This window comes from Myotis myotis, unplaced genomic scaffold (genome assembly GCF_014108235.1).
Source record: "Myotis myotis isolate mMyoMyo1 unplaced genomic scaffold, mMyoMyo1.p scaffold_m19_p_2, whole genome shotgun sequence".
NCBI lineage: Eukaryota > Metazoa > Chordata > Mammalia > Chiroptera > Vespertilionidae > Myotis > Myotis myotis.
The window spans coordinates 184,325,703-184,881,945 of NW_023416324.1; the positions used below are offsets into that span (position 1 = coordinate 184,325,703).

Below are 556,243 nucleotides of genomic sequence, written 5' to 3' on the forward strand. Positions count from 1 at the left end.
TCAAACAGTTTCTCAGTTCCAAATATTTAACTTAATGAATACACCTGCCATAATGTGAAGAAAGACGTATTAATTTCCTTCCGTTGGCCATTTTCTTTGGTTTGCTGTTATATAATCCAGAAATCAAAAGGAATCAGAACATTGCTAAATAGTTAAACAACTAAATTGCCTATAATTTGAAAAGGGCACAGTTAGTAGGAAAGAATGCTAGTAAAAGGCTCCCAATGCAATGTCTGTTCTTGGAACTTTTCCTGCTCTAGGGGACCCAGGAGCAGGGTAGCAAATCCATCCACACGTAACTGCCTCTCTTCTACCCTCCAAACTGTATATTCTCTCTCTCTCTCTCTCTCTCTCTCTCTCTCTCTCTCTCTCTCTCTCTACTTCTTTTTCCTGAGTTATTCTTTTTTTGTGGAAAAAATTTAACATTAATGTTTTAACTTAATTTTTTTTTTTTTTCAATTTAAAAGCAAAGCCTGGATGCTCACAAATTTTAAAATAACTTTTAGGAGAAAAACTTTTTGTTCTTCTTTTGATGTGTAAATGAAGATAATACTGTACTTATTTTTTCTTCAGTGATGCAGGAGTGCTATTAATTGAATTCTAGATTTACTCATAGTGTCTTGGTTTTCATCACTGTAGAACAGTTTTGAATTGTAGGCCAGTCTGTGGCCAAATTGTAAAATGGGTAATGTTTTGCTTCATTTTTCTCCCTCTCAAAAATATGTTTTCCATTTGACCCTATTGATTCTATCTTTTTGGGTTGCGTGTGTTTTTATCTATGTTGAAAGTCCTGACAAGATCACTCCACATCCAGGAAACTAAGAGATCTCTAGATAAGAGAAATAAGATGAAGATAAGAGATCCACAGTTGGACACATTATAATTAAACTACAGGCCTGGTGCACGGAATTGTGCACCGGTGGGGTCCCTCAGTGTGGCCTGCGGGAATTAGGCTGAAACCGCAGTCCAACATCTCTCAAGGGATGTAGTAATGCACAAAGCGGCAGGCGGTGGGGGAGGACCCTGAGCCCCAGCTGGGTGCCACACTGCTCCCGCTCAGCCCCGCTTCTTGGCGCCTTGGTAGGTTCACTGCTGCTCTGCTGTGGTCTCTGTGTGCCCGTCCTAGGGTGATACCAGCACACCCATGATCGAGAAGTGGCCATGGGCTCGTGCCCAGTCAGTCCCAATGCTGGTCCTGATCCCAGCCCTGGTCCAGATGGGGGAGGGGCGCGAAGGGGGAGTGTTCATGGGAGAGGCTCGCACTGGCGCAGCTGCACTTGCCAGCCATGAGCCCTGCATCTGGTGCCCTTTGATCAGCTGAGCATTGCTCTGGCTGTGGGAGCACACTGACCACCAGGGGGAAGCTCCTGCATTGAGCATCTGCCCCTGGTGGTCAGTGTGCATCAGTTGAACAGTTGCTTAGGCTTTTATATAGAGAGATTTTAAAAAAAATATATTTTATTGATTTTTCACAAAGAGGAAGGGAAAGGGATAGAGAGTTAGAAACATCGATCAGCTGCCTTCTGCATGCCCCCTACTGGGGATGTGCCTGCAATCAAGGTACATGCTCTTGACCAGAATCGAACCTGGGACCCTTTAGTCTGCAGGCTGATGCTCTATCCACTGAGCCAAACTGGATAGGGCTATAGAGAGATTTTCAAAAGTTAAAGACAAGGAGATAATCTTAGAAGCATCAAGAAAAAATAAATCAACTTGTTATGTACAAGGGAACTCCTATAAGACTTCCAGCAGACTTCTCAGCAGAAACTTTGCAGGCCAGAGGGAGTGAGTGACACAGTATATTCAGAGTGCTGAGGAGAAATAAAACCACCTGAGAAATAAGAGTGCAATACTCAGCAAAACTGTTATACAAAAATGAAGAAATGAAAAACGAAAGCTGAGGGAGTTCATTACCCCTAGTCCTGCCTTACTGGAAATGCTAAAGGGAGTTCTTCAAGTTGAAATAAAAGGATATTAAAGGGTAACATGATAGCATAGGAAAGTATAAAACTTGTTGATAAAGATAAGTGTATAGACACATGCAGAATATTGCATTATAGTAATGATGATAAGTCACTTTTAATTCTAGTATAAAAGTCAAAAGATAAAAGTATTAAAAATAACTATAAATAATAAATTTTAATGGGTACACAGTACAAATAGATGTAAATTGTGGCATCAATACAAAAAATAGGGGTGGGGGGAGTAAACGTGTAAAGTTTTTGTATGCAATTGAAGTCTTGTCAGCTTAAAATAGACTGTTTTTAACTATAAGACATTTTATGTAAGCCCTGTGCTAACTAAAAAAATAATACATAGGACATTACACAAGAGAAACAGAGACATAAATCAAAGCATATCATAAAAACACACACACAAAATTAGATAGCAAAGAAAGAAAAGAAAAACAACAGAACTATAAGACAAAACAAAAAATTGGCAATAGTAAATCCTTTCCTATCAATAATTATATTAAATGTAAATGGGTTAAACTCCCTAGTTAAAAATAGAGCGACTGAATAGATTAAATACACAATGTCTGGCTATATACTATTTACAATAAATTCACTTGTGTTGGCAGAACATACAGGAGAAATAGCAATTCAATAATAGTAGAGGAGTTCAATACTTCATTATGAATAATGGATACAACAACCAGACAGATAATTTGACAAAGATGGTAGACTTTGAATAACACTATTGGCCAAACAGACACAATGGATCCAATCAACCGAATCAGCAAAAATGTTACCAGCTTGAACTGAAAGGAAGAGAGAAGAGTTGAAATGAAGTAAAATTGTTGAACTTCTGAAATGCTACAGAACAAGACAATAGAGCTATTGGCTGTGAACATACATTATCCTTCAAAAAGTGGGGAGAATAATCCAGAAAGCAAGGCTGCTTCCTCTTCAGTTCTAGAAAGCAGGGCCAACTCCTCAGCCAAGCTGCTGCTCCCCAGGGACTCAGGAATGTGGCTTCCATCCAGGACCTTGGGGGCAATGTTGCTGCTTCAAGGGCAGGGCCATTACCAGGTGGGCCTGGAGGACAGAGAATGCCGGAGTCCATTCATTGTCTTCACTAGCTGAGTTTAGACAGAGACCCCCAAAAGTTAGTAACCTTTGAAGTCCTAGCAAAGGTCAGGACTGTGCACCACCCAGTTAATTTAGGAACCACCCAGTTAATTTAGGTAATGGTACTTGAAGCATCATCCCCACCTTAGTTCACTTAATTCCTTAGATACTTGTGTAGATCCTTGTTGATTATTGTTGATCAGATACTCTGCCTATTCCTGGAAATTGTCTACTGATGAGCTAATCAGAACTCTGTATATTCCTGGAAATTGTTTGCTGATCTGTGTGTCATTGAAACCTCCTTACCCTAAGGGCTACTCCAGATCAATACAAGATTGGAGCGGCCTGAGCATCGGTGGAAGTCCTTCCTGACTTGCCCTCCTGGTCCCCCAATATTGCAAAATTATCTCGTGTCATTTCTCTCTCATTTATTTGTGTGCGGCCTCTCTTTCAGATACCGAACCCTACTCCACGCGGGGCGTGGAAGGAAACTCACTCAGCAAGAGCATCCAGCCAAAGATAATTATTTTCTAATCTTAAAATAGAATAAAGTTTTTCCTGGTAGGTTTTGGACTTGCTTGGGACCTGTGACCTTTTTCTTCTTTCTCATTTCTCACTCTCAGATTGGAATGTCTATTCTCTGCTTGTACCACCACTGTATTTTGGAAGAAGATAACTTTGATTTCACATGTTCACAGCTGAGTAGGAATTTTGCCTCAAAATGTATTATATCTTGAGTTTTAGCCACATTTGATTTAAATATTTAGGTAAGATTTGGGACTTATTGGTGCTTAGCATTAAGACTTTAAGGCTGTTGAGATGGAGGTTAATGTATTTTTCATGTGAGAAGGACATGATAAATGTGTGCTCCCCAAATTTATATGTTGAAACCCTAACCCCCATACCTTAGAATATAACTGTATGTAGAGATAGGGCCTTTAAAGAAGTGGTTAAGTTAAAACAAGGCTATTAGGCTATGCCCTGATTCAGTCTGACTGGTGTTATAAGAAGAGGAAACGTGAACAAGAAAAGAAATGCCAGGATGCTTGCACACAAAAGAAAGACCATGTGGCTTGTGTAGCCTGCCCCCATCCAAGGAACAGCAGGCTCCTAATCACCACACCCTCTGTCTGAGGAACAGCAGCTGTGTGTGAAGCCTCCGCCCACTAGCCAGAGGAGCCACCACAGTGGTGAACAGCACCCACCACAGGAGCTGCTGCCAACTGAGGACCAGCTGCTACCACAACCGCCCAAGGAGCAACTGCAGCCCGAGGAGCCACTGCCACCCAGGGAGCAACCACTGAACGACTCAACATCTAGATATGCCAGTGAGATCAAACATGGGTAGAAAAAGAAACCCCCAAAGGAAAGAAAAGGAGGACTCGCCAGAAAAGCAGCTAAGTGAAACCGAGGCATGCAGCATGACAGAAAAAAATTCAGATTAAGGGTCCTAGAATGCATAAACCGGATGGAGGAAAAAATCAACAACTTATGCAAGAAGCAAGAAGAAACAGATGAAAAAAATCAATAAATTATGTAAGAACCAAGAAGAAATGAAGAGTGATATAGCTGCAATAAAAAACACCATTGAAAGTTTCAACAGTAGACTAGGAGAAGCAGAGGACCTTCTAATTAGCAAATTAGAAGACAGGGAAGCAGAACACACCCAAACTGAACTGAAAGTGGAGAAAAAAATTAAAAGACAGGAAGAGAGCCTAAGGTAGCTATGGGACAACATGAAACGAAACAACATAAGAATAATTATCTCTGAAAGCCAGCAGCAAAGTGGGGTGGGGTTATAACTAGGCACAGGAATCTACAATCTCTCAATATCTGTATTTATAACAGAAAACCACACACTGGGCAGCTCAAATAACGAACAGTTGTTGTCTCAGAGTTCTGGAGGCTGGCAGTCTGAGAGGAAGGTGTCCACAGGACTGGTTCCCTCTGAGGGCTGGGGGAAGAATCCGTTCTTCCCTCCCCCCTAACGCTGGCAAACTTTGGCATTCCTTGGTGTATAGAAACATCACCAGGACTCCTGCCTTAGTCTTTTTTAAAAATCCTATCTAATAAAGACAGAATATGCAAATTGACTGTCACACTGTCATAAAGATGACGGCACCCATAGCCACAAGATGGTGGCACCCAGTCCCCTCAGCCCTGCTATAGTCCCCCAGTTCTTTCAGCCCTGATGGGGGTGGCAGGCCCACTGTGCAGCCGGACCTGCCCTCAGCCCCCCAGCCACCCAGGGCTGACCAGAGGCACAGGAAAGCCTCGGATGTCAGCTGCCCAACTGACACCTGAGGTACAGGCAAGCCATGGATGGTGGCTGCCCAGCCGCCCAGGGCCACCCGAGGCTCAGGTAAGCAGGGCCAGCTGAGGCTTATGCTGCTGGCAGTGGCAGCAGCAGAAGTGTGATGGGGGCATTGCCTTCCCCAATGGCTGGGTTGTCTCTCACCCCTGAGGGCTCCTGGACTGTGAGCAGGCCAGGCTGAGGGACCACTCCCCCCTCCAATGCACGAATTTTCATGCACAGGGACTCTAGTTTAATATATATATATATATATATATATATATATATATATATATATATATATATATATATATATATAAATTTCAGAGAGGAAGGGAGAGGGAGAGAGAGAGAGAATCATCAATGATGAAAGGGAATCATTGATCAGCTGCCTCCTGCATGCCCCCTACTGGGGATTGAGCCAGCAACCCAGGCATATGCCCTTGACCAGAATTGAACCCAGGACCCTTCAGTCCCCAGACCGATGCTCTATCCACTGAGCAAAACTGGCTAGCACCTGCCTTAATCTTCATGTGGTGTTCTTCTGTGTGCATGTCTGTGACCCAGTTTCCTCAACTTTAGTCATACTGGATTGAGGCAAACTCTAATGACCTCATTTATAGTAATTATCCCTATCTCCAAATAAGGTCATATTCCCAGGTATTGGGAGTTGGGACACCACCATAAGATACCTGGTGGATACAATTCAACTCATCAATAACAGTATCCCTAACTTCTCACCTCTCCCCAAAGAAAATATCACTGAGAATCCTGTAGTTCAGCTTCCTGCCATAGCTTGTCTCACAGCCGCATGTTCATCCCAGGTTCTCCCACCTGCTGCTGCTGCTGCTGCTGCTGTGTGTGTGTGTGTGTGTGTGTTGTGTGTGTGTGGTGTTCCCCCCCCAAAATGAAGAACAATACTAGCATATGTATTTCTTCTAGTTAAAATTCTGGAGTTTACCCTCAGGCATTAAAAAAGAGCTGTTGGTGTTTAAAGCAGAGAATATCTTCCTAGACTGAGACTTCACTTCACAGAGGGGTGAGTAAGGAGCAGCAAAAAGGCTCCATTATATAGACCTTAAAAATAGACCAGAAAGGAACCAAGAATAAGGGGCAGGCTGCAGCAGGCAGCCAGGGGAGGGAGGGACTTTGTATGAAGTTCAAAGGCCTGAGTGAAAGCTAATGAGGACCATTGTGTTTGGGCAAAAGTGAGTGCAGATTTCTGTGTTACAAGTACATGTTCATGTTGACCAATGTCATCCCAGTCAATTTAATTAAAATACAAACAAAAACACACACAAAGCGTGACAGCCGCTTATGGGAAAGGAGTGTTAGATTACCACTTCTGGTTTCTGCGGATTTTGAAAAGTCAGCCTTTGGAGGCTCTGTTTCCTGAGGATGTTTTCTAGGGGGCCCCTTCTGGGGTGTGAGGTCTGTACCCACAGCAAAGGAGCCCACAGGATGGGGGTGGGGCAGGCTGGATGGTTTGAGGCAGTCATCCTGTGATTGCTGGAGTCCAGAAAGTCAGCACTGCAGAGGGGCCTTCATGGTTTGCAGGGGTCAGGGAGGTTGCAGGATTTGGGAATGAGCTAATAGTGCCTTCGTGCCTTCACAGTTTGGGAGGGTGGGGGGGGGGGGCGGGGGGGTGGTCAGAGAGGTTTCAGGGTATATGGAACAGCTAATGGTTCCTTTTCAGATGGATCAGGAGACTATCTCCTGCCAGTTTTTTTATCCTAAAATACTGGACTGAACTTTAGCTGCTGTCATTTACCACGGGTCATGGAGAGGTGGTAGCAGATGATCAGTTTCAGACCTGCCCTGGCCTCTGAAAATGCCTATCGCCGCTAAGGAGCCCGCCCCACAGAGGGAACACTCCACTAGAGGTGTTGTAGAAGACTGAAGAAACCCAAGTGATGCTTAGAGAAATGGAGTTACACAGCTTTATTACACTGGTGGTCTCAGCGGAGTCACCTCCAAAATCTGAGCAAACCAGTATGGTGGAAGCCCCTCTTATATCCCCTTTTGGTGTCTTTTTCCCCAAATATGGATTATACTTCCGGACCTTTTGCAGGCTTTGCAAAAAGCCCCATGGGCTGGGATGGGGGTCTTGAGATCATATCTAAGGATCTGGCCTGGCACCAGCACTGATAACCCCCCTCTGGGGGTTGTGTCATGGTTTATGGCCTCTGTGAAATGTTGCAGAAGACCAAAGGAAACCAAGCCGATGCTTTAGAGATAAGGAGTGACACTGTTTATTTACGCCAGCAACTCAGGGACTAACTTTCCAAATCTGAGTAAATTAACATGCAGGGGGTTTCTCCTTTATATCTCCCTGTGGTCTTTGTATTGCAAATATGGATTATGCTTCTGGTCCTTTTCATGGGCCTTTCAAGAAGGCCCCTAGGTGTTGGGGATCTCCAGGCCATATCTGATGGTTTAGCCTGGCGCCAGCGTTAATAATCCTCCCTCCAGGGCAGCTCACTGTTCACAGTTTTATGGCCTCTGTAACAGGTTCTGCAAGACCAGTTTCTGGGAAAGAAGTAATGACTTAATTATAGGTTATCAAGAATGTATACTGGGCTGGCTGGCATGGATTCTGATTGCTAGCCCCCCAAATATCAGGGTTACATTGGAATTAGCTTTTTAGCCTCCTCATTGTGAGCCTTTAGGTAACAGGTCTTGCAAGACCAATTTGTAGAGAAAGGGGCAATGACTTAATTATAGGTTATCAAGAATGTACATTACGTTACTGGCACAAATTCAGATTGCTAGTCCCACCCCCCACCCCCCAAAGAAAAAGTCTTATTTTTCCCATCGGAGGGTCTGAGGGGAAGGCTTTCTGTGCTCTAGGGGCTCCTGTGTCCGGCTGCCAGGAATGTTGCTCTGCCCTTCCAGGGGACTGGCTAATGTCTGCACCTCTGCCAGATGCCACTCAGGGGAAACCTTGCTCTATACCGCTCCAGAGTCGCTCCTGTTAGAAAATTGCCTTTAATCTTGTTCTTTCAATTCCCATGCACAGAACGAGAAAGACAAGAGCAAGAATGAACAAACTCTATATTGGAAAAACCCCACACAACCCAACCCTGCCCATGGGGGGACATTACCCGCAACTATGTTATAAAAGATTATAACATCAGTGATGTTGAGTGAATGATAACGAAAGAAAAATGGTAGATGATCGTGTGGCAGAGTTTCTGGGAAAATACGTCTGGTGCTATTTCCACTGGCTAATTAAGATGCTCTTTCCTCCCCCAAGTTTCATTCTTATCAATTCTTCTAAAAGTCTCCAGTTGCATAAATGTAAACAGTATCAAGGAGGTTGCCTACGCAGGGACCACAGAGATAGAGCAAACATTTGAGGAATGTGAGGGAGAAAATGCAGGGAGGGAAAAAGAAATATTTGGGCAGTTCTGTCTGTTTCATGCTTTAAAAATCAGAGAGTCTGGGCAGAAAGGTGCTGCGGGTAGGAGAACAGTTTGAGCAGACTTTCAGGCACCCAGAGACCCTGGACCAGGCTGAGGTGGACGAGTGTGGAGGTCAGGAGGTTGCAGTGAGGGTGGAAGGCAGGGGATGGTCCTGATTTCTGAGCACAGAAATCTCAGCCACCCAGTGTTACTGTAGGTAGCTAGTTTACATAAATAGGAAGGGGAGTCAGACATTATTGAACCCGATGGCCTGGGGAACATGAGCCTGTTTGTTACACCAGGAAGCTACAGCTTCACACATTCCAGGGGATCCCAGCATTGCCCCACCAAGGATTGACAACCCTCCCTTCCACCTCCAGTACCAGCTTGGCACCAGATTGTAAGCACATGTGCAATTTAGGACTTCTGGCCTCCAGAACTGTGAGATAATAAATTTTGTTTAAGCAACCAATAAAAAGCAATCAAATAAATAAAATTCTGAAATTGTTGCCTAGCAGGGCTCTATGCTTGTGATGCCCTTTATTTTCCCTCCCAGTTTCTATTGAGTTGATTAGGGTGACATTGGTTAATAGGGAATAAATGGTGACAGAAAGAAAGTGGACTTTGGGTGGTGAACATACAATTCCTTCCTGCTGCTTTGTGTCTGTGATCTGGTTTTCTCTCTCTGGCAGCTCCAGAATCGACAACACTTTGGAGGATCTGTTTGGTAGTCAACTTCACCTTCCATTGGAGGGTACAACAATGTGGGTACAGCCTCCCCTGGATCCATACTCTCCAGTCCATGGACATGCTCATTTTCAAACCCATCTGGGCCAACAATCCCCACCTGAGTCAAAACCCTCAACCTTCTACCACTACTTATCTGGAGAGAATGTGAACATGAAAACTCACGGGGTCTGAGGAAGTAGAAAGTGAAAAAGAGGAATAGGCTAAAGAGTACCACCCTAGAAACATGTATTTTGTTATACCTCATATCCTTCCTAGTTAGCTGTTGTCATGCTCTTGACAGACTGGATGTTGGAGAGTTCTGCAGCTCAAAAGCAGTTTCCTCATTTTCAGAAATGCAGAAGAAAAAGGCAAGAAGACCAAGTCATATTCTCTCAACCTTTGGAAGCTCTGGTTTAAGAATTAATGCACTGTACTTGGAAAGCACAGTTTTCACTTGTCATTTAAGGATGCTGGTACATTAAAGGTTAGGAATAAAATAACATAAAAACTTTAATTACTTAAAAAAATTGATCCTTTTGTTCTCATTAACACTCAGTATAACAAAGCACAATTAGAAATGGCATTTTCTGAAGCCAGCACTGAAGTTGCCATAGTTAAGAACAATTTTTTATTGTCACCTAGAGAAAGAATAAAGTACCAGAAACATGTGCAGTTTATTAGGTTCTAAACACTAACATAAAGATTTTTTTCCTTTTCTAAATATGAGAATTTAATGGAAATTGAACCTTCTCTCCTAGACCATGACTCCCCACAAGGGTCCCCATTTCAAATAGAACTGTAAACATATTTGAAGAGGTGGTGGTGGGGTGGGATCTCGGTTCTTTTTGTTGATGCAGAAATGATTTTAAGGTCAACAAAAACAAAAGTAAAGCAAAATGGAGTAAAGCAAATGAGGAGTGGGCCAGTCAAGAGAGAGAGAGACCAAATGGCAAGTGCTCCCAACTCCTGGTTTTAAAAGAGGGGTTTTCTGGGTGGAGCTTTTAATTCCCATTCAGGGATGATTGACAGAAACTTTCTTTCTTCTGGGCATGCCCTTACCTATAATGTACATAGAAAAACACATGGGGCGGGGGGGTCAAAACCGAATGCAAATTTTATTATAATTAGTCTAGGACCTTTGTAAGGTTGCTTTGAGGTCATGTCGTTTTCCTCTGAGCTTGTACCAAGAACCAGCTTGCTCTGAACCTGCCTGCTGGTGGTCTGCTGGGCTGCCCATAGAAAGGCAGTCTGAAGGTAATGTTGGTTGGACCCCTGTTCAGGACCCCAGGGCAGGTCTCACCACAGCCACTCATGTCTAACTTCTTACCTAACAATTTGAAGTCAGGAAGGTTCCATAGAAAAAGCAGGCTTGGGTTGGAACTCTATATATGGGCAGAATAAGTAAGGTAAGAAGATAAGATAGAGCAAGAATGAAGAATCGTGATGGTTAATATTGCATGTGTGCAAATATCTCCATAGATAAAGTATTTGAAGAAATGAAGAGAACAAGTTAGAAACCAAAATTTGGTAAATTTTGGTAAACGTCTCAAAGAGAGTTAATAAAAGGTGGAGGGAATACTTACTATTGGTTCAAAATTAAAACTCTTACACTATACAGAAAATCTTAGTTGTACAAACTATGTACAACTATGTGAAATGAGATGTGTTACAAGCAAAGAATTTCATGTGACTAACAAATTTGTCATAGATTTAGAGCACGGACGTCAACATGACAACAAGTGTTGAAGAAGTTGTGGAGAAGATGAAACCCTCATTCACTGCTGGTGGGAATGTAATCTGGTACAGCCAGTATGGAAAAAAGTATGGAGGTTCCTCAAAAAATTAAGAATAGAGTTATTATATGACCTAGCAATCCCTCTTCTGGTATCTACATGAAAAATTTGAAAACATTTATTCACAAAGATATATGCACGCCTATGTTCATTACACCATTATTCATGGTGGCCAAGACATGGAAATAACTGAAGTGTCCTTTGATAGATAATTGGATAAAGAAGATGTGGTACATATATACACTGGAATACTACTCAGCCATAAGAAAGGATGAAATACTGCCATTTGTGACAACATGGATCTCGAGAACATCATGCTAAGCAAAATAAGTTAGACAGGAAAAGTCAAGAACCATATGATTTCTCTCTCTCTCTCTCTCTCTCTCTCTCTCTCTCTCTCTCACACACACACACACACACACACACACACACACACACACACACACACATATATACTAGGGGCCTGGTGCACGAAATTCGTGCACTGTGTGTGTGTGTGGGGGGGGAGGGGGGGGAGTGTTCCTCAGCCCAGCCTGCCCCCTCTCACATACTGGGAGCCCTGAGGCGTTGACCCCCATCACCCTCCAATCGCAGGATCGGCCCCTTGCCCAGGCCTGACGCCTCTGCCAGAGGCGTCAGGCCTGGGCAGGGGACCCTCATTTCCCCCCATCACTGGTTCTGCCCCCATCCCAGGCCTGATGCCTCTGGCCCAGGCGTCAGGCCTGGGCAGGGGACCCCCAGACCCCTCCAATTGCTGGCTCTGCCCCTTGCCCAGGCCTGATGCCTCGGCCAGAGGCGTAGACCCCCATCACCCTCCGATCGCCTGATCGGCCCCTTGCCCAGGCCTGACGCCTCCACCAGAGGTGTCAGGCTTGGACAGGGGACCCTCATCTCCCCCCGATCACTGGCTCTGACCCCCGCCCAGGCCTGAGGCCTCTGGCCCAGGAATCATGCCTGGGCAGGGGACCCCCATCTCCCTCTGATCGTTTGCTCCACCCCCCGCCCAAGCCTGATGCCTCTGACCCAGGCTTCAGGCCTGGGCAAGGGGACCATCATATCCCCCCAATCCCCAGCTCCGCCCCCCACCCAGGCCTGATGTCTCTGGCCAGAGGAGTTGACCCTCATCACCCTCCAATCGCAGGCTCCGCCCCTGCCCAGGCCTAACGCCCCAGGGCCGCCTTGCCCTGCCCCCCACCTCTTAGCTCCCCCCTAGGTTTCCGATCACTGTCAGTGGCAGGGGGCTTCTTCCTGCTTTCCCTTTCGCCTCCCTGCATTGTGCCTACATATGCAAATTAGCCGCCATCTTTGTTGGCAGTTAACTGCCATCTTAGTTGGCAGTTAATTTGCATATAGCCCAGATTAGCCAATGAAAAGGGTAGCGCCGTACGCCAATTACCATTTTTCTCTTTTATTAGTGTATATATATATATATATATATATATAGAGAGAGAGAGAGAGAGAGAGAGAGAGAGATAATATGCAAATTTGTCTGGGACTCCATAATGGTCATGACTGAACACATTTGCATATTACCTCTTTATAGACTGTGAGCGCAGATGGGGGCGGGGGCGGGAGGGATGGGGACTGCTGTGCAGTGAGGCAAGCCATAGATGGCTCAGGCAACCAGCAGGTGGTCAGAGAGCAGGGAGCAGGGCCTGCCAGTCGCTGCAGCGATGATCAGGTCTACAGAGAGTAGGGTGGAGCAGGCCTGCAGAGAACAGGAAGCAGGGCTGGCCAGTCACCACAGCCATGATCAGGTCCGCAGAGAGCAGGGCCGAGCAGGTCTGCGGGGGAGGGGGGGAAGCAGGAATGCTCAGGCCGCCTCTACTGGGAGACAGCCCCCAGCAGGCCCGCCTCTGCATGTGAGCTGCAGAGGAAACACCTTTTCTTACAGCTCATTGGCTAAGCTCCCTGTACACCACTCTCAGTGTTCTTGATAACTTTGGTAATAAGAATCCAAGAAGGTGATCTAGGGTTTTTCCATCTCACTCCTGGGGGCAAAAAACGAAGGTCTGATACTGGAGGGTCTAAGAAATATCATATCCTGCCCTAGCTGGTTTGGCTCAGTGGATAGAGCCTCAGCCTGTGGATCGCAGGGTCTGGGTTCAATTCTGATCAAGGGCATGTACCTAGGTTGCAGGCCCCTCCTTGGCTGGGGCCCAGGTCAGGGCTCATGCAGGAGGCAACCAATCAAAGTGTTTCTCTCATATTGCTGTTTCTGTCTGTCTTTCCTTCTCTCTTCCATGCTCTCTAAAAATCAATGAAAAAATATTCTCAGGTGAGGATGAAAGAAAGAAAGAAAGGAAGGAAGGAAGAAAGAAAGAAAGAAAGAAAGAAAGAAAGAAAGAAAGAAAGAAATGTCATATCCTATGAAAGAGACATCTTGAAAATGCCTAAAGAAACTTGTCATTTTTTTGTGGTGAAGGGACTGGAGTTCGTGTTGATGAAAACACCTTGATGGCCGGCAGTGGGGTGATGGGGGTGGCACCTTCTCCTGTTCAGCCTGCAGAGGGAGGCCAGACTGCAGTTTAGGCCCGCTCCCCACTCCAGGGGGAGTGGGCCTAAGCCGTCACTAGGACATCCCCTGAGGGCTACCAGACTGTGAGAGGGGGAAGGCTGGGCTAAGGGGACCCTCCCCCCCCCCCCCCCGCCAAAGGGCATGAATTTTGTGCACTGGGCATCTAGTGTAAGATATAAAACTGAAAGCAACAAATGAACAAATAAGAAAAACAAAAACTCATAGACACAGACAATAGTATGGTGGTTATCAGAGGGAAGGGAGTTAGTAAATAATAAAGGGTGTCAAATACATGGTGATGGGAGAAAATCTGACTTTGAGTGGTGGGCACACAATGCAATATACAGATGATATACCATAGAATTGTACACTTGAAACATATATAATCTTATTAACTAACTAGAGGTCCGGTGCACTAGTCGGGTCCCTCAGACAGGCCTATGCCCTCTTGCAATCCGGGACCCCTCGGGGGATGTCGGACTGCCAGTTTCAGCCCAATCCCTGCAGGCCAGGCTGAGGAACCCCCTGGTGCACAAATCCGTGCACCGGGCCTCTAGTATGCATATAAGATCTTTGCCTTCTTAATCTCTTCCCACCTTCCCCTCTCCTCCCTTCCCTCTGAAATTCATCAGTCTGTTCCATGTTTCCATGCCTGTGCACTGAGTGTCTTCCCCCTTGTGGTCAGTGCGTGCCATAGCTACCAGTCAAATGGTCACTTAGGCTTTTATATATATATAGACTAGAGGCCTGGTGCATGAAAATTTGTGCACTTGGGGGGGGTCTCTTAGCCCAGCCTGTGCCCTCTTGCAGTCTGGGACCCCTCTGGGGATGTTCACCTGCCAGCTTAGGCCCACTCCCCAGGGGATTGGGCCTAAGCTGGCAGTCAGACATCCCTCTGGCAGCCCAGGAGCCATAGTCAGACACCCTTAGCACTGCCGAGGAGGTGGGAGAGGCTCCCACCACCACCGCTGCGCTTGCAGCTGTCAGCCCAGCTTGTGGCTGAGTGGAGCTCTCCCTGTGGGAGCATATTGACCACCAGGGGGCAGCTCCTGCATTAGGCATCTGCCCCCTGGTGGTCAGTGCACGTCATAGAAACTGGTCGTTCCCAGTCGTTCCCCTGTTAGGGTCAATTTGCATATCACCCTTGTATTATATAGGATGTCACTCTAATAAATTTAATTTAATAAATAAATACTGAACACTCCTTTCCTGTCTTCATGTCTTTACCTGCTAATTTATGCTCCATTTTCTCTTTCCTTCTCCTTCTAGATGAAGCTGAGGTTTCTCTTAGCTGCCTATATCTCTGGGGATCAGGGTTCTTTAATGATAAGGCCTCAGGAACATCTTTCTTGGTTCAGACCTCTTTCCCAGTATATTTATCTCAACCCATGACTATTGGACTCTTCCTACAGAAATTCTCAGCCATGCCTCATCCTTAGCTCTGCACCCTTAGCCTCCAACTTGTCCTGTGTGGAGCTTCCTTCTTTCCCCAATCTCTAAATATTTTCATTTATTGTTCTTGGTGTTTCCCAGTGGGCTATTTACACACACTATTCCTCATTTTCATTTAATCAACTCATTTAACTCCTCTTACCTTTTGAGTTTCCAGAATTCATGAAATGACTAAGTTCTTTTATAGCTCACTACCCCATTCTTGATCCCCTGCACTGATTGCTTAGCTCAGACCCCTTTGTGATCCATCTTTCTGCACCAACAGGAAACACCTGGAAGACCCAAAAGTCACATCTGTAAGACTCAGAGTTAAGCCTCATTTGACTGCTACATGATGCCTTTGCATATTCCAAATTCCAACATTATTCTTGTCCTTACAGTGCTAGGAGACACTCCACGACTTTATATTCAAGACTTCTTTCTCCACCCTGATCAAATTAGACGTTAAGTTTCTTACTGAAGCAAGATAGAAATTCTGAGGTAAAAGATGTGATATGAGGAAGCTCTGGCTTTTGTAGCTTTTCCCTTTATTGACAAAGTCAATAGTGTTCAGGTCCACCTGTTCAGCCAGAGTTTCCTTCCTTCCTCCCTCCTGTTCTTGGTGCTCCAGGTGCATCCTTCCAGATCTTTGAGTTCCATTGGTGAGGAATGCCTTCTGGTGTAAATGAAGAAGTTGCTGCTGGTACGGGATGGCATAGAGTGGAAACAAGTCAGAGACTGACTGGTGCCCAGGGGGCCCATAGAAGCACCCTTCCATGTCTTCCTAGGGAAAACCTAGGCGTTCTCAGAATGAAAGAATCCTAAACCAGACAGAGCCAAAAGTGGAGAAAGAGTATAAGGGACCATAGAACAAAAGCCCTAAGACTCTATAGATGCCAGGTTGAAGAAATTCTGGCTCTAGCAGGTTTGGCTCAGTGGATAGAGTGTTGGCTGCAGACTAAAGGGTCCCAGGTTTGATTCCGGTCAAGGGCACATGCCTGGGTTGCGGACTCGATCCCCAGTGGGGGATGTGAAGGAGGTAGCCAATCAGTGATTCTCTCTCATCATTGATGTTTCTAGCTCTCTCTCCCTCTCCCTTTCTCTCTGGAAAAAAAAAAAAAAAAAAAAAGATATATATACTAGAGGCTCAGTGCACAAATTTGTGCATGGGTGAGATCCCTTGGCCTGACCAGTGATCGTGGCTGATTGGGGTCGTCTAGCCTAGTCCTGATAGGCCAGACCCCAACAGGCTAACCTACCGGAGTGTCTGCCCCTGTTGGTCAGTGCGTGTCATAGCAACTGGTCCAGTGGTCGACCAAACGATCGACTGATTGGTCGGACACTTAGCATATTATGCTTTTATTATATAGGATATATAAATAAATTCTGAACACTGCTCTCCTTCATATGCCTTTCTTCTAAGTCTCACCCCATCACTCCTATTGAAATTATGTCTCATTTATACATTGCCATTGTACTAAAACACTTCTTTTACTCCAATTTTAATTATAGGTATTTATGTTTCTATCTCAATGCTTATATACTAGTATGTCTCTATGGCTAACAGTGCCTAGTCCCGTGCTGTATACATAGCATGCATGAAATCAATGACTGACGAATTGCAGCTATGACTCCCACATGCATCCAGAGTTGCTGCTGCACTCTACTCAGTGCCTCCGCCATACCCCAACTCACATTTCCCAAGATAATGCTGTTTCCAAGATGAAAGGAATCCTAATAAGATTGATCAGTGGTTTCTTTCTGGACATTTTCTATGACACATAACCCAGGGAATAGCCTACAAATGTAGAAATATGTTCATTCTGGCCCTTGGGAAACTTTAAAACCTCATTTGTTAGGTAATGAGGTGAAAAAGAGAAAGTTGAATAACTATACTAAATGGAATTCATACAGCTACCTACACTATGCAAATGTTATTTCTAAGTGCATTTACTTTATATTCTCCAATAGATAATGCCAATGCATTTTGGTATAGTCTTTAGTGCTTAATTATGATTTTTTAAAATCTTAAGCATATTTATAATAGCTGTCTAAAAGCTCTTATGTATTAATTTCATTATCACTGTTATTTCTGGATCTTTTTAATGATAGATTTTTCTCTTCCTTGTGGCTTATATTTTCTTTCTTTGCATGTCTAGTAAATCTTTTATTGTATGTTAGATATTGTGAGTGCTATATAGTTGAGTTGGTGGATTTTACTTTATTCTTTAAAGAGTTTTGTTCTACTGGGCAGTTAATACTCTTAAAAATCAGCCTGATCTTTTTGAGATTATTTGTAATATTTTCTATAGAGGAACTTGAATTGCATTTACTTTAGAATTAGATTAGCCTTATTCCTAAGGCGTCGCCTTTCTAGGGTCTCCACTGAATATCCAGAAGTACAGACATACCTCCAATCTGATTGGTTGCAACGAAATCACCTTCCAGCCCTCTAGAAATTCCAATAGCTGTTCAGTTCACTGGTGTTTTTAATTTTCTCAGTAGTTCTTCTTTATCTTACCTCATGAAGTTGCATCTAAGGAATGAGCAGATTAGTGTGTAGACATTCAAGAGAGCACTGTGCAGATTTCTCTGTGCAGCTCCCTTCTTTCTGACCCTCAGCTCAGTGAGATGGCTGTGCTGTGCTTGGGTTTGTCCAATAGTCTGAAAAGTTCCTACAGGCAGAAAGCTGAGTGATCACCAGGCTCACCTTGTACGTTTCCTTTCTCCAGGAATCACGACAATTGCTTGTTGTTCAACATCGGAAAACAATCAATACATACAAACATCCAGTTGTTTATGGTGGGAAGGCTAGTCTAGGATTAGTTAACCCAACTAGTGGTTGAAAGGGAAGTTTTTTAAATCTACATCCAACCTTAGTTGAGAATACAGTCTTTGGATTTATAGTAACCTTTTTAAAAACCTACTACAAGTGCTTCTGCTATTTTTTAAAATTTTATTTTATTGATTTTAGAGAAGAAGGGAGAGTGAGAGAAAGATAGAAACATCAGTGATGAGAGGGACTCATTGATTGGCTGCCTCCTGCATACCCCTTATTGGAGCTCGAGCCCACAACTTCGGCATGTGCCCTGACTGGGAATCTAACTGTGACCTCCTGGTTTATAGGTCTATGCTCAACCACTGAACACATTGGCCAGGTTTTTTTTTGTTTTTAGGTCAACAAAATAGGCCTGGTTACTTAGCCTAACTAGCTTCTAGAAATGAATTTTTCTTTGGTGGAAAATATGGTGGTCAAGATGTTCAGATGTTCAGACTTTCTGGTGATTTTTGTACCAGCCAGAACCAGATCTAAGTACCTAGGTGAGCCCAAATAGCCCACCTTTGTAATGGCCCCCTAGGTTCAGAATCCCAGCATATTTCTTTGTTCAGCAGATTTCCCTGAGGATTGTCATTTACTGATTCTAAGAAGTTAGCTGAATTATGTTAGAATTTTTTATTTTTATTTAAAGTGAGCCTTTCATAAACGTATGAGTTGGGCATGTGATAAAACAGAATTTGAACTTCATCAAGCTAAGAAGGACAGGCGGTATAGCCATTGCTGATAAGTGTTTGTTTGTGAAGCAGAATGCTGTCTGACCCTTGACTTCATTGTTCAAAGTGATTTTGTGGAAGGAGGAGAGTTCTAGCCCTCAACTTCTTCTAAATACTGGAGGTTACCAAAAAGAATCTAATTTCTATAATCAAATGTGCTTAAGTCAGTTGACAACACTCGTTGGAGTGCTGAACAGTTGGGAGTTTTCACCCTTTGCTTAGATCCCTGGGCTCTGTGGATTACAGCTACATCAGCATGGTGATGGCACTATTTTCTTCTTTGTAATTTTGTTCTAGATAGGGATGAGAGGATATGTAGGAGTTGTAAAGACCTATGACTAGTTTCCAGGATGTGTATTGGACAAGTTCTCAATAGGTTCATTTTCTCTAGCCATTCTCCCTTGCCTAAAGTAATACAATCAGAGCAGTAAATACATAATCATCTGTATACTCAGAGGAAGTCCAGTTTTTATTTTAACATTTTTTAGAATTCTTGTCCCAAATATTACCCTTCACTTACATATCTTGTACTTTTCAATTCACAATGCTTAGTCTTAAAAACTAATACTTTGTTGCAAACACACTTTAGGCATGCCTGACCCTAGTAGATAATGTTTTTAGTAGATAATGTTTGTCCCTGAAAAGGTTTGAGATGGGTGATGGTTATCTACTCTGCACAACCTTTTGGAATAAATAATAAAGGCAAGTATCCAGGAATATTTGAGATCTTGCTTCCCTGCTATGTCATCAGTTTGGCTCAAATAAATTCATAAAAATTCTCTACAAATATGGATGTTTCTTACCTTGGCATTTATTGGCATCGCTGGCAGGATTTTTAGAAGCCTACCCAGGACCACCTTGTGGCTTGGACCTGGGTCTAGGTACCAGCATGGGCCCATTGTGTCCCACTGGCTCCCCACTTCAAATTGGATAAACTTGGAAAAGACAACAAATAAAGACACTCTCCAACCTCATTGTTAGGGGCCTTATCAGACATCTAACCATGAAAGAATAACTTGCCTTCACCTACAAGGAACATAAAAAATTCTTCTAGGATGAGAAGTTGTTGACATGAGAGATAGACAGATATCTCAAGATACTAACAAGGCCTGTATACCTACAGATTGAAGTTGAACTCAGAAACCAATTTGTTTAATTGTCTTTACCTATCTGCTAATGATATTAGTCATAATAATAGTTGTACTTGTTCTTTGGATTTTTCTATATAGTTTAACTACTTATGATTACTGAACATGTATAAGATAACTGTTAATACTCTTTTTATGGCTTATGCAAAACACAGAGAAATAAGACAGCAAAACTCAGATCATGACCATTCATAGGACAGAAATGATGTAGAGTGTTCTTCAAATGAAGGTCATTTGACCTGGCTGCCTTCATCTACCTGCCTTTTCCTTTCTGGGAAAATTTGGCTTCAACTCACATTCCATGGTTACAATATTACCCCATCCTCAAAGGTCAATAAGAGAATGTTGGTACTGAGACTTGCTAGGAATGAGACTTCCTGGTGCTGTGAGACCACACCATGCAACCAAAAGGATGGTCATCGATGCATTCTTCGGATTCATTTATGATGAAAAGGGCCTCTATGGAACGTAACTTCACAGGATGATCTGATCATTGACTCCTCACTGGGTAGGTCATGTTGAGTAGTCACACCTCAGGCCTATAACCTCCTCAGTAAAAGGTTATCTTTGCTGTAAGCAAGCCAAGCCCTGCCTATTGTTTCTGTGTATCTACCGTATTCTCCAGCCATCCAGTGTTGCATTGAAACCATTCTTGCCAAAGTCACCAACTGCCTCTAATTACCAATTCGAGTGGGTGATTTTTAGACTTTGAGTTAGTTTGGTATGTCCTATGTTTTCAAAAGTCATTCTTTCATCTGAATTTCCACATTTATTGGTGTAAAATATTTCACAGTGTCCTATTATCTTTTAAACTCTAAAGCAATTCCAAATTAACTGTTGATCTCTATCACTTTGAACACTTCTTTAGGAGCTTTTAAGCCCCTTAAAATTTACATTTTATATTCACCATGGTACTTTCCCGTTGATTCTTTGCAGCATTTTCAACACTATTATTTTACAACTTTAGTTAGCCATTAAAGGTTTCCAGTACTTTACAAAATACCAAATAAATTGCAGAAGAAAAGGTACATTGGAGAAAGCAAAGAGTTCAGGATAGCACGTCAGAGTACTCATTGCCTAACAGCCTGGTTCAAATAAACAACTGTCTCTGAACGCAAATACTCACGGAGATAGCAAAAGTTCTCTCTGACTTTCCACTCATGTCCCAATGTGCCAAGGTCATAGAGATCCACTGCTTTTTCTTCTTATCTTCTTGTTTTTCTATTACTCTGTTGTGAACTAGAGCAGGTCTGCAGTGGCACTAACCTCTTCTTTCTTCAGCTCCCACTGCCTGCCCCTGAACCCCTTTGTGGGCTGGCTCCATGCCCTCCCCCAAACTACTGAGAAGGTTACCCAGAAAAGAAGGCTACCCTTGTGAAAGCTTTTCCTCCATTAATGGTACTTCAGCCACCTGGGAAGAGGCACGTCTTCCCTCTCTGAATTAACTGTCTAAACCAGTGGTCGGCAAACTCATTAGTCAACAGAGCCAAATATCAACAGTACAAGGATTGAAATTTCTTTTGAGCCAGATTTTTTAAACTTAAACTATATAGGTAGGTACATTGTTATTAACTTAATTAGGGTACTCCTAAGGCTTAGGAAGAGCCACACTCAAGGGGCCAAAGAGCCTCATGTGGCTCGCGAGCCGCAGTTTGCCAACTATGGGTAAACCAACCTTGATTTAAGGGGTAGACAATAATAACCTATTTGACATCCATGATGATCTTCCCACTTGTGAACAAAAACGGACCCATGTCAAGAGTTGTGTAAAGCTGTGAGGGGAAGCAAAGGCCTTCTCTAAAGAGCTAAGAAGATATTCCCGTCTCTTTTTCACTAATGTGTGTGTGCGTGTGTATGTGTGCATGTGTGTATAGTATTTAGTGTATTTTTATGATTGCAAAAGTAGTACATAATGACCATACTCTTTGGGAAACAAACAAAGATACAAAGTTGAATAGAAAAAAAAAAATCCATAGTTCCACAGCCAGAGAAAATATAGGTTACTTATGAACAGATAAATAAATTGTGACATATAAATCACAATTATATATGGAATATTACTCAGCAATAAAAAAGAATAAAAGATTACCATTTGCTACAACATGGATGGACCTAGAGGGTATTATGCTAAGTAAAATAAGTCAGATCGAGAAAGACAAATTGTATGATATCACTTATATGTGAAATCTAAAACAAGATAAAACAAATAAACAAACAAAATAAAACAAAAACAGACTGTTTTTAAACAGAACAAACTGATGATTGCCGAGGGGAGGGCGGCAGGGAAATGGTTAAAAAAGGTGATGGGGCAAAGATTAAAAATGGAGGCAAAGTAGAAGGATGCTGCATGGACATGCTCCCAGGAACAAGCTGGAATTACAACTGAAATACAGAAAGGCTTCCTGAATAATCAATGGAAAACTCACAGGAGAGTACCCTGATACCCAAGGACTGAAGGTGGAGACCGCATAGAGACTGGTAGGAGGGGCGGAGGCACGAAAGGGCTGGCCGGGCACCCACAGATGGCAAGTGAAGTCCCGGAAAGATAGCTCAGCTGTGTGTGTGTGTGTGGGGGGGGGGGGGGTGCCACTGAGAACTCTGGGATCTAATCCTGAAGCTGGGCTCCCCAGCAGAGAGCAACAAACTGAGGAGGGTACCCACATAACATCTAGCTGTGAAAAGCAGTGGGGTGCTATCTGCCAGGGAGTGGCAGCTGAAAGTTCAGGCACCCTCTTAAAGGGCCAATGCACAAAATTCCCTGTGGAACCACCCACCTTGTGCTCCGGCAGAGGGAGGGTGAAGGGGACTGGAGCTGTGAGAGCAGAAGCCAAGACTGGGGACTTGGGGGATAGAACTCAGAAGGCAGACACCCCAAGTTTTCTGGGCTGAGTCATTCCCTCACATGGCAGAGGACATCTTTCTCACATAGACATCTGGCTTGCCTGGGGGGAAGGCAGTCAACACAGCCTATTGGAAAACATCTTGCCCTGAGGCCACTTAAGATAGTAAAAGTAACAATTTGCCTCCAGGCAGAAGCAGCTGCCCCACCCTGTTGAAAAAACTCTCGGAAAAACCAAGATGGCGGCATAGGTAAACACCGGAGATTGCTGCCTTGCATAACCACTTCAAAAATACAACTAAAAGACGGAACGGACATCACCCAGAACCACAGGAAGGCTGGCTGAGGGGAATTTTTACAACTAGAAGGAAAGAGAAAAGCATACTGAGACTCAGAGGAGGCGCAGTGCGGAAGTAAAATACAAAGGTACAGAGCGGGCTGGCGGCTGAGAGCATGGTTGTCTGTTTCAATCGGAGGGAGTCTCAGGCTCTGAGCTCCAGTTCTGGGTGAGTCTCTGGGGACCCAGACTCAAACGGGAGAAGCAGGACTGTCTGGCATCGGTTGGAACTCGAGGGCAGCTTTCTCTCCGAGGTTTGCAGCGGTTGCTGGGACACTGAGAGGCAGAGCCTCTGGGGACGGGACTGAGAGCAGCCATAACTGCTCGCTCTGCCTGCCCTGTTGATCCCCTGGGACCCGCCCGGCCCAAGCCCTGCACAGAGGCATTTGCGAGATAGCCTCAGGCAAAGGCTAGATTAGCACCTCCCTAGAGGACAGAAGTTCTCCCACTGCAGACACAGCTGATTCTCACAGCCAGTTGGCCTGGAGGTCAAATCCCCCCCAGTATTACCTACAACAATCAAGGCTTAACTACAACAAGACTGCGTACAAAGACCACAAGGGGGTGCACCAAGAAAGCATAAAAAATGCGGAGACAAAGAAACAGGACACAAATGACAGAAATGGAGGATATAGAGTTCAAAACCACACTTTTAAGGTCTCTCAAGAACTGTCTAGAACAGCCGTGGGCAAACTACGGCCCGTGGGCTGGATCCGGCCCGTTTGAAATGAATAAAACTAAAAAAAAAAAGACCCTACCCTTTTATGTAATGATGTTTACTTTGAATTTATATTAGTTCACACAAACACTCCATCCATGCTTTTGTTCCAGCCCTCTGGTCCAGTTTAAGAACCCATTGTGGCCCTGAGTCAAAAAGTTTGCCCAGCCCTGGTCTAGAAGCTGCCGATAAATTTAGTAAGGCCCTTGAAAAGACTGGTGAGACCGCCGATAAATGTAGTGAGATCCTCAAGAAATCTAATGAGACCCTCAATGTTGTGATAAAGAACCAACTAGAAATTAAGCATACACTGACTGAAATAAAGAATAATATACAGACTCCCAACAGCAGACCAGAGGAGCGCAAGAATCAAGTCAAAGATTTGAAATGCGAAGAAGCAAAAAACACCCAACCGGGAAAGCAAAATGAAAAAAGAATCCGGAAATATGAAGATAGTGTAAGGAGCCTCTGGGACAGCTTCAAGCGTACCAACATCCGAATTATAGGGGTGCCAGAAGATGAGAGAGAGCAAGATATTGAAAACCTATTTGAAGAAATCATGACAGAAAACTTCCCCTACCTGGTGAAAGAAATAGACTTACAAGTCCAGGAAGCGCAGAGAACCCCAAGCAAAAGGAATCCAAAGAGGACCACACCAAGACACATCATAATTAAAATGCCAAGAGCAAAAGACAAAGAGAGAATCTTAAAAGCAGCAAGAGAAAGAAAGTCAGTTACCTACAAGGGAGTACCCATACGAATGTCAGCTGGTTTCTCAACAGAAACTTTGCAGGCCAGAAGGGAGTGGCAAGAAATATTCAAAGTGATGAATACCAAGAACCTACAACCAAGATTACTTTATCCAGCAAAGCTATCATTCAGAATCAAAGGTCAGATAAAGAGCTTCACAGATAAGGAAAAGCTAAAGGAGTTCATCACCACCAAACCAGTATTATATGAGATGCTGAAAAGTATCCTTTAAGAAGAGGAAGAAGAAGAAAAAGGTAAAGATACAAATTATGAACAACAAATACGCATCTATCAACAAGTGAATCTAAGAATCAAGTGAATAAATAATCTGATGAACAGAAAGTACTGGTGATTATAATAAAATCAGGGACATAGAAAGGGAATGGACTGACTATTCTTGCGGGGGGGGGGAGGGGAAGGGGTGTGGGGGATGCGGGAAGAGACTGGACAAAAATCGTGCACCTATGGATGAGGACAATGGGTGGGGAGTAAGGGCGGAGGGTGGGTTGGGAACTGGGAGGAGGGGAGTTATGGGGGGAAAAAAGAGGAACAAATATAATAATCTGAACAATAAAGATTTAATTTAAAAAAAAAGAAGAAGAAGAAAACCCAATTTTTCAAAATGGGCAAAAATTTGAAGAAAAATGTTATCCAAAATATTCTTATATATGGACATTCAGAAAATTTAGAATCAACATATTTATTTTTTCTTTATTGTTGAAAGTATTACATATGTCCCTTTTGCCCCCATTGACCCCTTCTAGCCCGACCCCCACCCAGGCCTCACCACCCTATTGTCTGTGTCCATGGGTTATGCATATATGTCTACAAGTTCTTTTGTTGATCTCTTTCCATCCACACACCCTCCCCTGCCTTCTCAGATTCAGCAGCTGTTTCCATACATGTATGTGTCTGGATGATGTAAACAAAGGAGGCCAAAAGCAATATCTCTTTCAGATGTTGTCTGGGTCATTGGTACTTCAGTTGCCACTTGCTGAGCTTTCTGAAATTCTTTTCCATACAAATCATATAACATCAGCCCCAACCATCTTATTCAGATCTTATCTAGTAACTGCTAGTTTTATAGCTTTCAATTGCTTTAGGGGAAATTGCTTTTTGGAGACAAGAAAGGAGTGTTATGATGTTTAGACTCAGATTAAATTACCTAAGTTTGAATGAGAATCCTGCAATAGACAGTTTACAACCTGATAAAAAATATATATTCATATAATTTTCTTATACAGAAAATAGCCTGAATTTTCACTATTGTTGAGAGTACCCGCAAATAAGAAGGGTGTTTGGATTGTGGGAAGCCAAAATGTCAGTTATCCATTGTGAACAGTGATGATGAAACACAGATCATAGCTTTTGCTTTTGTACAATAAATATTGTCTGACTTAACATGGTATTAAAAAGACATACTGGATGTGCTGGCTGGATCATCAGTGTTTTATTTTTGTTTTACTAGAGGCTCCGTGCACAAAATTTGCAGTCTGGGAAAGTAAATGAGTGGGACTATATCAAACTAAAAATCTTCTGCACAGCAAAAGAGCCTGGCAACAAAGCAAAATGGTGACAACCAATGGGAGAAGATATTTGCCAACAACACATCCGACAAGGGGTTAACATTCAAAATATATAAAAACATATACAACTCAACAACAACAAAAACAATCTAATTAGACAAATGGGCAGAACACCTGAATGAACACATCTCCCAAGAAGACATATCAAAGACTAATCCTATCTAATACAAGAGAAACATGGTAATTAGCTGTACATCCGCTACCCTTCCCATTGGCTAATCAATGAGATATGCAAATTAACTGGCAGACAAGATGGCGGCCGGCAGCCAGGCAGCTGGAAGCGAACATGAGGCTTGCTTGCTCCAGTGATGGAGGACTCCAACGTTCCCCGCCTGCCACTGCCGGCCTCTGAGCTTGCAGTTTGAAACATTGTTACAAATATAGAAGCTAAACAAAACCCCAGAAACCTGCTTTCAGCCAGCCGGGATCTCAGAGCTGGAGTTGATACAGTGTTTTAATTATAGAACCCAAACAAACCAGATACCTGCTTTCAGCAGCAGAGGCCTCAGAGCTGGAGCCAGAGCTAAAGCTGGTCTAGAATAAAAAAGAAAAAGAAAAAAAGGAGCAGTTGGGAGCTTCAGTCACCCGCCAGCCTGAAAACAGCCCTCAGCCCCTCATCCAGACTGGCCAGGCACCCCAGTGGGGACCCCCACCCTGAAGGGTGTGTGACCAGCTGCAAACAGCCATAATCCCCTCACCCAGGCTGGCCAGGCACCCCAGTGGGACCCCCACCCTGGACCAGGACACCCTTCAGGGCAAACCAGCCAGCCCCCACCCATGCACCAGGCCTCTATCCTATATAGTAAAAGGGTAATATGCCTCCCAAAACCGGGATCAGCGGAGCCGAGAGGCCTCCCGGCACCGGGACCAGCTTGACAGGGGGCAGCGCCCAAACCCCCTGATCACCCTGTGGCTCTGTGTGTGACAGGGGGTGAGGCCCCAACCCCCTGATCGGCCCTGCTCTGTGTGTGACAGGGTGCGGCGCCCCAACCCCCGCCCCCCCCCCCCCCACACACACACAGGCCCTGCTCTGTGTGTGATGGGGTAGAGCCATAACCTCCCCATCGGCCCTCCCTGAGTGTGACAGTGGCGGCGCCCCAACCCCCTGATCAGCCCTGCTCTGTGGGTGAGAGAGGGCAGCGCCCCAACCCCCTGATCCACCCTGCTCTGTGTGTGACAGGGGGTGGTGCTCCAACTTCCCTATCGGCCCTACTCTGTGAGTCACAGGGGGAAGCTCCTCAACCCCCTGATCGGCCCTGCTCTGTGCATGACATGGGGGAGCTCCCCAACCCGCTGATTGACCCTGCTCTGTGCGTGACAGGGTACGGAGCCCCAACCCCCTGATTGGCCCTGGTCTGTGCGTGACAGGGGGTGGCGCCCCAACTCCCCAATTGGCCCTGCTCTGAGCCCGACCAGGAGCTGCACCTAGGGTTTGGGCCTGCCCTCTGCCACCCGGGAGCAGGCCTAAGCCAGCAGGTCGTTATCTCCTGAGGGGTCCCAGACTGAGAGAGGCACAGGCCAGGCTGAGAGACCCCCCTTCCCCCCCAAGTGCACAAATTTTTGTGCACCGGGCCTCTAGTAGATATATAAGAAGATGCTCAACTTCACTAGCTATTAGGGAAATAAAAATCAAAACCACAACGTGATGTCACCTCAGATGGCCTTTTAATTGTACATCTGTAAAAAGATCCTGTTCGCCAATTAAAACTGATATATTTGGGTCATTTTTTTTTTCCAGTTTTCAAATTTTTCCAGTGTGTGCTTTGTGGAGAAACAAGTTTATTAGGATACTCCACCACTCACAAAAGAAAAAAACATGGTAAAAGATTTTGTGTTAAGTGGCTTGAGGAACACTGCATGACATACACTGCTCTAGGAGACTCACTGTGCAAATAAAGCCATGAAAGACTGAGGAAGCTTCGTAGTTAAACGCCCCCCTGAGAGGTCTGTGTTCAAGTCCTAGCTTAGCCACTGCTCACTAGTTACATCATGACTTAACTTTTCTAATTCTAAATTTCTTATATGTATGTAAAATTGATTATCACATATCTCATAAGTATAATGCAAGAATTAAATGATCAAATGCACAAAAGCGCTTAGCACAGTGCCAGGCATGTGGCAATCTGCAATAAATCATAACAAGTAAATACATAAAAGTAAGTGCCTTAGGTTGCAGGGGAGGGGCAGAGGATTGTGTAATTTTCTTGCAACAGAACCCTTTGCCTTTTACCTAAGACTCAGAGAAAAACCGTGAGTTGCATTTTACAAAATGTTGAATTAGTGAAATCGAACCATGCTTACTCATTGACAAACGGGAATTATTAAGTAAGAATTTGAACTGGGTAAACATTAAGCAAGAAAACCTCTGATAGCCCTGGTGGGTAGCTCAATTGGTTAGGGCCATGGTTGGCAAACTGTGGCTCGTGAGCCACATGTGGCTCTTTGGCCCCTTGAGTGTGGCTCTCCTTAAGCCTTAAGAGTACCCTAATTAAGTTAATAACAATGTACCTACCTATATAGTTTAAGTTTAAAAAATTTGGCTCTCAAAAGAAATTTCAATCATTGTACTGTTGATATTTGGCTCTGTTGACTAATGGGTTTGGCCTAACCGTTAGGGCATTGCCCCCATACACCAAGGTTATGGATTTCATCCCTGGTCAGGGCATATACACACAAGAATCAACCAACAAATGCCTAAATAAGTGGAACAACAAAAAGATGTCTTTCTCCTCCTTTCTCTCTCTCTCTCTCTCTCTCTCTCTCTCTCTCTCTCTCTCTCTCTCTCTCTCTCCCAAATCAATAATAATAAAACACATAACCTCAGGCAAATATCCCTAATGACAATCCAGAAATCTCTGCCTTAAAAAAATGCAGTCATTATTTTAATTCTAAAAAATTAGCATCTTCTCTGCTCATATTTTCCAAATCAACATCAATTTTCCACCATGGCTACATGATATTCTGGCCAAAATATTCTTAACATTTTTTACATTTACTTAATAATGTGTTATGTGCTGACTTTAACAACTGCAATCCGGCTGCATCTCAGGTCTGGGTGGCCCTACTTTTACAGCATCCCTGCACTCTTGAGAGGGTCCCAGAGGGCACCTGGGGACTAGGGGAGAGACTCTGCTGTCAGGAGGCAGGGCTTGGCCCAGGATGCAGCCTCAGGGGGAGCAGTAGCCAGAGCCAAAAGCAGCCAGGCCAAGGCGCATGCGCTTTGTTTCATAGGGACAGCAGGCTTCAGCCAGAATATTTTTACAGAATGAAGACAATAATGCATCCAAAAGAACAACTGGAGTTTCTCAGAAAAGGAGACTCAGTAGGTATTGTATTCATTTGCAAGAGCAGCCATACAGAACCACATACTGGGGGGCTCACACAACAGAAATGGATTTCTCACAGTTTTGGAGGCTAGAAGTCCCACATTGAAGTGTTGGCAGGCTCGGTTTCCCCTGAGGCCTTCCTCTTGGCTTGCAGATGTGTCCTTACAAGGTGTTTTCTCTCTGTGTACCCAGCCCTGGCATCCTTTTCTTATAAGGACATCAGTCCTACTGCCGTAGAGCCTTGTCCTTACAACCTCATTTAACATCAGTGACCTCCTGAAAGGTCTGTCTCCAAACACAGACCCATTCTAAGGTACAGGAAATTGGGTTTCAACATATGATTTTGAAGGGAACACAATTCAGTCCATAACAGGAATTACTATACAGCAAACACTTTTGGACATACTTCCATAAATGCGATTGCCTAAATAATATCTATGACCACTGACAGAGTTGCATCTATGAATACTTACTTCTGTGGTGTACTGCATGATTTTCCTCTCTGTATTCCTAGGAAAATGCCCCAAAGTCTATATGAGTCATATTCAGATCTTTCTACATGGAGGAAGAGCCAACTTGAAACCTGGAAATCAGGTTACGGTTTTACCTGTCTAGCTCAGTGATGGCGAACCTATGACACGCGTGTCAGAGGTGACACGCGAACTCATTTTTTTGGTTGATTTTTCTTTGATAAATGGCATTTAAATATATAAAATAAATATCAAAAATATAAGTCTTTGTTTTACTATGGTTGCAAATATCAAAAAATTTCTATATGTGACACGGCACCAGAGTTAAGTTAGGGTTTTTCAAAATGCTGACACGCCAAGCTCAAAAGGTTCTACATCACTGGTCTAGCTGCATAATCTTAGGAAAGTTATCTCATCTCCTTAGGGAAAGGCAGATTTAAACTTGAGGACACAGTTTTTCTTTAAACCTTTCTTACTTAGAAGGCATGGAAGATCATTGGGGCCTCACTGTTCTCATGTAGTTCTTTGTCACCATATCTCACATTCCATGGCAGACAATGTAGCAAACACATTACTATGAGAAGAGTCTAGGTTTATGACATAAAAAAAAGATAAACAAGTTAATAGAAATATGGAACTTTTACAACAGAAACTCTCTGGTTTCAACAGAGGCAAAAAGAAATACAAAACATTTATTATTATTTTTTATTGGCACAGATGATGTGGGTTTTTTATCCCTACTATTCCTAGCAAAATGTTTCTTTTAAAAAGAGTGTTTCTCCCAAGTTATTTTTCTTGGATGGATCACCTTGCAGATTATCTGTGTTTTGATGCCCTTCACAGGAGCAGGTAGATTGAAAGCATAAATGTTTAGAACTAAATAAATAAAGTTTTATACCATATTCATGACTTGAAATAGGAAAGAATTTCCTAAACAAGACATAAAAAGCACAAATCATAAAGGAGTAGATTAATAAAATTGACTCTATTAAAATTAAGAATATCTGCTTATAAAAACACATTATTAAGAGAGTGCAAAGAAAACCACAAACATACAACATATATAAATAACAAAGAACACATTAGAATACTAGTATATGAAGATTTTCCTTGAGTCAATGAGAATAAAACAATCCAATAGAAAAAGAACATTAAGAAAATTTGAAAGTGCCATACAGAAGATGGAACCCTAAATGAACAACAGATCAAGAGAGAAGAAAATGCAAATTAAAACCATAGTAGTTTCCCATTGTACACTGTGTGAGTGGTAAAAACCCCTACAATACCACATGTTGGTGAGTAAGGATTTGGTAGAAATTGTTTCACTGCACGTGGGATTACCAGTGGGTGTTAGCATTTGGAAACTTCCCCTGTAAAGTGAAATGAATGTAGCCTACAACGTAAGTGGGTATGTACCTTAGGGGACACATATAAGAATGTTCATGGCAGCATAACTATGCAAAAAATGAGAAAACACCCAAAAGTCTTTAACAGTAGAGTGGATACATTGTGGAATAGTTGTACAATGGAATATTAAAAAGCAATGACCATTTTAGCAAACTATAGCTTCTTATATCAACATGAATGAACCCTAAAAATAATAAGGTTGAGTGAAAGGAGAAAGTCACAAAAGAATATTTACTGTATGGTTCCATGTACATAGAATTCGGGTGGTAAAACTATTTTTTAAAAAAGCAAAAATCTAAAGGTCATAAAAGACAAGATAGCTATGAAAGAGCACTGGGAGTGTCCAAGTTACTGGAAGAGGTGGTAGACCTTGTTCTAGATCAAGGTCTTGTGATAGTTAAGGCTATTTTTGATAACTTGGTTTATAGTTTTATGATTATTGCTTATATGCCCTGCTTAAAGCAACTGGCTTCCCCTGAGCCCTGTACTGGTAAGTACCAGGCACTGTGCTAACTCAGTTTACATGAATTGTTTTATTTCATCTCCACACAATTTATGACATAAATGTGCTATTCTCACTTTACAAATGAGAAAACTGCAGCCTAAAGAAGTCCCTGAGAAAAAACCACAGAGCCCAGAATCACATCCAGGCCCTCGTGATACGAAACCTTTGGCCTTCTTTTACAAACAGACCAGATTGCCTTCCAAAGGTTGGAAGCTCAAGAGGTCGCTAACCCAGAATGATCCGGGTACCCGGCTACACCAATAGTGAGATGTCAAACAGACTGTTTAGTTCTGAACTTTGAAACTCAATGCTGGCTTCTTCACTGGCTAACAAAACACAGATGGACTGTTGGGGATGTAGATATTGGATGTGATTCAAGGGCAATCGACCTGATTATTCACATAACCAAAGCCTTCTTTGAGAAATAAACAAAATCTAAAGTTGCTGGAATTTTTTTAAATCTTAAAAATGTTAGCATCTTATAAATAAATGCGACATACATGTGAGCGCTATTCCCACTTCACAGATGAAAAAACTGAGCCTAAAGAAGTTCCTAAGACTTTTAGTTAAATTCACTTTGGAGAATGAAGACATTTGCATTGTCCATGTGTAGACATCATATTCCAGGTGCTTCCCTTCCCATCTCCCCTCTCCCGCCTCTGCATCATTCCTTGCTGAGTGATTTTGGTGAGCAAAAGCAACTGACCCCTGTGCAGAGCAGTAGAGAAGGCTTGTCAGAGTGGGGTCCAGGTCCAGGAAAAGAAAATGCAAGAAACCTACTGGGAATTAATGAAACAACTTCCAGTTTCCAAAACCCAAAGGAAAAGAGGCAGTGGTCCAATTCAAGGGACAAGCAAAACAACTTTGTTGGAGCTTCTAATGAGTACAGCTTGTCAGACCAATTAACCTTAGTTCCAACTAGACATTGTAATCTCCATTAGTTAGATAATGGAGAGGCAAACAGATCGTGTTCCTTTATTTCCTGACCAAATTTTTCCTCTGTGTTCAAGAGAAATGATCTAAAAGCTTTTAAGATACCAGTCAACAAGGTGTCGTGATACAACGACTGTATAAAAATTCTGATGTTCTCACATTTTTTTGTGGGGAAAATATCCTTTAGCCTAGGACACTGGTGTGTGTTTTTTTAACTTTTTTTTTTTTTTTTTTACTGTTGACACTGTAACAGATGTCCCCATTTTCTGCCCCTTTGCCCACTTCCACCCAGTGCTCCCCCCCCCCTTTTCTCTGGTCATCACCAAACGTTATCTGTGGCTATGGGTTTTGCATATATGTTCTTTGGCTAATCCCTTTACCTTCTTTCATCCAGTCCTTTCTTCTTCATCCCCTCTGAAATTTGTCAATCTGTTCCATGTATCTATCCCTCCGGTTCTATTTTGTTAATTAGATTCCACATATAAGTGAGATCATATAGTATTTGTCTTTCTCTGACTGCCTTAATTTCTTAGCATAATAATCTCCAGGTTCATCCATGCTGTCACAAAGGGTAAGATTTCCTTCTTTTTTTATAGATGAGTGATATTCCACTGTATAAATGTACCACTCATCTACTGATGGACACTTGGGCTGTTTCCAGATCTTGGCTATCCTATCTAATAAAGACAGAATATGCAAATTGACCATCACTTCACGACAAAGGATGGCGGCGCCCACAGCCAATAAGGAGGGAATATGCAAATTAACCAGCAAAGATGGCAGCAGCCGGCCCGGAGCGAAGGCGGGAGGCAGCTCCCAGCCCTGGAGCAAAGGCAGGAGGTGGTGCCTTGCCTGAAGTGAAGGCACAAGGCAGCAGCCAGAGGGAAGGCCCAGGTCCTGGGTGCTGGAGGGAAACTGGTGCCAGCAGCCAGGGTAAGGAAGGCCTATTCTTGCTCGAATCTTCATGCATTGGGCATCTAGTCCTATATAATAAAACCCTAGGTGGTGTCACGCCCTCACACGACGTCATCACAAGATGGCTGCCACAGATGGCCACCCTCAAGTCATCACAAGATGGCTGCACTCACATCATCACAAGATGGCCACCACAAGATGGCCTGCAGGGGAGGGCAGTTGTGGGCGATCAGGCTGGCAGGGGGGGAGGGCAGTTGGGGGCCATCAGGCCTTCAGGGAAGGGCAATTGGGGTCTATCAGGCCGGCAGGGGAGGGCAGTTGTGAGTGATCAGGCTGGCAGGGGAGGGCAGTTGGGGGCCATCAGGCTGGCAGGGGAGGGCAGTTGTGAGTGATCAGGCTGGCAGGGGAGGGCAGTTGGGGGCCATCAGGCCTTCAGGGAAGGGCAATTGGGGGCTATCAGGCCGGCAGGGGAGGGCAGTTGTGGGCGATCAGGCTGGCAGGGGGGGAGGGCAGTTGGGGGCAATTGGGCCAGCAGAAGAGGGAAGTTGGGGGTGATCTGGCCAGCAGGGGAGCAGTTAGGCATCAATCATGCCGGCAGGGGAGTGGTTAGGGGGCTATCAGGCTGGCAGGCAGAAGTGGTTAGGGGCAATCAGTCAGGCAAGTGGTTAGGAGCCAGCAGTGTTGGATTGTGAGAGGTATGTCCCAGATTGGAGAGGGTGCAGGCTAGGCTGAGAGTCACCCCCACCCATGCACGGATTTTGTGCACCGGGCCTGTAGTCTATATATATATAAAAGCCTAAGTGACCGTTACTACCGGTTGACTGAATGACCTGTTGACTGGTCACTATGATGCACACTGACCACCAGGGGCAGACACTCAATGCAGGAGCTGCCCCCTGATGGTCAGTGCACTCCCACAGCCAACCTCCCATGGTTCCTCCCCTCGGCCGGCCAGCCCAGATCAGCCCTGATCAGGATTGGGCAAGATGGCCCTAATCAGCCCCAATCACCGGCCAGGCTGAGGAACCCCACCCATGCATGAATTCGTACGCCAGGCCTCTAGTTGTAAATACTGCTGCTATGAACATAGGGGTGCATATATTCTTTCTGATTGGTGCTTGGGGATTCTTAGAATAAGTTCCCAGAGGTGGAATTGCTGAGTGAAAAAGCAGTTCAGTTTTTAATTTTCTGAGGAAATTCTATACTGTTTTCCACAGTGGCTGCACCAGTCTGCATTCCTACCAACAACACATGAGAATTCCCTTCTCTCTACATCCCATTAGCACTTGTTTGCTGACTTATTGATGATAGCCATTCCGGCAGGTATGAGGTGGATGATGTTTCGGAGACAAGTGGAGATTGTGTAGCTGTAGTTTAGAGTAGAAAGGAAAAGCAAATCTAGTATTTGGGGTGGAATTTTCCCTTTTAGATAATAATCCCTTTAAAATCAAGGAGGAAGTCATTGTGGTTGGGACGCTCTACAATGGACTTTGTATTTTTGCTTCCGTGGCTTTGTGAGTGGAACAGAACTTACATTTTGTTTACTTTCTTAGTTAGTATTTATTTTTTAGTTAAAATTCTACCTGTGAGGGAGCATGGATAAGGTAGCTCTGCACAGAAAGACAAAGTGTTCTTTCCTAAAGAAAGAAGCAAGGTCGCAAAACCCACTGAAACATAGGAGGAGCATTGGTGAATTTGATAAATTTTATAAAGATTTCATAAGTGCCAGCTTAATACTGAGATAAACTCAGAAGGTATCTGCCCTCAAGCATCCCACAGCCTGTGTGGCAGGTGCTCAAGACTTAATCCTGATAGCACAGGAAAGGGGCAGGGGCTAACGTACTGAGAAGCCAGGCTAGGCCCAGACTTCCCACACTGATAGGGATATCACCAGCTTAACAATGAACTTTCTGACCTAGGGTGCTCCCCCAGATTTGTCTGGGACGCTGATCAGTAGTGGTATCCAGGACCTGGGTAGGCTGAACTGTTATGGGGTAAGTTATGGGAACTCCTCACCTTCTCCAGTACCATTCCCATTTCTGACTGAAACATTTCAGGCTTGCCTTTCAGTGCTGGTGTCTGCCAACGAGGCACTGCCTCTTCCAGGAAGCCCTCCAGGCATCCACTTTATGCTCGTTTCCTTCCCACACCAATGCCATTTTGTGGAACTCCTGCCAGTCTCTCTCTCCCTCCCCCATCCTTCTTTTCCAAACATGTACTGCTTACTGAGTTTCAGGAACTCATAGCACTAGGAATAAAAAACAATAGGACCAGTATCAGCCTAGTTATGGAGTAGTCCTGTGCGGAAGTCCAACCTATAATAAAAATGCAATAAAGTATCACAGTTTCCCTGAAAACAAAGGACAAAAGGTACAAAGGGTAAGAGGAAGGAGGTATTTATGGGGAAAATGATAGAACAGTTTTTTCCTATGAAGTTACACTTGAATTGCTTTCTTCCTCCTCCCATTAAGTAAATTTCTCTTCCTTGCTTATATCATTTTCTCAGGTTTAAACTTTCTGAACCCAACAGTGTTCTGGACTAAAGGTCTAATGGCAAAGGCCTGGAGGAAGGGAAGGAAAACTCACTCTCATCTCATTTGCTTCATCAATTCTACTCCAAATGCCACATAGTTAGAACCCCAACTTTACAGAAGACAAATCTGGATCAGAGATGTTGACTGGCCTGCCCAAGAGCTCACAACTCAGAAGATCTCTTTCTGAGATGCATGACCAAACTTGTTTATCATGCATGATAAACATGACCATGCTTAACACAGTCTTACAGGGCCACTTGATGTCTTCCTACTCTCATAGTCTGTGGCTCCTCTGCTGTACAAGAAACCATCTCTTGGATGGTGAGAGAAGGGGGCTGCAGACAGTGCAGCAGGGGCATGGCTAAGTTCAACTTTCCCACAGGAGTGCCAGAATGGGGTCCAGGCTGGGCCTGCACCTGCTGGGTGGAGAAGGCCCAGCTCAGAACTACTTCCTCAGAAAGTCTGATAGCTTCATTTTTCACTGTTTTTGCTTCTGTTTGTTTGTTGTTGTTTTTTTAAAATATATTTTATTGATTTTTTTACAGAGAAGAAGGGAGAGGGATAGAGAATTAGACATCGATGAGAGAGATTGATCAGCTGCCTCCTGCACGCCCCCTACTGGGGATGTGCCCGCAACCAAGGTACATGCCCTTGACCCGAATCGAACCTGGGACCCTTCAGTCCCCAGGCCAACACTCCATCCACTAAGCCAAACCGGTTTGGCATTTTGCTTCTGTTTTTATTTCTAAAAATGCATATTGCTGTTTAACACATTTCTTTAAAATTAGTGAGAAGGAGCCACTTCTGGATTCATAGTGTCTCTTGCTCCCGAATGCCGCCTCCTTTCTGAGCTCACCTCAACTTCTGCTCGATTCACAGCAGCCCCAAGAACTGGTATGGGGGTTGTGTCAGCCTCCACCCCATCTCCATCACACCCCACCCAAACATTACAAGGAAGCAAATCTTATTGAAAATACCGTGTCTAATATGCAAATGCACCCACCAGATGAGTGCTCTAGCTATCCCCTCTAATGCTATTTTCATCAAAGGTCACACAAACCAATTTCCTGCTGAAAGCCTATTCTCACCTCTACCTTCAATACCACAACTTTGTCACCTTGGAGGCTTTTCTTCATATATGAGATATCGGTTGGTGGTGTCTTCAGGTGTTTGTGGTTATTAATGGCACCCTCTATTACTACTAAAAGCAACTCCACTTGGGAGATGCACTATCGGGTCACCCTATGCATTGAGTACATGCTGTGGGCCAGCTCTGTGATAGATCCCAAGGCTACGATACATAATAAAAGATCCCTCATTTGTAGGAGCTCACAAACACAGGAACCTTATACATAGTTTGTACAGGGACATATGAGCAAGTATTATCTTAGATGGCTCACCCCAATCTTCCCTTTTCTTCTTGGTTCCCTCAGTTCTAGTTAAGGAGTGTCATGGGGGCATTTTCTCAGCCCCTTGGCTGCCAAGTCCTTCTCCCTCAGTGTCCCATGAGAAAGCATGTGCCCCCTTAGAACCCTTTGTGGATACATATTACCTTTCAGTGTCTGATGGGGACATTCCTATGTGGCCCTTCCATATCCTACATGGACTTCTATGCCCATCCAGTACCTACATAGATGTCCTTATGTGTTCCATGAATGTCCCTTGTGAACAATTTCATGTGCCTCTCCAGTGTCCAATGGACCAGTGTGTTCCTTTTGTCTCATGTGTTTGCTAATATATACCCACCCATGCCCCATGCAGATATTCCATTGGGCTCTTCTAGTGTTGCCTGTGGACCTATATACCCCTTCAGTAATGCAAACTCTATCCAATTTGAAGGCTGAAGGCCCTGCAGGGTTACAGAGTAGCAAAGGGCCTCTGGGTGCATATGTGAGCAGAGAAAATGTCATGAATGTTTAAAAAGAACTCCTCTTATTTAAAAAAGATTCTGCCTCAGAGCCACTTGATAAATCGTTTAAAAATTTTAAAAAAAATGAGATTCATAGGCTTTGTTCTAGACCTATTGAATCTGAAGTGAGCCCAGGAATTTTCATTTTAAACAAGTCATGGAACTGATGAGGAAAATTAGACATTTTTTGCAGGGGAGGGGAGGTTAGCAGCCTGACTAATGTGCAGTATCCCTAATGCACATTTCTGTTAGCCTATAATCAAGTCACTGCCCCTTCCTTAATTATCTGGTCTTGCAAGACCTGTTTACCTAAATACTCCCATTTTACAGAGGCCATAAACGATGAACAATACACAACCCCCGGAGGGGGTTATCAGCACTGGCACCAGGCCAGGCCTTTAGGTGTGGTTTCACGGCCCCCATTCTAACACACAGGGCTTTTTGCAAAGCCCGCGAAAGGTCCGGAAGTCTGATCCATATTTGGGGGACAAAGAAACCAAAGGGTATAAAGAGGTTAGGAGTTCCCCACTTTATGGACAGCTCACTTCTTACCAGAGAAGCTGAAAATATCAGGTACTCACCTTCTCATTCTCCATTAAAGTTAAGGGTGGGTTATGATCTAGGCTTTACCAAGCAGGTGCATCAACCACATAAATCAGAATCTAACCATGAATCATGAAGTGTTGTGAAGTGGAAACAGGCAGAGCGTTTCCATTCTGTGGGTTTTGACTAGTTAATCACTATGGTCAGTTTCCAGAAACATTGGTGTCACTGGTTGTAGTAATAGCATCTGACATCTCATATAGATGATGTCTGTGCTTTATGTAGCCTACTAGAGGCCCAGTGCATGAATTTGTGCATGGGTGAGGTCCCTCAGCCTGGTTGGCAATCGAGGCCTACCGATGGGAGGGACTGCGGGAGGTTGGCTGGCTGGGGGAAGGGGTCATGGGAGGTTGGCCAGCTGAGGGGGGGTGCTGTGGGATGTTAGCCAGTGGGGGGGAGGGGGGGAGGTTACGGGAAGTTGGCTGGCTGTCAAGGGCGGGGTCAGGGACCACGGGAGGTTGGGCGGCCAGCCCCCCCATCGGGATCAATCGGAGGAGCCAGCCGGGCTTGGGGGGAGCGAAGGGAGGGACTGTGGGAAGTTGGCTGGTGTGGGGGAGGGACCACAGGAGGTTGGCCAAGGGGGTGGGGCCACAGGAGGTTGGCTGGCTGGACCCCCATTGGGACTGATTGGGGGGCCAGCCAGTGGGGGGGGAGGGGCTGCGGGAGGTTGGCTGTGGGAGCGCACTGACCACCAGGGGGAAGTTCCTGCATTGAGCGTCTGTCCCCTGGTGGTCAGTGTGCATCACAGGCTGCCTGCCTTGGGGCGGAGGGGCCCCAGTAGCCTTGCCCTTGGGGATGAACACGAAGGAGTTGTGGGAGTTCACACGGAGACTGGGCAGAGCCCGGGCCTGCAGGTCCCCCCCGGGAATCGTGTTCATATCTGGCTTGGAGGCCGGCCATATCTTGAAGGAGTCGTTGGTGCTGGTGGCCGAGGAGACCCAGTGGTGCTGGCTGGGAGTGGCACTGGCAGGGCTGACACTGGACAAAGCCAGGGATGAGGCTGGAGTGGCACTGGGGTCCCAGGGCTGGTGGGTGGGAGGCTCCCCCAACTCCAACTTTGGCTTGTACTCGCCCTGCCCAAGGCTGGATCCCGCAATGCCATTGGCAGTGCCTGCCAGGAACTCTGGGGTCAGGGGCCTGTTGGGGAGCAGGCAAATGCCCGACCCTCGGTGCAGGCCGCAAGGGTGGATGGTGAATGAGTTGTTGCTGGTCTTCTGCAAAAGTCACTGCACCGACCCTGGGCCGAGGACAGGTGGCTGTGGCAGCGGCTGTGGCAGGGGGCTACTGAGCTCTGGGATCCTGCAACGGCCTGGCTGCTGGTTGAACTTCTGGAGCAGATGGCCGATGGGGCCAGTTGATGGGAGCGCATAGTACAGAAGCCCCTCTGTGGCATGGATTTGGGCAGCCAGGCTGTTGGCGAGGTCTGGTGCAGCAGACTGGCCTAAACCAGCAGTCAGACATCCCTCTCACAATCTGGGACCACTGGCTCATAACTGCTCACCTGCCTGCCTGCCTGCCTGATCTCCCCTAACTGCCTCTGCCTGCCTGCCTGATTGTCCCTAACTGCCCTCCCCTGCTGGCCTGAGCCTGATCTTGCCCCAAACTGCCCTCCCTTGCTGGCCTGGTTGCCCCCAACTGCCCTCCCCTGCCGGCCTGATCGCCCCTAACTGCCTCTGCCTCGGCTGCCACCACCATGGCTTTGTCCGGAAGGAAGTCAGACATCTGGAAGATGGCTAGTTGATCCAGTCTAATTAGCATATTACCCTTTTATTAGTATAGATAGATTATATAGGATAGAATTGCTTAAATGGGGGTGGGGGCAGTTGGGGGCAATCAGGCTGGCAGGGGAGTGGTTAGGGGGTGATCAAGCTGGCAGGCAGAAACGGTTATGGGCAATCAAGCAGGTGAGCGGTTGGGAGCCAATCCCGGATTGTGAGAGGGATGTCCCAGACTGGAGAAGGTGAAGGCTGGGCTGAGGGACCCCCCCCCCCCCCCCCCCGCCCAGCCCCAGTGCATGGATTTCGTGCACCGGGCCTCTAGTATAGGATAAAGAAGGAGGAAGAAAGCCCAGAGGGAATAGGAGGACAGTGAGGGAGGAGGGCCTTAGGAGTCATGAGTCACTATAGTAACAGTCTAAGGGAATACTGACTGATCAGAGGGGATATCAAGGCACCAGGATCTGTAGCCTTTATAAGCCAAAAGGAAAAAGAACTCAGTGGCACCCTTCCCCCTCCCCATGTGGGAGTCCATACTGTGGGACTCTTTTCCTCTCCCCACATGGGAGTCTGTACTTGTTCTTCAATAAATCTCCACCTTTTCTATACTATTCTCTGTCCATGGATTCATTCTTCGACTCTGGCAGACAAAGAATCCAGGTTCCAGTCAAAAAATTCCCTATCAACTTTAAAAGTATATTTTAAAGTATATCCCCTGTTGTTTCCTCTGGCTGCCTCAGCATGTTTTGTTTTATTTTATTTTATGAAATATATATTTCTTGATTTCAGAGAGGAAGGGAAAGGGAGAGAAAGAGAGAGAAACATCAATGATGAGAGAGAATTGTCAATTGTCTGCCTCCTGGACACCCCACACTGGGGATGGAGCCCACAACCTGGGCATGTGCCCTGATCTGGAATCAAATTGTGATCTCCTGGATCATGGTAAATGCTCAACCACTGAGCCAAGCCAGCCGGGCCGCCCTAGCATGCTTTAGTTTCGTTTTCACTGAAGAGCCCCACCCTCATCCTGGCTCCTCACCCTGTGTATATTTCTAGTGCAACCCTGAATAAGTTACTGCTGCCTTGTGGTTTGTTGCGGACAGACCATGACTGCAATAATGGTCCCAGAGAAGTCCAGTCCTGGGCCGAGGTGCTGGCTGATCCTGACCTTCACAGTGCTCCTGCAGTGTGTCTGTGTGGCCATGGCTTACTTGTACTTCACCAGTGAGTTGCAGCAGGTCAGTATAACGCATATGGACTCACGGCAGCTGTCAGCACCCTCGTGTTAACTGCCTCTCCTTTGCCTCTCTACTTGCTCCTCTTTGAAAACTTTATAGTGAATGTTTCTTTTCGCTGCCTGAGAGATGTTTTGGTTTTATTTCTGTTGCATTTGTGTGTTGATAATAGTGAGACTATAAAGGACTAGCATTCTGCCTAAGTCTGTAATGCAGTGGTTATAAGCTGAGCTCACATTTTACTGCTCATCCTAAAATAATTGAAAATAAAACTGCCATTCGATGCCTGTGGATGGTTCAGGTACAAATCCAGGTGCATTTGACAGAGAGAGAAAAACAAAGCAGGGCCATTTTAATTTGTGTATTTCTCAACTATATAAAACATTTGGAACTATAAATGCAAAATTGATAAAAAAAAATAAACCAACTCAGCTTCTTACCTTCTTATATATATTTTGACTAATTGTATATTATCAAAAACTGTGAGTTGGAAGGAACTTTGAACACTCACATTTTATAGATGAGACTAGAGACCAGGATGGGTTACAGAAAATGATTGTCAGAGACTAATGTCTGGGCAGCAGAGAGGGTCAGTACTGCCACCTCAAAATCTCTGAGCCAGCAAAGGAGTCTACCCTGCTGACTCAAGCCCTGCCAAGGAGACTGGCTAGTCCTTGCCTAGACAATGCCACCAGCAGCAGGCATGCAAACCCATTTCACAGAACCAAGGGCTTCTGGAACAGAAGAGCAGGCTCCCAGTGCACATATGATTAGCAAGAAGAAAGTCCAAGCCTGAGATGTAGATCTGAAAATCATGAGGTGGTAAGGAGGTGTCATTACTCATTTTTGAAAATACTACAGCACCCCACTTCCCCATGGGTCCAGGTGGCAGAACAAGGTCTGTAGAAACACGTGGGGATGGGGAAGGTGGTAGGGGTTTCCTTTCTGGGTTTCTGTTCTCAAAACTCTATATTTATGCATAAAAACATCTAAAAGGAGAAACACCAAAATGTTGGCCATTGTGATCTCTAGATGGTAAGATTGTGGTAGGGTGCTTTTTTCCTTTTTATTTTTTTACATTTTATAAATTTTCTACAGTGAATGTTATAAAAATATCTATGCTATCCATATATCCACTTTCACACAGACTTAAAGAACATGACATTTTTACAGAGTCTTACGAGAAAACAACCCTACTCAAAACTGCCCCTACACAGTCTGATCTCAACCCTGTAAACAAAAAAGAGATCATGAAAAGCTTTAACTAGGAGGTGGGGTTAGTTAGACGGTTAGGGTGGGGCGCTTTTTTGTTGTTGTAGCTTGTGGTTTTTTTTTTGCTTTTAGAAAAGTGTTCCTTACTTCTCTGTATTTTCTAGGGTGCCTGTGTGTCCTCAATGTCCCTAGGCCTCATTGAATTTGAGGTAACAATAGCGCCACATTAGCTTGTCAACCTCCCTGCCATAGATACCTAGGAACTTCCTCACTTTTCCAGGTTCTTCCTCCCAAACAGAAAGTTTTTCTGAAAAATTTCCAGAGGATGTTCAGAGGCACTGTCAGCAGCTGACCTCTGCTTCTGGCCCCTGCTCCGTATCCAGCCCTCTCAAACTCTACTTCCTTTTATTTATTTTATTTTTCCCCCCCATAACTTCTTTTGATTTTTTACAGAGAGGAAGGGAGAGGGATAGAGAGTTAGAAACATCGATGAGAGAGAAACATCGATCAGCTGCCTCCTACACACCTCCTACTGGAATTGTGCCCTTAAGCAGGGTACATGCCCTTGACTGGAATTGTACCTGGGACCTTTCAGTAGTCCACAGGCCAACGCTCTATCCACTGAGCCAAACCGGGTGGGCTCCACTTCCTTTTAGAGATAACACCGTTTCCTGCTCCCAAGCAGCTCTCAGCTCAGCCTTTCTGCCCTTGACCCAGCTTCCCATGCTCTGCAGCTTCCAACTGCTGGGAAGCAAGAGTTAAAATTGCTCTCTCCCTTCTGTGTCACATACATCTTTTATCCAACGAATTAATAGACATTTGTGAGCCTGTTTTTGTTGTTGTTGTTGTTGTTGTTGTTTGTTTGTTTGTTTTGTTTTTAGTTTCATCAGAGCAGTGCCTGGCCAAGTTCTCGTATTTCTAAACCACATGCGATTGAGTTTCTTCTTTGGAAAGGCTTTTCAGCTTCCACACAAATTGCAGATGCAAATGGAAGTCTACAATAGAAAAGTACAGGGTGGGCAGGGGCAAAGACGAGTCTAATTCCATTGTCAGCTCAGGGGGCCCCAGGGGTCACCTCCACGACATTGCCCAGGAGAATGTTTTACTCTTGTGATTAAATGAAGGAAGAAAGAAAATAAACATTTAAAAGCAAATGAATGCCCTATGCCAGAGTGTGTGGAGGAATGAATTAACTCAGGTTTATGTTTTTGCACTTGAAGGACCTTGGTCAAATGTTCACAGGGTACTTTGTCTGAGTACAGGACTGCATGACTCTGACTGGAACCTCTCATAGACAGTTCAGTCATTTTGATTTGGAATAAGCAGGTTATCCTTAAATGTGAGCCTTCCTTCATGCTCTAGAGTGTGCCTAAGTTCAAGTAGAAGGAAAAAACAAAAAGGCCATTGTACTGGAAAATAACCTTTTAACCTCAATAGTTAAAAATGAAACCAGGCAATAAGAAAACAAGAACCAAAACCAAAAAAAAACCCACCAAAAAACCCATGCAATCTTGCGTGAGTTTCCTGTTTTTGTAACATCAGTATCAGCCTCAAGTACTCTGCATGGTTAGGGATTCATGGACATGTGCATGCTTGTGTGCGTGCGAGCATGTAAGGGCGTCTGTGTATAACATCAAGCAAGGACTTGATAACAATGATCTGGCACTCTAAATGTTTATTCTCAGTCAGGAAGAGGTAATAAATCTTCAAGTCTCTGCAGGTTAATAAATCCCTAGCTAGTGTGGATATTTAATGAGGCAGCATTCAGATTTTTAGTGGCAATGGGATCACACTTGATCATCCAAGGAGAGTAGAATTCACAATAAGTAGAGTGTGCTCAGATGTCCAAAGCTCGGATCAAGAAACAGAACATGAGCTGGCCCCCGAATGATTTGGCTACCGTTTTATTTAGCATCCTTACATTTAAACACACTCTACTGCCCACTTTGTGTCTAGGTGGGTTGCCACCTTTAGAACGGGATCCACTGTGTCAGAACTGAACAGGACCTCAAGATCACTGTAGTGAACCAGCTCAAATCTCAGAGGAAGAACAGACACAGAAGAGAAGCAGACATTTGTTGAGGGACACACAACTAATTGATGGCAGGGCCAGTCAAGGGCATTGTGACTCAGGATGCCTAGCCCACACCTGTGATGTTTCCACCATATCCAACAGCTTACTTTTATTCAAAGGACAAAGGACAGCAGGCCTACTTTAATTCCAAGCCATGAGCTTATCCAAGGTGCCAATTCTCTGAATCTGTCATCAGTTTCTGTAGTTTTAACTTCTAAATGAACAAAAACAAAAAGCACTTGTGCATAATATTGTGTTATATTCCATCTCGTCCTAGATGCAGGACAAGTACTTCAAAACGAGCATTGCTTGCTTCTTAAAGGAAGATGACAACTCTTGGGACTTCAATGATGAGAATTTGAACGATCCTTGCTGGCAAGTAAAGTGGCAGCTGCGACAGTTTGTTAGAAAGGTAGGTGGGCTCTTGGGTGACTTCACCAGCTTTGCATAGAAGGTCGGAGGAGAGGGAATATTTAAGATCATCACATCCAGACTGTTCATTTTGCAAAAGGGGAAACTGAGGCCCTGAGTGCTTAAGTGATTTTCCCTAAATTCTGCAGAAAGGCAGAACAGCACCAAACAGTGGGCCTTAGTCAACTCCCAGTCAGAACAGCACCAAACAGTGGGCCTTAGTCAACTCCCGGTCAGAACAGCACCAAACAGTGGGCCTTAGTCAACTCCCGGTCAGAACAGCACCAAACAGTGGGCCTTAGTCAACTCCCGGTCTATAGTTCATGCCTCTACTCTAGACAGTCTCCCCATCCAGTCTAACCTTTGTATCTCACATCGTGGAAACGGAGGCACAGGCAGAGCAATGTGTTCAAGGTCAGACAACAATGAGGGGTGTGTGTGTTTTTTTACTCAGAATATGAAAGAGGCCAATTATGGTGTTTTATATTCTTCCCACATGTTGATCTCAAAGAGGAAAGGGAAAGGGAAGAGAGATACTTTGAGAAGTTGAAGTTGATATCTCAATTTGCAGTTAGCAAATGACAAATTATAATATTTTCTGTCTATGGAAGTTGCTAAAACAGGATCTTTAGCAGAACCATTATGTTAACTAACAGGTTATTTCATAATTGTTATGTAATTTTACTTTGAGCCATGTGACATGTAAAATTAGGCTTCTTCTCTTGGGCTTTTCCTTCTTGGCAAGAAAGTATTTAGTAATATTTACTTTCAACCTCAGAAAAGTCAGAGGAGGACACAGATATGAAAATACCTTGTAAGGAAGTAAACACCAGGGTTGTTTAAAAAATCCTGGGGACATTCCCAGCATAGAAGGAGGAAGTGTTTTACTGAGAACCAGTGTGGTGCTCAGCCTCACTTCTCATAGAACCAGTGTTTTGTTGGCAGTTAGGGATCTGATTTATAAACCTCAACAGTCCTCTCCATAGAGCTCAGCACAATGCTATTTTTTTTTTGTTTTTGGGGTGTTTTTTTTTTGTTTGTTTTGTTTTTTTTGTTAATCCTCACCTGAGGATATTTTTCCACTGATTTTTAGGGAGTGGAAGGGAGGGGGAGACAGAAAGAAACTTTCATGTGAGAGAGACACATCAATTGCTTGCTTCCTGCACATCCCCCAACCAGGGCTGGGGATTGAGTCTGCAACCCAGGTATTCGACCCAGGACACTTCAGTCTGAGGGCTGACACTCTATCCACTGAGCCAAACCGGCTAGGGCTTATGATGCTATTTCTATGAGAAATGAGATTATTAGATGTCTACCTGGGAGTTCTGCAAACACCTGTACTGGTGGCCGCCCTGGAGGTGTGGCCTGGGCAGGGCACCCACTGCACGCATGAGCAGCTGTGACTTCAGCACTCCAAGTGACAAGGACCAGGAAAGGCCCAGGGTTGGGGAAGGGTCCTGAGGAATCTAGGGATGGGACTCCACAGACCTGGGGTTAAGGGGGTGGTAAACTCACAGGTTTGGGGACTGAGAAGAGGGGCTGGATGCTGGGGCTGGAAGTGGGGAGATAAGAGAAGTGGGGATGGGTTTCCTGCTATTCTTGCTCTCCCATGCTCATGCCCTGCCCCCAGCTAGACTAGAGGAAGCTGGGAGGGTCACAGAGGGGTGGGTAAAAGTGCAGGGGGAAAGAATGTCCCATTTTTTCCAGGGACCATTAATTAAACAGACTATTTCCAGTGAACATCTTATACCCATTACAGATATCATTTCCTTTAATTCTCACAATAGCTCTATGAGGAAGAAATCATTATCTTCTTCCTCTTTTTTAAAACAGTTGAAGAAGTTAAAGTTTACATCAGTTAAGTGACTTGAGAAAAATTTTCCAGAGCTAGCAATTGACATATTTGAATCCAGGCCATACTGTAGTTATTATTGTACTTTGCCTTCCACACTGTAGGAATTACCCTCTCTCCTTCCTGCTGATCCTCCTTCTTCCTTCCCTTCTGTCCCAGAATGACAGGGAGAGAGAGAGAGAGAGAGAGAGAGAGAGAGAGAGAGAGAATTGCTGAGGCCACCTCTCGCTTTCCCCTCCTGTACCAGTGCCCATTGGACTTCAGGCAGTCCCCTGATCACCTGGAATCAGGGCTTGAGGCAGATGCAGAAGCAGAGAGCTTCTGATTTGGGATGGGAGTACAGGGGAAGGGAGTTTCTGGTAGTTGCCAAATTAACAACAGTGACGGGAAAGGAGGGCAGTGATGGGCAAAACTCCCTGGTGACAGAATCAAATGGAGGGGAATTTAGAAGCTGTGGATGAGCCAAGACAAGACCTGTTTAATTCATAGAAAGGCTCAGTGTTTGCTCTTTCTCACAGTTTTTTTCCACTGGTTAGTACAAAGAGGGTGATGCTAGATTTTTAGTAAAGATATGGGAACTTGGTAAAATATCTTTATGTTAAGAATGCCTCAGCCACATTCTCAGAAATGAGAGCAGGACATGGTGTGGCCAGGTCACACCCTGATGAGCTGTGGTTGTCTGTGGGCACCCAGAGAGAGAGGCTTGGGGCTGTCCAATCACTCAAAGCCCCTGGACTCCATTATTCCATTACACAGAGCCCTTTACACACACACACGCGTGCACACACACACACACACACACACTCACACACCATAGAGAAAATGAGGTGACATGTCCGCCACATCCGCCAGCGACGAAGAGGTCTGGGGAGGACTTGGCCGACCTAACTTGGCGGGTGGCTCCTTTCTCCTGTGCTGCTCCAGGTGTGGACTTTCAAAGACTTTATCCAGAAACAGAGGGTTCCCACACAGAGGACCATTTTTTGATCACCACGTGGGGATGGCTGCTTCAATATTTGCCCTGCTTCCTACATTGTCATCTTACGTAGAAATTTCCTGTTAGACATCAGTAAAAAGAGCCATAGACAATCTAGAGTCAGTTTCAAAATTTTAGGGAAATTAACAATCTTTATTCAATACCATTACAGATAAGTTTGGGAACCTATGAGGAAACCATTTCTACAGTTTCAGGTATATTTTTTGTTGTTATTTTAACTTTCTACTCTCCACTTCATGGCAGGGTGAAGGCCTCTCCATCCTCTTTCTTTCTGCTCCATTCACACCTCCTACCTCTGATCAGCTGCTCAAGCTATTGATTCTATTTCCCATTTTGCATTGAGAGCTAGAAAGCTCAGAACCAACCCTGTGGCCTACCTATGGCCAGAACTTTTTTCAGCTGAATCTTATTGGATTTTCCTTTCCCCTCAATTTATTTAATTACTTATTTTTTAACCTTCTCATGTATTGCAAATAAGCCATCTAAATCCTTTCTAGAACTGGCTGAAAGTAAGATAAATAAGAGCCCCATGTTACCCATTCCCTCTGCTTCTGACCACCACAGGCTCCATGCTTTTCCTTAAACAGAAACCCCTCGCTCCCTCATCCCTTTCCCAACAGTCCTCCTACCAACCCACAATTCTCATGCTATGGTCCCCATGCTACAGCCATCTCTCTTCCTGTTCATGATCAGCAGCCTTCTCTTGACCCACACTCCCTTCAGTGCTATTGCCGAGGCTGGCTTCTTTTGTCTCTGGCTGTTCATATAACTGGCTCCATCTCATTCTCCATCCTCATTACCTAATTGTCAGACCTTCCCTGGCCACCTTTGTAAGTAAGTTCCCCTGCACCCTGTTATCTCTATCACACTTACCTCGTTCATTTACATATATATTTATCTCTGTGCCTGATTCCTTACTAGATCAGAGATTCACAAAGACAGAACATGTGTCTGTTTCTCCCATCTCACTATACCTAGTACCTAACCCTGTGCCTCAAACCTAGTAGGTCCCTGCCCTTGTCTGTACCATCTTCAGTGTGTGTGTGTGTGTGTGTGTGTGTGTGTGTGTATTTTGATTGAAACAAAATTCACATAACAAACAATCATTTAAAGAGCACAATTCAGTGGTAGTGAGTGCATTTACAATGTTGTGCCAACACCATCTCTTTCTATATAGAACGTTCTTTTAAAAAATATACTATTATTGTTGAAAGTATTACAAATGTCCTCCATTTCTCCCCTTTGCCCACTCCACCCAGCTCACACCCAAAACCGGGCCTTCACCTCACTGTTGTCTGTGTCCATGGGCTTTGCATATGTGCATATAAGTTCTGTGTGTGTGTGTGTGTGTGTGTGTGTGTGTTATTTGATTGAGGTGAAATTCACATAGCAAGCAACCATTTACAGAGCACAGTTCAGCTCAGCTGGTGTTGCTCAGGGCTTGAGCATCAACCTATGAATCAGGGGGCCATGGTTCGATTTTTGGTCAGGGCACATGCCTGGGTTTCAGGCTTGATCCCCAGTGTGGGGCATGCAGGAGGTAGCAGATCTATGATTCTCTCTCATTGTTGATGTTTCCATCTCTCTCTTCCTCTCCCTTCCTCTTTGAAATCAATGAAAATATATTAAAAATAAATAAATAAAATAAAAAGCACAATTCATTGGTAGTTAGTGCATGTACAATGTTGTACCAAAGCCCTCTCTTTCTACATAGAAGATTCTCCATACATGTTTTTTTATTGAATAAATACATAAATAAAATTACTGGAGTAAATCGACTACTTTTTTGCACCTGGTTCACTATAGCCCCATTTTCACATCCTAATGGCCACGAAGGCCTGAGTACATATACTGGAGCACATCAACCTGGCAGAGAGGACAAGACCTTGTCCCAGGGTCTGAGCATCTGATCATTTCCCCAAAGGCAAAAGTGGTAGTGAGAGTGTTGAGCACCCCAACTGTTCTGATGAGGCACACCAGATCCATAGTCTGCAGTAGATGCGTGCACTATATTCAGTATTGGAAGAAAAATATTCTTTTTTACTCATCCCAATAAAGTATAGAAATCATGTACTTCTCAGTATACCAAGACATAGCCGTGACACCCAAATATTCATATTTGCAAGTTTCCTTCCTGGGAGGTGTTTGCTATAGCCAGTTGGAAATTTCCTCTCTTTAGGATTTGCTTTCAAAGCTTGGCTTTCCCATATCCTTGCAATGACTTCAAATGCAAGGTATTTATAATTGGATTTTGTCATTGAATATTTAAAAACAAAGTGGTAAGGTCTAGGGCAGGCAAAGCATTATGAATTATTTAACAAGGGAGGTTATAAGTAAATGGACACATCAACCTTGAAAGCTGAGCATCCTGAGAATAATATATAAATGACTATGCATCTCCATGCCATGATTGGTCTTCAGTGCCATAGAGATGCCCACCCATCCTGAATAAGTTACAATTAATACAAAATTAGAAGAAATGAGAAGAGATTCTCATGTCCCATTCATTTTCCCCTATGAAATTTTATCACCTCCTCTAACTTTCCTCTTCTATTGGCCTAGATTAAGGTTTACTCTTCTCAGTCCTGGTATAATAGTCTGATTAACTTGCCAGTCTCCAGCCCTCCCATCTTCTATCCATCCAACCTTACTCTGAGAGATAGATTAGCCTAAAACACAAAACATATCTCTTCACTTCCCTGACCAAAACCTTTCAGAGTCTTCCCACACCCTATAAAATCCAAATCTCTTAGCCTGGCACTCAGATCCTCTATACTCTGGCTCATCATTCAAACCTGAAATGGAATTCCTCTCATGCCTTTGTCCCAGGAATGCTGTGTGCACCCTGCGTTGAGCCTCTTCCCATTCTATTGGACCCCAAGCCAGCCCATCTTCACCCTGTCAGATCATTATCCTTGCACTTTCTTGGGCCTGTTTGTTTATAATTCTTTTTTCTTGTCCCTGGAAGAGTGCCTGTCATAGACGTGGTGGGCACTTTGGTTTGTTTAAGTGAATGGAAGGGGCCTTAGCACAAACCCTCCCCTGACCTCAGCTTCCCAATAAGTAGGAATCTTTCCCTCTGAATAGCCATCACGCTTTACTTCTTTTTCTAACATAAATTTGTACTTTCTAATTCACATCTTCCCCCAAAGACTGTTTAAGTCCCTTAAGGATCAGTCAGTGTAATCAGTGATTAATCTTTGTTGCCTCTGTAGGATATAGTGTAGTGCCTTGTGTTTTAAAAACCAATGTGCACACACTTGGGAAGTTTGAACTGATTTTTTAAAGGAGTTGTTTGTTCAATCTGTTTTTAAGTACTTGGATGGTGGTCAATAAGTTATTTGTTTGTTAAGATGTAGTGAATCAGTGATTTAAATGCTCATGTACTGATTATCGCGATCAGTATGTCAATCCATGTTCCTTTAGGGAGGTCAGGGAAGGGGAGGGGAATGACTGTTAGATACCAGCTTATAGCATCTATGGACAATGGTTACCACTGCTACTCCTTTAAGAATCACTAGTAGCTAGCAAATAGGAAAAAATAGAGGTTATGAAATTGGTATCATTCTATATATAACTCAAAATGGAAATTTGCCAATACCTGGTTATTTGTGCACTTTAAATGACTCAGCACAATTACTGCAGGTCCAGTTTTTTGCTTGTTTGGGAACTTTTGGAAAGGGCTATAATCTTCCCTTTGTCATATTCACCGTAATGACTTCTGAGACGCTGATAAATTATAACCCAAGTTACTGCTTATTCTTTCCATATTAGGTACGTTTCAAATTAAACATAACTTGAAGTACACTGATCCTCACACTAAAATGTAGGCTGTTTTTATGAAAAGCCATAGGATCAACTTTGGAAGCCCAGTGTGCGCACAGGGCCTGATTGACGACAGCTGTGAGCAGCAATGTGCGAGGTAGTTGGACAAGTGCTGATGATACGATGTTGTTTCCCTTTTAGAAAAGCAACAAGCTGGTCCTCCGCTAGTAATTGGAAAAGGACTTCAGAGAGTAGCCGCTCACGTAACAGGGAAAACTCGAAGCACGACCGCATTCCCAGTTCCAAGTAAGAGAAACAACAAATATATGGTTTTAAAGGAAGACAATGGAAAACTATGTTCCAAATAATTTATTCTTTTAACTTGTACCTAAAATGTGTATATAGCTACCTACAAAATGCTCAGCAGGAATCAGATCTCAGACTGACTCTCTTCAGAAACAAGATGATAAGACAAATAGCTCAATTACTGCCCTGGCATAACTGGCCGCAGGGAAATGATAACGTGGGAGAATGTTATCGTTGAGTTTCCCATGCCCCCATTTTTGCTTTTTTCTTCTTTAAAGTCATTTCTCTTTCTCACTTTGATCAAATTTTTTTTCTTCCAAGTTCTAAATTCATCATTTGCTTTCACTATGAGTCACTGAGTATTCTTGTGACATTATATTTGTTTGAACTGCAGGAAGTTGCCAATAATTGACTATTTTTTACTTACAAAGTGTTGGTTTCACATAGTTTAACCAAATATGTTAAACCTAATTTTAACTGTCAGAGCAGATGTCCACAGAGTGCTGTAGTTAAGTACAAGGGTATTATAGTCTAAATACCCACGTTGGAATCCCAGCCCTCCTTACCCAGACATATGTTTGAGCAAATTACTTAACCAAACTAAGCTTCAGTTGCTTACACAAAATAGAGATAAACTTTATACAAAGTAGAGACCATCTTTACCTCATAAAAGAGAAACACATGCAAAATGCCTGATGTATTGTAAGTACTCAAGAAGTCGCTTGCATTATTGTGAAAGGTTTTGTCCCAAGGTAAAGAAATTTCAGGCAGTAAATGGGTGAAAGCATTATTGGGGTGTTTTGAGGGGTTTGTTGATTGTTATGGTTTTTTTTTCTAGGTAGTTGCCTTCCTATCATATTCCTGGATTTATGTTTTATAAATAATTAACATGTTTTGCATATGAGTGAGATCATTATTCCCATATTACTGTTTACTGCTCATCAACCAATGTGACAGTTATTTTAAACTCTTGAAAAACTGAATTTTATATCAGTCATGAAGGTGACCCCAAAGTTTAAAGGAATATCATATTTTGCAGGACCTTTTTTCATTCAGTCCCTAGGACTTAGAGGATCTGGAGCTCTTTAAATCTGGGATCTCTTTGCCAAACCTGTGCTCTAGTTGTAGACTAGAGATGCCTTCAGTTGGGATGGTGCCTTTGACTGCTGAGAAAGACCAAGGAGGGAATCCAAAGCGATCCAAAGGAATAGCAAGAAGTTCAGAGCCCTAGGCTGAAGGACGTAGATACGTTTCTCTTAGTTTCCCTATATACCGTTCGTTTGAGCTCACCAGCACAGGAGAGAGGTAGGGGTTCGGGACAGAAGTTCTGCCCTAGAGTAAAGATTGCCGTCTCAGTGAATCATCTCAGAGCTAAGTGTGGCAGCTGTGGCATGGGTGGCAGGCAAGGTACAGAAAAATAAGGCACTCCTAGCACGCCTCAATAATACAGAAGCCTTCAGATTTCACACTGACTAGATTTTAGAATCCTTGTAAGATTAGAGGAGCGAGAAATTTTATATTTGATTGAAATCCTTTGCAGGTACCAACCAAAAATAGGCTAGCGACAGCTGTTGGAAACACCTTGCTTTGCTACAAACTCCCTTTTGTAAACTTTCTTTCTCTCTAACCTTCCTCCAGATGCCAAGGATGAAAACATTTTGGGCCATAAAATAACCTCCTGGGAGTCATCAAGAAGAGGACATTCATTCTTAAGTAATTTGCACCTGAGGAATGGAGAGTTAGTTATCCATCAAACAGGGTTTTATTATATCTATTCCCAAACGTACTTTCGATTTCTGGAACCTGAGAATGATTCAACAGTAGGCGTCAGAAAGAAAAACAAACAAATGGTACAATATATTTACAAAGTCACAGACTATCCTGAACCTATACTGCTGATGAAAAGTGCTAGGAATAGTTGTTGGTCTAAAGATTCACAATATGGACTCTATTCCATCTATCAAGGTGGAATATATGAGCTTCAAGAAAATGACAGAATTTTTGTATCTGTAACGAATGCGCAATTGGTTGACATGGACCAGCAAGCCAGTTATTTTGGGGCCTTTTTAATTGGCTAGATGATCTGCACTTTTGTTTTAATCTTCATGCAAATATGTTTATTTTTACATATATATACATATATACATATATACATATGTATATACTAGAGGCCCAGTGCACGAATTTGTTCACCAGTGGGGTCCCTCAGTCTGGCCTGCGGGATCGGGCTGAAACTGGTTCTCCAACATCCCCCAAGGGGTCCTGGTTTGCAACAGGATGCAGGCCAAGCCGAGGGACCCCACTGGTGCACAATCGAGGCCGAGGAGGGACCGCTGGAGGGCTCCAGGGTATGTCCGGCTCGTCTCACTCAGTCCTGACCAGACCCCAGGAGCAAGTTAACTTACTGGTCTGAGCGTCTGCTCCCTGGTGGTCAGTGCATGTTACAGCGAATGGTCGACTGGTCGACTGTCTGCCCTCTGGTGGTCAGTGCACATCATAGTGAGCAGTTGAGTGGCCTTAGCATATCATTAGGATATTATGCTTTGATTGGTTGAATGGATAACCATATGACTGGACACTTAGCATATTAGGCTTTTATTATATAAGATACATGTGTACATATGTATATATACATGTATATGCATATATGCATATGTAAAAATAAACCTATATATGTATATATGTAAAAATAAACATGTATACATATATACATGTTTATTTTTACATATATACATATGTTTATTTTTACATATATACATATATACACACATATACATATATGTGTATATATGCATGTACATATATATACATGTGTATATATGTATATATGTATATATGTATATATGTATATATGTATATATGTATATATGTAAAAATATATGTATACACAAATATATATATATATCAATTGCTTCCTCACACACCCAGACCAGGGATCAAACCCAAAACCTAGTATGTTCCCTGACCGGGAATTGAACCTGCAACCTTTCTGATAAGCCAGAAGATGCTCTAACCAACCAATCCATCCAGCCAGGGAAACACATTATCCTCACCTGAGGATGTTTTTCCATTGATTTTTTAAAGAGAGTGTGGGGGAGGGAGACAGGGAGAGAGAAACATCAATGTGAGAGAGACACATGGATTGGTTGCCTCTCACATGCTCCCCATCCAGGGTCAGGGATCGAACCCACAACCGAGACAGCTGCAAAGTAGCAACCCTGCATGAGTGTATTTCCATCCACGTTGGCCAAGCTAGTGTCCAGATCGGCAATGCCTGCTGGGAGCTCTACCACCTGGAACATGACATCCAGCCAGATGACCAGATGCCAAGCGACATGACACTGGGGAGTGGGAGGGAGATGACTTCTTCAACACCTTCTTCAGTGAGAGGCGCTGGCAATCATGTGCCCAGGTCAGTGTTTGTAGACCTAGAACCCACAGTCATTGATGAAGTTTGCACTGGTACCTATTGCCAGCTCTTCCAATCTGAGCAGCTCATCACAGGCAAGGAAGATGCTGCCAATACCTATGCCCATGGATGCTACACCATTGACAAGGAAACCATCAACCTCGTCTTGGACCGAATTCAGAAACTAACCAGTGCATAGGTCTTCAGGGCTTATTGGTTTTCCACACCTTGGGTGGCACTGGTTCTGGGTTCATCTCCCTGCTGATGGAACATTTTTCTGTCAATTATGGCAAGAAGTTCAAGCTAGAGTTCTCCATCCACCCAGCCCCACAGGTTTCCACAGCTATAGTTGAGCCCTACAACTCCATCCTCACCACCCACACCACCCGGGGCTCTGATTGTGCCTTTATGGTTGGAAGCAAGGCCATCTACGACATCTATCATAGAAACCTTGAGATTGAGCACCCTATCTATACTAACCTGAATAGGTTGATCAGTCAAATTGTGTTTTCCACCATTTCTTCCCTGAGATTTGATGGAGCCCTGAATGTTGACCCCACTCTGCTGAGATCTGGCTCCAGGTAGCATCTGGGACAGACTAAGTTGTGTGGCTCTAGGACAAGGGACATTTTTCTCTCTCATGCCCGAGCAGCGCAGAGCCCTTCACAGAGCCAAATCTCGGTCTGTTTGGGCCTAAAGAACTCTGCTGACCTCACCCTGATGACTCCCTGAAATCCTACCAGGCCACAAAGGTTTGTGAGCACTTAACATGTGGCAACTAGACCCTGGGACATTTGCTGAGTGGCCTCAGACCCAGCACCGGCACAGATTATCAGTCTGGTGAACACCACTCATTCCTACTCATTGAGAATCTACCTCATGCAACTGGAGTATCTCCAGATGCTCTTTCAATGCCTGAACCTAATCAATGGACACAGACAATAGGGGGTGGGGACATATCATATGTGTGTGTGTGTGTGTGTGTGTGTGTGTGTGTGTGTGTGCGGGGTGAGGGGGAAGGCTCTGGCAGGAATGTGTGGGGAGAGGTCAATGGAGGGAAAATATGTAAAACTTTCAACAATAAAGAATTTTTTTAAAAAAAGAAATGCTGATGCCTGGGCTTCGCCACAGACCTACTGAATCAGAATCTTTGGAGAGGGGCCCAGAATCCTTTTGTGGTGGTGTTGTAATTTCCCCAAGTGATTCTGTTACAGCTAACTGGGCACATATCCACTGGCAGGCAGTTGAAAATCACGAATAGAGTCTCTAAAGTTGAGGAAACTAAATTTCAAAAACTGATTTATAAATTAAGACCCTGAGGAAACAATGTATCAGGTCACCATTATGGTTAGAAACTCAAAAATACAATTCACATGCAACGTTTCAATTGTATAATTTGTTTAAAAATAGGGATGCCTACGTGCTCCATTCTCTGCTTTAGAGATTAAGTTCAAGATACAGGTGGCAACTATGAAATGGATACCTGAGAATGACAATTTTATGGCCAGCTGTTAATTCTTTCCTAAAGGGCATGAGTACTGAATATTGGATCTTTTTGAAAATTAAATAAGATGGAGCTCAGAGAAAATGGCGACCAGCAGGAAGGTAGGGAGGGAGAGAGTGTGAGAGTGCAAGGAAGTGATAGAGGAGTGTGTGGACGTGTGTGGTGTGTGTGTATGAGCTAGGGACAGTTAGATTCTGCAGGTCTTCTAAGGGGCTGCTAAACCGGGCAGTCTTAGGCAGCAGAGTCCCGCTCCCTGCGCGGACACTCCTGGGTGGCCAGCACAGGCACGGCGACCACGCCATCTTGGGAAACAGAGCTGCTTGAGACTAGGATCCTGGCCTCAGCACCACCCAGTCTGATCTCAGACGCATACCAGGACCCTGCAGCCACTGGGGACAGAGACCTGTGACCATAGCTACAGACCTGCGGACACCAAAAGTTCAGAAATCCCAGCGGCAGATCTGTGAGTAACAGAGCCCATCTCCCCTTCCCGCAGGCTCTCAGGCAGTGCCAGAGTAACTAACTGATAGACCCACCCTTGACGGGGCCTCAGCGCTCCAGGAACTTTAGCCTGGAAGTGCACGAGCACCTTGGAACTGATCCCGTGCACTGCCGGCTTCTGAGCCCTGGGCTGGGAGCAAACGCACGAACCCCAGGAACTGAGCCTATGCACACTGCCGGCTTCAGAGCCCTGGGCTGGGAGCAATCGCGCAAATACCGGGAATTTGTCCTGCATATCACGGGCCCAGGGACCCCGATTCTCTGGGCAGGAAGCAGCACCAAGCACCAGTGACTTGACTGTGTTTCTTATAACCTGCGCCTGAGATCCTGATTTCCTGTGCATTCATACTAAGAGCCAGTGATTCCAATTCCTGGTGCAAGGGCACACAGGGACCCTGATTCTCAAGGCAAGGTCGCGCGAAGCAACAGAGACTCTGATACTGGATTCTTGGGGAACTCTGACTCCTGGAGCACGCTAGGGGGCTCTGGTTTTCAACACACTTCAGGGGGGTCTCTGTTTCAGCACGGTACAGGCAGGGTCCCTGATTCTAAGGGCGCATACGAGGCCACATTGAGTGCCGACAACACTGACTCTGAGCAAGCCTGGTTCCCACCAACCCACAACAACCACACATCTTAGTGTCAGAGCTCTTCAGTGACACTAGGGTGGCAGGAGGCTCCCACTGCACACGGCCCAGGCCCATGCAACTTGAAGTTTGAACCATTGGGAGATAATCAGAATGAAGAGCCGAAACAACACCCAGAGGAAAGACAATGAGGAGTCGCCAAGAAAGGAAATTAATGAAGTTGAAACATGCAACATGACAGAAAAAGAATTCAGAATAATGGTTGTACAATTCATTCACCGGATGGATGAGAAAATCAACAACCTATGCAAGAATCAGGAAGAAATGAAAAGTGATATGGCTACAATCAAAAACACCATGGAAAGTTTCAACAGCAGACTAGAAGAAGCAGAGGACCAAATTAGTGAATTAGAAGATAAGGCAGAGAAACAAGCTCAATCTGAACAGCAACTGGAGAAAAAAATTAAAAAGCAGGAGGAGAGCCTAAGGGAGCTTCGGGACAACATGAAATGAAGTAACATACACATAATAGGGCTGCAAGAAGGACAAGAAGAGCAGCAAGGATTAGAAAATCTATTTGAAGAAATAATGTCAGAAAACTTCCCAGATATGGGGAAGAAAAAAGTTACACAAGTACAGAGAGTCCCAGGCAAGATGAACCCCAAAACACCCACACCAAGACATGTCATAATAACGATGGCAAATGTACAAGACAAAGAGAGAATCTTAAAGGCTGCAAGAGAGAAACAGAGAGTTACCTACAAAGGATCCCCCATCAGATTATCAAATGATTTCTCAACAGAAACACATCAGGCCAGAAAAGAATGGACAGAAATTTACAAAGTGATGCAAAGCAAAGGACTGAATCCAAGAATACTCTATCCAGCAAGGCTATCATTCAAAATTGAAGGGGAAATAAGAAGCTTCACAGACAAAAAAAAGGCTAAGGGAGTTTATCACCACCAAGCCAGCAATGCAAGAAATGCTAAAGGGACTGGTGTAAAAAGAAGAACTAAAAAGCCCAGAAAGAAAACAGCCACAAAAAAATAGAAATGGCTACAAACAAGTACCTTTCAATAATAACTTTAAACATAAATGGACTAAATGGTCCAATCAAAAGACATCGAGTGGCTGAATGGATAAAATAACATGACCCATATATTTGCTGTCTACAAGAGACCCACCTCATTAGAAGGGACTCACACAGACTGAAAGTGAAGGGATGGAAAAATATCTTTCAGGCAAATGGAAATGAAAAAGAAAGCTGGGGTAGCAATACTTATATCAGACAAAATAGACCTCAAAGTGAAGGCCATAACAAAAGATAAGGAAGGCCACTTCATAATACTAAAGGGATCAATACAACAAGAGGATATAACCCTGATAAACATATATGCACCCAATGCAGGAGCACCCACATACATAAGAAAACTCCTGGAAGATATCAGGGGAGAGATCGACAACAATACAATCATAGTAGGGGACTTTAATACACCACTGACATCACTGGATAAATCCGCTAAACAAAAACTCAACAAAGAAACAGCAATCCTAAATGACTCACTAGATCAGATGGACTTAATTGACATCTTCAGAACACTTCACCCCAAAGCCACAAAATATACGTTCTTCTCAAGTGCTCATGGGACATCTTCAAAAATAGACCACATATTGGGTCACAAACAAAGTCTCCCCAAATTTAAGAAGATTGAAATCATACCAAGCATCTTCTCAGACCACAAGGCCATAATATTAGAAATAAACTACAATAAAACAACTAAAAATACTCAAACACTTGGAAGCTGAATAGCACGTTATTAAATATTGATTGGGTTACCAATGAGATCAAAGAAGAAATTAAAAACATCCTGGAAACTAATGACAATGAAAACGCAAAATCCAAAACCTTTGGGACGCAATGAAAGCAGTCCTGAGAGGGAAGTTTATAGCTCTACAGGCCTATCTCAACAAACAAACAAAAAAAATGGTAGTAAATCATCTAAATCTACAGCTCAAAGAATTAGAAAGAGAGCAACAAGAAAAGCCCAGAGTGAGCAGAAGGAAGGCGATAATAAAGATTAGAGCAGAAATAAATGACATAGAGACAAAAAAAAAAATACAGAAAATCAATGAAACAAAGAGCTGGTTCTTTGAAAGGACAAACAAGATTGACAAACCTCTAGCCAGGCTCACCAAGAAGCAAAGAGAAAGGACCCAAATCAACAAAATCAGAAATGATAGAGGCGAAATAACAACAGATCCCACAGAAATACAAATGATTGTTAAAAAATACTATGGACAGCTCTAATCCAAGAAACTAGACAACCTGGAGGAAATGGACATATTCCTAGAAAAATACAACATTCCAAAACTTAATCAGGAAGAATCTAAAAATCTCAACAGGCCAATAACTATGGAAGAAATTGAAGCAGTCATCAAAAAGCTTCCATCAAACAAAAGCCCAGGACCAGACGGCTTCACAGGGGAGTTTTACCAAACATTCAAGGAAGAACTAAAACCTATCCTCCTCAGACTACTACAAAAAATCCAAGAGGAAGGAACACTTCTAAGCTCATTCTATGAAGCCAGCATCACCCTAATACCAAAAACAGGTAAAGACAACACAATGAAAGAGAATTACAGGCCAATATCCCTCATGAACATAGATGCCAAAATCCTCAACAAAATCTTAGCAAATCGGATCCAGCAGTACATCAGAAAGATCATGCACCACGACCAAGTAGGATTTATCCCAGGGATGCAAGGATGGTACAATATCTGCAAATCAATAAACGTGATACATCACATAAACAAATTGAAAGAAAAAAAACCACATAGTCATATCAAGTGATGCAGAAAAAGCTTTTGACAAAATTCAACACCCATTTTTGATAAAAACTCTCAGCAAGGTGGGAATTGAAGGATCATACCTCAACATAATTAAAGCCATATATGACAAACCCACAGCCAACATCATACTCAATGGACAAAAACTAACACTATTTCCCCTAAGAACAGGAACAAGACAGGGATGCCCACTCTCACCACTCCTGTTCAACATAGTACTGGAAGTATTAGCCATTGCAATTAGACAAGAAGAAGAAATAAAAGGCATCCAAATTGGAAAAGAAGAAGTAAAATTGTCCTTATTTGCAGATGACATGATATTATACTATAAAAAACCCTAAAGACTCCATCAAATACTATTAGACTTAATAAAAGAATTCGGCAATGTAGCAGGATACAAAATTAACGCCAAGAAATCTATGGCATTTCTATACACCAATAGTGAATTTGCAGAAAGAGAGACTAAAAAAGCAGTCCCATTTACCATCGCACCAAAAAAATTAAGCTACCTAGGAATAAACTTAACTAAAGAGGTAAAAGACCTCTACTCAGAAAACTACAGGATGTTGAAAAAAGAGATAGAGGAAGACATAAAGAGATGGAAGAACATACCGTGTTCTTAGATTGGTAGAATCAACATCATTAAAATGTCCATACTGCCCAAAGCAATCTATAAATTCAACGCACTTCCCATTAAAATACCAATGGCATATTTCACAGACCTAGAACGAACTCTCCAAAAATTCATCTGGAATAAAAAACGACCCCGAATAGCTGCAGCAATCCTGAGAAAGAACAAAGTAGGTGGGATCTCAATACCAGATATCAAGCTGTATTACAAAGCCACTGTTCTCAAAACTGCCTGGTACTGGCACAAGAACAGACATATAGATCAATGGAATAGAATAGAGAGCCCAGAAATCAGCCCCAACCAATACGCTCAATTAATATTTGACAAAGGAGGCAAGAACATACAATGGAGTCAAGATAGTCTCTTCAATAAATGGTGTTGGGAAAATTGGACAGATACATGCAAGAAAATGAAAGTAGACCACCAACTTACCCCATACACAAAAATAAACTCAAAATGGATAAAGGACTTAAATATATGACGGGAAACCATACAAATACTAGAAGAATCCAAAGGCAACAAAATCTCAGACATATGCCGAAGCAATTTCTTCACCGATTCAGATACTAGGGCATTGGAAACTAAAGAAAAAATAAACAAATGGCACTACGTCAAAATAAAAAGTTTCTGCACAGCAAAAGAAACCATCAACAAAACAACAAGAAAGCCCACTACATGGGAGAACATATTTGCCAATGCTATCACTGATAAGGGTTTAACCTCCAACATTTATAGGGAACTCATACAACTCAACAAAAGGAAGATAAACAATCCAATCAAAAAATGGGCAAAGGACCTAAATAGACACCTTTTAAAAGAGGACATTCAGAAAGCCAAGAGACATATGAAAACATGCTCAAAGTCGCTAATCATCCGAGAGATGCAAATCAAAACAACAATGAGGTACCATCTCACACCCGTCAGAATGGCTATCATCAACAAATCAACAAACGACAAGTGCTGGAGAGGATGTGGAGAAAAAGGAACACTTGTGCACTGCTGGTGGGAATGCAGACTGGTGCAACCACTATGGAAGACAGTATGGAGTTTCCTCAAAAAACTCAAAATGGAACTCCCATTTGACCCTGTGATCCCACTTCTAGGAATATATCCCAAGAAACCAGAAACGCCAATCAGAAAGGATATATGCACCCCTATGTTCATAGCAGCACAATTCACCATAGCTAAGATCTGGAAACAGCCTAAGTGCCCATCTGTAGATGAATGGATTAGAAAACTGTGGTACATCTACACGATGGAATACTATGCTGCTGTAAAAAAGAAGGAACTCTTACCATTTGCAACAGCATGGATGGAACTGGAGAGCATTATGCTAAGTGAAATAAGCCAGTCAATGAAGGAAAAATACCACATGATCTCACTCATTTATGGATAATAAAGACCATTATAAACTTATGAACAATAATAGATACAGAGGCAGAGCTGCCTCGAACAGACTGTCAAACTACAGCAGGAAGGCTGGGAAGAGGGGGGGCAGGAGAGGGGGAGTAAGAGATCAACCAAAGGACTTGTATGCATGCATATAAGCATAACCAATGGACATAAGACACTGGGGGGGTAGGGGAGGCCAGGGGATTTTCAAGGGCAGGGGAAAAAAAAGGAGACATATGTAATACTCTTTGCAATACTTTAAGCAATAAAAAATAAATAAATTAAAAATTAAAAAAAGAATTTGATTCAACCTATTAAATTCAGTTTTTTCCTGTTTGCTCTGTGAACTGAGATGAAGGGATCTTAGTATCTTCAGGATGAATTGTGACACTGATTTGGTTTCTGTGTCATTTGCTTTCCCTTTTTGTAGATTTCCCCTTTCCCTACAAGCTCCTTATACTATCTGCCAGCAATACGCTTTTTTTTTTTTTTTTTTTTTTTTTTTTTTTTTTTTTTTTACTCCAGGAAGGGTACAGATGATGGATGAAGTGAGACGTGATCTGGATTTGGTGCTGTGTGCACTTGGTCAGCTTCTGTTGGGAACACCTTTCACTGACGGGAGATAACAACACTGTGGAAGGGGAAGAGGAACCATCTATTGAACACTTCTTCCATTCTGGGTACTCCTAGTTGTATGTTCACTTAATCTCCACAAAAACCTTATGAGTATGGAGAGGGATAACCATCCATTTACTTTTGAAGAAACTGAGGTCACGGAGCTAGTAGCTGAGAGCCAGTTCTTATCCTAAGGCTTGTCTGATTCCACAGCTCAAGTGTTGAGCCAATACTGGGATGGAGTATGTCAGAACAGAAGCAAGGGGTCAGGTGAAGATGAACACTTCAATGTGATTTGGGGTGGAGGTGGGGGTAGTGTATTATCGTCAGCTCTACATGCTCAGCTACAAACAGAACCTACTTCTGTGACACTTGTTCTAGTCAAACACAAAGTACTTTAATATTATCTCATATAAAATAGGCAGATAATACAATACGCAAGCATATACATTGACATCAGATAGACCTGTGTTAGAAATTCGTTTCACCATTTATAATCAGAGTCATTTGGAGAGAACACTGCATCTTTAAGCCTTAAATTCCTCACTTATGAAATGAAGATGTTAATTATCCACTTAGAATCCTTATGAGTTAACATGTGTTACCCGATTTTATATCAGGGGCTCTGTGACCAGGTCTGAACCACTATGTCATATTCAAATGAATCTGATCCAACAGCCAAAAGTAAACAAAAATGATTCCTATCTTTATACTCACCTCTCACAGAATACTATGTGGGAACTCACTCCAAACCCATGACAACATCTCTTGTAATCCTTTTCCTTTGCTATTTCTCCCATCCCTCAGCTCTCTCAGAGCATTGCTCCCACTCCCAAAACAAAATTTCCCTGGAAACTTGAGCTTATTTTCTTGTATTCCCTTTTCCTCCTACTTCTAGGTCTTCTTCTTTCCTGAGGAAAATTTAACATTTTCACTACAGGCCCATTTCGAATTCTACCTTTCTCTGCCCTTTGCCCTGATTCTGCATCACAAAAGGCAGCAAAGGGGAAGGAGTGAGGTTTAATGGCCAACAACAGAATTTTCTTAAGTTAGTACCATTTTAAAATAAGTGTCATGCATATAAGAGCAAGCATGCAAAGAATTCTTTTATTTCCTCTTATATTACTGATTTGTAAATTTGGGGTTCTCTTTTCTCAGCAAGGTACCTCTATAAGTGTTTGTTTCCCTTAAGGTTGTTAGGAGTTTTTTTCTATAAATTTATATTCCTTCATGACAACAGTGATGCAGTGGAGGGAAAAAAAAAAGAGTGGACTAAAAACCAAACAGAGAAACTCCTGGGCAAGTCAGTAATTTGTCCTCAACCTACTGGTGTATTGGGCAAACAGTTTTTGGTCATGTACTAGTAGTGCTGTCCAACTTATTACAAGATGTTTAGTATCCTCAGCTTTCAGGCACTGTGTGCCTGTAGTAATTGCTTACTCCCACCAAGAGTAGGCTTTCATAGTCCTCTTGCCTTATAATTTAAGGATTTTTTTCTATACAAAAGCCCATTTTGGTTGCCATGACAAAACAACACAGACTGTGTAGCTTATAAACAACAAAAATTTAAATCGCACAGTTCTGCAAGTTGAAAACTCTAAGATCAAGGAGCCAACATGGTCAATTTCTTGTGAGGACCCTCTTTCTGGTTCATCTGGTGCCCTCCCTGTGTGTCCTCACATGGTGGAAGGGGCCAGGGATCTTCTGGAGGACTCTTGAAGGCACTTAGCCTGTTATAAAGGCTCTGCCCTCATGATTTAAGCACCTCCCCAAAGCCCCACCTCCTAATGCTGTCATCTTTGGAGATTAGGATTTCACCTATGAGTTTGGGGCTGGGGAGGCAGGGAAGCATAAATATTCAGACCATAGCAGCTAGATATAGAGGGCCTTGGTGAAAACCCCTAACACATGAAACTTATTTTCCTCACTAAGCACGTAACTGTGCCATAAGGTCTTTAGACTTAACATTTGAGATTCAGAGAATTTTGTTTTGTTTATTTGCATCTTTTCTCACTTTGCTTTGTTTCTTTTTTGTCACAAGTTATTCTATTCATCAGTCATTTTAAAGAACAAAATTTTGGTTCTATTAAGCATTCCAATTGCTTTTATTTTAATTCTCTATTTCATTGTTTCTTCCCTAATGAATATATTTTCTGTCCTTTGCACTTTTTTTATGACTTTTTCCATCTTCTTGAATTGAATAGTTAGCTCATTTGTTTTCAGTATTACTTTTTAGGGAGATGAGGTCAAGTCTGTAACTTTCCTCTAAGTATTATTTTAACTGTCTATCATACATTTTGACACATAATAATTTTTCTTATCAATGAGTCCTAAATTTTATATAACCTGCCCAAAGATTTACTCTTAAAACTATGGTTTATCTCAGAGATTTTTTAAATTTATGAGATACATGAAAATTTTAAATAATATTTTTCTATTGACTTGCAAATTGATTTCATTGAATGAAAATAAAATATTCCCTGTGACTTTGATTATTTCATATTTATTGATTCCTTTTTGTGGGATGGTATAGAATTAAATTTTGTGAATGCTCAAAAACTGAAAGAATACTTACATGAATTTTACCTCAGTTTTTAGAAGGCCTTTGCATTTATTATGCTTTCTTGATCTTTTATTCTGTTTACCAGTATATAACAACCCTGTTTGTCCTTTTTATTCTTTTTTGTTTGGTAAGTTCGATGGCTCAGATATCTTTTTTTTTTTCATATTTTCCTGTTTCATTATTTTATTCCATTATTTACAACTTTTCTTTATATACTTATTTCTAATGTTTCTTATAAATTATATACTGCTGAAATCTGAGAACCTCCGCTTTTATTTAGTTTAACCCATTTATATTTATTGTAACCACTGTAATATTGAGAAATTTATGTATATTTAATTCTTGATTTCTTTTTACCATCTTTTGTTGTGTTTCTTTTTTTATTCTTCTAACTTCCATTGGACATTAAAATTCTTTTCTAATTGTGTTAGAACTATAAATTCTATATTTTGACAGAGAAACAGCGATCAGATTATCAATTCCTAGAGGGAAAGTAGGGGAGAGAGTGGGTAAGGGGGAGAGATCAACCGAAGGACTTGTGTGCATGCATATAGGCCAAACCAGTGGACACGGACAACAGGGTTATGAGAGCATGGGCGGGGGGGGAGGGGGGAAGTTGGGGGTTAATGGGAAATGAGGATACATTTGTAATACCTTAACCAATAAAGAAATTTAAAAAATTCTATATTTTTATATCTGGTAATTAGATCTAACTTATAAGATCAATAGTTGTGTTTATTGCTCAATCTAAGTTTAAATGTTATTAATTTCTAAATCTTACCCACCCATCCCCTATAGGTTAAGAATTTTAGCAAGAGTTTCTTATTTTCCATTGCACCATCTCCATATTGATGTTGATACCATCTGGAGTTTTAGAACTAGATTATACTTTGATTTTGTTGTTGGGCCATTACTTACATAGACTTTAAAAATGTTTAAGTTTATTTTTAAATTATAGTTGACATACAATATTATATTAGTTTTAGGTGTACAACATAGTGATGAGAAATTTGTATCAGACTTGAGTAACTTTAATAAATTATTTATCCTGTCAGCCTGAGCAATGGGTTTCTCCAGCCAAATTCCTGCCCTGATCTTTATACTGCTGCCTTGGGTTAGCACTGCTGATTCCTTTTTTAAAAATTTATTTTTATTTTATTTTTAATATATTTTTATTTATTTCAGAGAGGAAGGAAGTGGGAGAGAGAGATAGAAACATAAATGATGAGAGAGAATCATTGATTGGCTGCCTCCTGCACACACCGACTGGGGTTCAAGCCAGCAACCCAGACATGTGCCCTGACCAGGAATCAAACCGTGACCTCCAGGTTCATAGGTCAATGCTCAACAACTGAGCCAGCCAGGCAGCACTGCTGATTTCTTGCCCTGCAATTGTGGAGGAAAGAAAATGGGCCTGTGAGAAGCTGTCTTCCAATCTGTCTCTCATCTGTGATCCCTGGCTCTCTCCTGCTTCAGGTCACATTCCCTGATGCTGTCCCCCCACCTTAGGCCCAACAACCTTCTATCACTGTAAGAGTTTTTTGTTTGTTTGTTTGTTTGTTTTTACTAATGATTAATCTCTCTTTTTTTAAAATTTAAATTCTTTATTGTTGAAAGTATTACATATGTCTCCTTTTAACCCCATTGACATCCCCTTGTCTGCTCCCATCCCCCAGCACATGCCCTCACCCCCCTACTGTCTGTGTCCATTGGTTATGCTTATATGCATGCATACAAATCCTTTGGTTGATCTCTTACCCCCTCCTTCCTTCCCTCTGAGGTTTGACAGTCAGTTTGATGTTTCTATGTCTCTGGATCTATTTTTGTTCATCAGTCACTGTAAGAGTTTTTACGTTGATTTCTGAACAAGGCTGATATCCATCCATCTGTCATCCCTGTACAACGCCAATATTGGCATAGTAATTGAGTCAGAATGGAGGGTCTAATGGCCTGTGTTAGTTGCCATCATATCTACTACTAGAAATTTTAAATTTGTTTTATGTTCTTGATAGGGTTATTAGTAGAGACAAAAGAGATAATATATATGAAAGCTATTCAAAACTGTGTTACATAAATGTTCACTATGTGTTATTATGGGGTATTTTTCCCTCTAGCGTTTTGAATGGACAAAGAAGTTGGAAAGAAGAAAAAAGGTAACTAGCTCATTATGGCAATTTTGCACTATTTTCAGCAGGCAGACTTTGAGGTGAGTTGCATATTCATTACTGGAATATTAGAAAAAGCCTTTCTACTTCCTTTTTTCCTTACCTATTTAAAATTCCGATTTGATTTTTTCAAACACAGTGGTCTGAAAAATATGAATCTTGAAGGGATGGGGAGAAGGAGAAGGATCAAAAGTCAGTGTGAGTTTGTTTTTCTCTCCCGTGTTGCATTGACAACAAACTTCAAAGGAAAAATCAGTATAGATATTGTTTGTACTTAAAGATGGATGTTGACTTGATTAGAAAGATGGTAGCTAAGTCCTCCCTCTCATCATTATGCTGATCTTTTCTAGAAGAAGGAAGTTTTCCTTAAAGCTAAAAATACAGGGCAAAAGAGGTGGCACATTTATATCTTCTTGGTAATAATGAATTATTCTATTCAACTTTAAAAGTATATGATTATATTTGTTCCATTCTGCAGAATGTTTCACTAAAGAATTAAACCAAATAAGCAAAAGAACATGCTTATAGTCTCCTTATTTTTCCAGGAAGTACCACTAAAAGAAATGTAGGCACTTTATCATTTCTTGGGGTATTATACAGCATAATGATTTTCTGTATTCTTTATACTAATGGGATAATTATTTTTATTACTCGTTGTGACAATGCAATATAAAATCGTAATCACCATATTTTGGAGACTCTAAAATGTATTCAAACAAAAAAGAACAAAAATGAGAATTTCCCACACAGAATTGGATAAGCAGTTTTTAAAAAACAAGATATTTTTTTCTGGTGGTAGAAAGCATTAAGAGCCAAACTTCTTTATCTAAAACTGACTACCATGTTTTGCTTTGATAATTAAAGAGTGCTGAATTAAATAACAACAAATTGGCTGAAAATTTGAGTGAAACAATGACAAAACTCAAGTTATCTCATAATAACTTTTCTAAATTTATTAAGAGACCTGATTATTTTAACATAATCTTCGGTGCAAATTTTAAAGAGATTGATTTAACAGCCTATGATCTAAAGTCTACACAAATTCGAATTTGTCCTAGATGTATGAAACATCCTGGCTGATTCATTAGTCTTGTCTAATATTTAAAAGAAGTCTGTAACCATACAGTCTTCACAGATGCCATAATATTTACCCATGCATAGTATATATACTATCTCTGAGAGAGATCAATGCAGTAGAGTCATCATGCTGTTTCTTCTTAACCTGTTTAGACAAGTGGAGGATCCCAGATGCGAGCTGCCCAAGGCAACTTATTTGTGAGCCTTCCGGTTGGTATGGTTTCAGCAGCATTTAGCAGAATACAAACTCCATTGGCAACAGTAACATAAAAAGCCTGAGGTAGGGCGATTCCAGACTTGGTTAAGTAAGTGGCTGATTGCCATCGCTGAGGACACAGGCTCTCTTCATTTGCTGCTGCTCTTTGCTCAGATGTTGTTTTTTTGACCTCAGGCTTGCAGGATGGCTATAACAGCTTCAAGTGAATGGCAACACTAAAGGCTCCCTCATCTCCTTTTTTAAGACTGAGAAAAACTCTTCCACACTACAGACATGCCCATTCCTTTACTGGCAAGGAAAGTGGAATTTCCACGATTAGGTTAGATTAATTAAGATTATCCTCCCTAGGGCTGGGGAAAGTACACAGTCTCCAGGTGGCTGAACAAAATCAAGTTGTTGATCACAGAAAGATGAGTGGATGAAATAGCAGACACTGAATAGTCAGCAGTGTCTGCTCTGCTGAGTCAGAGGAAGAGACGGAAAGGAATCAGCCCCCAAAGGTTGTGGTAGGGGAGTAAATGTTACAGAACAACTGGGCAATATTATTCTTTTTTTCTCTGATTTGGTATGGCAGTCTCAACCCCTTTTCAGGGAAAGGTAAAACACTATGATTATGTCTCTTTATTAAAGAGACAAGAAATCTCCTACCTGGAGGAGACAGTGGTTCAGTATTACATTTGTAAGTAAAAGAAATTTTGGGGGAAACATAATGGAATCCATTAGGATACTTTTAGCTCACTTTACAGAAGCCCTATCTTTAGCAGCTTCCACAACAGGAAAATTCCTCTTTCATTTCAGGAAGTCCAGAGGGAGGCAGGCACCAGCGTTGATTGATTTGGCTCTTTTCCATCCTTTGGACCTGCCTTTTCTATTGTTGGCCTCTCAGCATGTTTCCTCTCCTGTTTCTATGGCCAGAGCTCAGTTTGATGTCTGTTCCCAAGTCCATCACTGCCTGGAGGGTTGGCTTAATAAACATCCAGGGTGTGAGATCAAAACAAATCGCAAGTTTGCTTTCATTGTGCTTGGAATAATCACCATCCCCAACCTCTACAACTCTGCTTAATCTAGATCAGAGGTCAGCAAACTAATCTGGCCCACCACATGTTTTTGTAAATAAAGTTTTATTGGAACATAGCCCCTTTCATTTCTTTATGAATTGTTAATGGCTGCTGGCATGTTACAATGGCAGATTTGAGTAGTTGTGACAGAGACCTTATGGTGTGCACAGCCTAAGATATTTTGTATTTGATTCTTTACAGAAAACATTTGTCCACTCTGTTATGTAGGACTTTCTTTTATTTGCTTTAAACTACCTTCTGTAAATGGCAACTTTATTCTGGGAAGGAATGTGTGGTGGTTAATTTTATGTCTCAACTTGACTGGCCACAGAATGTCCAGATTAAACACTATGTCCGTGTGTGTCTGTGTGGGTTTTCCAGATGAGATTAGCATTTGCATTGGTAGATTCAGTAAAGTAAATTGCCCTCCCCAGTGTGAGTGGCATCATCCAATCCATTCAGTGTCTGAATAGAACAAAAGGTAGAGGAAAGAGTCCAGAGGTAGCAACTGGAACATCTCATCATCTTCTCCTTCCCACAGACTACAGTTTATCATTGGCTCCCCTGATTCTCGTGTGTGTGTGTGTGTGTGTGTGTGTGTGTGTGTGTGTGTGTGTTCCTATTGGTTCTTTGGAGAACCTATTATAAAGTAAAAACTATGCACATCTTATCACTAGTTGATGATTAGATATATTTTACCCATTTCCCTTGTGATATTTCCAAATAGAAGAAGCCTAATTTATGTAAGCTATCTACATAAAGTCAGATCTCTTACTTTCCCAGCAGATTTGAGCTGTTTATACAGTATTCCAGCCACTTCTGTGCTGCACTCAGTTTGAAGGGTTTGAAGCAGGGGAGTGTCATGTTAGATGTGCATTTTCCAAAGATCACTGGCTACAGACTACACGTGGATTGTGGAATGGGAAGAATAGACAACAGAAGACCAGTCCTTTGACTATTGCAGAAGTTCTGGTGGGGGATTATGGGAGCTTGAACCAAGGCATTAGCAGAAGAAATGATAAGGACTGGTTAGAACCACATCTGAACTGACTGATTTCCCATGAAACACACTTCCTTTAAGGAGCTTATAATGTAATTGAAGAGGCAACTCATATGTATAAAATCACAGAAACAGTGTATAATTAGGAAGTAAAATGAATAGTTCAAACTCTGAGGGACACAGCACTTGAGAGCAAGACATGGGTCAGAACTCTAATGGTTGGGATTTGGAGAGAGAGGCCAGAGGCAAGAGAGGTAGCAAAAGGCAGACAATAAAGGAGGGGCCCTATACAGCAGAAATGGCACATTTTGGGGGAGGGGGAAGAACAAATCTCATTAGATATGCAAGATAAGGTCAAATTATGAGAACTTAACAAGACAGAGTTTGATGTGAGGTTAAAGAATGAGTGATTAAAAATGTTTTACATCAGACGGTTACAAGATGAAAGCAAGGTTTAACAAAGTTTAGTTTTAACCAAACTCTTGTGGTTAATTAGACCAAGGAGCTTGCTGCCTGTGGGGTTGTTGAGTGGGGACAGGACTTGGTGGCAATTAGTAATGAGGACAAGGAATTAGTATTAGGAACATCCAACAGGTTGGAGATGATGCATTTTCTTTAGATAGACAATGAGCTTGAAATGATGATAAGTTTTCTAATAATAAATGTATAAAGGCAATATAGACTGGGTGGTTTTATTCATAGACTGGATGGTTTTATTAGTTGTGTTCCTCTGCATTGCTTACAATCCCATCTTGTCTTTGTTCATTAGTGTCCCCAAAGGCATGTTTATGATTTGTGCAAAGGAAAATTCTGCTTTCTGAAGCAGAACGATATACTCTGATACATTATTTTAACTTCATGTTAAGTAATATTTTGACATAATAAAATTGAATTGCCCAGTCAAATTTGTTTGTACTCTTTACCAGTTTTAATTCATAATAACCGATTTCTAAGAAATTTGAATTATAAATAGAATTATATTTTAGTGAGCTTGGTAAAATAAAAATAAATAATTTATAGTATTTAGCTTCAATTAAAATTCATATATATTGCATGCTACATCAAAATAGCGTCAGGATATATTGTTCATTTTTATAGAGAAATTCATACACTCACATCTCATTTACAGATCTTCTCTAGTTTATTAATGACCTACCCCCTACTGTGCTTTTTTAGAAACATCGCTGAGATAAAAGTACTCTTGGTTCCTCCATCATCCTACCCACCAACTCTCCTGAAATAAACTCACACCAAAATATCAATATAACATCTTGTAGAAAATTTCAAATTTCAATGATCCAAACACACGACAAGTGACATACACAGAAAAACAAAACAAAACATAAAAACGATGTCTTTGTCATAGAGACTAGCTTCAGAGAAGAAAGCAACTGTAGGAAGACATCTGCAAGTGGGGTTTTTAAGTTAATGGAATTTGTTGTAACTCTATCAGGAAAGCACAATTGCTGTACACGACCTGTTGAAGCTTTGAAACTGTCTTGCTTATGGAGAATGGGATGCAATGATCATATCCATTAAAACGGAGCTTTCTTTTTCCCATTTATTGTCTGATGCTTTCAGAATCATTAAAAGATGAATTGGCAAGAAAAAAAAGACAATCTTAGAAGTTGAAGGGATAACAAAAACAACAACAAACACAACCTGATTAAAAAATGGGAAAACACTTGAATAGACATTTATCCAAAGAAGATATACAAATAACCAATAAGCACATGAAAAGATGTTCAGCGCACTAATTTTTAGGGAAGTGCAATCAAAACCACAGTGATATTCCACTTCACACCAATTAGGATGGCTATTACAAAACAGAAAAACAAGCAATGAGAGAGAGAGAGAGAGAGAGAGAGAGAGAGAGAGAGAGAGAGAGAGAGAGAGAGAAAGTTGGCAAGGATGTAGAGAAATTGGAAACCTGTGCACTACTGGTGGGAATGTAAAATAGTGCAGCTGCTATGGAAAACCATACGGCAATTCCTCAACAAATTAAAAATGGAATTATGATATGATCCAGCAATTCCACTTCTGGGTATATACCTAAAAGAATTGAAAGCAGGAACACCTACAGATATTTATATGCTGCTGTTCATGGCAGCATTATTCACAATAGTCAAAAAGGTGGAAGTAATTCAAATGTCCATTGATAGATGAACAAATAAGCAAAATGCAGTATATACATACAACAGAATGTTGTTCAGCCTTAAAAAGGAAAGGAATTCCGGTACATGCTTAAACACAGATGAACCTTGAGGTTATTATGCTAAATGAAGTAACCTAGTAATAAAAGAACAAATCTGCATGTATTATTACACTGATATGCGTTACCTGGAGTAGTCAGATTCATAAGACAGAAAATAGATAGTGGTTGCCAGGAGCTGGAGAGGCGGGAATGGGTGTTATTATTTAATGGGTATAGAGTTTTAGTTTAGGAAGATGAAAAAAAACGTTCTGGAAATGGATGGTTGTGATGCTTGCACAGCAGTCAGAACGTACTTACTGCCATTGCACTGGACACTTAAAAATGGTTATATTTTACCACAATAAAAAAAGATTCAAAGGGACCCAGAGGAGAAATCAGATAACTGGAAGAACTAATTAATGGCCTAAACTTGATCCAAATTAGTTGAAATATGCATTGCTCTGCACATGCACCTCATCAGAGCTTTCCTTCCAATCAAGATTATTATAGGGTGGAACTTCCCAAATATGGAAGGCAGATCAGATAGTATATAAACAAACAAAAAATTAAATAACAATAGGGGAAATAATAAATCAATTATCTTTGAACTTACAAAAAATTATTAAGCGACCAGTAAAATGCTTTTGTTTAGTGCTTAATAACATAGACTGTAACACTTGATTTAAAATGATATTGAAATCTATAATAATAAAAGCATAACATGCTAATTAGACTGGACTTCCTTCTGGACATCCTTCCTTCCAGACAAAGCAGTGGCGGAGCTGCCCCCTGGTGGTCAGTGCACTACCACAGTGGGAGTGCCCCTGTGCTGACCTGGATGAGCATTTGCTCCAGCTGCAAACGCTGCGAACCCTGGGCAGATGGGCAGGAACCAGGCTGCGATCTTCGATCATCGCCTCCTCTCCCCAGGCTCTTCCTTTTCACTCTCTGCAGCCTCCTCCAGACGCCTGTGCAGCTGACCCCAGAGGCTGGGCAGCCAGTTCCTGGCCGCAGGACTGAAGCCTCTCCGCAGCCTCTCAGTGCTATTGTCCCTGGGCCTGTGAGTGCTCGGGCTCCATGGAAGATGCTGGACCAGTGAGCAGCCACTCAGAGGGCGGGCCCACAGCCATTGGCTGATAGGGATGAGCGGTGCTCTCACAGCAGGCGATCCCCTCTGGCCACACTCCCCACCAGTGTACAAATCCTGAGCACTGGGCCTCTAGTATATACAGATGTATGGAAAACAAAACATACATATGTGTGGCTGGACACGGACTCTTAAGTTCCTCTTCAGCCCTTTGTTCTTTCCTATCTCTAAACCAGGTCAGAAGGGTAGCTGAAATCACACTATGAGAGTGATTAAATATTAGAGACAGAAATATAAATAATTTCTACTAGATATCCACACCAGCGGATTAGAAAGACCCATGGCCAAGATCCCTGATCACCTTTCTAGAGTGGAACAAGAGAAAAAAGGTTTTCCTGTTTTAAATACAAAAAGGTTGCATGGAAAATCCATACTTGGGGCAATTCACTCAAATAATCAGAGAAGACTTGAGGAAGTGGCGACTAAGGTTAAGATCTGAGTGATACCGAGGAGTTCGCATGGCAGAAAAATGGGGGGATAGTAGGTGTTTCCAGAGAGAGGAAACACCTTAGACCCAGTGCAAGAAACAAGAGCAAACAGGGTACTTTCAAGGAACTAAATGGAGAGCATGCAGTGTGATGAAGCCAGAAATATAAGTAGGGCCAAGCCAGTGGCCTTTTAGGTTATCTTTTAAGGTCATCTCAAGATTTTGGAGTTGTTTTTTTCCCTCTCTAAAAACAGGGAGAACCACTGAATGGTTTTAGTTTGCTTGGGTGGGGGCACTGGGAGTGGCATGATGAAATTTGATTGATGCAGGAACCACTCTGCCTGTAATATGGAGAATAGATTTTGGGGGTTCGGAGTGGAAAGGGTGCCAGTTAGAAGACACAAGTGATACACTTGATATGGGTAGTAGGAAAGGAGAGGGAGGTAGAAAAGATAACACCTTGGTCTTTAGCTTGCACAGCATAGTGAATGTTGGGCTCATTACCGACATAGGGAACACATCACAAGATAGTTCAGAATTTGATGATTTTATGATTCACAAACTCAGTCTGAGGTAAGTTCATTTTTAGGGGCCTTTAGATGGTACATAGTTTTTATTTCATTTTAGAGCTCAGAGGAGATAACATGTCTAGGCTTATCTGGGGAGGGGTAGTAAAAGAATTGGGATATTATGCTAAGCAAAACAAGTCAGTCCAAAAAACTAAGAACCATATGATTTCACTCATATGTGGGATATAAAACTGAAACTAATAGACACCGACAATAGTATGGAAGTTACTAGAAGGAAGGGGAGTGAGGGTAGTAAAGGGTAAAGGAGGCCAAATATATGACGACGGAAGAGGATTTGACTTTGGGTAACAAGCATACAATGCAATATACAGATCATGTATCATAGAAATGTACACTTGAAACCAATGTGATCTCATTGACCAATGTCACCTCAATAAATGTAATTAAAATAATAAAAAGAAATTTTAAAAATATTCAAGGACATAAATGAAATCTGCTAATGAGAGGTTATAGGGTGAAGAAAAGAGAACTTGGCACTGGGTTTTAAGGAACTCTAACAACTATAGGCTGGATAGAGAAAAAAAGAAGAGCCTTTAAAAAAGAAGGATTAGTCAGAGAAGCAGGAAGTTAAAAAACAGAACAATGCTGTGTTGCAAAAGTCAAGAGAAAAAAGAGCATTTCAGAAAAGAAATCAGAGACCACAGTGCTCAATATTGCTGAGAAGTGAAGTGAGATGAACTCTGAAAAGAATTTAGCAACATGTGAGTCATGGGTGACTTGAACAAGGGTTGTGTGGGTCAAGGGTTGGAGATGTGAGATTAGAATGGGCTGAAATTTCAGTATGTTTGCAATAAGAGGAAAGAGACAAAGAGAGGGAATGGGTGTAGATTTAACAAAGGAACACAATTTTTTTAAATTTTATTTTCTTATTTATTTATTTTTTAATTAAATCTTTATTTTTCAGATTATTAGTTGTTCCTCTTTTTTCCCCCCATAGCTCCCCTCCACCCAGTTCCCACCCCACCCTCTGCCCATACCCCTCCCACTGTCCTCATCCATAGGTGTATGATTTTTGTCCAGTCTCTTCCTGCACCCCCACACCCCTTTCCCCCCAAGAATTGTCAGTCCACTCCCTTTCCATGCCCCTGGTTCTATTATATTCACCAGTTTACTCTGTTCATCAGATTTTTTATTCACTTGATTTTTAGATTCACTTGTTGATAGATATGTAATTGCTGTTCATAATTTTTATCTTTACCTTTTTCTTCTTCCATTTCTTAAAGAATACCTTTCAGCATTTCATATAATGCTGGTTTGGTGGTGATGAACTCCTTTAGCTTTTTCTTATCTGTGAAGCTCTTTATCTGACCTTCAATTCTGAATGATAGCTTTGCTGGATAAAGTAATCTTGGTTGTAGGTTCTTGGTATTCATCACTTTGAATATTTCTTGCCACTCCCTTCTGGCCTGCAAAGTTTCTGTTGAGAAACCAGCTGACAGTCATATGGGTACTCCCTTGTAGGTAACTGACTTTTTTTCTCTTGCTGCTTTTAAGGTTCTCTCTTTGTCTTTTGCTCTTGGCATTTTAATTATGATGGGTCTTGGTGTGGTCCTCTTTGGATTCTTTTGTTTGGGGTTCTCTGCGCTTCCTGGACTTGTAAGTCTATTTCTTTCACCAGGTAGGGGAAGTTTTCTGTCATTATTTCTTCAAATAGGTTTTCAATATCTTGTCCTCTCTCTTCTTCTGGCACCCCTATAATTCAGATGTTGGTACGCTTGAAGTTGTCCCAGAGGCTCCTTACACTATCTTCATATTTTTGGATTCTTTTTTCTTTTTGCTTTTCTAGTTGGGTATTTTTTGTTTCTTTGTATTTCAAATCTTTGACTTGATTCTTGGGATCCTCTTGTCTGCTGTTGGATCTCTGTATATTATTCTTTATTTCAGTCAGTGTATGCTTAATTTCTAGTTGGTCTTTTTTCCTATCCTCCAGAGTCTCACTAAATTTATTGGCGGTTTCCATAAAATTCTTGAAAAACCTTATAAACGTGGTTTTGAACTCTATATCCAGTCATTTGCTTTCCTCCATTTCTGTCATTTGTGACCTGTTTCTTTGTCTCCGCATTTTTTATGCTTCCCTGTGTTGGTAGAGTGGCTTTGTGTGCTAGGTGTCCTATAGGGCCCAGTGGCTCAGCCTCCCCAATTACCTGAGGTGGACACTCTTGGTGCACCCCCTTATGGGCTTTGTGCACAGTCTTGTTGTAGTCTTGTTGTAGTTAAGCCTTGATTGTTGTAGTTATTACTGGGAGGAATTGACCTCCAGGCCAATTGGCTGTGAGAATCAGCTGTGTCTGCAGTGGGAGAACTTCTGTGCTGAAGACACCCTTCTGGGGCAAGACTTGCTTCAGTGGGGCTTTGGTGCTCACTGAGTCTGCCCCCTGAGTGTGTCCCTTATGGATCTGAGGAGTTGTAATCTGGATGGTCCCACTCTGACCACTGGGTACACAGGCTTTTGGATCTAAGCAGGTGCTAATTTAGCCTCTGCCTGAGGCTACCCAGCAGGAGCTATGAAGAGATCTGCAGATTCGCCTTTCTTTTTTGGGGTTTGGAGGTGCCAAGATGAGGCCCAGCTGTGAAGCAATGCAAGCTGCTGTGGGGCCTTGGGCCTTCTCTTGGAACTTCTGGGTCTGTCTGGCCCAGCTGCAATTTGTTAGGTAATTTTCAGATTGCAAAGGCCTAGGGCATTCATATGCAAAAGCCTCTGCCGCAGCCTGGGTGGGGCGGGGTCTCAGGGAATCAAAGGGCGGAGCAAGCAGCTATGGTTGATCCTCAGCCCTGCCCTAAGGGGCCCCACGTCTCAGTGTCCTGGTAATCGCTGCAAGCACCTCTGAGGGAAAGCCACCCTCAAGTTCCGAGTTCTGCCTGCTGCCAGACAGTCCAGTTTCTCCCCGTATGAGTCCTGGGTCCCCAGAGACTCCCCGGGACTGGAGTTCAGAGCAGTCAGAAGCTTGTGACTCCCTCCCGATTCAAAAAGACAGCTGCGTCCTCAGGTGCCAGCCCCTTTCCACACGCGATCGAGCCTCCATACCTCTGCACTTTACTTCCGCAGCTCCTCTGAATCTCAGTGTGCTTTTCTCTTTCCTTCTAGTTGTAGAATTTCCACTCAGCCAGTCTTCCTGTGGTTCTGGATGATGTCCGCTTTATCTTTTCGTTGTATTTTTGAAGTTGTTGTGAGAGGTAGCAATTTCCCGGTGTTTACCTATGCCACCATCTTGGTTTCTCCTTTTGTTTATTTTATAATTGGAGAGGCTTGAGTATACTTAAAAGCAGATGGGAAGGATCCAGTTGAGAGACTTTAGGTGTGAAAGAGCAGGCATATTAGATAATGTGAGTGTTCTGAAAAGTAAGAGAGAATGGGTTGGTTCTAAGCAAAGGGAAAGGACTTGGCTTCAGAAAGGGAACAGGACACCTCTAGTGTAGTGAAAGGGAGAGAGGACAGCAGAGGAGGCCACAGAGGGTAACAAGTTTGAGTTTGGAAAGCTGAGAGAATGTGTGTTTTGTGGCTTCTATTTTCCAAGAGTAACAGGCTAAGTTTTGTGTTGATTATGAAGAGGAAGGTAGTAATTATGGTTAGAAGTTTCAAAAAATGAGGAATTCATTTAAAGTGGTGGCTGAGAATGACAGAGAGGACATTTACCAGGGAAATGTAATAAAATTTTTAATCATTTTTTATATATTTGTATTTATTACAGAGAGGGAGAGATGGAAACATCAATGATGATAGAGAATCATTGATCAGCTGCCTCCTGCAAGCCCCACATTGGGGATTGAGCTGGCATCTCAGGCATGTGCCCTGACTAGGAATTGAACTGTGACTTCCTGGTTCATAGGTTGATGCTCAACTATGGAGCCACACCAGCTGGGCTGTAGTACTAATAAGGTTTTAAACAATGTTGAAGGCTCACTTGAAATCAGTGATTATAAATTTAGGGAGGAACCAATATTTTCTCAATTGGGGTTCTCCAACGACTCTAGGCTGCTTGTATGTAAGCAAAGGAGAGGGGATTTCTGAGTTCATTCAGGGTTGGCATTTGGATGAAAAGAAAAGATAAAGGACCAGGGAGTTGAAGATATTGATGTGAATGTTATTAAAATAATAAAGTGTAGCCAACACCAGCATGTTAGGCCAGACAACACTGAAGGTGACTGATTTCCAATGCCAAAATAATAAAGCATAAAATTTAAGCTGCAAAAGCAGAAAAATAAAAAAGCATGGTGGATTAGGAGAAAGAGGTCAATGGAGGAGAAATACCAAATTAACCCTCAAAAGTTAAAGAACAGGTATGTCAAAATTTAATAAGGAAATTGAAATTGAAATCTAAAATTATGTATTAAAAGATACATATGTAAAAGTTGATGGAATAGGTGAAACAAAATTGGCAAAATATTGATAACAGTTGAAACTGGAGGATGGGTGCATAGGATTTCATTATATTGGATAAGAACTTAGAAAAAACAGAGACAGTAGAAGGATCAAAAAAAAATTTCCAAAGCAATTATAGTTAACTAGAGGCACAGACTTAGTTGCTTAGGCCTGGCAGGAGATCAGGGCCAATCTGTGTGGCAACCAGTGGGGTGATTGGGGGGACCCCCCCGCTGGCATCTGCCTTGGATGGCCTGGGGCCTGCGGGCTGGGGGCAGCTCCTGCATTGAGAGTCTGCCCCCTCGTGGCCAGTGTGCATCATAGCAACCAGTCATTCCACTGGTCATTCTGCTGCTTGGTCAATTTGCATATTAAGCTTTTATTCTATAGGATATTTCTAGATCTCTACGAGATGATATTCCACTCATGAAATAAGAATGGGAACCAGAAAGAAAAAAAGACAAAGGCTCTGTTTAGGAGTCCAATATATGAATTACAGGAGTTTCAAAGGGAAGAATAGAGAAAGTGAAGGAGGTAAACAAAACAGAAGTAATTCAATGAATTTTTCTGCATTTTAATTAAAAAGCCAGAAAAGATCATGAAGTGCAGGAATTAAGATCCCCACCAATGTACATCTTGGGAAATTTTGATATACTGGAAACAAGGAGAGATCCATTGATCTAACCATCTTTTTCTCAATCCCTTACCTTCATTGTGTCCTCTCTTCTCTCAGTTTAAACTCATGGGTCAATAATTATAATTAATTCCTTGGATAGAACCTCCACACCTTTTTCCCTCTTATGCATTCTCATCTGTTCTGAGCAAAATAATAACCTTGGTTAAATTAAATTTTCCTTCCACTCCATTTCTGCAGCAGTGCAGCTGAAAATAAAAATGGGAAAACAAACAGTCATGCTCACTGGTGTCATTTTATATTCATGATCATTAACCTCAAGTGGGTTCTTACTGCTGCCAAGCAATCAGATGATATTACCTTCATGCATTCACCTTCCCGCTTTCCTAGACAACTATTTCATTCTTGCATCTCTCTCATCCATCCTCCAACATCTCCTCCCTCACCCATTCTCAGCTGTTGCCCTTGCTTCCTATATGGCTGAGTAAAGTGAAAGAATTTCCCCAAGCCTGACCCTCTACACCCACCCACCCTCTTGCATCTATGCCCACATGTTCTGCATTGTCTCCTGTACCTGGGGATGAACTAGCCAAGCTCCCCCTAAGACCATGCCTTTTGCTTGAGCACTAGATCCAACCCCTCTCAGAATGTTCCAGCCTTTCTGCATTATCTACCACACTTTCAAGTTCCCCCATTAGGCTGTAATATTCCCAACAGCGCACAACCTGCTGTTATTTCTCACACATTCAAAAAGAAACTCACTAATAGTGCCCCTCTTCAGGAAAGTAGCAACTTGGAATAGAATCTGGCATGCCTCAGTTTTTCAGGGGAGGTGATACATCATTTCCCTGGCCTTCCTTTGGCTGCTTACATGTAAAAAAAAATAAAAAATAAAAAGAAACTCTTTGGACCCCACACCCTCTTCTAGCTACCACCACAGTGGTCTCCTTTTTGTTAAAATAAAACTATTTGAAAAATTTTCTGTACCCACTGTCTCCAAATTATGTTCTCCCATGCTCACTTGAACCAAATAGATTCACCCTCAACATGCCACCAGAATTATTAATTTACAATTGACTCCATGTTGCTAAAGACAATGGTCAAATCTCATCTTACATGTTCCATGAAAATACCTAATACAACTGCTCATTCTTCTTTGGTATATATTTTTATTACTTTTAGAATGTAACCCTCTTCTGGTGTAATTCTACTTACTGTCCACTTATGAGCATCTTTTTTCTCATGACTCTGATCTCTAATTGTTGGAGGGCTTCAAATCTTAAGGACCTTGGATCTCTTTTATTTTTAGGTATACTTATTTCCTGGGTTATTTCAACTGGCATCCTGACTATTGCTTACCACTCCCAAATAAGTATCTCCACCCCCAAATTCCATATCAGTCTATCCAAGTCCTTTCTTCAGTTATCTGCCTAAATTTCTAATTAGCTTCTCTAACTTAACACATCTAAAATTACGCTCTTAATCAAAAGTGTTTTGCTTCTGATATTTCCTATATCTGTTAATGGCAAATCCATACTTTTCAGTTGCACAGGACAAAATACATGTACACCTGGTACACACACATGGTCTAGAGGCTATATCTCCCAGAGATCCAGATTCAGTTATAGCTTACCACTTCCACGCCACCACTCTGGTCGGTCCAAGTCATCAATGTCTCTTGTGACCGTAATCTCTTGCCTAGATTATTAAAATAGCTTCCTAAATAGCCTCCCGCCTCTGCCCTTGCCTCCCTTCAGTCTATCTCTAAATAGCAGTCAAAATGATAATATTACAATAAAAATCAGATCATGTCACTCTTCTTCCCCAAACCCTCCAGTGACTTTCCATCTCATTCAGAGCAAAAGCAAAATCATAACTGTGACCTTTAAGACCCTTCACAATTGAGTCCCTTTCTCTCTTAACTCACCTCCTACTTTCTCCCACTCAATCACTCCGCTCCAGCCACACTGGCCTCCTTGCTGTCCTTCCAGCAAACCAGGCACTATTCTGCTGCATGGGCAAGAGTTTAATCAAAGATGCAAACTCGCTGAAACCGGTTTGGCTCAGTGGATGGAGTGTCGGCCTGTGGACTGAAAGGTCCCGGGTTTGATTCCGGTCAAGGGCATGTACCTGGGTTGCGGGCACATCCCCAGTGGGAGATGTGCAGGAGGCAGCTGATCGATGTTTCTCTCTGATGTTTCTCTCTCATCGATGTTTCTGACTCTCTATCTCTCTCCCTTCCTCTCTATAAAAAATCAATAAAATATATATTTTTTTAAAAAGATACAAACTCACTAGAATACAGAATTTGTTTTAGGAATTCAACCTTATGCAGTTGAGGTCCCTGGATACAGTTTACAATTGTTTGTTGCTTCTGTTGCTAGTTCTGAAGTCAGCAAGGGCAGAAAGTTAGGAAGAAAAGACACATAAAGTGAGGAAGACTAATTATAAAAGGGGACCCTTGAGGATGATCTAGAACTGATGATGAACTGGAACCCCTCATCTCACTCCAGAACTTGAGCTGTTTCCCACTACCTCCACACTCCAGCTTTAATACTAAAAGTGACCTGCTCAGAAGTTATACTCTTTCTTTTTTTAAAAAATATATCTTTATTGATTTCAGAGAGGAAGGGAGAGGGAGAGATAGAATCATCAATGATGAGAGAGAATCATTGATTGGCTGCCTCCTGCACACCTCCTACTGGGGATTGAGCTTGCAACTCAGGTGTGTGCCTTCCTGACCAGGAATAGAACCATGATCTCCTGATTCATAGGTTGACACTCAACCACTGAGCCATGCCAGCCAGGCAGTGCTCTTTCTCCTAGAGCCAAACAGGTACTTGGCCCAGGAGTTGGAGAAATTGAAGGAGGACATTCAGCAGGAGCTGGAAAAGCTGTGGCCCTGGTTGTTGCCCCATGTCAACAAAGTTGAGCCAACAGCACTTGATCTTAGACCAACTTCTCAGCATAAAACTAGCTGCTGCTTTATTTCCACCTTAGAAATCTTAGGCAGTTTTCTCTTGTGGCCAGCCCTAGCCAAGGAACACAATGGAAGATGTTTGAAATTAGCTTACCCACGCCTGAATTGCTACCATACTTCCCCAGACTCTTTTGCAACTTGCTCTTTCCTCTGCCCTGAATGCCACCTAGCTCTCTCCACCCATTTGTTCTATTTATCTCCACACACAGAGAGAATAATTTTTTTCAGAAAAATTATTTTTCTTAAACAGGTGCATAAATCATGGTTGAGTATGTATTTTTAAGAATAAGAATATTGTCTTTCACAGTTATCAACTTCAATAAACTTAACATTGATTCAACAGTACTATTTACTCTACCACCATATTCTAAGTTTGTCAATGGACCCAATAGAAGTCCTTTATAAAATTTTTCCCTTCCAGGTTCAGATCCAGTCTAAGATCAAGAATTAAAGTTAGCTGTTATGTCTCTGTTCTCGTTTACTACTCTGGAACAACGTTCTCAGGCTTTCTTCGTCTAATGTAACATTGACATTTTTGGAAAATTTTTCAATTAGAATATTTCTTATTATGAGTTTGTCTGATATTTTCTTGTGATTACATTGAAGTTGTACATTCCTAACTGGAATACCACACAAGTGACATTGTGTCCTTCCCAGAGGGTCACATTGGTGATAATTTTGACTACACTAAAGGTGTTTTTGATCCATCTATTGTATCAACATCATCTCATGATTTTAAAAAGAACATATATTCTAGCTTTGTCCACAGGATCTAGTCCACATGCTCCAGGGACAATTAGCACTCCTATTGCCCAAATTTAGTTCTCTGAATGCCATTCTTCACTGCAAGATACTAAGGATTCTTGGAGAAATGATTGCTGTCCAGAGTAGAGAATTTACAAGGCGAGCTAGCGCCACCTTATTGTGACACAAAGGAAGTAAATTCTCAAAGTCCAAGTGAGTCATGTCAAAAGTTTCTGGATCCAGCTAGAAGGAGATCCCATTGGCCAAAGATAAGACAAGTGGAACATCAAAAAGAAAAAAATAACCATAATTCATTGGTATGCATTGACTATATTAAAAATCCATGAATCCATAATAACACTCCTTACACCATTCAAAGGACAGGACATGCTGGGCTCTTTTACTCCAATGTGCTTTTTTGTGTACCTTGTCTGAACAATTAGCATGTTTGCTTCGCCTCACAGAAATCAAAGCTCAAATGACATTTCCTCTAAGAAGCCTTCCCTAAAACTTCTATGTAGTTCATTGTTTCTCCTTATTTCAACAGCACTTATTGTGCATGCCTCATACTGTACTGGAATTGCTTGTTTAACTGTATTTTTCTCTCTGGACTGTAAGTTTATAAATATAGGACCTGTCTGGGTTTTATTTATTTTGTTATTCCAACTACATAGCACGCTCTTATAGACAGTTTTATATACTGTATACTATTGAGTTGTGAATGAATAAATTTCAATAGTATCCCATTTCTTCTTCATCACACAATACAAATTTGTCTATATTTTATTTTTTAAATATATTTTTATTGATTTCAGAGAGGAAGGGAAAGATAGATAGAAACATCAATGATGAGAATCATTGAATGGCTGCCTTCTGCACACCACACTCAGGATTGAGCCCTCAACCCAGGCATGTGCCCTGACTGTGACCTCCTGGTTCATAGGTCACTGCTCAACTACTAAGCCATGATGGCTGGGCCAGATTTGTCTATATTTTAGAAAATTATTGAATGCACTTAAATAGCTGGCTATTTTAGCAACATCACATTTTTATCACAATATATTTTTAAAATAGTTTTCCCGTATCTATCAGCAATTGTTTCGGCTGTGAGTAGACTACAAGTTTACCCCAGCATATTTTTCTTACTCTTAAACAAAAGCTTTCTATAGTAATTTTCTTTATCTCAGTCCTTACAGATCTGTCTGCACATATACATCTATTGCTAAAGTGAGGTGGGAAATGTTGAAATCAAAGTATTGATTTTTTAAACTTGTTAGTAACTGGTGGCTTGACATAGTTGTAATCTTTTCTTAAATAGTAGTTTGAAATAAACTTTCCCTTAAAGTCAATTTGGTCCAGCATCTGTAATCCACCAGGGCTATGTATCATGTTCTCCAGTAGGACGCTTGTATCAAACCTCTCTCCTGCAACCCAGCCATCCTGGCTCAGTGGTTGAGTGTCCATCTAGGAACCAGGAGGTCACAGTTAGATTCTGGGTCAAGGCACATACCCGGGTTGTGGGCTCAATCTCCAGTAGGGAAGTGCAGGAGGCAGCCTATTAATGATTCTCTCATCATTGATGTTTCTCTCCCTCCCTTTTCCTCTCACAGAAATCAATAAACACACACACACACACACACACACACACACACACACACACACACACCACAAAAACAAAAGCAAAAACTCCCATTTGCAGTGTCGCAGTAGGTGTGGAATCTTCCATGTACGTGTGCATACTTCCAGCCTTAGGACTTTGTGGATTTTTAAGCATTAACAATTTAGGTGGTAGAGATTATGGAAACCATCTGTCAAAGGCATGTGTAATGCCACCGTTTATACACAGTGAGTGGACTCCCATTAGGCGGGGACAGGTGAGTGTGGATCAATGAGGTCGGCGAAGCCGCTTTACGCATAGGTCTGTGCTTGGGAGGAACCCAGGGACTTCTTCCTAGAGCAGAACTCAGGGGCTGAAGCGCAAAAGAAGAGAACTGCGAACCCCGGCTCCGTAGAGCTGTGCCGGGTGGTAGCCGGTCGCTGGCCGCGGTGCTGAACACTCTCCCGGGGTGCCCCCAGGTTGGCCGGCTGAAAGAGCTGCGGTGGGTTGGTGAGTTCGCCCGCAGCCTCCAGCCACAAGTCTTCAAAGGTTGACTCCTGGTTCTGGGCAGGGGGCCACAGCCTGCATTCAGGGGAGTCACCTCGCGAGTGTAGAGGGGCCTCCAACCCATTCCCACAGGGCGTAGCTCCTGCCCCTCAACAGCAACCCTAATAATAGCAACTCAGCTTATATTTATCCTCACAACATCCTAAAAACTTAAAAAGGCTGATAACTTTGCCCAGGTGAGCACAGCTACCCAATGACTGATCTCCCTCAATCATGCCTCAAAAAATGTTTACTGCTACCCTCGACGTGTCAGCGGTCCAGCCTCCGCTCCTCCCCATTCGCTGGCTTCACCTTCCTCCCACCGGCTCCTTTCCTTTTGCCCCTCCTCCTCTCCCGAGGTTTGCATCAGACAAAAGTAATCTACACAGCCTTTCCCCTACCACCGCCGAGTTGGAGGACTGTACCACGGACTGGGATTCAGAACAGTTAGGCACACATCTTGCCCCTTCGCGCTCAATCCAAGTCTAGTCTCAGAGTGCCCAACTCGCTGTGTGACCTTGAACCAGTGGCCACGCGTCTCTGAGCCTGTTTCGCCTCTGGGACTACGTGATGCTCTTCCCAGGTGCGCACCGGTCCCCTCTCCGGTCGGAACACTAACTCTAGGTCCCTCTTTTTTTACTCCCTACCCCCATCTTCCAAGTTCAGTTGGGCACCCTCGCTTCTCCCCACCTGGTCCATAGCCAATTCTACCCCTTGGTGACGGAGAACTCGGGTCTCGGCTACTGTAGGCATTGTGCCCGTCGCCCCCACCGTCCCCGCCCCTACCCCGGTGTGACCAGCCCTTCGCGCCACGTTAGCCAGGCAGCGCCCAATGCTGAGGAGGTTGCCCCTCGCGCTCCCGTTTCGCAGCGCGGGGTCTCCGAAGTCCCCACATCCGGACGCCTGGGGAAGTGCGAGATGCAGCTGGAGCGAGAACGCGAAGGCCAGGCTGGGCTGACGGAGCTGCCCCGGTGACAGGTACGTGTGTGGAGGTCGGCCAGATGCTGGGCTGGGAGAGAGACTGTGGGGCAGAGGATGGAGGAAAGGGGAGACTCCAGAAAGAGCGGTGGGTCGCTGTTCTCACCACGTGCGTGTGTGTGTGTGTGTGTGTGTGTGTGTGTGTGTGTGTGTGTGTCCCAGCCTCCCTTTCCCCACTCCTCCCCGCCCGAGCTCTCAATGTCACCTTCTCCCTCGGCTCCTGCTTCTCACTGTCCTCTCTGTCCTCCCCCAGCTGCCTCCCTGCGCGCCCGCTCCGCCCGCGCCCTCTCTCGCGCCTACGGCGACCTCCTCCTGGACCAGCGGGTCCATCTCAGCGCCGCCTCCCCCCGGAGCCAGGCGAGCGGAGCCGGCAGCATGTGGAACGCGACGCGGACGGAGGAGCCGGGCCCCAACCTCACGATGCCGGACCTGGGCTGGGACGCGCCCCCCGACAACGACTCGCTGGCGGACGAGCTGCTGCCGCTCTTCCCCGCGCCGCTGCTGGCGGGCGTCACGGCCACCTGCGTGGCGCTCTTCGTGGTGGGCATCGCGGGCAACCTGCTCACCATGCTGGTGGTGTCGCGCTTCCGCGAGCTGCGCACCACCACCAACCTCTACCTGTCCAGCATGGCCTTCTCCGACCTGCTCATCTTCCTCTGCATGCCCCTCGACCTCGTGCGCCTCTGGCAGTACCGGCCCTGGAACTTCGGCGACCTGCTCTGCAAACTCTTCCAGTTCGTCAGCGAGAGCTGCACCTACGCCACGGTGCTCACTATCACGGCGCTGAGCGTCGAGCGCTACTTCGCCATCTGCTTCCCGCTGCGGGCCAAGGTGGTGGTGACCAAAGGCCGCGTGAAGCTGGTCATCCTGGTCATCTGGGCCGTGGCCTTCTGCAGCGCCGGGCCCATCTTCGTGCTGGTGGGCGTGGAGCACGAGAACGGCACCGACCCGCGGGACACCAACGAGTGCCGCGCCACCGAGTTCGCCGTGAGCTCGGGGCTGCTCACCGTCATGGTGTGGGTGTCCAGCGTCTTCTTCTTCCTGCCCGTCTTCTGCCTCACCGTGCTCTACAGCCTCATCGGCAGGAAGCTGTGGCGCCGGCGGCGCGGCGAGGCCGTGGCCACCTCGCTCCGGGACCAGAACCACAAGCAAACAGTGAAGATGCTGGGTGGGTCTCAGCGCACCCTCCACTCTCCCCCGGCCCCTCCTCTCCCGAGCTTTCTCCCTTCTCCCCGAGTCTCTACCTCTCTCTCCTGTTTCTCTCTCTTCCTCTCTCTCCTGTTTCTCTACATCTCTCTCTTTTTCTCTCTCTCCCTCTCTCTCTTGTCTCTCTACCTCTCTCCTGATTCTCTCCGTCTCTGTCTCCCTGGGAGTCTCTCAGTTATTCTTTCTCTCCTGTTTCTGCTTTGAGCTCTCCCTTTGGGCTCCTACATTTTCTGCCCTGTGTGCATGTCCCTGTCTCTCTCTGGGATTTTTTAAAAAAACTTTTTGCTCTTGTTTTTATATATCCGTTTCTCCACCCCTACCTCCTTTCTCTCTCTCTCTCTCTCTCTCTCTCTCTCTCTCTCTCTCTCTCTCTCTCTCTCTCTCTCTCTCTCTCTCCTTCCTTCCTCTCTCCCCCCATCTCGCCCCAACTTTGCCACAGTCTTGACTCTTTTTAGGCCTCCATCTCTTTGTGTCTCTTTCTTCCCCGCTTTCCTTTCTCTCTTTCATGGAAACATGCAGTGCCCATGTATTTCCCTAAAACGAATTTTATATCAGCCCAGACACTTTGCTTCAAAACTGAGATGTTTTATAAAACTCTATTGTGGTCTGTGGATGTTAAAGGCGAGGTTAAGCTTCCTGCCTTAAGAAGAATTTGTGGATATCTAAGTTACACTAAGGAAAGCAGGCAGTAAATCTAGGAAGTATTCAGTGGTAAATTCAAAGAGCTGGTCAATTCGGATGATTCTGTCAGAGATGATTTATTTTTCTTTCAATGTTGTGATTTGCTTTATGCCCAGCATTTTTTTCCAATCAAATAATCGAATCAGTTCTGTTTACCCTGCTGCTGTTTGTACAGCGTTGTGAGGAAGTCAGTGACAAATCAATGCTGGTGTCTCCATTTCTTTCCATGATTACCTGTCTTTCCAGGTAGAACAGCCTACCATAATCAAGGATAACCTAGGATGGGCCGGCTTCCAGGATTAGAAAGAGAGACTTTTTGGAAGCCAACAGCTGCTTTCTGCAAATGGTCCCTAATTTTTAAGCCATTAACTATATAATTTTGTTTTTAATTTATTCACATCATTCCCCAAATGGTCCTTCAGGGAATGTTTGTAGTTAGTGTCCCAACTAGAGTCTGCCGAGTATGTACTGTATGAATTCAACTCTTTAAGTATATGTATTTGGTACAAGAAAAGTAATATAAAATGCCTTCACATCCAAGCAAAATATTAATTCTACTTGCTTTTCTAGAACTAGAGTCTGCACCCTTTATTATTTGGACATTACAGTCAATACGGAGTTTACATTTGTGTGTATGCAAGAGAGAGTTTATTCTTGCATGGAAAACTACAATAATTAGTAAATAACCATACAAGAATAAACTGTTTCACGTACTAACAACTATAACCTAATTTTCCCCACTCCTGTATTTGCATATTTAATATGCTTATAAGCCATTCCAAGATGATTTGTACTTGTAATTTTACAATTCTTGGAATCCTGTATATTAAAGTGATTATTTATTCAAAGAATGCCCCAAATTGTCATTGTCTAGACCAGTGATTCTCACAATATGACTAGTAGATTGTAAACCTACTAGTGCCCTCCAGGGGCCTCTCATATTCACGTGGCTACTGTGGCAATCAGTTGCTACTACGCAACGTAGTTTTGAGAATAACTTTAATCATTTTCTCCGATTTTATTTTTAAGCCATTAATTACCCTCATTAGTGAACCAACACCAATGTTAATTTTCTTTTGACTTGACAATTTGAAGAGCATCACTAAAGTATTACAAGGGCTAAAATATCTTGTTAATTTTCCTCTGATTTCAGAATTTTAAAAACAATCTAGAAATGCAGAGGTCTTGAAAAAATGGGCAAAATGAAGACCTGGTTGGCTGATAATTATTATTAGTTGGTTTTATGGGTTTTTGTACCACACTTATGTCTATTGTAGGTGACAAAGAATCATCCATCTCAGTGGTTCTCACTCTGGACTGCATATTCTGTCTTCTGTGAAACTTTAAAAAGAACAGAAAAAAACACGGGTGTCTTGGTCTCCTGACTAGAGATTTTAATTTAATGAGTCTATATCACACCAGAGAAATCCATTCCTCAGGGAACCCTGACAGACAGTTATTGTTGAGTTCAACACCTTTACTCACATGTGTTTAGTTGTGTCAGACACATGTAAAATGGTGGATTACTGTGAAAAAATGGTCTAGTCAGTTGAGTCAATATATACATCCAACCACAAAATCGCTCAAAAAGTTGTTATATAGAAAAGACTGGGAAGCTCAGTAAAAAGGGTTGAACTATTGATCCAGACAGACTCAATCCTGGTGAAAATGTAGCAATGAGAAAGGGAAGAACATAATGGTTCTCTGAAATCACTGGTCACACCATATATAATCAAAACAGAACTGTCTTCCAAGTGAAACGTGATGTTTTGTGACGTTTCTGGAACTGATGCTCACTCTCCCATTGTTCTTTCAGCTGTCGTGGTGTTTGCTTTCATCCTCTGCTGGCTGCCCTTCCACGTAGGACGATACTTGTTTTCCAAGTCTTTCGAGCCTGGCTCCCTGGAGATTGCTCAGATCAGCCAATACTGCAACCTTGTGTCCTTTGTCCTCTTCTACCTCAGCGCCGCCATCAATCCCATTCTGTACAACATCATGTCCAAGAAGTACCGGGTGGCAGTGTTCAAACTTTTGGGCTTTGAACCTTTCTCCCAGAGGAAGCTCTCCACCCTGAAGGATGAAAGCTCTCGGGCCTGGACTGAATCTAGTATTCATACAAGACCAAACACGTCGCTGAGCAGAGTCATCGCTTACTACTCTGCACTGGAGACCATAGCACAGCAGAACTTGGGAGGGAGTTGAAGGTTAACTTTGGAACTGGGGAGAGATAGGTCTGGAAACAGTTGGGAGGGAAGAAAAGATAGAGTTTGTAGTGTGTGAGAGGTTTAATTTGATTGCACACTCATCCGTGCTCTCATACAGGATTTCTGCATATTCACTACCTGTGATTTTGCATTTTGCCGTTGGTGCTAGCAAGGGCTTTGCAATTTGGAGAAAGGAGAAGGTACAGAGAGGGCAATTAGGGTAATTCTTGCTGGATAAATAGTAAATCTGATTTACTTTTTCATAATGATAAAAATTTGATTAAAAGAATGAAATTAAACATTTAAAACGTGAATTTTTAAAACTAGTAATTTTCATATCGCTCCAGATCAGTGCTGTCCAAGAGAAATATAATGCAAGATACTGAAGCAATCAATATAAAAATTATTAAGAATAATTTTTTAATGCAAAGTCTTTGAAATCCGGTGTTTTACATTTACAGTGCACTTTAATTTGGACATTAAGTTTTTATCAGTAATACTTGCTATATTTAGATTTCATAAAATTTGCAGATGAGAAAATAGATTTATAAACCTAAGTTGTTCAAATACATGTAAAATTTTTCCAATAACTGAAACTATTACAAGTTTTAAAACTGAAAATGAATTGAAATTAAAAATTCAAGTATTCAGTGACAAATGTGGCTATTAGTTACTATATTGGCTAGCTCCACTCTAGAGTGTATGTAAAATTGTTGTTAACCTTACAAAATGTTAAACAATTAATACTCATTTCCTGATAGTTTTTATTGCAAAATAAGCATTGCAGAGTTTTAGCATGATGAATCCCCTAAGTCACACCTGAATGCTCTATTCATGCTTGGAAGGAAATGGATATGAAATATAAGATGCAAAAAAAGTAATATAATATGCACTTTAAAGCTAGGTGAATTATATGTGATAATATTCAGGAAATGAAACTTTATAAAAATTATAGAAAATCACAAACTGCCTTATTTGGCTTAACAAAAATTCTAAGTCAACCATAAGGCTTTGATTTGTGAATAAAGGAATAATTTATAACAGATTCTGGGAAGCTTACAGGAACCTAATGAACATAGAAAATTTTCAAATGGTGAAAAATTCAGAATCCCTTAAATGCTATTGCTTAGTGATATCCAGGTTAGTTACTTCATTCCTTAACCTTACAGCTATTCATTTCAAAATGCCTGTGCCACGTTCTGTCTTCAAATTAGTCTTGCTGTTTACATCCCACTGCTTATCGGATAGATGTGTTTACTTGGACTTCCAGTCTCCTTCTCAATCATAATGATGAATGATTGCATACCTTCAACTGAATATTGTACATTTTAGTTATAAATGTATAGTCAACTCTTTGCATATTAAATATATTATTTCAAAAATGATTTCTTCATAGTCCTGTGCAGTACTAAGTCATGTCAGCAATTCCTACATGAAATTATTGGTTCAACTATGAAACTGATTGAACCATTTAGGGAAATTACTGCCATGATTGATTCCCTCTCCACCCCCCCCCCCCAAAAGTAAAGATTATTATGCTGAAGTAATTGATTGACTTTATTTATTTTTTAAATATATTTTTTATTGATTTTAGAATGAGGGGAAGGGAGAGGGATTGAGAGATAGAAATCTCTATCAGCTGCCTCCTGCACCCCCCCCCTACTGGAAATCAAGCCAGAAACCCGGGCATATGCCCTGACAGGGAATCAAACTGGTGATCTCTTTGTTCATGGGTGGACACTCAACCACTGAGGCACCCTGGCCGGGCTAATTGATTGACTTTATTTTAGAACATGAAAACATAATCATAATTAGAATGACTTCTCTAGAGAAATATTTCCAAAATCTATTCTGACACTAAAAATGCTCAATTTACTCTAAATGCAAAACTTTAGCAAATTAATTATTCAGTTCTTGGGAGTGCATCAATATTTTTTTAATATATTTTATTGATTTTTTTACAGAGAGGAAGGGAGAGGGATAGAGAGTTAGAAACATCGATGAGAGAGAAACATTGATCAGCTGCCTCCTGCACACCCCTTACTGGGGATGTGCCTGCAACCAAGGTACATGCCCTTGACCGGAATCGAACCTGGGACCCTTCAGTCTGCAGGCCGACGTTCTATCCACTGAGCCAAACTGGTTAGAGCTGCATCAATATTTTTAAAAAATACACTGTTTATTCAAACCCGTAGGACACTAATTAGGACATTCAGCATTATTCTCCTAAATAGGGCCCACTAAATTCCAAAGAGGTAAGTCAGCCTCCTGAAACCCTAAAGCTTTTGTCTACAAATACTTTCTACTTGAGAGAAAATAAGCAAAAAAGGCTTGACTTCCATCACACAGTTGATTGCCTTGGAGAAAAAAAAATACCTGCTTGCTAATTAGTTGCTTGCCTGTTCAATGGTCCCCCTTTTCTTGTGGGTTCACAGGGAATAGTTTACATAGCAAGGACCACTGTTGTCCTTCACTGATGCTCATCTGGGACTCAGAGGATATGTTTAGGGAAAGGGATTTTTAATTTGCGCTTTCATATCATTGCATTTTTATTGTTTGTAACGTCTTTGTATCGTCATACCCCATAAATTGCTTAAGACTCAGGGAAAAGAGGAATTTACACGGAGGAAAACTGTTTCTGAAAGTCCAACATTTCACAGACATTTAGTATGTGCATGGTATGTTTTAAGCTTTGAGATTAAAACACCAAGGATTTTATCCTTAATGAGCTATCCACTTGTGAGTTATGTTGCAGGAGATAACTGATAAATATATTGAGTTTGGAAGTAAACATCTCCAGTTGACACTGAATCAAATTGTTCTCCAGTATTTCAAGGGGCTGTTCCTATTCCTGGTTGTTCCTATTCGGCTCAAAATAAATTTAAAATGGGCTCTCCCTACACAAACCAGTCAAATATATAGATGCAGCTAATGTGTCTGCTAGTGGTAATTACACTCACAGCATTCTTCATTAACGTATGGAAAGTCAAGGCCTGGTTTCATTTTTAATCTGTGTTTCCATTTTCTTGATCACCACACCTTACACTGTGTCACAAAATCAAGGCTTGTATTGTTTATAGGAAAAGACGATTATATGAGTAAAAACTTTTTAGTAATTGCTTTAAGGAAGACATTCATTGCCATGAATTAGTTAAAACTGGCAGTTTTGTGGCATGGGATTTGGAACTGGAAACCATTTCTTTACAATCCTCTTTTTTTTTATTGCAATCAAAGTTCTCGTGATGAGATTTGACTTGAAATTCAAGCTTTTGTTAAGAACTGGAAATCATTACAAACAATTTAAAATTATTAGTTTGACAGTGACAATTTCTTCATTTAATTTTTTTAATCCTCACCTGAGCATATTTTTCCCATTGATTTTTAGAGACAGTGGAAGGAAGAGAGAAAGGGAGGGAGAGAGAGAGAGACATCAATTAGTTGCCTCTGTACCTGCTCCACCAGGAAGGGATCAACCCAGGTATCAACATGCCTTTGACCAGGAATCAGACCCCAGACCCTTCGGTATGCAGGCCAAAGCTCTACCCACTGAGTAACACAGTCGAGGGTAAACATTGACAATTTTAACTATATAATTTTGTTTTTAATTTATTCACATACTAAATTTAACATTACAAAAACACACCATTAGACTTTTTGCAATACTGGTGCCCTTTTACAAGACTAGTGAAAATACTTTCTCGCCTTTTAAAAAACAGCATGCACATCTTTGAAATGTGCCACACATATTTACATATATCAAAATTTCTTGTCACACTGTCTGTGTGAATAGAATAGAGCTTTCTTCCATTAAAAATACCGTATCTAGTATAAGTAATGTCATTAAAAGCTAAAGATAATGTCATTCATGGTTCATTATCTAATGATCCTCCTATGATTTCTTTGCAATTAAAATTGTAATACTAGCCAGGATACATACAACTCTAACTTAGCCAGGTGAATAGTGACTGGTGTTAATTCAGTGAATTGATAACACATTTTTTTTTTTTTAATCCAGAGAATGAACTGAAAGTCAAAATCAGCAGAAAGCAATGTGCTGGTGGCAAACATTAACTGCTTTAAGCGCACGTTTCTAAATTATTCACAGTATGTAAACTCAGTCATGTTAATTCTTGGCAATATTCTCAGTTTGAAGCAGGTGAGGGAGAGAGTTTGGATAAGGCTTGCTTTATGTTTTTCCTTTTGAACGCAAATTCTTGCATGGTGTTGGAGGCTAGCCATTTTTTTTAAGTGTCATGCTGATGTCCCTCTCAATTGCCTGGATATCTGCTGGAATTCCAGTGAGCATTTTATGCTGTGACACAGTGTATCCTTTGCTCAAGGGACTGTCAACTACTCTCAAAACTAGCAAACCATTAAAGACCTCAGAAAGCATGCCTCATGTCAATTCTCCAAAATGTTTACAAATGTCAATTCCAGAAGAACTCCTCTTTCCTACTCCCATCCAGCCCCAGAGAAAGTATTGGGAAGAATAGTTTGGAAGATTTTTGTGTGTGATTTTAACACATCAGATCCAAACATTTCTCTAGCTCAAACAACAAAACCATTTATATTTTTCACTTTTAGCACTATAGGTTTAGTGTACTAGAGAGCATTTGCTCATATAAATATATTCAAACCTCACAGTCTCCTTTTTCACTGGTACCCCCTATATTCTATGTCTGTATATCATGTACTGCTTGGTCAATTTGTGCTGTTCCATGTGTCATAAATGTCACTAATGATATTTTGACTTGTGATTCTTTTTTAAGGTCTTGATGAATATTAAAGAGTTTACTATAACTCTCATGTACCTGTTTTATGAAATCAGGCATCAGTTTTCTTTCCTATGTGTGTCCTTAACCAAACAGTTGCTTAAGAAGTGTCTGTTTAAAGTTTATATCTACTTTCTTCCATATGCAGTTATAAATCTTGGTATCTGGGATATTTTACTTCTACTGCTGTTTCATATATATATTTCAGAGAGGAAGGAAGAGGGAGAGAGGGATAGAAACATCAGTGATAAGAGAGGATCATTGATTGGCTGCCTCCTGCACGCCCCCCACTGGGGGGGATTGAGCCCACAATCTGTGCATGTGCCCTGACCAGGAATTGAACCGTTACGTCCTGGTTCATAGGTCAACGCTCAACCACTCAGCCACTCCGGCTGGTCTGCTGTTCTACACTCAGTTCTATTTTGCCTTTTTACTTTCTGACGTACGTATTTTGAACAGTGGGATGTTAGTTGTAGTGAATTTTATTACCCCATGGGCTCCACCTTTAATGATGAGTTAGGCCATTTCTGTAAGCACCGAGAAGAGCCAGCGACCCTGTGGTGGACTGTGAACCCCATGCTCCCTCCACCTCTCCGTCTCTTACTGCTCCGTTACCCTCTGAGTCGATGGTGTTGCAGCCTCCATGGTGTTACACTAACGTGTGATCCAAAGACCACAAGCTCTCTGAGTCAAAGGAAGGTTCCTTTCACCTTGCTCTTTGCAGCCACTCACTGCATGTCGTTGGGACAAAAGAAAGTTTAAAAAGTTGATTGTGTGTCACCTGGGCATTAGCTTCCAGACATGTGGACTCCAGGGCCAATCAAATTAAAGCTAAAATTGGAGGATCACCAAAGGTGGCCAACTTTTATTAGCCAATTAAGGGACTTCAAAATACCCTACCAACCATGTCAACTTAAAAAAACACACACATTAAACTTAAAAAAAAAGTAGAAAAGGCATAATCTCAAAATAAAGGATCCTCACAGTGTGAAAATTCAACATAGTCCACATATCATGAAATCATAGATGTGTGCTGGTAATGTGAGTTATTACCATTGTGAACTTGGTAATAATTAGTAACACCCTAAGGTAATCCAAAGAAGCACGTCATGCGATTCACTTTTATTGATCTGCTGAGGCCCTTTCCAATGTCTTCTGACCCCTTCCATCCACCTTCCCTTCAATCCCGTGCCCATCACATTCTTTCAGGCCCATCCCTGTGGCGGACCCTGGGTCTGGCCTAAGGTCAAAAAAGGAGAGGCCAGCAGGTCTGCCTGGGACTTGGTGGGTCTCCCATTCCGAGGTCAGTGTGAAAATGCTTGTTGCTCTTTGCTTACTGGCTCATAACTTAACATTGGTTCCTCATTTTAGTTCTAAGTATTTTCACGTTGAGCATCTTTTAAATATATATATATATATATATATATATATATATATATATATATATATTATTGACTTCAGAGAGGAAGGAAGAGAGAGAGATACAAACATTAATGATGAAAGAGAATAATTGATTGACTGCCTCTTGCACACCCCACACCAGGGATCGAGCCCCAAACCAGGGCATGTGACTCAACCGGGAATCGAACCATGACCTTATGGTTCAACCACTGAGCCACGCCGGCCGGGCCATATTAAGCATCTTTTCATAAACATCTTTGCTGTAGGCATTCTCACTGCAAACATTCCCACCACACTACTAATTGCCCCTAAGGCAACTCACCATAAAAGATGAAATAACTGGTTGACAGTTTGGTTTACACTGGCAGACTTAATGATTGAAACTAGGTGTCGGTTTGGGTTTATTCTTTCACTGACGAGGTTCTTAGGCTTGCATTCCAGTTCTTTCACTGACGAGGTTCTTAGGCTTACATTCCAGTTCTGTAGCTGTGTGTCTTTGGGTAAATTTCTTCCACCAATTTTGACACTGGTTTTACCCTGATCTAAGTTAATGAGCTTTTTAGTGACTTGCCTTTATTGAGTCTTTCCAGAGAATTCACTGTAGTTTTCTAAGAAATAGTGATTCTCTTTTTGCAATCACATTTCATCACCTTATGCAATTTTTAAGTAGTCACAGCAACAAGTGCAATTTGGCAGAGACAGATTTGGGAGCATATGACTCAGTTCGCGGAGCAGAAGCACAGGGAGGGCCAGGCATGGCCTCCTCACACGTGGCATGGGATCTGTGACTGACAGGGAATGGAGAGCACTGAGCCCCACAATCTAATTAGAAACACTTCCGGCGCTGGCTGGTGGCTCAGTTGGTTGGGGCATCATCCCATAGAACAAAGGGTTTTAGGTTTGGTTCCAGGTAGGGCACATACCGAGGTTTTGGGTTTGATCCTCAGCATGTATAAGAAACAACCAATCAATGTTTTGTGCTCACTCTCTCTCTGTGTCCCCTATCCTCTCTGTCTAAAATCAATAAACATATTCTCAGGTGAGAATAAAAAAAAAGAACACTTCTAATCCTGATGTAAAAGCACTGAGAATATAGAGACTTGTTGGTTCCTGTGAACAGAATAGAACCAAGGAGATGACACTCAGAGACAGTCTGTCCCAGGAAGCCAGGGAGTTTCATCCTGTGGGTCAACTCTCATCGTGTGGCACCGGCTCCCAGTAAGACTGGGCTGAGAGAGGTCATTGGGGTGACAACGTGTCCCCTTTGCCTGCCACAGCACTGGTTACTTCTGCTGCTTTTGCACTTGTCCTGGATATTTTATCTTGTAGGGATGTGACATTTAACGGTTGTGTTAAAGGAAACCGAGGTGGAGCTGCCAGACCTGCACATGGCACTTACAGCTTCTGCCAGGGTCTTGTCTAGTAACATGTGAGATGCATGTTCAGCGAGCAGAGTTCTCTCCTTAACACGTGGCAAACCTGAAAGATGACCAGCTAGAACCCGTCTCTATTCCCAATAAAGCATGCAAAGCACTTGCTGGGAGAAAAACATACACAACAAAAAAAGGGGGCTATGACACGTGTTGTTAGGGAAAGCCAGCTCCTTCCCGTCTCAGGTGGGAAAAATATTTGGTGGGAAAAATAATGAAGTTTTTTTCCCCACCAGTTGTGCCATGGCTCTCACCATAGTCTTCAAGATGCATGAAGCTGCCAGGCTGCCAGGAGCAAGTCGTGGGAAATGGGGAAGATGATCGATTAGGAACACTTGCAATAAGTGCAGGAAAGAGAGGCCGAGCTTCCCTCCCATAGAGCATAATGTGAACCCTGGGTACAATGGCCAGAAGCTTTTAATTCTGCTCTAAGTCTACTCAGGCTAGTAATTATTTTAAGAAGACTGTGCCCATGCTGACAACACATAAGTTGCAGTTACATTTCAGCTTGTGAAGCACAGTTTTCCATTAAATAATTGTTCTCCTAAGTTCATCTTACTCATTTTGGATTCTGTAGTTTCTTGCACATGCACGAGAAGTTCATGAAAGCCATTTCTGTGTCAGCTTCACTGTCAGAAGAAAATCTTGGCATACAGAAGAATGAGGCCAATTTTATATCAGTGCTATCAGATACTTTTAAGAAATGTTCGGTTAAGCTCACTAATGGGTTCACGTGTTTTCATTCAATGGATGGAATTGAAATAAAGCTTTTAGAAGTCATTTTGCTGAAGTGAAACATCTCACATTATTGAGAATGAGTAATTGTACTTTTGGTTAAAATGTTCCCCATTAAGTTAAAGGTATTCATTTTGGGTTGATAATACAAGGATAATTTTGGTGAAGCAAAGTGTCATGATAAAAACAATGTTTTTGCTAAATTATGAATCCTATGGAATAGATAGCAGAACTTGATTTTCATATACATTTATTTTGGACAATTCATCCAACGAAGTTGTGATAGTCTGTCAAGTAAAGTAGAAGATATATTGCTAAATTTTACATTACACACACACACACACACACACACACTGAATAACTGAGACATAAATAAAATGTCTCAAAAGGGTAATATTCATTTTCTCTCTTTGCTGCCTATCATCAACTAGATTTCAGAAATGCTTGTGCTTTTGAAGAATTACTTTGGAAATCACTCTAGTGTTCTAAAATGTCAAATGGGATTATAAACAAGCCACCCGTATTTGATTGCCTTTTGCTTAAAATCAGTTGACATCTTTAATCAGAGTAGTCAGCCAATGGAATATCAAAGCTCCTAAAAACCAAACAGCTTTTGAAGTGCTGTGCAAACCCCTGAAAACAAAGCTTGTGACGGGAAAGTAAAACATATCCCTACAAAAACAGAGGGAGAAACTGAACACATTACATAAGGAGAGCTAAAAATGTGTAGATTTAATTTTGAAGTTCTATAATTTATCTTTAGGATATCTCAAAGTTTGGGTTGATTCTTTTGATGGAATAAAATTGAGAAGGTCTACTATTTTTGAAGATCTAGATAAGGCAAAGATCTAGATAAAGCATTCAAAAGAATCAGAGGTCAACTTATTTGACAATTTTTGTCATAAGAATGTTTGTCAAAGAATAGGAACAAAGCAACAGAATCTGTAAAAATATTTGGGCTGGAGTTAAATATTTCAATTAAAAAAAAGTAACAGAAAAAAAATCCTTCTTTTTCTCAAAATTTGCTCTGAGTTCATTAGAAGGAGCAATAAAAAAAATGTCAAAAATTGCAAATTTATTGACCACAGATGCAACACATGAGAGATTGTGGGAAATTTTATTTAAAACTAGAGGCCCAGTGCACAAAAATTTGTGCACTCAGGGAGGTCCCTCAGCCTGGCCTATGCCCTCTTGCAGTCTGGGACCCCTCAGAGGATGTCCACCTGCTGGCTTAGGCCTGCTCCCTGGGGGATCTGGCCCAAGCTGGCATCAGACATCCCTCTGGCAGCCCGGCAGCCATTGGGGGATGTCCACTTACCAGCAGGGAGCAGACCTAAGCTGCAGTCGGACATCCTTAGCGCTGCTGAGGAGGTGAGAGATGCTTCTGCCACCACTGCTGTGCTGGTAGCCATCAGCCTGACTTGTGGCTGAGCAGAGCTCCCGCTGTGGGAGCACACTGACAACCAGGGGACAGCTCCTGCATTAAGCATCTGCCCTCTGGTGGTCAGTGTGTGTCATAGTGACCAGTCATTCCCAGTCATTCTGCTGTTAGGGTCAATTTGCATATTACCCTTTTATTATATGGGATAGAGGCCTGGTGCATGGGAGGGGACCGGCTGGTTTGCCCTGAAGGGTGTCCCAGATCAGGGTGGGGGTCCCCACTGGTGTGCCTGGCCAGCCTGGATGAGGGGCTGATGGGTGTTTGCAGCTGGTCACACCCCCTTCAGGGTGGGGTTCCCCATTGGGATGCCAGGGTGGAGGTCCCCACTGGGATGCCTGGCCAGTCTGGGTGAGGGGCTGAGGGCTGTTTTCAGGCTGGCCAAGCCCCTCCAGCAATGGAAGTTCCCAGCCTCTCTTTTTTTTCTTTTTTTTCTTTTATTCTGGGATTTATTTACCTTCTATAATTGAAACTTTGTTGCTTTGAGTGGAGCTCAGAGCTGCCACGGCAGCTTGGCTTCCTCCATCATTGGGGCAAGCAATCCTCCTGCTTGCTCCAGCTCCGTGGCTGCTGGCCACCATCTTGGTTGGTTTAATTTGCATATAGTTGCTCTGATTGGCTGGTGGGCGTGGCTTAAGGCATAGTGAAGGTATGGTCAATTTGCATGTTTGTCTTTTATTAGTGTAGATAAAGACTAGATTATATTTCAAAAATGTATTCTTTATAAAAATATCAGCAGTATAGTATTAAAGGTAGATATGGCCTTAAAAAGCCCAATTAAATTATATAAATATATACCAAGAATAATTTTCATATTTATTTTTTAAACATTCAGAAAATCAGTATATATTCCCTTTATTTTGATTTAATCTACACAAACTTTACTTTTAGAAAGAACTCTGAAAATAGTTTGAGAATAGAACTATTTTATAGTTCCACCAATAAGATAAATCAAATAGTCAATAAATAAAAACTTCAGTAATTTTACATTTAATTCTTTTGGTATTCCCTTCTTCTCTCCAAAGTGTCCCACTTTGGACAATGAATTCTCTCTGATGTCTGCAATAAAAAGTGTCTGATCTATTAGTGATGTCTGCGTGAGTGAGTAAGACTGTCCTGGGGCATTTTCTAATCTTGAAAATTCTTGCTGGAGAACAATAGTTATCGTAACTATTAATCCCAACCTGTCCAGTAAAAAGGGAAACTGCTTATGTGGCGGTGCTGGCCCTAAAGAAGACCCTAAAGGAGGATTTTCCCAAAGTTCCCCCTCAGCACGGTTGTTAGAGGGCAAAGATTTTCAGTCCATCTTGGGAGCCAGGAGCAGAAGCTGCATATCAGATAAATGTCAATGTCACCTGAATTCCGTGATTGAAATGGCTTGTGCGACCCCCTCTTTATCAGCTGCTTGCTTCCTCTATCTTTTGGTCTCTGTATCAGTCCCAAAGAGCTTCAGGATGTGAAGCGCTGACAGGTAAAAGGAGAGAGGAGAGAGAGGGGGAGGCTACCTAGGGAATCAGCGCTGGGGCACCTGCAAGGAAAGGCCTGTGAAGAGGGGCTTTTGCAAGGGAGGCGCTTTCCCCGCTTGGCCTGCTCTGAGCATTAGACCCTTTTTAAAAATATATATTTTATTGATTTTTTACAGAGAGGAAGGGAGAGGGATAGAGAGTTAGAAACATCGATGAGAGAGAAACATCGATCAGCTGCCTCCTGCACACCCCCTACTGGAGATGTGCCCGCAACCAAGGTACATGACCTTGACCGGAATCGAACCTGGGACCTTTCAGTCCGCAGGCCGATGCTCCACTGAGCCAAACCAGTTAGGGCGAGCATTAGACTCTTGACTCTGATGGATTCATCTCGGTCTTTCAGGAATACCCAGGAATGTTATCGCTTCTGCTACTCATGCTTAAGCTCTGTGCTGGGGGGTGGCGTGGCTGAGAACTGCTCCTCCTCTGAAGTCTTGCATTTAAACAGCCCATTCAGTGACCACAATGCCTACCACTCAGGTCTCTCAGCCATCACTACCTTCACACAGAAGTTCTCCCCCTCTTTACCTTCTCTCCACCAACCAGTGCCCTCCCATCTCTGGGACCCTAATCCAACCCATGTCCCTCCCATCAGCACTTTCTAGTGAATGTTCTTAGTCCCCCTGCCTGCTTTCCACCACGTCCCCGGCTCTGGGTCAAGACCACTGTCCTCCCTATCTGCTTCCCACTGCAGATGCTGAATGATGATGGAGACACATCTGATAGCACCAGGCACCCAGGGACTGCAAACGTTCAAGGTGAACACTCTCTCCTGATCCATGGTACTTTGGGCAGTGTGTCCCGACTCAGCTCTCTATTCTCCACAGACCTTTCCATTGTCCTCAAACCATGTAAGTCCCACTCCCCGCTGATACCCTTGCACATCGCTTCAAAAGGGACATAAGATATAAGAAACCATTAGCTGAGAGCTGCCTTAGCTCCTTGCTCCTTACAGAAAAGGCCACGTGGTGCTGCACAGGCCCCCTGCTCTTTTGCGCAGGTCAGAGTGGGAGGGGTTTGCCCTCCTAAACCAAGCCCCTGTCTCCATCGGTGCTCTGAGTCTCTCCTCCAGCTCCTATGCCCACTCCCCTGAAGCTTCATCCCTCTCTTTTCTGCTGGCATCAGCATTAAAGCCTGCTCAGGACTTTCCACATAAAAAGTCTTTGCTTAACTCCTGCGATGATCTGACTGGTGTTCCCACAAATTTCTATGTTGAATTCTAACCCCCAATGTGATGGTATTTGGAGATAAGGCCCTGTAATAGGCTTAGTGCCCTTATAAGGTGATCTCAAGAGCACTCCTGCTCTCACCCTGGGCTTCCAGCCCACCATGTGGGAACTCAGAGAGAAGGCAACCCTCTACAAGGCCGGGAGAGTGCTCTCACCAGAAATCACCATCCTGGCACCCCGATCTTGAACTTCCAGCTTCCAGAACTACAAGAAATAAATATCTGTGGTTTAAGTCACCCAGTCTAATGTTTTGTATGGCGGAATGAGCTGACTAACGACCTCACAGTGCCCTCCCGCTATCGCCCTGGCCATCTCAACTTTCTCTCACTCAACTCATTTATAATCCACTGAAGTCATAGGATGACAATAGTGCTAAAAAGAAAGTTCAAGTAAGGTCGAAGGCCAGCACTGCGCTGGAACCAACTTGGTCTGTCCAAAGGGGAAAACAAATGTTCACCAAATAACTGTGTGGACATGGTAAAGAAGTACCAAGTGGGTGCTGTGAGAACCCTTTACATTTCCGCAGCCTCCTTGGGGGCACGAGACAGATGATGGTGTCCCAGATCATACCATAATATGAAGGATGTGTGGGAGCTGACCAGGTTACTAAAGAGGGGAGTACAATCCCGAGGCCAAAGATTGTGTAGAAAAGGTCTGAGTTAGGAAGGAGGATGACATCTTTCAGGTGAAGGAGGGTCACAGGGCTGGTGCATAGTGGGCAAGAGAAAGAGTGGCCCAACGTGGACATGCCTGGGAGATAGGCCGTACCTCAAAAACCATGCCAGGGACTTTGAACATTATCTTGAGGGCAATAGAGAGCCAGTGAAGGGTTTGGAGTGGAAGAGCAATGGGGGTAGCACTTGCATTTAAAGAAAAGCACTCATCTGCTGGTGGAGTTGGAGCGAAGGAGATGGAGTGAATGTCAGGAAAGTTATCTTCAGTAATAATTAAGCACTTCTCAAAGCACTTCTCTCTGAGACAGTGCACAGTATTTTTTCCACGCATGTTGAGATCAAAGGGTTGGTCAATGGACTCAACTCAGTGACCTGTGCTTGTCCATGTAAGGCCTGGCCCACATAAGGCTTGGTATAAAAAGTGCCAAGTCCTGAAGACAAACTGTCAGAAGGAAGATTCCTCTTGGCTGGGAGTCTATCTTGTGTAGGCATGAGTGAGTTTCTGGCTTCCTGGGCATTTATATTCCCCCCCCCCAAACACACACCCCCCCTATGGCAGCCTCTCTGGGAATCAGCGCAACAGATGGTGGCATGCAGATTGGAACAGGGAAATAAAAACATTTTCAAGGCCTCTGTCAACCAGCAAATGACTGTCAAGCCCTTGAGCCTTAGCTGGCTCTAAATTTGCCATCAATTAGCAGCCCCAAAGGAGACATCTGAGTATCTTGTTTATTCATGGAGACTATTTCTTTTACTTTTTTCTTTTCTTTTCTTCCTTTCTCCTTTCTTTTTTTTCTTCCTTTCTCCTTTCTTTTCTTTTCTTCCTCCCTTCCTTCCTCCCTCCCTTCTTTCCTTCCTTCCTTCCTTCCTTCCAGCAAGAAATGGACAAAGACATTCTTCAGGTTATGGTTGATCAATCACACAATATCCATCCACCAGCCCTTCATCTCAGTGAGCAGGTGCTACTCATTTCCTGAAAAATAAAGTCCAAAGTTTTATGCTGTGATTCAAGTCCCTGCTCAGATGTCTATAGTATCTTCATTGCTCCCCTGTATGCCTATAAACTATTATTTGGTCCCTGTTTAGGCTCTGCATTTCCCCCCCTTTTTTGGTTCATTCTTTCATTCAACAAATATTTATTAACCATCTACTATGTACCTAGATAATAGGGATAAAGTAATGAACAAAGCAAAGTTTTTATATTCATGGAATTTACATTATGGTGAGACAGGAAATAAATACCATTTGATCATCTTCATTTTTGTGTATGTCTGAAAAAAATTCACTGCAAATTGAACCATTCGAAAAACCACTACTACGAACATTTTGAGACTAATTTTCTAGACATTTCTCTCTATATACATTGTACTCCCCCACCCCCCCACATGAAAGCAAACACACACCCACACGTGCGTGCGCGCGCGCGCGCGCACGCACACACACACACACACACACACACTTTTATATCAATAAGAGAAACTATACACTTGCTTGTTTTAAACTTAAGAAATCGTTAAGGAAAATTTTCCATGCTATAGAGTACTAATAGATATCACCTTTCTTAATGTCTGCATAGTATTCTATTAAATGTATTGACTATAACTTGACCCTTTTAAGGGCCTTTATGCTATTTTCTTTCCTCCTTTAGTTTTCTAGCCTGAAGTTCCCTTTTATTCATTAACAGATATTCATTTACACTCATTAACAGATATTCATTTACATGACTGGAACCCTCAGTTGCTTCAGCCATCTGCTCAAATATCAGAACATCTTCTCTGAGCAGCCTATGCAGAATAGCACCTATCCTCCTTACTCTGATTTTTTTCCCTTCAAAGCACAGACCTGAAGGAACTGAGGGCTCAAGTCATACTATATGTCTCTCTGTGAATGAATGAAAGGCCACTTCAGGCTGGAAAAATACTAAGGAGAATGTGAAAGACCACAGAGCTGGTGGTGGAAGATCTGAGACAAGACAATCAAGCTCTGATTCCTAGTCCAGGAGTTCTTCTGCTGTAACACATCCTCTTATTAAAAGGAGAAAATTTATCTCCATTAATGAATATGTTGTTGTCTTTCTGTTAAGATCTAGACAGTGCGTATCAAACTTTAATGTGCATCTGAATGAATTGGGGGTCTTGTTAAAATGCAAACTCTCATTCGGTGGGTCTGGGTCAGGTCAGAGATGCTGCATTTCTAACAAGCCCCCAGGTGTTGCCAAGTCTGTCAGTCCATGGATCACTTTTGGAGCAGCAAGAATCTAGAAGTTCCTAGATGGCTAAAGTGTTAGAAAGATACCCCAAACTACATTGCCTGCCCTGGGCCAATTACTTGTTCTATCATCAGAATACCAATAAAAATTCCTTTCCATTTTTATTGTCTTCCCATTCTCAGCCAAGATCAGCCTTGCACACATGTGGCACCAAGCTCTATTTCCTCCTTTCTTTCTACCTTCGCCATTGCTTCTTGGACAGCTTCACCTGTTCTATACCCAAGCCTGCTCTCTCCCTATTTAAGTAGTTCTCTGGGATTCTCCCCCTGGACCAGGGTGTCGCTCCTCTTTTTCCTCCCCAAATGTGCTCATTGACAACAGTATATACAATATCTTAAGCTACAGTTATGAATCTCAGCCCTGGGTGCACATTTGAATAACCTGGGAGATTGTAATTAACAATGTTGATGCTAAGGTCACATGCCAAACCAATTAAATAAAAGCTTCTTCTATAGGGAGTGCCCATGAATATTTTTTTTTTTTTGAGAGAGGAGTAGAGTGATAGAAACATTAACTGGCTGCTTCCTAGACACCCCCTACTGGGGATCAATCCCTCAAGCAGGGCATGTGCCCTGACCGGGAATTGAACCAGTAATCTCATGGGTCAATGCTCAATCACTGAGCCATACTGGCTGGGCCAAGTATCCTAGTAAATATGTTTACCACTCCTTAGTGATTCTAATATGCAGTCAGGATTGAGGACCACTAAGTTCTAGATAGATCACAAACATCACCAGTAGCTGAGATCTCTTACCTGAGCGTCCTACATGAACTGTTCTTTTAAACAGAGTTATTGAGGAATGGTACACAAGAAATTGCATATATTTCAAGTTTGATAAGTATTGACATAGGCATATGCCCATGAAACCTCATCACAAAGATAATGAACATAAGTGCTATTCCCAAAAGTTTCACCATGGCCCTTTGTTAGCTGCTTCCTTCTTTTCTTCCATGCCTAGCCAGCCCTAGGTGACCATTGATCTACTTTTTGTCACTATTGAATTCTTTGAATTTTCCAGAATATTCTATACATAGGATTTATAGAAATTTGAATTTTCTATAGATGGAATCATAGTCTCTACCTTTTGTTCTGCCTCATTTCAGTCAGCATATTTGAGATTCATCTTTTTTGTTGTATCTATGGTTCTTTTTATTGCTGTGTAGTGTTCCATTGGATGTATATAGTTCAACTTATTTATCCATTCATCTGTTTATGGATGTTTGGGTTATTTGCAGTTTGGTGTTATTTCAAATAAAGCTGTTGTGAGAATTCATGTACAAGTTCTTGTTTGGACATACATGTTCATTTCTCTTGGGTAAATATCTAGGAGTGAATGGATGGGTTGTATGGTAGGTATATGTTTATCTTTTCATGTAATTCCCAGCTATTTTCTAAAGTAGTTGCAATATTTTATATTCTCACCAGCAACGTATAAGAGTCCTTGCTAACTTGGCATTGTCAGTGTTAGGAGTGGAGTGTAAAACCAAGAGAGGCATCGAGGAAAAAACTGGGGCTCGAAGATGTTAAATAATTGGCCTCAAACACCTGGTAAGTGGCTGAGCTGGTACAAATTCAGACTCAATGCTTACAAGGTGATTTCTGCTCTTAGGCTGCCTTTGTATTGTGAGAACTCAGTGGGTGCCCAGCAGATCTCAGCAGAGCCACTTTTCTTCCCGAGGCACTTTTCATGTGTGCTAAAGACAAGGAAGTCGGTCTCCTGTGCTTTCTAGCCTTCCTGGAACAGACCAAGGGCCATGACAGCATCATCTATCCCTATATTGACAGAAACCATCTCTGTGTCCATGAGTTCCTGCCTTCACCCTTTGGCTCCATCCCCTCCAAACACCCGATATAAAATACCTCCAGTGCAACCTCCCAATGGCCACCACCACTGGGAGAGTCCAGAGCAGGCACCTGACTCTTTCAGAGAAAGGGGCCCCACTCTTGCAGGGGCCGTCATTCTGAGCTGTCATTCTGAGAAGAGGAGAGGCTTTGGGCCCTGTACTCTGACAGGAAAGCCACTTTCAAAGAATAAAGAAATGTTCCTTTCTTCCTCCCACTTTTTCTTCCAAAAAAAAGTACATTACCCCCTTGCTGCTATATCTGCAACAATTTTCACAGCAAGAATTTCTGCATAACAAGCCACTTATACGGTCAGATTGTTTGATTTTAAGTTAATTATTTTCTGAAAATACTAGAGGCCCAGTGCATGAAATTGGTGCATGGGTAGCATCCCTAAGCCTGGCTGGTGATTAGAGCTGAACTGTGGGGTGACAAGAGAGGTGATTGGGGCTCCTGCTTGCACCCACCTTGGCTAGCTTGGTGCCACCCTGCCCCCCCCCCCACCCCCCCCTGCTGCCGGTTGTTCTGCCGTTCGGTCAATTTGCATATTAGAGTTTTATATAGATAGATATTTATTACTTAATTTTTAAGGAAAAAGAAAATTGTAGACATGGGAAATCTGCATGCTTACATGGTTACAAAAGGCTGACCACACAATGCTGTGGATGTGCTAATTGCCATTGAATTGTACACATGAAATAATTTTGTTATGTGAATTTCACCTCAATGAAAAAATGCTTACCAACACGTAATACTCAAAATTCTCAATATAGAAAACAATAGTTATAATTAATACTCTATGTAGAAATTATGTTTTAGGGCATCCCTTGTGCCATGAGCACAGAGAGGGGACTGCCTCCAACAAAGACTCTTCTCAAAACACTGGCCTAAAAAAAACAAAAACAAACAAAAAACTGGCCTAGCTAGCCCCATTTTAATAGTATAGGAATCAGTTCTTTCTAGACTTGGGTAATTGAACCAAGGATAATGGTTTGACCCAAGAGCAGTTCATTTCTAGGCAGGTGACTTGGGCCAATTATATTCTCTCTTTTTTTAAAAAAATATTTTTATTGATTTCAGAGAGGAAGGGAGAGGGAGAGAGAGATAGAAACATCAATGATGAGAGAGAATCATTGTTTGGCTGCTTCCTGCATGCCCCCTTCTGGGGATCAAGCCTACAACCTTGGCATGTGTCCTTGACCAGAATCAAACCTGAGACCCTTCAGTCTACATGCTGAAGCTCTATCCACTGAGTCAAACCAGATAGGGCCAATTATATTCTCTTGATATTCTGAACTAATACACTTAGAAACCAAAATGAACTGGTATTGAACACTGGACTTTTGAAATTATATGGATTTAATGCTGAAGTGAAGGCAAATTAAGCTGTGTCCAAGCCACAGTATGAGGAGCCAGACTTATGACTAAGCAGAGAAAATGAGAGATAGAGATATATAGAGATAGAGATGGAGAGGGGGGAGGAGAAGTAGAAGGAGGGAAGGGAAGGCTGAAGGGAAGGGAAGGAGGAGGAGGAAGATGGGGGAGAGATGCTCTGGTTCTGAGAATTTAGTTCCCTCACTCTATTCATGGACCCAGGAACTTCAGTGCAGCCAGCCTCTATTTGTCAAATGGGTTGGTAATACCAGATTTAGTATTTCACAGGATTCACAGGATAATCAAATGAAATGATGAGTAAAAGAGCTTTATAAATTATAATTTGTTTTAAAAAGTAGAGAAATTGTAGACTATGACCAGAGTAATGGATGCACAGAGTGAGGCAGTGGTGTGGAATGGGAGGATTTCTCTGAGCAAAATATGTATTCCTTAAAGTTCACCTTAGGTCAAAGTCAGTAATGTAGTTATCATTCTCCACCATGAATCTCCCCAGGTTACTAGACTGGGATTGACTTTATTCTTCTGGTCCCTTCAGTATCTAGCAAGATGCCTTGCACATCTGCAAATGTACCTGGAACGGAAGGAAGTGAGCAGCAATGCCTGTGACAGGCTCAGCAGGTCTGCTGGAGCGGCAGGGCAGTTACCCTGAGAGAGAGGCCGACTGAAGCTGAGTCCAGGTTCAATAGAGAAAACAGGCTAAGATTAAAATAAGACTCCTTGTGTGGACTGACGCTGGGTCATCATTCCCAGAGGGCTGTGGGGGGCGGGACCTAGAATGATACTTGGAGAACCTATGAATCTTAGGTTTGCCTGCAGTGACTTAGCTAACCACTAGGAGAAAGTGTCAACCAGAGTGCCCCATTTACCTGAGGAATGCCCGGGTCAGTGCTGTCTTCCATGACTCCCCACGCCAGCAGGATAACACACAAGCTCCTCAAAGAAGGAAGTGCAGTGTCTTGTGATCAGGAGACTCTGAGTCAGCTCTTTGACTGCATTTTCTTCACTGCAGTCTCCTATTTGGCTTTGTCAAAACTGAATGCTGGTAATTCCTCTATGAAATATCTCCTTCCTCTACTCATTTCCCTGCTGGGTTCTGCCTTTCAGAAACTTTACCAGCAAATAGAAAGGGATAAGCACCATTCATTCATTGTTTGTTGAATATTTACTTATTCTTCAAGACACGTCAGGTATTACAGCCAGCCTCCCACCAACACCACCTCCCCAACTCCAGCAAGGGGTCCTTTCTCTAGGCTCTTATAGTACCAATATCCTGATCATTTCTCTCTCACTGCATTTACCACACAGGGATAATTATCTGTTTATATGTCTGGCTCCACCACTAGAATCTAAACCCACACAGTCGGTTTTCCTCCCTCACCTTTTCTCTGGACTTAAAACAGTGCTTGATACAATGAAAGGGCTTCATATATATTTGTGGAATGATCGAGGGAACATATACTAAAGGAACCACGATTTTTACATTGTGTAATAGCGATAGACATATCTCTCTGGAGGCTTGTGTGCCACTCTTACAAAAGACGGACTGACTTGTGATGGCTCATTATGGCTTATACTCTAAATCTCATAAACGAGTCTCTTGCTGCCTGCATCATCCCTTTCACGGTGCCTTCACACTTCCCCTCTCGTCTGTCCCTCAATGATTCCTCCTTACGATGAGTGTGGAGCTGGCTCTGTTTTTCCAGGTGACGTGACTCCCTGAGGGTTATACAGGTTGGCTACAGAGGAATCAGGATTGGAATCTGGGATTAGTGCCTGATTGCTATGAAAGAGTCTCATCACCGAGGGAGCAGTTTTATTGACTTTGAAAGGTAAGGAGGGTCCTAGGGAAAAATATGTCTAATTCCACCCCACAGGAGGAAAATCCAAGGAGAAAAGAGCCAGAGGCAAGGAGAGAGGGTTGATGTCCTTCAGCCGGGTCATCAACTTCTCTCAATCCCCTGCAAACCCTTCTGCTGTCCACCAGGAAGGAACAGAAGGATGCTTCAATTAGGCGGCACTGTGTTTCACTTCAAAAGCAGCCCAATGTATACCTGTTGATGGGTACTTCAGTCCAAGACCCTGGGTTAGGTGCTGTGGGAAACAAAAAGTTGAGGGGTCATTCTCTGCCACAGCAGGGAATTCTCTGAATAAAAAGAATTCAGGCGGCAAGCAATATTCACACATTCAGATATAAATCTACTTATTCAGTAAAGATTTACTAAGTGCTCGCTATTTTCCAGGCAATGTTCTAGGGAAACAGAGGTGAAATCACAAAGCTTGTGCCCTCGTGGTACTTCCATTTTATTGAAGAAGAATGGGGATAGATAAACATTTATCTGCCTTAAGGAATTTGCCCAAATAACAGCCAGTGATTGCAAAGTAGGATTCAAACCTCTGTAGTCCGATTCCAGATTCTGGCTCTCAGCCACCATCCTATTCTACACAAAACCTAAAATTCTCGAGCTAGAAAACCTGGCATCTAGGACCCAAGGACTTCTTCCCAGAATTGGAAGCAAAACAAGGCTGACTTTATTACAAATGAAACAGATACATCAGAACTCACCTCCAGAATTCACATTATTTGTGATTTCCTGTCCCCAGATCTTCAGCTGGTGAAGCAAAACACATCAAATAATGAAATGTGAGACTTGCAATGGTGTGTGACTACTGTTCCCCAAGACCAACTCTGCTTATGATTATTAAGCGACGCGTGTTTGCTGTTTCACAATATCTCACTATTCTACCAGCCTGGTCACTAATCTGCTGTTATTTTAGGAGGCAGAGGAAAACAGGGCACAAATTGGGGAAGAAGAAAAGAGAAAAACAGTAGATTTGGAAATGTGGCGAGGAGGAGCTGACTGCCTCTTCTTAGTTCGGTAGTAACAACTCAGCCCTTCAGAATTCAAGAGGAAAACAGCTGCAAGCACAGACCCCATGATCGTGGTGTGGCTTAGATTTCAATTCGGACAGGATTTGTGACTTCACTGGACGGTGCTAATGAAACGCAGGGCGCGTGGACTCGTTTCTGCTTGACATTTAGTTGCTGCATGATGCATGCCTAGGATGTTAGCTGCCCGTGGATAGGTGTTTTCAGGATGGACAGATGATTCAAAAATAAAGAAGTGGGAATACCGAAAAGAAAAAAGCACTACAGAATTTAAGATCTAGGCTCTGTACAAGTTTAAACTCTATTTAATTCATGATTCTCTCAATCATAGTAGGTGATTTACGTGCTCCTTTTCCATACTCAGCCCTGCCTGCACTTTCTTCTCACTTTATATTTCAAAATAAAGACCCTTCTCTTCTGGTTCCCAAGTTCAGGTTCTTTCGTGGTGCCCTCAGTTCTCATTCTTTCCATCTCCTATGGACACTCCACCGGTTATAACTTCTCTCATATCTTCAGTTCCTTCCTCGAGATTAGTACCTTACCTTGAGTCTAGCAAGTTCCAAAGCCTGTTAGTTTACTCAATCACAATCGCCCCACCAGCCACAGCCTTTCTTTGGTCTTGCTTCCCTGTCATGCTACTGTACTCTCTCTCCTTCCCTTCATCGTAGACCTCAGAAGTCCTCGTCACCGTTCATTCTTCACTCCCTGTAATCTGTCTCCTGCCCAGTCATTTTAGAACCTGTTCTTGTAAAGGATTCCTGGGGCCTCCTGATTGAGTTCTGCAGTGGCTTGTTACACAGCAATAGCTTACTAACACAGAGGCAGGATCTTGCCCCATGTGGCCACTGTCTTTCCCTGTCAGCATGTAATGGAGAGTCAGGCTAATTAATGCATTGCTGGGAGGGCTTTGACTTTCAAGTGAAGGGGTCACAGAGAATATTTAGAACTTTTGTTGTTGCTTTTTTTTTAATATCTGAAAGGCTCACATTAATGAGTATTATGGATAGAGGGAAGGGGGATGGGGGCAGGATTTTAAAGGAGAATTCATCACTTGGGAAGCTCTTTTTCTTTCCCCAGCTCTTTCTCACTGTTTCCTGGCATGACAATGATTGGGGATGTCTGAACTCTCTCTCTACAAGTCTACATAGCTGTGGACATCCAGCTCAACTAATTTTTCAAAGGAAGAAGCTGAGGCCTGGAGTGGCCAAATGACTTGCTCAGTTTCAAACCTGCTAAATGCCAGGATTTTGTACTCGCTTACTTATATGCCTTGCCCAAGTTAATTAAGCACCCTGTACTTCAAGGGGGTAGCTACACTCACCTCAAAGGGTGGTTAGGAACCATAAATGACATAATGCATGTCAAGTGTTTGACATACTTCAAGGACTCGCTCATAAGTAATTTAGCACCATTTTTATTTTAATGATAATAATATTAATAAACTAGAGCTTTCCTAAGCTCAGTGTATGTTGCCTGGAAAGTAAAAACCAAAAAGAAGCAGGCCAAATCTGAATGAATTCCCATCACAAAAACCTTTGAGGTTGTGCATCCTGCACATGGTACATCCTACTTTAAGTCCCCTTTGCAACATAAAATGGGTCTTGAGTGCTTTCTGTCCCACTTGGGAACCTGCTGGTCAGTGGTGTCAGAAACCCAAGTGCAACTAGTTTAAACACAAAGAGGCATAAGGAAACCAGGGAGGGGTCTCAGAGAACCTACGGACAGAATAAGCCGGACCTCAACTTCTATAGCATCTTTGCCCCCTTTTGCTTCTTTTCCCACCAGCTTCATTGTTTTCTCTCACTGACCACTGGCTTTCTCTACACTGAAAAAGCCAGCTGCCCCAAATTTTCCAGACTTTAGAGCAAGACTAACTTGAGCCTTGATCCCAAATGGCTACACACTCTTCCCTAAAACAACGTATTTAAATCCAGGCAAGTGGCCTTGGAAGAACACAGCAACTTGTGGAGAGCCCAGTGGGTGGAGCTGGAGGTGGGAGAGGGTGTCCCGCAGCTCACTGCCCAGAAGAATAGAGGTTCATTATACTTTCATATTCTCCCTCAACACCTACTGCAAGACCAACATTTGTTTTCTCTCATCTCAAGTTCTGCAAAAATAACGTTATATGACCTTCAGGATTTGGGCAAAGCACCTTAACTTTAGCAAAGCCAGTTCTCACACCAGTGAATATTCCTAAGTACTGAGCATGACAATCTGCAGAGTAAGACAGAAAGGTATAAGCAGGTCATTGAGGCTGGTGGGGATCAGCTATACAAACTTTCTACTGCAGTTCAATTTCCAGTTCTTTGTGGATCTTGAGTTTTATTCCCACTCCTCTTTCTCTAAAACAAACCTCTTTTCATGTGAAGAAAAACAGACTGTATTTGCAGTTGCTAACGTAAAATGTGCTGAATTGCACAGGTTGATTTGTATCTTAGAAGGCAGCATAGCATGGTGCATTGTTCTCAAATTCAGTCTATTTGCTTATCGGCCCCATCTGCCATATCTGAGTGGCATCCTATTCTTTACTAGTTCTATTTGTGATGTAAACTTAAATATCCACTTTTATCTTATCTGTCTTGGTTTGATATTCCAGTTCCAATTTTCCCTAGCACAGATGACAAAACAACATAATTTAAAAGATGTTGACTTTAACCACTTCCAGTTATCTTGTATACCTCCTCACTTTTGGAAACACTATCGTGGACAAATACTAAACATCCAATGGCTCATATCTGCAAGAAATGTTGTTTATCTGAGTTGAACACATTTCTTTTATATCGTGTTTGTATAGAAAATAAAAGATCTGTATCTATCGGGGAATAAATAAGAAGCATCCTTATTTATCTATCCTTTGGTTCTGAAATGGGCATTACATCTTATTTCCGTAACTAGAGGCCCGATGCATGAAATTTGTTCAAGGGGCTCAGCCCTCACAGCCCTGGCTTCGCCCAGAAGGTCGTCCGAACAGTTGTTCTGTTGTTTGGTCTAATTAGCATACTAGCTCTTTATTATATAGGATATGGTTTTGCTTACCATAAAACTAATTTTTATTATACAATACATAAATGCATTTTTCATCGAAAAGAGTAAAATATTACAGTTAAGTCTAAGATCCTCTTTGTCACCACCCACTACCTATTAGGATAAATCTAAGCTACCAATTCAGATTGCATCCTTCCTGACATCTTTCTTTGCTTGTGGCCACTGGAATCTCTGTTCTGTTTAACAGTCACTTAATGACTGGGTCAGAGATTTCCTTCAATGCCTGAACCCACAAGTCCCTCACTCTTCGCTAAGGGGCTCTGTGTACTGGAGCACACCTTCAATGCACAGGGAGTTTGCAATACTCCCTGCTTGCACAAGGCCTTAAGATCAGTCAGAAGCGAGACACCGGGATGTTCCTGAGCATGCGTGTTGCCGGGCACATGCATGTAGCCTTCTAGACCCTGAGAACTGTTACTAAGTTTTAAAAGTTCCCTATAGACATCTCATTTCCCAGATCCTGGCGTTTTTAGCCAGGCTCTCATTTGCACCAACTGGTACTGCAGCCTCCAGTAGGAGTGGGGTTAAACAATTGAACTGATTATTTTGCAACAAATGCTCTGAGTATAAGGCTCTGAGGCAGGTTAAATAACAATGCCCTGCCAATGGGGACTTACCAGGGAGCCAAGACAGGTGAAACAGTGGTGATGCTCTGGGGAAGAGGCAGTCTGAGGTGCTCTGAACACAGTATGCTCCCTCCACTGATTACAGGGCTGCAGGGTTACTGGGGAGCTGGGGAGAGGGGCAGATTGAGATAAAATACTGCAAAACCTGCTGTTCTTATCAAGGTTCAATTGGTACAAACCCTTGGTTAACTTCTAGAGTTCTGAAGAAGTTTCCATAACTTTTTGCTGGTATTATTGGCAAAAAAGCAGATTAACACAAGTCCTCACTCCATCATTCTTGGATGTCCTGTCCCCTGTTTGCTCACTTTTGATGGAAATGAGTACAAGGAGATGTTCTTATTAGAAAGGACACCATCCACATCCATGACAAGGATTTGGTGGGAAATGTGGTCAAATGCGGAGCAAATGCCCCAACAAACAAGGACAGCTGCATTCACACCCATTGAAAACCACCATTCCAGAACGAGACCTCGTTGTCAGATCTTTCCAATCTCAGTAGAATCTGGGATCCCAGGATTTATTGTTATTTTTTTATTGTTTGAAGTATTATAAATAGTACATATATCTCTTTTTCCCCCCACTGACCTCCCCCCAGCCTCCACCACCTCCCTGGCTCATGCCCTCATCCCTCTAGTGTCTGTGTCCATTGGTTATGCTTATATGCATGCATACAAGTCCTCCGGTTGATCTTATCTCCTCTCCCCTGCCTTCCAACTGAAGTTTGACAGTCTGTTCCACACTTCTTTGTCATGGGACCCCAGGATTTTGTGTGAAATTTCCACATTTTAAATTAATGACTACTTTAATTTTTTAAAAATTGAAACACTAAAAGTAACACCCATGACAATATACCATGGTTTGGAGCCGCAAGTTTTATGGGGTAATCGCATCACTGCTATGTGAACTTTTCCTACCCAATGAGTCAACTGAGTTCAACGCAACAAATCTTTCCTTAGCTTCTATTTATCATGTGCCCGACGATGTGCTATATGCTGCCAAGTCGAGTGAGACTTGCTGCCTGGGCATACATTCCCCCCCCCCCCCACCCCTCCTCTGGCTTTTGAGGCAGTTAGAGTCCAGCAGTGGAGGTGGAAACTTTTTTTAGTCACAACCTGCATAAAGGGTATCATACAGATTTGTTAGTTTTAATTAGCCCACGGCAAGACATCCTGAGAGGTGCTGGAAAGGATCATGTTGCAGTCATCTGTTTAGAGGAGTAATTGTGTGTGTGTGTGTGTGTGTGTGTGCTTATGAGCACACGGTGACTAAGGGTAGGGAAGGGGTAAAGTGAAAGGTGCACAAATCCTTCTGGGACAGAGAGCCAACTTCTGACCGGCATGAAAAGCACTGAAGGCGGAATCCCGTAGAAGCTTTTCCTGGTTTATTCACAGATATGGGCCAGCATATCCTCTGGTGGCTTCCGGAGAGGGTGCATGGGAGGCAAATTGGGGAGATCCTGCATTTCTAAAAACAGCTTCGTGATACTTTGCACTCAACAGGGAGCAAGCAGTTGGGAAATATTTTTCTTTCAAAATCTTGACATACTTGCCACACTGATTTCTAGCTTCCAGTGTTGTTACTGACGAGTAGAAAGCTGTTCTGATTTCCACGTGAGCAGCTTTTCTCTGCTCTCGGGAGCTTCTCCTGGAACCAGTGTTTTGAAGTTTCTAGATGTTGTACCTTGGTAGAGGTCCTATTTTCATTCATTGTGTTGAGCACCCTTGTGCCCTACATCATCTGTACTCTCTGGAGATCTTATTACTTGGATATTGAATGTCCTGGTTTGAACCTAATCTATCTTATCTTTTTATTTTTGCTCTTTTGGTTATCCTCTCAACTCCAGCTTCCAACCCTTCTACTGTTTTTTTAATGTCCAAGAATGTTTCAGTATTTTCAAGTATTTCCTTGCCATAGCGTTCTAGTCTTAGTCTACCAATGACTTATCTTTCCTCATCTCTCTGGAGATATGAAAGTTTTCCGAAGCGTCTTGTCCCTTAGTCTCTGGTTCTCTCAAGTTGTGGGCTTTGGACTTGTCATCCATGTGAGCAGCTTTCATCAGATGTCAGGTAGCCCTGGGTAAAGCGGGAGGATTAAAGAGCTGATGGAGGCTTGCTGTCTGAGAGTTTCACCTTAAGGCTGTGGTTCTCAATCTTGGCTGTACAATGGAATCACCCCGGGGACTTTAAAAACACCGATGTTGGGGTGGTGAACACACAATACAGTGTACAGATGATGTGATATAGAATTGTACACCTGAAACCTGTATACTTTTGTTAACCAGTATCACCCCAATGAATTCAATAAAAAATAAACCACCGAAGCTCCAGAAATACTCCTTTTAATGTTGTAGGGTATGATCCGTGTATAGTAATTTTGAAAAGCTCCCCGGGTGGTATTACTGTGCAGCCACGGCTGAGCAGTACCATCTGAGTGTTCTGCCTGAGCCAGTTCTTTATATCTTTCTTTGTGGCCCATGAGGCTCTTCAAGTGAGGTTATGTCTAATATTCTCTGCTGTGTCTCTGTTCAGTTAATTCCATTCTTGATACGGTATCTTAACTTTCAACTGTGGATAGTCTCCCAGTCCAGAGAGCAGCTGTCCAGTTCAAAAAAACAGGGAGGGATTTTATGGATCTAATGACATTTTAAACAGTTTTAAGCCGATATTATTTTAGGCTCCTCTCCCCCTTAGCCCTCACTTCGGACATACTTTGTCCATTTTGGAGCCTTCAGGGCATTCTGCATATAAATTGTATTGGTGTTCATTTCCCCCTAATAAATTAGAATTTGGCTTTCTCTGGTTAGGTTTCCAAATTTCTGGTGCTAATAACTTCTCCCCTATTATTCCAGAGTTGTGGGGGAATTGTGACTTAAAAAAATTATTTACGATATTTTCAGTGGCGTGTCAGAGTATGTAAAATTTGGTATCTTCAATTTGTCATTCTTACACATAAGAATGGCTATAATTCTTCATATAAGAAAGTGAGTTCTGAGTTACAAAAAATCAGTTTCCCCCTCACTGCCCCCCCTCCCCCCCCGAAATAAAAAAAAGAAGAAGATAGCAGCGATTCCCAGCCAAACAATCTAAACATTACAATGAAATCATGGCCAGGGTGAAGACACTACGCTTTATTGCTGTTGTTGTTGTTGAATGAGCCTGGGAGGAGGGAAGGAGTTTGGCCTGGAGAGGGAGCAGCCAGGGGCTGGCTGCTCTGTTGGTTATCTTCTCAACTCCAGACCTAGACCTGGCTTCTCAGTGTGGACATACAGATAAAATATTAGGCACAGATGTACCTTATCCACACGGACTGACCAAACCCCCCCCAAACAAACTGGCAGCCCAGGGCCCTGCATGGTCTAATCACATTTTAGTTGGTCCATATAGGGAAATTTCGATTTTGCTTTTTTTGAAATAGTGATTGCAGGACCTCGACCAGCAGGAGCTGGGTTGCAGCTGCCCTTGTAGATGGTACATCAACCATCATGTACTGTGACACATGCTTGGCCTCTAAAGGCATTTGAATTTGCAATTTCTGGGATGTGGTTTAAGTTTTTTAAAAGTAACAACAACGACAACAGCAATCCTTTTCACGGTAGAAGAACCCTACTTAAGTCAGAAAGAATTAAAACATTTATTGGGCATAAATATATTACATATACACTACAGATATAGTTAGGTATTACATATAGCATAGTATTTGCAAAATCTATACATTAAAATTGATATGGCAGTTTTAATACAATGTATATGAAATAGTCTAAAATTTACAATACAGGAAAACATATGATTTTTTTTTTTCTCCTAAAGTTGAAAGCTTGGAATGTATGTCCAACAGTGAGGTAAAACATTTTGTCTTTAAATTTAAAGAATTGTGCAAGGATAACATTCAAACACATTCAGTGAGGGCACTTTTCAATTTTGACAGGAATACTGAATTACTGTAGCCAACAAAACACAGTTAGAAAATGCCAACATTTCAAGTTGATAACAACAAGGCAGGTAATATGAAAACAAATCTTTTACAAAAGTTTTCTTTTTAAACAATTTCTTTGAGGACAAAGGGCAGTTTGCTTCACATGACTGGAATTTCTTGTGCCAGGGCTGAGTTTGACATACAGAGCATCCGAAAGCCACTCACTCATTCCTACATACTGCAAAAGGGCAAAGAGACAAGGTTAATATAACACTTTATTTTATTGTTCATGTGTATGGCAATATATATATAGTTATATATCAATATCACATATACATATTTGTGATAGAAAACAGTGCCGGATAGAGTAATAATTTGTTGATTGAAGGGTTTATAATGAATACCAAATAAAGAAGAGCAATAAAATAAAGTGCCGTCAGCTAGTGTTTCGCACACTTCTGCTTTCTGGTGGTTAAATCTGGTAGTATGAACATCTCAAAAAGATCCAATAGTCATAGCAATTTTGGCCTAAAGTATTATTTAATTTTAAAAATCTCAACTGATTCAGAGAGCAGTTGTTTTTTATAGCAGCAGTTCTAAAGTGTTTCCAAAAAGGGACTTTTTTTTTCCCCCTGCAAACAAGGTTTTTGTACTCAGTTGTATCTTTGTTGCTTAAAAAATGCCTTCTCCCCATCACCTGCATGAAATTGTCTCAGAAACTGCAGATGCAACGTTACAGTGGGCCATGATACACATTTAAATAGAGAGATGTGTTGGAAGGCCAGAACTTTGGCAAAAATATATTTACCTTGATATCATCAGTTTGCAAGGCTAATTAAACTAATTATTATAGTCAATAACAAAATACAGAACTCTCTAGTACTTACTACATCAATATAGGCACACAGAATAATTAATCTTAGCACTTTCTTTAAGAGATGATTATGGTTTTCTGGGTACATGTAAACTTTTCAATCACTGATAATGGATTTTTTTTTTTTTTTTTTTTTTTGGCATTTAATGCACTAGATGCTCTTATCTTTAAAAACACAAGAAAACGTCAGAAGATTGATAATACTACAGATGTTGCCAAGGAACAAGACTGACCTAAAATTACAAAAGTATAAAACACAAAAAAATATAACATGCTACAAGGGAAAATTAGTACATAAGTACATTTAAAAAATTTTACAATAAATAAAGATTGCACTGTAATTGGCATTTAAAGTACTGTATGCAGAATATAGTATAAATAAACCAAAAACAAAATAATGTTGGTTTCCCCATGACTTTGGTATGGGAATATTATAAGCTAGTAAAGGATACTGCATCTTAAGACAACATAGACCAAGCACAAAATAGCTATGATCAAGAAAAACCAAGTAGCAAAAATATACAAAAACAGAAGGCAGGGGGATACACTGTGTCTGTTGCACCCTTTTGGAATATATTTGCACCTCCAACTCTTAAATGTCCCTGAGGTACGCGAACATTATGGACTTCATATAAATAATCCAATGACTTTGGGTTAAAATTGATTATCTCATGACTCAAAATAAACATGCAAGAGTAACACTTTGCACTCCAATAGCACCTGTTAATCAAGGATCTCAAAACACTTACAAACATTAGAATCCCCATTTTGTTTATTTTATTTTTAATGCATGGGAAAACTGAGGCACAGAGAGGTAAAGTGACGTGTTCAGGTCATGCAGCAAGTTAGTGACAGATCCAGGGAAAGAATCTAGGCTCCTTGACCCCCAAACACCCTGTGCTTACCACCAAATACCATTCTCTCTCCACACACGAGCAGGTCAACCCCACAAAAAGAGGAACTACTGATTCAGATGATTCTCCTCTGGGTGTTACCAATTTTCATCTGCTGTTAACTTAGTGTATGTGCACTGAGTTCAGGTTTTGAAATTCAATCACTTCATTGATACCTCAAAGAACAGCCTAAAGGCAAATAGTTCAAAAACAATGAGCTGATATATAAGAAGATTGCTCACAATTAGTGTAAATCATGGACAATGGGCAGAGGCACTAAACTGTCACCAGTTCTCGTCATATAAATCTGGTCAAACATAACAGAATATAATAACTCTAGTGATTAGATTAGGAGTAGTTATATACAAAGACAAACAAACAAGTTAAAGCAGCTTTTAAAATAGCTGAACAAGGAAACAACTAACTATTGCACAATGCCCTCTTAAAGTTACTGCTATGAATCGACGTGGTACAATCTACAATGCTCCATAATTTATAGGTGCATTTTGGTTACTTGATTTCTTAGACAGGCAGCTCATAGTGTTAAATCATAAGAGATACAGACTATTAAAACATTTTAGATTAAAGTACACATTTTGATTTAAATGAACTAAACACAGTTAAATAACTGAGTGACAATATGGTTGTTTAGGGCAGCCTTATCTGAGTGAACACATCTTCTGTATGCTGTTGTTGTGTGGTAATACTCTGAACAACACTGAAATCCTAGCCCGGTAACTACACACTGTGATTCACGTTGACAGCTAGATGGTCAAGACATTGAAGTGACTGATGAATATAAATTACTAAATTGTAACATGGGGAAAAAAAAATCACAGACTTGCAAAAGATATCAGTGAACACAGAATAAAGGCAGATCTGAAAATGTAAAAGAAAGATAAGAAAGCTAGCTTTTGGTATCTGGTTTGCTTTTCTTCTTTAAAACAAAAAAATCCAGTTTAATCTCTTCCTAGTTTTGCATTTCAAAAAGGTGCACCAAAACACTGATATTTTTTCCTAGCTAAATCTGTAAAACAAGAGAAGTATATAAATCAGAGAACAAAGGGGTTTAAAAAGGGGATTATCTGAATAAATGTGTGTATTAAAATGTGTAGCATTAATTAAATTCATACCTCTAGTTTTGTTGGGTTTGTTTACTTCATTAAGAAGTACTGTAATATAAAGGCAAATAAAATGGACAAAGTTGCAAAGCCAACCACAACGAGGGCTGCAAACTGTTCATCAGTAGGCATCATGCTCTTCATTTTGGGGTCATCTAAGCTCCCCATGTCCCCTGTAAGCATGACCTCACTTCGTTGTAATACGAAAGCTGCAGAGGGGCTGAAAGCTCCGCAGAGCTCCTGAGAGGTGTCTAAACAGCGACGGCACGCACACACGCGGAACCTGTAGTCTGTGTTGGTCTGGAGGCCTGAGATTTGGAATGTGGCTTCTTCTCCCTTGTACACCTTCAAGAAAAGGAAAAGTCCTGGTCAGTTAATTTAGTAATACTGTGGTCTCTAAAGTAATAATCACATAAAGTCAGGAGACTCATGGACCTGGCTTGGTTTAAACGAACTCTGTAACATCAAGAATTACACAGAACGGTATTTCTTCCAATCTGTATTTCATCCATAAAAGAGGTATTCCACCCACTCTAAATAAAACAATGCAAAACCCAGTGACTGTGACACTGACAGGAGATAAGGCACTGACTAGAACTAGAGCTGACATAAGTAATAGAGAACATCTAGCTAAATTTCAATGATTATTTAGACTATAAATCAGAAGATGACTTAATTCTTACAAAGGGCTCTATGATCTTGATCCACAGAACAAATAAAGATATTTTAATCAAAACAAGTAAAAGCATTGAATTGTGAGTAAAAACAGTGAGATGCCAAGTTTCAGCTGAATGACTTCTGACAATTACAGATACATCATGTGATACTATACCATTAAGATATCCCACCTCTAGCCCTAAAAGGTAAGCACTATTCTGATTTCTAACTCTGTAAATAGTTTTACCTGTTCTAGAAGTTCATATAAACAGAATCAAAGAGTATACACTCTCTCATGCCTACAAGATTCATCTACATTACTTGTTATTGATTATTGATTCAGTAGTTACTACTTTTATTGAGGAGCAGTGTTCCACTGTATGCCTATACCTCAATTTATCCATTTTCTTTTTGACGGATGTTTGTGTTGTTCTCAGTTTTATATAATAAGATTGCTTTATATAATAAGATTGTTATGAGCATTTTTGTACAAATCTTTAAGGACTTGATTTTATTTTTCTTAGGCAGTACCTAGGAGAAGAAGAGCTGGGTCACAGGCAAAGTCTATATTTAACTTCAGAAGAAACAGTTTCAAATGCGACTGAATCACTGAATTCCCATCAGCAAAGTATGAGAGTTCCAGTTGCTCCACACATCCTTGTCAACATTTGTTATTGTCAGTATTTTATATTTTAGCCATTCTAGATGAGAATGGTACCTCATTTGCATTTCTCTGATGACTGATAATGTTCCCCACCTTTTCACGTGCTTATTGGTCATTCATATACTTTCTTTTGTGAAGAGTGAGTTCAAGTTTTTGGCCTGTTTTTAATGTTTGCTTTCATTAATTAGCAGGGGCTCTTTAGATAATCTGGATGTAAGTCCTTTGTTAGACGTACCTTGTGAACACCTCCTTCTAGCTTCATGGCTTGTCTAATAATTTCTTAAGAAATATTTGATGTAACCCAATTTATCACAAATTATTATTTAAATAATTCAGCAGCCCATCTTAAGTGTTCCTTTGCTGTATGACTAATCTGTTTTTTCCCCATTAGGATCTGAGATGTTTCCTTCCCCTTTGCTAATTCTAATATAGGGTGTGGCAAAAGTAGATTTACAACTGTGAGTATGAAAACCACAGTTTATTTTTGTATTATTATTTACTAATTATTATATTATTTTCCATATGAACAACTGTAAACTGAATTTTGCCCCACCTGTATAGTCACCACGAGGCTTACTATTAAAGGACTTGAAAACTACCAGTTAACTTAGAGATTACCACTCCTGAGTCGACCGATGCTAATAAAAATCTTTAAGAGAGGAGAGGTCTTAACAAGGTTCTTCTACCAAAGTGATACTAATCCTCAAAAACTTACAGGAATAATAGATTAGATCAAAACTACATAAAAATGTATGGCTTATATTAGAGTCAGTGAATATAAAAAAAACTAGCTGGGTTCAATGAAATCACTAAGAGATTGGATGATGAGTAATTAAACAAGAAAGTAAAATGAAGTGAACTCTTTCTATGTGAGTGTCACTGAGTTGCATCTGAAGAGGACTTAAAACATGCCTGGTACACAGTAACCACACAGTAAAAGTAAGCCATTATTATTATTATTATTATTGTTATTATTACTATTTAAAACTCAAGAACAACTCCAAATATATCCTTACAATACAACAATTCAAAATGATAGATATGGGCATTTTCAAAAGGCCACCTTAGTAAAGTTGTGAATTCAGCCCATTAGTACAAATCCCATAGAAAATAAGAACTGAGTAATTCCAACAACCTCGGCTTTGTCTGAGACACTCACCAGCTACAGAGTTAGTGGGAAACCACAAATGTTTAGTGTTTCTGAAGCCTGCCTGTCAACGTCTCTCACAAAGCAGGACATCCCACCAGTGAACACAAGGGCACTGGCCACACGTCTAGAGTTGGACAAGTTGACAGACAGCAAAAGAATCTCAAAGCTTAGAAAAGGGACCAGACTTTTAATGTTTACCTGATATTTAGTCTTTTTCTTAAGATTTTTCCTCCCTCATTTTGAGTGTCTCATTTATTGTACTTTTTTTTCTAGTAACTAAGCCCTAAAAAACAATTATTTGTTTCTCCTACTTTTCCAGATTCATCATTTCATTTGCTGTTTTCTTTATAAGACTTTAAGCACATTCGACCTGGTGAGTTACCCTGCTTCTCTAAAGACTGTGCATGTCCTCACCTAATTACTAGTGTGACAGCGGGTCCAGTTCACTTGGCCCCACCATCTCCCTGGTGTGTCCAGGTAACCCACCCTGGGTTCTGCCGCCCCGAAGGAAGCACTGTCTTCATGATGTACAGCAAACAGTCCCCCCACCAGTCGGTGTCGAGCAAAGAGTCAGGAAGTGTTGCTGTGATGTGGCCTCTTACTATCTGCCGCCAAACAATGACTTCACTGCATAAAACCACTTAATAACCTCTCCCACAGATGTTTTAGAGAGTTTTGCAAAGTGGATTCAAATTTTTATTTAGTATCTATTGAAATGATTTCTACCTGTATGATTTCCATAATTTGCATGACTTGGTCCCTTTAAGAAAGTTGGCCCAGAAGTACATTTAATTTATATCATTTTGATTGCACTTCTCAACTCTAATTCCTTAGAGTGAAGTTCTCTGCAAATGTATTTTTTTAAAAAAATATATTATATTCTTTTCTTTTTAATATATTTTATTGATTTTTTACAGAGAGGAAAGGAGAGGGATAGAGAGTTAGAAACATCGATGAGAGAAACATCAATCAGCTGCCTCCTGCACACTCCCTACTGGGTATGTGCCCGCAACCAAGGTACATGCCCTTGACCGGAATCGAACCTGGGACCCTTGAGTCTGCAGGCCAACGCTCTATCCACTGAGCCAAACCGGCTAGGGCTCTGCAAATATATTTTGAAAGCCAAGTACTTTTCTTGCATCATTAGGCAGAAAGCTTAGTGAAGGAAAATGAATATGTAATTGAAGGGAACTTCCTTAATGACAAGTTCAATCAAAAGGTAGATTTTACCACTGCATGGGAGAACATATTTGCAAATGTTATCACCGATAAGGGTTTAATCTCCAACATTTACAGGGAACTCATACAGCTTAACAAAAGGAAGATAAACAACCCAATCAAAAAATGGGCAACGGACCTAAATAGATACTTTTCGAAAGAAGACAGAAGTAAGGCCAAAAGACATATGAAAACATGTTCAAAGTCATTAATCATCCAAGAGATGCAAATCAAAACGGCAATGCAGTACCATTTCACACTTGTCAGAATGGCTATCATCAACAAATGACAAGTGCTGGCGAGGATGTGGAGAAAAAGGAACCCTCGTGCACTGCTGGTGGGAATGCAGACTGGTGCAGCCACTGTGGAGAACAGTATGGAGTTTCCTCAAAAAACTAAAAATGGAACTCCCATTTGACCCAGTGATTCCACTTCTAGGAATATATCTCAAGAAACTAGAAACACCAATTAGAAAGGATATATGCACCACTATGTTCAAAGCAGCACAATTTACAATAGTTAAGATTTGGAAACAGCCTAAGTGCTCATCAGCAGATGAGTGGATTAAAAAACTGCGGTACATCTACACAATGGAATACTACGCTGCTGTAAAAAAGGAGTTCTTACCATTTGCAACAGCATGGATGGAACTGGAGAGCATTATGCTAAGTGAAATAAGCCAGTCAGAGAAAGATAAATATCACATGATCTCACTCACTTATGGAATATAATCAACAACATAAACTGATGAACAAAAACAGGTCCAGAGACAGAGAAGCATCGATCAGATGGTCAAACCTCAAAGGGAAGGTAGGGGAGGGTGGGAGTAAGGGGGAGAGATCAACCAAAGGATTTGTATGCATGCACAAAAGCCTAACCAATGGACATAGACACCATGGGGTGAGGGCATGAGTGGGGGTGGGGTGGGGGGTAACGTGGGGATAAGGACACATATGTAATAATTTAATCAATAAAAGAATTTTTTAAAAAGTTAGGCTTTAATTTGTAAGTGCTTTTCTTTTAGCCATTCTTCTTGTTTTAATTAGAATAGCTCCCCCTTTCCACAAGCATTGGCAATACAAGGTTAACACTATCTTAAAAAAAGAAAGAAATATTTGTGATAACTATATTGTGTGAAGGGCTGTGTCTATTATCTCCACAGCAACCAGCACAATGGCTTGAACAAAGTGGACACTCAGTGAATGTTCTCTAATTGGAACCCTCAAATACGCAATAGTAGATATTCTTGTACACTGTCTGAAAAGAGGAACAGTTATTAGAAGACACACACACACAAACCACAGAGGCAGCAGCAGGAGCTCAGTACCGGCGCAGCCCATTGTAAAAAATGGAGTCATTAACAACGATGGAGTTGTTTTCAATGTATTGATAGAAAACATGGAGTTTCTAATCTACTTTAGAAATAGTCAACAATGCTTATTAAGCTTTTTGGATTAATTCTGAGCTAAGGAAAAATTAAAACAATCCCCAAACCCCATTTCCTCAGGCTTCTGATTCCTACGGTTTGAGTTAATGGATTTGTTTTTGTGTAAATAATCACAGCCATGAGATCACAAAACCACAAGGTCACCAGGCCCAGTACAGCTGTGCCTCCAGCCAGGCAACGGCTCATGAATGTGCAGCTCTCCATGGCAGGGCAGCGGCCCGGCCTCCATCCATTTAAGACTTTCTTTATTGAAGTAACCAATCAAAATACCACAATAAGTATATAGGCAATATTATTTTTACAGAGACGATTTCTGTTCCTGATTTGATGTACAATATATTTTAAAGTAATTGTGACATGTTTATTCCCAATGGGAGGGTTTAAAGTAATATGCAGAAAAACAAAATGAAGCATTTGTGACCCTTAATTCAGAATAACATGCTGTGTAGCTAAAATCCCTTAAAAAGCCTTTCAGGGCAGAGCACTGGAGCCTGTATCTGGACCAGTGCCGGCACCTCCGCTGACATCAGCCCTCTCCCAAGACCTGGAAGTGGGGGACACAGCTGCAGAGCGCTGCCCCTCACACAGTGCCTCTCAAGACTGAGAGGACCGGAGGTGCACAGGAACCCTGAGTCAGAAATCAGCGTCCCCACTTTTACAAGATGCCGCTCAGTGAGTTGGATTAATTCCTCCAGTATCCCATGACTATGGGAGGCTGATCTGACCCCTCACCTCCTCTGTAGAGAGTGCAGGCTGGGGAGCACTGTGTATCTGAGTCAAAGAGGACAGGCAAGGGCAGTTACTGAACTGCTTCTTGGGGGTGTGTGGTTTTCACTGAGAACACGTCCATGCTGTTCTGTTATACACCCGGCACCCCATAGTGCAAACAAAGCACCTCACAGTTTCTCTAGAACCCCAAGATCCTATACTTGGACTCCAGGAAATTGAATATAAATTTATTTCATATGACATTTTAAATAAATGTATGCATGAGGATTTTTGGGGTGTGAGGCAGTCATAACTTTGTCAAATACTTAAACCTTAAACCTAAAACCCACAAGAACCTAGGAATCAGTAAAATAAATGATTGTTTTAAACTATCTCCCTCTTGATCTATTCTTATTTGGCTTTGGATTTGGCACTTTAATCGTGGAAAAATAGAAGAATGTACATGAGATAGTCACAGCCTTACGGTTTAATTTCTGTTAGGGAATTGAATTAAAAGGCATGAAAAAACGTAATCTTATTAATCAATGTCACTCCAACAAATTTAATAAAAAATTTAAAAAAATTACTCAAACAAAAAATAAAAAATATGTAGGCTCCAAGTCTAAGTTCTGTCAAGAGAAGTTCTTACAGTATCTTATGTGATACTATGAAGACTCAATACACATCTAATACTACATTCTAAAATGACACTAAATAGAAATACACTGATAGAGAGATGCCATTAAATTAAAAATGGAGTGCCTTAAATTTTCAGATGCTTCAAAGGTCATCTTAATGCAACAAATATGAGAACCAAGAATATTAATAACTTGTCACAAATTCTGACTCCTAACAGGTAATGATGTCTTACAATTTACTACTTTTTTCTCACCTTCAATGTCTATATTTAAATAATCTTTATAAAAAATATTGCTTTCTGAACAGGGATGTGAATATGAATTATTTCCCTACATTCTTATGTATGCTGTAAACTGTTTGCTATATCTTGTGCAAATGCATACCTAAATATGCATGCGATTTTCATTCATTTCAAGAATGCTTAACAATTAATGTTGATTGAAAAGAAGTTCTAAGCTTCTTGAGAAAACCACGTGCTTAGAATGTTTATTAAGTGGCAGAAAAGCCAAGTCAAGATAAGCAGGCATCCTAAGACCCAGTCAAATTTTAGGCGAGATTTAATACTTTCAGTTAATAATTAAAACCAGCTGAACAAAAGAAAGCTAATCAGCTAGAACTGAGGCAAAGTCAAGTCACTGCTTCTAGCATAACGTCAGAAAAGGCCTTGGGCTTTGCCATGCGTTGCTGTGACAATAAACTTGGGGAGCAGGATACCCTCCTCTTGAGGGTGGTTTTTACCTAAGTTACAACATCCCTGCTAAACCCGCCCGATGCGGAAGCTGGCTCTTTTCACCGCTGTAAGTGTAAATAACACTGTTCCTTGGAAACTGCCTCTTCCACGCTTACAAGAAACATTTACCGAGTGCCTAGCTATGTGCCAGTCCTGGGAAAACAAAAAGGGTAAACAGCCCACACATCAGTGGATCCTGAATGGTTAGTGCGGTGACCAAGGTATACATAGTGCTCCCTCGGAGCCTGCAACCTGCAGGCTGTGCTCAGCAGTGATTACCGTTCATTTTCTTTTGCTTTGCCTCTATGAATTCAAAGCCTGTTATCTCTGGACTATAATTATTTTAACCATTACTCTGCACACATAATATAAATAGCTTTCATTCCCTATCTCGTGTCCAGAACAAGTGAATGAAGTACTCAAAACATCATGTTTAACCTAACGCTGATTGAATAGGGAGAAGCAGAAAACTCAGTACAAATTGTCCCTGACTCCACTGAGGTTTTCATGTACCACCACTGACCTTAATCATTTCTTGGTAAATGTAGGGAAGACATGGTTATGTGGAGAATGCTAACCCCTGCCTACTGAGCCTGGCCTGTACTATTGTGTTTCTACCTATTTTTAACAAGAAACTCTTGTTTGTAACTGTTTATAATAAAAAAATATATTCTGAGGCCTATGTGGGATTGCATATTATATTAGTATTTATATGTCCATGGGTCTAAACATATGCCATTAAACAAATAGCAGATTCAAAACAACCAATCTATCAATAAAATCTAGATTACTGAGTGGATTTGCCTATATTTTTGGCAATGACTGACATGTATAAATATTGCTTTTTATTTTTTGAAAATATATTTTTATTTATTTTAGAGAGGAAGGAAGAGGGAGAGAAAGATGGAAACATAAATGATGAGAGAGAATCACTGATCAGCAGCCTTCTGAATGCACCCTACTGAGCCAGCAACCCGGACATGTGCCCTGACCGGGAATCAAACCGTGACCTCCTGGTTCACAGGTCAACGTTCAACCACTGAGGCACTCCAGCAGGGGCTAGATATTGCCTTTTAAAGGTAAAACAGTAACCACCGTGCTTTAGGAACATTTGTTTCCAAAAACAGGTGGAAAAGTATGAGACATGGAATAAAAGGAAACTTCAATGATGAATATGCAATGAATGTACTGTTGGGAAATGAACTGTTAAGTGTCAAGTAATATGTTGTGAAATCTTGTAACATTTCATCACTAATCGTGTTTTCATTGCTACCGAACAGGAAAATGCTACTGGTGTTAAAGATGACTAAATCTAGCAGGAAAATCCTCTGCTCTCTACCTGAGCTGAGACCCTGAAACCAATCACATCTTTCTGGCAAGCTCAAACAATTACACATGTAAAATTATTTACTTTGAAACCGGACATATTGTGTAGGATGAGATTGGAAAGTGAAAGGAAACAGTAGTGTTTTTGCTCTTATTTAAGAGGAATAGTGGAAACTCTGGTGACATCATCCACTGATATTACTCAATACTGGTGGATGTCATAGTTAAAATACAGTTTTTACAAAATGTGCTGAAAACAATTCATTCTTTTATCTGACACCTCATATTAAGAAAGTACAGTGAAATGTACCAAAATTTGATTCATTTTATACATTTTTATTTGCAAGTATTATCTATATCTATGTATAGAAAAGGCTGAGTGACCAACCGTACATCCGCCAACCGACTGGCTGGTACATATGACACGCACTGGCAATTTAAAACTAAACGTTGACTTGCGCATGCACGATACATATAAAGCTCTCGCTGATGCCAATCACACGTGTTTTCATTTTATAATACTATATTATATATACTATTTTGACATGTAATTTTTTGCAGTAACATAATTACCACATGAATCTTTCTTCTAATTAATTTCCTTTCAATGTGCACAAATCTGTGCATTGGGCCACTAGTTACAATATAAGGAACATTGACCAGCAATTAAACAAAAACTGAATCAGATTATTTTCAACTTGTTTTGTGTATCTGTAGCCTCAAGAGCTGGAAAAAGAATTCTTCACTAATTATGCTAATTTCAGAAGACAGGTGGCAATGTGTCTTCAATTTTCTGAGTTTGATATAAATGCACGACTAAGGTGCTGATAAGAATGGGCCTCAGCTTTCCTAATGTAGTAATGGTATGATGTCCTGATTTCACATAAACAAACAGTCATTAAGTTCCTGGGAACATTATAGAAACCAAGAGAGTATCTGAATCTTTACTCGCTAGTGTCTTAGAATGTGTGGGTTTGGAAGAATTAGGGATCAAGAAGGGGTGGGAATTATAAAACTAAATTCTTTATCTGGCTAGATTCCAAGGACATTTTCTCTTGCGAAGGTTTATCATGTGATCTGCACAGCCTTACTACTCAGGTTATGGCCCAGCAACCCCTGCATCACGTGGGAGCTTGAACCCTCACCCCAGACCCACTGAACCAGGGTCTGCATTTTAACAGGTTCCCATGCACATTGGAGGGTGACTGAGAGCTCCTGAATCACAGGCCACAAGAGTTGGTAGGTCCTATTCCTTATTCTGCTGCTGTAACTTCTATTAAAAGCAGACGGGACATAGGCTCCAGTAGTTTGGTAAAGACTACCTGCTCTCTACACTAAAACCACTGGCACTTTAGCTTTCAATTACATAGACCTTGATGTTTGCTGCCAATATCAAATACAAACACAGAACTCTTTACAGATAAGATTATGCTTGAGAACTGACAGTTTGAGATGAACAACACCACATACAAAATAAAATTTAAGCCAGGGCTTATGAACTCTAAAGAACTAGGTAATGGGTGCGCATAGGGAGTTTCCACAATTGATTTTAAGAAAAATGGAGCTCACTGGTCACTGAATCACTCATGGCGACAGGAGAAGGCAAGGGCCAGCCTGACTCAGAGCTGCACACCTGCTGGGCACAGTGGTTCTCACCTGTTTGTACTCAGATTCTCTTCCAACCAATACCTGCAGAACGTAGTTGACAGGGTCGCCTTTCATTGGTGGTACCGTCTCCCATAAAATTTCACATGAATTTCCTTCTAACTGTGTTACTCGAGGTGCTGAAATACAAATTAACACACTCAAGATCAGAATTAAGCATCACATTAACAGTGACAATTTTAGTAATCTGAGAGAGAGAGAGAGAGAGAGAGAGAGAGAGAGAGAGAGAGAGAGAGGGAGAGAGCGCGCACTTGTGTCTGCCCCAGGGGAGTTACTTGCCCAGCCTCCTATAAAACCTGCAGGGCGCCCTTTCCACAGGGAAAATACTCCGAGACTGGCCAGCCATTGGTGAAACATTCTTTGCTCATTATCCTATTGATAACTGCTCGGCCTGAACTGAGTTTTTGTTATTTTTTTTCCAAAGTCTACCTTCTATGATTAGGTTCTGAGCTAGGTAATTTGGGGAATGCAAAAATCGGTACCATAAACCCCGCTTTCCAGGAAATTAAGGTCTAACTGAGGGAAGGGGAGAGTAAGGTATGAGACAAGTACAGAAAGAAACATACTGTAAAGCAGGTTAGAACAAGAAGTATAAATAAAATGTTAGGAAATTCCAGTGGAGAGTCCCATGCGTGAGAGTCTAAGGAAGGTTGAGGAACAAGTGACATTTGAGGTAGGTCCCGGGGAATGGGCTGCACTGAAAGCCTTTAAATTTAAATTGTCGCATATTTATAGTTTTCAGTTTATTTTTCACCTACTGGACTCACCATTCTGGTTTAAAGTTAAATTATATTAGTTTGTAGTAAGGCAAGTAAGATGTTATAGAAATTTAAAATATTTTCTCATTGTTTATGTATATCTCTACAGCTTAATTTAATATCGATTTTTGTTTTTTAACCAGAGCTTATAACTAACTGCTCTCTGTGAACCTCTTTATTCTTTAATTTCAAATTACATGAGATTAATTCCTTAGAGGCACTGTTTCTACCTATAATTCTATAAAGAATGTTTCAGAAAAATAAAGGTTTTCTTTAAAAACAAAGAAAGTTGAAATTAGTTTGCCAAAATTCTAAGCAATCTATGGAAAAACTAAATAAGGAATCTCTTCAGACTGAACAGTCCCACAGCTAAGACAACACTGTCCTGAACATACGAGGAAGAGGAAGAGGCGATCAGGTGGCGTGTGAGGAAGCTGTCCAGGAGGAAAGGTGCCCTGAAGAGCAAGTGCCACCAATCAGTTCAGTGTTCTGTTTTCCACGAAATGAATCTCCAGCAACCACTTGGAGAGGCAGTCAGTGCCTGAAATGTGCTAAGGGTAAACTGGCGAACCTTCCCCCTCCCAGCCCACCTATGCCAGTGCGTGGGGAATCTCTTACGAAAGGGCTCGAGTGACCAGCCAGGCCTTGCATGTGTGCATCCATTTACACTAGTTTCTTAGTCACAGGAAGAAGCAATTGCCAAAGAGCTCTGACGGCTGTGGTGCAGGGAAGCAGGGGGAAGTATTTACCATAAAGTACCCTGCAAGGATCTATGGGAAACCTGCACAAAATCCAAGCCAGTCCCTGACCCAGATCCTGGAACCACTCACCCTCCTGTGCTGAACTCTGTGCTCTGGTGGTAGCTGGCATTGCTTCTGCAGGTGTAAGCAGTGAGTCAAATGGCCTTGCTCCTGGGGCCACGCACATGTAGGACTTGTTTTACAGGCTATGTGTGTCCCCCAGCCACTAAATATAGCAAACCCTCACTTTTACCCATGTAAAACCAGGTTCATGAGGCAGGTTGTCTGTCCCTCAACTTCAAGGCCATTCTGCGTAGCAGCTGGATCAAGCCACCAGTGATGCCCACCACCTCAAAGATGGGTAGTAGGGGCCTTCATAAGAATCATGTTACTGGGGAGAGTGGGGCTCAGGAGTTCTCGGGGGATAGGTCGAGGCCCAAGGCTGGGTGGGAAGGGTTGAGCCAGTGCCACCCGGAAGCTCTGCCCTGCTTAGCAAGTCAGCTGTGCAGAAGTCAGAATGCTGTGGCCAGAAATGGGAGATGCGGGCTCAGCAGATCCGTGGAGGGAGCACCTGGGCCGAGTGGCTTTTGCTCACACCAACCTCAGGAAGGAGGCAGAGAGTCAACTAGTCACTCACAGGCCTCAAGGAGATGAGAGCAGACCATTGCTGCAGCTTGCCAGTGGCATCTCTCCACAGTGAGAGCGCTGGACCACGGAACAGGTACTGAAGTGCCCACATCAGTCTCAGCCTGGGCACCACGGTCCTCCAAAGATGAATGCCAACCTCTGCTCCTCCTCAGTGCCTTTGGGAAGGGAGATTCTCCAACCTCCCATGGTAAATTGTCATAAGCACTACGCCAGGATTTCCCTCTCACTTCTCACCAAAGTCTGCCGCTGGGGTCTGTCTCTTCTTTGTCCATCTATCCCCCGTGGGGATGAGACCATTAAATTTGCAATAATCAATTATACATACTTGATAAAGTCTATTGGTAGGCCATCTCCTTTAAGGTCTCTCATTTCCCCCCCAAAACCCATTTCCCTATCTTTTCTTTTAGAAAGTTATATCTTGCTGATATTGGACATACAGGGTGTCCCCCAAGAATGTATACACACTTTAACAGCTGATAGTGCAATTTTGAAATGAAATGTATTTTAATAAATACTGCCTTTATAATTTAAAGTGTGTACACATTTTTTGGAACACCCTATATTACAAGAGTATACTAAAGTCAGACTTGTACCTCCTACTCTAAGTTCTATTTCCTTCCTCTCGCAGAAGAGCATGCCAGAATACAGGGTCTACAAACCTTTGAGGGTAGGGGGGACACTCTTCGTTGTGCTGAAGGTATAGGTTTCTGAGAAGGGCCCTTCCCCAGCTTCGCTCGCTGCCTGGATTCGGAAGGAGTAGCACGTGAATTCCGTCAGTCTCTGGACCTTGTAGGTGTGGCTGGGTCCTCTGTAGATTGAAATAAACCTAGGAGGAGGAGCAGAATCCATCAGCCACATGAAGTTTTATTACTGAGAAGAAATTCATTACGATACAAACTAGTGGAGCAGATTAGACGAACTTGGTAAATGTTTTTCATAGCGCCTGAATTATAATAATCACTCAGTTGCTAGTTAAAGTTTAGGGTCTAATGTATCTTTACATAAAATAAAAACACACATTTAAGTACATATAAAGCTTAGAATGAAATCCCTTTAATTATGCTAGAGATTCTAGAAACATCATTTGTTTCTAGAATGCTTTTATTAATAAAATTTCAAGTTTTTCATAACGGTAATATCTATGTAATCTAATACTGTCAACCTACCTTCTACTAGGCAATGAAGTTAATGTTAATTGGCCACCTGAGAAATACAATGTCTGGTTTCCCTGAATTTTCCAAAACTGAGGTTTAGCTAGAAAATACTTAAACATGTACCCTCTACCTTCCCAAGAGCTCTCAAAGCCCCTTTCCCAAACTCATAAGAAGACATTTAGGATTATAACTCTTTGAGAAAATATGTAAAAGAAAGAAAATACTTTGCTCAGAATCATCCATCACAGTTAATCAAAATAACAGAAAAACAGCACAGGTAGGCTAAACACTTTAGATGGCAGCTTCTGGATCCTTCTCCCATCTGAACCAGGACACAATATGTGTACTTTTCTGCTAATTAATATTTCCATGAGACATAAGCATAGAAGGCATGAGATTAAAAAATAAGTCCTTGCCCAGCCTGCATGGCTCACTGGTTGAGCATCGACCTATGAACCAGGTCACAATTCAATTCCCGGTCAGGGCACAGACCCGGGTTGTGGGTCGATTCCCAGTACAAGGAATGCAGGAGGCAACCGACCAATGATTCTCTCTCATCATTGATGTTTCTATCTCTCTCTCCCTCTCCCTCTCCTTTTCTCTCTGAAATAAATAAAAATTTATTTTTTAAAAAATAAGACCTTACATGTCAACTCTTGTGCCCCAGGGCCTTGAAAAATTGCTATTTTCACAATGAAACTGCATTACTTAGAACTACATCATATGGTCATTTGTCTTTTTATAGCTACTAGTAACTGTAAAATTTTGGAAATAATATGACGTCCCATAAATTATCCAGGATCTTTAGGAGATTCAGGGTCTGGATCCTCTTGGTCCAGGGATACTTGGAGACACTGTCAGAGCTAATCCAACCACATAACGGCCTTGTTCCTGCACAGGCCACGTGGCTCTGCAGTCTCCAGTGCTTCCTCCGCACAGCACCTGAGGACAGTCGCTGTGTCCAGATGCTGCTGGAAGTCGGTCAGTGATAGAATCATAATTCAAAATGTGACTCTTAGGTCCATTTGGCCTAAGGGGTAAGCAAAATTCATGCATTCATTTAGCAAACATTTGAACATCTGCTGTGCACCAGGCTCTGTGCATTCAAAGCCGAGTAAGACCTAATCTCTGTCAGTCGGTTGGTCCTGGGTCTGGGCAGGGTTTTCTGAGGGAGAGCAGCAGCTTTTCCACGTGATAGGGAACAGTCCTTCTGGGTAGATGGATGGATAGAGGTAAAACAACTTTCTAAATAAAAACGGTCAGAATCAATACTTATTTTTAAATATCCATGCATTCATCAGCCTTTGCAGTTGAGTTCCTGAGCCACAGTCATTCCACCGATTACATATCCCTCTGCTCTGCTCTGTAAGGAAGCACCTTTGACTGAAGGCTGAACACGTTAATGCCAGGGAAAGCCAGAGTCCAGGCTGAATCCCACAAATACCATGGCAACCTATTCAGTGCTCTTGACGCATCACCACCTTAATGAAGATACTCTTGCTAATGCCAGAGGCAAACAGCTATTTATTAACTCAGCCTCACCTGGGCCAGAATCTCTAACCTGAGTAATTGCCCTTAATTATACCACAAATTGGAAATCATGGTTTAAGAAGTAAAAGTGTTACATCTCCATTACAAACTTACAACAAAACCTGGATTTTAAAGGAGTTGGGGGGACTACTACCCCCAGCAGTGGCTCCCTGTCCTGCCCTGCTTGAAAGTGAGCATTTCCTTTTGAAATTAAGCCCCGTGTGTCTATGCAGGCAGCAGAATGTCTCTGACTGTCCCTTTAATGCAGCCACCTGTCTGCTCCGGCGACAACAGAGCATGACCTGTTTGCTGCTCCGATGAAAGCCATCGCTGCGTTGCCTGACCTCCCTCCCCCCAGAAAAGGCATGGATGCTGGGAGGAGGAAGAGTTTTCCTACTTGCTTCTCAAAATGCATATGGAAACAGCTAACACAGATGGTGGCTAGTTAACCAGGTACAGACTCTCAGTAAGCAGGAAAGACAGTGGTGGGCATGACAGGCTCTCTCCTGAGTGCAAGGGGCAAGGAGATGGGGAGGGGAGACACTGGGGATCCTAAGAGTTTCAGTGTTACCATTCCAAGAGAGCCAAGCATCAACAGTGCCAATCCCACGTTAACTGCCCACCTAGAGAAATAGATACACCGTGTCCCCATGGGCCTGTGTCCTAATGGATGCACGAGGGCCCAAGGTCAGAGGAGCTGAGCAATGATGCCAGGTGGTTGTACCCTCTGCCTTCTGAGGACCTACTCCAATCACCTCATCCCACAGGGGACAGTTTCAGACAGACACCTTGTCTGCACACTGTTTAAGAGCTCATATTGCTCTCACTTTAGAAATTTTCTCTATCCTTTTCTCTTGAAGGAAACGAACAGCTAAGAGCAGAAAGAGGACTGAAGAATCAGATTGTGGGGTGAAAGGGATGAGAAAGACCGGGTATGGAATATGGAATATGGAAAAAATTTACCACAGTGACTTCTAATTACATATTATTTTACTGTTTTAACAAAGAATTTTATAAAATGTGCAAGTAGGTAGAGTCTAGTTCAGTTTAACAATCAGGAAATAAAATCCTTCAGAAAATCTCAGCTCTAATTTTAGTTTTCTGAAAATATCTTCATATGATAACAGACAGTTTGGCACTTTCAGTCTAATTTTAAGGTTTTTAATTTTGAAAACTTTTAATGGGTAACACTGGTTGTACGTTTTCTACACCCATCTTGGTAATGATACACTCTCTGTAAGTGTACGTTCTGTGACCAGGACTGGCAGTGCAGACCGGGACACCAGCAACTCCATCCTCTCCATGCCTCCACATTCTCCTCTGTGCAATGATAGGACCGGCCTCAGAGAGCTGTTGTGAGGGTTAAGTGGGTTAATAAAAGAAGCCTACTCAGAACACCTGACATGTAATAACCACTCACTATGTGTTGTTAGCTGTAATTATATTACAATGCTGAGAATATAGGATTTTATTCATTTATTTATTTATTTTAATCCTCACCTGAGGATATTTTTTTCCACTGACTTTTAGAGAGAGTGAAAGGGGAGAGAGAAACATCAAATGGTTGCCTCCTAAATGCGCCCGACTGGGGCCTGGGGATCACCCTGCAACCAAGGTATATGCCCTTGACTGGGAATTGAACCTGCTACCCTTCGGTCCTTGGGCCAATGCTCTAACCACTGAGCTAAACTGGACAGGTCAAGACAAGACAGGATTTTAACAGAGACTCCACTCTCCCTCTGGGAGACCATCTGCATCACTGTCTTTCCTCCTGGGTGGGAAGTGAGCTGCGTGGTGAGCAAGGCTGCCCTGCAGACCAGACCCCGGGCCTCAGGCATCAGCGGTGGGGCTCCATCCACATGCATGTTTAAGGCTGCTGGTCTTCTCGCACTAGGACCCATCACCCATCAGTGAAGTGCAGGCAGGAGCACCTCCCTCAGCAGACCGTGGTGGGAGGCAACATGACAGCTCGTGCAAAAGTCCCTGCTAAGAGTAGGCCTCGCTGATCCTAAATTTCTTTCTGTATAAGCTGACAGTCTGTTTAAAACTTCTGTTTAAAATACTACAGGCCAACCAAAACAAAAGAAAAAGCAGGCAAGACAACACAAAAAGAACACAATTCCTCTTTTGTCCCAATTCTGTCATTATCTTCCATCATTCCAAGAGGCAGGAGAAGAGAGAATCATCTTCCTTCAGAGCCAGACATTTATGCCTGTTGCACGCTGGCCTCTTTAGGAGGCTCTGTAGGTCGACATACCCTGTGGCTAGAACCACTCAGGGAGAGATTAACAATACTCATCAAATATTTGTCTTTTCAAAGATCAACTTAATTTTTCCTCCCGCCTAAATCTTTTTTCTTTTTTAAAGATCAACCTCATTTTACAATTCATTAATAGTAAGCGAGAAGTCTTTGGTGTAGAATTAAACGTGCTATACTTCCTATGACACATGATGGGAGGATCCACACTTAAAAAAATGCAATCAAGGACTGAGCTCAGTGCACGGCTTAGGCATAAGGAGGACAGCAGCATAGGAGCTTTCATATAACAAAAGTAACAGTGAACACTCCATTTTTACTCTGGTCACCAAGTTAGATTAAATTATTTTGGGGAGACCCCCCCACACTCTATTTAGAGTGCATGGGGTCAGTGCTTGGACCCCACACATGCTCATGCACCATATGTCCTGGAACATGAGGCACAGGAGAGGGTGACAGGAGTCTGGTTGGCATGAAGGCCTGAACCATACTACCTAGGCATGCACTGCCCAAGTCTGGAGAAGGAAGAAGATCCCAGAATGGAGAGAAATCAACTGGGAATAGGGGAGACACAGAAACAGCAGGGTGACTAACCCACAAAAGATGGTTAAAAGAACTCTCTCTGAGACCTCAAACCCTTGATTTCTGAAGGTGGATGTGGCCCAGGGAACAAGGGACACCTTGTGTGGGGAAAGGCCTGCTTCTCCTGGCCACTCCCTGGCCTATGCTGTCTGCACCATCCTTCCCTTCTCCCTCCCCGCCCCTCCTCCAACACTGTTGGTGGGAAGTGGTGGAGTGCAGGGGCTTGGACCTAGGAAGACTGGATGCAAATCTCAGCTCTGCCCCTTAGCGCCCAATCACTCGCCCCTGTAAGCATCAGTTTCTTCCATCTGCAAAACAGGGACAGTCTCCATCTCCTGGGCTGTTTTAAGAGTCAAATCTGGGAATGTGGGTAAAAAGCCCAAAACATAGTAAGAGTTCAATACATGGTATCCACTGGCTCTGCCCCACCGACCACCTCTCGGGGATCCAGACAGGCCAGTGTGCCCCGAGAACGGCTGTGCTCTCACCCCCTGCCATCCAGGCCTCTCTCCAGGTTACTGGGACCATTGCCAGCTCAATCCCAGCAGGAACAGGTCCATCTGAACTTGAGATGTTCTGCTACATCTGTATGGCCTGTGCTAGACAGACACATAGCTCTCCCCAAAATAACTTAATCTAACTTGGTGACCAGAGTAAAAATGAAATGTTCACTGTTAATTTTGTTGTATGAATGCTCCTGTGCTACAAACACAACTCAAGAATGTGTGTGTAGCAGGTGACATGGTTCCAGGACCACATTACATGCACCAAAGTCACTAATTTTAGGTATCAGTTCAGGTTGAGGCATATGTAGCTCAGGGGCCCCAATGGTATCACAGCTCCTTAAAGGTCGTCCTGAACCCACACTGGCAGCTCCTGAGGGGTCTTCTACCTCATCCTCAGTCCCTGCTGCCCATAGCCATGTCCCTTTGGAGGCACTAGCCCAGGGGTGGGCAAACTTTTTGACTCGAGGGCCACAATGGGTTCTTAAACTGGACCGGAGGGCCGGAACAAAAGCATGGATGGAGTGTTTGTGTGAACTAATGTAAATTCCAAGTAAACATCATTACATAAAGGGTACGGTCTTTTTTTTCAATAGTTTTATTCATTTCAAACGGGCCGGATCCGGCCCGTGGGCCGTAGTTTGCCCACGGCTGCACTAGCCCCATGAGCCAGGGCTCCTGTGAGGACCAGGTAAGAAGGGGATAGGTGTGGGAACACCTGTGGGGCTCCACTGCAGTGCTGCCCTATTGGGGCGGAGCCTGCAGGTAGAGTGGGTAATACAATCTTTCAGGCAGCAGACTTGATCATGGGCTCTACAACCGTTAAGGTGTTTCGGTCTCTGTAAACTGGTCTGACAATAGTGCTGACCCCTCAGGGGGTTGTTGTGAGAATCAAATGGGATAGTGCAGGGAGAGCCCATCACAAAATGCCCAGAACTTGTTATTAATAACGAAGCACCAAGGCTCTGAGTGATTTACCTCAATGTTGCAGAAGCCTGAAGGCTGGCACCAGAATGCTTCTCTCTTACATTCCCACAGGCTTTCCTGAGTTAGGAGAAAAAGCTGTGCAAGAGAATACCATCCACTTTGTCTAGCAAACCCAGGCCAAGGAGGCCAAGAACTGCTGCAGAAAACAGATGGTGATGGGAGCAGGGGGTCCTACATAAGTGCTGCCTATTAATGGGAATGTGGGCCTTTTTACTTAGGGAAAGGGAAAATGGAGAGAAATGCTCTCTTGTACAAAAAATATTTACTTGGGAGGAAAGACATAAACAAGGCAGAAGGTTGGCTGGGTCACTGAAAGTCCAATCTAAATCAATTCTTTCATGGCTCTGCCTCCGATTTGCTTCAGAGTGACTGAATGTCTTCTTGAAAGTAAACACTTGGAGAGTAACAAGCACACTTGGGTTTTAATGCTGGCAATTTATCAGTGATTAAAAACATGCTCTATGTATCTGTGAATACAAAATGATTCTGCGCATTCTGCGGGCCTGTCAGAGCACTCTGCGAGGGGAGGAGCGGGGAGGGGGGAACAAAGACCTTGGCCACAATGCAGAGTCTGTTACCTTCACTGTGAACTTGAACAAGCTGATAACTCCCAAGGCTGAGTTTCCAGACACTTGGGATAATAATGTCTTGTTCACCAGGCAGTAATTTTTATGAGATCCAAATCAAAGGACCAAGTAAATTCTATGATCCATATTAAATGCACACTAGGAAGGCACAATAAGAGATTTTTGACATTTTCAAGAAATTCTAGGGGGTGGCTATACTTTTAACCTCAGTATTTTAAGCTTTAACACTCTGAAAGATGACTTTTTGCACTAAAGTGCAACTGAAGGAAGAAACCCAGACATGTTACGTCTTTGAACTTTTCTTTATCTCTATATATAAAAGGCTAAGCGACAGGCCAACTGGCTGACAGGTATGACACTCACTGACCACCAGGGGGCAGATGCTCAATGCAGGAGCTGCTGAGGGACAGCAACTTTGCGGAGTGCCCTTGCACTCCGCGACCCCTCAGGGAATGATGGACTGCTGGTTTCAGCTCGATCCCCACAGGCCAGGCTGAGGGACTCCACCTGCCGGAGAGACCCCTGCTCACTCCGCAGACGCCCTTCGAGCCCCAGCACCAGCCGCCCCAGGTGCAGCCAGCCAGGAAGGGACTGCGGAAGGTTGGCTCCAGGGCATGTCCGGCCTGTCTGGCTCAGTCCTGCCCCGCTGGCCACTTTCTTTCTTTTTTAAAAAAATATATTTTATTGATTTTTTACAGAGAGGAAGGGTGAGGGATAGAGAGTTAGAAACATCGATGAGAGAGAAACACATCCCCTACTGGGGATGTGCCTGCAACCAAGGTACATGCCCTTGACTGGAATCAAATCTGGGACCCTTCAGTCCACAGGCTGACGCTCTATCCACTGAGCCAAACCGGTTAGAGCTGGCCACTTTCTAATTAATTTCCTTTCAATGTGCAGGAATCCATGTGCAGGCCTCTAATGCGCAGGCCTCTAATGTTAAATAATTTTAGAGGAAAATGATATATGAAGAATTTAATTTTAAAATGTGCTTCCTTAAGAACAGTGTTTCAAAAGATATATCCAAGAATGCTCTTGGATAGCTTAACAGGGGTGGGGAACCTTTTTTCTGCCAAGGGTCATTTGGATATTTATACCATCATTCACAGGGCATATAAAATTATCAACTGAAAAAATTAGCCTGCTATATTTGGTCAAACATTTAATGAACTCACACCTAATGCCTTGGCAGGGCCAGACCAAATGATTTCATGGGTCTCATATGGCCCACAGGCCAGACGTTCCCTACTGCAGGCTTATAACTTCAATTTGCAGGAGAACATAAGAGATAATGCTAAGATTTTTGTGTTCACTCCCTTGTTGCTATCTTGTAGTGTCTAGACCATTATAGGCTAACAGCAGCCCATTAATATCAACTCATCAAAATGATTCAATCTGCTGACCTAAAATGGCCTGCAATTTATTAAGGGCTACAAAAGGCATGTTTCAAAACATGTTTCACACTAATACACATCAATAGATGTTAGTAAGCTCTGTACAGCTATATTCCTTAACAGTGACACGTTACTGCCTTTATTTTTTCTCTGTTTCCCTGGGTTTTATGGTGTGTGTGTGTGTGTGTGTGTGTGTGTGTGTGTGTGTGTGTGTGAATATCCTACATTATTGAAGTGACGTTTGGGAATAGAGGATGTTCAAAAACAGGAATGGATAGCATGTGCCCTCACTCCACCAAGAACACTGAGTCCTGTCATGTCTATGCAGAAGCAACTGAAGCAGATGGCATTGTGTGGGGACACCTGAGGCAGGGCAGGTGTGTTCCTTGCACTGGTTTGCATGTTAATGAGCGTCCCCATATGCAGGCTGAGCATGAAAAGTGCCAAGAGCCATTTCTAAAACCCCAGTGAGGAAAGGAGTGAAATGCCTGCCCTGTCCCCAGCTGCATTCGGACCTCCGATTTGTGATGGATCAGGCTGCAGTACTTTATGGTTAGGGTTCTTTTCTAAGAAATAGAATGTCACCATAGCTACTGATAAAACTCTTTACGTAGAATAAAGAATAAAAAATTCCTATTTTCAATTTTTTGTTCAAACTGGATTTCGTTGTTGATATATTAAAGAAATTTATTTATATTCAAAGGAAGGCTGGCTAGAGTCTCCGGAGGCCACCTGAGGACCTTGAGACCTACCATTCTTCTGCTTTGCTTTCAAGTACAGACAGGGAGTCTCCTCTTCAAGCTCTTCCCAGGATTCCAGATTTCTGTTTGCCCACCTCTATTTTAGTGGCCTTGACTCAGTCTGATCTGATTTTTGAGGAAAAACGGTGAGGAAACTGCTACCCAATTCTGTTTGGTTATTCATTTTTAAATAGACAGGAATTCTATGTTCACATAGAAGTACTGGAATCTGAATTCTACTTTTGGCTTAATTAAGATATCAAATAGTTCATTTACCACCCCTCACCTCGGCCTGTGCCTGGACATGTTATCCTGAGGCTGACTAAGCTGGCAGTAGCCTTTATTTTGTAGGCTGAATTTTTATGCCCCCTTTCTAAGAAATAGAAATGCTTTTCCCCCATTAATCAGGGATTGGAGGCAAGCATCATTAGCTCTATTTTGTAGAGACAGACACTAAGACAAAAAAGAAGTTCAGGGACATGCCTCTAGGCATCTAGAAACTCAGTGGCAGGTCTGGGATTACAGCAGAGACTTACCATCCTGGCTGGGAACTCAACTGCTTTCTGGTAATGAAGGTGAGGTAAAAATGCCACGCTCCTAACCAGGGTGATCATGCCCACCAGGGACTATTCCAGGGAAAGAAACAAGGGCAACTAATCCCGAGGCTGTCTTGTGGGCCCTGAGCTAGTTGCCTGACGTGTATTTCTTTTTTTTTTTAAATTTTGTTTTATTGCTTAAAGTATTACAATGAGTATTACATATGTCTCCTTTTCCCCCCCACCTTGACCTTTCCCCAGCCTCCCCTACCCCCCCAGTGTCTTGTGTCCATTGGTTATGCTTATATGCATGCATACAAGACCCTCGGTTGATCTCTTACCCCCATCCCCCAACCCCTCCTCCCCTCCCCCCCCCCCCCCCCCCCTCGCCCCCCGGCCTTCCCGCTGTAGTTTGACAGTCTGTTCGATGCTGCTCTGCCTCTGTGTCTATGTCATTTAATTCAGCAACCTGCTCTGAGAAATATAAGCAGGGCTTGTTCTGTAATAGGCATGCTTAAGCAAGTTCCTTCCTCCCACAGTGGTCATGCAACCTGCCCACTTTTATTAGTTGCCTGGTGTGTATTTCTCAGGGTTACTTTATACAGATTGCCGTCTGTCCCTCTCCAACAGAGAGCTGCGGTCATACTACTCACATTACAAAGCCCCTCTGATTCTGCTGCTGAAGGGAAAGTGTCAGGAGCTCAAGGGCTGAGTTAAACGGAGCAAGTGGTAATTATCCACTCAATTAGAGCCCTCTGCCTAGCCCCATTCTGCTGGAGCCTTATTTTAAAATACACTAGCTGTTTGACTAAAGCTGAACAACAGATGAACCATAAATGCATTCCTAGAACTTAACTTCCCCTTGCCGCAGTGCTGTGTACAATTACCAGGAACATGGACTCAGGAGGGTCAGGACAAGAATCAGCATCAAGTCAAATTCTGTGAGGCCAGCATAACATTTCATTTCAGTAACACAGACAAATGCATCTTTAAAACCATCAGTACAGTGTTACAACCTTAAAATGCACGAGCTGACCTTGTTATTCTAATCCCTGTATTAGGTTAGCACAGAATTATGAAAATGTTTACTTTGGGTTTTATTTTTCTCGCATACACAGGAATCAAAGACATTCCGACCTTCTGTGCTCGATCTGTTAAGAATAATGCACTTAATCACTCTATAAACAAATTAAATATAATTTTATTTTTCTGTTGGGAGTTAAATTCTCTTGTGTTGTCTGTTTATTATTTCACATTAATTTATATTCTCAAAAGATTAACTCCTTAAAGATAGCCCACATACCTCAGAAGACCTAGCACATTGTAGTAATTCAAGAAAAAAATGTATGATTGTGTGATGATCATCTAACTCCTGGGGCTAAACTTAGTCCTGTACAAATAAATCACAGCTTTGAGGCTGCCACATAAATGTGTAGCCAGTGACCTTAGACTGGAAACCTGTAGGTCAAAAGCCTCATTACATGGGAAACAAATGTCCTTTTCAAGGGGGAAGCACACTCAATATAGCAACTCCCGGGGATCTGGATGGATTCTCAGTTGATTTAGTTTGAGGCAGGGATTTGGAAAAGATGCCCTTTTGGGTTCCTTACTATTGACATGAAATAGCCTCACTTTTAAATAGAGAAATACATCAAGTAGCAGAATAGAGAGACATCATTTACTTGAGAAAGACCCAGGGACCATTTTGGTGCTTTGGAGTCTATACCCTTGGTTTCTATCCAGTCCTGAGTGCTTATCTTTCGTCCCCATCCTTCCTAAGGCTTTCTTGCATGAGATCATAAGATTTGGACCCTTTTAAGACTCAAGTAATCTGTTACCTTCTCTAAAAAGCCTCCTCTGTTCATTTAATTTTAAGGGTATAATAGATGCTATTCTCTTTCCTCCCCCAGTGCTGTGCATATTGTCAGTCTTTAAGCTTTCTACATCGTGAGTCGCCTGAATGTGTCTGTCCCTTCTTCCTATGCCCCACCAGGCGAGCTCCTTAAGGGCAGAGCTCTACCTTGGTCACCCTTGTCTAGCCAATTTGCAAGTACAGTTTCTTTGTGTGTATAAAACTCCTAATAATTATAAGTTGAAATCAAGTCAATCTATCAAAAACAATACATTTTTTCACCTAGACAGTGGAAGACTTTGGTAGCTATCCTATCATCATGAAAAAACTTTCACTTTTTATTCAAGAACCAAATAATGTAGACAAAAACCTCAATGCCTGGCACTTTGTAGATTCTCAATAGAAAGTCTGAAAATAAATTTTTGGCCCAACATTATATTTAGAACTCTCTGGGTCATTTCAGATGTTCTGATTGACAGGTACATAAATGAATGTAATAAATCACCATATCAGAGATGCAGAACCCTAGGCATTTTGGACTCTTAAGGAAAGTTGGTATTTTTCTTATTATTTTCTTACTTGTCTAAAGCAGAAGCTAAAATATTAAGAAAAAAGAGGTAACATGCCATTTAAAAAATATATTTTTATTGATTTCAGAGAGGAAAGGAGAGGGAGAGAGAGACACAGAAACATCAGTGATGAGAGAGAATCATTGATTGGCTGCCTTCCACACGCTCCCCCCCTTCCCCACTGGGGAGTAAGCCCACAACCCGGCATGCACCCCAACCCACATCGAACCTCAACCTCCTGGTTCACAGGTTGATGCTCAACCACTGACCCACACAGGCTGGGCAGGTAACACGCCATTTTTAACAAGAGATATTTTTTGGGGGTAAAGAATTTAGCTCACAAATGATCTACAACATAGTTGTTTTAAGATAAAAATGGTGGAAGAACCTCAGAGTTCATCTTCTAGTTTAACCTCTATTTTATGGATGAGGGAAAAGTTAAGACCAATAGTTTAGTCGCCAAAATCAGCTCACCTCTTTAATCTGACAAATACCAAGCATGGAGTTATTAATTTTTATTGTGCTTCTGTTGCAAAATATGTCGTAAGACTAAGATTACTTGCATAGCTGCTAGGATAACTATACAACTTGGGTATAGCAGCTCTACTTTCAAATGCCCAGTGACTGGTGAGTAGTCAATTAAAATGACAAGTCAATCTCTGGTTCTCACCTTTGTCATAAGCAGGACATATATTTTTGCTACATCCATAAACAGACTTATTAGTGGTTATTGAAATCAATACATATGCTAAAGATGTGTACACTTGCTCCAAAACCTATAACTAGAAACCACTCTAGCAACAAGTTCAATGAAAAAGGCAACTGCCACTGTGGAAGAAGACATTGTTCATGTCAACTGAGCAGGCCAGGGGCAAGTCCTAAAGAACCCGCAGAGAACTAGCACTGACAAAACTGTGCTAATAAGCTGTATCCAACTCAAATGGTTTCTCCCTGATCCTCATGAGTCAAGGTCCAAAGTTAAAGACTTGGACTCAAGGTATCATTCACTGCAAGAGTTCAGTTTCAAGACACTACGGAAGGTCATCTTTAAACTCAAATTAGGCCAAGTTTCATTCTATTAAATCCCAGGAATATTACTCCACAAACAGAATGAGAATTTATTATGCTCTATATTCCCATCACTTTAATAACTTTCTGAGAGCACTGACAAATCTAATTTTAAAAAAGATAAATCTGGATTTTAGCTCATAAAATTAAGAAAAATACTGTTCCTAATGGTAAGTTTTCTTAAATTGCCATTTAAATTTAGGCAAGTCATTTATTTGATTAAAAGGCCAGTCTTGAGTGCTTTTTTTTGGGGGGGGGGGGGGGAAGAGCGTATATTGATTACTAGATTCTGCACTATTTTCTGTCTGGCATGTTTAAATGTCTCACGACAACATGCTCATTTGGACCAGTGCTCACAGAGCTTTTGTTCTGAGCATCTGCACAGGTCTCTGCATGAGGCACCACAGGTGGCTGCCTGCACAGAACAGGACTGCAGCCGGACAGAGGTGGCTGACGTGGTGCAGAGCCGTCACTCTAGTACAACTAAAGGCATTCTCTATGGCAGGTTCTCCCTACCACCAATGGAAGCCAAAAGCCCAGGAAAAAACATAAAGGCTCATTTATAAATTCTCTCAACCGCTAGCTTTACATATTATCATGCTTTCTGTTAGTCCAGAATTCCTATTCTTTCCAGTCTTCTCTAGTGTGAAGAGTCCCCTGCCAGTAAAATAACGAGGCTGGGAAAACGCATCCACAGGCACATAGCCCAGTGAGATGAATGATCTGGTCTTTGAGTGAGTATGCCTTAATCTCTAATGAGCCTATCAAAAGAAGCCCCACGTCTCTGGGCTCGCTTTACCAGGACTAGTTTCCAGTAGGACCATCATTTCTTGTTCTTCTGTATTCAAACTACTGGGTTTGACAGGTCTTCAGAGTCAAGTTCAAATGTCACTGTTTGAAAAGCCACTCCTGATCTTTGTAACTAGATGGTCTCTGCTTCCTTCAAACTCGCAGAGCACTTTTCTCCTACATCTGCCTCCTCCATACCCCAGAACTCTTTTATTCCAATGACAAATTGGGAAAAAAAAATGTGGGTTGATATAATGCTTCTGGAGGCAGGGCCTCGATTTTTCCTTGACCCACTGAAGACCCACTTCAAACAGCGCCATCACACCAAAGAATCCCACTGCACTGAAAGGAATCAACGCTCTTGAGTAGAATGGAGGGGGCGGCTGGACAAGGGCTCTGTGCTCTCTAAAGCCAGCTCTCCATATGAAGGAACGGGACACTAATACATGTAGGGGAAATGACAGAAATACCCCACCCTGACACTTGGTTCTGTGCGTCAGCAGGTGTGCCACAGGGAAGCAGCAACATGTGTCTGGCCCACCTCTTCACCTGATTTCTTTGATTTGGACTTTTGGTAATAGAACATTCTGTCATTAACGTTTGTTCTGCATCTGAATTATTCTTAAATACAGGTCAGCCGCCCATCTTATGATCGGCCATTTTCAGAGGAAATGAAGTCAGGTTAAATAAATACTACGTGAAGGGCTGGATGTGATTTCTGTGGCCAAGAGTGTTTCCTGGGCTTGGAGTCTTATGAAGAATCTCCTATTTGCTCCGGTTAATTCGATATTGCATTGCCCACAGTTAGAGTGTAATCCCCATCTGTAAATCACCGCAGCTATTTCAGATTGGTAAACATGTTTGTCCTGATGGTTACTGAATATTTAAAGAGGTAACATCTCTTTCTGGGTCTTATTTCCCTCTGCACTTGTGACTAATTTAATGCTATTACATAGTGTAGACATGAATTCGACAATTTTCTCTCCATCATCTGACATTGTGAAAGAAGAAACAAACACATATATTATCACATGTAGGGAAATCAGGATCTTTAGAATGTTGGTTTAGAAATTCCAAGTGAGGACTAGAAGGTATAACTTTGAGTAAAAAAATGCAGGACTAAAGACATAGGAAATCTTTCCACAAAGACGAAGACTGTTTTTGGAGCACAGATAAACAAGAGGGCTTCATCCCAAAGCCAGAGCTATAGCCGTTCCTGCGCCGCCGCCCGCCCTGCCCTACCTCTTGTTCCGGTCCTCCAGCTGCAGGGTGTACACCGTGTCCTCAGCAGCGTGCGTCTTGGCATTGCTGTCTCCCCACTTCAGCTTCAGGCTCTGAGGCCCGGCCGCTGCACACTCGAGCCTAGGAGGCAAGGGTGGTAATGGCCGAGTTTTTGCTTTAATGAACTGACTAAAGGGTCCAGCTCCAATTTCATTTATGGCCTGAATCCTGATCCTGGAAAAATAAAGAAAGAAAAGTATTACAGGTTTATGAAACAGGAATTCCTCATATGAAATAAACATTCTGTGGAGTATTTATTACTCGCCTCTAGAGCAATACCATGGAATTAGAAAAACAAATTAAAGTAATTCAGGACAAATAGAAAACTGGGCAGGTAGGGGGACAGATTATACTCTCAGTCCAAAAAAATAGCAAAAAAATTAAAAAAATGAAGCACATCAGCAAGATAACCCTTAGTTCCTTAATTTAAAAGAAAGGAAAAGGCTGTTGACTGAGGTAAGACATCCTAAAGACATGCTTTTGTAGTTTGCTCAGCCATCCTTTAGCTGCTTCCCAGTTTTGGAAGTAAGTGGGCTATCTATATCTATTAAGAGGTAATATGCTAATTGGTCCTAACGGTGTTCCAGTCACTACCATTCAACAGGCTGCAGGCACAGGAGCTGGTGGGCGGGGATGGGGGCGGGGACTTGAGGCTGCTGCTGGGGGCGGCTCCACCAGAGGAGGCATGTGCAGGTCTGCTGTGCCACCTGGCCCCGAGGGGGTGGGGGGCATCAGGATGGGGGCGGGGCCTCAGTGGAGAGCTCTCAGCACTCCTGTGCTGGGGTCTGAAGGCACAGAGAGGAAGGGAGAGCAGATGTGCAGTTAGGGGGTTTAGGCCAGGAGGGGAGAGCAGATAGGCAGTTAGGGGGATCAGGCCAGGAGGGGAGAGCAGTTAGGCAGTTAGGGGGATCAGGCCAGGAGGGGAGAACAGTTAGGCAGTTAGGGGGATCAGGCCAGGAGGGGAGAGCAGTTAGGCAGTTAGGGGGATCAGGCCAGGAGGGGAGAGCAGATAGGCAGTTAGGGGGATCAGGCCAGGAGGGGAGAACAGTTAGGCAGTTAGGGGGATCAGGCCAGGAGGAGAGAACAGTTAGGTCCATCAGGCAGGCAGGAGAGCAGTTAGGGGCATCAGGCAGACAGGGAGGTGAGTGCTTAGAAGCCAGTGGTTCTGGATTGCGAGAGGGATCCCCAATTGGAGAGGGTGCAGGCCAGGCTGAGGGGACCCCTCCGCCCCCCCATGCACGAATTTCGTGCACCAGGCCTCTAGTAAAGAATAAATGGAAGAGAGAACAAACGAGTCTCCTTCAGTTCAAAAAACAAAGGAAAACAGCTCTTCCACAGGGCATTTCCTCTCCCTTTTCTAGCTCAGCCAGCATCTCTGCTAGTCCTTCCCCAGAGCCAAGCGCTGACAGTGCTGGTTACAGGGTGAGGTACAGATGTGCAAAAATCTCCACTGGACATTTACCCTGGGCTGTGTTATGGGTAATAAAGATGTTAGCACTGCCCTCATGGTCTAGGATTGACAACCAATAGAGTTACAGTGCATATGCAAATTAATATCCTATTATTTCTATTGTTCTTGTTCCTTTATTTCCTTCCTAGGTGACTGAAACGGTTCTGCGAGGTCATCATACAACACATTGACAGCACTGCTCCATCCTCATCCTCGACCCCTCTTTCTGCAGTGACAGAATGTTCTTGAAGCTTGTTTCCTCCTGACATTTGGAGGCATTCTCCTCTACTCAGACCAAAGGGCTCATGCACAGCCCCTCCCTCCCTCTGCTCTCCTTCCCTTCTCCTGTACAATATGGGCATTTCTCTTGGTAGCCTCAGACATCTCCACAGCTTCACCCACTTCAAGACTACTCCAGGTCTGCATCTCCTCCTTCTCCTCATGCCCGTGACAGGGCCTACAGTGGAACCTCCACCAGAACGCCTGCTAGCTAGGTACTGGGCAGTGTGGTGTCACATTGAAACTTGAGTTGAATTTGAAAGTGTTTGAAAGCACGTGATAATAAAAAATATAGTCAAAGAGTTAAATTCTTAGGAAACAGATTAGTTTAAAATATTCCTATAATTTAGGTTTATGCACTTCTCATTTACAATTATTGCTTATATATATTATATATATTAAATATATATAATGATAATAGGAAAAATCACTTAAGTATTACTATAGCTAAATGAAGCCTGTGACCTCAAAAGGGCATTAATTCTTCAAATGTAAAGATTACATAATTTAGCAAGTCATTATAATAATACTAGAAGCCTGGTGCACGAGATTTGTGCCGTTGGTGGTGGTGGTGGTGGGGGGGGAGGAGCGGTAAGTCCCTCAGCCCAGCCTACTTCCTCCTGCAGTCCGGGAGCCCTCAAGGGATGTCCAACTGATGGCTTAGGCTCGCTCACTGATGCAGTCAGACATCCTTAGCATGGGAAACAGTTTTCCATGTAGCTGATGCACTAAACGTTAATTAGGTCTAATGATAAACTCACACCCCAAACTGAAGAGGAACCGAAGAACCAATACAATGAAATGAGGCCAGGTCTTCTTACATGCTGGTGAACACATGAAACTGAGCCCAGAAGGCTGAGAGAACAGAACAAAGACTAAGGTGACTATTCATTTTGGTTTTTTTTGGGAAAAAATGCAGTAAGTAAAAATAATCTCCTAATTCCAGTGAGAGCTCACTTGGGACTAACAAGAAAACAAATACCTGAGGAACAAGTCCAAGAATTCAAAACTGACTTTCAAAGATTATTAAAGTCTATCCAAACCCAAATTTGAGACGTTTTCTCTTAGCTGAAGTAACACGTTAATTCTGAAACTCAGATAGGCTCCACAGGGCTTTTTCTTTTTTTTTTTTTTTTAAAAAAACATGTACTGCATATCAGTTTTTGAAATCTTAAGCTCCACAAATTAAGTATAAGAGAAATGGAATTTTGCTTTCCAATTTAGGAAGGTGATGTAATGCTGAGAAACTCTATCTTGGCTAGACTGATGTGAAAAATCTGTTCAAATGCCAGGAGCCTGCAATATCCATCAATACACTGATAATACTGATTAAATAAATCAAATTAAGAACACTGTTATCCTGGCCGGTGTGGCTCAGCTGGGTGTCATCCAGTGCACCAATAAGTTGCCAGTTTGATTCCCAGTCAGGGCACATACCTGGGTTGTGGGCTCAATCCCTTGTTGGGGGTGTGCAGGAGGCAGCTGATCAATGTTTTGCTCTCACATCAATGTTTCTCTCTCCTTCTCTAAAAATCAATTTAAAAATCTTAAAAAAGAATATTTTTTATAAAAAATCTATTAAAATATCTACTGTGTAACTGCTTCCGGTCATAGGCTTCCATTATGCACTTTACACACACACATACACACACAAATTTCTGTCACCACCTGTATTAAAAGAAGAATGACTTTCAGAACAAACCTTCCACTTGGGGAAGATGACTCCTCAGCCACCATCAGCCATCCTGGTACTCAGGCTGTCTGGAGTATAGAGATGGGGGCAGGGAGGACAGCCCCCCTTCTCCCATGAAGAATTGGGGTAGGAGAGATCTAAGAAGCGAAACTAGAGCTTTTTACAACTCCTCCCCCCACACCCCCATCTCCACACCCAATCTAACATCCGATCATCTAATTATAGGAGAGAAAAATATCATTAGGTAACTTCTGAAAAAATAAAATAGTAGCATTGACATAAAAAATCTCTTGGGGGAAGGTGTGTTTATAGTACAGCTATTCAGAGAAGGCTTCCTGGAAGGGTAACCGAGCTGGTGCTTCTCCTGACAGCTCCATGGATGCAGGGCCACCTTTCTGTCTCCAGGCACTTTGACTTGCTTTTGTTTCGTGCCCTACCTTGAGGAGGCATGGGGACCTTAAATATCTCCCATTGCTTAAAGGAAAATGCCAGATTTCAGACATTTCTACCTGTAACCTGGTCACAGCCCACTTTCCAGCTCCCGTCTTCCCTTCCAAGCATCAGTGACATAATTTAATGAGTGCTTACTTACCATGTGTCAAAGTCCCACAGGACATGCCTGAAATCTTATCTAAAGCACACCACACCCTATTAGATAGGTAAAGTTTGCATCGTGTTTTACAGAGCAGAAAACTGAGGCACAGAGTTTAGTAATGACTTTACAGAGGTCACAGAGACAATAGTGAGAGACCCAGGACTGAAGTCAAGGCTGTCTGTCCGACTCCAGGGTGCTACATCTGAACTATTCAGAATGTGTCTCCTAATAAAGCCCATCTTGTCTTGTTTGGATGAAATGACTTGTGATTCACTTCTTGATAGGCTAATGTAGTGCTTGACATAAAGACTCAATAAGTGTGACTTTCATCCCCAGTTTCCCTAGCAAAAAGAGCATAAATGAGCATAACAAACAACTCTACCTTTCCTTGTTTGCCAGCTCAGTATGAGTCAGACATATAATGTGGTTGCCAAAAAAAGTAATGTTAGGCAACCTTACTAACTGTTCCATTTGGAAAACAAGTAAGGTGACAGTCTTGCTCTCCTCTGAGCCAGCCAGCCAGGCCCATTCCTGGAGGTCTGAGCACACTAAAGAGACCACCAAGAAACGAGACTCGCCCAATGAAGAGGATGGAGGTTACAGAAAACCCACACCAGTCTACACGGAAGTGAATGAAGTGAGGATGGTGAAGTAGAAGACAGCTGATGCTGTAAGATAATGATGACTAGGTGCGCTGGGACCACTAAAGCACAGTGTACAGGAGTGGGGCTCCCACTTTATAGTTTGCGAAAGTACTACAGGTGATTCTTATATAATTAACATTCTTAGGGCTGGGGTAGAGGGGAAAAAATTGAACAATTTGACTAGAGCAGGGGTGGGCAAACTTTTTGACTCGAGGGCCACAATGGGTTCTTAAACTGGACCGGAGGGCCGGGACAAAAGCATGGATGGAGTGTTTGTGTGAACTAATATAAATTCAAAGTAAACATCATTACATAAAAGGGTACGGTCTTTTTTTTTTTTTTTTTTTGTTTTATTCATTTCAAACGGGCCGGATTCGGCCCGCGGACCGTAGTTTGCCCACGGCTGGACTAGAGCCAAAGACCTGCCTTTCCTAAAGCTACTCAATATCATGCAATTTGTCTAAAATGGTATCTTTCAAGCTATTCCTAAGGTTGAAAGGTGACATTCTCCCAACGTGACTTCCCAATTCGGCTCAATATGCCTTGCATATTAATACTGAGTTAAATTATTTAGCTCCATCCCCTAAATACTCTGAAAATAGAGTCTGGAGGTATTATCTAAATTAAGTTCATTCTCCTATAGTCCCTACACGACTCTACAATTTCATCTTCTCCATAACAGAATTATCCCGAGAAACTTTCTAACACGTGGAGGATTTTTTATAATTTCTACCAAAATCAGCATTTCATCGTGAAGCAATGATTCCCTGCTTCAGTGCTCTCATTTGAATTCCAGATGTCTTTCTAGAAGTCATTTGACTGTATGTTGACTAATAAAGTCAACATTCCTCCAATATCATCCTTCCATAAGCCTTAAAGTTTATAACCATGTATGCCACCTTTACAGCAGGTACAATGTCAAGGAAGAGGTGGAATTCCTAGGCTAGCACTCGCCTTAAGAGCCCTTTTATGATTTCTGGTCCGAATGCTCAGAGCCCTGGCCAGGGGATTTGTGTTCATTCCAGGGTAGACATGGCTGTGAAGCAGACTGATCACAGAACCTTCCAGTGAGTCACTCCACCAGTGTGGCTTCTTCCTAGCTTGGGGGATCAAGGTCAAGCATCTGGTCTCTTAAAAACAGCTGGAGGATGACAGTGATGTGGTCATTTCCCCCCAGAAATACACCTCAGGGTCAGCACCATCATCGGGGAAATTCCCTGATGTCAAGGTCTGGGTTTAATCATTTCCTCAGCACCTGACTAGACTGCTCTGCACACAGCAACACTTATATTTGATTAGCATTCAAGAGTGAAGACTTCTTTTCTGAGACTGACTTAAAAGGCTACACTGAAGGAGTGCCTTTGGCTGCCTCTTCACCTATGTAAGTCATATCCCCCTTTACTCTGTTCCTATTTCAAATCCCACTGTGAACCATCCTGACCATTCTGAACCTGGGACTTGCTCTCTGAAATGTCAACAGGATGGTGTCCCAGTGTTATCTGCAGCCTGTGATGTCACAATAACCTACCGTCTTAGGTTGCTGTTTAAGTGTCCCCAACTCTGAGTGCTCTGCGGGCAAGAATATTGTTTATCACTGTTTTACAGACAGACTCACAGTGTTGAGTGCTGTGCTCAAAAGAGACTTCTTAAAAGAATAAAAGAGTAGGGAACCCCCCCCCCACCCAAACACCCTGCCATTGTTTTAAAAAGCAAAATAATATATTTATATGAATTAGTCACAACAAAATTTGGTAAGAGAGAAAAAAAAAAAGAGTAGAGATAATATGATATCGCAGGATGGAACTTTTGTCCCTTACAACTGATTTGCTGATTCTTTCTTCAGCTTTTAGAAAGAGAAAAAGTAGTGTACCAGACAATTGAACTAGAAAACACTGCCAAAAAAGATAAGTGAAATGATAAGTCCTTTTCTAGCAGCAAGTTTATTTACCTGCCATTCATTGCCATTCCCCACCCCAAGAAGAATCAGTCTTGTTTTATGGTGATCTTGATGATGATGAAAATTACAATGCATGTTTATTGTGCACTTGCCATATACCGCTGGGCTGTGTGTAAGTAGTCAATATTAATTTATTTACTCCTTACAACATGCTTATGAGGTTAGCAATTTTGTTCTCCTGCTTCATGGAAGTAGAAACTGAGACCCAGGGAGGCTCTGTAACTGGCCTAAGGACACAGCCTGAATCCTGCTCTCCTCCACCTCCCTGAGAAACCATTTCTTCTGACAGAGGGATGCCCTGGTAGCACACGTGTACAACCACAGATGGTCCCTTAATCCTCTAATGCGAAACTTGTGTTGAGTGAGTTATGGCAACGTGGAGACAGGGCTAAATGATTTGAAATTTTATGAGGCCATGTTACGGAAGAAGGTGTGTGAGGAGAGGAAGGCAGATGGCTGGCTCCGGATTGGAAGACTGGGGGAAGGAAAGCACCCAGCTATTCGTTAGGTTTTACTTGTGCTGTGTGATATAATATCTTTCTCTGGCCCCTTGGGAAATCCTGAGTGAAAGCCACATCACATATTCTTTGTAACACTGTGTCTGCTTTTGGGGAGGAATCAAAGATGAGCGGAGCCCTGCTTCAGAGGTGGGCAAGTACATGGTGAGGACAGAGGGTGTCCACAGATGGATATGAGTCAGTAAAAATTCAAAGAAAAGTGGCTATCAAGAGACAAAGAGGGAGCAACTGATCTAAAGTGATGGGTGAAACTGGGTAAATTTGTAACTGACTCAAAGTATAAAGCAATACAAGTTTCAAAGCTATATTTGCATTTAGTACTCATATATTTTAATTAAGAATGACTAGCATTCACTCATTCGGCCTTTGGAACCTGAAGGGTGTGTGGAGCCCCAGTTCTGATGGGTCCACACAGTCCTATTTCTCCCTCCCTGCACTCACCGGTACGTTGTTTCTGGAAGAAGATCTCTTAGAACGTGGGTGGTGGTATTGCCCACAGTGATGCTAGTGTCTCCCAGATCAATATTGTAAGCGAGGATTTCAGACCCATTATTGCACGGCTCTTCCCAGTTCAGTACAAGGCACACAGAAGGTGAATCAGGGTGGGCATCGGGGGGCTCCTCCTCCAGGACACAGAGAGTGGAGACAGGGTCCGGGGCAGATGCTGGTGTCTGGCAAAGGACAAGCTCGCTGTACGGCCCTGCTCCAGCTTGATTGACGGCCTAAAAGACAACATCAAGAGAAGCCCATGTTACCCCATTGTACACTTGAAGGTGTCCATGCTAGGTGCTGCTAAATAAGTAATATATGATTTACTTCCAGAAATGTAGGTAGAAATAAATTCTAGAAAATGTTCACTTTCCAAAAGCCAATCACATCTTTTCTGTTAAGCAAAGGTAGTAACATTGCCATCATCACCTTTCAAGAAAAATAATTTTAAAATAATCCTTTCTACTTGCATGGCCCACTGCAGGTTCTATACTGTCTTATATGACCTTCACAATAACCATCTGAGGTACACAGTGCATCGCAAGTGCCTTTCATAGATTTAAGGCAAAGCTGGGACTGGAATTCAGTCATCTGACTTTCAACCCCAGTGCTGCCCTGGAAGAACAACAGGAATTTTACAAAAGGTCTCTTATGTTTTCCCATGTGAATGATAAACTCATATATGAAGTCAATTCTCAGCCCTTTCTGACTTTACCTGAGAGCAATAGTTGACCCCTTCCTCACTCACCGCTCTTTCAAATACTTATTCACTTGGTCTCCAGAACCCATACTTGTTTTTTGCTTACCTACTGCTGCTTCTCAGCCATCTATGTGGTTGCTACGCATCACCCAGATCTCTCAACACTGGAGGGCACCAGGGTTCAAGCCTTGGACACCTCTTCTTTTCTATCTCTGCTCAAACTCTTGGAGAGCTACTGTGTCAGGGGATAAATGGCATTGATATACTACTTCCAAATTTACTTGGGTAGTGTGGACCTCTGCCTTAAATGCCAGCCTAATGTATCCAACTACCTTTCGGGTGTCTCCACTCCAATGTCAAGCATCTCAGCCTCAAAGCTCCTCATCTCTGTCCACCGCAGCTGTCCCCAGCCTTCAGCCATCCAATCATATCCCAAGTCACCCCTGGACACCTTTCTTCCTCTCAGACCCCTACCCAATGTATCTTTTAAAATGCAGTGTGGGGAAGTCAATGCTAAGTGAGAACATATACCCTAAAAGGAGAAAAGGAAATAGAAGAGCATTTTAAAGGGAGACCAAAACTCGAAAAGCATAGTGGAGTTCTTTCCTATGGTGATAGAGAGTTCTTCATTTATATCCTGCCTGGCTCCAAAAACAGGAGTGTGGCCTTACCTAACCTTTCCCCAATGACTCAGCATCTCTATTATAAAGATCAGATAATGTGCTGTGACCTTGACTCATTGACAGAGGGTTAATTATGTCCCAGTTGCGGCACACGAGAAGGAAAGTGTACAAGAGTTTATTCTGAAATGTTTCTGATAAAAATAGGATTCAGAATTTAACAGAAAAGCCTCAATTGATATGGAAAATTAACGTGTGAAGGGGATGTTTTCTCCAAAGAGACCAGACACACTGATGTTGATGGGTCTGCACTAAGTAACTTGATCTATGCCTCAAATAGGGTGGAAACCTAAATCTGGCATCTTTGCTTCTTTATCCAGTTAAATCTAAATGTGTGTGAAGATAGAATTCTTCAAGGTCAAGAACCACATCTGACTCATCTTTGTATCTCTCCTTTTGATCATCCTGACCATCCTTTGATTTTGGCACAAGTAGTGCTCAAGAAATGTTACTGAACAAATGGACAAAAAACTCCCTGTTTTCTCAGGACAATACAAACAGAAAACAAAACAAAACACTTATCCAAGTCAATAAAGTAAAAGTAAACCCATGACTATTGTTACTCCTAGGGGTTAGGCTAGGAGCCAATTGTTCTTGTTTATTCTATGTGGACCCCCAAGTGGACGTGTACAGATAGATAACCAGCCTTGTTCCTGGTCACTGAGAAGGCAGAGGTGCGTCCTGTATGTAATGAAGGCTACTCCAAACTACTCTAATGTTTGTTTTTGGCTCCATTTAACAGCTGACATAAAATTCCCATCTTTTGCCATTTCTCAGTGCTTTCCACTGAAATGTGCATCTCAGAGAAATTCAGACAGAAGGAATCTTTCGTAAGGAGCTGTGACACCTCTGTCTTGGACTCAGTCATCTATCTATTCAGGGAATCGATAAACAAGCAAGACGCAAGGGTGGTGAGAAGCAGAGAAGAGTCTGGTTTTGTTCTTACATTTCAGAACCTCCTCAAGTACCAGAAATTAACTGTAACATTCATTTTCACTTAAAAGGGCTCTTTTCCCACACTATCCCTCCTGGTAGCCTCCCTCAGAAGCCTCTGAGTAAGTTTCCCAAAGAGCCTTCCATGGAACACCAGTGTCTATAGGTACATCTGAGCAGCGTCGACCCACCTGTAGTCTGCAGCAATACTGTGCGGCAGGCAGCAGGTCCCTTATTGCAAAGCCGGGGTCTGTCCCATGATAAACGAGCTCCAAGGATTCTTCATCCTCTCCCCATTCCAACCTGTACTCTGAGATGTCAGCACCAGAGCTTTCAGGACTCTGGAAAGCAGGACATGCAGGGAATTTAATTTCATTGAGAAAAAAATTCTATATTGTGTTCAAGCAACCAAACGGACAGAGTGACATACCCCAGGATATTTCAAATGCGTACAGAAGAAAGGCACGAAAAAGATATTCAACTCCCCCTCAATTCTGCCCAAAGGTAGCATTTCCACAACTCTGAGTGATATAAGCAATTGCCAAGGAAGACTAATGTGTAAAGATCACCTAGAGTGAATTTGGGCTTTGAAGAGGTTCCTCCTAACGTGCATTAGGGGCAGATAAAGTCAAAGAAACGGAAAATAATGCAGAGCACATGTCTGACTTACCTCCCAGCTCACGAGGACACACCCGTCAGGCGTAAAGGAAATGCACGGTGCCCTGCACTGTCCGGGGGGCCCTGCAGCAGTGGTGATCTCTGAGACGTCAGAATAGGGGCCATACTGAAAGAGAAGGACACCACGTGCTTGTATGTATATGCGTGCACACACATGTATGTTCATACCTAGGTGTGCATGTACAAGCTTGTAACCAAATAAGGGTTATGCTAACACCTTCATCAATACATCCAATTAAAAAATTTCCTAAGGAGGTTTTCCACTTTCAACTGAATATATGTATACGTTTTTCCCTACGTATATTCCCTGAGTGGTAGATGTCTATTACATACGTATATTCTTTTTATTCAAGGGGATTAGAAAGTTGGTTACCAAACATTTTCCCCTCCCCACTTCCTGTGACATCAGAAACATGGGAGAGAATTTCTCTGAAACAGACCTCAGTAGATGATTGAAGTCAAACACATGGTTAACTTCCAACAACAGGAGTAAACCATGGCTGAAGGCAGATTTCATACCTTACACTAATTAAAGGTGAGAGCAAGTAAAACTCCAATCAGTACAGCTGCACATTTATCTTTGCTATGGCAGCGACCCCCCCAAAAGTTGATGGGAAAAAGGGCAGAAACAAAAGTACAATAACGTTTTTGCAGCATCTGTGATCCTCACGTTCCCCCTTTTTACTTATACAAGTTTGGGTGCTCAGGCTCTTGTATCCTCTCATCAGTACATTTTTATTGTTCAGTTTCACGTTTGTGTGTGTGTGTGTTTTAATTTAAATAGTTGTGTTGTGTCTGCAATGCTTTCCTAATGAGGAATTAGAAGAACTCCATCCAGCTCCTGTGAAAAGTCTGAGATCCAACTTCAGACCAAATGCTTTAGTCAGTGTGGCGAACATGAAATGGCTAAAACATGCTTCACTTCTAACCGGTTTGAACAGCACTATTGAGAGCTAGAAAAACTCACTGTGGACTTCGTGTTGCTGTTAGTTGGGCTTTCTTATTTTAAAATTTGTCATCAATTAATGACATGTATTAACTGGCATGGAGCTCATCTGTACAAATCACCAGCACTTTTGGGGGATGTTACTGGCAGTCTGCTCTACCGATATTCTCCTGCCCTCTATGTTTCTGTCCATCTTTGACACACCCAAAAGCCCTACCGTCTCTGGGTCACCTCTTCAAAATCCATATCAAACTGTATTTTTTTTTAAAAGGAACAAACACCTCTGTGGATATAATGTAGGCATATACTTTCAATCTGACAGCTCATCCAACAACTCCAAAAGGAGAAGCGGAAGGCACTTGAACAAAATAGCACTGCACTGGCTTCCCTAGCCTCTCCCCCCACTTTGGTGTAAAACTGACGTGAGACCTTGTTGGGTAATCTAGACAACATGGGGAGGGCATCTTATATAGCACTTCTAATTTCTCAGTACTGATTAACAGAGTCAATGAGCAAATAGGAAATTATTTTTACAACTAACAAGCGCATCTAAAGGGTGATGTTCCTATTAATCTTAAACTCTACCTTAACAGAATGATGAGAGGACATAGAAGCAACATTTCCAATGCTGGGAGTATGAAATCACAATATATCAAGTCAGAAGAAACATTTATATGAACTTCTTTAACGGTGGTCAAGGTTGGCTAGATGCTGCTGAGGAATTTCAGGAGGGGAGAAGCCCACGTATTAGAACCTTCTACTCACCCCTCCGTCGTTCAGAGCCCTCACTCTGAAACGATACATAGTCCCGGGAAGCAGGTTGCCCACAGTGCACTCGAGCTCTGGCCCGTGGTACACCTCCGACGCCACGTCCTCGGGCTCCGTCATCTCCACACTGTACTCGGAGACCTCACAGCCACTTTCAGAGGCAGGAACATCTAGGAGTGAAGGCGGTTCGCATCATATCATTTCTGTGCTTCCAGCTGACGACGATCACATCTGATTTTCCACAAGGTTTGCAAAACAGCATGTAGTGCCCCCCCACCACAGTATCTCTCCTACCAAAAAGCCCTCCTCCCCAAAGAAAAGAGAAACAGAAAGAACAAGTTTCTGAATGATGTCATTGATACTTTCCAAAGCAAGTACATTTAAGTATACTTAATTACCTTAATACAATAACTTAAAAACAGAACCATTAGGCAAATTTTTTTACATTCTAAGAAGGGAAGACAAGGAGAAGAAAATCTTCTCTTTTAACTTCAAACCAAAGGTCACATTAAGTCAAGATAGCTGGCCCAAAGTTGGCATGCTATTTTATTATATTCTAGACATAAGTGGTGGGAAAAAGTAGTCTGATAAGGTTCTGCAGGTTAACACTGGCAATTTTATGTGCTATAAACTGCTGATACAGAAAGGCTAATATGGCTCGAATCCAAACAGGACCCACACAGGACAAAGCAGCAAAGATGAGGAGAACTTAGCTGTTACCTCATTTCTCGGTTTAATCTCTAAATTGAGCACAACTTTTCTTTTATGAATGAAGTTGAAAAGTTCCAGAGGAAGCCTGGCTTTTCTGAAATGTTTTCTAGAATCTAGAAAAGTGCCCTCCGAAGGTAGAGGATGGACAGCGTGTGTGGCGCCATCAGGATCAGGAGGAGGAGCAACAGTGAGCGGCAGAGCACAAACCCAAGCCAACATACATCAAGAAGAAATACAACATTTTCAACAGAAAAAATGCACGGCTTTCAGAAGAAAGACTTCCAGCTTAATGACAAAGCATCTTCAACCGTCCAAACCGTCCATGCCACCGTGGAGCATCGTTCACTCACCCCACTCCAAGTGGACTTCTTTGTGCTTTGGTCTACCCAGAACCCTCGGTGGTCGGCACTGACCTGGTGCGATGCTTAGTGTGCGAACAGGGAGGCTTTCGGAACACTGCAGAGAAACAGCAGAGAACACTCTTAGTCACAGTGAATTCATTACACCCCCACATTCCAGGCAAACTCCACCCCATACCTGTACATGCTACCAAAGGTTACACATTGCATATGTACACATGCTTTTCTATGCAGTGAGACCGTGTATGTGTGTGTGTGTGTGTGTGTGTGTGTGTGTGTGTGTGTGTGTTTAAAGTGTAGACATATACTGCATATGGCACTGGTAAAAAATGATTATTTCTAGCCCTAGCCAGTTTGGCTCAGTGGCTAGAGTGTTGGCCTGAGAACTGAAAGGTCCTGGGTTTGATCCCGATCAAGGGCACATGACCGGATTGCAGGCTCAATCCCCAGTAGGGGGCATGCAGGAGGCAGCCAATCAATGATTCTTTCTCCATCTTCCTTCCTCTCTGAAATCAATAAAAATATATTTTTTAAAAATGAATATTTGTGAAGCCAGATTTGCAGACAGGAGTGTTTTATATCCTAAGCACACAGCTATTTTCCTTTAAACCAAAATGAGAGAGACCCTTCATGAGGACAGAAGAGGACACAAAACAACAGCTGGATGAGAATTTTAAATGGTACCATAAATGGCCAACCATCCACATCCAGAGCAGAAAAGCAAATAGACTCATTATTAATCAGCTGAGGGTGACATTGGCCAGCAGGTTCTATTCATGCTACAATAAGTAGCCGTGTCTCTACAGGAACTGGTTGCGAAGGCTGGTAGTGTGGAAGCTGAACCCCTTTCCCAGACAGGAGAGAACAAGGCAGAGCTATGCTGCTCGACCAAACTCCTTCCCAAGGAGTGGTGCAGAGAGGTACCTCTGCCTCGTGAGCTGCATGCAGCGCCCCCCACACAGGAGGTGCCTGCTGATACTCTGGCTATGGTGTGGACCTACCCCACCCTAGGAGACACTGCAGAGAGCGCTGCATAAGCATGGTCTAACTGGACTCCTTTTCCCAAGGAGTCTGCCCATCTGGGCAGTGTAAACATTACACTACTGCTCTTTGGGGAGAGAAAAATAACACAAGACAATACTGGAGATGGATTGATGGGCAAAATTAAGCACCCAAATGACAAGTGTTCTCTTGAAAAGTCAACCCAGCACAGGACTACAAGCCACCATCTCTCAATGTCTCTCTCTCTCTCAATATTAATGGTTTTAAACTATAATATTAAATATCTCTACAATGAAAATGTAATTACCATCTTGTCCCTCACTTTCTGAATGTGAGTTAAAGCCATTTAGACAATAATTATCTCACTTCCAGAGCACTTCTTGTGTATCTTTAGGTTATTTTGAGCCTCTGAGAACACTGGGGTTGAAACCAAGGCTCTCAACACATGAACTGGCTGGTGCGAAGTCATATAAATAGAAAACAAGAAATCAGCTGCCGCCTACAGATGTGTAAGTTGGGTGGTGCACAACTGCAGGAGGTGCCCTTCAGCTAAGTTATCACAGATGTACATGGTTTTTACAGTAACTCTCCAGCAGATGGCAGCGAAGTTCCTTGAAGAAGGTGTGCCTCATTCTCACAAAATTGCCAGGGAACTGTGCAGGACGTCTTTTACTCTAAATTCTACCTTTTTCTATCATTGCAGTAACTGAGGTTTCCCTTATTTAGCTAAAACACTCAGTTTTCAACTGCCACATGTGATCACACTTGTAAGAAATAACTGACAAATGTACCTGAAAATATCACAATTCAGTTGAGAATTATCTGGGCCTATCTTTTATTCTTTTCTTTATAAAATTGAATTTATTGGGGTGACATTAATTAATAAACTTATATAGGTTTCAGGTGTGCAATTCTATAACACATCATTGGTATATTGTATTGTATGTTTACCACCCCAAGTCAAGTCTCCTTCCATCACTTTTTTCTCTCCTTTACCCTCTTCTACCTCCCCCATCCCTCTTTCCCTTTGGTAATCACCATACTGTTGTCTGTGTCCATGAGTTTTTGTTTTTTGCTTAATCCTTTCACCTTTTCCACCCAGCCCTGCAATCCCCCTCCCCTCTGACAGTTGTCAGTCTGTTCTCTGTATCAATGAGTCTGTTTCTATTTTATTTGTTAGTTTATTTTGTTCATTAGATTCCACATGTAAATGAAGTCATATAGCACTTGTTTTTCTCAGACTGGCTTATTTCACTTAGCGTAATGTTCCCCAGGTCCCTCCATGCTGTCGCAAAGACTTCCTTTTTATGACCAAGTGGTATTCTATTGTGTAAATGTACCATAGCTTTCTTAACCACTCATCTACTTATGGGCACTTGGCTGCTTCCCAATCTTGGCTATTATAAATAACACTGCAATGAACATAGGGGTGCATATATTCTTTCAAATCAATGTTTTGGGTTTCTTTGAATACATTCCCAGAAGTGGAATCATTGGGTCATAAGGCAGTTCCATTTTTAATTTTTGAGGTAACTCCATACTGCTTTCCACAGTGGCTGCACCAGTCTGCATTCTCACCTGTGGTATACTAGTGTTCCCTTTTCTCCAAATCCTTGCCAGCATATGTTGTTTGTTGATGTATTGATGACAGTCATTCTGATAGGTGTGAGGTGATAGCTCACTGTGGTTTTAACTTGCATTTCTCTGAGGATTCATGACATTGATGGGCCTATCTTTTCAACACAATTCAAAAAACCCTAATTTTGCATTTCCTCCTAGGATGCCGTAGCAGGTGACACTACCAAGATACATTTTTCTTTTTTTTTAAATTTTAGTGTGTGTTTTTTTTTTTGTTTGTTTTTTAAATGTATTTTATTGATTTTTTTACAGAGAGGAAAGGAGAGGGATAGAGAGTTAGAAACATCGATCAGCTGCCTCCTGCACATCTCCCCACTTGGGATGTGCCCGCAACCAAGGTACATGCCCTTGACCGGAATCGAACCAGGGACCCTCCAGTCCGCAGGCTGACTCTCTATCCACTGAGCCAAACCAGCCAGGGCAAGATACATTTTTCTTTTTTCTTTTCCTTTTTTTTTTTTTTTTTTTTTATTGCTTAAAGTATTACAAAGAGTATTACATATGTCTCCTTTTTTTCCCCCTGCCCTTGACAATCCCCTGGCCTCCACTACCCCCCAGTGTCTTATGTCCATTGGTTATGCTTATATGCATGCATACAAGTCCTTCGGTTGATCTCTTACCCACCCCCCTTCTGCCCTCCCACCCTCCCCGGCCTTCCTGCTGTAGTTTGACAGTCTGTTCGAGGCAGCTCTGCCTCTGTTAGATACATTTTTCAATAGCAATTTTATTCTGATGTTATTGACAGGTTGTCTGAGGCTGACCAAACATGCTGACTTAAGTGTATACCATACAAAACCAACCTGGCTGTGTCCACCGGTGCTGATGCAGCATGCTCGGAGTTTGTACAAAGTGCCTGGTTTCAAGTGGCTGAACGTGTATTCTGTAGCCGATCCACTGTATGCCACTTCCCACTGACCTGCTGCAGAACAAGACTTGTGTGTGAGTTTATGTCTTTGGTAAAAAGGTAAGTAGTAACAACCACTAACTGAAAAAAAATACTTTAAGTGGTTTCCATAAACACTAGTGTCTCCTATTCTCTTTTTTATTAGCTAAAGGGCTCTCTTTCCATTTCCTTTACAAAGTTAAATATTAAAGTATCATGGAGTCATTTTTAATACTTAGTACTGCTGGCTAGACTACTTAATATCACATTATTACATTTTCTGACTGAGCGGTTAGACGCTGGAAACCACACAACATCTGAGGTTGGCTGGGGGGTGGGAGGGCGGCGGTGAAGGAGCAGAACAGTGGCAGGGAAGCTGTGGGATGGTTCTGGTGTGAGACCTCGGGGCCGCGGGGCAGGGGAAGGCTGCTCAGCCTTGAGGTTCTGGTTGGCCTGTGAGGCCTCCTGCTCTTATCTGCCTGGAGGCTGCAGGAGGGAAATCCTCTCGTTGCACACTGAGTCCTCTGGGTAAAGGCCTGCTATCTTCATGGAGTCCACTTAGAAGACAAAAACGCCCGAGACTGTAACAAACTACAGAGGAAACACTCAGTATGCGAGGCAGTCACCTGACCACTTCTTGGGATTAGAGAGCGAGCAGGGCCACGGGAGGAGTCTGGGTGCTCCACCGACTGCTGGCCTCCCCAAGTTGGGCTGTTGGGATGGTTTACCCTCTGTTCTGCTCTCTCTAATGCTACGTTTCCAGTTGACTGTTTTGCTCCATGAAGTTGTTGGGAAAATGTTTTACCCTGTTCTGTAATATTTTACAAATGTAACTTCCACAAAGTCCCACAGTTGCTGATCCAGTTAGATTTACAATTAAGTTACATGTACTAGGGCCCCAGGAGAAGGGAGGATATTAATTACCCTGACATTGCTGATTATAAAACCTGTACCCAAAAGGTAAAAGGGAACAAAGACCACTACAAAGACTCATTCATCACCACTGTATGCACCAGCAAAGTTGAGGGCTTTAAGGAGAGACTGGCATCTATTTTTGAGTTGTCATCAGTGGTTGCGAGAGCCAAGAAAATGCAAAACGTACTCAGGTTTTCACCATGAGCCACTGCATACACACAGGGGCCTCGTCTAGAGGGTTCCTAATGTAAAGCACTCGAGCTTATGTTAACAACAGCTGTGCCCATCCCAAAGCGTTCGCAGGTGTTTTTTAGCTTAAAATAGGACCTGGTTCATGTGAAAACCACGTACTCCAGGTGGTTACTGTGGTGCAGAATGCAGGGCAAGCCACACACCTGGGTGTTTCTGTTTGTAAAAGTGACTGTTAATTCTTTTTTTTTTTCCATATGTATGGATTGCTTTTTATTAAGATAATGAGCACAAGGATTATTAGAATGGTCAGAGAAATCATTTTTAGTTCGGATGACTATACTTTTTTTCTATTAAAGCCTAATAAATTTTTTTAGAAAGAGCTAAGAATTTTTAAAAATTACAAAAAATGTTACATTATCCAAGGAACTCAATATCCAACATTGTCCCAGTTTAATCCACATGACAAGTAATGTATAAATAATCTGACTCAGAAATCAAACAAAGATGAAAAGAACATTTTCTACGCTTGCTACAGAAGTGTGACACTTGTCACCAGCCCACAGTAATACTAATCTTGTCTGTCATCATTGTACATGGGAATTTGTAGATTGCCATACTCATTGGCTATCTCCACCTTACCCTTCCTGCTGATTGCTTCTGACTCTCTGTTTATAAGAATTTCCAGAGAAAGTGTGCCCAGAGAGGGGAAGAAAAATTACATTGAATTAGTCTCTTAGTTAGGACCTCTGGCTTAAAGAAATAAGAATTTTAAAGCATGATAAAAATGCCGTGTTTAAAGGAGAAAAACTGTCAAGATGTGATTAAGGTTTCTTTATTATAATAGCTCTATCATTAGAATTAATGCTGGCCCACTATTACTATATATAGATGTTTCTCATATTAGCAAATAGGGTTGCTATTGGATTTGAATGAAACCATTTCCCAAAACTTGACCTTCAGAATTGCCATCAGTAATCTCCAGCAAGTACTTGAGTATTTCTGAACCACCATTGTCCTTTGGAGGATCTGGAAAGTAAACAAACATACATGTAAAATCATGTATTACACTACCTCAACTCTGCATTTAAACAAGGGGCACAGTTAATATTATTTCACGCAACCCCTGTCTTAAAAAACAAAAGAACATAAACACCAAGGAACCTTAAATACTATCAGATTATTCAAAGTTCTTTAGAGCTAGAAATGGCAATGAGCATTCATTTAGTGAAACGTGAGCAAAATTCAAAATACGAACTGATTTTTCTAAGAGTTATGTTAACATATTTACTTCGAGAATTCTGAAACCTGCTTTTTAATATCTAGTGATTTCTATATAAGATGAAATATTTATATATATTTTTTATTTCACTGATATTATCACTGACCAGATTCTTCTGAGAGATGGAGGATGAAGGAAAGAGAAGTGCAAAATTCATTGACAAAAATAAATAAAATGTCAGAATATAATAAATCTATCTGTTCCACCACAGTGTGCTACTGAGCAAACTTTATATCCCAACTGAAACTGATGTGAAACCACAGTCGTGGATCAATGAGAACGTGCACTAAAGAAGTGGTCTGAGGAGGAGGCCCTGGCTCACTCCCAGAGGCCTGTGGCACTTTGAGTATTTAGTCCACTCCCGACTGCCTGCAAGAGTTTTCTTTCCTGAGCAGAAACATTTCTTGCATTGTAATTTTGTAAGACTACGCAGAATTTACCTCTATTATCTGTATTTTAGATGTGCCCTCAGATTACTCACATATAGATTTAGGAACTTTATTTCCCTCTCTTCACCTGCTATTTCCATTAATGAATACAGACTTCAGTAATAGATATTTAAAACAATAATTATAAAGTTAAATATTATAGCATATGGCCAATAAAAGTAAATACTTGGTGTGAACAGAACTTTCTAGGATTTTCAGAGAAAAAAGCTTTGCAGTACGGCAAAAAGCACATCTAGATTTTTATAGTTTCTCTTAATCATATCCATCTTCCAGGGAAATACATACCCTAATAATTCTTTCTCAAAATTATTAGCTAACTTGAAACAGTTATATGTCTCAGTGGTTGGTCTCCAATAATTATTTAATAAGGTTTTAAATTCCCTTTACATTACTTGGCTGCGAGGTAAAATCTTAAATTTCTACGGTTTTTTTTTGTTTGTTTGTTTTTTTTGCCATTTAGGTAGCAAATATTATTATATGACATTAATGATATTTACATATCATAAATGTTTTACATATAATTGCAAATGCTTATCAACATTCTAATGGCACTCATTTCACTGACATAATAAAAACAGAGGTGATGAGCTACAATCTCCTTCTACCTGATGTCCCCACACACTGTATAATGAACTTCAATAAGAAAAATTCCTGAAGTTCAAGGCCTCTGATTACATACAAATGACCAAAAACAAAACAAAACAAAACAAAAACAAACAAACAAAAAAAAAACAAGAAAAACCCACACAAAACAAACCCCTAAAGTTTTCCTAATTCATTTTAACTTGAACATTTTGTATATCAAAATTTACTCATGATGACATACCTAAATTTTGAAGTTTATCTTCAATATTAACTTTATAAATAATTTTTTTACATTAACTATGACTTTCTTAAGGGCAGCTATTGAAGAACGAAATACATATTCAGAGATTACTACATTCAAATCAATAACACATTAAAGATATAGAAGGAAAACCATGTAATACAGGAAAATCAGAAAGTGAGATGCTGTTAAATTGTCCATTTACCAATTTGTGGAGTTCTCTGGATATTTCTCATATGCTTATTCCAAATGTGTAAAACTCCTGCAAGTAATACTGCCCTTTTATTTTTTATTTTGGTTTGTCACTACTGAAATTAATACATTTAAAAAAAATCTGTCCAAAAAGAAGCAACAGCAGCAAAACATACCCCACTTGACACTGAAGCCATGTGACGTCACCGGTCCTTTAATGAGGGGTCGTGTGGGCGGCCCAGGCCTGTCGGGACTTGTCGTGCACACCAACACTTCACTCGGACAACTTTTCCCTTCCATGTTAGAAGCAGTTAGCTGTACCACAACCGAGATAACATTAACATGCTTTAGACATCAGCTATTAAAGCAATGACATGACAAGATCAAGGCATCCATAGTAACCCTCCCCCCTCACACACAAACACACACACACACACACACACACACACACACACATTTTCTTTCTCAATCGCAAACTACTGACTTGTGTTTCTCTACGAAGTTCTTATTTTCTGTATAGTTGGCTATTAACAATTTAAAATAAAATAAGGTGGGTTTTAGCTAAGGACATTTTTATCCTTTCAAGAAGACACAAAACAAAGCCAGTATATCACCACCTTATTCGCATTGTTTAGTGGAAGGAGAACATGGAGGGGCAGCAAGCAGACAAAAATAACCTCACTTGTCTAAGAGTAGGGCAATGCCACCTTGTGGAGAAATGCTAGCAGTGCAGCCATGTTCTCATAGCCAGCATCAAATACCAAAAGCAAGGGTCCTTAAAATATCAAAAACTATCCTTTTCCTCAAATTGAGTCACAACCTTCACTTGCTCCTCTGACAGCTGCTTACTGAGTGACTACTATATGCCAGGCAACACCATTAGACCCCCAGTTAGAGGAGGGGCGGGGGAACCTCCTCTCTACAAAACGCACTGTCCTATCAGAAAACAGGGCTGCGAGCAGGGTCAACAAGCGGTGCTGCAGCACCGGGTTTCCTCTCTCACGAAGGCAAAGCAGCATTTGTGGCTAAGACACCAAGTCCTACAGTGACATTAATGCTGGCTGTTAATAACCAAAGCAAACGCCTAAGGGGGGAGGGAGTGGGTAAAGAACAATAGAAACGGCTGAGGAAACATAATGGGCACAAGAGCGAAGGGAAGTGAAGAATAAAAGAGAAATCCGATGAAAAGGAGAAACAGCAAAGAGCAGGGTGTGCCGTGCGGGTGAGAGACAGGTGCGCTGAATTTGGGTCTTCCTGGGAGAGGCCATCTGGCCATGCCATGATACAACTTATTGCAGCACGTTACTGTTTCCCTCTCAAAAGTAGATTGTAAAATGAAAGTATGGTGTGCATTTTATAAATGTTACTTCAAAAATGTATATGCTTCGAACTTAAAACATTTTTTTTAACCTTTAGAGTCAATTTGAAACATAAATGGGTGAAACAGAAAATAGCTTCTTTTTTAAAGCAGTTCAGGTACCAAAATGACTGACTCACCCTGAATTTATACTGTGTGCTTCTTTTGAGATTTTTCACAGTACAGGTTAAATCCTCTCCAGTGTATTTTGGGTGGAAAAGGTTATCCTGAAAAGGCAAAGCCAGAAAAAACATCAGTACCACAAAACCTGGGCACTAAATACCTGTGTATGTAGGATTTTTATATGGCCTCTCTCCGCATCACCGGCAGGCCAGAGGTCGGGCGGCTACTTGCAAACAAGGGTTAGGAGCCCTTGGTGCTGTGGCTAGCATTCTAGCTTTAGGTAAAACGTCACACTATCCCACTGTACTTCCTCCTGGGTCTGTTCCACTTTATTGTGAGGCTAATACTAACTTAAATGAGAACAATGCTCTCTGAGAGAGTGTAAATTTGCTTTGGAGTAGTGTCACCAAATGCTTTCCTTCAGAGCAAATTTTCCTGGTTACTCAATAAGCATTTTAAACAAAAAAACGTAACCACCAAATGGTACTTGTTACAAAGCAGCAGGTACTTAAGAAAGTTATTTCACAATGTTGTCACAGAAAAAGCCTCTTGTGTTGAGGTCTGCACTGCGGAGCTGCAATGTGCTATGTGAGTCGTGCCTGAGAGTTCTGACCACACAGTGTCCTCTCCTGGCCAAGGGCGAAAGGATAGCTTGGATGGGGAAGACGTGATCCTTTAAGAGGATTCATTCCAAGGTATTCTCGTCCGTCCGTCCATCCATCCATCCATCCATCCATATCACTGAGCACTTCTATGCATCAGTCTCTCTTTTCTATGCTCTATGGGATCAACACTGCCTGAACAAAGTCTTGCCCATAGAAGCTTACATGCCAGGTGGGGAAAGTGATTAAAAAAACAAACACACAAACAAAACTATATATAAACATGAAGCTTGCCATATAGTGTTAAGTGTTATGACAAAAACATTAAGCTGGGTAAAAGGATAGAATGGTGGAAAAGCACCTAGCAAGGTGCTTTCTATAGCAGTGCAGGTTAAATAAGACAGCCACAATGTGGCTTTTTTTAAAAAAAAATATTTTTACTGATTTCAGAGAGGAAGGGAGAGGGAGAGAGAGGTAGAAACACCAATGATGAGAGATAATCATTGATTAGCTGCCTCATACATGCCCCACACTGGAGATTGAGCCCAAAACTCAGGCATGTACCCTGACTGGGAATTGAACTGTGACCTCCTGGTTCATGGGTCGATGCTCAACCACTGAGCCAACCCAGCTGGGCCACACTGTGGCTCTTTAAATTTAAATGTAAATTAAATACAAGCAAAAATTCAGTTCCTTGGGCCCACAGCCAAATTTCAAATGCTCAATAGTCCTGTGGGATTAGGCACTACCATATTGGACAGCACAAACTATAGGACATTTTTATCATCATGGGAAGTTGGATTAGACTTCACTGTTCCAGGAAGGGGCTTCTGAAAGAGGTGACGTGAGAGAAGTGACTTCATGGAAATAAGGAAGTGAGTCAGGGCTACCTGGAAGGGCACGCTAGCCGCAAGGCTTAGGAAATGCAAAGGCCCTGAGGCCAGGGCACGCCTGGTGTGCTTACTGAGAGGACAGTGGCAGGAATAAAGGCTCAACAGCATGGGACTTGTGGGCATTGTAAGTGCTCAGGCTTTTACTCTGAAGATACAAGACAGCACCAAGTTGGGAAGGGCTCTGAGCACAGCACTGACATGACCTCATTTTATCTAAGAGGATCACTCTGCTTCCCGGGGCGGACAGGGGCTGGTATAGTAAGGGAAGGTAGGTAAAATACTAAAGAAGCCATCACAATAACCCAGGGGTGAGATGATGTGGCTTGTAAAAGAGTAATAATAGCTGGGTAGAGGCTGAGAAATAGTGAGATTTAAGAATGATTCCTGAAGGAGGCTTTAAAAGGATGTTAACTTTTAATATATGCAGTCAAGGATGCTTGCAAGGGTTTTGAGTTCCCAAAGTCAAAGGGGAGATGCCATTCACGGAGATGGAAAAGGACAGGCTGGTGGTGATGGTCGGAGGGGTAGAAATTAAGGGTTTGGTTTTGAATTTATGTAGCTCATCTAATTTCATGGTGCCCTGTGGTTATGACAATACGGACTTCCACTGAACACACGCAAGGGTATGAAATCGGCAAAGCTTACATTTTCATCCTCCTGGATTTCCAAGGTGTAGGTGACCACTTCCTCAGGTGAACAGCCTTCTGGTTTATTCCACTGCAACGTGACCCATGTGACCCCCGCTCGAACAAGTCTCGGTGCAGAGGGCATCTGAGGAATGTTTCCTAGTGTGTAGCACACCACCTCCTGGCTATAACCACTGCAGAGAAACAAGCCCAGCGACACACAGCTTAGGAGCGATTCCACAGGAGGACGGTAAGCTTCCCACTGCCCAAGATGCTTGGGTTGCAAAGTCTGGGGCCTGACAGGTTCAGCAAGTAAAGAAAGGCTTTGTGAGATGTCTCCTACCACAACTTTTATTTGCCAATGTCCCCCCTTGGCCTGATGCTCAAAAAGCACAACAGTTACAGGACAATATAGGTAAGAATTTATCTCCCCCCGAAAGCACCCTGCAGAAAGCACAAGGTCGGGCAATGTTTACCAAGCTGTGAGCCACAGCTACCAGGAGCCTTCGAATCAGTGCGAGCACAAATGACGTCTGTCGGTGAGAAAAATGTTTTACAAATATAGACAGTGCCATGTTTCAAAAGCTTGTGGGTGCTGCCAATCATTTACAAACTCTTGAACCATGGAAGCCTTTAATTTATGACTTTTTCAACTGGTGAACTCTAAAAATACAGTGGCGAGCATGGGTGGGCAGGGCAGGCTGTAAAGCCTTGTGATGCTAAGATTTTAGGCTGGAAAAGAGGCTGGGGGCCAATGATGTGCTGAACCTTTAGGATTTTCAACAAGCAATGATGAAAGAAAAATACTTTCCCCTTAATCAAGTTACCCAGGAAGTGCAACTAAAATACGATCTTTTCAAAGCATCTTGGACCCACTGTCGCCTCACTGTCCACCTGCTCTTGTCTTTCTTCTGCCGCCTCCGAGCCTTGCGTCCCGGCAGTCAGATTTTCCCCAATCCGTGTCTGCCCTCAGCTAGACAACAAAGCTGGCCCAGCACCTTTCTTTGTATGAGGGAATATTCACATATAACTGAAAAAGGCCACAGAATGAGGAGCTTGCTAAAGTGATAAAAAAGGCACATGACCTCAAAACAACAACAACAAAAAGTCCAAGAGGAATTCCTTTCAATATCTGCACTAGTACCTCCACCTGGGTTCTCAGAGCCCCTCTCGGGGGCCTTTGCATTACAGCTTGCAAGACTGCAAAGAGGCCACACAGTGGCATTATCACCTCAGAAGGGGCCTTGTACTCTCCGGTTAAGATTCCCTCTCGAAAAAGCTCAGATTGGTTCAGTGTGGAGGCAGCGGGCGTTCCTATGCCTTCCAGGGCATGACGGGGAGACTCAGAACCATCACACAGATGCGGACAAGGAAACGTCATACCTGGTGCCGATGTCATTCCGAGCAGCCAGCCTGAACGTGTACCCCATCGCTGGACAAAGCTTCGTCAACTTGCAGTGCTTCTGGCTCCCAAAGAAGCACTGTCTGAAACCACTGTTTCTTTTGCCCTAAGAGAAAAGTGAAACAAGGCACCTAAGTTTTTAAAAAGTAAACAACCATAGAAAAGGAAGGAACATTCTGCGTGACTGTTTATCTTCCTAGCTTGGATGCACAGAACCCAGGGGAGGCAGGCTTCTGGGGAAGTGTTTGGGTTGCACATCCAAGTGTCTACAATGAAATGCCCTCCTTAACATAAAGGCCCTGCAGAAAATGCTGTAACTGAGATGAACAACGCACTGTACTTCCGAAGTGGCTTTTGGTTAATAACATAAAGCGGTCCTCTCAGGCGCATGACAACGCACAGTTTCTAGATCGTCTTCACTCAGGTTGGCCCAACTGCCCAATCTCACCAACAGACAGTGAGTCTGCAGCCCGAGGGCTCCGAAAGGCAGTCCTTCCCAGGGACTGCCTGCACCCGAGGGCCAGGCTACGCAGCTGGGGCCACCATAGACAGCCTCCCCAGTCCTCCTCTCCTCTCCAGCCTCGCAGCAGCCACCAGCCTCCACACGTGCACATTCCAGCGATGGTGAGCTACCTGCTCACTGATTTCTAAATATTGGTCACATGCCTTTGAACCATCTCATCCACATCTGCTTTTCTCATAACAGTGCTGGGAGCTCAAACAATGCTTGCAGAGGTGAGATGAATGTCTGATAAGTACTTAGGACATTGGCCGAATTCATTTATATGTATTACAGCTACTCTTCAGTGTCTTATGAGGCTGGAAATACGTTTTTAATGCCTTCCTAGCTTTACATGATGCTTCAAATTCCTTGAAGTGAAAAGAAAACACTTCAGTGGGTACTCTTAATAGACCAGTGAGTAAGAAAAAACACACAAAACCTTAACTGTGGTGTGCCATGCTCCAAGGCATGAAATACATCAGCAGTTTGCTAGAACAAATATTTCATAGCCATAATCCACAGTATTTTATCTATGTTCTTGCAAAGAAAACCACCTGCTAACGCTGAATGTATCTTAGCATTCTAATCAGATGGTTGTGCCCAGGGCCCTCAGAAATATGTTTGAAGTTCTCAATTTATTCTATAAAGAAAGAAGAAAGCACATTTTTCTCCTAAGCAAATTCAAGCATTTCCTTCCTTTAAGTAGGCCTCCAAATTCTTACCATTAAAACACATTCCAGGTATAGTTTAATTAAAAATAAACTAAACACACAACTAGCTTGAAGCGTCACTAGGGTGAAGAGACTAAAAACAACCATTCCCTATTCATCCTCAAACTAACCCTCTCCCTCCCCATCCAGAGCAACCTGGTGTCACCCCAGGGAGGGAGAGAAGTCCTATTAGTCTTTAAGATCCGAAGCTTATTTGATCAGGGTTCAACATACATTCGGGTGCAAACAGCAAAGCATAGCATTTTTCCACTGCTACTTGAGTAAAGTCACTGTGCCATTCTGCTTACTTTAACCTTGAGTATTAAGGCTGCTTGCAGACGATTTATTCTACATACATTTGCATAACTACATCCAGTGTCTGATTACACTCTATGCCCTGGTATGTTTTGTATCCCTTTCAGGCTGTAGCGTGATCTACCTTCTTTCTCCTCTATTTCTGAGCTCAAAGTAAACAGAGCAAGAAAGGCACATCCTGCCGCCACGGAAGCCTCATCCTTTCCAAACCCAAAGCTGGCTCCCCTTCAATGCCTCATTTTTCCTATTTCTTTGTTTGGACTCCTTTGCCCATTTCTGGTGCTTAGAACTACAGCCAGTAAATAAAAGTCAGTCTGTGCCTTACTAGGTTGATTTGCTTTAATATGGTGAAAACCAGGCTGTCTGTGATTTAAATGAGAAAAAAAGAGTGGGGAGGCATCACTGATGGGAACTAGACTTCTTTTAAAGGAGCTCACTAAAGAACGGGATGGGGGAGGCATTCTGTGACCTTTAAGACATTTCCTATGTTTCGAACATTTTTATTTTCAATTTCTACTTCGGTATCAGGAACAACTGCTAAATAAACTCCACCTTGTTTAGACAAAGCATGCCAAATTTTCCATCTTACTACCTTCCAAGATGTGTTACGTGCACAGTCCTTAAAAACACGAGAAAAGACCCAGATTTGCAGAAATCTTAGAATCAGGTTTTAGAAACAAATAGGTCACAGAGTTAAAGAAGTAAGGCCTACTGGTGAATTTTTAGAAGTCACTGAGAATAATGTAAACACAATGGAAAGTAGGTTAAAATATTTCAGATATGAAAGAAGCTTTGAGTACAATATTCATGTATGCCATGGAGATTATTTTAAAAGGGCTATCTGGAAAGAAAAAAGACATTCATAAAAGTCATTGCAGGGCACAGTAATCGACAGCTGAGAAGTAAGCAAATGAGGACGGAGAAGCGATCTGATGGCTTACGAATCACCGAATCACCGGGGCAGTGTCTCCCACGAACAACTCTGGGGCTTAGGCACTGAAGTACAAGTTCAAAGTACAGGTGATGTTGAGAATCTGCTTGTAAACCAAGAGGAAGCCCAGGTTTCGAACAGCATTTATAAATAAAGTATTATCCACTTCTTGTTGACAGAAATAGATAGGGTTTTTTTTTTTTAAAAAAAGATAATGCTTTAGAAGATTGAAAGATTCAAACAAACTGACAGGAATAATACCATAAATGTTTAGTCACTGTTTATCAAAATTGAAAATGTCCATGTTGTTAATGTCAGTGAAGTTTTATAAATGGCAAATAATAACTTCCTGATGATTCTGAGAGATTATAAACTGTGCCCTGATCCCTATTCTAATAAAATCTAATTTAAGCTACACAGGATTACTGAGATATACTAGCTTTACTTGGAAAGAAAACTTACTTTTTAATAATTTAACATCATCCTTGTACAAAGTTTCCCACAAAACATGATCCTAATAGAAATGGGAAACCAGCCCTAGCTGGTTTGGCTCAGTGAATAGAGCATCGACCTGTAGAATGAAGGGTCTCAGGTTCGATTCTGGTCAAGGGCACATGCCGGGATTGCGGGCTCCATCCCCAGTGTGTGGTAGGCAGGATGCAGCCGCTCAATGATTCTCTCTCATCATTGATGTTTCTATCTCTCTCTTCCTCTCCCTTCCTCTCTGAAATCAATACAAAGATATACACTGAGTGGCCAGATTATTATGACCACCTGACGTTTGTAGGCAAATTAGCTATAATTTCGCACTGAAGTTGCTAGAGGGCCAGACCATTATAAATAGGGAAACAGGTTGTTTACCACGACAGTAGAAGTGATTTTTTTCTAAAGATATGGGTAAACAACGCGATTTAACAGCCTTTGAACGTGGGATATATATATATGGTATATCCTACTGAGGATGGAGCCCACAACCCTGGCATGTATCCTTGACCAGAATCGAACCCAGGACCCTTCACTCCACAGGCCAATTCTCTATCCACTGAGCCAAACCAACTAGGGGTCAATAAAAATATATTTTTTTTAAAAAAGAAAGAAATGGATAATCAGCCCAGCTGATGTTGCTCAGTGGTTGAGCACTGACTTATAAACTTGGAGGTCACGGTTAGATTCCCAATCAGGGCACATGCCCAGGTTGTGGGCTCGGTCCCTACTGGTGTGCGGGAGGCAGCAGATCAATGATTCTCTCTCATCGTTGATGTTTCTATCTCTCCCTCTCCCTCTCTGAAATCAATAAAAATATATTTGGAAAAAAAGAAGAAATGGGTAATCTGACAGTTTTTAGGCTTACTGTCATCAATAGTCTGGCCAAACATAGGAAGCAGTTATATCTGCCGCCCAAGCCTTGTCCTGGTCAACCGCTGCTGCTAGGTCACTTGTGGTGTGTCCCACCCACAGAGGAGAGTGACGGATGGGGTCTCAAAAGGCCCAGGAGTTGGCTGGTCCACAGGAAAGAGTGGAGCCTGGCTGCCCAGCAGCACCCTGGTTCTCGGTACCTTGGGAGATGAGGTTTGCAGCAGGGGAGCAATCAGGGTCAGACCTGTCTAAGATGAACACCTGAGTTCCTGTGCTCCTGGGGAAGGAAAGAAAACTTCACCCCAATTGAGAAAAGGGGAGCAGAGGCTTCAAGCCCACACCTGTGAGCATTCTGGAATGGACCTAGCCACTGGGCTATATCTGACATGAGCCATGGGACGCCTAGCCTTGTTCTGGCCCCACTTTCCCCTGCCAGTGTCCACACGCCACAAAGGCCAACTGTCAGGGTTCCCTGCCTTGTTTCCATTTCAAATGTTGGGCATCCCCAAGCACACATTAAGTTCATCCCAGGACAAAGCCAATCTTCTTGAAGTACAAAGCAACCGTGTGTCGATAAACAGCACTCAATTTAGGGTGAGGTGAAGCATGACTTTCTTCAGTTGAGTGTTTCTCTTCTCACATGACTGAATTTATGGTTCTTGTTAACCTACTGTCATCCCACACCCAGACTGGGCCCGAGAGCACCGATTCAGCACCCGGGCCTTGAGACAAATGGAACTGTTTTCCAACTAGGGCCCAGGGCACATGTCCTCTACTTCCGGTCAAAATTGCTCTCCAGGAAAGCGCTGGATATGCCAGCAAACTGGCTGGTGTGCACACAATATACCAGACCAGTCCTTCCCCAGTCCGGAGCTCCCCAGTTTTGCCTCGATCTCCTCTTTCTTACTATTGGACAAAAACACCTCGCATGTCTTCTACATTCTAGACCCCATGGACCGGCTGATTCTCCATTCCCAATAGAACGTGTCGGGCAGCCCATGCCTACGAACTGCACTCTATTCCCCACAGAGTTCACCTGGCCTAGGTTGGACATCTCATTTACCTGATCCTTGCTGGGCAAGGCCTCCTTTCAGTTCTAGATTCACCACCTTTGTGGGGAAGCCCAGCCTGGTAACACTTAGAAAATTACACACTGTCAGCACCTGCCTCTCTGCTGCTCCATCCTCATCCTCACTCCCTTCCGAGAAGGGCCATGAATTTGGTTACAAGTCTAATAACAATGAATCCAGATGTTCTTCTGGATCCAACAAAGTTCCTGCTAAATTCTGAAGAATGTTAACCACCTCCAACTTTTTGTCAGTCTTGGAAAGGCAGGGGTGAGGGAAGGAAGCTGGAGGAGTATGTGAAATACACTTATGTGGCTGCACAGCCGAGAATGACTCACTCTTGGAAACATTTTTCAAGATGTGTTAATAACCACAGGGACAAAGATATTAACCTTGTAAACATTACTTCATTGTTTAAAATGATATTTGGAATTAAGTTATAAATATAAAAGGGTTTAAATATTTTGAGGGACATACACTGTATTTTTCTAGTTTATTTTTTGCTCTTTAATGATCTACTTGAATAATTTTCCATTACTTTCTAATCTATAGTTTAAAAATAGCTATTACATAAAATTATAGCATATTTCTTATTTTCTCTGCCCCCCCCCCAAAAAAAAAATAGTTTGCTGAAGTCCTGTGGGTCACCCAAAGGAGTAGGACACATCCCCTACTTCCTAGTGCAACAACGGAGGTGGAGGTGGAGGCATTAACTGGCAGGAGTCCAGCTTGCCTCATGGGCTCCCTCTCCTTACCACTGAGGGAGCAGGTAGTGACCTCTCCATCTGTTAACTGGGCAGATCAGTGTCCCTGAGGTGGAGCCACACTGGGTACAGGGTCTGAGTCCCATCCACCCATGAATTTCTGGGTACACATGTCTTCCTTCTCCCTCTGCCAGAACACTCAGAAAAAGAAGCAGAAGCAGGAAAAGAGTTATGTTGTACTTTCAAAGTTCATGACCTCATAGTTACTCAAACACACCATATGTGCTATATAAAGATAAAGGAAAATATTTATTAACGGTTTCTCATGACTAAGAGAGTCGAGAGAAGCCTTATGCCACATGGTGGTGATTTTAGACACGTCCCAAAATTCTTTGATTCCTGACCATTGAGGAGCCAAACCTACAGGCCTTTCCCTTCATGTGGGTGTGCTGTGACTCACTCATGACTGAGAGAACATGCAGCTGTGTGACTTCCAAGGCTGGATCTGAAAGGTAAAGCTTCTGTCTTTTCCCTGAAGCATTAACTTTAGCGATTCTGACTCCCTCCTGGCTGCCATGCTGTGAGGGAGCCCCGGAGGAGGGCCTCCCAATGCCACGAGTGACCACTAGACTTGTGAGTGAAGACCCAACCAGAAGATCCGCATCTCAGTGAGCCCTCCCGGCTGATGCTCCAGCGACTGAGGAACCCAGACAGGCCATTCCCCCAGTGTCCTGTCCAAATTCCCTCCCCTAATCCAGGAGCATAAGGAGGTGGCTGCACTAAGCCATTAAGTTTTGGGAGTAACTTGTTATGCAATATTACACTCTTTTATCTTGATGTCCATATATGTGTGTAGTATGAAGTTCCCAGTAAACTTTTATAAATTCCTCCTGCACTACAAATGACCAGGAGGTGAGGGAGCGGAAGTGTGCGTGCAAGCCAGCACACAAATGTTTACCGTGTGCCCAAATAAAGGCTTCTATTTCCCACATGCACTTAGCACAGGCCTTTTCCCTCAAAACCATCCCGCAACGTAAGGCCTCTCTGAAGAGATTCCAACAATTATTTTTGTAGAAGATAAAAAAATGTGACCATTGATTCATCTTTTGTTTAAAATGTTTAAAAGTAACTTAATTTGTAGAACTAAGTAACTGAAAGACTGAAAACAATTTTTTTCAAGTCTTTTTCTTTTTATTAACTTATCTATCTTTATAAAGCTATCCTCAGTACTTTGGGAAGATGAATCAATTAAATGGGTTGTTTTCCTGTTAAGGAATTAATGCATCAATGGCCAATTCTAACATGTAACTCACACACACTCCAATTAATTCAGGCCACAGTGTTTTCCTGCCAGGAGTCATTCTCTAGACTGCGGGGAATGTGGCTGCTCTGGCTAACATTTCCAATTACCCTGGCACTATGACCCTGGATGCTGGCATTGCCCAAACTGGCAGTAATAGATGAGGTTGGCTGATATTTTCAATTTACTTCAAATTAACAGACTGGAAATGATCCTTCCTGTTCCTCTTCTTGGCACAAGAACATGAGAGTGGCCGACACCAGGGCATCAGAACTGATGGTGAACAGGCTCCCTTTGCCACTCTACTCTTCCTGATGTTTTCTTCCCATTGACCTCCTCCTCTTACAGGTTCTTTCACAGCCATGCCTGCTGTCTTCTCGATCTGCTCTGACCAGGCTTGATAACTGTCTGCTAAATGAGTTACATGAATTTGATGATCAGTTGTCATGTGCTGTGTGGCCTATGGCTGCTGGGTCCAGACAGGGGCTGAGTGATTCTGGGCTGGGCACTCTGTAACAGGCATAGTTCAACCTGTCAGAAACGGCAAAGATAAATCACATAAAAAATAAGGCTTACTGGCCAACTGAACTACTGCCAGGCTCGAAGATTTAGTCTGCTAGGACGTCTATATTTAGAAGTTGTTCCAGCACTGGCCGACCCTAGGCAACATCAAAGATAAATGTTGGCTTGAGAAATAAAAGAGCATGTATGTGCAGCATAACCATATAGAAGAAGGGTTCATAATAGGGAGGCGGAGACACTCCACATCTGGGGGGATTTGAAGGTTCCCTGTGCCAAATCTCACTCTCTTCTGTGATGCCTCTTTCATTTTACTGAGCACTCTGGCACAGAGGAGCTTTCAAAGGTAAGAAAAGGGGGTGGGATAGTCTGTGGTCGCAGGCTCCTACGTAAGCACTGTATTCATTTTATCCCCTAGCATGTTAGTCTTTCCTATTAGTGAGAGAGGTTTAGCTACCTGAAATAGGCAAGGATGACCAGGCCCTTTCCTTTATATCTCTGCATATATGGGGTGCATCAGATGTCACTGCTTTGATAAGATCAATGTGTTGACTGTCCCAGTGAAGGGAAAGGAGGAGCAAGGTGACGATGTTGGAACAGGCAGCCTGGACTAGTCACAAGTGAACCGAGAGCTGGATGGCTCAGCCCATCATCTAGCCAAGCCCAGGCTGCTGCCTTCCATCTGGCAGCCAACAAGCACAACAAACATGAGGACCAAGATGGGTATGCGTAACTCAGCCGGAAGCTCCCCACACATTCTGCTGCCCAAACACATAACTCTGTCCTGCGCACGTGACAAGCAATAAAAAGCAGGTAGAGAATCTGCTTTAGGTGTGCAGATGACTGGGGCTGAGGTCCCTGAGAGAGACGGCTCCTTTGAACTCAGTACTGCCTTTGGCACCTATGGACCTCACAGAGTTACAGTCCTTTTTGTCTAGCTTCCTTCGGCAGGGCCTACACGGGGAAGCTATTCACCCCGTTCTCTGAAAGCACTCTCAGACGTGGCAGTGATGGTTTGTGATGTGACAAAACACAGCTACTCTGCCAGGTACTGGTTCGGTTTAAGGCACTGTGTGAAAGACAGATTCTGATGGACAGTGTACCAAACGACCCCTGGCACTGGGGATGGGTTGGGGAATGGGCCTTCCTGGTTTTCTCCACGGGCCTGACATACTGTTCACCATATGCCATGTAAGGCCATGTAAGGCCACATGGCACCTCAGACAGAGCATCAGCTGCATGGTCTCAGGGAGGCTCTCCTCAACCCTGAGCCCCAGTGTCAGGCTGCCTCCTGGCACTCCAGGCTCTTCCAGGGACGGCTGCTGTCTAACCTGAAAAGCCATTGCAAATTCACTTGGATGAAGTGAATACAGTTCCGAAAGATGATCAATGCTAACTAGTCAATACCTAAGTTAAAGGTATCTGATTAATAAACTAGTTAACCTAGTACCTCCTATGGGCTAGCTCAATTCTTAAAATGAGCTAAGGTGGCTCCTCCTGAACTAGATGTCCAGGAAGGGACAGCCTGGGGTTGCCACAGAGGTTTCTGCAGCAGGACCACTGGGCACCACGGGCTTGCTGACGCCATGGTGGCATATATGGGCTCTACCTGCTGCTGGCCTTTTCTGCTCTTTTTATTTCAAATTATACACCCTCGATTTCTATAGTATTTATTTATTCTCAGTCCACTGTTTTACCGCTGTGTCGGCTCATTCGTCACCAGGAAAGCTACGTGTGAAATTGCTGTCTGGGCTAGCTGAGTCACACAAGAGGACGATTCTTGGGAACTCCACTAGTACATTCCCATGAAGCTGTTTTTCTGGTTCTTTCATACTCTCCCTACAGTCTCGTCCAGAAACTAAGCTAGTGGCAATGAACATCTATATATAGCGCTGACGCCCGTTTTTGTTTAGTGCAAACCAGAGACACTAATCTCACGGTTCCTGATCAAATTCCCAACAGAAGACTGTCCCATTCCTTTCATTCAGTCCTTCTAATTGTAGACTTTTTTTCTACCCCCAGGTCTCAACTTGTGCTTAGGTGACGTGAAATAATCATTACACTGACTTTCATTCAATCTTTACCCACCTGCGTGACAAATGACATAATTTTTTAGGTGGAGATGCTGAGGCTTGGGGGTTAAATTACTTGCTTGACTAGTTAGAGACAAAACAGAGACTACAAATCCATATCTCTTTAGGCGAATGCCACATTGTTGATCCACGCCAGAGATTCACAGCAAGACCTCAGGAGACCAGCATTTGCGGAGTAACTAGCTGCAGTTAGTATTCTGCACAGCACGATTTAAAACAATGTCTTAGGAGTAGAACTCACAACAAGTTAAGTTTCCATAAATACTTCCTTTATGGAATTTATGTTTTCTAAAATGGAAAAAAAGTTCCTATTTGACTGTGAAATTTTGTTCCTTGACTTTTATTCAAGTTTTCAAGGAAAAGGCCAGATCATTATCCCTTAAACTAGACCGGGCAGGCTTTATGTGTAAATCTATGCAGAGGTTCATGATTCTTGTTCATAAAAGCCCATCCCTACCATAGAGGCCTCTATATCCTCAAGCCTCCCCCTTAGCTCCTTTTGGAGAAAAACTCCCACCGCTACGTGTCATCCAGCAGAGAGGCAATAGAGGGCCGAGTTCGAATGGCCGGAGGGGATGGCAGGTCACAGGGAAGAGCTCAGGGAGGTTCATGGGAGAGTGAGCTGCAAGCACTATCTCTCTAACTCTAGCATGTAAGCATTGTTTTGCTGTTAAAATAGTAAGAAACTCTTATCCTACTCATAATTCTGGATTAAACTAAAACTCAATTCATAAAAGTGTTTTTGTTGATTGTTTTTAAATTAGCACTAGGTGTAATAATCCAATGTGGCAGGAGAAAGAAACCATCACAAGGTTTCAGACCTGCTTTCTGCCAGCCTTCAGAGTAACGATGTCATGTACTAGATTAAACTTGGGGCAGGGGCATATTGTCAGCAGAAAGAAACGGAAAGGCAATGATGACTCTCAACAGTCAAGTAGAAAACGGCCTTGAAAATGGCCTCCTCTTTTGCTGCTCATAATGGGGTCTCCTGGAGCAGCAAGCAGAGGCTGAAGATCTACAAAATTTTAAGGCCAGACTACAGGCTCCAAGGCTGTACACACTACACCTCATCCTAGTCAGCACAGTGCAGGGACACGGCAAGCAAAGGCCACACCTTTGCAAGTTATGAAAACTGATCTGTTCCAGGGGAAAACGGAAACTGGTGGCCAATGCAGAAAAGCCAAGGACACCTGTGCATTCCATTTTAAGTTGCTCATTACCATCTCATAGTCACAGTGACTTCCCACATCGGTTAAAAATGGAGGGATTGCCTAGTTACAATTATGAATAGACAAAAGCAGTTTTTATTAATTGAAGAACTCAGAGAGTGACTTCCAAGTGAATTCTACAGAACAGTGGTTTGCCATTAATGGCAACGGGTTTAGGAGAGGTGGTGTACCAGCATTCTCCTGTGCTATAATGGTTCTGTTTCTGTTCCTCATTAGGGCCACACCTGCCTTCAGACCTGCTGGTCACCAACTTAGCTGAGAATTTTAGAAGCACAGACTATCAGAAACTTGACTTCTGAAATGATAGGATGGGCAGGAATGAACTAGTTACCATTACTTGTACTCTCCTCATTGCCAGGAAACCCAATGATTCCATTTTTTAATCTTTTTAAGGAGACGGAACAGGAGGGAGTTATAAAAAGAAGCTAATGGATGGAACAAATTGAGAAGCATGAGTCTAAGTCTGTTTCTTTGTATCTGTTCAAAAGTATAGAAGGATAGCATGACATTAGCTTTTTCAGCTATCCAAATAAGGATAGTATCTTTCCAATATCATAGATCCTCAATACAACAGTGAATAGTATTCATATGATATCTATATGAACTGAGAGGTATGCTCCATAAATGCTGAAATGATGAATAAACAGACCAACAGCAGTGAAAAGGATCCCAAAATATTCTCTTGTCAGAAGATGCAATCCCACTAACCAGGTTTTAGAAGCATAAATGATATAAGTATACATAAATTACCTGGCTGGTGTGGCTCAGTGGTTGAGCATCTACCTATGAACCCAGAGGTCACGGTTCAATTCCCAGTTAGGGCATGTGCCCAGGTTTCAGGCTTGATTCCCAGTGTGGGGCATGCAAGAGGCAACGATCAATGACTCTCATTATTGATGTTTCTATCTCTCCCTCTCCCCTCCTCTCTGAAATCAATAAAAATGTATTTTTTAAAAAAAGTACACATAAACTGAAGGGCTAACTGAGGACCAGAGAAGTCAAGTGACCTGGCTGAAAGCTTGGAATGGAATCCACATCTCCTCATCACGGTGTTCTTTCAATTATCCCGTTTCCAAGGGGTACTTTACAGAGTTTTTCTAGAAAGTGAATATTATGCCATAGAAAGTAAAAGGGTTTCTGTGTTGGCAAAAGGCCTATGGTAGGTGAGAATCAATGAAGCTGAATCTCCAATAAAGCTGAGCTGCAGGAATTACAAAGTGGGGGAGAAAAAAGAGAGGAAAGGGAAAGGCAGAAGAATTAAGGTGGAAATAAGGAAAAGATGGAAGGAGAGCAAGTAGGGGAAAAACAGAAGGCGGCCAAAAACAAACCATTTAATATTTCGTGGTCACTAGTCCACAGAGCAGTGGTTCTCAACCTTGGCTGCACATTAGAATCACCTGGGAATCTTTTTAAAATCCTGATTTCTGAGCCTCATCCTCCGGAAATTCTGTTTCTTTGTTATGGGGTGGGGCCATAACATTAGTAACAAAGAAACAGAATTTCCGGAGGATGAGGCCCAGAAATCAGGATTTTAAAAAGATTCCCAGGTGATTCTAATGTGCAGCCAAGGTTGAAAACCACTGCCATAGAGGGTCCTATTGATTATAGATGGTCATCAGAAATAGTTCCTGCACTTCCTCTGAGGCTGCGGCACATCTCCTCTCAGTATCAGGCTAGGACACTACCCAACCCAGATTCAAAAGGGAGGAAGCCAACCACTGAGCAATCAGTACCATTTCCTGCAGCACCTGGGATTCCCTTGAGGTTTCCCATTCAAGCACTCAACTCCTCTGACACTGCTTATGAGTCAGAGAAGAGCAAAACACAGGGAAGGACACACATACACTGCCCCGAGAAGATACCTGAAATGAAAAAAAGCCTCATCTTTATTAATAAATTCTATCTCAGTATAAAACCTCAAATCATGAGAAAAAAACACCAGGTCAGGGCAACAAAGCAACACACTTCGAACAGACTTGCATTTCACCTCCACTCACCCTTAGGGAGGAAGAGGAGAGGGGAAGATAGTTCCTTTCCTGACTGCCTATAAAAATCTCCTTCCACAAGGGCCACAGCGGTGGTTTCACGTTCCAATCAAACCACCTTAACACGAAATCCACCTAATCTGTAAAATGTAACAGTTACCCCTGAGATTTCACCCATCTGTGCACAGGAACTATTCACAAGGATCCTCAGAACAAAAGACCATTGTCTTTGGTAACTTTCGACTCTAGCTGTTCAGATGCAACCCAGATGGGAAAATACGCTTCTGCAGGGAATGATGAAGGGCTCCCTTTTCACATCAAAATTTCATCATGAGAACTTCATCTGATTTTCATTTTATATTTGGTTAAAATATTTTTTCCATACCTGACAAGTTACTTTTTGCCTAAGCCTAAACTTGTGTTCTAAATCTTTCAAGCCCCCTGAATTTAAGTCGCAAAGGCTAGCAACTTGATTTTCTAGTCTTAAAATCCTAGTCTGCTCGATCACAGAAAAATAGATTAAAGCAAGGGTAAATGAATGAATAGAATTAATGTCTCCAGGTACAAAAAGCACAGCTGCTTTTCAGAGAGGAAAGTCCTCTACATTCTTTCCTGCCTGAGGTCCTGTTGGTAGCTCAGCAAGACCAGAAACGAACTTGGGTCGCCATTCAGCACAGAGTGGCCTCAAGATGAGGAGACTCCACCACGAATACCATTTCAAGGGCCTCTGGCAATAGAAACAGCAGAGGGGCGCACCTGTTGTAGGATGCTATACCAGACAGGATATCACACAGGGGCAGAGTGAGACCTCCAGGTGCTCTCCACTCTCCCACAGAAAGCACCCAGCTATACAACACCAAAGTGCACACAGGACATTCAAATACAGTCAAGATGACAGAACAATTAATGAATGGCTAGACACTGGGGACCCCAAAACAATTAAGATCCTGTCTTTTCTTTCAGTAGCATTTCTTGCAAATAAGCCAAGTAAATGTGTTTTAATGCACAATTCTTTATGCTACTTCTATCCATGTTCATTTTTCAGTCAATAACTATTGGCTTAAATTTTCCTCTATTTACATTTTTTTCTGTGTTTAGCAAATCTTACAAAAAGAATAAAAAAAATAAAACAGTGGTTGTTCAGAAATTGTATTTTTGAAATCACATTTTAGATGAATGTGAAAACAGGCTTACCTCATCCCACTCCAAAAGGTAGTTGGTGATTTTTGAACCATTGTCGATTGGTGCCTAAAAAATAACAATATAAGAGGTTGGAGGAAGTTGTTCACAGATATAAGGTTCAAATACAATGTCAATGCTGGTGTTATTCTATAACCCTGGAGAGCTCCTGCATCTCTTTGGTCACTCATTATCACAAACCAATTTTAATACAATTCAACTGTAGAGAAAGTCCCCCCACTATTAAGAAATCATTTCCACAAATAGCCAAAGCTGACTCTCTACCACCTCTACCTTTATACCCACATCGTGGCCTATTTCCTCTGGGGATACAACTTTTTAAAAAAATATACTTTTATAGATTTCAGGGAGGAAGGGAGAGGGAGGGAGAGATAGAAATATCAATGATGAGAGAAAATCATTGATCAGCTGCCTCTTGCACACCCTCTACTGGGGATCGAGGCCACAACCCAAGCATGTGCCCTTGGCCAAAATCGAACCTGGGACCCTTCAGTCCGCAGGTCGATGCTCTATCCACTGAACCAAACCAGCTAGGGCTAGGGGATACAACTTTTAAGAGGCAACTTTAGGTTCAAGAGTAGAGGAGAAATAAGGCAGCTAAGAAACACAGGCACTGCTTAGGGTCTGGGGGGATAGAGCTGACCCAGTTGGGCTCAGAGTTGGAATCTATATTTTTCTAACTTTTCCCACACAGGTTTTTTTTTAAAGTGCTTAAGATTAGAAAGCCTTCTTTGGTATTAAAGTTCTCCCCCCTTTTAAAGAGAAAGAGGAAAAATGGGATCCTCTGACTAGATTACCAGAGACTGTTAGACCTTTACAAGTTAGCAAAAAGAAGTCTGATCATTTGCTTTCTTCTTAAAAGCACACCAAAGTCTGCTTCACTGAGAAAACAGGCCTTGGACAACGGGCAGAGGAGCAGAGAACTTTGGAAAAGAGTGTTTTGCAGGATTAGACCTGCCAGAGTGCAGTGCAGCACTGGGGTTCCTTCACAGCACCAGGGTAGTAGAGTAGGGGGAGAGAGATAGAATAGAGATAGAGATGGAGATGGAGATAGAGATAGAAAGAGGGAGGGAGGGAAAGAGAGAGAGAGATGGGAAGGAGGGAGGAAGAGAGAGATGAGAGAGGGAATGAGAAGAGTAATATGGGAGGGAAGGAAGGAAGGAGATGGAGAGAGAGAGAGAGAGAGAGAGAGAGAGAGAGAGAGAGAGAGAGAGAGAGAGACACACACACTAAGTGGGAGAGGCTCCTGGGCCTGGCTCCTCCCCAGGAAAGAACAGGAGCTCTGCACACTGCAGTGTCCTGCCCCTAGCAAAAGGCATCTTGGTCATTAGAGCTGATCTGAAGCCCAGCTTGGCTGTTTGTCATGTGTGATCTGATATTAGTTGCTTAATATCAATGTTTAATTTCTTGTTCCAAGAATGGATGTGTGTGACAAGTAACTGGGAGAATATATGTAAATCAACTACTAAACTACCTGGTCTTATAGGAAGCACTCAGTAAACAGCAGCTGTTGCTTTATTATTGTTAACAAAACATCATCTGGGGCTCAGTAAGTATTAGTTAAATTAATACAGAAACTCTTCTCCCTCTTCTTTCCTTCCTTCCTCCTGCTGAGTCATATAATCTCTGAGTCCCCAGACCCAGATTTCAGGTGAGTGCTGTATGCTCTACTGCACTGCAATTTTAGGCTTTTGTGGACAGGGACACATTTAATGTTCTAAATAACGGATAAGGCTCAAGTTTTAGAGAACTGCATTTATAACGGCTCATAAGCTTGTAGAGAAATTGTTTCTTAGTAGTTTCTTCTCTGCCCCACCAGAGCCGCTAAACCCTTGCAGGTGAGAACACCAACTTTGGTTTGGTTCCACCCTGTCTCCCGTGGCTGAGCCCTCTCAGTGTCTGTGGATTCGAGGATAGGTGGGCAGTCAGAGCATGGTCCCCTGTCCTTGTGCCCGTAGCCAAAGATTGAGATCAGGAAATCTGTTTTAAGAACACTTGAATAAAAACTGAACTAAATTCAGAACTTTCAAGTTTGCACATGGCTGAAAGGAATGGGAGGCGGTTTCTGATTCACAATTAAATAAACAGAGAAAGAACATTTGCAACACTTTCTTCCTCATGAGAAAACTTTTCCCTCAAGCTGCCAGTCTCCCCGAAACCTGTACTGCATCTAGGTTTGCAGCAGAGCACATATCAGTGATCCCCAACTTTAGGTGAGACCCCGGGTCCCTCTGGTATTCTTAGGAAGGTTTCTTATATTTTCCAAAAAAAAAAAAAAAAGAATTTTAATTTTTTCCTTAAAGATATATTTACATATGCATATGTGTAAATATAGAACACATTTAAAAATGGATGTGTATACTCCAAGAAGTTAAATAACAATGACCAATTGGGTGTTCAAACTCTGAAAAGGTGGGGAATCACTGACCTGGATTATCCCTGGAAGCCAGAAAGGAAAATAAAATAGTTCAGATTCTGAGCCAGTTTAAACTTTGCCTTTGTCCAAATAACACACTTAGTGTCGGCCGCTGGCAATGAGAATGCAGCTGCCCATGGGAGAGGGGTCTAGAGAAGGCCAGGCTCTGTTGCTGACCACTGCTCTCAACTGCTTTTACCCGCTTCCTAGATAAATCTGACCCTCTGGTATAGGAACAAGAAGACAAAATATTTCTTCACCAATAACAAATATCACTAACCATCTCATTTCTTTCACATGTTAATGTTCTCCCAAAATACCATAAATCTGTATTATCTCTTCTTCTACAAATTTTACATTTAAACTATATTTTAAAGTATTCATATATAGAAATAATTACTATAGAGATTAATAACAACCTATCTGCTTGCAAACACACAAGTATGACTGACTAATAAGCTCATTAAATTCGTGAAGGGCCTCTCTTTGGCAAGAATCATTTGTAGCCAGTAAATGGTATTTCATGAGAACTATTACATGATTTGGACTTCTAAAAATAATTAGCAATCCTGACTGATAAGATCTAGTAAGTAAAAATTAGTGAAATCTTAATGTCATTTAGAATTCTAATCATCCTAGGCAGTTTTAAATATTAAACATTTCAGAATCACCACTAAAAGAAGCAACAGAACCTATGTTATCTATAAATCTTCACAAAAACATTAGACTGAAATCCTCAAATGTTTGTTGAGATGAATTAGAAAGTGATGAAAACCATTTGAAAGTGATGAATTTTAGTTATTTTAAGTATTTATATCACTTATAATGTATTGCTTACGATCCTAAGAAATTTTCCAGATTCCCTTGCAAACAGAGCTAAGGCTTGGTTTTGCAGTCTCTCTCTCACACCCTTTAAGAGAGTTGGCAACTTCTGATATCATAGTAATTTATTTCAGATAGTTACTATGGAGATAACCAAACACCATCACCAAACTGGAACAGTGCTAAATAAATGTCTCAAACGGCTACAAACTTCAGCCTGTTCCCGACACTGAGCCACCCACCTTCCACTGCAAGGTCAGTGAGCTTTTGGTCCTGTGCGCCAGCTTCGGTGGGAAGGGGCACTCGGGTGCACAGCTGTGGGTGGTGAAGCTCACTGGCTCAGAGCAGGATCCCTTCACGGAATTGTACATGGCATATACCCTGGAAACAAAGCAGACAAGTACAGTCAGTGGCCCTGGCCCGACACAGAAGACCAGGGCTGTTATCTAAGCTTTCCACAGAGAAACAGAATTTATGTAGTGCATTCCATGGCTCTTGTTCTTCGCTGGTGGCCTTGTCCTGCCCTAACTATGGTCAGCATTCCCAGGGGATAATCACTCCAGCAGGGAACATGCCTCTCCTTCTGCCAGCGGTTCTCAACCTGTGGGTCCTGACCCCTTTGGCGGTTGAACGACCCTTTCACAGGGGTCGCCTAAGACCATCCTGCATATCATATATTTACATTATGATTCATAGCAGTAGCAACATTATAGTTATGAAGTAGCAACGAAAATAATTTTATGGTTGGGTCACAACATGAGGAACTGTATTTAAAGGGCCAGAAGGTTGAGAACCACTGTGCTAATGGTAAGAACCATTGAGCCCCATTTAAAATAGGCAAGGTCTACTGACTGAAAAAATCTATGCTAAATAAGAAAATATCCTTATTTCCCAGAAAGGTCTCCAAATATACATTCTAAAAATGAACAAGTCACTCTCCAGTTGACTTTGTCTGGAAAAAGGCTAAAAGTAAAGAGTTGGTGAAAAGAGACAAGAAGCAGTGATGAGAGTCTAAAGTTTGGAGAGGCAGCAAAAAAGTACAAACAACAGGGACATCTTTGAATAACATTGCAAATATTTAGGTAGAAATATGTATGTTTCACACACAGAAACCAGTTCCTACTGCTGATTGCATCTCTAATTCTAAAAAAAAACAAAAACAATGTTCAGGTGCAGTTTACCAATGTGAAGAGTTCACTCCTTTACCTGGTACCAGCATTAAACACGTACACTCTGCACATTAAAGTGCCTGGCTCAACATTGAACACGTGTGCCGGTATCTCCAGAAAAAACTCATACTGTGCTGTTACAAAACCACTCTCCTTTCAAAGAGCAAAAAATACATCATGTTGATTTTTACCATTTTCCTTTCTACTGTCCCCTTTTTTAAAAATCCTCGCCTGAGGATATGTTTTTATTGATTTTTAGAATGGGAGGAATGGGGAGAGAAACATCAATGTGAGAGAAACATCAATTGGTTATCCTTTGTACGTGCCCCAACTGGAAATCAAACCAGAAACCTAGGTATGTGTCCTGACCAGAATTGAACCTGGGTCCCTTCAGTCTGAGGGCCAATGCTCTATCCACTGAACCAAACCTGCTAGGGCAAGCCCTTAATTCTTTTAACAACCTTTTGTGAGTTCCCACTTAAGACAAGAAAACTCAGACTAGAAAGATGAAGTAAATTTCCCAATGCTACACAGCTAGAAAGTTAGATCGGCTGTACTCAATTGTGGAAGTCTGACTGGTACACTGCATTGCCTGCTGTGCTCCCTCATTCTGCAATCAATGTTTCTCTAATCCCCCCAACCCACTTCCCCTCATTCTACAACATGAACAACAGCTACAGAACATTATGGAAAAACAGATCTTAATTAGGTGTGTGATTTGCAAAGTCCTTTCTCCTCAAAGTCCATCACAAAAGATTTATAGAGGCCATCCACACAAGTCAAAAGTACTAAAAGACATACTAGTACAGGGTGGGACAAAAGTAGGTTTACAGTTGTGAGTATTCAAGTCACAGAGTTTATACTTGTATTATTATTTATTTATTATTGTATTATTTTCCGTACGAACAACTGCAAACCTACTTTTGCCCCATCCTGTAGTAATAAAATCCTAAAAGGTAAAATACACATTCACTAGATATTTGACTGACTTGCCTTATGGAGGACAGACACCATGACATTGATCCAAACAAAGAATGCTTATCATTAGGATGCTCTCCACCTGACATGATAAAAGAAATGCTCTTTTTTTGCCCTTACTGTGAGTAGACACAGGATAATGTAAAACTGAATGGTAGGTTTGACAAGATCATTTCCATGTACCAGGTCAGCCTAACTGGGAGTTACTTACAATGAATCATAGAATGATCCAGACAAGGGGAGGGTTCCATCCTGAACTTTATTAGATTAGAATGGCTTATAGGTTGCAGCTCATCCAAGATATGGGGGCGGGCAATGCAAAATAGTGTTTTTAAATATTAGAGCCACCTATGAATTAAAGGATAGAGGCAGTGATCATCACAAAGCAGAAAAGCAGACACATGCATTCCTAATGAAAGGTCGTGCCACTGTCCACGATGTTCTTGCCAGAAAAGTCCAGCCTGTATCTGATGAAACCGCTTCTCCACTAATAGGAACACAGAGATCACACTCAACAGCACTGCCAGGATGCAGCCAGCCTGCTTCATGCTGCAGAAAATTCTGCAGGACCAAAAACATTACCCCAACAAATAAATTGCAAAAGGAGAGAAAGAAAAGAGAGATGGAGGGAAAACCCTTAGATTAAAAGAAATTTGCAAGAAATCGGCCAAAGAGAAGATTTACTCCATGTTTAATTCCAATTACAATAAACTGAAAAAAAAAAAAAAACCCTCGCCGAAACCGGTTTGGCTCAGTGGATAGAGCGTCGGCCTGCGGACTGAAGGGTCCCAGGTTCGATTCCGGTCAAGGGCATGTACCTGGGTTGCGGGCATATCCCTAGTAGGAGATGTGCAGGAGGCAGCTGATCGATGTTTCTCTCTCATCGATGTTTCTAACTCTCTATCTCTCTCCCTTCCTCTCTGTAAAAAATCAATAAAATATATTAAAAAAAAAAAAACCCTCAATTTTAGGATAGCTGAAGAAATGAGAACAGTCTCTGGATTTTAAAGACATTAAGAAATTTATCATTTTTGTTTGTTTTGAATGGGAGTGTGAAAAAAGTAATGTGGTTTACAGGTGAAATAACATGATGTCTAGACTTTATTTCAAACTAGCTGCATGGGCTAGGAGGAGGAAATGAGGACACCAAGAAAACTGAAAAGTTGGGTGATGGGTACATGACAGTTTATTAGAACTACTGTCATTTTTTACTGTTTCTGAAATTTTCTGAAATAAAAAATTAAACATTGAGCCAACACTGAAAAAAATCTCGAAGACCTCTCATTTTAGAAAAGGAACCTCTGGCTCCTCTTCAAAACTAGCAACACTGAGCTGCACTCCTGCAAGGCAGTAATTCGATAAAGCTGAGAGCCCCTCTCCCTTAAGATGGGCAGATGCTATCCAGCTCAGAGAACTCACATGCCTCTTACCAGCCCACTTGACTCACTTAGGTTCCCAGGAGGTATCTCAGTTTGCAATCACTAGGCACTTGGGAATGATACAATTGCAGGACAGCTCCTAAATGTTCACAATGAACGGTTGGCACCAAAGATCCATCCAGATAAGAGAGCAGAGGGAAAGGAGGCAGGGAAAGAGCCTGCAAAGTACTAACTGACTGCAATTAGTTATCTGGGGAGATCTGAACTCAGTCAAGTTTGTTCTTTATTTTTAATGAGATTCTTGGAGTCAGAAATCCATACTTATTAGGCCAGGGAAACGTGAGTGATGGGAGCTCCTGGCAGCCAGGTTGGGAGGATGACAATCTAGATAAAAGAATCTGATGGCAGAAATAAAAATTTGAGGTAGTGGGCCCTAGCCAATTTGGCTCAGTGGATAGAGTGTCAGCCCTCCGACTGAAGCGTCTCAGATTCTATTCTGGGCAAGGGCACATATCTAAGGTTGCAGGTTCTCTCTCCCTGGTCGGGGTGCATGTAGGAGGCAACCAATCGATGTGTCTCTCTCACATCAATGCTTCTCTCTGTCAGTCCCTCTCCCTTTCACTCTCTCTAAAAATCAATGGAAAAATATCCTCGGGTGAAGATTAACAACAACAAAAAATTTGAGGTAATTGAAGATGGACAGACCTATGGGCCACATGGAGTTATTTTCCTTGTCTTTAAACTCTAAGTATGTTATAGTTTATTTAATTTGGGAGTCAATGTTTGTCCACAAAGGAAACAGGATCCATTTTATATGGCAATATAAATATACAGTACCTAAAATCTGACATAATATTTAAGTATCATGATTACATCTGTCTTTTAAAACCGTCCAATAAATAGATAGCAAATACTCATTTTTACCAATAACTTTTACATAAAAGGGAACTCTCTGGAAATTATGCTATTATTTCCAAGAATGTTGCAATCATGTTTTCACATGATGGTGATGTGTTTTCTCCAAGTAGCATCATGTGATAGGAAGGTTTGTGAAGCACAATTAGTTTCCTAGGCTAAATAAGTCAGCAAACAGTTCCTTTTGCATTTATCCTAGCACAGAAAAATACCTTTTTCTAACAATATAATTAGCCGTGTGTTTGTTTTTCACATTTGTTTCAGTTTAAATGCTGGTAAATATTTATGAAACAGGTGCTCCAAGAATTTCAGAAATTTGCTTCCAGCTTCTTCCAGAACATCTGTAACATACTAGGAGTCACAGTTGCTGGTCAATAACATGTATTTCATAACTCTGCACTGAGCTGGTCAACCATATTTTTGGAAATGTTTCATCACATAATTTTTCTGGGAAATGTTATGACATGATATCATCTCTGGGCAACTGCTTTGCCAAGTTGTTTATGCCAATGACTGGAAAACTGCTTCAACTTTCATCATAAAATTGCTATCCATTCCATCACTCAAGTTCCTGATTATCCTATCATTGATAAAAATATAAATTATTGACTCCCACAATTAAATGATTATTTCAATGCCAGTATTGACTATAAAACTACCAATTAAAAGAGAAATATGCCTTTCCTTGTATATGTATAAATATTTATTTGCATAAGTGAACATATGTTTATGTATAGAAATGTACATACTTCTGTATAAGTACTATAAAAATAATGTTTATTTATGTATATATAGATGTATATACGCATTGGATTTTTCTCATTCCTCCTTCTCAACACACATACACACACTCTCTTGTGTACTCTTGTATTGGTGGTTTTATACAATACATGATACAATGCCCTATATGAAAGCACTGAATAAATAGACTTTGACAATTACAAATCGATTCCTTTTCAACATTCAACAATATTAAACCAAAAAGAGCAATCTGTATAAGAACTGGGTAACAAATACAAAAGTAATGACTTTAATAAAAATCTAACCCAAGATCCAATATCTAAAATTTTGAAAATCAACACAAGAGAGGAGTGTTAATTTGCTCAATCACCAGGGGGAAAAAAGAATAACGGTTGTATAAGTATGTAAGCAATGACACACAAAAATGTATAGCAAAAAGTGAGAAAGAAAAATATCTTGAAAACCTGAAATGTCTCAGGATATAATTTTCCATGTGGAATTTGGCCTAAATGGCATGGCAAGTGCCAATCTAAATAGCCATAGCCACATGACTTGCAGCATTGTCTCAAGGATGCCACTGGTCTCTTAAAATATGATTTACAGTAACAGTGAGATGGCAAAAAGTGAAGAGCTGTTCTTGCCTAGAAACGCACCAGACAGTTCAGTGACAGGAGGCCACGACTGAGAGACTGCTGCTTCACAAGTTCACATAAATGATTGGTAAACTTAGATAATACTAACATGAGAGAGGAAAAACTGAAAAGGAGGAAAAGCAATATATAAAGATATTGAGGAATCAGTGTGAAGAGGATGAAATCAGAATAGCCAAACTGAAAGCAACAAGGATAGTGGCTCTAGGCCTGGCTGGCATGGCTCACTGGTTGAGTATTAACCTATGAACCAGGAGGTCATGGTTAGATTCCAGGTCAGGGCACATGCCTGGGTTGCGGGCTCGATCCCCAGTAGGGAGTGTGCAGGAGGCAGCTGCTCAATGATTCTCTCTCATCACTGATGTTTCTCTCTCTCCCTCTCTGAAATCAATAAAAATATACAGTGGGGCCTTGACTTACGAGTGTCCCGACTAACGAGTTTTTTGAGATACCAGCTGTGTCTCGGCCGATTTTTTGCATTGAGTTGATAGAGTAATTTGAGTTAACGAGCTCCTTAACCAGCTCCTTAACGAGCTCGGTCTCAGAACGAATCAAACTCGTAAGTCAAGGCCCCACTGTATTTTTTTTTTTTTTTTTAAAAAAGAAAGAATAGAAGCCCTAGGTGAGACTTCAGTAGATGATTTGAGAAAGAAACCTTTCACTCTACAGAAGACTGACTTGAATAAAGACTTCGGCATGCCTTAATCAAAACATGCAATATTAAAAACTGGAAGGGAAATGTAGGAGGTTTGGCACTGCTAAAATAAATATGTCCATTTTCATCATTGGCTTCACAGATGTCCACCAGGGCAACACTTCTTAAATTGGTAATGTATATTGCCCATCCAATGTGGCTCAGTAGTTGAGCATTGACACATGAACCAGAAGGTCAGTATGACTCCCAGTCAGGGCATATGCCCAGGTTGCAGGTTTGATCCCCAGTAAGGGGCATGCAGAAGGCAGGCGATCAATGATTCTTATCATTGATATTTCTGTCCTTCTCTCCCTCTCCCTTCCTCTCTCTGAAATTAATAAAAAACATATTTTTAATATAAATAAATAAATTGGTAATGTATAAACAAATAAAGATGGCAATGAATATAACTGGTCATTTTGCAGCTGTACAGTAACAGAATTCTTTTGTAGCTTGTTATGGATATTTAGTGAGGAATTTATTTCCACAAAGACTTTTGAAGCCTTATAGATGACTATTAAATTTAAAAACTACATTTGAAGCTACTGTCTTGATCAAAGTTTACATTTCTGGAATTAAAACTTTGAGAATGTTAATTGAACTACACCATAGAAAAAAGATTTTGCTTCTTTTTGCCAGTGCCATGTATGGTATATCTTTACCCCAATAAAATAGTAAGTAATATGTGCTCAAATGATACACAGGTTCAAAGAACCTGCATCATGAAGTTCCTTTTCTTTTCAGTGTGGGAAACCTGCAACAACCTTGGAAAAACACAACAAAAACCACATTTATACACTTTATAGGTTTATGCTAGATTTGCATATATTTCACTTGCTCTCATACCATCTTTCTGAGGCTGGTATCATTATTATCTTCATTTTATGAATGAGAACAAGGCCACAGATGTGTAAATGGGTTGCTAAGCACACAGCTTTACTAAGTGACCAAGCCATTAACTCCAGATTCCAAGTTCTTTCCATTCTACATCATGCTGCCTTGCCAAAGCAATTCAAGGCAGAGGAAGCTAAATCTAAGTATGAGTTGGAAGTGTTCTCTAGCTTGAAAAATGAAAGACTGTTTAAGGAAGGAGAATGCATGAGCTAGATGGACTATAGACTATGTAAGGCAAGAACAAGCCTGGGCTGTAGACATTTTTCTTAGGAGATAATTTTTTTAAATATGAAAAGAGATCACAAATTTTCTCTCTGGCAGGCAGATAGCTAGAACAAATAATAGTGGGTGGTGCCTCAGGCTGCATGTGTGGTAGCAGGTGTGTGTCATATATGTCACAGTGTGGGGGGTCCAGATGTGACAGGAGAGAATCTGGGTTCAAGGCCTCTAGATGGTAACCACCTCATGCTTCTATTCTGTTTGGTAAATCCATTAAGTATTCCTTTTATCTGCCCAGAAGTTTAAGGTATTCAAAAGACATGGCAGTAAAAACAAAAAATAAAAAATAATTGATGAGCAATTGTTCAAGATTTAGCCTTAGTAAAAGTGGTTAAAAAGAAATGAAGGGGAACAACAGACAGGATGGTAAATACAGAACCAACTCTTTATGACATTTAAATTTGTTTAAAAAGATACTATCAGCTCATGAATGAGCAGGAAATTAATAAAGTAAACCTTTAGTAAAGCAATAACAATAAACTGTTAAAAGATGGAGAAAAAAGGAAACATATGTTAACAATGACTAATGAAGAACATTTACATGGCTCCCTATACGGTGTTTCATTTTCTGGTTCACTGTTAAATCGACCATTTGACAGGATGATTAAACTATTTCTATTATCATCCCAGCTTCACAAATTACACAGATATTTTTGTTTGTACAGACTATGTGAAAAGTTCAATGTGTTTGGGCTAAAGCTAATTGACTCAAAACCCAAAAAGTTTTGATTTAAACAGGAAGAGATGGTTGCAAAAGAGTTCATCTAAACACTACAACAGCTAAGCAGATGTACACTTTATGACTGAATATAAAACACCTTGCTCTTTTATGTATTAATTTAAACTTAGTTTTAAACACTTGTGCAGCTAATATGATATTATAACCTGAGCTCAGCCCTACTATTGTACCTTTCTGAGAAAACTGTGACAGGGATTCTGTGGTTGACCAAAGTTAAAACAGTCAATTCATGGCAAAACTCAAGCCTCCTGATAATTAATATATGTTCTTCTTGTTAAGCTACCCTGCCTTCACCCCACCACAAAGAAACATGTGGTACCAATTAACCTTTGGAAAGTATAATAAAGGATGTGTGCTTAATGCTTGCAATTTTGTTACACAATCATTATATACACGTATGTAACTGAGGAAAAGAGAGAAAATGTTGTGCATCCTATTAGATAAAATTACAATTTCTGGAGATAATTTTTTTAAATATGAAAAGAGATCATGAATTTTCTCTCTCTGGCAGGCAGAGAGCTAGACCAAATAGTAATTATTTAATTAACTTAAGCAAAATAAAATTGTGAATTGAAATTAAAAAATTTTTTAATGTTATGGATCCCATTCAGAAATCTGCTTATTTGCAAATGGATGTATGGATGTATCTTTAAATAATCAGATGAGCTCTGTAAAAATCCTGATTATATTTCCACTTCACAGGTCTATGGTTGGCTGGGTTTCTTCCTAGGATTAGCTAGCCCTCCTTCCAGAGTAGTCACAGTAGAGATTCCAGAAAAATCACAGTAAGAGTTCAAGATTGCATATTCAGGTTCACTGTTTTGCTGAATTGGGTTAATTCTTACTTGTATTATTTCAAAAAACAAAGGTCTAAAGGTGTTCTTGAAATCTGGTAAGGTATTTGGTCATATGGGTTAAACATATGGTTTATATTTATGGTCTATAATGGTAAAATATTCATTTGTTTGCTAGAAAGAAAATATTATATATTAAACCAACAGTCCAATGGATTTTAGAAGACTATATCAAATAAAAATTACCTTTAATTTGAAAACTGTGTTCAATGTACCATCTACTTTTTTGTTGCCAAAAGCACTTCTGTGTACTCCCAACCATGATGCTCGATGCTCGAGGGCAGAACAGAAGGGCACTCAAGAATGAATGGATGACACTGAGCCAAGGTGTTGCAACTTAGAGTTAGGCGAGGTCTATTAACCACAAACTTTTAAAGGGGCACATGATTGATTTAGCAATCTGAATTCTCCAACACTGTTCAGTTCTCAGATCCTAACTCACCTCACATGATAATCAGTTGCTGGTCTAAGATCTTTCAGGTTACATTCTAATTCTTCTCCACTGTAAAGAAAAATCATTCATTAGTCAAGGATATTAGTTTCAAAAGTAAAACAGGTTTTGGATTTGGGTCTCACTGTCATGTACAGACAATGATTCAAGAACGATTATGTCTGATTCTACCACAAACCAGAAATAAATTTTCCCATTTGACATTATTATCTTTCTTAACTAGAAAATTAGATTCCTTTAAATTATGCCATGCAAAATATGGAAAATGGCTAGTTAAACTTACTATTAAAGTTCCACTTCTTATCACTTCTTCAAAGTAAATATATAAAAATAAGTAAATAAATAAGCAAGCAGGCACATTAAGATGACAAGATGAATGTAAATGTAAATAACGGCGCCAGCTGTCAACTGAAGGCAGGTCCCAGACTCACCTTGGCAGGAACCCCAAGTACCTCAGCTTCTCAACTATCCTGATGAAATCTCAATCTGCTTCCCTTACATATAAATGCCAATAAATAGCTGTTATATAAATATAAAACCATTAACACAGTGTCCCCAAAATGTATGTGCACTTTGAATGATTATAAAGTCAGTGTTTAATAACATACAGTTCGTTTTCAAATTTTAAATGAATTTTTTTTTTGTCAATGCCTGTTTTCAAACTGATGACCATTCTGGTCCAGGCACTGATGATAACTCGAAGCAATAGAAATCACAAGCATCAAGAATCATTTCATTTGGTATGTGAGCCCTCAATTCATCAACTGTTGCCAGTTTGTACCATAAACTTTATCTTTTATGTATCCCCATAAAAAAGGCTAGTGGATAAATTTTCTTTGTTGAAAGCTTAGTCTGGCTTCACTCATTATTTCAAATCAGTTAAACCTGAAACGGAGTGAAAATTGAGTTATCAGCTGTTGAAGTGTGTGTCCTCTCAAAAATGTATACACACTTTGAATAAGTATAAAGGCAGTATTTGTAATTCAACTGCATTTTCAAACTTCCAGTAGTATTTTTAGAATGAATTTCCTTTGTTCAAAGTTCAGTCTGGCTGAAAAGAAAGAAAAATCAATTGAGCTATTAGCAGCTAGTGTATATAGGCATTTTGGGGACACCCTGTATTATCAGAAGTTGCAACGGACACTCAATCATGAGGCAACAACATAAAATAAGGGATATTTCATTAAAATTTTTAAAGGTGAGGGGGATGTGGAAGAGCATGACTGTATTCTTGAAGAAAGTCTGCCATAAAACCAAGAAATACCGTGGAAGTGTTCCAAATTAAAGAAGGCCAGAGAGACACGACAACTAAACGCAGTATCAGACCCTAGACAGGATCCTATCCTCCAGGGGAAGGAAATGCAGTTACACACATTACTTAGATCAACTGACAAAACTAGAAGTGGATGACCAATGGACTAAAGTTTTGTACCAGGGTAAATTTATGAAGTTGATAACTGCACTGTGGCTACTTAATAGCAGGTGAATCTGGATAAAGGATGCACACATAGTTCTTGATCTCTTTATTTTTGCTAAGTTTTATAAGTTTAAAATTATTTCAAATAAAAATCATTTTTAACGCTATAAACTGGAGGCCAATCTCCACACTTTGCCTGAAGCACTATTGTTTGAACTGCACAGTATTTTTAAATATTTTTTTTAATGTGCTGAATTAGTGTAACATCAGGAAAGTTTACATAACAATTCAGATTTTTAGCATTTCTTGAAAAATAAAACAACAACAAACCAACAACAACAAAACACCAAAAGAATCAGCAAATCTAGGCCTGCAGTCCCTTCTGGCAACAACCTATTTTAGATGAAGATAGGAACTCTCCTGTTCACCTCATTCCCAACTTCTGCTTTTCTCACTTATGTTACCTGGCTAGCCCTTCTGGGCACTTGAGACTCCAGCTCCTGCCAGCAACGGTTATCTGGCAGTCATAGAATCTATCTACTTGGTTCTTGGTGGGGCTGGGGGAAATGGTGCTCTGTATTTCTTTAAGGTCTCTACCGATTCTGACCTTTCAAAACAGAACCAAATGGTTGCGAGCCAGAGGAAGGAGGTAGGATTTAATTTTCAGTACAGGGGAATCACTCTGTTTTCTCCACAGGGCAATGTTACTGTCTGACATATTTCTGCAGTATGGAGGCTGTAGGAGAGCAAGAGTGGATGTGGGGAGGCCCTTAGGACATTCCTGTAGGCATCCCAGGAAGAGACAACAGAAGGACTCTGGGCAGCCAGAGGAGTGAGTGGCTATAGGCCTTTCTTCCCCATTTCCTCCCCTTTTCTTGGTCCCGAAGAAGACATGCCTCTGGAGCGGGTTAAGAATGAGGAACAGGCCGGACAGACACAAAGTCTGCACACGGATGCAGCAATGGAACAAGAGAGACCCCAGCAAGTGGAGTTTGTGTGGCCATGTTACCCTGGCCTCCAGTCGTTCCAGGGCCACGCACAGGGGGCGCTCGCACAAGTAGTTAGAACAAAATGGACTCTGATTTCCTGCTCTACAAATGAACCAGTCCCCACAATTTTAAAGAAGAAAACACTTGACCCTAAAAAACGTTTTTATCGCATTTAGAACATTGCTATGACCATCTGAATGGTTAATACCTGGGAGTCCATAAAGCAGAAAGAGATAATCCCTTATTCTCTGTGCTAAATGTTTAAGAAAGCCTTGGCATGAAATGCTTGACAGTAATTTTTGCTACAGGCTGGAAAACTATTGCGGAGGATAAGGACTATGGTGAAACTCTTACTTCATATAGCCACGAAACCGCACTGTAGGATCTAAAATTAAAGACTACTGAAAGGTCTGAGTGCGCAACGCGTGCGAAACTGAATGTCATGCTCATGCTTTTCTAACAGCCATTAATGGGAACTCTTCATTAACTCTACCCTGACAAGCTAACAAAATGAAACGGCATGTCACCAACACCAAATAGCACTAGGATAGTAAGTTCTGATTCATCACTGTAGACAAATTTAACTCTTGACATTAATTATCACTAGTTCTTAAAATGAACAATTTAAAGGAAAGTTTGAAAAGCCTTTAAATTTTCCTTTGTTTTCTATTTTCCTTAATGACCCCAGGTTCACAATTTAGCAGCAGAGAAGCATGAAAATGTACACTACCTGTAAATTATCTTGTATTTCCCATCTCGTCCTTTGTCTGATAAGGCAACCTCATAACTGTAGGGGAAGGAGAGGGCACTGTGGGGTCCGCATGAAAGTCCAACAGGGGGAGCCCAGGACAACACAACCGCTCTTGCCTGAATATTAGAAACCTGAGAAGAAAAACATGGACAAAAGTATTCAAATCCATTTCACATAAACCAGACACTTCTCCCAATAACATTTTTGTGATTATTAGTAGTGGCATCAAACTTGCTCAGATTTAATTGAAGGTAAACCATTTTGTTTTAATGACGGCAAACAAAAGCTTCCTATATGGCGCTCTCTTGTCAAAGATCTAATGTCCAAAATATAGCTCCTGTAACATCCTTCCTCATAATGCGAACTTTCATCCAAGTCCTATGTAATTCATACCCAGTCCTCCAGAAAGTAAAAAGCTTGGTCATTTTTTAAAGGAAAAAAGCTGAATGTAAGATGTCAATGATCAGGGTGCCCATCTCATTATGTGGAAGGAATCACCAAGCCTTGCTTGGTGTAGAGTTATCCTGCAAAGCTAATACAGTAAGTCCTCACTTAACACTGTCAACTGGTTCTGCAGCTTTAAGTGAAACGATGTATAATAAAACCAAACTTACTATAGGCTAATTGATATAAACAAGAATTAAGTTTCTATGTCATCTCAGCAACATTACATAGGAACGATGTGAGGCTATTTGAGGACCTCCTGTACCTTACAAATCATGCTCCTTTTAAGGGCTGCAGGCTCCCCAGATAACCCAGTGATAGGGGTAGAACCAAGGCCCAGGATGATGGGGTAGAAACCTGTGTGGAGGTGAACAGTTCATCTCTCCAAGTTCTGCTTTTATCCTTCTGCTTTAACCTCTGCTTAAAACTGCATTTGAACATAACAGTCTGAGACTCTAAACACCTCAACTTCCTCCCTTCACTTAGGACTTCTCTGCGGCATGTTCCGTGCCATGTGCCAGCGTCTTCAGCAGGACTGAGCCCCAGCTGCCCACTGCTGCAACCGCTCACTTACAGACCCCGAGCTGGCTTCCTTCCCTTCCACCTCAGGTCCTCGCTCTGATCGTGCTTCCTAAGGCACCTCCCTATACACACTTCTTGCTCTTGAATCTTTGTTTCAGAGTATGTTTCCGGAGAAACCCAACCTAATACATTGTCTAATTCTATAAAATAACTCTATGAACAGAACTTTAATGTTTTTTAGAAAGGATATTTTGTTGCTCTCTGGATAACATATTAAAAACCAACTATGAGTTCATACGGCTGCTAAAGCTTCATGTTCATATTTTATAGCTGTAGAGTATTAGGCTGTGGATGGATGAAAACTATACAGTCTCCCTCTTTTTAGCTTTCATTTCTGTCACTATCTGATCTATACAGAGTATTAAAATGTAACATAAAATTATTTAAAAGCATGAATAGTAAGTATGGAAATAAACACTAAGTCTCTATTTTCATCTATCACTCCTTCCATTTTTAGCAGAGATTTTTCCATATTATTTCTGGTCTGTACAGATAAAGCATCATAATATAGTTAACCAATTGTTTAATTAAACCTCTACTCACTCTTCAAGAGCCCAGCCAGGCCTCACTATCCCCAAGCAGCCTTTCCTAAAGTATTTAACCCATCATCGTTCCTCTTTTCTACAGAACCTTGTTGATATCTCTACTATTGCTGATCATGTTGATGGCATTTGTCTCCCTTCCCCACTGGACTGTGGGACACCCTAAAGACAGGGCCTGGTCATATTCAACCGTGAGTAGTGGTTGCTTAGAAAATGTTTGTTGAAAAATAAAAATCAAAGGGAATAAAATAGTCTGAGTTTCTGACAGGGGATTGCAGACTAGCATTACACACCTCTTTAAAAAATCTGAGACACTGTTAAAGAATGAAGCTGGAGTCTCCAGATTAGCAATCTCTGTTCCCCCATACCCCTCCTGTACCATGCAGTGGTGACACCCCTTCAGAATGCTGTCCCCTTGCAAAACCCTGTGACTTAGCTTTTGACTTTCTTGGCTTTAGCAAACTTCTTTTAGACCTAGTACAGATGCTGCCTTTGCTTATTCTTTAAACCATACTTCACCCTGCGAGGCGCTATGGGCATAGAGGGGATTAAGATTATGACCTTTACCTCAAGGAGCACCAATCTGGTGGAGAGAAACAGATGCGTGAGGGAACACGTAGCAGATACACAGAGCACACAGGTACTCACACGCTTGAGACAGATTCAGGAAAGGTTTCTGCACTGACCTGCCTGGCCCCCTGCTCAGAATCAACCACTGTTTCCTTTGTGCTCTGGCTACATTTTGCTGGTACCTGTATTGGGCCCTTTTTGCACTATAATTGTGCTTTGCTTGGCTATTTGTGTGTTGTTCCCCTAACTACATTTTAAGGCAGCATTTCTACCACTTGTACCAGAGTATTTTCTGAATTCCTTCACACACCATCAATGAGTAATCTTGAGGCACTAAGTATTATATTTGATTTTTTAACTTAAAAAGAGATATTTTGCTATGAAAAGTTCAATTTATGATTTAAAGGTGGCTGCTTAGGTACTGGGAAACTTTCAACTGTGCTGCTCTGCACAATTCCAGGAGCACAGTGAGCAGTAACACTGATTCCATGAGTGGTGGTGTGAAGTAGCTTCATGTCACAGCTCAGTCAAAAGCACTTAAGATGCTGAACAAGTACCCATCAATTCACAGTCCTTTGGCCTATCTTTTCCATCAGCTCTTAAGAATGTTCTTTTTTCCTTTCTGGCTCGGTTAAATTACTTAAGCAAGCACTTGAAGCATCAACTAATACTATTCACCTTTTCCCTGGATTCTGAGTGAGCCTTAAAGAGGAGACTGTCACCTGAACACAGATCCCTGTGCAAATGCAATCTTCCCATAGGACAGCCTATCAGAAATGACTTCTGGAATTTTTTCCTCAAGCTAGGCAGCCAGCCTGCCACCTCGATGACTTCCATGGTTATGGGGCCAAACCCCTCCTGTGCACCCTCCTGCCTCCCTTTCACCAACTCCTGGGCCTCAGGTTTCCTTTCTTCAGGCTGTGGAAGCTGAGAGAAAGAGGGCTTTGTCTCTACTAGAACTAGGAACTGGCTTCTAATTCAAGGCTGATGCCAGGAAATTACACGGTGCCTTTCAGGAGAATATCACGTAAAAGGGGATCCTCCGCATTAGATCTGCATTTCCTCCAAGTGTGCAGGGAGGTGGTAACCTTAATGAGATTCAGGACTCGAGGAACTCCAGCTGGGCCACGCCTCTGTCAGAGCAGCAGCACTCTCACAATCTCCTCTCCTGGTGGTGAAACTTTCTCAGAGTAGTGACCACTGGTCTGAACTGGGGCACGACTAATCTGATCATCACAATGATTGTCATGGCTATTATCCAAAAAGAGAAGTTCAGAAGCCACAAAACTAAATGACTTTCCGATCTTTAATTATTCCACCGTAAACAGAAGTCACTCTCTGTAATGGTGATTAAAGTGGTGATTTCTAATTATAAAATTATTGGACAAGACCCAATGTGACATTTGTCTCGGCCCGTGATAGAAAAGGGTTTGTTGTGTGGGTTGCTAGTGTAAGTCTGCATAGAAGTTATTTAAATTAAACTACTTTAAAGTATCTTGAAGGACTCATAGAACCACCATCTACTTTTAAATGACTACAAGTCATTCTTAGAAATCATTCTTATCTGCGTATTTATTACAGACTAGAGGCCCGGTGCATGAAATTTGTGCACGGAGGAGGGGGTGTGTCCCTCAGCCCAGCCTGTACCCTCTCCAATCTGGGACCCCTTGAGGGATGTCTGACTGCCCGTTTAGGCCCGATCCCAAATGGGCAGTCAGACATCCCTCTCATAATCCAAGACTGCTGGCTCCCAACCACTCACCTGCCTGCCTGCCTGACTGCCCCTAACCGCTTCTGCCTGTCAGCCTGATCACCCCCTAACCACTCCCCTGCCGGCCTGGTCACCCCCAACTGCCCTCCCCTGCTGGCCCAGTCACCCCTAACTACCCTCCCTTGCCAGCCCGGTCACCCCCAACTGCCCTCCCCTGCAGGCCTGGTCGCCCCCAACTGCCCTTCCCTGCAGGCCTGGTTGCCTCCAACTGCCTTCCCTTGCAGGCCTGGTACCCCCCAACTGCCCTTCCCTTGCTGGCCTGATAACCCACAACTGCCGGCCATCTTGTGGTGGCCATCTTTGACCACATGGGGGCAGCCATCTTGTGTGTTGGAGTGATGGTCAATTTGCATACCACCCCTTTATTAGATAGGATTCCAACTTGAGAACAGTTGTTAGTTAAAAGCATCTGTATGCACACATTCCAAAATGACAGGACTGCATCCTTAACTCTCTCCTTGTCTCCTGATCATCCCAGGCCATGTGATATGTAAATGATATTATTTGGATCAAAAATACCATTTACTCTCATAAAGTTAATAAATTGTCACTGTTAGGTTTAAAAACATTTCTATGTAAGTTAGTAACTTCTAAATTTGGTCTGGCCTTTGGATTTAGCTATGTGGGTGGCCTGCTGATCCAATCAGGAAGTATGTTAAGGAAATATTACCATAAAAGTATTGGCTTCACTTCTAAAGTACAATCATGACAAATAATAACACAAAGGAAAATTAAAAAGGAAAAGGTCAAAGAGATCATTATTCAAAGGGAAAAAGGATACTCAAATCTAGGGGTTTGACAGTCATCTGTTTCTATAATTCCTTAAGTGCTAAGAACCTCAACTCTGTTTCTCTCTCAAGGAATCGCTTCTTCCAGGGACAGTTGTTCCTCTAGATCAGTTTCCTCACTTCTGCAGTCAATGAGGCAATTGTTTCTATAAGCTAAACATTAGCAGATGGAAACAATGCAGAAACCACAATTTCAGGTTACAATGATTTACATCTTGAAAATAAAGAGCCCAGCAGTATGTGGAAGATTTCATCTAGCACCACCATTGGAATGGATTAAACCATGCTAGGTTGGAGGTGGCTAGTACTAATAGAGGTTAATTCCTATATCACTTTGGATAATATCAAGCTTATTTCTCTGGAATAGAGGTGGCTATGAGTGCAGTCCCCAAGGCTTGTTAGAGTCTCAGGACAAATACCTAGTGTATTTGTAACCTGTTTTACTCAATTATTAAATATTTGGGTCTTTACAGTATCTGGGTTTCTGAAAAGTAAATGACTTGCTTAATTCAGGATGCCCAAAATTCTAGAAAGATGACTGAAATCCACAAGTCCTCAATAGTGCTTCTACACATTAAACAAATCATCTGCAAAATCTCAAAGAAAAATATATACCTTTTAGTTAGAGGTGTTGCCAAATGTGGCTGAAAAAAAAATTAAGAACAAAAATCCTTCATGCAACTGTGTGCTGAACTTTCTTCAGCTCTGCTTCTTCCCCTGCAAGGTGGTCAGACACCCTCCTTCGTATTCCAGAGTGTAGTAGGGAGCTTCACTTTTGCCTAATGATATGCTCTAAAGTGTAGAGAAATGCCCCATACTCCATTCCAAGTACTCTATAGATACTACATAATTCACTTCTCAATCCTAAGTGGTATTTATTATCCTACCTTTCCAAGACACATAAACCGAGGCTCAGGGAGGCTAACTTACTCAAGGTCGCAGAGATAGTAATGGCCACACTGGACCCCAACCCAGAGAACCAGATTGCAAGGCACCAGCCTGTCCCCTCCAGGCTGCAGCCTCTTGCTTTGGCACTGGGCTGTCCCCACATTCCAGCATGCTGGCTGAGCCTCCTCTGATGCTGGCCAGTCTTCAGGCATTTTCCTCACCTGCCAGAACCCAGCTGCAGCCACTGCAGTCTGCCATACATTTACTTAGCAAATATTTGTTAAGGGTTTACGATGTGCCAAGAACAGTGCTAGGTGTGAGGGACACAAAGATAAATAAGATACAATCATGAATAAAAACTTCAGACAGAAAGGTGAAGAGAGGGGAAAAGAGAAAAGAAGGGAGGAAAACTGTTTAAACAACTAACTGGGCTGGGAAGGAGGAATGGACTGGCTCCAGGCCCAGAAAGTTTATATGGGCGCCAGGGAATGGTGTGGTAGGCAGAATGATCCCCTCCCCCAGCCAAAGATGCACACATCATAATCCCTGGAACTTGTGACTATATTACCCTGCAAAGTAAATGGGAGTTTGCATAAAATTAAGTATCAGTGAAGCAGAGACCAACCTGGATTATCTTGTTGGGCCCAACTTTGTAAGTGAAACAGGGAGACAGGAGAGTCAGTGTCACAGAAGGAGACATGAGGATGAAAGGGGCCATGAGCCAAAGAATGCAGGCAGCTTCTAGGAGAAGCTGGAAAAGGCAAGGAGTCAGTTTGACCTGGAGCCTCCGGTAAGAAATGATTTTAGCCTAGTAAGACCCTCTGACCTCTTAGATGTCAATCCTGCCATATTTGCTAACATCATAACTATATACAAAGATGCCTATCTGCCTACTTTGGTCTAAAAACTATGTATATATATAAAAGCCCAGCGACTGAACGGTGGAACGATCAGAATGACTGGTTGACCAGTCGCTATGATGCACACTGACCACCAGGGGGCAAACGCTCAATGCAGGAGCTGCCCCCTGGTGGTCAGTGCTCCCACAGTGGGAACACTGCTTGGCTGACCAGGATAAGCGGCTGCTCCCGCTGTGGGAGCAGCGGCTAGCAGGTCTGGGGTGAGGCGGAGTCTATGCACCTATCAAATACCTAAGGCAATCCAGACTCTGATGCAGAGTCTGACCCCACCAGCTGATGCAGGACCTCTAAGGTGTGTTCTAGAAAGAGCACGGGGAGCTGGCACAGGCAGATGGCAAGAGGAGATGTGACTGTGGACTCTGCCGGGGAGGCTATCCTGCTGGCTGAGGATCCTGGAGCATGGCTGCCCTGAACATCCCGATAGTGGCACCGACCTGGCATCACACATCAAGGACATTCACCGAGTGGCTTTGGAGTGCAAATCTCTCCACCAGGTTCCTCCAGGACACAGAACCCGCCTTTACCCAAGACATTACCTCGAAATATCAGCTCAGACTACTTTCCTCATTCAGCGGCCACTCAGAGGGCGGGTCCACAGCCGCTCGGCTGACCAGGATGAGCGGTTGCTCCCACAGTGAGTGATCCCCACAGGCCACACACCCCCACCATGCACGAATCCATGCACCAGGCCTCTAGTATAGAATAAGTGCTTAATAAATGTTGAATCAAGGAAAATACCAATGCATTTCACTATTGCTTTTATCTTGTTAGACACATGGTCCTCAGAAACATGGACTCTGTTCCTTCTGCAGTAAAGAAAGAACTAAGAAAAACACTGTGTGTGTGTGTGTGTGTGCACGCACACACATGACAGAGACAAAGCTATGAGGTTTGTGACTATGTCTGGAACAGTTAACTAACCTATTGGTCTGCCTTCTCTCTGATTATGACTTCTGTTTTCCTCATGGAGTTTTCTTCTTTCTGCCGTACTATAAATGTAAGGTTTTCCTACGATTCTGCCCTCAAGCCATTTCAAATCTCTCTGTACTCCTGCCCCCACGCACCCCCAAAGCTCTCGTCCACTCCTATGTCTTGATCATTCCCCATCAGTATCTTGCTCCCCTCTCCCCACAGCATGGACCTACCAGATACCTGCAACTGCCCACTGTCTTTATCCTCCTGTATGCCTTGCTAGCAAATCAAACTCCACGTGTCTGAGAATGGCAACGGAGACACAAAGAGGACACAGATTGCTGGGAAAGACACAGACACAGTAAATGGAGTACGATGTATTGAATGCACACCAAGTACAGTGAAGCTGGGGCAGAACTCATGGTACTGAGTCCTGTGCAGAGTGTCCCACTGCTGGGTGGGAGAGCAATCAAGGAGTCACATTAGAGGAAATGATGCCTAAAAGGAGGTGTCTAAGTCAGAAAGCTCAGTTATCATAAAACCAGATTTCTAATAGGATATACTACCTTATTGACTTCCCTTTAGAATGTCTCTAGTATCCACCTCTCCTTGCTACGGCTGATGCCTCACCCTAATTCTGACTCCCACCACTTCTCATCACCACTAGGTGACAGATTCCTGACGCGGCTCTCTGGGTCCATCGTCCTCTCCCTCCAAAGCTAACTGTTTGATCATCCTGAGTACAGCCCTGATTACAGACTTCTTTGCTCAAAAACTATAAATGGCTACCTGCTCCTTGCCAGATTCAGTAGAGAATCCCAACCCAACATCAACACCCCTTTCCTCTACAAGCACCCCACTGTGCCCCTCATCCAACACACCTCATGCTTTTAGTTTTAGTTAAACTCATCTACGTAGCTCGAGGCATGTTTGGACTCTTCTGTTAAAAAGCCTTAGTATTTCAAACACATGGAGAATCAAGGTTTTCCCATTCAGCTAGAAAACACACCCAAGAACTTGGCTCTCTAATCTCAGATGAAAGGCTGAATCAACATTTTGAGTTTTTCACTTCCATTTCAAAGCAGCTGGCAAAATCAAGCTTAAAACTTCATAATATCACCACTTCCACCAATTTTTTTTTTTCTTGGCATTACACTCAATATTTTGGACTTATTTTTCTCAGCTAATATTTAAGTATCTTTTTGAAATTTACCTGGAAAAATACTTAGATTACTGAGGTTTTCAAAAATTATTACTTCATTTACACAGGTAAAAGGAAATTACTAAAAGAAAACAGTTCTGTAGACCTTAGGGTTGGGGGGGGAGGTAGGGTGGAGATGTATCCTTGGAAGTTCTGAAGAATACCTAAATGCATTTAGAGCACCTAAATACAGGGGACATTTCAGTGGATTACAACTACACAGAAGACCTCTGTTCTATACTTTCATGCTCCATTAATAGCAACACTATTTCATAGTTTATGAATAATCTGTAATGGAAAGGGGCCCTTTTGCTTACCTACTATGTGGTAAAAGAAAAGCACACTTGAAATACTTAAGAAAGTGTCATTTATGCTGAGAAGTCCAGAAGACATACCTGTGGTTTCTCTATTCCTGAAAGAATGTCTTGCACCCTCTTTACTTCCAACTCATACTCTGCATGGAAAAAGAGGGGGAAAGAAAAACAGTTAATACCATTAAAAGGCAATAAGGTGGTCAAGTTCCTTCCCCAAGGCCTTTACCAAGGGTTATCATTCAGTCAGTTGCCTGCTACCATGAACTTTTGGTTCCATAAACATGATAATGAAAATCAGGAATAGGGATTCTTTTTTTAAAAATATATTTTATTGACTTTTTACAGAGAGGAAGGGAGAGGGATAGAGAGTTAGAAACATCGATGAGAGAGAAACATCGATCAGCTGCCTCCTGCACACCCACTACTGGGGATGTGCCCACAACCAAGGTACATGCCCTTGACCGGAATCGAACCTGGGACCTTTCAGTCAGCAGGCCGATGCTCTATCCACTGAGCCAAACTGGTTACGGTAGGAATAGTGATTCTTTAGGATAGGGAGTTCACTGTGGTTGTGCTAACTAGCTACTATATTGCCTTACACATTCATGAAGTTGACTAGGTTAATACTGAGTTCCACCTAAGAATTCAACAGGCAACAGGGAATAGAAGGGCCCAAGGAGGAAGATACCAGCATAGCTGGAAGCTGAGAGCAAGGAAGAGATGAGTTTGAAGATATGGATGCTAGTTCATGCAAGGCTGTGAGTTCAGGCTTTTGAGTTTAATTTTAATTCTAAGTTTGATGGGCAGCTACTGGAGTGGTTAGGTAGAGGGACTGCCATGATCTTATTTTGAGTATGAAAAGCTCTGCTTGGCTTCTGTATGGGTAATGGACATATGAAGGGAAGGTGTAAGCAAAAAGACCAAACAAAACATTGTCATACTGGTTCAGGTGAAGGATAGAGCTGGCCTGGTCTAGGTGTGGTAGTAAAAATGGTGCGAACAGGACTGTTTTTAGAGGTATAGGTACTGAAGGGTTGGATGTGACAGGCAAGGGTGACAGAATGAGAAGAATCAGGGATCAAAAATAATCCCTAGTTTTTGGATTAATCAACTAGAGGGAAGATGATATCTTTTATAAGATGAGGAAATGAGCAAGTTTGGGGGAGGGGCAAGAACTGTTTTAGAAATGAAATATGGAAAGTGCTAGGAGTAGAAAGTAGGTAGATTGTATTAAAAAATGGTAAATGATAGAATTTAAACTTAAGAATCTGTTTTGCTACAAGAACCTTCTGACTTTCAAAATCTGCTTGATGGAATCTAATTTTGAGTTTATAGATTTACTTAACTGTTAAACCTAATTTATAAGCTAAATGCTAGAGCTACATAATTACCAAGACATATGTCATTAACTTCAAGATATTTCAAGTCTAGTGAGGTTGGGGAGTTGGGCAGGAGAATAAAAGCAACTAGTAGGCAATTACAATGCGATAGGTGCTATGGCAATGACAATCCAAAAGAGATTCTATAAGCTGCCCAGGGACCAACATGTAGCTGAGCTCTGTGGGCAAGGAGGCATTTGGAGGTGATGGGGGAAGCTGAACTTGGTAGGGAGTGAGAGGTCAGTAAACCCAGCTCTGACCCCAGAGGGCTGTTCATCCTCATTGTTCATGTCTAATCTCAATGCCACCTTCTCAAAGAATCCTACCTCAACTCCCACTGCTTGTCCCAGCCTCACTGCAGTCATTCTCACATCCTGTTTATGCCTTCCTATCAGTTATCAAAACCAAGCCTATATAAAGGAAATAAGAACTTCTAGTTGATACCACCCTAAACTGCAAAAAGATCAGTTCTTCAGTTTTTCCCATGACATTCTGTTTAGAACATGATTACCTTTATTTTGGTGAGAAAAATAAATGAGCTAGTAACAATATGATATTTTTAAAAATTACAACTAAAAGAATATTCACATTCAAAAGACCAAATGCCACAAGCTCATTTATAATCCTATATTTATGTTAAGATATAGATAATAATGGATCATACCCAAAAGTCAAAGGCATATATACCATCATGTTTTCTGGAAGCTCCTACCAAGGAAACCATAAATATTATGTATCTTAGAAGTTAATTGTCAGGGGGAAAAAAGCAGAGTTGTAATAAAGAACTTCTTCAGTTGTTAAAAACAAAACTTTCTCAATTACCGGTTATTCTAGAACTTGAAAGACCCATGGCTTCAAACTCACACATAGCTAGATACACCCAAACAGCTAGCTGAAGGAGGTCACTGTCTGCTTCTGTGCAACTGACACAGTGAAAGTGTCCTAGAAGAACAAGAAGCCAGACACTAGCCTTGAGTAACAAAGATTTAGCCTAGAACAGAGATGGTCACCTATTCAAGAAAGAAGGGAAGAATTAAAGAGCTCTGCAAAGGAAGAATCCTCAGGACAATGCACTAGATGCAGGGCATGAAAGAAAGAAGGAAAGGAGAGAAAGAAAAATCAGAGATCTCTCCCCAGAGCCAGCTTTCAAACAAAGATATTAGAAGAAATAGTTAGGCTTTGGACAGAAAAAGAGAAAATGGGACAGAGGTTGGATTAGAAGAGGAAAAAAATCTGTACACTGAAAAGAATGGGTTTCAGATAAGAGCCAGGAATACAAGCAAAAGGTCCTGACTGAGATAAAAACAACCCTCAGAGTGAGGTCATGACCTTTCTTATCTCTCTTACTATAATAATGAAAGCTGACACTGCTGAGCACCTAGCTACGTGCTCGTCCATGCACCATCATCCTGCTAATTTTTACAACATCCTTTTTGCAAGATGGGCGTTCTCTGCCCCATTTGATAGTGGCAGGCAGAACTGAAGTCTACTTTCCACATCTCCAGCACTGAACACAATAGCTGCAGGTATCTTTGTTGACTGGGGAATGAGGATGAGCAACAAATGAGGAAACTGAGGCTCAAGAAGCAGATGTGTTTTCCCCAGAACCACAAGCCTAGTACAAGGTCCCAAAGCATTTGGAACCTATGACTGAATCATGACAAAGTAGGAGAGTCCTGGGAGTCACGAGGCAGAGAACATGGGTTAAGACCAGTAGAGTGTTTGATGGAGGTGAATGGGAGAAACAGAGGTAGCAGCAAAGACCCTCTAAATCCCATGAGACAGTTGTGTTGTTGGCTGTTTTTAAACTCTGAAAAAGCTGTTAAATTAGTAAAGCAAAGGCTTTTGGATCTGGGGAGAAGTTATGTGAAAAAAGGAAGAATAAGAAAATTGGGCCATGAATGGAGAGAAAGGATTCTGAGAAGATCAAAAGTAAAAAGAGCAGGGTGGGGGAGGAAAGGTAATGACAGGACAATCACTACCCTATTATCTCAGCAGAAATGCCACATCAAAGCCAGACTGGATTGGTTCCTTAAGGTTCTAATTGGTGAATGTGGAGAGAGACGAGAAAAATGCGTTCCCACCACACTTATTTAATGCTTTTCCATTTGTGCTGCCACAGACTAAGAGAAAAAAAGTAAATAAATGCCAGGCACACTATTTGCACAGACAAGAGTGAAAATAAAACCTATTTAACTGAGCTAAAGCGACAGTTACCACATAGAAAATAAACTCTTGTATGAAAGCTAACACTCTGGTATGAAAATGCCAAAATTCACAACTCTGCTACTTAAATAACTGAGTTAACTCAGATCTCAGCCTAGCTTTCCCCATGCAAGATTTAGCTGTGCCTTGGAGTCGTCTTTGAATTATTATCACCCTTTTCATAAAACAATTCCAGGGTCCAACTGTACAGAGCATATTTCAGAGTATGTTTCTGCTTGCTCACATGCTTTCTTTTTCTGTCTCTGACACACACACACACACACACACACACACTCCATGCTGTGAGAGAGGAGGAAAATAATAGTTAATCCCCTCAGAAAAAAAAACAAAAACAATAGTTCTGGTCATTTGTCTCATGGATACCTTCTTACCAAGAACTGTTTGTTTCTGTTTTCCCTCCCCTTGAGAAACTAGTGTGAGGCAAATAAATAAAAGATTGTCCTAGAAGAGGCAGAAATGCAAGGTTCAGGTGCAAGGTTGTGGGGCAAGGTTCTCTTTCTTCATTATCAGGCTTGTCTTCTTTCCCTCTGGTTTGCTACAAATATACTAATCCCAGAGGCAAATCTTACAGGCCAACTTTGTATTTCTTTCTCCTGGCATTCAAGCTGCCACGAGGTTCAAACAGATTAAAAACCATTTTCCACCTACTTCAGTTAGGTTTGTGACCCCAGTAGAAGTGGACGAACACGACAACCCGCCTTTTACTATTTGAAAGCCTGTTCCTCACAATGAAGACAGTGCTAGTCAGTGAAAAAGGGATACAGGGCACTCTCTGAGCTCCGAGCAGAGAAGGCATTTTGTTTGGCAGATAGAAACACATGTGGGGATAGGTAATTTCCTGGAAAGGAGGTAAGATGGAAGTCTCCAGTTCAAACAAGCCCACTGGGTTGAGAACCACCCTATTAAAAAATACTAAAAAAGGGGTAAGGTGGAATTCAGCTCAGTGACTTAAGCCTTTCTTCCCCTTAAAAACAAATCTCCTTCTAAGAAATAAAACATTTATTGCAAAGGGAAAGTTAAAATAAAAATACACAAGCAAGGAAAATACATTTAAAAGAAAGAAAGAAAGAAAGAAAAAAACAACCCACACACAGAGAGAGAATATGTGTCATGTGAAATTTAAACTTTCCACAAATAATGTTTTTTTATGTTTGCTCTAAAAAAAAAACCAGTAAGTTCAGACTGTTTGAATAACTGTAAGGCCTAAACTAATTAAAATATCCCTTTTTATATACACAATTTAGTTCTTTGGTTTGTTTCACATTTTTTCCTTCTTAGAAAAGAACTACAGCTAGACACTTAGCTGCTAGCTATAGAATGTATTTAGGGTTGGAACGGCCCCTTCATTCCAGTGGGATGACATCAGCATTATTTCCCTGTATAACATTCTGTCTAGTTCTCATCTACAAGGCTCATTACAGATATGCCCAGAATAACATAATATACTTTCTCTGGTTTGCCAAGGAGCTGATTTAGCTAATCTCTTTACCAAATTATGTGTAATAAACTAGGGGCGTGGAAAACATGTGACTTTTGGGTCATACCCATTTTGGGGATAAGAGGTTTAAAATCAATAGCAAACACTCAATATAAAAACTAAGCAAACAGAAATAACCACTTTTAGAAGAAAAAAAAAAAGAATGACTCGATAATAAGCTGAATATCCAGTTAAATACCTGCAAATGCTGATGAGAATAAGTGGGGATGAAGGAAGACGGATTAATAATGCTCATTGAATTGCTTTTCCAAACAGAAAACCAAATAACTATCTTCATTTTTTAATATTACTTATGCTGGGGGGAAAAAGAATCCATAAATACATATAAAAGTAGGAATGATTAGTGAAAAGCCCACATTTAGTGATTATGATCCACATTTAATGGTGTTAAATACAAATATTAAAAATGTGTAAAATCACAAGGAATAAATTTGTAAAATATGAGGACAATGCAGTTATTCCCCAAGACACCTAGTCCAGAAATATCTTCAGATGTCAGTCATCCTGGTGCTAAAAATGAAAAGACGAGCATCTTTAGCCATTTAGCTCGGTAAGTGGTTACTCTATTTGAAATTCTGACAGATCGCCAAGAGAATACCAGACTCTAAACACTAAAAAGAATGCAGCAGGCAGGTGAACATATGTGGTGGGAAGTTGTCTTCAAGTTTAGAAAAATATTTTCAAGAGTAACTTGGGTTGCAAACAGGTTCTGGAACCTTCAAGAAAGGAGAGATGGATTCCTTTTGCAGGTGGAGTGCACGGCTGGACCGAGAATGTAAATGGGACAAGGGGGGCTGATTTCCTCTGAGTATTTGTTGTTATTTCTGGAACTCAGTAGAAAGAATTCTTTTCTTCTCCGGCCCAAGATTTGGTAACATTCACATTAATCAACCTGTAGGCACAATGGGTCCCTTCAGGCAAAAGCTGGGTAACATTAAGGTATAAATATTTTAATACCTAAGTGCTAGGCCTGTGTCCATAATGAGAAGGGGAAGCACCAGATATGATCCCCTTGTTGATTCCCAGGTCAACCAAAAGCTTATCTCTTAGCTGCCTTCTGTGATATCAACTAAACTGGGTTCTACTTGAAATACTAGGAGATTCTATATTCATTTCTGTCAAATTCTCTAAGAAAAATTCTTGTGTTTACTTCACAAGGCAAAAATCATAGATATGCATGTAACTGGGCAAAAGGCAGCTAGGATTTTTAAGAACATCAAATTAAACTGGGATGAAAACTGCACAAAAAATGAATAAAGTACCAGGTAGATATGTTTGCCTGGCAAGCTCAACTCCAGTACCCATTCTTCCCTTTCCTTCTTTCTGCATGTTTGAACCATTTCATTGGCTTGCGCCCTAACCTGTGCCAGATATAGCTCTTTTATTTTGGGGGAAGGCTCAACTCCATGATTATCCAGCAAAAGCTGGTACCCTCCCTGGGTGTGTAACAGGAAGGCAATAGCTTAAACACAGGATAGAATGACTTACAAAGGTAATTAAAGTTTATACACTACTTTCTGCACTGGCATCTATAAACATTTCTGCAAAATGTTTTTTCATTAAGGCTTGGCATGTCACAATGAAAACTTTTCAAGTAGCATATTCAATACTTTTATAAGACTGTGTCAACTGACAGTCAGAATTCAGGGAGCATAATTTTGTAACACATTAAATCTGAAAGAGAATTTTAATATTTATTAACACGTATACAGAAAGTTTTGTTGTTATTTGCTTGTTTTTTATCTTCACTGGAGGACATTTTCTTCCACTAATTTCTAGATAGAGTGGAAGGGAGGGAGGAGGGGGAGAAAGAGATCTGATAGGATACAATCTAATCCACATTACATATTCGAATTTCCTCACTTGTTCAACTGCTTCCTCTAATATTTTTAATGCCCCCTCTCCCCAAATCCAGGGTCCAATTAAGGAACATGTTGTATTACTGGTCCGGTTTCATTAGTCTCCTTTAATCTAGAACAGAAACCCCTTATATTTATTATTTTCCTACGGCTGATATTTTTGAAGAGTCTAGACCAGTTTTCTCATGGCCAATACCACCTTCTGGATTGTGTGACTATTTCCTCATAATTAAAGTCAGGCTAAAAATTTTTAGCAAAAATTCTTTATAGATGTACTTCCCATCCCATCACACGAGGATGCACACAGTGCCAGTCTGAACCTTCTGGTGATGCTCAGCACTTTGATCTAATCACTTGGCTGCAGGTTGCATAGCATATCCCTCTTTCACCTGATGATTATAGTAGACACTGATGAGCTTTGCCTGAAGATACTGTATTGATAGTTGCTAATGTTGCTAATTTTATCATTCCTTCTATGTTTATCAGTTCCCTCTCCCACTTTAACTATTAACTCACAGATTCTTCTTTTAAGTTCAATAAAATTTGTAATACTCCAGTGTCATTATTCTTTTGGCCGCTAAAATTGTCCCAAATGTAGCTAGTGGGAAGTTCTTTAAGCTGTTTTCTGTGCCTCTTTGTCCAATTCCTTGAGACTTCTGCTTTGAACACCTGTTAATTATTTTGGTTTAAGGTTACTTGGCCAACAGTAAGAAAATGTGTAGTCCACAGGTGAGAGACTTTAGATGCATAAAGTAGAATTTAGACAAACCTACCCACATATTCTCTTATTTAAATGTGACTACAAGGAAAAATAAATCTAAATATTTCTGATTTATCTATCTTTTAGAAATTAAAGTTAAAACAAAGCAAACCAATAAACTAAGAACCATCTTAAATGACACTTAAATATATAGCAAACTTGAACTCTATAAACTTAAAAATGAACCATGGCAAACTTTAAGTAGAAAAACAGAGAACACATTTGGCTCTTCTTGGGGATTGTGTAATTTCTGCTCTCAATTTAATCTGGCCGTGTTTCATTTCTTATTCCTCCTAATCAACATTTCCCTTTAAAACACAGATAATCAAAAGAGACAGCACCATCTGCTCCAATCCAAAAAAAAAAATTAAAAAAAAAATGGACTGTGTGCGAAATGCATCAAAATGAGAAATAAACGAAAATGAAATGATAGTTTGGCGACCAAGCAGGAAATGCTTGTATGGAGGATGCTATTGATGAGAGACTTTTCTCCAGAATTAGGACCCCTGGCTGAGGACCAGATAGCCCACAAATCCAAGGTCAATGTGAAAGAAGTCATGACTTGTTTCCAAGGAAATTACACCAAAGGCATATGTATTGATCTTGCTGTCTCATTCTAAGTCTTTGATAAAGTTAAATTGTTTTGAATTTAAATTACAGTGGGGTCTTGACTTACGAGTTTAATTTGTTCTGTGACGGAGCTCATAACTCAAATTACTCGTATGTCAAATCATAAAGTGAACGAGTGAGACACGTTATGCTGGGCTGATGTTGTGGCGTTCACTGTGACATTCGCTGCGCCAACTAGCGGTGGGGTATCTGAAGCTGGCTCGTAACACGAATTTTAGCTCGCAACTCAAAGCAAAAAATTGGCCGAGAGATGGCTCGTATTTTGAAAAACTCGTTCGTCGGAACACTCGTAAGTCAAGGCCCCACTGTATTTTGTTTTCTGTATAAAATAAAGGACTTTTCTGAGCCACACAGCTGGCATCTCCATTGTCTAAATGTTCTGCCTTTCTTGTTCAAAACATGATGGTCACAGGCCTGAATAATGTCTTTTGCATATATATTTTTAAAATGCAGTTAAATGGTCTAAGAACTAAAATATTACATTTATACACCAAACCAGCTCTATAAATGGCACACCTTATCAGCTATACCAGCCATTTCAAAGTCTGCAAATGACAAATCATTCTCACCTGGTCTCCATCTCCTAACAGCTGAGGTTTACAACCTCTGGAACACAGCTCATCAGGCCCACAAGGGGACCCATAAGTAGAATCAGCTATTTGAGTCATGGACCAAACTGGACAATAAATAAAAATGCCCAAGAGAAAAATATAAAAGATAGTAAAGCAAAAAAACAGAAGAGATGTCCCCAACCCCTAGTGTTGGAGGGGGGGGGGGGTGGCATGAAAAAGGAATGCGTGATAGAGACAAAAAGATTCAAAATATGGCTCTCACAATTACATTAAAATTGGCAGTTTCTCATCTAGGTAACTGACTTTAATTAGCTGAAGATTATAATAATACAATTTCAATTATAAAACACCAAAATGTAAGAGGTTAATTTGTGACAAACCTTAAGTGACCCAAGGGTGGAAGACGGAACAGAATATGCACATATCTATCCCTCCCTTCCTGGTCCGGCTGACTTCTCACCCTTCATGCCTCTGCTGAGAGTCTGCTTCTCCCTAACACACCAACCTCCTCTCCATATTTAAGTATATATATTCCATGGCATATTCCTGTTCAGAGGGCAAAGGTAAGCTTTGTGAGCACAGGAATTATGTCTGTGTTGGGTGCCATTGATTCCCCAGTACCTAGTTCAACGCCTAGCTCAGAAACTTCTGTTGAGTGTCTGACTGAATAAATGCTCAGAGAAACACTACCCACAAATGTACATACTATGCTTTCGGTCTCTAAGTATTTAGAAACCAGAAATAGACATCATATGAGAGAGTTGTAAAAGAAGACATCTTTATAGATCACAGCATTATATTAAAATATACATTATGACAAAACAGTGTCCAAAATCTGTAGGTCTATATTTTTGCATAGGAAACTTGTATGTACCTAGTAAGTAAATTCAGAAGAACCCTAAATTTGGTATGAATCGGGAGTATTTCTACAGCCAAAGCTAACAGTCTGCCTGGCTAAAACCCTCAATAAAGCCATCACCATTGCTGTGATGATAAAACTTCAAGTAAGCACATTACTAATTAAGCAACTGAAAATTCTTGGATCTCTCTCTGGACAGTATCCTGGAGAAGAATGGAGCATTTTATCTGTTAGTTACCACTAATTTTATTTTATCTGCAACACACTAATTTTATTTCAGAAAATTAAATCAGAATGCACAAAGTTGTTTTTAAAAGCTAAAACGCATTAGTTCTGTTTAGCCAAGTTAGTTGTTTTCCAGCTTTCCTGTTCTACAATAGTTTTTTTGTGTGCACAAATCATGCATTTCTAAAGAACCATTTGAGATGACTCTATTATGCCTATTTAGCAATTAGTTACTCAGCCAAATAGAAAAGTTTGACCGGCAAAAGTATTTGCAAATCTCCCTTTTTTGCAGTCTTAATGCATGCTTCCAACTGCCCTGACTACCCTTTCTCCTTTCTGCCTAGGAGTATGTGACCGTCTGGTTGCTTTTCTTCCCATAATTAACAGTCCTCCAATTGCAATCCCAGTGAATGAAAAGCTCAGCATTTTCCATTGAGGGATCTCATTCTTTGCATTGCTCTCTATCTCAGGCCCACAAAGTCCTACTTGGCTCTATAGCAGACTCAGTCTATGGCTTACCACCTGTAGCAAGCATCTAGCAGTTGACACTTCTGAGTAAAACACTGCCATTTGCTCAAACTTTAACTTTCAAGCAAGTCTACTGATCCTTCAGCAAAAGATTTTAGATTTCTTTAATCCTGCTGGTAAATAGCAATTTAACTTACCCATTCCTACTAAAACTTCATCTCATTCCTGTAGAGTAAAGATACTATCTTTTCACTTGCAAATTCACCATAAGGAATGAAAAACACAGGTGAATCTTAAGTTTCAGGCTTTAAAAAAGAAGTGTAATTTTTTTTTTCCTATCAATGTGTCCATTGGAATAAAATTTTATTAAATTGTTTGAATACCCAGAGTTATTCAAAGATTCATAAACTATGATATAAGAAAATCATTTATAATTAGACAGGCCTCTGTAAGGCATTGTTATCGGCTAGTTTTCCTCTAAAAATTCATGTACTGAAGTGCTATCCCCCAGTAACTCAGCATGTGACTGTCTTTGAGATAGTGTCTTTTCAGAGGTAATTAAGTTAAAATGAGGTCATTAGGCTGAGTCCTAACCCAATATGACTAATGTATTTTGTAAAAGGAGGAAATTTGGACAAACACATACAGAAGAAAGATGATGTGAAGACGCAGAGACAAGATGGCCATCTACAAGCCAAGGAGAGGAACCTGGAACAGATCCCTCCCTCACAGCCCTTGGGAGAAACCAAATGTGCAGACGCTTTGATCTGAGACTTCTAGTCCCCAGACCTGTGAGACAATAAATACCTGTTTAAGCTATCTAGTTTGTGGTACTTTGTTATGGCAGCCCTAGTAATCTAATATATGTATCATTCATACGCAAACATATATTTGGTATTATTTTCCCCATTTACTAGATATGGTTCCTACAAACTAGAGATTATAAGAATGTGGTCAAGATCACATAGGCAAATCTAAAGGAACCCAGTATCAACTCTAGGTCTTCTGATTCTCAGTCTAACTCTATTTCTTCTTAGAGGACTTTGAAAACCTCCTCTCATGCTACTATCCCCTATATCCAAGAGGAACAAGAGAAGGCTGGGGAGAACAATTTTACTTATGCAATATAAACACATCTACCAGCTTGAAGGCATAACTAGACCACTTGGTTCAGTACAAAATAATTACACTGGAAGTTAAAATGTGTTTATACTACTGCTTCCATAAGAGGTCACATCCAATTACAGAAGGCCAATTTAGAAGGCCAAAAAGAAGCTACTGAAAATCATTTGAAAAGCTGATCCAAAAAAAGACTATGATCATTCTACAGACTATTTTGTGCCAATGCATCAGTAACAGAGTGCCCCCTCCCCTGTATAGAAATATATCATTCAGGATGTTTTGAGGCTAGAACACTGTTATGCAGTAATTGCTTCCAAAACACATGTTACAATATTTTTGCAGCTGACTGTGGCTTTAGAGAAGAAGCACATACTGGTTCCAAAAGAACAGAGACTACGTTGCACCATGAACTACAGCTGTTTGCTGTGTGCCACCACCTGAAATATCTGTGTGTTGTTTTCTTCCCCATCAGCTAGTAGAGTGTATCCAGACTACTCAACTTATTTACAGCTCCCCCTGTTCTTCCCTATCTTCAGACACTCAGCATTAGCTCGAAAGTAGAGCAGCCATTTTTCTGAAGTCTTTCAGTAACGATAAAGAAGTGCTAAGCTGTCTAGTGGACACCAATTCTGCCCTTAGATAAAGTAATGACTACTGGAGTCTAGAATAATATCTTTGTATTAGTAGAATGAAGTTCCTAATTTGATCTTCTGTTACAGTCAGTGAGCAAAAGTCTCACAAACATTTTGTTTTGTGGAAGAAATATCAATCTACCAAAGAGTGTGGCCCAGGCCTGTGCTTCTGAGGAGGCCAACAGTTGCTCTGTGCACGGGAAAGGCCCCCTAGTTTTATAATAAGCCAGAACAAACAAAGAAGAGAACACTGGAGGTGGGGGGTTGAGGGGTCTGTGATTAGACAGCAGAGCAGATGAAGGCAGCTGGTCCAGGTGACTTGTCTGACTGCATGCGTGACGGATTTTCTGAAGGAATGGACACACAGAAAAGGAGCTGAGGAAACAATTCAAGAGTTTCTCTAAACAGCAGACAGTTGAACTGTTGAACTGTAACTACTGTGAACTAGTCTTCACCATAATTACACAACATTGTTAGCACCGTCGTGAACTAGTCTTCATTTCTACATTTTGAATTAAATGTAAAAGTCTTATTCTTGCTTCCCTGTCTACTACGCTTCTCTTAAGTACATTACTAAATAGTGGTTACTAAAATGCAAACGAGTGAGAAACTGCATGACCAGAATTATAAATGATGCCATCTGAGTGGCCACTCATCAGGTACAACAATTAAAGTATCACATTTGAGCAGGGTTATATTCCAGCAGGATGAAGTGAAATGAGCTAGAGAAAAAGCAAATAGGCTTTGTGCAGATTTGGGTTCATAGCCACCTAAGATTGTGAAATTATAAGCATTCCATCTGCTCACCAGCTGTGGTCCCTAATCCTCTTTAATAACTTCAGCCTGCATGACTCCATGAGAATCCAGGCGTCTTCCACATTTCACTTTACATTAGCTGCCAGGATTGATTTTTAGACACCAGTCTCCAGTGAAAGCAGCATAAAGTTGATTTCGCTGGCAGGTGTTAATTTTCAGAAGAGTGAAAGGAAGTGGGAAGAGAGACTAAGAATGGGAAGAAAGAAATTAAGGAGGTTCCAAGATCATCCCATTGAGTGTTTAGGGTTCTACACTCTCCAGCAAAGTCCAAATGCTCCAAAAAAGAGTATGTGCCTGAAATGTAAAATAAAATATTCCCTAAAACTTGTAAGAGGCAACATCTAAAAAAAAATTGTGTTCAGTTGAGCTTAGAATGAAGTTGTGAATTCTGTAGCAGCCAGTCCTTTTCCCCACTGCGATCAATAAATTCTGCCTTTTGATCACCAACCAGAGACAAAGACCTGGTGCTGTGAGCTATTCCCCACTGTCACAAAGCTCAGCTACCTTTTCCTTAAGGTACTTAAAGAAGTTTCTAACTAGCCACACCCCTCCCTCATACAGTCATTGTAGAGCAGAAGAGAAGGAATGATTCCTTTATGACTTTGGAGCTTGGCGACAACCTGGTTTCCAGGCAAACACAGGCTTGTAATATCTCCTGTATCATGTGTTTACATACCTTTAGTTCAGACTGATGAAACCTTTTGAGAAAAAGCTGGAATTAAAGGTCTCTGCTTAAACCCATTGGTGATCTGAACCCCAGGGTCAATATCCTAAGGGCTAGGATTGGCTTCCTACTCAGATGTCTTCTACCAGAGCAGGCTTGCCTCCTGGGCTACATGTCACAGAGGCTCCCTTTCCCAGAAGGCTATTATCAGAGAGCTCTCTGAACTAAGATGGTAGAGTCACCCTTGTTTCAAAATGTCAGGGTACTACTATCTAGGAGAGAATGCTTTCACATGTGGATGGCATCAGTAATCTCAAAGTAGAACCCATTGTTCTGTCTCTCATTTTATTAATATTTGGAAAGTGATGGATCCCCACTTTTTTTTCTGGTGCAGACTTGAAGTTTCCTTTAGGACCCCCTCCTAAGAACATAGTGACCAGTAGAGGTGGCCCTGTCTGGAAGAGCCACGTGGGAGCAAGGGAGCAAGCAGTCCCCTGTGCTAGCACAAAGTGGCCAGATGATCAAGTTCCATGACATTTCCCTACAATCAATTCAACAGAAGAACATGCAAAACCATTCTGAGTGCCAAAGGTGCTGAGCAATATAAATGTTATTATATCATATTTAGAAGATGCTTTAATAAAAGTGCCAAGAGAATCAGACCACTAAGAGCTGTTGTCTGAAAACCATCCCAAACTATGGAAGAAATCAATAGTTTAAAACTAACAGTTGAATCAGTATCCATATTAAAGCATGCTTTAATATTCCAAAATGTTTTTATGGCCATGCAGTCTAGAGTATCTGAGTGAAGTGTTAATCCCTATGAATTACGTGAAATTCAGTGTAAACTGGATGGGGAAAACACGAAGCACAGATCCAGCGAAGGTAAGAGCTAATGGTAGCAGAAAGAATAATGGATTGCCACAGTGACTGCAACCACCAGAAGAGGCTCATTCTCACTGAACAAAAGTGGGGGAGCAGTGATGACAGTTTATTACATTTATTTGGCAGAAAGGAAATATAAGACTTCATTTATAGGGAAAGGTCTTCCTCTGTGGGGATGAAATAGGCTTAGCATAAAATTCTTACCTGGCTGTGCAGTTCCTCAAAAAAGCATTTTGTGCTTCATGCTGTGCAATTCTGGCACACGAACCGCATAATAAACTATCTGGTAACTCGTTCCAACTGTAATTGGAATTCTGTATTTTAACCCAAGCCTTATAAAATGAAAAATTTTAAATAAAAAACAAAATTCAGCACTTCTTATTATCTATAAAAGATGTTTGGAAGTCCCTTTGAGCTCTGCACTTGAACTTCTGACTCCAATCTGTTTCCTATACATTCTGGTGGGAGAATAGACACTACATACACACATGAAACAAACATGATGAGGTCAGCTAGTGGGGGGTGCCATGAAGAATATGTTTTCAAGGGTAACGTGATAGAGTGAGTAGTCAGGGAAGGCCTTTCTGACTCTGAAGCATTTGGGCTACTCCTAGATTATAGTGGTTGGCAAACTGTGGCTTGGCAAACTACAGCTCGCGAGCCACATGCGGCTCTTTGGTCCTTTGAGTGTGGCTCTTCCACAAGATACTGACTTCTGCGCATGGGCCACGAAGTTTCAATCACACTGTACGTGCGCGCCCGCATGTGGTATTTTGTGGAAGAGCCACACTCAAGGGGCCAAAAAGCTGCACGTGGCTCGCGAGCCGCAGTTTGCCGACCACGGTCCTAGAAGAATGAGGAGCAAGCGAACTTTCAAGGCAGCAGAAGCAGAATGAGCTAAGGCCCTGGGGCAGGAAGGACCTGGCATGCTAGAATACTGGAAAGGAAGCCCTGTGTCTACAGCCCGGAGAGCTGGAGCAGGGCTGGAAGGGGCCGGGGTAGGGTAGCATAGCAGTCAGTTGACGCAGAATGCTGAAAGCGGACTAAAGTGTCTGTACTTTATGCTAAGTTCAAAAGCAAAACACCCAGGGTTTTAACAAGATCCCGTGGCTACTATGCAGAAAATGAACTGTAAGGAAAACAAAGTTAAAGCAGACAGAACAGCTCAAGGAATAAAATCTCTATGCAAGTGCATGTGCACACACAGAGATTAAAAACAATGTATAAGGGAGAGCTTTGTACCTTCTCAATTTTGCTGTGAACCTAAAACTGCTCTAAAAAACCCACGGAACTTCCGAAAAGAAAAAAGCAGCACTACAACAATACTGAAAATTTAGAAAATCACACTTAACAAAATGTGTTTTAGATATACAGCTATTACTACTTATTCTGCAATAATCAATGTGATTTTCTAGACCTATATGAAAGCAAGGGCTTGTAGCCTACGTGCTCTCCAATCTGAAGAATCCAGAACAGAAAGAAAGCTGTGAATCATGTCATGCAGGCGTCACTGTGGTCTGAAGTCATCCTTATTTTGAATGCTGCCGATCAGAGATATATTGCAGTGTAGAGCGTAACATCACTCTAGACGGCAAGTAATACCAAACGCGGTAAGTCATATGCTCTACATTTAAGATTTCAACATATTTCCATGAATGCTGTGGCTCACAAAAAAAGCCAAATTCTACTAAGTGGAAAACGTATTTCAGTCTCCAGAGCTGTCCTCAAATAGTAAAACAATTTACCAGACATACTTAAATAAGTTTTTCCCAAACTCCTTTATTTTTCTCATTTAAATTGGTTCCAAAAGGAACTGGCAGGGCATAGTACTAGTATATGCTGTGAGTGATTGATACTCTTATGGAAAAAGCAATGTAAGGAGCTAAAACTAAAGACTTATAACTATGCACAACATTCAAAGGCCTAAATAGACAGACATCATGTTTCAAATTAATTGAAAATAAGATTGGTGAAGCTATTCTAGAGCAGTAACATGACTTGGTCCCCTCAGCCTCTCTTGCCCCTTATGAAGGTCGTAGCAATACCACAGCTAGCACATCTGATAGAGCTTGAACCCGACTCCACGGAAGACTCGTGTTACTGGTCTGGAACATCATCCTCCATTTACTGAATTTCCATTTATAGACTGTCATGGCACTGGTATCTCTGCCTTCTGTCATGGATAACCTATATCACCTTGGTTGGTACTATATAATCCAGTTGAGTTCTCATGTTTGGCAAAACTTCTTTCCCTTTTATTTTCTTACTAGAGGCCCGGTGCACAAAATTTGTGCACTTGGGGGAGGGGGGTGCGGGTCCCTCAGGCCGGCCTGTGCCCTCTTGCAGTCTAGGAGCTGTCAGTTGGACATCCTTAGTGCTTCTGCGGAGGTGGGAGAGCCTCCTGCCACTGCTGCTGCGCTCACCAGCCATGAGTCCAGCTTCTGGATGAGTGGTGCTTCCCCTGTGGGAGCACACTGACCACCAGGGGGCAAATCCTGCATTGAGCGTCTGCCCCCTGGTGGTCAGTGCACATCATAGTGACTGGTCGACGGGTCATTAGATCATAACGGTCGCTTAGGCATATATATATAAAAAATATAGATTCTTTTATATATATATATATATATATATATATATATATATATATATATATATATAAAATATAGATAGATTCTTCATGTACAGACCTCTGGGCTTTGTACCTCAACTTCATTACTCTCATCAACCTCTTGTTTTAGGACTCCTTGTAACTATAGTCCAAGGAAAGTTTTAAAATTCTCAGCAGGTACAGAGTTCTGACTATTATGTTCAAGCAATGATTTGCTGAAATTTAAACTATAAAGTTACATACTTAACTTTGATATAAATTTCCTACCAATTTCACAGAATCATAGAATTCTGGAGGAGTAAAGAATCTTAACTGATTTCAAATACTATCATGTATATAGTTGAAATCTCCTGTCTTTGTACTTTAGGCCAAAAATCTACCCAAGGGTAAAAAAAAGGAAATCTATAAGACACAATTTCATTACATCAGGCAATAATTATTAAAAACACAGCAAAGCAGATAACAGGACTTTAGAATTTATCACATTTATGACACGTTGGTGTCCATATAACTCATCTCCAAAATTTAACCAACTATTAGACCCCACTCGGTTAACAGCTATCAAGGAAAGGACATGTGTAATCAATCTACAGCATTAGCTATCCAATCGATGGCTAATAGCATCAGCTCTTAGGGAATTTTCTTAGAGTAATTCTAGAACAATTAACTATTAATTATTACAGGATCACTAGATTCATTAAGAATGTATTACTTCCAATTTTCAAAATTGAAAAGCTTTGTGTCTTATCTCATGCTAGGTGAAAACTCTGTTAGTTTCCTCTTTGAAGATAATATGTTGCAAATTAGGCTCCTTTCACTTCTTTTTAGGAAATACCATTAATTCCACTATTCATCTCTTAAAAGAATTACACAGATCCTGATATTTAACTTCCACTAAATATGTCCTGCATATTTACATGTGTGTACACATACAAGTCCACGACACAGCTCACTTCTATTTCCAGAGTGAAAGTGAACAATTGTGACAGGAGTCAATTAACTTGCCTCAATTAGCTTCACTGACTGTGCAGAGATTTCCCAGATGCAAACTGCTATTATAGAGGAAGTAGTTGTGCTTACTGATTCTTGGCCTATGTTACTATTAGGGACAGCTACTCGGTGCTGCTATTTGTATGTTTATATTAACTGTAACTCACAGACAAGCCTGTGGTGGATGCTGAAGGTGAGGTAAACATTATGTAGGATAGTGGGCAGGCTCTGGCCCGGTTTCTAGATTGGGGATACTGAAGAGTCTGTAGTAGGCTGAAAATGGCCCCAAGCCTGGAACCTGTGAATGTGGTCTAACACGCAAAGTCTATGGACATTAAGAATGCTGACATGGGCAAATTATCCTGGATGATCCTGGTGGCCTTACATGAAATCACATGTATTCTTCTAAGGAGGCAGATCTGACAGACTCAGAGGAGAAAGCAATGTGAAGATGGAGCCACAGGGATGTGAAGATTCTGGTCTTGAAGACAGAGATAATGCAGCCACAACAAAGGCGGGAAGAGGTGAGAACAGGCTTCCCTAGGGCTTCTGGAGGGAGCCTGACCCTGCCTGATTTCAGCCCAGAGACACGGATTTTGAAGTTTTGGCCTCCAAAATTGTATTATCCAGATTCTCTCCAGAACTATGATAATTAGTTCAACAAGTAATTAGTTAAACAACTTTCTGTTGTTTAAATAAATCACTGACTGTGTGGTCATTTGTGGGTCACGGGATACTAATACACAGCCTATCATGGACAGCAGTAATTTCAGTATGAATAGAGAGCAAAGAAAGTCAAACCAAAGTAAATGAACTGAGTTCCTACTGTGTGCCAGGACAGTGCTAGAGTTTATCATAAACTTTTATTTTTAATCCATTCTCCTACTAATACAGAACTGAAATTTGCTATTGAATTTTTGGGGTCTGACAGTGACTAGGCCACCACACTGCCTTATCCCAGATTTAGCACAGGGATAACCAAGATTGAGAATGTGGACATTTACCCCTGCTCAAATGCAGTTTCCTAGTCACAGAAATTAATGCCGATCTTTTTCTTTTGATGTTCTGTTTTTCTATCTTGTGCATTAAAATGGTTCAAAATGCTGAGGGAACATCTGCTCACACAGGGTAGCAAAAAGACAGATAATATGCTTTCCAATAAGCCTAATAGGAGAATGTTCTTTTGGTAACAGATATTATGTACAGTGTCCATAAATCTAGGCCTGAAAATATTCCCTGAAGACTTATGAAACTGGATAAAACTGAAAAATTACACACAAGTTTCCACAAAATATCTAATTCTCAAATGCCTCAAATTTCTCTTAAAAAAAGTAATTTTCCAGGAAGAAAACCACCACCTAAATAAAGTATAATGAACATAATTGTCACCTTTGGTTACCACTTGTCTAGGAATGGTTTATTTTCCATCTTGTGTCTCATTCACGAGCATTAATCAATATGACTCTAGCCACCATTTCAAGTAAACATCTTGGACATTATAACCTTCATTTTATTCCTTGGTAATTTTATAAAATCCAGTATATCCTGCCTTGTACACATGACTAACTGACCCCCTGCTCCCACAAAATATCACCTTTGATATGCTGCCTACAAAAATAACCTATCTGTGGATGAATCACGGCATTCCCTGGTGTTCACTGTTTTGTCTTATTCTTTCATGACATTGAAAGGGGATGGGGTGGGGAGGGGAAACAACAGGTGAAAATACAGAACAGACATATACATGATATAGACACTTTTCAATTATCAGTCACTTTGGGGGTCTGGAATATTAGGTTGGATCATATTAAATTTCTAACACTCAACTGTTTTTGAACTTTAAAAAAGTCAGCAGTTTCCTATAAACCTACTAAATACCTGAATCAACCCTATAATTTCTGAGCATCATTTTAAGTCTCAGGTTCTCATACACCAAATCTTTACCAGAGCCATTAACAGCAGTACTCTGGACACATCCTCCCTTACGCTCTTATCCAGGGCTGGTTACCTGCTAGTCAGGAGATTACTGAAGATAATAAACATGGCAAAAGGGGTGAGAAGGAAGGAAATGGAAATAAGAAGACAAAGATGATCTACCAAGTCGATTATACTCCTTTACAGAAGGACCATGAACTTATGGTGCTACCTTTTTCCTCAGAGTTACTCAATGATCTTGAACATTGTTTTAAAGTTGGAGCAAGTCTTGAACCTTTCTCCTTCAAAAGTAAGTGGTTTGAAAGCTATGATAAAAACCTAGTTCTAAAAACATTCTTCTCATCTATCATTTCCTACTACCTTTCCCAGGCCAAAAAGCAACACAAAAATAAAAATATCCCAGTAGTAAATGAAAAATGAATGAGTAAATAAAAAGTTCTGGATTTTGAAAATCCATTCATAGTATTAGCCAGGTATAGGGGGTGCAGAAGAGAAATCACAGCATTTAAAAATGCAAGGGGCAAAGTATAATATAGGAGAAAAAGGGGAATGGGTGAGAATTTAATTTCTGGGTATAAAACATCCCACAGATTATCAAGTTCAAAAAGCAAAAGTTCTGAAAGCTTAAGTACAAAGGCTAATCTATGAAAGATCACTGTATTTTCTACTCCAACTATGGGTGACATGATCCCAGAATAGTAGCCAACTACCCTGAAATTATTTCAAAGAAATGATACAGAAAACAGGTATGTATCACATTGCAGGTATGTATCACATTGCAGGCAAATCAGTAGGAAATTTTACTGATTCTATAATGTATGTATCTACACTACCTAAAAGATACTTTCCAGTATAAAATACTAATGTAGTAGTGCCTCTCAAACTTAATAAAGACAGTTTTGCCCTTATGGATGGTATTCTAGACGGTGCTGAGTCCACTAAATCCAGATAGTGAAATCTATGGAGAATAATAGTCTATAAAATGGAAATCTTCAATGACATCAAAATACAGTTTCAAATAATAAACTGCCTACAATCAAATTCAAGCCATCCTCTATCCCATAGATGATAGTGTGAGTAGTAAGTAATATTAATGGTATCAGTGTGTTTTAAAAGGTTAAAAAAAAAAGAGAGAGAAAATCTGGTAGCTGAAGAATTATGGCACCAATAACCATTTTCACTTGAGCAACACATGATTTAACCAGTTTTCAAGAGTGCTGATATCTTATGGAGTTCCTTGAAGCAACATTCCACCAATAGATAAATCTTCCTGAAAGACTAAATATTTTTTTTTTTAATGTGCTTGGCAAGATACTGAAATAGTTTTGAGGAACTCAGTGAACTAAAAATATGGCAGTTTCTTCATTCCTCTTGGTTTTAAGGATCTTACCATTCCATAAAATAATTTGTGTCTTTTCAAATAATAGAGAAAAAGAGGTCAATCTAAGTTCACCGTGTGACTTAAGAGTAGCAGTAATAAATGCATTTGTGATACTAAAAACAATTGTTGGTAGTGCTAGTTCTTCCTCATGTTGTTCTGATGAGCTAGTTCTAGTAAGTACACAAAGCAAGGCTTGGGCACATAATTGAAATGCCATCAATATTCCTCTCTATTATATGTGAAGGTAAGGTAAAAGTGAACTTCCTTTTTTTTCTTCAGAAAGGACTGCATTTTAAAGTAGCTTTAGATGGCAAGAGGACCTAAAAATAATCATGGCATCTTCACATAAAGCAGGCTGCCATTAACAAAGGCACACTGATCAGAGGTAAAGGTAAACCCTTTACTTGTTCTTAATTTTTAAGCTAAAATTAGAAATTAGAAAAGATTTCTAAATTTCAGCTTTTAAGAATATCATAACTCTAAAACATCACTTCATTACTTATCAAAACCCCAGTATAGTGCTGCTAACTAATTTCAAAGTTCTTCCTAAAACTGCTTTTTAAAAATTTTATTTTTCTGAAAATGGCGGAGCAAAGGCTATAATAAAATGTTTATAGAATTTTAACATATTAAATTTAAGTAAAATGCATACATTTGAAATATATTTATCATAATCTATATAGTCTTATAAAGTTTAACATATAATTATATATGTGTATATGTACATACATATATATGTTTATATATTTATACAGATTTCTTTGCATAGATCTATCCAGAATGATACCATCCTTTAACTTTTATATATCTTAGTCTCCAGTGAGAAACACTGAAGTGAAATAGGTCACTTCTTTTATTTATTTTTTTTTAAGACTGTATTTTTAATTTGCTTATCAAATCATTGTTCACTGGCAGTGGGAGCTCTACCAGCCCTGGAGGAAGATGTTGGGAAACTCCAAGTAGGAAGAGCGAGAGCTTATTCACATGGAGATTTGCTCAAAGTGGAGCAGCCATCAAAAGGACTCATGGACTATAATAGGGCAAAAGGCTTTCCTTTCTGCACCCCACTTCTCTGGGAAAATGTTAACCCAGTGGGAGGAATGGAATATATAAAAATGGAACATGAAACCTCTCTTATTTTCTGCCTCTTGTTTTTTCCCAAATTATCTTTATTCCACAGTCCATCTTATCGTCCCTGCCCACTGTGTCTGTTCCTTTCATTCTAGTTGTTTTCCCATTTTGCCACTTCCTTTTATTTCAATGTGCCATTCCTCTGGAGCCCTACTCATTTTTCTCCTGCCTCCTTATTTTCCAGTCTTCCTGAGCCATCACAATTCCCTTCTGTGCTTGGAGCAAACCATCCTCACCACTATCACCAAGTCCTTCCTGCCCCTTTCTGAGCACAATACCTACATGGGAAGCCCCATTCTTCTCCTGCAGTTGGCAAGGAGTAGTTATGATCTTAACATTTTTCAAAATGTAAATTCGACACCAGAGAAAAAAGAGGAAATTTTATAGTCAACTACGAGGACATTTATGCTCTTTGTTTGTAAAGAGTAAATAATAAGTAATGAGCTAGCATTACTCCTGTTTCCAAGGACCTTTCCCATTTCACACTTGTGTTCTCTGCTCAATTAAGAGAATTTCAAGGTCTAATTATAGCACCCAAAGTTGAAACAGGGTAATATAGTCTGCTACACTGTGGTGTGTTTGGTTGGGCAAATTAAATTAAAAATAAAGCCAAGGCTAGTCATGACAGGAAGGATGACCTGTAATTAGCACATCTGTAATAATGACTATAATTGTCACATTACAATACACTAATCCCACAAAACCCCAAGATTCAACTCCCTGCTTCTACATACAGCAGTTTTATGTAGGGATCCTAAAGGACCATTCCACAGAAGGAGATCCAGTGACAAGTCAATGTTGATACAACAGGGGGAAAGTAACCACAATTACAGCACAAATGCTGAGACTAGTTCAGACGTACTATTCACAGAAATGGTTTCCGACTCTACACACTGTGGCAGCCAGCTTCTGTGATGCCATCTTCTCTTCCCCACCCCGCCCCTCGAACATCCTCTCCTGTTAGTCACACCTCTGTGTAGACTTCTCCCACAATGTATCAATAGACACAACAGACACGGTATGTGACTAATGCAATATGACCAATAGGATATGGAAGTGATGAGGTATAATTTCCGAGGTGCAAGTGCTGAACTTTGCAATTTAGTGTGCTTCCTAGTTAGTGAATACACCTGGATTAACTAACTGCCCCTACGGCAAGTAATATGAGTATTAGCAAAAAGTTGTCATTCACCTAAGTCATCTCCAGCTAACCAGCTCCCACCTACCTTTCCCCAAAACTTCTAATATCTAGCTAAGGAATTTAAAGCAGTCAATGTGTTGAGCAGATTAAAAAACAGAATCAGGCTCCACTCCTCAGCCTCACAGGAGAATCCAGCTCAGAGAGGAAGCAGAGAAACGATGAGGAAAGAGGGCTGAATTTTATTCTTGCTCAGAATTCATCAGATTGTTTGTGGGTAGTAGCCATAGCCAAGAGAATTTTTTTTGGTCTAGACGCCCCTTGTAATCCCTTCATATCTCAAGTCCTTGGCACTCAAGGTTACTCAGCATGACCCAGACTGCAGGATGTCTTGCCTCTCAGCACTCTGGGGTGCGCTCAGAGGCTGGGTGTACTGTTAACATGATCCCAGGAGGCAGTTCTCATAAGCAGAAAAATGTTATGGTCTTTCTTCACCACACTCCAATATTTTTAAAGTACTTAGTCTTAGTAAGAGTCTGAAACTGTATTAAGAGCTCATGACAGCCCTCTGAAATACAGGCTATTAATTAACTCCGTTTTATACGTATGTGAAGAAACTGAAGCTTTGGGAGACTATCTTCCTCAAAGGCACACAGCTCACAAGTGGCAGAGCTGGAACTAAATGCAAGGTTCCCACTAGTAAGCTATTTTGCTTCTAAGCAGGGCACATTTGTGATGCTGATCTCTGACCCAGTTAAATTCAGAAGTCAACTTAGCTAAATGAGAGAAAGACATACAAAAGTTTCAATTCAACAAAATTGAAGGTTACATATGTACCAGAAACAAACCATGTCATCACTTACATCTGCTGTTTAAAGGATTCTTTGGAATGATATGTATTTTACCAACATGGCTTCTGATGTCATCCAAATGACTCTATGATCAGTTCCCAAGAAAGTAAAAAGGCAGAGAAAATAATATGGGTTCACAGAGTTAAGTACTACATATGGTAGAAACTAATCAAAATCCTGCCCTCAGTCTTCTGGTAAACATTCATTTCAAAAGGAAATGCAAAGAATTTTTTCACATGTCACTTGCCCTTTAACATATAAATGAAAAATATTAAGCTTCAAGTATGATTTAATGAATTAAAACTTGTTAAATTGACATGACAAAAATGTCTCATCTTGAAAATATAATATAGTAACATCTTTAAAACATTCCAGACTGCAACATAAATATAAGGAAAAGGACAAAAAGATAGGATGAGTGATGTAACTTGATAAAGACAACTATACACTCCACTCATTAGCAACAATTTGGGCCACTACAGTTTCCTCTTTGTTGAACTGAAGATTTTCCTGTGCACTATTAAAGTCAGCACTTCTCTCATACTGGGGTCTGACAGAACAAGAGTTATTCATGGTTTAAATCTCCGGCTCGGCCTCTCAGAGGGGAATGCCCAGGTCAGAAGCCACAGGTCAAAGAGCAGCACGCACCTTCCCCAAACAGCTTCTGTCTCCAAGCCTGTCCTTTCCCATCCACAGGTGGGCAGCTGCTCCAGGGCCTGCAGCCACTCAGAGGCCTCCACAACTGAGGACGCATGGGTCTGGCAGCCCACATTTAAAATAGAAGTGAGGGTGTTAAATGCCCAGTTTCTCACCGAAAAGAATGTCTCTTGCATTTGGCTCCAGGGGTCTACATTATCTTTTTAAAAAGGAAAAGTTATTTGGGCTTGTTTGGACTATTTTCACTTTTCAGACTGTACTTGGCAGAAAGAGGAGTGAATTCCACTGACTTGAGCTCACTTTTAAGTTTTTCCATGTTTTTTTTGATAGGTTTGCCATGCTTAGGAGACCTCTGCAGCTGCAGACAGGTGAAAACACACAGGATTTATCATCACCAAAGACCTGAGACATGAAGCACTCATTAAAATCCACCTAGAAACTGTACATTTTCAAATGCAGAGCGCAAGCACACACTCCAGGAGGAAACAGAACCCTGCCCCCTCCACACCCTCTCTTCCCAAAGCCCCTGTCTGAGCCTGCAGGGGGGATATGCATCCGCGCTAGAAAGGGTGCCCCTGAGAGGAGGCCCTTATGTAGTGTGAAAGCCCCGCTGAGGAACTTACTTTAAGCAGAAAAGCACCAGTGTTCTCTCTTACAGAGAGCCAAGACCGAAAGATTCCAAAACAAAATCTGCCTTGACTCCCAACATTCCAGACCTTATTAACAGTAGGCTCGTCCTTTCGAACAAAGGAAACACTGTCAGCCCTGCACAGGTGGATGCAGCCACCCCCGCCCAGAGCCCGCACGTCCAACCGAGGGCAGCCTTCAAGGACTACAACTGTCCACCATCTCAGACCTTACTACAGTCATTCTTATCAGCAGAATACATAAACTTCCCTGCTAATTCTCAGTGAACAGCTACTGGGGGCAGATTCTGGCTTCTGAGAAATGATAGAAACGTATAGAGACAGGAAAACGTGTCAGAGAGGACCTTCTGGGAAGGGATTGGAATACAAAAACCTGATAATAAGAACTACAGCTCGGGTCAGAAGGCAATTTGTGGTCTCTGAAGGAGAAAAGCTCAAGAGTAATGCTTTTGTCACCGGCTTTCAGTGTTACAATCAGAAATTATGACTCTATGTGGTGGAATTTCATCTGAAGTGTAACTGAATCTTTGGATTCTCAACAATTCCAAAGGTCAGATGCCAAAAGTATGCTGTATCCTCATTTCTACTATATTTGGAATTCTTACCATTTTGTCTCAATTTTTCCCAGATGTCCCTGTAAGTTCTGAAGGTCTTCACATAAGCTATTATCTATATGCTAGCAACTCAAAAGGGCTCTCTCCCCACCAGTGGATCCTCACAAAGTTTTGATTTTTCACTCTGACTTCACATAATCATTTCTAACATAGCAGATAACTTTCCTCTCCTTTCTGGGGATACATGACAAAGGGACTACAGCTCTGGTTGAAAATTGGGGAATTTCAGTTACAAACCCGTATCCCACTCGGTAACTTCCTTAATAATAAATGCTTTGGTTTTTACCAAGGATAAAATGGAAGGAACAAGACTCCCCTCTTAATAAAGGGCAACAAAAACCTTAGCCTCTGTGATGAAAGGCAATAGGACAATTTTAACTGGGTTTTGGCCACAGAACAGGCAAGGCCCAGCTCTTGCACAACCATCTGCACACAGGACATCTTCCATTCCTGTCCTGAACACCCATGGACTTGGTGCCCAAGCACTGATCCAAAATCAAATCTGGGAAAGGAAAAAGAGAAAAATTCTTGAAGTATTTTCCCCTAACTAGTCCGCATTATTACGCCCTGGGAAGACAGGCAGGCTTCACAGAGGAGGTGCTCTCTGAGCTGGTTCTTGAAAAACTGAGAGTTTGATAGGCAGAGGGACAGAAAGGACAGGCCAAGAAGAGAGAATGAGGCATATTCATGAAATGGGACAAAACTTTGGGCACCGGGCACAGGATGGGGAGGGGAGGACCTGCCGTACTTTAGGAGGCTAGTGGGTGCCACAGTAAGCAGTTTAGATTTTATTCCCCAGACAATGGGACTACCCCATCAAGGAGGGGAATGGCATGTTCAAATCTAATGGAGCTGTGGCCATTCATAATACAGAGGATGGGATTGGGAGGAAAATAATCACACATCTTAAAACATAAAGTCAATTAAGGATCACACTGAGCAAAGGCAATCATAGCTTGAGCTTATAAGAAATGTATGAGAAGACATGAAGACAGGGTCCATGCCGAAGGATGCCCCAGAGGGTATCCAGAGTGCTCTCTCACTCAGCTGTCAGTGTCCCATAACATGGCACTTGGCCTGAGGTGCCAGATTTCTGCCCAGTCGCAATCCCTCCCAGAGAGCCTGAATGAAGCTTTCAGAAGAAGTGGTCCAGGTTTGGCTTTCAAAATGCAAGATGGCTGTAAGCAGAAGGAAGCCACATCTGATTTACAGGGGAAGGAGTTGCAGGGGAAGGGCAGAGGGAGGGTAGAGAGATACCTGTTTTGAGAAGGGGATCGCTGGGATGAGAGTTGACCCTAAGATTACAGGAGGAAGACAGTAAGAATGTTCAAGTAACAAGGGTGACCATTATACTGAAGTGTTAAGAACTAAGAGAGGCTATTTTTAATATTTAATAACAGAAATTAAAATACCCATTTTACAGGTGAAGGGAATACTAAAAGCAAATAGCATGTGACAAAGTCGGATGTCTGATGCCAAAGCCCCAACTGTTCTCCACCCACATCAGACCATTAACTCCAGGTAGTTAGTGCAATGAAACGGGAATCATCCATTTCTCTGGGGGCACTGTGGGAGTCTGTCCTGCCCAGGCTGTTTTCCTGAAGGTAATTGTAAATGAAAGGAGGGGGTGGCTGCAGAACTCTATCCTTCAGCAATTTGTTCTAGAAGAGGAAATGGTACAATAATTACGTGTTCAAACAGAAGGCCTATTCTGGAAAACAAAGCAATTAAGATGAAGGATTCATTCCACAAATATTTACTGAGTACTTGCTATCCACCAGGCATAGTTCCAGGATGTAGGTAGAAAATGGTTAGTTAAGCTAAGTTCCTATATTACATCAGGAACAACGTCATGAACCACACCTCTGTAACCATCTTTAATATCAGATATAGTTCGCCCTAGCCGGTTTGGCTCAGTGGATAGAACGTTGGCCTGTGGACCGAAGGGTCCCAGATTTGATTCTGGTCAGGGCACATGCCTGGGTTGTGGGCTTGGTACAACATGCAGGAGGCAGCCAATCAATGATTCCCTCTCATCATTGATGTTTCTATCTCTCTCTTCCTCTCCCTTCCTCTCTAAAAATCAATAAAAATATATTTAAAAAAATATCAGACATAGTTCTCTTGGCTGACCATCACTCCCAATGGAGATTTGTTTTAAAAAAAACATGAAGCCAGATTAGGCGAAGAGATTCTGATTTTGGGAGGTCTGAAGTGAGGTTTAGGAATCTGTATTTATATATATATATTTATTATTTCCACAGGACCAAGTACAAATTTAAAATTTGTCCCTTTTTTGTTAACATTTGTCTTTTGTAAGTGGTAAAAGGGTAATTAACTCATTTAGATTTCCTCAAAAGCTAGGGAATTCTGAAGTAAAAAGTTTGGCCTCCTCTGGAAATGTGGACATCTTAACCCATGTAGAATTTAGAAAATACCATAACATGGTTAAGTGTATATCCTATTCTTGTGTAAACCACGTATGAATGGAAACAGATCAATCACTCTAGTATTAACTGCAGTTTAATATTAATCAGATGGTGTCATACACTTGAGAATTATGTAAAAGACTTGTTTCCTGGGTATAGTAGTCAGCTGAAATAAATGCAAGCACAAAGACGGTCTGGGATAGAATGTTCCCAATTATAGGAAAGCAGAAAAAGTCTCTGGGGATTACTATGGCCAACACTACGTTCTGAAACATGAGCAACATAATGGCCTACAGAAGAGGTGATTTGTTTACCTTCTCCATCTGATATGTTTCCCTCTTTGCTTTGACAACCAGGAGGCTCAGCACCTCCTACATGGCCTACCTAAGCAATTCTATAGGATTCTTTTATGTACAAACTTACTGTCTTCATCTTATTTGTCCTCAGTTTCCTCAGATATTTATTTAATGGACTGCTTTTTAGAGCAGTTTTAGGTTCACAGTAAAATTGAGCAGAAGATATAGAGTGTGCCCATCCATATATCCACTGTCTCCACATTCATAGAGCCTGTCCCACCTATCAATATCTCACACAAAGTGGTACACTTGTTACAACTGATGAACCTACATTGATACATCACCATCACCCAAAGTCCATAGTTTACATTAGGGTATATGGAGCTCTTGATGTTATACATTATATGGGTTTTGACAAATGTATAATGACACGCATTCACCATTATAGTATACAGAGTCCTTTTGCTGCCCTAAAAATCCTCAGTGCTCTACCCTGTCATTTTTCCTTTCTTCCTAACTCCTAGAAACTATGAATCTGTTTACTGTCTCCATAGTTTTTTTAAATATTATTCTCAATTGTAGTTGATATACAGTATTATATTAGTTTCTGGTGTATAAAATAGTGATTAGACATTTATATAACTTATTAAATAATCACCCCAGTAAGTCTAGTACCCATCTAACACCATACATGGTAATTACAAATATTATTGACTGTATTCCCTATGCTGTACTTTACATGCCTGTGACTGTTTTTATTGATATAGAAGCAACCAAAGTATCCATTCATAGATGAATGGATAAAGAAGATTTGATACATATACAGAATGGAATATTATTCAGCCCTTCGAAAGAATGAAACCTTGCCATTTGAATGGACCTAGAGGATATTATGCTAAGTGAAATAAGCCAGACAGAGAAAAACAAATACTGTATTTCACTTACTATATGTGGAATCTAAAAAACTGTCTTCATAATTTTGCATATCATATAGTTGGAATCATACAGTACATAGACTTCTCAATTTGGCTTCTTTTACTTAGTAATATGCATTTAAGGTGCCTCCATGTCTTTTCATGGCTTGACAGTTCATTTCTTTTTAGCGCTAAGTAATATTCCATTGTCTGGATGTATCACATCTTACTTATCCATTCACTTACTAAAGGACATCTTGGTGCTTCCAAGTTTTAGCAATTATGAATAAAGCTGCTATAAACATTTGTGTGCAGATTTCTGTCAGGACATACGTTTTCAATGCATTTGGGTAATTGGATACTTATTTTTTATCCAACATGTAAACCTCTCATGTCCTTAATGAAATAAGCCTCTATATGTATCTATGTCATCTTCCTTAAATCTCTTTTGGTGTAAGACAGAACAAAAGTTATTATAGAATAAATCAACTACTCAAGGTAGATCAAACCTCATAAGCTCTCTGAAGATAGCTTATACATTCTTTCTTTCCTGTGGACTGAAATTCTCCTTAGGAAAACATTTCTAATTTTTTGTGTATGAATTTTAGTCTATGTCTAAGGTAAGAAAATAATTTCAAACTTAGAAATGACAGTATTATTTCATGAAAAATTATTCTATATGGCAAATATAGGGCTTTGCCTTAAGATCTATTTAAAGGCCTCTTGAACCTTGGGTCTCTTTTATATACTTACTTGTGTTTTGTTTAATAAATATAATAATTTGTAATACCTTAATCAATACAAAATTAAAAATAAATAAATAAATATAAGAAAAATTTTGGGGAAAAATGCTTAATAATAATTATAAGAATAATTCATAAAACTTGGAGAATTAAAAATAAAGCCAAAATTAAAAGAACCTATAATACATTTCACGCAGAGAAATGACTATTCACAGTTCACTATTATCTTACTATTCCTCTTATTTATGCTACAATTCACTCATACAATCAATATGGGGGCCAATGTTGATGCCAACGTCCGGTTTTACCGTATTCCTCTGCTCTGACAGAGTCCAGTCTTCCTTACACAATCAAACATACATAACCTCCATCTTTTTCATTCACACACAGATTCTCACATACACCGTCTTGTTTCTCCCTGATTATGGTCCAATAAAGAAAGGGCATATTTAATGAGTATAATAATCAGTTCTTATCCAGTCTTTTACAGTTATTCATGCCTTTGTTTATATCTTTAAACTCACCTAGCTTATCAAAATGTTACCTTCTTGCCCCAGACAGGAGGCTCAGTTGGTTGGAGCATCATCCCATATACCAAAAAGATTGTAGGTTCAAATCCAGATCAGGGCACATACCTAAGGTTGCGGTTTCAATCCCTGGTCAGGGAGCATATGGGTGGCAATGGATCGATGTTTCTCTCTCACATCAATCAATGTTTCTCTATTTCTTTCTTTCTCTCTCACCCTCTCTCTCTCAAATCAATAAAACATGTCCTTGGGTGAGGATTTAAAAAAAGTTACCTTCTTCAAAAAGCCTCTGTTTTTAACTCCTGTGGCATCAAAATAGGTTTTCTCTAAATCTTACCTAAAAACTGAATTTAAAACATATATAAGTTCTTTCCCAAATTAACTGATCTATACCTACAAGATTAATCTGCAAAAAAACATAGGCCCTTTTGAGTGGATGTCTCTCTACAATATGTGGTGACCCTGATTCTTGCATCTCATTCTTAGTCTATGAATAGTTCATTCGGGATGCCAAAGGTAGCGTTACACAATAACTCATACCTGAAACTAAACAGAAATATATTCCTCTTACACAATGATAGATTTCAGTACAGCACAGAATTATACCTGGTTTTATGATGTATAATTATTTTGAGATTTAAACTATCCCTCTGTCTTAGAAATATTGTTTTACTTTGGATCTCTTCCACATCTATCTACTTAGAGTGACACAAATGAAAAAAGCTAATGTAAAGACACTTTCAGATACTTGTTACTGAGATTAAGTAGTACTTGGCACATATAACCAAAAAATAATATTTTCCCATGAAGTGTTAATAAAAGAGAGATGATGCTATATTGTCCTAAAAAAAAGATCAGAAGTCTACCCAAAGATTCCTAGTAGAAAGACCAACCACCATAATATAACGTTCTTATGTAAAAGACGTTTCTTTTAGGATGACTCCATCTCAGTAATTCTCTCCTCGGGGCAAACACTTTTGCACATTACCTTGCAAGTCTGAATCATTCGACTTTGGACTGCTTCTTGCTCGGCGCTCAGTTTTCTTAATTCCTGGCCCACCACCACTGCCGCCACCTCCACCTCCACCGCCTCCACTGCTGTGGCCTTTCCCATAGCCATTGTACACGGTTGTGCAATTGCTTTTGTAGATAGAAGAGGGTGGGCTGTTGAGGCGATTCTGGCGGTCGATCTGGCGGTCTTTCAGTTTTTTGTGTGGAGGCTTGATGTACTGGTCTTCCCGGGTAATGTAGCTTGACATTCCATAGAGTGGTATAATTTCTAAAATGGATGATTATGACAAATGCCAGCTCAGTCTATGTTTCAATAATAAATTATTAAATGGTTAAATAACCTGACTGTTAAGAAGCTTTTTTAATATTACTAAATACAGTATTAAAATATTTTTAAGAAAATAATATATGTTATACATGCTTATAATAGTCCCATTTGTTTCTGATCAATCAAAGATTAATTAATCTTTATAAAAATATTTTTATTGATTTCAGAAAGGAAGGGAGAGGGAGAGAGAGATAGTAACATCAGTGATGAGAGAGAATCATTGATCAGCTGCCTCCTGCATCCCCACACTGGGGACTGAGCCTACAAACCAGGCATAGGCACTGACCGGGAATCAAACCATGACCTCCTGGTTCATAGGTTGATGTTCAACCACTGAGCCACACCAGCTGGGCTAGGAATAATTAATCTTTAATTACTACACTGTGTGTTCAGACATGTTCCAGACACTTTTATACTAAAGAAGACAAAATTAGTGTCCAACAAAAAATAAAGCTCCTATTCTGATTGAATTTATAAATTTGATTTTGCCTGTCAAAGTATTTTTTCAGCTGTTGCAATATATAAAAAGTTAGAAAAAATAAAATACCCCTTAAATGTGTACTTAGAATCAAGATACTTAGAAATATAGTTACCTTTGTAGACAGAATAGCTTTCTATTGGAAATTATACAGCACCCAGAATAAAAGGAGTAACTTGTGGCATCTAAAATAGCCAACATTTGAATAAAACCTACTAAAATGATGAGATGAGAAATTTCTATTAAAAGGAGTCAAAGCTCACAGAATCAGGGACAATATTCAAGAAGATATTGCAAGGGTGAACATAAGCCATCCCTTCAACTTGGTGTCAAATAGAATATGTTTGGTTGTGGTCTCAAACTCCTATGTTGGAGTAATCAGGAGGCAAGACAAACTGACTAGTAGAATGTTAAGCTGGCTTAACTATGCATATTTTTAAGTGGCTCTAAAGAAAATGGGAGCCTGCAAAATAATCTCATGATCGGAGCAGAAGGGGGATATATTAAATTTAAATAAAATTAAAAGCAATATCCAGATATTATTTAAAATGCAAAACATAGTATAGATTGGGTCCTTATATGTTTATATGAAAAAAGGGCCCTACATGCAAGACCTAACCCAATACTGTTCTAGGCATACCAGGACTGTATGGCCACCCTAGTTAACAACTGATGTTTCCACTTTTCACTTTCTTTCTCTTCACAAAACTTAAGGAAGACCTTTAAAAAGCAAACATTCATGCCCTGGCCCATGTTTCTCAATAGTTAAGAGCATGGGCCTGTGCACCACAGGTTAGAAGGTTTGATTCCCAGTCAAGTATATGTACCTGGGTTGCAGGTTTGATGTGTCTCTCTCAGTTCTTTCTCTCTCTCTCTCTCTCTTTCTCTCTCTCTCTTCCTCTCTCTCTCTTTCTCTCTCTCTCTCTCTCTCTCTCTCTCTCTCTCTCTCTCTCTCTCTCTCTCTCTCTCCTGCTTTTCCCCAACATTTTCTGAAAATCAGTGAAAAAAATCTTTGGGTGAGGATTAGAAGGAAAAAATAAATAAAGCAAATATTCACAAGATAACCAATTTGTACCAGAGAATGTAAAAAACAAATACAACACTATTAAAAAAGCAAATGCCCAAATAAATTATGTTCAAATATACAAAAAGGATAATAAATATTTTAAATATCACAATGCTTTAACTTGGGCCCTAATATATTAATCTTTTAAAATATGTCAAACAATTTTTAAGCTCTTATAGTTTGGGAAATTAAATGTTTAAATTTCTTTTAGGTATAAATATTGAGAACTAAGATTAGAATATATTCATATGGATTTTTTTTATTAATGCAAAGGGATTTTGTTTTACTGTTTTCTTTAATATAAAAATCAATAAAGGCACTGTTATTTGCACATTATTACTCTGTGCTAGTTTAATGAAATTAAACCAAAATACCCTATGAAATTAACACACAATATTTATATTGCTTAATTCTAATGATTTAAATTCTGTTTTCTAAAATTGCAAAGTACATCATTTACAACATAATAACTATGTGGCCTCCTATTAACAGACTACTCTTCATCAAGCTATGGGTCCATAGCCAAGGCTTTTCACAGTGCCATTGAGCTCAGACCTAACCAGAAAACTCGACAAACACTCAAATACTTAATGTATAGTGTGTCAAAGCACTGAATAGTTTAAGAAACTGAATCTTTTTCAGTTTTTATCCAAATATTTTCATGGAATATGCCCACTCATCTGATATTTGGGGTGCTCTGTCACTACTGATAGGAAGTTATTGACACCTCTATGAAATTAAAGTGTTAATTTCATCTTTTGCTATCATCTCTCCATACACTCTCATGGTAGCACCTGATTCTTCTGAATTATACTAAATTTACTTCTAACTACTAAAAAAAAAAAAAAAAAAAAAAAAAAAAATTACCAAACTAATTCTATCCCTAAGTTATAACAGAAGGTTTCCCTTGAAATACCTATCTCAAATTTTTCTTTTGTTAATAAAAAAAAGTTACAATGTGAGATGAACATACAGGAGAAAATATATATTTATAACTGATAAGAGAAAGTGAGGTAGTAATTTGCTCCAAAACCCTATAGTGTAACAGGTATTTCTCATAAAATTTATCTGAACCAACATAATAAATGTTTGAAGTAATAAAATGCTTATATTTATATTCTGACTCAAGAATATCACTTTGCAAAGGTTAAAGTCTAATTTTTACCCTCATTTAATCTGCATTCTTAGTGTACACTCTGATAGAAAAGAGCTTTAGACTAAACTAATACCAAGGCTAAAATTAAAAAGACATAATGTTGGTATCTCTGAGACTCCTTTTCATTTCAAGGTAAGTTTCTGCCTAACAACCAGTGAAACTGTGGCTGTGCTAATGGCTATTCTGAAACTAAAACAGGGTTCAGGAGGACCCCATCAACAGCGAGGAGATTCTGAGTTCTGCCAATGTTGCAACATAGAGCATCCAGGAAACTCAAAGGTTACTGAGACCTCACAGTCTTCTCTCATTGGAAATGGGACACAAAACCCTTATGAACTTCCCTGCTATTACTAGATTATATAGATGTCTAGGAGCTAATGTGCTGCTGTGGCCCAAGTCACTCGCACATAAAAATATGTTAACAGGGCACCGGAACGTCTGACACATCACTGCCTCTTTTCTAAAATAGCAACTGGCTATCCCAGTCCCTGTTCTTTGTGGGGTGGGATAGTGAGGCAGAATTTAGAAAATGTAAAGAAAGAAAGAGCTGCAACCCATAAAGTAATTTTTGCAAAACAATTCAGGACAAAGGAAGCTAGGAATTTCCCATGCGTTTATACATCAGATAGTCCCTCTTCTGCCATACTTATTATGGAAGAAACAAAGACCTCACTGGCTCTCTTAAGCTATTTACGTGTTGCAGTCAGTTTCAACAGCTGTCAGTGCCAGCAATAACCTACTCACCTTGCTCATATAATGCAGGGGGAAGATGATGCTGAGGAAAGAACTGAGGCGGCATATCTCCAGGTCCGGTAACAGGTGGGTAGTAAGCCGTGTGGGAGTTTTGCATATAATGTGGGTGGTGAGCCAAGTAGGGGGGTAGGTGATGGGTTGGAGACATGGCTGAGGGGTAGCTTGGGGGGTAACACTCAGGAGACTGGGGTGTGACCACCACCCGGCGGACTCCAGTATTGTCTTCAATCACCTAAAGAAAACAGCAAAAAGAGTGTAGTATGTATCGTTAGCTAATATCTTGTGAACATACACAGTAGTTAGTACTTCCCCCTTAATTTTAATTTTCTGCCCTTCATAGGAGGAAAAATTGGTACCCATTAAATTTTGGTTCTATAATCCAACCAGTTAAGTGAGTTTTAGAAGTAATAACATTTAACCATTACAATTTATGAAATTTTCATCAACCACCTCATTCTGATTACAGAATATTTTTTGGAATGATCAAGAGCTTGATGATCAATCTTGTTTGTCTCATAAATAAGACTTCATCCAAGGCAAGTGAATTTAATATGTGCTTAAGTTAATTTTAGAAATGACTTTAAATATAACTACCAGGTCAGTGATTTTTCCAGAAAGAAGAGACCTTCTGGGGTATATAGTATGCTTTACAGGGCTGAGCTTTCTGAGAACACTTGAACCCATTCCTACTTTAGCATGCACAGTTCCATCACCATAGAGGCTTTAGTGGGAAAAAAGGAAACATAACTTCAGAAACCATAACAGTGCCAAAAGGTCATTTAATCTGGGACCAAGGATGTAAATGAAATGAGGGGATTCCAACCAATGAAAACCCTGACTAATCCCAAATCAAATCGGACACCTCTGCTTATATCCTGGTGAGGTAATGAGTGTTATGAAGGAAGACACAACGAGGCAGGACCTGCTATGAGGAGAGTGAGTGCCAATCAACATTAGATCCATACTTTCTCCAAATGCTTTTAAATTTACACAAGGAAGGTAATTAACTAAAGCCGAACTATACCAATATTTATTGCCTCTGTGGCAAACTTCATGCTACCTGCTCTAAGAGCAAACAATTTTGTTGAGACACAAGATAAGAAACAACTAACATAACAGATACCATAATCAAAAGGGAAAGCTGTGTAATACAGAGAAGAGCATTGAATGACAGAACCAGAAGGGCTTCACTAGCCTCAAAGAACTGATAGGACTGGGAGAGCTGGACAATGGCCCATGAGACAAGGCAGGGGAAGGAGGCAATGAGGGCTTAAGAGTAAACTTGGAAGCCAGGACTAGGCTGCCAAAGAGACCAGCTGGTCTAATAAAGTACTTAAGATATTCAGGGACTCACAAGGTAAGCAGTGCTTTTTTTTTTTTTTTTTTTTTTTTTTTTTAAAAAAAGACCCCAACACTGAAAATTAAACTTGTAATTGAAATACATATCTCATTACACCTCAGGAGGCTGATTATAGGTAAAATAAAATGACTTAATGGTAATCCAAAGCATTCTGATAAAACTTATACTAAGTTTTGTTTTAAAAAAACATTGCCTAATTTAAAATGGCAAGTTTATCCATTTTAGTCTATACTTTAGTGTACAAGATAGGTTTAGTTTGAATTAATAGTAATTAATCTTTATATTAAGAAAACAAAAATCTTTATGTTTATTAATGAATCAATTACCATAACAGTATCAGAATTAACTACTATGTTAAAAGTTCCTTAACAAAGCAATATTATTAACTCATTTAAATTAAGATTCCGAGTCATATTCCTACTATAGCTCAAAACATATGTATTCGTTAATAAATGTAACTTTTCTGGACTTTGGCAAGCTAATCACATTAACCTCATTTATGAATGCGTGACTGCCAATTTATAGGTGGATGTGAAATCATGCTTAAACCATGATATTGGAAATTCGAATGCATGTGCTAATAACTATCATCAAAGCACATCTTCTATGAATAGTTTTAGTAGCACACCTTGTATAACTTAGTATAAATATGGATTTTTCTAACCATCTAATATAAACATGCATCATTCTATAGTGTCTTCTGTTTCCCTGGCTATTAAGAGAAAAGGAATATTCCAGATAGTCCTCTTTCATGGAGCAATCCTGTGGTAGACACTGGGAGGTCCACAGAAGCAAAGTAGTTGTTTTCTAGACACAATCTTCATTATTTCAGGCTCTGCAAAATGTCAATGGGTAAAATGGTCACACGGACGTGAGCAATGTAGTAAAACAAGAACAGGGTTCTCACTAAATATGAAGAACAACTCTGAGTTTATAAACAAAGGCAGTTATAATGAAAAGAAATTATTTTAATCATTTTATCATATGATTTTTGGCATTAAAGTATTTTAAAAAAAAGTTGAGTAGCCCTAGCTGGTTTGCTCAGTGGATACAGCATCGGCCTGTGGACTGAGGTTCCAGGTTTGATTCCAGCCAAGGGCACATGCCTGGGTTTCGGGCTTGATCCCCAGTAGGGAGCATGTAGGAGGCAGCCGATCAATGATTCTCTCTCATCACTGATGTTTCTGATCCTCCCTCTCCTTTCCTCTCTAAAATCAATAAAAATAAATCGATAAAAATAAAAAGTTGGGTAAATAGCACCAACAGAGTTAAAAATATTAATTAAGGGAAAGGAATAAAAATAAAAGATAAAGAGCTGAAACATCTTTTTATTTTAATATTTTGTAAGAATAAGTATTTCCACTACTTAAAAATATTAATAGGTCTAAAGTATAAATTATCTTTCGCCAAAAAAAGGTTTCCAGTTAGGAAACGAAGTCCTTTTCTTAAACTACAAATTGCCTACATATATGAAAATGGTTTCACAGCCCCATTTTTAATTATTTTAAGTTATTCTGTGGTATTTGTGAAAGACATCTGTTTACTAGTATAATCCAACACTTTCACCCTTACTAATCAAGGCCAACTTTATCAGTAAAAATATTTTTAAGAAAATGAAATATTAATTCTGAAATAATCAGAAACAAAACCCCAAAATGTATGCTAATTATTTTGCTTATTGTTCTTCCATAATACAAATTACAACATATTTAGTTACCAAATTCAATTCTGATCTATGTCTAAGAAAATTATGCCTATGTTCCCCAAAGAATAAAGAAGTCTGAGGAACAATAATAATGCACAAAATAATACTCAACTCAAGAAATAGTGGCAATAGCATTCTTTGTTATTTTTTTTAAAAAGGTTCATAAAGAAATATATCACTGTAGCAGAATTTAGAAATCAGAATGGGTTCAGTCCAAAAATCTTCAGACAATAAAATGTGCCTTCAGTCTTTTCGAATAACCATGGAAAAGACAGACTCATTTCCTCTTGGGATGAATGAAACTGTGACAATGTCCAGAGGCAGACAAATTACCTGCATTCAATTCAACAACTGTTTCCTGACACATGCTATGAGCTAAACACTGGATATTCAAGTGAGGGGGAAAAATAGGTCTTAAACAGTAAGATTTATTTATATAGCCTAAGAATAATATAAAGAGAAAAATTAGACTAAGTCTTAAGTGTTGTTCAGAAATCAAAACAAAGTACTGTCTTTTCTGAAATTAAAAACAAAGTATTCTTCATCTAGACCAGTGGTTGGCAAACCGCAGCTCGCGAGCCACATGCGGCTCTTTGGCCCCTTGAATGTGGCTCTTCCACAAAATACCAACTTCTGCGCACGGCCCACAAAGTTTCAATTGCACTGTACGTGCGCGCCCACACGTGGTATTTCGTGGAAGAGCCACACTCAAGGGGCCAAAGAGCCGCATGTGGCTCGCGAACCGCAGTTTGCTGACCACTGACTAGACTAGACTATTTTCTTAGCTCTGTGACTCAACAGAATGACCACTCACATATCTTCTCCAGAGCACAGACCCTTGGAAAAGATCACTGTGCTAGGTTCTCAGGATACCACCTGTTATGGGCTGAATTATGTCCTCCCTTCCCCAAACTAATTTATGTATTGAAATCCCAACTCTCTGTACCTCAGCATGTGACTATATTTGGAAATAGAGCCTTTAAAGTAATGCAATTTTGATAAAATGAGGTCATATGGGTGGGGCTTAATCCAATACGATGTCCGTAAAAGATGTGTAAATTAGGCTAGAGATACACAGGAAGAAGACTGTGTAAAGATGCCAAAGAAAGATGACCATATACAAGCCAAGAAGAGAGATCTTAGAAGAAACCAAACTTGTAGTCTCCAGAATTATGAGGAAATCATTTCTGTTGTTTAAGCCACCCAGTCTGTGGGCACCTCATTATGGTAGCCCTACAAACTAATATACCTCCTATCAGGGCCTCCCAACTGTCCTCTAAAGTCCTACCACCAGCCTTGTCTGCTTAAAAACACCCTCTACGAAAAGTAATGCATTTATCCACCATGAACAAATGCCCAGCCACCTGCCTCAGGCTAAGGAAGAAAGTCCGCCTGATGGAAGCTAGCTTGCTCCTTTATCACGTCTTTGGATTCTGCTCCAGAAGTATTTACTGGGAAACTTCTATGTGCCTAGTCTTCCTGCTGCACAGTGCCCTAGACACAGGATGAGAGGCTAGAGAATAAGGCACAAAGAGTTAAATGTTGATCTTATTTGCATGGGTGTTTTTAGACGTATAATCAAGAGAACCATTAAAACAAAATGGAAAAACTTGGAAGCAACAGCAAGAGGGGGCAGCATGGAGAGACAGATAAGGAAGAAACTCACAGCCAGTGCCTACTGTCTGCCAGCTGTTGGACATGGGTTACTCATTGGTCTCCTGGAGAATTAGATATTAGCAACCCTGTTGGACAGGAAGGCGACCAAGGAACAACATGGTTAAAATGTACTAGTTCAGCGGCAGAACCAGAGTTTCTTTCTGGTCTGTACTCTAAAGCTTTTATTATGTGGAGAATTATACACAAGATAGGTATGCTAAGAAATAAATATGTAAACAATGAACTGTGAGAAATAGGATAGCTGGGTTATTAAGAGATGTGAAGGATTCAATATTTATTAAATGCCTGCCGCTCTGCTTTAATACCATCTACTGAAAAAAGGCAACATATTAACGTGCTAAAGTCCAGTGACTGATACATAACAGAAAAATCTTACCTAGTAATTACTCCTATTAATATTAGTACTTCATTAATTCCTCCCAGCAATCCTGGGAGGCATACACAGCTATCCCCAGTTGGGAGGTTAGAGGAATAAAGTCCAGGGAAGTTAAGCTAACTCACCCAAGGTCAGAGAGCTACCAGGGGATAAAGAGGACGATTTTGAGTCCAAGAATTAAAATGTATCTCTTAACAACACTTAGAGTCTGAGTGTCTTTTCTCATAACTGACAGAGGAGGAAGCTAGTTCTCCTTACTGAACCGAAATGCTCCACAGGAATTTTAATAAACTCCTCAGTTCCTAAAGCTCTGTCTTCTACTTCTGGGCTGCAAATGACAAGAATCAAAAAAAGAGCTTGAAAGGCAGGATGCAACAGAAAAATTTGAAAGGCTGCCCCAGAGGGCCAGAGATGAGCCAGGAGGAGGGCAGAGCAGACTGGGGACACACATGCCTCTGTATGCAAGGCCTGGCAGCCGGCTGGCAGAGGGGCCAAAGAACACGGAGGGAGCCACCTGCACACTGAAAACGGGGACCAAATGAGTCTGTGAAGGTCAGGCTCAAGCTCCATTCCTAACTGCTGCGAACATACTTGAAGTGGGCTCCTAGGCCATTCGGGGAAGGAAAAGCTATCAGCTGAAACTGAGCACACAACAAAAGGCTGGGCAATGCAAACAGCTGCATGGACCCGTGGGCAGGCAGAGTCCAGGCTGCTCCCAGCCACACTGGTGCTCACCCCTCCACCAGCATCTGGGTCCTGCAGTGTGAATTACAGATCTCTCAAGGGCACCTGTGCACACAGGCGGCTTTCAAGAAAGGATGGCTAAGTGAACAAATGAATGAAAAAGCAAACAACAACAAATAAATTTATCCTCTTAGATTTGATGTCTATCTACCAAGAGCTATTTAACACATTCATTATCAAAATTTCCCCCCATAACTCAGGTAAATATCTGACATTCTTCTCCAAAATTTCAAATAATCTAAACCTAGTTAACTGCAGATGTGTCATGCCTGACTTGTATTTTAAATGTTTTAAATATTAAATATCATTTAAAATTACTATTTAAATTATTTTAATATTTTATTTCACAAGAAAGACACTGGGGGAGAAAAAAGACACTGAAAACCAGGAGTACAAAGGTGTTAGCTCTCACTTTTCCTCTCTTTGTACTAACCCTTCACTCTGCATTTTCTAATCCAGGGTGGGGCAAAAGTAGGTTTATAGTTATTCATATGGAAAATAATACAACAATAAATTATAAATAATAAACTGTGTTTCACATACAACTGTAAACTCACTTTTGCCTCACCCTGAACAGTGAACAATATAATAGAGGAAAAGCAAATTAATTGTTCATGGAGAGTAGAAATTTGAAACATGAGGATGTTATCTTCCCTGGCCCATCCCCTTTCTGTTACTATGGAAAATACTCCCACCACCATCACCTAAGTACCATTAGGAGAAAGAGAAATTGGAATAAAAAGAGCATTCAAAGAGCAACCAGAGTTAGACAGAAGCAAGTGATCCTTCTATTTTACTGATGAAGCTAATTGACTTAAAAATGGTGGATGAATTGAATGTCTTTCCAAATCTGACTTTTCTGTCCTTTCAAATTGCATGCTTACATCTGTGGATGAAAATACCAAACATATATCTCAATGTCATTTTCTCTTCATATCTGTAATGGCTAACACTGATGAAATAATATTCCAATGTTTCATTATCATTAATGTCCTGAGACAATAAACCCTTTAGGCTTAAGACCAGTTCCTTTTGCCATACAACATGGTATTTTTGTAGCCAAATGGAAAAATACATTATTGTTGATGTTTCTAGGTTTCTAAAAGTCCTTTACATAATATAAAGGATTAGTCTGCAGAACATTTACAGATTGAGAATAGATATCAATTTTATTTTTAAATTAAGAATTTTTTAAAAATTTTGAATTCCTTTTCTCAAACAGTTCTTGCCAATGGTTAATCAAAAAAATTCATCTGCTATGTAGGTAACCAAGCCTATGGTTTTAAATAACAAGGTGATTCATGACTAAACAAAAATTCCCCCAAAATTTTACCCACACACTCATCTATATCTAAAAATCTTAAATTTTCTATTGGTGCTTAATTTTTAACTCTCATGCCAATTCCAGGCAATGGCTAAAGAATAAACTGAGGGGGGATGGTTAGATCCAGATAACAAATCCAAGCCAGACTGCTGTACAGGGATCACAAGCTGGAGGCACTGATACGGCCCTTACTGATAGGCTTGCTCGGGAGGCGACTGTATAAGGGGATACCCCCATAAACGGCAATCCCCCTCTGTTTCCTTTATATGTGCCAACATTTTTATATACACAGAAACAAGCTAAGCTACTTACACTTACGGGAATCTATAATCTGGAAAAAGGAGAGCAACTAGGGCATATATAAATTAAAAATCTTTTAGTACATTACTGGACACACTTGTCTTTTTCCAGATGGCTACCCAATTATTTAAAACTAAACCCACTGAGGTCTGGAGAGGATGATGAAAACAAGTATATCCTCTGTGATATCTCTTTAATCCAACTACTTCAGGTGATGCTATAGGTGAGGGGACAGTGGCAGCAATTTATTAAGACCTTCCAAACTAAGAAAGAAGCCAGGCAAGGTTAAGAGACACAGCTTACAAACAGCTGTCGTAGCACACCCCAGCTACCCCAACTTGAGGATACCATGGGAAGGGAGAGACCCCTGTTTTAAACAGAACTGAGCTCCTTAAGACACTGCTGAGTCAAGCAGCTCCTTTCCCAAGCAGAAATACAGCACTGGGCAGAGGCTGAAGGAAAATGGCAAACTGATAAACTTGGTGTAACAATTAAAGCCATAACAACAACTCCTGTGGTTTGTATATCATGTAATCTATATCTATAATCTATATCTATATCTATCTATATCTATCTATATATAAGTAATATGCAAATGAGGTTTGGACTTCGTAAAGGTCACGACCAGCTCAGAGGAAGGGCCGGGCCCAGCTCCAAGCCTGAGAGAACAACACAGAGGGGCACCTGCTCCAAGCCTCCAACGTGGCTGGGGGCAGGCCCTCAGCGGACACACACACACATACGCCCACGGGGTGCCTGCTCTGAGCCTCCAACATGCCTGGGGGCAGGTCCCCAGCAGACACACACACACACACACACACACACACACACACACACAGGGTGCCTGCTCCGAGCCCCTGTGGCCAGAGTGCAGACATCCCCTGAGGGCTCCTGGACTGTGAGAGGGGGCAGGCTGGTCTGAGGGACCCCCAACCCCCAGTGCACGAATTTCGTGCACCAGGCCTCTAGTAGTTTATAAAATGCTTGGCACATAACTTAATGCATAACGCTCAGATCTTCTAACATGGGTAACATCATAGTCCTAAATTCTAGATGAAGAATTTTAGGATCAATTAAGTAACTGAGTAACCCTAAGGTCAGCTAAGTATCAGATTTTATTGTATCTCACCAACCTAAGTAAAAAAAGAAGCCCCTTTGGCCCAGCTGGTGTCGCTCAGTGGTTGAGCATTGACCTATGAATCAGGAGGTCACGGTTGGATTCCCGGTGAGGGCACATGCCCAGATTGCGGGCTCAATCCCCAGTGGGGGGGGGGGGGAAGGGGGGTGTGCAGGAGGCAGCCAATCAGAGATTCTCTCATCATTGATGTTTCTATCTCTCTCTCTCTCTTCTTCTCTGAAATCAATAAAAATATTTTTTAAAATTAAAAAAAAAAAAGAAGTAGCACATTTGAAGATCAAAAATCAAACCTAATTTTCCTCATTATCTGTGTGGCACATAAGAATACCAGATAGGTGAGATGTTACCTCCACAGAGTTTCAGGTAATAAAATGGGCCAATTATTATAGACCAAATGGAAATCCTGTTTTAAAGAACACACTGTCAGAAAACAAACAGTAAGTAGAGATCTGATGGTTTGCTTTATGAAGATATTGATAAAGCTATCACTAGGAGGAACCTGTGGGTAGTAACTGTTTCTGTACTCCGGCACCTCGACACAGATCAGCACAGAAGAGATGGCCAATCGGAGGTGATTTCAGTCCAGCTTCTCAGCTTCTCAAGCACACTCACATAGAAACACAAGTAGATTGTTCTTGATCATATCTATGAATTTTATATTTTACATTTAAAAATGTTTCACCAGTCTTCCAATGGGTTCCATAGCCCAAGAAAGGATCAAGAATTCATGCTGACGCCCTGACTGGTTTGGCTCAGTGGATAGAGCGTCGGTCTGCGGACTCAAGGGTCCCAGGTTCGATTCTGGTCAAGGGCATGTACCTTGGTTGCAAGCACATTCCCAGTAGGGGGTGTGCAAGAGGCAGCTCATTGATGTTTCTCTCTCATCAATGTTTCTAACTCTCTATCCCTCTCCCTTCCCCTCTGTAAAAAAATCAATAAAATATTTTTTTAAAAAGAATTCATGCTGACGATAGTCGGATCATATTTATCACATAGTAAAGTAAGTGATGGGTTCTAAAGAATGTGTAGAAAGATAAAATCCACTTAACCTTCATAAAGTTTTGTACGCAATAGGTTAGGCAAAGGTGTGTTTCTATGAAAAGTTGTTTCATAGGACAAATATGTTACTAATTTAAAAAGGCAGACTATACTAACTGTGCAATAAAATCAAATATTATGGGCACAATTTAATCCTAACTAATAATTCAAAAGTCATTTCTAGATGCGATACTGTCTCAATGTTATTTTGAAAGTCAACTATCACTTTTCCAAGTGAAGAATAGCATTGCAGTGGATAGAATGCCAAATACCAAAGGAATGTGTTGTACTACACTTTTGGTAACGGTTGCTTATGGAAACTTATGTTCTTACTTGGTCTCCTTTTTAAGGAATAATAGAGGAGAATTATCTAATTTTAGATTAGATTAGACATCCTCCAACCCTTTCCTTTCTGCTCCTCCCTCCACAAGATAACAATGACTCCAGCCAGCCAGTAACATTTTGATAATTGCCTATTATGTGCTGCACACCTTTAAAGAAACTGGAGATGCAGTGATGAACAGAACACTTAAGGGTCCCTGACCTTGTGGAACTTAAATGCTAAAAGGGAGGGAGACCAACAATGATCAAGTAAGCAAACAAGTGAACACCACCCAAGTAAATAACTTAACAATATTCCTAAAAATCACACAGGAGTTGAATGCAGAGACCTACCTGGGCTCATGTTTCCTCCCACTAATCTTGTGTTCTATTAAACCACAATGCCAAGATCTCAGAAACAAACAAACAACAACAAAAAGAAATCCAAGAGAAAATGCAGAACAGGGAAACAGAGAGAAAGCTCAGAAAGGAAAGGTGTACAGTGCCTTGAGGGGAGGTACGTCCTAGGTACATTCTTTAATTTAGCAATGCCTATCCTGTCTGTAATTATTGCTTGGGTAAAATAAGCCATCTAATGAAAACTAAAGTACCTGAAAATCTGATGACAATGAAAACTAGAACAGAATAGACACATAAATCCGCTGCTCTTTCCACAGCTGCCAACCTCCATGCATACACTCTGTTCATTCAGGAACACTTTCCCAACTTCCTATAGAAAAATCAATTCCTCCAAAGGATGAGCAAGAGATTCCAATTCTCTTTATTGTTTGATGCCAAATGGATCTGACTCTCAGTCTGTCAGGGCACAGGGTAATCCCCCATGCTCCCTTCTGCTCAACATTAAAGAAGAAACACAGCATCAGTTTACCCATAGTTGTAGTTACTACAGGGAAGTAGCTGAGGCTAATATGTAAGGCTCCTTCCCCATTGGGCCAGGTCTTTAAAAAATCCTCATTGGAGAATAACCAACCATACCAAAATTTAAATACATTTTAAAATATTCATGTCTCTCCCTGGTGAAAGGAAATTGAATATATATAATTGCAACAGGTGTTTACCCATTTGCTAATCCCTAAAACAAAGGAATGAGGTTAAGTTACATACTCTGCTATGACAACAAAAATACTTATTTCAACTACTATTCAGTTTTTAGTTTACATCAATTAATCTGGATTTTTTTAAAAAAAGAGAGGTTTCCCAAATGATAGCACATTAACTTAGATATTTCACTTTTTCTTTTCATATGCTTTCTTAATCTTTGGGTCTACATGAAGTTTTTCCTGTAACATTTGAAAAATGTTTCATAAATTACTATGGAAGGATGGAAAATAAAACTCAAGGCATCTGCTTAAGAAATTTTTATGTATAAATTATTCAGAGTGTTAATAATGAGGTTAAAAATTGAGAAGAACCATGGCCAGTATACAATGAAAGGAAAAAATTGCTTCATACTGTGTGATCTCAGTATGTATTTAGAAAGGCAAACTGCCAGTTTCATTGAAATTGTTCTAACAGTTGTCTTCATTTTAATAGCTACCACTTATTGAATGCCCACTGTTATGTGAGGTGTGGACTACATTTTCTCTTAATTCTTACCTCTACCAGATCAGGTAGGTATTCACGTATGTGGTGAAAGAATTTGTAACAGTTACATGGGAAGTAATTTTGGTGGAATTTGAAGGCAGGCCTCTTCAGTTAATGTCCATGTTCTTCCCAACTACAGTACTCACCCTGTTTTCTCCCATAGTTTCAACTCTAATCACACTCACAAATGTTTATACATGATGGAAAAGGTGATGAGTGTGACAGGACTAACTGCCTTCTTACTTAAATCCACTTTCTCGTAGTTAAAAGAAAATGTATCCTATATTTTCTCTTAAGCTGGAAAGATCACGTTATTTTTTTCTTCAAACCTTCCCCAGCATCCCACCGAAAAGCACAAAACACATTTACACTACAGTACACAAAAACCTACTATATCAGAGGCTGCTGAGTTGAAATGACAAGATTCCACTATTCTCCTACCTAAGTCCACACTATCTTTAAGGTCCATGGTTCAGTCCTTCTCAGCCTAAGAAAACAAAGATTATTATGTTAACTGCACCTCAGAGCAGACCACAGCTGTCTATATCCTCAACTCCTGGTGTTTCTCTTACTATATGATAATCTCTGCACATTACTGACATTTGTCTTTTGTCAAATTTATTTGATCAAATTTATGAATTTATCTTGAAAGTTGTTTCAGCTACTTAATTATGTAATGCATCGATTTTTTTTTTCATTGACTCACAGTTCAGAGTCAATGTTACTAATGTAACATTTTTAATCATTCACTTGCCTCCCTCTTCAATCCTATCCTATATAATAAAAGGCTAATATGCAAATTGTCCCCAAGAGCAGGAGTTCGACTGACAGGGAGTTAGACATGCACTAACCACTAGGGGGTGGTGCGGAACATGGCAGACATTGGCAACGCAGCGCTGGCAGCGGGCGGCAGTGGACACACTGCCAACCCCAATGGGCCCTGACGAGAGTGAGACCACGGCAGGATGGTGGAGCGGGTGAGCGGGCGGCGTCAGGCCAAGGCAGGTGCAAAGGGAGGCCCCAGCCGGCAGCAGCTAGGGACCCTACCTGTGCACAAATTTTGTGCACTGGGCCTCTAGTATAATAAAATCCTAATATGCAAATTGTCCCCTCTACTGGGAGTTCTGCTGGGAGTTCGACCATTTGCTATGATGTGCGCTGACCACCAGAGGACAGCACAGAACATGGCAGGCGTTGGCCACACAGCACTGGCAGTGGGCGGCAGTGAAGATGCTGCAGGCCCCGAGGAGAGCAGGACCGGGGTGGGACGGTGGAGCAGGTGCAAGCCACTGGTCACTGGGTGGGGGCCAATCACCCTGCTGATCTGCTTGCCCTGCCGCCGTCGGGCTCCCAGATGCTGAGGGAGCTGGGCAGGGGCCCAATGCCCCACCGATCCAATCGCAGGGTGACCAGCAGCTGCAGTGGCGGGTGGGGCCACCGCCCTGCTGCTTTAGCACCTGGGAGCCAGGAGGTGGCAGGGCAATAGGTGGGGTGATCAGGCCCCACAGGCAGTGACCAGCGGCAGCAGCGGTGGGGGCAGGTCGCTGGGGAAGGGAGAGAGTACCCGGCCAGCAGCCGGCAGCCACTAGAGACTCTACCAGTGCATGAATTTCGTGCACTGGGCCTCTAGTCTATACTAATAAAAGGGTAATATGCTAATTAGACCAGATGTCTTCTGGACATCCTTCTGGATGTCCTTCAGGACAAAGCCACAGTGGCAGGGGCTGAGGCAGATATAGTTAAGGCAATCAGGCTGTCAGGGGAGAGCAGTTAGGGGTGATAAGGCTGGCAGTGGAGAGCAGTTAGGGGCGATCAGGCAGGTGAGTGGTTAGGAGCCAGCGGTCCCGGATTCCAAGAGGGATGTCTGACTGACAGTTTAGGAAATCCCCGGCAGGGATCCAGGACAGGAGAGGGTGCAGGCCAGGATGAGAGACCCCCACCACCCCATACATGAATTCTGTGCACTGGGCCTTTAGTTTTCTTATAATAATGGACGATCTCATACATGAGAAACTGGTGTTAGTCCTGGAGAAAGATTCATGAGTAGGCACACTCCACACACCCACACTCACATTGTCAGAAAGTAATGTAATAGAAAGCAAGTACATCCATCAAGGCAGGCTCTGTGGCTGACTTCAAGATCACATCAGAGTGGGAAAAAGGTTGGTAAAATCAGAAATGTGTGGGTTGCGATTCTGGTTCCACTCTGAGCCTCAGCTCCCTTATATGTAAATGACAGTAACACCACTGGCAAGAAAAAGTACACTGTGGCTTTTCTCTACCAGAATGTTTAACTTTTAACTGGCATTCCATAAATGGACCTTTAACATAAAAGGAGGTGTTTTTCTGCCATCTCAATGGTGAGAACTGTACTATGTTCAATGGAATGAAACACTTCCTCAAAATAAATGAGGGGCCATAATGGCATCCTGCATTCCTTGTTCTTTTCTGTTAATTGACTGGCAACATGGATGTGATCCGTCATCACATGTCCTGCTGGAAGGGACTGCTCTACACCCTTTTTTCCCTCCAGTGACTTATTTACAAAGACTTGTGTAAAACAAGCCATTTATTTAAAACAGGGGAAGGACTAGCCAACATTCTGGCAACTCAAAACAAAACAAAACAAAACAAAGATGCCAAATTGGCTCACGTGAAAGTAAGGATGGAAAAAATGATACTATAGTGGCTGCACTATGACTTAGATGGTAAAGAAATGGGTAAGTTTTACATCAGAGAAGGATAAAATTGCTTTGATTCCTGCCTGCACATCAGCAATTTTTCTATTGTAGCTGCCAATATTTTTATCCTAGCAAATCATTAAAAACTTAAAATGACAGATTTTTTTAAACCAATATAAAAACAGAGGAGGAATAGAAAGAAAAAAATTTGGAGGAATATAATCCAAAAAATGCTAACAAAATGATTATTATCTTCTGTGGGTAGTAAAATTACACAAATATTTTTTATTCTTTTCTGATTTTTTTTTCCAATGAGTATAGGATGTTCTTACAAGGAGGGGAAAAACAGAACAAAAAAGGCAAAGGAGAAAAACAGGAATTTTCTGGTTAGGAATTTGGAAAGGAAGATGTGCAGGGACAAAGGGAGACATTCATATTGTGCTGAGCCTAGGACCACAGTTAAAGTATATACAGATATCCACATTCCAAGCACACACAACATTTAAAACCTTATCCTGGTACAGGAGTATAACTTTTTCCTTTAACAATTTTTTAATCTTTTAATATACCTTTTACTTTTTAAATTGCTATTGGCTATTTTATTTAAAAGAAAAACAAAATTTTAGAGAAATGTAAGTACAAACAGCCAAGTTCTCGCATCATACTCAGTAATGCTCCAAGCCCAAGATGTACCGCATTGTGTAGAAATGAGACTCCTAGAAGAGAGGACAGGCCCTACTTGCACAAACAATGTCTCCTTTGATATTTTTACTGATTAGTCTCTAATTCAGTAGACTCTATGAAGAAATCACAATCATTGGTCAAGCGTGACACCCATCTTGGCCAAAGGCAGCCTGGCCGCCCAGCTGTGTTTTCCTCCCTTTAACTCTGGCCTGTTAAGCAGCGAGACTTGGGAAGGGCTGCCTGGTACCACAAAAATGACAATTCTGGCATCATCTGAACTAAATTAATCTTGGAATACGTTTTCAAGCCTCCACATGTTTTCTCTTGGCACAATGACAGTGCCCATAGTGAGTGGAGACATCCATCAACTGGTTACCTGTGAGATATAACCTGGAGGCACATGGATAGGAGGAATGGATCCATTGGGTGACATCATCGGAACTTCAGCAGGTCCTAAAAGAAGCAAGAGCAAGATATTAACAGTTGAAAAACATACAGTACTCAAAATAATCATTGATATTTTAAAAACATTATCAAAACTAAAGAGAATTAATCACTTGGACTATTTTCTCTTCAATAATTGTTACACTGTGCCTTAGACATGAAATTATGGATGAAAAGAAATTCTCCAGCTGTATAAGTCAAGGAGGGGGGGGGAGCAAAACTATGAGCATCTTTATAAATATTTAATGATTCCCAAATCCTCAGGGATGCTTAGTTAAGAGTAGTCCAACGAAGTGGGGCAAAAAGTTTCTTTTTATTTGTCTTTAAAAGAATGTATTAATAACATTCAAAATACAAAATTGATTTACATTAAACAAATTAATTTTAAATGGTTTATCTCCTCTAGTTTAAAAAGCCCCAATGGATGTAGGTTCATAATTTTCATTTCAAATTATTATTTTCAGTAAGTTATTGTAACATGACATTAATTTTCAAAGAGAAGAAACCAAAAACACTTCAAGCTAACTGAATTTGGTATGCCTCTTATGTTCTAAGGCAGAGGGAAAAAAGATCACATTTTAAAACTAGGTACTATTAGAAATACTCATGACAAGTTTACTTGGGGTTATTTCAAAGTAAAACATTCAAATAACAATAGGTTAGTTTCAAATTCATCAAAAGTTAATTACAGCTCTAATACAAACAATGATCAGCAAGGTAAGACTCACCTAAAATACAGTTTGAGTTAATATTTAATTACAAAGAAACCATAATATTTGTCATAACATCAAAATCAACTTCTGACACCCTACCCAAGATCCCGTGATTACATGGTTTCTCTAGATGTGCAGGAACACTACCACTGGTTTTTAGGTTGGTAGCTGGCTCCCCTATTTAACACACACTGCTCAAATGTCAATCCACACTGTGGGGTTTTAAAAATTAAATTTATTTTGGTGACATTGGTTAATATAATTATATAGGTTTCAGGTGTACATTTCCATGATACGTGATCTATACGCTGCATTGTGTGCCCACCACCCAAATCATCTTCTATCATCATATGTTTACCTTCCCTCCCCGACCTCCCTCCCACATGTTTCTAGTCTGAGATGCGACTTCCTGGCTCCAAGTGCCCTGTGTTGTTTATTTTCTCTCTCCCAAAGAGTGTTGTGCTGCCGGCAATGAAAATTATTGAACTGTAACAAAAACCAAGAAAAATACAACACTTTTCTTGGCAAAAGAAAATAGATCCTGCCACCCAATGCTGCATTTACATGTAAGCATAATGCACCCCTCACCGCACAGTATAACTCAATGTTCTAACTACTTCATAGGAGAGGACCAGTTGGGGATATAGAGGTACAGGGATGTTGGGGTACCCATCCACAGGTCTACAAGTAGAGAGATGAAAACAGAGTAGAGCAGAAAAGACGCTGATATCCATACCATCTGACCAGAGTTCACACTGCAACTTCATGGACAATACACCAAAGCACTGAACTATCTGATAATCTCTAAACACATACAAGACCACAGTGGCCTCTCTCAGGCTAACAAATCGATGATTATTTAAAGCAAAAGACAATGTCATAATTGAATGAGCCTATTCTATCTTAAAGTATGATTTCAATTATTACATATACTAATCACTGAAGGTACTTTCCAAATCTATCTTTCTCATTAGTTTTAGCATTTTTGCCATAGTCATCAAGACATTTCGGTATGTACTAAATACTTTTATTTGGATTGCCTCACTTAGGAGCCACAGACAACTATTTCAGCCTTAGCCTGAGCAGTATCTATGAAATCCAAGGGTTTCTGCCTGGTTTCATTCCCAGCTCACTAGTCACACTGGTTATGTGACCTTGAACAATTCACTTTTGGAGCCTCACTGCTCAACAGGTATAAATGAGAACAACTCCTACCTGATACATTGGGTTTAAAGATTAAATTCAATAATGTATGCCAAAACTCTTAGTAGTACATAGCACAAAAATCACTCATCAAAATGTTAGCAATTTTTACGTTTTTAAAATTTTTATTTATAAGTTTTTGTTTTTCAGTTTACTTTTTTGTTAACATTATAAGTACTGATTTACTTTAAATGTCCTTATAAACACGTAAAATCAGCAACTACGCCTTAAGAGGCAATATTGTACATCAAACAAATATCAAATACTTCACAGCACATATGTGAACAGAAATGCTACCACCTCAGTATTGTTTTTAAATCACCAAAATGTATACCAGGCACAGTCTCTTAACCCAAGACATGACCCCTAAAACTGTTAAAGTCATTTGTGTAAAATACTTTAAAGAATGTAGGACAAGTGAGTGATTTACAGCCAGAAAATGTTTTCTTCCCAGTCTTGATTTCAAAAGTAGCCAAATGACTTTAACATGCTTGCCCATCCCCTTCCTCTTGTCACTGTCATCAAACCCTTACAAAAAGCACTGCAAAGCATACAGTAATGACTTCCGAAACTCAACTGTGCCTTTGGAACCCCAAGGTTCCTCTTTTTTCTGAAATAAAATAAACCATTGCATTCACAAGCATTCTGGAGATTAAAAGCAAGCAATGAATGAATGAATGAATGAATGAATGAATGAATGTCTGGTATGTGAAAAGTTATTGTCTCTCTAAACACTTGTTTCTCATCAATCAATGAGTTACTGCCTCTGTGCAAACCTGTGTCTGAGAACCTCCTGACATTATTATAACCCTTACCTACCTAATTAAAACACAAACTTCTCTCCCTAAACTTCCTCTGACTACACTAGGAAATCACTGAACTATTAAACTTTTTAAAAATAATTTTTAAATCTCTTAAGGTATCTGGAATCCCCTTTGATTAAACAATCTCGTTATATACAGGCAGGTCTACATAGAAATGTGTACACATACATTAAATAATTTGAAAATGAAAGTAAGCAAACATACACTTCCAAAATACTGTCAGTGAGATTTTTTTTTGAGAAGCTAATTCAGACGTTCAGCTAGAGACCACATGAACTCTTCCAAAGACAGATGAAAAATATCTCATGCAGTTTCTAGAACTGAAACTAAAGTGTTTGCTAAGAGCCAAGTAACTCCATGAAAAAAAAAAAATGCCTTGGGAATGTTGATCAATTTCAGGTTTTAGGCTGTGACATCAACAGTTAAGAATTCTTTTTGGACTCAACAAGATGTGAGACACAAGCACTATGATTGGTTTATCGTAATTAAAAATTAAACTGCAATAGGCATGGTGTAACATCTTAAAAGTCTGATAGAATTTGTTAATGAATTGATATTTAATTTACTTATACCATAATCATTCAATTAACAGTAATTCATGTAATGATCTTATGACTTAATTCTCATATCAAAGAGACGGAAGGTAAGTCCAGCAAATGGTATTTTTAGGACCACACATGCACATGAAAAGTCCCCAAGACCCTGTCAAGACTGTGAAGCCACTCTGCTCCCTTCTGTGCTTCTTCCCTGCTGCCAGGGATCCCCCAGAGCTCACACATTTATAAAGCTCTTGCTCTGATGCTATATTCAAAATATTCACCGACTCTGGGACCAGAGGTAACTAGATTGACTCATGGTGAATGTACAAATGAAGTTTAGAAATCTGAAAGTGGTGATAATTGAGAATCCAGGGTATAAATTATCACCTAAACCAGCCTTAGAAATAGCTATAAATAATTATACCACAATTTCAGAAATGTTTAATTGGTGTTTTTATAAGCTAAGTATTCACCAATAAGTGAACAAGCAGTGAATAAAGAGAAATGTATTACTGTACCTGTCTATAAACTGATACTTGTGTGTTCAATGGTCATTTTCAACAACAGCCCTTGGTAGCAAAAGATCACATTCTTTTTTTTCAATTTTTTTTGATTTTATTGTTTTATTGCTTAAAATATTACAAAGGGTATTACATATGTGTCCGTTTTTTTCCCCGCCCTTGACAATCCCCTGGCCTCCCCTACCTCCCACTGTCTTATTTCCATTGGTTATGCTTATATGCATGCATACAAGTCCTTCAGTTGAAAAAGATCACATTCTTATCCTATTAATTTAAATACCATGTTCACAAAGGATGTAAAGGAACTGAGATCACACATAGCGAGAGATAACACTAATAGGAAAAATAAAGCAAAAGCAAAATAATGATGTGATAAAATCCAATAAACCCTATAAAAGTGACCCTCAAGTCTGTCTAAATAGCCAAAGAAGAGAAATTCTTGCTGGCAATAGTCATAAGGATAAGGCCACAGCTAGTAGGTAAGTAAATAATTATGGCGAAAGTAATTATCAGGACTAAAGATCTGAATAAAAGTGCACTTATGCTGTTTGCCATGGGTCTAAATCTGAATATAAAAGGTCTTCTGATCAATTCTGTGACTGTCTAATAATCAATCTCCAATTATGGTGACTCAAGACACACAGCTAAGCCAAGAGATGACGTAGGCACTTTGGGGAACATTGACTTTTTAAAAAAATTATTTAACACTAACTAATCCCACAAGAGAAGTAAAAGGAATACAAAGTAATAAAGTACAGGTCCTAACCTCAAAGAATCTTAAACTCTAGTACAGTGGTTCTTAAACTTTACTGAGCATCAGCTTTACCTACAGGGTTTCTTAAAATCCAGATTGCTGCGTTCCCCTTCCCATAGTTCCAGGATCAGAGGGCCTGGGATGAGCCCCCAAAGTTAGCATCCTATATTATAAAGAGGCAATACGCAAATTGATTGTCATGCTGTCACAAGATGGTGGTGCCCACAGTAAGGGTGGGGCCGGCTGCACCTCATGCCTGCCGCTGGGGTCCCGTCAGCCCCGCCAGGGGCCTCCTGCACCCCCCACTGACAGGCTCAGGCAAGCCTTGGATGGTGGTTGTCTAGCCGCCCCAGGGCCAGCCCGAGACGCAGGCAAGCCTCGGATGGCGGCTGCTGAGCTGCCCAGGGTAGGCCCCAGGCTCAGGTAACGAGGACCGGCTGAGGCTTGTGCTGCTGGCAGTGGCAGCAGCAGAGGTGTGATGGGGGTGTTGCCTTCCCCTGATCGCCGGGTCGCCTCCCACCCCTGAGGGCTCCTAGACTGTGAGAGGGGGCAGGCCAGGCTGAGGGACTCCCCCCTCCAGTGCATGAATTTTCATGCACCGGGCCTCTGTTTCTAATAAGTTCTCAGGTGATATAGCTGCTGCTGTCCAGGAGCCACATTTCTGATAATCCCTTAGGTAAGTGATTTTCAAACTTTTTCATCTCATGGCACATATAAACTAATTACTAAAATTCTACAGCACACCAAAAAATATATTTTTTGCCAATCTGACAAAAAACATAGGTATAATTTTTATTATTCACACCAAACAGCTATTGTTGTATTAGTTGTTGTCATTTTTAAAGTTTTTTTTAAATCCATTTTTCTTTTGAGAGAGTGAGAGGCAGAGAGCGTTGGGGGGGGGGGGGGGGCAAATATGGGAGGCAACCAATGGATGTTTCTCTCTCACATCCATGTCTGTCTGTCTGTCTCTCTCCCCACTCCCTCTCTAAAATCAATAAACATATCCTTGGGAGTGGATAAAAAAAAGAAAATAAAAGACCTAAATAAATGGAAATAACCAAATGAAGACATGGAATGAATGAGAAACTTAATATTGCTAAGATGGCACTACTACTCAAAGCAATATAGTCAATGTAATTTCTATCAAAATCCCAATGGCCATTTTGCAGAAACAGAAAAGTCAATCTGCAAATCATAAAAAAAAAAAAAAATAATAAACTGAACTTCATAAAAGTTAAAAACTTTTGTGCATCAAAGGACAATATTAACAAAGCGAATAGACAAGCTATAGATTGTGAAAAAAAATATTTACAAATCTTATATCTGATAAGAGACCTGTACCTCAAATATATAAAGTATTCTCACAAATCAGCAAACACACACACACACACACACAAAACAACAACAACAGCCCAATTTAAAAATAGGCAAGGGCTTGAATAGATATTTCACAAAAGAAGATATATAAATAGCCAACAGCACATAAAAAGATGCTCAACATCACTAATCATTAGGGAAATGCAAATCAAAACCACAATGATGTACCACTTCACACTTGCCTACAGTGGCTATTTTCAGAAAAATAAAAACTGTTGATGAAGATGTGGAAAAACTGGAACTCTTGTACAATTGCTGGTAGAAATGGCACAGCTGCTGTGGAAAATAATTTGGCACTTTTTCAAAAAGTTGAACATAAATTTACCACATGACCCATCAATACCACTCCTAGGTATACACACCCATGAGAATCAAACACTGGAACTCAAACACACACATGCACACACATGTTCACAGCAGTACTGTTCACAATAGCCAAAAGGTAGAAACAGCCAAAATGCCCATTAGGGGATGAATAGATAAATAAAATGTGATATAATACAAACAATGGCCTATTGCTTGGCCATAAAAAGAAAGTACTGATATATGCTACTATGTGGATAAAACTTGAAAACATTATGCCAAGTAAAAGAAGCCAGACACAAAAGGTCACATATTTTGTGATTCCAGTTATATGAAATGTCCAGAATAAATAAATCAATAGAGACAGAACTCATGTCGTTTCCAAGGGCTGAGGGGTAAGAGGGATTTGGGTAGCAAGTGCCTAAAGGTGCAGGGTTTCCTGTTGGGGTGATGAAAATGTTTTAGAATGTTGTGTGCATTGTATATCAATAAAGATATTTTTTAAAAAGATGATGAACACATAACCAAAGAAATGGAAGATAATAAAACTGGGGTTACTAGTAAACTACCAAAAAGTAAATGAGTATAAATCTCCCAGAGTACATCTTCATTCCATATACATTCATATTTGAGAGGATGCTATTTCTAGACACAGTGTTATGCAAAGACCAGTAAGATGCATTCTCTATCCTCAAAGGACTGGTAGTCTAATTATGGAGATACAGACATGGAAAACAAATAGATATAAGCAGGCACTGCAGGCACTATCTAAATTTAGCAAGATTTTAAAAGATTATCATCCTGTGAACCCATCAGTAATTGCAGAAATGAGCAGTTAAAAGGTCCTAAAGATTTAGCAGTAGCCTCACTACTTTACAAATAAAGAAACTGAGGCCAGAAGCAAACTGACCAGCAGGCAGGTGATGGAACAACAGAGTCTAGTAGTCAGTTCTTCTGGTTTTTAGCTCAAAGTTTCTCATTTTACTTTTCACCTGGAGGAAGATGTGTTGTTTCTTAAAATGCTGCTGCAAAGTCATTTTCTCTGAAGATGCAGTTTTCACACAGAGCCGGGTATTAGATAATACATTTTGCTGGCTCAGATATATGGTCTTGCCCACCTGTAACTACTACTTCTTCCCAAAGGCATCCTGACAGAGAGAAACAGGCTGGAGAGCAGAAGAGCATTGAGAACAGCAGCAGCCCTGGAGCTCCTGAGCCTGGGTTTGAATGTGGTTTTCTAGCATGACCTTGGGCAAATTACTTAAAATCTCTCTGACAGATCAACACTTTTCTGACCTACAAAAAGAGCTGCTTCTAAGAGTTGTTCTGGAGACTGGGAGATACATATAAAGTGCCCAGCACACTGTCTTGTCAAATAATGGTATTTTAAAAAAATAACCTTAACACTCTACTACAAGAAGGAAAATGCTGTATGAACAAAGAGGTTAATAGAGAGTAAGCATTTACCACAGAGACAAATGAAGAACTGCAGAGTTTCTCAAATGAGCAGGTTCGTTGTTTGGTTGTTCACATATTTTCTTCTAAAAACACGTTCCCTTCCTGTAGCTTGGAAATAATAGTCCTTTAAAAAACTGTAAAGCATTTAAAATATATGACTTATGATTATTAAAAAATAAAAATCAATTTTAAAAAGAGGAAAGGCAGGCTGCTTTCTCAGAGTTATCTACTTCCTTTCCCCTAATCCTAGCTCTGTACCTCTCCCCAAATTACTTGTCGGTCTTCTCTAACTTCTAGGAAACCTTAGAAAGCTGGGTGTACCTAACTGTCCTGAGACAGCTCTGAATCAAAGCATCAGCCTTGTTTTCTGAAAGTCGAATCTTCTTCATCTTTGACACTGGCTTTCTTACAAGAATTTCTAGTCTGGGTCAGCCATTGTCTTTAAAAGTAGCAAGTGGCCAGAACAACCAATTGCCCAATGACCAAACATTCCTACTGAGATCTGAGATATACCATTATTAACAACCAAAACTGAGTCACGGATACCATTTCTAAGCAATGGCTCGCCACCATTTTATAACTTAACTATTTCAAAACACAAGAAGGAAGAAGCTGCATTAGTTAATAAATCTGTTTTGCCAAGTTGAAATGTAAGCCTTTTCTTTCCAAATATTTGTTTGAACTTGTTTTGCTACTTAGCTGTTATAAGGACAACAAGAGCAGAAAAAGAAGGGTTTAATTTTCACATAAAACTAAACTTCACGAATCGTGATTTTCCTCAATTTCAATAAAATTGAGATTATCTACCCAATCTACTTTATTGACTGGGTTTAAGGCTTAAATGTTAATGAAATCCATTTAACTACTGTGAAATTACAGAGTGTTTTATTTATATTAGCTAATATTTTATTGAATTCAATTCAATAAACACTATTGTGTAAGATGCTGTAAGGAGTTTAAAGCCACATAGATGATTTTACAATAGATACGTTACTAACAAACTACTACATAAATAAGCATCATTGTTTTATTAGAGGCCAAGAGTTCTGAAGCTGGATAATAAAAAATTATCCATGGGGTGGGTAGAGGAATATACTTAAAACTCTAAAGTGACTGAAAATGAATGGCAATGGAATTTGTTGAATTCAGTCCCAACAGGTACGGTGGCCTAGCATAGTTTTAAAAAGAGCTTGATTTAAACTCAGGACTTCAGGGATACAAGCTCTAAGATTGTTAAAGATATTAGGCACTATGACAGAGGCCAGTAATATAGCTTCTAACTCCTGAGATTAGAAATCTTGGTTGTGGCTTTGCTGAACCCGATCTAGTTGCCAGACCCTGGGCAGGGGCCAAGGACACAATGACATTGAAGAGAACAAGCAATTTTGTTCTTAATTATGGAGAGAATGGCATGCAGAATGAGTAATGCACAGGTGCACAGAAGTGCGTTGGGGGCGAGGGAACGACTCAGTTTTGGGTCCTGGTTTTGGCCTGAGGTTTCTGTGACACACTGTGCATCTCAGCATGGAGCCAGGCACATAACACAGACATCTCAAGCAGCATGGGCATTTACTGAAAGAAATGATTAAAGAATTAGGTAGAAGGCCTATGAGAAATGATTCAAGAAGTCTGGGGGTGGGGGTGGGGGACAAAAACGAAAGCAAACAAAGAGTGGATTCATATACCCTGCCAGGTACTGCAGCTGGGCCTCCCAAGGTCTCCCTACTGTTAAAGTTAACCTATGTCACCCTATCCACATTCAGAACCTAACTATGAAAAACACTCAGAATCACCCTACCAGTTAAACTCATTTAAATGAATACTAAGACTTAGTCTTTTTATTTATTTTATTTTTTTTTAATTTTTAATGTCAGGTTTTAAAGGAGCTAATCCATGGATCTGCTTATTTATACTTAAACCAAGTCCTTATAAACTTCAAAGCTCTGAGGAATGATACAAATATAACTAAATATAACTCATTAATACTGAGAAAGGGCTTCTGATATTTTACAAAGTCAGTCCCTGCAAATATTAGCAGCAAAATTAAAATAAAGGCACCAAAAGCATTAAGCACTTCATTTCAAAGCCTTTAAAATTAAAGCTTTCACAGCATGGTTTCTCTTGTGCCCATCAAGGGCATCAGAAGCCCCTCACACTTTCTCATACAGAATGAAAACCAATTTGAGAAACAGTTGACATTCCAGCTAATAAATTCAAGAGAGAGTTACCAGAAAAACTGAGTCGAAATAGGTGAGCATAACTTCAGGGGAACCCTCCAGATAGTTTTGTTGAGGGTAAAAACTTATTAGAACAGAATTATTTTAAATGTCCCGAGATAAAACACAAACTGATGTTTTCAAAGAAATATATTAAAAATTTTTAATTTTGCAGGATAAAGAATCAAATCTAAAGATTATTCATTAAAAGCCTATGGCAGGGCCTGGCTGGCATGGCGCAGTGGTTGAATGTCGACCTATGAACCAGGAGGTCTAGGTTTAATACAGTCAGGCCACATGCCTGGGTTGTGAGCTGGATCCTCAGTAGGGGGTGCACAGGAGGCAGCTGATCAATGATCCTCTCACATTATTGATGTTTCTAGCTCTCTATCCCTATCCCTTCTTCCCTGAAATCAATAAAAATATATTTAAAAGGGGGGGACTGGAGAGGGCAATGGGGGGAAAAGAGACATATGTAATACTTTCAACTATAAAGATATATATATATAGATATATATATATAGATATATATATACACACACACACACATATATATAGCATAATATGCTAATTAGACCAGATGTCCTTCCAGATGACCTTCTAGATCAGGGGTGGGCAAACTTTTTGACTCGAGGGCCACAATGGGTTCTTAAACTGGACCGGAGGACCGGAACAAAAGCATGGATGGAGTGTTTGTGTGAACTAATACAAATTCAAAGTAAACATCATTACATAAAAGGGTATGGTCTTTTTTTTTTTTTTTTTTTTTTTTAGTTTTATTCATTTCAAACGGGCCGGATCCGGCCCGCGGGCCGTAGTTTGCCCACGGCTGTTCTAGATGAAGCCAGGGCTGCAAGGGAAGTCCAGGTCCCGGGTGCCAGAGGGAAGCCGGTGCCGGCAGCTGGGGGAAGGCCTACTCTTGCACGAAATTCGTGCATCAAGCCTCTAGTACAGCGTGGGCAAACTACAGCCTGCGGGCTGGATCCTGCCTGTTTGAAATGAATAAAACTAAAAAAAAAAAGACCGTACCCTTTTATGTAATGATGTTTACTTTGAATTTATATTAGTTCACACAAACATTCCATCCATGCTTTTGTTCTGGCCCTCCGGTCCAGTTTAAGAACCCATTGTGGCCCTCGAGTCAAAAAGTTTGCCCACCCCTGCTCTAGTATATTAGTATACCTATACTAATAATAGAGGAATATGCAAATTATCTGGGACGCCGTCACATCACAACCACTCAGCAGGTGGCATACACAGCAGGAGTGAGTGGGCGGGGACTGTTATCACCAGAAGGGCCTCCACATGGCCTGGCCCAGAGGCCACCCCCAGCGGAGGCACACGCAGGCCCGCTGCGCGGCCTGGCCCTGGGGCAGCCCCCATCGAAGGTGCGTAGAGGCCTGCTCAGCACTAACGTGATGCTGCCTGCGTGGATCCCTGCTCAGCACTGACATGGCGCTGCCTGCATGCGCCCATGGCCTGGGATGTGACACCGCCTGCGTGTGACACTGCCTGCATGTGCCCCAGTCTGGTACATGATGCAGCCTGCGTGAGTCCCTGCCCAGTGCTGACGTGATGCTGTGGGGAGGGCAGGGCTTGACAGGTATGCGGCCGGCAGGGTCTGGGTCTAGCCCAGTGTGGGTGGGGCCTGCCGGGTCTGGGCATCAAGTGATTTTTTGGCGTGCACCGGGGTGCGGGGACTTGGCCCTGGGTTCCGCGGCACACCCCAGACTCTGACAGGAGGGAGATTTTCATATACATTTTACTAATTTTCTTTCATCTCTGACATTTCTATTATAGAGAAAGGGCAAATAGCAATATTAAAATATTTCCTCTAATTAAATCCCTTTTAATGTGCACAAATTTTGTGCACTGGGCCACTAGTATACATATATATTTAAGCCTATGGCAGGGAGAGCAGGAATGGGGCAGAATTGTTCACTATGGCTCTGAGTATTCAGAAGGGGTTGTCTTCATTCTCTCACCAGCTTTCTTTGCTCTCAGGAAGGGTTATGGAAGGAAACAGGTATGAATAAAACCTTGTCCACTCTTCCTCCCCAGACCTCACTCCCACCCCATTTGGCTGACCACAAGTCCTTCTCCCAGGAGGGATAGAACAGCAAGCAAGACAAGACAGCAAGTAGATATTTTCATAACAGCTGCATGAAGAACTCTGAGGCAAATGTGCACTTCCTATATTATTTGTGCTCCACTTTACAATTTCAATATTATGCTCTAGAAGGGCAAGTTTGAAAAATAGTACTGAAATCATTAACCACACAGCAATATGATTATATTCCTCACAAGATCTGTTTTACGTTATTCATCTGTTACAAATGAAAGAACATTAGAAACATCACCCACCTGAAAGGTGAAATACAAATAATAATAATAATAATAATAATAATAATAATAATAATAATGATGATGATGATGTATAGCTTTAAGCACTCAATATGTTGAGAGGAGTTCAATTACCCATTGCTCTAATGAGGCTTTACAAAGCGAACCACAAAGGATCCCTTTTAACTGCTCTCAGGGTTGGCTCAAAACAAAGGGCAGGCCCCTATAAGAGTGGTGCTCTAAAGGAAAGTCTTTGACAACATCCTAAAGGCATTTTATTGACAACACCCCCCAACACAATTTACTAGCTTAGTTCTTTAACTCATGTGGCTCAAATCCAAAGGCAAAAGAGAAATGTCTGGGATCCATGGAATAGAGATACTAAAGAAAACCAAGAGTTACTATGGAAATGAAAAAAATAAACCAAAGGTTCCATAAAATAAATCACAGTTTATATATCTGATGCCATTTTCTTTCCAACCTGGTAGGCTCCTCACTCACTCACAATCACCCAATGTCAGGTTGAAAGTTTCTTTCAACCAAAGGCCAGCAATCTTCTGAAATAACTTAATTTTACAAAAGTGTGATTGCTAATAAAAATTCTCTAAATTGTCCAGTGGCTGGGACCTAATAATGGGCTTTGAGATGACTAGTTTAATTTATAGTTCTAGTCTGCCTTACTTAAACCACACAGAGGCTAGGAAGGTATATAAGCGTTTCTGTAGACCAGCCATGCTGACATAGCCTGTTGGTTGCCCTTACACTTTTGTTTGTATGCAAACCCCCCCCCACACACACACACACAAAAAAAAACCCAAACAAAAAAAACCCCACAAAAAGCAGGCTGGGAACTGACAGTAAACAACCTCAAATAGGTTAGACTCTGCCATTTGCAGTCTGATCAAAGGCAGTACTTAAACACCTCTGAGTAACTGCAGGAAGGTTGGGTCACCCTGGCCAGCTATTTTCTCAGCTATAAAAATAAGCTGACAAGGTTACTGTTTAAGGGCAGCAGACAGCCTTATGGCATAGATGCTTTCTAGTCCTGGCCCAAGAAACTATTTTAATAATAAACAGGCTACAACTTTACTTTCAAGTATTAACCCTCCATTTACAAAGGGGGATTGAGACAAATGAAAATGGAGGGTGTATACTTGGGAAACAGGTTACCAGGAAGATCTCCTAGCCAGTGGTCGGCAAACTGCGGCCCCTTGAGTGTGGCTCTTCCACAAAATACCACGTGCGGGCGCACATGTACAGTGCAATTGAAACTTCGTGGCCACACTCAAGGGGCCAAAGAGCCACATGTGGCTCGCGAGCTGCAGTTTGCCAACCACTGTCCTAGTCGATTCACTACTGTTTTTCTTGAACTAATAAATAGCAAGCTTTTCAACAGAATGGTTAAAGTCTAAAGCTGCCTTATCCAGATAACCACCAGCCCTCAGTTTGCTAATCAGGAATGGCTGAGAGTAGGCCATATTAGGATAGGTAAAAAGGGGAGAAGGCAAAATTATCAACGTGTTCAATAAAAACAACAAAAGGATATCAAACTGTAATTTCATATATAGTACTATCAATGGTTAGATGGGAGCATAGCCATAAACAGACATATACAATATACAAACATGAGTAACTCATAAAGCCCTTCAAGGCAAAACATTCCATGTATACCCTGCCTTCTCAAGTCATCCCACTCAGAATAAACTGTGAGCATGAAAAAACCTGATTGTTGTCTGTCTTTTTCATCTCTTTATTTCCATCCCTGCCTTTGAGTGTTTTATGACTTCTTTCCCCCCTGATTTCACCTATAAAATATCCCCCCTGTGAACAAATATACATAGTCCGAGGTCCAATAAGACACCTTCAGCCTCATACTTACCAACTGATCACCTTCACTTTCAGATGAGTAAAAAGATGGCAGAATATTTGATTTAAAATTTCCTGGCCACAGATATGAAAGGTCAGGTCTGTTAGGCAATGTGTTTGTAGAACAAAATGAAGAGCAGATAATAAGGAGAAAGAGGGTTTGGGGAAGAAAGTTGACTTCTTTGAAAAGAGGAGAGGAACTAAACAGATTATCTAATATGGAAGAAGGAAAACAAACAAACAAACAAACAAAAAAACAGGAGGAGGAAATAATCTGGTGAGTTGGAGGGGAAAGGCTGAAAAACCACACACACAAAAAATACCTGGCCCTAATTAATCTTTGAATTGCAACTGTTTTCCACACAACAAAAATATATGGCCCCACTGAATCTTTGAATTAAACTGTTTTCCAATTCAACATGATGCATTGAAAGGTATGTGACGACTGCACACACGGTATTGAAAATGGCAACTAAAAACATCATAGGAATCTAAGGGCTAGTCACTGGTCCATTTCAGCTTTGAAATGGTATTTTTAAAGCTTTTCTCTTCAAGTCACCCCATCAAAACCAAATGGAGCTCAGTGGAGTATGGAGTCACTGTCTCTGTTAACTTCCTCAAATGCAAAATAAAAAGGAATCTACTGATGCCTATGCTTCCTTCAAGAGCAGCAATTTTCAACCCGCGTGTCTCAAGAATTTTTAAAACATGCAATTACTGACTATTTAGTCAGGAGCACTGACCTCTTTTCCCTTAGATTGTCAAATTAAGAAAATGACAACAGCCAGCACAACAATAGCCGGCCAGTGTGAATGAATAAAAATTATACCTGCTTTTTTGTCAGATTGGCAAACAATATATTTTTGGGTGTTCCACAGAATCTTAGTGACTAGTTTACCAGTGCCACGAAATGGAAAAGGCTGAAAATCACTGTTCTAGAGCAATATGCTGTATGACACTGGTGCACTTAGGTCTATTCTTGCGGATTCTAGAAAACAGCTTTTAGTTGCCAATCCCTAAAATCCTTCCCAGCTGTGAGCCTCCAAAGTGAGTTGCACTAAAAGGTCAGAGGCCCTTTGAAAATGTAGATTTTCAAGCTTCTGGAATCTGCTTTTTTTCATAGGATGGCCACCTCTCCCTTCCTTGTCCCAGAGTCACACCATCCCTGCCCTACTCCCCTCTGATTTGATGTAGGTATTCTATGGACCAGACAGAAAAATGATGACCTAGAAAGAACACAAATAAACAAAAGAGAGAAAAAAGTAAGCACACGTAAGATCCTTGAAGCATATCTCATGTGTACTTACTTTAAGCCAAATTAACTGAATCTTAAAGTCAGGACAATGTTTAAAAGTGAAGAGGGAGAAAAGATAGCCAAGTTCTATAAATTTTATCCTATTAATGGGTATTAAGTTTTCAACTAACAAAGATGACTATAATTTGGCTCAAACTCGTTCTCCAGCTTTAGTCATAATAAAGCAACAAAGCTCGGGTTCCAGGTGCCAGAGGGAAGCAGGTGACGGCAGCCCGGGGAAGGAAGGCCTATTCTTGCACGAATTTCGTGCATCGGGCCTCTGGTAGAATAATAAGCACCCTAATAAGAATAGTCTATGCAGTTATTGCATTTATTTATATGATTCCTGGCCACCAGTGATAGTTTAATATGAAACACTATGCATCTAAGAATAGGTAAACAGGTAGAGCAGTTGATGAAATCTTCATAAACATTTTTAGTTGACACCTAGGACCGCAGAATCAGAATTCTCTTGGGGGTGAGAAGGATTTAAAGGTCATCCAGTTCAATTCCCTATTTACATCTTGAACTGCTGAACAAAATCTCTAGCAAGTGGCCAGATATTTCAAGTAACATAGAGTTCACGTTCTCAAAAAGCAGCAAGTTCCATTTTTTAGCAGTCTTAATTGATGGAGGCCTTTCCCTTTTAACAAAGAGAAATATAACTTCTGTTCCTAAGAGCCATATAGAGTAAATTTACCCTCCATCCCATTAACTAACTCTTCAGATACTTGGAGAGTTAAATCTCCTCCTCTACAAACACCACCCCTTGGGATTTCCTCACCCTTTCCTTCCATTGACATGGCTTACAACCACATCCCCATGAATCATTCTAACCACCTACCATGTCTATGGCCCTTTATAAAACTAGGTTTTAAAAACATTACTCCATCACTCTGTACGCACAAGGTGTGGAGAATCATCATTGCCCTGGTCTACTCAGTCAAGTTCAGGCAGAAACAAACCTCTTCCAGACACCATGGCCAACTGACCAATGAGGATGAATCACTGGATTTTCCATGCCTCTGGTGACCCATGGACCTTTGCATTTGGGAACCCAACCCACTGCAATTAGGCATAGCCTGAACAACAGGATCTGCCATCTTCAAACCTGAAGATTATGATTTCAGTGTGTGTGTGTGTGTGTGTGTGTGTGTGTTTTATTCTGAAATGTACTAGGTCAGTGGTTGGCAAACTGCGGCCCCTTGAGTGTGGCTCTTCCACAAAATATCATGTGAGGGCCCGCACGCACAGTACGACTGAAACTTCGTGGCCACACTCAAGGGGCCAAAGAGCCGCATGTGGCTCGCAAGCCGCAATTTGCCGACCACTGTACTAGGTTATTGAGATCATTGGTATTTGAATCAGCAGTAGAGTCACTATTTAAATATTTATATTTTCACATGTATATGCTATGAGTAATTTTTATGTATATTATATAAAACTAGAGGCCCGGTGCACAAAAATTTGTGCACTCAGGGGGAATGGGGGGGGGTCCCTCAGCCCGGCCTGTGCCCTCTCCCAGTCTGGGACCCCCTCGGGAGATAATGACCTGCTGGCTTAGGCCTGCTCCCGGGTGGCAGAGGGCAGGCCCAATCCCTAGGTGCAGCCCCTGGCTGGGCTCAGAGCAGGGCCGATTGGGGAGTTGGGGCGCCTTCCCCTGTCATGCACAGAGCAGGGCAGATTGGGAGGTTGCGATGCCACCCTCAGTCATGCTCAGGGTAGGGCCGATTGGGGGGTTGGGACACCGCCCCGTCACACTCAAGGCAGGGTCGATGGGGAGGTTGCGGCGCCACCCCCTGTCACGCACAGAGCAAGGCCCATCAGGGGGGTTGGGGCTCCATACCCTGTCATGCACAGAGCAGGGCCAATCAGGGGGTTGGGGCGCTGCCCCCTGTCACGCACAGAGCAGGGCCCATCAGGGGGGTTGGGGCTCCATACCCTGTCATGCACAGAACAGAGCCGATCAGGGGGTTGAGGAGCTCCCCCATGTCACTCACAGAGTAGGGCCGATAGGGGAGTTGGGGCACCGCTCCCTGTCACACTCAGGGCAGGGCGGATCAGGGGGTTGGGGCGCCTCACCCACAGAGCAGGGCCGATCAGGGGGTTGGGGCGCCACCACTGTCACACTCAGGGCAGGGCAGATGGGGAGGTTATGACTCTATCCCATCACACACAGAGCAGGGCCCGTGGGGGGAGCGGGGGGGTTGGGGCGCCGCCGTCTATCACCCACAGAGCAGGGCCGATCAGGTGGTTGGGGTGCCGCCACTCTCATACTCAGGGCAGGGCCAATGGGGAGATTATGGCTCTACCCCGTCACACACAGAGCAGGGCCCGTGGGGGGCGGGGGGTTGGGGCCCCGCCCCCTGTCACACACAGAGCCGCAGGGCGATCAGGGGGTTTGGGCGCTGCCCCCTGTCATGCTGATCCCGATGCCGGGAGGCCTCGCGGCTCCGCTGATCCTGGTGCTGAGAGGCATATTACCCTTTTACTATATAGGATAGAGGCCTGGTGCATGGGTGGGGCTGGCTGGTTTGCCCTGAAGGGTGTCCTGGATCAGGGTGGGGGTCCCCACTGGGGTGCCTGGCCAGCCTGGGTGAGGGGATGATGGCTGTTTGCAGCTGCTCACACTCCCTTCAGGGTGGGGGTCCCTACTGGGGTGCCTGGCCAGTCTGGGTGAGGGGCTGAGGGCTGTTTTCAGGCTGGGGGTGACTGAAGCTCCCAACCGCTCCTTTATTTATTTTTATTTTTTTTATTCTGGGCCAGCTTTAGCTCTGAGGCCTCGGCTGCTGAAAACAGGTTTCTGGCCTTTGTTTACTGTCTGTATTTGATACAATGTTGCGGTCCGGCTGGCTGAAGCCCCGCTGAGTAAAGCAGGTTTCTGGGGTTTTTTTAGCTTCTATATTTGCAACATAGTTACTTAGAGTTGCAGCTGAGAGGCCAGCAAGTCAGGCGGGGAACGTTGGAGTCCTCCGTCACTGAAGCAAGCAAGCCTCCCTGTTCGCATCAGCTGCCTGGCTGCCAGCCACCATCTTGGCTGCCAGTTAATTTGCATATCTCGCTGATTAGCCAATGGGAAGGGTAGCGGTCGTACACCAATTACCATGTTTCTCTTTTATTAGTGTAGATCATTTAGATAGTAAAGTTATATTTTTAGGTGTGCGTGTATATTGTCATTTGAAACCATAGCATAAAGTTCCCGTCATGTGAACTTTAACCCAAAGGTGTCTTTTAACAGAATAGTCAGGCATTAAACAAGTCTGATTTAACCAAAATTGTTTTTAGCAACAACTTTTGCAAGTGTGTCAACGGTAAAATTTCAACTCTAACAATTTTTATGAAATTAATGGCTTAATGATTCTACATATGGGGAACATCCACATTTCTTTCATTGAGCCAGGAAAAAAGATGTTTTTATCCCTAAAACATTTGTTTACTCTTCTCAACATTCACACCCATTGGGTTATTCAGAGGCAAATCTTTCAATATTTGCATATGGCTAGAAAGTTTTTCTAAGCACTACAGAAATCTTAAGAAATGTTAAGCAGAATCTTAAGAAAAATTAGCACTTAGGTCTTCTTAAAACCTAAAACAATCTAGTGCTGACTGATTTTACTGAAACACATCAATAACTTTGATGGACTTGATTACACCACTCTATCCAGGTTCCCCTCCTCAAGAAAAAGAAGACAATATGTAACCTAGCAACAAGGTTTGTAACTACTTCTACCATATTTAACTTTCATTAAGTTCTGGAAAATGCCAATATAATTTGTTAAATATTCTGGAATGGTTTTACTCAAAGATGCTTCTATTTGACTTTATTATTATTTGTTATTTCCTTTTGTGAACTTACTTCTTCACTTTACCCCACTGCTGGTTTTTCATGAGGACCATTCATGACATAATTACATTGCTATGAGTTTATAGCAACTTATAGAACTCTCAACTAATGAGGTTCCCAGTGGCATTACCTATTCAAAAAGAATAACATAAACTTTATCTATGTATATTAGCAGCCTAAAGTCTAGACTCCCTACTATAGACCAACAGAGTAAGATGGAAAAAAATTCATCTTTTTATGTGTAGTATAGAGGCATATTTTTATAAATATCACATTTCACCAAGTCTAAGATATCATCAATAAGATGGGACATAATTTTATATGCTATTAAAAAAATAAAGTTGCCTTATTGCATTCAATTGACATTCAGTCAGTTGTAAGATGCATGCCAATTTAAAATAGTGAAAATGAGAGTGGAAATGTACTTTATAAGACACATGAAATACAATATAGTTTGAGAAAAAAAATTGAAAGAAATCACAAAGTTCATAATCTCAACCTGTGGAGCTGTAAAATGGCCCACTGGGAACCTAAGAGCTTTGTGGACACAATTACAAAACTCCCATTAACAGCCCAATATGGGTCTATCTTAAGATCCAGCTTTAAATCAAGTGCCCTCTAAACTACCAAAATACATTTCCAGCACAAAATTTCTAAGATATAATTACAGAGTAGCTTATTTAAATAAACATGCCCTAACCCTTTATCCTCTAACTTCAAATCCAATGAACTTCAGTTGGATTCAGTATTTCTATAACCATCTCATTTGTTTTACTTCAGTTAAGTTAAATACAAAGCAGTTTTTACATTTTTTTAAATATCCAAAATTTACTAAAGACAGGTCACAGTCACCTTGAAGAAACTGGCAGCCTCACTATGCATTAAATCTAAACTGAAGATAATTTTTGAGATCAGCCATGAATCCAGCTTCCTCATATTCTTCAAGCATACAACACTGGTTCAGATCTCTTAGGACAATTGTTTAACAAAGTAAAAAAAATGTACTTTCAAAAGTTTGTTATCGCTGGACAGACTGAGTGCACATAGTGCTAGGAGAGTTTGGTCATCCCATGAACTTGGCAATACTTCTGATTTACATTAAAATGCCGTGTCTCATAAATATATTTTCTAAAACTCAGTCTCAACATGATGAAAAATATTGCTTTATCTAATGTTTTAAAGAGTTCTACATTCCTGTCTTATTAATTATTGGAATGTAATAACCAGTGAACAACACTTTCTGCTAAAAAAAGAAAATTATACTGTCTTTTCCATTTACTTCATAGCTACCAGACCCCCACCCCCATGTCTAAAGGAAAGCTATATTGGGTGGGGCTTATTATGTATTATTACTCATGTTTTGAAAAAGCCTTCCTGACAGTGGGCAGTCTGTCAACCTAATCTATGACTGCTATAACTGCTGTCACTAAACTCTTAACTACCATTGTTCTCCAGTGGTTGGGAAAAATTCAGATTCCTTACTGTGTACTTCATCACTCTCTGCTTTTCTTGCTCCCAAGTGATCACAATGTTCTTAATTACTTATTTCAACAATAGAAAAGGAAGAAATAAAAATTCAGATATTAACATCCAATGTGTGGTCCTAAACCTGGGCTGTACAGGATTTGATTTACCAGGAAGTTAAAATAAGAACTCTTCTCTCTAAAGACTTTAAAAAGAATCACTGTCAATACCAAAGTTTTATTTAGTTTATCTTTTAATGTTCTAATTTTACTAACTATACTACTCACTAATGTCCTAATTTTACTAACTATACTACTCACAAAATAATTCATCTGGATAAGTCTAATCAAAACTTACCAAGCAGTCTGAAGCATATGTAAATAGGAGCAAAAAGTGGTCAAATCAGGTCCACAGAAGGCTTTGGTCACTTTTTTGCCCTCTGTAAATTCTACTATTTATTTGATATTTGTCTCTCAATCATTCATTCTTTATTATTGGGAAGCAAGCACTAATGATGTTATTTCTACTTTTACTTCTGAATAGATATCAAGTAAAAATAACACCAAACAAGTGTTCCAATTTCCCCAAGTTTTCACACAAATTAACATTTTAGCTGCAATTTACAGGCTAATCCTAAACCAATCAGAAAAGACTGCTAAATCTACTGGCTGGTAGTTGTGAGAATAGTAAGGTGGTGATAGCAGGTGCCATTTAGAAAGCTGGGCTGGGATTCTCTCAGTGGGAAATCACCACTCCTCTAACAAGCTCTTTGGTGGGGCAGTTTGGGGGCCCCTCAAAAGCAGGATCAAAACAGACAAAACAAACCCAAGACATAGAAAATAAACGAAACTAACAAACAAAGGCAATGAAGGCCAAAACAAAAGATACCTATAAATGATCAGGAAAGGTACAAAGCTGAGCTATTCTTTTCTGTCATAATTTCTCTCAAAAAAAGAAAAACAATGAACAAACTTTTGTTTTAGAGCTAACTCAATACTGAAACTTCCGGATAGGTTTCATGTGCTCAACACATTTGCAAAAAAAAAATTTAATTTAGCCTCTAGTGTTTATAGACTACATAAAATATCACAATGTAGTGTGATCCATTTTTATAACTAATTTTCTGAAGCACAGTCTCTAAAACTTACTCTGAACAAACTTTCTTTCGTGATGAGCTTCTAGAAATAAATGACAAAACATGCCTTATGTTATTTTGCAAAACTACTTTGACTCTCACTTAGGAGCCCTATGAACTCCTTTCCTCCTCAGATGACCAATAACTACTAAACATAGCATTAATGGGCTGCAATAAATATAACTCTTAAAAAATCAGTAATCAACCCTATTGTCCCTTGAGAAAAATTATGATGCCAATAGTCATATTACCTTACAGTAGTAAAAAACAGTCTAAAACTACTGCTTTTTGGCTTTATACTCCCTCATACTCTCTCTCATTACATCGCAAATAAATATGTGGTTGAATAATTTATACATGTACTTTTCATTTTTCATATACAGCATACAAGTACATAAAAATATCCTGATTTTATACTAAGATACCTCTTAATGATTCATTGACATCCAGTTTAAAATTAAAATGTCAATTAAGCACTGAAAAAAATAGATTACCCAATCCTACCTACTAAACCACAATGTAATTCAATCAATGTATAATAGTAACTACCAAGGAATAAATAGGGAATTCCTGTCTGTGATAAAAAGCAGATTTAGGAGAGAGGGGCAAATTCCTTTACTATCAAATACATCATCTTTCTGAAGTGATCTCAGATTCCTAGTACTTGGATTTTGAGTAGCTTTAAACACTGCTCCAAATATACTGTGAGAAATTTAAAAAAAAAAAAAAAAAAAAAAAAAAAAAAAAAAGGATATATTAAAAAAAACTGCAAAGAGAATGCAGGTTTCTTTAAAAGCCCACCAGAGCGAAGTAGCTGTGACCTCAACACTGGGGCCATACTCTTCTAGATTCAAAGCCAAGCTCCACCAGTTACTAGTTGTGTGATCTTATGCCTCTCTGCCTCAGTTTCCAAATGAAGAAAATAATGGTGCCAATCTCACAAGACTGAGGAAGAAGTGAGTTAGTAGATGCAAATGGCTTAGAAGAATGTCTCTTTAGATCACCAGAGGGGTTAGCTGAGGTCATCACTATTACCCCACAGCTGCCATTTCTTCTCCTGCCCCAACTGTCCCTACTATTCCTTGTATATTCCACTTTTAATCGATAAGGTTAAAGACCCAGATTTTTCTGTGAACATGCATAGTCACAAATAAAAGTATCCAGACAACAAAAATTATTAATACCATAGCTTGAGATGGGGTGGTGATTCTGGTTTTCAATCTTTTTAATCAGGGTAAGCCGAAGAACTATTTATTCCAGCTAAGCCAATCAACATTGGTTTCTCATTGACTAAGGGAAAACAATATAATTTATTGTTGCATGGGAATCTACTTTTCCATTCATAAAAGCATCTGTCCTTCTCTTCCCATCAACTATAAGAAACCTTCTTCATTTCCCTCATAATGTCAGGCAAAGTTTGCCAGGTGCTTAACAGGTATGTGATAAATACCTCTGGCCAAAATGGTGTGTCCTATGCATGCCATGTGCTCATTTGGTTGCACTGACAGTGATGTTGTTGGCCCTCCCTATCCAAGGTTTCTAAACCTTAAAACAGAACAACAGGTAATTGCCAGGAATGCCTAACCTTGTCCTGCGATCTGTGTCTTCAAATCCATGCACCTAATACTAGATCTTGCCAAAAAGTAGATTTTAGTATAAAAAATGACTAAATAGACTAAAATGATAACCCAAAAAATCCATTTTACTTTTGCCCTTTAATAAAGAATAAGTTTGGAACTCTAAAATTAAGTGTTTATAAAGTAATCAAAACTCCTTTATATCTATCTTTTAAAAAATTATTTAGGTGGAATAAAATTCTATTACCCCTTTCATAACTTATTATGAATGCATTATATGCTTTGGGAGGTGTGTGTATAAAAGTGAACAGAAATGAAGCAGAAGTTGGAAGCTCAGTGCTGAAAGTTTTATTCTCACATCTATTTACCAAGGCGCCCGGTTTATTTATGAAAACTTGGCCACAAGTGGCCAGAATAAAGGCATTTCAATGGAGCTGTCTTTTACTTTCTTCCTTTTTCTCTAACCCTTTCTCATTCTCCTTAAGAAGCATCCCTGGTGCATGCTTGGTTTCTAAAGGTCTGATGAGACTATGGATACTACGGTGAATGCTGAAGAATGAAAGAAATATTTCTCTTTCCTTCTCTGTGAGTCAGAAAATTCTGAACACAAGAGGATCCATTCAAGGCATGATAGAGTGCCTCACAGAGGCAGCAATATGTTCACAGTTGGCAAACAGAGATCTGTTTGGACAGTGAGCACAGTCATCTACTCAGCAAACACCAGCTTTCCTCTTAGTTCACAGCAGAAAGAACCAGACACTGGTGGCCCTGCTTCCAGACTCCAACACCACTTTGGAACGAGCCTTCTACACAGAATGCCTTTGTCCAACAGTCACAATTCAGTGGGTCCCCACAGCTTTCCTAGAAGCTACGTCTGTCTATTCACAATTGCATTCAGGTTCAACATTCATTTGTAAAGGTCTGAAGGAAAATGTAATGGGAAAACCCCAATTTTTATTTGTAATAATAGACAAGGAAGTGACTGAATGAGTTTTTACCAGTCAGCAAGATGGCAGCAGGAAAAGTATTGAGTATACAATGAATGTGATGGGTTGTCTCTCCCCTTAAGGAGCTTTGGGGAGGAGCACAGATATTGTTACAGCTGCAATCTAGAAGAACACCAAGTATGACCTTTTGGAGGAAGTCAGAGAAAAGGTGGCCCAAATAAAACAACAAACTTCCTGTGGAGTGTATATGAGTGTGACAGCCTTCCCCAGAAGGTTTCAAAATAATATGTTGCTGTTTAAGAATTGTCAGTTCTGAAAGAAGAGCAACACCTGTTAGATATCCAAACTTTCACCAAGGCCTCCATATCATGAGTAAAAAAAAAAAAATACAAAGAGAGAAGACAAACTCGTGGCCTTTCTTGCTTCTTCCCACTTTGGGCATGAACTTGCTGGATGACCACTTGGTTCCTAATATGCCAGAATGGAATTTGCTTCGTATAAATATGAAATCAAATAAAAATGAGTGTGACATTAAAATATGTCATATGGGAAGGTCAAAGGGAGAAGAGGGCAGTGCCCTTCAGGATATTATACTGACCACACCTGATAACACAAACATATTCTTATTACTAAGTATTTGTTTGTTACTTTAACTCCCCACCATTATCACTTCTATATATGTCAAAAATGAAGGGAAAGTCACAGAACCCAGAGAAATCTCCATGTAATGTATTTCAAAGAGCAAACACTCTTACTTAGGAAAATTATGCTTATTTAGTAAAACTACCGCCAGCCCATGGCATGGTTCTGTACAGACTAGGAGCTAAAAATGGTTTTCACATTTTTAAAGGTTATAAGAGAAATAAAGAATAATATGTATCAGAGATCATTTTCAGATATTTACTATCTTTCCCTTTACAGAAAGTTTGTCAACCCTGCATTAAACCATTAAAAAGTCTCAAATAATAACTCCTAATTCTATTTAAGCCAACTCATGAATGTGAAGCCAATTTATGAATGTATTCTCAAATAATCTCTTCCAGGGGTCAAGGGCAAGAGTTTATGGGGAAGATGAGTTAAACAGAGCCTAGGACAGAAGGGGCGCCACCAGGACAATACTCATTCAACAACAGAAGGCTAATCAAATAATCCTAAGACATCATAATAAGGCAAACTCTTGCCCAGCCGTTGTGGCTCAGTGGTTGAGCATCGACCTATAAACCAGGAGGTCACAGCTCAATTCCCAGTCAGGATACGTTCCTGGGTTGCAAGTTCGATCCCCAGTGGGGGGCATGCAGGAGGCAGACAACCAATGATTCTCTCTCATCATCAGCGTTTCTACCTTTCTCTCCCTCTCCCTTTCTCTCTGAAATAAATAAAAATATATTTAAACAAAAAAAGACAGACTCTTTCCTTTGGGAAGATACCTAATAAATCATTCAACTTGGAGAATTCCTTCACTTACAAAATTAGAAATAATAACCACTTGCCCTTATAAGAAGGTATTAGTTGAATCAAGTGAGTCAAAAGATAGGAAGAAAGTATGGAGGGTGGAAGAGATCTCAACTTGGATCAGGGGGTCTTCTTGCAGAATACGCCAAAGGAAATACCAAATAAAAGACAAAGCAAGCAGAAGGCCCTATAAAACTTGTTTTTTCCCTTACATGCACAAATATAACCTCAGATAGCTATCTTTTGCAATAAATAGAGAAAAAAGGCTTTTAACAAAGGGAATTCTTAGAGAACCCAAATTTCTAACTGATAAGCTGAAGAGTCATTCATAAGAGGATGGAGAAAAAGAGTAATTAGAAATCTCGATACTGTGACTTTAAGTTCCTACATCAAGCTCACCTACTTAGCTTAGTCTGGGAACCCAGAAAATGTGATTTGCCAGCTCAACTGCAGTTCAGTTCCTTTTAAGGAGGGTTAAGATCAAGCCTCAAATTTTCATCCACTCAAGGGTTTATTTGTGAAGCCTGCCAATTTTTTAGAAACTGATCACGCACACACACTATTCAAAGTACAACATGTATCCAAGTTACTGTAGCATGCAAAAACTCATGAAGTAGGGTTGCCAGATAAATATATACCCAGTTAAGTTTGAATTTGAGAAACACAATAATTTTTCATGTATGTTCCAAATATTGCATGGGATATGCTTACACTAAAAAAATATTGTTGTATATCTGAAATTCAACTTTAACTGAGCATCCTGTATTTTTACTTGCTAAATCTTGCAACTCTACCATGCAGACATGAAGAGGGTCCTGAGCTATCTTAAAGCTGCCATGTTGTAATACTCCATAGGCCAGAGGGTGAGAAACTGGTAAGGATGACTTAAGACTCTCAATTCGTCAGCAATTTGTGCCAAGAATACTACAGAAAAGTGGTTAAAGACCCAGCAGGAGATTCCCCTTACTTTACTCAGACAACCACAGGGAAAGAAACACCCATGACAGGGAAATCCTCCAGAAGTATGGACTTACCTTACAGTACTACCGCCACTTCTCAGGAGATCTCACTCCTGAGACCCAGAGGCAGAAGAGACTGCTAAGGAGCTAACTGCAAGGCCTCACCCCTCCACTTCAGCCCACATACACTGCCCACATCTCTGTCATGTCCAAGTCATAGTAGTGTCTTTTTTATTTTAATATATTTTTTTTTTATTTCAGAGAGAAAGGGAGAGCAGAGAGAGATAGAAACATCAGTGATGAGAGAGAATCACTGATCAGCTGCCTCCTGCACACCCCTTACTGGGGATCAAGCCCGCAACCCGGGTATGTGTCCTGACCGGGAAGGAACTCTGTCCTCCTGGTTCATAGGTCGATGATCAACCACTGAGCCACACCAGCCAGGCATCACAGTATTCTTTAAAGAGGAAAAGAAAAGAGAAGAAACCTCACAGACACTAAAGGGCCTGGAGAGCAGCCAGAATCTGGGTGGAAAAACTCCACCCTGCGCTCCCCACACTGGGGCTGGGCTTTCTTGAGAGGGGCACTGGGCCAGAACCCAGCCCCTACCATAGGTTTCCAATAGAAGCACTAACAGAATTTCATGGTTGGAGCCCTTAGAGAGCCTGGCTGGAACCAGGAGCTCAGAAAGCATGGCTGACCTGCATATGCACACAGGGATAAGATCATAAGCATAAATATTCTGAAGGTTTTAGCTAACAAGTGCTGTTCAAAGTCTAACTTTCTGCCCACGTATGCACATGGCAGCAATTATGTTAGAAACAACTGCCACAAAGTTAGCTCTTCCATTAAAAAGTGAATGAAGGCAAAGGTACTTAGGTGCACTTTTGGAAAAACATTCACTTCTTCAAATGCTTCCCTCACCTCTCCCCAACTACAAGATCATTTCCCCCAGTTTCCAGGTACAGTTTCAAAGTAAGCTAATGAACTGAAGGCATATATACCACTGCATTCATTTCTTTAAAGTCCAACTCAAATGACAAAAAATTATATATGTAACCTTTTCCTTAGAAAGATTAGTACGATTGTAATGAAAATAAAATATTCCTAACAGCTACAACCCCTTCATTTGCCATGTTAAAAACATGAAAATAGCTCTTCAAATACGTCTTCTTCTACCTGTTCTCTACTCCTAAAGCAGGCATCTCAGGGTTAGGGAGTCATCCTGATATGGGAGAGATAGCTGGAGTGGGGTAAGGATGTCGATCTGTGGAGTGGCTACCTAAAAGGGCAGGGCCTAGCATGGGGATCTGGAGACCACTCAGGTTGAAGACATTGCTCATGGTGGTACCTGGCAATGGGTTTCAGAGCCTGAGCGGGGCAAGGACGGCATCTATGCAAAGAGGCAGTCAGGCATGTGGTATCAGAGCCCAAGGCGTGAGGAAGGGGATGTGCTGCAAGGCTGGTTACATAGCCCGGGAGCCAAATCTCTCACTGTCATAGAAGGGAGTTTTACGTGGAAAAGAGAATTAGAACAAACTCTTTACAGGGTTGGAATGGAACTGAAAGTATCAGTGTAAACTCAAAGATTTATATATAAAGATGTAGAAATAAGTATAAAAGGTGTCTGTGTGCGTGTATTTTTGCATGTGCATATCTACATGAGTGTGCAAGTATGTACATATATAGACTCAAATACTCTCCAGCTCTGTCTACCGAGAGTCCTGGAGAGGTACCAGGCCAACAGAACAGACACAGATCTTGTCTTCTGGAGATCATTCTCTACTCAGGGAAACCAGGAATCCTAAGGAAATGGTTAATTCAGGACGAGGGCAGGAAAATTTCAAGATGAGCCTGGAACATCTTTTTGTATCAGAAAGGAAATGCTAAAAGAACAATGGGGACATGTTAAAATGACGGGTGAGATGGCTTGATGAGATTTTATGCTTAAGGATAAAATAGATAATGTAACGGTTCATAACCCACTGAATTAAAATGAAACCATGAGCCTATACTATAGTGTGAAAAAATAAATAAACTGACATTTTGGTACTGGCTTAGTTATATCACTTCAAAGTGTCTTCCTAAAAAAGACTTATTAATTACAAAGGGAAAATGAGAAAGTCTACAATGGAGAAGACTGGCAGAGGCCACCTTAATCAGCTGATCAAAAAGTAATCATCATCATTAATGGGACAAATCAAAACCCTGACTACCTGATAGGACATAGAATACATCATCACTTCTGTGATGCTTCTGCTAAAGATGGATAACAATCTAATTATGAGGATATAACAACAAACCCAAATAGAAGGACATTGTACAAAATAACTAGCCTGTAATCTTCAAAAGTATCAAAGTCACAGAACTCTGAAAATGATTGTGTAACTGTCCCAGTCTCAAAATTAAACAGATGTACCAAATAAAGGCCACATGTAATTCTGAACTGAATACTCCTGCAATAAAAAACTTTATGGGGACCACTGGTAAAACCTGAATGGGGTCTGAGACTTAGATGGTAGAAATATATACATAAAAATATCCTAATTTTGATGGCTATACTGTGGTATGCAGAAAAATGTCCTTATTTGTAAGGAAATACAACTAAAGTGTTCTGGGTTGATGGGCATCAGGAGACCAATTTATTCTCCAGAGGTTCTTTGTACTATTCAAATACAAACTTCTTTGTACTAGTTAAATTATTCCCCCCAAGTAGGTTTTTAGCCAACAAGTGCTGCATTTTGTACTGTATTTGCAACAATTTTGTAAGTTTGAGGTTGTTCTAAAATTTATAGATTTGTCTTTAGAAAGGAGAGTGATGGCTTTAAAGCATATATATATATATATATATATATATATATATATATATATATATATATATATATATATAAAATCCAAACATATAAAGACTATCCATTTACTGCCTCTGAGAGCTCATGCTGCTGAAAAGTGAGATGCTTATTATTTGTGTGGCCCATCCTGATTTTATCAGACTTTGAAGTGTCCTTAAACTCTAGCCCCCTTCTTCTGTTCAGAATGAAACTCACCATGCACTCCCAGAATACAGATCACAGTCGTATCAACCAAATCCCACCTCCACTTCCCTTCATTGTACAAATGGGAAAACTGAGGTCCCAGAGAGACCAGAGTTAGAGCCAACACCTAGAATGCCCAACTTTAAACTCGAGAAAAGAAAAAATGAGAAACTATAAAATGCAAAATCATAAAATAAAACTTTTAAACTGAAAACTTCCTAGCAATTAAAATATTTCATGTGGGAGGACCTGTCAAATGCCGACTACCTAAACCTTTGAGATTTGAGGAAACAACTCCCAGCCCCCTAAAAATGTCCTCTATAATAATAACATTGAACATTCATACAGGCTCACAATTAGTGCCTGAAATCATCCTAAGCATTTCACATAATCTCAGTTAATACTCACAACTCTTTGAGGTAGAAACTGCTATCATCCCTCTTTTACTGTTGAGGAAATTAAGGATTAGAGTTATTATGTAACTCACTGAAGGTCAGAGAGTTACACTGCAGAAGACCCAACAATGAACCCAAGCAATCTGCTTCCAAAACTTCAGCTCTTAACTGCTTGGGCCCATGCCTGGGTGCCTGAACTGCTCACCCCCGTTCCGCACGCCAGATTGATCTGATGCTACTCTATGGAGACTGGTATCAACTGGGAATGAACCCTTCTGCATCCTCCATCTGGACTAAGAGTCTAGAACAGGGTTTCTCAAAAACGATTTGCTAAGAACAAGCACTTCAAAATGTGGCTATTAGAAAAAAAAAAATAATAAAAAAATAGTAATAAAAAATAAAAAACCTAAGTTGCCAAAACTGATAAAAAGTTTATAGCACAACTTCTCAGATCCTTTAATATATGAACAAGCACTATGGAGCTCTAGGAATCTGCAACGATGTCAAACTTATCAAGACAGAAACTTTTACCATGGAGCAAAGCTAGCAAAAGGCCTTATTCTAATAACAGGTCTTGCTGCATTAAAAACAATGCTACATAGTCTAGTAGCATTTGTTTGTGGGGGAGTTTTTATACAATATTGAATCATTTCAGAGCAAGAGCAATTTATATAAAATAACTAAAATAACTTCACTTTTTCTCTCACAATCTCAATTCTAACACTTGTTCTATATATTGTAAATGCACTACTTAGAAACATTCAAAGAAAACAAAAACAAAATGCAAAACTAAGTAGGAAAGGAAATACATACCACGCAAGAAAGAAACTGGTCTAATTTGATACTAGTTTTAAAAAAATAACTCTGTATCTTGGACTTAAATTAAAAAAAAACAAAAAAAAAAACTAGAGGTCATGATTTACTTTAAAATAACTTGTACTTTCTTTTATGTCTGTTTTTAGAGATCCAGGTTTCCCTTCCTGATGAAAAATTAATTAGAACCTGGGAAACAAATTCTATAAAGGCCATTCAAAGCTCTGATTAACCACCTAGCAGCAGCGCTTAAGATGGCCTGAGAGCCATTGCTTCACCAAGGCAACTTGATAACATAACAAGTTTCTTAGCAACATGGTAGTCACAGTAACCATTCACCCTGGCATTAGAATTAGGTTACCCCTGTGGGTTGAGGCCAAAGGAATAATTTAAACTCATTAAATATATAGGCCCAAAAAACAAGAAAAGCAAAAATTGTGTTAAAGCCACTTGTGACTCCCCTATGAAATTAAGTTCTTATGTGACTCCTCTGTGCTAAACTAGATGAGTAGATATTTATAGAAACATATTCCAAATGTTAAATCAACCCTTAATGCTCTTAATACTTTAAGAAATTTGAAGCTAGGCATATGACTTGTGCCATAATTAGGTTCTTTTCAATAAAGTATTTTCACTTACAGACTTAACAGTATCATGTATAATTTTGATGAGAAGATGATTTTACAGAAGCAGTAAGTTATAATTCAAATACAGAAAAAAAAACTTTGGAGTGTATATGAAAGCATTCTTAATTCCATTTAACAAAAAAATGATAAAAAAAATCAATGATTTCCGATTCATCAAAAAAATCTATGAAACGAGTGATAATTTGATTTTAATGTCAAATATTTATTTGCTCACATATTACAGAAGTCAGTAAATGTTGTGTATATAAAAAGTAACAAATTCAGAATTTACATGTATACCACTTTCCAAAATCTACAGCATACAATGTTTATGTTGGGAAAAATGTATTTAAAATTATAATCAAGGGTTATATGAGCTATTCAACTTTATAATACAACCCCAGTATTATATTTTTCATAAATACTATGCTTTCACATTAGGAAATTCTCAGTTTCATCCCACCCACTAAAAGAATATTCCAAAAGAACCATAAGTCCGATCATCATGTGTGACTACTATCTACCTATAATAGCAACATATAATCTCATTCATAATTATGTCCTATACATCCTGTTCATGGCTTATTTTGCATGACAAGTAAGCTTATCTAAGACAAGAATCTTGCACTTACATTTTTGTAGCTCTCAGAGTATCTGCTGGGATACCTGGCCAACAGCAGAACTTCACTAATGGTGGCTGGCTGAACAAATGCATGACTCAGTACTACTCTACAACAGCACAACTGTTAATACAACTTTATAAATTTTGTTTGCTCACCCATCACTAACATTTTTTCCATTCACTTTTCAATGTGAGCACTTCAGTTATCATAAAGATGATGCAATTTTTGAAAAACATTATTGATCTTCCTTTGGTGGCAATACCTTGAGTTATCACAGTTTCCTCACAAAGGCACATTTCTAGACATCAAAAATATCTTCCTTTCCAACACAGAGTGCCAGCATGAGAAGGAAGAAGACACTAGGCCAAGCAGATCCAGACAAAATCTAGGTGTCCCAAACCCCAGAAAACATCCAGAAGTGTGGAGGACGGCAGAGGTTCCACCAGCCAGCAACCAAGTGCTGTGGAGCATGTGGAGCAGGAATAACACCAAGCACAACATTATGAGTCAGCAAAAATGAATATGGAGCTACAAGCCAAAATAAAAAGCCATTCAAAATAATCGGTCTACTGAAAATCAAGTAATATGATGCACCTCCATTTGAAAAGTATTCTACATTACTTTTAATATATTTGAGACTAACAAATATCGTGGCGAGGGGTGGGGGGAATGATAGTGTAAGTGAAAACCAGAGTGAGATTTATTTTTTTAAAAAAAGAGGACAAACAGAAGAGAGACTGAGACCTAAATGGACAGAACTGAGGAATAAGCCATCATAAGCATACATTTTAAAACATTCAGTTATTTACAGATAAACTGCATTCTTCTTGATACTGAGACTCTAGATAATAAGCTCTTTCAGATAATTATCTGAGCTTAAGTTTTGAAGACGTTTCTCATCTAAAATAAATTGCATTTGGTACAGCCAACCGTGATGGATAATAATTTATTATTCCAGAGCTCTGCAATTAAATCCTTGTTACTAAAGTAAGTACACTGGAGGCTACAGTATCTTCAAAGGAAAGTCACCAAAATTAAGACCAGGTCAGAAATCACCATGCCCTATAAATGGAGATCACAACAAGTCAAAATAATATAGGAGATAAGGTATCTACAGAATTCATCTTTCCTAAATAATACACATGTGTATACCCAACATAGAAAGGCAAATTACTGAAGTGTTACTAGTATTTAGTAAACAGCCTCTCAGCCTGATCACCAACCCTACCTCCATCTTTCCATATAAACTTAAAATTCAGTTTTGGATCTTGTGAGACTAAGAATCAGACTATTTTTTAGGAGAAACAGTGGATCTGGAAACAGAGATGGCACATGGAACACCTCTGACTCCATTCCAAGGCCATGGCAGACATCATCAAACAGCACACCTTTCCCACTGAGTCCAGAGGCTATTTCTGGATCCTGCATAGGGCACTCTAATCAGCCACAACTGATCGGTTGAGAACTGGCAGGAGAGTTGAAACCTCATTTTCTTTGCTGCAAAATAGCCAATACTTGAACGTTAGACAAGAATTTAAAACCTAGATCTGCTACTTGAATAGTTTGCTAAAACTGAAAAATTCAGGCCTTCCAGTGTCTAGAATGGGGTTGATGATGAAAACAATGCCAACAACAGTATCAGTTCTTGTGGCATTAATGTTGATGATTGAGATTAAGAGTAAAATTTACCCATTACAAAGCTAATGTTTAATATATGTTAAGTTCTTTTTAGACACTCCCACTGACCCACAAATATACACTGGTTGAGATCAATAATAGTACATACACTAATACTGACACAAGAGTGAGAGACTTCGTGAGTTTAAGAGCAAGGACAAGGACTGACTAAAACAGTAACTGCACACAAGCACACACAAACACACATGCACACACAACACAGAAGAAAATTCAGTGAGGCAAGGTTGAAAGGACCCAGGCTCTAACCATCAGCAGCTAAGTGACCCTGGGCACTTTACGTGGCTTCTCAGGGCCTCAGTCTCTTCATCTGGAAAATGAGGGTTGGTTGTGTTCTATGGTCTCATTTACTTTTAAAACTATATGATCTTGTAATAGAGATCTCTTGAAATGAGATCATATGTAAAGGTAGCGTCAAGGTCAAGGTCAATGTTTTATCATTAAACAAGAGACAGGATGGTTATTAAACCACAATCAAATTATCTTTGAATATTTAATCATCAACTCTCCCCTCCAGATGTCACACTAAATAAACTTATCTATTATGGTTTAGTTAATCTATCCATTAAAGCCTATTACCATTTACAGGGATAAAAGTTACAAACTAACTACAGAAAGGAATTTCATGACAAATGCTGTGTGAAACAGATGCTGCAATCAGAGTCCTACCATTTCGAAGCACACTAAGCATTTCCACCCCACCCTCTGATAACTCTCATAGCTTCTGAGCCATCTGTAGCCTTACTAAGAAGGTTAAATTTGAAACTGTATAATCTCAAAAGTCAGTAACAGAACACCTCATATCTGAATCCCAAGATGTTTCTGACTTGCCGTGCTCATTGCCTCATGCTCATCGCCTTCCATTCTGCTCACTTCAGTCCTCCTTGGGCCACACATCTTACAAAGCACCCTTATAAAGGGTCATTGCCTTCAGAGAATTGGACTCACAAGAGAGGAACTGTTCTAGCAAAGCTCCAGTGCAGTAGAGAAATGGTTTACTGTGGCCGATCCGAGGCCATGCTGCTGGGGTTGGCATTCCAGTTCCCTCTCTTGCTAGCTCTGTGAACTTGGTTAGGTTACCTAACTTTACTGAGCTTCTGTTTCCCCATCTGTACAACAGGAATAAAAAGAGTATAATGCCAAGACACAAAAAGCAATTACTAAATACTAGCTACCGGGGTTTGAAAATAATACAAGATCACAAAGTAGTCCCTGATATTTCCCCATTCCAAACAATATAAGAAACATGGCCATATGTTGTGATTTTAAACAAAACAAATAATCAAATTTATTTAAAACACCAGGAAGACTATCACTTATTAGATTTAAGAAGTGCTATTCATACTTCAAAAATGGAATACCCTACCTCATTGCCATGGTGAACACCTGTTGAGGTGAGCACGCCTTTGTCATAGAAAATTTAAAATGAGCCCTACCTAGTTTGGCTTAGTGGATTAAAGCAATCAGCCTGCGGACTGAAGAGTTCCAGGTTGTATTCCAGTCAAGGACACATGCCCAGGTTGCGGGCTCGATCCCCAGTAGGGGGTGTTCAAGAGGCAGCTAATCAATAATTCACTGATTCTCTCACTCATCATTGATATTTCTATCTCTCCCTCTCCCTTCCTCCCTGAAATCAATAAGAAATATATTTTAAACAATAAAGTAAATAAAATAAAATAAAATAAAATAAAATAAAATAAAATAAAATAAAATAAAATAAAATGGAAAGCAGTGAATTCCCAATGAAGGGAGTTGCAGGTGATAACAGCAGAAAAAAGGCTGGAGATGGGACAAGATGGCTTCTAACAAATCTGCCCAAAATGGAAAACCTTTTTTATCACATCGTGAACAAGAAGAGTGTTTAAATGACAACGTTTTGTTTGAACATTTTTTACAATTCCTCCCTTCTAAAAGAACCATGGTAGAAAGCAAATTATGTCTTGCAAATAAGAACAATTATAAATATCCCATTATTATGATTACAACTTACAAGTTCACTGTTCCTTGATCATTAAATAAAATTTTAAATGCTTCCCTTCCTACTGATATGGTTAATCCCCAGGGACCTTCTTCCTGTAGTAAACACCCTGGCAGTGATAAACAAGAGTGAACAAAATAAAATGATGTAATTGAGTATAAAATTGTACAATGTAGTCTAAAATGCTGCAAGGTAGGTAAGATACCTGAGGCCTAAAGGAAGGAGTTCTGTTACACACTCTGACTACCCAAATAAGCAGAGGTCAAGTAATGTTTTCACTTAAAATGACTCCATTTGTTTTTTAAAACAAATAGGATTTTTAATAATAGAATTTTAAAGTACTGCTCTAAAACATGCAATACAGACATTTAAAAAGAAGGAAGTTCTACAAACACTTTTAGACACATGAACATACACATACCTGACCCTTTCATTTCAGAGGCAAGCCAAGTTGTTTGTGCAACCACCAGCTTGCAATAAAACTGGGACTACAGTAGATGAAATAATAAGTGTATCACTCATCTTAAACAATAATAGATACAAGACTTTATAATAGTTCCCTACTTCCAGCCACTATAAAAAACAAGTTAAATCATGTTGTCAAAGACAACTTTGAAACTCAAGTCTCAGAAATCATGGGCATTTAATCCATGTTGGTTGTTGATGATGACATTGAAAAGCCTCATGAGGTGCTTGTAATGAAGAAGTACTATTTATACAATAGCTTACAAAAAGTATGAGAGAAGACAGAATGGGGGGAAAAAAGCTGGGATGGAAAAAATCTTCAACCTCAACCTCTCCTCACCACCTCATCTGTTAAAGACAGGGGAGGTACTAAATGAGGACCCTTAGAATGTTCACTATTCTCCTTCCATTTGTTTCATTTTCTTATGCTGATACAGGATTTGTAAACTAGGAGTTAAAATAGCATAATGCCAAAGCAATAGAAACCAGGAATTAGGGGATATGGCATGGGCACTTTCCCCCTCCATCAAGTTTATGCACTTGGTCAGGCCTTTCCAAGACAATGGGAGTCGTCAATGAGTCTGGGGTGGTTTTCTGGGGAGTTGCCTCTGTGTCCTACCTATAAATCTTCAAATTCTTAACTGAACTAATAAAGCAAGCATTTCAGACGTTTTTAAAAGGACTTCACCACAATTCTCAAATTCCAAATTGGAGTTTTTATAAAATATTATCATGGAAATTAGGGAAAAAATTTGTAATTGCAAATTTTATTTACACATCGAAAAGAAACAGATGACAGTGTATGAACTCAATTACTTACTTTTTCCAGTTTCTATAAACTAAAAAACTATAGTAGACAGAGCATCAGAGAAGAGAAAAAGTTCCACTGTTGGAGGAGGGCAGTGATGAAAGTAATTCTAATAAGGCTTAATTCATGGAAACTCTTTAAGTTTCCCAACTTTTGAAAGCCCGTCTTCCTCTTCTAGCCTCTCTCACTTGAGATGTAACATCTACAACCATCTTTTTGTGAATTATATTCGCTCTCCATTTTACTGTCTAGTCTTTTTTAATCTTAGTCTCCAAAAGGAGTGATAGTACCCAAGAACTAACAATTCACTAAGACTTAAATACGTATTTACTATATTGAACAGTTAAGAAAAAGGCCAAAAAAAGGTACACAATCTACTTAAATTAGTACAGGAAAAATATTTCCTTATAATTAAAAAACACAGTGAATACTTTAGACAAATTATGTTCCTTATAAGGAACTAAATTACCAATTTCGCAGAATCCATTGGCCTGTTTTTCTGGCAACAGTAGTTAAAATTTCTTGTAACTATGAAAATAGTCATTTATATTCTAAGTAAAACGATACATGGTAACATGACATATTGCAGAGGGAATTGAGTTTTGTTCATTAGGTTCTAAAATCAAAACATTTCCTCTAAAATCGCAATAAATACATTTCTATGAAAGAACTAACACAATCATTAAACAGTTGATAATAGGGTAAATAGGTTCTGTAGAACTTAATGTCTGGTTTTTCCAAAATAAGAATGCAAGTAACTAAAGCAAAAATGCTCTGATTTATTGCACAAAAAATCTTTCAGAGGTGAGGACTTCCAAAGGATTAGGTATCTTCTGTGTCTATATGGATTGCTTGTCTCTAATCAATTTCTAGGACATCTGGCCAATCAATGGGTACGGTGAGAGGAAGACATGAAGTCATAAAGAGGCCAGAATATTTTTTAAGTCTACCTGGTAGGGAAAAAATGGGCAATCCTTTCTCCAACCTTTTATAAATGAAAAGGCTCTATGTCATTTGCAAGACGTTGTATACTTGACAAAACCTACTAGAAGAAAACCAAACCAAGTGGACAAAGGAGCTCAGATGGACTTCTGTGCTAGGTCAATATTCGTGAAAATAACCATTCATTAAAATGCACAACTTCAAACTGGCAAATAGTAATAGCTTTTGTCTACTCTCCTGAAAAAAAAAGGTTTTTTTTACAGATACTTTTTTAGCATTTGGATCCTGGTTTTCAGAACAGTCACAACATTCATTCTTATTATTTAAATTTTGAATCTTTTTGTTACTTTTCTTCTGAATCTTAAAAAATTTATTTGTGGTAATTATCAAAAAGGATAAAAGATAAGACTTCTGTTAATTAACACTTGATAGTAAAAGACTTCTAAAATGGTATTCCTACAGAAAAGGAAACCTCCAAAGGAAAAATTCCTCACAACTGTTATCTGAGACTGGTATTATAACTTCATAATAACTCAAATGTTGGTGCTCCCAACATGGAAACCTTAACTTCCTTCACATATGTCTTCTGGCTGGCCACACTCCCCTGCGAGGTATACAATTAGCCTTACCTGTCAAGCCTTTTGTCAGTAAAACCACCAATTCCATTAAGATTTGAAACTTTATAGTTCCTGGATTCGGTTTGTTTGGCATGTGTTTTAAACCTAATTTATTATTTTCTTGCCTTTGCTTCATACTGTCCTAGGCTATTAAGTAGAACCATAACTAGAAAACTATCTCATATTTTCATAAGTTTTGCTAGAAAGCATTCTCCCTGCATCCCTTTCAGCTAGTATTTTCTTCATTGCTATTGCCACCTCTGTGATATTACATGCTTATTTGCTTAATTCTTTATTGCTTATTTCCTCTCAACTTTGTTTGCCCCATTTGCTGTCACCTTCTTAATACATATGGCCTTATTGGTGCTCATTACTATGAGGTGAATAAAAAACAAATAAAAGAACAATGTAAGAGGCAGCAGAGACGGAAAGTTAGGGCTTTGAGGTGAATTGAGACCTGGGGTCAAATCTCCATTTCATCCATTAATAGTTATTTGACTTTGGATGAATTACCTCCAAATTATATTTTCTATACTTCTATTTCTTCATCTGTATTTTAAATAATAGCATCTATCTCAGAAAGTGATTATGGGGATCAGATGGTTATACATCTGGCCATGTACCCAGTATACAGTAAGAGTGAATAAAAGTTAGCTAGTAATATTCATGCAAATCACTATGCCAAAACTTTAGGGAGGCTGGGAACAGGAAGAAATCCCTAGTCTCAGTGTGATTGGATGAAACACTGGAAAGTTATCAGACTTATCAGGCAGAGGGACTTCCAGCCTTGTATTTCCAAAGTGGAAGGGAAGCTGAGTGAAGAAGGAAGATAATACATTTCTCCTACAGTTTTTAATAATTGTATAATGTAGCTGAATTCAGTAATACTTCAAAGGGCCATCAGTCAAGAAGAATAAAATAGACCAGGCAAATAAACTGCAAAGAGTAGCAAAACTTGAATAAATAAAAACATGAAATACCATGGGAGACTAAAGGAAATGTAATGTTATCCAAAGACAAAACATAGATTTCATTTTCTTATAAAGCAAACAGGCAGTGAGACAAGTAAGCAACTAAACTGTATTTCCAACAACAGCCATGAGTGGGTTAAAATGATACACATTCTAACAAAGTTCTCTTTCTCTAAGATCCATGCTGGACATATAATTAAGCAAATTGCTTTAATGACACAGAGCGAAAGAGAAATAAAAATCAGAGTCTTTTAATGTATTTGTAAAGTAGAGGAGAAATTCTAGGTTTTAGTGCATAGTAATTATAAACCTCTGAAAATGAAACAAAGAGCAAGAGGGCAATTTTCATTTCCTATTTAACCGGAAATTTAAATTTTGTATAACAAAAATGTGTTTTAAAATAATCGAATGTAAAAGCTAGCAGACAGAAATTCTGCCTCACTAATCAAAAAGTCTCACTTCTTAAAAAGCACAAGCAGTACAAGGATGACCTGGATCTGTCCACACAAATTCGAAACAGCAACCGCCTGGGGCTTCTTATTTCTTATACTTAGAATCTTCATGTCACAAAAACTGAAAGCAATCTAGAATATTCATCTTTTAGCTTGCTATATCTTGCTTTGACTTGCCAACTAGACAACACAATCAGCTTTCTGTAATTTCTCAGCCGTTAGTGTGGCAAAAGGGTGGGGATTTGGAGCAGAAAACTTAGTATAATACTCAGAGTTCCTTATTTAACCCTTTTTTAAACTAATAAAATATTTCATCTCTATTTCTCCTTCACAGACTTAAAGTTTGTTAAGTCCTGTCAGCAAATTAAATATTCTAATATAAGGGCACTTAAAATTTACTCCAAATATCACTATGTTTTTCCTTCCACTGGCATTAAAAACATAGATGATATTCTAAGAGTACAGAAACTTTCTCAAGATTTCCTGTTGGAATCCCCTGCTCTTAAAAGGTTCTTAGGGTTTGCATTTGGTTGCAGCTGATGAGCACTGATGCAAAAGCAAATCACACGCTGACACTGACCGCTCATCTTGCCAATGCCTTGGGCATGACTGTATCCAGCACAGCTGTAGGGCTCTGCCTGGGCTTTACACTGGAAGAGGGGTGGGCCACAACCCACAAGGTGTTGATCAATGGCTCCCCCATAACAGGAAGAGCCAGGAAGCTCTGAGTCTAAGGAAGTGTCTCTTGGTGTCTGGCACATATATCCACTGTGTTGCCCAGACCTCTGGTCTGGTGACTCTGAATCAACCTTCAGCCCAGCTTGCCAGCTGTGGGTGTAAAAAGACCATAGACAGCCAGCTTCCAGCCTGAATCACACTTCCTGACTCTCACCTTCCTGTGACCACACCAGCTCCTTGAATTGTTCTCCTCCACTCAGCCCAGACTTCACTTGCTGCTTCCGGTACTGTTGGCAAAGAATTTCACCCAACCTACCTTGCTGATTCCAATGGGACAAAAGGAAGTCACTGCCACAAATGCAAAAAATGACTCAAAGATGAAGTCACTGCTATTGAGACGGGAACGCACACTTAAAATGACTTCTGGTGTAGAATCCCAAGATCTGTCGAAGACCCTGCATCACTCTCAGGCCAAAGTAAGGAAAAGGCAAAAATATACAACCTTCATTGACTAAGCAGTCTAGGAAAACACTAAGAGGCTACCCAAGGAAAGACACTTAATGGGTGAGCAGCAGTCTGTTCCCCGCTTGGAGGCCTCAATACTCTCCTCTTCTTCAGCCTAAGGAAGGAGGGGTATTGAGTGGCTATCTTTAAAGAAGTCATTCTTACACTCCACTTGACCACTGAAAGTACATTCTAAGGCATATCTTTAAACATCAAATGAACAGATCTGCTTATAATGCCTATATCATTTCAATCTTATTTTTAGGGCTTATTCTGGTAGAGATTCAAAATCAATTAGAAATTATCTTTATTAAGAAAACCAGTGCCTCTTAAGTCTGAGTGGAAAGGTCATCTTTATACATAATGGCTTTTCTTATATTTATTCTCCTCAACCTAAACCATAACCTTCAAATTATCCCAGTTTTTCCTGCTTCTAAGATGACTGACGCTTTAAGATACAATGAATCTGTAAGTAGCACAGCTGTATAGCTGGTTCAAAAAATTCAGGCCTATTTTACCATGACTCTATAGGTTCCTATTTATACAGGCATGTTCTCTCCCGAAGTTGTTGCTTGTTCTGCCTGTGTGGCTATTTCTCTTAATAGCACAACCAGATTCCCACGCCAACTATAAACCTGCGTTGACCTCTCCCACACCCTCATATCCATTAGTTAGTTGCTGAGATCTGTCTGTTCTGCCTCCATTCCTACAGCAACTAACACAGGGCTTTGTATACAGAAGGCATGTAAATATTTGTTACATAAATGAATAAACTAGATGATTACAACCTATTCTGAGTTTTATTTACACACACACACACACACACACACACACACACACCACCACCACCACCACCACCACCACCACGGCCCTTGCCTTCAAGGAACTGTGTGTTGTACCTAAAGACCACAATGCATACTTAGAGATGAATCATTCAGGCTCTCAAAATGTGGTTAGTCCAAAGATCGTCTTGGAGGCTATTTAAAATACAGATTCAGAGCCTTACTTCCAGAGATTCCTCCTCAATAGGTCTGAAGAGGTTAAGATTCTAAATTTTTATCAAACACCCAGGAGACACACATTTGAGAAGAGCGATCCAACTGGATGGGCATCAGAAGCACAACACTGCCTGTCCACACCCACTTTCATGGGCTGCAGAGAAGCCCAAGGAACAAGTATAATCAAAATATGCCCATGTGGAGAGAAGAGGAAGGAGAGAAGTGTTTCCATGAGTCAGTAGTCAGAACTGAGCCAGTTAGGGTCACCACAAAACCATGGTTGGCAATTATGGAATGTTAAATACAAGAGGCTCTTCAGTTACTCTGCTGGTCAGACAGATGAGGAAACTAAGGCACAGGAAATAAAATTACACATCTAAACTTACAGTTGGGGAATATATGTATGTTGCTGCCAGGGAGGGTATGGCACAAAACCCATGTATCCCAGTTCATACCATCTCCCCTGTACATATGAATGTTTTGTATTAATATAGATGTTTTAACTGCCTCAAAGTAATTTTTGCACCTTAGTCCTATATTTATCTTGATCACAATCATTATTTTTCTGAGACTCCATGGTCAACTGGGACCTACAAAATAGCAAAATTTAGAACAAACCATTTCAAAACCATACATTCCAAAGACAAACCAGTTTTCTGGTCAAACACTAATATTTATGGTAGTATTACCTAATCACAAGGCAGAAATATGAAAATCAAAACGACTAGAGGTGACCCACTGGGTGTGTGAGGGGGAGGAGCTGAATGGAGCAATGTGGAAGTGAAAGACCCTGAGGTCTTCAGAGTGTGGCACAGGCACTAACTACCTTAGGCTTCTTCTAATTTCCTTTTATCTGTGAACTTCTGTTATAACTTGCATTTTTAAACTTCTATCATAACTTGCATTTTTTCTCCCTTTTACCATCACCCTCTCCAGATATGTTTGGTTCCAAGACATAATAAATCGACAAGAATGTGGGATTGCAGGGATGGCCCAGGTTACGAGAGTCTTGACACATCAAGCTTGGGTGGCTTTTCTTTCCCTCCCATTTTTCCTGTTGTTCCCACAGGTACAGTTTTGGCCCCTGTAACACTGTAGACAAGCCCACTGACCCTTACCAGTCTGTGCCTTACCATCGAAAAAGCATCTGAACATTGATTTGCAAAGTAGGCAGTTTAAGTAAAACGTGTAATCCTCTCTCCCCACCTGGCTTTAGAAAGTCAATATATCAGCTTTCAGGTGACAATGCAGTCAGCTTCCTACAAATGTCTCCTAGGTCTTGCATTCACACAGCGGTATATTATGCCTGGAGTTTTGGTCTGTCTGGTTTTCCTGGGTCAGCATTCTGGCGATTCCAGACCATTGCCTTCGCTTCTGCCTGCCTCCCTCATGCAATCTAGTTCCTACTGGCTGTGACCATCCACACTTAGCAAGCCAGAATGGACAGATGCTGAGAGCTTGGGCTTCAGACCCAGACAGATCAGAGTTCAAGTTCAGCTCCTTAAGAACTAGTTGCACAGTCCCAGGCAAGTTACCTAGCCCTTCTAAACCTCAGTTTGCCCCTGTGCAAAACATGGGAGTGATATAAAAATCGTTACCATCCTCAGGGCTATTGGGAAAATTGTATCATACAACTAAATTAAGTATGGCACATAATAAGCTTGTGGTTCCTACAGCCCTTTCTGAATGCAAAGCACTCTCACATGATCTCACTTGACCATCATCATCCAGGGGCAGAACTCTAAAGGGATGCTCCAAAATCATCTATAATCACTATCAGTGGTCCTCAACCTCTGGGTCGCAACCATCAGAAAACATATAGCATATCAGATATTTACATTACGATTCATAACAGTAGCAAAATTACAGTTATGAAGTAGCAATGAAAATAATTTTATGGTTGGGGGTCACCGCAACATGAGGAACTGTATTAAAGGGTCGCGGCATTAGGAAGGTTGAGAACCACTGCCTAGCTCCTCCCTCATCCTCTCACGAAATCAGCAGTTACAGCAAGAACTGGGTTTTCTAACCCAACTTAAAAAAAAAAAAAAAAAAAAAAAGCTCTTGAATACAAAAAATTAGTTGAATTATTTTATGAAAGGCTAAGCCTCTTAAAGCACCAAAACTTCAAATGGAAATCTCACTGAAGACCATCATGTCCTTGGAATTCTTGTGTCCACTACTTGTAATTCTTCAACGTTATTACTAAGCCTCTCTGCTAGCTCCCCTTCCTTAAAATTTGATTTTAAATGATCCCAGTTTTCCTGAAAACCAAAAGCTTCAGTGGAACCACAAGTAAACTATACAACACCCAGCACTAGTGAGGCAATGAAGGGCTCTTCCATGAATCCAAACCACATGTGTTCTAGTGTTGATTTGTCTGAAATGATTGGCTAGTCAAAGGCCTTTTTCAACCAATTGACTGGCTTGGCATTGGTTTGGGAATTGAACACAGGATTGTGTTCTGTTAACTAAAATTTCAGCCAAGTTGGGCCTGAATACCTATATTAAACTCTCAATGGATGGGGGAATTTTATACAGACATTTAATATTGAAAAAAGAGGTTTAAAAATATTGTATAAATATAAGTACATATTTTGTACAAGAGAGTTTTCATTTCTATCCCCTCAGTGCAGACAAGGAACTTTAGGGCAGAAGTTTACAAGTCCACTAGCTCTGCCTCTCCCCAGGAGAAACAGGGACCTCCTGGGAGAGCCCTGGCACTTTTCACACATTCTACAAGTTTCTCACATATCATGGTAATCATGTGTGTATGTACTGGCTTTAGATTTATGTGTAGATTTCTCTCCTAGATTATTTAAACCTCTTTAAAGAATCTATGTAAAATCCATTTTATATCTTCCACACTATTAAAATATAAAAAGAACTCAATAAAGTAGATATTTGCTAAATGAGGAAGCATTTAAAGTTGTTCTCACCGCTGTTGCTGCAACTCCATCCTAAGGCTGAACTTTCCTCAGATACACAGACTCCAAATGGCCCTTCTATTGTCTTTCAGCAATGGGAAGGAGAAACATCCAAGTTGAAAACAAAAAAGAAAACAAAGGATGACAAGACTATTGAAGCACTTACCCACATAGGACTGTAAAATCCTGAAGACATCATTTAAAAGAACAGCTTGGAAGTGTTTTAGGGAAAGCCCTTTCTCCACTCAGTCTCCACTCCATTCAACGAAGGCCCAGAGATGACAGGAAGAGATGCAAGGAACAGCAGACATTATCTTCCACAGGGTTTCCCCCTGACCATTAACTAGTCTCTTCATCACTAATCTGAGTTAAATGAGAAACCAAAGCAGTATGGGACAAGAACCTTGGGGTGTCAGGTAAATTGAGAGAACACAGCAGAGAAAGCAAAGCAGCAGGGACTTGATAAGGGAACAAAAATGAAAATGAGGAGAGCAGCTGGGAACCCCTCTGAGAAAGCATGGCGAGAGAGGAAACTAGACCATGGGACCAGATGGACAACAAATAGGGTGGAGGGAGGAAGAAAGATATCCAAAGTCCATAGATAATCAGCAATTTGGCCAAAGCATGTATGAATAATTGGGAATTAACTGTATACGCAAAAGACTTCCCCTCATTTACCACAGCAGCTAGATAAATGCCATATTAAATCCAGTAAGAGGCTGTTCACCCCATGTCTTCATTCTCCTCTACGATTTTACAGGAATTTCATCATGCCTTTGCAGGCACCTCTCAATCTGTGTAAGGCTCTTGTTTATTTTGAAGAGGCAGATTCCACTTTTCAAGACTAAGGTTTGTATAGCACTACATTAATCCAGACACTTTTTCTAAAAATCCTTCAAAGCCAACGATTCAAAACATTAACATAAAGATACTCAGGGACCAGCTGTTGCAATTAACAAATTATTTATATTTTCCCTTCTGTTGGCTTAAACACACTAGAACTAATTAAGATGAGACTGCCAGTCAGATTTGGACATTTTAAATAGATGGTTTTCCTGATTTTTAGGTTAAAAAATGACAGGCTTCAATTCATAAGACTAAACTAAGTAGGGCTCTCCCATGCAGTACAAAACAACACAGTCAGAAACCGTTCTACTTACGGAATAAGGTTGAGCATTTGGAAACTTCTGATCTTTAAGAATTTCCCCACTAGAGAACAAGAGTAGTTTTCCCCAAATATGCTCAAATGCTTTGGGTCATAACAAGTTGAATGATGAATTCACCCTTTGACAGGGAAAACAGGAGTCATTCTGCAGTTAGAGGTGTGAAAGTGGCACAGTTTTCACAGCCCCCACTAAGAGCAGCCCACATTCCTCCAGTCTGAGGAGGTGCCCACATTCCCCCAATGGGCATCTTTTGCTGCACCCATGAATGGATTCTCAGTTCGCTGGTGGACTGGAGTTTTCCCTATAAATAACACATTCCTGAGTCATGCTATATCAACACGGAATGGGTCTCACTGGCAGCTCCTAACTACTCCCTTTTCAGCACTCCTGCCACAGCAATAGCCTTCTCTTCCTAAGACCTGGTGAGGCTTCAAACATCTTCAACATGATTCTACAGTACCTCAAAAGTCACACATCTTCCTCTAGAAGCAAGAGTTCAAAGAACCCATCATGATTGGAGAAGGCTATCAGAATTGTTCACCTCCAGTATCTTTTTTCTTTTTAATATATTTTATTGATTTTTCATAGAGAGGAAGGGAGAGGGATAGAGAGTCAGAAACATCGATGAGAGAGAAACATCGATGAGAGAGAAACATCGATCAGCTGCCTCCTGCACACTCCCTACTGGGGATGTGCCCGCAACCAAGGTACATGCCCTTGACCGGAATCAAACCCGGGACCCTTGAGTCCGAAGGCCGACGCTCTATCCACTGAGCCAAACCGGTTAGGGCACCTCCAGTATCTTAACTAGAGAAATCTGTACTAAGGTGTCTAGTAATCCATGAGTAAAGAAATCTGTGTTAGGGTGTTTGGTAACCCATGGGCTTTCATTTAAAATAGTTATAGTCAAATTTAATACTCTTGAGATAAAAGAATCTGGGATACAAACTAGGGACCACCACCAGGGAGATATCCAAAAGAAGAAACAGATAACCTTATGATAGGCAGTAAAGGGAATGCTACAGAGTCTTTTGTCATTGTCTCCTGAGCAAATCTCATAATATTCCTCCTTTGTCTTACTGTATTTCTAACACTATACACTATTCCAGTTTCTTTTTCTCTGACTTATGAAAAGGGGAAAGGAAAATTCCCTTAGGAAAACTCCTTAGGAAAAGTTAATAATTTAACCTTAAAAGTTTTCTATAAATGATTTTACTGAAATTTTCTCACAACAAATTAAAGAACCATTTCAATGCCTACATTATATGGATGAGAGGCATTAAAATGTAAGATTAAATACAGCTGTAGTAAAACTGACATCACTCAGAATAGAATAAACCCGTAGCAACCCACTCCTAGGCTTTCCTTTCATCTTTCATTGAAGAATTTTAAACATTAAAGAAAGCAACTGGCTTCTTATATTTAAATCATGACCGTTTTTAAAAGTATGACTTGATAGAACAAGTGGAAAACAGAAGACCTGGGCGATATAAATGCATATAAAAATAGATATTGAAACATCAAACCAATATGTCTAAACCTGTATTTATATTGAGCTATTTGACATGTAAGGTTTAAAAGAATCTGGGAATTCCCCAGGCAAGTTTCTGGAAATGTGTTTGTGCTGTGTTCCCATGGAGATACACCTCTTCAATACCAGTTCTACTCCATTTCTTCCCCAGGTCCAGTCAGTGATGCTCCTTCCCCCACAGAGCATACTGCTTTGGAACAACAACAAAAATGATAGGATCTTTGAATTCCCCCTCATATTTGTAATACTACACATTCCTTTCTGTCACACACAAAAAATTGAGAAACTGAGATCTAGGTGATTCCTAATGTTCCTACTTCTAAACTTAGCTATTCCTTGCTTGGTAACTATTTTTCTTTTAATTCAGAAATTGAGATCTTGGTAATTTTTGGTCATGAGTTAAATACACTCGAAGAAATTCCCACAGGTAACAAAATGTCCATTTCCAGAGATACTTTAGGAAACATATCAAATTGTAAATCCTTTAATCCACCATTTACCTAGGAACAGCACTGAAAGCTACTAAATGCTTTTAGACTATTGGGTGTTTGAATCCTAATAGTACAGCATATGTCTGCAGGCACACAATGTATTCTTTTTATAAGAGGCAAAAGAGGAGGCATGGAATGACAAGCCATGCAGCCAGCAATGGCTCTCTTAAAATAATAAACATTAAAATGCTTCTAGTCAACCACAACATACCTATTTTGCTACAAACATATCTACTTTCACCACATGTCCACCTCTCAAATGCTGGCTTCCATTTATATCCCTGAGCAATGGTGCTACGACACTGGGCAGACCCATGTTAAAACCACTGTACACATCTGGTGTTTATATGGGGAAACCCCACAATTGGATATTTTATTTTCAAAGTACTTTCACTATGATGTATACAGCTGCTTTCTGTTGGCTAATAATCAGAACTATAACACACATGCACACTGACTCCAGGCATCGCTATGCCAAGCTGCTTGTACTCGGCTGTAAAGAGCTGGAATTTTACATGTCAGGAGAGAGGCCTCTGTACTTCTCCCAACCCTGCCCCCTCCACAAAAAGAAAAAAAAAGTTAATACAGCTGTTTTTTGACATTCCTCTCAGGAATGCCAAAAGAATGCAATTCCTCCCTCTAAACCTCCCCCAAGCCCATCTCCTCTCGTATTATGTTCCCTGTTCATGCTACTATATGAAGAGAGTTTTTAAAAAAGTTATCCCATTCTTTAATAAGAAGACTAGAGGGGGAAATGCTGGGCATTCCAGTTTCCAACAGCAATATGTGACACATACAAGGAAAAGGCAGAAATCAAGCAGAATTTTCCACCAAATGAGAACTGTGAGTGCTAGATCAGTGTCATAAAATGGCAGTTAACAATTTCAGAGAAGATGACTGTGTGCTTTTGAACCACGTGTTTTTAAAGTACATTCATCATCTGTCTTAACATGATCACATGAAAAGTTTATGTACCTGTCTGGTGTGTCGCTCTGTTTTCTAAAAACAGCGACTTCATTTTGAAATAATGGACACAGGAGCCCAGCATTGCGTTTCTGTGGACTTCCCCTGTCAGCTCGGCTTACCACCTTTGTGGGCCCACACAGACCCAGCACAGAGGGCCTTTGTGTATAGGCCTCAGCCACGTATCTTCATGCAGCTACTGGCAGAGGCCTCCTAGGAGTCCCTTTCTTTTTCCAACTAAACACAAAGGTTTTACCTTACAGTAAACAGAGAAGACTTTTAACATCAGAGCAATACTACGGCAGTGATGCTATAAAAGTGTCTCAAAGATTTGCATAATTAAATTCTATTGTCTTGGCTTGAAGTCAACACTACCTTTTTTTCTCTAAGGTCAATAATAGGAAGGGCATGTTTTCATTACCTGAAAGTTACATTCACAAAATGTGCTTCATCTGAGCTCTTCTGCTGGCTTATCTAGGAAGCTCCATTGGAAGTGGAGACCAAGTGAAAGGAGCAGAAACTATAGCAGCCCTTTTTCGGCATAACATTCCCAACCGTCCCACCCACCTGTCGCTGCCTCCTTCATGTTCTCCAACAAGCAAGAAGAAGGGGAACAAATCATTATGTCCTTTTTTCCTCTGCTCCAACAGCTCAGAGAGTCATATTGGAATGGAGACTGGGGACAAAAACAGGCAGGTAGAATCATAACCTAGCTCCCCTCCCCAACCTCAACCATTACCACAACAAAGGTGAGTTTGGCATCTGCCCTGTCTCACCAAAGGCCTCTACTCTACTTGGCACTTGTGTTGTTTGTTGGGAGGGAGAGGGAGAGAAATATGGAGGGATGGGATGACAAATATGTGATTTGCCCACAATCCTAAATATTCTCCACCTAACTCAAAAGTGACAGAGAAGGTAATGACAGCTCCTTGGAATGGAAATGCTGCAGGAATCTATAAAATTAGGAACAAACTGTCCCCACTAGAGTTATATTTCTATTTTTAATAAAAGTCAGTAGGGAGCAAGAGAAAAGAACTAGGCTAATGTTTTTAACTGCATCAATTAAATACTACAGATAATGAAACTTAAACAAAAATACTTAGATTTAAATGTTAGGAATTCTACTTGAAGGAAGGTAAGTGGCAAACCTTGAAATGAAGCCAGTTTTCTAAAATAGCAGGGGCAGGACAGAAACTGACTACAGTGGCTTAACGCACCAACATATTTAAGTCAGAGTGGCTTTTATTTTCCTTTAGTTCTTAAAAATCCCATTTTTAAGATTGAGCAATGAATGTTCTTTATAGTAAGCATCAAATGTGAAGATGTGAAGATACTACATGAGTATTTTAATAAAGTGCTATTTAAATGGGAATAGTGACAGTAAGCTTACAGAATGGGGGTCAAGTTAACGGGTCCAGAAGTGATGGACCGGAGCAATCTGCTTGGCGGGCGCACTGCTCTCATCACTCAGTGTTACATGGCACACTTCCTAATGAGTGCCAGTTAAATTCATCAGCCTGCTCTTTTCCAAAAGTGGGCAGCACAAAGGCAAGTCCCCTTGAAGGTGTCTTCCGGCTGCATGGTCCTATCCATGAAATGGCTTCTAATTATTTGATAATGGCTAAGTAGCCAGAAAATGTGTGACTCATCTCTGCTGTTCTTCAGTGTTCTTTTCCAACAAAGGCACCCAATCCCTGTGGTAAACAAAACTGTCCTGCTTAAAAACAAAACAAAAATCAACATCCCTTTTGGAAGCACTTATCCCCTACAGTCATTTAAATATTTAGTAACTGCTCTATGAGCACATACAAGCAGCAGGTCCCACCCCTCCACCCCTAAATGCACCGACTGGCTTGGTTCTACAGACAGGCCTCACTCTCAGTAACGTCCACTCAGCAGAGGGCTGCACAACACGCCAGAACCCTGCCCGGGCAACCCCTTGAGTAACTGCTGTGCACCTCTGGCAGCATCGATGCCACTTCCCATGTTCTACAAGTGTTCAATATCTGGAACAGAAAAGACTGCGTGCTGACATGGGCTGGCTACTGAAGAAACTCAAAAATCAATGATGCATTCTGGTATGTCATTAAAAAAAACCCAACATGATTGGCATAAGCAAACCCTGTACATCAAGGTAGAAGAGGGGGAAAACAACCTTGAGCAATCTAGCCTTGGGGTTAGCTGTTTGACTGCAAGGCTCAGTATAAGTATCTACAAGTGGACAGACATTATGAAAGACCAAATTATTAGTTCTACACAAATACACACACACCACACACACACACACACACACACACACACACACACACACACACCGCTACTAACTACTACCACCAGGTAACTGAAAATGAGTGATGGTACCAAATGTTGGTCCCAAAAAAAGGTGACTCTGAGCTCTAAAAACTTATGAAATTATTCTAGAATTGTTTATATGCAATAATATTTATACATACACACTAAATGATTATAAAAGTCTTTTAGACAAAAGAGATGTTGGGTGATCATTTTTTTTAAGCTTGTTCGTTTTAAAGGACATTTTTCTAAAAATAACCTGTAATACCAGTAAGCAAATAAATACAGTTTTACCATACACATTATCTGAGTTTGTTCTATGTTTGCTTCTAGGCTAAGGCATGCCTCTGTGCCTCAACTTTCTCCCTCGCTTTTGTCTCCCTATATCCTAGCTATGTTTTTCCCTCTCTGTGACTAAATATAAATATAACCAAATAAATAACAGAAAAGGTGGCAGTATCAATCTCTTCCTAGTATCTAGGCATCGCACTGAGTGTGTGGATATAAATATTTAACAACAAATGGTTGTCCAGGAAAAAAGGGGGTAGGTATGTCCTGGATTATAGTGTTTGCCAAGTTCCTTAGTTGGCCAATATCAACCCAACATGACATTGCTGAACATGGACTTGGAAAGACATGTGCAGCAACACATTGCTATACAACATTTCCACCACCTAGATACAACAGACTTAAAAAACCTCAAGAGCATAAATAGCAACATGTAATAGAATAACCAGGAAGTGAGGAGTTTCAAGTATTTATTACCTTTGTCATTAAATATAATTTAAGTTGCAAGTTTATATATTTTTATATTTATAAATGGCTGTATTTTACAACCAGCTCACAAAAAATGTCTGAAAATTTGACAATCAGCTCTTGCGAGATGGTATAAGTCATCTCCAGCATTCCATTGACATGGTCCTGCTAGTTCCACTCATTGCACTGGGCAAAGGTGCAGCAGAATGGTAGGGAAATATCAACACCTTCCATGGTTTCCACAACTTTAAAATAGCAGGAATTAAAGAGTAAAAGAAATGAGCTAATCTGATAGAGTCCTTTTATAAGATCAGTAGGAGAGTAGGAGGGTCAAACTACAGTATGAACCTACTGGGCTCACAGGAGCAAATCATGCTAGGATGTGGCAATATCCATGTATATAAAACCCTAAGTGACCGGTTGACCATTTGGCCACTATGATGCGCACTGACCATTAGGGGGCAGACGCTTAACGCAGGAGCTGCCCCCTGATGGTCATCAGTGCATTCTCACAGCGAGAGCGCCAGCTGACCAACGGGCACCAGATGCTGAGCTCACAGCTGGCAAGTGCAGCTGTGGAGGTGCGAGCCTCTCCCACCTCCATGGCAGCGCTACAGTGGCGGCAGGCACAGCAGGGCCAGGATGAACAGGAGTGGCGCAGTGCATGGCCCAGGCCCAGGCTCAGGCTCCTCCCGGCCACATGCCGCTTTGTGCACTACTACAGTTCCTGGCAGTCCGACATCGCCCGAGGGGTCCCAGATTGCGAGAGGGCACATGCCAGGCTGAGGGACCCCACTGGTACACAGATTTGTGCACCGGGCCTCTAGGGTTTAATAATGACCACTTAGCAGTTATATTTTTTCTAGTTATTTTCAGTGACTATATAATTTGAAAATATATATAACTTGAAAAATAAGGTTAAATAGTGCATTACTTAAGATTTGAATAAACACACTATGAGAAGCCAATAAATACAGTCTGTGTAGAGAAAATACTTATGCCACAGCATTAACACAGGTACTAGGCCAAAATCCTGTCCATGTTGAGAAATTTAAGATAGGCATGACACTAGAATATAACCTCTTTTTCTGAAAAGTGTAATCAAAGTGATCTCTTAGAAAACTTAAAAGAACTGCACTGAAAAGAGCTCATAGGCTGTGGAATGAGTGAAAACTATATGCAATCTCAGTTGCTTCCGCTAACTAGTCATGTGATCTCAGGCAAAAGTAAAGCCAATCAGTATTTACTCATCACATGACAGGCACTAGACTACATAATGAAAGCATGATGGTGAACAAGACAGACACAACTGCAGCCTTCATGGAATGTATAGTCTAGGGTGCAAATAATGTAACATTTGAGAGCAGGGTTTCCTGAGCTATAAAATGAGCTAATCACTATTCCAATCTTGCAGGGACACTAGGATAATTAAAATGAGACAATGCAAACATGGCACAAAGGACACTCTCCTTTCCGTCACTATCTGAATGTGCTCCTTTGGTGAAAAATAAATGACACCAACGTCTTCAAATTTTATTATCTTCTCTGGGAAAGATCTGAAGAGGAACAGAGATAAATGGGCCTTTAATTCTACACCGTATGAATGGGTACATAAAGAAAGGACTGATGGGATGGCCAAGAAAGAGTTCTTACAGATTTTGATTCTTTTGCCATTACCTTATACCAGCGATTCTCAACCTGTGGGTCATGACCCCTTTGGGGGTCGAACGACCTTTTCACAGGGGTGACCTAAGACCATTGGAAAACACATATATAATTACATATTGTTTTTGTGATTAATCACTATGCTTGAATTATGTTCAATTTGTAACAATGAAATTGGGGGTCACCACAACATGAGGAACTGTATTAAAGGGTCGCAGCATTAGGAAGGTTGAGAACCACTGCCTTAGACAGTCATTCTTAAAAGAAAAATGAACATAGAAGACCTATGGATCTGGATTCCAGAATGTCTGGAACAAGCAGACCATAACAAGAGCACATGCATTCTTCAAGTGAATTACTTCTGACAGTAATCCTAAGAACCATTTCAATAGGGAGAGATCAAACAATTAAACATATCTTATATGCTCTTAAACAATTGAAGAAGAGCTAACAATCACACTCATTCATTCACTCATTTCATGAAGTCATTCAACAAAAATTTAGAGGGCCTGTTCTGTGACAAGTTATTAGATGAACCATTAGAAATATAGCAATGATCAAAACAGTCCAAAATACGCTGGAAAAAGGCAAAGATTCAAAAGCTCAGCTATCCTATCTAATAATAGACAAACACAGTAATTAACTATACCTCTGCTATGCTTCCCATTGGCTAATCAGGGCGATATGCAAATTAACTGCCAACCAAGATGGCGGCCAGCAGCCACGCAGCTGAAGCGAACATGAGGCTTGGTTGCCCCAGCAATGGAGGAAGCCAAGATTCCCCGCCTGCCGCAGACTGACTCTGAGCTGCACTCTAAGCAACTATGTTGCAATTATAGAAGCTAAACAACCCCCAGGTACCTGCTTTCAGCAGCAGTGGTCTCAGAGCTGGAGCTGCAACACTGTTTCAATTATAGAAGCTAAACAAACCCCAGATGCCTGCTTTCAGCCAGCCGGGCTCTGAGCTGGAGCCGCGACAAAGTTTCAATTACAGAAGGTAAATAAATCCCAGAATAAAAAAAGAAAAAAGAAAAAAAGGAGAGACTGGGAGCTTCAGTTGCAGGCTTGGCCCACCTGAAAACAGCCCCTCATTCAGACTGGCTAGGCACCCCAGTGGGGACGCCCACCCTAAAGGGGGTGTGGCCAACCTGAAAACAACCCTCAGCCCCTCATCCAGGGCACCCCAGTGGGGACCCCCACCCTAAAGGGGGTGCAGGCAGCCTGAAAACACCCATCAGCCCCTCACCCAGGCTGGCCAGGGATCCAAACAGAACCCCCCACCCCAATCCGGGACACCATTTAGGGCAAACCAGCCGGCCCACACCAGTGCACCAGGCCTCTATCCTATATAGTAAAAGGCTAATATGCAAACTGACCCTAACAGCAGATAGACTGGGAATGACTGGTCACTATGACACACACTGACCACCAGGGGTCAGACGCTCAATACAGGAGCTGCCCTCTGGTGGTCAGTGAGCTCCCACATGGAGGAGCTCTGCTCAGCCACCAGCCAGGCTGATGGCTGTCAGTACAGCAGTGGTGGTGGGAGCCTCTCCTGCCTCCTCAGCAGCGCTAAGGTTGTCTGACTGCAGCTTAGGTCTGCTCCCCGCTGGCAAGTGGACATCCCCCGAAGGCTGCCGGGCTGCCAGAGGGATGTCTGATTGCCAGCTTAGGCCCAATCCCCTGGGGAGCAGGCCTCAGCCAGCAGATGGTCATCCCCCGAGGGGTCCCAGACTGTGAGAGGGCACAGGCTAGTCTGAGGGACCTCCCCCAACCGAGTGCACAAATTTTTGTGCACTGGGCCTCTAGTAAGATTATAATATACCTAATTCAGAATGAAATGGGTAGCTTTGAAATGCCGACCTTTATCCCCCAAAGTTAATGCAGACACACACTCTGATCTAGATTAATAAATCTAGGATGAAAAATCTGAAATAAACTTCAGAGAGATGCTCCCTCTGAAATGTACATATTTTAAGTCTCTTGATTCCATGCAACTTAATCTCTGTTTTCACCTTAAACATTTTGAAATGTACCTAGTATATCCCTTGTCCCTGGCAAGGTGCAGTATACCTTAGTTTGTTGAAATGAATTAAACAGTTTCCTAAAGTGTCAATATATTAAAATAAATCAGAGCACTCTAGGCCCTTTGTGTATTAAAGAAGACTTCTTCGGGCACCCAGTCTCAAACTCCCACAGAACTCCATCATTCATCTAGGAAACTGAAATGCTCTCCAAAGAATAAAAACAAGCCCATCTTGAAAGAACAAAATGGAACAATCTCTCCAGATAACCATGTTACGTTCTAGCACATATATATGTTGGACTATTCCTGGATTTCTTAATCTAATATGATTCACAGAGATTATAGCAAAATTCAGGACTGTTAACATCCATGTTATATAGGTAAAAAATTTCTGGCAGCTTGTCTTTTTTGTACCTACCACCACCACTTACAAACATTGTTTTATAATGTGGACATCTTTATGAGACAATTTAGAAAATGAGATTTTACTTGTAGAAAACAATAAAAATTTATATAACTTTGGAACTGAAGTTTAGTGTACTAAAAAACAAAGGCTCATTTCCATTCCACATAGTACACAGCATGAAAATTCAATCTAAGTTTATAAGATATTGCAATTGTGTATGTATAGAAACAAACTCCAATTTGGTCTAAAACACATTCAATTATGAAACAAAAAATATATATATAAAGCAATTCAACAGTCCTACTTAGATTTCCAGTATCAATGAAAGAAACTGCTTGCTTCACTTTTCCTCGAAACCCTTCTCCTCCCCCACAAAATTAACTGAAACAAGGAATTCACTTCTGGGTAAGCTTTTTTTGTAGCCTTAAGAGTGCACTGTGGTTTGCTCAATGATGGGATTTGGGGGTCAAGGTCAAAAAACAAGAAGCATGTTAGTTCTAGCACAGAGCTTCATTGTGGCTCACAGCCATACCATAACTAACCACATCCTACTTCCTTTAATGTATAATATCAACCCCCTGAAGGAACAAATGCTAACAATGAATGCAAAGGAAAAAAACACACATAAAATTGCATTATAGACACTCCCCACCCCCATACCCCTCAAAACCACAGGTAATAACAAGCTCTGGTGAGAATATGAAGAAATTGAAAAAGCTCATACGCTGTCAGTGTGAATGTAAAATGGTGCAACCACTTTAGAAAACACTCTGGAAAGTTCCTCAAAAAGTTATAAATAGAGTTAGCATATGACCCAGCAATTCCACTCTTAGATATATACCCAAGGGGAATAAAAATGTATGTCTACACAATAACTTGTACACAGATGCTCCTAGCTGCATTATTAATAATAGTTAAAAAGTGGAAACAACTCAATTGTCCACCAGTGCATGAATACATTTTAAAAATGTGGTATATCAATAAAACAGAATATTTTCTGGCAATAAATATAAACTATTGATACATGCTACAAAATAAACAAACCTGAAAAATTATGCTAAGTGAAAAAGCCAATCACAAAAGACCATATATTTACTATATTATTCCATTTTTAGGAAATGTCCAGAATAAGCAACTCCACAGAATGAAAAGTATATTAGTGGTTCCCTAGGAATGGGGATGTGAGGGGTTCAGGGGAGACTGTTAATTGGTAAAGGGTTTTCTCAAGTGATAAAAATGTTTCCAATCTGGTTGTGGTCACAGTTGCACTTTAAATAGGTGAACTGTAAGGTTTGTGAATTATACCTCAATAAAACTATTATAAAAAATTACATTACAGGTGATCCCTGCCATAAATAATATACAACAGTCCTCTGGAATCCCAAGGTTTTGGTAAACACGTGCATGTATCAATTGAACTTCAGCTCCAAGCCTGTGAGAAATCTAACCAGTCAGAACCCTAAATGCTGCACAAATGACTTTGTTTCCAATTCTTGGTATATTTGTAATTAACAGGTTTTAATGTTATCCATCAGTTATTGGGCAAGAAGCCTTGGTAGCCTGCAGAATGCACTAAATCTGGTATATATGCAAAGCAGTTTCTTCTATAAGTGACCCATAACTGCTTTTCTGCAGTCATTTTCTAGGACTCTCCACAAGAGGAAAATCTGAAACTCACTAAATTCGTTAACCAGAAGGCTTCCTTGTGCTTTCTTGACTTCATAGGCAGATTTTTTTTCCAAACCACACTGGAAAATAACAGGATTGGAAAAGTGATCAGTTGGTTCACATTCCACCCTACCAGTATCCAAGAGGCTGCCCAAATGTGGACGTGAAATTAAAACACTGCCAATGTCGTTTGATCCTGATTCTAATGAGAGTTCCACGTAACAGTTAACAATGAACACAATTATGGAAATACTGTACCAAGAATAATCAGTGACAAAAACAAGGATGAGACTTATTTGAAGAAATTTCTAAAGGTAAAAATCAAAATCACTCCTGGCTCCCTCTTATTTTAGTGACCTTATTTTCACTTCTTTTAAATGTATATCAATATACAGTATGCATATTTGTAAGTTGCCTACAATCCTTTCAGCAGTAAGTTGGGATGAACACCAAAAGCCAAAGGTGAAAATAGGAATTTCTTCCATTGTTCTGGATATATAATAGAGCCAATATAAATGTTTAATAAGTTTACTCTTATTGGCTTTTTTTATTTTAGAAACCTCATAAAAAAAACCAAAAGCCAACATTAAAAAAGTTTTATATTCATCTTTATAAACAATTAGAGGCCTGGTGCACGAAATTCGTGCACTGGGGGGGGGGGGGGGGGGGGGGCGGTCCCTCAGCCCAGTCTGCACCCTCTCCAATCTGGGACCCTTCTGGGGATGTCCGACTGCCAGTTTAGGCCTGATCTCTGCAAGACTGGTCCTCACCACAACTGCCCTCCCTCCCCTGCTGGCCTGATCGCCCACAACTGCCCTCCCCAACCAGCCATCTTGTGCCCACATGGGGATGGCCATCTTGTGTGAGGGTGTAACAGTCAATTTGCATATGACCTCTTTATTAGATAGGATGAGCATAACTCCCGAGTCCATCAGGCGGACATTTCTGATTTATAGCCAAGCTCTTCATTTCTCTGTTCTATGACAACTTTGAAAGGAGCGGCTGATATTATCCAGAAGGCGATTTTCAGCATCTTTAATTTTTAGCAGCTCTTCCATAAGACTTAATATGACTTCTTAGAGTTGGGCTGTACACCTCAGAAGATGCTAACATAAACCAACAACAAGTACAGGCTGGTGACCATAAAGAAGAACAAAGCCATGGAGAAGAAACCTGTGGAAATGCAAAGCCAAGCCCTGGGGATGGGGAGAGTGGGGGGAGACAGGGACAGATCCTCCCAGGCAGGTGGAAAGTCCACTCCATAATAGACAAGACAAGGCCCAGGGAGCACAGCCACACTTCAGTCTAACTTCAGGCACAGGACTATGAACAGAGGGCCCCATTCAAAGTAGCTGGACAGGGGCATACTTTTGCGTAGTGTGTAGTACTGTCTAGCAATTATACCCAATGCTGCCTACAGATCAACAGAATAGAAACAGAGGACTTGGAAACAGACACACAAAACTATACCCAAGTGATTTTTAACAAAGGTGCAAAAGCAAGATAATGGAAAAAGATAGCCTTTTCAACAAATGGTACTGGAGCAATTAGGCACTGATAGGCATAAAAGAAGAGGAGGAGGAGCCCTAGCTGGTTTGGCTCACTGGATAGAGCGTCAGCCTGGGGACTAAAGGGTCCCAGGTTCGATTCCGGTCAAGGGCGTGTACCTTGGTTGCAGGCACATCCCCAGTAGGGGGTGTGCAGGAGGCAGCTGATCAATGCTTCTCTCTGATCGATGTTTCTAACTCTCTATCCCTCTCCCTTCCTCTCTGTAAAAAATCAATAAACTATAAAGAAAAAAAAAAAAAAGAAGAGGAGGAGGAAAAATAGGAGGAGGAGTTATAGCTGTTTAGTGATAAGATCAAATGCTAATAAGGATGAGGAGAATCTGGATCATTCACACATTGATGGTAGGAATGTAAAATGGTCTAGACACTCTGGAAAAGTTTGGCTGTTTCTTATAAAATTAAATAATGCAATTATAATACAACATAGCATTGTACTCTTGGGCATTTATCCCAGAGAAATGTGTACACAAAAACCTGTACACATGTGTTCATAGCAGTTTTATTTGTAATTGCAAAAAACTAGAACTAGATGTCCTTTAACAGGTGAACTCTGACTACCCATGTCATGGAATACCACTCAGTAATAAAAAGGAACTATTCGTACATATAATTTGGCTGGATCTCAAAAAATTATATACTGTAAAATTTCGGTTATATGATATTCCTTAAGAAACAAAATCATAGAGATGGAGAACAGTTTGCGGTTGCTGAAGGTTAGGAATGGTGGGAGATATAGCCTTTTGGTGATAGAACAGCTCTTAACTGTGGGCGTGACTACATAAATCTATACACGTGCGCACAAACAAGTAAGTGTAAAGCAGGGGAAATGTGAATAAGCTCTGTGGATTGTAGCAATGTTAATTCCTGGTTTTGATATTGTACTATAGTTATGCAAGATGTTACCATTAAGTAAAACTGGGCTAAAGATGCATGAGAATCTCCCTGTACATTTTTTCCAACTTCCTGTGAGTTTACAATTATTTTTTTAAGTTTAATACCAGGAGCTTTGAAGTTCAAATTCTGGTTTTGCTACTTACTATTGTGCATACGTAATTTGGCCATTCTAAACTTTTGTTTCCTTATGTTTTAAATAAGGATAATAATATTAGCTGGCAGTTTAATATGAATTAAAAAGAGGGGTATTTCATTTTAGATAAATGGGACCAGATGGCCAAGTATTTTTCAAGAATGATGCCTATATGGTACTGCGTATATGATTAAATTACACACTATATCTATAATATTTTATAATCAATTTGTAAATGTGACTTTTCTTATTTGTAGACAAAATTAGGTTTACATATAAGAGCATTTTAGAACAATAGCCATGCCACCAGGTAGATTAGAATACTGAGGGCAGATAAACTTTCTATAGTCCAGAATCTGATGAAATACTCCTCAAAAGGTTAAGCAAACATTCTACACGGAAAAGCGATTTGACCTGGAATTTGATATGGTTCATTTCCACATCAAGATCAGATTAATTAGTTGCTTTTTAACCAAATAAATTCCTGTTGCTTTGGAGAATGAGATCTAAAAAAAAATTCAAAAGTCAGCACCAGACATTTTTTGTCACTACAGATCCCTTCCACAGTAAGGCTTTCCAGGTTCAATCAGCGGACAATACACAAAAGCCTTCAATTCTTGGCTGGCAGTGTGACACCCTGGGGCCTCCTCATCCCCTCTTGCAGTATAACGGAAATTCCTGTGCCCATCTGTGCTGGCAGCCCCAGTAAGGCCTGCCTGCTATAAGCCTCCCAGTCTTCAGGCAATGATTCTGCACTCAACCCTAACACTTCCTCCTACCTTCCTCCAACACCAGGTTGAACTGCAGTTGGCAGTTGCCACTCGGAGTGGGTGGCTAATGGTGGGAACAAAAGCAACTCTTAAACAGATTGGGTCAAATTATATTTGGGGAAGAAAAGGAGAAAAGTCAAGACACCAAACAAATGACGGCTTAAGTTCTTTTATTCAAAACAATTGTATTAGTTTATGCAATTGGTGGCAGAACATATGAAATTAATGAACACTTTTTTTAATAAAACAGAAAGACTTGGTAATGTGGCTTTGCAAGGACTCTGAAGTTTCATTTAAACAAAGAGTGTCCTGAAAATGTATAATGCATAAATTATCTCATTACCATCACACAAAAGAATGATTCCCCCCCCCCCCCCACTGCCTTAGCTTCCTACTCACAGTTGTATTTGAAGAATAGTTTTACCAAGAAATAGTTTTATTCATTTGCAAAAAAAAAGAGTCTCTGGTTATTTTTTCCCCCAGAATGAGTTGAGGAGGGAAAGGCATATCATTACATATACAGCACTTCTGCAATGAAACAGGATTAAGAGGTAAAAGTTCTCCCCTTCTAATCCTTCACAAAGTGTAAACCCAGCCTACAACAGCAGCAACAAAAAACCATAAATGATTTGAGCAGCTTTCTAATTTCACCCTTGCATAGCCTATAAAAATCAAAACCTCCTTAAAGGAAATCAGATGACTTTACTGAAAATATAAGTAGACCTATTACACATTTAATATCCCATCTTTTCCATTCCATTTGTATCTTGCTTGCTTTTTCCTGAGAATTCATGTTATGAGCAAAAACTTCTGTTTACTGAGCTGAGGGTAGTAATCTGGGGAGCAACCGGAGAAAGTGGCTTGCAGGGAAGGCGAAACACTGGAAAATACGGCCAACGTAAATGATTTCCAAAACCTGTAAGTCCAAGTCCACCTACAAACAAGACCTGCGAGCTATGCAGGAAATCCAATACTGAACCCGGAATGAGGTCCTATAACTAGATCTGCCTCAATTTTGTTCCATAATCTAGGATACACGTTTGAAAGGAAGAGCCTTCAGTACTTTTTAAGCATGGTTATTTTTAGGTTTGGTTTAAATTACAGAAACTGGGTATGGAAAATTACCAAGAGAACTCAGTCAAAGAAGATCCTCAAATACCCAGCAAGGCAATAGAGAGAATGGGGAGGGCCTCTGCCACAGAGACTGGAAGAACTTTCTCAGTTTTCTGGTCCTTTCAGGTCCTGTGAGCACCCGCATTCAGGATTCTGCTTTGGAGATGGCCAAGCGGTGTGAACCCTCACTTTCTTTACTGCTGCAGCATCCCCAAGTGATTGCTGGGTGGCTTCTGGCACATAGTGTAACCAGTATTCCTGGTGTATCATTTATTTATATAACTCACTTGAATTTGTTTAGTGGCAGAGAGACCAGGAAGGCTTTTTTAATAGCTAACAGAAATTATGAAGGCTCAAAAGCAAAAGACAGATAAAAGAACTTTTATGCTAAGGCACTTATAATATTACTAGAGGCCTGGTGCACAAAAATTTGTGCACTCGGGGGGGAGGGGGTCCCTCAGCCCGGCCTGTGCCCTCTCCCAGTCTGGGACCCCTCGGGAGATAACGACCTGCTGGCTTAGGCCTGCTCCCGGGCAGCAGAGGGCAGGCCCAATCCCTAGGTGCAGCCCCTGGTCGGGCTCAGAACAGGGCCGATTGGGGAGTTGGGGCGCCGCCCCCTGTCATGCACAGAGCAGGGTGGATTGGGAGGTTGTGATGCCACCCTCAGTCACTCTCAGGGTAGGGCCGATTGGGGGGTTGGGGCACCGTCGCCTGTCACACTCAAGGCAGGGTCGATGGGGAGGTTGCGGCGCCACCCTGTCATGCACAGAGCAGGGCCAATCAGGGGGTTGGGGCACTGCCCCCTGTCACTCACAGAGCAGGGCCCATCAGGGGGATTGGGGCTCTGTCCCCTGTCACACACAGAGCAGGGCCAATCAGGGGGTTGGGGCGCTGCCCCCTGTCACGCACAGAGCAGGGCGGCTCAGGGGGTTGGGGCGCCGCCCTCTATCACCCACAGAGCAGGGCGGATCAGGGGGTTGGGGCGCCGGCCACTCTCACATTCAGGGCAGGGCCGATGGGGAGGTTATGGCTCTACCCCGTCACACACAGAGCAGGGCCGATCAGGGGTTTGGGGAGCTCCCCCCTATCTGGCACAGAGCAGGGCTGATCAGGGGGTTGGGGCGCCTTCCCCTGTCACGAACAGAGCAGGGCGGATAGGGAGGTTCTGGCCCCTCCCCCTGTCACACACAGAGCCGCAGGGTGATCAGGGGGTTTGGGCGCTGCCCCCTGTCATGCTGATCCCGGTGCCAGGAGGCCTCGTGGCTCCGCTGATCCCGGTGCTGGGAGGCATATTACCCTTTTACTATATAGGATAGAGGCCTGGTGCATGGGTGGGGGCCGGCTGGTTTGCCCTGAAGGGTGTCCTGGATCAGGGTGGGGGTCCCCACTGGGGTGCCTGGCCAGCCTGGGTGAGGGGATGATGGCTGTTTGCAGCTGGTCACACACCCTTCAGGGTGGGGGTCCCCACTGGGGTGCCTGGCCAGTCTGGGTGAGGGGCTGAGGGCTGTTTTCAGGCTGGGGGTGACTGAAGCTCCCAACCGCTCCTTTTTTTCTTTTTTTTTTTTTTTATTCTGGGCCAGCTTTAGCTTTGAGGCTTGGCTCCAGTTCTTAGGCCTCCGCTGCTGAAAGTAGGTTTCTGGCCTTTGCTTACAATGTTGCAATCCTGCTGGCTGAAGCCCGGTGGACTAAAACAGGTTTCTGGGGTTTTGTTTAGTTTCTATATTTGTTACATAGTTGCTTAGAGTTGCAGCTCAGAGGCCTGCAGCGGCAGGCGGGGAACGTTGGAGCCCTCCATCACTGAAGCAAGCAAGCCTCATATTAGTTTCAAGCTGCCTGGCTGCCGGCCGCCATCTTGGCTGGCAGTTAATTTGCATATTGCCCTGACTAGCCAATGGGAAGGGTAGCGGTCGTACGCCAATTACCATGTTTCTCTTTTATTAGATAGGACTAGAGGCCCGGTGCACGAATTCGTGCACAGGTGGGGCCCTAGGCCTGACCGGTGATCAGGTCTAGTTGGGGCCCTCTTGCCCAGTCCTGATCAGGGCTGGGCCAATCAGGGCCTGCCGGCCAGGGGGAGGAATATGGGGAGGGACCGCAGGAGGTTGGCTGGCCACAGGAGGTTGGCTGTGGGAGCGCACTGACCACCAGGGGGCCGTTCCTGTGTTGAGCGTCTGCCCTCTAGTGGTTAGTGCGTGTCATAGCGACTGGTCGACCAGTCATTCTGGTCGTTTGGTTGTAACGGTCACTTAGGCTTTTATATATATAGATAATATTACCTAACAAACTGACCTACCTGAGAGGCAAAACTTCCTCACATATAATATGAGAGTGGGGGATCAGATCAGTGGTTTTACAACATACTTGTATACAAGGGGTATAAGGTGGCCAGGGAGAAAGTTTGAAGGGCCACTACCAGGAGAAATATGAGCAGGTGTGCCTCAGGCCCTCAGTCAGCTCTACCTACATCTGCTTGGTAGAGTGGGCTTCCATGTAAGACTGACTGAAAAAAGGGTCTACAATCACTTTTAAAGATAGATGAAGCCATTGAAGTCCCAGCTCACTCTAACATTCCATGATAGCTTGACTTTTTTGGCGCTATCAGAGGTAACAAGGAGCTGTACTTGGACCTTTTCAAATCAACAAATTCCAAGTACCAAGCAGTGATTGAAACATAAGCCAACCCTGAGCATCAATTTAGATGCTGATGCCACTGGTGGGAGAACCACGCAACACGATTTGCTCCTGAACGGTTTCTCACAGTTCTTTCTCCAGTTCCTACCAAGCTGAGAGAACTTGTTCCATCAAGATACACACTCCAGTTCTGTTCTGTTTTGTTTTTTAATGTCTGCCTTGCAGGAGATGTCTGGGACCTCGTCCTCCCACCAACCTCTGCGACAGTGTGGCCCGTGCAGCCCAGTCTGGCCTCCGAAAGCATCCTCTCCGATGTCTGTGGCAGACTGGGTCTCACTCCAGAAGTAACTCCTGCTGATAAGAAACTCTTCCTATGGCCAAGCAAATCACTGTTTGATTCTTGCAGCATTCTTCACTCCTGTTTTTCTTCCTCCTCCTCCCTTCCTATAAAAAAGGTGTCTTTTAAGTCTATCTAGAAGGAAACCTGAACAGCGAGGCGCTTTCCCCTCTTAATTTGTTCCTTATCCCGCTGGTGATTCATGCCCTCCCGCTCCTTCCTCAGCACACTGAGGCGGCTCTGTTCTGCTCAGTTGTGGGAGGCCACGTCAGCAGGAAACAGCACTGGCTGCCAGGTCACATTCAATACTGTCTGGAGCAAGTCAGCGTGCAGCACCCGCAGGACAGAGGCTGCTCTATGGCTTCTCCCGAGTGAAGGGAGCGCTCAGCCTGGAAAAAAAGGCTGGCCTCTGAGCGCCACAGCGACGCGGCCCAAGCCCAGGGAAGACTCCAAACGCCATGGGTTAGAGTTTCCCCATTTCTAAATGTTCCCAAATATCTCCAGCTAGAGAGTTATTGGTCTCCCTTCTCCTTCTTTTCTTAGAGGGCTTTCTGTACTGCATCCAAATTCATATTTGGAAAAGGTTGCCAGAAGCCAACTCAAACTTCATCGTGGCTTTCTGGCTCCTGAGTCTGACAGAGGAAATTCTGCACATCCAACCAACCAATCTCAGCCTGACCCGCACTGAGTCAGGACAGAAAACCTGACCTAAGGGGCAGACACACAAAGGCATCACTATGGGTCTCTTCTCTTATAAACACACACAGTAAAAACAGTAAACAAATAAGGCATGCCAGATATCATCATGATATCTCACAGGATGGATTCATGTCAAGAATCACCCCACACACAGAGAAACACGCAGTAAATGACAATACCATATTTAATGTAGCTGGCTTGGTAAGTTCCAAAATAAATCCCGCTCATGTAAACCAACATGATTAAGATTAACAGGCTACAATAAAATAGTAAGGCTCCTATGCATGGGGATATGGAAGTGTTTCTTAAGTTGCTGCAAGAGTAGACCAGGGAGCCTGTATAAAGAAGAAATGTGGCCCTAACCGGTTTGGCTCAGTGGATCGAGCGTCGACCTGCGGACTCAAGGGTCCCAGGTTCGATTCCGGTCAAGGGCATGTACCTTAGTTGCGGGCACATCCCCAGTAGGAGGTGTGCAGGAGGCAGCTGATCGATGTTTCTTTCTCATCGATGTTTCTAACTCTCTATCCCTCTCCCTTCTTCTCTGTAAAAAAAAATCAATAAAATATTTTAAAAAAAAAAGAAGAAATGTGATTTTTCTCAGGAGCCTCCTAACTTGATAACTTCCCCCTCCACTCTTAAAAGTGGACAGCCCAAAAATCAAATCTTTCTCTCCCCAAATGCCAGGTTTCCTAAAGAAAACATCCCTTCCTGTGGAGGGTATGAATAAAAGAAACAGGAGAGAAGGGAGATGAAGACAGGGAGAGTGGCTCATACATGAAGGAGGGTGTCCGAGTGAGAGACAGGCCCAGGATGGAGAACAGAATAACACAACACCAACACTGCAGACACAGCAAAGGCTGTCTGCTCCTTTCTGGGAGGCACTGAGCTACCAGGTAGGTAGAAGGTGTTAATTACCCCCAAGCACACACAAACCCAAGTGCAAACGGGAACATGTACCTTCCAAGAAGGCATTAGGAGCAAACCAGAGAAGGAAGAAAAACATACAGGGCGGGAGATGACACGTAGCTGTTGCATGAACTTTTCCATGAGGAGGAACTAAAGGCCAAGACAAAATCAAGGCACTTAGATATTCAGTGATGTAAAAGGTAATCCTTTTCATTTTCCACCATTCATATAAATGAACACCAACAGCACAACTGATCGGTCAGTCACTTTATCAAACCTGGTCTTCAGACAGAGATTGAGAATCTTTACGTGGATTCTCAACAGAATCTCCTTAATGGGGGAAATAGAAAATATTAGATTCATCTACCTATTAATTTACTGAAAACCAAGTTTAATTGCCTAGCACAGACTTTACATAGATCCATGAAAAAAAAAAAATACCCTGATAAATTACAATAAATCTTTAAAAGCATCTCAAAAAATTAAAACTACCAAATTTTATATACTGAGTGTACATCTGGAATAAATTTAAATTAGCAATTATATAAGGGAAGTATTTAGGGAAGATGGTCTAGATCCAAAGGTAATGTATTTCTTGGTTAACACTGTAGGCACAAAGAAAAAAAGTAAAAGAGAATAAGGAAACTAAATATTTTCCATATAAGTGTTAGAAGCACATGATAAATTTGCTCAATTGGGTTATGTTGTTTTTAATAGGATAATAGTGCAACAGCTGACACACAGATGAACAACAGAAGAGCCTTGAAAATTTTTAAACCCAAAATGTAGTTTTTTTGAGAGTTAGACATAACAGAACAGACACAAGTGGCAACATTGGCAAACACACTGTATGTGTGTATATGTATGCATACGTACACATATAGAAAAAAATTGGCCTTTTGGCATAATGAGACATAGACATTTGGTGAGAAGCTAAAATTAACAAAGGGCATTACAAGATTATGACTTGCATATAAATCCTCCAGGCCATATTTAGAAGGGATAATGTCTAAGCAAATTAGTCATATTTTAAAACTGAGAAGTATAGAGAATAAGCTATCCCAGACATGCATACACACAAAATGATTATGCAACACAAAGAAAACCCAAATTGATTTGTAATTTTCAAGGCCTAATTAAATCTGAAAGAGAAACTGAAAACTAAGTTAGTGTATTTCATTGATCCCATGTCATCTTTTTCCTTATTTTAACATCTCCTAAAAACGGAAAGCAGCTTAACATACAGGGCAAGTAAGTTTAATTGATAGTGTTTTCTCTTTTGTAGAAAATAATGACTTTTCAAAAAAAATCAATGGCATACTAGATTCAATAGAATGATAGCAAATGACCCTATGAAATCATCGCAAACAGGACAAGTCTGTGTGCTGTTTTACAGATGAGACAAGCAACAAGACAATCTTATCCTGTTCATGGATAAGAGGTGGACACCAGGATCCTTCAGCTCAGGCAGTACAACAGGGATGAGCAAGTATCACTTTTCATGTTTTTAGGATTTCTTTCCATTCACAAATAATTCAATATCCTAAATATTGGATGCCATAAAATAAAACCCACCAAATATTTTACTGAATGCAATGTAAACGAAATATGCCAAGTCTATCTTTAAAAATATACTCGGTACCAATTAAATCTAAATCTCTGAAAGTAGGGACCCAAGCATTGTTGTTGTTTTTTCAAATCCCAGGTGACTCAGCTGTGCAGCCAAGGTTGACAACAAGTAATGTAAAGCACCTGGCTTGCACAGACACATCAAAAAAACTATTAAAACAAGAAAAAAACACATATCGGTGATTTTCTTTCCCTTTTTTGTTACTATTCAAGATTAAATTATGCTAATAAAATTTTAGAGAAATTAATGAAGTACCTAAAGAGCCCTAAATGATAATTTAACATCTCAGTTTCAAATAAACAACCTAGATAATTAAGCTCTTGAAATCTGCCCTCACTTGAACCTATTTAAGTAAAATTCTGGTCTTTTCATGAATTAAAGTGCAAGAGAAAAAAAGAAATTGAGAGACATGAAGAATTTTAGAAATGATCTGGTTCAATCCTCCGATTCTGAAGTGAGAAATGTGAGGCCCTGGTCAATGAAACTAGATTGAAAGGAGAGGAAGTTAAACCACTATCAGGAGACGCTCTCCCTCTAATTGAAGCCAGTAAGTTTTGTCAGGTTTCTTCCGTCAAAAGGGAAGAGAGAAATTAACAATATAATCAGCTGATTTGTATTGTATGAGTTCAAGTCCAAAGACCATTGATGTGAACCTAAGTCAATTTTTTAAAAACTGCACAAAACAGAGGGTGTGTGGAAGGTGTACAGTTAAAATTTGTTGACACAGGGAAACGGGCTTGAAATAAATTTAAAGAGGTCAGATTAGCAAGGCTATTATGCACTTTATGTTGAGCCATTTCCTATGTCTCCTAAATACATTACCCAGAGCTACTTTTCAGCACTCTGGCTCAAATTCTAAAGAGTCTCATTTTCTCAAAAGTCTGTTTTGTGGTTAATTACTTGCCTTCTGACTACTCTGGTGATAGCCAAGAAACAGGTAGAATGCACCTGTTGTTCTTGAGTTTCATCTGAGTTGGAAGCTGACATTCTATTCACCTCTAAAGAATGTTAATTGCTGATACCAGCATGACAGGTGCAATGAGTATTAAAATGATCAATGAAAACTCACAGAACAGCAAGGGAAATCATCTCCAGCGGTCTCAACCTGTGGGTCGCGACCCCTTTGGGGGTCGAATGACCCTTTCACAGGGGTCGCCTAAGACAGTGGTCAGCAAACTGCAGCCCCTTGAGTGTGGCTCTTCCACAAAATACCACGTGCGGGCGCGCACATACAGTGCGATTGAAACTTCGTGGCCACACTCAAGGGGCAAAAGAGCCGCATGTGGCTCGTGAGCCACAGTTTGCCGACCACTGGCCTAAGACCATCGAAAAACACATATATAATTACATATTGTTTACAGTAGCAAAATTATAGTTATGAAGTAGCAACAAAAATAATTTTATGGTTCGGTGTCACCACAACATGAGAAACTGTATTGAAGGGTCGCGGCATTAGGAAGGTTGAGAATCACTGATCTAGACTCTAGATTCTAGAGGAGAACATGAGAATATTCCTCAAGAGCTGTAAATTTAATTACTAATAATTGGTCTGGAATTCAACAATTTGACCCTTAAAATAGATTTTTAAAACAGGGCACAAATTTCTAAATTTCTACAACGGTGCCCTGTCCATAGGAGGAAAAAAAATAATATATATAATCCTGTTTTCCACGTTACTATGGAGTCATTCACTACCCCTAACTGCCTCTCATGGATAACTTCTCCTCTTTTCTGAGGGCAATGTTCCTCTGCTCCAGATCCTTGCTGGTGTAGAATCCTATCTATTTTGAATTCTAAGTCACTTCCTTTCCCCCATTTGATGCTTCAAAACTTTCCTGTTTCTTTAGAATACTTTACCCAGAGGTTCTCAACCTGTGGGTCGCGACCCCTTTGGCAGTCGAACGACCCTTTTACAGGGGTCGCCTAAGACCATCCTGCATATCAGATATTTACATTACGATTCATAACAGTAGCAACATTACAGTTATGAAGTAGCAACGAAAATAATTTTATGGTTGGGTCACAACATGAGGAACTGTATTTAAAGGGCCAGAAGGTTGAGAACCACTGACACAGTGAAGCCAACTTCCATATGAGCCCACCTACTTTTTATCCTCCCCTTTTGTCTTTCTCTTTACTATCACCCAGCTGACTAGGGAGGAGCAATGTACTTGTTTATTACTTTAATACAGTGTATGATATTCTTTTATCTGTTTAGAATATTTTTCATATTTGCATGTTTCCTAATTCAGTGACCCCTTCTATACTACAAAATACGATTCATTAAACTTTAAAATATCCCTAGGATATCCTTGGCAATCATAGTTTTTTTCTCATTATGTGGGAATTCAGGCACAGAAAAGAAAAAGGAATTTCTGATAAAATGGCAATTGAATTAGATGTAAATTAAAAGACTGTAAAGGGGAAATTTTTCAGATAAAGAAAAAGATTCTATCTTTGAGCATATAACAAAGAATTTAAACCATTATCCTTTTTTATTTCCTGCATATACATGGATTTTTTCCCTTTGTCCATTTTGTGACCATACTTAATTCTGCGTTTTTTCTTTTGTTTAAGGGCACCATTTCTCTAAGTCCCTTTTTCTTACAAGTGCCCCTCACCCCACAATCTCCTACTTCAGTTCTCAAAGCTTGGTCCCAGAACCAAGGACATCAGTATCACCTGGCAACTTCTGATAACTACAAATTCTCAGGCCCCACCCACTCCAGACCTGAATTAGAAATGAGAAGGGGACAGCAATCTGTGTTTTAACAAGCCCTCCAGGTGATTCTGAGCCACGCTTAAGTTACTGGGAATTGTCAGTGTCTGACACATGGATGTCATGCCCTTGATTCCGGCATTCCGTGGGGATCACTTGGGTCAAGCACCAAGCTGTTTCCTAGGCATCTCCATCATTCAGTTACCAGGCTGGATCTACAAAGGGAACAAAGAGGGGAGCAACAGTCCCAGCCCAATTCTTTTATAAAGTCAAGTGAAAGCAGGGCTAAAAGCAGCTTCAGCAAGCAGCAAGTTGTAACATGGTTGTTTTCTCATCTACCTTTTAACTCCATCTGCCCGCACAGTCTCACCTGTTCTAATCAACTCTGAATTTTATTAGTTTACAATATATGAACTACTGTGTTTACATCTAAATGACGGAAAAATAAACCTGTACTCTGCTGAAAGAAGAAAACTCAAATTTGTTTGATGACCCCCGTTTACTGCTTATGAAAGTTTGTAAGAAACACAAGAGCAATTTTAATTAATAGGTTCAATAAAGACAACTATCACAAGGAGTTTACTTAATATGTTTATGAATAGGAGATAAAATATCCTTGAGCACTTTGCAAAACTTTCCAAAGAAACTAACCTGGATGAACAGACACAGGTATGCGGGCAGCCTGTGCAGTGTGATGTTCTGGGAAAAGCACACCATGAGAGTTTCTGAAGCTCTCCTGAGGGTTAGGTTAACCAGAAATTCTCAGTCTCCACTGCTTATTAGAATTACCTGTGATGCTTTTCAAAGGTCATGCCTTACCCCCTCCAATCTGACAATTCCTACAATTAGCCTGGAGATCAGTTAGCCTGGAGATCAACTTGTGCAGCTTTTTAAAGTTCCCCAGATAAGTCTGATGTGCCCAAGTTACAAGTCACTATGTTATTACAACCAGCTTTAAAATTCCGAGATGTTAGAGATGTTCTTGACCTTAAGTATATGATGCAAGAACTATGTTGTTTAAGGTGCAAATACTTGACCCATAGTAATAAGAACTATTTTGATCATTAACTAAGAATAAGTTACCCAAATTAATCTCAGATCTTGACATGTAATTTATGGGATAACAAACCATGCTATTGCTTTATTTTATTAAGATTTTGTAACTATTTCATGCTTATACTCCAAGACATGTAAGTATGAAGGTTTGATTACACAGCTTACAAAGATTGTTCTCCTCAATAGGAGAAACAAGTTAAATTCTAGCTGTGCCAATGTGCTCATTGCTTATATCCTGGTACATACAGCAGGCATCATATACTGACACTGTTATGTCTAGCTCAATACTCACTAACTCTATGTTAAAATATCCAATCCTGGATACCCAAAATCATCCAACTCTGGAGAACTCTTAAAGACTTGGCACTTCAAGATCAAGTAAGCAGTTTAATCTGACATTTACATGAGATAGGTGTATGAGTGTGTAGCCACTTACATGAAAACTGCAAAATAAAGCAGATAAATATATATCTAGTCATTCCTCTAACAGAAACTAACATTCACTCAAAAGAACACTAAGGATAATGCTTATATTTTTATATTTTTATGTACCAACTCCTATTCCCAAAGACTTTTCTTCCCTCTTGTCAGTTTAGAATAAAAACTATAGCTAATAATTAGAAGATTTTTAAATGAGGTGAAAACGTGGAAATGCCTATAGTCAGAATGATACCACAAAACAGTGTTAATTCTGGCTCTACACTGCAATATATAAAGTGTCCATAAAGGTGTTACATTTAAATTATGGTATGCTTCCATTTTAACCCAGCCACAGAAAGATTTGAAGACTTGGGGGGAAAAAATCAACTTTTCTCTCCAAATTGCAAAAGAAGTGTGAGGGGAAAGTTGGAGAACAGAATTACATCCAAACCACAGAAGAAATGCAGGTACATTCAAAGAACCCCAAACCATAATGTCATAAATGAAAGTCTCTGGTGCAGGCGATTCTGAGGCCAGTTCTCTTCATAGAGCAGGTTTTTGAATAAAAATGTTTCGCTCAGTATTGTTTTGTTATAACGTTAATGAAATGCCATAAGAACTTAACTATGCTTATGTCAATTAGCCTATGGTAAAACTGGTTTTGTTATAAGTCCTTACACTACAGTTTCAAGAACCAATCCCTGATGTTAAGTGAGGATTCACTATATTTAGATAGGGCCAGAAAGGAATATTACAACATATACCCCTTTTATCCAACTGTCTTCACATCCTCAAAAATAGTGTGCAAAACACCTTCCAAGTCATTAAAAACTGTCCTTAGGGAAACAACCCCCAATTTGACAAGCAGAAAAAAAAAAAGTCCTTTTTTATTTTTTTAAAGTTTTCCTTCTTTATCCTTTTTTGTTAATCCTAATGCTTGTCCAATTAGGATAGAGTGAGCACAAAATGTTTACTCACAAAGATTTACACTGCAGGACAAATATTTTTCTGAAAGACCGGATTCCACCTGTTTTAAGGAAATCTACAACCATTTATCTAGTGCCCATTACTTGCTCCCTCTCTTCAATGTGTGTCCCATTGGTCAGCAAGCCTTGGCATCTGCTAAACATCTCTAATTTCTGTTCCCACTTCCACATCCCAGCACCACTGCCCTTCCCAGCTTTCTTCTCCTCCTTCCTGCCCCTCCCTGTGACCTGTCTTTCCACCTCCCTCACCCTTTCAGTCTACAAAGATGATGAAGAAAGAGAAAATGTACTCTATCAACTCCACTTAATTTAGTAACCAGACTCCTTTACAATTTAAAGTGTACTCTATATATTTCTGGATTTGGCAGTTTTTATTGAAACTTTACTGCTATAGATAAATGCTATAACTTTTCACTGCATGAAAACATTGATTACACATTAAAATATGAATGAGTAATCAAAATTAAGATGTTTGTGAATAATACAAAAGATAAATATAAAGCTGGTCTATCTTTTACTGTTAAATAGCCTTAAAAAATATTTTCCAAGGTGTTCCCAGACTATTCCTCACAGAAGAAAAAAGTTAACAAATGAATAAATATAATCATCATCCCCTCATGCTTTTTATAGGTAAGAGGAACTAACCCATATAGTGGACCTCTTCAGAGCTAGCATGTGTTTTTAGAAACACATTCATGCATGTATTATCTTAATTTGAAGAACTGAGGATAAAAATAGACAAATTTAACTACTTAAGCACAGTTGCAATGTCTTAATTTGAGGAACTCAGAGTAAAAGTAACCAAATTTAACTAGTTAAGTGCATTTAAAACAAACAAAAACCCTCTGTGAGTTAACTAATGAAAATTTCCCACCATTTGACATGAATTTTTAGCACTGTATTAGGAAATGACTTTCCCTTATTCTGAACATCAAATAGATGCTGGGTAGGCATTTGGGATACAAAGATCACTGAGATTTGACCCCTACCATTGAAGAACCCTAGACAGACTTCTTTCAAGACCCTTCTACATGAAATTTTCAAGTTCGAAGTGTAAAAACAAGAGTAAAATATGCAGAAAGAATGAAACAAGAAGGAAAAGACTATGAGCTGTGAAATAAAATGTGGCAGGCAATTGAGGTAACATGACATTGTTAGCCCTTCTGAATTATCTGACATGCAAAGAGCTGTGACATTTAAGGAACTCCAAACAGTGATACCTTCAGAGGTTACATTTTAATCATTGTTTAACAAGCCTGAAAGGTAAAAGGCTACAGAGGCTAAATTCCCATCACATAATTTTTAAATGTATTAATCTGTAAGTAATATGACTAAAATGTGAAGACATCTAAAAAACAAAAGCACTCTAACCAATACCTCAAATTCACATAGACTTTCCCGAAATGCATTAAAACAGTGGTTCTCAACCTTGGCTGCACATTAGAATCACCTAGGAATCTTTTTAAAATCCTGATTTCTGGGCCTCATCCTCCAGAAATTCTGTTTCATTGTTACTAATGTTGTGGCCTCACCCGATAACAAAGAAACAGAATTTCCGGAGGATGAGGCCTAGAAATCAGGATTTTAAAAAGATTCCCAGATGATTCTAATGTGCAGCCAAGGTTGAGAACCACTGCATTAAAAGGACAGGTGACAAAAATGAAGAGTGGTTAGATGTCTAGCTATAATGGCTGAAATCTAATAATGGTTTTTACTTATTGGATACTTACAATGACTCACAGTTCCAAAAGCTTTCTACACAATACATAATTTAATCTGTATAGCAGCCCTTCAAGACCTATGCTGTTATTACAATTCTGTAGATAAGGAAACTGAGATGTAGAGAAGTAAAGTAACTAATTTTATGATCTACAACTAATATGCAGGGAATTTCTAAACCAGGCAATCTCACTCCCAGATGCATAATGATCTTACCAATATGCCTTACTCCCCTCAGTACTGCCTAAGAACAGAATGCATTAAATAGAAATTAAAATTATGGAGTTTAATTGTAAAAGGCAAGGCCTAAAGAAGAGAAAGCATACTCAGAAGCACTCCTTTGAAGGCCTTTCTAAATATGGCTGCTCAGGCACAGTGTGTAAGTTTGTTTTTTATCCAAAAGAAAAGCAATAAATAAAGCTTCAACTATAAAAAACCAAAACAAAACAAAAACAATCCATTTTAATTAAATGCATGGAACAGTGGACCCATTGTTTTATCCAAAATGCTATATCTTAACAATATATACATTCCCATAAACCTTCATCTGAAATGTGTGAACTGTTGTCATCACCATCAACCCCGTAACAGTCAGCCTATTATAAATAGGCAATGGAATAGGCTAGAGAATCAACTCATTTCCACAAGTCAGATAATCAAGTCATTGCCTGTAAGTGATCAGGACATCTCTTTAAAAAATAATCAGCAAAGCTATGTACATTACTAGATGATGATAAAGATGATGATGATGATGATGATGGTATTTATACTCGATTATCTCACAATTTTATTGGGTAGACATTAGCAACTATTCCCATTTTAAGCAAGGGAACAGGCTAAACAGTGATGGCGAACCTATGACACGCATGTCAGAGGTGACACATGAACTCATTTTTTTGGTTGATTTTTCTTTGTTAAATGGCATTTAAATATATAAAATAAATATCAAAAATATAAATCTTTGTTTTACTATGGTTGCAAATATCAAAAAATTTCTATATGTGACACGGCACCAGAGTTAAGTTAGGGTTTTTCAAAATGCTGACACGCCGAGCTCAAAAGGTTCGCCATCACTGGAGGGTTAAGCATTAGCTAGCAAACTAGAGGACTTGCACTTTACTATTAAAATATAATCTTTATAACTTCTAACAAATCAAATCATCAAAACTTTACTTGGAGAAAAAAGCCAAAGGAAGTCTGACAATAAAATACTGGGTGAACCTTTTGTCCTAATAATGTAAATGTAAGAATAGATATAAACCACCAAGGTAACTGGGAAGGGCAGAAGGAGAAAAGTAGCAAGAAGCAGACACACTGGGTTCCTCCCTAGAGTGGGACTTCACATCTCCTGGAAGCAACACCGTTTACACTAATTTTACGTAGTCTCATAACATTGCTCAATCCCATCATGACAGCTGCATATATGATCACAGACTTTCCTCCCACTCCTTCCATAAGCTGGACCTTCTGCTCTGTATCTATCAGTATTTACCAACTCTTATGGAGACCACCCTGCTGACAAAATTCCAGTTACACAGCAGCAAGCTGTGTTTGAAAGGGGCCTATCAGGTCAGCATGCAGAATGTCTATTTGCAACCAATGACTGTGCATGTCATGTATGAAAGGAAAGCCAAAACATAGTGACCAAAATGGAACCCCCAAACATTTCAACGGTCATGTATACTCCAAAACGCTGAAAATGATTTTTCATCAATAACACACACACACACACGCACACGCGTGCGACTAATTAACCCTAAAGCTAACTAACATATAAGAGTTATCAAATGAGCTGGCAAGTTGGTAGAGTAATTCAGATGCTCCTAGAAACTCAGACTCTCTCAGGTTAGAGCTTCACTAACTCTCACCAAATACAGCTTTGAATCGATCAGGAAAAGGTAAGCTGGACACTGGAGATAGCTTGGGGGAAAGACTTGTATTTTCAATTATAAGTGATTTTTCAAGTAAGGCCAAACTGTTCACAATAACATTTCAAATTAGCAATCCCTCACAAACTCCCTCCAAATGCAAAAGAAATGGATTTTCAAAGCAGTTTCTTATATGAAAAAAGAAGCTCTCAAAATCCTAACCTTGTAATAGGAATAATATTTCCACCAATATTTCTACAAATAATTAGTCAAATAACAATCAATTACATGTTCAATGTAATGAAAGTCTGCAAAGATTAAGAAGGATTTAAGACATTTATACTACAGTAATTTCACTTTCAAACCACCCCAATATTTTTTATGCAAAAACTGTAAATTTAGCCAAGGCAAGGGTTCAATCAACCTTAGAAGAAAGACTTCATTTGCAATAGGTCCTCTTTTCCTGGTTTTAAGCCAGTAAAACAGAAATTTGTCATTAATATGCAGAGTCTGCTTTAAAGGAACAGACCATATAGAAGCTTTACTTTGCTTGTAACCCCTAGCTATGACACCACTCATGTCATCTATAATACTAAAATTGTAATATGCTAATTAGACCGGACAGCCAAACGACCTTCCAGACAACCTTCCAGACGAAGCTGCAGCTGAGAGGGCTGAGCCCCTGGCACGAATTTCGTGCATCAGGCCTCTAGTTTCTCAATAAACAAAAAGCAAGAGACAGGGAGCGTTCCCTAGGACCTGTCATGAAATTATTAGAAAGAATGACAGGTCGGTGTTTTAATGTGTCAAACAAGTCTAATAAATGCACTTAAAGTACAAAATGAGAGAGGAAAAAAGCAACATTAAGGTCCCTGTGGCAGTTCTGGATGCTGAATCATACAAGGAGGTGAGGTGGGATACAAACAAGGAGATTCAGAAATGTGGAACTGCTCTCAATGGGGTCATTCACAGAGCCCCGAGCAGAGCAGGGTGTTCATCAGTGATATGGTTCCCACACTCACTGGGCCAGGGGGAGAATGAGATGCAGAGCTGAAGAAGGCTTAAGGAGAATAAGCAGAAGAGAGAAAAAGTTTCACATTCTAATGGCTTCTAAGTTACAGCCATCTCAGAGAAGGGGTCTCCTCGCGCTTCCCCCACTATACATTCTCCCATCGTTTTGAGGTCTCAGCCTACTATACACAAGTCAGAAGAGTAAATGGTCTTCGTAAAAGATGCATAATTATTGTGGGCAAAAACATTAGTAACTATCTTTAAATAATATTCTTTATTAGAAAAATGGTAATTCCCAAACATCTTACTTTTTAATCTGTTTTACAGAGTCACAGGACATTCACCTATTTTCTTCAGGCTCACAATTTGTATGCAACAGTCTTATAACACAAATGAAAATTATAGTATTATTATAGGATCAATACTAAAGTTCTTTAGACTCTAAGCATATTTCTCTATAGAAAACAGATTAGTTTCAATTATCAATGTAATTGAATTAGAAAATTCTTCTAGAGAGACAAAAGCACCTAACCAGGCATCTTTAAGGTTCAGGACAATAATAAAATTTAAAAGAAAAATCATCACACTTGATGTGATGCCAGAGCCAGCCAGTCAAGGGTCTAGTCAGAAATTATCATCAGGCTGCGTGCTGGGGGATAAGATGGGGGGTGCTGTTTCCTGTCACAACTGAGTTCATAGTCTAATTCAAGGGCTAAGAAAAGGTCTGCACATAGAGCCAGACTGTTTTATGCAGGGCTACCTCTACCTGCTCCCCCAGAAATGCAGAGAAAGGTCAGGATGAAACGCAGTGGTCCAGGAGGGCTCCTGGAGGAGACAGACTAGAGCCTTAAAGGAAGTATTGTATTTGTTTTGGCTGAAAGGTTTTACAGAGAACAGAGAAATGGCCCAGATAAAAAGATGGCATGTGTGGGCAGGAAGGAAAGCTGCACTGCCAGCACCTCAGCCCAGACAAGGATATGAAAAGAATGGGAGAGACCTGCAGCTGCCCACTATTAATTCCTGACTTTAAGCAAAGGCAAGAATTCATATTGATTGCTAAGATTCTTTTTTCCCCTAACAATCAGCTCTTTGTCTAGGATGCCATAGGTAGAACGCAGCCTCCCAGTGAGCATAAACTATGACCTTTTGTGGCCCCTTCAAGACCTATGATTCATGTTTCATGGAAAATATTGAGAAATAGTCCATTAGAATGAATCTGCTTTCACAGCATATCGTATGTTTCCTGTGTTTTTCTTCCTTCATTATCACCAAGGACATTCCCATAAAAACAAAATCTTGTTTTTCCCCAGAGTAACTATTTTTTTATATTGATTTGCTTTAAATTTCCAGACTGCTTTTTCATGACAATCACAACGAGCTTCTTAGGTCTTTCTTGTGATGCCACAAATGTCCTATAGAAAAGATTATTAGGGTAACAAACTCAACTACAAGCAAAAGGGGTTAACATTATACCCGTAATTTCAAAGTTTCCAGGAAGGCCCCCAACCAAGTCCATTACCTAACCCTAATCTCTCCACCATCAATCCCGAACCTGCTGACTAGTGTTGAAATAGCAAAGTTCTCAAGCTGACAGTTTCAACCATGGCTTAAACAATAGGTATGACTTCAAAATTTCCAGGAAGGCCACCACCACCAACTGCCCCACCACCACCACCAAAAACCACTTCCCCACCTGCTGGCTGGTGTGGAAAGAGCATCAGTAGAGCTTTGCTTTCTTAACTTTAATCTCTAGTAAACTTCTTTCAGGAGTTTCCATGACAATATAAATGGATTTCCAATCTTTTCCTAATAGGTTTTTTTTAAAGGCAGGCCAGAGAAGACTGCCTCCCACTGTACTAGTCCTCTTCCATTGCACCCCTTCTCTTCCAGCAGCTGGAAGCCCCACCTGAACGCTCAGCCCATCCCAACTCTGGGCCCAATCCTGACTTGGGGCAGAAATAATTTAAGGAGTTCTAAATCAGTGCTCCCAGTATCACACCGCCTGCTCTTACTCTGATAAAGACCCAGTCTTCACCATCCACTTTTGCTCTGCAAACCATCTCTATCTCATCCTGGCCATCAGTACCCATCCTGGTATCCTGCCCAGAATCCTGTTATTCCAGGAACAGGAACCCCCCTTGCTCCTGTCATATGCCCAAGGAGACCTACTATTTGAGTTCATTCTTCCATGTACTGAGCAATAAAGATCTCAAACTCAAGAGTAAGGCATACCAGAGATGAAAGCTCGACACTGCCTCTTTCCAGCTATGTGACTCTAGTTGTATGAATTAACTGCTACAGGCCTTATGTGTACCTATCAACCCATTAGATGAGTAAATACATAGCATAGCATGAGAGCTGAATAAATATTAACAATGATAGGGACGTTAATCACAGTGAAAGGATAACATCACTTGTGTTAGAATTTGCAAATATACTGTCTATTCCCAAATTCTGTGTTGTTATGCCCTACCCTCTTGGAGTCAAGGGCTCACTAACTCACAGGGCAGTTAGTCAAATGAAGGCTTTCGGGGGCAGGGTGCTGAGTGACCACCAGTTGTGCATTAGAGGCCATCAATGGGTCTGGACTCAAAGTTCCAGATGCTGCAGTTCATCCTGTTTCCCCAGTGCTTCTCGAGCCCTGACAAACCATGTGATTCCAGGTCCTAGTCCCTCTCATCCTGTCCTGTGTCATTTCAATTAATTGGCCCAGGTACCACCATGCCCCAAATGAAGATAACCACAGCATGGCGTTTTCAGAAGAGAACAAAGAATAGGAAGGCTGGGGAAGCCAAAGATAAATGGCTTTAGTCAAAGGCATTTTTGAAATCACTGGAAGGGGTGTTAGTGTCACTTATCTCCACGTATCATCATGAATAAGTACAAAGCTCCCACTGTGAACAGAGAAACACACTTGCAACATTCCCTACAGAATATACCAGTTACTCACATGGACTCACATAAAAAATAGGGGAGAGGCTAAGTAGAAAAATACACACACATACACACACACATACACACATGCACACTCCTCAGACATCAAGAAGTAAAAGCAGGTGGCATGAAAGTGTGGACTTTATAGATGTTGATCTATTCAGCAATTTGCTTTTATATATTCTGTTACAAACACTCAGTTGTAGAGGGACACAGTTTAGCTGCCAATTCAGGAGGCTCCAATGATACCATTCCCAGAGGCTCAACTGCTTTCTTACTGAACTGTAAACATCAGCTTCATTCTAACAGGTGAAGTGACTTTTCATCTGGTGTGACTTAGAGTACTATAAGGAGACAGAAGATTCTATATCCCCCACTATTTTAAAATATTCATTTCCTCTCTTCTGTCCCTCTGATCTGAAGTTTCTTTGTCAATAAAAAAAATAGGTTTGGTTTGAAATGGTTTAGAACAGCGGTCGCCAACCAGTGGTCCGCGGACCACTCACTGGTGATCCGTGAGGTCCGAAAGGTTGGTGACTGCTGGTTTAGTACACCACAGATGAATTTCAGGGACACAATGGTCAGAGAAATGGAATCAGCAAAAATTGCTGACAGAATGGTTAAGTCACTTCAAATTAAATGCAATTAAAAATCATTAGGCTTGAATCTTAAAAATACACTCATTTCTCCAAAACGAATTTCCTAAATTTGTATTCATATAGGTACAAAAACAAGTAGTGAACTTATAAAGCAGCATGCACTAGTATGGAAAGCAATAGAAAAATCAACCTTTTCCATGTAATTCATTATAGAAAACCAAACAAAGGGCATTTCCCCTCATTTATTAATATAATGATAAGCAAGTCCGGGTATTAAAAACAAGCCCTAGGATCAGTGGGTTGGGCATTGTCCAGTGCACCAAAAGGGTGCCAGTTTAATTCCCAGTCAGGGCACATGCCCAGAGGCATGCAGGTGGCAGCCAGCTGATGTTTTGCTCTCACATGAGTTTCTCTCTCTCCCTTTCCTTTCCCCTTTCTCTAAAAATCAATTTAAAATATTTTTAATTAATAAAAATAAGCCCTATGATCAGACTCCAGTCCAATCAATAACCTAGTAGTGAACTCAATTATATGTCAATATACAATACGTCCAATCACTACCAAAAACAGCCGTCACAAACAGTGCTCTTCAACACAAGTGTTTACAGGTTAATACAGATCTGGATTGATCTTCCGAGAACAGAATTCATTATGGATCAGAGTACCTAAGTAATTTCTTTCCAAAGTGAACTACAGGGAAGAGACATTGGTATTACACAAACTAGAAATTAACTGAAATGCCCAACAAGCTGTACCCAATTAAAGAACTACCCAAGGAGCCTCACCTACACTTAGAACTTATTTCAATGACAAGATTCTGGACTCCAGTAATGCTTTACTGGAATAAGACTTTGGAAATCCTGGGAGGGGGTATTTTGTATATGGGAGGGACATGAATTATTGGAGGTTTAGTGTGGATGGTGGTGGGCAGCTTAAATGGCCCCCAAATATTCCTGCTTGCTGGTAGTCAATCCTGTCTAAACCCCTTTCTTGAGTGGGCTGAACCTAGTATTGCCTCTTGCCCTCTACCTGCTGCTGTGATGAAGCCAGCGGCAAGAATGTAAGTGTCCCCATGGAGAGCCACTTAGCAAAACATTGAGGGATGCCTCCTGCCAATACCCTGCAAAGAACTAAATCCTGCCAATAACCACTTGAGCAAGCCTGAAAAAGGCTGACCCTCAGACATGCTTTATAATGACTGCAGCTCTAGCCCATACCTGAATTTTAGCATTTTGAAAGTCCAGAGCCATAGGACACAACTAAGCCGTGCCCAAATTCCTGACCCACAGAAACTGTAAGACAATAAATGTTGTTTTAAGCCACCAAATTTGGGAGTACTCTGTTAATATCTATCTGATAATAAATGAATAAATGACAGGTCATTAACAGAAATATTACCTATAAAAACATCATTTGGATAGCACCACAATATAGTTTTTAAACTTTTATCTAATTTGAAAAAGTACTTCCTATTCTCAATTGAAATTTTTCAGGTCTACCAAATTCCATAATATATAAAACCTGCAAGCTTTCCCAAGTTAAATTAATGCACTTAAAGGTCAATAGAATGCTAGAGGTATTTAACTCTGTCTCTTTTATATCAGCATCTACATCAGCATAAAGGGTTCCCTATTTGACAGAAAGAAAAAGAAAAAAAATTTTTTTAATTCCAAGATAAATTTTACTTCTAGAAAAATCATAGGTAGACACTGAGAAACACTCTACTTTATTAAAATAATAAAGGAAAACTCCTTTGATTAGAAGGCTTCCAAAAAAAAAAAAAATCTCTTACCTTGAATGCACTGAATTGTTCCATCCTCCGCTCTTATTGTAAAAGTCTCACCTGGATTAACTTGAACAAGAATAACCTGCCAAAATAACACATTAATTTCAATTTAATACTAGAACATCTGGGATTTCTCTAACAGTTTTATTACCTAAATTTATGTTCTAGACAGGAAGTATGTGGCATAGAATCTTGTATAAACACAAAACTTGGGATATGCCTCAGACCTGGTTCAAATGTGAGGGGGCTAAAGCACATGCATTAGAATTTAGCTAAGTGAATTCTCCAGTGTTGCTTATGATGCTATGTGACTCAAAATCTCAATTTTAAGATACGGTTTCCTCTCACACAATTCTTCTTATTCTTTCACTAATTCAGAAACGGCAATTAAAAAATTAAAAGACCAGAAACCATACTTATGAAGGAAAATTGCACAGAGAAGTGAGGTTCTGACCTAAAACTGTTGCATAATATTCCCATGTGTCTATTACTAACATGGGGTATATGATTTTATTTTGTAACAACAGAAAGCAATTTACTAAAAAAAAGTTTGGAAAAAGCATCTGTGTATAGGATCTGGAAATAATAATGAACAGTACAAAATAAATAAATAAATATTACAAGTAGTTCCCACCAAACACTCAAGATTTTTAAATCCATTACCTAAATGTCAGTGTTTTGGTCATATGAACATAAATATTTAATATTAGAAGACAACTTCCAGAAGACTGAACCATACATGGCAAAGGCAAAGTATGTTTTCAAGAGCCTCAAAGTTTTAGTTCTAATCTAATGTAGTTCCTCTTTAGATAAAAAGAGAAAAGGTCACTAATTTATACTATGTAAATACAAATTAAAGGACATAACCCATGCCTGAAAACTGTGGTTAAAAATCATGTGCAAGGTTGACACTAATAAAATTACTATATATTTCTAGAAATTGGAAAGATGTCAGTGTAATTCATCTTAGTCCTTGGAGCAAGCCTTGCTCTTCTCTGCCTTGAAACCATCAGCTTACTGTTCCCCCTGTCTGTAATGCTATTCCTGTACTCCTTAATCTCTGCCCACTACCCACCTTACTCTTCCCCCAACTAACACCTACTCATCTGTATGAGCCTAAGAAATGGCATCCGACGCTCAGGAAAGGTCAGGTCCCCAATAATACGTTCTAAAACAAAACAAAAGAAAACAAAACTCCACTTCTCCTCCTAGAATTTATAATTGTTCTAGGATGGGCCATTCCTTGCAGAATCTGCTGTTGGATAGCTTGCTGTCAGCGGCCTGCCAGCCAGGAATCCCATTCACCTGCACCCCGGACCCTGGCGATCAGGGAGGCAGAGGCAGTTAAGGGCGAGATCAGGCCGGCAGGGGAGGGCAGTTAGGGGCAATCAGACAGGTGGGCAGAGGCAGTTAGGGGCAATCAAGCAGGCAGGCAGAGGGGTTAGGGGCAATCAGGCAGGCAGGCAGAGGCAGTTAGGGGCAATCAAGCAGGCAAGCAGAGGGGTTAGGGGCAATCAGGCAGTCATGCAAAGGCAGTTAGGGGCGATCAGGCAGGTAGGTGAGTGGTTAGGAGTCAGCGGTCCCAGATTGCAAGAGGGATGTCTGACTGTCGGTTTAGGCCCAACCCCACAGGTGCTTCTCATTACCTTGAATTATAACAGTTATTTCAAGATGATCTATTTTTCCTGTACCATATTGATACAGATCAATAATCTTTCAGTCCTAAATATTCAAAACTCTCACCAATGTAAGCACATTGAGCCATTTTAAGAACTCAAAAGGAAATCCCTTGGTGTCTACAGAATGACTAACATTTCAATTGCTTTCTTGAAAGTGAGCTTTTTATTTTATTTTTTTGAGTGTGTGATTTTACTGAGCTTTATTTATTTATTTTTAATTTAAATTCTTTATTGTTTAAAGTATTACATAAGTCTCCTTTTTCCCCCACTGACCTCTCCCCAGCTGCCTCCACCCCCCAGCACATGCCCCCCCTCCCCCCCGTTATGTCCATTGGTTATGCTCATATGCATGCATACAAGTCCTTTGGTTGATCTCTTACCCCCTCACCCCTTACCTTCCCTCATAGGTTAGACAGTCTGTTCGATGCTTCTATGACTCTGGTTCTATTTTTGTTCATCAATTTATGTTGTTTATTATATTCCACAAATGAGTGAGATCATGTGATATTTATCTTTCTCTGACTGGCTTATTTCGCTTAGCATAATGCTCTTCAGTTCCATCCATGCTGTTGCTAATGGTAAGAATTCCTTGAAAGTGAGCTTTTTAAAGTCATTCCTAACATGAAGACATTTGTGATTTTTTATTTTTATATAAACATTGAACATAACTACAATGGAATGAAACAATACTCCAATAAGGAAATAATCCATGTCTTTTCAAAAGTCCACAGGCAAATTCTAACATCACTGTAATAGAGCAGAAACCACATGCTTGGTGCTTATACCTTTAGAAAGATGCCTATAACATATGTCTGTAAAATTAATTAGTTGGGGGGGAAAAAATCACTGGACACTAAGACTATGTCCCAGATATTGTTTGATAATCCCAAATTCATATGTCAGACTAGTCCTGAATGCTGGTTCTAAAAGTTCAATTCACCAGTATTATCAAAAGTCCCAGGCACAAAAAGGGATTGCTGAATTGGGGTATGAGGTTCCAAATTCTGTCACATCATCTGCTTATCATATTGCATAAAAAGTGTCTATAATGGTTCCTTAGCGGTGGCTGACACCAGACCACATTCAAAGGTGCATCCAGCCACCGAAAGTCATTTATGTCTTCCCCTCTTGCTTCTGTTGAGGCCAATTCTAGACCCCCATCCCACTTCTTCAGGGAGAAAGATGATAGGTAAAGGGCTTTTAAGCATCCTACTAAATAAAATACCTCCTTTCAAATGTTATCCTTCCTGTAATTTTCCCTGCTGCTGGGTTGCTATAGCAACCAGATTATAATCTACCAAGTTACCTCAGAAACCAGGCAAATCTCCTGTGTCCCAATATCAATTTTTCTTAGTAAGAGCCAAAGTCATTATTTGAACAAACCGTATTCATTTGGCACCGAGATATTTTAAATGAAAGCATTTTGCTTTGCTGTGGCAGACTGACCTCCTTGCTGTTTTCACTGTCAATAAAGGAGAGATAAAAATAAAAATTTGACACACACCAGCCCGATGATCTGTCCCTGACAACAGACATGAATGAGAAGGCGGCAGAAAGCCTTGCATCACCAAGCCTTGAGGAGCATGAGTCACACCCTGGCAGGATCCCTGGTACTTAACCTTCTACATCATACAAGCCAGCTCTCTGTGTCTCTCTGTCTCTGCCTCTGCCCCCTTCTCTTCCTCACTCCCTCCTTCTTTCTCACCACAAAGCAGACATAACTGCTACAAGTTCTTTTAAATACAGAATGTGAAGCATAACATCACTGTCCAAACCTCATCATTTTTTGTCTACTCACTAAGCATTTTCTGCTTTTCCAACATCAGCATTAAAACAATTCATGCTGTGTTCTGTGTCTTGTCAGAAGAAAAAAAGACGATTTTAACCACTGATAGATTTTTGCCCCATAGATGTTAAAATAGAACCATGTTAACCAAATTATTAAGAGCATACTTCAGGTCACTATTGCTTCATTGGATCTGTTTCAAATCTCTTATTGCTACATGAACCAAGCAGCCGAAATAACCTAAGGCAGTTTATCCAGGCTTAATAAAAAATAAGTGACCATGTTTCCAAAGTCTAAAGAAACAGCAAAGTAAGAGGTAGGATTAATAAAATTGAGCAAAAGGCTAAACACAGCATCCTGGAAAAGCTTTAACAAGCAAGACAACTGAAACAGGTGTAACAGATCTTTCCTTAAAAGTAAGCCTGAATCTGCCCTGGCCAGGAGGCTCGGTTGTTTGGACGTCATCCTATAAACCTAAAGGTTCAGTCCCAGGTTAGGGCACATACCTAGGTTGCAGTTTGGTCCCAGTAGTCGCACATCAATGTTTCTCTCTCTTTCTTTCTCTCTCTCTCTACTTCTGTCTCTTTCTCACACACACACACATCAATAAACATATTCTCGAGTGCAGATTTTTTTTTTAAAGTAAGTCTAAATCTGTTTCTTACTCAATAGAAGAGAAAAAGGAAAACGTCTTTTGTGATTTAAATTTGATTAACCAGAAGATCAATTTATGCCTCAAATAAAAATTACCAGCCACCTGACTAAATAAGCACTGTCATCTATGTGGCCATCACAAAACCTTCTGCTGGGACAATAGTACTGACTGACCAAAGATGAAATGTTACATTTTCAGCATTCTTAAAAGTTAGGTCCAATCCTATATAATAGTAATAGCGTAATATGCAAATCGACCGAACAGGCGAACAGTGGAATGACCATCGGGATGACCAACCGGGACCATGCTATGACACCCACTGGCACCAGGCCAGCCAAGGCAGTTGCAATGCGATTGGTCGGGGGCCGGCCATCACCCCATGATCACCCCGCAGAGGGAGGCCCAGGTCCTGGGTGCCGGAGGGAAGCCTGGGTGCCCGGCAGCCGGGGGAAGGAAGGCCTACTCTTGCACAAATTTTGTGCACTGGCCTCTAGTATCCACATAATTGAGATACAAACTATGATAGGAGAGGAGATAGCATTTCACTTTTGGAGCTTTTTGCAACTTGCCAAACTCTGTGAGGCCTGTTTTACTCTCAACTGTTTCATATATAAACGAACACTTCACACGTGGAGGAAACACTTAGGATCACCCAACAAATACCTTTAGTGGAAAAAGTGATACAACCTAAAAACTGCAGAATTCCACTTATGGAAAGATTCTATCCAAGAACATCCAATAACTTTTAAGAGGTGATCTTTGACTACATGAGAGGAATAGTAGCACCTTTTTGTTCTCTCTCTCTCTCTTTCTCTCTCCCCTCCCCACCCTCCCAACCTCCACCCCCACCACCCCATTCTGAAGCTCCAGAGAAATCCTGGAGAGCTCAACCCAGGCCCTAAGGGACCCAAACCACCTAACAATACACACCTTTGATACCCTAGTCCCTGGCCTCTATGTCACAGACCACAGTGGCCTCAAGAGACACATCATTTGTTTTCTCTTTTTTTCTCCAAATCAAGAAAAGAAGCTTCAGATGGCAAGCAATTATCTTTGTGGTAATAACATGACACAAAGAAAATGTCCCAAGATTTAAAATGTGAACGGGTAAAATAGAAAAGTACTGGAAGATAATGGGAAAATACTGGTTGCCTCACCTGCTCACTTAAACTACTTGAAGCCTGAATCCACAGCTGGCAGAAAAACAACACACAAGACCAGGAAGCCTCCAAAGGTACTTATACATTGGTTCAAGGCACAAGGAAATGCATGGCATGTAACACCCTTCCTTGGTCAACACCACTCACAGGATAAATGGTCTTGTTTTGTTTCTTCCTGGGCTTTAGGACTCATTCTGTTTAAAGCAAGAAGCAAGAGTACTCCAGTGCTCCAAAACTTCCAATACTCTGATTTCCTCAAAGAATGGAAGGTGCAAAAGTTGTCCCCATCAACAGATCATTTCATCTCTCAAATTAAGTCAGCATGATGAAGCCTACTTATCAACTCCTAATAGGTGTTTTTCCTACAATGATTATAAATAGCTATTAATTATGAACCTGTATAGTCTTCCAGGAAGGTATTACTAACCAGATTTTACAGATGGGGAAAGTGAGGCTTAAAGAGAATAAGTAACAAAATGACTGAGCGGGCCCTGGACTCCAGCCTTGTCTGACCAAAATGCATGCTCTTCTCTTCTACACACAGCTTCCCCCTCTGATGGGGGCAGGCTTCACAGAGTCCATTCTCTATGAAGATACTTTAATAAACAGCTAGAAGGAGAACAAGCATGCCGCCAAAGTCTGAGGACGTTCTCTTCTAGGAAATCCAGGCTCACTCTGAGCCAGAGCCCCTCACTCCCACTATGGTAGGTAAGTGGTAAGGAATCCCACAACAACAAACAGTTGTTTTTATATTGGGCAGGATTTATTCTCATAAAGTCATTGTAGAGTCCCTGAATTCCCTCAGAATCCTTAGAAGAAACAATGAGCCAACCACTTGATTATCACCATCACTAGATGCCATTTCTCATGACCCAATAGGAGGCATAAGAAAATAAGAGATGACTCCCCAGAAGATTGAATCTGTAGTTTCCATGCCTCCCAAAAGTCACCTGTAACCAAAATGCAGGAATGCATTAGTAGGTAAACCAAAGACAAAGCAAACAGATGAACCAAAGAGGACATTTTTATACACTGAAATTACACCATTGCCTGGTGAAAATATATACACTCAAAGAGTTCAATAACTACATTTCATGAAATAAGTGTCCTTAAAAGAATTACTACATCATGGTCTTACTTGAGCAAATATTAATGAGTGCCAGAATGGGTCTAGCATTCCTCTAAGCATTGAGAATAGAACCTTAGAAAATACAAAGTTCTGCACAACTCAAGCTGATAAATGCAACTTGCATGGGGTAGGGGTGGAAGGGATCATTTAAATAAAAATAAAACATTTACAGATAGTAGTAAGGGCTATAAAGAAAATACAATGGTATCTTGTAAAAATTGTACATGTCTACCCCCTTTAATTGTATACTGCCTAGAATAAAGAGATTAGATTACAAAAAGAGCTGCTGTTTGCTAAGAATAAAAATATAGCATTAACTTAAATGGAAAAAATGCAAAATGTAATATAGATGACCAAAACTAGGTTAAAAGCCTCTTTTAAGGGAACCACAAATACCAGAGTCTAAAGTTTCAACTACAGGACTTTCAAGATAAAGCCAAGAATATAAAAGACCAAAACTCCATGTAAGCTTAAGTGTAGTTTTCCCCTGGCTAACAGCTACCAAATATCCTTACACATTTGAAGCACCATTATGTTTAAATATTTTAACTTTTATTCTATTAAATACATTATTCACATTTGTTGAACACCCAAAAAATGCAATTCTTCTTCCTTTAAAAATTATGTTCACACCCTGGCGACATGGCCCAGTGGTTAGAGAATAGGCCTGCAGATCCAGGGGTTGAAGGTTTGATTCCCAGTCAAGGGTGAGAACCTGGGATGCAGGTCCATCCAGAATTTTGGAAGCAACCAATTGATGTGTTTGTCTCACAATGTTTCTCTTCCCTTCCTCCTTTGTTTTTTTCTCTCCCCCTTCCTCCTTTCCACTCTTTCTAATATATATATATATATATATATATATATATATATATATATATATATATATAGTCTCCCCTTGGGTGAGGATTAACAACAGCAAAAAATTATGCCCACTGAGAACAAATTTTGGTTCCTGTCATCACCATTTCAGGGTGAATTCTTGTAAAAACTGTCCATCAAGTAAGGTACAAGCCCTTTCTAACCCACAATTCCATCCATGTGCCCCATGTGCCCAAACTGGGCTCTGGCCACACTAATAAGGAATCAACAGCTTGGGCTACGTTTCACCTAATCAGCCCTCCCCTGAATGTGCTTTGCACACTGAATCTAGAATGTCTCTTTCCATTTAGATACAGCTACCTCAGGTCTGGTTTTGACTGCTGAGACAGAGCAACACAATCCATGCTGATGTGCTTAATTAATGCCACACAACTCTGGAAAGCTGTGCACTGAGCCTAAGCAAACAGCTCTGTCAGAATCTCAAGGCCAGTGAAGAAACATATTTAACTGCCTATATTCCAATATTCTTCTATTTTTTAAAACTCATTTCAATGTTGGCCACTTTTTCCATTTAACACTGTTCTGCTAACTTTATTAACACTGTTCTACCCCTTAACACATAATCAAGCAATAATGTGCCCATGAAGAATGTTCTCATCCTTATAACAGAAAATCAGTTCCTTATACTTTGTCATTAAATATTCTAGAATTAACAATTCTAATTATTATACTTTATATTACTTAAAATTAATACTAATATTGTCTGTTATTTTGTGCTCAGAAATGTCAAACCAGAAGTAAATACAACTATGTAATATTCTAGGAATTTGGAAGGATTTTTCAGAAGAGGGAGAAATATTTCCCACTTCATGCCATTGCAGAGTATGTTATCACTTATTCAGGCCTTGACTTTGCATTGATTATTAAGCTTATTTAAATCAATACTTAATGCAATTATTGAACCCTTGATTATTCAATGAAGATTTGCTGAGTAGTTACTATGTACCAGGCACTTTATTAAGCATTGATAATTCTAAGATGAGAAAGATGAAATCCTACCCATTTGTGTGTTGGTTCAACAGTAGAAAATACAATTAACTGTCATAAAATATGATTATTTGCTAGTAAGTGCTATGGAAACTGAAGAAAATATGAAGAAATCAGGAAAAGTTATAGTTGGGAGTAACACTTAAAATGGGACTGGGAGACCTCAATTAAATAAGCAAAAGAACAATTACACAAGCAAATACATGGTATAATGTGTTCAGAATTCAGATGTGCTAGAATTTCAATCTCATCTCATTTCAGTTTCAATTCATTTCTAAACTAATCACTTAAAAGTCAACTAAGATGACCAAGATACACAGTGAGAGGAGTAAATCAGAAAGATCACACCTTAATAAATTTAATTAAAAAAATAAAACAAAAAAGAAAGACTACAGTTGAGTCCCAGCTCTGGTAGGTAATACACATTATCTTTCAAACCAGGTATTTTCTCAACTGAAAAAATAGATAATACCTACCCCATATGTGTGCTTAAGAAACCGAGCAACCCTAGTATAGTCCTAGTACAAGGCCTTACACATAATATGTGCTCACTAAATAACTTTTATTCATATTCCTTTTTCTTTAAATTTCTACCAGTGGCAAATCTCAGTTAATAGAAACGTGGCCTCTCATAGCAGAGTATGTTTACAGAAAAAATTTTACTGAATCTGCCATATTTCATGTTCTCAATAAGATCTAAAACCAGCCAATTCTCACCTCTGACCAAATTTTCTGTTTGGGAAACATTCTGGCTTTCACCTCCCAACTGATTCACATTCCAGGGTCTGTGCAGCTTTCGTGGATCCCAGCAACAACAGTGACTTTGGAATCCATTCACGGAAGCTCTGAAATCTAAGCCCTTTATATCTACAAAATGGTTTGAATTACTTGGAAATGCTTCTAATTAACATTATCATAATGAAAGCCAGCAATAAAAAGTAATAAAATAACACCACAGTGTGTGGAAATTTCCTATTAAGTGCTCAGAACTCCAGGAGAGGACCCTTTTCTGACCCATAAGCTGCCTTCTCAAAGCACACAGGAAGAATTAAACTTGGCCAGGGGCACCAGGCATTTGCCTTTACAAACACTTAAGCAACTAAGTTGAGAGGTTATGCACCATACAATTCAGGAGAACTGAATTATACAGCTGGATGCTTAAGACCATTACAAAGTTTAAAGAAAAAGTCCAGATTTGGGGTTTTCAGGCAAGCAGACTGAAAACACTCTTCAAACATGTAACGCTTGAAGATTTTCCTTTCTACATTTTAGTCCTAGAGCTTTGTAAGCAACTGTTGGAAAGCTCAATGCATTTACACTCAGTCTTGGAAGAATGACATCCCTGAGTGCATACACATGCTGACTTGTACAAATGAACATATTATTCCAATTCTTCCCTCATTCTGCACCAAGTCCAAATGCAGGGCTGACACTAGTCTCTGCAGACGACGCAGGAAAAACGTGACAAAGATTTTCCAGCCAGTCCCTCCCCTCCGCGCATGCCCTCAGCACATACAGGCACACAGCCGATTCTGTGCACGGCTCTAATTCAGGGCCAGTTTATGCACCATGACATCAGCACAGTATAAGGAGCCAAGTTTAAACTTCATCTGGGACACATAATGTCCAGGCACACTGTGACTTCTTTTGTTTATATACACCGACTAAATATGTTCTGGTGGTAAATGAACTAACTCTTAAGATTGATTTCCCGAGGCCTCCAAAACAATATTCTGCACCCCTGAAGCAACTCCCTGTCTCTAGTTCTCTTTCCAAAGCTATGCGTAAGTGATTTTTAACAGAACCCTTGATTTTGAAATACATAATTAACATCTTGAGGAGAGTCAAAGTCCAAGAAGCCCTTCATCAATCTTAAAAAAAAAAAAAGAGGAAATGGCTAGCAAAAGGGTGTGGTATCACGGCTCATGATACAAATACTGGGTGACACAATTCTGTGTCCCAGAGAACAGGAATACCCAGAGGTGAGAGATTTAAGAAATGCTCATACAGCAAAGTGGCCTTTTTTTTCCTCTTTCAGGACCAACTTGGATTTTTTTTCCATTTTTATTCTGGCATTACTTCAGAGAAATAATTACAAATTCAGAATGAAAAACAAACAATTTTATAGGTTCAAGTTTTACAAGTTTTTAGATTTCTTAAGACACAAAAACTGTGCCTCTGGGGTGATGTAATTCTTGAATGAAAATGAAACGCTGGATCTGGGAGGAAAAGAAGGCAGACAAAAAGGGCCCCTCCTAACTCCCAGGGTGAGTCTCCACAGGAGAGGAATGCCTGCTACCCTGCCTGCTCACCACCAGCTCAGCAGCTGCTGACCCCAAAGGGAACCACTCCCCTGCTGCTAATCTCAGGGAGACAACTATTCCCCAAGGAAAGAAAGGGGGCAGCTCCATGAGCTCGGCCTCAGATGACTTCACTCCCAACTCCTCCTCCAAACTCAACTGCTGCCTCCAGGGCTCAGACACTACCAGGACTGCTCAGTCTGCACTTCCCAGCAGCTCCAGAGTCAGAATCTCTGCCACCTTCCAGAGCTAACATGAAGGTCATATAATAAACAGGAGTACTCTTTGTGAACTCGACCACTTACTACTGGGCAGAACCCAGTCCCATGTCTCTCCAGACGGTTTACCTGCACAGGACACCAGAGATATGCCTAACCCAGCAACCCTACCCTCCTGAAAGGTAGGACATAAGTGGATTCCAATCCCAGTGCTGTCATTTGCCAGCTGCAAGTACTTAACCTTTCTGCCCTCTGGTTCTGTCTGTAAAAATGATCATCGCCTTGTAGGGTTATGATTACTGGATGAAATGATGTATAGAAGTGCTTAGCACCATTCCTAGCACCTCAGGCCCTCAAATAGTTACTATTACTTCCCTCCACCATAGATGGAACAAAGAAATCAAACAGAAACCATTCTTTCCAACAATTTGACTTACTGCCCACAAATAACCGCTTAACTAAAAGTTGAAAGCAAGCTTACAAAGTAACATTTGAGTTTGACATGAATAGCAAAAATTTATGTAGACACTGGGAATTCATTCAGTGTCAAAAAGCTAATCTTCAATATATCTTTTACATTGTTTTTAAGGCACTAAAATCTCTGGAAGAGTCAGCCTTACAAATCTTTTATCCTCTACTTCCTGCTTGGTTTTAGAATAATTGTTAGAAGATGAACTACTGCCACCCTCCAAAGAAGGAGCACACACATGGTGTGAGGCTATCTTCAGGGCATCTTAGTACAGGCTCTTTAAAGTCCCAAGTCAGCTTGAAGTGGCACCGTGTGGAGAGGCAGACAATACAGTGGCAAAGCTCTCAGTGCCTGACCATGAGTAAACTACTTTAAAGACAAGAAAAGGGAAGACTCCCAGAAGGAAACTGAATGTGAACACCCATCTATGAAAGGATAATGACCTCTATTACCCAACTACATTCTCAATTGGTTTCCTAAGTCTTTAAAATGGATATTACTCACAGACAAGGGTATATGTCAGCCTAAGGTCTGATATCCCATTTCAACAGTTAGAAGGAAAAAAATGTTACCATTTCTTTCTAATTCATATTATATTCATATTTTATACTAGTGGCCCGATGCACGAAATTCGTGCACATTAAAAGGGAATTAATTAGAGGAAATATTTTAATATTGCTATTTGTCCCTTCTCTATAATAGAAGTGTCAGAGATGAAAAATTAGTAAAATGTATATGAAAATTACCCTCCTGTCAGAGTCTGGGGTGCACCACAGGACCCAGAGTCAAGTCCCCGCCCACCCGCACGTGGCTCAAAGTCGCGCCAGACCGAGACCCGACCAACCCCACCCCCATTGGGCAAGACCCAGACCCGGCCAGTCCCACCCCCATTGGGCAAGACCCAGACCCGGCCAGTCCCACCCCCGTCAAGCCCCGGCAGGCAGGAGGGCGTGGCCTCAGGTCCCCTGTCAAGCCCCACTAGGAGGGGGACATGGCCTCAGGTCCCCCGCTCCAGCCCAGCACCATCCAGCCTCAAGTCCCTGCTGATTGGTCATTATGGCATCACTGCATGATGACCATTTGCATATTAGCCTTTTTTATGATGATTATTTTCAGTCATAACTAAAGTCACCAAGTAAATTATAAAGAAAAAGTCATTCATTAAGGATATTTTTTTATATGGCCTTTTTGCCAAGGTGATGAGAATTAAGATCGGTCTTAAGAGGACCCATTCTAACTACATCAAAATAAAAAGCTTCTATACAACAAAAGAAACCAACAAGAGAGCCCACTGCATGGGAGAACGTATTTGCCAATGTTATCACTGATAAGGGTTTACTCTCCAACATTTACAGGGAACTCATACAACTTAACAAAAGAAAGATAAACAACCCAATCAAAAAATGGGCAACAGACCTAAATAGATACTTTTCGAAAGAGGACATAAGGAAGGCCAAGAGACATATGAAAACATGCTCAAAGTCACTAATTATACAAGAGATGCAAATCAAAATGACAATGCGTTATCATCTCACACCTGTCAGAATGGCTATCATCAACAAATCTACAAATGACAAGTGCTGGAGAGGATGCGGAGAAAAAGGAACCCTCGTGCACTGCTGGTGGGAATGCAGACTGTGCAGCCACTGTGGAAAACAGTATGGAGTTTCCTCAAAAACTAAAAATGGAACTCCCATTTGACCCAGTAATCCCACTTCTAGGAATATATCCCAAGAAACTACAAACACCAATCAGAAAGGATATATGCACCCCTATGTGCACAGCAGCACAATTTACCATAGTTAAGATTTGGAAACAGCCTAAGTGCCCATCAGCAGATGAGTGGATTAAAAAACTCTGATACATCTACACAATGGAATACTACGCTGCGGTAAAAAAGAAAGAATTCTTACCATTTGCAACAGCATGGATGGAACTGGAGAGCATTACGCTAAGTGAAATAAGCCAGTCATAGAAAGATAAATATCACATGATCTCACTCATTTGTGGAATATAATGAACAACATAAACTGATGAACAAAATCAGATCCAGAGATAAAGAAGCATTGATCAGACCATCAAACCTCAGAGGGAAGGTAGGGGAGGGTGGGGGTAAGGGGAAGAGATCAACCAAAGGAATTGTATGCATGCATATAAGCCAAACCAATGGACACAGACACTGGGTGGGGGGAGGGGATGAGGGCATGAGTGGTGGGGTGAAGGGCAATGGGGGAATAAGGACACATATGTAATACCTTAATCAATTAAAAAAAAAAGAGGACCCATTCTGTCAACACAAAACAATTAAACTGGTCAAAACAGAAAAAATGAATGAGTTGTATAACTCTGTCCCACTTAGCTACCAAGCAACTTCACTAACCAAAGCACATGTTTCAGTGTGCCATAGTTTCTCCCATGAACTCGAAGGACAACTCAACATCCTATTTAATAAAGAGGTAATATACAAATTAACCCTCACACCCTCACAAGATGGCTGCCAATGACCAGGCCAGCAGGGGGGTTAGTGAGGGACGACCAAAGGACTAAACAAGCAGGCTGCATGGGGTGACCAGGCCGACAGGAGGGTTAGTGAGGGACAACCCAATGAATGAACAGCAGGCTGCATGGGGTGACCAGGTCAGCAGGGGGGCCATGAGGGGCAACCAGGCTGGTGGGGGGGGGCAGCTGGGGGTGACCAGGCTGGTGGGGGGGCAGTTGGGGGTAACCAGGCTGGTGGGGGGTGCATGTGAGGGCAATTAGGCTGGCAGGGGTGGCAGTGAGGGACAACTAGGCCGGTGGGGGGGGGGGCAGTTTGGGGTGACAAGTCCGGCAAGGGGGGGCAGTTAGGGGCAACCAGGTCAGCAGAGGGGGACAGTTGGAGTCAACCTAGCTGTCAGCGGGGGGCTGTTAGGGGTGACCAGGCTGGCATGGGGGGGGAGGAGTTAGGGGCAATCAGGCCAGCATGCAGAGGCAGTGAAGGGTGATCAGGCCAGCGGGGGGGGATGGGGGGGGCAGTTAGGGGCGACCAGGCAGGCAGGCAGGTGAGCGATTAGGAGCCAGCAGTCCAGGATTGTGAGAGGGATGTACGACTGCCAGTTTAGCCCTGACCCTCGGGATCGGTCGGACATCCCCCAAGGGGTCCCAGATTGGAGAGGAAGCAAACTGGGCTGGGGGGGGGGATTCCCCCCACACACACACATGAATTTCATGCACCAGGCTTCTAGTTCCAATATAAAGACCAAAGGAATTTTTTTAGTGAAGTAACATGCTTCACTGATGAATTCTGGAAGATTTTTTTAACAACCCCTCCTAAATATTAAAAGTCATGTACTAGTAAGATAACTAGGTAACAGCACAAGTCCATTTCTTTCCAAATATAAATTTTGACTCATATAAATTGATTGCCCTTTTTTTAAAAATAATAGAACAGGAACCCTAAAGACAGCTTGACTGATGTAAATAGTCTCTAGTCAACCTGCCCCCAAAACTAGACCCCCAGTTCTCTGCTATCTCCATTTACCTGCCCAATGATTTGCAAAGCAGAAACCCTGGCAAAGTAATTTTCTAAATGCAGGCTGTCCATTTTATCCAAGTGCACATCTACTGCAAGAAGCAAAGAGTCAGCAACAAAGAGTGGATCCAGGAGAGGCAGGGTCAAATTAATTGTTCCAGTTAATGATTGTGCTAAACATTTTAACAGTAGAGCTGACCAAAAGATTATTAAGAGACCTAATTCTGGCCAATCCCGATTAAAATTAAGAAACTAATGTTATCTGAAGGTAGCTAAACGCCAAATCACCTAGATACAACACTGTGGCACTTCAACAATTGGCTCCTTGGCAGGCTGTTTATTTTTGGCTATTGCATCTGGATCTTAGAGATTAATGTTACTAACTTTATGCAGTTTGATCACTATTGTCACGTTTGGAGTGTAACATATATAATTTATATGTATTCATATTTTTAGACAAAAAAGAGCAGAGTCCGCCTACATGAAAACAATTATGTGCAAACATATGTCTTAACACATTCTGGATGAAGAATTGCCCCATCTTTTCTTCCTCTGTGTGGGTCTGTATATTTTTACTGCACTATGAGATACATCAATGGCTGTCACATCGTATTCAGTGTGACCAATACACATTTTCAAAAAAAAAAAATATAACAGAAATTAGAGGTTTGGAGTCTACCAAATTTAATTTTATTCAAGAAGAAAGTTAATATAGAAGTGATTTAAATAAAAAATGCCTCCTCTAGGTAATGCCAGGAAAAGATTACTTTAAAAAATTTCTATTTCAATAAGTACTTAGAAGACTTGATTCTTGGAAACTGTAAAAAAGATTATAAACACAAGTACTTGCATCTCTGCCCTTGGAACGCTGATACCTTGCATCTGGGTTTAATGCCCCCTAACTAGTCTGTAAACACTAAAACCAAGGCGCCCGGTTGTTTCTTCTGCCTTCCTATGCTTTGAGGCTCAATGTGGCACTGTTTAGGGGCTCGAATACTGTTCACTGAAGAGCTGAGGCCAAAAAAAACAACACCTGGGCCCTAACTTGTAAGACATAACTGACACCCTTGTACAAAACCATGTGGACCAAAGCCCACACTAGTTCATTTTACAAGTCATAAAGAAAATAGAAAACTAGGAGGCTTAAAATCACTTCATCAGTGTGATACACATGAGTGTGCCAGAAAAAAAAAAAAATTTAAATATTTTTGTTACATGTAAATCACAACACGCATGAACACAAGATGTAATTTCAAAGGTAAAAAAAGTTAACAATTTCCCGGTTCCAAACTCAGATGAGCATGGAGCCCAGGCCAGTTGGGAAACGGAGTGAAGAGCACAGAGTGGGGACTGAGGACGACATTCCCCAACTAAAGCAGCAGCTGCTACCTTCTGCCAGTCAATTGTTAAGTGTGCAGACGAGCCTCGTGTTATCAGATCTTCTGGGTTTTCCAGATAAACAGAGAGATCTAAACTGTATGTAAATCTTCCAATTTATAAATATTGGCACTTTTTTTTGTTACCTATAAAGGTTTTTTTAAAAGTCTATATGACAAATGCACCACATAGACTTCAAGCCCAGATCCAGATGAACTGAATTTGTTCATTTCATTCATCCTTCATCTCTTCTGAAGGATTTACTGAATGCTACCTCAGACGCCAGGCAAAGTGTGAACAAGAGACACAGTCCCTGTTCTCCCAGAGTTTACAGTGCAACTAGACAAAGAGTGCACCATGCTGAAAACAATCATAAAGGTAAAACCACTGGGGAGTTTAAAATTGCCATTATTTTGCAGTGCAACCTTGCCACGCCAGTGTTTTTCCTTAATCCTCTTCTTTTTGAAGGCAGCTCAATTTCTACCATTTGAAGGATACTGACTACATCTTGTATCTTATTATTATTGCCTTCGGCTAATTAAATTCTGAAGTGTCTCTCAACCCAGACAGCTCAGAGCTGTCATAATTATATGGCATATGTCGTAATTATTGTGGGTGCCAAATTTAACAACACCCTCTGATAATATGGCATCAACATTTTCCTTTATGAGACTGAGATTATGCATAGACTATGCCTTTTCGGCAGCCTTTGTAGTGAGCAGAATTTTGGCAAACGCAAGGCAGAGAGGATTGTAAAATGAGACTACAGACTGGGATAAACTCACACCCTTTTTACAGTCAAAAGGAGGCCCTTCGAGGCAGGGGTGGTGCCTGTGCTGCTGGACTGTGACTCTGGTTGAGGGATGCTCACAATCTGAACGTCTGCTGACTCAGTAATTCTGAGGAACAGACATCAAGAGGCCAAGGGTGGACCCCAGGCTGGATGTACCAAAGGACAGCCAGATTCACTAACAACAATGCTGAATAGAAAAGATTACAGAAAAGAGATCATAGAATGTACAGATATAGTCTGTTCAGGGTGCTACTAATATTAGCTCTCCACTGAAGTATGCTATCCCTACAAACTGTTCTCATTTCATAAAACAGAAACTGATTACATTACATGCAAAGCTTGAATAATAGTCCTAGACTTCACTTCAAGTTCACTTCTGTCCACACTCAGCCTCCCCACAGACACTTTCCCTAGCCTGGTCTGTGCTGCCTGCCTATCCCACTCCCTGCTCCATCCCTCCTCTGTGGTCCCAGGACACTATTATATTCCCCAATCCAAGCACCAGAGATGTGTAAATACAGCTCCTTGGGTATTAAATGACATTTTGCTCCCCAATTAGATTGCTCATTCATTTATGGCAAGAACAGTGTCTTATTCACCTTTGTGTCACCAACACCTAATACAATGCTGGCATAGAAAACATTTGATAAATGCTTATTAAAATGAACAAATCTATTATTCAGTCACTTCTTAATTCAGTCATAAGTCCTACCCCCTCAATCTTCCTTTCTACTCTAAATCTCAAAGAGACTGACAATATCTTGACACCAGAGGTCTTTATAAGTTTGAGTGGTAGAGAATGTGGAAGGTAGTTTGCAATAATAATTTTCTTTCAACATTTGCACAAGTTACACATTTCTCTACATCTTGATGCCGAAGAATCTGACCCAAGACTGAGCTTCCCCATACTTGGTTTTCCAAACCCAACATGTGACCAGCCTCTTTCTACTTTCAAGCCACTCCCCAGCTTCTAAATAGGATTCTATCATTAAAGGAGCTGTTCTATGTCATTCAGCAAAAGCTACAGCCTCTTTTTTAACTGCCAGTCCCATTCTCATTTGAATATCCTTCTTTTTCCTGGGCAAACTTCCCAAGAACTGTTTATTCATTTTTCTACACCACACTGAGAGCGAAAACTCTTTCTGGGTCCTTCTGACACAGTGGCTATCTGTGTGTTTAAAGAGTAAACCTGTGTGTTGAGAGGATCTGAACTACTGAATACAAGAAGGAAGCTGTCAGGGGAAGAGTTATTAAGAAGATATCAACCAGAACAGAAAAGGTCACTGGATTAGTAGGAGAAGCACAGTTGATGTAAAAGACACGCCAATGACGAGCACCATCTGAATGTGGAAAGTTTTAATATGTTTAATGTGCTGTCTGGAAATGCATAGTCCAAAGAATACTCCAGGAAAAGTCTGGCTGTGTATTCTGTCCAGGGGAAACACAGACTTTCAAAGAGAAGAAACAAAAGGGGGGAAAACCTCACTCTCAATAAAATGACATGCTAAGTGCTGAGCAACAGGAATAGGCAAAGTCAAGAGAATTGCACATGGCTGAGGCAACTTTAACCTCCTGTCTTCCAGGGCAAGCTTGTTAACATGCTATGCTGAGATGGCAGAAGAGACAAGCTTTCTGTTTATATTTAAGGAGAGCTACTTCCTGAAGAAGGATAAGGAACACTCATTAGCAATCAATATTCTGCACGTTTAAAAGAAAAACAGAGACATAAGTATGACAAACAAAACATGTGCTACGTGCCCTCTAAGATGTGTTAAAGGCTAGCTAGTCAGGACCAAGAGACATTTAATTCTATTTCCACCCCACAGCCCCTAATCAATACATACATGAGAAGAGCCCCTAAGAATATGAGAATATTGCCCTAGCAGGTTTGCTCAGTGGTTAGAGCACCGAGTCATGAACTGAAGGGTCTCAGATTCGATTCCAGTCAAGGGCACCTACCTCGGTTCCAGGCTTGGGTTTGATCCTCACCCCCGGTCAGGGCCAGTGCAGGAGGCAACCAATGGATGCGTTTCTCTCACATCAATGTTTCTCTCTTTCTGTCTCTCCCCCTCCCTCCCACTCTCTAAATATCAATGGAAAAAAATATCCTCGGTGAGGATTAACAAAAAAAGAAGAAAGAAAATGAATATAAAGTGGCATGTGACCACCCTCCTGAAGGTTATAAATGTCACAGATTAAATTAGCAAATCAAGAAACGCTATGTTAACACTTCTGTTCTGAACCTAATAATTTCCTTATTTAACTAGTGGCTGCTATAATTATTCCTCAGAGATTATTAAAACCAATAAAAAAGTTGGAAATTTGACTGATGTTTACTCTTTAATGCTCAAAATTAGCTGCTACATTTTTAAATCTCCAAGATGTGCTAAAAGTCAAAGACAGTTTAATTAATATACCATTAGGTTCTGAAAATGTCAACATAGACTCTGATACTCTGATTACCAGAGGGCATGCACTATAAATTATACTGCCACACACAAAAACTCTGGTCAAAACCTGATTTTTTTATAACTCAAGAATAATATAGCTAGCATAGTAAGAGAAGCAAACTTTATTTAGCTGTGTTATCTATTCAAAGTAGACGAAATTATCGTGAGAAGCAGAGGTGTTTTATTTAAAAAACAATAGTTCAAAGTAAAGTGTTCAATTTCTCTCCTAGGTATATAACCAAGAGAAATGAAAACATGCACATAAAGTTCACAGCAGCATTATTAGTAGCCAAAGAGTGAGACACCCCAAATGTCCATCAATTGATAAGTGGATAAATAAAACGTGTGTGGTATATCTATCCAATGGAATGTTTTTTGGCAAAAAATAAGGTCTGAAGTCCTCATACATGCTACAATCTTATTTCACGGAATGATTTCGTTTACATAAACTGTCCAGGGCAGGCAAATTATCTACAGAGACAGAAAGCATTAGTGGTTGCGTAGGAACTGGGGAGAGAAGGGAATGGAGAGAGACTGCTACAGGATTTCTTTTTAGTTTGATTAAAATGTTCTAAAATTAATTGTAGTCATAGTTGCACAATTCTGTGAACAGAGTAAATTCCACTGAATTGTATACTCTACATAAGTAAATTACATAGCAAGCAGATATACTATCTCCATATAGCCATTAAGTAAAGCTGTTAAATTGCTCTCTGTCCGTATTATGCTTGTTATTGTTGCTGTTGCTCATTATTTGGTTGGTAATATATATTTTTTTAAATCTTCATTCATAATGAGGATGGCTTTTCATTTTAAGCTAAGAACCCTCCTTTTCCTACCTATATAAAATGACAATCCAAGGATTCAAACTTCACATGACTTCGGTCAATGAAAATTACCAGTCTCTTAGTTTGAGAGCCAGAACAGAGCAGAGAAGCCTGCCAAGAACTCATACTAATTAAATTCTAACCAACAGGGCAGAGATCAGGAGAGCGGCTGTGGGGACGGAAGAGCTTTCTCATAACTGTGGTGGTTCTTTTGCATACACAGAAACTAGAATGTCCTCTGCACAGCTGCAAAGTATTAAGAATGCTGTAAACACAGACAAGGTAAGCTTCACCATACGAACTCCTAACAGAAATGCAGAGGCAGGGCCCCGCAGCCAGTAGACAGCTCTTTACAACAGTCTACTTTGTGAGGTGGCTCAAGTGCGGCCTCCCTTAAAATGTCACCCCTCCCCCAAGGGTCTGCTGGACAATGCCTGCAAGGTCCATCACTGAAGCCATAACCCTGCGCCTCCAGAGGTCCTTGTTAAGATGAAAAGGTGTTGCCTCAGAGGCCCAGCACAGTAAAAGCCTATGAAAACATTAGAACAGGTCATTCTCTCCGATGTGTCCGGTGCCTGATCCTTGAACACAGAGGCCCTGAGCAGCACACCAGACAGGCTCCTAAGAGCAGGCAGCAAAGACCCACAGATGCCCCAGGCCAGCACTCAGAACTCACACAGTCCAAGACTCTTGGATCCTTGGGCCCTCACCTTTGGTCCCTGCCCTTTTGGTGACCCCTATCCCTTTCTTCTTTCTTTACCCCCTGTCTGGCATTTCTCCATCATTGATTTTGCTTGCTCCTTGAGTCAGTTTTCCCCCTTGTGCCTTCGCCCAGGTTCCACACACAGGCCCAGAGGACTTGGCCACACTTAACTAGGCCAAAGGTAAATGTTAGGAGGCTTGAGGAAATAAGGGAGATACAGGGTGGGGACTCTGGGTCAGAAAGAGGAAGAAAACTGTCAGGCACATAACCACTGCCCAGGCTGAGCCAAGGTGGCAACAGAGGCAACCTCAATGCGTGATAATCCTTAGGTTGGTCCTGCTGAGAGATGTTCCAAACACACTCTGCCCACTTAACAATTATGACCTATTATGGGAAATTTAGGGTTAATGCCCACATAGTTTGGCCCACATAACCTATAAATTTTAATACTTCTAGCACAAACATATTTACTAATTAGAAACTGAAACATTTCCTCCCAATGAGATTTTTTAGAGTAAGTGTACCCTGTTTGAGAAAGGTTGGTATTTGTCTGTTTATAGAACAGGTAGATTTTCCCTTTTTTATCTTTACAGAAAAAGTCCCAGATGAATTAAAAATGTGATTTTATAAACCAAAGTTATTAAGCAGCTTCTAATTAGGTAGATACACAGAGTAGTGGAATGCCACAAGGCCTTCTGAGGAAATCCAGTCTTTAGTCATTTCTAGGTGCAAAGGAGATTATTGACTATTGAATAATTCTATAACTAAGGGCTCTGTATGCTGGTTCATAATCTATAAAAGGCTGTTCTGTGCAAACTGAATTACTGAAATGAGGAGGAAATCATCAGAATACTAAAATGCTACCCAGTAACATGGATAAGAGGTCTCAGGTGTCCTAAGTACATGTGCAAACAGGACTACATCTGGGAGACAGAAGATGCTTTCTAAGTCTTTTTATATTCTTTTAATTAGTGAAAAGAAGGGAGACCAAGCATTGCATGTTGAAACCAGCAATGGACACAGCAGTGGAAGAACGATGACGAGAAAGTCAAGGGCCCTGGCCTGTGTGGCTCCGTTGGTTGGGGCACTGTCCTGCAGACCAAAGGATGGTGGGTTCGATTCCTGGTCAGGGCACATACCCAGGTTGCAGGTTCGATTACTGGTTGGGGCGCGTGCAGGAGGCAGCCAACTGATCTCTCTCTCAATCTCTCTCTCTCTCTTTCTCTCTCTCTCCCTCCCTCTCTCTCAAAATCAATTTTAAAATGTGAGAGAGAGAGAGAGAGACAGAGACAGAGAGAGAGAGAGAGAGACAGAGACAGAGACAGAGACAGGCGCAAGGACTAAACATGTAAGGCTGACAGGCCAGGATACACACTTGGATTTTACTACTGGTGTAACAGGGGTGACATGACACAATGTATGTTTTTAGATCACTCGAAAGACTGCTATGTGGCAAATACTTTCTGGTGGAGCAGAAGGAAAATAAAAGCAGAGAGACCAGTGAGAAGGACTGTCCTATCCTGGTGAGAGATGTTGGCCTAAGTCCAGCAGTGGTGGTGGAAATAAGGTAGACATGGCAAAATATGGTTTCAGAAATGATCCTGAGATAAAGCCAACAGACTGGTCGGAAAAGGTGAGAAGACCCAGGTGTGGACTCTGGAGTTGAAAGGCAATGGAGGTAAGGAAACAGAGGTTCTGTTGTAAGAGGAGTAGAGATGTAAGGTGGTAAGGTGATGTGGAATCAAGGGTGGGGGTTTGTTTTGTGGGTGGGGAGAGGTGTAGTTGTTCATGTGTTTAAGATAAAAGATATTATACTATGTTGGTGAAAATGATCCAGCAGAGAGAGAAAGGGAGACTGAGGAGTCAAAAGAGAGATGTCTGCATCACTAGTAAGAAGGGATGAAATGTATTCAACCGAAAGATGTTCATGGAGCACCTATTAGATGTTCCTTGTTCTTAAGAGGTTCACAGTGTAATGCAGAAGAAAATACAAACAAATTATTAAGCAGCAAAATCAGATCCAATAGAGTTATATACAAAGTATTAACATACTATGATAGGTAAAGAGTGTTATTGTGCTATGATAGATGGGGTGAGGGGAACATACTGATGTAAAAAATAACTGATTAACTTATTTGAATTATTAATATATTTAGGTAAGTATTTTTAAGCAATTGTTTCCAATTCTACTTATCATAGAACAAAGACTTTTACTTTTGTGGTTCTAAAAAACTGCACAAAGACAAAATGATATTTAATTAGTGTAAGACTAAGCAAACCCAGTTTTTGTAGTCAATAAGACAAATTTAATGTTATCAGAATAGTCCAGTCTCTAATAATTTACAAAAGTTTTACTTACTGTTTAAATTTTTCCCCAAATGCTACATGGATGAGTTCAAAAATAATTTGTCTGTTCTGTAATGTTGAGTAACAAGCTCTACACGTGGAAGGCCTGCTCTAGGAGCCAGGGTGGACTCACAGGAATCTCTGCATCTTGTCAAGGTCAGTCACTCCCTGGGTAAGGTCAAAACCTGACCCACACTCTCAGTGTCCTGCTCTGGCCAACCAACCAAACCAGTCAAAAGCACAATATATGACATGAGTAACATTTTATTCCAAAGACTTGTGCATATTTTCAAAATGATTCATTTCAAAAATGAGACTTTTTTTATATTCGAGAATATTAACTGGATGAGGTAAGGTTTGCTGTTCTCAAAAACAACAATTTCTCATGTTTTAAAAAATCATACAGTAATTCTACAACAAAAGCACTTACCTCTAAAACTACTCATGTTCAAAAATCACAGATTTTTCCACCTCAAAACAATTACTGGGTTAGTGTTTTCCCCTTAGATAATTTGTCTTAAATTTCCCTCTTATTACACCAACCTGCTGAGCTGCATCTCCATTCACCAAGTGAGGCATCATGGCTACCTCTCCGTTCAGCAATGGTGGCAATTCCAGAGGGATTTGGTCGGTCATCATCATTGTGACGTACATTCATGGAGAACTTCACTCAACTGGCTCCCTGCAAAAGAACCACCATTTTTTAAAAAAGTACTCAGGACCACAAAAAGTCACCTCTTACAACAATTTAAGTGCTCTGTATTGATGTCAACTGAAACTCAGATTATTTTATGATAGGGTATTATATTCCCGTCAGGCCAAGGAGGGTTAAAGTACATGGAAGAGCCTCAACTAGGAGACCACAGATAGTCTCCAAGCAGCCATCTGAATGCAACCTCCCATGCCTCAACATTGTCATTTACGTATACATTTTAAAAATATATGAAGAATACTAACTACCCTACTCCAGGGATCTTTCTCAGGATAGAATGAGATGATGTTTTCAAAAGGCAACGTGTCTAACAAAAACTGGTGGTATCATTAGATGTAAGGTAATCATAGAAAAAAAGGTCAACTGGCCTATAAGGACGGTTTTTCCCTTTTATTTGGATCAAAATACTGTACATAATCAGTTAATTCCAGCAAAGAAACAAAGGTTAACCACCTATACTGCAACTGTTATAATTTCTGACCTTGCCATTAATTTGGTAATTAATCATCCTCCTAATTATCTCTCTCCCGTCATTTCCTTAAATTGAATTTAGCCTGCTGTATATTTACATCTTTATCACTTGTGTACATCTTGAACTTTCCTGTATCTCAGATTACCCATGGCACCTTGTGCAGAACTGAGCCAAAAGGCAGATTCCATTGTTTCAACAGAATAAACAATTTTCACACAAGTATCCAAAACAACACAAGTCCCACTTTCATTTCATAATGGTACTTGCCACCAATATCTAGCTTTTCAATACAACAGTAGGGAAATAATAAATTCCTATTTTAAATTATAACATTCTTTCACAACTATTTACATATTCAGTTATGGCTAAAATTTATGGCACAAAAATTTTTTACCAGCATAGACAAAAAACAATAAACCAATAAGCACATGTGCACTATTTTAAGTTAATTCAAAAACCCACTGTCATATAGTTCAGTTAGATTTTTTATCATTCATAACAAAGTCCCCCAAAATTTCAAATTCCATGGTCTTTTAATACTCGATATCCAAATCAGGCACAGCAGTGGGGCAAATCCTTTAATAACGGCCTCAGATTTGTCTTAGGTGTGATAGAAATAAAATATTTCCCCTCATTTTGAACATCCTCCATTCTGAACATTAAATATACTGCCCCAATCCCACTGAAAAGAAACTCCTTCCCTGAAAATACCAAATGATGCATAAAAGCCACCCAATAGATTGTAAACTTTTTATTTTAAATAGGTAAAATTTTACACTATTCATTATAACCCCATTTAGAGAAACTAATTACTTTAAGTACCAAACAGTGAAGTCTTGTCCCAACCAGGGAAGCACATTCTATAATAACAGGTCTTAAAATTCAGTGTTAATAGTACCATCATACTGTTTTATGAGGTAATTACTCAGTTCCTAAGCAAATAAAATTACATAAGTTGATGCAGGAAACAGATCCTTCCACAATAAAATTAACTAAGACAATTCCATTGACACTATCATGACATCACTGTTTGATTTTGAATAGGACAAATGATAGAGTACTGAGGCCCATTTCAATTTCTTTTCTAACATACCTTATTCTACCAGTGCATGAGGAAAAAAATGCTGCTTTTCCTCAGATTGATGATACTACACAGGTCTATTTCTTAAGTGTAATGTTTTAATTAATGTTCTTCAAAACTGCAGGTTGGATAAGCAGGGCAGTAATTTAAATTAATGGTCTGAGGATAAACGTGAAGAAGCTCTTCATGCTCACTTCTACCTTTTCCTCACTTCTCCCCAAGGAAGAGTCCTAAGGTATTTGCTGGTAAGATTATGGTACAGATGATGGCTCTGTCTCCTCTCCCTTCTCTGTTACAGTAACGAGTGCCAAAGCCCTCATCCATGTGGGACAGTCCTGGTCATCTCACAGAGAAGCATAATGGTGGAACCTGCTCTCTCTTTTTGCACCCAATAAAGCAGCAGAAGTAAAGTGATCTCAGGGGCTGCCCCTAGGTCCTTTCAGCCCCTAGGTCAGGGGTGGGCAAACTTTTTGACTAAGGGCCACAATGGGTTCTTAAACTGGACTGGAGGGCCAGAACAAAAGCATGGATGGAGTGTTTGTGTGAACTAATATAAATTCAAAGTAAACATCATTACATAAAAGGGTACGGTCTTTTTTTTATTTTTTAGTTTTATTCATTTCAAACCGGCCTGCAGGCCGGCTGCCCTAGGTCCTTACATTAGGGCCGGAGGGCAGGAAATAATGACTCAAGTTTAGGGGTTGGGCAGGTGGGGTGGGGTGGAATGAAGGTCCTTAGTCAGAACCTGCTTTGAGATGAAGCTACTTATGCTCCAATTGGTCCAACCTAGCTAACTGTAGTTTTCAATATTGGGGATTGAGATTCAAATTAAATTAACAATGCTATTTTGTTCCTATTACTCACTGTTTGTTGGACAGGGACCACAGGAACTGGGTAGGAAGAGATAATTTTGATCTGATGTAAAATCCAGGCATCCCTGGTCCCCTACCCCTAATATCAAAGAATGTCTCAACACCAACATTATGTCTCACACCAACGATTTCAATTTAAGAAACCTTCTAGTTGGCATCCTATTAAAACAATGGGACTTGTTATTAATAAGATATGCCATTTAACCCCTGTAGGTAGCACTCTTAAGCACAGGTATCAAGTTCAAGTTCAGAAATTAAACTCCAGGCTGCGCAAGGTAGCATAGGGTATAGGCCAGTAGACCCACCTATGTCTCATCCTATATTATAAAAGCCCAGCGACCCAACAGCAGAACGACAGAACAATGCTCAATGCAGAAGCTGCCCCCTGGTGGTCAGTGTACTCCCACAGAGGGAGTGCCACTCAGCTGACTGGGATGAGTGGCGCTCCCGGGAACAGCTGCTTAGAGGGCAGGTCCACAGCCAGCCATTCCCACAGTGGCCAATCCCCCCAGGCCACACCACTCACCAGTGCATGAATCCCGTGCACTGGCCTCTAGTATATATATATATAGGATGGGAGAGTATGGGGACCCACACAAAGTTGCAAAAAAACCCTAAAGAAATCAAGTCCACTGGCACAAATAGACAACTGTATTTGCTTTTGAAAACTATATAGGCAACTTTGGGTAACTGTGCCATTAAAAAAAAAAAAAAAAAAAAAAAAGGCCTGGATCCTTTCTTGTTTTGTTTTTTTTTACTAGACAGTCATAAATGTGCAGAGATTATTACAGATTATTGGACCAAGGGAGGAGAGGAGAAGACTGGTAGAACTGTACATTTTTTTAAAGTCACAATCACTATATGCACAGTCACTCCTTAGACAAGTTTACAATGGGAACTTATAAACACACACTTGTAATGCCTCAACTCAGCCACCCAATGACTACACCTTTAAGGAGAAAAATGGAAAAATGAACTAAGTGAATATAAGCCACTGTGAACCCTGCATGAGTCTCACTTCTTATAACCAAATTTATTGATCTGCTTTTCCCTAGGCCACCAGCTTGCTAAAATACAAGGCCTGTTTCCTAAGCCCTAAGAGTTCCACCAAAGGTAAACCAGACTATCCTGACGGGAATACAAGGTAAGAGGCTCATATAGTTTACACAGCCAACAATGTTTAAATACCAATTTCTACACTCCATGCACATACAGAGGATACTTTCATTTGCCTGGAACACAAGAGAGAAATAGAAAAAGCAATAAATTATCTCTAGGCAAGATAATGCCCAGCTATTAACAAGATACTGCCTGCCCACCTGCTCCTACATTATCATGGAACAGAAATGATTTAGTGCCATGGACTATAGAAAGGACAGGGGAAAGGCAGGAAGAATTATAAAAGATACAAAATATAAAACTTAAGATACACAATAGTATCTTTTTGGTTATCCCTAATGATGAAGGGAGAAAAAGTAATTGGTTTTCCAAATACAAACAGAAAGTCAAACTTCAAGTTGTAAATTGGGAAGGGAAAACCACTTGTCCCTCACATTGACAATAAAAGGTTAGGTTGGGGCAGGAGACTTGGGAGGGCTTACCATGCATCAATTATTCAATAACAGCTCCCCCAAAAAAGTGAGTCTACTCTGTTTTGACTGGTAATCTAGACAAAAACTAGATTACTCAACTGCAACAGGTGTGCCTCAACCCCAATGCTTAGAGAATGAGACATACCCGAAAAAGCTGACAATACTTTCAAAATGAAATTTAAAGGTAAAGCTATGAATGTGGAAGGTCTACTATCCAAATACTTAACTCTAAGAACCAAACTAACTTGTACTATAATGATTATGGATGGAAATCCCACATTTCCTACTTCATTATGTTTTCTTAGGGATGTAGGATCATAGTTTATAACAATAGTGCGTTCAGCCCCAGGATGTGGTACTAGAGGGTTTTTGAAGCATTTTGACCTAACATATCCAGAGAAATTCATCCCTAATTTGAGTTATGTTTAATTTGTATTTTATTCTCTCTTCCTCATTAGGCAGCACCACAATCCACACCCCCTTAAATCTGAGGGCCATATCCTAAATTTGCTGTCTTACATATTCCTGGGCTCAGAAGCCAGTTTGTCAGCTCTGTGCACACACAGAGAGGATCGGTCTCTCGCGGGGTCTCAGAAATGCCCCCTGTGCCTTACACCACTGTCCTGGACCACCTGCTGATTATCGGCTCTGAGGGAAACTGAGTGGAGAAGCGTGATCTCTGGATAACTGAGCTGTAACTGTTTCTCATTTCAGTCAGAAAGTCTCAGGAGAAACCAGCCTGACAAAATACTCATTTTCCTGGTCTGGGTTCCTTCTGACCTGGACAGATGTATACAGATATACATCTGGCCAAACCTACCCCAGAACTCATGCATTTTATTCAAGGCTATCCCACATCCACAACTGTCCTCCTCACACACAACAGAGTTCTTATAAGGAATGAATCCATTCTTTAAACCACTGTACTTTACAAATAAAGAATAAATGTGCTATGAAACTCAGAACAAATATAGATTATCTCTATTACAATGCCTTTTTCTATTCCTCTGATTTTTTTTTCTTTTATCACCCAAAGTTCCAAGATTTCACTCCTATTCTTTATTTTGTTCTTACCCATACTGCCATTTCAAAGAATCTGGTAACAACCACAGGCCCTCACAACCTTTCCCTCTAACCACACATCCTAACACTAAAACCACAACTGCTTCATGCCCTGCCAGTTCTGTTCTTTTGATTGACAGAGAAAGGATGCCACGTGAGTGCTGTGGTTAACTTCCCTCCCTCCTAAGAGAGAGCAAGTTATTTGTTACCTTCATTACCTATGAGCAAGACCCAGCATTACCAAGTGAACTCCTGCACTAATGGCGGGGTGGGGGCGGGGCACTCTGAAACACAAAATGAACAGATCCTCAGTGTTAGTAAGACATTCAATTCCATCCAAATATGCCCCAAAGCTTTTAAAGAACACCTTACTTTAAAAGAATATTACAAAGGGTCTTTAGTTTTTACATTACTCTAGGCAAGTGGCTTATTACTTTTTCCTCTTACTTTCCTTCCCCCACTCCAAGTCTGAAAAGGTTTTCCATGGTATTTTGGCCCCAGCCTACACTAAGAAACATACTGGCCAAGTTCATGAAAAACCTGATTCTCAGGAGAGAACTGCAGATCCATTTCCAAAGGCCAGAGAAAGCAATTATATACTAGGAAGAATTTCTAACTTGAAAAAAAACCAAAGGCCTAATCACTGATGGGAGGGTTTTAAGTCTGTGAACCTGGTCTTCAAATTAGTAACAAAATGTCCTGGTCCTCACTCCATGGGCCGGTGACCCAAATTTCCTTACATTAACTTAAGATGTGAACTAGAAGTACAGCACACAAATTAGTTTCAGATGACAAGAGAAAAAGAAACAGAAACGTAACAACACTACAAGGAACAATGTCTAACCACGAGAACTAAAGGAGCTGGCCCAGCAGGCTGCACAGGAGAGGATGACTCCCTGAACTGAATCTCAGGTCAGTACTGAGGCACAGGTTCCCAAGCTCGCTTCACCTACATCCTTATGTGGCTTTTATTGACTTCCAGACTATCCCATGGGGCGTTTAAAAGGTAAATGTGGTAAGGGAACCAATCAGAAGAATGCACATGATCAGTTTTAACTTTTGCTTCCATTCTGTAATTCCAAATGCATTTGCAAAAAAACAAAGGGGTTTCCTTGATGTATGGGAAATGGATGGAAACCCATCAACTATGGAGACCTTCCAACAATTAACTAAATTTAAAAAACTAATAAATATTAATAAATAAATCATCTTTAGAATTAATAACACTAAAGTTAACTGTAATTCCATGAGATTTGCATCTTTTCCAATAAAATATAGATTAACCAGTCACCTTCACTTAATCTAAACAGCATCTGAAAATTTTGCTTGCTACATGTGAGTTCTGTAGCCTGAGAAAAAATATTGTCATGGGCACATTAGCAAAATCATAGCTTGATTCATACCTCAAGAAAATGTATTTCTCTATTAAAAATACCAACTGACTTCTAATAGTGAAAATCTATTGTGGGCCAGGTTTCAGAAAAGTGTTACAAACATACCAGAGAAATGTTCTTGACATTTGTATACAGTAATAAGGAAACTTTTTTCCCCAATTCATTAAGGCAAAAAAAAAAAGCCCCACCAGTTGTCAAAATTACAATCTGACAAACATATTGAATCACTGAAAATAGGTTTGTCTTGCTGTGTTGTTTAGGACAATGAAGTCTGAGAGGTTACTACGAAATTACTACATTCCTTTTTTAACTACCAGATAACTAATGCTTTATGAATGAATACAAGTTTCTAAATGGCTTTCAATACAAAACCTAAGCCTAATGAAACTTAATTTATTATGACAAAAATTTATGAAACTGATTTACACTTGTCATAACTATTGTAAAAAAATAAAAGAGAGAAATGCAGAAAAGTCAAAATTTGACAGAGAATCATATAGCATGAGAAATAAAACAGAACTTGCTTTCATGAACCTCCCCTCATATACGTGGCCTTTATGCATTTATGTCATCAGCCATAGGACTGAGAACTTCCCAATGTGTTTTCTTCATTTCTAAGCTCTATTATGCAAGATTGAGGAAGATAAAGAGGGAGGGAAAGAGAGAGATGAAAAGAGAGGGGAAGAGAGAGAACAACAAGAAAAAGTTGTACACATTCCTACAACGAAGAGGTAAAAGTATCATTTACTATTTTATTGTCCTCATCAGATTATCTACTGTTGCATGCTGGTTTTGAAATGTAAACCCCTTGACTAATAGTTCAAGATCTAGAAACTCAACGTTGTCATCCAGCCCTCTGAACAAACTAAAACAGCTTTCCCATTATAACTGTGGAAACACCAATCATATCAATAGAGAGAAAAAAAGATTAAGACAAAATAGAAACACTGTGTATCATCTTTACTTCTGAAATTGAGAAAAGCCTGCTCATTCATCAACACACACCTGACTGTTCTGTCACCTCCTGCTTCTGCGGGAGCAGCTTTTCTTTCCCTTCCCTGTAACACTAAGCCAGTGCCTGTGGCCCTGACCCTGCTCTGACCAGGTAGGCCATTTGTGAACCTGATTCGGGGCACTGCCACTGGGCAGGAGAAAGCTGGGATGGTTTTCATGCTTTCCCTCCACTCATGCCTCTCCATACACTCTGGGTAACCATGAGGAAAGGTGCTTAGTACAAACACTGGCCTTTGCTTTTTTGAAAATAAAGTGTACAAAAAAGGATATGGAGAGAGACTAAGGATTTTTATCAGAATTTTTCACAGCCCCTCGGCTAAAAACAGCTCAAAGGACCAGTATGTTATGATTTGTTTGTTTGTTTTAAAGCACAAGTAGAGAGACCCCAAGACTAAGTATTGGAAAATCTGAGTGCTAATTGGGGATTTGCCAATAATTAGATCTAAACTTGAGCTATTAATTTCTTATTTTATAAAATCACAAAATTATAGATTAGACTTTAAGGTTCCTTTCTGTTGTTAATAGACTGTTTCAAACAGCACTGCCTATTATGCTTAGTTAACACAAATTAAACTAAAGTTTAAATTTTTTAAATAGGTTTATGCAAATTCTAAAACCTGTTTGTTACTTTCTCTTACTTGTATGAATATAACCAGAGCCTTCTGCATAAGAGAGAGGGAGGATGTAAGTAAAACGCTGAAAAAAGAAGATACTGAGCAAATAATGCCGGTAATCACTGTGTTTTCATGCCAATGAAATCTAATTTTACAGCTGAGTTCTATACAGCTGGAAGACGCTTGCCATGGCTTGCCACTTGAATGAAAGACGGAGTGGTGATAGCTGTTCGTGCAGAAAAACCTCTTGAGACATGAGCAGTACCTGGAGGTATGCACCCAGCTGGTTGGTTGAGGCACAAATAGTCTGGAATTCGTCTTCCTGTCTGATATGGGTTCTTTGGTGAAGTTAAATCACAGTTGTCTGAAAAAGTTCTTAACCTTAAAAACATTCTTGCTTTTTGCACCCAATTATAAACACAGGAGACTTAGGTAGCAACGTTTAAATCCACAGAGAAATACTGTAAAATCGAGTTTTTTAGATTAAAAACACACCACCACCACTCTGGATTAACATAAATAACAAGCAATGGTAAAGCAACACATACAAACAGAATTGTTGGCTGTGCTCCAGAGAGCAAAGAGGAATGCCATAGGCTAATGTATAAGGCCCTGCCTTCAAGAACCCATAGATGCTTTTTTATTCAGTTACAGCTGACATACACTACTATATTAGTTTCAGGTGTACAACATAGTAATTAGACAGTTATATACCTTACGAAGTGATCACCCTCCTAAGTCTAGTACCCATCTGGCACCCTACATGGTTATTACAATATTAGTGACTATATTCTCTGTGCTGCAATTTGACTTTCCTTAAATGGCAAAGCATGTAATGTTTGAACTCAAAATTACCATATTAGGAAGGCATTATTTTCTGGGGGGGGGGGGGGGGGAGATCTACATATCTAAGAGTTATATGTAAATATTATATGTAATCTAAGGCTACATTCATAATTCTCCATAAATATACAGTTTGCTTCCATAGCCCCATAACATCCCCCAAATTTTTAAAGAAACATAAAAACTAAAAGGAAAAAATTACATCACTGTATACACACAATCTTTAGACTTCAGATCTATACCCACACATAATAGCTCAGTTTTGCAAATACTATTAACTAAAAGGAAAAGGGGGTCCAACTACAAAAAAAGTTTAGCAACCAAAAGTTCATTTGCTTTGTTCATTGTTTTTAAATGATGTTTAAGAAGTTTGCAGACGTGATTAGATTTTTTTTTTTTTTTTTTTTTTTTTTACAACTAGGCTCCAGGTACACTCAGCACAATAAATCTCACTGACGCCCAATGATGAAAGTCTAGCATCTACAAGGAAACATTCCAAAGCTATGAGCCTTTATTTTCAAACATATCCAGGCTAACTTTGCCACACACTTTATCTAAGCATGAGAATAACTGAAAATCTGTATTTTCAATGAAATGTGGAATTGTATGGCTGTTTCTTTATATCTTATTCTATACTAGGTTTTTTTAAAGAGTCTTGAAAACTGTAATCTAAGAATAGTCTCTTCTAAGGTCTGGGACTTCCCACCTTCCTACCAATCTACCTCCAAGATGCATGGGGAGGTAGAAAGAGATGAGATGGGAAGTCAGGAGACATGCTCTCCTTCCCAGCATCAGCCCTCTGGCACTCCACCTTCCTGGAGCCCCACAGAACAGAAGGTCCTACTGCTAGTCAGGGCTGTGGTTCAAGGTATTCCTGCATAGGCTCTCTGTGTCTTAGTTTCTGCTGCGGTAGTAGGATGCTTTAACATGACTTGTAGATTCCTCTTTAATAAAATCTGAAATATTATTTTTATTGCTCTGCTTTTTGAGACCTATTATGAATTAAATCCCTCTATGTGCAACCACTTGGGTACCTAACAGCCACGCATAACACCCTTTATTGGAGAAAGGTGTGCAGGAAGAGCTCCGAAGCGTTCCTTCAGCCAGGTGGGCAAAGCCTGTGTGAAGCACCTGGACTGGTTCTTACCTGGCCCCACAACCTTCATGTGAAGTAGATGGTATTTCACTTTCACAAATGTAGCAACTAAGGTTGAGAGAGGCTGGGGATTTGGCCAAGGAGTCTCAGAAAGTGATGGTAAGAAAGTCAATGCTCTTAATGAGCTATTTGTAACATCTAAACATCAGGCAATGAAATACAGAAGTGGAAGAGGTGATGAAAAGTGAACAGGTCAGTGAGTTCTTACAAATTAGATAAAACAAGCACGTGGAACAAAGTTCAAAAAATAAAGACAACCCATGAAAGTAAATTTTGTCCCAGTCTCCAGTTCCCCCATACAAAGGCAACAGCTGTGAGTTTTGGGTGTATCCTTACCAATATACAGAAGTAATGATTTCTAAAACACTTTTTAAAGTAGCTTAAAGAAGGTTATCATTTATTATCATGTAGTCCAGATGGTTAAAAGTGAGAGAGAAAAAAAACAAAAAAAACAACAAATTATAAATAACTACAGTCATATCCCTCCACGGTGATTTTTAATGAGGTGTGCCAGGATTAAACACAAAAGCAAAATTACTTCACAAAGCAGGGCAGCTTAGCAAGCTATTGATGAGAAGACTGTTAGAACAAGGTCTCTGGTACAAAGGGTTTCAAGATTCTATTATTTTCAATATCTCAAAAAAGGACTTAGCTGAAAGGACTTAACTAAAATAGTATCAAACAAAGACCTGAGCAAAGATAATCATGCACTGTTTTTAACAAATATTTATTGAGCACCCACTATGTGCCAGACACTGTACTAGCTAGCATTCTAGGATTCCAGAAATAAAGGCATGAGGTTAAGCAGCACTACAGTAAAATATTATACTCGAGAACTAAAACAGAATCCATGCTGGACACTTCTGACAAAACCACACAGTCAACAGACTCCATGTTCTATGAAACCCTTCATCTGAGATAAGCCCCAATATCTAAATTTGGGTTCCCAGCTGTGGCCTCTTTTCTAGTCTTAAGTGTCCCAGAAGATAAATTTGTCTTCCAAACATACCCCCTGCCTCAATCTATATTTCTGATGAGCCAGTAGGATACTAGAATTGTTTCTTTAACCAGCTCATATAAAATTCAATCATATATTTTACAAACTGGGTTTTGTTTCATTGAGTAGACATTATAAAACACTCATTATAAGGAAAACAATCTGTACCATTAAACATCACTGATGTTTTATCCAATATACACTAAAATACGTATTTCAAAGACTTCTGACATGTAGTTACTAATTTTAGATGTTGGCTCAAATATTTTTTCAAAACAAAATATCTGATTCTTTCCTACATCCCTATTGGGGAAGGGTAAATGAAAATAGTATATAATACACTGAAATTCAGTTTATACGCATGTTTTTTATAACAAGTTATTTTTTGAAGAATCATGACAACTGATGACATTCTCATAAGCAGCTCTGTATTTCATTTATTGTGAATGAACACAAAGCAAATACCAGGTGTTCCTTAGAGCTTCAAAGGTACTGAAACAGAAAATTCACAGGAGATGACAACACTCATAAAGAAACAAATTAGCAGGTGCAAAGACACATCATGTAAGGGCACACCTATTTACTGTTTCATATGAGCCCATTACAATTACATTTTAAAATAAGATATGTATGCACCCACATTACTAATTCAGAAAAACATTTATGAAAACACAAAATTGTGGAATTCTTTAGCAAAAAAAAAACAAAAACATTTTCTTTCTTTCAAGGAAAAAATCATTGTCTTAGTAGATGAAAATGATAATTGGTGTATTCATGGTTTATAAGTAAATAAATGAATCTAAATGTTTGAAAGCATGGTGCTTGCCTATATTCTAAACATTCCCTATGACTACTGATGACATCATTAATGACACTAATATAATTTGTTAGGAAAATGTAAGGGGACTGCCTTCATTTATTTAATGAATACTTATTTAGGTTCTGCTCTGTGCAAGACACACTCTTTTGTGCTGAAATCATACAAGTTCTAAATTTAAGATCTATATTAACAGGCTTTAAAATCTTTCCAGAAAAGCAATTTCAAACTGCAACTGCTACAAAATACATGTTCTCCAATTCAATTTTCTTATTTCTCCTTATGTGAAAGCAAAAAAGACACAAAACATATACTTCAGTTACTGTTAAAGAAGAACTCAGAAACATGAGAATGAAAAAGACAATTAACATTTTAGGGTTATGAACTCACGAACCCCACAAAAGTGTCTCAGAAATACCCAAGGGCCCCCCACACCACACTTTGAGAATTACAGCACCACACAGCAAACAGCTTAGATGTAAAAACAGAACATTTTAAATTCACTCTCTATAGACAAAGATTGTTGTCTCTCCCTTACACTCTGTACATCGCAATTCACCTGACAGTCTCTGAACAGAAAACAAATTGATCCAAATGAAGAGGTATCCAAATTCTAGCATGGACTGCTCTCTCCAGGATTTTATGTTACACTCTATAAAGCACTTTGGTGAAACATATTCATTTAGTAAAATCTTGAGGGAAATAAGCAGCAGGCTGGAGGGAAAAGAACATGATTGTGGAGGGCCAAGTACTCCCCTGCTGGGACTGTCAGGGAACTCCAGGACAGGGAGGGACCTAACCCCAATAAATCCAGGCCCATCAGGTGGTCAGTCTCTCCTGTAATCAAATTTATGCCCTGGATTCAAAGCAAATGGTCAACCAAGGAAATAAAAACAAATAATTTTGTGTTGCCATTCCCAAGTAAGAATCTTATCTGCTCTGATCTGCAGACCTTCATTTACTGTTCAATGAGCCCATTCTAAGTCCAAGTCCGCAGAAGACTTGATCCAGTATTTTCTAGGGTCACTAATTTATTTTCTTTTGCCACAGCCTATTAGTCTTTCATTAAAAAACCCAAAAAGAGTTTTCTGAGGCATAAGGAGAGCTCTTCAAATGAGAACCTCAAGTATCAAATATAGACAAAATAATTAGTATGATGGTGAAATTCATTTCCTATAGCAACGAATTAGCAAAATCAAAATATGCCACAACTAATTGATTTACATTCAGCAAACACTGTTAGATTAGAGACTTCCCTTTCATTTTAAAAATAGATTTAACAGGCATATTAATTTTCCACTGGCCACTATAAATAAATGGAACTCTAAAACCTCTTTCTTTGCAAGGGCGGTTCTGGCCAGTCACTGTTAGCCTGACCCTGAGTGGAATGTGTATTTACATTGCCAAGAGGCGGCATTGTGTGCTGGTGGGAAACCACTTCTCACAAACCTCCCATTCAGTGCAGGGCTCCACAATAGGTACTCACACAGGAAGCAGGCCTTGCTGAGAGCACCTCTGGCTGCTCCAGAGAGAACTTTCCAAGGCAGCGGGATGGTGAGCCACTGCAAAAGCTCCGTTCACAAGCCATAACTGCCTACACTTCAGAGTCAACAAAGCTAGCCTTGTCCTCAACCATCCCCCCAAGTGTTCCCCAAGGTGAAAGGGAAACTGTCAACATGTCATTTCATTTTTCTAGCTAATCTCTCAGGGCATCACTTTGTTAAAAAAAAAAAAAAAAAAAATTCAGAGCCATGTATGACATTGTTTTCTGAAAGAAATTAAAAATACTCTGAATAAGCTATTGCTTTTCAAGCCAAATAAAAGGTGTTAATATTGAATATGCAATTTAAAAAATCAGAACTTCAAAGATCACTTCATTATCTCCACTGGAAACTCTGGTCCCTTAAATATTGACCATTTTGCCGAAGCTGGTTTGGCTCAGTGGATAGAGCATCGGCCTGCGGACTGAAAGGTCCCAGGTTCAATTCCGGTCAAGGGCATGTACCTGGGTTGCGGGCACATCCCCAGTGGGAGATGTGCAGGAGGCAGCTGATCGATGTTTCTCTCTCATCGATGTTTCTAACTCTCTATCTCTCTCCCTTCCTCTCTGTAAAAAATCAATAAAATATATTTTAAAAAAATATATTGACCATTTTGTTTAACTGCAAAGCAAAGAAAAATAATTCTTTTAACGCCTCAAGTAAAAAAGGGGGGCATCATCAGCATCATATCAATAATGACTTCTGCACAAATATCTGAGGAAATAAAGATAATGGTGATCACTTACACCGGCCATCAAATCAATCAACTAGTGGTTGAAAAATGGAATAAATAAATAGATTTCGTCAATTCAGTACCAAACCACTGGTTTGATTTTCCCTCCCCACTACTTGAGCCTGTTAGAAATGCACAACCTGGTTCTTTCAAAAATGTGATTAAGTTCTCAACCCGCAAAAAGAGAGGTCACAGCTGCTTCCTACAGTAATATTTTTAGGCCATTAAATAATTTAATGATATTAGGCAAAAGGTAACTCCTCTGGCTTATTCTTTCTCATTTCTCTAATTAAAGAACTGGACCCCATGATCAAAGTCCCTGCCAGCTCTAATAATCGATTTGGGTATAGCAATAAAGAATATCACAATTAACACATACATCTTAAGGGTTTACTGGGAGTCTAATACTTAAGGCAGCCACCATAAAATAAAAGGTATCTGCAGCCATTCCAACCATAAATAATACCACTTACTGGCTTTAGGAAATCACTTCTGCACTAGGGAAAAGTTTAACCAGAAATACCACAAGGAAAGGCTCACAAGTGTTTAGTGAAATGTACTCAGAGTACAGATGCATATATAATTGTTTAAAAAACTAAAATGAAATAGTGCCAACACATTAACAACGGTTAACCTATGGATTATGAAGCTTTCCTCTGTACTTAGTATATTTTTTAAGTATCCTACAATGAGCATCTATAATTTTTATAATGATAAAAGTTAACTTTTAAAAACTCCATATAATTCAATTTACTGTGCACCATATAATTGTTTAAATTTTGAGGATAAATACTTTCAAACCACTGTACAGCAGAAAGACCTAGGGAATATGGGTTTATTCAAGTCTCAGAACTAGTCTCCACCATTCAGCCCTGCCTCTGGGACACAACAAAGGAAGAACATCTATGGTTAAGTAATGGACTTGGTAACATTAAGAAAACCAGCCCTCAGGTCATGCTTGCTGAGTCATCCCTAGATTAGGCACGCTCACTAAGACCAACCCAAACAGTTTTTTTAAAAGGAAGGAGGGGAAAAGCAGGTTCCCCAGTCTTACTTTTTTTAGATAACAAGCACTCCAAAAAAATCCTCTTCCAACTGCCAAAATAAATCAAACCTTCTGGGTGGAGAATTCCCTGTCAATCAAATGAGACTCAGTAAAGATAAACTAATAATAGAAATCTGTTACATACTTAGCTGTGCTAACTAGGCGAGTCCCTAACTAGCACAAAGGCCCTCAAAAAAACACACTAGCTATGAGCTAGCTATGAAAAGTACAGGGTGGGGTCAGCAAGTTCCCTGAGGGTTGGCAGGCCTCATCTCAGCGGAAAGCACTCTTATCCTCCAGGGTCTCTCTACCCCACTCTCCCTCCACCGAAGCCTTCTAAAAATATTTGTCCCATGTTTTAATTCCACATCCCCATATAACATATAATACATGTTCACTCTAGGAATTTGGAAAGAAAAGCAGGAATAAAGGTTCAATTATTCACAATCACATCACCCAAAAGCATCCACTTAAAATGGTGATGTGTTTCATTTCATTTTTTTTTTCTAACCACATGAAATTTATAAAGTTAGAGGGTTACAGTTTACACAGTACAGATTTATGCCTATTTTTTTAATTTTTGATATTTTATCATTATAACAATGACACTGGAGAACTTGTTCCTAAATCATATTTTCAAAGAGGTGGCAAAATCTTCTTCCAGGGTCCTTAACCTTAGCAGAAAGATATGGGGCCAGGGCAAACATGACATTCAGCCAACATGCCCAAGTGCCCCCCTCCCCTTGGCATGATTCTTTTCTATATAACTAGAGGCCAGGTGCACTAGCGGGGGACGGGGGGTGGTCCCCTCAGCCTGGCCTGTGCCCTCTCGCAGTCCAGGACCCCTCGAGGGATGTCTGCCTGTGGACATCCCCCAAGGGGTCCTTAGCACTACCTCTGAGGTGGGAGAGGCTGCCGCCTCTGCCACTGCACTCTCCAGCTGTGACAAGCCCAGCTTCTGGCTGAGCAGCACTCCCCCTGTGGGAGCACACTAACCACCAGGGGGCAACTCCTGCGTTGAGCGTCTGTCCCCTGGTGGTCAGTGCACATCACAGCGACCCGGTCCTTCTGCCGTTATGTCGATTTGCATATTAGCCTTTTATTATATAGAATATCAAGTTATAATGGCATAATACTCTTAGATTGTGTACAAGTACTTAAATAGAATTATAAAATGAATGGTCCCTACAAATTACTGTAAATTCAATTCTTTGTTTATATGTTCTTAAAAAGTAAAGTTTTATTCCCTACTTCTTAAGAGCTGTGGGATATCTTATGTTAACTAGTCATAACACTTTCTTCACAACTATAAAAGTACCCTATTCTCTCAACAGAACATATATACCAGAATCATGGCACTTTGTCATGAAATACTTAACCCTGAGCATCTATGTTTATTGCTGCCAGTAAAACTATTAACAGACAATCAGACTGGCAAAGTGTATGATGTGACTTAAAATGTCTTAGTATAAGGTATGAAGACATTTTTCACACACACAAAAATAGTGATGAGTTGGAAGCTATCTCATCCATTCAATGGAAGACTATGCAGCCCATTTTAAATGCTGTAGAAATCAATCTGCTAACAAAGAAAGATGATCACAACATACTGTTTATAGGGAAATAACAATGGGGGTGAGGGGGAATTACAGGTCTGCACTGTGGTCTTATTTGTGCAAAACTAACAATATGTTTATTTTTCACGTAGAACAAAACAGAATAGACACAAAGTATTCACAGTGATTATGATGAGGTAGGTAGAATAAAGAATTTTTTATCAACACATTCTGATTTTTCTTATGATGCTTTTGTTTGAGGGGAAGAAGGTATATAAAACACAGAGCATCTTAAGGGCAACCATCATATTTGTCAAATAACCTAATGGAAAAATGAGAAACAAATAATAGACATCTGGTCAATGACAATTCTATTATACGAAGCACACCTTTATGACTTCCTGATATGGCTCTCTGATTGTGACAGCCCCACCTCTGTGCAACAGCTCACAGGTGTGCTTTTCCCTTCATGCTAGACAGCTGGACTCACCAGCAGGGATGGTGAAGACTACGAACCTCTACCTCCTAGAAGCTATTTTCAGTTTCAAAGTAACATCATAGGATCCTAAATCTAAAAAGGAACTTTGAAAAGTTCAGTTATGACTCAGACTTATACAATATCTAAACATCCCTAATAGACAAGAAGCTTCAAAATATCATAACCTGGCATTTTATTTTATTACACTATATCCTTCAGTTAGTTATCTCAGGATTTCCTCTCAGTCAGTAAAAATACATTTATTTAGAATAACAGGATGGTATGAATAAATATGGTCAGAATTAGCCATAACTGTGTCTGAGTCAGTGAAAAATATAAATTGTTGAATATTTTTAAAACACCGCTATTGAAAGGATTCTTCCTTTCATGAAGTCTGCTACCTCTGACCCTTCCTTTCCATTACCACCATCACCAGCAGCAGCACCTTAGTAGAGGAATTAATTCAAATCACTTCTAGATTCTGGAAACGTCTGAAACCAACTTACCCTGTCTACCCTCTCACTTCTGTCCATGGTAACCTGCACATTTAGGCCATCTCTGGAATGTCAGTTCCATTAAGCCGCTACTCATTCCCTCACAAACAAGTGATCCTTCAAGCAGAGCCCAGAGAAGTGCTCATAAGAGATGTGGAAATACCTTTTAACACACATTTTCATGTGGAATTTGTATTATTCATCTTGACAAGTGTAGTCACTGAAGAGCAATTTTCTAAACTGTGTTGCTTCAGGTATTATTACTTGGAGTGGTCTGGCATTTTACTGACCTTATGTGTGTGTGGTTTTTTTCTCACATGCCCACTCCAATCAATTCAGTGCCTACCTAGAGTGCAGTGTTGAGAAAGATTCACTGCCCTTGTTCATTGATAATTAGAAATGACTGCCAAGGTCGTGAGATTCAGAAGCAAGTAGATCCATGTCACATATTTACAATCCACTGGTTAGAAAGAGCACCAAGGAGCCTCCCACTCAAGGGTTCTCAGTCAATCAAGATCTGTAGTAGCAAAAAAGAAGAGGTACATTTCATGCTGGACAGGTGGTAGAGACAGAGTCTGCACCTCTAATTCAGCATTTCATAGACAATATTAATGTCAGAGAATTCAAAATTGACTAATGAAAAAAATATTAAGCAAATCTAACAAGGTATTAGGATTAAGCCCGCCTATTCAACTCATTAAGCAGACATCACATCTGACAGACATCACAACCACATCACTACTACAAATGAATAATTCATGTTGAAATCATATGTGACTGAAGTGATGAAAAGGTGAATTGATAAATCTAGAAATTCATTCCATCAGTTGTTCAATCATTTATTGGGTACCTTATGTGCCTGGCACTGTGCAGACACTGGAAATCCAGTTTTGCATATTCAGCTGACTTTGTAATCGAGCTAAGATTTCAAAAGACCTTTAAATAGTGAGTGGAGAGTGAGATTCTCAAACCTCCATGTCATTAATCTTTACAAGACAACCTTCTTGGAATCTTTTTATTTTTATTTTTATTTTTTGGTAATGCTTCAAGATCCTTCTTTCAAAGATATTAATATATGGCTATGAATGAAATTATTATCTAAAATCATCATTCTGCTGAGGGCTTAATAAATCTGACATTCAACTTGTGTGTGGTATATGTGGCCACCGACCCCCTACCTTCAATCAACTGATGACTCAGTACCGGCTGTCCCAGGGAAATCCTCCAAACCTCTACAGAGAGCTGTGCCATACCACATCCTGTTTCCTACAGTCACTAAGGAAATTTCCTCACCCCTAATGAATTCTTACTGTTTTATTCCAGGGCTTAAGAAAATCCTTAATTGCCCCTAATCTTATATTGTACTCCTACAGCACACATTCTAAAAGTGTTTCCGTACTTTCTTAATTCACATACTTAGTAAAATCTTACTAGTAAAAGAAATAATTTGTTGTGAACTAATTTTTACTTTGCAAAGTCCTATAGGTATTAGTTACTCACTGTGAGTTTTAAAAGCTCATAGCACGTTGAAAATCCTATTTATTCAAAGCTAATTCTGTGAAATGTGACACCATGACAAGTCAGTTCTCTCTCAATGCCTTTTCTGTCACTAAGAAAGCTAATTTCCCTATTACTGGAAGCAGAACCCTGAATATTATTTGGCCATTGTCTATACATCTTAAAAATCTTACTGCTGGATAAGTAAGGATACTGGTTTTTTTTAAAATGGCTTCTGTACAGGCTAATCATTTTATGTATCACATATGTCCTATGAGAATGCTATTATCATAAATAATGAGATCACACTCTCAGAGTAGCTATTTTTTGTAGAATTTATTTTAAAAACGTTTATACAAAAATTACATCTTAAAATATATTTATGAAGATGGAAAAACGTGTGATTTGCTGTATGCAAATAATATTTCAATTTTAAAAATATTTCACAAGGAATTCTAGCACTGGACACATGGCCTGAAATCTACATGATATGAGGAAAGAGGATCTCAGTGGCAATTGGAGATTTGGGTTTAATTTAAATTCCATTACATATACCAGCTGTGTATGTGACTTAGGTTTCTCAGAGCCTATATTTATCTGCAACATAAAATGGTTGCACTAGATTACCTACAATTCCCTTCTAATTCTAAATTCTGTGATTCTAATACAGCAGTTTCTTTAATTTGGGATCAGAATAATAAAAAAAGGTCAAGTTTGAAGAAATTTTCCTTAGAAAGCACCTTGGTTAGCCACAGATCTTTAAAGAAAAATTACAATAGCTGTACAACACCCGTTCAAGTCACACCTTGAATGATAAGCATTTTTAGGCTGCCAGCTTTTCCCGGAACAAGATGTGGCAAGCACTTTCTCTGGTTCTTATCTTTTCATTACTTTGAAATGTGAATGGCTGAGGTGATGAATGGTAAAAACTTCAAGATCCAAAGACAAAAGCAGTACATACTGCACTATCGTTTCTTGCTAGTGTGGACTGTGTCCTACAGATTTCTGAATGAGGTAAGCCTATAGGGCTCTCAAATTCCCCTCCAAGCCACCAAGCAGTATAAGATCACAACTGAAAAACCACTGAATTCTTGTAGCCCCTGGCAAATTCCAAAGATTCCACTCATATTTTTACATCAGCATTAACTTTTCCATCATGAAAGTTTGAATTCTCTTCCTGCATGTTACAACCTACATTAATTTCAAAAATACAACTTCAGCATTTAAAATTTGCAACAGAGTTTTTTAAGTTTTCTTTTTTCTTAAACAAGCAGCACTTTGAAGATTATCTAATCTAGTCCTATTTTTGAGAGGTCATATCACTGATTACTGGAAGGGTACAGTCTCTTGCCTCAGACTTATTCTGATTTCTGAATGTATTTTCTACCTTTTTATAAAGGAAACCTAACCAGATTATAAACTCTTTATAACACCCACACAAGTACAACCGCTGTTATCAATTTCTGAAATGCTAATTATCCCACTGCCTTTTCCCTAGTCCATCAGCTTCTATCTGCAAAGTCCCAAACCTGGCAACTACTGAGGCTCTCAGAGAAAACAAGTATTATCTATGTTATAACAGTAAGTCTCCAAAAGAACACCACCACCAGGAAAAGAAGACCACAACTTAGATGATAGTTTACAAGCGAGGCATTGTAAATTATGTGCCTTAACTAGAGCACATTATATAAAAATAGGAAACCAATATAGATATATCTGCTTTCTAAACAGAAGGAAGACAGCCCTGGCTGCGTGGCTCAGTTGGCTGGAGCATTGTCCCTTACACCAGAAGGTTGCAGGTTCAAGTCCCAGTCAGGGCACATGCCCAGGTTGCTTGATCCCAGGTTGGGGGGGGGAGGCAATGGATGGGTATTTCTCTCACTCATTAATATTTTTCTCCCTCTCTTACTCTTCCTCTCTCTCTAAAATCAAGAAAAACATAACCTTGGGTGAGATTTTTAAAAAGACACAAAATTATCCTCCACATTCCATCGAGATTCTACACTAAATTTTAACCACTGCCTGACATCCCTAAGAGTGGCCTGGAAGAAATGTAACTGCAAACCCAAGTAAATAAGTTGAGGAAAATAGATAAACCCATACAGAAACAGGAAATGAGTATGTGGTAACCTTGTTTTTTTCTAAATCCATCCAGGTGAGAATTTCCAAAGTATATGCCACAGAACAAATATTCTGTTTCATGCTAATACGTCTTATGTGAAAAAGAAATTCTACTATCAAATAAGCTTAAAAACGTTGGGTTGAACAGGTGAGGTTCTTTAATGCTTGACTTCAAAGAACTAAAAATCCACTGAGAATCTCTCCAGAATCAACTGTGTTTAAACACACAATCTTTCTAAAGAGCTAGTGTTTACCAAATAATGCTTTAGCACTTAGTTATTTTCAACTCTCCTAATAAAATTATGTGAAATCTTTATTTTCTAGAGATTATCTAGTAGTATAAAATGTTATTAGCGCTTCGCTCAGTTTCTTCACATAAGAACTTAGGTCAATTTTTAGGTAAAGAGTCAAAGAAAATTGGTTCCACTGGCTCACTTCATAATCTAATAAGCAATTCATGGCTCTAAAGGACTGATTGCACAATCTTATCCACCCATATAACAACAAAATATAAGACACATTTCCACATTAAACATGGTTTGGAATTGTCTCGTTATTCAGATTTCCCCTAGGAATAGTATGCCATTTGTTCTTTCTGTTAAAAGGGATCCAAAGCTTAATTTTTCAAGTCTTTAAGGCAACAACAAATCTAAAACATTCACTTTTTCTGGATAAAGTATCACTTTTTCCAAACAATAAAATGTTTTCTTAATCTTTTGCATTTCCTGCCATCATTACAAATAGAAAAAAATAAATCTCAAGTAGACAGGAAATAGTACAAATAGAGACTATATACCTATCCCTTCTAATGTTGTACCTGACCACTAAGCAATGAGACCACACACTTTCAACATCTAAACAATTATATATTCACTAGAGGCCTGGTGCACGAATTCATGCATGGGTGGGATCCCTCAGCCTAGCCAGCGATCTGGGCCAATCGGGGCTGGCTGGCTGGGTGGGGAGAGAGCAGGAGGTTGGCTGTGGGAGCACACTGACCAACAGGGGGCAGCTCCTATGTTGAGCATCTGCCCCCTGGTGGTCAGTACACATTATAGGAACTGGTTGTTTGGTCTCTTAGGCTTTTATATATATAGTTTAACAAAGGAAACATTTTTTCCCCAGACTCCACTTCCAAGTTACCACTTCCTGTCAAAGCTGAACTGAAGTTCATTCCTGTAAGTCCGAGCTGCTATCTCTGTGAGTTTTAAAAGCTCCCTTTTGCACATGATAAGCAATCATAACTACAATTATAAAAACTACAGACCTAAAAGACATAGAGGTCTTAGATAATCATCACATCATGTTCAAATGCCTACAAGAGCCAAGGACATACTGTAATGTGAACCAATGCCATAGTCTGCCTTTTCTTTTTTCTTCTTTTGGAAAACAGGGCTACAGAGAACGATTTCTTCACATTTAAAATTTAAAGTATGTACAAGGGGCAAAAAACAACTGACAGTTTCAGTAGAAAGGAGTCAACAGAGAGCAGCAGGGACTGCTGATAACTGGAGAACAAATGCCCCTTCTAAACTCAGTGAGCTTGCCCGGCCAGTGTGGCTCTGAGGTTGAGCACTGACCCATGAATCATGAGGTCATAGGTTGTAGGATTGATCCCCAATAGGGGGTTTGCAGGAGGCAGCCGATTGATCATTCTCTCACATCACTGATGTTTCTATCTTTCTCCCCCCTCCCTTCCTCTTTCTGAATCAATAATACACACACACACACACACACAGCTATATATATAAAAGCCTAAGCGACCATCTGAGCGTCCAACTGGTAGCTATGAGGTACAATGACCACCACGGAGCAGACACTCAACACAGGAGCTGCCGAGCGACAGCAACTTTGCAGAGTGCCCTCTCACACTCCGGGACCCCTTGGGGGATGTTGGACTGCCGGTTTCAGCTCGATCCCCACAGGCCAGGCCGAGGGACCCCACCTGCCAGAGGGACCCCACTCAGTCCACAGATGTCCTGCGAGCCCTGATGCCACCCCAAGATGCGGCTGGTCGGGGAGGTACTGTGGGAGGTTGGCTCCAGGGCATGTCTGGCCCATCTCGCCCAGTCCTACCCTGCCAGCCACCTTCTAATTAATTTCCTTTCAATGTGCACAAATCTGTGCACCAGGCCTCTAGTATACGTATAAAACTCCGTGAGCTCAAGACCTTCACTCCCATGCAGAATGCAAGGCCATGCTGCAAGATTTCAAGAAAAACCAGAAATCTCGTTTTTTGTGAAATCCTTTACTTTTTCAATGTTGCTTCCAATTTAGAAAAAGAACACTATACAAAGCAGAAAACAAAATCTGCAGGCCACATCCCTAGCCCCGCTAACAAATCCAATTTCATCAAATTATGAGGCAATCAGTAGTGCCTAAAGATATCTGATCATTTGGCCAAAGCTGGAAACATAATCAAGGCACTGACTCTCATCAATTTATAACACCATATATTATGAATTCATTTAATCACCAAATTTACTGAGTACCTACTAAGGGTTAGATGTTATTTCAGATATTGGAAATTGACTGATGCTCAAGAGAAAAATTAGACAAAAACCCTTGTTCTCCTGGAGTTTACATTCTAGTAAGGGGAAACAATGAACATAGTAATAAGCGAGCTATGCAGTGTGTACTTAATGTTAAAAAACAAAGAAGGGAAGTGGAATTAAGAGTACTACTACATACTTAGTATTCTGTCTTGCAAAGATTTTGTTTGGGACCAAAATCTTTTCTAAGTAGTTAAGAAGCCTAACATGGCAAACATAACGAAGCAAATTAATTTTCGTATGCCTCAATTTTCTTATTCATAAAATAACAGGGTAACTATTAGCTTAGGGTGGAATCAAACCCCATCTTCAACTTGATCACTAACATACCCACACAAACATATACACATACTATCATGGAATATCTCATTCTTTATAGGTCTCAGAAATAGTTAATAAACGCCAATGGAATCCAGCTGTCACTAATTCATTACCTCTTACTTCTAAATGAAGAAACTAGAGTGCTATTGGAAATGCTGAACCCAGCATTTCCAATCAAGTCTTCCACTTCTGTCCCTCAGGCTACTTAAGAAGAAAGCAGAGAAAGTTCTAGACCAGTGGTTCTCAACCTTCCTAATTCCATGACCCTTTAATACAGTTCCTCATGTTGTGGTGACCCCCAACAATAAAATTATTTTCGTTGCTACTTCATAACTGTAATGTTGCTACTGTTATGAATCGTAATGTAAATACCTGATATGCAGGATGTATTTTCATTGTTACAAATTGAACATAATTAAAGCATAGTGATTAATCACAAAAACAGTATGTAATTATATATGTGTTTTCCGATGGTCTTAGACAACCCCTGTAAAAGGGTTGTTCGACCCCCAAAGAGGTCACGACCCACAGTTTGAGAACCGCTATTCTTGGCAGAATCCTAAAAATCCAGATTAGGTCAACTTCTCTGAGCCTGAACTTGTTTACCCATAAAGCAAGAGGACTGCAGCGGAGGGACGGATATTTTTTTCCAATTATAATTCTGATGCCTCTACATTCAGTCTATACATGGGTGGGACATTCCTTGCTGCTTTGTTCAGTGTTGGAGTGGTTTATGAAATGTAGTCCTGCTGAAAAGTTGGAGGATGAAATAGATGTCCTCTCAAGATGCCTCCTGGCCCCATAATCCCATGATTGTGCTTATAATGGAATTTGGCTAGCCTTATAATTAGAAATGTAGCTTGCTGGTCACACATCTGGATCAGATAAATCTGCACAAATAGCATTTCACCAGAAGCAGAAATGCCAAGCATATAACAGCTGTGTTGTTACATCAACCTTGCAAGTAACAAGGAATACTATTTATCCATAGAAAGTAAACGACTACAGTAGACAGGAATAAAGCTGACTTTACTCAAATCATTTTGGGGTAGGATAAATGTTTATAAAAGAAAAAATATATACTGGTCAAACTTCCATATTAATTTACAAGACTGCTACAGAAAAGGATTCCCACTCATAAAACACCTCAAATTCCAAAACACTATTTCCTTATTTCCTGCAATCCTAGTTAATGATGAGTTTATTGTTATTGAACTTTCGTAAATGTAACAGGCTCCTCTGACTTGCATGTCAACATAGCACGTAGAGCCATGAACCTAATCCACAATTAAGTATTAAAGTGTCAAATGTACTCTGGGAATATTCACCTCCATAGAAAATAAATGTGTTTCAAGTTAACAATTAATTTCACTCAACCAGTGCTGGATAATATGAAACAAGAGGAAATTATTTTCCTAAAAAGAAATAACAGCTCTTCTTAGCCAATTAGGTAAGCATTAACTACCTTACACTTTGAAGCACATTTCTTAAACTCAAAACCTTAATGTGCTAATCTAATTGCTCTAAGGAATAACTGACAAAAGGCGTGACTAATGGCAAACAGGTATGAATACAAAATCTGTCACCTATTACTAACATTACCAACACAGCCACTCAATCTTCTCATTTACAATACTGTTCACAATTTCATTTTCCACATTCAAAAATGTAGTCCGACTCTAAGTGATAATGAGGTGTCAATGCAAGTGCAATTATAAAAAAATTACCACTCTGCTGGGGGATGTTGATAATGGCAGAGGCTGTGCATGCTATGGGGGCAGATGGGTATATGGGAAATCTCTATACCTTCCCCTCAATTTTGCTGTGAACCTGAAACTGATCTAATAAAACATAAAGTCTTAAAAAATATATTCAATATAGTGTAAATTTAGGAGAGAGAAAGAAAATAAACTATTACATCAAGTCAATGCCCCTACATTGAAATGTATGCATGGAATTAAGATCCTAAGATTAAAATGTGAAACTTAAAATGTAAAACTTACAATAGTCACTTTACATATAAAGCACAAATATGGAAAATCACAATACACATTAGCATGTTTACCCTTATCTCAAAATTCCAGACTCAAGTCAGTACTGTTTGTGCCATGTAAAGAAAAAACAATGAGAACAAAGATCAGAGAGCCACGGAAACAAAAGAAGTACCTCAGAAACCAGGATTACATTTCTGATTGATGGAGAAAACAGTGATGATTGAAGAGGTCAAGACAAAAGCAAATTTCCATGGTTCTGAATGGAAGAATCCACAAGGCAATCTGACCACATTTCCTAATATTTATTGAAAACCACGAGTAACAATCAGTGTTTTTGAATCAATCTTGAAAGGAATACAGATGATTACAAGATTACAAAGCTGACTCAACAGATGAATCTTTAGAAGAAGAGTTAATAAATCACAACTTTCAATGTTTATATATAAAATTTTAAACTAAAATGACACCCTGGTGATCAGTTAATGAATTTTTAAAAGAGCATTAATCAACTCCTTCCAAACACTGGGAAAGAAATTTATGCAACTGAAGTTAACTGATTCTCATTCCTAAGGAAGTTACTACATGGAAAATAAGTTAGCAGTTCAAAAAACTCCACAGATTTCGAGAATCGAATGGACACATACAGACATTCTATGTGTAATCATAGGCTGTCCTTAATAAATACAATCAACGGGAGACTCACCCTCTTTGGGGTTAGGCTTTTCCTAAGTAAGCATCAACTATGAGCTCGTGATGGGCATATCAGTGAACCACCATCAAAATATAATTGAGAGCGTGAGAGCAGGGCCTTCTGGCTTTACCGAAGAGAAAGGGCAAATGGGCAGGTTCCATCCCTTCAAAGGTACTGTCAAAAATCCTAAGATTCAAAACAATGTCTTCAACCTGGAGGGTGAGAACTCTCAGAATAAGGTAAGAGCTGAACCACACTCCACTTCAATAATCAATGTATGAGACATCCAATCTCCTTCCAAAGCCCTGGGTGTAAGGCAATAAGTGAAACTAGGTAGTGTGCCCTCCCCGCTTTTTATAATTCTTTCAGGTAATTGAATGTCATTAGTAAAGGCCTAAGAGTGAAGTATGAACTTTTTATAAGATAAAACGTATTGTTCTGTTCTGAGTTTTTCCATTTGTTTTCTGAATTTAGGGGTTTAAACAAACTCTTAATTCATATTTATAAAACAATAACAACTGGCCTGTTTATCAATCTTTTTCTCTCTCTCCCCTCTATTATTTAAAGTCATTCTTTTCAAATCTGAGGTTTCAGATTTGAAACCCAGCATTTGAAATTTTGCATAGCCACATAGGCAGGATTTCTTTCAGTTACCAGGGCGGTTAAATTAACAGCAAGTCCAGCAGCACACAAATCCACTCACCCACTCTCTGTCTTTTTTTTTAAGAAACAGATTTTTTACTTCCATGCTTTTCATTTCCAGGAACAATACTTCTCTCATGGCAAGCAGAGGCCACAAAAACAAGGAGTAGCCCTGATCACAGCTCAGCCTTGCTTCCTTCCCTCAGGAAAACCTCACTTTAAATAACAATGTCCGATCTTCCCTTATAGAAATTGAATCTCATCATCTTAAAGGATATTGACAATGTCCAAGTTTGTAGCTATTTAGGTACTATTTGCCATCTCTACAATCAGTGTGTAGAGAATTGAATGCCAAAGTAAGACCCCAACGATCGCAACAAAGGAATAATCCCAAAATGCCTCTGCTTTAATAAAATGGTGAAATGTTCTGCAAAATTTCTTTCCATTATCTTTGGTGTCAATATCTGCCCAATGCACTTGCCAGTTTGTTCTTCTTAGTCTCTCCTCCTATTAAACTAGCAAGGAGCACTTGGAGTTGTTTATAGCTCCCAGAACAAAATCCCGCCAAGGGCAAAAAGCTGCTTTGGAAGAAGGCAGAGACTCACTCTGGATTTAACAGGCACAAGATTCCTGCCACTCAATACAAATTTTATTCATTTACCCCAATTAGCACAGGATAAAAGAAAGACACGGAGGCCTCATTTCAGTGTCTACACTAACTGTATAGTTTAACGGCTTGACATTTATAGTACTTAGTATAAATTGTCATGTCTTCCTAAATCGGGGGAGGTGCTGATTTATACAGATGTCAATCCCTGCTGAAGGCCCTACAACCCACAATTTCTGTAGGATATGAGTTCTATTATCTCAAGGGTAGCTAAAATACCTATGTCACACTTTAGTTAAAAAAAATAAATAAATAAAAAGAAGTCAGTGGGCCATCTCCTGTACCAAATAGCAACTGAGAGTCAAGTAAACACATTCCCATGGCAATCATGTGACATTGATCACCAGAATTTCCTGTGAAAGGCTGCCTTGGGCGGGAAATCTCCAAAACTTACCTGATTTGTCTCCCTTATATTAAGGAAATGCCACTCAAACCAGTGAGCACACAAAAGACACCTGCGTGGGAACAGGCAGAAAGCTATCCTCAAAGTCAAAAGCATTTTGTACCGATTGCCCTCAACCAAAGAGGCCAGTGTTTTCATCTTCCATGATCTAAATGCTTCAGTATGTTCAAATATTTACCTGATCTACCTACTGCTCATTTCAAAGAAGCTAGGAAAGGTAGACTTCTTTACAATCTGAAATTTACCATTTCCAAACAAATGAAAATGAATGCTCTCCACATACATTGTCCTATTGGTCAAATGGCATTCCTTAGGACTTGGACACCTGTGCTCGCCCTCCCAAACTCTAAGATTTAATTAACATGACAATATTAGGAAATAGCTATTTTCATATGTTTTTAAATGGGGGTGCATTCAAGAATCAGTACAAAGTGTCATCTCATTTCAAAGAATGTCAAGAAGAAGTTCACAGAAAGAATTTAAAATATGATCATCTAAATCGGATATTTGTCTGAAATCATATAGCTAGACATGTTCTCCTTTCTGTGCATTTTATTTGGTTACTATTTTTGTTTTTGAGGTATCGTCCTAGTATGAAAACAAAAATTTGACTTTTTTTTTAAGGTTACTTTAATACTATTTGCCCAAGTACTTTTCCAGTCTTACCTTTGTGAACTTAAATTACTAGGCAACTTAAAAGTATTCCAGTTTTCTTCTAGGAGGGAAAAAAAAGTCAAATATTTCTATAGTGGAAGCTTTTCTACATGAGATCACAGAAAAGAATTCATTAATTCTCTTTCAGACAACCACACTGAAGGCCAAAATCTTTGTTCAGGGAAGGACGAGAGCATTCATCAATTAAGTGTAGTAATGTTTTAGGGCTTTGTTTATAAGCCCAGCATAAATCACCATCTGTTAACTTGGACTAAAAAACTTTAATTGATGTTTATGTAGTTCAGAATAAAGTAAAAGAAGAGGCCTGTGTGAAAATGCCACCCCATAAAGATTTTCACACCCCTGGATCAATACAATCCCATTCGTACTGAATAATGTCATGTTTAAGGCTTGCTTCCCATGCTCTTTCATTCTAAACATTAGTTTCTTGTGTTAGAAATATTTACATCTTCTAGGAAAATTCCTAATTTGCTAATTTTTCCAATAGAAAGAAGAAATTCTATTTTTTAAAAGGCAAATAAATTGCAACTTCACCTAAGCACAGATTTTTAAATGCTTCAGATTTCTTAAATTACACTCAATTTTAGAACAGATATGATCTTTCTTACCAACTCATTCCATCTACTTCAAATGCTAGGTTTCCAGTTGTTCTTTCTTAATTAATTCTACTTCCTATAATCATATTCAAATTGTACTATGTGGCTTGATCACTGGTCAATGTAATTTCATGTATGTAGATTTTATTTTCTAATGCGAATGCAAACTTTGAAGACAGGGGCCACATCTTTATTTATTTTGTTCCCTCAAACTTCTTCCCCCCTATATATTATTTATATACAACAGACATTTTAAAAAGTTAATTCGATTTCTCAAACTATCAACATTACCTATGCCAAAGTCACTCTAGAAATTGTTATTATTTAATTTTATAAGTACACTTCATTGTCCCAAACACTCAAAGACCCCTCTTGATGCCCTTGTGACCTAAATAGAATTCACAGGCTTTCATCACATATAATGGAAACTTTCCACCTTCACTTAACCACTCTGAAACTCAGGAAAAATAAGTTAGTATGTTTGTACTTTGATAATTTTTTAAGTCTAATTTCCACTCAATATTTATAAGGAATTAAAAGAAAACTTCGTACATACACTCTCTCCCTAGATGCTGACAGTGCATCTTTACTGAGACGTGCACTCAAGTGGAAAGCCAGGAAGAACTCACAATTCAAGAGGGGAAATGCCTAACAAGCATACAAAACTGAGCCATAAAAGCCCATGTGCAAGTCAGTGCTGAACGAGAGCTCTATGGGCAAGGGCCTGGTCATGATTCATCATCATACTCCTAGCAGCTAGCATAATCCTCTACAACACATTCTCTGAAAGCAGAGATATTTTGCTTTGCTCACTGCTGTACCCCCAAACACCAAGAACAGTCCTAACACAGAGCAGTGCTCAGTTAATATGTGTGGAATAAATATTTGTAGAAAAAATATACAACACATAGTAGACATTCATAGGAAAGTTGGTGGAATAAAGGCCTGGCACTAGCTGAATTCATTTTAAGATTATATTTCTTGTAGTCACAATTACTTTAGGAGGGACACAAACTGTAAGTATCCAGGGACAGTTGACAAGAATGATGGTGAATCAAAATATCAAATCCTACAGGAAAAAGCTTTAAAAATGGGAAACTTACTAGTAAGACTGTAGAACAGAAGGTAAAAAGGCAAACAAGCTAGCTATAGTTGAATTGAAGGAGCTGGCATGTGAACGAAGAAGCAAACTTGCTCTGGGTTGCTAGAGAGTAGTGTTTTTTGAACTACAGGTCAACACTCATTCTTGGGTCACATAATCAATTTAGTGGGTCAGTAACTGGCATTCTTTTAAATAGAATAGAATTGTATCAAAAAGAATAAAGTATTGATTTATAAAACTTTTGATTCAGTTTTATGTATATAAATATTTTTGTGTATGTGTGTTTACTGGGATGCAAGGTAAAATATATCTCAATGTGTGTCCCAGTCAAAATACATAAAATAACAGTGCTATAGAAAGTCTATCTTTAACCATGACAATCTGAGCTAAATATAAAAATTAGATGTCAAAAAAGATTAACTGATTACTTCCTTTTTTTTTTTAGTAGTTAAGCTAGACCAGTGGTCAGCAAACTTATTAGTCAACAGAGCCAAATATCAACAGTACAACGATTGAAATTTCTTTTGAGAGCCAAATTTTTTAAACTTAAAGTATATAGGTAGGTACATTGTTATTAACTTAATTAGGGTACTCCTAAGGCTTAAGAAGAGCCACACTCAAGGGGCCAAAGAGCCGCATGTGGCTCGCGAGCCCCAGTTTGCCGACCACGGAGCTAGACAAATTAGGCTAGCCTTTTCCCATACGGTACTGGATAAAGCTGGTCAATGTGTGACAGATTCCTAGTGCAGCTTTTTTTTTTTTTTTCTTTTTTAAGAGGGAAAGGATGGGAGAGAGAAATATTGATGTGAGAGAGAACCATCAATTGGTTGCCCCCTGCAATCAAACCAGTGATTTTTTGGTACATAGGACAATACTCAACCAACAATGCCACACCAGCCAGGGCTGATTACTTCTTAACGTTGAAGTCCTTTGCCAGTGGATATTCATTCAGACTAAGAATTGAAAGAAATCTTAGTTACCACCTGGCTTACTTCCTTCATTTCATTAATCGTAAGAGTGAAGATACCTAAAACCAATCTTGTAATTGGGGGCAGAACCAGGACTAGAAGCTGGTTTTGACAACTAATCCAACTGTGTCGTTAGAGGGTCACAGTGACCCTGTCAAGCTGGTCACTGTGACCATGTCAAGATGTCATAGAGGGAGTCTTGGCACTAAGTACAATGGCCTCTCTGATGTCTATAGGTTAAAATTATTTGATGCAAAACTATGACAAAGTATTGTACTTATCTTTTGATGATCAGATTTATAAATTTTCAGGATAAAAAAGATAATAGGGATTTCATTTACATATATGTCATTATTTATAGAGCTCAGGACCTTGAACATGATAAAAGTCATTAAGGAAAAACTAAAATAAAGACCTCATCATTCAAAGTTTTTAAGACATAAAGATGAGGAATAACATCCTTTTGACATAAAAGCATTAGGTAACACTAACTAAAAGGAAGAAAGTCCACCTTGAGATAGTTTGCAGAGCTTAAAAGTCTTTGAAATTGGAACACCTCTTGCCATGTTTCCCCCCAATAAAAAGAAGTTAACACCTAATCCTTAAGTATCTGTAGCAAAGTAGAAAGGAAGCATTAATAAGACCTGCTCACACCATTCCCTACCAGTCCAGTCCCACCCACATTTTCACGACCCTCCACCTCCTTTCATAAGAGAAAATGATTCCTTATATCAAACCCCTCAGGAAAACACGAACTTCCATGAAGAATCAACAGCAAACTTTTAAAAGTTATATTATTTAAGGTTTTTAAGTCACTGTCCCAGTTTTGGAGGCCTGTCTGTCCCTCTGTTTCTTTTAGGCCCTAGGCACAAGATAACACGGTTTAGGGCATCTCTCTCTCTTCCTCTTAACTTGGTGAGAAGAAACCCACAGGTTTCTCAAATACAGACAGTGGATAAGTGATGGAATCTTCCATTTTTCTACTGTTTCATTAAAATCAGTAAGTTCAAAGAGTTGTGATTGGATCATGTTTAAAACTCTAATTCTCTACACATACATACAGTCAAACATTCACACATGCAAGGCAAGAAACTTTTGTTATTGGAAGGAAGCTGGCAGAACAGGATGAGTAGTTTGACACTGATGACAACATCAATTATGTCAGATGTAGGTCTTGAATAAGCTAACTAGCTCCCCAACTGGTAATCAATCATATAACTGTGGCCACTAATGGATATTGGTCCTGCCAAGTTTCAAGTGCCCAATAGTTACAAAATAACTTATTTTCTGTGTATCTCAAAACAGACTTAAATTACCTTATTTTTCCAGTCCTTAAAGCATAACCCATGCTATACAGTAGGCAACTTAAGATATCTAAGACATCTTCTACTATGAAATCCTCCTCCACAGCCAGAAGGCAAGATTCTATAGTCACAGGCAACAAATCTTTACTGACTTTAAAACAACTTACTCACGTGCAAAAGCTTGAAGAAGGGCTGCTCTTAAGCAGAACTAATCTAACATCTTTAAATTAGTAAAGTTTTAACTTTGTGCTCATTTTTCCTTTTTAAGAAGAGTTCAAGGCTCAGTTGTCATTCCAAGTGCTTGATACATGTGCTCTGTGTGTGCGTGCAAGCTGGTTTGATATGTGTGAGCACATGACACGTGTACGGTTTCTAAGTTATGGAATACATAAGATCTATCAATAGGAAACTAGATCTCAATATTGGCCTAGTGGAATTTTGAAACTGCTGCTACTCTCACAGCAAGAGGGCCACCTCAGTGTAGTCAGCTATAGTCACAGGCTAGCTTAGCACTAATGTTATCAACTGCATAAAGACATCTCTCAGGATAGAGGCATACTTTAAATTAAATGACTGGAAAAATGAGGTCCAACATATGTCAACACATTTATAGACAAGTATATTTCAATACATCTTTTGCAAGGTCATAACTAGATAAAGTGCTCCTCCAGAGTTATCATCCTGTGGTACAAGCCTTGCTTGAAGATGCAGCACAACACTGTCCTAAACTCATGATGGAAGGCTGGTTTTCAAAAAGAGAACAGTTCTTAAGGGCCATGTGGTAAGGAAACTGGCCAGGGTGGCGGGTGGGGGTGACCACAAAAGAACGGTGATTTCTTTCTCTGGCTAAAATAATGACAGTTTCTCATGAAGAGGAGGATATAAAACAAGATCAGTTAGTAAACTTACATAAGCTATTGACCCATCACAAGGCTAACTCAGTAAAAAGGTAACTACAGAACATACTCTATAGTGACCTACTTGAGAAAATTTCATCACAAATGCCTTTAAATAATGCTCACCTACTAATGAAATCATCATTAAAAGTGTAAATAGAGCCCTGGCCTGTGTGGTTCAGTTGGTAAGGTGTAATCCCATGCATCCAAAGACTGCCAGTTAGATTCCTGGTCAGGGCACATGCTTGGGTTGTGGGCTCCATCCCCAGTAGGGAGCGTGCAATAGGCAGCCTATTAATGTTCTGCTCTCACATTGATGTTTCTCTCTCCCTCTCCCTTCATTTCTCTCTAAAATTCAATAAAAATATATTTTTTTAAAGTATAAATGAAGAGTTGACTGGCAATGAAGTGGTCAGTGTAGACATGGAGACTCACTTATCATAGCTACACTACCATCAATCTCTTCAAGAAGTTAAATCACTTTCCAGGGATAGGTGGTTTCCCATCCCAAAAGAAATTTAACCAAGTGGAGAAGTCAAAGTCCACAGTATAAATGATTTGCCCATCTTCATTCAAACAGTTATTTAAAAGCTGATACCGGGGCCAGGAATAGGGTATGTTTCACCTACTATTCAATACTTTTTGCCTTGAACTCCCAACCCGCTTTCACATCCAGTCCAGGCTCTCTACATTTTAACTTCACTACATTTGAGAATTACAAATAGGAACTGAGCAAACAGGACCTCCTGAAAACACACCAAAGCTATGCTAAATTCTCAGTGTTTTGATGGAAACTTCTCTTCATACTAACCTTTTAAAGTAGAGTTCCAGACCCAGCACCGAACACAGTAGCTGAATTATAGCACCTGGCTATAATACTTCAAGCCCTTCACTTAAATGCCGGTGATAATAGTTCAATCACATAAACAAAGAGAATGTCTGTTTTAGAACAGCTAAATGTGGGGATGCAGACATATTTAATTATATCTGCCAAGTGGCTAAGGTCCAAAACCTGCCACCATCTGGAGGCTTGGTTTGCCTGCATTTCAGATCCCCACCGTTGCGGATGGAAAGAGCCACTCTGGCCTTTTTCATTAACATAAAGAAAAGATTAAAATAATTAGGTTTAAGTGCCTCATAAAGGCTTAGATGAAAGCACATTATAGGAGGCATCAATACTACAGTTTATGTGGTCTCATCTGAAATGAAACCTGGCTTTATTAGCACTGAGTTTTCCTGCTGTATTTTCATAGATGGGAGCTCTGTCAACACAATTCTACTGAGGCAGGCTGTACGAGGAAGATAAAAAGCTAAACGTTCGCTTCTTAAGGGCTGCTTTTGGCCCACAAAGTCCATTTTGTTATATTGTCATCATCCCTTGATGTTAAGCTTGGCCAACCAAGGAGCTGGACTCTTCATAAAGCAAGAACTCCTCTCCCAGGCTGAAAAGCTTAAGGGATTGTTAAAGCAACTTTTCCTTGGCTACAGAGGAATTCACAAGGGGATGCCTTCAGATGTGGAGGCTATCTCTTATGTCGGCGATCAAATAGGATTTTGCTGTTAGGCATTATGGTTCTAAACATTAAATTATCTGATTTGTAAAAATATTTTCACTCATTAAAGTCATTACTATTTAATGATTAACCATTGACTACCCGTGGGAGATTAAGATACTAACAGTCATAAAATGTCAAGATGTTGTCATTACCCAGGAAAATGCAAACTATACATTTTCCCAGGTCTCTTAAACTTCAATGCCCGATACTGAAGCCACTATAACAACATATGGCTATATAATTAAAATTAAATAAAATTTAAAGTTTTGTTCCTCAGTCACAGAAGCCAGATTTCAAGCACCCAATGTGATTAGAGGTTATCCTACTGGATAATGCAGATAGAATATTTCCATCAATTCAGAAAATTCTACTGGAATATTGGAATACTGCTCTAAAATACCATATTCTCATTGATGAAAATGCAAGGGACAATTTTTTAGCATATATTTTACCTTATAAATCATGTGAAGCTCTCTAGCAGAGTTGTTAAGAGCCAGGCACCCTAGAGCCCAACTGCTGAACTGTAACCACTCACTTACTAGCGCTGGGGCTGGGACCAGTTACTCAGTGTCTACGTGCTTCAGTTTTCTATCTGTAAAACAAGCATAATTACAACACCTATCCTCACAGGACTGTGGTGAGAATTAAATGAATTAGTTAAGTGGTCAGAACAGCAAGCACTAAACAAATATTTGCTGTTATTATTATTAAGCCCTACAGTATGCTTCAGAGCCTTATATAGTTCATGAATATTTTATTTCTTTTAGTATATGTGACTGTAACAAGCAGTCTCCATGTTATCTTGGGACATTTATGAGAAAAGATAAGATTCATTAGCCAAAAGCTGCCTTTTAAATTTCACCACCTTTCGCAAAGTAGTCTCTTCACCCTAGATAGAATAAAGATTAATTCTGATTATAATAAAATTTAAATCTTAATGAATCAATTAATTAAATATATAAACTAGGTTAGTCTTCCAAGTCAGAGCATATAAATATATTTTAACTGTATGCAAATAAATAAATAGAGCCCATAAATCCATTTTCTAATTCTATAAACCTGAGAATTCAAATAACCACGTGCAATTATAGCAAATACATTCCTTGAATGGAAACCTGCTATTAAAGTTATATCCAACTTACTGAAAATTCCAAATCAGTGGAGTCTGTATTAATGACTGCATAAACTTAAGGTACACTCTGTTTAACCTATTTGAAGTAGCTAGAAAATGTAAAGATTAAAAACATTAAAACAAAGCTGAAGAACATTATGGACCTACACAACAGTTGAAAAGTTTATGAAACATCTTTTTTATTCTTATTGAAAAAAAATTAACTCTGAAAAATAAGCAAATTTTTAGCATTACCAAATTACACATTTGTTTGTTAACTGTGGATAACTCCCCCCCACCTCCCCATCCCATCCCATTTCAAGGGAAAAAAAAGTTTGTCAGCTAAATTCAACTTGAAAAGTGCTTATTAGTTAGACACTGCATAATCCCAACTACCAATTTATGTAACAAAAAGAAACAATCCACTATTTATTTCATTTGGAAAATCTTTTGAAATTAGAAGAAAATACACTTCTGAAAGACCTTACCTGAAAAACTACTGAAACATTTCGAGATTAAATGGTAAGAGGTGGAAGATTTGCTTTAAAATATTACAGCAGAACGTGGGGATGGTCAGGGGTGAAGTGAATCGAGACTGACCAAGATTAGATGACTGTTGGGCCTAGTTAGCAAGAACATGGGGACCTACTACTATTCTCTACTTTTGTGTATGTTTATAATTTTTCATAATTGCAAATTAAAGAAAAATCTAACCTAAGAAAAATATAAGGTTTGTGGGGTTTTTAGTTTGCTTTTGATTTTTGCTTAAAGTAAAAGGTAAAAGTCATAACAATGTGCATAGTTTCAACAGTCACCAGGCGAAGTCAAAAGTGCTGCAATTCTGCTATTCACTCCTCTCCGATCAACCACTAGAGGCAGAATTCATGATTATCCCAAACAACTGTATGCTCAGTGTTAATTCTCTCATGTGACTTGGTTTTGGATTTTGTTTGTCTCTTTCTTCACCAATTCCACAGAAAGAAAACCACAAAGTAGATTAGCTAACACACTCCAGAAATTGCCAAGGGTCTTTTTTTAATATCATAATTCTTGACTCCAATAGGTGCCTCCTTTTTTTTTAGGCTATCAAGAGGATGCATTATGTTGATGGATCGCAGTTTAGTACTAGAACATCTAAAATTACACAATTATGGTAACTTGAGTAATTTCTAACTCCACTGTCCATTTATAAAAATGAATGTCAACATAGTCTAATAGTCTGAGAAATGTTAGCATGATGAAAATATTTTTATGTTCATATCATTAAAAGTACAGAAGATATGCACCTGCAGTTTTGGTAGCAGTTAGCCAATTTTGAGACAATTGAATGCATTAGAAAGAAAAGGGAAAAGAAGATCTGGAATCAAAAGATTGGAATCGTTGCCTGATTTTTGCCTTTTTATTTGCTGAGAAAAGGCACACACTCAAGTTAGGTTTTCTTATTTATAAACTAGGATAATAAATACTTTGTTTATTTTCATGAGTCCTGTGAAAATGTCGCAATAGACAATATACAGAAAACTTCTTGGAAAAGAAAGTGTTACTTTTTAAAAAGCATCAGCTTGTAAACTGCTTTAGCAGCCCCTCTAAAAATGGTTTCAGGCTATTCCCCTACTTAGAATCAGAAAGGGAGAAAGAATCAATGAAGAGGACTAAATGCAGTTGTCAGCCAAATTCCACAACACCATTCCCTGAGCCATCTAGGCACAACCGGGTGAGGCCTCCAAGGTAATCTAAAAAGTGACTCTGAAGGTTTCAGAAACTAAGGCAGGTCCATCAGATCAAAGACATATACAATGACTTATTAAGTCACTAATAACTCTTTGAAGTGTTAACTCTATATTTGCTTGTTATAGCCATACAAAACCCAGCAAAAATTTTATAAAACATTTAACAAAGTAAAATGAATAAATACATACCAAGGGAACTCTGACTTGATGTCATTGAGATATACAAAATTGTCTTCTTCCCATGGAAGGAGCAGCCAACAGCAAGGCCATCTCCTGACATATGTGTCGCTTAAATGTCGCTACCCTCCCATATGATAAATCTCAACAGGCAGTTAGTTACAAGTCAAGGAAGTTGACAGAGACATTACTCAGCAAAAGCACAAGAGGTTGACGCAAATAATTATACGAGGAACAATGCAATGTGTAGCACAGAAAAGATTTACAGAGCAATATGCAGTTTCATGGAGATGTTATTATTTTGCCCTCTCCTATCCTACACAACTTACCTAAAGTCCACAACTGCCTGGGTTCAAATCTTGACTCCACAACTTACTAGCTTTTAACCACAGGCAAGTTGCTTGCCCTCTAAGTGCCTCAGTTTGTTCAATTATAAAATGGAGATGATAAAATACCTACCTCATGAAGCTATGAGGATTAAATGAAAAATGCACATAAAGCACTTAAAACAGTGTCTGGCACAAGCAAGCACTCGATTTTTTATTATTACTATTATTATTATTGCTAAATTTCCTTACATTTTTAGTCTTGCCCTAAGTGAGTCCTCCTCAAAAAACATTGTGCCCCAAATATTTGATCAGTGGTTCGGAAGGAGAGAAGCACATACTAATTCAAGTAAAATGTTTAAGGACACAAAAGAGATGCATATTGAGAGTGTGGGAGCCATGTTGTGGCCACTAAGTCACTAATTTATTCTTTTCCTATTCCATGTGCTTTCTCACTCAGTTGGTACAGCATCAGCTGACACTAGAAATATCAAAGGCGAACCTACAATCCCTCCAGAAGAGTCCATCGTCTGAGCCGGGTGGGGCAACAGACAGGAAGCTAATGACATGAGTCTAAAAGACAAAACAGAAGCACCTGGAAAGGGCTATGGCCACTGTAGGATGAGTTCCAATAGAAAGGGCCTGAGTGCCGGGAAATGTAGCACTAAAATTAAGGCAGTTGCCCTATGACTAAGGGGCAGAGGAAGAGTGGGATAGGCGTCCAGGCAGTGGGGACAGAAGTAGGTGCACTGCCTGAGCAGTGGCAGAGGACAAGCTGCCCCAAACATTCTCTGCTCTCAGGAGCCTTCGGGTAATGCCACAGTGCGCAACCTGACACAGTGACAATCCCACACCCTCTGTGTGGGGGATCCCTTTAAACGAGTATTCTACCATGAACTCTCAGAGGAAGTCTCTTCAAAAGAAACAGGAGAGGGAAACCTCTAAAATGTGTTAAATAAGTCATGAGGGTAAATAGCAGGGGAAATTACTGGTACCCCAAGGTCTATGAAAGACTCTGTTCTATAATACTAACTACTCCTGAACAAGTCCCTAACAAGATACAAACTTCACTATCTCTTAAGACTCTTAAGTTATATTTTTCCACCATGATGACATTTCACTCCCCTGATGCAGGTGGCAAAGACTGCACCAAAAACCTACTCTTTCATATAAGAGGCTCTTAAGGTAATTGTGGCTTCATGACTCACGGTGGTTGTCTTTTTTATTTTAACATATAAAACACTAAGAAAATGTACCTTTATTTGATGATCTTTTATAAAATAACAGCATTAATGTTTCATTCATAACTGTAATAAGGTAACAACAACAAAAGGCAGAGCCCCACTCTGATGCCTTTGTGAATGTGGAAAAGCCTCAGAGATCACGATTTACATTAGCCCCAGTAACCCACCTCCACTCCACTTTGATCCTTTTCATCAAAAAGGTAGCATAACTTCAAAAACCACGTCAACCAGCACATGGTGTTCCTGCAGTTTAGGACACAATCCCAAAGAACTCTTGCACTAATTACAGAGCCATACTATATATAGAAAAATAATGCTGTCTGAACAATATCTAAGCAGTAGATCTAAAACAAAAACTAGTAAGCAGAATAACAGCCTAGAGCAGTGGTCGGCAAATTGCGGCCCCTCGAGTGTGGCCTTTCCACAAAATACCACATGCGAGCGCGCACGTACAGTGTGATTGAAACTTCATGGCCACACTCAAGGGGTCAAAGAGCCGCATATGGCTCGCGAGCCGCAGTTTGCCAACCACTGGCCTAGAGGATGATTCTGGTAGCTCTTAAGAGACCTAGTTGGGGCAGGAGACTGCTGAGCAAGTCTTAGGTCTGCACAGGGAAGCAAGGATTTATAAACTTTCCCATCCAAAGCAGCGACTCCGGAGGAGGTACAATCTGAGAAAGGGCATGCTGGCACACACCCCTGAAGCCCACAGTAAAGGAATGCTTACTGTATGTGTGCTTACTGAGGAACACCAATCACGCTTTTCACTAAAAGCGCTTCAAAAGCTACTGTGTCAAATAGCCGGACAACCACCAAGAATACAATAATCATAATCATATATTTTCTCATTGTTTTCCATTTATATGTCAAAATCTGAAAACAGATAAAAATTCTTTTTTTTTTTTTGTGGTATACAACTTAATGTCACTTCCTCTTGTGCAGCATTTTCTTCGAAGACATAAAAGGCTGTTAATGTTCTTCAAATTCACCAAGTTACTCAATAACCACAAGAGTAACCGAAAGCAGTGTGGGAGGCGCAGCTGGTAGGGTTAGACCTTAATCTTCACCTTGTGACCAAGCTTTACTAAAAGGCTTTACTAAAAAGCTCAACATGGGCAAGCCCCAAATTTCCCAGAGGAAAATAAGCTTTATTTCCTGAAGCTGCAGTCACCTCTAACCTGAGAGGGCAGGAAACTTGTAATACATTCCTCCAAAATTGTATGTGAGCAGACAGCAAAAGAGTTACTTAGTTATTATCTGGGGCAAATTATTGTTACTCTGAATCTCAGTTTTCTGATCTAGAAAAATAGGAATCACATCATTCCCCTTCCAGGGTGACATGAAGGTTCATAAGGTCATGTGTGGAACTTAAGCTCTAGTGCCCAGAAAAGCAACGGCTGGCAATTGTTGGTAAATACCATGACCTCCTCACTGCTCGTCTCCCCAGGTCCCACCTCCCACCTACACTGGACACCTATACTTCATCACTAACCTACTGACCACAGAATCATGGGGAAACATGAGAGGAGATGCAGGAGCACCTAGCTCCATTAGAGATGGGCCAAATAACGAAGGAAAGCCACTAAGTAACAGCTTTGGGCTAACAGTCAATTTATCAGATAAGCATATATAACCCCACATGAAGCTTCTGACCGCCCATTTCCAAATCAGCTAGAATGATCTTGGCATATCTCTACGCTCAATTCTTTATGAATCCTTTGTAAATACTAAATATCAGGGGTACAAAGAAACTCTATGGACCACACATCATACATCTTCATTATTATCACCAGGATCAAAGGTAATTCCAAATAATTAGATTCCATACCTCTAAAGCAGCGGTTCTCAACCTGTGGGTCGCGACCCCTGAAAATACATCCTGCATATCAGATATTTACATTACAATTCATAACAGTAGCAAAATTACAGTTATGAAGTAGCAACAAAAATAATTTTATGGTTGGGGGTCTCCACAACATGAGGAACTGTATTAAAGGGTCATGGCATTAGGAAGGTTGAGAACCACTGCAAAGGGACATTTTCTACCCCTTATTCCTTCAGGAAAAAAAAGAAAGAACAGAAAAACGTTGCAGAGGAATAAAGTGGGAAATCAATGTGCTAATATAAACATGGCATGCCCAATTCTATCACTGCAATAAACTCTTTGACTTTAGTACAAAAATCTCTTCTGACCATCTGGAGCTACTCTAGGCATAAGGCCAAAACTTTGTAATTCCTTTTCAAAGTAAATGACAGATCAGAAACTGCCACGTTGCTAATGCATAGCCCAAAGGGAACACCTCATATCCTATTCAGTGCTCCCTGGAGTTTGATACATGTAGAAAAGCAAAGTGCTTCCAAATAAATCTGCCCACTTATCAATACTCAAACTGAATAGAGATCATGTCACTTCTGAACAAGGCAGTATTTTTTCGGGTGTGATCCTATTACCCTATTTCACAGATAGGAAGTAGAACCTTCTGTCAAGTTTCACTAAAAGGAGCCATATCTAAACTAGAATAAAGTATATATGTGACTCCATGTTTATTGCAACCTTATACATTTAGATTGCAATAAACATGGAGTCACATAATGTACAGGGCAAAAGAGGTGATCAATGGTGATATGAAGTTGGAGATTTCTTTCTAAACCCCACTGACGAGCAGGATCACCTTCATCCAATAAACAAAGAGAGCCTACTATGTACCAGCTACGTACAGTGATGGTGAATGAAAATCAAAGTTTTCAACAGCTCTGCCAAAAATGTAAACCTGAAAAGTTCAAAGGCAATTTCATGTAATATGCCACTGATAGTAAGAGCAACTTGAAAGCTCAGAGGCTTAAATTTGATAATCTTCCCCTCAGCATACTGAGTAGAAAAATGTGAGCCAGCATTGGCTATAGACTTCTTGCAAATATATTTCGTCCAGATTTCAAAGATGTGAAAGCTATCTCTGCAGGCACAGTTTCCACTATCTTATCTTTCAAGTAAAACACTTTAAAACTGAACAATCTGAAATTTTATCTGGTAGCAGACTGTTTCTTACAAAGATGAGTTGTAAGCAATTTTACAGACGAGTAAAAAGAAGCTAACCACTGATTGCAAAATTTAACTGAAGACAGATTACAAATTTAAAAAATATAAAATAGGCAAGAATGGGTTTCCCCCTTCTGATGAACAAACTCTTCCTTGAAGATAAATTAACAGATTCAGAATAAGAGAGCTGGAAGTCATTAGAGATCATCTGACCCTGATTTACCCCAGCTCACCTCTTAGAGAAACTATTTTGTTTGTTTGTTTATTTGCTTGTTTGTTTGCCTTCAAAGCATCCTGTAATCATTACAGAATTAATGGTATCTGAGTCAGGAGCCAATCCCAAATGGAACCCTTGTGTTCTACTCTGAGAACCAGGGAAGAGATGGGCAATCTTATCTGGCATCATCTGCAGAGAATTCAGAGCCTGGTAAGAAAATGAGAGCAGAAACCTTAGAGTAGATTCTGCTGCACAGGAATGCATAGGGAGGATTCTTTGTCCTTAGTCTTTAGGAATGGAAGACAAAGAGAACTGAATGCTGACAGAATTGCCTTTCCCAAAGGTTTTAACAGGCTCTAGTGGAAATTCCAAGGCAGTATCACCATCAAAGGAAAGTGCTGGGAGGAATGGAGTAGGAGGAGAGGGCACCAACAACTGTAAGATTCTGAGGAAGGAAGACATACAAGGAAAAACAGGACTTTCTGGAGACATTTGGGGGTGAAGGGGATGATCTGGTAAATGGCCAAAAAAAATAGACTGCAAGAAAAGGCCAAGAATGCTATGTAATTTTAAGGAACTATGGAACAGTTGAAGAAAAATGGGGCAATATACAAAAATCAAGACTTGTTTTGTAAATATTTAACAAGTTATAAAAGGAGCAAAATATACAAGGAAGGAATAGCAATGAATCATTCAAAAGAAATGTTAATAAACATGTGGCAGTAGCTCATAGCAATTCCACCTCTTTCAAAGGAGTCACTGATAGCTAATGTTTTAAGGAGGAACAATATTTTCTGACTCCACCTAAATTCACTTCATTTTTCATTCATTCTTTTATCATTTTGACCTCTGTTAGTTATTTACTTAAGATTGTATTTTCTCTCAGTGATCCAGGGGCTTCAGAAAATAATAGAAGTCAAAATGAGACAAGAATGAATGCATGAATGAACAGTTAGGCAGAGTCAGAAAAGTACTTAGAAATACTATATATAAAACCAACTCTGCTCAAATTGCAAAATGCCCATCACAATGCTTAAAGAATCGTCAAATAGTGGTCAACAGAAAAATTCCACTTTTAGGAAGGAGAAAAGTAGATGATTGGGGTACTAGAGACAAGTAACAAGCATAGGAGTGGGGGGCGGGGAGAAGAAGACAACTTGCCAACCTCAGAAAAGAAAAGAATATTTATAAACGGCCTGTAAGGAAGGTGGAGGAAGAAGCAAGTGGGGATTGATGCTTCATGGTATTGCCATCCTTCACCACATGCATAAGAAACGGTTAAGGAAGTAAAACTGCACAAACTTCACTTCAGTACCAGCATGATCATCTCATGCAACCACTTTCCTCAGTATTCCGACACATTATAAGTAAAATAAATTATGATTTTTAGTAAGTGTCCCCCAGTGATCTGGTTCATGCATCAGATGGTGGAACCAAATGGTTAATATTGGAAAAAAAGATCTGAGACTTCATGGGTTCCTTGTCTGACTTAGAGAAGATTGTGTAACTTGTACAAACATAACCATTTCCTGCCCACTGAACAAAGCAATTAATGGACTGGGCAGTTTGAGATGATTTAAGGGAAGACATCAACCTGACCATGTCTCGCTGCTGTTCATTTTAAAGAAACAGACAAGAAAGTACAGATTACCGTTACTTTGTTGAACAGCAGTCATTCTTCCTTTACATAACTTTGGGAAAAGAATTTGCTTCAAATGGCTCTAAGAAAATATATCTAAAATCCATACCTTCAACTCATTACTAAAAAGTAACATGTAGGCTCTGCCATTTTGGAAGGAAAAATAAAAACGGATAAAATGTTATGAGTTTAGTAGAAGTATCCAACATTAATATAAAATAAGTATCAAAGAAAAAAGGAAGGAGAAAAAGAAAGAGGAAGAATGCAACCTTGGCTCCCAATGACATCCCAGGGCTGGTTCCAAGACCTCACGAGGTCCAGGGACACTGCCCCAGCTTCCTGTCCAAAGAATCCCACATTACTTAAGCTAGTTTGAGAAGGTTTCTGTTATTTGCAAGACAAATAATTCTTGACTATTACTGAACATAAAAAATCTTTTGCATCTTCATGTTTTCAGGTATCTCAATTATTTTAAATCAAAATTTCAAACACTTCCAAGAATTAGAATTAGAACATAGCTTTAAAATTAAAATCAAACAAGTTTTCTCCTGGTTCAAACATGTGGTATCTCAATGTCAAAACATTATGCCTTGCTCCATCATTAAGTCACTTATTAATTAAATCAATGACTTAATTAAGTCAAAAACTTACTGAGCACATACTAGTTGTTTGCCAGGCATTGTACAAAAAGAAATGAAAGACATGGTCCCTGTGTTAAAGGAATTTCTATATTAGTGGAGGAGACAAAAAGCAATTAGCAATCCCCCTGTTCCTTTCCTTGCTACAACTTTATAGTCAGAATCAACACATACTACTTCTGATTAAGCTTAGGCTTTCTAAGCATTAGGTAATGAATGGTTCATATAGCCCACTGGTTCCCAAAACCTTCTACATCTAAAGGGGAAATAAAAAGTGTGGAGTATACAACTAGGGTTTTCTCTCACCAGAGTGAGTAATCAGCCTCATGACCGAAAGACACGGGAAAAAGCCTGAGTGTGAGCCCAATTCATAAATGTGCCTTGCCCAGCTGGTGTGGCTCACTAGTTGACCTTCGACCCAGGAACCAAGAGATCATGGTTCAAGTCCCAGTCAGGCACATGCCCGGGTTGCTGGCTCAATCCCTAGTAAGGGGCATACAAGAGGCAGCCAATCGATGATGTTTCTCTCTTATCAACATTTCTGTCTCTTTATCCCTCTCCCTTCCTCTCTCTCTAAAAATCAATAAAAGCATATTAAAAATATAAAATAAATGTGCCTTATTTTCGGCCTGTTCTTCACCATTCTCTTCTGAAAACCATCTACAACTGTGATCGTACCACTACCACCACCCACCCCAGAGCAATGGGACTGACTGACATCTGTTATTTCAAATTAAAATCCACCATCTTTATTACTTGTACTTATTCAGAGGTTCACTACAAGACTGAGTCCTGAAAATATGGAGAGAGAACATTACAGAGTGCCAGCTGGTTCAGTATGAGGGTTCACTGTTCGCTATGTGCGTCTTCTCTTCATGATGGAAGCACTTTCTGCAAAAAACAGGTATTTAATAAGCATCAGGCAATTAAGGATCAAGGCCTATTACAGCTAATAGAAACTGATTATCTGGCTAAGTCTTCACATTCTAGCAAATCCAAATATGTATTCCCTAAAACTGAAAGATTTAGGTCAAAAGATGCCCAATTGGTTTAAAACATTTCAAAATGAAGGCTCCCACTAACCAAATGATTCAAGAGAGCAGCACTAGGAATAAGTGACACACAAGCCCTCCATTGCTCTACAAGTGTCAATTCAGTGGACTACAGATAAACATCCTTGTACGCAATCATCCAGTCAGCATCCTGGAAAAAATATCATTATGCTAAAGGTTAAGAAAGTTTATATAGGCTCTCAGGTGTAATGTTGTCAATGATTACTTTTCCATGGCAAAACATGAATTGCGTTAGGACTTAGAAAAATAAATAATGATGCCTAACTTGTATCTTTGATCTGATTTCTTGCCAAATTTAAATACACCAGATATATTTCAAGCAAATAGGTTAGACAATCTATAACAGATTTCAGCTAGGTTAATAATCCATACAACCATTACAAATCTAAATTTCCAATCAAGAAAATAATTTTGTCAAATCAAAACGTTTGACTCCCAAACACTCTAAACATGAAATAAAATTTTTTAAAGCCTTTTAACTCTGTTTTTATACATGTTACAAACTTCCCACACCATGGGGTGCAAACAGTGTCAGGAGTCCTTGAGAAGGACTAATCTCAAAGGTGTCAAAAAAAAAAAAAAAAACCCACTGGGATGCTTACTATGGAAAAGGCTACCAGACAGCCCCATTTCTGTTTAAAATGAAAAGGTAAATTTGGATTTTAAAAATGCCCTCCCAGATGTGTACTATGCCATGTACACATATATGTTTTGTAAAACACAAAATTTTACAAAACATATAGTTACTACAACAGTCAAGAATCTCATGCTTTGCTTCTTCTTGTAAGTACATGAGGAAATACATAAGGAAAATAAACATTATGAACTATGTTCATATTAATGATAACCAGAAGCAAAATGTCAGAGGAAAAAATGGTCACCACTTAAGGTAAACTGCTAAAGGTTTTAGGAATTAAGACAGAAAGAAAAGACAGTGTTCATAAAAACTCCCTTGGTTTACCGTTCTTCCCTATGAAGCTGTTAGAAACTCCTTTTCAATATAACATTTCAAGAAGAGAAACCTCTACATGTCTAGTCAATGCAAAATGAATACAATGACCTGAAGTTATGGTGCTAACACCATATGTTTCTGTTGGATGTCAACTACAGGTCCATTAAAATAGGATGATTTTGTCTTTTACCTCCTCTGAACCCAAAGCCTGAAACATTTGCTTCTTTTAGTTCTGGCTGTTCCTATGATTCCCAGCAAGTCCCTTCAACTTAAGATCTGATGGGTACTGAGCATTTTTAGAAGAATTAATTATATGCCAACTGAAAATCTGCAATAGAACATCCCAATAAATCAAATAGCAAAAGAGCAATAAAAATCTTTGCCTTGCCCTAGCTGGTTTGTCTCAGTGGATAGAGCGTTGGCCTGCCGACTGAAGGGTCTCAAGTTAGATTCCAAACTAGGGCACATGCCCAGGTTGCAGGCTTGATCCCCAGTAAAGGGCGTGCAGAAGGCAGCCAATCAATGATCCTCTCTCATTGATGTTTCTCTCTCTCTCCCTCTCCCTTCCTCTCTGAAATCAATAAAGATATATAAAAAATAAAAGCCACTGAGCAAAATATGTTACTTTAAAAAAATAAATTGTTGCCTTATTAGAAAACGTAAAGATACAAGAGGGATACCAAACTCCTAAAATATATCATTTTTTAAAAGATCTCATTCTTAAACAAAGAACACAAAAGTAGTGGAATCCAAGTGAGCCATGAGATTAGGGAATGTAACTCTGAAAGGTACTGATGACGATATACAAGAACAAGCTCACATATTTTCTCTGTAACATTAACTAATACCAACTTTTTTCTTGTTACTGAAACCACTAAGTAATTGATTGGCCTAATGAATAAGTAGACTTTTCAACATGAATGTTGCTTTTGAAAAGCAAATTTATCTTCTGAGACAAAGCCTTCCTTCAAGCATGTTTCCTGCCAAAGGTGAGAAAACTGGGCAGTTTGCAAATGTGGTAAAAAGTCCAGAACTGAGCCAGTTCTGACAATATTCAGACAGGTTTTCTACACATCCAATTTACATATAAGTCCATTCATGATTTCAGTGTGGATAAGAGCCAAATGTCTCTATAACTGTGATTAAGAACATCAAGTATTTTTAAATGACACTGGTTATATTCCATCCAGCCCAAGGACCAACCTCTGCAGCACTGTATGATTCTTTTTTTTTTCCCTCCCTACAAGTTAGAAAATTAAATTTTCTTCATTTCCAGCCAGAGGCCACTATACAAATCTAATGGGTGTAGACAGCATTTCCTGCCTACTGCAAGAAAATAATAGGATTGTCATTATTAACGCGGCCCAAGGCATGCACTGAGGTGGGGCACTGAAGAACTTGACCTTTCATTTTCATCAGTAAGCCTGCACTGACTGCCAGCTTCTTGTTTTGTTTTGTTTTTTTAAAAGGTGAATGTTATTTTTTTTTCCTCCAACATTAAGGTCTAACACTGGCTCATTCACTCTCATAGAGCAAGACAGGCTCCAATTCCTATTATCCTTTCCGTTCAACTGTGTTTATGTCTGGAACAACCCTGCCAGTAAACAACCAGCTAAAATTCAGTTTTATTTTTCTTCTCTTACTCTTTTGGAGTTGGGCTTCTAATTTACAAGAAGTTGGTGAGATCTGGGCACTGCCAAAGCAAACTATTTTAGTCATTGACACCTCTGCAGAACATTCTATGTCATTCTAAAGAAATGAGCATCCGAACAATAAACAGCAAAAGTGGCTACGGATTCTAGAAATACTGCAGAGTCTTAACCTGCAGTGCACTGTTCCCCAGCAGTGCCATCTTTCCGCCATTATAGAGATGAAGAACACCATCTGAGGTGGTGACCCAGAGATGAAAGGCAGGTCTCGGGAGCCCCATGGTTTCACCCACTAATGTCAAGGCCTGATCTCTCTTAAACACAGTTAGAACAACATCCACCAAAAAAAAAAAAGGGCAAGGGGATGGGAGGGAGTGACTCTCCTTTATTACAACTTTCCTTTGATCCTAGACTTAGGAGAGGAAGCAGAGTTGTTATATATCTACTTAAAGAGGGACCACCTCTCTTGAGGGGGCAGGGAAGAAGAAAAATATTGGTAGAAGCAGCACTTGTTTTCAGACATGCTTTTTGTTTCCCCAAAGTGCTTCCTACGCATATTCTTTCATTTTATGCCCACACTACCTTACATTACTAAGGTAAACAGCTCAATTAACACTTTAGCAATGAGTCACAAAACTGTCACTTGAACCACGAGCACTCAGGGAGTCAGTGGCAAAACAAAACTAATGCTAGTATTCCTATACACTTTTAAAGTAACTGGGAAATAGTTTTAAATAACTATTATCCCATTAAGAAGTATGTCCAACGACTAAATCTGTCTATAGTCAGTGGACAAAAGAATAAGATAGTAGCTTGTTCAAAGCACTTGCTGAGCCCAATAGTCCTAACAACAACTCCTTTCAACAGACAAAGCCACTGAGATTGAAAAACTTTACCAAAGTCAGAGTTAGAAATCTGCCCAGTGGGGTCTCAAATTCAGGTCTCAGTTCCAGAGCCCATGGGCTTAGTCATCCCATTATAAATGATGATTAAGGATTTACCGTCTTACCAAAAATATTAATCCCAAGTTAAGTGAGTAGTTTCCCATGCCATAAGTGATAAGCTGCTATTATATAGAGACAAGAACTAAAGAATTCCCAAGAAGAATGGTTTCTCTAAAAATGTTTCCTTTTAATCTTAGAATTCAACTTTCTAGAAAATCATTCTATGCTTTTTAATGAAAAAAATGTTATGAAAGTGATTTACTGGCTAAAATTAAAAGTTACTAAAGATATACAAACACAGGGATCTGTATTTAAAGTGTTTTTTAAAAAAGGCTGGCTCTTCATTAACCTGCCAAGCAGAACATCTGACGGCAGAATACAATTGTCCCTCTACTGAACTCACCGATGACTCAGTGGAAACTAGAATTTGGAAAACTTATCATCCCACATGAAATAAAATAGGAACAAACTCGCTCACCTTAACGGGTGCTACACCCTTTCCTGCCTGCCCCAGTCTCCTCCTCACTTCTACAGTCCCTGCCATCACAAAAGCAAGGAGGGAAAACTTGCAAAACTCGAAAGTTAATGGCAGACACTTGGGACCAAAAAGTACCCCAAATGAACTGATGCTAAGGTAATTAGGTAGAGAAATTTATTTGAATCCTCAATCCTTTCTCTTTTTAGGCAGTTGCTAAGCCCTGATAGATCTGAACAAACTCCTGAGAACACTGAAATAATTTAAGAGAATCGGAAAGTGAAACATAAATAGGAAGTAACACTGTTTCCATGTCTGAATTTAATATAACCAGTAAATGGCAAAAATCTAAAAAGCTACATTTCAAAATTATTCAGATTGTCAGAGGTAAGATCTAGTTAATGCTACAGCACAGTGATCACATAGCAGGATTAAAATATCTCAAAATCAAATAAACCGAGAAATAACTACGTTTCTTCATTAATAAAGAAATGTAAAGGTCAATTAAGCTATCTGTTGTTAATTAAAGCCATTCTGAAACACCTATAGAAAAGAATATATGCACCCCTATGTTCTAAGCAGTGTTATAGCCAAGATCTGGAAACAGTCCAAGTGCCCATCAATAGATGAATGGATAAAAAAGCTGTGGTACATTTACACAATGGAGTACTACTCGGCTATAAAAAAAAAAGGAAATCTTTCCCTTTGTAAAAAGAAGGAAATCTTACCATTTTGGGCAGTATAGGTGCACCTAGAGATTATTATGCTAAGTAATATAAGCCAGTCAGAGAAAGACAAATACCATATGATCTCATTTATTTGTGGAATCTAAAGAACAAAATAAACTGACAAAATAGGAGCAGAGACATGGATACATGGAACAGACTGGCAGATCTCAGAGGGGAGGAGTATGGAAGAGATTAGCCAAAGAACATATATACGTATATGCATGGCCCATGGACACAGGCGACAATGTGGTGAAGGCCAGGAGGTGGGCTGGGGGCGGGGGCTGGGTAGGGGAGGCAAAGGGGGGAAATAGGCACAACTGTCATAGTGTCACCAATTTTTTCAAAAAGTGTTATCCATTCCTTTTCCCTCCTCCAGTAGCTCTCTTTTTTAAAAAAGATAGCATTTTTAAAATTGAACTTCCTTCCTAGGAAGCTCAAAGCTACTCATTTTATAATATCCTGGAATATAAATATACACACATGGGAGAGTTTTAGTGTCCCTTATCCAAAATTATAAGTAAGTCTCCACTTTTAGGCAAAAGTGGTAAAAGGCTATGAAGGGTTACATAGAAGAGAGTCCAAGCAATTTAAAAAATAAGCAATTAAAATGCCTAAATCCTAAAATTAAAACATATTCCTTTGTTTATAAATGCTTAAAACTGTTTCCTTTACATCTTAAGGTATAAAATAGATTTTTAAAAATCAGGCCCTGAAAGGGAGATCAGGCAAAGGCCTCTGGGACATGGGCAGCCCGGCACTGAGGAGCACTTTTCTGGGGTGCCCCCCCTTCCCCCCCCTTGCAGAGTTTTAGCAGTTATCGCCTCTCTCCTGCACAGAAGTTTGGAGAAACAAGAGAAGCTGGTTCTAAAAGTCCTCACCACTCCCCAGCGAAGCACGGAGCTCCGTCCGGGCCATGAGAAGCATTTCTGTGAAGCAGCAAAAACAGCGTTTAGGTAATACAGCCTCGGGCTGCATCTTCATTGGTCTCTTCGTCCACAGGACCCCCACACACACAAGTAAAGAAAGCAAGTTAGGTCCCACTGCAGAGCCTTGTCCTTAACTCACCTCCAGTGAACTCACTTTCTAAAGATGGAGTAGAGAGCTACATGATTTCTAACAAAGGAAGCATTTAGGGTTGCCAGCTCCCCAGGTTTAGCCTGGCCCATCTGGGAAAGCACAGGGCTCCTCTGAATCCTGAGGTCACCTTTTATTAACCACACGGGCTGCTCTTTGAGCTCACAGAAATGAGGCAGATCTACTTGGTTCTGTGCTATCCCATCCTGGGGCTGCCTTTGGTGCTACCCAAACACCACAAACTGTTAACCTTAAAGAAGAGAACGTCAGTATCAGCAATAGGAGGACTTGCTTGTCCAGGTGCAAATTGTAAGTACACGATCTTTATATAAATTAACTTCAATGAAGGGCATTGAGGCAAGGGACCCAGATGGACAAAATTGTATTACCACTGAGTGAAAAGGACGTTCTTTCAAAGGTTTTCAAATGTCTGAAAAAAGTAAGACACTACTACCAGTTCTTAACCAAATGCTCTAGATTTTTCCCATTCACTATATTGAACTTCTTGTACTTGACATTCTATGAAGTATACTTTTATTCTCTGGTTTCTCTCATTCCAAAGCTAAATTGCTATTACAGAAAACAATCTAGAAAAACCTCCCTCCTGGGAGATGTCCAGAATATTAATATTAGTTCAAAGATAAAGTTTAGGTTTCTGGGCTATCAACAGGTTGAATACACGAAAGGCACTCAACTGACACCATTCAGCTACCTGGAAACACAAAGACACTGTTCCAAGTCTGGAGGAACAAATGAGATTTTTAATGTGAACTACCGAGAAGTAGTGTGATACAGCTGAAAACGGTTCTGCAATCAATCGAGGGTGTCTTTTGAACCTTTTTGAGCTTTTTGAGCATGTCTTCTAATCTTAGGTCAGTCAACAAACATGTATAGGACACATGATAGGCACCAGCTTCTGCTGCAGATACTAGAAACACACACAGGAAAAGAGAAGTAATATCTACCTTTCAGAGTCAGTTTAATGACTTGTGTGTGTGTGTGTGTGTACTTGGTAGGTACTCGACAACTGATGGTCACTACTACATTTTACATCTGAATTGTGGTCAGAGTGTTTGGAAGTTCAGTGTACAAATGACAAGTGTCTTCTTTTCTATATAAAACTGCCAAGAACTGGTTATCATTTTACAGAAGATGATTCTAAAATCTTCTGAGAACCCTTCAATTCTTCCCTAGTTCCTAACTAGAGTCTTTTGTTCTCCTAAGTACTCATTCCACCTCACTTCCTTCCAACCATTGGGTCAAAAAAGTTAAAAGGTCAGGTTACTCAAAGGACCAATTTCCCAAGCTTGGGTTTCCTGGTCATCTTGCCTGATCATCTCATTCACCTGAAACCTGGATAAAAAATGTTCAGACTCCCCCCAGATATAATAAATAGGAGCCCTCTGTACCCGCCCTGAACACCCCTGTAATGCTCCAAGAGATTCTTCTCTTCTCAGGCATCCTCGGACTCCACCTCGAGTAGCTGAGGCCATTCTCCTCAGGTTTCCATGGCATGCTCTTTGACCCTTCTCCAAGGCTTAGTTTGGCACTAAAGACTCTGGCCACTAGTCTAACAGAAAGAATCAGCTCTCTCAGCAAAGTCTCAGCAAGGCACATTCTGTTTGTTTTTCTTCCCTGTCCCTTAATGTCTCCCTTTTAGGATTTGCCTACAAGAGGATCATTTTAAATTACCACAAATCTCTGAAAAGTTATCATTTCCAAAAAACAATTTTCTTAATTTATAATTCCTGACTGACTCCAATAGACAAGGAAAATATACAAAAGCAAGGGCCACATTCCTATGGAATAGAGATAAAAGTAATTTGTTCAAATTTTCAAAATCAATTAGCAATCTGGTATAGACATGAAAAAAGCCCATGTATTCTCTGCAGAACTTTCTTTAAAAGAACAATAAATGAAAGGCTAGGTTTGCACTGAAGGTGACTCATGCCTTTGTTTTAATTTAATATTTATTACATCCCTACCATGAAGGGGAAAAAAAAAAATCAGAGAAACGATGGAAACACAAAAAGGTCTACAACATGGCCCATGCTTCAAAGAGATCAACTTAAGGAGAAGTGCCTGGTGAGAGGTACTAAGTTAGGAACTCATCCATCTATCCATCCATCCACCGGAGGAATTCACCATGAAAGATGCTAAGTTAAATCAGTAATCATCTCTGCTCAAAGTGAGGGTGCCAAAGAGACAACCAGACAACACTGAAAAAGACAAGTGTTCTGAAAAGTATAAAGTGCAAGAATTTAAAGAAAAAGATAAATTATCTAAATGATGATTCTAGAACATAATGAGGATATGCAAAATAGAATGTGACACTTCTTTTGAATAGGCCAAAAAATCAGTGAAGATTGCTGTCGATGTGTTATAATTCTCCATATCTCTACTAGAGATAAAGAGACCATGACTCAGTAACTTTTGATATCAGTTGCTAATGATTCTACCTCAAGAGTAATTAGACCACAAAAATGACTTACTATGGTGTGAAAGCCATTTACATACACAGCAAAGATAATATACCCATATGGAAAGCAAAGCAGGCATACACACTAGCATCATACTCTTGCAACTTCCACTGTTTTCTAGGAATTCAGGAATTAATAAACTATTATGGGTGACAAATACTGCAGAGTGCTCAGTATGTATTTTTTCCTGTAACTGGTTATTTGTATGTATACTTAAATTTTTTCATTTGAATTTTTGTCTATTGTCAGTATTCCTAACATGCACTTTACAACTGATGTTTAAGCTTTATATCCATTTACTTTAAAATCCTGCCCCATCTTTTCTTAAGTGATCTACCCAAACTCAACATCAATATCTCAAAAACAAAACGAAACAAAAACTCCAGAAAGCAGTAACTTCTATGAAATTATTGGATGTTAGAGGCAAGTTCTGATGAATAAAACAGAATACTGCAGTACATGCTTCTTTCTTTCACTCTATGCCCTTCCAATTTGTTTTAAGGAAGAAGAATGCTAACACAATGCATTTCCGACATGAGTACTAGCTGAGATGACTTAGACTATTTCTCTAAGTAACAATGAAAGTTTCTCCTCAAGTACTGAAAATGACAAAATTTAATGTTTAAAGGTTAGAAAATATAACAGCTCTAATTGTACTCCCTGGTTTTTAAATAACTCCATGAAATTCAGGCTAGATTATGTTTATCTGCATGTGCCTATATGATCTGTGGATAAAATTATGTGGTTCATCTAAATATTAAAATGTCTTCTTTTTTTCCCTCCAGAGACCTACTTCTTTTAGATAGTCTCCTCTTAAATTTAAATCAGTTAGTAAAATAAACTCTGATCTCCAAAAATGGCCTAGGGGAAATCTCCCTTTACACTGCAATAGGAGATGGGGGGGGGGGGGGGGAAGCTATCTACACACTGGCATGAAGTAAATCAAGGAGGTGCAAACAGATCATGTGGAATAAATCTCCTTTAATATTTTCTTCATTTATTTATTGTGGTACAATATACATAACCAAACATTTACCATTTTAACAATTTTTAAGTGTGCAATTCAATGGCATTAAGTATATTCACAATGTTGTGCAAACATCGCCACTATCCATTTCCAGAACGTTTTCATCATCCCACACAGAAACACTGCACCCATTAAGCAGTAATTTCTATTCCCCATACCCCTGGTAATCTCTATTCTACTTTCTGCCTCTATGAACTTACCTATTCTAAGTACCTCATATAAGTGGGAACATTACAATATTTATCCTTTTGCGTCTGGCTCATTTCACTTAGATAATATTTTCAAAAATCATCCATGTTGTGGCATGTGTCATCATTTTATTCCTTTTTATAGTTGAATAATATTCCATTGTGGGTATACAACACACTTTGTTTATCCATTCATCTGTGAACGGACACTTGGGTTGTTTCCACCTCTTGGATATTCTAAATAATGCTGCTATAAGCACTGGTGGACAAGTATTTGAGTCCCTGCTTTCAATTATTTTGGGTATAATCTTAGGAATGGAATTGCTAGGGAATTCTATGTTTAACATTTTGAGGAACAGCAAAACTGTTTTCACAATAGCTGTACCTTTTTACATTCCCAACACCAATACACTAGGGTTCCAATTCAATATACTTTTTTAAAAATATATTTTATTGATTTTTTACAGAGAGGAAGGGAGAGAGATAGAAACATCGATGAGAGAGAAACATCGATCAGCTGCCTCCTGCACAACCCCTACTGGGGATGTGCCTGCAACCAAGGTACATGCCCTTAACCGGAATCGAACCGGGAACCCTCCAGTCTGCAGGCCGACGCTCTACCCACCGAGCCAAACCGGCCAGGGCTCAATATACTTTTAAGTATTTTCTGATTCATTAATTCAGAATGTTTACCTCCATTACTCTAAATCAGAGTTATTTTTCCTAAGAAAAACCACAACAGAAATATCAGAAACAGCAATATCTAAGGACTTTTAGTATTTTGTTCTTAAATAATATAAACCATAAAAGATATAGAACATGTTGAAAAAGTACTTTAAAATACAAGAGAAGAGGGAGCATATCCTAAAAATATATTAAGTATCCTACCCATACAATTTGCACGTAAAACCTCGTCAATCTAACCCCTGAAAAGTCACATGCTAGAAAACTTCATGTCTGAGTAATTGGATGTAAATATCCTGAGATATTTTAAAAGAAATTTACTCTTCTGTCAGTTCACACAATACCTGGAGCTAACCTGCCCAGGAAGGCCTCCCTTTAGTAAAAGTGGAGGAGGAGATAGCCTAATGAGCTTATCTAACTACTACTCACAGACTTTCCACAACTTGGCCCAAACCCTGAGGCAGGAAACAGACAGAGGTTCTTCAATCTTTAACACCTGCTCTCACCAATTTGCCTTTAAGTGCTTACAGGTGACAAAAGAAATTAACAAACTGTCAAAAACGTCAACAGAAAACCTCCCAAACAATCCATAAGCATAGATGAAGTCTATTGGTGGGGATGGGATGAAATGGAGAAGGTGGATATTCGCTTGTGGTTATTTATTTTGCATACAAAAATATGGAACTTTTGCTGGTAAACTGTTCCTAGTTTATGTGATGACATTGAGTAATTCAACATTTACTTCATGGTGGTCAAACAACTTCCAAGGGCCCTGCATCTCTATAAAAAGTCCAGCAGTAGAACTAGCTTCAACCCATACTGCAGTTTTACACAGCTTTTAAGTCAACTGATTTTTTCCAAAGTGGTTTATTCTCATTAGGTAACTACCCCCCATATGATCTATTTAAACTTCTGTTACAGTAAAACCTTTTCATATAGAATAGGAAGCCAAACTTTATGCTAGACTTGCCTGGATTAATTGCAAATCCCTAATTAGTTATATCCAGAACAATGGAGTTATTTTTAAGAGACCCCTCCCTCTTTCACCAGCTGTGGAGAATCCGAGTCCCTTAAGAATAAATTAAATCATGTTATTTCCTGGGATTTTAGAATCTTCAATTATTTCTCAAACATGCTGCATTTGCTCGTGTAGAAAGACAATTTTCTAAATAATAATTTCAACAGACCTGTTTATAATTTTATAATACTAACTATGAGTTAGTATTATGAAATACTAACTATGAGTTAGTATTATATCAACTTAGTTTAAATTTTTCTGATTGGTTGCCTTTATTAAAATCTTTATCTCCCAGAGTCAAAACAGGAATGTATCAGAAGCCTTAACTTCTAATATAAATACAGTGGGTTTTTTTATGTTTTTATTGTTTTCAGAGAAAGAAAGGGAGAGGGAGAGAGATATAGAAACATCAGTGATGAGAGAGAATCATCGATCCAACTGCCTTTTGCAAGCCCTCTACTGGGGATAGAGCCCACAACCTGGGCATGTGCCCTGACCAGGAATTCAACCATGACCTCCTGGTTCATAGGAGCCACACTGGCTGGGCAAAATTTTAGTTTTTAACATAGCCTGTAGGTGCTTCAATTTTAACATTCCTCAAATTTCAGAAAGGAGCAAAGAATTAAAGTTGCCACCATCCTGCCCTAGGAGTTGGTGGTAGACCGTTCTCTACACAACATTCCAAAAAATATGAGCAAAGTACCTCTGTAAGTAAGCAAAAATGCTTTCCATTTGCCAAAAAATAAAGTCAAACACAATAGAATATTCCATTAATGAAGAACCTAGCTTGAACAAATGTCCTCTGAGTCAATAAACAAATGAATGAAGTAAAATTACATTTTAAACTCAAATATAATAATTTAATACAAGGAACATTTTAAACACTGATACTTACATAATCTCAATGCTAACTTTGGCTCAACATCATCTGACTAAAATCTTCTCCCTCAAGTTTTTTAAATACTAACAAGCAACTGTAATATTATAGAAACAAAACATATTAAAAGCTAATGCCTAAATTGACTTGAGTATTGGCTAAGGGAATCTCATCACCCAAAGGTATGGAAATTACAATCCCAGAGTTACAGAATGCTAAACTTGCACATCTCAACTAGGAACAAAAAAGAGAAAAAGACTCAAAGACTGATCCAATATTATCATTTACTAGAGGCCCAGCGCACGAGATTCCTGCACTGGGGGAGTCCCTCAACCCAGCCTGTACCCTCTCAGTCTGGGACCCCTCTCACAGTCTGGGACCCCTCGGGGGATGTCTGCCTAAGCCAGCAGTCAGACATCCCTCTCGCAGTCTGGGGCTCTCACAGTCTGGGACCCCTCACTCCTTACTGCCCACCTGCAGCAGAGGTGGGAGAGGCTCCCACCACCACCTCTGCACTCGCCAGCTGTCAGCCAGTGTTCTGGCTGAGCAGCAGTGCTCCTGAGTTGAGTGTCTGCCCCCTGGTGGTCAGTGCATGTCATAGAGTAGGTCATTCCTGTTCCGTCAATTTGCATATTACGCTTTTATTATATAGGAAGGATTTCTCCAATTTTAAATTGAGAAATATCCCTACCTGCAATGGCTAATCACAATCTAACCAGATTTATTATACCTAGTGGTTTAAAAACCTACCTACCACCTGTCCCCACCCCACACCACATACCTTTGGTCACCAAAGGCTGATCCTTACTTAACATTAAACCTGCACCATAAACAGCTCCCATCTGGATAAGCTTATGACTATGGACTGACCTCTCATTGGCTGTACCTTGCAACGAGCTCAGATACCAACCATCAAGTCAACCCTCCCACATGAGTCTGTGTTTGGCTTCTAGAGAAGCCTGCCTCTGTCTAGATACAATGATTCAAGCATTCTCTGCCTTTTTATTTATTTTATTTTATTTAAATGTTTTTATTGATTTCAGAAAGAGGAAGGGAGAGGGAGAGAGAAACATCAATGATGAGAAAGAATCACTGATAGATTGGCTGCCTCCTGCATGCCCCCTACTGGGGATGGAGCCCACAACCCAGGCATGTGCCATGGCCAGGAATTGAACTGTGACCTCCTGGTTCAGAGGTTGATGCTCAACCAGCCAGGCCATTCTCTGCCTTTTTAAAATATGTAATACCATACTTATAGTTTAAGACAACATATATATATATGCTTATGAATATTTTCCTACATTCAAAGGCATTCAGAGTAAAGTGAAAAATAAAACTTCTCCTCAACCACCTAAGTACATTCCCAGCAGCTGTAAGAATGAGAATTAAGGTTTACTTGAAAAGAATGTCTTACCACAAAAATTCTCATTTCATGGATTAACCTCATTAATGTAAAGAAAGGCAATTGTACTTTCTAAAGTGGAAACAGGTAGGTTGCAAAGATTTCCTACACGGAAAATGATTCTTTTCCCCCATTCCCAGCTATAATTATTGAAAGCTCAAATAACAGGCTAATATACAAGGACTAAAGCCTATGCCTCTATTATTTAATATTGGCATTTCCTCTAAGACACTTGTACTTTTTCCCCTTCACCTCAAAAACGACCCAAGTCAAGCAGGCTGTCCTGTCCACTTCAGCAATGCTAGCCAGCTACAAGCTACATCTAAAGAAAAAAATTCCCAAAACAGGGAAGCTAGGACATTTTATGTACAACACAACTTTTGAGAGGTCACAAATCAACTATTCCATTAGGAGTGGAGAGAAAATGAAACACAGCAATCTAAAACTTGAAGCTTTATTTACTCATCACAAAGGGAGAGAAAAAATGACTTTTCAAACTGTCCAAATACAATTTGGAGGTCTCTGAAAACACAAAGTAATACTGGGAACAGCTGTTTTAAACTTTACAACATAATGAACTATGGAGTTTGTGTAAGGCTTTACCAAACACTTTTCAATACACTGACTCATTAATCCATTGTGACAACCACCTGAGAAATTGTACGCAAGATGTTTTCTCCTTACATTAAACTAAGAGTGGTTCAGAAGCTGATCAAGGGCACACAGCTAAAAAGTAATGGCTGACAGACTAGATAGTCTGATTTCCAACTGATGCTCAGATGTGGCCCTCGCGAGAGGTATGATTTCTAATATTTGCCCATCACTTCAGCATCTTTATCTTTTAAGATTTACTATCTCTCATTTGTATTAAGCACACTGATGTCCTACAAATGGAACACTACATCATGAGTTAAATCAAGTTTCCTATATTTCTCACACTCATGAGAACACTATAATCCTATTTATAACTTGTTTCTCTCATCCTCGTTCCTCGCAAATAACCATGCTCCCTATGGTCAGCAATGGGTACGAGCTGGCTGTTTCAGCTATCTGAAGTCTCGCTGATGGATGCCTTCCTTTATCTATAGTTGAATTTATAAATTTCAAAGAGCTGGAACCACACAATTCACATGACACTAAAACACAGAACATTGGAAGCGATTTACTAGTGCAGATCCTCAGGAGCATAATACTAGGGTCAGGCTTATGAAATGCACTTATCCCTTGGCAGTACGATTACTATGGGAGGTACATTTATAGCAGATTCAGGTACATTTACACTGAAACTGGGAGTTACTGCTTTAAAAATCCTATAAAAAATATTAATCACTTGTCTTTTCTTGAAAGTAGTAGCAAGAAAAAAGAAAAAGAGAGGAAAGAAAGAAGGAAGGAAGGAAGGAAGGAAGGAAGGAAGGAAGGAAGGAAGGAAGGAAGGAAGGAAGGAAGGAAGGAAGGAAGGAAAGGAAAGGAAAAGGAAAAGGAAAGGAAAAGGAAAGAAAAGGAAAGAAAAGAAAGAAAAGAAAAGAAAAGAAAAGAAAAGAAAAGAAAAGAAAAGAAAAGAAAAGAAAAGAAAAGAAAAGAAAAGAAAAGAAAAAGGTACTGGCTTATTGGATATTTATGGAATCCAGATAAATGAATGCCTACTTTAACAGTGGCTGGAATTTTCACTATTTCTCACAAAATTAGGAAGTTGTTGAAAATCCTTTTCCCAAATGAATTCTAAAATGCATTATATTTAAATTAAATCCTCTAATCAGAAAACTATTTGACCATTTGCCACCAAAAGAATCTCTCTTGCTGTTTGTTTTAATCTTAAGCATATTCTTCCCAATTCGTAGGCTAATATAGTGTTTTATATTTGGATTTTAGACCTTGATAGTAAAGCAATGATTTTAATCTTTCATTCTGCAGCTACATAACAAAAATTGAATGATGGTTTGGCTATATTATTTATCTGACACTTATGAAGTCATTTGAAAAGAACTGCCAAATGAGCAAGTAAACATGGGTATTAGGGGTCTTTTTTTTTTTCAACTCCCGATTAGTGATTTTTCATATTGCCTCCTATTTCTACTCCTTTATTACACTAATATAACCAACAAGCTGACTGCATTTTCAGCAATTCCTATAAATAATCATTTCAACCAAACAAGAAAATGTCACTTAAAGTTTCTGTCCATCAGTTTTCACTCTGACATGCAAAAATTTAAAGTAACAACAAATAACGGGCTTATTTGGTCCACTCAAAGTGTGAAAGCAAAACTGAGTTACAGGTGACTTAGCACTGAAGTACCATTTAAGAGCTGAATCTAAGCATCTCCTACTGCTGTGGAAAAAAGAAAACTGAAGTAGGTGATCTAAAAAGCAATAGGACGCAGTTAATTGTGAATGTTTGGGAGTCAAAAGATTCTATAAGGCTATCTCCGGTATTGTAAAGACTAGTCACAAGTAGCAGTTTAACATAATTAAAAGTAAATAATTTCAAATGCAGTTCCTCAGCCCCCACTAGCCACATTCCAACGCCCAGTAGCTTCCTGTGCCATACTGGATAGCACAGATACAGAACCATTTCCATCACCGAAGAAAATTCTATTATGCCATTGGTAGCTATGTGATCTTATGCAAGTTATTTAATTTCTATGAACCTCAATGCTTTTGTCTATAAAATGTCCATAACATCATCTAAAGGGAAAGACTTATTAGAAGTTTAATGAGATAGAACTTAAAGCACAACACACAGTGCTTAGTACACATTATATCCAAGAAAGAGTAGCTATTATTACAATCCTATCTTGGGCTTTAATATGGTAACCCTGAGCAAGTCACTTCCCCTTCCCTGGCCCTCATTTTCCTAAAACTGAAAACTCTGGGGAAGTTCTTCCGGTTAACTTCTAAGGATGCTATCAAATTCCACCAGGTTAAATGAAGTGTTAAGCAAAAGGGGCCAAAACTCCTACTGAGGAAACTACTACCTAGGTTCTTAGAGCTTCCTAACTGATCCCAAGCATTCTTCCCAAAACCCCAGAAGACTGGCTCTGCAATATAGCCACGGTCTGGTGTGAGCTATTTATAAAGTCTGTCTTAAAAGGTTACCGGAATATCTTTCTGAAATTGTATATACTGTAATTAGAAGCTACAACCCCCTATTCCATGATGATAACTTGCCGTTTTAACGTCTCTTTTAAATGAACACTATCTTTACAGATGAATTTTTTTTCTCTTAAAAGCATTTAAACGAAAACACTTTTTCAAAGCACATACAAGTTTAAGTACAAGTTTTAATAACTTTTTAAAACCAGCTATGCCTCATGCATAGCCAGCTTGTGGGTGACCCTCGTGTCTAAACAAAGTGGGAATTATAACAGCCCCATGGGTGAAGTCCTCTTGCAGGGACACAAACATGCCCAAAGCTTTTACCCTTACTAACAGCTGCTCCCAGGGAGCCAGGAAATTCACCGAATACTAGGTCCACAGAGCCAGCTTCCAAAGAGGGGGAAACCACGGACCCCCACGCAAGACACAAAACCAGGGTCGCAGGCCGCTATGGCTGCAGACCTCTTCCCCCCCCCCCCCCCCCACCCGCGTTGTCGGGCCTTAGCTTAAAAGTGACGAGCATCTCAGGCAGCAGACATCAGAAGCGAGGCGGTGTATTTCTGCCCAAGGCTGGAGGCCTCAAAAATAAGTGTTATTCCAGAGCAGATTCCTTTTCTTCCGGGTCTGTCTGCTCCCTCTGACTCTCTGCCCATAACCACCACCATGCCTCCCCACCTTTCTCCATACTTTAAAAAAAGAGAAGAAGGAAAAAAAAAAAAAAAAGTGGCTTATTCCCTCTCCTCTTGCTTTCCCTAGCAGGGCCTGGAAACTGGGGAAAATTGGGATCAAATTAACTGCACATTAAAAAATAAACAGACAAGCCATCAGGAGATGCCCACCCAACAAAAGACGACTCCTGTTCCCCCCCCCAAAAAAAGTGGTTGAGCCTGGGTGGAAGAAGGGGAGGGAGGCGAGAAACCAACAAGGATGGAGAGATAGATGTGTGGATTTAGGGCCCCAGGGCCGGCCCATCCTGGCCAAAGTCCAAGTTTTGTTTCAAGAAAATGCTGGGCTGAAGAGAAAAGAAAGAGTTGTAACTTTTAAGGAAGTCCGCAAAAGGCACCGGCTGGGATAAAACGCCGCTGCTCGCCTCCGTCGGGGATGGCAGGGCAGGCGACTCCAAAGCCCCAGCTCCAGCTGCGCGCCCGGGAGGAGGGCGCCCGGCCCACGGCGCGGCGGGCGGCCCGGCCCCGTCTCCCCGGACACCGGCCCGGGGGCTCGGGCTCCCGCGGGGCGCCAGGACCTGACCTTTGTTAAAGTTCGCGGACACCGCCCGCGGCCCCCAACGCCGCCCCGAGTGACAGGCCCTCCGCACGCCGCCGCGCCCCCGCCCCGCCGCCGGCCCCCGACGGCCCGCGCGGCCCCTCCCGGCCGCCTCGGGGTGCGGATGCCTCCCGCCCGCCCCATCCCCACCCGGCGCCCCTCGGGGTGACCGACTGACCGGAGCTGCGCTGGCCCACACACCGGGTCGCCCGCTCCTTCCCGCCGCGCCCCGCTCCCCCGCCCGAGCTGGCAGCCGCCTGGCTCGCCGAGTCCCGCCGCGGCCGCCGGTTACCGCCCCCAGCCCGGGGGGAGTCCGGGGGAGCAGGACAGGAGGGAGGACGTGGCGCGCCCGGAGGTGGCCAGCTGCGGGGCGGGGAGTGTCCCGGAGAGGCCGGGCCGGGGGGCGGGGGGCCGGCGCGGGCTCGGGACTCCCCCCCCGCCCGCCCGCAGCCGCGGGTCCCAGGCCCCGGCCCGCCCCCGCCCCGGCCCGGCGCGGAGAGGCGGGCCGCGACTTGGAACCCCGTTCGCACGCCCGCCCCCCTCCCTCCACCATATGGAAATCTACAGCCTCAGAAAGTGACACGTCGAAGATTCCTCGGCCTCCCCGCCGTCCTCCCCCTCCCTCCCGGCCGCGTTCCTGCCGCGGAGATTCCGGGAGGGGGAGCGGATTCCTCGGACAAAATCTGCCGGGAGGCTGGGCGGAGGGGCGCGCGGGGAGGGAGAGCCCGGAGCCACTGCCCAGATTTGTGTGTGTGTGTGTGTGTGTGTGTATGTGTTTTCATCAAGAAGAATCTACCCGTTTCTTTCCCCCCTCCAAGCCCCGGCCAGCGGAGGGGACGGGCGGGAACCAGACGCGGCCCCTAGCGGAGGCCGACCCTCCCCCGACCCCGAGCTCCCGGGGTGTCCCGGCGAGCGCGGGGCGCCCCGCACTGTGGCGCCAAGTTTGCCCCGGGAAGCCCGGCGCGCCCCGAGCGCTCCCGGACGGGAACGCACTTCGGTGGACCCGGCGTCCGGCGGGGCTTTCCAGGGCGCGGGGACCAGCGGCGGGGTGCGGGGTGCGGGTCCCCTCCAGCCTCCCGCGCCCGCACGCCTTACCTTCCCTCGGGCTGAAAAGCGGGGCTCCGGGCGCGCCAGACACCGGTTCGCCCGCGCCTTCCCAGCCGGCAGCCCCGAGGATCGCCGCCGCCCCCTTCTCCGCTCCCGCCGCCGCCGCCGCCGCCGCCGCTCGCCTCCTCCTCCTCCTACTCCGGCCGCCGCCGCCGCTCCAATAACTACCAGGAGGGTTTGAGGAGGGATTCCGCCATGTCAAATGATGTCGGGACCACATGGGGGGGCGGGCCCCGCCCACGACCGTAAACTCCCGAGTAGAGCCGCCGCCGCGATCTCAGAGGCGCTGGACTGTGGGAGCCTGCAGGTCTTTGACACCGGGCTCTGCGTGAAGAGCCAAAAACTCACGTGGGTTCAGCCAGACGAAAGAAGTCGGAGGCTTAGGGGAACGAGCAACCCCTTAAAGGTGAGGGCTGCACGTTCTGCAAAAAAATCGCCCAATACCAATACGAAGGTAGTGTATGCTGAGTAATAATTGGAGCTAAGACTCTACTAGTATGACATTTTTACACATATATTAATTTTTTTTAAATCCCGACAAAAATCTTGTGAGCTATTATGTCACTCCCTTCTCTATTTCCCGCAGCACTTTGTTCACAGGCTAACAGAGCGTAAACAGATTGTATTATATCACGGTTAAAATGTCTATTTCCTCTTTTCAGGAACCAGTGTGCGCTCACAGGGCAGAGACTGTTCCTTACTCATATCTGTATTTCTGTATTATCAAACATAGCATAATGCATAGGCCACAACAGGACTCATTAGAAACTATCAGGTTTGTATTAATTAAATCAAATATAATGTATCCTGTTGTACAGTCTCAAAAGGCTTCATCGACTGCATCCCGTTTCACCGCTCAAATTTTCCAGGTAATCAGACAAAAGTTGTCCCAAAGAGGCCCCTTTCCTCCCCTTACCTCCCCATGTCTATCTGAATCATTACATTCAGCCTCAACTATTCAGCTACACAGCCGTACTCAGTACCAGAGGTAATGTATTACTTTCATTGACCTAAAAAATAATAATAATAATGATTTATCAGATAAAATTATAATGCATAGTACCATATTAAAGCCCAAGGAACATAAAAGAACATGGAGAAATAGTTCTTTTCCTTGTGGAATTTGCAATTCTTTTTTGGAGATGTGAAAGAATATGATGAATCCAGGTAAGTGATGCTCTCCCTCCTAAATGACTTCTTTTTCCAAATGATCCCAAAGGGGCTCTTGAAGCCATCTTTCTAAAACATGGTTCCAAGCCTAAGTCATAGTCTTGTGTAAGAAAGAAAAAAAAACAAAAGCGGTGGTTCCCCAACTCCTGAGCCACGCCCCCGCCCCCAGCTGAATTGGTGTGACTTTCAAGCACACCTCTGTCCCTTTGTACATGGTTTCACTCTGCCAAAAGCATATTTATTCCTCTACCCTATTTTAAGATCATTTATTCATCTTTGAGCTCCAACTAAAATCACTTCCTTCCCTCAGTCTCATAGCTTTTTCCCCCCACAACCCCACAATAATTGTTTTTAGTCCTCACATGTCCTGAAGTTATTGTTTATTTCTTCCATTTGACTGGGTCTTGTCCATTTTTATATCAACCTAGCATTGTGCTTTGAATATAGTACCCCAATATAAATGTTTGTTGAATAAATTGTAAAGTATGTGGAAGTATCTAAAAGACAAGATAAATTGGGCAAACTTTAGAGAATGGTAGGTTGAATTCAAGTGTTGAATGATAGGTTTGGCAAAGGAGGTGGAGATAAAAACATGCCTTAAAAATATTAAATTTTAAATGTTCATATACATTTTATCAGTGTTTCATTTGTCTTCTTAACCTACCACCTAACACCAGCTTTGGCACAGAATAAAAACCCTTTATAGATGTTTGCAAAATGAGAGGAAGTATGTTGTAATAGAAAGAACATGGATATTATAATCAGACAAAAGCCAGTGATGTTGAGCAAGTATTGAAGTTTTCTGAGCCTGGGTGTTCTTATTTATTAAATGCCAAAATTGCCTTTCTACTACGGTTGTTGTGAGGATTAAAAACCTCCAGCACCTGATTCTCAATAAATAAATATTGGTTTCGTCTTGAGTGAATGAATGAATGATGTATTTCCTGGAGGGCAGTAATAGGATAGATAATACAGTGAGAAAACACAGGGTGGAATAGGGGAGTTATAGGGGCAGGTGTTAGAGAAGCATCAAGTGATTGAAATAGGTTTCAAGGTTGATTATTCTAGCAGCCAGATGTAGAACCAAGTGTGTCAGAGGGTCATGCTCTCTGATACTCCTTGGGAAAAGAGAAGAGTTGGACCAAAATGATTGTTCTGGAAATGGGAAGAGGAGCCTCAACCCAAGGCAATGAATATTATTATATTACTAGAGGCCCAGTGCACGAAATTTGTACACGGGGGAGGGGAGGAGAGAGAGGGGGGTCTCTCAGCCCAGCCTGCACTCTCTCCAATCCGGGACCCCTCAAAGTATGTCCGACTGCCTCTCGCAATCCAGGACCGCTGGTTCCTAACTCCTCTGCCTGCCTGCCTGATCGCCTCTAACCACCTCTGCCTGCCTGCTTGATTGTCCCTAACTGCTCCCCTGCTGGCCCGATTGCCCCTAACCGCCTCTGCCTTGCCCCAGACACGGGACCAAGGATTCCCTCCCTCTGGCTGACCGCAGGCACCCAGGACCCAAGCTGTGCCCAGGCCAGCTGCAGTCACAGGGGACTGTGGGCAGGTAGCTTTGCCAGGTCCACAGCCGCTGCCGTCTGGGACTGCAGGGTAGGTGGCTTGCCCCTCTCCTGGATCACAGCCTGGCTGTTTCCCATCCCTCTCCCCCCAGTGTTGAGTGTCAGCCGTTACAGCATGATGGTGTGAGAGCGTGACAGCCATTTGCATATTAGCTCTTTATTTTATAGAATTATCTAGTTTTGACACCTCAAGTCACCTGCTACCCTAAGTCCCAAATTATTGATCCATAGTCATAACATATACTTTGCTTCAAAAGCAGTTTAGGATTTGCTCAAATACACAAATTAACACCCAAATGAAGATGCCTGAAAGTTAAGGCCTATAACAAAATATACAGACATCAAACCCTTTCATTGCCTATACCAGTGATCGGCAAACTGTGGCTCGCGAGCCACATGCGGTCTTTGGCCCCTTGAGTGTGGCCACAAGGTTTCAGTCACACTCTACATGCACGCCTGCACGTGGTATTTTGTGGAAGAGCCACACTCAAGGGGCCGCAGTTTGCCAACCACTGGCCTATACAATGTAAACAGAATTGTATATATATTTAAAAAAAAAGATTTGAAGTCATACTTCTGGATCTCAAATAACTTGCATTAAACAACAACAAAATGCAAATTTAACACAATGGAAATCATAAATTTCTAAAGTAGCATTGAAAAGGTCTCAAACCATTAAACCTCTGAATACTTATGTAAGTATAAACATTTTCAATTTAAACCTCTTTCTCAAAGATCACTGTGACTCGTGCTATGTAATATATAGAAGACCCAGCGAGGCTCTCAATCTCAGTATCCTTCCTCTGCTGATTGCTGGCGTTGCTAGATTCTCAAAGGCAGGCTCAGTCTTGCCTCTAATCTTGAAACCCAATCTTAACCTTAGATAGAGGGCATTAACTCTTTGCATCTACTTTTTGTTCCAAAGTCTTGAGCCAGATCTGATACGGCCTTCAAAATGAACATTGACAAAAATCCAATTAATCCTGTTTTGAAGAGTGCTCAGACTTTACTGGAGTACAAACTAGAGTAAAGGACAGCCATCTCAATCAATAATATGATCTAAAAGCAACATTGCAACTTCAGTTAAACACATTTCTCCAGAACAATTCAACCACTCACTGCTGTAGTTTCACCTTTTTTCCCTATTGTTCATTCAAAGCAAGACAACGGCAAATTGCAGCTCAATACATACGTGTTTAAGTGATTTTAAGCAAGAATATCTGTCCCACATTTATCAAAATATTCAGGTAGGAGGTGAATGACTGTCAGGGCTAATCAAATCACAGGGTTGATATAGAACTAAAGGTTTTCAGCCTGCTCTTCCTCCCAAAGCAGAACCTTTGCTCCCATGTCCATGACTGCTAAACACCCAGCCCCAACCTGAACACCACCAGCAATAGGCAAAAAAGCATCTGGCCAAGACAACCTATTCTCAGCAACTCTAAACCCAGTCTTCTGAAAGGCACCACCTTGCATTTTAACCCCACTGGTCCTGTTTTTGCCCTCTGGAGGCAGACAAAACAACAACAGTTACCTTCCACATGACTCCCCTTCCAATGAATTGACCAGACTTGTCATATGCTCCCTCAAGATTCTCTTTTCCTGAAAAAAGTCTCTCTTTTCCTGGGAAAAGTCTCTAACATGTTGAGTCTACATCTACTCACATGGCTTTCAGATCTCTCTCCATCCTTTTCTTCCACCACCTTTGGGCCTATTTATTCAACAATATTTCAGGTATGACCAGAATACAACCACGCAGTGTAGTTAGTACCCCTTCCTGCTTCAATTTGGACAAAAGGCTTGAGTTATTACAGTTTGATATTGTACTAGTTTTTTATCAGCCTCCTCATCCTATTAATTCATGCTTCTTCGATGAAAAGTTGTTACGCTGGGCATACATTAGGAATGCACTTGATTTCATCTTAACTGACTTTAATGTTTACTGGTTGAATATTTAATTTTATTAAATTTTATTTATAAGTTTCATTATCACATTTCACAGTCTACCTATAACTTTCTGGACATTGAGTCTATCATCAAACAACCTTTCCCAGCTTTGTGACATTGGTAAGTATAACAAGCATGCTTTCCATATTGCCATCCAAGTCACTGATAAAACAATACAAGGCCAAGGACTACCACTAGCAATCTTTCTCTAATTGGAGGAAAATTTGAGGCAAAGTTATTTCAAAAGTTATAAATCTGTTCATCACCTGATTTTCCCTGGACCATACAACTCTAAGGAAGCAGGTTGGGTCTGACTTTCTAGATACTCGTTTTTACCACTCTTGCTGACTCTCATATCTGATACACTCCTATGGACATTTTTTCTTCCTATAAGTCAAGACCTCAGTATTATATCTGGGTCTCTTCACAACACGTGTGCTAAAATAATGTCTTCCTAAAACAAATTTAAAATTGTACGTGGATAAAAAGACATACGTGTGTGTACCAGATATGTGTAGTGTAGTGTAGTGTGTGTGTGTGTGTGTGTGTGTGTGTGTGTATGTTCTTCACAGAGAAATAAAGTAAAGAATGTCTTTAGCTCCAGCTACATACCTCAGATATAAACCATTTTAGTCAAGAAAAGATTCTGAGACTTGACCAAAGAGCAATGAATTGAAAAAAGAAAGTAAATTTACTACAGAGGCAATTGGGTCTATTCAGCTTCTGAAGGGTTCAATGTTATACTTGAAATTGTTTCTCATCTTTTGTGTAGTTACCACATTATTTCTTTTAGTTCCTGAAAGCATGCTTTTTGGTATTTCACATGTAATTTGTGAGTATCACTAGCCAGGGGGTTAAATTTTGATCACATTAACATTTCTCTGACTCTGGCAGCCATCATTATTGACTTCTCATTCCCCTGGTACTTTTCCCAGTTCTTTTTAGAGTTTAGGAGTAAGTTTTTTCAGCTTGCTTCAGTAACTTGTTAACCCAGGCAGAGCAGCTAATATGGCACCTTCATCTGTGCTGAGCCCACCCTGGCCACCTCATAAGGCCAGCACTACCTCAGACAGACTCATTTCTCCCTCTCTCTGGACAAACTGTTATATTGATCATCAAATAGAGGGTCCTTGTCTCCCAGTATCTCATGGTTTTTAAATCATACACTCTGTTTCCATGAATTTGGTTTTTTAGATTCCACATACAAGTGATATCATTCAATATTTGTCTTTCCCTATCTGACTTATTTTACTTACCATAACATAATGCCCTTAAGGTCCATCCACATTGTCAAAAATGGCCAAATTTCCTTCTTTTCCATGGCTGAGTAATATTCCATTGTGTGTGTGTCGTACATTTCTGTATCCATTCACCTGTAGACAGCCACTTATTTAGATTGTTTCCATATCTTGGCAATTGCGAATAACGTGAGTGCAAATACCTCTCTGAGATCTTGATTTTGTTTCTTTTGGATATATACCCAAAAGTGGGATTGCTGGATCATAAGGTAGTTCTATTTTTTATTTTTTGAGGAAACTCAGTACTGTTTTCCACAGTGACTCTACCAATTTACATTCCCCCCCAAAGGTTCTCTTTTCTCCATATCCTCGACAACACTCATCTCTCTCTCTCTCTTTCTTTTTTTATAATAGCCATTCTAACAGGTGTGAGGTGATATTTCTTTGAGAGAGAGGGGTGGGGGGTGGGGAGAGAAACATTCATCGTTTGCCTCCTGTACACACCCCAACCAGAGATCTAACTCACAACCTAGGTATGTGCACTGGGCAGGATTGAACTGTTGACCTTCCATTGCACAGGACAACATTCCAACCAACTGAGCCACACCAGCCAGGGCTCATTATGGTTTTGATTTGCACTTCCCTGATGATTAGTGATATTGAGCACCCATTCATGTACCTATTCCCTATCTGTATGTATTCTTTGGAAAAATACCTATTCAGTTCCTGTACCCATTTTTCAATCAGATTATTTGGGTTTTGTTTTTTTTTTGCTATTGAGTTGTATGAGTTTCTTATACCTTTTGGATATTAATCCTAATAAATGTACCCTAGCACCTCACTGGCTCTGATTTGGTTATGTGTCAATCCTCAAACCAATCGTGGTGACGTGGGCAAAGGGGAACCAATCTGGGTCTACCTTAGAGCTCAGAGTAAAGTCAATCCCACACAAACCAGTGACAAACAACAGAGGAGGAAGCTTCTCAGACAAAATTTGGTGAAATATTCCCAGAAGCAGAAGAATGGATGTTAGGTAACTAGAGAGGATGGGATCAATGTTCCAGTAATAGATAAGCAAAGGAAAGCTGTGAAGTGAGCATGATAGAGAGAATGTTAAAAAAGGGCCTGCAATAAATCTTTTATTGTTACAATACAGGAACATTTTCCATGGGAAGAGCCAGGCTAAAGTTTTTTTCTGATTATTTTTTTCTCATTTTAAAGAGGACATATTTTGTTCTTAGACCAAAAAATGTGCTTCAGAACCACAGTCTCTCGGATCACAATCAATCCTCATCCTCAATTTACTGCAATCAGGCTCCTCTCAGCACTCCACAGAAATAAATGGTTTCTGACTCCCAATCAAGGCCTCTCAGAGGTTGAGAGAGGTTCAAGCACAACAGCCATAGCTAAGGGGGAGCAGGAACTGTGGGTCACCCCCTAAAAACCTTCTCACCAAGTGGCAACATCCTTCGATGAAAGTTCTCCGTAGAAGCAGGGAGAAAGGAAAGCCGGTGTGTTCATTATTTTTACAATGGTGTTCACATCATGACCAAATGATGAAAAGGGAGTCAGGATGGGGAACCTTTTAATGCAGTGATTCCTCCACTAGCTAATGAGTGGTACAGCTCCAGACCCTTAGTTCAGGCTTTTCTTCAAACTTGTACCATCTGATGGTGGAACCTAGCTAATGGTGGGAGTGTTTCCATCTGCCGAGGATTTAGATATACTAAAAAAAAAAAAAAAAAAAAAAAAAAAAAAAGAATAACAACACAGGTTGCAAAAATCGTGGGATATTATATACACACTGAACAAATTAATACTTTCATAGTCACAAACATGCCTGTATTGTGGGGTAATGAAACCCCCGCATTTACTGCATCCATCTACAACCTGCTTCTCCAGGCTCTCCTGCCTTGACCTAGGTATCTAATGCTACATGTTCTCCGACTTTTCTACCCTCCATAAACAAAAAACGATTGCCTTTCTATCATCTTGGTTTAAAGTCATTAGAAATGAAAATGAGTTGAATCTGTGTACCACTCTAAGGACTGTTAGCATTTATTCATTTGACATTGTGACTATTGTACTCAATTCAAATGTAAATTTTAAATTCAGTATTAAAAGTTACATAACTAAGGGGAATACTGTTCATAATTATTAAGTATGATTTGTAGTACTACCAACACTTACTTATATATATATATAGTCTTAACATTTTTATTAAATAGACCTTCAAAATTGTTAATTTTTTCCTGTATAATAGCACATCCTCAAAATAACACATACAAATAGAAGCATATAGAATGTAAAGTTTTTCTTATCTATGCCTGACCCAAACTGTCATGTCTTTTCCTCAAAAAGAGCCATATAGATTTTTTGTGTAAGGTTCCAGAAATTTTCTGTGGATGCAAAAATATATAATATGTAACTTATTTTTACACAAATGGGATCTCATTGTATTATGTTTATTCTTAGAATTAAACTTAATCAAACCTGCTAAACAATTCCAAAGCATTTTTTTCCTCATATTTAAATCAATAAACTCATTTTCTTTCCTGATGTCATACTCAAAGCCAAATCTATTTTTTTTTAAGACATTTGCACCACTTTGGTCTTTTCTATGTCTTATATGTCTGTATTACTGGGTTGACCTTGTCTTTCATGATGTTTTGCAATGTACAGGTGAGAAGGAATAGGATGGGGGGGGGGGAATATCTGTAATACTTTCAACAATTAAGATTAAATAAAACAGAATCAGCATCACTACCCTCTTTAAAAAACACAATAGATATTATTTTGCCTAAAGAATATGAAAAATTGATTTAATTTCTGGTTTATCAGTGGTCTTAGTTTTTGTCTCTTTATACATCTATACTTTGCTTCAACCCCTTCTCCTTCTATATTCACATCTCCATTTCTTTTATGTAATTTTATCTTTTGTCATATTAGAAGTATATTTAAAAACATGCTTTATTAAATTTCACAAACCTTTTGCCAAGTATATCCTTCTAAACCAGATCATTATTCTTGCCATATCTGGGTTCAGAAGTAATTTTCATTTTGCAATTCTTCTGTAATTTTCCTTCAGTTTAGTTTACATCTACTTAAAAAGTATTTTGGCAAATCTATACTAATGGTCTCATTTTACCCAGAGTAAATAGATACTTATTTTGGACAACTGAGATTTCTCTCATCATCCACATACCATACTGCCTGGAATTTCACCAATAAGGACTCACTGCTTCAGGCTAAGTATTGCCCTCTTTTTACTGTTTTCTCTTAAAATGCAAATAACCTACAGAAGTGCAGCACATGAGAAATAAGACTGTAGTGAGAACATTTGTATGATTTCAGGTCATTAAAGAGCTATGCCAGAAAAAATTCCAAATGGAATAAGAGATTCAGAGTTGGAGTTTTGCCTTATGAAGAAGAGGCATAGAAAAGGGGACATGAAGAACAAGTATTACCTAACTCCTGCTTTTTCTTAAGGTCTACCTTGTTTTCAACTTGCTAAGATTTGTTTCAGTGAAGTTAGTTGTGTCTACTTGGTGTAGGCAACATAAGGTATTTCCGTAACCATACATCTAGAGAACAGGAGATCTATGGGCGTGCGCGCGCTCTCTCCCTCTCTTTCTCTCTCTTTCTTTTTTGCAATAGATAGTTATTGATTGATTGAATGCTTACTTTGTGCCAGGAACCATTCTAGATGCCAGGGATATGATGACATAACAGACAAAGGTCCTTGCCTCGTGGAGCTTACATTATAAGAGGGAGAAGGCAGACAATACATGATAAACACAATGAATAAGTAAATGATATACATATTCGAAGGTGATACATTCCAAAAGAAAAAGAAAACTAGAACAAGGTAAGAAAGATCAGTGTTACTGGGGTAGCAAAGGAGAGTATGCAATTTTCAACAAGGTTGATATAGACCAGCGGTTCTCAACCTGTGGGTCGCGACCCCTTCGGGGATCGAACGACCCTTTCACAGGGGTTGCCTAAGACCATCGGAAAATGCATATATAATTACATATTGTTTTTGTGATTAATCACTATGCTTTAATTATGTTCAGTTTGTAACAATGAAATTGGGGGTCACCACAACTTGAGGAACTGTATTAAAGGGTCGCGGCATTAGGAAGGTTGAGAACCACTGATATAGACTCATTGAGAAAATTTCTTTTTGAAAAAAAAAGGTGAAGTGAATCCTGAGACCAGCAAGAGGAAGAGCATTGGATACAGAGGAGAAAGCTAGTGAAAGACCGTAACATGGGAACATGCCTGGCTTGTTCAGAGAATACGAAGGCGATCACCATATTTACAGTGAGGCAAACAAGGTTAGAGGAATAGAAGATAAGGTTTGGGGGAATGGGAGATCAAATGGTGGAGGGTTCTGTAGGTACCACCTGAGTGAGATGGGAAGCTATTACAGGATTTGGAGCAGAGCAGAAAAATAAAATGAACTGACTTAGGTTTAAAGGGGTCGCTCTGCTTGAGAATAGTCCAGGGGAGGCAAGAACAGAAACAGGGAACATGTTAGGAGACCATTGCAATAACCTATAAGAGAGATAATGGCAGCTTGGACTGGGGTGGTAGATGTAGAGGTGATAGAATGTGCTAGGTTTTTGTATCCATTTTGAAGATAGATCAAACAGGATTTATTGACAGGTTAGGTGTGGAGGGCCCCTAGCAAGACACATGGGCATGCTTCTTAAAAATATTGTCAGGTGAACCCAGGGCGCAGGCAGAGCCACACCCTCGGGGCAGTCCTAGCCAAGAGGCAAGGATGCCACTCAGTCTGACCTTTTCCAGCCCAGGTGCTAAGGGAGTGGATCCCATTATGTCACTGGGAACTCAAGGCCCACCCAGATGTGATGTAACTTCCTGTCACTTCGAGTATAAATAAAGATCCCACTGGTGTGTGTGTGGGGGGGGGGGGGTGCATTCCGTTCATCTATCAGAGGGCAGATGCCACACCCAGGCCCAGCTTTTTCCTCTATTTCTGTCTCTGTCTTGTTTTTGTTGTTGTTGTTTTTTTTTGTTTGTTTGTTTGTTTTTCCTTAACCCTTGTTGCATTCTACTCAAGATTTCATGAACCCCCGCATTCTCTCTTTCGGCGCTGGTCGCGGGAAGAGAGAACGCACCCCCATAGTTAGGTATGGGTATAAAAGAAAGAGAGATATTACAATGATTCCAAGGTGTGTGGCCTGAGCAACTGGAAGGATGATGCTGTCATCAAGTGAGACAGGAATGACTGTGGGAGAAGCAGGATTAAGGGAACAACAGGAGTTTGGGGCCTGTTGCGTGTGAGATGTCTGTTAGATACAACTATTTCTGAATTTAACTGGTTGTCTGATCTGAGGAAAGCTACTTAACCTCTCCAGGCGTCATCTGTAAAATGAGAAATTAGAACTAGAAGAACTTCAAGGTCCCTCTAATGCAAGCATGTCAAACTCAAAGGCTAGCACTGGTCAAATAAATGAGGCATGTGGCCCACGGGCCTCAAGTTTGACATGCTTGCTCTAACATTTCTTATTTTAGTTTAAGTTTTACTTGACTAAGTTGCTTTTGTGCTGATTTACACAATTACTTGTGTGTGTTGTTATTGGGTGGGGTATCCTGTGTCCCCACCAGTTGCCAGTGGAAGTGGGCTTCTTGGTGTGCCGCTGAAATAAGAATTTCCGGATGCCCCCACGGGAGGATGAGGTAATGTGCAGAGTTTCATTTATGTGGAATTAAACCCCTGAGTTTCCAAGGTCCCATCTCTCCCCATCCCACCAAGAAAAAGTCCCATTTCCTCTTCAGCGGAGCTGGGATTAAAGCCACTGTCCAGAGCCTCTGTTCCATATTAAAGCACAGTACAGTTCAGCTCACTTAGCTTGTGTTCCCAGCTGCAGTCCATTGCACATGGGTCTGGCTGGCCCATGGGCCATGTGGTTTCTAGGGCCCTATGACTATGGAGAAAGCGTGGGCAAGTGCAAGGAAGCAGAAGCAAAGCAAGAGCTGTGAACAAGAGAGAGAGAATTCCTTTGTCTCAGTATTATGTATTCCCAAATTTTTGTGGGGCTTGCATTAGGGTCCACTCTCCTAGCCAATGGTCTTTGTTTCCAGGTTAGACTGACAGACAAGCACCTTCCCTATGTCACCTGACTTCACTGGGCATGCACTGACCTTCCCCTTTCTTGGGCCCCTTCCCCCAGTGTTCTGCAGGAAATGGGCAGGTGGTTCCCTGAAGAAGATAAAGTTGCAGCTTCCTGGTGAAGCTGCCCAGATGAGCATGCTTATAGTGTCTGGCCTTCCCTTTGCTCCTTTCCTATTATTAATATTCATAACCAGCTACTTAACAATGGTAACGTTGTCACAGATTAAATTTCATTTTTCTAATTTTAAACAGGGTGGTCAGGGTAGGCCTCATTGAAAAGGTGACTTTTAGATAAAGGAAACAAAGAAGCTAACCATAAAAATATCTAAGAAGGAGTGTCCCAGGCAGAGGAAAGCATTAGTACAAGGACCTTGAGGTAAGAGTGGGCCTGTTCAAGCAGTAGCTCAATTAGATAACTATGGGTTAAGTATAAGGCATACAGTCAATTGATAAAACCAACAAAAAGAGCAAAAAGTCTTGAGTGAAGGAAAAAAGAGACATTAAAAGATTTAAAGGAAAGCTAGTGAAACATCAAATGGCTTTTAGAAACATAACAATTTGATGGTACAAGCATGAATGAATCAAAAACATAAGAATTACTTTTTCCCTTAAATTATTATGTAAAAAAAATTCAAACATTAATTTCTTGACAAATGTGCTTTAGATAAATTTTTTAACCCTTTTCTCCTCTTCTAAAAAAACCAAAAACCTAAATTGCAGAAATTTTTAATTGTTGTTTTTGTAAATAATCTCAAATTTAGCAATAGTGAGATAATTCGGTTTTTGAAGGAATAATGCCAATCGAATCAATGAATGGGGAACTACTAGAAAAATAATTCAAATCACAAAATATGAACTCTTCAATTGTATGAGATCCTTTTTGATGCAGTTAGGAGTTTAAAAATTAAATAGAAGCCAGGAGATTTCCTCATAAAGCAGGTAAATCTTTTCTCCTTTGGATATTTTCCAGGACTCTTACATTTCCTTAAATTTTGAGTAGGCCAAATATATTGGTTTTTTTCCTGCTCTCCTAAATAGAAATCTGTGGCTATCTAACACAAACCTGGCAAAATCCATTAATTTAGATAGAATGTGAGACCCGTCCTGGCTTCCTGGGGAGGGGATAATTGAAATGTAGGTGGGCAAGTACAAAGGAGGGGATGTGCCAGGAAGAAGGAGTGTGTGGATGGCGCGTGTGGAATGCAAGTGGAAGATAGTTACAATCTAGGGTGGTAGATTAGAAGCCTCAGATCATGCCCCTATGCAACAGCAGAAAACTCTTGCAGAATGCTTACTATGTGGCAGGGAGTATATTTCACATATATTTAATAATATCTTTTATTCTGACATGTGAAATTCATAGCAACTGGTCATGGGACTTTAAATTTGAAAATGCATTCCACTACTTTCTGCCTTCTAATGTTGCAAAGTTGAATTTACCCCCACTGCCGGCCTATTTCTTTACCCCCAGCCACCTTTACAGATAACGTATTCATTCTGTCTGGAAGCTTGTAAGATTTTTCCTTTTATCCTTGGGTAAATAACAGAAAATACTTAAAGAGTGCTTAACTACATGCCAGGAAGTATTCAAAGCATTTCACATATATTAACATATTTAATCCTCCCCAGCAACACTCTGAAACTATTACAATTGTTATCCTCATTTTACAGGTGAGAAAAAAGGGAGAAGATAAATAAGGCGTTCACATTAAATAACATCCAGAATAGCTGGGTAAGAGAAGGGAGCCCGGGAGATAAAATGTGAAAGCTATTTTAAAGCCACTGTGCTCCACAGAGTGCAGGAAATTTGAAAAGAAAAATTGTGTCATGGATGATAGAGCTACTGAGATAGTGGAACCCTGAAGTGTGCAACAGAGGAAACCAATTGAACGAAATGTTCTGAGACCAATACAGGGAGAGTGCCCTGGGGGAGATCATATCACTTCCCTCCTAAAACTTACTCGGGAGGAAACAGAATCTTGACTGAGGCTTACGTGGCCTTGTATGACTTGGGCCCCTGTACAGCTCTCCACTGTCAACGCTTACATTTTTGTTTGCTTTGTTTTGCTTGCCCAGCCCTTTGAATCCCCTCCCTATGTTTGAGGAATTCACGACCCTTCTAGATCTTGCCTCCCTGCACAAGCCACACAGTTTTTCCAGCCCTACTTTTATCAAGAGTAGGAACGACATCAAATGGGAACGGCTGAACTGGCAATGTTTAACCCGGAGGAGAGGCGACTGTGGTGGGGATGGGTGGGTGAAGGAAACCATTGATGAAGACCTGGCCAAATATTTGAAGAGCGGCAAATGAAAGAAGGCTGTGGCTTAAGAGCAGAAGCTGAGGTTCGGTGTGGGGGAGGAGAAATCCAGGGAGAAAGAGAGAGTCAAGGAGTTGCAGAGGGGAGGGTGGGACAACGCCAACCACATTCTCCAAAATGATTGCCTTCCGTACACTTCTTCTTTATTATTTTTTAAAAAAATTTTGTGTTGACATTATTGCAGGTGTCCCCCTGCTGGCCCCTCCTTTGCCCACCTTCATCCATCCCCACAACCCGTGGCCTTCACCGAACTATTGTCCGTGTCCATAGGGTATTCATATCTGTTCTTTAGCTAATCCCTTCACCTTCTTTAGTCAGTCACCTGTACAATTCTTTAAAAAATCAACCTCCTTAAAGTATAGTTTACATACAATAAAAATGCATCTATTTTAAATGTACCTCTTCATGAATTTTGACAAATGAAGACAAATGTAACTACTTTAACCAAGATACAGCACTTCTATCACCCCACAAAGTGCCATTTTCTCCATTCCAGTCACCCACTGCCACTCTCACACCCAGGCAACCACTAATCTGATTTTGGTTATTATATCTAGATTCCCTTTGCCTTTTCTAGAATGTAATATAATCATACATTTTATGTCTGGCTTCTTTGCTCAATATGATGTTTTTGAGATTCATCCCTTTTATAGCATGTTTCAATTATGCATTTCTGTTTACTGCTCAGTCGTAGTCTCTTGAATAGATATACTAAATTTGTTTGTCCATTCATTTGTTGATGGACATTTGGCCTTTTGTCCACAATTTTTATTATCTTGAACCTACTATGACCATTTATGTACAAATGTTGTTGGGAACATCTGTTTTCATTTCTCTTCTATAAAGAATTAGGCGTGAACTTGCTAGATTAAGAGGTCAGTGGGTATTCAACTTTTTAAAGAAATTGCCAAGCTCTTTAACAAAATGGGTGTGCTAGTTTATATTTCTATAGCAGTCCACGAGATTTCCAGTTGCTCCACGCCCGTGGCAACATTTTGTATTGTAAGTCTTTAAATTGGAAGTCTTCTCATAGGCGTATTATATCATCATGGTTTTAATTTGCACTTCCTTAATGTCTAATGATTTTGGATGTTGAGCATTTTTTAATGTGTTTATTTGTTGTTCATATAGCTGCTTCAGTGAAGTGTCTGTTCAAATATTTTATTCATTTTTCATGAGTTATTTATTATTTGTAACATTCTATTTTCTGGATAGAAGTCCTTTATTGGGATTATGTTTTGCAAATATTTTATGAAAATCCATGGATTGAATTTGATTTTCTTAACAGTATTATAATTTTAAGAGAAAATATTTTTAATCTTGATGAAGTCCAGTTAAAGTTCTTTCTCTGTTTGCATCCTATCTAAAAAACAACATAAACAAAACCTATATATTACTGAAGGTGACAAAGATTTTCTTTTAGAAGTCTTATTATTTTAGCTCTTACATATAGGTCTAGATCCATTTAAAGGTAAGTTTTGAATATGGTGTAAGATAGGGGTCAAGGTTTATGTTTTTAGAACTGGAAATACAATTGTTCCATTAATTGTTGAAAATACAATTATTTCATTGTTGAATTACCTTGGTATGTCTTTGGCAACAATAAATGATACTTGGGGACATCTGTTTAATTGTTTTGTTTTGTTTTTAACATATATTATTGATTTTTTGCAGAAAGGAAGGGAGAGGGGGATAGAGAGTTAGAAACATTGATCAGCTGCTTCCTGCACAACCCCTACTGGGGATGTACCCACAACCAAGGTATATGCCCTTGACCGGAATCAAATCTGGGACCCTTCAGTCCGCAGGCCAATGCTCTATCCACTGAGCCAAACCGGTTAGGGCTGTTATATTGTTAATGATAAAAAAATTTTTAAATTAAATGATCCTCTACATTGGGTCTATCTTTTGACTCTTCATGCTGGTCTATTGATCTCTATGTCTATTACACTGAGACCATAATCATAAATAATGTAGCTTTACAATAAATCTTGAAACCGTTGGTGTATCTTCCCAACTTTGTTCTTATTTTTCAAAATTGTATTTCCTATTTTAGATTTTTTGCATTTTTATATAAAATTTATAATCAGCTTGTCAATGTCTAATCAAAAGTCATCTGGGGTTTTTATCAACATTGTATTGAATCAATAGGTAAATTTTGGAGAGGTTGACATCTTAATATTGATGAAAATTATTGAACATAGTATATCTCTCCAATTATGAAAGTCTTCTTTAAATTTTCTCAGTATCTTTTGCAGTTTTCAGTATACAAGTCCAGTACTTTTATTTGTTAAAGTTTTCCTTAAATGCATTATGCTTTTAATGCTGTTGTAAATGGGATTTAAAAATGTCAATTTCTAATTGTTTGATGCTAGTATAACAATTGATTTTTGTGTACTGACATTGTTTCCTTTAATTTTAATTAGACCTAGTAGTGTTTTTGGATATTTCTTACCCTTTTCCATGTACATGATCAGGTTCTCTGTGAACAAATACAGTGTTACTTATTCCTTTGCAATCTGTATGCCTTTTATTTCTTTTCCTTACTTTATTAAGACTCCGAGGACAATGTTGAATAGAAGTGCTTTTTACCTGAATCTTGGGGGAAAAACATTCACCATTAAGTGTGATGTCAGCTATAGGGACCCTCTTTATCAAGAAGTTTCTATTTGTAGTTTGCTGAGAGTTTTAATTTTTCTAATTTATAATGAATGGATATTGAATTTTATCAATGCATTTCCTGCATCTACTGAGATGTTTACATACTTTCTTTTTCTTTTTAAGTCTTTAATAAGATTGATTTTCAAATATTAAGCCAACCTTAATACCAATTCTCTTTTAATCAAAGACAAACAATAACAAGTGTCAGGGAGGATGTGGAGAAGGTGGAACCCTCATGCATTTCGAGGGGAATGTAAAATGGTGCAGTTACTTTGGAAGTTCCTAAAAAAGTTAAACATAGAGTTACCATATGACCCCTCAATTTCACTCCTAGGTATATACTCAAAAGAAATGAAAATATATGCCCACATAAAAACTTATACATGATTGTTCATAGCACCAATATTCACAATAATAAAAAAAAAGTTGAAACAACGTAAATGTCCATCAGTGGTGAATAGGTAAGCAAAATGGTATATCCGTACAGTAGAATAATATTTAGCTGTAGAAAGGAATTAAGCACTGATATATGCTACAACCTGGATGAGTCTCGAAGCATTATGGTAACTGGAAGAAGCCAGTCACAAAAGACCACATGCCGTATATTCCATTGATACGAAATCCTCCAAATGAGCAAATTCATAAAGACAGAAAGAAGATTAGTAGTTTGCAGGAACAATGGCGAGAGGATTGGGTAGTGACTACCAATAGGGTTTCTTTATAGGGTGATAAAAATGTTCTGGAATTAGATAGTGGTGATGGTGACACAATCTTGTGTATATATTAAATTACTAACCGGCATGGCACTATATATCTGAAATGGGTGAATTTTATGGTATGTGAATTAAATCTCAATTAAAAATAATAAAACAAAATAAACCAACTTTAAATTCCTGAGATAAACATTACTTGGATGTGATGTGTTACCATTTTTATATGTTGCTGGACATGATACACCAAATTTTTGTTATACATACAGCCTTTTCTTGTAATACCTTTGGTTTTAACTGCAGCATAGACTATCTTCATAAAAACAATTTTATTGGATATATATTATTTCTTCTTTACATGTTTAATGGATTTCACCAGTGAAGCCATTTCATTCTGGAGTTTCTTTGTGGGAAGTTTTGAACTGCAAACTCAATTTCTTTAATAGTTACAGATTATCTATTTCTTCTTGCATGGGTTTTGGTAGTTTGTTTTTTTCTATGAGTTTTCCCATTTTACCTAAAGTTGTCAAACTTATTGGTATGAAGTTGTTTATAATATTTCCTTATTTTTCTATTATATGAAGTATCTAAGATGCAGCTTTGCTTTTCCTGTGCTGTGCCTTGGAAACTTCTTACTCTAGGCAGTAATCTGTGATAATCATAGGGATAATCTGGGATAATCATAGGAACTCTTTCGGGGATCCAGTTCTACATACCTGATGTCTGATGTCTGGAAATTGCCATTTCATGTTTTGCCTTGCCGAGGCCAGTCCATCCTTGTTGCTTGACACAGTCGCTACAGGGAAGAAACAGCATATATTTCAAGGGACCTGGCATACTCTTCTTAATATGTTTGCTCCCCTTCTTAGCGCTATGAGGGCCACCTCCCTGAGAAAGGTTGTTTCCCCAGGTGGGGATTTGGAAGGGAATAAATCAGTAAAACCCCTTAACTAAGTGCCAGACGGGTAGTTAATCACCTTAACTACGAACAATCACGCTTAAGCTATATAACCTTTACTTAGGATAATCTCCTTCAGTTACTTCCTTGTAGCTTAACAGAACAGTAGAGAAGTGACCTTGGAATGGAGATAACAAATGCCCTAACCTTTGGAATAGAATGGATAGGATTAAAATCAAATGGTATAAATATAGATGTAACAGGAGAATAGAGGGAGAATGTGGCAGGAGAACTTGTCTGGAGAACCTGGCTAGAACCTGGCTAGAGAACCTGGCTAGGCTGCTGATCAACTGAACGCTGTCTCCATGTCATTCCTTCTTCGCCGACTCCGTCCACACCTTTGGGAACCCCTAGGCCTGCTGGGGTTGGACCCCAACATTGCCTGATTTTCTAGTTGTTTATGGTGGAAAGGCATTCCTTCGGCAGTTAATCCTTCAGAGGTGAAAATGGAAATTCCCCTCTCAAAAAATTTAAAGCCATTAAATTGACATGGCAGATAAGATTGATGATAAGACACTAGGGGAAGCACTGTGAAAGATGGGACTGAGATCAGTTTATGAGACATTTAGAAACTAAGTACCATTCACCCTCACCCACCAGTTCCCAGGCTGTCCTCCCTGTCTATCCCCAAATCACTCTTGAGGCCCTTTATGGCCTAAAGGTTTTTAAATGCCCATGGATCTGAAAGTTCGTGATATGTAAATAATATCTCACTATTCACAAAGATTAATGTGCTTCTCCAAGTTTAACTCTTCATTTTTAACTCTATAGAACTGTACATCCTATAGAACCTATGCTACTATGCACTCAGTAAAGCTATTTAATTACATTGAAACTCAAGATTCCATAGCGCGAAGCTATTAAAAATTGATCTGAACAAAATAACAACAGAATCTATAAAGATTTTTGACTTTCCCATTAGTGAATCATGTTGCCAAAGTTTTTGGATCTCTGGTTCTACAAATATCCATTTGGGCTTCTTGATTTGGTAAAAGATAGTAAGCATTAAACATTAATTCCCTTATCATACAAGAAGAATTATTCTTCTGTAAGTGTAAACTAGAAAAAAGTAAAAAGAGATTCCACCCCCGCCCCTCAGTTTTATGCTGATGGAAGTGCTGTGGTTTTTGCAATGTTCACAAGCTGACAAACTGGACAGTACATTTTTAACATTGTTTCAGCCCAAATAAATGTTTCTAAATAAATGGTTCCTGCTTGCCAAGCCTCAGTGAATAACACTGACTTTTTTTCTCAGTCCACGAAGCTTACCACATGGATTACATATATGCATTACTCATACAACACAGTCATTGGCCCATATGCCAGAGTGAAATAAGATTTTACAGTTGCCTCTAGAGCACACATTTCCTGCTTTGGTTCTACATATCAGGAGACAGATTTGCAGCTTTTATGTTCTTACACAGATCCAAACACATTCACCTCAAGCAGAAGTATATGCTCCATAGGCTAGTTCTTTTGTGGTAGGAAACTCTTGTTTCTTTTTCAATCTGTCACTTATCAAAAAAAAAAAAAAAAAAAAAAAAGTGCAACACTGCACTGTCTGCATTGTTAAAACTTAAAACTGGTCCAAAGGAAAATGTGCCTTCGAAATCCTTCACTGATTTGTTTTTGTAGAATAGCTGGTGATGAGGCTCACTGTATTAATCACGTCCAGTTGCTGCTGGTCGAGTTGCACATTCAGGAAATTCATAATTAGGTGGTTATATCCCTTGAGTTTCCTCTGAAGCACTCCTTATACAACTCTTGATTTGTCTTTTTCCCTGTCATTCAAAATAGCCAAAAGGATGGGGGGGGGGGCGGGGGGGGGGGGAGGAAGGAGAGAGAGAGAGAGAGAGAGAGAGGAGAGAGAGACTGACTAGAGAAAAAGGAAAATTGAAATTGAATTTAAAGTAGCAATGCCTCTAAAATAAGCCAAATTGTATCATGACTGTTGGCCCTCTCTTAAATAGAAAAAATATCCACAGGATATGTGTGTGTGTGTGTGTGTGTACTTCTCAAAAACATCGAAAAAGGGTTAAAAACTTTTAAAAAGTATGTTCTCCTTAAAAAATGTGTTCTGGAAGGTTCCCCTGCTTATGTTTTGATTTTCAAGCATGTGGATTTAAGATAAACTACCACTATCTGGACTTCAAGGGTTAAACTTTAACACTTCATGTAACTTGTATGCATTTCCTTATTTTATCTGTTTCCCTCTCCTCCCCCGATTGAGGTTATTTGATAATTAATACAACGCTGGAATTTGTAGCTTGAGTGTTTGTCAGTCCCTTGTTGATTATTAGCAAGTTTCTCAGTTCTCTGTATGGGAAGATGTGGCTTCTGATGTATACTTTGGGACAGCAGGGTTTCTTGGGCTCTTTAGTTCTTTTAATAGGCAGCTTTAGTGAAAGTAAGGAAAGAGAAAATGCTCCAAGAATTGAATTGTGGTGAGGAATGTGTATAATTATTTTCCTAATAATCCTACACTACTAATTGTTAGCTCACAGATCTAACAGAAAGTGCCATATACTACTTAAGCAAAATTAAAACCAAATAGAATTCCTCAAAAAGTCAAACACAGGATTCCCGCTTGATCCAGCAACTCATTTCTAGATGCCAGAAAATATTGAAAACAGGTACTCAAACCAATTCCTGTACACAAATTTTCAGAGCAGCACTATTTTCAATAGCCCAAAGAAGGAAATAATCCAAAGTCCAGCAGTGGATGAATGGATAAACAAATTGTGATATAAACATACAATAGGATGTTATTCAGCCATGAAAAGGAATGAAGTACTGACACATGCTCCAACATAGATGAATCTTAAAAACATGCTAAGTGAAAGACACCAGACACAAAAGTCACATGTTGTATGATTCTATTTAAGTGAAGTATCCGGAAATGGTATATTTGTGAGACAGAAAGCAGATGGGTAGTTGCCAAGGGCTGAGGAAGGAGAGAACAGGGAATAACTGCTTAATGGATACAGGGTTTTATTTTGAGGTGATAAAAATATTTGGAACTAGATGGAAGTAAACATTGAGAATGTACTTAATGCCACCGAACTATTCAATTTAAAATAATATTATGTTATTTGAATACCACTTCAATAAAAAAATTTCAACTTAAAAAACAGCAACAATAAAACTGTAAAAGCCCAGTACTTCTTAGAGGCTATGGAACTTGATGTTCTTAACAGAACTGTAGATAGGACCACAATCTAGCAAAACAATCTAGGTAGGCTTTATTTTTTCCAAAAGCTAACTAAAAAGGTAATTCACATGTTAAAGACAAGGCTTATAAACATGGCAATGACCATTTTCATATGTTTTCCTCTACAAATAGTTCCTTATATGAATTATTTCTTAATTATTAAGTGACACCTCCTCATATCAAATAGAAACTGCTCCTCTTCCAGGAACCTTGTCTTCCCTCCTTAATTTTACTAAGTGCAAATTTGTAACTGAGCAATTCTAGGATAGTCTTTTCTTTAGGAAGAAAAGTGCTTAGAAGCAGAAAGAAGGGGGTAATTGCATTTTTTCAAGAAATATACAAGTAAAATGGTAGAAAAATAAGAAAATACACATGAGCAAAAGAATAAAATGGATGAAGGTAGGCATGAGAGATTGCCTTCAGCCCATCTGACCGTGCATGTCCTTCCTGACCCCCAGGAGGGGCTGGACAAGTAGACTGAGTCATCCCTTTCCTGGGGGGAGCATGACAAGATGGGACACAGACTTCCTCCCACTGTCCTAACAGGGACACTGACAGGCTGCCAGATGTCACCATGTGGTCCTCAGGGCAGAGACTTCCAGGCAGGCCACCATTCATGACCCGTCAATGCTTGACACATCCCAGCAGCTGGAGCTCAGCCCTGATGAGCAGATCACTCAAGACTAAGCAGCCAGCGAGAGGAAGGACAAGCTGAACCTTCAGAACAAGCTCCCTAGGATTTAAAATTGCTGCAGGACAGAGAACCTAGCTTAAACTTGGACAGAAAAGAATACGGCAGGACCCAAAGAGGTACAAGAGCGACACAATAGAGATGTTCTGGACTTTAAAAAAATAAATAAATAAAAACATTATTTTTAAATTTAAAATTCACTAGTGAAGAAAATGGTTACTGTTGAAATCCAATTAGTAGCTTGGATACTGGATGCAAGAAATATTACAAAACTCAGAGAAGAAAAAAAAGTAAGTCATGAGTAGAGAGATGGGAGAGAGAGTTAAGAAAACTGACATGAGAATAACTGGAGCTCCAGAAGGAGAAAATGATGCACAGGAAGAAGACATGTTTAAACAAAACAGAATGGCCCAGCCGGCATGGCTCAGTGGTTGAGCTTCGACCTATGAACCAGGAGGTCACAGTTCAATTCCTGGTTAAAGCACATGCCCGGGTTGTGGGCTTGATAATGTGTAGGGCATGTAGGAGGTGGCCAATCAATGATTCTCTCTCATCACTGATGTTTCTCTCTCTCTCTCCCTCTCTCTTCCTCTCTGAAATAATATATATATATATATATATGTATATATATATATATATATATCACAATGAAGCATACAAGCAAAAACAGATTTTGCTGGATTGAGGACAGAATATAAAGTTTTAGGCAGAAATGATGAGAAAGGATATATATAGATATAGATATATTTATATAGATATTCATTTTTATCATACATATATGTATGTACGTGTCTATCTACCTGTGAGTACACAAATATATATGGCTAGCTATATCCTGGTAAAATAATTAAAAGTGGAATAAATTTTTTACTTAAAAATATATTTCACCTGTTAGAGTACAAGAAATATATTTTTAGATATGTGAGAATTCAGAGAAGTCACAAATCTCATTATTTACCTGGAAAAAAAAACTAGAAAAAGACTATTAATAAAATACAAAAAAACAAACAACAAATAAACCAGTTGTGAAGAGAAGAGAAAGCCATTGTGAGCAAATGACCTTGTAATACTTAGATTAAAAATAAGTGGACAGTGATAGACTGGGAATGTGTAATGTAAGTGCTAAATGAAGATCATACAAAAAGAGAAGTATACCAAAAAGGAAACTTCTAATAATAATCTGGAATTTAAAAAACTAAACCACCTCAGCAAAACTAAAGAATCATGGTGAGGAGGGCATGAGAAGGAAGGAAGCAAAAATACTTTGAAGGCTTTATCACTTGGGAGGAGAACAAGGGAGAAGTTGTAACAGAGTCGTCTTCAAGCTGTTTATCATGGGTAGAGAGGGACAATGGAGTAATAGTACACAATTGGGGGATATTTGGTGTCTTTTTTTCATATAATATTAGGGGAAATATCTGTTTGATTATATATGAGAGCTGTGAAAGGGCAGGTAACAGTTATAAAATGTAAAAAAGAGTAAAATCTCAAAGCAAGTGTGGTGATATTAACATCACAGAATATTGAATTTAAGTTTCAAATCTCTAAACAGAAAAAAAGGAGGAACACTATTCATATTTATAAAAGGCTAATATGCAAAGTGTCCCCTCGGGAGTCCGACCAGGAGAACAGGAGTTTGATTGCTCGATATGACAGGTACTGACTACCAGGGGGCGTCACGGAACATGGTGGGCGACCAGCGGCTGCAGCGCACGGGTGGTGAGGGTAGGAGGAGGCAGGGAGGCAGGGAGGTAGGGAACCTGATCAGCCCTTATTGCTGGCCAGGCCTAGGGACCCTACCAGTGCACGAATTTCGTGCATGAAACAACATAGCAGCTGAGAAATTAAGAAATTAATAGACATGCAACTGTTGAATAAAATATTATAATAGAAGACTTGAACAGCATAATTGGACAGTTCTGATATATAGACAAATAAAGATAGGTACATAGACAAAGACATACAGAAATTAAATAATACAATCATGAAGTTTGTTTTGTATGGATACAATCATCCTTGTTATTTGTGGATTCCATATTTGTGAGTTGTCACTCAGTAAAATGTAATTGTAACCCCCAGGTCAATACTAGAAGCACTTTTGCAGTAATTCAGAGACATGTAAAATAGTGAAAAATGTGTGTTACCACCCTGGCCAGTGTGACTCAGTGATTAGAGTGTCAGCCCTGAGTACTCAATGGTAACGGGTTTGATTCCCAGTCAAGGGCATGTACCTGGGTTTTAGGTTCAATCTCCAGTCTGGTTGGGGCGTGTGTGGGAGGCAACCATCCATGTGTCTCTCCCACATCAATGTTTTGCTCCAATACCAGCTGAGGTAAAAAAACAAGGTGACACTCCCCTTTCTTCTTTTAACACTCATACTATAAACAAGTATATTTTTTCAGTCTAGTGCAGGGGTGTGCAAACTTTTTGACTCCAGGGCCACAATGGGTTCTTAAACTGGACCGGAGGGCCAGAACAAAAGCATGGATGGAGTGTTTGTGTGAACTAATATAAATTCAAAGTAAACATCATTACATAAAAGGGTACGATCTTTTTTTTTTTTTTTTTTTAGTTTTATTCATTTCAAACGGGCCGAATCCGGCCCGTGGGCCGTAGTTTGCCCTTGGCTGGTCTAGTGCCATATTTTTCACATTTGTCTTTTTTGTTAGCAATTTCTTCTTTTTTAAAATATATTTTCATTGATTTCAGAGAGGAATGGAGAGGGAGAGAGATTGAAACATCAATGATGAGAGAGAGTCATTGATCAGCTGCCCCCTGCACGACCCACACTGGGTACTGAGCTCACAACCAGGGCATGTGCCCCAACCAGGAGTCAAACCCTGCCCTCCTGGTTCATAGGTCGATGCACAATCACTGAGCCACCCCGGCTAGGTGGTAATTTCTTTTTTAAAAATGACTCTCAAGCACAGTGCTAATGTGTTGTCTGCCCTACCCGGTTTGGCTCAGTGGATAGAGCCTTGGCCTTCGGACTAAAGAATGCTAGGTTTGATTCCTGTCAAAGACATGTACCTCCCCACCTGGGCCCTGGCCAGGGTGCTTATAGGAGGCAAGCAATTGATGTGTTTCTCTCACATTGGTGTTTCTCTCTGTCTTCCCCTCTCTCTTCCACTCTCTCTGAAAATCAATGGAAAAAATATCCTTGGGTGAGGACTAAAAAAAAAATGTCTAACATTCCTAAGTGCAAGAAGGCTGTGTTTAAAAAAAAAAAAAAAAATGCCCTGGCCAAGCTCAGTTAGTTGGACGTCTTCCTGTGTACCAAATGTTTATAGGTTTGATCCCTGGTCAGGACACATGTCCAGATTGCAGGTTTGATCCCTGATCCTTGGTAAGGGGCGTGTAGGAGGCAGCCAATTGATATTTTACTCTCACATTGATGTTCCTCTCTCTCTTTCCTTTTCCCTTCCTCTCTCTCTAAAAGTCAATGAAAATATTTTTTTTAAAAAAGAGGCTTTTGGAGACAATATACATGGTAGATGAACTTGACTCAGTATGAGTTGTACTGTTGGCTGTGGATTTGTTAGTGAATCATCACTATAAGTAAAGTGTCTTTAAACAGAAATACACATAAAGGAAAGTTATGTATTGATTGGTTGATGAAAGTGTTGTGACCAGAGGCTCATAGGAACCTAACCCTGTTTTTCCACTGGGAGCAATGGTTCAGTGTTCACAGTGACTTTATAGGCCATAACTATAGTGTATAATGAAAATCAGCTGTATACCAACTTAGAGAGAACTTGAAGTTCCTCAATACATAATATACATGTTTAAATATTTCATGGAAGATTTCTAAAAGGTACTTATGTTCTTTCCATTAAAGAACACCTTATTATGATTCTCTTATCAAAATCCAATTAACTTAGACATAAATGAAAAGGATACAAAAACCTAACTGCATTGGAATCAAGAAATACATATCTTGATTATCTCCTGAATTCAAAGAAATATTAAAAACTGTCAAAAAAGCAATGAAAAATTGTAAATTATCTAGAAAGCAATGAAAATAATATTTCTTATTAAAGCTTATGGTATGTGGTAAAACTATATTCATAGAAAAACTTGTAACCTTACATTATTTATTATTAAAAAATAAAGATGTTAAAATATAGAAACTTTATAATAATTTACAAAAATTTAAAAAAGAAGGAAAACAAACTAGGGAGGAGGAATTTAGAAAGATAAAACCTGAAATTAAAGAAATAGGAGCAATGCCCTCGCTGGGTTTTCTCAGTGGTTTGAGCATTGGCCCATGGACTGAGGGGTTGCAGGTTCAATTCCAGTCAAGGGCTTATACTTCAGTGGCAGGCTTGATCTCCAGCCCCTGTTGGGGCAATGCAGAAGGCAACAATTGATGTGTCTCTCTCACATTGATGTTTCTCTGTCTTTGTCTCTCCCCCTGTCTTCTACTCTCTCTAAACCTCAGTGGAAAAAATATCCTTGGGTGAGGATTAACAAAAAAACAAAGCAAAACAAAACAAAAAAGAAAGAAGAAACAAAAGTAGTAGAAAGAATAATGAGCTCAAAATCAGTTTATCTGAATAGCATATAAAAGGAGGAACCATTTTTATTTGAAATTAAGAAACACGGAGAGCAAAACATATTCAAGATTGTGAATGAGAAAAGGCATGTAAAGACAAATACGAAAGCAAAAAAAAAGAAAACATTATGTGCAACTCTATAATAAATTTGAAACCTAAATAATATAACAATAACCTAAGTAAAGATAGAAAACTCAAATAAATCACTATAGAAGAGGTTTTTTTAAAAATTTTTGCCTTTATTTATTTTATCATTTATTTTTTATTTTTTCCTTTTTAAATTGAATTTATTGGGATGACACCGATAGAGCAAAAAAGAAAAAAAAACTCATGGACACAGACAACAATGTGGTGATAGTGGGAGAAGGTGAGGAGAGCAGGGGAGGGAGATGGAGGAGGTATAGGGGGGATAAATGGTGATGGACAAAGACTTGAATTGGGGTGGTGATCACACAATGCAGTGTACAGATGATGTGTTGTAGAATTGTGCACCTGAAACCTATAGAAAATTTTTTTCTAGTGATTTAAGATCTAGCATTTAAAAAGGCAATGAAATGAAATGTTTTCATACCTGAATTCTAGCAAAACTTTAAAATAAATAATTGCAGGATTATCTAAATTGTTCCAGATCTTAGAAAAAAATAGAAAACACCCCAATTCATTTGATGAAGCCAGGAGAATTTTAATATCAAACCCCAATAAAAAAGAGTATCATATAATAACCCATTTGATGAGGTCGATGTATTCCAATAGTATGATCACTCTCAGGAACTCTAACAACGTAATTTCTATTCTTTTTCATTTGAAATCTGTCAAGTTCACAGAACACTATAAAACCAGTACAAAGTATTCCCATGTACTCTTCATCCAGAGATACTCTTCAAGTTTGGCCAACTCTCCCAGTAATGTCCTTTGCAGAAAAAGGATCCATACAGGATCATGTGCACCTCCCTTTGTCTCCATTCTCTTTTGATCAGGAACAGATCTTCAGCCCTTTCTCGTCTCTCATAAGCTTAACTTTTCAAAAGACCAGAAGCCAGTTATTTTGTGGACTCCCCCCAGTTAGAGCTTGTCTGATGTGTCTTCACAAATACTTGAAAATTGTGCACCTTTGGCAGTAACCACACTGAGTGGTATGTGATGTTGCAGCCCCTGGGGCGGCACTCGGTGTTGCTTTGGCCCATGCTTGGTAGGTTGCTCGTGAGAGTAAGCTGGCATTGCAAGGGTTTCTCCACTACAAACGGTCTCTTTCTCCTTGTAATTAGTATTTTTGTGGGATGATACTAGTAAATATGCTGTTTCCCTGGCCAACTTTCACTCCTAGTTTCTTGCAACACTTTTGCCTAAATTGTTTATTGCCATGGTGGTTATTCAATGGAAAAATTTCCAATTCCATAATTTCTTCCACATTTCTGCTGTAAAGAAGAGTATTCTCAGGTATGAATGCCTGAGAAAAGCAAGTTGCAGGAGTGAGTTGGAGGGTGGGAGAAATGAATGAAGGTGGTCAGAAAGTACGAACTTCCATTATTAAATAAATAAGACCTGGGGATGTCATGTATAACATGGTGACTATAGTTATAATGCTGTATTGCATATTTGGAAGTTGATAAGCGAGTAGACCTTAGTATTTCTCATCACAAGAAAAAATTGCTTTGTAACTATATCTGATGACATTAACTAGACTTATTGTAGTGATCATTCTGCATTCTATACAAACATTGCATCATTATTTTGTATACCTGAAACTAGTGTAATGTTATATGTCAACTATACTTCAATAAAAAATAAAAGTAAATTGCAGAAGTATGTGTAAATTTTTAAATTATTCTTATACATATATGTGAATAAACTGTGTGTACTATATCTTTCCATTAAAAAAGTACCATTTCTCATTATAATTAATAAATGCTATGTGAGTTGCTCCTTTGAAGCCAAATATCTTGTTCCCCAACTACCTTTCATGCAGTGGATTTTGCAGCCTTGTCTAAATGAATTAATACATTGGGAGGTGACAAATTAACCTTTTTTATTATTTAAAATAAACTTTATTGAAGAAATAGAATCATTTTTTAAAACCCTGTTTTTGTTCCATAGCAGGTTTTGAAGGCTGAATGATCTACAGTGGCTTTCCTTCTCTCTAACTTGGCTTGTGTAGACCCGCAATAAATAGGCTTACTTCATGCTTGCTCATTGTCTCCATGACCAAATGGGATACAGCCGACATTCTGTTTTCTCTCTTTGACACAGGAAAAAAAAATTATAACACATTAGCCAATGAGACAAGTAAAATATACTTTTGATTTGGCATCTGCATCAGCAGTATTGATTAGCAAAACTTATCAGACTAAAGTTTTTTGAAATCTAGTCTCTATTTTTCTACAGTTAACTGTTGCTTTTTGAAGTTTCTGCCAAAGGCTTGTAGAGTGATATTATTCACAAGTAGTATTTTTCTGAGTATGACATTCAAAATCTGTCTCTGCAAAATAAGCTAGGAAATTTCACAATACTGCATTTTTTACTGTCTGGTTTTTGATGTTAAATACTTAGATTCTTTGAAAATAAAGTAGATCCTTTTTAGTACAAGGCTAGCACCATGTAAATTTGTTTCAGTTCAAATTGCATCATTTAAAATCATTTGTCAAGAGAATCACCATGAACATGGAAAAGCTTTAAAGTTTGCTCAAATGGTAGAGCTTATGTTTTATTGCTCAGATAAAAACTTAACTGAAAAAAAATCAAGGAAACTTTTTGCATGGGGTTAGAAGAATAAGAACCTAAATTCCATGCTATTATATTTCTGAGTTGCTCTCTAAGTAATATGGCAACTCTTACCATGATCTAGACTCCTTAGTGTGTTATCAGTGAAAACAGAATTAAAAAGTTCATTTTTAATTTACTTTAATTTAAAGAATTAAAAGAAAATTTCATACAATTTAATGTATTTAGAAGCATTAAGAGATCTCACTGAGGGATTTGGTGGATAGCTATTTTGACACCATGGAAAAAATCTTTGATTTTTTTTTTTCTACTTTGAACTGAACTGACTTTTGGGTCATAGAGTTATACCAGATGTTGTAGATAAAATGAAGAATTCAGCTTTGGAAGTTTGAAATCTGGTCCCAACTCAATCTCCCTAGGCCATGGTTTGATGGATTGTAAAACAAACAAAAAAAAACAAAACAAAACAAACAAACAAAAAAAAACCCCAGCTGAATTAGAAGGAAAGATCATCATCTCTTCAAATGTAAAATTCTATACTATAAGGTCAGTGATGCTTGTATATTTACAAACATGGTACCATGTAATTCATTTATTGAAAAAATATGCATGGAGCACATACCATCTGCCAGGTATTTTAGGCACTGAGAACACATTGCATACCTCCTCAAATATGAGAGGAATACAGATATATACAGTTAACATAACAGGTATTTACCAAATCTTGACTCATAGGATGTGCTTCACTCATTCAGTAAATTATACTCTTTTTGGCTGTGACCCTCTAGGTTACCAGGATACCATTCCACAGTTCTGCTACCATAAGGGCTGTTTCTTTTCCATTTTCTTTGCTGATTCTTTCCATTTCTCCTGATTTCTAAATGTTGAAAGGCTCCAAAATCCACCCTTGGATCTTTTTTATTCTCTATTTACACTTATTCCCTGGGTGACTTTTTAATCTAGTCCTAAAGCTTTAATTACCCCTGGCAACTCCCAAATTCCTATCCCCAGCTCCACTTTTCCCGGAGCTCCAGAATCAGTGCCTATTTGACAACTCTACTTGGGATAAAATCCAGATGTGATTCTCTCCCTTGCTCACTCCAAGACTCTGAGATTTACATGAGATTTATTGGGGAGAATATGTGGACCAACATCTGTGATGGATGAGGATATAGGAAGCAGCATGGAAAAGTGGTCTCCTCTGATCCTACAGGGAGTTCTGGGGGCAGACTTGTTCCAGTTGAGGCAAGAGAGATCTGTACCTTGGTGAACCAGTATTGGATGCAGACTGACCCCAGAGAGGGCATAACATTGGACAAGGCAGCTTCTTCCTACCAAGAGCAGGTCCTAGAGAGGACTTGGTTGTGAGCCCTCAGCAGCCAACATTCATGGCAGGGGAGGGAATGAGTGCCTCATCCTGAAGGGGGACCTGGATGGCACAGCTTCTACTATAACCACCCCATAGCTGGTTGCATCTCATACTCATCACTTTCCAACCTTATGCAGCTTTTCTTTTTCCTTCAAAGTATATCCTATGTGTGTTACTTATTTGTCTGCTTATTATTTCCTACTAGAATAAAACACCGTGACAGCAGAAACTTTATTTTCTTCTTTCTTCTTTAAGAAACAGGGCCTAGGACATAGTAGATGCTCAATATGTACTCAGTTAATGAGTACATAAATGAATCACATGCTTCCTGTATGCTAGAAACTATGTGATGTTCTATATACAGAAGTGACCGATACCGACTCATTCTCTACCCTCATAGAACTTATAATCTAGTAAAAATTATGCACATGGACAAAATATGTATGTATATACTATATTTTTTAAAGTGTTACCACAGGCAAACTCTATTATCTAGTATTTTTCTAACCTATCTAGATTCAGCACACCTGATAGTCCACCATACAAAGTTTTTTACTGAATGACAATGTCAGAGGACTATAAAAACAGTGGAAACTTTGAGAGTCATTTATTGTTCCTGCTAATTTTTGGAAATAAAAGTTAAATTACTGGAACATATAATTTTTGCCCAGTTTAGGAGGACAAAATAAGGGTGAGACAAACTCTGAGCAAATGAACACTTAACAGATTTTTATTAACCAACATCCTGTTTTCTTAAATGCTGGACAGCAAGGCTATAATTGTATCTAGTAAATAGATAAGGGAAAAACGTTTTGTAATGAATGGATAATCTTTAGTCCCTTAATAGATGCAAATGTAACTTTTCCATTACTTTTGCTTAAGTGACAGCTAAAAATGTAATGAGGACTAGGAAGTAACACTCAGCTTTTATGTTATTGTTGTGAGATTACAGGTTCATCTTTTAACAAGCAGCCTATCTCCCTAAAAGCTATGTTTTCTGCTTTCTACAGCATATTTGATGTCCATTCACAATGAACTAAATATTTTTGCTGTATGGAGCTTCAGTGAGATGAATGTCATTCCCCATTCTGTTTATTTGAAATGTGAAAACCTGTCAGCCTGTGTTTTCTGTGTGGTAGTGAACATCACAACCGACATGTCAATTCTTGATTTGTCATAAGATACTTGGCATTTCTAAAATAACTTGTATGGGAAATCATAAATTGCTCTATATTTATGAGTTTGCTGGTCTCTTTGCTTCCTTGTACATTACTGTTGCAATGCATGGCAGGTAAGCTGGGTCTGAGTGAGTTTATGCACCTCTCTTCTGTGTGATATTCATCCTAGATGCAATGGAAGTCTTGAGAAGATTCTAGCCCATAAAATTTCTACCTCAAACGTGAAAAAAAAAAAGCAAGAGTGTTTTTTTTATGCTCAGGGGGCAATAAAATGATTGGATCCCACTATTCTTCATTTGAGACAGCTTGATGAGGTCCTCTATAAAAAATATTTTTGATTTTTTAGAAATTATATTTTTATTTATTTCAGAGAGGAAGGGAGAGGGAGAGAGAGATTGAAACATCAATGATGAAAGAGAATCATTGATTGGCTGCCTCTTGCACATCTCCCCCCCCCCCACCCGGGGGGCGATCGAGCCCACAACCCAGGTGTGTGCCCTTGACTGGAATTGAACCCAGAACCTTTCCGTCCACAGTCTAATATTCTATCCACCGAGCCAAACCATCTGTGGAAAATTTTAAATTTTTGATGAATATATCTTAACTGTCGATTTAATATCAATTTACTGAGTTATCACTTCTATTCCTGGATATTTTTTATTTAAAAAAAATAGATGACTACTAGCCTGGTAGTGTACAGATCCAGTTTTTTTTCCTAAATTTTTATTTACTGATTTGAGAGAGAGAGGTTTGTTGTTCCACTTATTTACGCCTTTATTGGTTGATTCTTGTATGTGCCCTGACTGATAATCAAACCTGCGACCTTGGTGTATCGGGACAATGCTCGAACCAACTGAGCCACCCAGCCAGGGCCATATCCAATTTAATTATATCATTGCTTTAATGACTGACTAATAGTTAGATAGCAAGGTCCTTACAGCTGATTTTTCAGAGAACAATAAATATTATGAATATTTAAATATTGTCAAAATATTGAGAAACATTAGTACTCCACAAATTATTTTTATGGATAATTACTCCTCCTCTTACAATTGGTGGTGATACTTAGTACCTCTAAGGACAAAGGGGCAGCTATAGTTCCTCAATTTTAGAGCCAACAACATTTGATAAGAACAGGTGAAGAGCCAAAATCTGAAGTGCTACAGAATTTTACCATAAACTCAAACAAACATGAGGTGTGGCAGAAGTAGCTCTAACTTGCCGAATAACTTACACAAAATTGCACCCATGTCTGCCTCACTGTCCATCTTTCTTCTGTTCATTTCCTACTATCTCAACCTTCATCTGCTTTCCTTGAGCCTCCCTGCTTCTTCTTCTTTTTTGTATATTTTTCTTCCTTCCCTGATCCTCGGTTGTTCATGTAAACTTATGGGATAGTACTAGTATATTTCACGTGCATATTTTATTCTTTCAATAGAGCTATACACATCGCGCATGTCCAATGAGTAATATTTGAATGACTCTCAATATACATATACTGTAGTCTTACTTGGATACTTAATAGGTGCTCCTGTGGCATGCAGCATCCCCCAGACAGAGATCGGCATTCATTAAAACATAAATCTCACCCAGCCAGAGTGACTCAGTGGTTGGGCGTTGACCTATGAATCAGGAGGTCATGATTGGATTCCTGGTCAGGGCACATGCCAGGGTTGCAGGCTCTATCCCCAGTGTGGGGCGTGCAGGAGGCAGCCGATCAATGATTATCTCTCACTATTGATGTTTCTATCTCTCTCTCCCTCTCCCTTCCTCTCTGAAATCAATAAAAATATTTTTTAAAAAACACATAAATCTCCAAAGCGTTCTGTTTCTTCATTTTTGATCATCTGTGTATCAGAATCTCGACAGCAATTGCCAGATGGAGTTCACCTGGATGAGATTTCTATGTGTAACAATACCTAGAAGGTTTTTGAAATCAGAAATCTTATGAACACTCCGAACACAGGTTGAGAACTCCATATTTGTTATTTTACAGGCTTCTATTCAATGAACTCCAAAATAGCGCTTCTCAAACTGTACCATGCAAACGATTCAGCCAAGGGGCTTGTTAAAATGCAGATTCTGGCTCAGTGTGCTTGAGGCAGAGCTAGCTCCAGATGCTTCATTTCCAGTAAGCTCGCCAGGGATGCAAAGTGTGTCCATGGATCATACTTTGAGCAGCAAGGGTCTAAAGGTAATGGGATTTGGTAACAAAACTTTTGCTATCACCCTTCAGTTTCATCTCATTAAGGAACTGTTGATAAGCCTCAGCTAGTGTGGTCTGGCATGCATTCTCTCCTGTTATCTGGTCAGTCCTGGGGTGTCTATGTTTGCTGCAGGATCTTGTTTCTGATGACATGGGGTCTTTAATATCGACTTGTTCACCCTGAGAACAGCTGCTAGTTGCTCATTTGTGCACCATTTGGGTGCTGGTTCAACCACTGAGTTCTCTGAAGCTTCAGTTTTCCTTGATTTGCTGGGAAGGTAGACGGTGGGGGAGGAGGCAAAAAGAATTATTTCTTGCTTCATATGTGAGCTGCATAGCACTGTAATACTTTCTGGGTGATATCAGTGGTGGTTTGAGACATTACCCTCACATAGTGTGAGTCTCATATATGTCATCTCATTGGATTCTCATAGCAACTCAGTGATGCAAGTAATATTAATGTGTTAATATTCATCTTATGGATGAGAAAACTGAGATTCAAAGAAGTTCAAGAACTACAAGGTCCAAAAGGAAGTGAAGTGTGCATCTGGGGCTCCAAGTCTAGTAGGAAGATAGACTTTTCATCTTGTGAGGGTCTTTCTAGGTCCCTATCCATCCATACACTTATTTTTCTTTGGTTGTACAATGCCATTCCCCTTCTCTGAAGAGTTAGCACCAAGAGCAACTTGAAAATCTTGATAGTCTGTTCACTTCAATTTGAAAAAGAATATATCTGGGATTTAAGATAAAGTGGGAGAATATAATCCAGAAATGGAGAATGAGGAGGCAAAATTAAAATGACAATGAATGCTAAGAGTGGGATTATCCTCCTCCCCAGTTTTCCTTTCCCTCCTCCTTCTTTTTTGCATTCTGTGATGGAAAGGAGGACAATTTTGAAGGCACTTAGACACTTGATTCCTAGCAGCTTATGTACATTTATTAATCTTTGAGATCTTTCCCATATTTTTTAAGGAACAATAATTAAGAGATCTACCATAGTTATTTGAAATCTAGAATATATAATATTGCTCATATTACCATTAGATAATCTGCTTTGAGGTAACGGAATGCATTGGGGATTTGATTTAAAGGAAAATGAATGGTGTATTTGCAGTCAGTCTTTTTTTATTATTATTTCAGGGGGGGGAGGGGGCAGAAACCAGGCAATTGCTATAAGTACTACGTAATGGTTTAGTGGGAGCAAAGATGTAATCAATTACAAATTGGAAAATACAAAAACAAAAGCATAAATAAATCTCTCTATAAACTATTTCCTATAGCTCTCTAGTCTACTTGTTGAGCAGCTAGGATTGGACATAAACTTGTCAGTTAAAACAGATTTTAATACCTTTCAGTTTAAAAGACTTTTTAGGTAATTCATGTATTTGGGGTATTTAGTGTTTCTGGGTGTCCTTCCCTACCCAGGTCTCCTCTTAATGATCCAGAATTGGGGGAGGGAGGGGGCTGGGAGAGGGGCTGCTGGTTCTTGAACTCTCCTGGAGCTGTTGGATTAAAATAGGTGCTTAATAGGCCTCCAGAATGATGCCCCTTATCTCTCTTGGTTATAGGAAACCCTGCTGGATCTGCTGTTGAAACTGTGATTGTGAAATTCACACTGAATCTCTTGATTCAGCCAAGACCTAGACTGTTGTTGGTGCTGTAGACTCTCTGGTTGCAGCCAGAGCCAAAATGGTTGGGAAAGTTCATTCTTACCCCATGCCTTAGCCATCCTGTGGCAGGCCCCTTGTTCTCTACTTGGCCATCCCCAGCAAGGGTCATCTGGGAACTTCAGAATCCTTTCTGCTCCAACATGGAAGCCATGGGAGATCTTTGGGGGCACTTCTCTGGTCTTCTATCCACCTGGACTTGTCTCACAGCCATTTTCAATCAGCTTGGACAGTGCCATGTTAAAAGCTGGGTTCTTCTAGGGGCTGGAAATTGCCACAGCATGTATCCAGAAAAGATAGAAAAGGCCCCTTGCTCTGAGAAGCCTCTGCACACATCTAATTGTCTCCCTCTCCCCACTTCTCATTATTTTGATCCCAAAGTGGATATAGGTCCTTTGTGGAAATTAGAAAATGACATCCCTCAGGTAGATACACTCTTAAGCTGGGCTGCAAAGCCTGGTGAGTGGAACAAGGCCTGGATACTTGGCTCCTTGGGCTAGGTGCAGCGAACAAACTGCCCAACATCTTATAGTGCCCCTTGAGGCAGGGGCACTAAATATCTGAATGCTTCTTTTTCTTCTCCTTCTCTTATCTTCTCATCTCCTCCCCAAAGAGCTCCTGCTTCCCCTTTCTCTTTAGGTAGGTATGAACATTTTTATGCCATATCCTGAGTGATCTTTGGCCTGGCTCATGTTAGAGCTCTGTGGACTGAGTCTACCATGTCTGGCTAACAAGTCTAGTCTTGCTGTGAACTAAATTACCCCCCAAACTTAACAACTTAAAACAACAAATGTTTATAATTTCACACAGCACACGGTATCTGAGGATCGGGAATCGAGAAATAGCTTAGTTTGGTGGGTTGCACTCAAGCTGTGACCCAGACTCTAGTCTCTGAAGACTTGATTGGGACTGGAGGGTGTTCCCAAGCTTACTCGCATGGCTGCTGGGAAGGAGGCATTAGCTCACCGATGGGCTTTTCAATAGAGCTGTTCATGACATGGCCTCCCCCAGAGCGAGTGATCCAAGTGGGAGAGTGGTCAAAGCAGGAGCTGCAATCTTTTGAAATCTAACCTCAGAATTGACATACTATCACTCTGCCACATTGTATTTGTCAATCAGAGCAACCCTAGTACAATGTGGGAGGGATAAGACAAGGGTGTGAGTACCAGGAGATAACGATCCACAGGGGCCATCTTGAAGGCTGGCTAATGTTCTGCCAGTGTTCCTCACTGGGAGAAGACTTGCCATGCCGGGCAAGACAGTTCTTGGTTGGGTAGGACTGTCCCAGCCATTGTTGAATGTTTAGCAATCCTAAATGCCAGCAGCACTTCACAATCACTGTGACAATAAAAAATGCCCCCTCAACATTTCCAAGATGGGCCGCCTGGGTTGACAACCTATCTAGTATGTGAGTCAGGAGGACCTGTGCTTTGGTAGTTAATTAGAATAAAAAGATACCAGTCTATTATTTTCAAAAGTATTATAATCACTACACTAGCAATGTATCTCCCCATTTGGCTTGACATGGCTGAGGGATTGATAGTCCTGTAACATTGAGAACTGTTGTTTGAAAGACACTGAACTTGGAGAAAGCAAATGTACACTTAATCCTACTTCTATCGCTTGTTAGTCAAGGACCTGGAGCAAATGATTAACCTCTCTAAGCCTGCTCAGTGAATGGGAGATAATGATACTTGCTTCACAGGGTGAGAGCTAAATAAGTCAAGGAGAACAAGATAACCTTGAACCACAGATGGGCTCACTTCTTCCGGAGACACTGGAGTGTCCCAGTCCCTAGAGGCTGCTGTGGTTTTCAACTGGAGAGTCGCAGGAACAAGCTAATCACCAGAGGCCAATGGAATGGGCCAGGAACATCAATACAAGCTTGGCTTTCCTCCTTCCCAGAGGCCTGAACTTTTTCTTGCTACAAGACAACTGTTGGGTTTTATTTTGGGGAGACCTTGGGTTGTCAGCTCAGCCCACCATTCTACCTTATTGCCTTCCCTGATCACCTGCCAAAGTGCAACTCTCTCGGGAAAATGACTTTCTCCCATTTCACTCCTCTGTTCTGGGTTTCCTTTTCCTGACCCGAACCCACTGCTCCTCTTGTCCTGAGTGTTTCCATTTTCCTTTTGGAAAGTAATCACACCCACCCTCCATTTCTCTCTGAACTGCCTCTACTTCCTGGAATCTTGGCTCACTCCTGAACTTCGTGTTTTCCCTTCAGCATTCTTAAGTTGTCCTTCCATCAAACCTTTTAGGCAAAACTCTTCCATTGACAGCTGTCTACCCTCTTTGTGCTCTGGGCTGAAGAGCACTGCTGGAGAAAATCACCCAGTCCAGATGGGTGATTTTCTCCAAATTCACTCCCATACGCTCTGGGCCAACAGCACTTCCCTGGAACTCCTGCTTCCCTGGTCAACTTTGTTCCTCCAACCTCCACAGCGTCTATAATAAACCTTTTCCTCCATCACCTCAAATCTTCTAGTTTGCCCCTAGATACTTCTACCTTACCCTGACCCTCAGATGACCTTGTCTGCTACTTTACAAAAACACAGAACCCATTGATGAGAATGCTCACAATTTCCTGCCAACCCTCCTGCTTCCCCTTTCTCTTTAGAAAGTGAGGGACTACCCCAATTGTCCCCATACCTGTGTCCACCTTCTGCTAAAACTAACCTTTCTACCTGAAACTAAGCTCTCATCACCTTGGGCCTTCTCAGGCACTTCCTTTCAACAATTATCATCTCTCTTCTGTATTTCAACATCAACATTTTCACTGAATCCTTTTTATTAAATATCCTCAATCTCTTTTACCTTAAAAACCAAATCCTCCCTCTAACTCTTCCTCTCCCTCCCTTGTCCCACACTTTTCTCCTACCTCTCACTTCCCCGTCACAGCCCAAGTTGTTCAAGTAACTGCTCATATTATCTGTAGCTTCCTCATCTTCCTTCCCTCTCACTGCTTGCAGCCTGCTTCTGCCTACATTTCTCCTCAGAAACTGTTCCCACACAAGGCACAAACCACCTCCCTATTGCTAAATCTCACAGACATTCTCATTTCTTATCGGACTTGACCTCTCAGCCTTGACACTGTCCACCACTTCCTTCTCTCTTCCTTTGCTTCCTATTAAACCACGTTCTCCTGGTTGCCCTCCTATATCTCTGACTGCCCTCTCAGTCTCCTTTTTGACACATTTTCTTCTACCATTCTCTAACTTTGTGTCCTCAAACCTCTTGGTTCTCTTTCCTTCATCTGCTAGAACTCTCTAAGTGATCTCACCCATTGTTGTAGCTATAATGTATATTTACATGCTAATAACCCTTGAAACTATGCCAATGGCCCAGAGGGTTTGTCTGAGCTTCAGACCTATAGTTGAAAAAGATCTTCTGGATGTTGACACCGGGATGTCTTGTAGGCATTTCCACTCAATCAGGCCACAATTCCGCTCTTCTCTTAATTTTCCTTCTAAAACCTGCTCCATCTCCTGGGTGTCATCCTTGATTCTTCTCTCTCCCTGACCCCTACATCCAAATTGGTAGCCAGACCCTGATCATTCTACCTCCCCTAAATATTTCTCAGTTCTCAGGGCTCTCCTCCACTTGCACTGTCACTAGCTAAGCTTGGATAACCTCATCTCTTTGGATTACCACCATAGCTTCCCAACTGGTCTCTTGGTTTCCAGTCTACACATGAACCCACAGTGATCTTTCTCAATAACTAATCATGTCCCCTTTTCCAGTCCTGCTTAAAATTCTTCACCAACTCCACTTGTCACGGGATATAAAGCTTTCCGTAGTCTGGTCTCTCCTACATTGTATCTTACCACTGCCATCTCTAACTTGCCCTTCAACTACACTGAACTATTCAGAGTTCTATAAGGTTGCTTGTGGTGCCTTTTGCCTCTGGATTTTTGCCATACATTTCCATGTTCTTCCCCTTGTTGGGGTTAACTCCTGTTCATACCTTTTTCCATGATGCTTTCTATGGCCTTGTAACAGATGTTCCTTCCTTTTTTCTTTTATCATGTTACCCTGTGTTTGCCTCTATCATAATACCAATCCTGTTTTAGTTGTCCATCAGCCTAGACTTTAGGGAAAAGACCTGTCTTCTTTGCAGTTTTAACCCTAGAGTCTAGATAGATAGTGCATGGTGCATATTAGGAGCTCAGTAAACAGTTGTTAAAGGAATATATTATTCTACTAACATGTACCAGCTGGATGGCATATGATGCACAGTATAAATATTAGTTAAATTTGAACTTTAGACGAGGGGAATATTAGGGAGATAAGAGATGAGTTTAATAGGGATAAAGAATCAAAGAGACTTTTCTCCTTGCATCATGTGTTGGGGCCAGAGAGCCAGATGTTCCTTTATCCTCACCCTTTATCTTCTTTGGCAAAGGGAAAGCATCTGTCACTTAGAGAAGCCACTGCTGGCCCAGTGTTGCTGTTTCAAAGCTGATATTAGAAGCGAAGGATGGGTCAGGATGAGAGAAATAATTGTGTGTGTTTTTTTTTTATTTCTTTCTATAATTCAGGTGGAAAAGAAGTACAGACTCAATGGAAAAGGAGGAAAGACTAAAAAATGCAGCAGTTTTCTAGACTGAAGTTTAAGAAATATTTACAGTTTAGAATTTTTAATGTTTATTTTGGTGGGTATCTTGAAATAAACAGGCTTATTATTTGTCTGTCCCACAAGTTTAAAAAAAGGCGAATCAATATATTTTCTGACAATACCCCGCATGCCTTATTGATTGAAGAGACTGTGCAGTTGCTAGCAACACCCACACATAAGTAAATGAAACGCTATTATGCAAGAATCTAAGGAACACTAACTAAAGAACAGCCTGGTATTAAAAAATAAATAGAAATGACTCCTCTTAGTTGTAGCCACATGTACGTTCCTTTGCACCTCAGATCTCCAACAGATTTAATTTCTCTCTGGTTTGTCTTCAGAACTGGGGAGGAGAAATCCTGGATTTGGCAGGTGCTGAGCTTGGAACCCACACTCAAGCTGTTGGTTCAGATGATCCTTGAGGCCAGTAACACTTCCAGCCCCAGGGAAACCTTTGTTCCAAATTTTTCCATCATTCCATAAGGGAGTTCTTTTTGCAAAAGGCTCTGGCTGTTCCTACGGCTTTCTCTCATTTTGTCTTTTAAAAGGCATTTTGTGGGGTTGGAACATTGCAGATCTTCCCCCTCCCTCTTCACCCAGATGTTTCTGGTTCTCAGGATGTACACCTGTGAAGCTGGGTCACTTGGGAGAAATGCTTGAGTTTTATTTACAGCAGAGGAGAATGTGATCTTCACATGCATATGTTCAAAAGGGTCATTTTGTTCTCGGGGATCAACTGCAAGACCTGCTATGAGAGAATTTGCAAAGACATGAAAAAAATTAAGGTCTGATTATTAAATATTTTTTGAGTGAGACAAATCAGTGTTCTAGCTAGGAAAGGAGACAGGGGAAGATGGACAATATAAAAAATAAACAAGTACATGGTTTTTTAGATAAAGTTGTCTTCAATTTTGAAAGATTAATGTATATACGGAGATGCTTATTTTTGCTATGCAGGTGGTCTCCTTGCTTGGATGACAGATGGTGTATATGCAGTGTCTGGCACAATATCTGACATATAGTAGGTGCTCAGTAATATTAGTTCCTGTTCTTTTCCTAGCTTGAGCTACAAAACAAATGAAAGTATTTTTGCACACCAAGAATAAGTGTTGTAAGACTCACTTTTAGCAAAATGCATCTCTTAACTTCAATCCAGAGGGATTTTGGTGCAGCCATCTGTATATATAAAAGCCTAAGTGACTGTTAAGACTGGTCGACAGAACAACCAGTCGCTATGACTTGCACTGACCACTAGGGGGCAGACGCAGGAGTACTCCCTGGTGGTCAGTGTGCTCCCACAGCCAACCTCCCACGGCTGGCCAACCTCCTGCCGTCCCTACCCCCAGCCGGCTCCCAATGGCTCTGATCAGGACTGGGTGAGATGGTCCCCCCAATGGCCCTGATCTCTGGCCAGGCCGAAGGACCCCAACCATGCATGAATTCATGCACCAGGCCTCTAGTGATAGAATAATTCATATCACCAGAAGTTCCTGTTAGTCATTCAATTCAGTCTAAATCATTTTCGTAATAAACATTATCCAGAAGCTACTATTTATCAAGCACAGTGACAGGCAATAGGAATCCAGAAATTATGAAGCCATGGTAACTGCTCTCAGGAGTGATTAGATAGGGCAGAAACACCTTTAAAATAGGTGTTGTGCATGATAAAGTCCAACAGACAAATACAAATAAAGTATTTTGGGGACCCAAAGAAGGAAAATCTATATTTGTATTTGGGGGGATGGGGAGGAAGAAGAGAATCAGGAGGGCCTTCAAGACATAGATGACCTCTGAATGACTGTACAGAACTGAACAGTTTGTGGGACAGGGGAGGGGGCCAGGGAAGCCTACGAAGGGTCCTGGGGCCCATAATTTTGCCTAAAACATTGAATGCGCAAGGGGCATGGCCGGAGATGACCCTAGAATGGGGTTTGGGATCACAACATAAGCATCTTTAATGGCATGGTGAGGGGTGGTATTTCATGCGGCTGGCACTGTGGCACATTTTGAGATTTTTTTGAGGAGAGAAATAATAAGACTTGGCTATGCATCAGACAGCAGGCAGGAAATGGGAGGACCAGTGGGAAGTGATTATAATCAGCCAGCTAAGAAGGAATGAAAGTCATAAGTAGGGTAATTTATAAAAGGTTGGATCAAGATATCTTATGATCCTGCTTTATTGTCTTTGTGCACCTGTCACAATTTGAAATTACTGTGCTCGTGTGATCACGTGGTTGTGTTCTTTCTCCCTCATAAGATTTTAAACTCCATGTGAGCAGGGCCCTTGGCTCTCCTTCTTTGCTACCCCTCCTAGTGCCCACGATGGTTCCTGGCACACAGCAGGGACTCCATAAACATGTGTTGAATGAATGAATGGCTAGTGTGGAAATAGAACTGATAGGACTTGACAAACCACTGATGCAGAACAGGTGGAAGGCAGAAGCACTGAGATGCTGTGAGAAGAGTTTCCAGCTTGGTCCCGGAAGAATATTTAACACTCACATGGACTGGTTTCTCACATATCTATTTACCTCCTTTCGCACTTACACTGTGGGTCTTTAAGAGATGACTCTTTCTTAACAATGACTCTTTTGTTGTTGTTGTCATTGTCTATTTGTTGTTTTGCTTTATTTTATTTTTTAGTCAAAAATTTGGCAATGAAATTCATCTTGCATTATTTTATTAAGAGTATTTTTGAGGAAGACCCTTCCTTCTTCTACTGATAAATGACCAAGACCCTTGGTGGTGTGTACAGTGAATTAAAATGGGTTATCTGTAATCAGTAAGAAAGAATCTAGGGCTTGATTGGCTGCAAATTCCTACCTGTAAAGAAACTCTCTGGTTTTGATAAATATTGCTTCCAAGACTTAAAATATTTTTTTTAAAAAGAGGCAATACATTTTATGAGTTACTATTACATTAAAATCAGAGAGGAAAGATGGATTTTCAAATCTGAAATGGAAGGAGAGGGCAGGTTAAAAACAACAACTACATCAGAGAATTGGAAAAGATTGAAGAACATGTGACTTGAGGTTGATATTTGAGAAGTGAATCAGTAGCATCTGGGAAAGTGGGGAATACAAGTGTTTTAGGGGCAAGGACTGTGGAGTTTGGAATTAGGTAGAAATACTTGGTCCCCATCTGCTGTGAGAAGTGGTCTTCTTCCACCTGGAAGTTGAGCTAAAAGCTTCTCTCTTGAGAAGGTCGTATATGTGTTGTGAGGGTTCAGGGAAAGAACCTAGTGGAACAACCTTCTCTTATAGGCATTTCATGAAAATTGGGAGTGGCGGTGGTAGGAATCGCACTGTTAGGCAGGAAGTTCTAGAAGAAGCAGGTTTACCCAAGCCTAAGCAGTGCTAGGTGTGTGGAGAAATTGATGCTCCTGATGGGTACGGCCAGGAGAGTTTATGATCCTTCATACATTACATTGCACAATTCCAGTGGGCACCACTCTTGGTAGCTTATATAAATGGGGTTGTGCTCCAGGAGGTAACAATCACATAGACACTACTCCAGTCACCTAGACAATATTCTCCATTGCATTATTCCAGACTGCCCCTCCCCAACCCCAGAATATTGTAATGAGCAGTACTGTCTATGAGGGAGATGAATATCTTACGTTTTGATTACTAGAATTATTTTGGTTGCAAGTAACAGAAACTCAACTCAAACAGCTTAAACAATAGAGGTGATATATTGACTCATTCTTATGCATTCCAGGGATAAAGTTGGCCTTCATTTCCATCTCTTGCCATTGCTTTTCTCTCTGTGTTAGCATCATTATATCCTATTTCTGGGTTTCTCCTGTACTTTGTGTCAGTGATAATTTCCTTGGCACCCCCCTCATCCCCAGCACCACATAAAAAAGTAGGGAAAAGCGCCCTAGCTGGTTTGGCTCAGAGGATAGAGCATCGGACTGCGGACTTCGATTCCGGTCAAGGGTACATGCCTGGGTTGTGGGCTCGATCTCCAGTTGGGGATGTGCAGGAGGCAGCCAATCAATGATTCTCTCTCATCATTGATGTTTCTACCTCTCTCCCTATCTCCCCTCCTCTCTGAAATCAATAAAAATATATTTTTTAAAAAAGTATGGAAAAGCAGTTTCTTCTCTGAGCAGGCTTAGGTAAGGTTGTTGAAGGGTCATTAATTATCACATCTGTTCAATTGTATGCTAAAAATTACTTCCTTAAAACATTTTTTTCTTCCTTGTTGAAGTAATTTCAATATACTCTAAAGGAAATCCGACATGAAAAATTCTGTTTAAAACTATTTTTCAGGGTGAATTTACAACCCTAATTAGTATGGATTGGTGAGTTCTTGTGCAATTTTCTTAGAAATATTACTGGATTAGGTTGTAATGTGTATTTGATAGAGAAAGTCAATACATGGCGTGTGTTTTCAATGTTTGTCATCTGGTTCTAGTCTTGTTTGGCAAGAGGATTTTATACGTGGCTCTGTAAGTTCAGCCAAAAAACCTTGTGTACTTCACAGCTTGCCACTCTTTTCAAAGCTTTAGTTAGAGACTGAAGCTATAGCACATGCTGCTGGATTAAGCGCCTAAAGTGAGAGTTTCATGGGCCTAAAATATCTCTTGTACCCACACATTTCCTGGTAGGCCAAACTTCACAAAATAAACATAGATGACCTCTCATCCATCTAGTCTTCCGGAAAGTTTAGAAATGATGCAACCTTTTGGCAATATGACACGACACATTGCTTTACTTGTGCAGAGCATGAACTTCCTTCATTCTGCGCAACCCGGACAAACAAGCGCTTGCATTAGCACTGCCCTGGATTCTGAAACAAAAGCTCATCGACTTTAGTGAAGCTAGACATTAAATAAATGGCCTTGGCTCTGGGAAGAATGAGTCAACATGTGACAACAGGGGAAGTCTCGTGGTTGCTTCAGTGATAGCCAAGACATTTGAGAAAGTAGAAGCTGGTTTTCCTGTCAATACCTTGGTTTCCTTTCCTCTTTTTCTTAGTCCCCCCTGCTTGCAGGAATAACAATGTCTGGAATCAATACAGAGCTCCTCTTTTGAGAGGTTGAGTGTTTTCCTACACGTGGAGTTGGCTGGCTTTGCTCTTTCCCTTTGCGGGAGAGTATGAGCTCTGAGATTTCCTACTGCTCCCCTGCCTGCCTCATTTGTCTCTCCACCACCAACCTAGCTCTTAATTCAGTTTCTCTTCCTGGGGTGGCTTATTCTGGTTTCTCTCATCCAATAAATATAAATAAAACTTTGTATGCTGATTACTTTGCTATGTGCTACTTTTAACCTGTTTTCATTATTCTATCTTCTTTTGGTGCCTCCAAGGTGGTATGGATATGCCCTTACTTGTTTCCCAGGAGTTTTTGTTTTGTTTTTAAAGATTTTCTTTCCCCTGCAATTGCCTGATTAGTCTATTTTCTCTACTCCTAAGAGATAATCATTGCTTAGAAGTGTCAAAATGTCACAATTATGGTGCATAACTAAGCACGATAATAGTGAATTTTGGACAAAGGGGTGATCCCAGACTATTTTACTTATAAAACCCTTTATACACTGTTTCCAACCTATTTCTCCAGCCTTTTACTCCTTATAATGTATCCCATATGATATGCTTCTCAAACTATATTAAGCGAAGAACCAGCTGTTTTCATTTCCGTTGTGTCAAGGTCAGATATGTGGTCCTACTGTGCAGGACTAGTGTGCAGATTGGGGGACATGCCACCCACCACACCAGCTTGACCACACCTGGTCTATATCCTGTCCAAGAAAAAGAGGTCAAGGACCATGCAATGTCAGGTTGCTAACTTTCTACAGTGTACTCTCCATTTTTTTTCTTATATAGTCACAGAATGTAACAAACAATTCACAGTCCACAGACAAACTTTGAGTAGCCCAGCCATAGGTTATTTCCTCACCAGATTCTTACCCTTCTTTTGACCAAATCCTGGTCAAAAGGATTGACCAAAGGATTGCCTTTGACCTTTGACCCTAGGTGTTCCCTCAGCTGGGTACCTTTGTTCCCTTAACTTTGCCTGGCTTATCCCTACTTACCTTTGAAGGCCCACCTTAAACTTTTTAAAATTGACAATAATTCACACAAAATAATGTTCATCATTTTTATGTATAAAATTCAGAGGTTTTTAATATATCTACAATTTTGTACAACTTTCACCAGTATCTAATTCTAGAACATTCCTGTCACCATAAAAGAAACCCCAGGCCCATTAGCAGTCACTCCTATATTCCCTTGCCCCAAGTCTCTGACAACCACAACTTTCTGTCTCTATGGATTTTTCTATTCTGGAAATTTTGTATTAATGGAATCATGACATGTAGCCTTTCATGACTGACTTGTTTAGTGTAATGTTTTCAAAGTGCATCCATATTGTAGCATATGTCAGTTCTTCATTCCTTTTTATGGCCGAATAATATTCTATTGTATGGATATAGCTATCACATTTTGTACTTTTATCAACCAATGGACATTTGGGTTGTTTCCACTTTGGAACTGTTATGAATAACACTGCTAGTAACATATGCTAGCTTTATTGTAGATGTTTTCATTTCTCTTGGGTATATACCTTGAAGTGGAATTGCTGGGTCATATGGTACCGCTATGTTTAACTTTCTGAGGAACTGCCAAACTGTTTTCCAAAGTTACTACACCATTTTAAATTTTCCCCAGTAATACATGAGGGGTCCAATTTCTCGGCAGTCTTGTCAACATCTTGTTTTTTTTCTTTAAAAAAAATTATAGCCATCGTAATGGGTATCATAAATATTTTTCTTCTGTGAATTCATCTTTCTTCTCCCAAGAAGAATAAACTCTTCTCCTCTCTGCTTTCACGAGACTTTAGTACAGTAATTCTACTGTAAAATTTTTAAGCCTTTGTGGGTGTCAGGTACTATGCTAAGTGCTTTACACGAGTGAGCTCATTAAACCCTTCCTACATTTAAACAACAACAACACTTCTATAAATAATTCAAGAGTCTGTGCAATATAATCTTTTCTCCCCTTATTTTTGCAACCCCAAGAAGCCTTCTTGGAAGGAGTTAATCACTTCCTGCTTCTTCCTGCCCTGGCTTTAGTGAGTCTTCGCATTTAGGATGCTGTGTCGTAATTTATTTATTTGCACATTTATCACAAATATAAGAGGGCAGGGCCATGTCTTATATTTTTCTCTGTATTGTTGAGTGATGCCTAAAAAGTGCCCAATGAATGGTATTGATTTGAATATCTGTCACTGTTGCATTTGACATGTGCACATCATTCAGAATCCAGATAACTGCAATGTTCGATGCTCTGAAACAGGGAAGAAGAAAAGTAAGCTATTCACTTCTTGGTGCTTCTTGGGATGAAAATCCAATATACATAAGCGTCTTTAGTTAAAGGGGACCTATGGGTTGGTGTGGACTGTGGATCAGTGCATGTTCTCACCAGAAGAATCTGCCAAGATGGAAAAGTCAACTGATTTGAGTGAGCATGTACCAATATGGCTTCAAAAAGATGCTATTGAGCCATCCTGCTGGGTCCTGTTTTTTTCCCCTCTCTTTTAATTCATTTCTATCCAAAAATATTTTGTTTTCTTGTCATGATTTAATCCTGCAGCAGGAGAAAATGGTTTTGATTAAAGCTGAGACAAAATCATGTTGGGCTTCCTATCTTTGGTTCTGTGCTGACAGTTCCTTTGACTGTCTATAGACTAGTACACTGGCCTGATTCCTTCTCTCTCCAACCTCTACTTTCCCCCAGGTTTATTTCTGTATTTGGTATTAACAAAAAGTTTAAGCCACCTTTCTCTTTTCATTACATGTATCAGCCATGCATGTCCCTGTGGATTAATGAGCCATCCCCATGAAGAAGTGTTCAATTTGATCCTGCTCAGGTCACACAGAAAGGGGAACACTAAACCCAGAATTCAGATCTCCTGACTAATGTCTCCCACTAGTTTTCACTTTCACTGTGCTTTTTTTATTGTTAAAGCTTCATGTGTTAACACTGCTTTCCCCACCCCCTCAAAGCTTTAGAGAGAGAGAGATAGGAAAAGTTCTTTTTTTGCAAGACAGTAAGGGAATGGAAACTGTGAAGAAACCTGGGAAGGATCTCCAAGTTATAGTCATGGTTTGCCCAAAGGGCAGGGTGAAGTACACAGGAAAGGGTAGTCTTCCCACCTCCTGAGGGTGGACCCAGTTCATCTGAGGAGGCCATTCTCTGGCCATCCATGAAACGAATGCAGGTGGTGATCTCATCTTTCTCAGAGCAAGTGTGGCCATAACTGAAAGGGCAGACACCCCCCAGGGAGCAGGCAGGGGGGCCAGGATGTGGGAGGGTGATTCAGCAGGTAACAGCAGCTCTCTCAGCCACCCTGCAGAAAAGCCCAAGAGGCGCAGGCTCTCAGGCGTGTTTCAGAGGAGAGAGACCACACTCCTGGTTGCCCATGCCACTGACCCCAAGATGAGTTCTCTGTTTTCCCCATAAGCACGTAATTTCTGCTCCTGATAAGATGTTGGGGTGCTGTGAGTTGAGGAGCCCCAGTATCTAGCACAGTCTGGGGCCCATGGCAAAGGGTTGAACATGTTTGTTGAAAAGGGGAGGAGGATGGAAAATTTTGAAAGCATCTCTTGAATTTCCTTAATCTGAGTTTAATAAGCCTATATGATGTTTTACTGAACTCGAAATACAACTATTAATATCGAAAAACAGTAATAAATAACATTAATTTGAAGTGAGCTGATGTCTTTTTTCCTAGCTGCTAGGCACTTGGAGTGCAAGAATTGAAATGTTGGTCCCTTGAAGCATATTTTAAAGTGTGTTTTTTCCTTTCTCAGAGAATATTTTTAGAATAAACATTGACATGCAAATTATATGGATACCCTTCTCCCCCTTCATAATAGCCTGTGAAAAGTCAGACCACAAAAGCACAAAGAAAGTCTTATTACGGTTAACCTTTGGGGAAAGCGGCTTTATCGACCACTCAGAGTTTACTTGGGTAGCAAACTCAAAACATACCTATGGCTCTAACAGACAGGCTCTGCCAGATAGCACTCCCACACACATACCGAGGTGCTCTTTGGACTCTGCTATGGAGACAGCCTGGAAATTAATGACACAGACTGAGAAGGACAAAGAGAGGGGAGAAGGGATTTCTGAAATGTCAGGGACTCCCTGCTGCTGACACTGTCTTGGGGGGAGGGGACTTTTCTCTGAGGTACTGGTGCTGGATTTTCCCACAGGTGCACTGACTATTCAATACTCACTAGGTGCTGCTGCTTTTCTAGAAAGCCCTAGGGTGCCATCTGAAACCCACTTGGGGGTTGGAGTGTCTCCTGATGTCCTATGCCCTTGACTTTTGGCTCAAGGCCCTGGGCTGATGTTAGGCATTGATGAGGGAGGGGAGTCTCTGTGCTTGTGAGTGTTCCCTGGTCCCAGCCACTTCTCCCTGTCTCCTCAGAGGGAAACCAGATTTCCACCATTCCCCTGCTTTAAAACCCCCTTTGGCCCTTTATCACCCATGGACAAAGTCTAAATTATTTACTAGTAATAGAACACACAAGAATCTTAAAAAAACTGGCTCCAGCCTACCTTTCCTTTCTCCTTTCTTGGACTCCTTTGCCCAAACACCCTTACTTGGTAGCCGTCACCAACCACAGCTGTTCTCCAGGACACTGGATGCCATGGTGCAGGCTCACCTCCTGGACCACCTGTCCCAGCGGATGCCTGGGGAACTCAGCCTGGGGACCGTTCTACTGCTAGCAGTCACCTAGCTGCCTCCCAAACTTTTGAAAAATCTCTACTGTGGTGCTTATGTCATTAATTTCTTACCTCTCTGTACTGCATGAGACTTTGAACTCCTTGAAGGAAGGGGCTGTATTGATTTCTCTCTGAACTCCCATCTTCCACACAGGCCCGGGCAATGGCAGAGTTAATTTGGTGCAAGACCTACTTACTATCTTCTGGTCATGTGTAATGTCTCCTGTCTTGCGGGCAAGTAACTAGGGCGTGGCATGAGCCCAGGAAGAGATCCAGGCAGGGTCTGTCAGCCCTCCTATCTGCTCTGCTTAGAATTTCATCTCATTAGAAGGCTGAGTTAACTAACCTGGAATTTATCAAAGGCTAGAAGTTAACTAAGGTGCAATTTATTTCTGCTCTGCAAAAAAAGTCAAGTCAAATAAGAAGGCAACACTGAAACAAAATCTCCTGGAGTGGAAGTCAATACAATCAGATCTTAGCTGAGGCACGGACTAGTTGTGCATCTTTGGAGACATTAGTTGGCCTCTCTGACCTTCAGTTTCTTCATCTATAAAATTAAAGAATTTGGGCCCTAGCTAGTTTGGCTCAGTGGATTGGCCTGGGACTGAAGGGTCCCAGGTTTGATTCCTGTCAAGGGCACATACCTCTATTGTAGGCTCCCTTGCAGGCTCCCCTTCCTGGTCTACAGCATTCGGGAGGCAACCAATCGATGTGTCTCTCTCACATGGGTGTTTTTCCCTGTCTCTCCCTCTCCCTTCCACTCTCTCTAAAAATAAAAAATAATAAAATTAAATTAAGAATTTGGATTAGGTAATGTTATTTTCTAGAGAATATCCATATTCTCCCTACAGGGCAAAAATCCTAAGAGGGGTTTGAGGAAAGGGCACTGTGTAAAGGACCTCAGCGAGCCCGCTCTTTAGACACAAGCCGATTGTGAAGGTGCTTGGCACAGGCCTGGCGCACAGTGAGTCTTCAAGAAATGAGGGCTCTGTTCCTCCCTGGTCCTCTATCTCCACATCTCAGGGTACTAGGGAAGGCAGGCTTACCCTGTTTATTCTACTACCCTAACCCAGAGCTTCATCTCCCCCATTCACTCTTCTTTCGTTTCTTGACTCGTGGCCACTCCCAAACCCTCCCTCACCTCCTCTCTCCAGCCACTGAAAAGGAACATTTTATTCTGATGTTTACTTAGAAATGCTAGTACTACAGACTTGGCGTGGGTGAAGAGGCCTCCGAGTGGAGGAGAGAGACCGAGGCCTCCTGCCTGGAGGAGATTTTGGGAGCCTCAACCCCTGGTGGCACCAGCAAAAGGAAGCCAACTAAGGTAAACGTCTTTTCGCCCCCAGTTCGTAAATCCTCCTTGTGAAGCAGGTATAATAGATGCTGTATAAGAAGCCTGCTGAGTTCTCCCCTCTGGAATCTTTGGGGCGCCTGACATAACCTCACCCTCCGCACGGTGGAAGGCAGAGAGGCCGCCTCTGTGTGCTCCGGCACTACTTTCCACCGAAGCTGGGTTTGGGCTGCTCCAATTGAATGGGGGATTGTTCAGTGTAGCCAGTGACCGGGGGAGCTGCCAATCCCAACACTTAAAAAATACAGTACTGCTTTTTAAAGTAGAGTAGAAGGACGTTGGAGCAAGGATGCAGGGGTTCCTTGTCAAATACACTGCCCATCTGTCCCGGCTCTCTTTGGAGGGGAGGGCTGGGGCTTCCCTAAGGCAGAGAAATAGTCCCCCGACTTTCACCTCCAAACCAACAAAAACAGGCCCGTTCCAGCTCTGTGCTCCCTAGTAGATCATTTTACTAGGCAGATTCAAATGATAGTTTCTTTCCCCGTAGCTCACACTCAAAAGGTGGTATTTATAGATCAGGGCCTCGGTGTACGCCATAGACAGCTGGTATACCTCCAAGGGAAGTGGTGTGCAAGACATCTCATCTCTGAGGTTGCAAAGCATGTCCCCTACTCGAAGCATCAGTGCAGAAATTATACACCCAATCTCTCTATTGAGATGAAATGTAATTATATGGTTAAATGTCCATAGTTTAATTATTGGAAAGAAATACATAACGAACAGTTATTGAAATAGTTTCCATAGAGAGTCAAGTGGGAAAACCTAAAGAGTTAGTCTTTTCTGTCCTTGCAATGAAATAATTTCATTGTTGGCTGCGGCAGGAACATTTTTATACAATAACTGAAATTACTCAGCTGCCTGAGTGATTTGACCATACTGAGTAAAACCCTTGCTAGGAAGCCAAATTGCTGAGATTGGTCAGCTTCAAAATTCCACGGGAGTGTTTGGGTACAAAGAAATGGGAGACTCCCTAAAAAGGGCCACTTTTATTTTGCTGGCCATGGGTAGAGGGCAAATAGAATGGTCTCTGACTATTCTCTGGATTCTGACAATTCATCTGAAAAACAAAACAAAACAAATCTAACACATTTCTCTTCCCATGTCCTCCTGAAGTGTGGGGGAAGGGACTCTCACATTCGCAGAACCTACTTTTCCCAGCCACTGATGACATTCATCCTTCTTGAAATAGATTAAATTAAAGCATGTAAGAATGGTTTTAATGGTTTCGTTTGTTTGCCAGTCTTCAGAGCAAACACACATGCCAGAATATAGAAATAATAACCATATTGACTTTCTAGATGAACTCCAGTGGGGATAGCAGCAACATTCTTATGAGAGAAAACATCATGTATGGGTCTTATAAAGACAAAATTACAAGACCACAAATACACCTCATTGAAAAAGAGGTGCATTTTCTATTGTTCAGACTCAGTATTCTGTAGGGCAGGAAGGTGGAGAATAATATTAAAGGCATCTGCAAAGGAAATGAGCCTCCAAATCACCTTATTTGGTGCTTTAGTCAGAAAGGACACCTGCCTCATTCACCAAATAAACAGTTTATTTTCAGCCTTTTTATGAGATCAAGCCCCACTGCTCTGAGGAATGAATCAGAGGCATTACATTTACCACAAAAATAACTCATTGGAGGAAGCGATTTACCTCTTTCTTACTTTATCACATTAGAAAGAGCAAAGATTACAAGATCTATTTTTATTGCTGTATTGATCATGTCTGAATGCTGACCATATTTTTACTAAAGAAACAATGCTATATTCTCAATTCTCAAAATGAGTAGGCCAGATTTACTTAATCAAATCTATAGTAGGAAGTGCAGAGCTGAACAATGTACTAGCTGGTGTGTTTTGACTTCGCTGTCTCCATGGTGACATGCACGAACAAATTAAGAAAAATATGACCGATTTCTCTTTAGGGTAGGAATTTCCCAAATCTCATTTAGTCTAATTAGTTTTTAAAATAATGATATTTTAGATGGTTAAAATGTTTTCCCAGGAATTCTCATGCAAAAAAATCTATTGTATTTACTAACTTTGGCATAATTAAATGTCCACATTTCCAGAGTAAACCAGTTGTGGAATGAGAATTAGCAACTTGCACAAATTGAAGTGGTGAGCATTTCAACAAAGGCTGTGTTGGTAAGATGCCAAAACAACTGTTAAAAAGTGAACAATTTAATTCAGCTGATTATTTTACATCACATCAATACCATTTCCCAAAACTATGGAAATATATTTTTAATTAAAATTTTATCTGATTTTAGGCAAATCATACTAGTCTACACAGGTTGTGTACTCAGGAAATTAACTGGAGTACAATGAAGGGCATAGCTACTGGAATCAAGGGGGCATTAAAATTGACACAGGCACTTTCTCCAACTGCATTTAATCCTGAATATCTAGAAACTGCCTCCTATCAAAGGCCATAGTGAGACACATAACCCTTTCCTCAGCCGTGCTTTAGGGCAATGAGCAGAAAGCTACAGAACAGCTCAAGAACCTACCTGCTGTGTTGGGGTCCAAGAAAACAAAAAAAAACAAAAAACAAACCAATCCGTCAGCAATTGTTTGGAGCATTCTGGAGGCACAGGGACACTCCTTTCGCTCTGTAAGACTAGTACAAGGTTAGCTAGAGTGACGGGAAAGAGGTTTGTGAAGAGTCAGAAAAAAAAGTGAAAAACCTGAGCTTTGAGCACCTGTACAGGAACAGCCAGAACCCTTTCTGCAATTGGTGTTAAATGACTGGACACAAGGAAGCAATTGTTCCTGCCCTGACTACTGCATGATCCTGAGAAAAGGATCAAAAGACAATGCAGGAGCTGTGTGAGGGGAAAGGGAAAACTTTGCCTAAGAGAGACAGAGAATTCCCTGAGACCCTCCAGGGTCTTTCACAGTTTGTCAGTGGAAAGGCTGGAGGCCTTGCTGAAGAAACATTTTGTGTATTTTACTGTGAACACACACACACACACACACACACACACACACACACACACACACACACACACACTGTTTACTAAACACATTCCATAGTGTACGGTCATCATTCTCAGTTAATAAAACTTCACAAAGTTTTGAATTTTAAGGCAATGTTGTTAAGGGTGCACAGCTGATCCAAGAGTCTTTAAGTGACAATTTTAGTCAAGATTCTGCCACTCAAAGTAGGCAAACTAGTCACACATTTTGATAGCCTTGTGTCTGAACCAATCCTGCATCTGTGTGTACTGCACATGGCCCTAGGCTCTGTGGCCAGTCCAGAGGATTCCTGCTGTCCATCCGTTCACAAGCCAGTAAACATTCATTCAACAGATAGGCAAGACTACAAAATGGATTTTCTCCTGGTGTTTGGAATAAGGAGAAACAAATTCCTTCTCGTCATTTACAACAACAAAAGTTTGAGTAAGTTTAGAAATATAAACAAATAGTTCAAGACAGAAGATTTAAAATTAAGATAAAGAAGTTGGCTGTTGATTCTCATTTTGTATATTAACAATGTATATATCAGCAGTGTTTTTAGAACTTCAGAAAATGCTTTTAAAACCACAGTGCTAAATGTAAAAGCCAAAACTATAATGCTTCCACAAGAAAACATGGAATATCTTTTCAACCTTGGAAATGGCAAAGGTTTCTTAAACACACACACACACACACACACACACACACACACACACACAAACCACAAAGCATCAACCATAAAAAATGAATAAATTGGACTTTATAACAATGAAAAGTCTGCTCATCAAAAGACACTATTAAGAAAAGACAAAGCGCCAAGACCGGTTTGGCTCAGTGGATAGAGCGTCGGCCTGCAGACTGAAGGGTCCTGGGTTTGATTCCAGTCAAGGGCATGTACCTTGGTTGCGGGTATATCCCCGGCGGGAGGTGTGCGGGAGGCAGCTGGTCGATGTTTCTCTCTCATCGATGTTTCTAACTCTCTGTCCCTCTCTCTTCCTCTCTGTAAAAAAATCAATAAAAATATATTTAAAAAAAAAGAAAAGAAAAGACAAAGCAAGTCATAGACTGGGAGAAAATATGTAAGTATCTGGGCTTGACAGAATCTATAAAGAATTCATACAATCCAACAATAAAAATACAACTCAATTTTTTAAGTGGGCAAAAGTCATGTACAAATACTTCCCAAAAGAAGATAAATAGATGGCCAAAAGATACATGAAAAGATGCTCAATATTATCAGTCACGAAGAAAATGGATATAAAAACCATAGTGCGATATCATTCCATACTCACCAGAATAGCTAAATTTTAACAGACCAACTATATCAAGTGTTGATGAGAATGCAGAGTAACTTGGACTCTCATACATTGTTGGTAGAGATATAATATTGACCAACAAGTCTGACAATTTCTTGTAAAACTAAGCATATACCTACCCTATCACCTAGCAATTTCACTCATAAATATTTACCCAAGAAAAACAGAAACAAAAAGATTTGTATAAATCCTTGCTGGGTATCTCAGTTGCTTAGAACATCATCCTGATATGCCACGGTTGGAGGTTTGATCCTTTGTCAGGCTACATACAAAAATAACCAATGATGCATAAATAAGTTGAACAACAAACCATGTTTCTCTCTCTCTCTCCATTTTTTATCTCTTTCCTTCTTCTGTCTCTAAAATCAATAAATAACAAAAATTAGAAAAAAAGATTGATATATGAATATTTACAGCAGCTTTATTCATAACAGCCCAAAACTGAAAACATCCCAGGTGTCCATGTATAGGAGAATGACTAAACGATTGTGGCCTATCCATTTATCCAAACACCTCTCAGTAAAAATGTCATAAACTACTTACACATGCAACAACGTGGGCCAATGTAAGAAATATGCTCAAAGCAGCCTTACCTTAAAGAGTACATACTATGTTTCCATTAGTGATGAGCCAGAAAAAAGTAAAAGAACAACCTGAGTTCTAGAACAGACTGAAGTAATTTATGGTAATAAAAAATTTTAACAGTTGTTATGTATGGTGAGTAGGGGGTGGGCATTGACTGGGAAGGAACTTGAGCGAACTTTCTGACATGATGGAAATGTTCTATATTTTGGTAGGAGTTTGGGTTACATTTACTCATATTCATCAAAAGTACACTTAAGATTTGTACATGTCACTGTATATAAATGTTGCCTAAAAATCTATAAACAAACATTGAACTCTAATTAGTGGTATGCATTTTGAAGTGTTTAGGAGTAAAGTGTATTCTGCCTGCAACTTACTTTGAAATGCATTAAAAAATATGATGAGTCCTGGCTGGGTGGTTCAGTTGGTTGGAGCATCGTCTCATACACCAAAAGGTTGTGGGTTCAATTCTGGTCAGGGCGCATACCTAGGTTCCAGGTTCAATCCCCAGTTGGGCTGCCAGGGTCCAGCCCCAGCGGTCCAGGGGTTCCCAAAGGTGTGGACGGAGTCAGCGAAGAATGTTTTACATGGAGACAGTGTTCAGAACTCTCTAGCTCTCTTTAGTCTCCGTGGATCTTCCTGTGCCTGGCTGAGGCCACAGAGAAAGATCCCGAGGCAAGCTGAGCCTTTATTTTATAGTCAGAGGTAAACAAGGTAGTGATTACCAAAGTTACACTGTTCTTGTGAGTTTCACTTATTTACACTGTTCTTATGAGTTTCACTTGTTTACACTGTTCTTGTGAGTTTCACTTGTTTATACTGTTCTTGTGAGTTTCACTTGTTTTTGTTCTTGTTCTTGCTGCACTTCCCTCAGCCCATTAGCTTCCCAGGTAAGATCAAGGGAGCATCATAAGGTTAAGCCTAAATATGCTAAGAGGACTGCGCCCTCTAAGCTGGGACTTGTTTGTGACTTTGCCAACAGGTCAGTCCGAGGCTTAACCCTATAGCGGCTCCCCACATTGGGCCACATGTGGAAGGCAAGTGAACAATGTCTCTTTCTCACATCTATGTTTTTCTTTCTCTCTCTCTCAGTCTCTCTCCCTTTCTCTAAAATAAATAAACATATCCTCGGATGAGGAATAATATATATATGTGTGTATTATCTATATCAATCAACACATAGATTGATATAGATAAACAGAGGAATATATAAGTGATAAACAGGAATATATAAGTCATAAAAGCAAATTAGCAAAATGCTACTTGTAGAATTTAGGTGGTAGGTATTGGGAAAGAGGTTGTCCATTGTATAGTACTTTCTCTTTTTTTCTGTGTTTGAAAATTTCATTAAAAAATGTTGAAAAAAACACACACACAAAGTTAAATATACACCTACCCTATGACCCAGCAGTTCCACTTCTAGGTATTTACCTAAAAGAAATAAAATATATGTCCACACAGAGACTTATAAAATAACTAGAGGCCTGGTGCACGAAATTCGTGCATGAGTAGGGTCCCTAGGCCTGGCCGGCGATCAGGGCTGATCTGCGGGATGATTGGCAGGGTGATCTGGGGGGCCGCTGCTGGCACCCACCTTGGCTGGCCTGGCATGTCCTGTTCTCCGGCCCCGGCCCCCACCGGTCACCTCTCTCTGTGGGGTGACTGGTGGGGTGATTGGAACAGTCAACCAGAACCCAGATTGCCTGAGAAGGGTGGGAATTAATTGGAAGGGGCATGACATGACTCTCTGGGGTGATGGAATTTGTGATTGGGGTTATGGATATTTAGGTATACCTGTGGACCAAAATTCATTGTATTATACGGTCAAGACCTGTGCATTTCTATATATAAACTTTACCTAAGGTAGGGGAGGGGAAAGCCTAGGAAAGAAATCTCAAGTTGTAAATAGAATTGTCTTTCTCTGTGTGAGTACAAATATCAATTTAGAGGCAGTAGAGAATTCTGAATAGGAGGCAAAGGTAACAGATTTGATGTCAGGAATCCAACTCTGATTAGCAGGACAGGTCTATTTTTTGAGATGTCCTGAGAGAGGAAAAGTCACTCCGTATTTCAAGGAGTTGTAAGATGAGAAACAATGGTAATATCTTAGTCAATTTGTGGACAATATAGATCTCAGCCCCAACTTCAACTGTAAAGGATTATGGCCACACTGGTGTCTTTTTTCCTTGTTTTAGGAAATGTACAGATTAAGTCCTGCTAGGGAAACTGGATGTCAAAAATAATGGATTAAAATCGTTGCCCGTTAACTCCCCCCAGGCCTTCTTTCGGAGTCTATTTTGTACATAAGGCAAAGAAGGTGAGCTAGCTGCTTTGTTTCCTAGTGCTCAGCAGGTTAGAAGAAGCAAATTAGAAATGGAGGGGAGGCAGTCAAATTGCCAGGGGCCGTCACTCAGACAGCAAGTGACAGCTCACAGCAGGCAGAAAGGATGAAACGAAGAAAGAAATATAAAAAGCCAACTTAAATACTCATGCATACAACAGTAAGCTGGGGACCCCCGCAGCTCAATTTATTTAAATAACTCCTGAGTGCACTGCAGTGTTTAACCGATCAGCCTGGAGTCTTTTCTTACGCCCTGAAAGAAGAACCAGGAATGTAATGGCATCCATTATACATTTTCTAAGAAGTCAGAGAATTGCTATAGTTTCCCCTATATTTTTCTTTTTTCCTTTTATTTTTATTAAAAATTTTTAATGTTGACATTTTTGCAGGTTTCCCTCTACCCCCCTCCCTGCTTTGCTCACCTCTATCCACCCCTTGGCCTTCTCCAAACTATTGTTCATGTCCATGGGGCGTGCACAAATGTTCTTCAGCTAATCCTTCACCTTCTTTACCCCCAATTTTAATGCAATATGATTAAAACAATATTTAAACATGTCTGATTAGAGGGATAAACTTTAGTTATTAAAAAACGTTGCTTCTGTAATGTACTTATTCCCTGACAGTAACTTTTTATTTCTTTATGTTTCTGGTGAAGTTTGACCCATCAAAATCATACAACATTAGATGATAATGTCATGAAAAAGAAAAAGAGTGATAACATTTACCAAAGCTGATGTCTTGAACTTTTTATTTTCCAGAAGCAGTCTGTGAAATGTCATTCCTATTAGTCTATAAGGGCTTTATGTATTTAGACATGTCTTGGAATGCCTTTCTTCTGAATGTCAATCATTATGTCAGGCCAGACCTGAAAACATTTTTTAGCATTTTGTGAAAAGGCGATTCCATTTTGTGCATTTTATACTGGGTAGTGCCCTGGAGCCATCTCCCACTGAGTCTCAAGAGCCAACGGTGGCATCTCTTCCAAACCCTCCATTCAGCGACTTCCTGTTGTCAGCTTGAAGATGCCCTTGGTGGAAATATTTATACCATAAAATCAACAAACACTATACATCAGGGCTGTTTTCTCCTTTTCAGAAATTTGGTTGTTGAACATTTACCAGCACACCATGAATTATATCAGCTCCTTTAGATGCTTTGGATGGTCTCAGATTCAATTGCCACCACCTGGGGCTCTTTCCCTGCGAAGAAGTGTAGATCGTTACAGCTGGTCAGGGAGTGCTCAGCACAATTGGTGAGGCTACAAAGTTTATTTTGTTACTTACATTTTATCAGGATCCAGCTAATCCAGTTTAATTTTTAAATTATGTGGGCAGTGGTGACAAAATAATGGGAAATATGCTAAATTAAAAAGGACATAAAGTTTATAGGGTCAGTACTGTTTTAAAATATGACCCAAACAACACTTGCTTTAAGAAATCATATTACTTGCCCTATCTGGTTTGGCTCAGTGGATAGAGCATTGGCCTGCGGACTGAAGGGTCCCAGGTTCCATTCTGGTCAAGGGCACATGCTCAGGCTGCAAGCTTGGGCCCAGTATGGGGTGTGCAAGAGGCAGCCAATCAATGATACCTCTCATCATTGATGTTTCTCTCTCTCCCTCTCCCTTCTCTCAAATCAATAAAAATATATTAAAAAAAAGACAATCATATTACTTGCTAGATCCTTATAGGTTTAGAAATAGACTAGTAACTGAAGCAAGTATTGGGTTGCAGTCTTCATATTTAGAATAGAAATAGATCACAAACCTCCACGGAGAATTGTTTTTATCAGGGAAGGTATAAAATCTCCCATTATCTGGCTATTTGATGCTCTTCAGATAGGCAAATTTAAAGCACTCACTCTACCAGTAGGTAACACTTGTGATTTCAGGGAATTCCAAAATGTCATTATTTATGTAAATTTAAGCTCATGACACGTATAATCTATTTACATCGATGTGAGAGAGAAACATTGATCCGTGACCTCCTGAACACATCCCAACCAAACACATCCCAACCAGGGATTGAACCCATAACCTAGGTAAGTGCCCTGACCGGGAATCCAACCTGCAACCTTTTGGTGTATAGGAGGACACTCTAACCAACTGAGCCACCGGCCAGGGCTTTATCGTATTTTATTGCTTTGTAAACTTCAGGACCTATTGACTAGGGTCAGAATTATGATAAGAAAAACCTCTTCAAATAATTTTTTTCTTGCCTCTTTAAAGCTATGGGATGACTATCCATAAGCGTTCAGAGATTGATTGGCTATTCATTTCAGTCTCATGTTTCATCCTGCAAAGCAACAGATTTTAGAATGAAAAATATGTTTATCTAATAAATTCTTCTACTTAATGCAGTCAGTTCACCAAATTCTCTGAATAATTCCATCCATAATTTGAGTTCACAAATATTTATTGAATGTCTATTATAAGCAAAGCACTCTGCTGGTCATTACAGAAACATGAAAGGATGGCCGAGATCTAGTTTCTGCCTTTAAGAAATTTAATACAGAGCGAAGGTTAGACATTTACCATGTTAGAATCAATTGCTAATTTAAATTTTAAAAAACAAATACAATAAAATATTAAACTCCAAAGATATGAACAGACTATTCCAAGAAAATAAAATATTTGAGAAAGAACTGGAATGTCAGCTCCTTAAGAGCAGAGCCTTCTTTATCAAGTTTTATCTATCAGTGAATATTTATCATAGTATTTGTTGAACCCAGCTGGGGTGGCTCAGTGGTTGAGCATTGATCCATGAACCAGGAAGTCACAGTTCAATCCCTGGTCAGGGCACAGCCCAATGCCTGGGTTGAGGGTTCAATCTCCAGTAGGGGACATACAGGAGGCAGCCAATCAATGATTCTCATCATTGATGTTTCTGTCTCTCTTTCTCTCTCTTCCTCTCTTCTCTCCCTCTTTCTTCCTCTCTGAAATCAATAAAAAATATGTACATTTTAAAAGAATATTTGTTGAATATATCTTGTCCCTTTGAGTCATTTTTTCCCTTTTAAATAATTTGATTTTAGTAATTATGTACCAAAAGAACTAATGAGGTTTAATTATTGAAGTACAGAGCCTTTTATTATTAATTTATTTATTTATTTATTTATTTTACAGAGCCTTTTAAAAATAATTTTGAATAGGTTATCATGAATTTGAGGACCTTTGAGTCATTATTATAAGCATCTATGATCATGGAGTTTAAAAATAATAAGTAAAGGTCCCAGGATAGTAGGATGTCAAATAAACCAGTTCATTTTCCAGTGGTATATGCTATTAAGTTTTCTAAATTATTGCTTATATTCTTTTTCAACTTAGTTCATCTTTCCAATTCAGTAGGACACTTGAATTTCATCTGAAAAATAAGCCAATTAAAATGATTTGTCAGTGTACAAAACAATAATTCTACTTAAAATATAAAGTGCTTATCCCATTACTTAAATATTCTTCATTAAAATAAATTTATGCTTTCAATATTAATAAATATTAAAATATATACAAAAAAAGAAATCTAAATTCATAGAAGCGCTTTAATAATTTGTCAAGTTCCTTAAATTGGAATGTTATCAGAAAAAAAAAAAAGAGAGAAAACTAAAGCCAAAAGATAGGCATATTGAAATCAAGAAAAAAATTGGATGAATCCCAAAAAACACTACTTGTGAATTTGCCAAAACATTGTAAAATCTCATGTGAGATTTTGTTCCCCCTTCAAGTGTGATTTACTTAACCCAACAAATGTTGCTGACAATAACAAGCACTAAATCTTTGAAACCACAGTTGGTCAGGAGGCAATAGAAGCATTTTACTCTCAGGACTTCTTGCTGCCCACTGACTTCCCCCAACTTTAGACCCTCACTCCTACTTCCCTACCCACCCTCACCTCATCTTCCACTCCCGGCAAAACAAAACAATACATAGATTACTTGGAGGCAAGCCATCTGGGCCAGGTCTTTTCAGTACTTAACAACTTGAGTAAAGCAGTCACGGGCCTCAGTTTCCTCATTTGTGAAACAGGTGAAAAAATCGAATCTTCCTGACAGATTTTCCAACAGGCCTGATGTATGTGAAAAAGAAACAGTAAAACCCTATGCAAATATGGTTACTGTTTATTTTAGATTATATTTTCCCAAGCACTTTAAAGAAAGCTTAGATTTATGAAACCACATTATTGCAGGTCTTTTTCCCTTGGTTATATTGGGAAGTTCCAAAATTTCCCATGTTTCACCCATCAATTACATTACTTAATTAAGGACAAGGATAAGTGAATTAGTGGTTAAGTTATGGCACTGGGCATAATACTTCCTGTATTCTTATCTGACTTGGACATTATTTTGTTATTGCCTCAGGGAGAATCTTAATGTCTTAATTGTCTATAAAAATAAATACATATCAGCGATATTTACTTTGAAAGGAGGTCATGAGCCTTTGAATAGATTCAGCTGAGAGGCTTCCTAAGTAAACTTTGTTCTTTGGAGCCAAATTTATTTCTAAAGCAATTTTTTAAATCATTTATTCAAAATAGATAGAAAAAATTATTTTAATTGAGCTATTTACTTTGTCTTGGGCATTGTGATTACATTCTCATTCAATCTTTTCAAGCTGTGAGATATACATATCTCTATGGCCATTTTTACAGATAAAGATTCTAAGACTCAATAATTTACCCAAAGACCACCAGATACAAAGGATAGAGCTTGGAGTAAAACTGATTTCTCTGTGATTTGAAATCCTAGCTCATTTTACTAGACCTCTGCTCATCACAGTATGGTCTGTAGCAAGGGAATTACCTGGACCTCATTAGAAATGCAGAATCTCAGGCTCCACCCCTTTAAAACTGAGACTCTTTTACTAGACCTCCCAGCCTCTCAAACAGAATGCCCTTAACCCCCTACTGTCTGTGTCATTGGTTATGCTTATATGCATGCATACAAGTCCTTTGGTTGATCTCTTACCTCCTTAACTTCCCTCCCCCCCCCACCCCCCGCCTTCCCTCTGAAGTTTGATGGTCTGTTCTATGCTTCTCTGTCTGCTCTGGATCTATTTTTGTTCACCAGTTTATGTTGTTCATTATAGTCATTCCACAAATGAGTGAGATCATGTGGTATTTAGTTTCTCTGACTGGCTTATTTCACTTAGCATAATGCTTTCCGTGTCCATCTATGCTATTACAAATGGTAAGAGTTCTTTCTTTTTTACAGCAGCATAGTATTCTGTTGTATAGATGTACCACAGTTTTCTAATCCATTCATCTGCTGATGGGCACTTAGGCTGTTTCCAAATCTTGGCTATTATAAATTGTGCTGTTATGAACATAGGGGTGCACATATTCTTTCTGATTGGTATTTCTGTTTTCTTGGGATATATTCCTAGAAGTGGGATCACTGGGTCAAATGGGAGCTCCATTTTTAATTTTTTTAGGAAACTCCATACTGTTCTCCACAGTGGCTGCACCAGTCTGCATTCCCACCAGCAGTACACAAGGGTTCCTTTTTCTCCACATCCTTGCCAGCACTTGCCCTTTGCTGATTTGTTGATGATAGCCATTCTGACAGGTGTGAGATGGTACCGCATGGTCGTTTTGATTTGCATCTCTCAGATGATTAGTGACTTTGAGCATTTCATATATTGCATAACATATATTTTTATGCTATTCATAAAATTTCTCTAACTAAAATAACTTCCAGTATTTTGGTGGGTGGTGGTAATGAACTATTTGTCCTCGTTGTGGTTTTCTAAAAACAAAAATAAAGAAAAAGAGGAATTGCTGTTTTTCTTTTATTCAAGTGTCTCTTTGTCCTTTAAAACCTATTCTGAGATATGGACTCTATGCCTAGTGGAATTTAGGAAGCAACCACTACAGAGCATTAGAGAAACCTGGAATAGCTAACGTTAACTAAACTCAGTGAGGAACTCAGAGGGCACAGAACCTTGAGTTCTTGAGGCTGCTGCTTTGGAGGTGGCAGGTAGTTTCTGCATTCTAGGCTGAAAACTGGATTTTGTGATCCTTTTTAATCCAGCTGAATTTTGCCCTTGGGTAAGAACTGAATGCAGGAAAGGAACCCAGTGCAGGTGCTTGAGCCGGAGCAATTTCAGATTGGGATTTTGCCAGAGCCCCGAGGCGCCGGGACAGGGCTTCTGAGGTGCCCTCACAGGATCTGATTCCCCAACTCCCTCTCTCCCCCAGCCAGCCCGGCTCTCCCCGCCCCCCGCGGTGCGCCTAACCTCAGGACCTGGGGGTGGAGATGAAGCGGTCTGTAAGGGTCAACCCCGTTTCCTTGCTCTTGCTTCTGCTATGGGAACCGGCTGCTCCACGCTGTGCTATCTCAGCTATAAATTCATTGTCCCTCCCAGTGATCAACCATGGTATAAAAGTCAAGGCGAGCTAAGTGGGAGCACGTTCCTTCATTATACCTGCTGTAGCGAGAAGGTCAAACTCATCAGTGTTCAGGAGATGAAGGAGAATGCCACACAGGCCTGGGATCAACAGAGAGACTCTCTGAAATGCGTGATGGAAGAGCTCAAAAAGATCCTGCTTGACACTGAAGCAGAGATCATTGCAACCAGCGACCCTCTCTCCCTACAGGGCAGCATTATGTGTAAGCAGGAATCCAGTGTACTCACCAGTGAGTGCGTCCTGGGAGTTTGGATTCGACGGACAGATAATCTCTGCGCTTTGACTCAAAGAACGGAATCTGGGCACTGTTGCGTGATGAAGGCAGACTGTTAAACAAGACATTGGCAAGTGACAGAGCTATGACCGATCTCCTTGTTAGGACCTCAACTGGAGACCGTAGGAAGTGACTCAAACAAGGCTTGTGTTCCCAGATGAAGTTCTGAGCACAAAAGCTGCATCAGCCACGGCACAGCCACAGTCCTGTCCAAGGCCACAACCAACAGCCCATCACTTCCTTCCTCCTTGTGATCAATCAGAGTTGGCATCCTAGGCTGGCCATGTGACCAAGAAGGCCTGATAGTGTGGGCTATCTCGGCAACCGTGCCTTTTGCTTGGCTGCCTCTGGATGACCTGCTGCTCTTTTTATTTTTTAAATTCATTTATCTTTATTACTTTTTAAATCTTTATTGTTACAAGTATTATATATGTCCCTTCAGCTGTTCACTTTTATTTTATTTTTAAAAACATATTTTTAGGCCAGCTGGGGTGGCTCAGCAGTTGAGTGTTAACCTATGAACCAGGAGGTCACAGTCAGATCACATGCCCAGGTTGTGGGCTCAATCCTCAGTGTGGGAGGTGCAGGAGGCAGCTGATCAATGATTCTCTGTCATCATTCATGTTTCTATATCTCTCCACTCTCCCTTCCTCTCTGAAATCAATAAAAAACATAAAAGATTTTTGGGGACGTACTCTATTCTTTGACAACACTTAAAAGAGATATATTTTTCTAATTCTAATATATAATCCTAATATATAAAAAGCCAGGGGCCGTCACAACCTAAATGACTGGACAGATGACTGAACAGCAGGCTTGGGTCCTGGCCGGCGCGGTGGGAGATGGGAGACAGGGATCCTCCTTGCAGTGTGCCCCCTGGCAGCGGTGGGAGGTGGGAGGTGGGATGCCTCCTCACGTGATTTCAATCATGTGCTGGGCCTCTAGTCAAATATAAGTAGCTTAGTTCTTCAAAACTTTTTTATTGTGGGTAATAGTGATTTCCACATGTGAACTAAGTACCTCCCTTATTTTGATTATGGTGGGGGAAAATTTTTAGATTATAGGTCTTGTAAGCTTAACGTTTTTTAATCCTGAAAAATACTCTTCTAAAATAGAAAATGATACCAATTCGGATGTTTTAATTACTTTTTAAAAATATAAAAACATGCTGTGGGTTGTAGACACTTGTTGAAAGGTCTTCCTGACATTTATGCTTCTCTGTAGCCCTTTAACTAGAAACAAAAGTAGTTCGCTAACAGTTCAAGAGTGGGAAGTGGTTTTCTTTTCCTTTTATTATTCTGCAGTCTGTGCCACTGTAGCTAAGGAAAATGAGAGGAAATCCTATCTTCTTCAGGCTCTAGACAGTGTTGAAACTCAAGATCTCCGTGGTGAGCGCTTCAGGAAAGGGCAACAGAGATGCAGATGCATTTGTGACTTGGAGAGTTTAGTCAAGTCCCTATTAGGATGAAAATTGTGGGCCTTCTTCAGGATAAATATGTCCAGTGTAATTATTAAACTTAAAAAGATGCCAAAGGGAAAAGGGAAAAAGAAACCCTCGCCTTTGGAGTCATGCATCTGGAAACTTTTTTCTCCTCTTAGGAAATATTTGTGGCTCTTTGTTCCTGTCAAGGAAGAAAACGTGCTTGTAAATTTCACCCGAGAGAACAAATCTCTGCACTTACCGCATCAGGAAGGAATAGATACAGCCCCACAAACACATGCCAAAATCCCAGAAACTCGACCAAAGGCTAAGGGGGTAGGGTTGGCGTACGGGGTGGGATTATGCAAGAAAATCAACTCAGTCTGGCAGAAAATTTCAGTAAGGAAGTTCTCTGTGCCAACCTTGGCCTCAGAGAAAAATGCTACACCCTCTTAAAGCTGCTCAGATGGCAAGGGAGGCAGTGCCTTCACTGGTTGCCCAGACCTCCCTAGACAGATGGATCCCTCCAAGCCCAGCCAAATCAAACTTCCCGCTGTGCACCAGACACACATCTATATGCACAGAGGCCGGTTTGTGCGTCAGGCAGCTGCCTGCGGTGTGAAAGGAGTTGGGGAAATCCTCCCAAACTTTCTCAGACTGCCTGTCTGGGTGCCTAAGACTCAACCATTATTAACTCTTTCTTTTAAGTCAGAATTTTACTCACCAGGAAGTTTCTTTAAATAAAGAAAACCACGTTCAGTGACTCCAGGGGATGGAGGTGTTGTAGAGTTTCATGCAAGACTCTTTTGTATGAAAACCTGAGGTCTGATCCCACACACAGGGACTCCTGAGGTAATGATTCAAAATAGAAAGGATGACATTGAAGCTTGCACTCTCTATTGCTGCTACCCACTCTTCCTTATTTTTTCTTCTTAAAGGGGTTGTGAAATATTTTCACTCAACACAAAGTCAATTCCTCTCCAGATGAGATAGAAAGGGAAGGATGGAGGTTTGACAGTTTGCTCTCTGTGCTGTCTGCTTTCGGACTGTGCGGGTGGGCTCACCTCGAATTCCTAGACCTCCACCTAGGGCTGAAATTCAAGACTGTCAAAATGGTTTTCCCCAGTTTTGGTGTCAAATCACTTCTTGTACGGGGGGCTTCCAGGTATCAACTGCTGCCTGATCAGTTAGGGACAGAGTTGCGCCAGGGATTTGAGAGCATGCCAATCACTCTGCATGTTCTATATGCATTTTCTTGCAACTCACACAATTAAAATACTTTATACCCTTAAATGTTTCCTGAGGTGAGGCTCAGTATATCAACCAGAAACCTCAATAGAAGGCTTTATTGAATTATCTTAAAGAAACATTCTTATAATTAATTAAACCTGTTACCTTGAATATTCCATTTCTACCAATGCATAATTATAATCATATCTTTCAAAACAATTTGTATTCATTATCAGGCTTAATGACCATCTCCTCAGATAATTACCTGGGTCTTTTGCCAGGATCACAATGACCCTTTAAGAAGGATTTCTTTTTTTTTTTTGTATTAACCCAAGAATACTTTAAAAAGCTCAGGAGTTAGAAGTAAATTGGGGAATCCTCGCTTTATCAGTTTGGCCCAGCTGGCTTTGTCAGAGACCTATATACATATGAGACAGTCATACACTTGTACTCGCACTCCTACAGCCGCCTCCCCCCACTCCCACCCCACCCCTCACTGACTCATACTTGTGGCTGAGTCAGTGTTCACTGTTCAGCTTGAGATTGGCAGAGGGGGAGAGGTTGCAGCAGCCCTGACCTCAGGTGTCTGCAGTGTGTGAGGCAGGAACTCCCTCTCACCGCAAGCCTGAGATGGCGGTGGAACATTCAAGAGTATCTAGGACTCTTAAGAAAATCCAAGTCTAGACAGAGAGTGTCTTAGGCCCTTTTCACCTCCTTCACTCTTCCCTTCCTGTCTCCCTGGACTTCTTCATTTTTCCGGTGGCACCTCCCCTGACCTGTCCCGAAGGGTACCCAGGCCTGCTACCCCAGACACATCCCATAACTCCTCTAATTCTTTCTTGCAAGAAATGTTATAATAACTAATTTTTTTGGCACTTGCAGTTTATAAAAAATACAGATCATTATGTTGAACCCAAACAACGCTGTCAGAATGGTATGATTATTCCCATTTTAGCATAAAACCAAATATCAGGCTTGTTCAGAAGGGCAATGGATGGATTCATGTCTCCCTGTTCCACACCTTGGGCTCCCACTATCAATACTGCAGGCTCTGGGACCATTTGGGCTGTGGTATCTTCTCTGCATCAGTCTACCCAGGCTTCTCAGGGAAGCTTCAAACAGACAGGAGAAAGTTTCTCTCCGGACTCCATTTTCTGTAAAAAAAGAGCAACTCTTATGCAAGTTTGCAAATATGATTTTATATATATATATATAGTGTGTGTGTGTGTGTGCCGAAAATGTATACACACTTTAATGTTGGGGTCCAACCCCAGCAGGTCCAGGGGTTCCCAAAGGTGTAGACGGAGTCAGCGAAGAAGGAATGACACAGAGACAGCGTTCAGTTGATCAGCAGCCTAGCCAGGTTCTCTAGCCAAGTTCTCTAGCCAGGTTCTCCAGCCAGGTTCTATATTTATTGTCCTGTTACATCTGTATTTATACCAGTTGATTTTAATCCTATTCATTCTTTTCAAAAGGTTAGGGCATTTGTTAATCTAGTTCTGTTGAGTTTAATCCTGTCTAGGTTAATCTCTGTGTTCCATTATAAGGGCTATTCCAAGGTCACTGCTCTACTGATAAGCTATAAGGAAGTGACTGAAGGAGATTATCCTACAGGATAATTATCCTACCATAACCTTAAAGGTTATGTCCTCCCAGCCTCGCTGCTTGCCTTCCCTGGGACTGCCCTGTGTCAGTGGGTCTCCAGGGGTATAGGCTTTGGTGCTTTCCCTGGTGGGCAGACCCCTGGAGATGTAGGCCCAACAAGTCCCAAATTTATTGCCAACAGTCTTAGTCCAAGTTCTTCATAAGTAGTACATGGTATTTCTGTAACACTAGGGGGTTTCACTGATTTATTCTCTTCCTTAGTCCTGTTAATCCCTAACTCCAGGGAAAAAATCCCCACCTGGGGAAACAACCTTTCTCAGAGAGGTGACCTTGGTTAAAACACATAGCGCTAAGAAGGGGAGCAAACATATTAAGAAAAGTATGTCATATATGCCAGGTCCCTTGAAACATATGCTGTGCAGGTGTTTCTTCCCTGCAGCGACTGTGTCAAGCAGCAAGGATGGACCGGCTTTTGGCACTTTAACAGCTGGTAACTCACTTAATTTCCACGCCTTTTCAGGTTTAACTGATTTGAAATAATGGGTGAAGCCGGACAAAGAAAATTTATCCTACAGTGCCACTAGATTTTTTTTTTTAATGGGGGTGCATAAAAGATAAAGTTTATAGTACAAAACTGGCAACAGTCGACAAATATAGAACAAAATGATTCTTGATTCCATTGCCTCACATTAGCAGCAGTGCCTGGACCAGAATGGTCATCAGTTTGAAAACAGACATTGACAAGAAAAAAGATTATTCATTTCTGTAAATTCTTTTACATTTTGAAAATGAACTGTCTGTTAATAAACACTGACTTTATAATCAAAGTATGCATACATTTTTTAGGACATCCTGTATATATTTTAAATATTATCTTACTTTTTTTCTCATTGCATGACAATCTTATTTTTACTAAAAATAATGCACCATCTCCTCAATAATTTTTCTATGACTGTGTTTATTAGAAAAGGTAGCCCCTGGGCCAAGGCTAGTGTTTAGATTGGGTGGTATGAGCAGGAGGGCTGGGTTCCCACTTAAGCGAGGCCACTTTGGGCTCATTGATAGGCAAGAGGGCAAAAGAGTCTCCTCGGTGCAGGTGACTGGGAGGGAGGCAGGGAGGAGGAGGTTGGGGAAGGAATCCTGGGGTCTCTTCGCACTCAGCTCCATGGCAAAAAGGCTAGGAGCAGATGTTGAAGACCTTGTTTCCACAACTGACTTCCTGAGACTCATAACACAATCCACACAAGTCCAGGGCCCAGTGGAAAGGTGTGAAGGAGAGATGTGGAGAAAGGCATCTTCCTGCAGAGGGAGTTTTAAAGGGAACCCAGTTCATGTGTGCTTTTGAGGGGACCAGCAGGAAGGGCATGAGAGCAGCTGTCCCCAGGGGACCAAGGGGTGGCTCTGAATTCTGAAAGCCTGAGAGGAGAAGAACTGCAGGAAAGCATGCGAGTCACCCAGACTCCCACAAGTACACCTGGGAGCCGGCTTTAGGCAGGGAAAGGACCTAGATCTTGTAGTTGTACAGGAGGGGCCTGGTGAGGGGTGACCGTCAATGGTATTACAGCCCATGGTACTATGACTTGCTGGCTCTTGGGATGCTGAGGTACAAATATTGAAGAATCTCAACATAAATTTTGGCTAACCTTCCAGTTTTTCATTAACAATGTAGCAATTGCACTTTTCCAATTGTTTTTGAAAAATAGTATTTATTTGTCCAAATAATATAGCAGTTACAGGCGAATGTTCATTGAGGATGACGGGCCATCTGGGAGGCCAGCTTTCTCAACATGCTCCGGGCAATGGTGTAAGTAGTGTGTGGGGGTAAGTTAGCCTCACCAGCCCACTCTCTCCTGTCCCGAGACTTATAACTTCTAACAAAGTCCACTGCGGAACTGAGGCACTTGGGCAGGAGATGGGGCTCCGCTTACCCTTTAGAGAACTGAAACAAAGAAGAAAGTGAGGGGAAAGTGAATTTCCTACTAGCGCATTTCCTCATTCTTTTTCTCAATGGAGACTATATATTTAGCCTGAAGGCTTGACTGTGGAAAAGAGCAGAAACTCGGGAGCTCAGCCATTGGATTAAATTCCCCACTCCAACCTTGTGGGACCTTGGGCAAAGCTCCTAGACACTGCGGAGGACTGATGGGTAGACCATGCCTCTCACTGTGGAGGACAAGAACTGCATTCAGATTGTCCAGGTGTGAGTCCCAGCTCTGCTATTATTATGTGACCTGGGTGGGGCCAAGTCCTTAACCTGTATGAACTTCAGCTCTCTTATCTGTAAAATGAGACAATTGTTATTACCTCATAGGGTTGGTATAAAGATGAAATGAGAGAAAAACATGTAAGACCTAGAGGGCCTGCACATTTCATGCATCCAATAAATATCATTATTATTAATTGTGGATGTTTTCTCTGATGCACTTATTTTTATTTATAGCTGAGCTGGCGTTAATTTTAATGGGTATTTATCTTCCTTTAGTTAGAAGTTTATATTATCTTACTGATCTAAGACCCCTCCCCCCACTCTACTCCTGAACCAGTCTTTGGCTTAGAGGTTTCGGCTTTGTGGTTTTTTTTGTTATTGTTTTTGTGTGTGTGTGTGTGTGTGTGTGTATAAGCACTTCTATTACAGTGCTTATCACAGTGCATTTTAATTGTCTTTTTGTTTGTCTCCTTCACTAAATTATAGGTTATTTGACAGACTGCTTGGTTCCCAGAACCCAGCATATCATAAGCCTTCACCAAATAATTGAGATAAGTATAGATGTGAATAGATATCCTTACCTGAAACATTTTGATGAGCAAGGAGGCAGAAGCATCTGAGATTCTACTCTATTATATATATCTCAGAATATAAGAGGCCAAGCTTAAAGCTGACCTGTAAGGCCCAAACAAAGAGGCCTGGTCAGTATTTTCTGCCTCCGGCAGGAGTGGTTGACCCCTAAGGCTGTCCTTCCAGACCACATGCCCTGGAAGGTGTACCCCCAACCTCAGTATAGTCTCCAAAGAACATGGCTGCAGCCATTGGAATGACTTTATAGAAAAAGGAGAATTCAGCTCAGGAACTATAGTTACTGGAAGAATTAAACTTGACTCCTCTTTCTGCTACTGATTTTACTTCCAGATGGTCTCCCTAGGCCCTCCCCTCTGCTGTTCCCTTAACCTTGGCTTTAGTTCAATTCCTCATCATTTCTTGACTGAATTACTGAGTTACCATGCTTACTGGTCTCTTCCATCCCATCCATCCCATTCTCCACAGTGCTTCTGGGATTAGCATTATCAAGACAGATCTGTTTCCATTCCCTGTCCTCCCCTCCCCCAACTGCCATTGCTCAGGGTCCATCTGCTCTGCACTGCCCTCTGGATAAAGGCTGAATGTCTTAATTGGGCTCATGAAGCCTTTCAGGGTGGGTCCCTGCTTTCTGTCCATTCTTTCCTTCTCCAACTCCTCCCTCTACTCCCACTTCCTTTTATTCCCAGACATACCGAGCAACATGAAGTTCTAGGTTAGGCCCTTCTCTCAAGTCCATGTGTTCATGTCTCCTAGGAAGTAATCCTTGTCTCCTAGGATGGTTCACTACTCCCCCATTTGTTAGATACAAGGAAGTACCCAGAATTTTCTCCACCACATCATAATCGTATTGCATTGTAATGAGCTAACTGCATTCAATCCAACTTTTGTTTACTCATTCCCTTATTCAAAACTATTACAGTGTGCTTACCAGGCACTCTTCTTGATGCTAGAGATACATGTCTTCATTCATAAGCCAGGAATAAATTCTACTCTAGTGGAGCTTGCATTCTTGTGGAAGAAGACAAACAAGAAATATATGAACTAATTTATTTTCCAGTAAAAATGTGATGCAAATCTCGGAAGGAAATAAATAGGGTGAAAAGTCAATTAGGTAGTGTTGAGGGTATGTGAGTGAGTGGGAATCAGGGAAGGACCCTCTAAAGGAGATGATATTTGAATGGAGTCCAAAAGCATGATGAGAGGAAAGCTATGCACAGAAAATGGGGATGGATCAGGTGTCCCCAAGGTGGGAATGAGCTAGGCATGCTGGAGGAAGGAAAGAGGCCACTCTCCCTGGAGCACATCATGAGCCACCAATAGACAGAGAGCTCCCTAGTCCTGGGTCAGTATCTCAGACCTTACTGTGTTCACAGGGTCTAGCCTGATGCCATAAAATTAATAGGTGTTAGTAAGTATTTGAATGAGTAAACGTAATTTAAAAATTTTACTTTCTTTGGTATTTCACTCTGAAAACTAAAAAGGTCTTATAACTTAGAAAGCTTTTATCTAGGAACTATAGTAAAATATTCTTTATTTTTTCAGCTTGATTGAGCTATAATTGCCATATAACATAGTATAAATTTCAGGTATGCAATGTGATGCTATGATATATCTATATGTTGTGAAATGATTACCACAATAAGGTTAGTCAAAACATCTGTCACCCCACATACTTAGCATTATTGTTTTTCTGAGAATATTTAAGATCTACCCTCTTAACAAATTTCAAGTATACAATACAATACTGTTAACTATAGTCACCATGATGTATATCAGATCCTCAGAACTTATTCATCCTACAATTGAAAGTTTGTACCCTTTGATCAATATCTCCCCATTTCCCTTAACTCCCAGCCTCTGGCAAGCACCATTCCACTCCTGTTTCTATGAGTTTGACTTTTTTAGATTCCACATATGTGAGATCATGCATTCTCTCTATCTGACTTATTTCACTTCGCATAATGCCTTCAAAGTCTATTCATGTTGTTGCAAATAGCAGGATTTTCTTTCTTTTTTTAATTGGCTGAATAATATTTATTTCATATATATTTTTTCTTTAGCCATTTATCCATTGATGAATGCTTAGGTTGTTTCTATGTTTCGGTTATTGTACATAATGCTGCAATGAACATGGGGGTGCAGATATCTTTCTGAGATAATGATTTCTGTCCTTTTGATATATACCTAGGAGTGATATATACTCCAGTTTCTTTTTTTTTTTACTGATTAAGGTATTACATATGTGTCCTTATCCTCCCATTGTTGCCCCCCCCTCCCCCCCAACTCACACCTTCATCCTCCCTGGTGTTTGTGTGCATTGATTAGGCTTATATGCATGCATACAAGTCCTTTGGTTGATCTCTCCCTTTAACTCCTCCCTCTCCCCCCGCCCACCCCCAGCCACCTTCCCTCTGAGGTTTGACGGTCTGATCGATGCTTCTCTGTCTCTGGATCTGTTTTTGTTCATCAGTTTATGTTGTTCATTATATTCCACAAATGAGTGAGATCATGTGATATTTATCTTTCACTTAGCATATTGCTCTCCAGGTCCATCCATGCTGCCTCAAATGGTAAGAATGCCTTCTTTTTTACCGCAGCGTAGTATTCCATTGTGTAGATGTACCACAGTTTTTTATCCATTCATCTGCTGCACTTAGGCTGCTTCCAAATCTTAGCTATGGTAAATTGTGCTGCTATGAACATAGGGGTGCCTATATCCTTTCTGATTGGTGTTTCTAGTTTCTTGGGATATATTCCTAGAAGTGGGATCACTGGGTCAAAAGGGAGTTCCATTTTTAGTTTTTTGAGGAAACTCCATACTGTTCTTCACAATGGTTGCACCAGTCTGCATTCCCACCAGCAGTGCACGAGGGTTCCTTTTCTCCACATCCTTGCCAGCACTTGTCCTTTGTTCATTTGTTGATGGTAGCCATTCTGACAGGTGTGAGATGGTACCACATTGTCGTTTTGATTTGCATCTCATTAGTGGCTTTGAGCATGTTTTCATATGTCTCTTGGCCTTTCTTATGTCCTCTTTAGAAAAGTATCTATTTAGGTCCATTGCCCATTTTTTGATTGGGTTGTTTATATTTCTTTTGGTGAACTCCAGTTTCTGTTGGCTTCCATTTTCAAGAAGATTGATACTTGGGCTAGTACTGCAAGACCAACATAGTAGGGGGTAAAGTCTCACTGGGGTTAAAATGCATTTTAGTAATCTTGATAGTTAGGTATTTTTTATTATCAGTATAAATAACTGCATTGCCAAAACAGGGAAACGAACAGAAACCGGACAGGGTGCAGGAAGATTTGGGTCCTCAAATACCTTAAGCAAACAAAGTACTTTGAAAAATGTGGATTTAAAAAACACACACACACAAAATTGGTTCTATTCTCTCTTAAACACATTCTTTTTCATTTGTCTTCTAATTAATAAAAATTCCCATGATCTTTCCATATTAAGATATTAATATGACATCATCACTCGCGACTATCTCCTGTTTCCATCCCCAGCCTCACAAGGTCTTGAGTATTCATGCTTGTTTATTCCTTAAGCTCCTTGACAGCAAATGTTTTTCTTGCCTGAAGAACCCTCTTTTGGAAGCAAAACTTTCTATAAGAAACCTATTTCTCCCTCAAATTCTGTGATTTTTATTTTAAATAATTGTTCCCACTGAGCATCTTTCTGAAACAGTTTTCAAACTTGTTCCTCAATAATGACTTCTTCTCCTTGATTCTCAATGGGAATTTCTCCTGAATTTCTCTAATGCAAAAGAGGTCTATGGTGATCTCAGTCACCCCGGTTGATTCCACTTACCCTCTTCAGACTGGTAATGGCTGCATCAATCGTTTAATAGTGTACTATGTTCAAAAGGCCGCATTTCTCTTTATTCACAACAAATTCATTAAAATAGACTTAAGCCAACACCAAGATCATTAAACATGTCTTTATATAGAGTATGTATCCCCTTTGGCATATGAGTATGACAGGAGTCCCACCTTGAGTCTAAGTAGGCACAACTGGCCAACTTATGCAAAGGACCCATCAGCAACCTACTTGGATGTGGACTGAGAAGCATCCTGGGAGAGACCTCACCTGAAGAGAAGGCAGGAACTACGCAGTAAGAAACTTTAGACTTTGGAAGGAAAGGAAAATTCTGAGTTCAGCTGGGTGGTTGTCACTGATTTAACTCCAGGCCCAAACCCTACTGGAATTATACCTGAGCCCCATAGAGTGAGAGCTGGGTTCTCAGAAATAATAATAATTTTTTAAAAAACCCACAAAAACAGCTTTATTTAAAAACATGGAGCTGAGGCAAGAGCAGAACTGGCTGGCTGCACCATGGCAAGAGAGTAAGGAAACATTCCTTCCTGCTTCCCAACACAGCACTCTGAAGCTTTAAGGCTTTGATAAAAACGGGCTTTGTTGCCTCCACTGTAGCAGAAGACAGTAGGACCCATGGCCATGGTGACATGCTGTGGTTGCCTAGTGGGTGATGACACAGTAGGAAATGCAACCAGCAGAGGCAGATGTCTCTAGAAGCACATGCTTCTAGGAGACAAATACTTGAGAAGCCTACACAACCTTCCTGCAGAAGGTGCCCGTGCAAGGTAAGGTAGGGACCCATGGAATTTGGGTTTTGATCATTAATGTGACTTCCTTAGTGCTCTCAAGCTATAGAAGCCTGGAGAAGCATGGATTAAATAAAATCCCAAATTCTGTACTGGGACAGAAATAAGAAACATTTTTAAGTGAAATTAAAGGACAACATGATTTTGTGTACTTTTCTTTATATCAAAACTGGATAGTTGGATGGAAAATATATTTAGATCACAATCCAACCACAAGTAATATATGCTTTTGTATGTTTTGACTGCATAAAAAGCAAATCCAAGATATCAACTGATGACCTAGCATTGCCAAAAACTTGTAAAGCAAATTAATTACAGAATTTATAGTTGCAAACACATTTTCCTGATTTCTTCTGGTTTCATGTTTTTTACTCCCAAATCCTGTTAACTTCTATGATGTGAATTCCTTCTTAATGCAGAACACATTTTAATATTCTTAGTTTTGGCAAGATTTTGCACAAACATGTTACTTCTAGAAAGTGACTTAGTAAGAAATGTTAATAGAAACACCTTTGTAGTATTCATAGGTGTTTAGTCTTTACAATTATGTGTGATAGGATTTTAAAAAATCCTATAATTGCTAAAATTAGCACATTAAGGAATTTAACTTTTATCCTTTGTAGTAAATAAGCACCACAGAAATGCATAGAAAATAAAACAGTGATGAATAGTAATTGAAAATCTTAATGTTTATTGATTTTGAATTTAAAAAAATGGTGTTCTAATTGTAGAATATTTAGAAAAAGTTGAAACACATTAATAAGAAAAAACCCATAAACCCCAGAATCCAACCTGTTGGAGACAGTCACTTTTTCTATTTTTTTATACATATTCCATATACCTATAATAAAATAAGATTAAAATATTGTATAATGGCTTTTATATCCTGTTATAATTTTTACCAACTATTTTTTAGCTCTTATTTCTCTGAGTCATTTGGAAGGTATAATTACATTTTTTCCTATTAGTGATTACCTTTTAGTTATTAAAAAGTTTTTATCTCTGCTTATTGAGATTAAGAATGTAACTGTACCCATTAACAATCACCTGTGTAAAATGAGAAAATGTTCAGCCTTCTAGTGTCTTTATTGTCTTTCCCCACTTCATAATTTTGATAGACATAATCTGGAATTTAGACCTAAATTATTATTGTTATTTTATCTTAACTTTTCTTTGGAGACTTATTTTGGAAATTTGTTTTGTCCTGTAATCATACATGTTAATGACAGTTTTTACAAACATTACTCAAGGTTTAACTATATAATTTACGTTGCTTTCTACAACCTCTGTTTATTATAGAGTCCTCAGTCTTGAGTTCTTTATCTTGCTCAATCCCTAGGTTGGTTGGATTTTATACCTAAACTGTGAAAGCAATAGTTTCTGGAGACTATGATTCTTTCCTGCAAATGACCTCTTGCCTGAGTACATTAGTTTTTTCCTCCCCAGCTTGGAAGTCAGTGTTCATTTAGGGCTGCTATTTGTTTCTCTGGAGGTTTATCTTCCCTTGGGACCGTGGTTCTCAACCCTGGCTGCACATTTAAATCACTGGGGAGATTTTTAAAAATGTCAGTGCCCAGGCTCCATCAGAGAATAATTAAATCAGAATGTCTAAAGATGGAGCCCAGACACTAGCACTTTTGAAAGGCTCACCCAATAATTTTAAATGCATAGCTGGGGTTGAGAACCACTACTTAAGAAATAAGCTGATATTTCTTGGCTGGATGATTGTAGAGGGTTTTTTCTTCTTGAATCTTGAATCATTCAATAGGATGTGTCTAGGTGCCCATGTCTCTTCATTACTGTGTGGTTTATAATTCTATAAACTCAGCAATTTCCCCCAATTATCCCTTCAAATATGGCGTCTACATATCCAGTTCATTTTTTCTTTTTAAGATTCTTAGGACAAGTTGATTTGATTTCCTGGCCCTCTCCTTCATATTTTCCCTCATTGTTTTATCACTTTATCTTTCTGATGTCAGTGTGAATTTCTTATGTATGTTCTTATTTATTACTTGTATTTCCTATGGTAGCCAATCTGCTATCTATTGTCTTTGACAATGTTTGTAATTCTGTGATTGTATTCTTCATTTCCATAACAAGTACATTGTCCAATTTTAGCAGGAACCCTAAAGTGATTTTCAAAAATCAGTTTACACTCCAAGCATTAATGTATGAGATTTCCAGTTGCTCTATATCTTTACCAACACTTGGTATTGTTAGCTATTTGCCATTTTCCTGTGACTAGTAATGTTCATACTTATTGGTCTTTTAACATCCTACTGTTCTAAAGCGACTGTTAAGTATTTTACCCATTTTTAGTTGGTTTTTCAGTTTTATTCCTGTTGATCGGGACACTCTTTATATGTTCGTTGCCAGTTGTATCTATTACAAATACCTTTTCTCAATCTGTGGCTTGCCTTATCACTCTCTTAATATTGTTTATTGATAAACATAAATTCTTCATTTTGATAAAGTTCATTTTTTTTTCAATCTTTCATTTTCTGCTTAATGCTTTGGGTGTCCTATTTAAGAAATTTTGCCCAAACAGAGATCATGAAGACATTATGTTTTCCTCTAGAAGCTTCATATCAGTTTACTTTTCACATTTATATCTATGGTCCATCTTAATTAGTTCATATGTATTGTGGGAGAGTGAGGTTAAACTTTTATTTATTTATTTATTTATTTTCAAAGCTAATAGTGGTCATTTATTATTATTTTATTCACATTTTTAAAAATAACTCTTTATTGTTGAAAGTATTGTATATGTCCCGCTTCCCCCTCAGATGGTCCCCCTCCCCCAACCCCCAGGTCCTCACCATCCCATTGTCTGTGTCCATGGGCCATGCATACTAGTATATGAATACAAGGTGAGTTCAAACTTTTAAAAAGTACAGTTATCTTAACTTATAAAGTTCCTTCTTTATATTTGGTGAAAGGGCTGTGCTAGTTGACAGATTTTGTGGTGGGCTTCCTATCTAGGGCTTCTTCCATTGGAACCCCCAAGTTTGCTGCTGGTATGTGATAAAGCTGCCTGATGCTAGCTCCCAAGCCAAGGTCTATCTAGGTGCCCACTGCACCATAAAAGAAGGCTGCTGCCAGTGACAGCCTGCTGCTGGGGGAGCCATGTAGGCCTTGCCTTTATGCCCAGCTCCACAGAGACAGTGAGGATCCCCAAAGCTTGGGGAAACTGTCCAATAACAAAACTATTGCCACCATGCACGCCTTTTCTGCTTGATACCCTTGCCACCTCTGCTACCTCAGACTCACACAGTTTGTAAGAGCTGAGAGGATCACAGATGGGGGTTTGAGTCAGCCTCCAGGGCAAGCTGCTCCTTTGGTGATTGCAAATGGGACCTGGATGTCCTTTTAAAATCTGGTCCCAAAAGCACAGGATTTAGAAGCAATTCTTTGAAGTGTCTGGCATTTGTATGGGTTCCTTCCCTAGCTTCCAGTGCTGATTTAGGGTTTTACATATTTTAAAATTTTCTAGGTCATTTTGCATGGGACTGGGAAGCAGATGATTCAAATATGTGTCCTCAGCCTCCCCATAGTTTCCCTGGAATGTAATAAGATTTTTCTTTTTTTACTTCCAACCTTGTGGGGATTGCGGAAAAACTCTGTCCCTTCTAGGAGAAAGTATTATTTACATTAGTAGTAATCTTTATTTATTAAAATTGGTAATTAGGATCCAATAGTCATTTATTTATATATTTGCATATTATTTATTTTACTTCAGTCTTTTTTTTTCTAGGCACTTTTTGAAATGTAATTAAGATTTTGCTGTATATCAAACTTTATATATTTCTTATAAAGCTTTTTATTGTACTATGAGCATTTATCCATGTTATTAATACTTTTTATTTTATATATGTATTATTCATTTTTCAACAAAGCCTTGTATATATGAACACATTTGTATTTATTTGTATAGACAAAGGAACATTTATGGGAAGATCCACACTAGACTATAAAGTCATAGGGGGAGAGGGTCGCTTTTACTTCATAAACTTCTATATTGTTTAAATTGTTGTCCCAAAATGCTTTTCAAAATAAAAATGTCCGTTGTTCTAGTTTTTAAAAAACATGTTTTAGTTCTAATTTTATTTTCCCAATTTATTTTTACTCAACTTTGCTTACTGTAACCTCAGGCAAAAGGATGACTTGCTGGTCCCCTATAGGCGTCGTGTTTCCTTCATTTATTTGCTCATTTCTTTTCCCTCACTTAGAACCTGGTTCCCTTGCATCAGTGCTTAACGAGTCAGTTCAGGTGCCACACCCTTTGAAAGGACTACCTAGTTCTTCCGAATTGGACGTGAACTATTTCTGAGTCCCAGACCATACCATCGAGGTAGCTCTTCTGGCACTTGAACTTTCTTTACATTTTAGTTCCTTATATAGATTACTTATCTCCTTACACGGTGAGCATCATAAGGTTATGAGGGTAGATTGATTTTTTGGGGTCTCGTTTCTATTTGTATCATTGTACTACTTAATATTATAACTCTGTGTCAGTTCAGAGTGTGTTAAGCTGACTGAGAAAGGCCATAGACATGAGGGGTTTTCTTCCTTCTCATACACATTCAGAGGAGGCATTGCTTGTGTTGGTTCAGCTGCTCCACGATGCCATAAAGAACCTGTTCTTCCAATTTTTATACTGTCATCTTTAGCATATGGGCTTTGATCCTTATGTTTTTTGTCTCATGAACATAAAATGGCTAACATCAGAAATCTTGTTCTAGGTAGGAAAAGGGGAGATAGAGCAAGGGACTTTTGTATTACTCTCTACTCATCAGTCTTCCTTTTACTTTTCTTACCCAGAATACATAGCTACCCCTAGCAATGAGGGAGGCTGGGATTTAGAGTATTAGTTTTTCAGTCTCTACAGGAGAAAGTCAGGAGTCAGAGATGGGTGTTGAATGAGTAAACTTATGGTAAATAACACGGGTGCTCACATATATTTGGCATTCAATAAAATTATGTAGAATCCAACTAAAAAGCTTCTGCACAGCAAAAGAAACCATTAACAAAATGAAAAACCTACCAACCAAATGGAAGAAGGTATTTGCAAATAATACTTCCTATAAGGGTGATTATCCAAAATATATTAAAAACTCATACAACTCAACAACAGAAAAGCAATTTGATTAAAAAATGGGCAGAGGACCTGAATAGACATTTTTCCAAGGAAGACGTAGAGATAGCCAATAGTCATATGAAAATATGTTCAGCATCAGTAGTTGTTAGGGAAATGCAAATAAAAACCAGAATGAGCTATTACCTCACACCTGTTAGGATGGCTATTATCAACAAGACAAGAAATAAATGTTGGAGAGGATGTGGAGAAAAGGGAACCCTCAGATAATGCTTTTGGGAATATAAATTGGTGCAGCCACTTTGGAAAACAGTAAGAAGGTTCCTTAAAAAAATTAAGAATAAACTACAGTGTGTGATCCAGCAGTTCTTCTGGGTGTTTACCCAAAAAAATCTGCAAACACTAACTTGTAAAGATATGCATTCCTAATTTTATTGAAGCATAATTTACAATAGCCAAGACATGGAAGCAACTTAGGTGTCCATCAACAGTGCCATCATTCTTTTTCTTCTTCAACTTCCAATTCCATACTGTGGCCCAAGAGTTTACAGGAGAAAAAGACACTACCATCACAAGTACTGCTCAAAGACCCATTCACCCCTGTCTTTATCCTTAACATGAAAAAAAATTGTCTCAGAGGAAAGGCAGGAGAGGGTAGGTGGCTTGGAGGTAATCAACCAAAGACCTTGTATGCATATATGCATAGCCCATGGATACAGGCAATGGGATGCTGAAGGCCTGGGGAGCAGGGTGTGGGGGCCTGGTTGGAGAGGGTCTATGGGGGGGAAAAGGGGACATATGTAATACTTTCAACAATAAAGAATTATTTTTTAAAAATGGCTGATACTTTGAATTCACAGGTTTATACTTGGGCCACCTTGAATTTTAAGGTAGGGATTTCTATGACACCAACTTTCTCTTACAAGTGAAATGGGGTCCCTAGAACATTTATTTACTACCATCTTTTCCACCATCCAGAGAAAGCCTCTAGCGACCATGATTTGGGGTTGGGGGTTTGTTTTTATTTTTTTTATTTTTCCATTTCCTTACATGATATGTAATGTAAACTTGAAAAAGCTAATTTATTTTATTTTATTTTATTTTACCATGTAAAATTTTTATATTTAGAATTAGCCAGCTGGACTCAATTTAGATGATTCCAATTTTGTTGGCAACATCCAAAGCATCATAATTGGGAGCCAGTCAAACATATGCCTTCTCTCTATCGGGCCTGATCAGGGTGTTGACTTTGGCCACATCAGTGTCAGAGAGCTTCTTCACAGCCTGTTTGATCTGGTGCTTGTTGCCTTTCCAGTTCATCCCCTCCTCTCAGGCCATTTTGGTAGTGGCAGAATAATTTGGGGTTGGGTTGGGGTTGATAGTTGTCCAGGAGTCTGAGATAGCACAGAGCAGAAGACCATAGCGTGGTTTGGAGGAGCCACTAAGAACCCTGGCCAGTGTGGCTCAGCAATTAGAGCATCAGCTCTTGCACCAGAGGTCCTTGGATTAGATTCTCAGTCAAGGGCAGGTACCTGGGTTTCAGGTTCACTTCCCAGCCCGGGTCGGGGCGCCTTGTGGGAGGCAACCAATGTGTCTCTCTCACATGATGTTTCTCTTTCTCTCTCCCTTTCTCTCCCACTCCCTTCCACTCTCTCTCTCTCTCTAAAAATTAAAATTAAAAAAATCAAAGCATTTCTTCTGGTGAGGATTAACAAAACAAAAAAAGTGTCGTGAAGAGGCACAGGGCACAGGGTGCAGTGTGCCCTGACAATAATCTGATGTGAGGCTAAAACTCCATGTCCCCTAATGTATAACTGAAAACTGGCTCTTAAAAGAGAGGGTCAGGGGGAGGCTCCATCCTACTCTTGCAGGAATAGAGGTGAGCCCTGGCTGGTGTGGCTCCATTGGTTGGGCATCATTCCGTGCACCTAGAAGTTACCAGCTCGATTCCCGGTCAGGGCACATGTCTGGATTCAGGCTCAATCCCTGGTAGGGGGAGTGCAGGAGGCAGCTGATCAATGTAAAAGAATGGGGGTGAGCCAATTGGCAAATGTGTAGGTTCAATCAGGAACCACAATGCCTTTCCCCCCAACACACACACACAAATAATTAACATTTTTAAGCCATTAGGTCTACAAAAATAATTGTTTTTCCTACAAACTTTGGATTTTGTTAGATCTTTCTGTGCTCTTTTATTCTCCTTTTACCTCGTTCTCTCTGCTGTTTTGCCTACTCCGATTAGGCCAACACGTATACATTCTTTATTATAGTACCATTTACCTTTGCTCCGAGAAGAGTGTAATTCTGATAGAAAAGAGAGCTCTCATTTGACTCTTTAATGATATAATTTTGTGACTATTTAAGGCAAGTCATTTAACCTTGCTGAACCTTAATTCCCACATCTGCAAAACTGATGACTGCTTACATATTTCCCAGGCTTGCTGAGTAAAGCAATTATAAAACACTTAAGCAATGCTTAAAAAAAAAACGATGTACAAAGGTTTGTTCATCAGTCGGTTCTCCACACTTCAGACCTTTGCTGTTAAGAAATCTGTCAGTTCCTGCTTTGAGTATTATGGTTGCTGCAGACTGGGAGCTCCTAGGCAAGTTCTCAACACAGAACATGCAGCCCCAGAGAGGACACGTTTTTGGAGATTGTGTGGGTCTCACGAGAGGGGCGGAAGTCTACAGGAACCTGTTTCTTCCAAAGAAAGAAAGAAAAGACATGGGGGAAAGAGCTGTGGTTTGGAGGAGCCGGCCATGGAGGACAGGGCTGCCACAGAGTGGCTGCTGGGGGCCAGAGTACCATCTAGAAACTGAGATTTGAGCTGACTTCAAAGTGGAGGAGAGCCTGGGACTTTGTGCTGAGCTGAGAGCCTCAACGGGATCAAATGACTTACACTTACTTTAGAACATATTTCCTGTGTGAGAAATAGCCATTTAAGGTTGAATCCTTATGACCATAAAAGCCATACAACCATATAAGGCTAAAGTAAAAGAAACAGCTAAAATCAAATCTGTACATCTGTACATCACAATTTCATGTATAGGTGACTTATGCTTACTTTATATTCCAAACTTTCTGCAATTAGTATATTTATATAATCAGAAAGGAGATGAGTTACAAATAATTTTATAATGGAAGCAATCTAATAGTCCCAATTACAGAAATGATAATATAACTATGAAACTTAAGGAATCATTAAAACAGATAAGATAAAAGGTATAAAAGTCAATATAAAAACATGATTCTGATTATAAATATAACAAAAAGCAAGTACATTTATATACAGTTTGACTACTGTATATAAATATATATAAACACTAAAAGATATATAAAAACAGTAGCCAATTTATCTGTTTTTTTAAATGTATGAGCATTTTAACCTTTTTTCCCCCCCTAAATTTTAAGCTTTCTTCAGGGTTGTTTTATTACTTCAAAACTTATAATAGTCTGGCCTTTGTGGCTGAGTGGTTGTGCATTGACTTATGAACCAGGAGCTCATGGTTCGATTTCTGGTCAGGACGCATTCCCCGAGTTGTGGGCTCAATCCCCAGTATGGGGTGTGCAGGAGGCAGCAGATCAATGATTCTCTCTCATCATTCATGTTCCTATTTCTCTCCTGCTCCCTTTCTCTCTGAAATCAATAAAAATATGTGTTTTTTTAAAACTTATAATAAAAACGATATCATTTCCCCCCCAGGATTTCGGGGGACTGACGATAGCTGTGAATAAAGCAATAAATCCAGGATACAAATCATTCATTCATACGGATGCTCTGACTCTGGGGCGATGGGAGTGAGTGATGGCATCTACCAAGAGGTAGGTGTTGAGGCCAAGGATGAAGGGTGCAGGGGGCTCCTGCTTTTTGGGGGACTCATGAGGAGGAGCCGGGTTGTGTGACCTTGGAGAGTAACCTGTACCTTGTGAATTTGGGGATTCATGTTATTCTCTGAATGTATTTACTTTTTGAATCCCCAAGCCTTCAATAAAGTCTTGTTCAAACACACTGGCCTTATTTCTGCTTGCTGTGGCCATTCTTGGGGAGAGCCATGCTCCCCGGACTAGAAGGCAGCACAAGGAGAAACTACAAAGTGAAGACGAATCTTACAGATATGGAGCAGGGAGCGTTCAACTCCGCTGTTCCTTTCCCAGTCGGGGAGCCTGTTCCCCCAGTGAGGATCTGGAGGCTTCAGTGCTTTGTTTTTGCTCAGATTTCGGGCATTTCCCACCAGCTGCCAAGCAGCTTGGAGTAGTCGGGGAGTAGGAGGCCACGAGCCCCAGGATAGCACGTCTGTAGCTGTGGTCTCAGTTTGCCAACTTTGCAGTTGCTAATAAGTGATCAGCTTTCTTAGCAGTCTTCAGTTCTGTCCAGTTTCAAAAGGACCCCTATGCTGCTCCACTCCTTCAAGACGAGATCGAAGATTTGATATTCTCAGGGATGACTTTTTTCCACCCCAGAACCAACTGTTCACTACACTGTTACCACCGCTGCTCTCATCCTCCCCAGCTTCTCCATTTCTACTGCCATGGCCTGCGCTGCTCCATGATTTTATGCCTACATTTCTGCAATAGCCTGGGAATTGATTGACTTCCCTGCCTCCGGTCTTAGAAATCCCACTCTCAAATCAGCAGAGTGGTGCTTTTAAATGGATTTGACCATGCCACTCCCATATTTTAAACCTCTTGTGGCTCTTCACTGATGACAGGATATACTCTAAATGTCTTAGTCTGAGGTTTAAGAGCCTCTAAAATTTCTCCCCATCCTCATTTCCCACTTCATCCTTTACCACTGGCTCCGTGTTCAAGCTACAGAAATAATACTTAAAGGTCCCTCTTTTCTTAATCCTTTTTTTCTTTCCTTCCTTTTCTCTCTCTTCTCATTCTCATCTTTTCATCTTTATTTCTTAAAACAATATTAACAAAAGCATCAAACCCCATAAACATAGGAAATAAAAATGAAAAAAAGAGAAAGGTTCACAATCCAATCATCCCAACACATAACTTACTTTAGTATCATTTAATAGTAATTACTTCTTTACGGTGCAACTAGTTCTAAGTCACAGGCACTTTTATCATTCCCCCTTCGAAGGAGAATTAAAGGTTTAGAGACATCATGACAAGTTTCCTCATTTTTAAAATGGAACTTCACAGATCTCACTTATGATTTTAATCGCAGGTTAAAAGGTACAAAATTTAGTCCTTAAATTCAAAAGAGCAAAATACCTAACTTTCTTTACTTTTCTCTGACTCAATATATTCATTTCTGCTTCACATCCCATTCTCCTGATTGTGGAGGAAATTTCTTCAATCTTCCATACCTTTCCCCCTTTCCCTGGGTTGTGCCTGTGTCCGAAGGGGCTTGCGTTGGATTCTCAATGTCATCTAGCCACACCGGCATTGGCTGAGATGCAGATTGCCCTGATTGTCCCTTGAGTCCTGTTTCATGCCAGCCGCTGAAGGGAGCCCCATTGGAACAACCCCTGTGGTCCTGTCTGACTTCAGGGTCCCCTCTGTGCCAGTTTGGAATGTGGAGGGCTCATTGTTTATCTCTAAAACCATGACCGGGCTGGGGGTCTCAGCCATTTCCCATGTTACCACTCCTTCCCCAGGGTCTTGCCTCCCCTCCAAAGCTCAGCCTGTGGAGTGAAGTGTAGGCCCCTCTCTCTGATGCCTGACAGTGTCTCTGCTCTCTGTGCTTGTCCAACTCTCCTTTCCTAGTGTTTTTCTAGTCTAGGTCCTTTCTTTTCTCCCAAGGAACTGGACTCACATCTGAAAAGACTAACTTTCTCTGCTTGATGCTATCCTAACCTTTTCTGAGACAAAGAAGGTCTAGCCTGGTGTTTGAACAGAGGGCAGGGTCAAGGCAGAAAAAGAAAAACGGGGGGAATTGTTATATTTCAAAAACACTCTCCTGACACAATAGCATGGATAAAATTTTTTTCTGCTTTTTTTTTATTGACCATAAGCAGACCAAATATTATTACATAGTGTTCAAAATTGTAATTCTGAGTACTTGCCTAACATATTGCTTAAATTCCATGAGGAATGGGGTTTGCTGTGTTCTCTTGCGTGTGAGGCAGTTGAGTGAGCTGTACTGGGGTTGGCTTGAAGAGAGGGCAGCGGGAGAGGGGTCTGTATCCAAGATGACTTTGGGATCCTCAGCAGCTTCTTATTGCTGCTAGGATTAATACTTGAGAGATATGAACATAAATTAGACATGTTTTATTTAGATTTCTATTCCTGTTAATATTTAACAAAGTTCTACACTTATGTGCTCCCCCGAGAGCCTTATTCTTTCTGGAAGACCAACTATGTTCCCCGTATTCTAATACAGTTCACAATCGAATGGATAGCAATAAATAGAAGCATTTGGATACACAGAAAGCTGGAGGTAACAAGTAAAAAGACTCAGTTTGCTTTCTAAAATATTTAGTTGTCTGGCCATAATGCAATATCTAGTACACTAGACTTTGAATCCAATGGTTCAAGTTCAACTTTCCATGACACTTAAGTCTGTTAGAATATAATATGACATAATGCAAAGCACTGTCATTCTAGAATTTCTATATAGAATGACCTCACATGTAGCAAACTTGTTGGAAGGGGGTGGGGGAGTGAGGGGATCAAGCAAATTTTTCTGAAGCAAAGTTTGCATAGCAAACACAAAACTTTTCTCTCTTATGTTGTATATTTGCGCTGGTGAAGATAGGGTGAGTGGGGCAGGATTAAAGTCCATCCCCCTCCCCGCCCCCGCCCCACTAGGGCACAGCCACTGGGGTTAGGTACAGACCTGGGGTATCTAACAGAACTTATTTGTTACATGATCTTGAGCAGGACACTTAACTTCTCTACATGTTAATTTTCTCGTTGGAAATATTGATAACCATACCTACCTGTTAAGGTTGTTATAAGGATTGAAGATAATGTTAAGTGCCTGGCACACAATAGGAATTCAGTAAATGGCAGGTATTATTAGTATTGCCTGTAAAAGGGTCTGTGAGCATAAACAAGATGATTAGGGAGGAAAGGAGAGATTAAAGAAAATTAGTACCAACAACAAATCACTTAGCCTGTGATGACCGTCCTTGGGGGAATTTTAAAAGCTGATCATTGCTTGATTTCATATTACCTTTCCCTAGGCCCCACAAAGTATTGTGTGACATGTTTATTACTTTTAGTGATTTAGTTTCTTGAAACTTTAGACTTTGTGTTACTGAAGGTTCTCGGGGGAGTTACAAAATTAGGATTGAGATTTCCTTTAAAATATTAGCAAAAAACGAAATAAATACAGTATCTTCTTCTTCCTAACGTAGATAAGATCTTTTCCTTCTGAACATAAGATAACATCTGATAAATGGCTGGCTTCATACCTAAGCTATTTAACCATCCTGCCCCTTCCTTCCATCTTGCTCCCTCCACCCCTACCCCAAATAAGCACTGGAAACTGAAAGCTGAAATTCCACCTCAAAGCAATGGCGGTGGTTCAAAGATAGGACATTCCAAAATGCAGAGCAGCACATGCGCCTGAAACAAGAAAAGAAGAAAAACCAGAGAGTGAGGACCAGCATTTGAGGAGTAGCACCGAGAGAAGACAGAGGTGTGGAAGGTGGTCAAGGAAAAAAGGTAAGTGATCATATCACCCAGCTCACCCTCCTGACAGCTCTAGGGCAGTTGGCTTCACTCAGTCTCATCCTCAAAACTTTTCTCTCAAGTGATCTCTCCAAAAACATAAATGTCAACTGGAGATACAACCCCTACATCAATGCCAATGCTCACTCTTACCTGAGAGTAGTCCAGCTGCCCTTGGAAACCAGAATTTCTAAGGAAACCTGAGTCATCAGCACAGTTCTGCTATTAATAATTTGCGAGAGCTTTGGGAAATGACACCAGTGCCCCCCTTTGTTTTTACATAGTGCCTATCAGCCAGGTAGCCTGCTAAATCCTGATGATGAAACGTGTTACAAGAGAGCCATCTCTTGGATTTTATGGTGCTTATTGTGTAATGGAAGGAGACAAAAAACAAACAACTAAAATAGTTTCAAATGATAGTGAGTCCGACAGACAGGTGAGGAGAGAGCCTCGAGGCTGAAGCAGCTTGATGACCAGAGGGAGATCCTGAGGCTGTGGGGGCTGAGCATGCACACTGATGGCAGAGGGGAAGCTGGGGACAGCAGAGGCTGGTGTGGTGGGAGCGGCTGCCCCCGGGGGTGGGGGTGGAGCAATGCTGTGGGACTCAAGACAGGGAAGGCCAGGCTGTGGGTTCATTTGAAGAGCAGTGGGAAGCCCTGGAGGATTTTAAGCAGAGACGAGATGATCCATGTATGGTATATGAATATTTCTACATTCCTGTCCATTTGAAATTCTACTGCTCTGACTGTCCCCTTCAGGTACTTATGGCCCATGTAATCTCTTTGATAGAAGAAAAAAATTCTCCAATCTGAAGAATAGTCCTTGGATTAGGAACACACACCCCCTCTCCCCGCCCCCCCCCCCTTTTTCTTTAAATCCTTATCCGAGGATATTTTTCCATTGATTTTTAGAGAGAGTAGAAGAGAGAGGGAAAGACAGAGAGAAATATCGATGTGAGAGAAACACATCGATTGGTTGCCTCCTGTACACGCTACAACCAGGGCCCAGGTCTGCAATCGAGGTACGTACCCTTGACAGGAATCAAACCCAAGACCCTTCAGTCCACAGGCTGAGGCCCAGTGCACTGAGCCAAACTGGCTAAGGCTAGCAAACCCCTTTCTAGGTACCTGCTGACCTGTCCTCACCTCTCTCCCATGTGCTGGAAAGTTTTCCTCTCTGCTATTGTGCTATACCCACATCTGCAATGGCTTGGCCTCTCCCTGCAAGTCCCATGCAAGGTGTATGACCTGACCCTTCTTGACTTCTGATGAGCTATGTTCCAACTTGCCTTCCATTCCCTGTAAACCTCGAGCGTCACCTGAATAAAGCTTTGAGCCTTAGAATGCTAAACCACAAGAGTTATTCTCCACGAAATCACTCACTTTCGTAACAGTTCACATGAGGACGGGTTGATAAGCTCCTTGTCAAAAAACAGAGAAGGAATCCAACAAACATTTGTATGTGTCCCATGTCTCCCACAAAGATAAAGTTGTTTTCTCTAAATGATGGCCTCCAAAGGCATCCTAAAGCCTGTCGGCTTAAGTGTTTAGGATGTGCACTGAGAACACCGCGGCCAGCACATGGCAGGAGACCATAACCACAAGGTCTGCTTTAAAGCAATTTAACTCATGGGATCTGAGCAAAGAACTTGTCTTTCCAGACTCCTTTTCTCACAGCAGTACATGTAATTTCTTCCTCATGCCTTAATTTGCTTTGGCAATATATTGGCGATTGTGCTGCTTTTGTGTTTTACGGCTTGACATGAGAAAGGGAGAAGGGACGGCTCAAATACCTTTGGATTTTGTATGGACTGTGGTGCCCAAAGCAGACCTTTCTCAGCAGCTGGTAAACAGCTTTAAGATTCAGAATCTCTCCTTTTTGCTCCCACTTGCCTGGAGAGCCGTAAGTTCCCAGCAAACAAAGCCGGTTGGTAAGTCAAAGCAGGCGTGATGTTTGCTCCTGATGAGCATGTTAAGACACTTCATTACCTTCTTTTACTGGTGGCCACGGGAGGACAGAGTCTGGAAAAGAGCCTGCACAGCTTATAGATGAACTATGTTTTTAAAGCTTAGTTGAAAGGATATACTTAGCATTCACCTGAAACATTCAAGTCAGAAGAAAAAGCTATTTTCATCAGATTCTCCTATAGTTAGTTGGAACAATTGGGAATAATAAGATTGGATTGTTAGGTCAGAAAGGACGGTGATTACAATGCATAGGCCATCTTCTTAGGATGGAAATCCAAAAACAAAACCTCTTTCCTTGCCTTTTACATTTATTTTCATCCTTTCTAAAAATCCCCACTTTATTCTTTACCTTTGAAGTTGTTTTAAAGTTTCAGGCTCTTCGAACTTATCTGATCGGTTCCTCCGTTCCCCCCCCGCCCCCACCCCCTCCCGACGTCCCAATACTGAGTCCTCCAGGCAAAGTCTTACACAATCAGTTTTCCTTGAAACTGTAAGAACCTTGTTAACTAGTGATATGGAGTAAACCAAACATTTGTGTAGTGTCTGTCTGCCTAGGAGATAAAGCTGTTCTTACCATTAGAGTCCTGGAAGACATCAGTAACCCCCTTTGGCTTTAAGCATTTCAGGAGAGTTGCCCTGAAAGAGAAAAAGAGAGAGGGGGGGAGGGGAGAGAAAAAAAGAAAAAGAAAAGACAATTTTACAAACTCTTTGGGATGTATGGAGAATCTCAATATTATTCAATAATATGAGGAGTATACTCAGGCAAATAAACAAATTGATAAAAAGACCGACACAGAACTGAAATGTTGACTATTTTTATTCTTTAGCAGTAACATAACAATGAAAATTCTTCAAAATAAATTAGTTTGACCAGGCTTTTAAAATAAAAAGTACTGCTTGATCTAACGCAACAATCTCTTGAGTTTTAACTTTAGTTTCATGTGTTAAATTTTTCTAAAAGAATAAAACCTGCTTATTCCAGTAAGTCAATAGTTAGACAGAAACAATAATATAAAATAATGTCCTTAGTTTTTTCCTTAAGGTTATGGAAATGACCTGGCTTAATTATAGCTTTTAATAGACTGTTTTTTCAAATGACCCAAATCCAAATGGCTAAAATTAAATTTTAAAGGCTTCTGTACATCACTGAGTTTTGTTCCAAACTTTTCTCCGGGGCTATGCCAGTTTATAAATTGTCCTTAAAGCCATAAGGACCCACAAATCCCCTTTGAGGATTGAAATACTTTGCTTAAGGATATCTTTTATGGAAAACTCTTACTTTGAAGAATACAATTATTATAACAGAATGATTATAAAAGGGACTTATCCATTGTTTAGTGAATTCTAGTTTTCTATTATCCTACGAATAAGTCTGTTTCTTCATTTTCTAAATTAGAATCTCCCATACATATAATGTGTAGTGGTGGTGGGTCTCTTCTCTCCACACACCCCCTCCTCCCTGTGTATGTGTTTATGGGGCAGGGAAAATGGTTAGACAAAATGTGATATGGTCAATCTAGTCTAAGTAATCTGTTTTATTTGAAATAAAAAGAGCACATTACAACTTGAGAGACAGTCAAATCTGGAAGAGCCAGACTTACTGCTCCCCTAATTCAGAAGCCCAGCAACTCTGTTGTCATCTATAAGCATAACATACTGTAAATCTAAATTTCCAACATGGACTCTTTGGCACCTCAACTTACTTCTTGGGTAATTGCTTAGAGGATACCTTAATTAAAGCGTTTTCCTCTTGCCTTTCACCCTTCTCTCCTGTTCTTCCTTGCTGTCCACTGGACAGACTCAGGGGAGACACTGCAATGGATGCAGTTAGCTGACTTGGTCTGCTGGCATGGCTCAGTGGTTGAGAATCAACCTGTGGACCAGGAGGTCACGGTTTGATTCCTGGTCAGGGCACATTCCTGGGTTGTGGGCTTTATCCCCAGTGTGGGGCGTATAAGAGGCAGGCAGCCGATCAATGATTCTTTCTCATCATTGATGTTTCTATCTCTCTCCCTCTCCCTTCCTCTCTGAAATCAATGAAAGTATTTTTTAAAAGAAATCACATCTTCAGATGTGTGCTATGAGCATTTTACCAAAATACTTTACTGATGTGTAATAATTCATTTAATACAAACAATGAATGGCAAAAAAAAAAAAAAAATCACAATCTGTCACAATCTGAGACACTCAGATCTAATTTCTGAACAGAGTAAGTTGAAGGATCCCAGAAGTATTTCTTCTAACAGCATCAAAACCGTGTTAGGAGTGGCCCAGAAATTCATGCTAGTTGTCGTAAGGATCAGTGTCAGGCCTGATTCAAGGGAGTATGAACCAAGTGTCTTTTTGAGCTTCTCTGTTGATAGGATCCTGTGATTCTGAGAACTGGAAGGCTTGGGGATTCCCCAGAAGCAGCCACAAGGATTTCTGCATTTTTCATAGTGCCCCAGGACAGTTCAAAGTGACCAGTACTCTGATTTCTAAACAGATTAGGGTTCTAAGAAAGGAGGAAGAAATAGAAGTAGGCAGGGACAGAGGGGAGGGAGGAAGGAAAGAGGGCAGGAAAAACAAGGGCAACAGAAACATTTAATATTTAAAGGCCAGAAAGTATGGCATACTTACCTCTGAGTACTTTCTTCCTTTATGTTTTATGTGCATGCGTGTGTGTGTGCACATACCTGTGCCAGAGAGGAGAGGGGAGGAGGGAAGGAGGAAGAGAGGCAAGGAAAAGATGATGGGTATAATTGGCTTGTATTTTAATCTTCATTTCGTGTACTTCACCCAGTCATCTTTAAATTAGTTCTCCCTAATTCCCCCTCCCCCACCACCTCCAAACAACAAGATCCAGTGCTTAGCCTGCTGGTCCTCAGAAGCCTTCCTTCCCTGAGCAGCCCTGCCCAGGGCAGTGTGCCCCTTGGTCTCTCACTTACTATTTGAACTAGCCATTTGGCCCATATCTATGACAGCCTGGTGGTGCCACTTATCTTGTCCCGTGTATATGTCTTATCTGTCCAATTAAATTCAGAGCTTTTAAGAGCAAGAGCTGCTATCTTTTGTTTTTGGATTTTTGTTTTTAAATCCTATCCTGCATGGCAACTGAGCACAGTGCTTTAACTACAGTAGGTGGCCAATCACTATTTGTTGATTGATTCATTAAACAGTTGAGAAAATAGCATGTTTTTCAAGACCATTTGGTTGGCTAAAAGAACAACACGATTTAATAGTCTTCATGAGCAAGAAATCTTTATGGAGAATGGAACTCCTTCAAGGTTTAAATTTTGTTGTTGTTAATCCTCACCTGAGGATGTTATTGATTTTTTTTTTTTTTTTTTTTTTTTTTTTTTTTTTTTGAGGGAGAGAGAGAGAGATGTGAGAGAGACACATCTATTGGTTGCCTCCTGCACGCGCCTTGACTGGGACTGGGGATCGAGCCTGCAACCAAGGTACGTGCCCTTGACTGGAATCGAACCAAGTATCCTTCAGTCTGAGGGCTGACGCTCTAGCCACTGAGCCAGACAAGGAATTACCATACATTAAATAGACACAGTATCCACCCTTGCTATAGTAGCCATTTCAAGTTATACATCTTAACAAAGAGAAGTTTTGAGGCTGTCAGTGTTGGAGGGTTAGAAGGAAATACAGGACTCAGTTGCTGGTGCTTTAGCCTTTTGTTTTCACACCCCCCTTCAATATGTCCACATTTCCTTTCTCTCCAGGAGCGCCATTTTCCACAGTAGCAAAGGCCTACTTAGGACTAATTTTCCTTCCTGCTGTAGTTTTGTCCAGATCATACTGTTCAGCTTAGATGAACAGTCAGGGGTTATTTTCCGGTATCCTGGACATGTCTGAAAATAGAGTTTGTCACAACAAGCAGTAATTATGGGGCACTTAATATTTGTGAAGTGCTTTTCAATCTTTTACCAGTTTGCCTTTGAAACAGTTTTGTTGATGTGGGCTACTTATCTTCTGAATTTCCAGATGGAGAAAGGGCCGAGAGGTTAAGTGGCTTGCCTGAAATTTAATAGCATGTTGCTAGGAGTGCTCCAGTATTAATGCTCCACAATTCCTGAGTGAAAAATGTTATCTTTCCAATTTTGAAAGAAAATATAATCCTAGAGCTACCCATTAGCCACTGGTTTGTAGCATAGGAGAAGTATTTGATTCATGGTTTTTATTTGTTGAGAGATCAGAAGAAACTTTAACAAAATAAGAACTACTTAAAGAAGCTCTAGAATGAAGAAAATCATCTGGTGGTAAAGAGGTGCATAGAAAGCTACAATGGGACCTTTTCAACACTGTAGCCAACTAGTCAAAACTTCGATTTAAAAGCTAACAATAAAGCTCTTCTTTGCTAAACACTCTTTAGGCACGCTTTCTAATTTCTGTGGGATAATTTTATGCATTGAGAAAAGTGAGGGAATACTGGACTGCTGGGATGAGGTGGAGGGTGGTGGATCAGATGTCTTACCTGATCCATTGCTAGAGGCTAACACTAGGACCCATCCTGTTGACTTCTCACTGCTGAGCTCAGTGAGTGACTTGGAATGACCTGGAGCCTTAGATAGTTTCTCCTTTAAATCCACCTAGGTCAGTGATTTTCAGTCTTTTTCATCTCATGGCACACATAAATTAATTACTAAATTTCTGCAGCACACCAAAAAAGAGCTGACAAAAATGAGGTATAATTTTGATTCGTTCACGTCGGACATCTATTGTGTTAGCAGTTGTCATTTTTTCATTTGACAATCTAAGGCAGCGTTTCTCAACCTGTGGGTCCCGACCCCTTTGGGGGTCGAATGACCCTTTCACAGGGGTCGCCTAAGACCATCAGAAAACACACATATAATTACATGTTGTTCTTGTGGTTAATCACTATGCTTTAATTATGTTCAATTTGTAACAATGAAAATACATCCTGCATATCAGATATTTACATTACGGTTCATAACAGTAGCAAAATTACAGTTATGAAGTAGCAACGAAAATAATTTTATGGTTGGGGTCACCACAACATGAGGAACTGTATTAAAGGGTCGCGGCATTAGGAAGGTTGAGAACCACTGATCTAAGGGAAAAGAGGTCAGTGGCCCTGGCTAAATAGTCAGGTATTGCATGCTTTAAAAATTCTTGCGGCACACCAGTGTGCCTGTTTTGGCACACCAATTGAAAATCATTGATCTAGATGAATCATAGATGCTTCTGTGCACACAACCAAAGAAAGCCATGTCAGGTGCTATTCTGCTCTAATAGGACTCGTGTGATTGGTTTCTCCTTTGGACAGCAACTGGAGAGGTGTAACTGTTAATAAAATGGATTTTTACCCAAGTTAATTGCTACCTCTGCTCATATATCCCTGGTTCTCAGTTTGTTACTTGCCTGCATGTGGAACACGGTTATATGTCTCTAACTTAAACATCATTGAAGAAGCATTATATCGAGCCCCTGTCATTATTTAAATTCTTGTATCACAAGCCAAACAGAACCAAGGAATTGCACACCTTTCCAAGCCCAGTAGCTAAAAATCACCTTGATTAGGTTTTAAAGGGATCCCTTCTATGGTGGGGCTCTGGGAAAACTGGATGGAGAGTTACTCTTATTATTCCTCTGATTTTCAAGAAATGTTTTAGAAGGAAGAGAGATTTACATGCTTAGCAAGTTCTCCACAGCTCAGATATTCTTGGCCTCATCTTTAAAACTGTTCATCAAACCCTGGCTGGTATGGCTCAGTTGTTGAGTGTCATCCCATGCACCAAAAGGTCACCGATTTGATTTCCCTTCACAGCTGATCAATGTTTCTCTCTCTCTCAGATCAATAAAAAAACATTTAAAAAACAAAAACAAACAAACATAAAAAACTTCCCATCAAGTAGGTGTTGGAAACCCTAACGTATTTGGAGAAAAGAAGAGGTCATATCAATAAAACTATGAAGTCATTCAAGTTACTTCTAGGAAAGAGATATGTTCTTATTTGAAGTATTCAATCTCCTTCACTTTCTGAGAAAAGACTTTTTGGCTGTCTTAGTTAAATAAATTCACAGTAATTCCTAGAATTTATGTGGTAGAAAAAAATAAGCTAGGTTGTCTTTAGCCCTTCTGATAGCTACATTCATCTTATGACTTCATACAACCTAGTCTTTAGAAATAGGCCTGTAGCCCTTGTTATTATATATCAATTAATGTCTGAAAGACTTTGTAATCTTAATATTGACTTATTTTTGATTACTATAATTATTCTCCCCCCCCCTTACATATCATTAAGGGCCTATTCAATTAGAAAGGACTTTCCTGCCCCAGGAGATTTAGAGTCAAATGAAAAAGTCATTTGGGAAGTGACACTCCAAGGCAATGTCACTATGATAATCCAAGGAGAATGTAACTGCAGGACACATTTCTTTTTCATTTCATGGCTGGCATGTTTATTACCTATTTATTTCACTCTGTCTATCTCTGGAAAAAGCTTGACATTTAAGATATTTTTTTTCTTTTATCAAAGTGTGTCTTTGGGCTGTGAGGAGGAAACTTGAGCACTTATGGTAAGGCATTTGGCTATGTGTACACTAATGAAAACCAGCAATTTTACCTCCTTGTAGCAGGTTTTTTAATTTCATAGTATGGAGGATACTGATTAGTTGGTCTTCTGCATTAATAGCAGAAATCATAATAGGTGACATTCATTAAGTGTGGTCCATATGAGAGGCAGTGAGACCACTACTTTACATGTAATCATCTGCACAACAACACTATGAAATACTAATAGAAAGCCTATGCTACTACTGAGGTAATATCATCTTCAGTGAGCAGATGAATGAGAGTGAGCTTAGGATAGGTAAGGGAATTGCATGTGGTCATGGGAAATAGAACTGGAACCAGAACCTGAGCAGTTTTTCCAGAGGCAGGTCCTTGGCCCTTCCATGAGCTACATCTATCTGCTCTTTCAAGGTCAACATTCGTGCAGATAGGAGAACATCTTCCCATAGCTAATAGGCTGTAGCTCACTATATGTTGAGCACTTCCTCTATGTAGAGTACTAAAACTCATAAATGCATGAAAAAAAATCCAAAGAATGAAGTTTAATTTATGATGAACATATGAATGCCGAAAAAACCAAAATAGCAGGGCAAAGTTTCTTTATTTTGGTGGACGAAAATTATTATTTCCTCAAAGCCTTGAAATTGTTGCTTAGGAAGTGCCTGTCCACCAATATCTAATAGAAGGAGGCATAATGGTCTCTCCCCATCCCCTACTAGCAAAATTATCTCAGGAATCCATGAGGAGTTGTTAACAGGAGTTGCCACCTAACAGTCAGTGGTTTAGGAACCCCAAGAATGATATAATAACCTTAGGGAAGTTGAGATTTGAGAAAGAATTAATGCATACAATGGGTCAAATTACATTATATATGTGTGAAAAATGAATCTTGACCTCTTACCTCACACCACACCAAAAAAAGTATTTTCTGAAGAATTGTAGAACAAAATGTGAGAGGAAAAACAATAGCACTTCTAGAACTTAACATAGGAAAATATGTTTATAACTTTGGAGTAGAAACATGTTTCTTAAACAAGGCACAAAAATACTAACAATAAATGAAAAGACTGGCACATTGGACTTTGATAAAATTAAGAGCCATCAAAAGGAACCATTAATAGTAAAAAAGCAAGCCACAAAATAGAAGAATATATTTGCAATGTACAAAACTCAGAAATGTCTCCTAGCCAGAATATTTAAAGAACTTCTATAAATCAATAAGAAATAGACAACCCAGTAGAAAAGTGTGTGCAAAAGACTAGAGCAGAGGTGTCACAAAAGAAGATACTCAAATGGCCAATAAATATTATTAGACATCAGGAAAATACCAATGTAATTCCACTATACCTTTACTGGAATGGCTAAAATTGAAAAGACTGATGATACGAAGAACTGGCAAAGATATAGAGTAGTACACAATTGCTGGTAAGAATGTAAATTGGTACAATCACTTGATTTATTTTTTAGTTGTTGTTGTTAATCCTCACCTGAGGGTGATTTTTATAGAGAGTGGAAGGAAGGGAGAGAGACACAGAGGGAGAAATATCTATGTGAGAGAAACACATTGGTTGTTTACCTCCTGTACATGCTCCGACCAGGACCAGGACTGAGCCTGCAACTGAGGTACAAGGCCTTGACTGGAATGAAACCTGGGACCCTTTAGTCCAAGAGCAGATGCTCTAACCACTGACCCAAACTGGCTAGGATGGTACAATCTCTTTAGAGAACAGTGTGGCAGTATCTCCTAAAGTAGGACATATGTGAGGTGCTATGATTTTACTTCTAGAGATATACATAATAGAAATGCATTTATATGTTTACAAAAGACATATTCATACCAACATTATTCATCATAGCCAAAAATGAAGAATAGCTCAATTGACTATCAACAGGAAAATGGAGAAATGAATTGTGGGTATATCTATACAATGGTATACTACAGAGCAATAGGAAGAAATGTACTACATGCAGCAAAATAAATGCAGCAAAATGAATGAACCTCATAAATATAATGTGTGGAGAGAAGTTAGACGCAAAAGAATACACACCATAAGATTTTTCTTTACATGAAGTTAAAAGACAGGCAAGACTTATTAAGAGCAATGGTGATGGAAATCAAGATAATGCTATTGCAGCCGAATCTCGCCTACCCTAACTGATATGCTTCCAGAAATGCCACCTTTTCTCTGACCACTTCTGCGCAGAAGCTTTACAATTTAGTAAGACTGACTTTCCCCGTGGTTGCTCAGACAGTCTAGACCTGTAGTTGGCAAACTGTGGCTCGCAAGCCACATGCGGCTTTTTGGTCCCTTGAATGTGGCTCTTCCACAAAATACCACGTGCTGGCGCGCGTACAGTGTGATTGAAACTTCGTGGCCCATGCGCAGAGGTCAGTTTTTGGCCTGGGCGAGTCTATTTTGAAGAAGTACTGTTGATATTTGGCTCTGTTGACTAATGAGTTTGCCAACCACTGGTCGAGAGTAAAGATGTCATGGATCAGAGCCCACTTTCAAACCATGATGAATAAGTAGGAACAAAACATAAACGTAGGTGATCTTCATGTAATAAAAAGTCTGACTTCATTTTCTGATGTTGGAATGCTGACATCTTTCAAGCCTCACCCCTCAAAGCAAGTCACATGACTCTGCTGTTCACAAAGGGGTAAGGAGAGTGCCATCTACCATGCAATTAGCAGGAGGAGAACCAGAAGTACTTGAATGAACTGTTGTCTACCACAGGGCATTGATAGGTGAGGAAAGAACACTGTTGAAACTGAAGGAATAACATGAGTAGAGATGTGGAAGGGTGGGTGGTGTGGCTCAATTAGAGAATGCCTAAAATGAACATGTGGCACCTGAGAGAAAGAAGGATAGAGTTTAGTAAAAAAAAAAAAAAAAAAAGACTCAAAAATTAAGCATTTTGGACTTGTGGCATGGGTTTCAATGTACAATTTGAGGGTATTGGACGTGTGTTTTCAGTAAGATGGTTTCAATAAAATTAGAAGTTGGGATGTTATTGTAATAGGGGAAGAGTGGATGAAGATTTGAGCTAGGATAGTGGCAGTGAGAATAGAAAAGTGGAGGTTGGGTGGAGGTCCAATTGGATATGAGGTGAGAATGGATAGTGAAAATTATTCCATTCTGTCCTGGATAACTGGAAGAATAGTGGTGACATTTCATAGGGCACAGAGGACAACAGGGGTAAATTAATAAAATTTCTTCTAAAAATACTGAGTTTAAGCCCTAACCGGTTTGGCTCAGTGGATAGAGCATCGGCCTGCAGACTCAAGGGTCCCGGGTTCAATTCCGGTCAAGGGCATGTACCTTGGTTGTGGGCACATTCCCAGTGGGGAGTGTGCAGGAGGCAGCTGATTGATGTTTCTCTCTCATCAATGTTTCTAACTCTCTATCCCTCTCCCTTCCTCTCTGTAAAAAATCAATAAAGTATATTTATTAAAAAAAATAAAAATACTGAGTTTAAGATGATGAAAGGACATTATTATTGACTGAATGTTTGTATCCTCCCCCAAATATTAGTACATATGTAGAAATTCTAATGCCCAAGTGATGGCCTTAGGAGGTGGGACCTTTGGAAGATGACTAGGTCATGAGCATGGAGCCCTCTCATAAGTGGGATTAGTTCCCTTATTAAAGAGACCCCAGAGAGCTTCTTTACCTTTTTCTGCCAAGTGGGGACACAACAAAAAAACAGCTGTCTATGCACCAGGAAGCCAGTCTTCACCAGACACCAAATCTGCCAGCACTTTGACCTTAGAATTCCAGCCTTTAGAACTGTTGTTTATAAGCCACCAGCCTATGGTATTCTTTATAGTAGCCTGAACGAAATAACATAGACATTCTAGTGTAGAGGATCATTGAAATGTATTGTCTAGCAGAGAGAAGAGTGAACTTATAGATCCAAAAGTCAACATGGAACTGGATAAAGTTGCTCAATGAGAGACGATAAAGTTAGAAGGAAAGAATAATGAAGACTGAACTTTGGAAAACATATACCTTTAGGGAGCATGCCAAACAGAACAGGCACCAGTAAAGAAAACCAAGAGAACTCTGTCGGAGACAGAGGAGAACAAGCTTCAGGAATAGAGAGATCCAAAAGGAAGGGGAGTGGCTCATAGTGCCCCTAGTGCCAAGAGGACAAGCAGAAGGAGCACCAAAAAGACACCAGTGGACTTGGCTGTTGAGAGGCAATGAGTGATGTTCGGGAAAGCCATTTTCGTAAAGAAGTGAGATTACGCAGCAGGAGGAGGGCGGCAAAAAAGAGCAAGCAAATGTAGATTATGCTTTTGGTAAATTCAGTTTGTGATTAAAAAGAAGGTGAGCTATGTATGTGTGGGGAAATAGCTTAAGAGAAAGTTTCCGGAACGCTTAGCTGTATAAGCATTCCATCATATACACTTTCTTTAGTGCAAGGTTTTAATTAAAAATAAATTTTGTTGACCTAGACAGTGTTTCTCAATGGTTAGAGCATCATCCCACTCACTGAAGGGTCTCAGGTTGGATTCCCAATCAAGGGTATGAACCTTCATTTTGGATTCACTCCCCACCCCTGGTCGGGGCATGTGTGGGGTATGTGCGGGAGGCAACCAGTCAATGTGTGTCTCCCCTTTTCTCTCCCACTCCTTCCCTTCTTTCTACTCTTCCTGAAAAGCAATGGGAAAAAATATCCTCAGGTGAGGATTAACCAAAAAATAAAAATAAAAATAAATAAATAAATAAATAAATAGTGTTAAAATCTAACTATAACTCTTGGTAAGTTCTACATCCTCAGTGCCTTATAGGTGTGGCCAAGGAAAATTCCACAAGGGTGGTACATGACTCAAGGGGGACAGAATCAGTCCCAGGACATGTCTGCAGTGATCCAGAATTCTTCTACTGGCTTTGGAAACTGGCCAAATGTAAGAGAGAGCTGCCAGTGGCCATTTTCCATTAAATGGGCTAAGCCTGCTTGAGAAAGATGCAAACACTGAGGAAAACAGTCTGAGGGCAGACGCCTAGCCCCAATGTGCCCCGTCTTCTAGCTGTGCCTGGATGCAAGTTCTAAATTGTACATTTCTGCTATGTAAGCCAATCCATCTCATTTTTTATTAAAACTAGTTTGAGTTGGGTGTTCTGTCATTTGTATTAAGAGACTCCTAAAGCCACGTACATACATCCACTGCAAGCACCTTCTACATCACAAGTGAGATTTTAAAGAAATTAACATGTGTTAAAACCTGTGAAGCTGTGATTATGAGAAATTTTGAATAGAATTGAATTGAACATTTGTCTTTCTTTAGATTTTTGATGGGTTTCATTGTAGGAAAAATGTAATAAGACAAACATTAACTTTTGAGTCATCAGTGTACACAGTTTTCTTTGAGATTTAGTTATGGGAAACATATGCAGGAGATTATTTAGTTGTTTTCCTCAAATGGAGTCTTTAAAAAAAAATTAATGGCATTGCCACTAACAAAGGATAAGTATTATCTTTGATCTTTTTAAGGGAGAAATTTTCCGTTTTTATGATATAATTGCAAAGTTCCACAATCTGAAAGAATCTTTTCCCACACACGCTGCATGAGCTGGTCTTCCTTATTTGTTTTTGGATTAGTTCCCAATTGACATCAGACACAGCGGCACAACCCTTTTCTCTTTTGTGTGGTTCGGGCAGCATCAATCTGTGAGTTGTAAATACCCAACTCTCCCCTGAAGATTAGCCTTAACAAAATTGCCCTGGGGACAAGAGAGGAGGAATTCTTCCACTTGGAGAATTTTTTTTTTTTAAATCTAACTTTCAAAAGGAGCAGGAAGTAGCTTGTCCATAATAAATCACCAGCAAGCAAGTGTTCTGAGGAGGGAAAGGTTGATATTAACAGAGGCGGCATTTTTCTTTCAGCAGAAAAGATCTTTCAGTGAATTTGAAACTGACAGCCCTGAAAACCTAGTCAGCTAAGAATTTGAATGCCACAAACTCAAGAAGAAATGTTATTGTGTTTTATATACTCGAGCATGCTTCTTCCTCTAATTGGAAGGTAGTTGCATTGAAATGTTTAAATCATCTACAGCATTTGTAAGCTCCACACACGTAGGACCACAGTTCACTTTTTGTTTATATGTCAAGGAGTTTGACTAAGCCATGTAATTACCAATGGGAATAAGGAATAAATGGGGAGAAAATTGTGGCATGATGAAGAGTTGCTCTTTGGTCCCTGCCTGCAATTATACAGAAATTTTCTTAATACATTATCATATGTTAGAAAGAAAAAGGCAATGGCCTGGGGCAGGGGGAGGGGTGGGGGTCAGAGGATTGGTTCTTAAATCTCACTTTACTGCTACCAATTTAGAATCATGGATAAATTAGCTAATCTCTCTGGATCTCAGTTTCCTCAGCTGTTACAAGGGTTATTGGGGAGGATTCTATTGAGACTTTGGTTAATGTCTGTTGCTATTGCCATGTAACAAATCACCCCACATTTACTGACATAAAACAACAATCATTTTACTGTGCAAACAGATTCTATCCATGGGTTAGATATCCAGGCAAGGCTCAGCTGGCCAACTGTTTTGCTTCCAGAAGCAATTACTAAGGCCACGCAAAGGTGCTCAGCTGGCAGATCAGATGGTCTGGAGGGTTCAAGACAACCTTAGTCACATTTCTTGGCAGAGAGAAGCTCAGTCTGTGGACTGGAGCACCTGCACCTGGCTTGTCCATCATGGCGATTTTTCCAGTCTGGTGGTCCCAAGGCAATCAAACTTCCTACAGAGTAGCTGAATTCTCCCAGAGCGAGCATACCAGGAGACCCAAGTGCTTGCAGCCTAGCCTTGGAAATCACACACCACCATTCTCACTGCATTTTGTCACAAGACTGTCCAGATTCAAGGGCAAAGGATACGGATCCCACCTTTTGATGAGAGCAATGTCACAGGATTTTGCGATTATATTTTAAAACTATTACACCTATTTATCAGATCCCAAATAGTATTTCTATTATTCTTTTCCAACAGTATGTCCATTTCCTTCTTCCTTCCTCTCTCCCTTCCTCCCTCCCTCTCATCTTCCTTCTTTCTTCTTCCTTTCTTCTTCTTCTTTCTTTCTTTCTTTCTTTCTTTCTTTCTTTCTTCTTTCTCTTCCTTCTTTCTTCTTTCTTTCTTTCTTCCTTTCTTTCTTTCTTTCTCTTTTTTCATCAAATATTTTAGTCCCTACTCTGGCCAGACATATTGGGTAGCCTATAGTAAAACCGAAGAACAAACAGAAGCATGGAGTTTATAGTGCAATGAAGGACACACACACTGATCAAATGCAGGTAAGTATCTATCTATATATATAAAAGGCTAATATACAAAGTCTCCCCTCGGGAGTTTGACTGGGAGACCAAGAGTTCGATTGCCCACTATGACATGCACTGACCACCAGGGAGTGGCGTGGAATGAAGGAAGGCCCCAGCCGGCAGCTGGAAAGCCCCTATGGGTCCTGATCACCAGCCAGGCCTAGGGACCCTACCCGTGCATGAATTTCATGGACCGTGCCTCTAGTTTAATTATAAATTCCACTAAGTGCTACTAAGGAAAGATACAAGGATCTCTATGGTGCCACCACAGAGGGACATGCCTTAATCAAGGTGCCAGGTGTCTTCCCTTAGGAAGAAATGTTTACTTTGAGATCTACAGAATGTGTTGAAGTTGTCTAGGTGAAGGGTATCAATACATCTCCACTCAAGACTTTCTCTGGTTGCTCTGTTGCCCCAAAATCTCCTCATTTAGAAGACCCTTACTTTCTACCCTACTTGACTGCTCCTTAGGAATTGTTCATTTCAGAAGCTGCATGTTGACATTAAACATATCCCCAGCCTCCTATTTATTCTTGCCCTAATGAACTTGCATTGGCTCCCTGCTCTTAGCTGAATCAGTAGGTTTAAGATGGCATTGGAGGCCCTTCCTACACTGGCTCCATCCTAATGTCCTGGCCTCATCACCTCATGCCTTTTTGGATTCCATTCTCCAGCCATACCAATCTACTTGGTATTCCCAGGGCATGAATTAATTTCCAGGCATCTGATCTTTGTTCTCACTAAGTTCTCTTTCTGAGATGACCTTTCCTTTTGTCTCTACCCTTAAAATGCTTTTTATTTTTCCAGCTTGTGGTTAAGGGTCACCTCCATTATGAAGCCTTTCCTAATCCCTGGGCATAATGACTCTATCCTCCACGTGTTCTAGGTAGCCCTTTACTGATAATCCTTTCCCATTCTGCTTTGTTAGCTGCTTCCTCACTCCCATTAAATGTTGAGATCCATGAAGGCCAAAACCATTAAGAAATCATGCCTTTGTTTTCAAAAGTGCCTATCATCATAGCACTTTCCCCATAATAAACATTCAATAATTGTTATAATTGTTTGCAGAATGAATATACCATTTTTATCAGATTATAGGGCTATGAAGTATAGTGACTTTTGCTACCTTTTTATATATTTCGCATTTAGTATGGTGGGTAGAACCTGTGAACCCTGAGGAAAAAAATAAAGCAGAGCCTAGTAGCCATTTCTGCACAGCCTGCACTGAACTGTCTGCCTGTACTGTGCTTCTGCCATCTGAACCAGCCCTTTTAAAAGGAATTCCTGGAATCCTATTTCAACCAATTGAACTGAGGCTTTCATCATCCAATTGGAACTGTACAACTCTGACCAATCAGAGCAGCTCTATTCTGGCCAAGCAGGACAGTGCCTTTTGGATCAATCAAGCTGTGAAGATTTGGAGTCCTCCTTTGCATGGATGGACCAATCAGGGGCTGGGGTGAGGACTTCTGTCCATTATAAGCCAGCTCCCCTCGAGCTTGGAGAGCACACTTTCCCTTCCTACCCAAGGTTGAAGAGTGCGATGTCCCACCGGAGCAGAGTGAAGCAGACCAGCAGTGCAAAGCAGATCCACACAGAGCAGAGCAGACCTGGGGGAGCACAGCAGAGCTGTGTGCCTGGAGAGGGGTTGCTTCACAGCTGAGCAGTTTTCCCATCCAGGCTGTATCACAATTGAATTGTTTTGCATAAAGCTTCCTTCTTCACCGCACCCCAAATTGGAGATTCCTGATGGTGTTGAATTGGCACCAACTACCATAGGTTGACACACCCAATATTGATTTTTGAGTATAAAAAAGCTTGTAGCTTCCATAAGTACGTATTTTAAATACCACTGAACCAAAATGTTTTGTACACATGTTGCTAACTTTAAAAAAAAAGTTTTTTTTGTTGTTTTTTTTTATTGATTTCAGAGAGGAAGGAGAGGGAGAGAGAGATAGAAACATCAATGATGAGAGGGAATCATTGATCGGATGCGTCCTGCATGCCCTCTACTGGGGATCAAGCCTGCAACCTGGGCATGTGCCCTCACTGAGAATCAAACCATGACCTGGTTCATAGGTCAACATTCAACCACTGAGCCACACCAGCTGGGTAATGTTGCTTACTTTTTTAAGCACTTCCATTAAGTTATAAATTCTTTGGGATAAGAAATGTGTTTTCCCTACATTTGTGTCTTTTATACTTCCAGATACTTGTTTTATATATAAATCACTAAAATGAAATTAAAAATGCTTGTAAACTATTTTTAAGATCAAAAATTATTATTTTCACATTTATTATACAGACATCACTGTGCTAAGCAATATGTAAATAGGGGTGCACATCCTATATAATAAAAAGCTAATATGCAAACTGTTCCCTCAACCGGGAGTTCAACCAGGAGTTTGACCAGGGGGCAGGGCTGGCCGGCAAACTGCCATGGCCTCTCCTTCCAGCCAGCCCCAACCTTGATGGCCACCCCCCTTCATTGGGGGCTAGGCCAGCTGGCCAGCCTCTCGTGTCCCCTCCCCGTGGCTGACCTGGTCTGATTGGCCCTGATCAGGGCAGGCCAGCTGGACCCCACCTGTGCATGAATTTGTGCACCGTGCCTCTAGTATACATATATATTAAAAGGCTGTGTTGACCTGGCTGGCCTGGCTCAGTGATTAGAGTATTGGCAAGGGCACCAAAGAGTCATGGGTTTGATTTCCAGTCAAGAGCATGTACCTGGGTTGCAGGTTCTATCTCCAGCCGGTTGGGGTGCATTCAGGAAGCAACCAATCAATGTGTGAGACACAGTGATGTTCTCTCTCTCTCTCTCTCTCTCTCTCTCTCTCTCTCTCTCTCTCCCCCCCCAACCTTCCTTCCACTCTCTAAAAATCAATGAGGGGAAAAAGTCTGTGTAAACACAGTTTGCCATGGATTTGGATATGCTATAAAGGAAGTGGTCTAGCCTAAAAAATAACCACATTTAGCAATAAGCCTTTACTATAATTCAATAATTCTGAAGTAGGTCTCAGTCTTGTCCTTCAGTACTGCCATTATACTGTGTTTCTGCTGTACTTGTTTGCATATTATTTTTTGTTACTTTTGAAGAGGATGATATGATGACTGTGTGTGGAGTGGTGGGGCCAAATACAAGAAGTAAAATTGATAGTCATAAAGTGTCAAGCGATTCGAGCTAGAAGAGGCTAGAAGACTAGTGAATCCAGCTCCTTTATTCTATAAATGGGGAAACGCAAGTTCAGGTCCACATCATTGCCTTCATAGTTGAGGATGCTCAATTTCTGGGAGCCTGGCATAAAAAAGGAGACTTCACAGGTTAAAGGAAGCACAAAGTTTATTGACTGTTTTCCCTCAGAGGGTTTCTTCCAAACAACACTGTTCTGCAACATGCAGTTGGATCCTAGTCAGAGCTTAGTAAGTGCACACTTATTTATACCAAAAACGACATCATCCATTCATCTTGGAAGCTATGGTGCTCATCCCCACAGGTTCTCAGCCTTTGCTAAGAAGTCCCCTGATTTCATTGACCTCTGTGTGTCCTAGAGCCTTGACCTGTAAGGCTCCCTGGTGCCAGAATGTCTGCAGCTGTAAGATCAAAGACCCTCGGGGGAAAAATCCACTCTTAACTGAGATAAAGATGGGATGAGTTATTAGGAAAATCAGCTATATGCCCCAGAACTCTTGTTCATCTGGAAAATGCTTTGAACTGTATCCCCAATATAAACATCAAGCCCTACGACTTAAACACAGCACACGCCAGAGACAGAGTCTTCTGCCGGGCCAGGCCACATTCCACCTGCCCTCCAAAAGGACTGGATATGCCTGGCACATAGTAAATGCTTAATAAATAATCTGTGAAATAAATGAATGAATGACATATACGTAATGAAAGTCACAAATATAGTGAAATTGTTAAAAGCAAAAGATCAAGTGAGAAGTTAAAAATTAAAAACAGGGTTCTGCCCTAGCTGGTTTGGCTCAATGGATAGAGTGTCAGTCTTCAGACAGAAATGTCCAGGGTTTGATTCCAGTCAAAGGCACATACCTCAGTTGCAGGCTTCTCCCTGGCCCAGGCCCTGGTCAGGGCTCCTGCAGGAAGCAACCAATTGATGTGTTTTTCTCACATCAATATTTCTCTCTGTCTTTCCCTCTCTCTTCCACTCTCTCTAAAAATCAATGGAAAAATATCCTCAGGTGAGGATTTTAAAAAAATAATAATAAAATAAAAATTGGATTCCTATTTAAATGTAAGTCCTGAAATTGATGTCTAGATTCTGTTTCCAGCTTCCTGGCAAGCAAGGCAAAAAGGCAATGCAGTGGGCTTCACCTAGTTCTCCTTGTGGAAGAGAACACAGAATTCCAGGGTGTCATATGCTTTCCTATTTCTGTCATTTATGTCCTGAGGACATGCAAAGGTCCTTCCTTGGTTTGCAGCCAAAGTGATTGTTTGCAACAGATTGATAATAACCCTTTCAAGTGGTGGTTGTCCAAAGTCTCTGTTTTAAGAGAGTAACTCCGTTTTCGTTACCACCGCCTGTCTGCCTGTAACTGTTGTTTCTGCACAGTCCTCAGCCAGGACCCACTGTTTGAAGCTGAGCCCCAGAGCATTCTTAAAATATTTTCTAGCTCCTCTTACTTACAAATGCCCTTCCTCCACTAGTATTATAGGGTAGATGGTAGGATATTTTTGCAGTCTGCTATACTTAGCAGGGCTTATAATCCTTGGCCACAGTTATCTCAGGCACCCCCTTAAGAATCCCTTTACAAATAAAGTAACCTGAGTAGAATAAAATCCTTGGTGATTGATTGATCTGAGACTCACAGTTCACTTACAGCTCTCTGCTCTGGCTCCCTCCTGACTAGTCTGTCTATTCCATTTAGATATTTTCTCCTATTTATGGCCAAGCTCCATAATTTTCTTCCTGTTGTTTGCTATGTCTATAATAGCATCCATCGCTTTATCTGCAGTCATCATTCAAATATGAGCTTATCTTCCTCATGCTATTTGCCAAACAGAGCATGTGAGGGTTGGTGCACTTTAAATTCACTCTTCACACTGACAAGTATTTCGTTCAGTTCCAGAATTTTAGATCTAAAGGGACCCTACAATTAATTTTGGCTCCTTCATTTTACACATGAGAAAACTAAAAGCCAAAAAAGGTAAAATGATTTGCTTCGCAGTCCTTAGCCTGGTAAGTATTGAACCCTTTAAAGCTTTTTTTATGGTGTTTATGTCTGTATCATCCTTGTTTTGTGATCTAGAAGATTTCATTTCCCAATTCATTGTACCTTGTACCCTGGAGGGCACTGTACATATTTTCAACTGATAATAAATGAATGATCTAAGTAAAATAACATCATCATTTGTTTTACACTCTATTTCAACTCAAAAAAGGATTAATGAATTAATAAGTACAATAGGGTCACTTTAAAGTAAAAATAAAATTCATAAGAACTTTCAGTCATGTTATTTTATGGCAGAATTGATAACATGAGTCTCTTCATTGTCCTATTTCAGCCTTATTACAGCATATGAATTATAAATACCTTTAAAAAAATCTAATTCTGACAATTCCTTCTACTACAAATATCTGCTTTAATATTAGGAATTTTACAGATCATCATAATGGAAAGACTCTATCCACATAGGTAAATCCCCTCTTCTGGAATGCCAAATGGTCAATGAGGGTCTTGCATATAAGAAGTGGATTTATAGAATAGAAAACAGTTCAGTCTTTGCAGGAGCTTCTACAAACAGGAGATGTGAGCCATGTTCAGAACAAAGAAGGGGTCATCTCCTAAAAACACAGGAAGCTTTGATCTTTTTCCTTGCCTTGAGCAAGGTGAAAGGGTAGAGCATAAAGAAGTCTGATCTGTGTATTTAAGGTGAATGACAGTTTCAACATGTATGGACAAATGGTAGGGTTACTCAAATGGCAAAAAATATAGGCTGCAGAGCTTGTGACTATACAAATACCAATTGTAAAATAATTTTTTTAAAAAAATAGGTTTAACAATTGGAAATAATGAGTTCTTAAAAGGGAGTGATTAGGTACTATGAGAATTCAGAGTAATAAAAACCCAGTAATTTCGGACAGTTTCTGTTCTTGTTCTTAATTTAAAGTTCAATGGTTCTTTCTGGACTTGTTATGCTTCTTGGACTTGTAACCACTGATACTTTTGACAGACCTGGGAAACAGTGACTCATTTATGGAGGCCCCCACATTTGAGAGGTCACCACAGGGCACTGAAGGAAAGGTGTGACAGCTTTGCTTGTGTTTTGACTCATTCCTGGGAAATGTTGAGCCCTTCGGATATTTGCCAATTTTCCCGGAGATAGCATATTTGTCTCTGCAAGGTTCATCCAGTTACTGTGCAATGATTTGTGGAAACACTGCTGATATGTGAGTGTTGTGTAGATAGTGCCTGGGAACATCTGTGGCTCCCACCCACTCAACTTCCAAAGAGAGCTTAAATCTGTTTGGCAAACACAGCACAATATTTTGAAACATTGCTTTTAGTGGATAAATTCATCATGGATACTAGGATTTCACCTTTCTGAAGTCTTACCGGTTTGATTTTGAAAATGTTTTTGTAGTAGAAACTTCTCACTCCTGCTCACTCTCCTTCACTGATGGAAAGTGACTTAGTATTGATTTTGTTTTGAAATGGACAGAAGAAGCATCAGGAAGCTGTTCTCTTCGGTCACATCTGCAGTCACAGTCATTGCTTGGCAGATTCTGATAACTCCCAGGAGAATCCAAGCAGGGTGACCAGAAGCAGCAAAATGACAGAAGGTTCTAACACTAGGCCCCTCATTCCACTGTCTCTAATGGTAACTCAAGCGAGTAGATCCACTCACCTGCCACCTAGTCACTGGAACCCATGTACAGGGCAGAAACCCAGTTATCCAAACCGGATCACAAGGCCACATATGAAGAAGCAAGGGCTGTTTGATGTCGAGTCCCATTGTATTGGCTCAAGCCCCTAAATCAGCCGTGGGCAAACTGCGGCCCGCGGGCCAGATCCGGCCCGTTTGAAATGAATAAAACTAAAAAAAAAAAAAAAGACCGTACCCTTTTATGTAATGATGTTTACTTTGAATTTATATTAGTTCACACAAACACTCCATCCATGCTTTTGTTCCGGCCCTCCGGTCCAGTTTAAGAACCCATTGTGGCCCTCGAGTCAAAAAGTTTGCCCACCCCTGCAAATCCTTCTTGCCTTGATTCAGGTCTCCATGTTGCTCTGGAGCAGGCCTGTCTGCATGTGGAATCCAGAGCAGGGTCTACCGTGTGGGGGACCAGGAGT

The 556,243-nt window shown here is 40.5% G+C and overlaps 4 protein-coding genes, 2 long non-coding RNA genes, 1 other non-coding gene and 1 pseudogene across 19 annotated transcripts; 5 read left to right on the top strand and 3 right to left on the bottom strand.

Moving 5' to 3' along the window:
* Positions 1-2,153: 2,153 nt before the first annotated feature.
* On the bottom strand, positions 2,154-29,785 carry LOC118676103. Its single transcript, XR_004974035.1, has 3 exons — positions 29,573-29,785; positions 26,654-26,703; positions 2,154-3,038 (listed from the first exon to the last, which is right to left on the bottom strand). It is a non-coding gene; the product is annotated as an uncharacterized LOC118676103 (long non-coding RNA).
* A 2,344-nt stretch (positions 29,786-32,129) lies between these two features.
* On the bottom strand, positions 32,130-40,140 carry LOC118675772 (taperin-like). Its single transcript, XM_036348571.1, has 4 exons — positions 40,081-40,140; positions 39,518-39,985; positions 35,952-35,973; positions 32,130-32,203 (listed from the first exon to the last, which is right to left on the bottom strand). Exons 1-4 carry the CDS (start codon positions 40,138-40,140, stop codon positions 32,130-32,132), a joined length of 624 nt encoding a protein of 207 aa, XP_036204464.1.
* A 1,396-nt stretch (positions 40,141-41,536) lies between these two features.
* TNFSF10 (TNF superfamily member 10) lies at positions 41,537-54,570 on the top strand. Of its 3 annotated transcripts, XM_036349446.1 has the most exons (6): positions 41,587-41,724; positions 44,890-45,176; positions 45,285-45,419; positions 48,419-48,461; positions 52,234-52,338; positions 53,977-54,570. In XM_036349446.1, exons 2-6 carry the CDS (start codon positions 45,162-45,164, stop codon positions 54,414-54,416), a joined length of 738 nt encoding a protein of 245 aa, XP_036205339.1. In that variant the 5' UTR covers positions 41,587-41,724; positions 44,890-45,161; the 3' UTR covers positions 54,417-54,570. The 3 variants fall into 3 exon arrangements, with proteins under 3 accessions (XP_036205338.1, XP_036205337.1, XP_036205339.1); XM_036349444.1 differs by lacking the exon at positions 44,890-45,176 and having other exon boundaries at positions 41,538-41,724; positions 53,977-54,568; XM_036349445.1 differs by lacking the exons at positions 44,890-45,176; positions 52,234-52,338 and having other exon boundaries at positions 41,537-41,724.
* Positions 54,571-55,230: 660 nt separating this feature from the next.
* LOC118677010 lies at positions 55,231-56,849 on the top strand (annotated as a pseudogene).
* A 25,151-nt stretch (positions 56,850-82,000) lies between these two features.
* Positions 82,001-82,131, top strand: LOC118677953. The gene has a single exon (XR_004974656.1). It is a non-coding gene; the product is annotated as a small nucleolar RNA SNORA67 (small nucleolar RNA).
* A 6,237-nt stretch (positions 82,132-88,368) lies between these two features.
* GHSR (growth hormone secretagogue receptor) lies at positions 88,369-93,544 on the top strand. Its single transcript, XM_036347148.1, has 2 exons — positions 88,369-89,269; positions 91,805-93,544. The coding sequence occupies exons 1-2, from the start codon at positions 88,477-88,479 to the stop codon at positions 92,188-92,190; spliced, it is 1,179 nt and encodes a 392-aa protein (XP_036203041.1). The 5' UTR covers positions 88,369-88,476; the 3' UTR covers positions 92,191-93,544.
* A 27,529-nt stretch (positions 93,545-121,073) lies between these two features.
* FNDC3B (fibronectin type III domain containing 3B) lies at positions 121,074-442,909 on the bottom strand. 11 transcript variants are annotated; one of them, XM_036351873.1, is made up of 27 exons: positions 442,777-442,909; positions 376,721-376,859; positions 352,915-352,990; positions 268,779-268,855; positions 253,441-253,681; positions 249,646-249,936; positions 217,283-217,341; positions 208,249-208,400; positions 205,104-205,163; positions 195,612-195,750; positions 192,126-192,179; positions 178,202-178,326; positions 176,838-177,012; positions 174,715-174,801; positions 173,394-173,532; positions 171,426-171,497; positions 169,282-169,397; positions 165,833-165,938; positions 164,769-164,941; positions 163,050-163,163; positions 162,571-162,720; positions 160,019-160,299; positions 152,403-152,615; positions 137,272-137,438; positions 134,458-134,585; positions 124,275-124,607; positions 121,475-121,612 (listed from the first exon to the last, which is right to left on the bottom strand). In XM_036351873.1, exons 2-26 carry the CDS (start codon positions 376,829-376,831, stop codon positions 124,296-124,298), a joined length of 3,618 nt encoding a protein of 1,205 aa, XP_036207766.1. In that variant the 5' UTR covers positions 376,832-376,859; positions 442,777-442,909; the 3' UTR covers positions 121,475-121,612; positions 124,275-124,295. The 11 variants fall into 11 exon arrangements, with proteins under 11 accessions (XP_036207772.1, XP_036207764.1, XP_036207766.1 ...); XM_036351870.1 differs by having other exon boundaries at positions 169,282-169,400; XM_036351872.1 differs by lacking the exon at positions 442,777-442,909 and adding an exon at positions 441,860-441,997 and having other exon boundaries at positions 169,282-169,400.
* A 150-nt stretch (positions 442,910-443,059) lies between these two features.
* LOC118677096 lies at positions 443,060-444,591 on the top strand. Its single transcript, XR_004974322.1, has 2 exons — positions 443,060-443,194; positions 443,451-444,591. It is a non-coding gene; the product is annotated as an uncharacterized LOC118677096 (long non-coding RNA).
* Positions 444,592-556,243: the final 111,652 nt, after the last annotated feature.

Coding starts and splice junctions, on each gene's coding strand:
- LOC118675772 (XM_036348571.1), bottom strand. CDS start 40,140: ATGCGCTCCCATCAACTGGCCCCATCGGCCATCTGCTCCAGAAGTTCA. Junction 39,986..40,080: donor GAAGTTCAACCAGCAGCCAG/GCCGTTGCAGGA, acceptor TGACTTTTGCAG/AAGACCAGCAACAACTCATT. Junction 35,974..39,517: donor CGCCCCAAGGCAGGCAGCCT/GTGATGCACACT, acceptor TTTTATTCCTAG/TGCTATGAGTTCCTGAAACT.
- TNFSF10 (XM_036349444.1), top strand. CDS start 41,593: ATGACTGCAATAATGGTCCCAGAGAAGTCCAGTCCTGGGCCGAGGTGC. Junction 41,725..45,284: donor TCACCAGTGAGTTGCAGCAG/GTCAGTATAACG, acceptor ATCTCGTCCTAG/ATGCAGGACAAGTACTTCAA. Junction 48,462..52,233: donor AACCATTTCTACAGTTTCAG/GTATATTTTTTG, acceptor TTTCCCTTTTAG/AAAAGCAACAAGCTGGTCCT.
- GHSR (XM_036347148.1), top strand. CDS start 88,477: ATGTGGAACGCGACGCGGACGGAGGAGCCGGGCCCCAACCTCACGATG. Junction 89,270..91,804: donor GCAAACAGTGAAGATGCTGG/GTGGGTCTCAGC, acceptor TTGTTCTTTCAG/CTGTCGTGGTGTTTGCTTTC.
- FNDC3B (XM_036351871.1), bottom strand. CDS start 376,831: ATGTACGTCACAATGATGATGACCGACCAAATCCCTCTGGAATTGCCA. Junction 352,991..376,720: donor ATGGAGATGCAGCTCAGCAG/GTTGGTGTAATA, acceptor TTATTTTGGCAG/GTTATTCTTGTTCAAGTTAA. Junction 169,401..171,425: donor TACTGATGGCAATTCTGAAG/GTCAAGTTTTGG, acceptor CTTGTTCTGCAG/CAGGTCAGTGGGAAGTGGCA.